The following is a 467,262-nucleotide window of genomic DNA, read 5'->3' as shown; positions in this document are numbered from 1 at the left end:
AGCTTTGCATTTAATGTTTATCCTTAAATGCAATGTAAGACTGAACACCATAGTGATTGGCACTGCTGCCTCGCAGCTCTAGGAATGTGGGTTTGATGACTGTATCTGTCTGTGGGGAGTCTGTATGCCCTCCACATAAGTGCTTAAGTCTCTTTCAGGTGCTCCTAACTTCATAAAGACGTATTGGTTGGTTTAACTGGCTGCTCATACAAAACGGCTCTTCTCTGGGTCTGGTCCCTGATCTTCATCAGCTTACCAAACAGGGTGTGGTGTGCCGTTTATTGTCACTCGTGACATGCGGTGAAATACAAAGATAGACTCCTGTAAAGTCATCTTTTTCTGTAGGTTTTACATTCAGAAGGCCCACAACACCAGGGACTCCTGACAATGGTGTGTGGATGTACTGTATATGAATAAACTGATAATTCATAAACATGATCTAACAGATGTACCAACATTCACAATTAAAGAGGACATTTATGATCAATGGCATATACAATTACAATGCGAACAAATAATAATTCCCCAAACTACCAGATGAAGTAATCTTCGGCAACATTTACAAGTTTTTATTTTTCAAAGAATAGTATAATTTCAAATTTTATTCGGGAAATATATGCAGGGTTATGTTCTTTTCCTTAACTAACATGGCCCTGTCAACCAAATGAATGGATTGACGAACTCTTCGACAGTTTTACTGTAAAAACACTTCATCCGTCACTACAGAGCCCCGGAGTGGGCGTGCAGGGCTTTTAAACTCTTTTGTGTGACGTATTGTACTTACTCGAACTCAGCCCTCTGTAATTCAAAGCACATCTTTTCCCGCATCATCTTTCTCACAAAAGAAAAAAAAAGCCTTGAGGGAATGTTATCGGCTTGCCAAAAGGAAATGCCCAGCTGAAGGAGTTAAAGGTAACTTGACTCTTTTTCTTGCACTGAAGTTCAGAGGTATGAATTTGCATAATATATAAGTGACTTACTAGGACTTATGTGTTGCTGTGCGAAACTCTCCAGGTGCTACGAGAGCTCGCAAGGAGAACAGCTAAATCGGTAAGTTAACTGTCTCTTTTCACGGTACTAGCTTTGAAAACAAAAGGCATCAGGGTGCAAAGAAATACACCGTAACTATAAAATGAATCTAACAAATAAAAACACATGTCCTAGTTCTTTTATTGTTAACGCGTTCGTGGCGAAAACAAGTAATCTTGATAACGTAAAGTAGTTCAATGGTTAAAGTACCATGAAAATCAATCCCATGCTTAAGAAAGCAGCGTGCAACGGTAGTTCACATACCAAACGCGCTAGTGCAGTTTTATTTTCGTATATTTCACCCTGACATTTCGTTATGAAATTAAAACCCAGAATCACCCATGCGTACAGTATAATCTGTTTCTGCTTCCTGGTCACTTGTCAACATTTGATTTCATTTGCCAAGTATCGGCCCATGGTTTCATCTGAATCTTTTTGAGAATGCCTTGCTGGAGTTCTTGCTATTTACCTCTCCTACTATCTTGTATCATTTCTATATTTGACAAGTTTTCTAACTGTATCAGAATGTAATATAGATCAGTAAAGCACCATACCTACAGTTGTTACCTCTGCTTACAGCTGCGTGATTAGAGGTTAACTACCTGTTTCCTATTTATTTAACGGTTTGTACTGGTTATCCGTAAGACTGCATTAAATAAATTAGGTGTAATTAATTTAATAATTTTAGATTTTAGTCTGATATATAAGTTAACATTTTATATGGGACCTTCTAAAATGCTCTGAAAATTCCATATCACATAGATTAGTATTATCAACTTTCCTCCTCACTTGTTAAAAGAATTCTAGTAACTTTAACAAGAACTCCACTTTTCTTAAATCTCTGTTCCCTAAATGGTTTATTCCCCAATTTGAGGGTACTACTCATATCGTTAGTGAGAGCTGAAATATCTTAGTTTAATAAAGGTCTTTGATTTACATCCCTTGTTTCCATAAGTACGGAGCCAGGGTAGGGTGCTATCCGTGTGGAGTTTGTATGTTCTCCTAGGGTTTGTGTAGGTTTTCTCCATGTGCTTTGGTTTACTCCCACAGTCCAAAGACATACCAGTAGGTGAATTGGCTTCTGGGAAAATTGGCCCTGGCGTGAGTGTGCATATGATTGTTTGTGCCCTGGGATTGACTTGGGATTGACTTGTGTCCCATCCAGGGTGTATCCTATCCTAATGTTAGTCTCCAGGGTGCCCTGCAACTCTGTACTTGAAAAAGTCGTTTCGAAAATGGGTGGATGGATTACCTTAAGTATTAAGGGAGTAGCATCATGCCCCAGCGATTTATTAGTTATAATCCAGCACATCTCCTCTAAATCCTCAGTTAATTCTGCTACAATTACTCAGTACCGACAGAGGTTTGTCTGTGGCAATTGCATAAAAAACACAGCCTTTGTCAGACCATGTTTTTGACATCTTGTGTTGTGAAAATCTATGAAATATTCAGCATGTTTTCTATTTTTGTCATATATGTTTAATTCCACATTATCTTGTAACGTACTTTGCTTATTATTGCAGTACTCTTTTTTCTAACTATCAGCTTCAGTGGCTTCTATTTAGAATGCAGTGTACATTTTAGACATTTCTAGCATGCAGAGAATGGCAAGTCATTAACGCAGGTATATACAGTAATCATTGTTTACAATGTAAAGATGCTTTCGCACTGCCTGAACTGTAAAATTATTATAGTTTGGTTACAGTGCAAATTATATGTTAAGGAATGGTAAAAGTGTGGGGAAGAAAGAAGTAGCTAGTTTTGATTTGCCTTCTCCACAGGGGGATGGTTTTTGTCATTATTTAGAAAAACGCTTAATAAAAACCACATGGTAACTGATTGAAATAACTTTCAGAAGCTTATAATGAGTCATGTTGTAACTCTTGCTGCGTGACACCAGAGGCAGACTAAAGTTCATATGGATTAGTTTGATGCTCTTATCCAGGCCACAGTGTAGGAAGGAGAATGAATAAGTATGGAAAGATGTGCAGGCAGCACATTGGGCATGTTTCTTCTAGAATAATGCCATGGATCACATTCGTGAAGGACAACAATGACAGTTTGGGGAAGCTGCTAAAAAGCGTTTGATCTTCCCTCCAGTTGCTCTAGGCTTGAAATCTGTGATCACATAGTGCAGTTTTCATTCAGTGTCAGGAGTTATCTTGAGGGACATCTACTGCACAACTGTGTGTGAATTATAAGAACGATGATCAAGATGATCACAAAGTTTTGCACCACCCTTGAATCCGCACTGTTTCCAGCTCAAGTTTCATAACCTGTGCCTCCGTGAGTGAGTCATCCAAGGCTTGTAGTGATTTCAGACATCAGTCTTCCCATTCTTGTTTGATTCCCACATCCAGAAAACTATTTTAAGAACTTAAGAATTGTTGTAGTTAGATTTTACAATTTGTGGTATGAGGTATTGGTCCTCGACATGTAGTGCTTACTGTAAAATGCATGAATTGCACTTTTAACCCTTTGCCTTTAAACACAGAGGAGCAGAGACCTAGAAAGCTTATTAGGTACAGTATTTTGTGAGTGGTTTTCTTAAAGCTGTTTCTCAGGTCTATTTCCTAGAAATCTTTTTTTTTATTGAACTTGAGTTTTTTAGTGGGTGAACACTCTTAAGCCCGAGGGAAACTAGTCTGCCAAAAAATGTAGAATGTAGCTTTCATGTCACTTTGATGCTGGAATTTTGTCGGAAGATTCATTTTGATAGAAGCAACTTTATACCATAGCATTATTCAATCAGTTCCAACCAAAGTTAAAGGTAAAGTCATGTAGCAGGCAGAATCTGTAAATGCTGTTGCACAACTTCCAATAACATAAGTAAGCAAAAACGTTTTTTATTTGAAAGTTTACAATAAATATGGTACTGTACTGTATGTATTCATTTTTCTTACCATGTTCAGAATATTTGTATAACATTACATTTAAACCTCTCCCTGATATTTGAAATGATCATTTTAACTTTTCCCAAAAGGCCATTAAAAAGATGTTAATCCATTCTTACCCAGGATTTTTATTTGTGCTCAGTTTGTAATCCTGGTCCTCTTAATCCTCTTTCCAAACAACCCTTGTCCTTCCTGCCCAGCAATCACTCTCTCACCCCGATCTTTTTCTTTTGTTTTCGATTGAGACATTTTTTTAAACCAGCAACCACAATGCCAACAACAGCAGTTTTTAAGCTGTTACCTGTTCTGATATGTCGACCCACAATTGTAAGCAATCTCAGTTGTGCATCTGCATTCTACCTGTGGTTTCTACAGTATGTTAAAGATGACAATAAATGCAACACATTTCTTTATACTTTTTGCATTCTGGCAACATGTTGATCAGTGCTCTACTTGGCTTTAGTATTGTTTAATTGCACCATGTTTTGAAAGTAATTTAGCATCTACATCCGAGGCCTTTACTGCAGTCTCCATGTGTGCTCTTGGGGAACAAAAGCTTAGGTTACATTTCAAAGAGACAAAGGCTCTTTCCCCATTCTGGAATGTCTTGGTGTTCATTTGGTTGGTGTAAAGCAGTGGCCAAAAGGTTTATAAAAATAATTATTGTGGTAAAACTGCCAAATCAAAAGAATTTGTAAATTTACAGTATAATTCTATGATGCTAATCTCGACATTTTGCCCAATGTGACAGAAAATAACTGTCAAACAGTAATTTAAAATACAAGGCAAATTAACTTCCCTACGGGATTAATAAAGTATTATCTATCTATCTTTAAATGGGGAGATCTTAATTTTTCAGGCTGTCTTACTTGGATTGATCAGATTCCTGGGATTGAGAGCTTGATTCCCTTGCTTTAAAGCAAATGAAATATCTGAAATTTGAGAATCCTTTTCATTATTATTATTATTATTATTATTATTATTATTATTATTATTATTAGTAGTAGTAGTAGTAGTAGTAGTAGTAGTAGTAGTAGTAGTAGTAGTAGTAGTAGTAGTAGTATTAGAAGTGAAAAAGTTAACAATTAACTGAATGAATATGCTAGATCTTGTATACCAGATATTATCTTAATAAGTGTGTGTCGCCTAATCCTGCTACTGTATAAGATGTACAGTATATGTAATGGGTTCTTAATGGTGTTTTTTTAATACTTTTGATGTTTGATGAATTTAAAATATTTAGTATAGGTTTATTAAACTATACTGAGAAGTAATCTGGAACTTTATTGAACATTAACTCATCTTAGAAGTATTTAAAAGATTCTAGGTGAGTCTCACACTTACATTTGCAATTTCAAAGATCTGGACTTCCTGCAAGCTTCAGGCAAGATGTATGTAGAAAAAATGTGAAACAAGTTCAGCTGACTGCCCTTTAAGATGGGGTACTGCCATCGTAAAGCACTGTAATTCCTGTTAAGAGGCTCTAAATTAACAATGAGTTCATACAGCTAGTGCCCATGGAATTAACAGCTGTAACTGGCTTTCAAAGTACATGATGGCTATCGTAAGTGTCCAAATCAATCATGACATGGCGGCAGGATCACAAACCAGTAGTTTCTCTGTGGACCATCCATTTTCTAAACTCTTTATTCAATACAGGGTTGCCGGGGGGCCAGAGAGCAAGGTGGGATACACCCTGGATAGAACGCCAGTCCATTGCTGACACAAACAGGCACACACTCACACTAGGGCCAGTTTTCCTAGAAGCCAGTTAACCTCCCAGCATGTCTTCGGACTGGGGGAGGAAACTCACTCAAACATGGGAAGCACATACAAACCTGATTCAGATAGCACCTCAAGAACTGAACCCAGGACCCAAGCACTGCAAGGCAGAAATACTAACCCCTACACCACTGTGTCGCCCCTCCTCCTTCCAACACTAACACATCTATAAGTCCCAGCGGCGCTTGCTGTCTATTAGACGATAAATGGTTTGATAAGGTGGGTGGGCCGAGACATAATTGGTGATGCCCAATTGGGTACAATTAAAATGTTTTGAAACAACATGTTTAAAGCTGCAGTGGGTTTCACTGCACGAGTTTTGAGGTGAAGCTGCTTCAACTTGTAGCTACGGAGAAAAAGTGGAGGTTTTTTCCACACTGAGTGATAAAAAACACTACATTTCGACCATGTGTGTGGAGCCTTTCCTAGGTGTCTGATCTTCTTGCTGTTTTTCTTCTTTCTGTTTTTCAGCCTACATACTCCACCACCAGACTACATACATGTCAACCTATCTTATCTCCCTCATAGAAACAAGAACAAGAATGTCATTACATCAGGCAATTAAACCAAACTTGCAAGTCTGAAATTATCCTTTGCTGTCAAATTATGTATTTGAGTATAAGGATTGTAAGTAAAAAAACTACACTGCCTTGAAAGTTTTATAGAGTTCTTATCAGTCTTATGGGTTTTATTGTTTAGAAAACATTCAGCTGAAGAAATTTCCACAACTCATGGCTTCCTTTGTATTTAAAAAAACTGATTTATTTTAATTTAGTTTTACATTTGATTGTGTGACTTTTTGCTGGGTTACAGGTTGCACGGCACATTTCCAATGAAATACATTTGATTGTTCATTATACTGTGATTCAGTGATATTTGAGATGGGCTATTATTACCTTCACAAGTATAATTTCACAGCTCCTCTCAGTTTGACAGAGGAGTCCATTAATCCTAAAGTCTAGAATCCTTCAGCTTCTGTAGTGGGTCAATGAACCACACTGCCAGTGGTCCATAGTGGTCCGATTCACTTGGCACACTGTTTAAGAGAATTACTGTGGTTAGTTTACAGCTTGCATCATTTGTCATTTTGTCTGAACCAGAAAAGCTCTGCTTGGGCATTTTTTTTCCACTTAGCATGACCCATCAATTGTAATAGTAAACCAGATGTAAAGTTTGATGACAGTTTATTTTTGTTTAGTGCAAAAAAGGCTACATTCTAATATTTCCACCTGCTTGTAGTTGTACTTGTAACTCCGTGCTCTGTGATGGGTCTGATGTCAAGCAGATTCATTGCTGGCCCGTGCAAGGATGTGATGATTTTCTGTTGGCCTGCCAACTGTTATTTCAGCCGCTTGTCCTGTGTTTCAGAGGAGATGTTGGCGCTGCTGCTCCTGGCTGTCCTGCACCTGATCCTCACACCAGCGCTCTGTGTAAGTGTTGGACTTTTTCCAGGCGGGTTTTGTGTTCATGTGGGACTGGTCTTTTTTGTTATTATACCCAGCAGATTAATAACATGACCCCCCCCCTTTGGTGGAAGCAAACCCTTTCAGCACCTGCTCGGAGGGCAGATCTTCATCGTGAGACTTGAGAAAGGCGGAAAACGATTTCTGTCCTCTTGCTCTTGATTGAGTTTTCTGAAACTGTGGCTGTGACAAATGACACTTACTTGCATGTTCATCCCCTCATTCAGCACTAAATGGAAGTTATTAATTGAAGTTTGGAAGGAATAACAACAACATGTGAATCGCATACAGCTGCAGGGTCATTACAAAATTAGCCATATATACCGAACTCAAACACCTCTCTTCACATTCATCTCAAGCATCCTTCCCCCCACCCAGTATTTCAAACATTCCCATTCAAATCTTGGATGTTGTTGTCCCTAGTGAAAGTTTTCTATTGTTTTATGTCCATTGTGTTTTTAGATCTGGCCAAATCAAAATACATAACTACTGTCTTTCACTGTGTCCACCTGAAGCAATTTCTGCTTGACAGAACTTTCAATTTTAACATAAACACAGTCTAGACGTTAAATATACTTAATTAAGAAACACAAACACAAAATGTAATCTTCTTTAGTAATAATTAACTTGATTATTGTGGAACTTCTAACCTGGAAAAAAATCTTATCTTAATAAGCCACCATGTAAGGCTAGGATTAGCTTTCCACTTACATTGCACAGCTAATAACATTTATTTCACATTATTCACAAGTACTTAAAAAGGGGTTTTAATGTTTACATGATCATTCATTCACTTTTTAAAACTAAACTGTATTTGCAATGTTGTATTTTTCCCATCAACAGTAATTTCTTCATATTGTATTTGTTTCATTTTTAACATAAACACAAAAAAAGAAATTGCTTAATTAACGAGGAGTAAGTGCAACCAGATGAATTCAAAATGTAATCAAACAAATATAGTAGTTGTTACGCAGAATATTGTGAAACCTTTAGCCTGGAAAAAAATCCTATATAAAAAAAACCCTGTTTAGGGTTAGGTATAGCTGTCAGCTCATATTGCATGACTAATGACATTTAATTTCACATTATGCAGAAACCTTGAAAATGGTTCTAATGCTAACTTAATTATAATCACTTGCATCGTAAGAAAGATTTTCTGTTTTTTACATCATGCAGCCTTGTAATATTACAGCTCAATTGGAACTAATTTAAAACACTACATATGAATGTGCCCCTAGAGAAGGGACCTTCATAGTAGATATGCTAGTAATAATTACATTTAGATTAATTGGCGCTCTAGATATACTTGTTAAAGAAATGGTCTGTGCATGGGAATTTAGTGCAAGGGTCACTGTACCTGCCCCTTTGGGGGAGCGAAGCTGGGGTTCTTGGGCTGGTATAGAATATACAGTATATAGAACATTAAAGATGAGAGGAAGCCCTTCTTATGTTCTTATTGAAGGGCCGAATGTAGAGCATGTATAGGAAAGTACTATGGTGTCTTCTGGAGAAAAACAATTCTCCATATCTATCACATTAACATTTTAGTAGGTAGCTGTTAGTAGTAGTAGTAACTGTATATTGAGTTCTGGTCACAATCTTTGTTAAATATCTGAATATGCAGAAATATTGTCAAGAAGCCTTTTCATGTTGGAGCAGAGTAATTTCCCTAAAATGATAAGTTTGGTTTTGAGTGTAAAATTGTGAAAAGTAATTGTGGATATCAAAGAGAAGAATGTCATGTTTGTAGCTGCTGTCAGATTTCAATGAGAACTGTTGTTGCGTTGGGAGTAGAGATGGTATAATGTGAGCCTTGTTGAAGGAAAAGGCTGCATTGTCGTGTCTGTCCCAGAGCTCTGTAGCCCCGGGTGGTTTGATTCCTGTGCTGTGGGAATTTGTGTCCCTAGAGAGTGAAATTTTTGGGAACTGAACCTTGTGTTTCCTGTAAACACAGGGCAGGTTATGGGCTGGGAAATTACAGTCTAAGAGACCGTCTTGTGGGAAATGGAGCAGGAAGTGATCCAGATGAGAGCCAGTGGTTTTGATGGAGGGTGGAAAGCCCCTTCTTGGGCAAACATTCCTATTAGATTCACCACAGTAGAGGTTTCACGATTTGCATCATCTTTGAATTTTGACTTTGTCTTGTGTCGGTTTGATTCTGTGAAAGCAGTTTATTTCACGCCCAGAAATGTTTCGAATTAACTAAACGTCAGTTGGTGATATTTTAGCTTGCTTTAAAAAATGAGCTGAGAGGGGAAGGTATTTTAAATCTTGAAACTAGTGGTTATAATTTTTTAAGTTACTCTACAAGCAAACACCACAAACCCTGGCACAAGATGAATTGTGCATTCAATGAGGACAATTTAATTATCTTGATAGCTCTCAAGACATTGATAACTCGGGAATCTCAGCTTTTCTTATGCTACATGATACAGCCATAAGAACTCTATGGGAAGAATGTATTGATGAGAACTGTGAAGAAACTAATTCCTAAAAGCTCTTGAAACTGAGCAATTAATGACAAATATAATCCTGTGCAGGTATTTTAGATAAACGGTAAAATTTAAAAAGTAATGATTGAATAGCATAGGAAACCAGCATCATTTTAGAAGAACTGCTATTAAAGTGTCCACTTTAGCAGAATGAAATAGCGGAGTGAAAGCTGATCTTGTGTGATTTTGTTGTGAAAAGGTTAAGTCAGAGGTATCCCACCCTGCTGAGATAAGCTGTTAAACTGGTCAGGTTATAGGCTGAATTAAGTCATTAAGAGCTAAACTGAAAAAAATTAAACCGTTCAGTTAGGCCTTAATTGATGTAATTTAACCCCCTTAAATCTTGTGCTAATGATATCTAAAGTCTGTCTCACAGAAGCCCATTAAATAGGTCTAAGAATTTTCTGGCTGAAAAACACAGGAATAGGATCCTTGAAGGAACCACATGTAGAACAGTAATATAGAATACAGATCTATTTGCAGAAGTAAAGTTAGCACCTAGAGTTATCAGCTCATCTAGATGTGTTCTGTTAGAGACAGATTAAAGAACCTAATGGGAAGTATTTTAAATGTAGAGGTACTGTGTCTGTGTGATAGTGTTATGGGGTTTGGGGTACTGTGCCTGTGTGGCGGTGTTATGGGGTTTGGGGTTCTGTGCCTGTGTGATAGTGTTATGGGGTTTGGGGTACTGTGCCTGTGTGACGTTGTTATGGGGTTTGGGGTACTGTGCCTCTGTGGCGTGTTATGGGGTTTGGGGTACTGTGTCTGTGTGATAGTGTTATGGGGTTTGGGGTACTGTGCCTGTGTGGCCGTGTTATGGGGTTTGGGGTACTGTGTCTGTGTGACGGTGTTATGGGGTTCGCGGTACTGTCTCCCAGGTGATAGTCCATGTTCTAACAGTGTTGCTATTGTTTGTGTTGCAGAGGGAAAGGCGACAGAGTGACTACTGGGATGAGTGGGAGGACTGGGGAGAGTGCAGCCGGACATGTGGGGGTGGCATCACCGTGCGGTACAGGCGCTGTATCTCACAGAGGTGAGCACGGAGCTCAGCTTCGTCAGCACTGAATGCAACTGGTCGTTCATCCTGTCCCCAGGACTTCAACTCCCTAAGACACCTCCTCCCCACCCTGGGCCCATTAATCCACAAGAAAATACTAATCAATCTTTAGCACTTCCTTTACAATAGAATCTAGCCATTTATTTATTAATCGAACTTAGAGGACTAGCAGTAATAGTGGTTAATTTTACATCCTGAATATTTAGAACTGATTTGCTTTTTTGAGGGTGAGTGTATGTGGGGATCAGGTGAAACATTAATGAACATGCGCACTGCCTGCAGCACAAGCCATCAAGCTTTTTAAATCAGTTTAATTAAGCGCTTATTCAGAAAGTCTAAAAAATTGCTACATCTATAAATATTTCAACTAAAACAGGAGTAGATAGTTAAAGTTCATAACCCTGTGTCTGTATGACAAAGAATCAAATTTCAGTCACATCACTTAAGTCATTTAAGTCTGGTGCTTCTAATTCATTTCAGAACAAGTAAGACAGATAAAAGCTGTTGTTACTGAAGTTCACCCCTGGGGTTTTAAAACCTCGTAAGTCATTGACTTTGTACTCTGTGTCTGCCAATGTGTACAAATATTACCATGACTAACTCTGAAAAGTGTTTTGAAAGCGGCAAAAATTGACATAAATATATACAGTTAAAATCATGAGTATTGGGACAGTAATAATTGGGAGTAAGTGAAATTTGTCATTTTTGTTGTGTACTAATCCAATTTGTATTTTGGATTAAAAGATGAATATGATGTAAATCTATATTGCCTTATTACATAGTGCCTTTCCAGTAATTATGCTACAAACGTGTTTAGTTGTCACATTTGGGAAGAAAAATAAGTTATTGATTGTTTTGGGAGGTTGTATCATCAGCACCTTAGTCTCATTGCAGAGTGTCCTGATAAAGTATTTCTAGGGATAGTGATGGCTTCATTAATGGTATTTAAATGAATACCCTAATTAGGTGGTCTTCTATTAAACTGCCTGTAGCAGTTGCACAATGATGTTATAGAGAACGGTTTTCACATAACCCTGCAGCAAGAACTTAGCAGGTATGTGACAGTGATTCAGTCATCTAAATCTTTGCATTGCTTGCTCTTCCTGGCATTAGTGCTATGTAATGTCTGGCTGTCAAGACTGTGCCCTGCTGAAAGCACCTTTGTGGTCATTCATCAGAAATAGAAGCCAAGTTCAAATAAGACCTCATGGTGAAAAGGCTGGTTATCCCAACAGTCACCTGATGTGTGTTTGCATTAAGGTCAAAGGTCAGATCTAAATCTCTGGACTGCCCAGGTTTTTTAACAACTTGATTCCAGTTTATTTTGTTTTTTGTTGGTGGTGTAGCTTAGAAGGTAATCAGTGTATTACAATATTTGTGTGTGTAGTTGCAGATTGCATACAGACAGATGCATACCATGTACTACTGCTGCTTGAACCGCAGGGTTTCAGATTTCAGGACAGAATAGTCACTCCGTGTATTTCACAGTATACTTTGACTTGTTTAAGTATAAGATTGAAATCTGCAGTACACGTAAAAGCAGACAATTGGCTTTTTAACTCATCTCACTAAGAAAACAAAATCAGACAAATGGGCGGATATTCTGTACATTGATATACACATGGGTTTTAGGATGTGCATATAATGTGTTACTTTTCTCCTGGCTTTCACCTGTTCAGACAAAACATCTAAAGAGGTAAATAGGTGTGGCTTTTGCAACAATGAATAGGAATTCTCTTTCAATGTGATTGTTGTCTGTGCAATAAAGAGATGCTTTTACAGAATAATATGCTGTGGCTTAACCTGAATGCCTGAGGTATCATGGTCTTGGAGAATGAAAAACATTATTTTTCTAAGTAATAATAGACTCCTGTGCTTTAAACAAGAATAGTCACAATCTTCTTTTGATATCCCGTTTTATATTAATTTTATATTAACTTTTTCAGTACACAGCATTGAATATGAAATATTTTTGTCTTTTCTGTTGATGCACACAGAAAAAGAAAGTCTCCGAAAACTAGAGATGACTCATAGTGAGACAGTGTCCATGGTGCCCCATGGACAGAGTGCACACAAAGAATTAAGGACGAGATTCATATTGAAAGGTCCAAGGGTTCATATAAATTTAGTGAATCATTCAGGATCATTCAAGATATTTAAAGCTACATTTGTTTGGTCTGAGACATTGTCCCAGGGAAGTTCTTTGTCTATACTGTTCAAATCAGCCAAAGTATATTTTATGGTACATTCTGCTTAAATGTGCCCTAATGTTTCTGGTCTTTATTTACATTTGCTAGTGCTGCCTATTCTTTCTCAGATAGGCAGATGCAAAAATGCCTCTTGTGAGACAAAATTGCAGCATTTTACAGTCTGACTCTGTGCTAATGTAGCATTTCATGTTGCACTTCGTTGTGGGAGAAAGTAGATCCCTTGGTGCATTAATCACGAGCATGTGCGCTGGCTTGGGGGCCAGGTTATGTAACGTGCACCTGCAGGGAGTGAAACGTCTGGAGGAGTTTGCATGGCAGCGGTCAGGAACGACTGCTCTCCATGGAGGAGGCTGAGCGATCATGTGACACTCGACAGCCATAACTCACACGCTGTGGAATTCTCTCTGCAAGTTTGCTCTTGCTGTTCAGCTTCAAAAATGAATTAAGGACGTCTCGCTTATCAAACCAGAGTCCCCTTCCCCTAGGTGGCTGGTACTGTAGTTAACAGGAAGGAAAGTCTCAGCACATCCATAGGTGAGCGTGTGGTTTATAGACATCCAGGGATCCTTTTAAAAAGACCTGGTTTTAATGGTTTACAAGATCAAAAGTGCGTCAGAAGATTGATCATTGGCCAAAATGTTTCATCATTTATTCATTGGTACTTCAAAACAACTCAGTCATATTGTCTCTTTGGCTCTTTGGTCAGTGCATCTTATTTAGTTCTAAACGAAGATGCGGTCAGGCTTTTGTGTTGGCAGAATGAATAGAAATGAAAGAGGTCTGATTTCAGAATTATATGCCATGGTAGTTTTCTGGACAGTTGTCATGTCAGAAATATAAATTGTCAGTAACCACTTCGTCCAACAACATGGTGCAAGATCCTTCATAAAGCTGTTGTTTTTTTTAAAGTTATTTTTTGTTAATGTTAATATGTAACAAAGATTGGAATAAGAGTACATGTATACATTAATGTATCTAAAATTGACAGAAAATTTGCAAGACTGCTTCCGTTAAAAAGAGTAGTTATTAAAACTAAGCTATAAACAAAAACTCATGAATGTACTGTGACATGTCTTAGTTCTCTGTGTTTTACATTATAGGGGAATAGTGTCAACCATGGGTGGGAAGTAAACAAAATCCAGAGACTTATGTAATCACGCTGGTGATTAGCTGGTGTTCTCTGTCCAGTAACTCCAACTCAGAATGAAAATTCAAAACTAAAACTAACTTCATTCAAAGCAGACAATTCTATATCCATCCATCATCATAAAACAACTTATTTTTCGTAACAGTTTAAATTTATGTATCTAAATGTATTGTTTTCTTAGCACTAGTAGTCGCCCACAAATCAAAATGGAAAATCTTTAAACTAAAAAAAATGCGAGGCCCAGTGAGCAATTTCTACTCAGAGCCCAGTGAGCTCTGAGGAAGAGAGAACAGTGGTGAAACTGAGAGGCCGCTAGTATATACAGTACATAGTGGTGTGACCTCTTTCGACCAAGGGGCGAAAAGGTGTACCTCCGTGAGGAGAAGATGACAAAAACGAAGCCCAAGAAAGCCTTCCGACTCCCTCAAGCACTCTTCAGCGCCTGGTCTCATGGGGGGAGCATTGTGTGCCTGCTGAAGGCCTGCTCATTAGCACATGGCCTTCAGCGGCAGTGTGTTCACCTGCCGAGCTGCGTCGAAGAAGGATCCGCAGACGTGCACAGACAGGCTAGACATGGCCTGGCTGCACTCTCTGTGTATGCTTACAGACGAGTATTCCTTCAGGAACAAGCAGAGGTTAATTTCTTGCTGAAAAGCAGGATGAAAGAAGCAAAATTAGTTGGCAAATTTTTCCTTTTCATTTTGCAATGAAGTAGCTCTGCACTCCACGTTTGAGTACGTTTCGTCCAGGTGCTCCGGTTTCTGGCTGGTTCATTGGCTGCTGGGAAAACTGGCCCCAGTATGAGTGTGTGTGTGTTTGTGTCTGTGTGTGCCCTGCAATGATCCGGGCTGTATCCTGCCTTGCACCCATTGCTTGCTGGGATAGGCTCTGGCTCCCCTGCAACCTTGAACTACTACTACTAATGATAATGATAATAATAATAATAATAATGATGAATTTAGTAGCTAGAAAATAGATGGCTGGACATAGCAGGAATGTATTTTATTAATGTACAGTATAGCAATGGTTTGAGGTCATGTTGAAAAGTAACAAGTAAAGTTTTATTCCATGTTGAAAAGAGAAGAAAAGAAACACAGCATTTTGGCTGTGGAGCCTTCTTCGGATGTCGAATGTTAAAAAGTTTTTTACTTTCAAGAAGGAGCCTGGTGCACATGCTAGCTGACTCTAGGAAATGTTGTCTTCAAACAGGACAGCAATTCGGACTCTAATTCTAATCTTTATGCATCCCCCATTTTCTCAGATAAGAATCTAGTGATTCACAGCTGAAATACAGTATGTGTTCTGTAGTTGAGAACCTCAGCTGGGAAGGTGTCTATGTCATATATTAAAACAAACTGTTTTAACCTCCACTCCTGCTGCAATTCTGCACCTGTCTTCAATCCAGCTTCACCCTAGAGCCACCAAGCATGGAGACAGAAGTCTCTCCTACATCAGGACCAAAACTGGTAATAGTACTTATTAAAAACTTATTTCTTTACAATTCATGAGTGACATACTCTTGTATAATTAAAATGGACAGGGGAATTGAAGTTGTTCTCAAACTTAATTACTGGTGCTCAATAAGCGTAAGCATATTGGCTAAGATATTTGGGGAACAGCAGTGTGGCAATTAAAGAAAGAATGATATTGGTGATACTGGTCTTGGAAGCTTAGGGTTTTTGCAAGTTTCAGATTAATCGGTAACTTCAAAAACAGGAAAAACACTGAAAGATTCCATGACAGCACCTGAAGAGTTGGGCAATTTTTCTAAATCATCCATACGTTCATTTTCTCACAGTTTTATCCAATACAGTGTATCAGGGGTGCTGGCACCTATACTGGAATGCAACAGGTGCCACGTAGGGTACACTGTGGATGTCATGCCACTCCATCGCAGGGTACACACACACTCACACTAGGGCAAGTTTTCCCATAAGCACTTTTACCTAACAGTATGTGTTTGGACTGGCAAACACCCACGTGAACATGGGGAGAACATCCAGACTCCACACAGATAGCACCACAGGTCCAGAATTGAACCCAGGGCTGCACAAGGCAGCAATGCTCACTATTGAACCACCATGCCATCCATTATCCATTACCGTCATCTAGTTAACCCAAATTGTTAATCAGACTAAGCATTGTGTTGGAATGGAAACCGGAAGGATTATAGTCCTACAGGGCACAGTTTAGGAGCCACTGCCTTAGATCCTTGAGATCTTTCACAAAATGTTGCAACTTCAGGGTTTAAGCAAGTCACCACAGCTTTGGATCGAACATTCTCCCTAGGACATCACACAATTCCATAAACATATACTTGTAACTATAATAAAAAAACTTGCATTATTATTTTCCTCTGCTCAAACTTGAAGACCAAAGCAGAACGCCCTCAAATGAGGGGAAATGATAGCCCAGTCCTGTCCCAAACATACCCTGCCAAATCTTCTCCTGAGCTCACAGGCTGCAGCAGGGCAAACAGGAGAAAAAGGAAACAAGGTTTTTTCTCCCAATTGTGCTGTAGCCTAAGATGGCAATTTCACACTCCTTTTCATCCATCCATTTATATTAATGGACCTGCACACCTTCAACATTTCAGTCTGGACATCTTACTGTACATCAGAAGACTTGCGAGGAATATATTGCTCATTCCTTGCATGTTGCCTCCTGAAGTATTATATATTAATATGCTCTTTTACGTAGAAGGCTGACAAGAAAAATCCTCTTTCAGCCCTTGCCAGTCATATATATTGGTTTCTTTCAGGTTATGTAACTTTTTTGTGCACATGTCAGTAGCTGTGTGTACTGTCAATGTGGAAGTGCAGTAACCTTTCTGGAACATCTTTCAATACAGAAAAAACTGCCTGTCCATGACTTCCATGGAGGACCTACAGAAGTGTAGTTCTTCTGTTCGTTCAGGTGTTTTTTTGTATTCTGTCTTTGACTCTTGCAGCTGTGGCTTTAGGGTAAAAAATATTGTAAATGTTCCAAGATGCTGTGTTCAGCCAGTGTTTCCCAGATACGAAACCTTAATATGCTGTCCAAGAGTAAAAAAACAAACTGTAAACAAAGAAGCCAAGAAGATCTTTTGATCATAAGATTTGCGTCAGATATAGTGAAAATACTAGTGAATGAGTCCAGTGAATGTCCTTTTTAAAAAACATCAAATCTTTACTGCTTAGAAGCACCCAGTCAAGAAGTGTTGCATCACAATTCATATCACCGATTGTCTCACAGAAATACTTTTAAACTACAAAATGAAATAGAACATAAATACGATAAAACAATGTAATATAGCACCAGATAGAAACAGTATATATATTTGAAAATGATTCCTGCTGACTTTGTTTAGTGAATATGTAGGTAGTGTGTCTGTGTGCCCTGCGATGGACTGGAGTCCCATCCAGGTTGTACCCCATCTTGCAGCCATAGGCTTCAGCTTCCTCCCTGAATTGGTAGAAGCGGTCAGGAGATAGATGGATGGTATAGAGTATGCTTACATTTATTTATATAGATATCAGCTGCAGCCAATTATCTAAATAGTGTTGCAATTTTTATTGACTTGGTGATTCTAATTCGTAATAGTTTCGCTCCTCTTGAAACAGCACCCACTTAGCATTTTCACTAGTTTGGGTGAAGACCTTATAATTGAGATATCATCTTAGTGTCTTATGATTGAAATTATCATCTTTGTGTCTGTATGTAGTCACCTTATGTCTAAAGTGTCCAGTGAAAGCTGTGTTCTTTTAGCTGACAGCAAACTCTCAGTCAGGTGAGCTGTGTGCAGTGAGTTATGAGGGTGGGCTTGTCCAACAGTTCGCAGGATGGTGATTGCAAGAAAACCCAAAACACTGACCATGCTGATTGAGCATCCCAGCATAGCCAGTGTTTTGGTCGGTTTCTCTAGAAGCAACAAATCCGATTTTTCTCTTCTTTCTACCGAGGATTAAAATATCATTGTGAGTGGTTATTATGCATGAACCAGCTTTCAGATGCTCCACTTGTACTGTAGAAAATGTTTTTAAATGAAGCTGGATCCAATAAAAAAACTCTTTAATAAATGTTAATTATGTGATGATTAATAAATGCCTATCAGCTAGTGTATTTAAATGTCAGTGGTCCAGACATTGCCTTGGAGAGAGCTTGCTTGTATTTACCAAGACGCTTCTAGAGTGGCTGTTTTGTAGCATGAATGCCCTGTGAGGAATAGCCTGTTTCAGTATGCCTGTGCAGTATTGTGTGTTCCAGTTCAGTAGCAGCAGTGTGCCTGTACAGAAAGCCCATGCTGGCAGCACTGTTTGTGCCTTTAGGCAGACAGGCGGTGTTGGAGACGCCCACCACACCCAGCTCAGAATATAGCTGAGAGCTAAAGCAGATTCCGTCACGCCAGCTGAAATTCTGCCAGTGGACTCGGATATTATAGGCTATCAAGAGCATTCAGTAGCATGGCTTGCAACACCTGTGTGCTAATGTTGTAATCTCTGTTATTTTGCACATATTTCGCTGTTCAACTTTAGCCTTTTCTGCTCTTCCTAGCGCCACATTCCTTTGCAAACAAAGCTGTTTTGTTGTGGGAATTTATCATTCTTGTCTCCCTGCATCCATGTGTTTTTGTCCTTTTCAAATCAGATTAACAATGCTGATTTGATTTAATTCATGCTAATTTGGTTTAATTTTGGGCACCACTTTATAGGAGGTGCTGCTCATTTAACAGGCACCTTAGTTTTGAATAAAAAAGACTATGAGGGAACCCTGTTCAAGTACTCAGAATCCCAAAGTGAACCCAGTTTATTTCTTCAGGATCGATTGTGAAACATGAATTAAGAGACTGTAACCAAGCAGCCACAACTGGAGTGTCAGAATTAGGTTAAGTCACCAGAGATTGAAGTCAAGACACTAGATATAAATGTGCGTGAGATTATTAGGGAATTAGTATCCCGTTTGGAGCAGGTTTTCCCTGTATAAAGGTTCAGTGCATTTCTAATGGGGGTGATTCAGGGGAGACAGACCCTCACTGTCAGGTGTGGCAGGCAGTTTACAGAGTCTCACAGGAAGTCTCACAGTTTGGCTCAGGTTTGAGCTCTCCTGAGTGAATAAAAGAAAACTCCGAAAGGGGGCCAGTTTCAGCATCAATCCCAGAGAGGAATGTGACATTTAGAGTCTCGTGGTGAGGCTCCGATCTGCCTGGGTCTAAATGGAGACTCATGTAGCGTGATATGTGCAGTCTCACGGTGAGTCTTGGGGTGAGAATCTGGGTTCACACAGTCTCACGGTGAGACTGTGATTAATAGAGCCTTGCGGTGAGGTTCTAAGTTCATGCAGTCTTGCAGTGAGGCTGCAGGCTCTGTCACTAGTCTGAACGGGAGACAGGTTATTATTCTCAAGGTGAGATGTTAGGATACAAGGTTATGGAGAGGAGAGGAAGGCTCTCAGTATATAGCAGCCTTGGTCATTTCCATTTCAGCTCGCTAGTCTTGCAGTAAGAGCAAGAGTGGCCATTTGGAAACAACCAAATGGAAGTTTTCTAGTGATACTACTCATAGGGATAAAAAGATAAATGTACAAGTACCACTTATTTAGTTTAAATGTAAAAAGCAGGGTACTTTTGCAGGTTCACTAACTCTCATCTACCTCAAAAGGGTATCTGTCACAAGAATAAAACTGGAAACTACAAGGAAGTATTTTTTAAAACACAGGAATATGGGATGCACTAATTCACCCAAAGGGTTGTGCGGTCACAGTGTAGTACGCACAACAGAATAACAGAAACCACGTATTGCTGCGCAGGAGGAAAGCATCATGTACACCAAAGTCAGGTACTGAATTATGGGACCTCTGTGGTCTGGTCAGATCTACTCACTACTCACTCACTTCTGTTTTGTGTTCTGCTCACAGGAGGGATGGAGGATCCAGCTGTGTGGGCCCAGACAGAGCCTTTCGTTCATGCAACATCCAGGTAGCCACACCTCAGCAAAACATCCCGGCTTCATCTGCTCCTTGCTTTCTGCCTGTCTCTACCTGTCTGCCAAATTGTCCCTCTTTCTTTTTTTTATTTCACGACTTGTATGTTGTATCTTGTTCTATCAGTCTGAGCCCTGGCAGATTACACATAACTGTGAAGTTACAGTATGTCTACTTATTATTTCAGATGCTTTTATAACAGAAGAATGCTGTCCTCTTCCCTTCAGGATAGCAAGCTGCTGGCAGCTTGGTGCTCTCTGCCAGAGTCTGTACACTTCTTGATTGACACCGGGAATGTGATTGCAGTTTGCCTTTGCCTTAGGGCATCAGTTCAAACCTTTATGATATGTATATAAAAGTTTTGGATCAAGTAATTTAAAAAACAGTGAGCAGATGCTTATTTCTACAGGTCTATAGAAGTCTGAGGAGCAGTACAAATACATCACCACCTTCCATCTCATATTGTTTCTCTGATGTCACATTGGTATCCTGTGATTTTCATAATGCAAACATTATGCCCACATACGACATAGTACAGTATAATACACTTGTGCATCTGATTTCTCAATCTATACAGTACTTTGAATTGGCCGAATAACTGATAATGATAGTGTGATAGTGACTAATGATGAAAGATTCTCATTCCCTTGTTTCCTGAAAGATACCAGGGTATCTGCATCAACAACTTGGCTGGATATCTTGAAACATAAACCCACATACCTATTGGTACAGAAGTGCTTCCTGTTCTCTGTTTTAAATGCAGTTCCACAATACAATACAATATATAGAATGTATTTTCAGCATTTTTTTACAAGAATTCTGTGTTTACTTCGGTGAGAGCTCATGAAACTGTTGGAAATTTTATTTTGTAATCTTTCTGTTGGCTTTAAGAGGGCTCAAATAACAAAGTACTCAAATTGCCTTTGTTCATGAAGATGGAATTACTGTGGGTACTCAAAGTTGTGCTCCATCTCCGCAGGACTGTCCTGAAGGCTCCAGGGATTTCCGAGAGGAGCAGTGCTCTCAGTTCGATGGTGCTGACTTCCAGGGAAAACGGTACAAGTGGCTCCCTTACTATGGAGGTAATAAAAGCGTTCTCAAGTTTCCTGTGGCATTCCAGGCAAATACAAAGGCTTATTACAATTGGAAAACAATGGAGGGAAAAAGCATAAGCATTTATACGACCAGGCAGACTTCTCAAGCTTTCTGGGATGTGCTTATTGAAAGACTGGTTATTTTTCTACCCCTTTTTCCTACCTTCCTGTAAAAGAACTGTGTGAGGAGCCTGGCTGGAGACACAGTTCTGTTAGTTCGTCTTTGTGTTACTCAGAGCAGGCTCCCTGGATGTGTTATGTTAGGTCATGATATCCTGTAGATTGTAGAGTGTGCTGTGGTGCTTCATAGTATTGGGTAACAGATCTGCAGTTAGTGAAGCTTCTGTGATAAAGGAAAATAGACGGTAGAGCAGTGCAGTGGAAGTATTCATCACCACATCCCTGTTTGAATTGCCTTTGGGCGTGTCTCAGGTGAGGCACCTTGCGCATGTAAAACAAAAAGAAAAAAAAGGAAACAATCTGTGCTTCTCCAATTAGCTGAGAACAACTGTGAGCTGAGCTGTATCCCCAAGGGAGAGAATTTCTATTACCGGCATCGGGAGGCAGTAGTCGACGGCACGCCTTGTCACCCAGGGAGAAGGGACGTCTGTGTGGAAGGAGTCTGCAAGGTAAGACAGAGCAGCTGTTTCATCTCGAACTATTGTCACTCATGAGGTTCAAGGAACGTGGTAAGCACAAACAGTATTTTCCATTATTCTATTATTGCCATTAATTATTGCCATTAATATTCTATTAATTTTTTTCATTTTTTTAAAGGAAAGGTTATTGTTTTGGGCACATTTTTTGCAACCCAAATAGTGTTACCATAATCTTTTTATTTTGCTCATAAAAACATGTTTCCACTCTTGTAGAGAGCATTCCTAACTGTGTGAGCTGGAACTGATCTTGCCAAAGATACTGTAGTTCTCTCTGATTTTAACACATTGTCTGCTGAATTGACCACAGGTTGTTCCAAATCAATAGAAACTGGGGATTTAATAGTTAGTTTACATATAAAAACTCTGGAAGAGTCATTAAAATCTCTGAGCACTAAATTGAAAAATTTTCTGATTTCTAAAAGTAAAGTGTGATTTGTTTTCTGGTATTCCTTTCCAAAGCCAGTGGGCTGTGACAATATGCTGGAGTCCACACAAAAGGAAGACCCCTGTCTGGAGTGTGGGGGCACTGGAAAGTCCTGCTATCCGGTGAGAAAGACCTTCACCGTGCTTGACCTGCCCAAAGGTATGAACTGCAGGGACAGGTGACCTCAGCAATAGGTATCTTTGGTTCTTTCTGCTCAAACACTGATTCATGCATGTTGTACTGGTATGTGCTCTGGGTTTGTAATAATTTTGCTATGTATGTACACTACACATATGGGGCAATATTAAAATCCAAGATGGGAAAAAATATTTAAAAATGATCCTTCATGGCTCTATTGTAGGGTATTGCAATAATATTGAAACTAAATTGCTGTTTATTATAAAAAGCCACTGACTCTGGAAGGAAAATCTACATCTCTGTCCTTCATTTTACCACCAGGCTACAACCAGATGTTTATCATCCCTGTTGGCGCGACCAGCATCCTAATTCGAGAGATGGCACCAACCAGGAACTTTCTGGGTAAACACAAGAATGGGGTTTAGTGCAGTGTGGGCAGAAGCAGGTGTGGGCATGCATCCCAGTGGAAGCGTTTATGAGCATAGTCATGAACAGTGTGTGTTTGTTGTCTGGAGATTTATAGTATATACAGTATGTGAGTGTGCCTCATTATCTGTTACATGTAGGAATGTACCCGATTTAAGATTTACACAAACAAGTCTGACAAATGATACCAGCAGGAACTGTCTAGTTTGTTCCTGCCATGGTTGGACAAAAAACTCCCTATATGGTAGGTTCAGATCCCGCCTGACTATGAGCCCTACAGTACAGTACAAATATGACAATACAGATATGGGAATTCCTTCATTGGTAGCTGTAACATTTTTAGGCCCACTCACAGGACCTTCTTAAAGGCATGGACTCACAAAGGACAATTTATTAGTTTTAATTTATCTATTTATATTTAATTCAGTAATAATTTATTCAGTATATTAATTCCATAACTTGGATAATAGATTGTAGGGCAGATTTCAGCACAGCTTATTTGGACAAATTTGGCTTTAAACAAAAAGCAATGAAGCACTGAAGAGAGTCCTGATAATGGTGTCTCTTTTCAGCTATTAAGAATGTGCGTGGGGAGTACTATCTGAACGGACACTGGGTTATTGACCACTCTCGCGCGGTTCACATCGCCAGCACCGTGCTGCACTACGAGCGCGGGGCCGAAGGGGATCTGGCACCAGAGACCATCAGAGGGAGGGGCCCCACCACGGAGCCGCTAGTCATTGAGGTCAGAGGTCAAGCATCGCACACTCACGCTAACACGCAGGTCCGGGTGCAAGCCACTGTATGTTGTGTTTTAGAAGACAGGGGTTATAGCAAGAGAATGCCCCGCACATGCATTTAGAACTAGAACCAGCTTGAAGATACTGATAGAAATCGTGTTGAATAGCTTTGAATGATCAATTTATGCTTCTCTTTTTAATGAAGGCATTGTGCAATGGTTTGTCCTTAGTTGGTCTCTTTCTAGAGCAGCAATATTGCTTTTACAGTCCGGCGTCCAGAATTGTACTCTGTATTCAAAGTCACGTCTGATTCATGCATTGCATAGTGTATTTAGCATTACTTATTAGAAACATTACTTACAAGCATTTTGTTGCTTTTTAAAAAAAGACAAGATATTAATGCTTTGTGGTTTCCCTCTGCCCTCAGCTAATCAGCCAGGAGCAGAACCAGGGCATTGAGTACGAGTACTACGTGCCCTACCGCAGCTCTAATGAGGGCTACTTCTGGAGCTACGGGTCCTGGTCTGAGTGCAGCAAGGAGTGTGGCTCAGGTGGGATCAGGCTTGTAGTGTCAAACAAATGACAAAGTTCAGGTGTCTGTGAAGCAGAAGTCCCTTTATTCATATGCATATGGTAGTCCGGCTCGCGACCACCAGACTGAAAAAATAAGTAGCTGAAGATGGTCCTTTATACCATAAAACAAAAAGAGTTACTATGACATATTCTAAACAAATGATAAAACAGCAACACCTGCCAATTAATTATTTCTAAGTTGCAGACTAGACAACAGTTAGTTCTTTTCATATTCTGGGCGTATAGCCAGCTTACCAAATACATGCCCCTTATCTTACAGACCAAGGACAGGCAGCATCTTTATATATATTTGAGCACAAAACCTACGTCAAGCCACTAAACTGCATAGTTTGCAAAAAACATGAAAATGATATTATTATCCCACTTCCTGGGCATCTCTCTTATCTCTTCGTTCTTCAGGCTCTACACGCAACTCATTCATTACTTAACAGCCACCATTTGGCATTTGCCAATCTTTGCAATTAAATGCTAAATCCATGATCCTCCTAGCTGAACTGGTGGCAAAAGCACCGCAGGGCCATTAGTTATAGCAGCTGCGTTACTTTTCCTTGTGCTGCAAATGTTTGATTTCATTAAGATGTGCAGTCTTGTGTTGTGCAAGCTCAGAAAACTGAACTAACACTACCTTCTTAATCCATGCCTCCTGTACCAGGGTACCAGTCCCGCCTGGTGTTCTGCATCATTGACAACGAAGCCTACCAGGACTACCTGTGTTCTGGGCGCCCCCGGCCCGCTAGCAACCGGACCTGCAACCCACAGCCCTGCCCGCAGACCCGCCGGTCAGTAGACGCTCAGGAGCAGCAGCCAGACATACAGTCAGGCAGTGTATTGAAAACATACTGATGGGCTCAGGTTTCAAGCGGATTCCAAGTTACAATAATGTGAAAGAAGAAACGCCGTGAGCATGAGGAATAGAAACAAGTGATCTCAACACAAACTTGCCTCAGTAGGATAAGGATCTCTTTCGCACAGCAGCGACAGGTAGCCACAGTGCAGTTCTTCACTGCTGTGTCGAGCGGGCAGCAGGCAGGGCTGTGTTCAGCCCCTGCTGTGGGCGGGACCTCACTCCTCTTCATTTGTTCCTGTTGAAAGGATGGCGTACTTGTACCGGCCTCACCTGTGGAGGAGTCAAGGACGCCTGAGTTCACGGGTGTACAGGTAACGCCTGCCAGTGGCCTGAAGAACTGCCAGGGCGATCGCAGGCTGGCAGGCAGGCAGGCAGGCAATCGAAACCGAGGAGGCACAGGGCTCCAGGAAATACTGAGGGTCAATGTTCACTTCTCCACCAAGATCAATGATATATTGGCTACTCCAGTCCATATTCTTCACATCACGCAAAACAGATCGTGATATAGAGTCAATTTGAAATTCTGTTATACAATAACATCTGATTGGTCTTATGATTACTTTGGAGAAATATAAATTGCTGCCTTTCATGCATTAACCATGCATAGTATTTGTCGTCTCTTAAAGAGACGCGAAAAGTAACTGAAAAATTTGTGAGTTTAGATCCAGTCTTTCCTGGAGAGCCGACCAAGCGCCTTGTGTTTTCCCAACAGTATATGGGAGCCCCGAGGGTCGGAAAAAGCAGACACCTCCTGTTTCCATTGAAGACATGCTTTCTAGTCGCAGCACTTGTCTCTGTGGTGCTGGGGCAAAAATCCGGCTCAGAGCGAGCAACTTGATGTTTCAGGGTTGTGGCTCGCCTTGTCCGAGAGTCAGTGGAAAAAAAATAAAAGTGAAGGTGTTCTGTAAAAAATATTTCTACATTGCTTCAGAGAATCGTAATGAAGTTTGGGAATCGTGGATTTCATTTTTTTCTGAAACAAGGTGCTGAAATCAAGACACAGTTTAAAAGATTGCTCCTTAACAGGATCTGCACTCTTTTTGACCCCATTTGGCTTTGCTCCAGATCCTCTGACATGGATTTTTGCCTGGTTGCTCTAGTGATGTCTGCATATAATCAAGCCAGTGTTCATTTTCTTTAATATCTATATTCTAGAAAAATCAGAATGTGCAATTTATCTTAAGAAAAAAGCTATAGTATAGGACTGTATTTCCTATTGATTGGTAACTACAGAATTCATGACTAACTGTCCTAGAAACTCAGAATTTGAGTGGTTTGAACCCAGATCTCAGCTTCCCATTAACACGTGTAATTTCAGGCAAAGGAAGCAGAAAATTGCCTACAGGAATATGCTATCCAAAAACATTAAAAAACATTCACAGATTGTTGGGACTCATTTTACAGAGAAATTCTAAACTCTGGGGGAGTGTCCAAATAATTGAGTAAAAATCCAGTTAAATACCAAGGGCCTCCCAGTACCACTGCTCCATGGTTTCTGTTTTAGTGCCTGTCGATCCATCTACCTTTCTAACAGCTTACAAGCAACTGATGTGGTTTCTTAAATAAGGGTCAGCTTCAGCAAGCTCATTAATGTAATCCTGTTATAAAACCTGTTATCTAGGTTTTAGTAGCTCTTGAACTCCAGTTTGTATTTTTGCACTTTAATACATCTCAGAATTTGAATTTTATATTGCAAAGGAGCCATACAAATATATGAGGAACAAGCTTCTTTTTACTACTGATTGCCACTTGTAAATAAATAACACAGAACAGTTTTACAATCAATTACAATTACAATTGTCAGTTACAATTTTATGGAAGAAACAATGAGCATGAAATATTCTGCATTTCAAAGTGGAGACAAAAACAAGGAAAGACTGAGACAGAACGGAAAAAGAGGCCACCTTGACAGCATTGAGCCGCTGTTTGCTGGGAGTGGGAAACAAGCTGAGGGCAGGAAAGATAATGACAGGGAGGTTTGTGAGGTGGTGTAGTAGGGCAGCCTTCCAGGGGATGTGGTAAGGTTCACTAAATCCTGGAGCTCAAATCACAACAGGTTCACTAACTGCTAAGGGTGTTTGTGGCTTAGCACCTTATTAGAAAGTCAGCTTGCTTCACTGGGTGCGTGCTGTACAAGGGTGTTGGGTTTCAGAACAGCTCCTCAGAAAACCACTCTGCCTGGCCTCATCAGCCTCTCAGCCTCTCGTTTGGTACAATCACTGGCCAAAATATTTAGCATTTTAAATCTTCTCAACCGGAAGAAGAAGAAGAATTTGCTTTTTCTAACCTAACTTCATAATGGCATACTAGTTAAAGTATTGAAGGAAATAACTTTGGGTCTGTCTCCTTTTATTTTAGAGCTCTTTGATTAGAGATAAAGGGAATTGTGCTATTGGGCATTTTACCTCAAAGTACCTGTAATCAGGAAAGGAAGTCAACTTTTGTTTCAGTATAAACGAGGTTTCTTTCAAGAGTTTTTGCTGCAGGGCAAGTGTTGTGCATGAGTTTTGGAAAAGGAATTATGTCAATGAAAAGATGCGGATCCAGCAGGATCTAAAAGTATGGAGAAGAAATTCAGTTGAATTGATTTGGAAATGATAACTCTTTTCACTGAAACAGAAAAGCTTTTTTTTTTCCTTTTTCTAAAACACGCAGACTTGCTGCTCTTTGATATTACTTCACAGTTCAGTGACCAAAGGCTGTCTTTACAAATGAGGGGGCACTTCAGTGGTCAGTTGTGTGATGGCGTTGTCTTTGAGAGTGTGAGAAGTGCCCAGAGCCTCATTGAGAGTGCAGCTGTGAGCCTGACGGACAGGGTGTTGGAGGCTGAGGGGCCGAGTGACCTGGGCTGCGGTCCGTGGCCAGAGGAGGACAGAGAAAGCCCAGCACCCCTGAGCGGCACTTGTCTGGGCGAGGGTTGCTTGGCAGCGGGGGTGAAGGGGCTGCAGGTGGGGGCGGTCAGCCAGTCTGGGCCAGCTCTGAGTGTCCGCCGCTGTTCCCCCGCCAGCTGGAAGACAGGGGAGTGGAGCGCCTGCTCCGCCACCTGCGACGGAGGCACGCAGAGCCGCAGCGTATCCTGCCTGAGCCACGACGGCTCCGGCTCCCGCGTGGTGGAGGACGCCCAGTGTGCCGCCTTCTCCTCCCGGCCCAGCTCCCAGCAGGCCTGCAGCCTGCGCCAGTGCGCCTCCTGGAGCGCCCGCAGCTGGTCCCAGGTGAGAGGGTCGTCCATGACCGTGACGTGGGGCAGCTGTGCAGAAGCGACATGTGCGCTCCGACGTGGGATGTGATCCAAAGTCCTTCTGGTGCCCCGGATAGCCCAGCACACCCAGGTCTGCACTGCCGAACGACCAGCCTCTGTCCATGGGAGACATGCTGTTGGGAGTCCAGGAGAGCGATGTCTACTGACAGCCTCACAGTCACACCCGTCACATTGACAGAGTTTCCCAAGGACAGATGTAGCACAAGGACTTCTTTTCTCCATTTTCATTCTAGTGAAGTAAATTTAATCATTGTCATGTCAAAAGAATAATGTGATGTTCCCATGCTAGAGAATACTGGGTCAAACTGGAGAGATGAGTGCCCATTTCACGCTGGAAACACTGTAATAATAATAATAATAATAATAATAATAATAATAATAATATTAACAATGAAAATATTAAGAATAATTACTACTCTAGTCTTCACACTCTTTATACTTTTAAGACTCTATTATCCTTATATGGTATTTTTCTAACATTAGAAATAATAAGAGGGGGAAAAGTACAAACTGCTAACTGGGTTCATCTCAGTCCCTGTTAAAGCAGAATATCTATAATGACTAGTGAATGACAAGGTTGTACTGTATTCAGGCTGTAGTAGTATCTATAGTATTGTACTAGTCTGGTAAGTAGGATTTCAGCCGAGTGTGCAGAGAGGTTGCAGTGTGTGATGCAGCCCTTTTAATGCAGTGCTCCGTGAGCTGTGGAGAGGGGGAGCAGACGCGCCCGGTGGTGTGCATTGGGACCGCGGGTGTCCGGCTCCCAGACTATGCCTGCAGTTCGCTGCCCAAACCGGAGACAGTGCGGACGTGCCAGAGACAAGGCTGCCCCCGGGAGATCAGATGGCACATTGGGGACTGGGGGCTGGTAAGACCTCTCAGGAGGGACCTCACTGACAGCCGTTTCAGGAGATCCAGGGAGGATCCCACTGTTCACTGAAGGGATCTCCAGGCTTCTCTCAGTTCAGTGCTCATAGGTGTGACTGGAGCCAGTAGACACAGCTCTTAATGAAGAAATATTGAAGAGTGAAGTGAAAAAAGAAGTCTGGTTGTTATGTTTCACAAGTTAGCTCAACAGATGTGATAATGCCAACGTGTCTCCTGGCTAGCGCTCAGATATAGCTGCATGATACAGTTCATATATAACACCTAGTAATACCACTAAAACAATAGAAATTCATCTTCTACGTGTTGAACGTGTAATATGAACAAAAATTGCCTCCTGTTTGGTAGGATGTGTGCAGTAGCCCCAGGTATAAAATGGTGCGCCAGTGGTTTGTGTCTGTTTGCTGAGGGAAGGTCTGGGGCGCTGTCTTGTCCCTGCAGTGCTCGAAGAGCTGCGATGTGGGCCTGCGAGAGCGCCAGGTGATCTGCGCCGACCGGGACCGCAACTTCTACAACGGGGAGCTGTGTGCGGCCGACCACAAGCCTTCCACTACGGAGCAGTGCAACACCCAGGCCTGCTTCCTCCCGCAGTGTGAGTCTGCTGCCCCCTGGACTGCAGCTCTGTTGCTACAGTATAGCGGTACATCTGTCTTAACATGAACTGTGTGCTTGTGTGCAGCGGTGCCCAGCATGCCCGATCCGAGGGGCTATGACAACACGCGCCTTGGCATTCTGGTGCCATACATCTCTGAAGAGCCCCCCACAGGTTAGTGTGCCGCCCTAGTTACTAGAGTGGTGCTGGCTAGGTATTGGGTTATATAACATTAAACCTAGGGGCAGGGAATGAACTAAGTACATTGTTTAACTTCATCTACTGTCTCTATCAGTGAGGTTGGAGAAGTGAAACAGTAAGTCACTGCTGTACTACTTTCAATGTTGTAGCTGCCCTACTGTCATTTATTTTCCCCTGGTATAGTTGGTCATTATTAGCATGACTATACAGAATGTCTGTCTGGTATACTTCCTGTTTTAAAAGTACATTTATGGGACCAAGAGCTGGCAGGGAAAGAGCCAGAGCACATAAGTAACCCTTCACAAGCTGACATGTTTAACAAGTCTTCATCCACGTGGTTGCTACGTTATAATTAAAAGTGTTATTGAAGAGTTTTTTTTGGTTGCTCTGAGGTTATTTAACTTTGCACTGCAGGTTTGCTGTAGCGTTTGAGGGCTGACTGGGTCATCTGACTTAGAAATCCGCTGGTTTTATGAGGCTCAGAGGCTGCGTCTGTATGGCAGGCAGGAAAGCTCACGCTGTGCGCCTCACTGTTGCTGCAGAGCCTTACTAAGACGCTCCCGCCTGGTCTGTCATTCCATTGCTGTGAAAAATTGACAGAGCAGACGCAGAAACTTGACTGAAATTAGTTGGTTTTGAACATGGAAAGGCAGAAATTTAAAGATGTATTACTAAAATTTATATTTTTTAAATTATGCTGGTTAACAGGCATAATGCTGGCATTATGCTGGCAAAGGAACAGGTAAAGGTTTTTTCCATTCTGAAAGGGAAAAAAAAGGGATGTAACATTTTGGCTGAAGGCTCCACAGGTGAGAGTGTGATGTGCAGAGGATTAATGGTCAATTAGTGAGGTGAAGGTACATTTTTACAGCCTGCATTTATTTTATCTTTGCCCTACAAAACATCTGGACATCATTTGTGAAGTCTGAAAAGAAAAGCAAAATTAAATTAACTGCACTGTATTTGTCTTTGTAGAACTTGCTTAGTTTGTTGTTTCCGAGAGGAGGTACAGTAATTGCTTCTATGCAGTTAAAATTAGTAATTAGTAATAATTTAAAAGGTGTTATTCGTTAAAGATATGGGTTGCAAGATATTGACGAACACTTCTGACAGGATGCTTAGATGTTTGAGCTGCTTAGTAACTGGAATGCCTCGTCTCGACTGTTATGCTCTTTGTGCGAGCAGACATTTTTCACAGTCTTAAAATTTTGTCTGCGAATGCTTTTTCTGTATCTCTGCCTCCGGGTTACCTGTTGTTGTGACGAGCTGAGGAGGACTGACTGTGCTCGGCTCAGTTTACAGGAGAGATGAGTACAGGGAAGCCAGGGGAGACAACCCCTGGCCGGATAACAGGCGGAGCGACACCCTGTATGACCGCTGGGAGTCCCAGCCTCAGAGCTGCTCTGAGTCCCAGTATGGCTGCTGTCCAGATAGACGAACTCCTGCCAGTGGACCCCTGGGCAGTGGCTGCCCCATACACAGCTGTGCCGAAACCAGGTAACCCCATCACACTGACGGCTTCCCAATGATTTCAATACTGGACACAAATCATAAAGCAATAGCGATCATGATGATAGTTTATCATCACTGAATAATTTCTAAGTGTTTTATATCCCAGTACAGCAATGTGATGGAAATGTAGATTATCAAGGATTTGGACTCTCCTTGTATTGAGGATGGGGAAAAGAACAATGTATTTTACCAGAAAGGATGAGACTGTTGTCTTGCAGGGGAGCAAATATTTTAGCGAATGTAGGGAATCGAGTGAAGAGAAATTAGCAGTGTTGTTCTCTGAAATACACAACATTCATGAACTCGCATATTGTGAAACTGGTAAAATCGTTTGTTTTGAAATGTCAATATATCCAGAATTTAACATTCCATTTTCCACTATTATATTTCTAATTATAGGGCTTAAATAAGTTTTCCATCACACCTGTTTTGAGAAGAATTTTCCTATTAGTGCTTGCTTGCCTGAACTGAAGTAAGAGTTGGGGGGCCTGTGTTGGACAGGGCTGAGAATGTGTGTGTCTGTGCTCTGCTCTGCAGGTACGGCTGCTGTCCAGATGGGGTGACAGCTGCCCAGGGTCCGGATGGGGCTGGGTGTCAGACCAACACGGTAAGGGCTACACACCACACACATTTAGGTGTTTGCAGGTGGCTGCTACAGGAACAGTGTAAATGATGGCCAGTGGAATATATCTCCACAGCTGTGAGACAAGTCTGTCAAGTACCTTTCGCCAAACTGACAGTCAAATATTGTTTCCAGCTAACCACTTTTTATGTTTGAGATGATGTTTCAGACAATGTCTGTTGTCTTGCTTACTCGTTTCCCTGCTGGAAACGCCATTCCTTTCACTCTCTTCCAGGTGCAGTAGTTTCTCCTCTCATCTGAAGAACTCTAAAATACGTACACCTCAACGTACACAATCTTTAGATTAAATCGTGAATAATTGTGTAATTTTCCTTTGGCACAGCAGTAGCCAATTGCAATAATTGATTAGGCTGTCTTTAGTACACTGGAGCTCTGTGTGACCGTACTGCTGGCTGTGCTCTCGTAGCTGAACGTGAGCTCTTTGTCTCTCCTCTCTCTCGCCAGCAGCACCATCCTGCCGCTCCCAGGAGGGAGCCCAGTGAGGCCTGCCGCTCTGCTAACTATGGGTGCTGCTATGATGGGCTGACCCTAGCAGCAGGCCCCAATGGGGAGGGCTGCCCTGGCCAGCCCAATCACTGTGAGTGCACTGGCAGACTCACTCTGATGCCCTTAATGGTCCAACAGTATTTGTATTGTATTACAGTGGTTAAGGGGGACATGGTGGTGCAGTGGTTAGCATTGGGCTAACCCTGGGTTCAACTGCTGGGTTACTATCTGTGTGGAGTTTGTATGTTCTCCCCGTGTTCACATGGGTTTCATCCTGGTGCTTTGGTTTCCTCCCACAGTCCAGAGTCTTACTAGTTAGTTAAATGGCTTCTGGGAAAATTGGAGGTGATGTGAGTGTGTGCGTGTCTGTGTCTACATGTGCCCTACCTTGCGCCTGTGGCTCTCTGGGATAGGTTCTTGACAACCCTGTACTAGACAAAGCGGTTAGAAGATGGATGGATACAGTTAATAATTCATTCATCTTAAACAATTCTGAAATTCATATGGCTGATGGGCCCTAAATCAAGTGATGACTGTCATTACCTGCTTACCAGAGACCACCAAATAGGATTTTCAGAAGCTTTTTTTCCGGACAATATGCTTTTTAATTGTAAAATTTGATAATCAACTCTTAAGCAGTCAAGTCTGTAGATGATCCCAAAATAGAGATTTAGCAAATACTGCTTATGAAAAAGACTGAGGTTTATGTTGAGACGTCATTTTGCATCATTTATATTCTCTAGACCAGTGGTTCTCAAACTTTTTGGACCAAGTACCACCCCTAATCCAACCAAAGCATCCAAGTACCACCTACACGTCACCATCTCATAGGAACCCCAGAAATTATCAATGACCAACATGAGCGCATGTGCACACACACTCACACATACATATAATAAATATTATAATAATAAACTTTGTTTGATATATTAAAATGTGGCTTCTCAAAGTGTTTTACAGAAAAAAAGCACCATTTCAGTGAGAGGGGTGAGCCTGTTTAGTCGAGCAAAGCAGATGTGAATTAATTTTTCGAGCCTTGATACAATTCACAACAGTCTAACAGATTTTAAATTGTCAGGCATTTTCTTGACGGCAAAGGTCTCGCGGTGGATTTTGCAATTAAACCATTAATTTCTGGAGCAACCTCTCTAATTCGTGCAACTACACCCCTGTGTCGGCTTGTCATTGCTCTAGCACCGTCTGTACAAACTCTGACACATTTTATCCAGTCGATGCCATTCTCTCCGATAAATTCATGCAGAAGCTGAAATATGTGCTCTCCTGTAGTTCCTGTTAGTAGCGGCTTATGGAACAGAAAGTCCTCACGGGACGTACCCTCAAACTCGTATCTAACGTAAACGAGCAAATTGGCCAAATCGACTACAGACTCATCTAATTGCAGTGAAAAACATCTGCTCATCTTAATGCGCGCTGTCAACGTACTTTTGATATAATCCTTCATTTCAATAATTCTATGAATGACTGTGTCTTTCGGGGGGGGCAGCAGGTCGAGCTGTTCAGCAGTTTTTTCTCCACACATAATATTGTGGGGCTTACCTGCTTTAGCAATCCGCAAGCTTGCATTTCTCCACGTTTCCGTTTTTATTTCAGTGTTTATTTTAAGTATTTATTTCATGCGCATGGGAGAGAAACACAGAGACGCTCGGTGTATTTTTCTCAAATTAACTTAGAACAGTTCTTAAATATTTTCTGTTATTTTTCACGCTTTCCTGTGCTCACAAGATTACCAGTGTTCGTAGCACGCATTTCTATGCATTCCTGTGTTTGCAACGTTGGCATTGTTCCAAAATCACGCACATTCTCCTTTCTCCCTATTTGCTGGAGATCCAGTAGCTTTTTTTAAATACAATTGGTCACTTGCATCCGTAGCACGCATTCCTATAGAGTGGTATAGAATTACAGAGTATCTCTTGTGTCCACTGAAGTATTAGCACGCACTGTATCGTAGTACGTAGGCTGCGTATTCGACACGTATAAAAATACAAATGTGAAAACCCGTCCTGATTTTTTCAGCGCACACAACACAGTTCCAGGGTCATTTGGCGTACCACCTGGCGGCACGCCACGTACCACTGCCGGTACGCGTACCACAGTTTGAGAACCACTGCTCTAGACAATGGGGGCAAAGTCGAGGGATGTTATGTTAAAAAAGTATAATGCCCTACTAAGACCTAATTTAGAATACTGTGTACAATATAATATCATATTAAATATTATAGTATTGCTGCCCTGAAACAGTCAAGAGAAGAGCAACCAGATACATTCCAAGGCTTAAGGGAGTGTCCTACACTGACAGGCTAAAGGAACTGAACCTTTTTCAGTATAAAACAGACAGGGTTACAAGGAAAGTATTTAAAAGTTCTCAAAGGCAGAGACAAGGTAAAATCGTCAGTGAGCTCAGTACCAAACGGGCTAGGTGGGCCAGACGGGTTTTGGGTTTTTCTAAGCTGGACAGTCAGTTGTGAACTGCTGTTGTTTGACCCCTCTGTGTCACCACAGCTCACCCTCTGGCCTGCATGCTGCCCAACACAAACGGGCCCTGCTCAGACTGGACTGCCCGCTGGTTCTATGACCCCTCCTCCGGGGGCTGTGGCCGTTTCTGGTATGGAGGTTGCCAAGGCAACCGCAATAACTTTGCCACAGAGGAGGAGTGTCTGCGGGAGTGCAGGGGCCTGGCCACACAGAGCAGGGCGTACGGAGATCGCCACCATTTCAGATTGACCACCCTGGCTGAGAGAGTTCCTGCCGTATCACTGGAGAACAGCAGGACTCAAGGAGGGGTCCAGCTGCAAGGATCCGTTCAGCGGGAGGACCGTGGGACACTGACTGCAACAGACACTTCAGTGCGGAGAGTGTTCACTGTGCATCGGGGCTCTGAGAAAAATATGGACCCTCACCGAGGCCTTGGGCACAGCAGACTGAGCATGAGCTCCTTTATTAGGCCCGTGGCCAGCACCATCGACAGAGGCCTGCCCAACGGGCAGGTACAGTCGCACCCCCGTGCCGAATTTGTGGAGGGGCAGCATAGCAAAATTCACAGCGTCTCCACTCAGCAGGCCTCCATCTCGGCCAGACAAGACAGCAGCTCCGGCTGGACGCTGCAGGATCAAGGAAGGGGACCTGAGAAACACCCGGCCTCGAACCGCATGCCCCTGCCGCCAAAACCACCTGGCCCCCAGCCTGCGAAAGGACCAGCCCGGCTCCCCGAGGAGGGCACCACCAGTACGGTGCCAGGGCACCCCGAGAAGGAGCGAGGGGGCGGCTCGGATGGCGGCGATGGGCCTCCGCGCCCGGCAAGGCCAGCTTTCCAGCTCCCAGTGGGCCTGGTTGACAGCAGAACTCTACAGAGGTAAGGGGCCCGCTGGCCACAGAGAGTTTCCCTAGTGAATCCTGGAGCCAGTGCCTTTCAATAGCGTAAATAAGACATAAGTAGAATTTAACAGTTATCTACCAAGACACATTGGGTTTATTTCCTTCTGTGTGGTATGGTTTAATTCCCTATAATTCCCCAAGTAGCATGTTTAAACAACACATATGGAAATTATGTGAAGAGTAAGCTTTGGATTCTCTTTAAGTTTGGGCCAGGTAGCTATGGTGCTAGTGTAAGACATGCTGTATGGCAACTGGCTGTTCACTTAGCAATAAATAATTACTCACAGAAAAACCAGGCCAGAACACCGTTAATGTCCACGCGTGACTTCCTCCTCCTCCTCGAGTCATATTCCTTCTGGTGTGAGATGCTGTTGGGTTCTGCTCTTGGAAGACGGGCGACTCCGGGTGTCGTTCCCACTGGCAGACGAAAGTGTATCTCTCTCCCCAGGCTGAGTATTGACAAGTCTGGCCCCTCGTCGGTGGAGGGTCAGATGGGACAAACTGTGAGGCTGCCCTGCAAGGTGACCCCCCACTCCTCCGGTGTCACTGTGGAGTGGAGAAAGGACAGCCAACCCATCAGCACCCCCAGGTGAGGAATCCTAGAGCATGATGGGTATCTGTCTGTGTCCCAGACATAACATCCTTTATTAGTGAAGTAATTCTTCATGATTAATGAAGTAAATTCTGAATATGCAGATCATATTGTCTGTTTCTTCAAAAGTTGTTTGATGTATCCATAAATATTGCTAAGAATCTGAAAGAACCTAAGAAACTATAACTATATGGTTAAAGCTATAACTAAGAAACATACGGTTGTACCACAAGCAAAGCTGAGTTACTTCATTAACAAAGGTTTACACTTTACATAAAATATACAGAAACATCAAACAAATTCTGAATGTGTAGTCGATATGGTTAACAAAAGCTGTGATTTCCAGACATTAAGAAGGGTTTAGTACTATATGGTCCCTATGGTCAGCCTTACTTATCTCATGGGACACATTTCATAAGTGCTATTGATTTTGTTAGTTGGTAATCTGTACAATTCCAGTTTTATTTTTTCTGCAGCTTGCACAGTTTTATCAGTAACAGGAATTTAAAGGATTGTATAATTTTTCATGTTTACATTAATCCACCTAATTCATAAAAAGTTACATTGATTTGTATATTTGGGTGTTCTGATTATTTTCTATAATCTTTGCTGGGATTTGTAAACATTTGATACAGCACACAAATAATGTTGGTAGATTAAAAATGAAGCAAAAGCATAACAATTCTGAACCTTCAATTCAATATGCAGGTATTTAAAAGGATTGTAAAAATATTAATTAAAATAGTTTTTCCCATTAAGTGCAATACTATTTTGTTTTTGTTTACTGATGCTTTTAAAACCCTCAGTCTACTACCTAGGGCAACACTTTAGTGTGAACTGCAGTATTTATGATGGTATGTTAATACCACCATAATAAACTAGAATGACTTGTAATACCGTCTCACTGCAGTTATTACTGTAGCATAAGGTATAGTATATATAGTATGAACGTAGTTATAAATTGTATGTCTTATATTGGCAAATTAGTAAAGAACTGGCTCTTTGCTGTTCTAGATGTGGTCTTCATTATTTTCTCTGGCTGGAGCTGATACATGCTATCAGATAGAGAACTAACACAATAATTTTGTCCAAATTAGGATGATACCAAATCAGGATGATGTAATAATTGTTTCACTTATAGGACGATAAGCTATGACAAGTAATTCCATAAGAGTTCAATTCCTGCTGTGGATAAAGAGAAAAGGATATTAGTAACATTAGTATTTAGCTGGTGAATTTACCTGAGGGCTGAACTTCACAACAGTATGTTGTCTACAGCAGGCAAAGTCCACCATTATAGTCATTCTAAACTGTACCAGTGAAAAGAATGAGGTAAACCAGTAGACTGGTAGGAGCAGGGAAGAAAGTATTTTATGTTCCAATAAGGTGCAATCTGTGAATAAATCTTTTATATTACCTACATGTTACAGCCTTCACAAATTCCAAAAAATAATCAAATAAGTGGTCATGAATCCCTTGTTTTTCTCTTTGCATTCACATACCAAACAATCATTGAAATTGTACTTAAATTAACTACAGCTACGCAGAGCAAATTTAAAAATGAAGGCTCCAGAGCAAAGAATAGCATTGTTAGATGGTACAGCACATTGGATGAGCAGTAGTACTAGTGGTGGGCCTCTTGGGATGTTGTCTTTGTTGGCCAAGAATGAAAGTCCACTCTCAGTGCTCAGAATGGCGAAGGGGCTCTGACTTTGAGCTGTGTTCTCTGCACCAGACACCGACAGCAGGCAGATGGGTCGCTGCTGGTTGGCCCGCTTAGTTCCCAGGACACTGGCTGGTTGTTGTGTGTCGCATCCAGTGACCGAGAGAGAGACCATCTCTACATTTACCTCTCTGTCTCAGGTAAGGACCTGATTGGAGACACTTACGGTATGTTACAACGGACTTTTAACTTCACTTACACTGAGATACGAAGGCACTGATTAGCTTCAAACAGTGTCAATACTGTGCATCAATTCTTGCGTTCTGCCATAAGACTGTACAACGCATCCATCTTGCATCTGGGCAGAAGCAACATTGACAGTGACCTGTTTCTGGACTGAACAGTAAACTGAAACATCTGTTCTTTTTCCCCATTTACAACTGTTTTTGTCCAATATGTGCCAGGGACCCGTGCAATACATTTATATTTATAGTCATATTGTGCAATACGACTTTTTGTGTACTGTTCTGTTCTGTTTTGTTCTTTGTGCGTTCTGGACTGTGAGTAACTCTTCTTAGTGCACTTCTCACTGTACTAATTGTATTGTATGTATTGTATTATTATTATTGTGTCATTTGTTACACTGTGGCTGTGTTGTCTGTGTTAAGCTGCTGTTGCACTGCAATTTCCCTCACGGGATCAATAAAGTATCTATCAATGCTCTACCTGTAATATGTGGACGTAATTTAATCATGTGTGTTAAAGTGCTGCTTTCGTAATGATTGCAGAAGATGCCCGCTCAGCTCCAGCATCCCAGAACCCCTCGATCCAGCAGGGCAGTGGCCAGGTGTCCGGATCTAGAGTCCACAGGTACTGTCCCTCCCACACACTACTACAGAGGACAGCGCCCCTTATCTGCCCCAGTGCTGTCCCAATAATAATGTTGTCCAAAGTATTTCGAGGCAGCAGTGTGTTAGTTGATCATAACTGGAATTTTTAGGTTGTTTTCCATTTTAAAGAATGCATAAAGAACAAATGAGACCAGAAGTAGAGCTGTAAGATAAATGAAGGTGATCTTGTGAGTAAGTGTTTCCAAAAGGAGCGATATCGAGCTGAGCAGTTTGGAAATCTCCTTGTTGGCTGCATCCTTGACTGTAATTTGTGAGGCTGGGGGTCATTCTCGCAGGGAGATGTGAGCTTTCCTCTCTGTCTCCCCCAGGCTGAGTATAGACAAGTCCGGGCCTTCGTCGGTGGAGGGCCGCCCAGGACAGACGGTCAGGCTGCCCTGCAGGGTCAGCCCCACCTCGGTCTCGGTGGAGTGGAGGAGGAACGACCGCCCCCTCACCTCCGCCAGGTAAGTGACCTCCTAATCCCTGGGCGTGTTCACAGCAGGACAGAACTGGGCATGCGTGTTCCTGTGGGAAGGTCGTTTTAATCGAATCTAATACCAGAAAGATCATCCATGCATTGCCTGTTAATAACATACAACTGAAGACTCCCGTCAACAGAAAGACTCTTATTCATATGCACTGTAGTTCAAGTAGGTAGCTGGGGCAGCATGCATAGGCTGCAAAGGAAAAAGTGAAGGTTTATTCCTTGCTGAAAAGAGAAGAAAAGAAACACAGTGTTTCAGCTGTGGAGCCTTCTTTGGCTGTGTGGAAGAAGACGGATCCACAGCTGAAATGTGTTTCTTTTCTTCTCTTTACTTGTTCCTTTGCAGCCTACGCATGCTGATATGGATAAGACATATGCGCTGTAGTCCCTTATGAGCCTGATACATCCTTTCAGCCTGTACAGGTGGAATGTGAGAGGATGCTGTCCGATATATTGTGAATGGCTGTGCTGTGACAAATTCTTGCTAAGCTATGGAATCAGCCAGTCTGATTCTTATTCTACCGTATACACCAAAAAATTCTTATTCTACCGTATACACCAGCTCAGGGTATCTGTAATCTCGCCACTGAAGATCCAGTCTGTCTATATTAAGTTACAGTTTCCTGGTTTTATTCTGTCTTTGGACCAAGAGAATAGAAATTAAATAGAAAGAACTCTGTTCTCCATCCTTGAGATCTCATCCCATGCTTAAAAGCATACATTCACTATCTCTTAACCTTCGTGCTTTAATTACTGTTAGCAGTAGCAGTTAGCCTGGGCTGTACTGCCTTACTCTGAGCAGCTCAGTCGCTGCTGTGTGTTGTATTCCAACTGGCAGATTGTGTGTTCTTGCACAGGCACACACAGCAGTCCGATGGTTCCCTGGTGATCAGTCGTCTGAGCTCGGAGGATTCTGGTTTTTACACCTGCACTGCCTCCAACGGCCAGCAGAGGGTCCACCGCCAGCTACAGCTCCGAGTGCTGGGTGAGGAGACTAGTGGAACTCTTCAACACAGCTCCCCATTCCTTACTCATGAAAATACTGAATTCTGTAGCAAGGTTATTGACACAAAATTGAAAAGCCATGTGAAGACATACAGTATGAAAATTAAAAGCATTGAAATGGAAACTGAATTGGAATTCTTCCAAACAATTGTAATTAAATACAAATGTTAATTTAATAATATTGCATAATTTGAATAGCGGGATGGCTAAGGCAGAGGTAAAGTAATTGGAAAGTCGCATAATTTTCAGTTACTTTGATGAAAATGTTTACTTGGAGAACATTGGGACTTTGAGAAAGTAGCTTCTACCTGTTTTTGCTAGCTATTTTAATTTTGAAAGTGATTCAGACTGTGAGGGTAACGGGAATGTTCGTGACGCTCTGCAGGAGACCTGCGGATCACCACTGCCCCCAACAATGTGCAGGTGTCCCAGGGTAGCAGCACCCAGCTGCCCTGCGTGGTGTCTGGCAGCGACGTCAACGTGGGCTGGTCCAGGTGAGGGCAGTAGGACGCCGCTAGGGGGAGACACTGTGCCCATGACACCACCATGCATTAATAATAATTATTATTAATAATAAAAAATAATAATAGCTTACACTTATATAGCTCTTTTCTGGACACTCCACTCAAAGCACCCTACATGTAATGGGGACTCCCTTTCACCAAGGTGCAGCCCCACCTGGATGATGCGATGGCAGCCATAGTGCACCAGAACACTAGCCACACAGAAGCTATCATTAGGGCGGAGTACAGAGTGATGAAGCCAATTCATAGATGGGGATTATTAGGAGGCCATGATTGGTAAGGACCAGTGGGTAATTTGTTTCTTTTCAAGAAACACCCTGGGATTTTAATGACCGCAGAGAGTGAGGACCTGAGAGTTACGTCTCAACCAAAGGATGGCGCCTTTTTCTATAGAGTACCCGTCAGTATACTGGGGCATTCGGACCCACACAGACTGCAGGGTGAGCGCCCCCTGCTGGCCCCACTACCACCTCTTCCAGCAGCAACCTTAGTTTTTCCCAGGAAGTCTCACATCCAGGTACTGACCAGGCCCACACCTGCTGAGCTTCAGTGGGCTGCCAGTTGTGAATTGCAGGGTGATACAGTATGGCTGCTGGCAGAAATGGCATAAATTGCTTTGTGCTTGGATTTACCCATTCAATTTTCATTGGCACTGCCAACCATCAGGCTCGACAGATCCTCCTTGCAGTGTAAAAAGTAGCCCAGAATGAGGTGGCGCAAGAAGATTTACAACTTAAATCATGAATGACATGAATATGAGCAGAACAGGTTCGGTCCTCAGCTGTGGATTAGGGTGGATGGCTTAGATGAACAGTAGAAACCTTATGGGTTTAGTAAATGCACTTCAAAACTGTTTTTACCTTCTGCTTGCAGGACACAGACAAGCAGATGTGTGAATAGCTATTCTCCCTCAGTTTTACCTTTGTCACTGTTGCGGGCTCAGATATTACCTACCAGTCCGTTTGCACCCCTGAAGCCAGTGACTACCAGGAAGAAACAGTGCCTTCAGTCTGGCCTGGGTTTGCATTGTTGTCACCCCTGCATGATGCCCTGCCTCTCTCCTTCAGGAATGGTGTCCCGGTCCGACCCGATGGCCGTCACGTGCTGCTGTCGGCAGACGGCAGCCTTATCCTCAATAACGTGCAGCCCAGCGATGAAGGCTCCTACACCTGCAATGCCTACACTGGCACCTACTCCGTCAGCGCCACGGCTGAGGTCAAAGTCGCTAAGGGCACAGAACTAGGTAATATGCACTGCCTCTCATGCTTGGGCAGGCTGCTCCTCCTCCTGGAGACTTCAGTCAGAGCCTCTGAAAAGACTCAGTTACTGGTGTTTTAGTTCTAGTTAGAATTGTGCAGAAATCAGAGGCCCTTTAAGGGTTTTGAATAGCATCCGTTTCCAAGATTTTATTACAAGTATTCCCCCTTTTTTTTATTACAACTTGGCAGTGAGTTTCTAGAAATGATGGGTTTAATGCATTTAAAAGAAGAAGTTATCAGACATTTCTGGACTATGCTTCTTTCAGGAGCTGGTACAGGTAAGTAAATTGTTAATAAATAGGCTTAAGCCTCACAACTTTGAATCTGAATCTGAAAGAATCATTCCACTTGCCTGTTTTGAAGCAGGCAACTCTGCCGCATGAATGGAATGGGCTTGGTGAGTTAACTGTACAGCCATGGCAGAGATATGAGTGGGATGATGTGATTAATCTACAGTGGAAGCAACAGTCCCTTTATTGTGCAATGCTCAATGGCTCCTGCAAGTAGAAGCTTTTCTTTTCACAAAGAGTCATTCTTAGTCTCATGCACTTAGCCCAAAAGGCCAGACAGTGAAAGGATTGTTCTTTTCCTCCCAGCGCTGCCCTCCAGGCCTAACACAGCGGAGTGCATCGATCAGCCAGATCTGGCCAACTGTGACCTTATTGTGTACGCCAAGCTCTGCTCCAGCGAGTACTACTCCAGCTTCTGCTGCGCCAGCTGCTCCAGCCACAGCCAGCCAGCGGGGAGACACGCCGAGCAGGGATAGAGGCTGCAGGAGCACAGGGCTCACCCAGGAGAAGCAGTGGCACCAGCAGCTTCTGCAGAGACATCAGCCTGGGCGTCTGCACACAAGAGGCTGGCTGTGGCCGGTGCTTTGTGCTGAGGGTGTGCCCAAAGACTCATGGTTCTGCTGTCTCTAACCACTCCCTCAGAGGTAAACAATAAATCTTTGACAATGTTGTTAACAATTAGGTAGCCCTTTGCACATTGCCTTGTTTCATATACTGTTGGGGTGTGATTTTCAGCATGGGGAAAATGTTTTAATTACAAGCCAGTAAGAACCTGCCATAGCTTGATCTTCAAAAACTACATAAACATATTTACATTACACATAACAATGAAATTCTAATCATAAAATGTTCCAATCCTGAGAGCAGTACTCTTGATGTCATTTCTGCTCCCACCCGTATGGTCCAGTAAAGCCATGTCGAGCCAACAGTAAGAACAGCACTGAACCTATTCAGTAGAGATTCTGCTTTTCTGAATCACTTAGTAGTTAGTTGCCCTTCAGAGCCTAGTTTTACAACAGTGACAGAGCCTGGAAACATGAGGAAGCTGAGATGTAAGTAGAGAGGGCAGGGAGGCCTAACTGTTAAACTGTTTTCTGGCTCACATTTCCATTGTCATCCACTCTAGCGCCCCTCCTAGGCATGAGCAGTGGTGTGCTTAATTTACACCAGCTGCCTCACACTTCTCTCCTGGGCAGACCTGGGCATCGCACACGGCTGTGTGCCAACAACTTGCTCAGGGCTGCAAAACACAGATCAAACATATTTCTTGTGCTGATTAATGGAATAGGTGGAATCAGAAGAGATTCTTGTCTAGGGAGCTTGTGCACATCTGTAGCCTCTGGACTATGTGCTGCATGCATTTAAGGATGGTAAACAGGCAAGCGCTTTTTTGTAACTCCTGTAACATCTGAACTACTGTATTACTCCTTCCACTGGAGTTTCAGAATAGGCGATTTAATGATTGTAGGGTACTTTAAGAACAATCATACTGAAAATAATTCAGTGGTACAACATGTCATTGAAATTAAATATTGGAGAAAATATTTCCTTTTCAGAACACCAGTTTTAACACTTTTTTCAACACTCTCTTCCATGCTGTGTAAAATTACACGCTTGTCATTAAACAACGTAGTACAGCAGGAAGAAGAAAATGATTTTTAATTCAATGGCATAATAGGATGTAACAAAATATTCCTCAAGCCTCAGTGTGGTAGAAATTAAGTAAAATTTGCTGGAGGAAACCAACTATTATTAGTACAAAACATACTTCAATCTTGGCTTTTAAATAATCAAGGCTTTTAAATATAAATCAAAGAAGTCAGCCATTATAGGATGACAGCAGAATATAAGCCCAGGTAATTTAATATTTGGAAAAAAGGTTATTTTGTATATAATGCAGTATTTGTGGTATTTTCTAAAAAAAGTAAACATTTTTTAAATGTTATCAGTCTCTTTACAGATGTGTTTTCTGTTGCTTTAAAGATTTAAGCAACAGAAAGACTTGAGGATTCCTTCCAGGTACTGTAAATGGTTTGTTTGTTAAGCTTGTCTTCTGTCTGCATTACATGGTCTAAATAAATTTTTTAAAACTTTTTTTAATCAGCTGGTCACTTTAATTGCAATGCAGACTGCAGCAGCTTTGAGTTCTCATTTGTTTGTCAATACTCATTATCTCAAAACTTTAAAGCAGCACTGAGACTATTTCATGAGGGTAAAAACAGTGATGTCTACCCCAGTCATGGAAAGAAGGTGGATCCACTCACTGGTGAAGCCCAGATTAGCTCCCCATGTGAAGGCCACCCTGCAGCACAGGCTAGGCCTTGCCCTCGAAGACTGAAGAAAATGTCTGAAAAAATGTCTGAAAAGGACACCCTATTGAATTTGTTTCTATAAATTCATAACCCTGCTGCCAGAAAACAAAGCTAGAGTAACTTGGATTGAACAAAAGGTTGTTAAATAAATCAATTCTGCTACTCTACTGCTTAATTGCTCTCATTGCTTGTAAAAGAGTTTGGTAACTGTAGTTGGTTAACGTTTTCCTAATATAATGCAAATAAAAGGTCATAAAACTTCAAACAGGTTTGTGATGCAAAAATAGCATGTCAATTCACTTGTAAGCTGCATGCAAAGCATATAAATACACAGGAGATTGGACATCCAGATCCAGAACAAATTGCTGTTACACACCCTAGGATACCTGTAAACCACTGTTTCCCATCCCATACCGATTCCCATACAGTGTGTTGTGTATGGTCTCATTTCCTTTTATGTGTGTATCAATTATCACTGCTGCACTCTTTAATAATAAGAGATAATGAGAGTAAGTCAAATACTCCACAGATATGTACAATGTCACTAATGAATCAATGAAGTTTCATAGTCAAAGGAACTGTGGATCAAGTGACAATTAACAGCAGAAGAATTTAAAACTGAAAACAGGCAACAATTCTTACATGGTGTCATAGAAAAGAGCCTGCTGTAATTCTGAAGCTGAAGCCCTCAGATTATGCAGTAAATGGCTGAATATAGCTCACAGCCAGATGAACAAGCCAGGCTCAATGGTCCCGTTGCTGGTTTTGTCCTTTTGTTTGCGATCTTTAGATTTCAAACCCTTGCATTTCACAGTTTCCCCACACACTTACACCTGAACACTCTCACCTGCGGCCACCCTCACTTGATAAAAGAACTGCACTGCACACAGTTTCTACCACCGCCTTTTATTCAATTTTCTCAAATGGTTTGGAAATAAAAATGAAGGAATTAAAAACAAATCAGTAGAAAGTCCTGATGACAGGGCTCATTGCAAGACGAAAGGAGGACTACATAAAAAGCAACCCTCTTCCTGTTTCTGTAGTATACTCAGTACTGTTTTAGTCACACCAAATCTCAGAAAGCAAACTGAGGCTCCAGCGCTATTGATGAATTTTCTCAGTGCTTGTGCAAACATACTTTAAATTTCTTTGTAGAAAAACAAAAACAAAACACATAAACCAATAAAACAGACAATAGTAATAAAATCCATAAAAAGAGATCAACACAAAAACGGAACAAAAATTAAAAAAGGAAAAAATGCTGGCCATGGATTGAAGCTGCCATGACAATACTTCTCTCTCCCTGTCGAAGATATAGGTGCTATATTATTGGGCATGATTGTTGCTGCAATTCAGACTAAATACAATAAAACGTCACCCAATCAGAGGATAACAGAAAAAAACATTCCTTCCTCCCTCCCACTGTACATACAATAGAATCAGTGATAAATCAAACTCTGTTATTATACTGTACATTTCACAACTAACCCTCACCTTTGGCAAGATTACTTACAACTCGTCTGTCAAATTACACAGCTATTTAAAATATACTAAATGCATAAAAATAAAGAATTTGGCATTCTGTCATATGCGTTCATTATTTTTTAAACCTCTTACATAACATGGAAGCTCATTTCTGTTCTTCGGTGCCTCTCTCAAGGTGTGGAGATGTCATTGCTCAGTCTCTACCAACAGGGGGCGCTCTCAGTGTGTGGAGGGAAGGCTTGAAGATGGTGAAAAATCGGGCCACTCCTGCCAGCTTGCTACCCCACTTCTGCAGGGGAGCCTTTGCAACGTTTCCACAGGATGATGGCCCGCTGGGTTTCAGAAGCTGCTTTGAAAATTAAAAAAAACAACTAAAAAAGTCTTTGAAAGAAAGCAGCTCGTCATTCCCCTCTGCAGTCTTCAATAATGTTACATACTTGTATTGAGATATGACGATTGTTTTTCAGAGCAGTTCACAAGTTCCTGTCGCAGGCAGGGGGGGGAGACCGCGCTCCCTCCACCCCTGCTCTTAAAGTTCAATCTCGAAGGTCTTCTGTAGCTCGCTGGAGAAGGGGTTTGTGGGAGAAGGGGTGGTGCGTTGCCGGGACTTGTTCTCCAGAGCCGCCCACTGAGCCTCGAAGGCATCGGTCGGCTCCTGGGTGGCGGAAGGAGGCACCCAGCTGTCGGCCCCATTGAACGCCGCGTTCCCGTTGGGTTGCGGCTGTGCGGGCAGAGGCGGCGGCGGCTGTGCGGGCTTATAGAAGGGACTGGCGCTGGGGCACGCCGAGTCGTACTGAGGAAAGGAGCTCTGTTTAGGGAAGGAGGCTGGCTGGGGCTGGGGCTGGGGCTGTGCGGCAGTGCCAAAGACATTGGCGACCATCTGGGAGGGTGTGATGCCCACCACAGGCACACTGGGATTGCTGTAGGGGATGCCGTTGGTCATTGGGTAGCTGGGTGGAGGTGGGTGGAAGGTAGGCTGTCGGGGGGGAATGATGGGCACAGCGTTCGGCAGTGGGGTTATGAAGGCGTTGACAGGGTAGGGTTGGGGCACAGCTGGTCCCCCCATGGTGGGTGTGGGCTGCTGAGCACGCACTGACTTGGAGACCTCTTCTAGCCAGCGGTCGGCCTCTGAGGGAGTTCGTTTGTGGGTGGGCTGAGGGGGCGGCACAGCAGTGGCAGAGGCTGCAGGAGCTGTACTTGTCCAGTCTCCACCTAGGGAAGCCACACACAATCATTCAGTTAAGTGCTTTCACCCGTTGTGCCTCATTCTGAGTTCAGCCCACTGTAAAACAGCAGCAAGACTTTGCTGGTGCCCTAAAACTAAATGCTCTTTTATGGATTTCCTGGTAACCAATGGAACAGATTAAGGACTGTGCAATTTATTGGAATGAATTGATTTTTGATATTTCTTTCCATATTTATGCAGAAACATTTCTTTCTAGCTTAATTCCTAACTATCCAGTATATTTATGTGGAAAATCACAAAAAGTAAGTGGTACATGCAGACTGAAATGTCAGAGGTCTACAACAACATGTTTTGATGCAATGTTGTGGAACCAGGAGGACTATTTAGGTATAATGAGTTAGGATCCCTGAACTTCCTCAGCACTCATGTTGAAGTGAAATCTTGCACATCAAAAGTGCAGTGAAAACAAATGTAATTACAGCCACTGTTCTTACAAGCAAGCCTCACAGTGTAACAGAGAAGTTCAAAATGAAGAGTAATGGGCTTTGTGTTATATTGTGTTGGGAGAAGGACACTAACATGTGCTGGTATTGTATAACAGAGGTGCCAAACAAGAAATTCAACATCTTTTCAAGGAGAACATTGCACTGATTGTTACTCCCTCTGCTAAAGGCACTACTTTTCATTTTTGACCATTAGGCATCAAAAACTAAATGTGTAATACTAGAATCACATGGAAAGGTGTCACTGGTACCTATAAATCTTTAACTGATAAAGTGTCTCACAAACGTATTCACCCCCATGGACATTTTACGGTATTTACTGTGTTACAATACAGAATCACAATGTATTTGGATTTTTTGCTATCAATACAAAACACTCTAAAATGTCAAACTGAAAACAAAATTCTAAATATAAGATAGGAAATACGTCAATAAAACCGATAAGACAGGAACCAGTATAATGTGGAAGGAAGGTTAAACTGCACCAATACCAGAACAGCAGTGGAGCTCACATGCCAGCAAAAAAGTCTGTTTAAAACGGAAAAATTAGCATTTGTCTGTTTTAATAAAAATACACAGCAGGTCTTGAGCTTAATTTAAATACATGCTCACACTCCTGGTACAAAACAGACCACGAATAAACTGTCAATCTAACTAAAATGACTCATTTTACAAATTCAACAATTTTTCTAATTTGGTTTTCTTCAGATACAGTACCATAAAGGATAATTTATTAATGACTCAACTGTGTAGTGATTACTTTTAACAGCATCTTCACGAATAAAGGATAACAATGAATTACAGTTTTGACTTAAGTGATTTTGTATATTCAGATCATATGAGCATTAGTAACTCATTCATTCATATTCATTTTCAATACCTCTAAATGGAATTCAATAAATGTTGTCTAAAACTGCAATTCTTTTTCATTAAATTGAATTCATCACTACCTCATATGAAGCAGCTTGCACTGCTTTTCTTCTTGTTCCAAAGCCCAAGAAACTTCTTGTTAATTCTGAAACGGGCTGCATCAACAAAAAATGTACATGCCCTTTCTGGATGTAAAAACCGACATTTCAGTCTCTTTTCACAGACATGACATGACATGAGGATGATGATTACCATGTGATAAACTGGTGGCCAAAGGTTGTACCACTGTGACGAACCTGTTCCACAGTGAATGACTTTGTATATTCTGAAATGAGCGTTAATACTCACACAGAGCTCAACCAAACAGTTTAAGAAGGCTGAACAAATCAAAATTTCAAATAGACATTTTTAAACATTTCCGGGGTGCTTGTTAAAATGGTTTTATGGTACAAAGGGGAAAAGAAATTAATACTATAGTTGGAAATATAAAATTAGCTTAAGAGACTGGTTGGAAACAAATGATAAACATAGGCTACTGGTCAACATCTGGACACTGCTGGTCACCTGTGGAGCCTGAAAAATAGGGTGAAGGAAGCTCCATTACTCCTGTCAGATTGCAGTTCCTTGAGTGGAAAGCATGAAGCTTCCCGTGCCTGTTAAATACTTCTCAATGCACAAAAATATTTTTATTCCCTTGTGATTTCTAGATTACACCAGCTCTCGTGGGTTTTAGCGGTGTGAGGGTAGTGCTCTCCCTGCAGGTCTGCCCAGCGCCTTACCTGAGCTGGTGCTGGGGCCAGAGCTCACAGCGGGGCCCTTAGCCCAGGGGTTAGTGTCGCGGGCGGGCAGCGGAGGCGGGAGCATGGAGGCAGCATTGACCGCGGGGTTAGCAACAGGCAGGGGGAAGGCAGAGGCAGCACCGTTAACTAGAGCCGCAAACAGAGAGCAGTTAGGACAAGGACAGCCTCTCGGCGACTTTGCAAATGTAATCAGCCGTGCTGATAGGAGCGCACACCGGACGGGAACGACAAACGCGGAGGAAAGCAGGCTGTACCTTGAGCAGCGGGAGACTGCGGAGAGGAGGCGGGTTTGGGCATGGGCGCTGACGAGAAGGGATCCTCAGCGGGGCCGCTGAAGGCAGTGGTGATCTGTGTGCACAGGGAGCTGATGCTGTCAGCCTCCCCCTCCACCTCGGGGACTGTCGGGGAGAGAGGAGCAGAGATGGGCAGGGGAAGGGGATGGAGGGCAGGAGGACAGTCAGCCTATTAACAGTCTCACATGGATCAGCTTTAGCTCTACACTGTCCACAACATGGATGGATCCAGGGCGAAACACTGTAGGAGCCTAGGATTTCTAAATCTCCACCGACGCTCAAATTGAATTCAAAATGTACAGTGAGAAATGTGCTAAATGGAAATAACAGATCAGCACCCCACAACTCATGCCAATTCTCTCAACTTTACTTCACTTATTCACATTTCGTTTGGTTACTTCTGCTGAAAGCTGCAGCGCTGGATTGCGCAATTTGCACAGAATTCTTTTTTTATGCATAACTTGAAAATTCCTAGATAGACTCCCCCCATTCTTAAGAAGCCCAAAAGCCAAATCTGTTTTGGCTAACATCTTACGACAGGTACATTTTTCCACTGGCCATGTTTAAAATTCCAATAAAGGAAAATACCTATAAGGTGGAACTTCTAGAAATTAATCACTGTCAGAGATATCCCCAGACTTTGGCAAGAAGTTGAGCTACAGATTTCTCATCAGTGAGTTGCACAGCTCACTGCACGGAGCTCAATACATTTTTGTTAAATTTCTCAAAAACACAGTGAATGCATGTTTCAGCTCCATGTGAGTCATTTACAGTTATGCAAGTTGAAAAGTACAGTTCAGCTTGAGCAAATCCCTCGTTTCATAAAGCTGATTAAACCCTGCCTAGTGCCCTAATGCCTGGATAAAAGGCCAGGTGTGAGCTCTGGCTGCAGTACAGAAAGTGAAGAACCTGAGCCAGGGTCTCACACCAACTGCGAACAAGGCCAAGAGCCGACAAACCCCACACTAAGTGGTGAAACTGCCAGAGTTCATTAAAATCCTCACTAATTTCATACTTTTCAGCATACTGTAGTTAAACACGTTTTCCAAATGTAGTTGCTGTTTGTAATATAAGACTACATTCTAAAACCAATTTAATTAGAGCCTTCAGGATTCCCACATACAGTAGCAAGGAATGTCTACTAAGATACGCTGGAGTAATCAACGATTAATGGATTGAACTGAATTTTAAATAACATGAGGACGTCAGCAGGGCTAGATGTATCAGGAGGGTATCTTCTGTTGTATGATTAAATTGTTTCTGCCTGACACTTTCATTTTTTAAACACTGCAAAGTTCTGTTGTTTTTCTGATTGATTCTTCTTTCCTTTCTGTTATTGCTTTGCCTTTTGTGGATCAGTGGTTTCTCTTGGTCAGGTTGTCGCTGTAAATAGAAATGGGTTCTTGATAGACTTATGTGGTAAAACAAAGAATCATAAGGATTATAAAACTATAACCTGAATGTGATCCACACATCTTAAAATTAAGAAATGGTCACTTAAATTTAACAGGATTTGGGTAAAAACATTCCTGTGGCTAACAGTCAATCAACATGTATTCTATTCACAAGAACTACATGTCCCGCAAAAACATTTTTACTGCTGACAATCAAGCCAGGCAACAATCAAGCAAAAAAAGTTTGTGAAATCATGCAATACGTAACAGTTTGTTATAAATACTGCCTTTTTTATCTTAGGATTTAGGTATTAAGTCTTTGGAAAGGACTTACAGTAGAAGGAACAAAGGTTAATTCAAAACAGTAAAATAGGAAAAAACAACTTTTCAGCGGCCGGGTCTTCTTCACACACCTGACACACCTGAAAAAGGCTCAAGAGCCGAAATGTTGAGTTTCTTCTTTCTAATTTCCAATGTGGAATAAAGTTTTATTTGTTCCTTTACAGCAGACCCACATTGATGCAGATCCCCCTCAAACTTCAGTGGAAGGTTGTACTGGATTAATGTGTTAGAAAAACAGCAAAAAGGATTTTGCTATAAACCTTCTCTAACTCATGTTTCTGAAACATTCTTTCATTTACAATTCTAATACCCACAATGTAACATCACGATACCATTAATAAAGCCTGTTATAGTTGGTGCCATCACAGCTATGGTTAGTGGAAATCTTTATGTTATGTCAGAAACTAATAGAGATCACTTATTACTTGTTACATAATTTATAAGTGAACCTAAAAAAGCAAATGAAAAAGAAAACTACTTGCTGCAGTTATTTTTGGGGGGGCTTTCAGACAAACTATATCATACTTGGAACGAATGAATTTGTGACTCTATAATATACCTGTGGAGCTGAAGCAACTGCCCCAAAAGGCCAAAAACGTCTTCCTGCAAACAGAATGCTTGCACAACATCCTTGTCATGCTACAGTGGCGCAGAAGACACAATGTCCTTGCTCTGGGCTGCAGGTATCTGCGCGAAGGCACAGCCCTGGACAGAGGGTGCCCGGGAGAGGCTTACCAGAGTTCTTGATGGGGAAGTCGGACTTGCGCTGCATGGTGGAGGGCAGCTCGTTCATGCGCAGGGACAGCTGGCGCTTGAAGGGCGATGTTTTCTGGCTGAGGACTGGGAAGCCCCGGAAGGAGCCCTGGCGTGCGAGGGCCTCCACAGGGGCGTGGCGGCGGGGGATGGCGTGAGGGTTGGTGTCTTGGGGTAGCCCAGCAGGGGGAGAGGACGAGGAGGATGGGGAGGGAGGGGTGGGGATGGTCACTATGGGGTTGGCTACCGTGGATGCAGTGCTAACAGGAGCCTGGGTCTTCACATCTGTCTCAGCTGTGAACAAGACACCTCTGTGAGCTACAAAGCTGAAACTGCGCACAAGCAACAGACATTAGTAAAAAGCTTCTGGTGGAAAACAGCCATTTTATTCGTTTGAAAGAAATATGCCAATTAACAAGACAAGAGTGGACCAATTATGTATCTGATGAGATGTGACGAGATTGATTTTTTTAAAGAGAACTTTAATAACACAAAGTTAAAATTAGTCTCCTTCCAAACACAAGCCAGGAACCAAGAGATCAGAGATGGTACAAGGACCACATTAGTTTGATTAGTATGAAAACCATTAATTTATCTGTTTCACTTCTGAAACTAATTTCATGTATCTGAAGTAGGTATTGAATTTAACAAGACTGGGCAACTGTAAACCATGCGATATTCCATTTCATGACGATGGACTACTAGATCCAAGAGTTTCTTTCCTCATTTTATCTGGGCAAAAAAGAAAGAGGTAGATGTTTAGAGATGGCCAATCCTGGTCCTTAAGGGTGTCTGCAGGTTTTCTAGAGATCTAGGAAAGAGCTGGAAGACATTGTCGGATTGGTCACAGTGAGCCGTTTCTGAAGTCAGAATGACAACCTACAGACGCACTGTTGCTCCTGGAAAGAACTGCCCACTCCTGCTCTTCGTTTGTGTGACCAGTACCGTTAGCACACACATACACACCTTTCTTGGAATCCTGCATCCGCCTCATGATCTCCTCCCTCTCGGCCTGCTCCGTGGCGGTGGTGACGCGGAAGGAGCCCTCGCGCGTGAAGGTGGTGCGGTTGGCGTCAAAGGTGGCGGTCACCCCACACTCCTTCTCCCTCTTCTGTTTGCGCTCCAGACATGCCGCAAAGGCACAGCCCACCGCGTGGCTCAGCCGCTCCCCCTGCAGTTCCACAGCCCATCACATCACTGAGCGACACCCTGACATCTCTTCCCCCAACACTAAGACTGTTTCTAAATAGTCTAACCCTGACTTGTTCCTGCTGAATTTAAAACCAGACTGGGATCACATGCATGCTATTCATCTTGTTTTATCAAGATTTCTGAAAAAAAGCTCAAAGCTAGAGTTATCTGCTGCTTACACCTGACGGCTCTTCAAGGTTAAGTGGTCATGGCTCTGTTGAGCAGCTGTATGGATGAATTTCTTTATAACAATAACAAATAGACTCAGAAAAGACTGCCTAATACTAACAATAATCTTGTCTTGTTTAAATAAAAGATGTGATTATCTTTTTAGAATTGCCTGCTAATTTGAAGAAGACAGATGATAGTTTTATATTCACAATGGAATCTTTAGTTGATTCCAAGAGATATTGAGTATTGTATTGATAACAATCAATATAATTGATTGATAACAATACAATACTTTTTGATGTGTTATCTCAGTCTTGAGAAAACTTTAATTCGTTATCTCAATACCCCTTTATCTGATATTGACCCAAAGACACCCAGCTATTGGGAATGGGTTTTATAAATTTATTAAACCAGAAATAGCGTTAGAAATAATCCCTATTATAAATTGACAGGTCTCATTTCAATTTATAATACATGATAATGGAAACTTACATCTTACTCCTTTTTACAAGGATTCAGGAGATAATTTCTAATTATTCTCAAAAATTTGAGATTGAGATTCTTTTAAGAGAAAAGTCATAAATAACATTTCAAAATTGTAGTCTAAATCCACTTCCTTTGGTTCTCAGATTTGCAAGTTACCTGTAAAAGAATATGCAGAGTGTGAATACTGCCATACACTGATTGATTATACAAGTCAACAGCCATCCCTACTCTTCTTCCGAGTGCTAACAGGGCCGTGGGGCAGAGGAGGCTCACCGAGTCCTTCACAGCCATGAAACAGTGGCAGATCCAGCGGCGTGTGGTACCATCCCGACAGATGTAGGAGAAGGCGCGGTCAAAGTTCCTGTCGGGGGCGCAGAAGGACACCTTCTCTATCGTCTGGTCCAAGATAAGGTCCTTTCAAGAGAAGAGAAAGGCCTATAAAACTCAATGAGGGGCACAGCTCACCATTGCCCATTCTACCCTACGAAAGTGAAAGTGCTAAACTTACTTGCAAGTGGGACATACGGAATGCAATGGGACTGCTCCTGTGTAAGAGAGCAATGATGCTGTAGCCAACAGAGCAAAGGACAATTCCACCAGCAAGGACACTCACTCAGAGTGACACATAAGCTCTATGATTCAGATGTTAAGACATATTAGCTCACTGCTGCACCCTTAGCATATTTATTTTTTTAATAAAGAAATAATTAAGATACTTAAAGTAGTGACGCATAAGCCCTATGATTCAGATATTACAAGTTTAAATCTCTTTTATTAAGAAATAAATACATGCTTCTATTACTTGATGTTTTGACAGAAAATCTCCTCAGGGAGCTTCCAGGGAAGTGCTGAACCGAGATTATTGCTGGGATGTGTTGCTGTGTCTGCACAATGAATAAGGACCTCTAGCTGCGTCATTTACTGCCAAATAATCTTTCATGTAGAAAAATACAATTGGCTGTATCCTACCAGATCCTGAAATAGGCCCAATCTATCTCAGTGGCTCCCTGCTTGCTACACCCTCAGCATGCGTACAAAACTAAGAAAGTGGGCAGGTTTCTAAAAGTGCTCAGATAAACATCTCATTTGTCATCAGACCATACACCTTTGATAAAAGTCAAAATAAATGATAAAAGAAAATAATCTTAACTTGCAATACAGAAATCCTGCCTATGCTTGCCTGAGAAGTATTAGGTAACACATTTTGTAACATTGGGCATTTTAGCACTATCTTCAGTCAAATTTTCCAGTTCCCACAGTTATATCAAAATGTGCATCCACTGTGCATAGTAAAAGCATAAATGCATATTGAAGTATTTCTGTCACTACATGGATCTGAGTACAGGAATTTTATTGAAGGTGAAGCTATCCTGGAAAAAAGGATTTGTACGTGTTTATGATTGCTGAACATTAGCTGTGGGAATAGAGTTGGTGTCTGGTACACATGTTCTGGCAAATACCAGACATTCCCCAAGTCAAGACTCTGATCACAAGAGAATGGCACACACCCAACCTGCCTCTCTGGCTTTCTGGTGACTTCCGAGCAGTGGGGTAGACTGAGAAAGCTATGAAGTCAAAAACTGCGCATGAGTTATCTGTCCAACAGGGGGCAACATTCTCCTACAAAACAAGCCAAGCAATGTGCCTTTTGAATGATGATGACATTAGTTTTTCCAGATAAAGAGAAGGTTTAGATTCACAAAGGTTAACTGGTGCATCTAAATTGCCCATGTACAAGTATGCTTGTGTGGGCATCCTGTAACAGACTAGTGCCCGAGCTGTAGACATGTGTCTGGAACAGTGATGTTGCCTCAATTTACCAGGAATAAGCAGCTTTTATTTAATGAACCAAATTTATGTCAATGCAACAAATTGTACATATTAATGTATAAAAAGGTCATCTGAATTTTAATGAAGTGCTAGGAATTTATTTCTCACATAAACTCAAAACATTTAACAGTACATACACTCATGGATCTATTTCTGAGTTTATTTTAAAAGACATATACGTGAGGGTTTTAAGACTTCATTATACCCTACATTTGTAGGGCAAGTACCCTGAAACAGGGGAGTCAAAAGTGTTTCATGGTTTCCATTCCAGGTGATATATAAATAGCTTGTTGGAACAGTTATTGGCTTCATTAAAAGCATACTTTTTCATACATAGTCCTCCAGAGCTATGGTGCACAGTTGTAAACCAGGTTTAACACGGTCTTAAATGACTAAGAAAATAGTAACAAGGTGACACACTGACCTTTGTCTTGTCATCCACCACCCTGAGTCCATCTGCTGAGACCCATAGAACTGCTTTCACTGCCTTCTTTCCCGCCTTTAAAACAACAGACAAGACAGTGAGGATCAGGAGCAAAACCGCACTTCACTCACCTCCCTTTCGATCCCATTCTCCCCCCAGGAGAAACCAACCTGCAATTCAAAAGTTAGAGGCCAAACCGAGAGGCACGAGCAGGGCCAACCAGAACTCACAGCATTTCTCTAACCACACAGGTGAGGAGGGGGCAGAGATGCAGACACACAGCACGCAGTAGGGGAGAAATGACAGGCTGTCGCAGTCCAATGAAAGTCAACGAACCCTCCCACTGAAATAAACTGTTCGACTCACACCTCAATGTGAGGAGGCAGGGAGGAGGAGGAGAGGGGCAGAAGAGAGATCACACCATAGACCTGTTGTATTACCTTTGGACACCTTAATATCACTATCCCATGAAAATCAGTCTCCTACTCCCCAGACCCTGTACTCAAAGTTAGATGACAAGGAAACCGCAATGACAAATCCAGTGACCCTTGGACCACCATAATTATCACTAACTAATGAAGTGGGATACACACCATTAGTATCGGTAATACTGGCCTTAATCAGTTCTGATGCTACTACTTGACCCTACAGGGCTAAAACAATCTTAAAAGGAATTTGGCCATAACGTTAAATATTGTTGGGCATTTCAAATACGCAGATACAGCTAAAAATAGTGTTAATTGTTTGTTGATGTAAAAATGTGGAAGCGATCTAAATTGAAATAACAGAATCAAGACACCAAATATAACTATCATGAGTTCTCTAAACTGGCGTGTCCTGTGTGAAAGTTTCAAAGTTTACTAAATGTTTGTTATCAGGCCTATTTGAAAGAGGTGGTCTACTGCCAGATCTTTCAAAGCATTTCACTGCAGGAGTTTGGCAGAGTGGACTATATAATTACGCAACTTAAGAATTCATTAATCAAGCAGTAACAAGTCAATTGTGCCAAAATGATCCAGATGAATGCATCGGAAGGCCTGGCAGATGAATGAAGCAGGGGCACAGAAATGTGATGGGAGTTTCATCAATTAGAGTAAATTTCCTCCAAACCTAAACCTCCCTGGCTCAGCTAGTCAGAGACTGAGACGTATACACCCCCAGTTTATAAAAGCTGGTGTGACCCTCTTCATATTCACCCTGACCCCACCACTTCTTCCAGCCTCATCGTCCCAGAACAAAAAAAAACTCCACACAATTGAACCCAACCAATCTGACCATCAACACAAACCAGTGGGGGTGAAAATTGCAAAAACTTACTTTTCCAAAGAAGCCTTTGAAGAACTTCCTGTCCTGGAGTGACAGAAGGGGAGGGGGGACAAGGTAGCAGAACGTTACTGAAGGAAGCTACAGGGTGTCCCATGGGCTCCTCCAGGAGAGAGAGGAAAGAGGGAGATGGAAGAGTCTGAGACTGCTCATTGCAGCGAGAGGATGGAGCAGCACAGACAAAGTGTAAGGTGGCCCCAGTTAGGGCAGTGGGAGCAAGAGGGCAGAGAGGAGAGTGACCGGGAGTTCATGCACACCTTACAGCTCTTTATTCGTTTTCCCCACAGCAGAGTTTTTAGTAAGAGGGTTAGTAAGACTTGACAGCAGATGTTCGAGTCATCACCACAGCTGCCTGGTGGGGCTCACATACAAGAGCAGAGACTCCATATAGTTTTTCAGTGAACAGGTGGTGAGCACAGATTTCCTTAACTGCCTACGGTGAGGTTATCAAAACGCAAAGCTTTCGCTCCAGCCAAGAGTGTTGAATCCTGAGAACTCGACTACAGCAACTGGAATTTTCTTTCAACTGTGACTCATGTTATCTGATTCAATGAAATCCACCCTAAGGTGGTGAAGGAATAGAGCCTGCATCACTTATTACTATTAATTCAGTGATTGTTACAGGCAGTAACCTTACATTTTTACACAATTGCATTATCTTGCAGTTACTTTATTGCATTACTTATTCTGTGCCTTACACTGTGATGCACGTTCCAACATTGCAGTAACATTAGCATTATTAAATCACTGTATTTGTATCATGTGATAATTACAATGTACTAAATAGTTGTACCTTATTGTACAAATTAGGCATATATGTAATTAGTGGATAACTATAAATATTTTGAGCAAAGGTTATTATAAATAAAAAAAACTGAAGTGTAAATGCATTTTGAGTGTATAATGGAGACAAAATGGCACCTTTGAAAAAGATGTCTGGTCTCTTTTTAGATTTTAAGTTAAAAAAATGAGGCCTCAAAAACTGTATACATTCCTCCAGCAATAGGCTAGCGGGTTAGAAAATAAATTGCCTATCGTGTGAGGGCTAACAAAGAGCTCTGTCGCACCTAGGCCTGACAGGACAAACTGTAAGGCCTAGCGCTGGTATGACTAAAGCATGCAACCAGATGAAGACCTGCTTCAATTTATATTCAAGCCCTAGTACCTCTTGACAAAACCTTTAAAGGGAAATGTGTTTGCCCTCTGCCGCTGTGCAAATTCTGAAGTTGTTTGTTAAAGATAAAATGATCTCTGAGGAATCAGGAGACATGGACTCCACAGAATTCAAATGATGGGGCGCTCAGAGATTTTATTGGCTAGAAAACATGACCTGATGTCTTCTACAGGACATGTTAGGTATGCTGTCAATTATATTTGTTTAAACAACAATACACAACTTGCTGTGAAGGTAAGGAAGAGTGTGACTAAGTTTGACCAAATTGTAGTAAGGGAATCGCATCAGGTGTGTCAACATCACTGGGCAGGGGCAGAATAAAATGGATCTAAATGGCTTCCTGGCGTTTGTGAAGAAAATCTACAAAGACAGAGCTTCTGCTAACCTAGCAGATATGTGTATTTAACAGAAACGTTTGACAGGGCAATTAAGTAATAAGAGATATCCTGTTTGAGTCACAGGCAAAAACTGTGTAAGACAATGCAGACATGATGCTCTCAACTCGAGTGCTCTTGAACCGTTTCTGCTGCCAAATTGGATCTCATCAGTTTTTGTTTTAGAGAAATAAATCAATCACAAGAAAAAAAAAGGAACCAGAAGAAGCAAAAGAAATTCCACGACTGCTAGAACAACATGCGTATGGAGCAAAGTGAACGCCTTGCTGCACTGGGGGGTGGGCGAGGGTCTCTATGGCCAAATACAGCCTCAATTAGAAGACTAATTTGTAGCAACTGCTCCCTCTTCCCCCTTTATTCCTATATCATCATATCTCAAAATGTGTTGTCAGAGCGGATATTTCCCTTACAACATGAAGGACTTATCCTCCCAACACTGCCTAACAATTAAAAACCCTCCCCTCTCATACATCTTGCAGCATGGCTATAGACTTTGCCCACGTCTGGTTAATCTTTAATTGGACTACAGTTTCAAAACATGGTGTGGAAGGAAAATGCCTTGAGTAATTAGTGAGAACTCCAGACATGCAAGATTGTCACACTGTTCGTTAAAAGAAGAAAACAAAAGGGGGGGAAAATGTACTTTAGGCATTTGTCTTAAACCTGCTTAAAAAAATAAAAACATATTAAATACATTAACAACAAACAGATATAAGGATTTTAACATAACAGTAACTGTATATTAGAATCAGTTCTGTCAGCACTTGATAGATGCTTAGCAATTCTAAAGCATTTCCAATGTGACAGTTCATCAGTATTTTACAGCAATACCAATATCACAGCAGAACCTGACACCCAAGAAAAACAGCACCATCCTAGAGGCAAAATAGAGTAACAGGGCAATCTTTGATCATGATCACACCTGATAAGTCAAGCGCATAACTGTTGTATTGCTTAAATCCACATTTAAGCAACGATATCACAAAGTCATTAATGTACATTTATACAGAGCTCTTCAGGAAAATAATGGGTTCATAGCTGAAACAGAAAAGAATAAAAACAGATACAAATCTAAAGAAAACATTTTAAAATTAGTTATAAGGTGTACGCACTGATACAGATGAAAATTGTAAATCAAACTAACATAATTAAATGCTAAATATATCCAATTCCATAATTCAAAAAGAGGCTCACAAGGCAAATGGACAGCCAACACTATTTTTCTCTACACTTTTTAGACGCTGAAAAATGGGACACATAGGGTCAACAGGTCTTTTATGTATGTATACAGTCATTTAGCACTTTATAGTCATTGATTCAGGATTGATTTCAACACCCCGCTTACAGAACACCAATGCAGGAATAATGTGCTTTTTGCTTCTTGTTTAAATTCTGGCAGCAGCATTCTGTACAATTTGTAGTTGTGAAATATGACAAGAGACATCAGAGAAAAATGCATTGCAATAATGCAAGAATGGAGCCTTGACATTACAAAGCTCACAAATGATTCTCTCAGTGTCAGAGGAAGAAAGTTTGATTTTGGCAATACCTCTTAAAGGCAAAAGGTACCTTAGTGTCATTTCTAACATGGAAATCAAAGGAAAAATAAACACCTATATTTTTCACCCAGGTCGTTCAGTTCACAAGAAGCATTAAAACAGTCAATTCCAGTAATCATTTCTTGTATTTTAATCCATTTTATTATATATGCAAACACTGTTGCAACATAAGTCAGCTATGTGTCTAAATCTAGGATTACTTAATTGAATTAAATCATTAAAAGACTGCCCTTTGGTTGCTGTGAAATACAGTATTTGGTTTTCAAGTTTGTGTTCTGTTCTATACGGAGTCACACCATTTATGAATTTAATATGAAGTGTAAACAGCCCTGTCGATAAAACCCACTTTCTTATCATCACTTTGCAATCAATACTTTCAAACTGCAAAACCTGACGAATTCCTGTGCATTTCTGTTTGCATGCACCCAAAGAAATTAAATCTAGTAAGCGAGCAACTGAATGTGCAATATGAAGCATTACAAGTCAGTAACTGTGAACCTACTTGAAGGGCAGCCTTAAGGGATCTTCTCCTGCTTACATTTTGCTAATGCTGCAGATGTGCCTTCAACGTTGAGCCAACATTAACATTCTCAAAAACAGAAGAATGTGAAACATCAACCTGCTATTGAAAAACCCCACTTGCCTACTGCTCACCATGCAGTGACTATGTGAGTGAGATTGGAAGCAGAGATAAAAAAAGGCCCAAATTTGTTCATGCTGCAGTGTACTGTACATGCTGTGAGATATCTGAAGGTCAAGGTGATTTCAGTCCCTCTGGCTGTAGTCCACACGGGCTTTCAAGTGGCTGTTACCCAGGCTGTTATACACACAACAGCACGGCATTTACATCTTGACTGAAATCTCTCTCAGCACCAGGCAGGCTACAAAGCTCCATATTCAGAGTAGCACATTCACTGTAGATAAGAACAATTAGAAATGAGGGGGGTCATTCAGCCTCTCTCTTTCATATGGTTTTCCAGCAGCTAACAAACCCAAGGATCTGATCTAGCCATTTCTGGAAAGAAGCCTTGACGAGCAGCTTGGTCCAGACTCCCACAATCCTTAGAATAAAAAAGTGGACAACCGTAGCAGCAGAAAAAACAGTTACTCGGATGCTACTTTTTAATCCGTTAAAGCTGATCATTGCAAGAAATTTAACTAACAGTTCAGTACAGCACAAAATACAGGACACTCGTTATCTAATCAAAATGTCTTCATAAAAAGTGCAACAACGTTAGTATTCCTGTAATTCAGGAAGTCTATAGTTTTGCTGTCTATAATGTTTGTGACCGACCACCTGTGTGTACAGTATGTATGAGTACACATACAGCTGTTCAGAACACTTGCAGAAACAACATGAATATTTACTGTTTACTCCCTAGTGAAATTAAACAACGAAACAGGAACAGGAGGGTTTTACATCCTACTGACAGGCCAAGCAGAAAAGAAAAATAAAATATTAATCAAGCACAAATTGTCATTTCATTGTTCTGTGATTCTGCTTTTCCAAAAAGCGAGAACTTCCAAAGGCAGGCGAGACAAATTTCCTGTCTTGGCATCATTAGATCATGTCTTGACGACATTTACATAGAGCTTTCAGCAATGGGGAGGGGGGCAGAGGGAGTGCTGCATTCTTTTGTACTACTTTTGCTCAAATGTTGAAAAGTTTAAAATGAAAATGGTTACAAAAATGCAGAGTGCAATTGCTCTTGCAGACTGCAGTCTGTGCCCTAGTAAATGCTTTTGCTCACCGACACAAAATACAACCGGTAAAACATCAGGAAAGATAATATTACAGCAGTGGACAAATCAACACTACAGAACGTGTATAGGATCTAGAGCAGGCAAGTGCTTGCTAAAAAGTTCCCACTTAAGGTTAGAATCAAATTCAGTCTTTTTTTCCCCACATGATCAATGATCTCCAATTTTCAATCCCCAGATCAATTTTACAGCCAAGATCTAAAATGTACAGAAAAGACTACATATTTTAAATATTAAAATGTTTCAACACGAACATAGAAAGGAAAACATCAAGATCAGCATCTCATGATGAGCCGGGTGTGTCAAAGAGAATTGTCTTTTCCTGTTACAAAATGCCAGCCTGAAATGGGCTGCTGAGACATCAATAATATGATAACGTCCTTGAATTTTTATAGTCTGAGGATCCCAAAATGCTTTACACATAGCGACTCACTTCATCCACCACTGAAATGCAGCACTACCTCCGATTTTATGCCATCAGCCCAACTACAGAGCTAAATATGTAGGGAGTGAGAAATTACTTTACTAATTGAAATAAGGGGCTATCTAAAGCAGGTCAGATCTTGCAACTTCAAAGTTTGTTAAGATAGTGTTCAATACCCTGTTTTTAAAAGCAGGGTATCTCATCTTCAATGACCACAGTTAAATACCTCCTACTTAAGGTTAGCACATCCTACAGCACAGTAAACCCTGTCACTATAATGATGAAATGGATCGGGAATTCTGGTGCAGAGGGAAGAGTGCCACCTACTGGTTGACCATCACAAGTAGTGTCCTAGTCTTCCATCAAGATCTCCCACCCCAGGACTGACCAGGCTCAGACCTGCTTTACTTCCATCAAGATCTCCCACCCCAGGACTGACCAGGCTCAGACCTGCTTTGCTTCCATCAAGATCTCCCACCCCAGGACTGACCAGGCTCAGACCTGCTTTGACAATAGCTAATGTCATGGACAGCAATCCTGATCCTCCAAAACAGAAATCTGTCATGTGTTGCTTTCAACCAACATTAACGTAAAATAATTGCAGTTTCCCTGTTCACAGCAACCTTTTCATATTACACCAGCACCCTTTCCAAGCACCTACATCAATGCCTGAAAAGGCCTGGTGATAAAAACAGAAACTAAACAGTATCTTAAAGACTTTTGATGTCATTAACATGTTGGAACTATATGATTAGAAATAAAACACAAAGTCATTCAAACACCAATGTTTATAAAATTAATTTGCTTACAAAATGCTGCGATTTCTTTAAACATAATAGGCTGTATGATTCTCATGCTTAGGTATATGATGCAGATCTCAATGTGGCACTGCAAACACTGACTTTTCAAAACATTTAAAATTTTAGAAATGCACATTCAAATATGCATCTATATTTCCCAGAATATTCAAATATTCACATTTTATTTATTCCCAACTATTATTTTAAACTTTGTCCTCTCTTTAACCCCACTAGTGTGCATTATGTCTCAAGGACATTATATTCATAACTGTAGACAAAGAGGCCACAGAGACAAATGATATTATTCATTAAGATGAGCGAAGTGTGAGCTATAGTAACAAGCCTGCAATCTGTGTGCTATACCGATATAGTTAGTTGGCAGTAACCAGCTCAGCAGTTCTGCTGTTGCCACAAAGACCCAGAGCAGTCACCAAAACAGCTGCTCACTAGACTGGACTGTCAGGAATGCACAACACCTTTTGGGTACACAGGGAACAGAATACATACAAAACATTTTCAAAACCAAGCTTAGGGCAGAGATGCAATATAACCACTCTAGGCAGGATGTAGACCAGTAGGATTGATCTGGGATTGGACCCTGGACCTCAGTGTTACCAGCATAACACCCAGATAACCTAGGTGACCCTGTCACATAGGAAGCAGAACCTTAACCAAAAACATGCTGCTGCCACTTAAATATATGAAACAGCCAAAATCACTTTAAGGATAATCTCGAAGGTGAATGACTGCATTATAGAATAGGCTGAAACATAAATACTTAAAACATTAGAGTTTCCAAAATGTGTTTATTCCCTGTCAAATTTGCAAGATGCAGCATTTTAAGTCTGAGAAACGTGAGAACTACATTGAAGGACATCTTGGCCCAGAGACATCAGTAGAAAAAGCATGGTTTGTGCGTTGCCAGGAACCGAGTCCTGTTCTGAAGGCTGGGCACTGGCACCCAGTGAGACAAGATAAGCCCAAGTCGAAGTGATGCAATCTGTTCTACTACTGCGTCTCAAGAGCAACATGGTTGGTTGGTTGCAGTTCTTGAACCACACAAATTTGTGGATTGTTTTAACCATTCGAAACAGTGATTTAGAATGCTACATGTGAAGGTGAAGTGAGTATAAAGGCACAGAAACGGACTTTTAAGCCAAAATATGATGCAGTCTATCTAATTCTACCTCATGGGTGGAAGATATACCACTTTCAAACATCACTTTAATAGAGTTTCAGACAGGTTTATAATTAAATCCATATTTCTTTTGGTATACTCAATTTGTGCACACCATGAATTTCTACCTGTATATCTATATTTTTTAGGCCAGGGAAGCAGACAAGTAGATATTCATGGCAACATACTCAGAAAACATTTACCAATACCTCAAGTGACGCATAAATCTTTCAAGCAATTTAATCAAGAAGCCGTAAAGGCTGTTTAAGCTTTTTGTTATTTAGCATCACTAGGAGTCTGGTTTCTGAACAAAGTAAGGTAAACTGAACAAAGGGAAATGCTTCAGTAATACAGCAGCAGCTCACAAGCAGGGTGTACAGGTAAACTGGGTTTCCTGAACCCTGTCAGACTGCACAGTAGTCTATTACTTGACAGCTGACTAAATGCCAGTGCCACCCAGCTCTTTATCCCCTGAAGGACTCTGAGCCACTGAGGGATTTTGGGAAGCGGAGCAGTAGGGGGGTGGAGAACACATCCGTGCTTCATCGCAGTTTGACACTGGCTGCTGTGCCTGGCTAGAGACCTGCACCACGGGCCCAACCTGCACACCTACCGTCTTCAGTCTTTTCACCGCGTCCTCACAGATGTGCATTCCTCGAGACTCCTCCACCTCCACATGGCCCAGGTACTGAGGGACAGAGAAGGAGAAAGGGCAGTGAGAATCTCCGATATCGGCCTCCTACATAACAGTTGACCATATGCCCATGAAATTGCAAATAAAAGCGAAAAAACTACACAAAATATACGACAATTAAAATAATGAGCCACTTACAAGGGAATACAATGCCAATATTTCTCTTCACAGACATGCGAGATCTGTAACACCCTTAAATCAGATTCATTACATGAATTACTGCTGTTGAGGCATTTTTAATGCTGTGTATGTTATCCAGAAAGCAGAGGTTGTAAGCTCTGGTGGTGACTGGCCAGCTGGCCTACCCACAGCTCAATAATGAGAATACCGCAGACATGAACTGGAGCTGACTGGGCCAGTGGGCTCTCAGCCCCCCTGGAAAAGGCACTTTCCTTAATGAACCAGCTGGACTGCACCCTCAACCTCATTTCCTTTATTATTGCCACACGCAAAACTAACAACTTCTGTTCAATTTGATCACGAGGTTTGGGACGGGGGAGTGCACATTTCACTCGTACAGCAAGTTAGGCTTCACCCAGCATCTTAAACAGGAAAAGAAGCCAATTACTCACTGGTACAACGTCTAAAGAAAGGTCATGATGTGTAACTGCACAGCCAAGGAACAGTCGCTAAATCAATGTGAGGAAATGGGCAGACCTTTCTTTGCATGTCATGCTGATGTCACTCCCAGGTCACAAAGGGGAAGCTACAGGGCCTGGAGACAGCATTGTGTGATTCAGCAGGAAATCCAACCCTTTCCCTCAACTACAAAGATATTGTGCCTAAAATGGGAACCACCGCTACACTTCAAGACTTACAATACACCTACACACAAAGAAGCCACCCCCCCAGCTCTCACAACGCTCAGCAATTTGAAACATTCTAACCATCTACTGCGAAATTCCGACAAAAGCAGCCTTTTGTATTCAACTCATTGTAAACGCAGTAAATTCAAAACCAGCAAATGAGCAGCAGTAATTCTGTGGGATGCGGGCTACACATAGAAAAAGCCTTTCTTTGTATTCACCTGTGAGAGACTGAGGCGCTTAAAGACTCCTTACTGCTTTAAGAGTGGCAGTGAGAACTTCTAAGGGTTAGTTCACTCTCTTTAGGATGGTGGGAGTATGGAACAAGCTAGGCAGCCATGTTGTTTAAGCCAAAACTAGTTCTTTACAACAAACAGCTGGGAAAGATCCTCTGATCAATTAACTACTAACTACCTAATGGGTTAGAGGGGTTGAATGGCTTCCGCTCTATCCTTCACGTTCTTAAGTTCCTGACAATAGCCAGCCTGTTATTTGAAAACAAAGAGGGGGCATGAATGTCATGTGAGTTCCACTCGCAGAAGTCAGGACCTGCTCTAAACAGGCAGAGTCTCAGATGGTGTAGAACAAGATGAAAGGATAGCCTTTGCTTTTAAAACCAGATACCCCTGATGCTACAAAACATTTCTGAATACAGACATACAGAAACTAATTATTAAGCTTTGATTTCTGTGAACAAGGGTCACCTAAAAAGCTGAACCACTTTTGAATCTATGCAGAAAGCTAAGGCAATATTCTGAACAGCTTCTTTACTTCTGCCTTACCTTTCACATACAGATAAAGGATGGAGACAACCAGCAGGCATTGTGCTTTCACCAAATTTAGAAAGATTCAGAACATTTACTACATGTACTACAGGATTTAAATGATTATAACAATGCAAACTTTAGAAAAAACAGAAGACGAAGAATAAACAGTTGAACAGCTGTTAGTATCCACAGTTACATTTTGTCCTTAACAATGCTGAGTATGGAGACACTCAGCATTTAATGATGTTTGCAGCAAGGACAATGTAAGAATAGTTTTTTAAACACAGCGCTAATGTTTAAGTATCAAAATGGTAAGTGAAATCCAGACTGATAATACAATTAAAGAGTTACATGCTTCAAACTGCAATTCTCCTTTATAAGAGAAGTGAAATATCAAAAGGAGAGGGGAGGCAGCAAACGCCAAAACCACACACACAAATATGATCCAATATTATATTCCATTAGCAGCTTGTTTCCATGTTTTTACCATGACATGAACAGTTTCTAAGAACAGTCAGAGCTGGGCCCTATCCACACTAGGATGTTCATTCCAGAAGCATGCTGTGTTTTCTGAATGACCTTAAAAATGCTGATGAAGTCATAATTTCACACCAACACACTTAAAAACAACAGCACACACAATACAAAATGAAAATTCCTTTATATTTCCTGTTAAACTGCCAAAACACCATGAGTACTGTTAGACCTCGTGAGGCCTATCATGTTGTAAAATCACATCACTAGCATGTTTATAAATCTGCTAATGTCCTAATTATATGCTGCTAATGCTTCAAATTGTGCCCTTTGAAACCTAGAGAGCTGGTTATTTTTAAACCTGTAAAAGATTACATTTCTGTAAGAGGGTCACACAGTACAGTATTCCTTATTAAACCAGCAAAACCACAAACTGCTACAGAAGTGACTCAATTTCAATGTAATGGAATGACTTCATTTTGTTTCACTGTAAAATGTTAAATCAAAGGTTTATCAAAGGTTCTTTCATTTTCAATATTTATCAATGCATGCATAACTCAGGTGTCTCCAGTTGAAGGCAAATCTATATTTAATGAGATTCACCTGAGTAGAAACAGAAGGGCAACTAGGTTTTTTAGTAGCTCCCAAAAAGGTGTTCAATGTGGAAAAGATAGCTGATGGACTTAATTTTGAAGAGTAATTAGATAAAGGCACAGAAAAAATAAATCATATATACACTTAAAGAGGGGGAGATATATGCTTACATGGTTAAATTCCCTATCATTTAGGTCTATTATTTTTAAACAATTATTGGAAACTGATAATGATATTGAAAACTGATAAGATTGGCGTTGACTACAAGTGTTTATATTTAGTAAGTCTTTAACACTTTTTTTTACTACTATTACTATTCACTCTTATTAAACAGGTTGCTTACTAGCAAATACAGCATTCCACAAAAATGTTTTACACAGCTCTTATAAAGGGTTGTATGCTTGTAGTTTATAGAACAAATCTCCAATTACTTGTTGCAACAACAAAAAAACTAGAGAGGACTTAATTCGGCGCATGATTCAGTCATTTGGGAAAAATTAAACTGGTAATAACCGTGCAATTGCCCATTTCCTGCAAGACTAAAAAGTGTTTATGAAAGGGAAGCCCTGAGTAAATCTAAAGTGAAAATGCGCTCGATTTCTAATACTCTACTTCCTGTTTCTTTTTCACTGCTACAGTGATAATTTGACCACAAATATTTAAACCCACAAAGCCTCACTGGGATTTTTTGGGGGTTGTAGACATACCAGATTACATGGAGCTGAGTGGTAGTCTTCTAAGCAAGATTTAGTTTGTGTCTGTTCACTTTTATTGCAGTTTCTGACATTGAAAACAATGTTTTATGTCCTTGCAGGTCCTGATCTAAACATTCCAATTTGATACTTCACAGACATCAATGTAAAAAACAACAAACAAATTCCCCTTCGGTACATTGTTTGACAAATAGACTAAGTCAGCAAACTAAACATCTTAATCTCTGTCTCTAGATTACATCTACTGTCCCATCAGCAACCACACTTTGGGAATGAAGACAAAGGCCCTAGACAGAGACCCTAACTGTAATAAACAAATTTATTACGATTTAAAGAGGAGCTGGAATTTGAAGACAAACGAATCCCTAGAAGCATGGATTTGTTTGCTTTTTGCAAAGTGCACCCTTTTCATTTGATATTTTTACTTTTGCCCCTCTCTAACCCTCTACTGCTGTTCCATACTTGAGTGTATATTCCCTGGATGGCTTCTCTTAAGGAACCCTAAACCTTTCCTCTCAGGTAAAGTAAAAATACTGCTAGCTACTGTACCCAAAGAAAGTGGGCTGTTACAGACTGACCGTGGCTAGAACATTTAGGAGATCATACACAGCATCCCACAACCTAATGCACGTTCTTGTTTTATGGGTGACTTCTTTTTTCTCAAACTCCTTTGGCTGAAGGACAACTGCCTGACACACAATTACAAGGCAGCTGGATACCATAACAAAGGATTCAAAGAAAAATAGATCATTACTCCTTCATTCCTTCAAATCCAGGCCCGAAATTTATCCAGCAGCATAAGGTGAAAGTTGGCCTAGGTACTGTATGTCTTGCAAATTTCTTCAGTACCAAAAGCTTAGGTATTCAAAATCAGGGTATAGTTCTTTTTTCTCAACAACAAAAGGAGTCACATTTTCAAGTCTTATAGACCACTGTTATGACAATTGACAATAATCAATTGAAGTGCAGATAAAAAGATGGCAAACCCCAAGCAAAAGGGTGAGAAATCAGTAAGAAAAGGGATCAGAGACCACAGAATACATTCTGCTGGTCAGCCACAATGAATTCAAGCATAAAGGAAGAGCTTTTCAAGACAGGCAGACGTTCACAGTGTGATAGTACAGAAAACCTAGCTTTCAACCACCCATCTTCTAACCACTTTAGCCAGTACAGGGCCGTGGGGGGTGCCTGAGCTGGAGCCTATCCTGGCCAGCAGTGTGCGTAAGGCAAGATACACCCTGGACTGGACACCAGTCCCTTGCAGGATACCTTGCTGTCAGGCATGGTCTATTATTAAATGGCCGCAGTACAATCTTGTCCATAATGTCACAATAAATCATCATGATGCCCGTCGTAACAGCCAGCAGACCTAACCTAATGAACAGTTGAGATCAAAGGGCTTTGCTATACCAAGAACCTCCCATTGGAAGCAAAAGGCAGTAATTAAACTCATCACTCCACAGGACGCCTACTTCTGTTCGGCACTTTCGAAGGCCTCAGGACATCGGAGTCCCCTAAGCAGTGACACGCCGGGCACCGGGGAGCAGTGCCAGGGTTGGGAGCTGGATAAAGGATCTTTGTCTTTCCATGTGGCAATGACCTTTTGGACTTGCTGTGTGCCTGGGAGATTGTGGCAAGGTAGGTAACATACCGAATAAGACAGACAACTAAAAGCCATCTGATAAAAACAGGGTTAGGATTTTGCTGAAAACTGGTTTCGGCAAATAAAGAAAGAAATGTCAAACAAAGGGTGCGATTGCATCACCACAAGACTCTGTGGGTTCTGCAGCTCAGCAGGAGAATCCTTTTAGACGGGTTTCACCACTGCTCTGCAAGGAAGAACATGATACTGCAAGTGCCCCAGACCCATTCCCAGTCATTCATTGTTCCACTGCACAAAACAGAAATAGCACATCTCTCTTGGTAATTGGGTAATAAATGAGTAATGAAGTGCCTGGCAGACCTAAAGTTCATCAAGGTTCCCGGAGGCAAACACAGAGGCATTCATTTTGCTTGAAGATTTCTAGAAGTCCTGATTTACAGGCTGGGTGCTCTGTGTGTACTGAGCTTCTTGCCGAGGTAGAATATGTTAGGCACAAATCTGTAAACAGTGCAGCATGGGGATTTATCCTTCTACAGCAACAGAGATTGCTTGTGTGACTGACCTTAATATGGTCATGGAAGCGCATATCAGGGAAAAATAAATACTTAGGAAAATCTGTAGTGCTTGCCCACACTTTTACTATGGAATCTTGGCCAGCCAAGAATTTCAGGCATCTTTCAGTCTCATTCGAAATGTGCACAGACTGCAAATTAACAATAAATTAATAATACACTACATAAAAGCAGGAGTAGATTTTACACATATGTGGACTGGCCTGCATAAACAACCAAACAACTAGCCAGTTTAAAAAGGCATTTTGACTATATAAATAATTCATATAAACTATATGCCTTAAGAAAAACAAAGCTAGATGCAAAAAATATATAACAAAGGTGTCGGATTTCATCTTGGGTTAAATCCGGCTAACAATAACAATCAAATTTACTGTTGTTTGCGTTTTTTCTTGCTTTTTTAACGACTGGGAGCATCCATCCATCCATCCATTTTCTCACTGCTTCTTCCAATTCAGGCTCCGGCTCCCCCGCGATCCTATCTCGGCAAGCTAACCGAGGGCAACATGTTTGCCAGGAACCCAGCCTAGAGCGGTAAAGACCACAACACTCCCAGATTTACTGCAGAACTCATTTGACCACCCCGACTGTCAAAGCTGTGCGGCTAACTCTTCAATAACTGACTGCCCCATCTCTGAGGTTAGGATCCAGCTCCCCCACGACCTGGTATTGGATAAAGTGGTTAAGAAACGGATGGACGGATGATTGTGACCTGATAAGCCTAATGGACAGATGATAAATCAGTGTCTATCACCTGCCCCCGGCACAATATGTACACTTCATTTTTACTCGTGTTAACAACTTTGATCATCCGAGGCTATACTGAATAACATACAGTACAGTAATGCTTCAAAACCTTAAACATCTTTCAGCACACTAACATCTTGGACGGTTGAAGAAAGACTTAATATACAGTATAAACTGTATATATAAAACCATAATCATTCACCTTTTGAATAAAAATTGGGAATTAATTCACTGATGCTTTGTAAACGTTTACATTTACCCATTTTTCTAAACATATTTTGGTACTTATTTATACATCTTGCTAGAGGCTTAACCATTAACCTATGCTGCCATCAGAAAAGATCAAAGGTAGTGAAACAGACTCTTTAATCCATTCCAGAACAGAATTTTTGTAAAACAGGCACCTACTTAGCCTAAACAACTGAGTATCAAGTAATAACAAAATAGAATGCTAATTGTGAAAGGAGATTTTAAGGTACAGTATACGAGTTGGGAGTTTCCAACAACAGAAAAGCAACTATATTGTTTATAAAAATAAAAAAATTAAACTCAGAAAATCAAAACTCAAAATTAATGAGGAACAGTTTGGGATGATTTATGTTTAAAATTAAAGCCCAAATCCACAGAGAGAACACAGAAGTTTTAGTGCACAAGCTTAGCAAAACAGTCACCAAAGAGCTTTTTAGTAGAGGTCTGGTTTTTATTTTTTAACCTATATTTGTTTTATTTAAGCTTGTCATACTGAAAGCAGAATACTAAAAACTATTCCAAAAAATATGAACCCCCAAACTCCTTCAAGTTAAACGGCCAGATGACTAACATGGAAGATCAATTCTGTAGATTAAAGAAGTTTACCTAAAGGCGGCAGCTAATGCAAAACTAAGCCAGAATACCTCTGAATAAAAAACACCTCATCATTTCCAGATCCTGTTTTCACAGAGGGAGGCCAAAACAGGCCTTCCCTATATTGCATTTCTCTGTGCTTATTCTCTAAATCCAAGTTAGCCACACAAACCACACAAGTTTCCTATATGTAAGAAACAAACCCGAAATTCCAATAAGTGCACGCCCAAATATCTTGACAGTTTAACTACCGCTGCAGAAATGGACGTGCTCTTCATAGTGAATATACTATATGTGCTCTTTTAATAATACTCTCCAAGAGGAGGGTGCCTAAAAAGTAAAACATTCATGATATCTCCAGATAAACAGTTGCATGCTCCCTGTCCAAAAAACAGAGATTCCATATAAATCGAAGGCCAGAAATTTCCCATTTGCAAACGCTGGAGTGCAGCACTTAAGATGATACACAGTTTGGCAAGTTTGAACTTGGGAACATGAAACAGGAGCTCTGCCTTTGACTTACAGTATTCAGGATATGCGAGCCTTACTGAGAAAGACATCATTTGAGCATTTTATTTCAGGAAAAGATGGGATCAGGATGACAACCGTGTGAAGTAAATATTTAATTTAAATATTGCCGACTCGCACACTTTCTTGTTTGACAGCCGTTTCGCAGAGTCTATGGCGCCAAGTGGTTCTGCGTGGGAGAGGCCTACCAGCTCCCACCAAGAGCACGTTGAGCGCTCCGCGCCTCACCTTGACTGCAAAGTTGCACTTCCCACTGCGCACAGCCTCCTCATCCGTCTGCCACTGGTGCGGCCGGCTCGACTCCGGCACGTAGACGTCTTTCTTGCGGCGGAAGCTCTGCCGTAGTTTGTTCATTGCTGAGCCTCCTGCGGTGCGAGAGCAGAGACGGAATGAGACCACGCTTCATGGCCTAATTACACAAAAGGGTTTTCTTCTGTCATAACAACAGACATACAAAATAAGAGACAAAAACAGAGAAAACAGGGCTCGGCTAAAAGTACAGCATACATGAATCTCTTTTACAGATACAGAATACACGGCCTCAGGAGACGCACATACACGTCATAAATACAGGCTGGCTTAGTACATCATGTAAATCCTCTTGTCAGTATGGCCGATTTGTGGGAACATTTCTTGGCATAAATTGGTTCATACTGTTGTAAAAGATAAGTTACAAGTGTTCTAGCAGTTTCAATATACAGTAACCATGCTTTTTTAAAAAAAAACATAAAAATGACCAAACCAAAGGCAACAAAATGCATACAGAGAGCCTTGGATTCCATATATATTTGAACATGTCCTAAGATTACGATTGACACGTGCACCTCTAGAGATTCACATGAGCTGACCCAGCTGTTTGGCAAATGTAATATTAACTATAGGGCTCAGGCAATGGACAGATGACCTCTACAGGCAGCAAAGTCACAAACAGGACACCTCGTGAAATAATGGGACTTTGAAGGGTTTCACAGTTTACCCTAGCAAAAATAAAAACCTAGCACCAAAAAATGCTGTGCTAGCTACAAAGGAATGACTGGTTCACCAGAGGCACCACACAGGAAATCTTAATCGCACTGTGGCTAACAGTTCCTAAACAATAACTGAGCATCCATGTCTGAGAAACAATAGAACACCAGTCCCCCTCAAAAAGCCGTGTGCGCGACAATGTATTCAAAGTAGGTGTGTTTGAATGAGGAAAAAACTACCTTTGCCTGTAACTCAGCCTGGAGCATCGACTTGAATATGAAAGAGGACTTCAGTACTAACAGTACATACAGTAAAAACAGTTACAAACAAGAGGAGGACACCTAGTCAAGTAGTTAACCGCTTCCAGGATCTCATCCAGCTGTTTCTTGAAAGAAACCAGGGTATTGGCTTCTACATCACGGTTGGGTAGCTTGTTCCAGACTTCCACCCTTTGTGGAAAGTAGTGCCTCCTGCTCGCACTTTTTAAATGCATGCCCACGTAGTTTCCACTCGTGTCAGGCAGGCACAGACCCTTCTCAGTTCAAACAGCTGTAATCTACATCTGCACAGCCAAGCATGTCCTAGGCTGCAGCTAGATTTACTTTTAGGGTACTTTTCCTCTTTCGATGCACCTGAAATTTAATCATCCCCTCTTCCGGCTCACACGTCACACGTCCTTGCTATTATACATAAGTATTCCCAGGAGTTATTGTTCTTTTCCATCTGGATGGAATCCAGGTCTGAAGTGAACTTGAATGCCAGCTACCGACACGCCTCTCACTCTGCCCTTGCCAAATGGTGTCTGGACAGTAGGCATACAGGTACAAGCCACTTTCATCCCTCCCACTGCTGATGAAAGCTCAGCTGGTCCAGACAAAACCAGGATCTCAGACCAACACAGAGTACCTGTTCTCCCAGGCTCATATAAAGCCTGAATAACAATAATTTAATGTATTATTCATGCACTCTCGTTATCGTTTCCTCCACAAAAGTTAATACTGTATTTTATCGAGACCAAAAGTTCCACATGCACAATTGATAATTCTATGTGTAAATTAATTTGATGAGCCATAAAGCACCAGACTTTATGCTATTTCAGTGATTCTATACCGCGATGAAGAATGAAGATGCGATGGAAAAAAAGTTTCTTTGCTTAATAAAAAATGGAACAGTTATACTTTAAGGTTTTAAAGGTTACCAACTGAGAAAACAATTAACATAGGTTACTTATTTCTTGAATGGCAAAATCACCCAGGTCCCCTGTAGATGTGAATCTGAGACCCTCAACCTCAATAAGGATGTCTGTGCACACATAAATCATAATATCTAAGACACCTGCAATAGATTCATACAGGAAAGTCTCAAATATTTAGCAAAGGATAAAGAGCTATAATTTCAAGTGAACAAACAAGGCTTCAAAACACCACTGAGAACATGGGCTGTGCTCCACAGCTGAGAGATAACCGACTTCTGGGCTTCAATGTCATCATAAGCCAACTGTAAGCATGATTCCCCAAGGGGCAGCACAACTGACTGAGCACTGGCAAGGCTGGGTGGGTTCACACCCAAACAGAGCTCCTAGGCTAACTGTCTAACAACGGCCTCTTTGACTGGGGAGGCACCTGTGGGCTCGCCATGTTCTCGGTCCGGCCTGCCATTTTTAACATCGTTTTAACTCCACAACTGATTTGTGCAAAATATGGTCCCATAATTAAATGTCATAGTGCTGGTTTAACACAGCCTGCAGGTTGAAGACTTAAATGGATCAGAACACATCTGGCGATAGAAGTTTGTTTGAAAGACTTGATTCTTACAGATATCCTTTGAGTCAGAACAGACGAGGTCCTTGGTGTAGGTTTTCCTACTCTGTGCACTAAAAAAAAGGGAAAATGTGAATAAAGCTCCTCACACAAGCTAGATCTGGTACAGCCCATCACCTCCTCCATGTGTTCTTTTAATTCAGCTCCTTTCCTTTTTCAGTCTTTGAGCAGTCCTCCCCCGCCAGCCAACACGACAGCTCGCTTGGATTTTCTTTATTTAGGTCATATCATGTCTTAGCACACTTGAGGCATTAGTCATGCTGTTGCAGAAGGAAGAGAAAAGCGAAAAAGCCCAGAAGCTTCTCTCCTCCAGATCAGTGCCACTGCACATTTATCTCACTCACAGGGAACACGCATGCACTGCAGTGAGCAGCACACTTCACGCATTTCCACTACGTCTAGTCTCGCAAGCTTGGGTGGCCACATTTAAAAGAAAACAAAATGGAAAAACTGCTCTGTGCCTCTGGGAGCAACAGCAACGTTTCCCAGCAGGATGATGCTGTTTGTTTGTTATAAGATTAATGAACTTCAAGTCTATATCTCATCCCAGAAACAAGGCAGTCTGTACACAAAGCACATGCACAGCAAAGAAGTTCGCACATCAACTTACTGTATAAACCAAAGCTCGGGTGTGTGTACAGTAGCATATGCATTACCTCAAAAACAGTTCTTGCAGATTTACAACAGACAAGAGAAGTGGAAGCAGTACTGTATGTCAGATAAAAGTGTCAGCTTCACAATGCACACAACCTTGTAAAGGCTGTGTGGAGTAAAGAAATGTTACCCCACTACAAGTGCCATTTGTTCACAGGCCATCTAAGATGCACAGGGCCAGACTGCTAGATAATAATTCATATAATAATTATTAAACTGTTCATAATTGCATGCTTCCAAATGAAAACTTTAAAGTTCACAGACGCTTTAGTGATTCCTCCACTTGCTCTAAAGAAAGGCATGGATGTGCTGTTTTGGTATGCCCGCCTGCACAACCACTCCTCGTCTGACACATCGCAAGGTCCACGCTGCCTAATAGGGGAGTCAGCACTAACTGGAGGAGCAGCACGACTCTCACCGACATCACGGCAAGGCTGCATGCCAGAAAGCCAAGAGAGTCTTGGCTGATGGATATGAACCCTACCTTGGCAACGGTCTGCTAGTTCATATCCACCACTAGGGTTTTCTTGGTTCCAGTTGGCCAGAGACACGACACAGGCTTGAACTCACTAACACTGTTATAGAGCTCGTGGCTGAGCACTGGGCTTAACCCCTTGGATCTATGTCTCCACAGCAATCAGTAATTAAGTGTCTAACCGGGGTTATACAAGTACATGGGAGGCAACATGGCCATTTGGCCTATCTTGCTTCCATGTTTCCCCAAGCCATCTGGGCTCCATACAGCACAGCACAGTTACCACAGCAGTGTTAGCTTCTGTTCTGTGACCACACACACTACCTCCACCACAGCTGGATAAACACCTAAGCCTCAGTCAGGTTGAGGTGAAGCAAGAGCAGGCCTGGGGAAAAATGGTATAGTTAATAGCACTGATCCGTGGAACTAATCAACCCATTCCAAGAAAGACTCAGACTCAGCTTGAACATGCCCCCTTCCACACATCCACCAACCTACGCAAAGAAATACTTCCTCTTCTCAGCTCTAAGGTGATAACATCCATGCGGACAGGGGCTTTCCAGAAGTTCTACGGAGATTTAGATGTTATCTAAACACCCATCACATGTGTTAACTGCAGAAATTGAAGATTGATTAATGCCTTTAGCCAAATGCTCCTCCAGAGAGCTATGGAGGGCCAGGCAAATGTGACACCCAGACAAGATATTAGTAGTTCAGAATAGACAATACTGTACCTCCACAGTACTCTATGTCTAAAGTACTTCTTAGCTTTAATACTTTTAATGTACATTTTGTGATAAAAATAAGAGGTTTCAGACTAGACTGCTGTACAGCGCATAGCAACTTAATGGATATTTTTAGAATAAAAAGTCGTACACTGGAGCTTTTTAGAAACCATCCAATGGACACTGTATAAGTACTACTTTCATAAATATACTGCCTAATATGGCTACCTGACCTGAAGTCATCCTAGGGAGTACTGCACTTCAGTAGTAGATGACAAAGGTCCATGTTTTGTATCTTGTTGTATTCCCAACCCAAGCAAAACCTACGACCGGGAAAACAATAGCTATTGAAGAAGCTATGGAAGAATCAAACTTTGATTGTCTAGAAGTTAATTTGAAACGCATTAACATGACAAACCCCAAAACATAGTGAAACCGCCCAGGTCTCCCACAACACTAATCTATGTAGTATCAACCAATGTGATTGCATAATGGGAAACAACCAGATTCCACTGTTAGCACCTGTTCCATTTTGTGCTTGGTGTTGTGTCTCATATGACATTGGTTACTGTAACATGGTAGGCCTCTGCAATTATTAAGCATTTGAGGGACTGCTACTGTTCCTGAAATAACTGCACCCCTGGCTGTTTTTACTTAATATGCACTGTGATTGCACACTCTTGACAAAATTCCTGAACCTTAATTAGTTTTATACACAAAGACAGAAATTGCATAAGAATTATTTAAGTACCATGGCAAATGTTAAAACCAGTTTTTAAGATCAAAATATATTTTGGTTTCTTCAAATCAGGTACTGAACTAACACTCTCTGAGCAAAACTCACATGAAATCACCATCACATTATAACAATTACACACCAAGAGTTTCAAGTAGGTAGCTGCATAAGCATATGTAGGCTGCAAAGGAACAATGACAGGTTTATTACATGGTGAAAAGAAAAGGAAAGAGAGACAATGTTTCTGCTATGGAGCTTTCTTCAGGTGTCCACAGCCGAAACGTCGTCTCGTCTTTTCAGCATGGAATGAACCATTCCTTGTTCCTTTACATATCAAGAGGACATTGATCACCAAATGTAATCTGATATCCAGATAAACACATTACACCGGTTTAAGCACTCCCGGAATACAGCAGTGCTAACCCAAGGTTCATTTTAAAATCGACACCGGTCTTCCTCACCTCACCAGAGCAGCCATAATTTCTCCTTTGTTTCATGAAAGTGCAGTGTTACTTTCAGGGGAAAGGGACTACATCCAACTCCATTCCCAACCCAAGCCAAACCTACGACCGGGAAAACAATAACTTGTGTTTTATTACTGACCTCCTGATGATGGAATCCACTTATTGCAGCAGAGTGAAAACGGATAAGGGGAAAAAAAGCTTCACAAAAGCAGACAATGCATTGTGGCAGCTGGACGTCCGTCTTCCCCAATTAAAACAGCCTTAGTATGTGTACAGAACACCCAAGAACAGGTTTCATTGAAAAAAATCTGCATATTCTCAACAAACCGAAGCAAGAAAACTGCCTTGCTGTTGAAATCCCAGGCCGGAGCTGTGCTTTCCTCCCCCAGTGGACGTGTTTATGTTGACTCCAAAGTTCAGTGCTCAGTTTCAGCTGACTTAACCTTTACAATGAGGTCGGAATGCCATTACTGCAAGGGGGCAGTCACATGAGCTGCCATAGGGAGGGACTGGGGTCTCGCAGTCTTCACTAATTGAATCGTTTCCAGCGGCACTATCAAGGGGATGGGTGGGGGTAGGGGGTGCTGCAGCAGGCAGAAGGCTCCTGCTGGGACAGTGGGAGTTCCTCTGGAAAAAAAAAAAAAGCGCAGACACTCCCTACGGAAGCACCACCACCACCAGCCAGCACTGACAAAAGCACTGCAGTCTGCACGTGGCACATTCCCGCCTGAGCAATTAGAGACAGGCAGGCGGGACCTGCGCGCATTCGGATGTGCCAGCAACGAAGCATTTCCTACACAGGAGTCCACCTTTCCCCACTTCCACAGAGCTCAGCCGCGCAGATGCGCCAGCGATAGCCGCATAAATTCAGCAATTGGGCACTTTCTACCAGCTTTTGCAGGAGCTGCCAAAATCAACTGAAAAAGATCTACTGTTTGGCAAAGCGAGGAGCAGAAGCAGGAGCATTTGGAAGCATGCATTTTGCTTATTGTTTTACATGTGAAAAACACTGCATTTAAAATAGATCAAATAAGGTTCAATACAAGTCTTTTTTTCACTGTAAAGCCATTTTTAAAGGTGCTATATAAGGCAATATCTAAAATAAAAGGTTATTATTACTCCTATGAACACCGTACATTTATCTAGACACTTTAATGATTTTTTTATATGTGGCTATGCGAGTATATGTGGCTATAAATCATGAAAGGGTCAAAAATGCCAGAGTCATTTGAGTCATTTCGGTAGAAAAACATTCAGCCACAGTAAGTCCCAATAGTATTAGTGTTACCTCTGTCTGTATTTAGGCAGGTCTTTTTCTCTTCAGCTGTACATCTCCTCAAGAGGGTTTGCACACCAATGACACACAATAAAAACTGGAGTGTCTAGAGATGTCAGAAAATGCCTATTTACAGTTTTTGATGCCAGAATCACAAACGAAACAACCCTGACTTGTGATCTTAATAGTGGAATTAAAGGACAATTCAAGAAGACGTACAGGCTTATACTAGTACATCTACTGAACAGTGCTGGACTTGAATCATTGCAAAACAAAAGTAATACAGGGGCAAAATGTATTTATTACATTCGGAAAGAAGAGAATGTGACTAATAAGGAGCTTGCAAAAACCCACAGGCCTAAGGTAATGCATTCTGTGCACTGCAGTCCATTTCATGCTGCAATGAGAGGCAAGCTACTGAGCAAACTGCACCGATGAATCAGCGCTTATAGTGCACAGCACCTGAAATGGACCCAATTGCTAAACAACAGCAGCCATGTCTGCTTCCCAGTGTCCTTTTTAAAGAAATCATTGGTCACCACACCCTCTGCCATGTGCCCACCACTGAGCTCTAATAATAAAGACCAGGAAAGGGAGGTGCCCACAGTCTGTCTGCAGGCAAACGCTCTTCTCACAGAGCTAGGGTTTCCAAAACTAGACCTGGGGGAAGCAAGATGAAACTCTTACACTATGGAGTGGGCAAGTTTGGAAGGCTGCTGGAACCAGGACACTAGACTTCCCTACTTTTTGGGGAATTTTATCCAGACTGCAGTCTTCAGCTCCTACAGCCTGATTCCTGCCTTTATTCTCCCAAGGTTTTCTTCACTCTCTTGCTCATTCACAGGAACAACGGAGAACACAACCTCGCTGGCAAAACAGAAAGATATGTCACATTTAACCCCAGTCTCTTACAGTCATGAAGCCTTCCACCTCAACCAGCAGGTATTCTTTTCCACCTACTGCAGAGCATCAAAGAGACCGCTCAAAGCGTCATCAATTAGAGATGGTGCTCTGGCTTCTGGAAAGCTCTGAAGGGGCTGGCAACGCGCTGGCTGGAGGCATAAATATGATGTTAAACAAGTCCGTGCAACAAAAATCAATCTGTTAATCTGCATTACCTTCATGTTAAATAAACACTTGAATGTGCCCTGGTTTTCCTCAAGGTGCTGCATAACGGGGTGGATGAAATATTATCTATAATGTCCTGCACAGCATCTCTGTGCATGTCCTGAGATATTAAGATGTATAAGGGAAAATTTTCCAATTATAATAAACCTGGATTTAGAAGATTTCCTCTTTTGCCTTCTATTCTAGAGCAGCGTATTGCAGCCACTTCATTCCTATTTACAGGACATTGACCATAACTGGTAGATGGAACAAACTCCACTTTTGTGGAAGTTGAAGCAAACTGTGGCACACTGACAGAGACCGAGGAACGTCCTTGCATTTGCCAAGATCTAAACTCTCCTTCACAAAGAAGACGACTTTGTGATGTTTGTATAAAAATTGTATTCATTTCTTAGGGTTGATGACAACATTGAAATTCACCTTAAAAATATTGATAAAAAACAGCAGGAGCAGATAAAAATGTGGTTATCCCAACCCCATCCTCTGTAACGCAACCTAGAAACGGATTTAATTTCTGAAACCCTTTACATCTAGAGAGAAATTAAAGACCCAGCTATCTTAAAATGCAAATCTACTCCAGTCTGCCTATTAATTACAGCAGGCACCTCGAGGAATTTGATGTTTGCACCATTTCTCTTCCCCCAATGTTTATGAAACATAATAACCACTTTGAAAAATGAATGGAGATAGAGTTTAAACAGCTCCCTCTCAATCCCCCTGAAATTCCAGGAACTTTCCTGCATGGCATGTGCCGATTTTGATCTCCACAATCAAGAGCTACAGCAGGAACCCAGCATTTCAGACAAATTTCATGCACCTATGTACCCTCCACTTCTCCCAGTCACAATAATACAAACGTGGTGAACTATAGAGGGTAAAAACAGTCCTTTGTAAGAAATGAAATCATGCTTCAAATATAGAACAGAAAAAACATTATTTTGAAGGCGATAAAGTGATTTTGGAAATACACTGTTGCAATAAAAAAATCCTTTGTTTCCATTAGAATCTGGCACAGTATCGTATACTATTAATCATTTGTTTCGTATTTTTGTTTATGCCATAACACAGAGGGGAAATGTTGGTCACTGGCTGACACAGATAACTAGAAACAAATTGAGCAGTTGGCTTGACTCAATTCTTATATGACTACAGGGAAAACATTTGGAGAAATGGACTGAGCCACATACTGTAGGGAAGAGAAAAGTATTGAGATTGAGATTAAATGGTAAAAAGGGGAATGCACTGTTATATTTTTTATATGGATTAGTTTAGACCTGATTAGAGAGAAATACAATTATCCACCTGAAGGGTTAACAACTATGAACAAAGAAGTGACTTCAACTTTCAATTATCTGATGTTTCACTTGGGCTCTGGAGATTGATCATGTGGAAAAAATCAAAAAGGATGCAAAGGAGTCAAAAGTGACTTGGGATGACCCTGACCGCTGGGCATCTGCAGGAAGCACAGATCACCTTCCCAGGCTCAGTGTCACAGCCCCACCAGCTCTAAGAGCTGAGGCAGGGCAATACCAAGCCAAGAACAGACTGCTGGAGTCACAGCCACCCAGGACTCCACAGCTGGGAACCCTCAGCACTTTGATTTAAAGGTTCAAAAAATCTGATAAGCCTGCTTTATGAAGTATTATGATAGGAAGTGATCAAATGAAAGAAAAGACCTGAAACACGGTCTAAAACCTCTACACATCAGATCACCACTAACAATGGACAATTTTGTCATTCATTAATAAAATATAAATGTTATTTTAGAAAACTAATTTGAGGATAACTGTTAAAAACTTTGATTTACAAAGTTATTAGCTACCCGATACCAGGATCTCATCCAGCTGTTTCTTGATAGAAGTCAGGGTACTGGCTTCATCAACATGGCTGTGCAGCTTGCTGTAAATGGCATTCCAGCACAACATATATATTTACAAGTTGAGCATCAGAATTGAAGTAAACGTGCATTTTGTGAATTTGGTGGGTTTCTGGTGAGACTTTGAGGGCTGAAAAACTGGCCATCTTTATGTGCCTTTCGCTTTAGCACTAGTTTTTCCGTCCAAATCGGAGTGGTGAGCCCGTAGATTCAGACACTTGTGTTCCAAAAAAGAAATCTAGTACTGCACAAAATCATGGTTGGCAGCAACTATCACTGCAACTCTGAGCTGTAATTATAGCTGTCAATCAAACTATAAATATCTGCTAAACCTTAATGGTGACTAAATGAAGACCATTAACTTCCTTCTGCTTCTGAGGCAGCAACTACTTACAAAATAAGTACAGCTTTGTTTAATATTTAAACAACCCTAAATGACCTCAGAAAACCAACCGTGAAAATGTTGTCGCTAAATAAGTTTGATAAGTTCTGAGGGATTTTTATAGTAACAGAAAACACAACTAAGAAACCCTGTGAATTCCAAAAGCTGTATATTAAGTTCCCTTATCCCACACAGCACAGAGCGACTAAAATAGTTAAAAAAAACAGATGAGACTCAAGCATGTATTCCTGCAACTTCAACTATTAAGACATTCTCTGTGAACTGTGATGTGAGTGGTAAAAAACTTAAGGAATATCAGACTACATTGTTTTTTCATATTATAAATTAAAAGGTTAATTTAACTTGGAATTTCTACTAAACAGGACTTACAAGCAGTAGAGAAATGTAGTTCTGTTAATGTTTTGAGTCATGACATCCATGTGTAAATGTGTACAAAATGATGAAACATTTTGTACATGATAAAACCTGTTTTCATACATCTCCACACATCTACATATGGCACGGTGTGAATACAGCCCATACACTCATAAAATGTGAGCTACAGCAGCTGTTTGGCAGCATAAGAGCTTGGTGTTGTGTTCTTGTTGTTGTCAGTACCAGATGGTCATCAGCTCTTTCTACAAGGATAGTAGCATAAAGAAAATGAGTCATTACACATTACACTGGAACCTGAAATTGCTCCTGTCTGCACAAGAAGAAAGGGGGACAGCAACAGTTGAGACACCCTGGAATGGTGTGTTATTAATGACAGTACATAAGGTATAAAGTGAGAACAACACCACACATTCAAGCTGTGGAAAACTAGCGATTTTCCCCTGCAAGGGGGTCCAAATGTCCTTCAAGATTAAGATATAAATATTTCCTGAGGTTGATATTCCACAAAGTCATCCATTCTTGTTTGCCAATGAGAACAGAGCTCCTGTGTAGCTTATGACTGAACTGAAATTTGTCAGCAGGACTTACAAATAGAATTAAACTACATACTCATAAATTCTAATGACTGCCACCCCAGAAATGTGGGCTGGACTACTGGCAGTGCAAGGAGTCTGGGGTCAGCCTGGAAGTGGTTGGATTTGTCGGATTTATCGGTATCTATCCCTCCACATCATGCCAAAACCCTGCTGCTTCCCCTGTCTAAGTGCAATCTGTTGTATTTTTGCTGAAGGTTGTTTCTTCTCCTAGATCAGTTAGGAAAGTAAACAGCCAGTCACCTGAAGCAGCCTGATTCCAAATCGGGGTGTACACAGAAAACAATCGATTCAGTATCAATAAAAAGAAATGTTCTAATAACTGCATTAAAGACAGGATCGAGATTAACCAGTTATTCAACACTAGGGGTCTACTGACATTTGTACCATTTGGAAAGTCCCCTTACATTTCTATGACAGCAAAAAAGACAAATTAGTTATAAGAAAAAGTAAAAGGTAAAAAAATGTTTAATGTTTCTGGGGCAGAATATTAATGCTCTTTGCAAGCTGTCAATTAAGTTAAAAAGACACAGCTCAGTGAAATTTTGACATAAGAAAACAGCTTTTCAGAAAATAACAATATTATCTGTGAATAAAAAGCATTTAGTACTGACAATAGGTGCTTTACAAGCTGACAACACTAAAGACTGTCCATCCTACAGAATGAAAATCAGAATATAATCACCTCATTCAGAACAGTGTGTACCAATTTTGGTCACCAAAGTAGAGAAAAGGTAATCAGTTCAGAACCATGAGGTTCACTCACAGGTTGAAATCTTTTCTAAATAGGCTAAAAGAACTTTGTCTTTCCTCAAAGGCATTAGGAAAGTCAACACTATGGACTTATTCAGAATCAATAGTGAAATACAAATCAGAGGAAAACTGGAAAGTAAGGGGAAAGTCATTTTAAATGGAGAACAGGAGGCATTTCCTTATGCAAAGGGTATGGGAGTTAGGACCAAGCTACCCAGCCATGCTTCCTAAGTTGGCATCATTGTCTCTTTCGAGAAACAGCTAGAGATCCTTGGATCAATTACACTTCAGAGAAAAGATCTACAAAGCCCAAAGATAAATATTGAAAAATTATAGTTTTACCACGATAACCTTCTTGAATCAAAACCAGCCTTTATGTAAATATCCAATGGGGTTTATAGTAACCAATTTCATGGATCCTAAAACAAAATCATATATAAATTAAACAATTAGCAATTAAGATACAGGGGATGTGAAAAACACATTTGAGGAACTGCAGGCCACTCTTGCCTTGGCTAAAGTGACAGTTCATGACTCAACTATTAGAAAATAAGAAGAAAGGTTTTTATGGAAGGTTAATGAGGAGAAAGCCACTGCGCTCCAGAAAGAACATTGGCGACCACCTGAAGTTCCCCAAAGAGCACACAGATGGTCCACAGGACTTTTGGAACAAAATTCTCTGAACAGCCGAGTCAAAGGTAGAACTCTTTGGCCACAATGAACAACATTACGGTTGGAGAAAATCAAACGCTGCTTTCAAACAGAAGAACCTCATCCCAGACGTCAAGCACGGTGGTGGGAGTGAGATGGTTTGGGGCTGCCTTGCTGCCTCGGGCCCTGGATGGCTTGCTGACATTGACACAACCATGGATTAGGCATTGCGTCAGAAGATCCTAGAGGAGAATGGCAGGCCATCTGTCCATGACCTGAGGCTGAACTGAAAGTGGATCTTGCTCAAAACTGATCCTAAACATACAAGCAGATCTACAAAAGAATGGCTGCAAAAGAAGAAATTCTGAATTTTATAACGGCCTAGTCAAAGTCCAGACGACAGCTCAACGAAATGTTCAGGACCTGAAGAGAGCTGTCCATGCAAAGCAGCCCTCAAATGTTAAGTACTGTAGTTGAAGGTGTTAGGCCTGGAGGAATGGGCAAAATCTGAGAGACTGATCAATTGTTACAGGGAAAGCCACAAGTTATTGAATCTTAAGGTTCATATGCTTTGTCACACATGGATATTGAATGTTACAGCAGTTGAAGATGGATAAATGTTGAAAGATTATCAAATTTTGTATAATGCGTTTCATCAGGTTAACTATTTTTGGGACTTTCTGTAGATTAAGATCTAATCACATTTTAAGTTTCAAATACGTGAAAAACATTAGTCGTTCACGAACATTTTTCCTAGAACCGTAGCTATTAAAAACCAAAAGGAGCTACATTGTATTCCAAATCATTTCCATTCTTAAACTTTATGTTCTTGCACAGAAACCACACATAATGAGGTAATGGACCTTAAGACAACACACAATAAAACAATTAAAACAGTTATTTAGTGAACCAACCCCTCCAACTCAGTCTATTTTATGTTTTGTATTCCTTTACCAACTGAGCAAGGCTTTTTTCCCCTAGAAATAGCGAAATATATTAAGTATTCAATTTCATAACTTTACAATCTGTTACTTTCATAACAGACTTGAGATTTACAGCATCAACAGGCTTTTGAGAAAATGTCTCTTACAGGCAGGTCTCAAAGACACCACTGTTAAATGCTAGATGACACTCCCTCACTTTTTATTTACAGCCTACGTACTTCTTCAAAAGGAGTCAATAATAATAATGAGAAATTGTATAGTTATATAACTGCAGCTCCTTTAATAGAGAGCTCCTACCAGCTTTGTAAGTGATGGCCTGTCTGCTGTCTTGAAATAAAAATTAAGAGTCTTACTCCACAAATGCAGCTATTGGCCAACCTCTACCTCGTTGTTTGCTTCACCACTGGGAAATCTGCAATTAAACAGAAAAACTGAATAAAAGGACAGTCCATATTCGTACATACTGGGCATCATTATAGGAATGGGATAATAGGAAGCCCCCATACTCCATCACAGCCTTGGTGCCAACAACCCAGGTGTGCCCCATCACATCATGATGTGTGTCCAGAAAGGAAATCTGATGACAAAGTCTTCCATTTGATCTCCAGCCAGGCATGTTAACAGTCCACTGCAAGGCACACTACGCAGACCAGGACAGCACGGGCTTTTATGTTTTTTTTGGTTGTTCCGATTTTCTTCTTCAAAAGACCCATTCACAGCCCATGCCGGAAGAACGAGGTCTTCAAGAGAGATCCGTTTTTGTCTTCTACTTGCAAACTGCTTGGCAGGCCAAGTCTACAGCAACTCTTAATGTGGGGACAGTCTGTTATAAAACCGCAACAACTAGCTCCACACATTCATCAAAAGGAAAGAGCAAACGATCTGACGGGGCAAACAGCAACCACATCACAGCCTTGGGCAGAGTATCTCTTGATAGCAGAGCTGCAGAATAGCATGATGTTGTGCACATAGCTCAGTTTAGCACTTTCAGATACCAATGTAATTGAAGCCACTCACTAGTTTTTGCTATTTGAATTCACCATAATCAGTTCATAATGTGGCTCAAATTATTCAATAAAACCCTCGATGAGCTGCAGAAATTCTAATCAGGTCTATGTAATCCTGGTCCTGGAGGGCCAGTGTCTCTGCAGGTTTTCATTCCAGCATGGCTCTTAATGTACTCATTAGTGGCAAGTACTCATTACTGGCAATTACTGGCACCATTTAACCACTTCTCCCAGCTCTTCAGGTGCTGCTCCTTTAATAAAGAGACCTAGAAAACTCAGACACATCAGTCCTCCAGGACCAAGACTGGAAACACGTAATCTACACTAACAAAGCAATTCTTTTTTGATAAATTCTGCATTAGTCTATTACTCTGTTATGTTCAGCGAGCTGTCTGAAAAGTATAAAGTGGTATGCAATTACTCGAGGCTGTCAGATAGTTGTTTATGACTTTTTACTGTGAACTAATAAAAGCTTCCCAGGCTCTCCTGAGTGTATCATTTTTATGGGCTACTTGCAATTAAATTTTACTAAAAATCTGTAGTGCTCACAATGTCAGGCAAAAGGCAGGTTCACACTGAGAGTTGCTAATGAGTGCAGTTAACTAGAATTTCAAAGTGCCATGCGATATGTGCCATTTATATTTAACAATAGAGAAGCAGGATTTTAAACTAAGTCGATTCTTATTTACTTTGTGAACACAGAATGTCTGTCCTGCTGAGAAATTCTCAGTGGCACAATCAGTGCTCTGTTAATGAGGCCAAACTTCAATTAGGGCACTAAATCATTTCAATCAGCATTATCTCACACGCAGACTAGTTGGAACAGATAACCCAGTTCACTAATTTACGTAGACAAAGTATCAATATGCCAAAGAGACAAGACAATCCAGATCATAAATTCTAACAAAATATTAAATTATAAATTACAACAAAAGCTCGATAAAGGGCATTATTAATGAAAAGATTCAGTTCCACCCATATATAAATCAGTGCAAAAATGTCGAGAAACATTTTGGCTGACTTCCAAAAAAGAAAGTGATTAATAAGTTTTAAAAAAGCAATACAAAAGTGGAAGAGAAATCACTGTCCAAATACAACTGTTTTTCCAATGCAATTTAAAAATCTAATACACCTCTTTCGAAGGATTTGCAAATTAAGCACACTTAAAAGGAGTATTTCAGTAAGACAATTCTGATAGCATTTGCAGCAAGATTCCTTCAGGTTTGCAAGATTGCTTAAAAAATAGTGTATGCATTATATTCAATGGGAACCTCAAACACTGGAATGCACAAATGATAAAGGCACGATCCTATTAGCTAGCTTCTCACAGTCATAAGTATCAACATTTTGCTTTGGAAACTAATACAATAAGTATGATTGTAAAATCCCAATGATAGACTTGAGCCTTAACCTGCTAGTGAACAGACCTGTATACAAGCCAAGAATATTTACCATTCTGTCATGTTCCTTTTTTATGCTGTAGCTGTTCTTACCAGCAAACACTGAGTCCACATTCTTACAAAACTACATGGGAATGATTACCAAACACTACCACGCTAACTCAAGTGGGCTTAATGAAAACGATACAATGACAAAACACCAAACACAAAGTGAAATTATATACGGCAACTTGGCCTTGTGCTACATGAAGGATCTGATGCGAGACATGCAGGAATGCCCCTCTCTAGAACATACAGACATACAGTATATAGTAAGTGTACATACTACATGGCTTTGAGGGGCTGTCATCTTAATACAAACCAACTGTGTGCATCTGCAAAGCTCAGTTCTGTCAGGCATCAGCAATGCTTACAATAGCAGCTCCAGAGATTTGTTATGAATTGCGTATAGAGTGAATAAGTAAAAATAACTCCATTTTGAACCGTATCACATTCATCTCAAAGAACACCACCGCGCAACAGACAAAACTTAAAAAAGTTGCTGATAAACAAGGCCTCATGTTGTCTTGACATTCATGTAAAGGGAATTAACATAAAATACTACTGATTACATTAGTCAAGCTCTGGATCATAGAGCTCCTCTCATGCAATTTAGCCAATAATTTGGAGGTTTATGGTCATGGTGTGCTGTTCAACAGGCAAATATGAGCTGGAGGTGCAAATTAACAAACACTGCTCTCAACAGCACCTGTAAATCAGCGTTTGACTTCATATAGCTTTTATTGAAACCAAGCATGGATTGCAGTCATCCAGAATCTATTTTACAGGTTGAGAATTTAAAGCAGTCTAGTGAATTGAATTCTCATACAAAACACTGAGCTACCAGCTGTAGAACACTTGTGCCTAACCAACTGGAAAGGAAATATATTAATCTTAATAGAGAAAGCAGCTGTGGGAAAGCAGAGATCTGAGCCTGCTCATTTTCACCTACTAGAGCTCTAATCCACCTGCTTTTTGCTGGGCTGAATGTGGCCAACACAAACTGATGCAGCGGGAACGAACATCCCAGGTACAGTCTGAGCCGAAGAACAAGGTTCTGAGCACGTAAAATGACAAGGCCATTTACAGTACAATAGGTCAAACTAGAATGGGAGAACACTCAGATGCTTTTAAGGGTAGGAAATGAAAGCCCTAGATCAGCCTATTAAAGGGAGAAACTTGTTTTCCATTAACACAAGGTGTTACATCTGTTATATTAAAAGAAAGGAAATCAATAATATGTTACTATTAAGCATTTGGGGTAAGGAAGATCCTTTGAGGAAACTTGGAAAATCTGCATTTTTCGCCAACAAAAACAACCTGAATAAGAGAAATGCAAATAAAGAAAAGGCTAAGAAATAACATTTCCAGTTTAAAAGTGAAAATGTACAACCCTGGAAAATATCGACACAAGCCAATGGTTTCATGCTAAATCTCTCTAAAACAGAAGCAATAGATGTAAATCATTCATGGTTAATGAGTCAGAAGGTCCCAAATTCTACAGCTCTGGCCAGTATTATCATCTCAGTAATGTCGACTGTTTCACCCTCTGGGGTGAAGCTAGTATCCATCTTAAACATTTTCACAAATCCGGTTGATAAAGGTAAGGGTTACTACTGCAGTATAAGAGAGAGAGAAGAATCTCCACAATATCAACAGCAGGCAGCAAGTGCTGGCTGACTGAAGGCCAGATTTCTCCATCTTCTGTACCTCTTTGATGGGCTGCCTTCAGCTCTGGCTGAGGCTCCTGGCTGCTGTGGATAAAATCCTTGGCAGCATATGCCAGTTGTTTCCATGCTGGCAACTTCCAGACAGCTTCAGATGAACAATCTGAGACAAAGACACCAGCAGAAAACAGCTGAAACACTGAATCAGAATTACAGAATTGCCTAATTTTACTAAAATTCCACTGCACCTGTGCCGTGTTGTTGGTGGGACAAACAGCATGCTTCAGATCCCAATTGAGAGGTGTGCATGTTCATAATTTCCATGACTTAGGACACTGAGCTTTTACTGACAATTTGTTTGGTCATCAGTCGCTCTGTTCTTAAAGGCAAGCTTGTCCTACGAAACGACCTTGTCACAACGAAACACATTAACAATACCAACTCTGGAAGAACAGGCTGGTCTCTGTTTTCATTTCCAGCTTCTCCACACACTGTGTATAACAACGTCAAGCCCTAACAAATGTCTTAGTTCTGTTGTCCATTAAAGCAGACACAATCAAGCCCTGTGATGGAAGACAGGCGCAGTATGTAATTTCAGGTTGCATAGTGACGTTGAGGCCCTTCACAAAAACAGACAAACCTCAGAGGGGCTGACTGGACAGCCCCCCAGGCTACAGAGGAACAACAGAATGGAAAACAATCTCTCTCATGTCTCTTCTCTTTTATTCACAAATGCCAGACCAGGAGATTCTATTTGAAACACGCTCGATTGCATTAAGTGCAGGTTTAATTTGGCAAGCAATGGCTATGTCTTCCTCAGGCCAAAACCAGCTAACTACTAGCACCGGCTTAAAATAAAAATCTAAAAGATACAACAGCTCATTGGTAGAGATGCACATAAAACTGAACCAAACTCATTCTGAAATAATGGCTAACAAAAACTCTAGAAATGCACGCTTTTGTCAAGTTGTACAGGCTATTTTAAAAAGCGTCATGTAAGTGTTTCAGCTATTCATAACATTCCTTAATAATTAGACTGTAGTAACCCAAGGTCACGAAACAGCTCTTGCAAAGCACTGTGTATACTGGTGGTTATTAGGCTAGAAAAGATTAAGGCACACTTGCTTTAATAAAGCTGCTGTTTGGCACACCAACCACCCTCCAAACCACTGTGTGTTTAATCAAACACTGTTTGAGTGTTTCATTGGAGCCAGTTTCTCCAGTGCATTCGACAAGGTCCACGATACAGTGCTGCCACATTAACACAGAAATGGAAAAAATGAAAACCAGGAAGATCAACCCCGATTTAACAAAGAATCAAAAAGCAGAGATTTTGGAGCCTAAAAAACAAGGATTACCATTATTTTACATTTAAAAAAAACATAGCTGGCTCTTTGGTGGGAGCAGTCACTATTTCATTAATCCTTACAAAAAACTCATATTGTCTCAGACATTTAAAGTAACCCTTGAGCTTCAAATTGTATTTTTTATTCATTCAAATCAAGGGTCATTGTTAGGTATTTATATAGTATCATTAAAAATACTCAACAAATGAGTATTGGAATGAATAGTACTGCCTAGGTTTTAATGTTTCTCTGTATACAGTATACAGATTGTGAACCCTTATGAATTATATGGATTTCTACATTAATGGTAGTCCTAAGTCCTCACAATAAATAAGTCTTATTTAACAGACAACACACACAACATTTTACATTGCCATATTTTTATTGAACAAATGGTTTAAACAATCAAGGTCATTAATGGAAAAAGTATGTGAACCCTTATATTTAGTAACTAGTGGATTCTCCTTTATTGGCAATAAACTCAACCAAACGCTTTCTGTAGCTGCTGATCAGACCTGCGCAGTGGTTAGGAGGTATTTTGGCCCATTCCTCTATACAACACTGTTTCAGTTCATGTATATTTTTGGGATGTCTTGCTTGAACAGCCTGCTTCAGATCACCCCACAGCATTTCAATGGGATTGAGGTCAGGACTCTGACTTGGCCATTCTAAAATACGGAATTTCTTCTGTTTCAGTCAGTCTGTTGCCGATTTACTCCTGTGTTTTGGATCATTGTCATGTTGCATGACCCAACTTCTTTTGAGTTTTGGATCACAGACAGACGTCCTGACATTCTGCTGCAGAACTTCCCGATACAACTTGGATTTCATTGGTCCCTCAATGAGTGCAAGCCGTCCAGACCCTGAAGCAGCAAAGCAGCCCCACACCATTATACTCCCTCCATCATGCTTCACAGTTGGGATGAGGTTTTGGTGTTGGTATTGTATGCAGTGTTTTGTTTTCTCCAAACATAACGCTGTGTATATTTACCAAAAAGTTCAAGTTTTGTCTCATCTGTCCACAGAACATAGTTCCAGTAGTGCTGTGGAACATCCAGGTGGTCTTTAGCAAACTTGAGATAGGCAGCAATGTTTTTTTTTGGAGAGCAGTGGTTTGCACCGTGGTGACCTCCCATGAAAACCACTCTTCAGTTCAGTGTTTTTCTTATGGTAGACTCATGAACACCGATGTTATCAAGTGCAAGAGATGCCTGCAGATCCTTAGCTGTCACCCTAGGGTTCTTTATCACCTGTTCAAGGACTGCACAGCATGCCCCTGCACTGATCTTTGGACCCACATTCATAGGGAGAGTAGCAACAGTGCTGAATTTCTTCCATTTGAAAACTATCTGCCTGACTGTGTACTGATGAAGGCCCAAGTCTTTAGAAATTCTTTTGTTACCCTTTCCAGTCTTATGAGCTTCAACAACTCTTCTTCCGAGGTCCTCTGAAATCTCTTTTGATCGGGCCATATTGCACTTCAACAGAATTCTGTTGTGAAGAGCAGGTGACCACACTTGTGTGATTTTGTTTATACGGCAAGGCAGGACAAACCCACTCCTGAATTGATTGGAACACCTGACTCATCGATTGGAATACCCCACTCCAATTACCCTCTTTTCACCATGTCATTATCCTAGAGGTTCACATACTTTTTCCGATCAGTGACCGTCGTTGTTTAAACCATTCGCTCAATAAAGATATGACAATGTGAAATGTTGTATGTGTTGTTTGTTAAATAAGACTGTCTTTATTTCTAATGATGACACATTTTAGGAGCCGTTTGTGCAGAAATCCAGATAATTCCAAAAGGGTTCCCAAACGTTCTCACAACTGTATAATCTATGAAGTTTGAATCAGATTTGTCCACTCCTCCATGTAAAGGTTATCCATGAATAGGGATGTGAATCCTTGTTTAATAAACATTTTCAAAAATGACAGTGATTGTTATTTCTAATTGAACATCAAAAGAATGTTCTTGAGCATCATGACATGATTTGGGGGCAAAAACTGAATCTTCGTGACATGATAGTCCGAGCACAATTTTTGAAGACAAAAATAAACAAAGTAGATATAAATTAAAAGCAATTTAGCTTCTAAAATCAGTTTTGAGGTTCTAATTGTATAGTTTTAACTAACTTTATATAAAAACTGCCATTATTATCTTGTCAAACTGTACATACTTAGCCAACTTGGCAGAAATATTCCAATTAATGTATCCTTCAGATATAAGTAAAGGTTTATTCCACATAGAAAAGAAACAATATTTCAACTGTGGAGCCTTCTTCTGGTCCTTCAGATATGAAAGGCGAATAACATTTGGCAAACATCAGATTTAGGACTCTTTAAGACTTTTCAAACGGAAAGCAAAATGCATAGCTTTAATCTTCATTAACTCACATGAATAAAACCAAGAATCAGCAGTTAGTCTACTAACAGTTTTTCCTTGAAAAGTCTTTCTTGGAAAATGACGCACAGTCAGGTAGGTGCCGCCGAAAGTTGTCGAGGTTTCTAGCCCTACGGCAGGTTTTGTACTGAGCTTTGACTGCACTATTTCATTCATGATTTTTCTGTGAAAGGCCTCCAAAGCTTGTACAGGCTGAGGTCTGCACTTGGCATTGCAAGGACTGCCGCTGCCACTAAATACTGGTGAATCAATCCTTTTTTGAACAGCACACAGTGAGAGACAGAGGTAGCAAGACTAGGGATTCCAGACAAAGCCTACTGTAAGAAAGTGATACAGCCATGGTGTCAGCTGTACCTGTTTCTATGACGCTGAAAATGATTCCTTCGATTACTTCATTTTTCTCGGGCGTGACGCTGCGGAAATTCCACAGCACACCCATTCATGCCTGATGACACTGCAGGGAAACACTGCTGTGTGCTGTAGACACCAGGCCTTAACCATGACACTGCAAGCCTATTCGGCAATAAAAATCAAGTGGATATAAACGCGTTTAAAAAAAAAAAGAGTGAAGTGCCGTTTCTGTTACCACAAACTTGTGAATTACTGGATCTGAACAATTTCAGATATGGTAAATCCCTTAGTAGAACTGAACACAAGTGATTATGTATGGTGGGAGCTCAGATCTTGAAGGTTAACCGTCTGGCTTTTAATGAGGTACGTGTAAGCCATGTGAAAACAGTCTAAATATAATGTGAGTCACTGCAATGCCATGGTTGTCAGAAGGAATCAAATCTTAGGACACCTACAGGCAGGCTCCCCAATTTTCCATGCTGCAACATTTTTCCTGTGTGCACAGAGCAACTGTTTGAGATTTTGGAACACGCTGGCTTGCAAATGAAACACATATCGCATGCTGCAGAGTGAATGCATGAGAGTGACATCTGATCAGAGCCATTTCGACAGAATACTGCATCTCTGCACTCTCTACTAAAGTGTTCGGCGAGCTGCACAAAGCGACTTAACAAACATTGTTCCAAGGCATCTATTTGAAAGAAGAATACATGTTCATCCTCCCCTCAGACACACCCAAGCTCGACTTCAATAAACCAACAAACAACTACCAGAATCCGATTCAATGGGCTGAGTGTTCTTCTTTTTAAATCCTGTCAAGTATCCCTGGGGCATCATGGATCATCAGGTGCATGTGCTTTGAAGGCGATGCCAAAGCCTAGCAGAACCTGAACAGGAGCTCAGCACACTATGGAATGTCCTTCGACAGGGTCAGATTCCAACCCCGATAACATTCCAACTCAATGCATCAGAGTCATTACTGCAAGGGAGGGACATTCTGGGTGCTGTGACCTTGCCTAAATTTTTAATTTGGCAGAGACTTTATTACTGCTGAAAATTAAAAATTTGAGAATACATCCATGTCATTTGTGCAGTTTCTTTTGAAGGGGAGCATATCATTATGAAATGATATAAGCAGCCCGCCAACATAGTCTCAGGTTTTTCAGACTTCCAAGCACTCTATGATAAAGCCAAAAGTGTACTGGGGACAGTGAGACATGGAACAGTTCCCTAAGCTCATATACATGTGGGAAAACAAAGTCAAAGGTGATATTTGGAGATGAAGCAACACATACACTACCTATATGGTAAAATGTGAAAAAAATAATACAGTATTTGAAAACAATCCTTGAGTATACTACACTCTTAACTGTGTTATACCACTTCTTGGCCTGGGCAATTAAGAGAAGGACTAGTACTCAATTTCATTTAAAATGGGCTCCTAAAAAACAAAATTTCAGATAGCAAAGTCAGCTCTATTACTTCCATGACGTGCAGACTAAGTTGTTTCCAGCAGTTTCCATGAGAAATGGCCAGATAAAGTCTCCAATATGTCTAGAGTGCAGCTCACAAAGAGATCGCTTTCATTTCTGTACTACAACCAGTGGTTAGGCATTCATTTGTACTAATAATACCATAGACTCTCTGATTCTGATTTTTATGGGTCTCCTCTCTGTGGGTTTATAGCAGATCACAGGATAAAAGAACACACGAAGACTGTGCCGACAATTTCTGAAACATACCATTTCTGGAGCTGCGTCTAGCAAAAGTGAACCAGAAACCTGTAATAACATGGCTTGATTTGGTGTTAACAGATTGAAAAAAAAGTAACTTGATGACAAATTGTGAAAAAGTCTTGGGCTTCCCTAGGTTAGATGACTCAAACCAGGCAAGTCTTTTGGCAGGATTGTAATATTGATAAAGTGCAACTTTCATAACATGAAAGTTCAGTACATTCCTTTACTCTGAAAGGATGGAAAATAATCTGAAAGCTTTCACTATGGACTGTGAGAGGAGAACAACATGAGATGAACATGAGTTGCAATCCCTTACTCTTGCGTAGATACGGAAAGTGGGATACCATATCTCTGAAACAAAATGTGGGATTTCAAGTATTGTAAAATTCCAAAAATGTACTACAAAGCAGAGAAAGAGTAGGATTTAGATGCACAATTTCTGAAGCAGCATGTGCGTGTCAGCCTTGTAGTATTTAAGGCTGCTTAATTAAAACACTTAAGGGGACATTTTTACAGTAAACTGTCACAGAAGTCAACGTATAAAAATTCCATCACAAAGAAGCAAGACGTTTGTGCTTTATTTTGTTCTTTTCCTTCTTTATGGCAGTATTAACCTACTCATGTGACAATTTCCAACCATTCCATCTACTGTTCTGTAAAACTGGAAGCACAATAGCCTGATGAACAAGTGTTTCATGCTCTAACAAATTCACTAACTGCTCATCCTTAATCCCAAACTGAGCGAGATCCATTACCCGCATATTTCATTTACAGAATTATCAGTTTATCATCATCTCAAAAAAGAATGTCGGTTTCATTGAACAGTTGCCAACACGAGACAAAAAGAAGGCCAAAATGTGACTTCTTAACTACGAATTAATTTAACACTATTTACAGATGAACTAAAACTTTTACTGAAGTTTAAAGGCACACAGCAATAAGAAAAGCTGAAGTCTCCATTCATACAAGGACAAAACTTGCAGCACAGTTATCCCAGCTTTGACTGCCTCAATTAAGATTAAGTCAGTGGTGCGATCCAGGGCATTACACAACTGTATGTTTTACATGTTTTAACTGTGCAGAGGTATTTCGTTTTGCTTTTTTCCTATTATGCACTTTTTACCACTTACTACACATACAGTATACTGTATATGGCACCAAAGACATAAACAAATCTTCAAACCCAACTAGCACCTGAAAGAATCTTCAAAAATTACAGCACCCCAGGCAGACTGATCCTGCACACAGCAACACAACAAGCCTTTTCAGTTTCAGCTTACACAGCTGCAGGAAGTACGTCTAACACTGGACTAAACCAGGTCAACAATCGGTTAATTATCACAACGACACAAGATCCAAAAACCAAAAAATGTGACCAAAAGAACCGAAAAGGGTTTTATACTAGATGGGGCTGGACATGAGCTTTAAGGCAACGTTGACAGACAATCTGCAGCTAACCGCTTCATTATACTGGTCACAATGATGGTGATCATTCACCAAACCGCATAATTCCTAGATACAAGGCCACGTCAGCTTAAGGTTCCTGAAGGGATATGTTGAACAATGACACTGGTGTCTCGCTGGGTGCAACTCTAGAGCTAGAGGCTCCAAGGCTTGAGCAAAATCATGAGCAAACCCATTAGTGAGGTAGACTTTGAACTCACTATAAGCTGTCCTTGAAAGATTACTCAAGCTCCCATCGTGGGCTGGATTCTGAGAAACAAACTGAGACAATGGGAGTTATTTTAAGCAACATTTTGAACTGAAAAAATCTTGCAGATCTGTGAAGCCTCATAACACCGAATAAGACTATTCTTTATACCTCGCATCTTTGTCAACACCTCATTAAAGAAGTGTCATCTTGCAGCAGGGAAGGCATCCCTCTCAATTATTTTTTATATGCAGAATCACCATTTACTTTTATTGTCAATTTTTATTTCCATAGTCTGCATCACCAGTCTTTAATGAACTTGGCTTCCACGACAAACATACCCGCTGCACAAGAGAAATGAAGACCATAGGCACGTCGTTCAATTAATTTTCATGGAAAGCAGCTAGCTGATGAAATCTTGCAACATTAGCTAGCAGATATCACTGCCAGGACTTTCGCTAGCTGAGGCTTTTGACGGCCAGCAAGTCCTATTCGCTGCTCACACCCCGAGCTGAAATCATAAAAAGCAAACAAAAACGAAAATCAACAAAACTGAATCATGAATGCATGGGAGCTCACAGTTATGCAATAATAATGATGTAGGTTGATTTGAACCTTAAACATTTACCCCGCTTTCATGATCGCAGTAACAGTTCTCAGCGAGAACAGTGCATGAAGCAAATGGTTTACAAAAATACTTTGATTAGGCCCAATATTCAGTTATTCAAAATATATGCAAATGTTATACATTCATCAGGCAGAGCATGAGAACACTGTAGCATGTTTTAAATATATGTACTGTAGGCGACCTTTCTATTTAGTTGAGCTACACAAAAGTTAAATCCTATTTATCCTTTTTCTGGTTGTAGTTTCACCTTATTCCTGATCATATGACTACAGTCTACAGATCTATGCCAAAATTCAGTGTGAGCAAGTTGCTTTTTGTTTCTGATGAAATGCATCAACATCTGAAGACCACACCCTTAACTTCAAAACCTTTTACATTTCTTAAGGTTTCATTCACAAGTCAAATATTATTATTATTATTGTCCCCTCTACCAATGTGCAGCCCCCAACCTGGATGATGTGACGGCACCCATAGTGTGCACAGTATGCTAACCACACACCAGCTATCAGTGGGGAGGAGAACAGAGTGATGAAGCCTATTCATGGATGGGGATTATCAGGAGGCCATGATTGCTAAAGGCCAGGGGGAAATCTGGCCAGGATGCCAAGGTAACACCCCTACTCTTTTCGAGGAAAAAAACTTGGACTTTTAATGACCACAAAGAGTCTGGACCTTGGTTTTATGTCTCATCCGAAGGACGGTGCCTTTTTACGGTATAGTGTCCCTGTCATTATATTGAGGCATTAGGACCCACACAGACTGCAGGGCAAGCGCCCCCTACTGGCCCCTCTAATACCTTTTCCCAGAAGCAACCTTAGTTTTCCCCAGGAGGTCTCCCAGCCAGCTACTGACCAGGCTCACACCTGCTTAGTTTCAGTGGGCTGCCAGCTGTGCGTTGCAGGGCAATATGGTTGCTTGTACAGCAGCATTACAATTCAGAAGCATTCAGCATTGCTTCATCTTTCTTACTAAAAGAGATGAAGTTACCAAGTCTCCTTGCACTTTGTATATTGATATAGTTTGACCATGAACAAATGTTAATTCAAATTATTAAATCTTGTTAGGCACTGGGAAGCAATGAAAAAAAAACTAATCTAACAAGCCGTTACATCTCTTTTAATCTGTCTATGCTGTTATTCTTCTGCTCTTTGTTATAAATATGCTACTGTATAGTTTTGAATTAAAATCACACACCAGTGTCTGTGTTCCATACAACTACTACACATGCACATCTACATTTCTTTCTGTGTGCACAGATGAGCAGACAACACAGGTGACCTGGTTTAACACACAAAGCAAAGACAGGGAAGACTAACAAACTGTGCATAGATCCTTTGGATGACATTTGGAAGACTAAAAAGCACATTTTTTTCTCATAGACAGTATAGGTCTATCTCAGGACGGATACAGCACAACAACAGAATTTCTTTCAACATGCAGCCAAAGAAATCTTTCCAGTGATGGAGAAACCCAAATTACTGTGAGTAAGAATAATTTGGATTCAGAGCTCCATTTACAGTTAATGTTCTAATCAAGCCAGAACATGGCACAAAGCTTTGAAGCAGCTCCTTTGTAGAAACTCCCAGCGATTTCAAAACAGTCCAGCTGTGAGCATGATTTAGGCTTCTATCCTGAAAAGCTACAGAAGGCTGGTACAGTACTCTATTTGCAAAAACTTCCAACCAATAAAAAACAAGCTCTGTGACCTGCAGAAGACAAGTGGAGACAGCTAAACTTCACTTAATGGCATAACCAAATGGCTGTAGAAGACTAGAATAAGGTGCTTAAAAATTGAGGTTGCAAAGTTTATTTTAGATTTTCTGTTTTCATATAAAAAACAAATAAAAAAGGAAAAAAATGTAATTTACTGTAGGTCAAACAAACAGTTGAAAAACCATTGTATTCTGGGCCTTTAGCCTAATAATTTTATACTGTAAATAACAACATTGAGGTTTTCATTAAGGAAATCAAGACACTTTTACTCAAGCTGTAACGTATCAGTCTGTGCCACCCTGTCCAGCTGTCCATGTGTGTAGCACTAAGTCTAGTAGTGTGTCAGGATTCCCTTGGTGTCTAAAACATCATAATGCTCAATATTAGTATATTATAATTTCCTGCTCAGAGAAGAAACTCAATACGTATTTCTACAAGGAATACCTTGCAGAATGTTATCAAAAAAGAGGAACCTAGATGCAACCAGCCTATTAAGAAATCTTTGTGGTTTATATTGCCATTTCCTTTTTCATTCTTCTACAAAACAAGATGAAACATTTATTAAACTACTCCTGTAACATACTGTAGTACTGCCAGTTTAGTAAAGCGATTATCTCCAGAATTAGTGGCACTGCTCAGTTCTGCCTACAATGCTTTCACATGAATGGGCTGTAAATATAGGCTTTCTGCATCAAGCCCTGTTTGATGCACAAGTTTATGGTTTCAGATACTGCAAAGTCTGCTTCATTTCAGAATTGTACCCGATACATGGGAATGGTGCAGACTGCTCATTTACGTTTGGCTAGGCTATGGAGCACAGACGAAGTTGCAAATTTCATGCAATAATGCAAAAGCTCACATAGCACTCCTTCTCCATAATGGTTTTGAATGCTCACATTTAATATTGTTTCACATAACAATGGAGCCTTTTCTCTGTATTCACACGGCACTTCCAAATCTAGTGGGAGAAACAGAATTTCTAGCAAGTATGTCAGAGGTGGTCAGAGGAGTTTTGAGACTTTTTTTTGGCTTAAGCGCTGGCTCAGGACCCAGAAGTGCTACTTTAAAGTCTCAAAGTGGTTTGCACAGAGCTACACATTTTCACATTGTGCAATCCTTAAATAAATCAGAATGACTCAGACATAACTGAGATTGTCTTCAGGTGAGTGGGCTGATCCTTAGAAGTACAACCTTGAAATCTAGCACTTTTGTTTTGTAAATAACCCCAGAAAGCCTTACTTTTCCTCCAGATATTCTAATTCATTAGTTAGACTACAGGATGTCTGAAATTTGTCCTTCAGTATTCATTATTGAATAGTACACACTCACTAATAGATGGCCACTGGGAAGCTAACTGCATTAGGAAGCTTCCTGTTACCACCTGCAAAATCAAATCGCTTATAACTGTTTCTTTGTGCCCTGGCTTTAAACCACTCCTAGACTCGTCTGGCAACCTCATGACAATTGAGTTTCAGCTAATACATGCTTAATGAAAGTCACAGCTATCTATTTAAACTGCCAACTATTCAATTTCCGGCAAGAGTTTTTATTTTTGAAACCCTCATAAAAACAAGCAAAGGGAAAAGCATTCGGCAAGATCCATGAAACGTTTAGCTTCCTTTTTTGGAATGAGCTGCAGCAGTGACCGTCTTCCAAATAAGTCAATGAAAAAGAATTCAAAATTCAACTAAATGTGAATTGGAGCATCCAACAGGACAGCACAGCACTAAATTGCGTAGATCAAGTTTTCCCATAAAAAGCAAGCAAACAATCAGCACATTGGTCAGGAGCTCAAGTTCTACTTGCTATTGATAAAAGCAGCAGCAGTCATGTGGCTACAGAAACTTCCTGTTGAAAACAGCCTACCTCTGCTCCTGCTGGATTGATGGATGTCAGAAAGATTCAGATACACTTCAACCTCCAGACAGCAATTCTGCACAACCGCAGCTCAGGCAGGCTCGTCAATTCACGCCCAAAGTAATCTGGCCTGCACAGGGGCCACCCCAAACAACAAATGTCACTGATACCAGGAAGTTCCATCTGGTCGTGTTTTATAGTGAAGCCACCAGTGACAGACGGCACAGTCATTTCCAGCACGGTGTGACCACTGCAGTGACACAGCACACCCAGCCTTGGTAACTGGGGAGATGTTGCACTAATAAACCACCACTGATGGCTCAATAGCTTTTAAGCTGGGATGGTTATTAATGGCCATCTTCCTTCTCTCTTTCTTTATCCACAGGTATTGCAGTCCTGTTTGGAAGTAGTCATGATCAAACAGGCTCCCTGCAGTTTGTTTTTTCACCCCCCCCCTCACCCCAGCTGTGATACTTAACACAGTACTACAGTTTCAAGTGGCATAAATAAAACCACAGCTCCCATTATAGAAATGCACCCTTGTATATTTAGTTCTCGGAGACACTACTTTTTGAACTCCTGGGAACTGTTCTACAGTTATTACCTAGTTAAACAACATAGGCCTCTCCTCCCCAGCTGAGCTGCTGAGCTTGTGAGTGACCTACCTCCGGCTCTTCAGACCATTTATTTGTCACCTGACTCTAGAGATGAATAAAACAGCACGGCCCTTCTGAATTACCAATTCACCTGTCAGCTGTGTGGCAGTTACGCAGACCACTGTGGCCAGTCCCTGCTATTGAATATAGCTACATTGCACTCCGGCTCTTGTTTTATTTATTTTTATTTATTCTGTTTTTTGCATCATTGTTAATAATGGTATCACTGATATGGTATAAAAGCTATAAGAATCTGAGGGATTGTGGCAGTCCAGGAATAGAACAGGCTAGCGCTCAATGGAAAACCACTGGTCAAATTATTAATACAAGCAAGATGTCCATCAGCATCTCAGCCAGAACCATTCTGCGGATCCAATTTCGATTTAGAACTAAGCTGAGGAACCTGTGTGTCTATCCTGTATACCAAAATCCCTCAGGGAACAATGCTGCTCACATAGGCTAAAATAATTACTCTGTGTAATTCTGCCCAGTGCGTGTAATAGTATGTTATGTTAGGAAAAGAAGGCAGCAGGAATTGCAGTGAACTAAGGATATCAATCTAGCAGCAGGGACCTGTGGCAGGAACATGAACAATGAACATGCAGATGTTAATTCCACACTGAAAGGTAGAAAGAGTAAAACATTTCAGCTGTGAATGCACCTAAATAAGCCAAAAGCTTGAGTTTAACACTTCCTTTTTTCAGTTACTGTGAACTCTTTATTGATTCTTATTAGTGTTGCACTTTAGCTTTAGGGTGTTTCAGTAGGCCTAAAACCATTTGGGTGTACCACTGTCTCAAGATATGCTGGACGAAAAGCTCATTTCTACTGCCCGTGACTAGTCAGGTTTCCAGAGGAGAATTATACTTCACTGCCATACATTTGAATCTCATCTTAGAAACAATGAAAACAAATGTTTTCACAAAAAGGATTACGGTATAATTCCATATAAGGGAAATAGCACTGTTTGTTATGACGAAGAGTTTCCATCTTGGGAGTGTAGCAATTCTTGTTTCTGGAGAAGTAAGAGTTTGTTGTGGAAGTAGCTTTGGCAATAGGTGTTTCGAAATACTGTATTTTGACATCTTTGCTGCCAGATTTACAATACTACTATGAACACTGATGACGGCAATACGTATAAAAGAAGAAAAAAAAAATCACTGAGTGGAAACAAGTTAGAATCTGTTAGGATTCAGGCAATAGAAATGAATCTGCAATTAGCTTCCTAGATTGCATGTGCATTATAACATAATAATTAATACTCAGAATGGATTATAAAAATATGCTAGGAATCAATGCTTGCTGATTACTGATTTATTACGCTTGTTCCCAAGTAAATTACAATACTGTGACCCCATTTCTAAAAGTGGTAACACACTTTGGCATATAACCACATTGTGATGCCAGGACACCACTAACGGCTTGCAATGTATGCTTGCTTGATCGCAAGCCAAGAGCAGTATTTCTGCTCACTTATGGATATAAAGAGTCACGGCAGATGGCATGGCTTCACTGGCAAGTCTTCTTTCTTAATGGACTACAGTTCAAAATCATTTATGGTTCTGCTTTTTCCTAACAAAACACTTGAAACCTAACTAACCTGTCTTTCTAACCTGAAAAAAACAAAAGAGAAGCCGGATATGCATTGATACATACTTCATTCATGGCTAAACAATTATCACAACGCTAAATTTTCCAATCAAGCATAATATCCTGCTGAATGGACTGCAACATTAATGCAACTTTTGAAAGTTTTCAAGATTAAAACAAGGAAAAAGTGGAAAAAAAAAATCTCCATAGAAAATCCTGCTTTACAGTGTCCCAGGTCCATGCTGAAGCTCTTCTGTGCCAGGCTATTTTATTTCATTAGATACTGGTTACCCATTCACGGCTCTGGTCTTGAACAGAACTATTCCATTTCCTGTGGGGGGTGTTAACACTACAAAAACCTTCCTGTTACAGCTAGCAGTTCTATTTATAAATATAATAGCAATTTCGTCCAGGAAAACATTCACGGAGGTTATTCATTTAAAATATAAAATCATCATAACTATTTTTACATTAGCTATGGAGATAAATATAATCTTTTCTTGACAACACTGTGTGGGAAAATATTGTAATATAGCTGTAGCAAGTTGAAGTACCTTTCAAAATAAAAACCTTTTACACTTGATCAAATATATTCCTCTCTCTCTTTATAATCTCCCTTTAATTCAATTTGTGCTTGTGTTGAGATTGCAACCTGATATTTCATCCTGCTGAAATGTGCTGTGCAGTTGAGATCCTAAAACTGTGATTTAAATTGTATTGTGTCTATGATCTGTTGGCTATTATACATCTTTCCTTCATTGTAGTACTAGTGCTGGGCCTTCATAAAACATATTGAACTGGAAGCTAGGATTCTGAAATTGATCAAGGGAAAGGAGTGGCAAATACATTTCCAGGCTTTACAAGGGTGTCCTAATGTAATAGCAGTCTTTCCCTTGGACCGGATTTGCTCTGATGTGGAGCTGTCCTGTCTGTGCACTATCCTCTTATTAACTGTGCCCCAGCTCCTTGTCAATGGCAATGTCCAAGACTTGGCTGAAAACTGAAAACGAACTGTAGCTTATAACATACGTTCAGATATAATAATGTTGCAAGAAAAAAATAAACTAAACTAGGCAAATCTGTGGGTGAACGAGTGACACAAGCTGAACAGTGTATCTGTTTTTAAGTCTAAGATAGTTCTTAATTACTCTAAGAAAGCAGAAGGTTCAGAGCAATTGCATTCACATAGACAGCATATCTACAAAAAATGCTTCCCAGTCATCTTCCAGTAAACCATTTCAGAAAAAGAAGTACTGAACAGCAGACTGATTTTGCTCATAGCTTGTCTATTTAATAAGTCTGGATCTTTTGAGGCTCAATAAATTCCATATTGACTCCGCAGCCTGAATTAAGACTGTAGAGCGAAAAACGAAAATTGGAAAAAAACTAAATCGACACATTAGGTTTTATTCGGTGGTCTTTCAAACTGGAAAATTCAAAAATCAAAGCTAACCATCTTATAAAAGCTGCTCAACCAGTTGAATGTACCATCCCTCACACTGCAAGGCTGCCAGGACGCTCACTTCAGGCACTGTACTCAGACAGAGAGCAGCTCTGTCCTTCCAGCTGGGAAGGATGAAAGTATGCACAGAAATGGTTACACTGGAGGGCCAACTGGAGATGCTCAGATAATCTGATACCAAAGCACAGCTGATTTAGAAGCAGGATTATAGTTTACATATCATCTCTTGGACTGGAGATGAGCAGGCACCTCCGCCCCCAGCTACAGCATAACCGCAGAACAAGGAGCGTCAGTGGCCTGGAGGAGGAGGAGAGTGGGTGGATTCTCAGACTTCGCTCGGGAAACCAGCACAGGCGCACACCTACTGACAAGTCACATCTCGGAAACTGAACCGGCTGCCTTGCGATTCATTTTTTGCCAGTGGAGCCGTTTCTTTAAGGTAACAATGTTTTTGGGAAGTACTCACCATCACACCAGATAAATCAAAAGATGTAAAGAAGTCTGTTCAATTAAGACAGTGTTTCAAATGTTAGGCTTAAAGAGGTTTTTTTTTATCATGACAGTAAACTTCAGCAGGAGTAGTGAATCAAAGGGGATAAAATAAGCACATTGTATCTAATCAGGTAATCTCTAACTAGTAAAGATAGTCAAACCAAAGAGAATGTCCTTGGCAGACCACTAAAGAGCTTCTACTATACTTCTTTTAACTGTTGCTACACTAGTTGAGCAACTGTGCATGTTGCAATACTTGTAAGACTGCCAGATGATGTTAAAAGGATTTTAAAATGTAAAATGTGAAAAGCTGCAAAACAAAACCATAGTGGTTATACCCAAAGTATCAACATTTTTTAAAGCTTTTATTAAAGCAGGAAGATGAAGCTCTGGTACTTAAGTGTGACAGCAAAGCATACTGTATGTCAAAATTTTGAAATACTAGGAGTCATATAAACCAGAAGAACTTGTTTTTTTTGTTTCATTATAAAATCTGACAAAATAAATTATAACTTAACTATCATAAGATCTAAAGCAACCTTCTGCTGAACCGGGAGGAGCAAACATAAATGAATTAAATCAGCCGCTAAGGTATAATATCACCGAGCTAAAGCCATTCCCTTGTACTGATGGATATATCCAAAGAAATCAAATCCCAGTCTTCTGGCTTTTGTCGCCCAGAGGGACTTCCATCTCGGCTTAACAAAAAAACCCTGCCATCCTGTACTGTTGCTCATTTCTCCGAATCTGGGTTAACAATAGAAGAGCCTTCAGATTTAGTCAGTGAAGAGACTGAGTGGGGACAGGCAGCTCTTCTCAGCAGAAGAAAAGGCTGAAGTCTCTCTTGCACATGGCGCTGTCACATTAAGACACATTTTCGGCAGGCCTGCTTTCTTGCATCTTGCTGCGAAGCCTGACTACAGCTGACAGCTGCATTGGGAAAAAAAATCAAAATGGCATTTAGCTCATCTGTAAAAAAAATAACAATAATAATACAAAATGCTCAGAAATAAGAACATAAAATAGGAAACATTTTTAGCTGTGAGAAATTCTAAATCCAGATTACCCCTGGGTAGGCTCAGCATTCTTTAAAAGAAAGAAAAGAAAGAGGAGGCTTAACATAACAAGACTGAAAACTTACCAATAATATATATGGATATAAAACTCAACTCAGATGTTTCACTTGTCTCATACACAGATACAGTGTATAATCTCAACATGCAGTATTCTGGGAAAACCGTCCAAGATGATGGATTTATGTTTTTAACAGACGGTTTTTCGTTATTTTAATTGTAAAATTTGTGGAGGCGTTTTTGAATTCTCCATTTCAATACTTAATCAAAAATACAGTAATGCAAACGCATTTCTACACATAACTAAAAGCCATCTAGATTGTGAATGTGGTCTTCTGCATTTAACAGAGATCTTTTCAGAGTCTCTTTTCCATATAGACTAAATGGATCAAATAGCTTCCTCTTATTTCTCGTTCCTTATTGTGTCCATTTATCCTAGTTGATGCATTTAAAAATGACTGTGGAGCAACCGCCAAGTTATACTGATGAATTGTTTGCAATGCACACAAAGATGTGCTTTGATGTGTTAAGAAGCTATGATGCTGACAGACAGAAATATAAGCAGTGCAATAGCTGAAGCCCAAGTAAGGAAATGTACATCAAGAAGGCTCAGACGTCAAATACACCGTGTTTAGGAAGAAAATTAATGTCCAGCTCACTTTTATTTAACCTCTCTTATTGTTACTTGCAATCTTTCGGGAGGGAAAGGACATGTTTATGGATGAAAGGCAAATGAAACCGAGGAAGATCTCTAACACTTAAGGTAAAATCATGCAATCTTTAAAAAGATCATAATAGGACAAGTAAACGCTAAGTCCTCAAAAGGACTACAAAAAGAGCACTGTGTGCATCACTTGCATTGGACCTCATTAGTCAAATGTACACAAATCTGTAATCTACACAAAGTGCTCCTGCATGTTGTTGCTCTTTCATGGTGTTCAGCAGAAACAAGGCAACTATACAGCACTTCAAAGGAAGGCCACGTTGTCTCCAAGAAGTCTCTCTGTGGCTTTCGTTCACCTAGTCCCATATGTTCTGCGGCAGCCGCACTGCTTCATCCCCTAGTGATGACGCAACTCACTGGAAATTTTAACCAGCACCACCTTCAAAGGATAGAAGCACTTCTCACCACTGATTCATCCAAGACTTTCATCTGAGTTAGCTACGACTCAATTATACCATCCAATCCCCTCTCAAGAGAAATGAGTGCTATGCAGTAACAGCGGGGAGTCAATATTTAGGTTTTCTTTAACAGTTCTCTAATCATTACACCACAAACTAAAGTCAGGTTAGCTTCATGACAGCAAAGCATTAAGACAGTTAACTGGTACACTGTGAATTCACCAGAGAATCTGTTATACCGTTACATATAAATAAGCAAGAACAGGAGAAAACAAGCAAGAAAAATCCCAATTCTTCCGAGACTGTGATTGCTCTCCTCAGAATCAGTTTCCTTAAGCTCTGCTTTCACATGCACCAGGATGAAACAAGCTCATCTGGATACGCTCCTTACCACAGACACAGCAGAAACTGAGGCTCAGCTAGCATGCAGCAATACAGACACTATTCAATGTGCAGGCATCCCTTTGGCTGGTCAATCCTTATGGCAATAGATGAATGCTGCAGCACTCGTCTGTCCACCTGATCTCCCCATCATTCCCTTCTAAATTCTGTCAATTTCTTTTCTGCATAAAGATGTTCAGTGATCAGTTACATAGCTGTGGAACCCCATGGATCCAAATAGTGGCATTTTTCAAAATATGCCAAATCAACGTCAACGCTCGCGTTTGGCTCGCTGTTAAATCTCTATAGGCTACTCTTCAGCAAAAATTAAAGCTCCATTGTACCTGCAGCATCCAATACTCCATTTCATTTGCACCACAAAAACCGTCAGAGATGACCAGAGAAGAGATGTAAAGAAATAGCCATGGTTTCCTTAAACTTCAGAACAGAACAAAGAAGTCAGGCTCTGGTGGGGACCTTTCAAATAAATAAGGACAAGCTGAATAGTTGAAAATGAAACATCTGGAATCCGCAAGGGAATATTTGCTTGCGATGCTATTAACCCAGGCACCATGGCCTAAGTATGACCGGTTTATCAAGCTGTTGCCAGAACAGCTTACCCAGCAACCGCTGTAACCAGGGAACAAGGTCAGTGATAACGCTCACGTTAGAATGCTGATGGGAGTGGATTCCCTGCACAGAGCCTCAGGGGCACTGGAGAGCAAGAATCTGGCCTGCGCTTCCCAACACCTATTCATTTCCTTTCCAGAACCCAAACTGAACGTCAGTTTTTCCCCACCAACATCTTCTAAAGGTCTTGTTGACCGTTATCGCTTACTCAACACTACCACTGCCTTAATGAAACATCCCTGGATAAAAACGTTGTATGCACATACAAGGGCTCCATCAATTAAAAGCTGTCCGCTTTTGATTATATTGCATGAGAAAAGATAAGTGATGTTCAAACGGAGTTCACAAAGTCCCAAAACAAATGTGATTCCAGATAAGAATACGTTTTTCTAACAAACTTTCTAACGGAGTAAGACCCCATTTTGTACCTACTCTCACCTGTCTCCTTTAAAATTACTTTGATCCCTACACAAGCACAAGAAAATGTTGGTTATTTTTTAGCTTTCATCTCACTACAATGTAGTAGCCAACTGCTGTACAGTGTTGTTTTAAAGTACAAGCTTCAGAAAGAATCAGACTACAATGCAGAATACAACATCCTTCCAAGAGACACTACACAAAAATGCTTTATAGCTTAGGGAAATGCTGAAAGGCTCGGACCTCAGGATTTCAGCACTATGTTTTTCCCCTGACTTTTAATGAAGTACCAAAACTGATAACAAGAAATGTGACCTGATTTAGTAATGACACCCAAAGAAGGCTCCACAGCCGAAACATTGTGTTTCTTTTCTTCTCTTTTCAGCATGGAATAAACCTTTACTTGTTCCTTTGCAGCCTATGCATGCTGACGCAGCTACCTACTTGAACTACTTCATATTTAGTCATTATCGGCATTTGATTTGAACAACTGTTGATGCAATACAGGTTGTTATACAGTATTTCTGCTAGCACAAACTACATCAATTATGTAGACGTATAAATGATCTGATTTATAATCTGACTAAAACATGGATTTGTAAATACACTTTGTAAAAAGTGTAAAAAAAATACAGTAAATTAAGCAAATTACCACTGATGGCTCACAGAATTCTCCCGCAAAAGAGTTTCAGATCTTCAAAGAGTGCATCTTTTGTTGAAGCTCTAGAAATAATACTTAATTAGAAGGAAAGACTGTGAACTTTCTTATCATGTGAACAGGAAATTAAAACATTCCACCACAGGCTGAAAGTCTCACACACATTCGTTATCAAATTTTCTCGACTCCTCAAACGTCAGGAAGGCATAGTAAGCCACTTCGTAGTCAAACACATGTGAAATGCTGATGTTTAATAAAAAATAATATTCATCTTATTCTGTTACTTTTAGATTAAATTGATTTACAAAGTTGTACTCTTTCATACATCTTGTCATTTAAGCAGAGCAATCTCAGCGAAGATCCTTGCTCAGGTACAACAGCAGAGTTCCCCTGGGGATCTGGACCCACAGCCACTCCTCCACAATTGCTATTGAATGCAAACTGCTTTGGAGACCAATTCTTGTGACAGGGATTAAGCAACAATAAGATATGACTTGTGTATAGCGTAGCACATGACACGTATTTAGAAATCACTCAAAATTAGAGCACAGATGATGGCATTCTGAAAACAAAGCATTGGGTGTTGACTAAAAATGTTGTTTCTGAGTGACACTGAGACATTAATGTTTGCATTAAAGTGTAAAACCTTCACAAAAAATAGAAAGGCATACATGAAATGGTTGCTGAGATATGAAAGTGCTAAAGTACAAAACAATGGGAGGAATTTAAAATAGATATGATGTTTTTCTGTCGCAATCTATTGCCTGCATTGGTTTACCATGGAAAAATTGAAAACACCATCAAATCAATCGAACAACTGAACAGATAACCAGTTACAAACACTGAACTAATCAGGCCCAATGTAGTCGTTTATTTTCTAATGGTTAGCTGACAGAAAATCCCACAGAGGTTTGAAGAACTGAGGAGCAGGGCAAACCATAGTTTATCTAATTCAAACATGAAAGAAACTACTTCCTTTCCAAGAAAAGTGTGATGTCATTGACCTATTGAGCCGTACTCAGGTCGAGCATTCCAGCTGGGAGACAGACACTGACTGACTCGGAGGGCAGGGTTAAACAGGAACAGGCGGTCAAGAGAGAGGGCGAAGGGTCATGTGACACCGCAGAACAGTGCCGCTGCACTAATTGCAGGGAAGAGAAACCTGAGAGAGAGACAGCCAGCCTACCCTGGCAGAGGAAGAAGGGATTTAGTCTGGGCCGAGCCACACAACCTGACAGATCTACCCTGAACCTTTCCATCAGAGCCACTGACACCACTTGAAAGCTGTTCTCTTTTATCTGAGAAGTGCTCATTAAATACACAGAGCCCTACTGCATTAAGTAAAACAATCACCACAGATCATGGCATGCAGGCTTCTTATGAAGCTGAGTGTTGCTGTGGTTTCTGTGTGGAGTTTCAAAACAATTTATAAGGGGTTTCTGTGACTGATATCAGCAGCGATGTGCAAGACAGGAGACTTTAGTGGGCTTCCTGCCTTGGAAAAAAAAATTGATATCCTGTTGCATCAAGTGAACTGCTTCAAAACACTGAACTCTGCAGACCTTGGTGGTAGATTCACAAAAAGGAACAAGATACGACATTTTCAACAAATTCAAAGGCACTTCCATGTTTATGCTCATTGATGTGAAACACGTTGAGTTAGGAGGCACAGTGGTGTGGCTGGAGCACCTTCTGAACGTTCCCCTCAAGATCACTTGAATTTTCTCCAGTAACTCCAGCTTCCTCCTAACATCATGCTAACTGGCTCATGTGGCTATACGATTTCCAAGAGGAGCAAAAGTGAGGCTTCTCCCTTATGAATCCACCATCTGGACTAGCTGTACTATAATGCGAACCCCCCGAGTATTTGAGATAAGGATTGATTTTGAACACTCAGAAAACAAGTTTCAAATGAAACACATCAAGTACTTTCCCTTGATCGTTCTTTCATAAGACGCTGTACTGTAGGTAGAATCAGTACTAACAACATGCTAAGCAGTTACGCAATACATGGACACTTCTTTACTAATATAAACACAAATATATTACTTCCACTTTTGAAGTAACGTGGAAACTTTGCTTCTTTATTTAGATCACAACTCAGGACTTTAGGAAACTTCCCTACCCATTTCGTATCTGCAAGAACAGAAAACAGGCATCCTGTCCACTGGAGTATTTCAATACAGACAAAAAGAACTCTGCTAAAAGGGCGCCACTCTCACAACTGTATGTGTGTAGAATGGAAAGTTAAGACTTCAAACACTAGACATCATGCGCTGGCTAGAGAAGCCAAAACAGCAGAAAGTTCATCACTGGAGCTCTGATGGTAAACCCAGCTGTCCTGCGGTTGCCTTTCAGGGTCCTCAATCCCTTTGAAATCATGATAGTGTTATCAGTCAAGCAGAGATTCCCCGGGGAGAGAGGCTCTGGGGGGATAAAACAGCTGTCTGAAGCAAGGAGTCTGGGAATGCTGCTTGGTTGCTGGATGTTATCACATCAATGAGTGGGGGCATCACAGGTGTATGTGGATTCTTTGGTTTAACGGCTGTAGTTTTCCAGCTAAATAATTAATCTCATCTTCTGTTCACATTATCTCACGGTGCATTTTGCAGCACTGCTCAGAATGAATGCCAACCCCTCTCCAAAAGTGTCTCTGGAGATATTTTGCTGAGCAGAAAGAACAGTTCTTACAGTGCATTGCAGAAGGAGAAAAAGTGGTACAGTATGAGGTGAGAGAAAAAAAACTCCAATGCTTTGTCATTAAGCAAATAAAAACAAGGAGAAAAGTCCTTTTGCTTCATCTGTACCTTGCTGACAACAGATTCCAGAACACTTTATAGTCCTTACAGAAGTTGCACTGTGTTTGCTTAGCAAAAGGAACAGGGAAATTGAGCAGAGCAATCAATCCTCAGACAAGGAAACTACAGTAAACAGCTACAAGATGCAAGTCATAAACTATCCCTTTAATAGAATATAAGGGAAGTGGTTCACATTCTGCCAGGGGAGAATGCTTAGTCCCAGACTAAATTGTGTTTTGCAAGGTTGCAAAGTACTGTGTAGCAGATTAATCAATACAAGCCTGGATTCTATTCTACATGCAGCTGTTACTCTTATCTGTTGACAGATAACACAGAAACGTCAAAAAATACCAGAACTGAATCTGAATTAAGTCTAAACACAAAACCAAAATTTTAGAAATATTTCACAAAGATGTAATGCAAGTTAGTTGCTTTTAGATCTGCTGGTTTGTACAGATCGAGTCTGTTGTGGAAAGATGAGGTTGCTGTTATTTGTGCGGTTCTCAGTGGCACAAGATGACTAATGTCACAACTCTTCTCTCAGCAAATTTGTGCTGGTAACACACAAAACGAGCCTGGAAGAAACCTCTGACAATCTAAAGAAAAAAATCAATGAGGTGTCAACACGCCAACGCAAAAGGATCACAACAAAAGATACAGAAGTATTTCTGACAGAGGTTATGGTTCTAAAACTTGCAATTAATAACATTTGTCTGTAATAACATTTAACCAAGAGAAGGAGCAATAACCTATACAATCATGTTCCCTTCTTTTCAATTTGCTGCAGTATCTCTTTCCAACTACACCTGTCCGTTCTGAAATATTTCTGACAAAGAAATGGGGAAAAGAAAACATCAGTTCAACCAGTCACACATTAGACTTCCCATTGCACACACTCCACCTTCTCCAAAAACATCTGAGGAACGCCATTCTCCGGCCTTTAACCAACAGCCATAAACAACTTCTAGATCTTCACTGCCTCGTAACGGGTCTTGAATTTGACTGCTAAAGATCCACCTCAAACACCCCTTCTGTAGAACTGTAGGCAAACATTTACATAATCTTAAACCAAAACAACATCAACATGGAATGTGGTTCAGCACATTTTTTGCTGCTTGACATGGAAACAAATAACATACTAAGATTACAGACAGACAGATTCAAGAGATTGGCCCCACACACTGCAGTTCTGAACACACAGGCCTTCATCAAAATCTATGCTCACTGTCACACAAAGAAACTGCCTCTAATTTCAATCTCTGGACCCTCTGCTGGATCAGGAGGATCAGCAGATATCAGACCATAAAAGACAGAACTAATTTGCCCTTTTTACCGTTAAATGTAACCGGAAGGTTAATGAACACATGCCTTTCATTGCTATTTGTTCAGTTCCAGAAAAATCAGAGCAACATTTCACAAAATAAAGCAAAAGAAAATGCCTGAAAACATCCTTTACAAAATCAAGACTAGACATAGGCTGGCCTGAGAAGAACAAGAACTTTGGCAGACACTGAAACCAGGCTTGTACACGACTGGGCACAGAGGGCCTGTCACTGGCAGGGGCTGTGCCCATCCCATGACTCTCACACAGTAGCTAACTTCCTGAGGAAGCAATCCACCTGGGCTGGACCACCCACAGCCCACCCAGAGCTGCGCTCACGTTCCAACAAAGGTGAACCGCACTACAGAAACAGAACCCATTTTCTTCTCATTCCCCACGTAAGCCCTTTACCCACAGGAGCGCAGGAAAACTTTGGAAGAAACTCTTGCCCCTGGCCGCTTTTTAAAATAGGTTAACTTAAGCCTTTGACTTCAGACAGCTCACGCAGTACGGCAGCCAAGTTAATGAAGGACATGCGTATGTGTGTCACCTGGCTCTGGTACAGTTCAGGTCCTGGGAACTCCACTGTGAGTCGGGCTCACCAGCTTTTACTTCTCCAGTTGGGAGACATAAAGGGACAGAGGCACTTTTGTAAGTTCAGTCACATTTATGGAAAATGAAAATGTTGAAAAATAAAAACCACAGGAAATCTCCCCCCCCCCCTCCTAAAAAAAAACACAAGCTGATCGAGTGTGCGCTTTCGACTCTCAAACAGAACAGCGTGTGGGAAGCCACAACTCAATGAGAAAGTGCCCCAGGGAACAGGGGGCAGTTCCTGTCCCTTCCACCACTGAAACGGTAGCAAGTCCTCATCCAGGGCATGAGCTGCCAATTCCTTCACAAAGCAGGCAGTGTTGGGAATCATCAGAGCTCTGCAAGCAGGCATCTCTGTTAAAAAACACTTCAGGAAACAAGAGATGATCTGATATTTCTACATTTTTTGGTGTAAAAAATGAGCTGTGGTACTTACAATTAAGTATTCTGTGCTACAAGGCTGCTGCCTCAAACCAGGATATGGTGCAGAAAAGTTCTGGACCAACAAAGAAAATAAACATGTTGCCCAGCCGTGTTGTTGAAGCTGAAACCCTGTCTTCTTTACATAAACGGCTGTAGATCCCTAGATTAATTAGATGGGTTCCTATCGTTTGTAACCTTTATAAAAGACCTCTGACGGTACAAGGATGTGTGCTTTTATCCATGTGTGCTTAGGCGAGAATGCGGTTCCACCTCCGGTGCTCTGTGGGACAGAGAAGCCCAGTGGTTAACCTGTCCAGGACGTTTTGGGTTAATAGGTTACTGACTATCCGAGCTGAGGAAGGGACACAGATTCCTTCCGATTTCCTTCAATCCGCAAATCACGACAGAAACTGCATCTTCCAAAGAGGAAGACAGCTGAACCATGTTGAAGTATCCAAAGAATTAAATACCTTAGCCCGTCACATGAGACCGTTCTGCATACTGCTGACGTTAGATCCCTAGAAATATGTGATTCAAACCGCACACGAGTAATGCTCGCGTTTTTTTTTTCTTCCTGTATATGCGTCTGGTTCTTTTCCGCACGATACCGGCCACTTCTGCTGTGCCTGACCTTCACAGTCTCACCGGCAAAGCGGTAGACTATAGAACAGTTTATTGAGATTGATCAATCTAACTCCACCATCAAAGCTGTTTAAATCCGCCCCTGAAAACGTAAACTGTTAACAGAAAACACAAGTCAGTGGACAGCCGGGCATGCACAGGTGCCGATACGCCCAGCAAACCCGCAGAAGGCAATATCACAAGACGCCCCGTTTCGTGACAGTTTTTAATTTAAGCAGCTAGACTCGCTGCAGCTACCGGTCCAGGGTTCGTACACTCGCTAGGACCGACTGACACAACGGCTTTGCTTTACATACACTAGTGTCGCACATTATGTTAACGTGTTAAGCCTTTACAGAATTACAAGACATTCTGAGACACGAAATCCATAAAAAACGAAATGACTGCGTGAGTCATTTTTGATAAGTAATATTCTGATAGCATGGCATCTGGCAGGACTTCACACTACATGCTGTACACTGGGTGACAAGTGAAATTCACCCAAGTCCCAGAGCGAACAAGTAACTACGGCGCTACCAGAACCGCACGGCATACGACTGAAGTAGCCAACAACAAAATCATTAAAAAACAGGAAACTATCAGGGAATGGACTTACCTTGACACCAGCTCCAGACAGGAAAGATTTAAAAGTGCTTACTGACACTGGTTTAGCTTCCTAGCAGCACGAAAAACGACCAATACAATGTAAATTCCCAGAAGAACAGGGAAGGAAAACTGAGCCGACACCTCCAATCCAGCGAAAGCCAGCCGACTCACCTGCTCGCTAGCCAGCCGCCGGCTCAACCTAACCTCACCCCTAGCAACGGCCCGCCTTCCATCGACTCCGATTGCAGCAACCCTTGAGTCTGGAGGTGGGAGCTGACGCCCTCGGTTGTCCGAACGGACTACCAATCAGCAGTAGAGGAGGCGGTCCGAAGGCTCAAGGAGCACATGTATAGGCTAAATTGAATGCATGTCAAGACTATCGCTCCGCCTTCATTTCATAGCGGAAGATGGAGCACCCAATCATTCACCTGGGTCTGCTCGTTTGCGCACTATGTGCCTACCCATCCCCATAATTTCCCCGCCCATTTTCTTCATCCCTCTTCAGAGCTGTTCAGTTTTCTGTGGAAAGCAGATGATTTGCGCATGCTTGGGTAGAGGTTACAGATCTCGTTAGACGTCAAGAAAGCATCGGTTGGTTGTTTAACCCCAGCTGTTCTGGTTTCTGAAGCTGCAGATAACTTAGGCTTTAGGCACCGGTGTGCTGTAAATACGGTGTATCTGGCTGTACTGACAGTTTTAAACTGTCGACGGGGAGTCTCACTGATTTTTTTTTCTTAAAATAAGTAACACCAGCTGTATATTGCACATCCAGTACAGTGCGGGGGCACTGCGAATACTTAATATTTTGCGAATACATACAAAATGTTCCCGAATACAACAGATAAGTGTAAAAATATACTTTTTTTCCAAGGTCTCGACCTTATAGGCAGATGATAACACGAAGTAATAAAAGGAAACAATGAGCAGAAATATCACTTTAATGCATCTTTAATTTTCACAAGAACAGCGCAAAGCTGACACAAGCTAAATATTATACCAGTCATGAGTATATCGAAGTCTAGTCTGTCAGAATCAACCCTGTTTTTAAATAAAGCAGTTTACTGGGAACATTGCCAGTGTCTTGCAACACACCAGACAGTAGTCTCACGTTTAAAAGAAACAGAGGTCTTGGGTGTTTTGGATGAGTAGAAATATGCAAGAGATAAGGTTTAAAATTACTGCCCATAGTCTGATTTGCAGCACCTGACTGGAAGCTGCTTAGTTTATATGAATAGAAACAAAACCCATTACTTCTTTGTGTCTCAATGCAGAGAAAACTAGCATGAGGCATATTTCATCACACATTTTCTTGTTTTTGACTTTTTAATTTGCAGAGTGAGGTAGGCATCAGAATAACATGACTGCAGCATGCAGCATCTGACCCTTCTTAGAACAAATGGTGTCTAAAAAGTGACTTTATTTGTTTTACTTTCACAAACCCATTAGGACACTTACGCATTAAACAGCAGCTAAGTGCAGAACAGAAATGCTTTTTCAAATCCTATACATGGTGTTTTCAAAAGCACTTGACATACAGGGAAATACTAGTGTGTCTAACAGTTAACATTTTAATGAGCTAACACGGAGATTCCTGTTATACTGTGGCACATCCCAGGGGAAAACTAAACTACCCACTGAACACGCAACTGGTGACATACATTCCTAGCATGCCTAACTGTGAAGATCCTATCAATGTCACTCAGAGGGAGAATGAATGTTTTGCATGCTGATAGTCAATGGCACATTTTCAAAATATACTAACAAAGCTGTCTGGCCTGTTGAACACATTACATTCTGTTTAGTGACTGACCGAGGGGAAAACTTGTAGTTATTACCGGGAGTAAAAGCTTGGAGAGAGCTTCCCAGCCTTTCCTCCATGTAAGAGATACAATCACTTTATTGGTCATACTGTATACAATTTCTTGTATTAGGAATTTGTATCTTTTCACATACAAATGTGAGAGAAGAGAAGCTTGGGATCAGAGCAAAGGGTCAGCCATTTACACAGCCCCCCTGGAACAGTTGGGGTGAAGAGCCTTGCTCAGGGGCTCAACAGAGTAGGATGCCTCTGTCAGCTACAGGATTTGAACCAGCAACCTTCCAGCCACAGGCACAGCTTCTTAGCCACAGAGCCACCACGCCAGCCCATGTGTGCGCTTCAGTAGTGTCTGTTGATGAGATGTGTTGTGAAGGCTCTTGCGGAAATCCAGGATTAAGTTAATGGTAACCCAAACAGCCAATAGAAGAGGAAGAAGTAAAAACAACTGGTCAGCAGCCACACCCAATTTGAAGCCTGGTTATAGGGCTGAGTATTTGAAAGGTAGCATGAAAAGCAAATTCTGGCTGGTGCTGGGAGTGGAGTTTGAGGGCCAGTAAACAAGGAATTTTCTACAGAAATCCCTAGCCAATGACCCTATGTGGTGATTCCTGCTCTTACCCTGGGCAATAAAGACCCATGGGAACATTGCTCATGGAACATGGAGGAGGATCATAATTGGTAGAGTGGGCGAATCTTCAAGTCTTCAGGTCTCTGTACCTTGATCAGGGCTAAGGGCTGTTATCTGTTATCCTCTCACACTCCAGTACTCAGATGCTGGTTCTGCTGGGATTTTGTAGTTTGATTCTTGGTTGAGATACAAACGTGCTTCATCCTATAAGTGCAGTTTGTGGTTTGTGAAGAACAACAAACATAACTTGGCACTGTAACAGGAGATACCCTGCTGGCTAGACATGCCATTTCTCTATCATGTGTGTGCATAATGTATGTACTATGTGCTACCAAAAATCTACTCTTTTAATCAGACAGCTTGATTGTACACTAGCTCAGAATGGTTAATAATAAGTTCAATGTTTTCTCTAAAATATGCAATACATATTAAAAAACACTGCAGGAAACTACAGAAAATGTCCACTACTACTTTACACAGAGCAGTGGCTGTAAAATAGAGGTGGAGATGCGCTCATATTTCTGTCTGCACAGCCCTGCCTGCCTCTGTCATCTGCTGAATGATAAAATAAGCTTAGGCTCTATGATAAGAACTTTGTCTACTGTCTCAGAAAGCTGTGAGAAATGATGTCATTTCTGAGCAGTTAAGTAACTTCTGAAATCTATCATTTTGGAACGAATGTATACAGTTGTGTCATTTTGTAAAGCCAGTGTCTCTTTTGCTGATAGCTAATCAGTTCACATACAAATGAAACGGAAACGGAGAGTGTACAAAGCATTAGTGAAAGAAATCGAAGATGGCAAAATTGCGGGAAGGTGCATTTTCAAGCGTTGGTCTGCATTAACCGAAAGACTTAAAAGTGAAAGACTGCACGTGCACCGGTCGGGGATGATTTATTTCATCTCACTATTTCTACTTGCATTCGTTTCCTGTTTTCACTGGAGTGTGGTAGAGCACGGCTCTGTACAAAGAGAAAACAAAAGTTTTAAAAAAAACCTAAAGGTTACAATGACATCTTCAAATAATAGAAGCTCAAGACAAGGAATCCCCAGGACACCGGCCAGTTGATACTGAGCTGTGTTCCTGACTCCCCTTCAGCCCCTGCCTGTACCATGACCTCCTGGTCCCCTGTCACTGAAGAATGCTAGATAAAGTGTGTTGGCATGCAGATGCACTTGAGCTGTGCCAAGCTGCTAGCCTGGGAGCAATTTGAATGTGTGGTCAAATGCTCTGCCTGCTCTGCAAAGCACTCCCTAAAGCATCTTATCTAGCTAGCCTTTCACAGCAGGTGACAGAGAAAGGCACATTTAGAGGAGCCCATAAGGGCAGTAATATCCCTCCAATACCCCAGACGCTCTTTAAAGGCTAGGGAGGGAGTCGAGCCCGAGCCATTAAATCTATCCCGTGGGTCTAGAATGAAACTGTACTGCATACAGGAGTTGAAATTAAATACGCCTTAAAATTGGCTAATTTTAAAACATTTTGCAATTTTAAACTCACAAAAAGCCTATATGAGTTTCTGTTTAAATTGCCTTAAGAATGCAGCTACTAGTGTCATTTGGCACAGACGTCTAGATCTACCAATGGTGGCTCCAGTGAAGTAAGAAGGAAGACAGCAGGATGACAACTGTTGTGACTGTACAAAGGCCTGAACTTTTAGCGGGTTCTGGAATAGAATCATAGATTTTGCAAAGTTTCCTCTCATTCCTGTCTCTGCCCACTCCGATGGAGCAAAAGAGCATTATAGCATAAAAGAAATCACCCCTGAAGAAGTGGTTAAAATTTGTGCCTCTCTTTGCAAGGATTAAGAGTGCTTCTACATACCGTAAACAAAGAGGCACCTACATTCCAGCTGCTCTGGTCACCCAGAATCACAGGCCTGAGGGATTTATTCTTCCCTTCCAAATGTGTCCTGGGAAATATATTCATATATTCATGTTCACTAATTAAGCATAAAATAATTGGTCCATTGGAAATCTAATTTCTAAATCACTTCATTTAGCTCCACAGGATCCAAGAGAACTCGTCTTTCTTTCTGTGTTCTGAAACCAGCTGATTTCAATTTCGGCCTCTTGCCAAGATCAAGATTAATGGACGGAGAAAGAAAGGAACAAGTTTTAGTTGTTCTCTGAGTTTGCAGTTCGTTTACCCTGTATTTCCAATGTGAGTTATTTTGTTACTTGAAGGGTAAATCCTATTTTTTAGATTTGTTTTTTTTCCCTGAAACTTGATGTTCTGCATATAAATTGTACACAGATGTATCTAAGGTGTGTATAGTTATGATTACCGGCCTTGTTAGTTTTCTGCTGTTACAGATGCGCTTAATTGATGTTTCTAAATAAAGGCAAACTACTCCACTTTTAAGAATAGTTAACCCCAGCTTGGTCACAATCTGCTGAGCATTTTATCATGAATCTTATGTTTCTTCCTATACTTTTACAGTTGTGGGGAAGCGTAGTAGTATACTTGTTTACTTCTTACGTCTTTTTTATTGTCCCAGATGGGTAACTTGCTCTGCAGGCAGGTACTGTAACACAACAACACATAACGCAATGCACAATACAGTTTACAACATGAACCCATTAACAAAAACATACAGGTACTGTATGAAGAGAAAGAAAATAATAGATTAACAAAAACTAAAATACACAATCAATTGTCCAAATTAATTGGGTTAATAGCAGAAGAAATAAAAGATAACTTAGTTCCGTCTCATAACGGGTGGGTTGTGGGTTTGAGTCCCTGCTGCAGACCTGTTATTGTAGGGTGCTTTACCCCAGTTGCTCCAGTCCACCCAGCTGTGTAAGTGGGAGCAGTATTAATGAGGGGGGTAATCCCTGTGATGGACTGGCTTCCTGTTCAGAGGTGGAGAGTCACTTGCTATCTTGTCTGTTTAACGGTTCTGAAACCAAGCTCTGGTCCAGGAAATTAACATGGAAATTACACACCTACTGCTTTTACAGTAACATACCATGATCTTTCAGGATCTGAGATGGAGTGCTACACAGAAGGCACTATGTAATTCAAAAATGCTTATGCTTAATCTAAACCATTCAGAGCTTGCCTGGAACAAAACAAACAGAAAACTCGGTTTCCATGACCTGGGATGCAGGTTGTTGCCATAGGAGTTCAGGAGCTCTTCCTTTAGATACAATAATCCTTATGATGCAATGAAGCCTGTCCAGAACACTGTTTGAATGTCATGAGCTGTTTAAATTCGGTTATAAAGAGTTTACTGTTTTGCATCACTTTAAGAGGCATCAGGGATTGTGAATTAAAACAATGAATGACTCAGGGCTGATGGTTTATATCAACCTGGAGTCGCGGGGAGACTCAAGGTTCTAAATTGTGAGCATGAAACCAAACAAAAACTCTTATTATGATTTCACTTGTTCTGAGGACCTTACCGGGCTTATTATATTTTACCATTAATTATATTTAATATATCAATATGACCTTCTCCTGTCACTACAACTGTGTTAGCTCTGTTTATACCTAAAACGTTTTATAACACTCCACTCACAGTTTGCCGTTTCATTATATATACAGTATGTGATAACAATGTATAAAGTCTGTGATGTTGTACTGGACAATTGTCATGATTGTCACCTGTAAAATGATGTTTATTAGCCAGCAGCCATATCACCCTGCAACTCACAACTGACAACCTACTGATGCTCAGCAGATGTGAGCCTGGTCAGTACCTGGATGGGGGAGACCTCCTGGGAAAAACTAAGGTTGCTGCCGGAAGAGGTGTTAGTGGGGCTAGTGGTGGGTGATCACCCTGTGGTCTATGTGGGTCCTAATGCCCCATAGTGATGGGGACACTATACTGTAGAAAGGTGCTGTCCTTTGGATGAGATGTAAAACCAAGGTCCTGACTCCCTGTGGTCATTAAAAATCCCAGGGCCTTTCTTGGAAATAGTAGGGGTGTAACCCTAACGTCCAGACCAAATTTCCCATTGGATCTTACCATTAATGGCCTCCTAGTAATCCCCATTTATGAATTGGCTTCATTACTTTGTTATCCTCCCCACTGATAGCTGATGTGTGGTGAGTGTTCTGGTACACTATGGCTGCTGTTGCATCATCCAGGTGGGGCTGCATATAGGTGGTGATGGAAGGGAGTCCCCATTACCTGCAAAGCACTTTGAGTAAAGTGTCCAGAAAAGTGTTATATAAGCAATTATTATTAATTATTAATAAAAAGTGGACATTATATACAGCTAAAAAATAAAAATATCGAAAAGGACCCTTTAATGATTTTTAAGAGGAAATACTTAAACTCTACATGTGCAATGTTGTAACAAAGAGGGTAAAAAGTGAGCTGAAACAAATTATATACAGTATGTAGTTTAACTGCACAATAAGAAAAAGCTAGTGAAAAAAGTAGGGGTTAAAAAATTAACCAATCTCTCACTTTGCGCAAAAGTGATAGTTCTATATTGCAGATACCGTATTGTTGTTTGCACATGTCTGTACACCAGAAGCAATTTAGAAAGTTTCACCTTCATCTTGACGTTTATTGTACTTTGATGTAAACCTGGGAAGCATGATGGGATACCTATGCATGTAATGACATGCCTGGAACTGCAACAGTAAGAAGGCAGGAAATTACAGTATTTCCAGGAAAAAGGAATTAATTATTGTATTGATCAACCTGTCCTGACAGGTGTTCTTCCAAAAAAAGGATGTAAAAAGGCAAATCCATCTTCTAAATTACACAGAAAGACAATACCCTTGACCAGCATATAAATGAAATGACTGACCTTCCATAAAGAATTATGTCATGTCATTTGCCAAACCACTTTATACCATATGGTGTTGTGGAAAGACAGAGCCTTACCCGGCCAGTGCAAGGCATGGTACAACTTGGACAGGGTGCCAGTCCATTGCAGGGCATGTGCAAGCCAATCGTATGTGGGAACAATTTTGAGGCCACAGTAAAGGCCAAGGGGGGAAATTCGGCCCGGACACTGGGATAACTTCCTACTTTTACCGAAAAATGACTGGGGATCTTTAATGACCACTGTGAGTCAGGACCTTGGTTTAACGTCTCTTCAGAAAGACAGCGCCCACTACAGTATTGTGTCCCCTGGGGCATTAGGGCCCATGCAGACTGCAGGGTGGGCGCCACTGGTACCACTAACACCACTTCCAGCAGCAACCGTAGCTTCTCATGAGATCTCTCATCCAGGCACTGACCAGGCTCAACCCTGCTTAGCTTCAGTGGGTAGCCAGTTGAGAGCTGCAGGGTGATACTGTATGGCTGCTGGCTCATAAAAAAATATAATTATAATGCCACATACATCAAAGACAGTGAGAGACAAACTGGAAACATCTACTGTAGGTAATCAGTTCATATCTAAGTACTTATTATCTAGATATTCTCACTGTTATCATTGTAGTCCATTACAGTATAGCAAAGTATTGTAAATGCAAGGAATTATTATTATAAGAACATCATAATAAAGTTAATAAGAAGGATACATTATTTAAAATGAAAAAGGAAACCATATTAAAAGATGCTCTTACTGATTCATCACGATGAAGTAAGGGCATTATCCTTCAGGGAGGAAATATTTATGAGAGGATCTGCCAGCTTTGTACGTGAGCTCCCTCCCTGATAACTTCAGCGTCTCTTCCGCTGAGGAGGAAATCTCTAAGGCCCGAGATGAAAGAGTGAGACATGCAGAGTTTTCTTCAAAGGATTGTACCGCCTTGGGCTAGCAGTGCCTACCAACACACTCCCGCTCCGACAGGCTCCATTAGAACTGGTGCTGCCTTTCGGAGTCCTGCAACTGGCGTGAGACAACCAGAACCCTGAGAATTATTTGTGCACCTCGCTCCCTTCGCTGCCCTGCTCCCACTTCCACAAGAAGCACTTGCAGGAAAGCTAAATCATCAATTAGAAAACAAATACTCAGCCTTAAATTGCATCGCATCACGCCTGCGGAGATTTCTAATCCATTGTCTGTAAATCAAGAACACAAACAGTCTCTGGGAAAATCCTAAACCCTTTCTCATAGAGGCCATTTATATGAAGGCTAAGAAAAAACAATGGGACTCAATCCACAGTGTGGATTTTGAGTTGTGTTGCATACACCACTGCCTGTGACAAAACACAGTGTCTTTTTTCCTTCATTAGTGAATGTACAGGTACAACAAATCTGCATTTGTGTCCTCTGTTCCTGTTTTCTGTGTTGTTTGAAATTATGGTTTGGTATGCTTCTGCCAGAGTGAAATCTCCCCCAAAGTTTGAAGTGGAAGATGTGTGAAGCTTTCCATCTGCCTGAAACATGTACAGTACAGATATACAGTAGCTCGAAACTAGCACGGGTCTAGATTACACCTTAAAATGATCATTTTAATAGAAACTAAGATTCATCAGGGGCTTATCTCTCCGACAGTGAATCCATAATCATTACACAGTCTGCAAACCACACTCCTAGGCTGGGGTATACGAAGAGAAAGCAATTAGTTGGTGACCTTTGGAATCCTGGAGCATTTAGACAGCTCAGGGGCTGATCCTTCATCATTCCTGGTGCAGAACTTGAGGTGGACTGAGGCACAGAAGCTGTTGGTGGGAGCCTGCTCTGGTCACTTTCTTGGGCTCTGTTGGCATGTTGTGCTTTTTAGTCTCATTAAGTATGGGGGAGGACATTCTTGAGAATATAAATACCCATTGCCCTCCCAGGTTTCCCCAATACTTGCTTGTGTCGCTGGGATGTTGTGGTTATCAGGTGAGACTCAGTAAGGCTGAGGCTGAAAGGCTTTTAGATGTGCGCAGGTTGCCGAGACTTCTCATGCTGTCATATGGGCTGTCAAAAGTCCCCATCCCACTTCAGAAGATGTCGATCAGCCTGCTGAGGTCTAGTTTGGATGTGTGGGGGAGCAGGATCAGGTTGAGCAGCAGGTGCTCAAGCATGGGATCCTCTTTCAGGGCAGCACATTGTAACGATCTCATGTCTACGGACCCTACGCAAAATCCTCTGAATGTTAATTTTCTTGTAGACACAAACCCAAATTCGAGAGTCCAAAGTCCAGGCCAGGCTCAAAAGGTAGAAAAATCCACTACAATCAAATTGAGAACCAAGAGACGCAGTCAGTAAACAAGCCGAGGTCGGAATCCGGAAAACTAGGAGTCTTGCAAAGAAGCACAAAAACAATGTAGCTCTAGCTAGGAAAAACCTGAGAAAGGAATGGTGTGTCAGGCTGGTTTAAGTAGACAGGTGGGAGAAGGTGTGTCTGATTATTTAGAGACTGCATTGGAATGTGAAGGAGTTGATTGAGGGCGATGAGTCCTCCAGGGGCATGACACGAATGACATAACACATATTAAGCAGATATTAATGCATATGCCTGTCCTAGCTCTGCTCTGCACCACTCTGAATGTTACACAGCCACAGTTCTCATAATGTTGCATTTGACATTTTTTGGAGGTATGAAAATGTTATCTTGCGTTTGGTTACTACTACTACAGACAAGTCCAACAATTTCCAAGACAAGAAGGTCTTTTCCTACACGTGAGCTGGCGTATTGTCTCCTGGCTACCTGTTTATAGCTGAACACTCAGAACTTCAGATCATCCGGAAGAAAGTGTTTTCAGCGCCTTTTCCCTCACACCCAGTGGCTAAGAAACTGTCTCCCCTATTGCAACACTTCAGCTGTTTGACAGCAATTGACTTCATGTCACGGGATGTTTCAAGAGACCAGTGCAGGGGAACTGTCAGGAGCTCCAGGAAGGTGATCCCACTGTTTTTTCAAGGATTTAGCAACGGCACGAAAATCAGTACTTGCAGGGACTGGGTTCCCCTTGAATGACAATCTATAACCTGACAAAAGGAGTTCTGCAGTTTCAATTTTAATTAAAACTTGCCCCTTTAAGAAACTGATGTAAAATGCTTAGTGTATAGCTATGGCAGATAGGGAGAATCAAACCGGTATTAATCAAATAAGCACTCATCCTCTTCGACCCCTATATCAACAGAAGTGATACTGAAGCAGTGGTTTGGACTGATATCGTCCCTGTTCTGAAATCCTTGCCGTAACAGCACTGACTTTACAATTATAAACTGCCAAAACCGGGCGGCTAAGAAGAATACCTTTAAGAGCCATTCTGGGATGCACATGCTGTAACGATACCTTTGCCTTTGCCTAAGTCTCTGCTCTCTATGCATAATTTATTGCTTTCCCATGGACAAAAAAATCAATACAGCGCTTTAGAAGTAAGAATTTGAAGCTCAGAGGGAGGTGGTGGTGGTAGGGGTGATGTTATGTTGTTAGCTCTGCTTTTAGAAAAAAAATAATAAAAATGGGTTTCCACAAAGCATGGCATGATGGCTTGGTGGTTAGCAGCACTGCCTTGCAGACTGGGGCAATGGGTTCAATTCCTGGGGTGCTAGCTGGTGGAGTTTTCACTGGGTGCTCTGGTTTCCTCCCACAGTCCAAAGACATGCTGGTAGGTTTAGTGGCTTTTGGAAAAACCTGGCCCTGGTGTGAGTGTGTGTATGTGGGCACCCTGCGATGGACTGGCATCCCGTCCAGGGCGTATCTCGCATTCTACCTATTGCCGGTATGGGCTTCTGCTCCCCCACAACCCTGTATTGGATAAAAAAATACAAATATTTTTGTAAGCAGCACTTATATATAGATGTAAATGAGGATTTAAAGTGTTATAGTAACTAAAATTGGCACTATTTGTCTTCTTTATGTTCTTTGTTGGTCAGATTTTTCTATATATTGCATGGAAGAAAGTAATAATGTCAAATGATGTGATCGTGTGTGCGGGAAAACACCGCAGCCCCTACACAGCAGTTGATCTCCTCTTCCCAGTTGTGTCCTCACATTGCTGGATGAGGAACAAGCTGGCTGGCTGGCTGGCTGGCTGTTAATTAAGAAGCAAACACATGTATTGAATGGCAAGGAAGGGATCTGTAAATCTATCTATCTTGCTGCAATCAATCTTGCTTTCTTAGCTCTGTCAGGTGTGGGGGAGTGGCAGCACACATCCCTGCCCAGTGATCGGCACGGGTCTGCTCTTCCAAGGCAGGAGTCTCCAAGGATGGGACCTATGGCCAGCAACACAATGTTAAACCATACAGTGCGTAATGTACACCTTTTGGCATGTACTCTCCTGCCCAAAGTTCTGATTCTGAAACAGAATTTGAAAGCAACACATGCCCGGAGCTGGGTTTTAACTGCAGCATAACATCGGTTGTTTTTGCATTGTGCTATTTGTTCTAAGTGTTCCAGTCCCAACATTTGTAGCTACGAAAACATAATGACCAGCACAGTCACTGGTACAGCGGAAAACCATGCAAGTCATGTGAAAAGAACAAGATTGGGGATTCGAAAACAGAGAAAACATGTTCAATCATATGTGCTGTGACTACTATTCAATATTTAAAAAAAGAGGACATTCAGCCTATCGAGTCTGTTTGGTAGTTAGGAGCTTATTGATTTAAGGATCTCTCTCATCCAGCTATTTCCTGAAATCAACTTCCAACAGCTTGGCTGGGCAGCTTATTCCACACTCCCACAACCCTTTGTGTAAAGGCATGTCTTCTGATCTCAGGTTTCAAGAAAAAGCACTGCAGGAAGGAAGGACCCTGGGATACACAGCTACCTCTGTGTCTCAGGTGGGTAGCTGCGTCAGCATGCGTAGGCTGCAAAGGAACAAGTAATAGGTTTATTCTATGGTGAAAAGAGAAGAAAGAAAACACAATGTTTCGGCTGTGGAGCCTTCTTCGGGTGTGAGGGAGTGTACCTGAGTGTGTCTCCCAGTTGATCATCAGCTTCTTATGCTCCTGATTCCACAAACCTGGAAATACGATGCTGTGGTGAAAATCCAGGAAGCATCTGACCTACTACTGTCCTATAGGGCAGTGAGTGACTGATGGCACAACTCCACAGGCCAGGGTTCAAGTGTGGACACGAAGCATGTACTGGAAACCACCAGCATGAAGAGACTGCAGCCCAGTGGTTACACACAGGGTGTCAGGAATCGTGTTCTTCTGAGAAGCCTGTGCCACGAAGTGGCGTCATGTGAGACAACATTATCATCTCCCTGCGGCAGTTCCTCAGTGCTGGTGTGGGGCTGCATCACCATGACTGGCAGGACTGCGTTTACCACAGCTCTGTCATTACGACAGCAGACAGTGCTGTGTTGTGTGCCTTGTCCATGTTATCACACCCCTGGGTTTATTTTCCAAGGTGACAATGCTCCGGGTTTGCCGTTTCTGGCCACCCCTTGCATGAAGGACCACTAGACGGTGTTCCAAAATCTCTCTTGCAGCTAACGAGGGGACCCATCATTACTGACGCTACAGTATATGAAAAATTACTCTGAAAATGAAAATGCCATTGCTTGATGATTACATTTCAAGTCACCTTGGAATGTGGCACCTGCCCAGTAAATTAAAAAGAGATTATGAATATTCTCGAGTTTTACGTAATCAAGTGATCAAATCAATATTTCTAGAGATAAGACAAGTGTAACGCTTTAGGGGTTGTGAATGATACTTCATAAATGCATGGAATCAAGCTACTGACAGTCAAGTTAATAAAGCATTGTATGGAAGAAAAAACAGTTCATTCACCTACCAGGTTATTGATCTGCAAATGATCTGTAAACATAGTCCACAACAGAAGTCATTTATAAGTGAAGTATTGCAAGGCTTGCACCTGCACGTAAACAGTTGCATAGGAGTTGGGACTGATACATCCAGCCGTTGGTTCTAAACACAAGATCGCGAGAACATTTTCTAAGATTAGCGCTCCACCTGCTGGGTAATATTGGTACTGCAGAACGAATCAGTTCCCCACGAGTCAAAATACTGCAGTTTAAAAAACGTTTAAAAAATTTAATATCTTATTATTATATGTATATGTATATATAATATATATTATATTATTATATGATTATATGATTATTAAATCAAGATATTATTCAGACCAACACTAAAGTAACTGGAAAAATTAGAAATGACTATTTTAAAAACTGCAACCCTGCTCCAGACGAACGATAGCACGCAATCTAGACCCTTATCATGTTCCATATTATCCTATCCCAGAAAAGACATTTCATTGCCAGCAACTACTGCTGCACGCTGTAGTGTTGTGCATTTGATAAATCCATTTTGATTGATTGATATTGCACGATATTTCACACTGAATCACAGACCGGGTGGTTAGAGTAGTTAGTGCCACAGTCTTTTGTGTATTTTTGTTGTATTTTCTTTCTATTTTCTGTAGTTACTTTAGGAGAATATTGTAGAAAGGAAAGTTGTACTGCGTGCAAATTAAAAATTGCTTGCCACTGTCAAATTGTACGCAACTCAAAACTTAGTGTGTCTCTTTGTAAGTGAACAAAAAACAAAATGGCACCGAGTATAATTTGTTTTTCTCCATAATGTTTCCTTTCTAATTACGCGGATTTATTAAATGAATTATCTTATATTTAACTAATTGTGTTTAATTTAATCAGAATTATGTTTTAAAATAAGTCGACAAAAATCATTTTATTCTGGCAAAACTAACTTTTAAGTGAGACTTGGGTACAGACAAATTACTGTAGGTACCTGGGGTCCGGTCAGATGGGCTAATTGTTCCGTTTAAAATTTCTATATATATAATCTATATATAAATAATCACTATATATAACTGGAATACTTTCACGAACCAAACAGAAATTAAAATCGGACAGAACTGGAGTTGTCTTTAGAACCGAACTCTTTGTACTCACACACGCAGACCCTGCGAACTGCGTGCTGACAGATCTGCTGCTGGTGAAGCCTGCAAAACTGCTTGCAGGAGTTTAAGCACAGTGTGTTGGCTGAATCTTAACCCTACTTTCTTACTTCTAAATCAGGGAGGATCCGTTGAAAATACACCATGAATCTTATTAAGGTGGCTGTGAAGCTGAAATCCTTAATTACCACCGATTGTAAACGTATTCTTTTAAGTGGTGTCTGCCTAAGGGAAAGTAACTTAAATCACGTGAAAGGGTCTCGTTTTCCTTAAAAGCGTCAGTCCAGCTGCTGTGTCGTTAGTCCCAGACAGCACCTCGCTCTAACTACTCGACTGGGCCCTTTTTAAAATTTTCTTTAACTGCTTTTTAATCTAAATCCCTCAGGGTTTTACTCACATGTTGCTGGGGATATACTGTGTGTGTTTTAAAGTGATGAAGCAATGGTTGGCGGCGTTTCAATGCTGACTTTTTGGCAAACTGGAATAATCTGAGGGCTCCTTTTGGGGCAGAAAGCTGATGAACTGTTTCCACTTGAAACAGGGTGGGTACAGGGAACGCAAATGGATACATCTGCACGGGCAATTTTCTCATTAAATTATTAAATCTGAGAGGGGGTGAAAGCAGCTTTGTAGGTCTGTGGCCCTGGGTTGGTGTGCCTTTAAATTCACGATCATTAGCAAACCCTGCAGCGCGATGTGCTGTATCGGAATTCTTACAGACAGGAATTCCAGAAGCTACTGTCTGCATATTGAGACAGTACCCAAGTGTGGAGTGACTCTTCTCTGACTCTTCTGTTGAATTGCCTATGTGAGAGTTGAATTATGTCACTTGCCAGATATACTTGTACTTGTTAATGACACAGTAAGCTGGAGTCCATCCCTCCATTTTCTAACCACTTTTTTCCAATTCAGTGTCATGGAGGAGTTGGAGCCCTTTCAAGCAAATAACAGGCGCAAGGCGGCATATGCCCTGGACAAGATGCCAGTCCATCACAGCACACAACCAAACAGCAACACATACAATCACACCAGGGCTAATTTTCCTACCAGAAGCCAATTCACCTACCAGTATGTCTGTAGACTGTGGGAGGAAACCAACACAAACTCGGGGAGAACTTACAAACGCCACACAGATAGCACCCCTGGAATTGAACCTGGGGCCCCCAGCGCTGTGAGGCCACAATTCTGCCCCTTTTCAGGGGTCACACTCCTGTTTCCTTCATTATTCACATGGTTCAGCCTAAAGCACAGCTTGCGACCACAGTCCTGAATTACACACTTTAGAAACCCTGCAACTGCTTCAGGATTAGACCTTAGAAATTGGTTTATACATTTTGTAGACTACAGAATGCCCGGGAAATGAGTAATAGTGACAGGAACGTGATAAACAGGGTGCTGGTGGATTTGTGCTCACACCATACAGGAATGGAAATACAGGAATTAGCTTCCTACAATGTATTAATCTTTACATGTGGCTGTGAAGTTCATTCCATACACTAATAATCATTCCCCAGAAACAATACAGAATTTAAATTCCACGACCTAGCAAGATGTATAGCATGTTGGTTCAAACACAAAGCATCGCACCCCAAGGTGCAGATGTCAGCCCTGATTAACAGCCCTGTCCGCCCAGGGAGTTCAAGTCTTCTGCAGATTTCTTCACACAACACACAACAGAAAAACACAACAGCGGTGTGTGATCAAGTCCCTTTTATTTGAAACGAATGAAATAATTCTTCTGTCAGAACTATGGGAAGTTCTTGTTAAAATATTTACAGGATTAAAAAAAATACATTCTTTGGGCTGCAAATTCGCCTCTCAGCTGTTCAAGTGTAACTTGAAGAAAAATCCCATGCAAAATAAATAATACGTCTTGACAGTCCTTACTTCACAGCCCCTGCACCTCCCCATCACAGTGGAACATTCCTTTCCCCCTGGTATAAGTGGACCTCCCCCCCTTTTCAGAAAATGGAACTGTCCAATTTTCCCTACAGTCAGTGCCACTGGGCAGCACTGTTCAGGTTGCAACCCTTACATTCACAAAAAATCTCCATCTTATGCCATTTTAACCCAGTATTCGTTCGTGGGCGACCAGGATTGTTGGGAATTGTTGTAGAGACACTTTTCATTTCAATTAAAAGTGACAGTGATTGCTGCACGGTTTGGACATTGATAGAAACAGAGACAAGAGTGCACACTTTAATCCTCCACAAATCCCAATGGAAGCGTGCAGACAAAGCTTAATGTGTTACTGGCCCAATTTGAATTATCTGTGACCTGCTCGGAATTTGACTGATGCGTCATGTGGACAGTTTTTCTCTTCAAAATACTTTGAGTGTGCTTACTTTGAGACAGTGAGTTACTACTAATGCTAGTATATTTTGAGCTACAAGTACTGGTATCCAATCCAGTGGAGGGGAGTCCCCATTCCCTGTAAAGCGCTTTGAGTGGAGTGTCCAGAAAAGCGCTAGACAAGTGTAAGGATTATTTTTTTATAATGAGGATGTTTGAGAATATCCTCTACTTTCTAAAAGACATTAATCACATCTGTGTGAGTCTGCTTACTCACTTAAAAGTCAAAGGTGTTGCACTTTGGACAGTTTAATTCAGGACAATAGTTGATAGGAGGGGAGGCAGGTGACTTCACCTGTGAAAAACTGTCTGCTTTCCCCTTCTGAATAATGAAAACATGGCAAAAAGTCGGACAAATCACTGCAGAGGGGCTTGTGAACAAGCTCACAGCAGGTCAGTGCCTCTGGCCCTCTCATTCTCACCTGGGGGTCCCATAGGTCTGTTAGTCCACAGTCTGCCCCCCCCTGCAGCCCCCCGCCCCTCCCCCTGCCCCTCTGTCCAGCGTGGTGATCATGTGGCGGGCTGGGGGTCCCAGGTTTGGCTGGCCAGTTGGGGGCGACACTGGCTGATGACCACCGGGCCAGGCTGGCTGTCCAGGCACAGGCCGCTGACTTGGTGCTGCAGAGACGAGCCTTTTGGTTTCCACTTCTGGAGAAAGAAGAACAGTGCTTGTGAGGTATCGTCTGAGCCCAATGCGGAGGCAAAAGGCCGGATCTATGGCAGCTACCTGCTGTGTAGGTATGATCTTCGGCAGGTTTAGATCTAGGAACCTCAAGCATTTCACATCATGTAACATTTGGCATTGAAAGAAACTTTCAGCATGCATTCATCAAAATGTACTGTAATTATATAGCATGTTGATATGTTTGTAATCCAACATCCGTTATTGTCTATGTGGAAAAACAACAAGAAGGGAATAAGGAGAAAGCAATCTAGAATATTGCTGCTGGGCTGTAGTAAAATAAAAGTATTGGCACAGGTGTTTTGTATATCTGATTGAGAAAATTTCAAACCACCCCTGAATCACAGTGATCAGTCATGCACTGTGCACAAGCAGAATACATACTTATATGATCAGCCATGAAATCTGAAAGAAAGACTTTAAATGCTTAAACCGTGTAAATTTTGATCTCTTCTCAAACATTTTACTTTAGAACAAAACAATATAATTTACACAAATTGCATTTGAAGACCTAAATGAAGTAGAGGCTTTACACTTCATGCTGGGAATCCTAACTTCTTGGACTCCTGGCAAATCCATCACATCCCTTTAAACATTCACCAAAGTAAATCCATGATGTAATTTTGTCCTTTTATGATAATTTTCACTGTATTTTATACCAATTTCCATTTTTGTTTCCTCTCCTGCAGTTGTATTGTGCTTTAACAGGACTCTCCTACACTCAGCTAAGGGTTCAGCCAGTTCAGCCCTTATAAGCATGGTTAATCAGTATCCTATTGATTGTACATTTCTAAAAGATATCACATCAAAAATATATAGTTGATACTGTGGCAAAACAAGTAGCTCTGGTTCTCTCTAAAGACCTCAAATGAGCAGCAAATCAAAAACTGCAATTTATTAAAGAATTTATCTGGGGGGCATTAAACAGACAAATGGTTATATCCATCTGTCTTATTTCATTTATTCCTAATAACCCTCCACTTAAACTGCAGCTGTAGGTCAGGCTGTGCTCAGTGATAACACATTACTATAAAGCAGTGTCTTGAGTGCAATCATGTCATCTAAACCAGTCAAGGCAAGAAGTCTAACACTATGAGTGCTTGCTTTAAGAGACAAGCTGACAGCTATCCCTGGGCTTCACCTAAAACAAGTACACCACTAGGTAGGACATAATACAGGATAATGATTACCAAGACCACTGTCCTGTTTAAGTACACATACCACTTTTTATGTTAAACAGAATCAACAGATTTCAGCTCAAAGCACTGCCAACAGCAGATAATTTGTTGCTTGTTAGTACTTAAAAGAACTTTAAGCTATTAGATTTGCTTTTCAAAAGCAACTACATTGAACACAAAGATAATGAACAGGCAATATACTAAGACAACCATGAACCTTTGTGATGTGGCACTGAAGGACCCAATCCATTTCTTAGATCACAACAAGGACTGAAAGCTGTGGAGTAATAATGTCACACACTTTTAAATCCTACAATTACATTTTTTGAAACACCTTAAAAATGACTTCACACACACAGGCTGAGCCCACACATAAAATTCCAGGTTGGAAACGAATAGAAATAGAGAAGCTAGAAACTACAGATACCCAGTTAGAGAGTTTCAGCTGAAACTCCAATAGAAATGGTTAACGGAATTTCTGGAAATATTCTGCAATGAGGTTGTGCGTTTTCAGAGGCAGACTCAGGTTGCATATTGAAATGAATCAGAAGCAAAAGGTCAGGCTTCCACAGGTTGGAAAAATTCCTTAAAATCGGTAAAACAACTAGTTGAACAAGTGGAAACACATGGCGAATTAATCATGGAAGATTAATTTATCATTTATCAGTCTCAGCTCCTCCAGACGGGGTTTCATTTGTCTAGAAGATAGACGCCTGTGAAATGTACAGTAAATACGTTCTAGATCGATGGATTCTAAAGAAGCAAATTGCCAAAAAAACATCATGATTACGGATCTTCCAGCAGTTAAAGCTGTTACTCATATTCAAACTCAGTTCCCCCAAAAGGGAAATTTGACGCAAGCGGCTGTACTTTAAAATAAACAGCTAAAGAAATCCTGTATATTATATTAAAAACACTTCACACGCGTAAGAACTGTAAACACACACAAACAATATGTTTCTGATTTTTGTACCCAACATATGTTACACCAAATAATGCTAAGGACACTAATTTGCTGGCACATTAAAAAAGTTATCAGTACCTTATTCTATTTTAACAGATTATATTGTTACTGGGTTATCATGCCTCTGCACCAGCACTATAACTATGTTGATTCAGGCTGAAAGCAGAACCCTGTGTATCTGTGCTTAGAGTTCTTTTCAAGGGTGATGCAAAGCAGTCTGGCTGATGTCAGTGTCTGCTCATTTCAACAAAATAGCTGCGTACATTATGTGTCAGACAGATCTACAAAAACATATGAGTTCTAAATCCCTTGATCCTCTTTTCTCATGACAGTGCATGCTCTATGCTGAAGAATGTCATCTCTTTCCCTTCCCTCCTTCACTTCACTCTGCACAATGCTCCATTTCAGGAGGGGCTTCTCCTAGGCTCTTCCCCATTGTCGCGGCTCTAAGCAAACCCGGCGTCTCTTGAACTTATACTAAATCGTTCCATGTCAGCTGTGCCTTTCCCCCTAATATCCTACTGGCTGTTTCACAGACACCCCAGGAGAAAATCCAGAAATGCTGGCTAAATTGCACACAAGCACAAAGACTGAGACTGGTGATCCATGTTGTCACACTTTTTCTGTCACTGTGAGAATTAACTTTCCTTACACTTAGCAGCTTGCTCTGATAAATTCTCATGCCACACATTTTTTATGTTGCGGGGTTCCTGTAATGTTTCGTTTCTTTGACCAATGCCCTTACTGGATTGCTTTGCAACAATGTGTATTTTTATTTTCTGGTATTTACACTGCGGTTGAATTATTTGCTCCACCCTCTAGGCCAGGTGACACTAATCTTTAAGCATCATTAATTGGTCGACTGCCACTTGTTTTCTGTGCATGAAGAGCCCTTAAGCTTGCTTACAGGTGGTGACTTTGAAGGGAAAATGGGAACCAAGGAGCAGGATCTTGGAAACACCCTAACGGTTGGGAATATAAGAGGATTTTTGGGTTACTGACATCAGACTTACAAATTAGCACTATCACTTACAGCCCCAGTGTGGTGTCTGCGGGCACTGTCGTAGGAGGGAACTGAGGTTCTGGGGGACTTAATCATTAAAGATCCAATAGCAAAAGTGTTACCTCCAGTGTCCAGGCTAGGTTTTAAAGTGGGCCTGTATAATAAGGCTTCCCTACACTTGTCTTTTAATAATTCAGCTGGCGAAGCAATTTTCTGTCCCCGCCCCTTATCTGCCATGGCGTGCAGTGGGGCTGCTGTGTTAACCAGATGGGGCTGCACTTCAGGGCTGGATGAAATAGGTGCCCTCCTAAATAAAAAAGAGCTTTAAGATCCTGTGAGACAAAAAGCGCAGCATACATGCAGCTATTAAATAATAATGCTAAAAATAAACAACCTTATTTTAAAGGTGGCTTTCCAAGGTGCTTAGTAAAGGAAAATTAAAATAATTCCGGAGAACAATTACATCTCTCCACCTTGCCTGCATCTCCCCTGTGTTGTGTTTGATTTTAAATTGTGTTTAAGTAGTTTTCCCCGAAGGTGCTTTATGAGAATGAAAAATGTGAGCTAAACAGGTTTTATATGGAGGAGACATTTTGGGAGGATAATACAGTACAAACGCACCGTAATGCTTTCAGGACGTGTTTTGTAGGGCCTGGTATTCTGAAGTGTTCGCCCCCCCCCCCCTCCCTCTTTCTTGCCAGGTTTAGTGGTCCGACATTTGCGCAGAAGCCTGGCTTTCAACACAGCTCAGGCACCTTCAAGACTCCTTCAGTTTCACAGTCTTCCCTTTTTTAAAAGAAGCCAACATCGTATTTCCACATCAGAGAAAACGGCATCAAGTATACTGAATTCATCCCCAAAAGTGGAGCCTGCTGTTTCCAGACAAATACATGTGGGTTTCTTTGTGAGCTGTCAAGAGAGATATGGAACAACTGGCTTGTGTCAGGCCCGCACTCACACAGAATGTTTCAGTTAGAGTAATCTGGGAAGAGTAAATCACTCCCAGGTGGTTCCAATGGAATCACACATTAATTCTAATCAAGAGAAATTGGCTCTGGGGCTCAATGTGTTTTTAATAAGTGACTGGGACAGTGAGAAAGGGATATCCCTCAGAGTTGCCAATTCAGAATTATCTCCACCAACATCATCATCCACGGTTCAGTGCTCATAGCTTTCAAACACTCCAACTTCCTACCCACAATGCCTCCCTCCCAGTTCCCGTGGACTGGTACCAGTTAAAATCCATACTGATAATCATTTCTCCCTGGAAGAATCCCTCAGTTCAGAAGCTTTACAGTGTTAGCTGGACGGCATTCTAACTCTGCTCAGCACAGAAAACAAAGCTTGTTTGTTCAAACATAATCTGCATAAGGCAAGTTTGGTTTTATAATACAGCACTTTGTTTTCAATTTTAAGGCTTTTCTTAAATGACTTAAAGCGGCTTAACGTTCAATAAATAGAGGCACAGATTCCTAAAGGCATTTAGTAATGACTATGTTCGTCACAGCCTACAGTTTAATTCCATTCAGGAAAGCTGGTCAGAATTAAATCTCACTTTGACAGCAGCTGAAGCCAGGGACCAGACTTCCTTGGAAGGCATCTAGTGCCATGTACTCCAGTTCTTATAGAATAGCACTCAGCCATGTCTTTGCTTGTCTTGGCAATGCCCTGTGGTCAAAGCTGCTGAAGCAGCATTCTGCCAGTACAGAAACAAGAACACTGCACAATACAATTCTTTGCTCAGCCTGGTAATTGCCTGGTATTGCTTTACCCATTTATCTCCTCTGGCTGAACAATGGCTCTCCGGGAGCAGTGCTGGAGACCCTTGCTCTGTTCTAATGAGCTCTTGTTTTGGTGAAAGCTTAATTAGCCTGGCACGGTGCTGCTGCTGCCTGGTAAGGCCTGACATTTTTGTAACCAATGGAGAGTGTGGCAGAAGAAGGTGGATTTTTCTACCTGTCTGCTGTCCTTCTGGTTACAGGGCTCAAGTGTGACCTTTGACCCAGAGGAGAAGGCAGAGATGGCAAGGCAGTGGTCCTGTTGGCGAATCAACGGCTCAGCGATTATCCACTTCTGCACAGAGAAAAAGAGACAGGCACAGAATTGTCTGTGAACCAGAAACTGCAAACTGGGAGGACAGACACCTTGAAAACATGAAACATCTCTCACACTCCCTCATTATGTTCATCAACACCTAATGGTTATAGTGACATAGTGACCTCACTATGCCAGCGGGGCAGTGACCTCACCCGAGAGCAGGGCGTGGTGCCAGGGGGTAGTGACCTCACCAGAGAGCAGGGCGTGGTGCCAGCGGGTAGTGACCTCGCCTGAGAGCAGGGCGTGGTGCCAGCGGGTAGTGACCTCGCCTAAGAGCAGGGAGTGGTGCCAGCAGGGTAGTGACCTCGCCTGAGAGCAGGGCGTGGTGCCAGCGGGGTAGTGACCTCACCCGAGAGCAGGGGGTGGTGCCAGCGGGGTAGTGACCTCACCCGAGAGCAGGGCGTGGTGCCAGCGGGGTAGTGACCTCACCCGAGAGCAGGGCGTGGTGCCAGCGGGGTAGTGACCTCATCCGAGAGCAGAGCATGGTGCCAGCCGGATAGTGACCTCGCCTGAGAGCAGGGCATGGTGCCAGCGGGGTAGTGACCTCATCCAAAGCAGGGTGTGGTGCCAGGGGGGTAGTGACCTCACCCTAGAGCAGGGCGTGGTGCCAGGGGGTAGTGACCTCACCCGAGAGCAGGGCATGGTGCCACCAGGGTAGTGACCTCATCCGAAGCAGGGTGTGGTGCCAAGGGGGTAGTGACCTCACCTGAGAGCAGGGTGTGGTGCCAGGGGGGTAGTGACCTCACCTGAGAGCAGCGCATGGTGCCAGCGGGGGTACTGACCTCACCTGAGAGTAGGGTGTGGTGCCAGGGGGGTAGTGACCTCACCTGAGAGCAGGGCATGGTGCCAGCAAGGTAGTGACCTCACCTGAGAGTAGGGCGTGGTGCCAGGGGGGTAGTGACCTCACCTGAGAGTAGGGCGTGCTGCCAGCGCTCCCCTTGCATTCGCCCAGGCCCAGACTCGCCAGTCCCCGGGACTCCAGGCACAGACTCCCCTGGCGCAGCACACTGAGAACAGGCTCTCTCTCCGGGACCCTGATGGGGACACTGCACGTCAGCCACAGACTATCAGAAGTGGTCAGAATTTTCTCTCACCCTTATATGAAGTCTAGTTAAGCAAGTTTTTTTTTCTCTAGAATTCTGTTGTCTCCCCCTAGAGTCACTCCTTGAAAGAAGAAAGATCTCAGGAGCATGTTTTAAAAATCACCTTGAGATCATGTCACCTGCTACAATATTACAATGTGGTATTGGTCAAAGAACATTCCAGAAGTCTTTCATGTGCTGTAGGACTTTCTAGTGAGATTTCTGATACCCAGTTGGAATATGACTCTCCTATCTCCCATGCGGTGCAAACCAGTGATGTGAAGATACTATTAAGCATAAGCAACACAAGGAGAAACTCATATTTAGAATGGTACAAAAATATTTAATGTTGTTCATTGCAGACAGACAGACTGCTGCAATAGAGGAATTACGCCTTATCACAGATTCAGCTCCTGCAGCATTACAGAAACCTATGACGAGACTGAAACTAGCCTGGGATATGTAGAACAGCAGTTATTCGAAACACTGCAATGAAATATTTATGTAGGTTTATATCCTGTCAGACTAGAATGATTTACTTAGACATGCTGTTGGCGAACAACACAACAGAATGATCAAAAACACAACTGTGATAGGAAACCATGAGAAAAAATATACAAATTAATACAGAAATAGTGCCCACAATGGGCATTTTATTTACTAAGGAGCAGTGGGAAAAAAAGTTAAATACCTTATCTGATCCCAATAAAAACCTGAAACTCTATTCATAAAGCATTTCTGCCATGTAACACGTACACTCCTTCATATCTTGAAAAGAAAACAGAGCTTGGAAACGTCTACATAAATCTAAACAATAAAAATAAATGTTACTCTGTAAACCTACTGAGGCTCAACTGAGACGGCACAAGGCTCAGACAGAAGACAGTCACTCAACAAGAGACTGTTAAACATGTTCAGTGACTTTGGATTAAATGGACTTGGTTTTATAATGGTGCATCTCTGGGCATTGCTGCTTTTTCTTTCCCAAACCATTTTCCTCATAGACACTGTAGGATAATTGATATATTTTGATCATCATTCAAACTCTATAACATTGGAGAAAACACTAAATCTGTCCTCTACCAGTGTACCTAATTACTACTGTATATTTGTTCTGTTTGTGAGTACTGTGTTGTGCTATAATCAGAACCCATGAAACACATTTGACTGTTCTGCTCCACAATTTTAACTGTCAATTGTTCATTTTGAACTGCTGGGTAGAGAAATACAAGATAGGAAAAACTGTGGGAGGTGCCTCTTTCCCGTCTCTGGCCTCGGGCCCGGTGTCAGACTCACTTGAGCTCCGGGTAGACGTTATCCAGGTACCAGCGGAAAGAGTTGCAATTCAGTCGGCGTCGCAACTCCAGGCGCTCGGCAATGCTGCACGGGGAAACGAGAGAGGAGGGGAAAGAAGACAGACTGCATTAACATGCCATAATGGCAGAAACACAAAGCCCTCCGATTCCAAGCTCAATCCTTGTCCTGGAGGGGCACGCCATTTTGGGGTTTTGATAACACCTGTGTTCCTGAAGACTTAAATGTTCCAATTATTGACATGCCTTTAAGGGTTCTGCTATCCCAGCTGACTCTCCGTCCTGTAAACTAAGACACTAAACCTCCAGCAAAGCTGAAATACACACAGATGTGTTAATAGGAGTGAAATAGTGTTTCTTCTCAAGAATTCAACACTACAGGTCTGAGCCCATGACACTCTGGTAGGAATGACCACTACTCTTGTGTTGCTTATTTAGTATTGTAATCGGTCTACACTTACACTGTTTCTTCAGCTTCTGAGGACTCTTACTTCTCTGTAGACTTGTATGGTAGATCTGTAGGACTGCTTCCCTCCCAGAAGTGAATATCAATGTATTGGCTCCAGGCAGGGTCTACGTCATGACACTGATTATTGTAGGGGATTTAGGAACCTCTGATGCCCATAATGAAATATGTCTTTATCCTGAAGACCACTAGATTGGTACTTTTATCCTGAAGACCACTAGATTGGTACTTTTATCCTGAAGACCACTAGATTGGTACTTCCTGTGCCACAAATCACGTTAGTTATCAAATAGGACATTACTTTATATTCATCCTGTTCATATGCTTTAGAGCCCTTCTATTAGTTATGCAAAATGATTACAGACGTTATTCAGTTTCCATTTTAAGTCTTTTAAAGAAAGAAAAGCCTTAAAATTCAAAATAAAGTGCTGTGTTAAAAGACACATTCTTGCATTCACAATGGCGTGGCTGAGGGCCAACAGGAAGGAGAGATAGTCAGATCTCGCTGTGAGGAGTCACGGGCTCTCTGGGGTCTGTCCCAGGAGAGGTGGAGGGACACAATATAATGCATGCTGGGTATGTTTTAAACTCTGATAAAAAGGATTGGAGAGGCCAACTGACCTGCCAAAAGATTTCCCTTGAGCTGAAGGCCGGGCTGCGTAATAGTACTGCTTGTACTCATCCATCCAGACTTCAGCTGCACGTTTTGTGTTCCTGCATAGATGACACAGTCATGGTAACTCAGGCGGCCCAACAAAGACTGACACCACTGACACCTAAACCACAAAGATTCATTCCAGGAGCAGCAAATGATGGACATCAAAGCAATCTATTAACCCAGAACTTCACAATAGGGCAAAAAAAAAGCAGAAGCACTCTAAAATCTAGAAAGATCAATCCAGAAATAATTGTGCTGAATATGATCAATAAAAAAAATCACACAAGAAAAAATGTCATTAATATCATTTGGCACCTGAAAGCAGATTAGATCTAGGAAAATCCCATTATGAATGTCTCATGCAATTTCTCTGCAAGTCCAGTGAATTATTTCATCCTCTTTACCTATGTTCATTACAGTGTGGATAGTGCTTCCCCAGCCTTTCTTAGTTCCCTTTAAGGATGCCAAGAAGAAAGGATCATGGGAGCACTGAACTGCAGAAAGCACTGGCTGCCATTTCCTCCACTATTGCTAGGAAGGCGTCACCGGCGTCATCGGTCCTGCATGCCACACTCACTTGATGTAGGTGAGGGCATTGCCCTCTGGGAAGTCGTAGGGGTGGCGCTTCCTGAAGACGTGGCCCACTCGGCTGCAGGGCAGGATCTCCAGGCTACCTCCGCACATCCAGACGCGGAACGACAACTCTGACAGGCAGATGAGAGAGAATTGCAGGACACAAATAAATGCAAAACGCATTACAATTTAAGCTTCCGCAGAAGATGCCACTCTTGTGAGTACATTAGTGCATCACTCACTATATGTTCGGTGGTTTAGAAATACATCTAAGGTCAGGGAAATGGTGCATCTGAAGTGAAATTCATAGGTTAAGGGAACCTTAGTCTTGAACAGAGAATTATCACGAGTGCTCACAATCCTGAGACCTTCTGTCAAAGTCAGCTCAGTATACACTTTATTAACTATAAGGAGCCACATCTACAATGGGACCTTCTTTGTCACCTGGCTCAGCAACCCTTAACCCTTACTCCTGTGCACGTGACAGTTCCATTAACACACACTCCTCTTCTGTGCCATGTGTCAGCAGAGACGTGTGACAATGAAAGACACACAGAAGACAAGGCTGCTGACCGAAGTTCTCCCCGCCCCAGATGTCCATCTGCGTGTCGTACTGTCCTAAGTGGTTAAACCAGCCCTTGTCCATTACGAAGATGCCGCCTGCAATCACTGGGGTCCTGCAGAAGGAAGAGCAGGGTGAGAGTTTCCCAGGGAAACGGCACTGGGACATTTGCTACACAATATAAATAGAACTTAACGCAACAGCACTTCTTCACTTGTTTAGCGTATGCTAAAAATATTCAATACTTTCACTAAACAATGAGTTAAGATTTGGAAATTACAATATGCAATGTGTGATGCCCTGATGATCTCCAGTCCTCCTGCATCAGCACCCTCCATCACCACGGCGTATTCTACTTGTGCAAGGAGCTCATCAGGGCCATCTCCAACGAGATCAGGCCGGGCTTATCAAGCTCGTTAAGAACCTCGCACACTATTTAAACCCTGAGGAACCATTCCCCAGGGCTCTGACATTGAGTTGATTAACAAGAATGTGCGTTTGTTCTTTGTTTCAGGTTTTCCAGGAGTTACTTCAAAGTTTTTCTTTGTTCACAGCCTTCTGGTTCCTGTTTGAATTGCTACCACTCGCTAACTATCTATCATCCCCTCCTGTCTCCAGCCCAGATTCAACAGCTTCCCCTGCGCATCTCAGCTACCTGCCATTTTCCTTTCTGCTTCCCCTGCACATCTCAGCTACCTGCCATTTTCCTTTCTGCTTCCCATTACTGCATTGTTATCACTGAATCACATAATAAATTCTGCAATCTTCACCACTAATCGGACTCTGAGGACAATTACTTTGCTGTGCCCTTTTCTTTCCACCTACAATCCCGGCATAACACTACGCACTTCATAAACTGAAAGATTTAGGTATCATAGAAGGCTAGTTTCTTAAATATTTTTCTGTACATTTGTGTTTGTATGAAAAAAGAATATGATTAAGACACCGTTAATAGTTTTCCGTTAAGTTGATATCATGCACCTCAGCCCTTTAAATGCCAAAACACCTGTTTTTACTGAATTTCTCTAAATCCTGTATTTTTTTGAATGATTTATTAACCCCATTAACATTAACATTAACATTGTAATAAGGTGCATACCATAAATAGTTCTCGACAATTTTGAATTCATTTTCAGACTTATTAATCAGTACAAGAACAGACTTCTACCCTGAAAGAGCCTCGTGACTATATCATTACTAAATTATTCCAGTCCGAGTTCATTAACCTAATTTCAACATTTAGTGCCCAAAATCTGAATAAATCTGAATTTTAGAACAGGATTAGACATGTTCTGTTGGGGCAATTAAAATTATCAGGTTAATAAGTCTGTCTAATAAGTTCAGTGACTGAGCTCAAACTCGGTAACTGTACACAGGACAATAGCACAGCACAGTAAGAGGAGGTTTATCCAAAGCCAGAGTTACCTTATTGGTTGTGTGGGATCTGTCCTGGACATCTTCTGATCAATGGGGATCTGCTCCCATTTGAAGTGCAGACTCCAGTCAAACCCTGGGATTAAAGGAGGTCGTCAGCCACATGAACACCAGGACACGCAGTTAGAAAACTTTTGGAGCCCAGCAAAGAAAGAAAAATGGCCACTCCCTATTGCAGATCTCTACCACCCAAAACCAAAAGACCTGGATTACTCTACTGCTTATCCTCAGTTTCTCTTTCACTGGTAGGACAAAACAGACTTATTCAAAAAAGAAAGGGACCAACTGCAGCTTGGACATTCAAGTCTGTGTAAGAGCAATTCACTTGCTAGTTAAGAGCTGGTAATCTGTTTCTTTCGCTTCAGATTGTGGGTGAGAATCAAATTAAAATTTTATTACTGTTTTAACTTCAAATGTGAGAGACAGGTGGATTATTTCATTCTCTCTAGAGGCATTATGTCTTGAATGGTCAGTGCCAGTGATCTTCACCTTGGTCACGGAGATACACAGCCCTGGAGGCTTTTCAAGAAACTCAGACTCTGCAGTGACTCACCGCTTGATTCCATAGTCATTAAGAGCACATGTATAGTGGAGACATAAGCTCCTTGTCATTTCTTTGCCCATCTATGACAAAATAACTGCCAAATCAGCTGTTATTTAACAGCAATTTTGCTGTATTATTAAAATACTATTTCCTATTTTCCTTGTCTCTGGGGAAACACAGCACCTCTTTGCAAACAGAAGACGAGCCAGCTCAACAGGCCCCTGAATGAAATGCCTGTCCTGTCATTGTACACATTCAACAACAGTAGAACACAAACCATATGTGCTGTTGTCTAGGCTAACAGAAGTGATTAAATGGAAAAAAAAACACTTCCTTCATCTACACTGGGTTTCTGTGCTGCATGTAAAATGTTCTTCTGCAATGCTGTCCGTTTCTGCTGGTCTTGATATCAGTTACTGTGAAAAACAGAGGGGGTCTATACAGTTTTACAGACACTCACACTGGAATGAAAACCACTTTTTTCAGAAGCATGCCTAAGATAAATGATTTAAATCTCATCTTCTGTACTGCTTTGTGGTTTGATGCTAATTCTGCTCAATCAATGCACCACTTTAAAGGCTATATATTCTTGAAAAGAAGGATGTCAAAATGTCAAAGAAAATGTGTTTTTACTCAAAAAGCTAAACACCGTGCTTTAATACAATAGCAGTTAATAACAAGCAAACAAATAAATCCACTATCGGCTTCTGAATGGAGCTCAGAAAACTGCAGAGGATCCCTCACATACTGTATGGTACAGCTGTTTACCTTCTGGCTGGCAATATTGAATTCCAACACAGAGAACAAACAAGTGCTCTGAACCCAAAATCCAGCAATGGTAAAGATTCTTATACAACCCTCTTAAATCATAAATACATCTAAGCCAAGATCTTCATGCGCTATGAACAACAGAAGCTGTCTGACACAAGGGAAAGCATGTATACTTTTTTTGTATTTTGTCTTCAAAAAACACATTTTCACTTTACAGACCAATTGGATGTGACCACCCTATATGTGATGGATCCCGATGGATGTCGGGATGGGGCTGATGGGACGCAGCTGTGTGACAGTTATTTAACCTCTCCATTAGAGTCTAGAGTCAAGAGTCTTAGAAACTAACTAAGTTAGTTTCCCCAACTTAGTGAGCAGAAACATGCCCCCTAAGGAAAACTCTTCTGAATAAAGAAAACGGGGAGGAAAATGAAAAATAAAAATATACAGTAGTAACAGGGGAACTACAGGAAAAGCCTTCTATTTTTCCAATCTCTAGAATTTTAGGTTTTTCAGTGTATTGGTTCACATGATTTTCTGCCAGTACAAATTTGTAGATCCAAGACAGCAAAAGCAGTAGGAATTAGTTATCTTAAACTAAGTGTCATGTATGCCTGTTTAAATGGATATTATTTGGGATTGTGCTAAAAATGGTGAGCACCTTTACCCGAGCGTTGTAGCAATTGAGATTGGCATTTGAATTAATTTATTTGGGACTATACACTCGATACTGTTTAACTTATTTGCGGCCCAAAAAATACACAACTTTAATCCCGTCACTTGTGACGTAATTTTAAATAGTTATCATACTCTTTGCTTCAGACTTTGTGCTGAAACGTCGAGTCAGTTTTTTTTGCTCTTAAAATAATGCCAATATAAAATATTGAGGAAAACAAATGTGCTTTCCCATCCTCTCTGACCAAATCATACACAGCATGATTACACAATAGTACACAATAATTTCACAGCAGGAGACTATACAGTATACTGTATATGGGCTAAAGACCTGAGCTGCAAATCTGCAAAAGATTTGATCTGGCCAGAGATGTTTGAAAATGTACTGTATATTTGAAGGCTAAACCTACAACCACAGTATTGCATTTCTGTAGCCAGAGCAAATAGCTCTTGATGCGGTTCACATTGCACTTGCACTTGACAGAATCACACAATCTGGGAGCACAGGTGACAACAGAAAAAAGAAAACTGCACTAATAGAAATCCTTAGAAAATGTAATAAAATAAAGTGCGCCTGCAAAGTATTGCTGAATATTCGATATTTGCTGATCTCTAAAATGAGAATAGAAGTGCCTTTACAGAAAACACTAAGGTGAATGAGGTGCAGTTCGGTTAATGGGAGGAAAAGATTTTAGCAGGCAAACGTAAAAGTTCACCATTCAGATCTTAAACATACTGAAACTACTGTTACTGCAGACCACTTCAGAAAGCATTACTTTGGTGTCCTGCGTGAGTCATTTAACTCAGAAACAATTTCAAGCTTTCACATTCTGTATTTTTATTATAGAAGTTGGTTTGGGGTGTCAAAACATCACTATTATTTTTCTAACAATTTTCTTTTTTGCAAATTTGTGCAACTAATAAAGAGTTCTCTTTGTTTAAGAAAACTAGAACACTTATAAAACACTTCAAGAAGAGATTCTGTTGGGGAATAAAGGCTCCAGAAGTTAAACCTCTGCAGCAGTTTGGCTTGATTTGGTTAATTAGTCCAACTCTGATGTCCCGCTGAAAAGCTTTCTCTAGCTGGAAGCTAAGCAGAGCCCTGCAGTGATGGAAGGGCTCACAAGGAATATAATAGTTTCTTCATGCATTATTTTACTGGGAACTTTTTTATTGGCTTTTGTTATCCCTAGAGCTATGCTAATGTTAAGCAATCCATGAAGCATATACAGTACGTAGCTTTAGCAGACTTTAACATCTTATATTCCATGCAGAAGAAAACCAACAATAACTAATTTCAGGGGTCTTAACTTCGGGAGGGTCCTCCACAGTACTTCTCAGTTGATGGAGTTGAAGGTTTCTGTGAGGACAACAAAGGTCATAGATAGAGATTACTGAGTATACCTAGTGGGCAGTGAAGCCTCTTGATGGCCTACACCCATAATGACATTCTGGGAGGAGCTCTTGAACAAGTGGAAGAAGCCAGTTCAGGAACGTTCTCTTGAGGTTCTTTCTGTTGATGGAAAGCCCGTTGTTCCCTCTATACAGTAACTTCCAGCTGGACTTCTCAATTTTCCAGAGGATTGTCACAATCGCAGCATCAATGAGATTATTTCCTCATTCCCGATCCTGAAGAGGAGTGGAGTGGTGAAGACACTTGAAGACCATCACCTCTGGATGACCTGTTACTTTTCATCTGCTTAATGGTCTTCCAGTAAACATTCTTCTCAGGAATTAAGAGGATGCCAAGGTCACCTCTAAATTTGTGCTGAGGGATGGAGTTGAGAGTATCAAGAAGGGGAGGTATTTGAAAACCTCCTTCCTAGGATTCCTTAACAGCTCTATTTCCAGATGAGCTGGTGAACTCAAGGGATATACCACAACTTGGTACACCAAATCAACTCTTTGGCCACAAAACCCAAGCCAATCAGAAATGCTTAGCTGGGTCTCAGGTTTTGTTGGTTTTTAAGATCATGAAAGCTATCAGCACTAAAACAACTTTCTTTGACTTTCCTGGAGTCCCGCTTAGTATTACATTAGAGTAAATGCGTTCTTCCTCGCCTGCTGAAACCCACACACCGTACGAGATCTTCAACTCGTTTGGGTCAAAGCAGAATAGTAAAAACCATGAAATCAGTCGTGGATCAATCTTAAATCTATGACTTCTTTTGAAATTCCTTGGAGGGGAAAGCCAACTGTTTTTTAAATTTTTTTTAATCCATTTTAAAAGGGAGATTTTCAAAGGTAGTGGCTTCCCTTGAGAATGAAGATCCAGCTTGAGTTGCAAGGACAAAAAGAGTGTTAAAACATTACTCATGTAGGCTACACATGGAGTTTTGGGATTTCAAATTGGTTTTATTTGGAGAGAGAAAAGGTGGAGCATCTTTTGTTTTGCAGCCACTGGCTTTGAAACTTTTTCATATAACTAGACTAACCACTAAGTGGTAAACAAGCAACTTTTTCTATTGACAAAGCAATATTATTAATTAACTTCAGTCCATTTCTCACAATAACATACTATTTGGGGGTACCAAATGAAAAAAAAAGAACTCCAACAACTGTGCAGGATGTGTTTTGTAATCCGGAGACACAGCCTGGACTAAAACTAGGAACCTCTGAACTACAAAACTATGTGTGCCTGCTTGCCCCCAGATGTGACACATATCCAGCTGAGCCCTGCCAGACCAAAGTGGGGGGTGATTTGGTTGGTCGACCCCATGTCTACTGCAGTAAACGTGGTTTGTGTTGCTAGCTGGATACTTGTGCACCTCAGTAGCAATGTCCGTTTTTAAGATTATAGGTCAAACATTCCTGTTCAAGATCCAGAAATCACAGTGCAGAACAAAGTGGAGAGCTATGTGTGGTACCTTAAACCACACTTGTGTGTATATTCACGCTGTTTCTCAGGACAAGGTGTGTCTTTAGTAGTAAATGTTAAAAATGCAATTGGCTGCTCCAGTTGTTAAGGATTGCTGCTAGAGTTTAAAAGGGTGAGAAAAAACTAGGAATTATATACTGTATAATTAAAACAGGCATATTCTCCAATATCAACATATGCTTTAAAACTATTTAAGATGTTAGTAACACACAGCCTGTTCTTTGAGTTTGTCTTGTATTATAACCAATTGAGACTCAAAATAAAACAAACAAAATCCGTTTTGTCAAAAAACAAAAAAAACTGGCCAAAGATGACTTCAGAGTATTTGTTTAAGCGTCTGCTCGGTGGTGATGTAACGCATACTCCAGTCAAACACGCACAGAAGAAACACTAAAGTGTCTATTACACTGCCAGATTTCAGTCCTGCAGAAAACAGCTTGTCTGAGCTCTACTGGCACACAATTGAGTCTATAAAAGTTAAGACCTTAAATGATGTATACCAGGCAGGAGCGGCAGTGAATTGCCAATGTTCTGTATGCTGTGTGTGCAACCCTGGATTACTGTGAGAGAAGTTAACCTTCATTCATTGTCTTCCAACTGAAAGGAAAAATTTCTCACTTTTCATTATTATACTACTGTTCATTGTTTTGTATTGTTAAAAACAAGTAAGAAAACTCAAATAAGATCATGCTGATTTAGAAAAGGGATGTCTAACCCTGGTACTGAAGTCAGTAAGCACTGCATTGTTGCTCTGTCAGATTCCAAGTTCTGCTCCATCACCGGGGCCAGAAGTGTGATATGAAGAATCTCCACACTTTAGGAGGTGGATGTGCATTGATTTGTTTCTCCCAGGATGGTACTGAGCAACCTCTGGGACTAATGAATCAATGTGGAAGATACTTTCCTTGTTACTCATTTGACACGATTGTCCATGTTATTATGTATGATTTGGTACTTTCTAACTCTCATGTGGAATGGCAAATGCTTGTTTTCCAGAACAACCAAGTTTTTACAGTGCAATAAGAGTTCTATGCAGTCTTATTTATAGAAAGTCCTTTTTCGATTAGTTTTTTCTACGCTTGACCTTTAAATGTGCCCACACACGCACACCAATCCCTTTCTTCCTACTCATCTAACACGCAGAAAGAATGGCTTTGTAAAGAATCAATATTAATTTGGATCAAAAAAGTAACTACAAATGCGATGTGAATGTGAGGTGGACAATACAAGGCGTGTGATTGAAAACAAAGAAATGAGATCGAAAAGAATTGCATTTCCAGTCACTAGAACACAAATGTGGGATACCAATCACATTCTGCTAACACTCAATAAAAACATCATCAGCAAGGGATGAAACCCCTTGTCTCTACGAATCATTTCAGCAAATGAGCGACAGAGGATATATACAAACAGAACGGATAAGGAGGAGTGAAAGCAGTGTGTGGTCAGCCCGTGCTGCTCGGTGAAGGGTGGACATGCCAGGGTGGGGGCTGGAACAGGCTGGCGATGTCTGGGCAGGGCAGGAGTCTGGAGTTCAGGGAGTAATAAATATAATAAATATAAAGTAAATAGTAATAAATATAATATAAGGCCAGCATCCATATCACTCTGCAGCTCACAACAGTGAGCCTGGTCAGTACCTGGATGGGAGACCTCCTGGGGAAAAAGTAAGGTTGCTGCTGGAAGAGGTGTTAGTGGGGCCAGCAGGGGGTGCTCACCCTGCGGTCCATGTGGGTCCTAATGCCCCAGTATAGTGACGGGGACACTATACTGTAAACAGGCGCCGTCCTTCGGATTAGACGTAAAACCGAGGTCCTGACTCTCTGTGGTCATTAAAAATCCCAGGGCATTTCTCGAAAAGAGTAGGGGTGTAACCCTGGTGTCCTGGCCAAATTCCCATTGGCCCTTACCAATCACGGCCTCCTAATAATAATCCCCATCTATGAATTGGCTTCATTACTCTGCTCTCCTCCCCACTGATAGCTGATGTGTGATGAGCGTTCTGGCGCACTATGGCTGCCGTCGCATCATCCAGGTGGATGCTGCACATTGGTGGTGGAGGGGAGTCCCCATTACCTGTAAAGCGCTTTGAGTGGAGTGTCCAGAAAAGCGCTATATAAGTGTAAGCTATTATTATTATTATTATTATTATTATTATTAAAAATCTGGACCGGCGCGTCTTCTGCTGTAGGAGCCTGCCATATTGTTGCTGTTTCACTATTATATGATGCTTTTAACTTAATATGATTTGTGCAGGCCTAATGTTTTTATGTTTTACACCCTGGAAAACTGCCTTACTCATTCTTCAAATTGGCCGTCTTGACAGCAGCTATGGGTGCTAATCCAGTTTGACTAGTGGCTCTCTGGGAAGAATGTGTCTGTGCGTTCTGTGAGAAACTGAATGGCCCCACAGACCTACCTCCTCGGAGATCTGCTGAGGCAGCCAGGTAGGCAAAGTTGTCCAGACTGATGACGTCAATAATGGGACTGACCACCCGCGTGTGATCCTGGGGAGAAAGGAGACCAGGAAGTGCAGGAGAGGAGTTAACAGGAAACAGAGCTTGGGAGAAGTGTGTCGGTGCAATAGCACTGCCCTGCTGGCACAGTGGTGCTACTGCAAAACAATGAACACACAACACTTTCTCACGCCTCCATTAGGCCAGTTCCCTAGTTTTTATTTTGTCTTTGGAACTAAAAAAGCTGGGGAATAAAAACAAATCCTAAAAAGACTGTACTTAATGGCCCATTGTGTCTTCTAGGTTATAGCTGTGCAATAGGACATGAAGAAACAACACTGTGCTTGAGCTGTGGTCTCCTGTTGCCAAGGAAACGCCTTGGTGCAGGAAGACGATATTACACAATCCCCTGTAAGCAGAGACAGTTCTTATACAGATTCCACTGCCCATCCCTCAGACCTTATCCCTAGGGCCAACAGTAAGCCACTCAACATTTACTTGGGAGAAGGCTTTTGAGCAATGCACATGTGGTTTATCATAAGTGTGGACAGCCCAGGGTAACAAGGAAGATTCTCAATCCAAAGAGGTTTCAGGCCTTATGACTGGCTTATATCGTTTATGATAACTCACAAATATTCTCTTATCTTTGAAAATCTTAAGTTCACATCATGTGAAAAGACTATATGACAGCAATATGACAGCTTTCATTGTTGACCTGTAGCTCTTCTGCTCTAACTTCTGCCAAATTACACAGCTTGCACTTTCCAGCTCATCAAAGCAACAAATGCACACAAGCACACACATGGAAACATGGAAGATGTTTGCAACATTGATTAAATGTCCACAGTAAAATGACAATCAGCAGAAGTGTATATTTTAAACAGACAAATTGTCTTTCTTTTTTTTCCAGGGATGGAAGAGCAGATATTGCATCTTCGAGGAAGACTATATCTGGTTTACTCAGAACATTTTCCAGTCCACAGTGTAATTATCAGCGGTTCGCTGGGGCCAAATGTTCTTACTGTACAGTCAGTGGGCTTGTTCCATTTTGAGCTAAGCATCTTGCTGTGGTTGCGCAGGCTGTTCATTTTCAATACGGTACAGCACTGCGAGTTAAACAGCTATAAGGAGAGGGGCCCGGCATGGCTCTGAATGCTGGGCCTTTCTGCAATAGCTAGGGGCAGAGATAAAGTGGTCTGCTCAGACAGCTGCTTCTTCAGCCCCAGCTGTCGGTGGTCTCTCTGGGAGATATCACGGAACAGACAGGCTTTCACAGCGTCCCAGAATAATGAGAGTTCCTATGACATATCCTGGATGTATTGAATGTAATAAACATGATTTATTCCTATAATTACATTCGATAAGATAGAAATTCACCTGCTGTACAATGACAACGCTGGTTTCAAAATAAAAAAAATAAAATAAAAAACAACTATCATGCTGCTGTGTCCTATCTCGGCACAGGTAGTGGGAATATTTAATTACTGCTGGTATTGCTTCCTTCTAGAGAAATAAGTTTGGCTTAGGAGAGCCTAAACCAATACACCTGACATACTGTACCTCCCCCTCATGATGGTGAGCTCATTGTAGGAAATAGAAATATTTTGCAGGTCTGCTTCAAGTGTGGTGTTTATAGCATTATGACATTTTCTGTTCATTTTCATATGGCAATACGCTGTACTTCAATAAGTACAGAACGTTACTGAGAGAAAATTATTTTAAAGACAAAACTGGAACATATCAGTCATATACAGGGTGTAAGTGGTCTCTGATAGTAGTCCAGTGGGCGCTGGGAGACTATCGAAGGCCAGGGAGCAACGGGCTTGTCCAAGCAGTACCTCTCTCACTCGCTGGAGCATGGGCTGCAGCCACTCGGTGTTCACCTCGCAGTGACTGTCCAGGAAGGTCAGGATGGAGGCCGTGGCCGCCTCTGCCCCTCGCACCCGCGACCGGATCAACCCTGCGGGGCACAGAGAGAAGGAGATAGAGCAAAGAAGGGGCAGGGTGCCCAGAAAGCTGGAGCTTATGCAAGATAAGATCTTTATTGGCCATATACAATTTCTTGTATTTGGGAATTTGTCTTTTCACATACCCCAGCTTGCTCTCCATGAGACACACAGACAGGGAGAGAAGCTTGGGGGCAAAGCACAGGGTCAGCCATTTATATAGCATCCCTGGAGCAGTTGGGGTTAAGGGCCTTGCTCAGGGGCCCAATGGACTAGGAATCCTCTACCAGCTGCAGGATTCAAACCAGCAACCTTCCAGCCATAGGGGCAGATCCTTAGCCACAGAGCCATCGCACCACGCGTTGTGTTGAACAATGGACACTTCACTTGTCTTTCCACAGCGACAAGCTGAAGATACTCAAGTGCCTGAAACAGCCTCTCCTGGCTGGTCTCTCGTCACCTCGGCCTCATCTCAAACAAATGCGATCTCTTCATTTCTTCTTCCTCTCTTCTTTCTCTTGCCTTCACCCAACTCTTCCCTTGCTCCTCCTCCCAGCTCCAGCATCTCAATTCATTGCTATGTTTTAGGGAGCTCTTGAGTTTCCAGAATCTGCCTCCTTATCCTACTCCTACTTATCACATTTTCACACTGTTTCCAGCCTTGTATAAATCATTCAGGCATATTATGCAATCTAATAAAGTATTAAGTTTTATCACACTTGCATTAATTTAAAATGTATTTAACACAATTTTCCTGGTAATTGTGTTAATTATGAGGGTGTTCCATCAGTTCATTTAGAAAAGACACTTCCTCCAAAAAACAAAACATTGCAACTTGTAACTCATAATGAGCCACTGGAGACCATTGACATTGACATATTCTCCATCAGAGTTATGTAGGTAAGGAGTCATTAACTTCCATTCAAAAAACAACATAAAACAACATCCGTGCACCTCAGACCATGCAAAAAAATAAGATGCTGCGTCATTTGATTTCCTCGCTGCATGTAGAAATTCAAGAAGAATTACCTTAACCAAAAGCAATAATAAGAAAATCTGTTTCTAATTATGTCCTGACCCAGTCAGTTAAGATGTTTGTTATTTGGCTTTTATTGAGAAATTTAATTTCTCACCAGCTCGTGTGACTAGATACTGCCGCTTGCCAGGATTTGCTAACTTGTTTTCTCATCTGTTTAATGCAGGCGTCTTTAGTAACAGCAGCATCACAGATTTCTGTAACACCAGCGGTGTAGACAGAAAGAGCAAGAGAGTGCGCACAGATCTAGGTTTGCTTATGGTGAGGACAATGTACATTCCTAGTCCTATGTGAAAAAAATATGTATTTAACGTAAAGATAACACATTTCAAATCTAATAGTAGATTACAGTTGAAAATCAGAATAATTAGTGGTGCTGAGAGGGTCTCTGTGAACTTTGTACACACTTTTCTTGCAGAAGATGCAATATTTTATAGAGTGGACATTCAGAACTGGTTTGAACTGGATTGGAAGAATGCTGGACACAAGGGCTACTATGTAATTCTATACCGTTACATACGAATGTGTGCTATGAACCTAAGTAACCAATTGTATTAAAAGAAGTTATCTTTAGCAAATGGGGAGGTAGGAAGATGTGTGTGATTTTGGAACACTGCCAATCTTGTAAGCACAGGGAAGCATGAATAATAACAGAAAAATATTTAAGGACTGTTCTAATTTAATTACTTTGAGAAAAATACACCGAGCATCTATGTGTGTTTCTCTTCCATGTGCATGAAATAAAAACTTTTAACTTCTCAGACAGACTCCTGACTGTCTTTTAAGGGGAAGCGGGGGAAACATTTCTCCAACAGTGGTCAATGCCTCAATAAACAATTTCAGAATGTTTCTCATGTGGAAGCTCCATAAACAGCATTGTGCCACTATGTAAATTTCATAAGCTATCCTCAAGAGACACAAATCTGAAAGGAGACAGCAGTATTTCTCTTGGATTGGTTGTTCTCTCGATATAATTTGACTTTGGTTATGTTAACACATACTGTACGTGACATTCATTTTTGCTCTCTGAACCTAAGAATGCATTAATTGTGTTGTGACAGGGTGTCAGCTTAGATTTACCCGAGAGGCCCCAGCTGTGGGTTGCTGTGATTGCTCTACAGTATATGAGCTGGTGCTCTCGTTCAGTAGGTGTGATACAGAAGGGTGAGGCGCTGTACACCAGGGCACTGCAGGGAGCCAAACAGCTGAGAGTATGAACGGGCAAATGAGTCACAGGAAACCAATTCACCGAAGCAGTCCAAAGGATTGACAGCTGAAACTTCTTGCTTTTTTCCTGCATGTAATTTATTCTTTCCATTTAAATAACAAAGACTTTTGCTGCCCTATAAGATAAGACCACTTTATTGGCAATATACAATTTTTCTTGTATTAGGAATTTGTCTTTTCACATACCCCAACTTGCTCTCAATGAGACACACAGACAGGGAGAGAAGCTTGGGGTCAGAGTGCAGGGTCAGCCATTTATATGGCACCCCTGGAGCAGTTGGGGCTCAACGAAAGAGGATTCCTCTGCCAGCCGCGGGATACGAACCGACAACCTTCCAGCCACAGGCACAGATCCTTAGCCACAAAGCCACCACACTGCCCCAAAATACTCAACCTCTTCCAAACTGTCAGTTCTTGACCAGCTAAATACCATTATATACAACGCTGTATGTCAGATTTTTGTACTTCATTAGTGTACAGTAAATAATAACACTAAAACACTACATAATGAAAAACATGCATGAAAACAAAGAAAAAACAAATGCCGCAGAAAACAGAGAATATGTGGGTTTCCAGCAGGAGTTGTGTTCGGTCAAGCTAAATTATAGGTCTTCGGGGTATCCCAAAGATTTTCTTTCTAGCTTTAGTATTTAAAGTTTGTTTTTAGTTGCCTTGTGTATGATCACCTTTAATGAAGCAATACAGAATATACCGCAATTTGGTAAAATATGCACTTTGTAGACATTCCAGGGACAAAGGACCATGACAAATTCAAATAAATTTATGAACTGCACTAATAGAACTGTAACCGTATAAATGGCAAACAAATTTGCACAGTAAACTGTGCTCAAGTGGCACACATGAAAGATTCTGATAAGTAGTTTGTTTTAATTAGCTTTAATCAACCACTTCTATGATTGTAGGTTTAGGAATGAATTTAAATCTCTGTTGAACATCCAGCATCCAAAAAGACTGTCATTTGTATGCATTTTCCAACTAAAATCAACAACGTGCACTCCACGACGGTAAAATTCACTGCAAAATCAAATTATCTTTCCATTTGAATGTGAATTTTTCTCATGCACTTCTACAAAATAAAAAACAAGAACGTAAAACTGTAACCATGTATAACAACAATGGAACGAAAGACTTCAGGGGTGGCATGATGGCACAGTAGCCTTGCAGCAGTGGGGCCATGGGTTCAATTCTGGACCTGGGGTGCTATATGTGTGGAGTTTGTATGTTCTCCCTGTGTTCACAGGGGTTTTCTCTAGGTGGTCTGGTTTCCTCCCACAATCCAAAGGCATATTGGTAGTTTAAATGGCTTCTGGGAAATTCTGTACAAGTGCATATCTGTGTTTGTGTCCCTTTGTGCCCTGCTATTGGCTGGCATCATGACTAAGGTGTACCCTGCCTTGCATCCGTTGCTTTCTCCCTCATGATCCTGAACTGGATGAAGCAGTTAGAAAATTCATTAATGAAATTGACTTCAGACATGTACCCTTAAAACTGCTTACAACAGATCTCTCTGTGTAAATCCATTAGGGTCAGCCACATTTATAACCATCACTGCCAGGTTGTTTCATGTGTTAAATACAGCCTCAGTGTTATCTTCAGCATCTCCCAATCACGCACACAGATGACAGTTATAAGCTATTATTTTGAAGAATAGGGATACGAGTTTCTTCAAGTTAGAAAACATCTGGCACATTTCTGGCCTACAGCTCACTGAGTGTTACTTGCTCACCCTCTGTGCCCTTCCATGTAGACTTTTCTTCCCATCATGCCATTCACCACGGCACACTATCTGAAGCGAGCCAACCATTGCTTAGCGACTCCAGTTTTAGGGATGGATGGAAACACTATCTCCATCCAAACTGTATGAAAATCTCTTAATCGCCATATTCCCTTAATTTCCTCTTCACAGGCTTGAAGCATTGATCTTAAAACCATCCGAAAGGCAACATTCCCACTCCCAAAATGGCGGCTTCATCAAGCCTCCCCTACTCCTCCACCTTGGGCTCACCTTCTCTGCGGCCGTTTCTCAGACACTTCACCTTGGGGATCTGAGCGAGCAGCTGGCAGTCTTCAGCTGGGGAGAACAGAGAGCAGAGAGCTGAAGTATGGACACACACTCACCTGTGCAGTGATACACACATTTCCTGTGTCATGCATATCAAGAGACCGCTTTTACTTGTACACCCTAAGCACTTTGTTGTTCGCTTCTCACACAAAACGCTTCAAAGATCCCAGGTCTCAAAGAGCCTTGTCCTTCATTCTAGGAGAGGGAATAACCTGTCTATCTAATCAAGGAGATTTTCCAGGGGGAGCACACCGGGCTCCAGCTGTGCTGTAATGCCATTAGCTAGGTGAGTGTGTTAATCCCCATGTAAACATGCGTGTCACTGCGTGAACATGAATGGGACACGTGGAGCAAAAATGAGCCAGATGGCTGAAAAGAGCTGGCAGCCTGGAGGAATTCACACAGGGGCCTGGATTACCATAAGGGGCTGATTTTCAACAATGTCCTCAAGCATTTTCAAAGCCTCAGAACTCATCTGTCTGAGTAATGTTATAATTGTGAAATGTAACATCTGAGCTGGACAGATGGGTACTCGCATCCAATTACCGAGCAGCAGTGGTTACTGCCTGTGCCAGTGCTCACTTAAATCTCCATTGGCAGTGTTTCAGTCATAGCCTCCATCACATTTATTAAGTTCTTTGGCAGTTTAGTCCTTTGTGACTCAGTGAGTCCAGTGAAGTCATTGTTTACTTCTAGTGTAATAAAACGTGTGTAATATCATTTCAGTTTAGTTGACAAAAATAACCAGATTTTTGCTGAACAAGCATTTTACATTGAAGTTTTAGAGTCAGACTTCATTTAGTTGTGTACCAATTCAGAATAACTAACTCAACACCAGTGTGACACAATCTGTAGCATTTTAACTAATACTAGGATTGTATCGATACCAGAACAGATACTAATTTAGCAATATTAAGACATTTTACCCACGGTCCAAGTCACATCACACTAGATTGCTCTGCTAAATAGTTGTTCCTTTTCTTGCCTATTGCAGGCAGATTAAGATTAATGTTCTATGGTTTTGGTTTTTCATCACATGACATCCTTTTACACTTAATTTTGATTAATTCAGTTTTCCCAGTTTAGTTTAAAACACTTCTGATTTTGATAGAAACCCCAGCTGCTCTTCACTTAACTTCTTAGCAACTGGATTTTGCCTGGATTCAGGTATAGCTGAATATCACTTTTAATACTAATAATATTAGAATGATTATAATAAGATTATTACTTGTTCCAGAATTCTTTTAACTTATTTTACTGATGGACAAATGGGACTTGGACAGTATTCAACATAACAAATGTAGTGTCCATCGATGAGAACTATGACATTTTTAAACAATCATGCTTAATCTTAATCTTAGTTTAATTAAGCCTGAATCGTTTCAAAAGCAGCAAGTGACTGTGCAAGCACTAATATCACATACAGCACCGAACTGAATGAGAGTGTGGAACTTCACGACCTGTACTAACCATACACTGTATCTGCATCTGCAGGAATTCAGTCAAGTCTTCATCAGAACTGTAGCAGTTGATGTCAAGTCACTGTGAGTTAGTCAGTCTCAGCCTCCTGGGCCTAGTGAAATTGCTATTGTAGTCTATTTGAATTAAATAGTGATAGTTTTCAATATGGACGGCGTTCAATGACTCATTCTTAAAGCATAAAACAATCCTTAACTTTAATGAACAGGAATTTTCCTTTTTTCTGTCAATGGCGATTTGATGATACTTACATTAGCATGTTTAGTTCAACGCCAATAAAAAAAAAAAATTCCCCTAACTCATAGCTCACAGCTATTCCAAAAGAGCTGGCGAGTACACCAAAGCCCAACACACATGTACACATTTTGACAAAGCTGGATATTTTGGACCGAAATGCTTTCCTTTGTTTCTGTTTTATTGAGTTTGCATTTTGAAAGACAAGAGAACAATGTGTGTAAAAAACACCATTTAATTTCCTTAACAAATGCTAGGGTTGTGGTTAATGATTGACAAATATTCTGGCATAAAGTGCTTCTATCCTAGATTAGTTTAGAATCATCTTATTCGGAGTGGTTTTGCAACACCAGTCTCTCTCCTTTGTGTTTTAACAACCAAAAGAAGATTTACAGAATCTTTCCCCCACTCATGAACTTTTTAATCCCTTGTTCCATCACAGCTCTATCAAAGTCTCTCGAACACTTATAAGCGACTCTCCTCATATCATTTTCTTTTCTTGAATGAGGTTTTAATTAATCTAGCTTTTAAGATTGCATTGTTTTTCCATTTGCCATCCACCCACACTAGTGTCAGTTCTGTCTTCCATTCTATTATTTGTGTTATTCAATCTTATGCTGTTGCACTAGTGTACAGTGTGGCCTGCCAAGCATTGTTAAGATTGGTATCCAGGTCCACCTTTTAGATGAGTCCTTTGTCCTGACTGGTACAATACCATCATAAATGCTGCACAAGGAAGTTTCCATCATTAACCATGAAACTGGCTGCTGTTCTGAGCAATTGTGCAGCGTGGTTTTGATTAATTTAGGGATGGAACTGTGTCAGAGGTAATCCTCATTGTCTGGAACCTTGAAGAAATAAACACCAGCTGGGCAGGTGACCAGGGTCTGAGTCAGATGGCTTTGAAACGGGAGGTGTTCTTCTCAGAACGGAGCCAAGATGACGCACAGAGAAGCGTTCAGTTCAATTGTGATCAGTTAGATTCCATTTTGAGTCTGATATTTGGGTTTTTAACCTGATCACACATTCAGGATCGATCCAAGAGCTGTTCAATGGAGAGGTAGTGTGAAGATATGCACAAGTTTCATGAGCAGGGGGACACAAAAACAGAGTTCTCCGTGCTGGAAAAGATACCTCAAAAATGTTTGTGACAGACGTTAGTCTGTAGCGGTAGGCTTTGTTATTATTTTGATATCAATATAATTGATCATTATTATTACTGCAATTAGGAAACTGAAGGAAATGGAATGGAAGCACTTACAATCACTGCTGAAGTCATCCACTAGAATGATCTCCTGAATGAGACTGGGTGGGCTCCGGAGCAGGACACTGTGAGATAGAGACAGCAGTGTGGGGTTAAAGAGCAGATTATAAATTGCCAGGCACCAAGCCTCACATCTAGCAGCGCTCTCAAACGAGTCTACAAGTGGCAAAAAATACAGAAACTGGTTTATTCTCCATCAGGCCTTCTCCCTGCCAGGATGCTGTCAAGACAATGTGAGAGAAAAAGCAAGAATGTCACATTATGCCAAGATCTTTCTCCTTTGCAATACGTGGTCTCAGAAACATTTGAAAAAGGGTGAATTATTTTTTATATACACTGTATGTGACACACAGAAAATAAGCTTGATCCCTGCCAAGCAAACAAAAGTTCACACCAAGTGCCAAAAATAGTACAACTAACCGGTTTGGTCCATTAGCCCTGATGCACAACCGAGAGCAAGTGGTTAGACTGAACTTGCCACTGGAAGATCTTGGGTTCAAATCCCAGACAAGGTATTACTTGTGTAAAATTTGAGAAAGGTGCATCTCTCAACTAATTAAATAAACAATCCATTCAGCATCCAATGTGGTAGTGGTATTAACACATCCCTAAAAGCCAAAAAAAAGAGAACAAAAACTGAGTGTTTAACATAGTCACTGTGCTGCAAGCAATTGGAATTTAACATAAACAATTTCTATAATAATACCAAAGTCTGCTCACCTTCCCATTCACAAATTCGAGGTATACATCTACAGTTTTCAATATCTTTAATCTCTTAATATGCTCCCTTCAAAAAGAAGGACACAGGAAACAAATTATTTTACATAAAAAAATTACCATTACTGGTGAAAAAAGTGGTCAGTTTACAAACCCTCTGAAGAGTCCCTCAGTAAGAAATGTGATGGTATTTTTGGTAAGGCTGTTTTATTTCCTACTTTGTTACGAGGATGAAAAAAATCCACCACCCATCATATAACATAATCAAAACAACATGTTTAATCTTTAGCTATCATAATAAATTACTCACCAAATGAGCACTGAAATAATAATGTATTTTGCAACTTATTTCTTTACTTAAGTCACATCAGAGTTCTCTAAAGTAGCACTCCTCCTGTATTAGAATCTTTACTTTATTCTCAATCAATAACCACTGTTAATATTGTGAACCACTAGCATTTGGGTACAATGTTAAACGTCTAAAAAAAAGCATTTAGGATCTAGACAAGGGCAAGTTCACAGCTGTTCTTTGGAGAGTGCTCAGTACAAATATGTTTGTCCCTGATAATACACACTATTTCACCAAATAATTACAACATACCCAGAGCAGGATACACTCTAGATGGGACACCATTCCATTGTAGGACAGATACACAGACACAAACCCAGATGCTCACACCAGCACCAAGATACCCAGACACTCACACCAGGACCAATCTACCTAGAAGCCAATTAACGTTTTTGGATTGTTGAGGGAAACTCACGTGAACACAGGAAGAACATACAGACTCCACACAGACAGCACCCCAGGTCTAGAATTGAACCCAGGGCCCCAGGGCTACCAAATAGCAATGCCACCCATCTGTTGGACCATTCCCACCACAGTGGATAGAATGGGTCACTCCTGTATTACAAAATTTTCTTTAATAATTTGATAAGACATACTGTATATGCCCATATACATGCCCAGTTGTATATCCAGCTCTTCTTTGTGGTTATGCACACGTTCCATCCTAACCACCTGCTCCAGAAATAGAAGCTTTTAAAAAGGCTTCTCTGATTTATGGAAGGTACAAAGGATTTTGTTGCCCTTAACAAAATGTGAGGAGCTTTAAGGTGGTGCAACACTAAAGTATTCCCTGTGATTCGAGTTTCAGTCAGTTTAAAGACGTTTTTTTTCCACCAGATTTCATTTTTAAATGTTCAGCCTAGCACATGACACCATTAGAGGATTTATTATTAGGCAATGCAACTAGACAGATCTGAAGCAACAGAAAAAGAAGGGAAACATAGTTCAGCATTTAAAATCATTCCATATTAAATAAAACATCACAGTACTTGGGACTTCCACAATTTTTCCTTAAACATAAATGTAGTCAACATAATAGCTGAACTGTATAGTAATCTCAAACTACATATGCACACAGAGATGGAAATATGTTCATGAGCTAGAACACCAACAGGAGTCTGTGACATCACTAATGAGGACATGTAGATTTGAAAACCTAAAGACAGAAAAAACAAAATAAAGGTAAAAATCTGGAGCAGAGGAGGGCAAAACAGATGCTTAATTAAAATCTTTTTCAGTTCTCTTTTTAATGTTGGAAAGATCAAAGACTTCTGCATGATACAGATAACATTTTTCTGAAACTTTATAGCAAATCTTTCAGAATCATGTATCCCTACTATGTAAAAAAAACTGACAGTACAGAAGTCTGATTTCCAGGATGCATCACCCCAGAAAAAAAAACAGAATTGAATTACCTTTAAATTAAGAAGTGTTTCAACACAAAAAAGAAACCTTCCCAAAAATTAAAAACAAGACCAATCCCACAATAACGTTCAGAGGTAGATCAGATGTATATCTATCTTCAGATTTCATGGGTAAGTTTCCTTAAGATCCTCTGTCCACTTTGATGGAGGAGTATATTGAGGTCAAGCCCATAACCTCCCCTTGATTAGATACTGTATCTAGCCTAATGCCTGCACCCTAGGTGCCTCACTGGGATGTGCTATGCTGAATTGTCCAGAGAGGCGATTGGACACTCCAGACACAGCAAAAGTAACAATCTTGTGAGTTGGCTAGTTACAGACTGGGGATCAGATTGACCTGCTCCAGACTATGATTAACAGTCTAATTTTTCTAGCAGTTCTCGTAGTTCTCCTATTGCAATCAGAGCAGTTCAGTAAACTAGATCACTGGAAAGGGCAAAACCAGGTAACAGTATTAGAAGTAGAAATACACAGCATACGGTGTCTAATCTTTTTTCAGAATTTGTATACTTTGTTTTTACAAAGAGCTACAGTATAAACCACATAATTTCCCCAGTTTGTGGCCAAGACAAGACAAATCTTAATATAAGATAGAAGCAGAAGTAGATCATTTGTATTAAGTCTAAAATTAAGAAGAACATTTCACAATCATTGCTTTTCATTTATTCCTAGTCGTCCTTCTTAAATATAATTTTTAAATGTGAAAGCTGTATGGATTGTTTCTCCTTGTAATGGGTAAAGTTAACTTTAACGCAATTGGCGTCATAGGAAAACATCCATTCCGCCATCCAGCCGTTTTTCAAAACCACATTATTCAATACAGGGTTGCGGGAGAGCCAGAGCCTATCCTGACAGGCAACAGGCAGAAGGCAGGATACACCCGGGATGGGATGTCAGACCACTGTAGTCTGCAGGAAAGACTCACTAGAAATTAAGCCAATTTGTTATAACATGAAGTTCTTTGCAGCCTCCCTAGTCGTTTTATCTGATATATATATATATGTATAACACATCATCTTACCACACATCTGCACATCAATTTACAAGCCTAATTCTATTTTAAAGCACCAGAGAAAACTAGCTTCCATCATGTAGAAAATAAATTAGATTGATTAGCTGTATTAAAAGGCTTTCTTCAGTCTGAAATATGTATATCACTTTATCGTCTCTATGAAGCTGAAATTGTACTAATCAAAAGAGGTAACAATTTGGTTATGTCTATGCAACCTAAATTTTACTGGGTATTGTGATAAAATATCAATATCAAAACATTTTTTGTTATTTATAGTTTTATATATATATAGTCTTTTCATTCCCCGTTTTCATCCTTGCAAGGTCTTTCACATACATATACACACAATACTTACCTGCCAAGAATAGGATCATTACTACATGCATTATTGTTTTATTGTTTACATATTCTATTATTTGCTGCAGTTGCTTTTAAATATTTTAGGTGTGGATCCACAACTGACTTCTGTCATATTTGCCTTCTATATAATCCTCCATTTTGAAAAAGGTGACTGACCCCTACATGAATGGAAACCTACCTGTCAATCAGAGGGGAACTGGGAGGGGCTTAGAGTATTTAAACTAGGCCCTGGAGTTCACCATCCAGTATGGTAGAGGTCTACTTAGCAAAACTTGTTTATGTTGGGTCAAAGCCTGATTTTTTCTGTAAATATTTTCTTTTTAATTAATTAAATAAGTAGAATTTTCTTTGCCTTCTTTTTTGTGTGGATTTGGTTTATTTTTAACCTACTGTGACACCCTTTAAGCAAAAACATGATGTTATGTGACAGGTAGAAAAAAAAACATCCAGTAGTTGTTGCTCCTGCTGTCTTCTCAGTAACTAAGGGAGCAACTGCAGGTAACAGGTCTATAATTACTAGTGTCTTACTAGAATCGTGCCATGAAATATCCCATGATTCACAGCTAAATTAATCAGAGAACTGCATCAAGCCTCTCTCTAGATAAAAATTAACCTGATATAAATACGAACTATGGCTGTGCGTGGGGATGGTTGTTGTCTGTTCATCATACAGAAAGAATCGTTTCCTCCTGCACCTCAGGAAGGAGCTTGGAGATGCAGGGCTGCTGTCTGTCTTACCTCTTGATAGTGCGCAGCAGGGTAGAGCGGGCCTCATTGTGGAAAGTGATGACCACGCTGGTGGGGGGCAGATCAGGGTCAAAGGTTACTGCCGCACACCTGCAAAGAAAAACATTATGACGTTACTGCAAAACACAATTATGGTCAAGTGCACTGTACCTCCAGGCAGTGTAAGAAATGCAAGGTATCTAGATCCTTACATTTCCATTTTCTGTTCAGTCCAGCACTGGATCACAGTGAGCCTTTCCCAGCAGACAATGGGTGCAAGGCAGGATAAAACCTGGAGGGGGCACCAGTCCAACACAGGACACACACATAGATAAAGGGCACAATTTAGTGACACCAGTTAATCTTATCACGATGTCATTGGACTGTGGGAGGAAATAGGTGAGTCTGGAGAAAACCCATATAGTTGTAGGGAGAGGGTGAAACTCACAGTTCGTAGGTCCTGGGATTGATTCTGAACTACAAAACTGTAGTGCCAAACACTACACTCTATGCTGCAATGCCCCTAATGATAATACCTTCATTCATCCAGCACTTTTCAACCCAAACGGTCCCGAATTTGCTTTATGTATAGATATAGGCCAAACCGTGTAAGCAAGGAAGAATCTAGCCAGAATAACAGGACACCTGTAAGGCTGTAAGTGCCCTGGGATCTTTAATGATCAAGGCTGTAAGGACCTCAGTTTAATGTCTCATCCAGAGGATGGCAATATTTTCCTACAGCAGTATTTCCAAAACCGTATTGTTTTGGAAAAGTCTGGTCTGGGGAAAAGATCACCACGTACTGGTCTTTCAACGCAACCAGACTGCTTTAGGAAATGTTCCTTAAAGATCTCTTATCCCAGTAGGAGGCAAGATAGCAGAATATAACAATAACAAAATACAATAAAAAGAAAAAGGCATCTACAGTATATACACTCATCCCTCACTAAACAAGAACTTGTTTGCACCTATTTTTTGTTATACAAGTAAACTTCACATGCTAAAATGAACCCAAATGATGTAGCTTGTTCTTCCTTTTTTATTTTTTCCCCTCTCAGCTGTTGTTATCTTTACTATCATAAGGACAATTAATTGAATATAATAACTAGTATGGTGTAGAATAATATTTATTATTATTTTATATATTTATTATTTATAGTTATTGGTTTAAAAAATGGCAGCATGGTGGCATTGTAAGATACCTTTATTGGCCATATACAATTTCTTGTATTAGGAATTTGTCTTTTTTCATACTCCAACTTGTTCTCCATGAGACACACAGACAGGGAGAGAAGCTTGGGGTCAGAGCACAGGGTCAGCCATTTAAATGGTGCCCCTGGAGCAATTGGGGTTAAGGGCCTTGATCAGGGGCCCAACAGAGTATACGAACCAGCAACCTTCAGCCACAGGCACAGATCCTTAGCCACAGAGCCACTGCATCGACCCTGTTGGTTAGCATACTGTAGTTGCCTCACAGAGCTGGGGTTCAATTCCAGACCTGGGGTGCTGTCTGTGTGGACCTTGTATGTTCTCTTTGTGTTTGTTTGAGTGGGTTTCCTCCAGGAGCTTCGGTTTCTTTCCTCAATCCAAAGACATGCTGGTAGGTTAACTGGCTTCTGGGAAAACTGGCCCCGGTGTGAGTGTGTGTTTGTGTTAGCCTTGCAATGAACTGGTGTCCTGTCCAGAGTGTACCCTGCCTTGTGCCCATTGATTCAGCTCTCCCACAACACTGAATTGGAAGAAGCAGTTAAAAAATGCAAAAGTTTTCGCTTATTAACAGAAATCTTGAAGCCAATTGTGCTCATATAGAGAGAGATGAATGTATATTGAAACATGTGTTTCACTCATAAAATGATTACGTGCAATAAAAGTCAGACTCCCAAATGCTCTGAATGTATGAATTCATACAGTAAATATTCTTGTTTGATTCTGTAGGACATCAGCTGTAGATCCAAGTGATTCAATCTTTTGCACACTTGGCACCCAAGCGGTGTGGGTTCCACGTGCACTTAAGTGCTCCAATAATGTGTTGTCCTTGACTGCTTCTTATGGGAAAATACAAGCACACCGCAGGTAGTGAAATCTAGATCGCAACCTGACAAATACTTTCAAGGTAATCTGCAGATTGCCTTTTCAGCTTCTGCCAGAACTGAATTGTCTAACATTGTAGCAATTGTAACTTTGCTAAAAAAGAGAAACACTTTTACTGTGACAAAACCAATAACAAACAACACTTAAAACCCCCAAACTCTCAGACATATATTTAAATACTGACACAATACTATTACAGATGTTTGTCATACAGAATGAAAATGACCATTTTTGCACTGTCACTTCCAGCTAGAGAGTGATCAATCAGTTGCTCATACACAATGTACATCCTTTTGTTTTCTGAGGACCAGTGTAATAGATGATCTAGAGATTAGAGTGGACATGGAGACGCACGAGTCCGATTTCTCTCGGAGAAGCTATGGCAAGATGAATTGCAACCAAACTGATTTTCCACAGTTCAGACCACAAGGGACAACTGTTTTAACTGTTTTTAGACAGTGCGGGGATTCACATTCATTTTTGAGGCAATCTGACAATACCTTCACACACATTGAACCTCACAATTTGAATATTTGCATATAATAATTCAGCTTATACTGCAATTATTAGCTTTAAAGAGAGAAACAATACAACACAAGAGTTAAAGACTCTAGTAAAACATGGCAACGTTACCTTTCCAAAGCTTCAATATCTCATTTCCCCACTACGTGCAGTTAATTACTTTTTTTAGCAATCGTTCAGCTGTTAAACATCCCTAAAAAACCCTGCATATTGGCTGTCCTCTAGGGCCAGGTTAACTGATTACTGAAACTGTCTTTTGCAGATTCTTACAGGTCTCATGAATTCATCTACTGCAACAGGTAAATCGCAAATCTATACAGGAACATCTCTTTAAAAGTGACTGAGGTGGGGTTAATCACAATAAGAGCTCCCCTTCCATTGCCAAGTTCCGCTATTCTGTGCAAGAAGATTGCCCCTGCCACTTAAATCTGTCCTTCATCCTCTTTCATTTTGGAACTTGGGATGAGGCATCCAATACTACCCCGATATCAACAAAGCTGTAAATACCCCAGACCAGGTGAATAGTTACCATGGCAATTGATTCTCCAGTTTCTTTAAGTCCAGCATAAAGTAGCAGCACAAACTTGATTCGTCCTGCTGGCTCTGACTCACTGAAGAGGAACCCACAGCTACAGAGGACAATTTAATGCCTCGATTTCCAACAGCAATTTGTTTTGTGTCGAGGCAGAGCTCTGGATATAGCGTTTTACACAACACTCACCTGTATACAACTTACTCTCTGTTAAGTCATGTGCCTCTGTGCCAAATAAGGGAAACTGAGAGGTTTCCCAAATCTTCACCCCATACAAAAGATCGACCACAGGGCACAGCAGATTGCAATGGCAAGATAATCGAAGTGGGATTGGCTTGGGGCTTGGGGCCGGCACACTCAGTGCTAACCAGGAGGAAAGGAATTACAGTGCAGAGAGGTTCTTATTGGTCGGCTGAAACCAGCTTGTGTAACAACACACCTGATTGCACATTCGGAAACAGAAAAGTATTTAAAAAAAACAGTGTAATCAAAAACAGGAGGACCTATTCATCACTGCAAAAGAACTCTTTATGCCTTGACTGATGTGACACTTCGATGGAGCTCGGGATGGATTTCCAGAGCCGAATGATTCATATTGCCAGAGTTTGTGCCAAGTGTGCTTAACTGCAGCTTTTTGCACAGTTCACTCTACGTACCTGCGAGGAGTGCGGTGCAGATGTGCTTGTACGGTTTCTCGTTGTCTTTGTCTGCTTCGCACTGCACTGCACGTGTATCTGCAAAATCTTCTGAATTCATCCACAACTGAACTACAATGCTGTACGTGTGGTTAGCCACGAGAGCACATTGTGATCTTTACAAATGCTCACTGACATGGACAGAAAAGCCTGCATCTTGCTTGTGAGGGTTTCATCTTTGCTGAGACTATACCTATATATAGGGAGAGACAAACCACAATCCCAACCAAGCTCAAGGTATTGTCTCTAATGTCTTTTCCCAGGGTTCAACAGTTTCTGAAATTGCAGATCACACAAGTATAACAGGACCATTATACCAAACTAAGAATTTGTTTTATGTAGAAGTGTTTTTGATGTAATCTGAAAATTAAATTTAAAACTGTATCTGAAAGAGGCTTCATCTTTAGAGACTGCTAATAACAAACAGCCAAAAGATGGAAAATCTTGACAATCAATTTATTTATCACTCGAGTACACTTTTTAACTTGTTATTTCTCTATCTGGGCAGAGATCACTTTATAGAACCACCATTAAACTTAATTACGTTTTTTACACCTCCTGCACTATGCTGTTGTTTCACACGAAGACCTGAAACAAAAACGCTGTATTGGTGATTATTAAGCGAAGTTCAGTAGCAGATTTTTGCTTATTGCTGTTCCAGGTTGCCTAGTTACAGCAATTTAGTAAAAGACTGCAGAGCACATTTGAGACAAGAGCACTGGAGCGAAAAACAAGATTCCTGTTTCTTTGATTAAGACCACCAATCCCTGGAACTTTGCTCTGGAGCCCCTAATTTCCTAGAAGCCCTATAAGTGTATGACAACACTGAAAAGTTGAAGTCAGTCCCTAACAGCACCGCCCTTAGGTTTGACAGAATCTGAGATTATATCATTAAAAAGTGCTGTGGGGAATCTGTACATCTGAGGCTCCTGGGGAGTAGCACAATCTTAACAGTCTCTTCCTATATGATCTGACTAATTACAGATGCACTTAGCCACAGCCCATGAGGAAACACTGCACTGTCCCTGCATTTGCTATGAAAGCACAATTAAGTCTTGAGTCATGTTTTTAATCAGAAAGCCACACAGTTGCAGAGCTGCAGTATTTTGGACGGATGAATTCAATGGGTGCACAGATTAATTCAGCACTTAAAATAGCCTTTGTGTAAAGCAGGCTGCAGGATCAATAGGAAATTCAACAGCGTGCTATTTTTAAAGGTGACGGTAATGGTTCTACAGCAATCTCTGCGATGTCCGCAGTGGGCAGAGCTAGTGTGTCTGTTCAGCTTCACTAGCAAAATAGTACTTTAACTGCATCGCAGACAGCGAAAAGCCTACTACTTCTTGGGTTTTAAGCGAAATGTTTATGTTGGTTGACAGGCTGTTAGAAGCCAATGCTAGAACGTCTGAAAGCTGGTGGAATTTAAAAACACCACATGCAATTCCTACAATCCAGATTCTGTGGGTGGAAAATCTAACTCCCGACACTTGACAAATGATGTCCGACATCAAGAAGAGCACGAACAAAATTTGCTTGCGAGGGTGAAAACTTTCCTGTACTCGTTTTGTGAAACTGACTGTCACTCTCCTCCACAGGAGGGATTGATAATTAAATACCCAGAGACTAAAACTTTCCAAAAGGTGCTGGAAATGGTATTTTACAGTTCTTTTTAACAAAGTCTTCTCTTCTCAAACTGATGCCTGGTGGTCAGAAACCAAGTAAAAGATTGGAAGATACTAACTGGACATTAGCTCACCCGTGCCAAGGGTTGCCCAGTACAGGGTATGCGAGTGTGCGTGCTGCCCACCTGTAATGGCGCGTGTCTCGGATGGCTCGCTCGCTGCTCAGCCGGTCGCTCTCCTGCTGGTTGAAGGCGTGCTCGCGGTACGGGTCCTCTCCTGCCTTCAGCTGCTTGCCAGACAGGTAGGCCTTCTCATCGAAATGGCTCCCTTGCCTGCTGGCCCGCTCCGCTCGCGGGGCCCGCGTCACCTGTGGGCACAAAGCAAGGGCACCAGCTAGCGCGTCGTCGGGTGGGCGCCACGTTTCAAGCAGGCGGCACTGAAACCGCTTCAGAAAAAATAAACCACTCGCGATGAGCACTACGAGCACTGAGGGTGTCGAAGATCTTTAATATTCGAGAGAGAATGTTTTCTCCATCTTCCTTTACTTGACTGACATCTTTATCCAAAGCAACTTCCATTTATACTGTACAAGCTTATCCTCCTGGGAATTTCACCTAAGCAAGTTGCACACTGTACCTTTCTCAAAGCTACAACAGCCAAACCCATACCTGGGACTTGAAGCCACAAACTTCCCATTAACCTGGCCCAGTTCTGAGTTAAGACCTCTTCCCGTAATACTTCAGCTTGTTTAGTTACCCTTTATCTGAGTCTGCAGAGAGCATGAAACTCTAGAATTCCACACTAGAATGTAGAGTGCGAGAGGGATCCTGTAGCAGAGAGAGGGGCGCAGAGGGAGAGCTGAGAGGGTCAGTGCTAGGATGACTGTATCACACCAGGGTAGAAACAGAGAGCCTGAGAACACAGATAGCAGCCTTGTATTACAGCTGAAAATCTGAGAGCAAGACAGAGAAAACGGATGCTTGCTTTATATAGGACAACCCAAGAGTGGGGGAGGGGAGATGGGGGTAGCAGTCTATTTTCCCAGAATCAGTGACAGCAGACACATTGAGGACAGTTCTGGGAAGTGAACAGCAACTTGATGTTCTGAATTAAACAATGAAGGGAGAAAACACAGCCTTCAGAATCAAAGCCTTTCCTGCACCACCAGTTGGAACTGCCATCACAGACATTCTGGTTTCAATGAAGAATGTCTTTCCATTGTTTTTATTATGAAAGCATCCACAAGCTTGTGAATGGTTGCACAAAGGAAAGCAATCTTCCTCAACTGTACTGTACAGGAAGATGTGGCCTGCAATCGAGGACCCAAGAATGGAAGTGACAAGAGTAGTCAGTCCACTGGCCACTCTCTGGTAACCACAGGCCCTGAAAGTCCAATATGAACAGCATCTGTGCTAGAACTAAATTCCAAGATTCAAACAAAATGAAACAAGAGCAAATTAAAAATCAGTAACGCTTACAGTACGAAGACACCTGCTGTTTAATTAGAGCTACTGTTTCTGAGTTCTGGAAATAAGAGGATAATCTCAGCCCCTCAAACTGAAAGACTATAAATGTTGGAGCCTGGTGCCTAATCCTTCGAAATCCATCTAGGTTGGCATAGCTGGGCAGATGCCCATCAGAGACCGGCCTCCTGGTGTGGGACTGGATCACATTCCTGATTTTTCTCAGTCCAGGGTTCTTTTGTGTTCAAAATAACCGAGCGAGGATATCGTGCTATACTAAAAAACAGGGATGGGAAATGTTTGCATTTCAATGAGGTCTTGAAAATCTTTTAAGAGTATCATGCGCATTTTGCTTTCTAGAAGAAAGCAAAACGAAAGATTAAATATTGAAAACGGCTTAAATTGTTGTGACAGTTCGGTTTCCAGACAGTGAACGTTCCCCTCATAGGACATGCTGTACAGTAGTTCTTTTTCTATTCCTTGAATGCGATCCTGGAAGGGTAGAATCCATCAAGGATGAAAAAGAAGAGCCACTCTTGTATAGATTACAAGCCCAGGTCTCTTAAAAGTCTCTCTTGCAGACTATGCCTGGTCTTAGCCTGTGGAGGTCTTGTTAAAACAGGATTGGCCATCTCCTGCCAGAGGCGCTCCAACACACACGAAGTGTACTTTACTCCTGTTATTAATGAGGTACCCAGGGAAGGAAATAGCTCGTGATTAAGTTCTGGGCATTATCTCAGTTTCCATTTCAAAGACACCGTACTGGGTTAAAGCAATACCTCTGGCTGAGCTTCATGTCCCTGCTAAATCCCCAAAGTAGTGGCAGAGAAGGAAATTTGGAAGGTTGGAGGCTTCCTCCATACTTTCCTCCATGAGAAACTTGGTTTTCACAGCATATTTTCGGTCTTGTCCAATGGTACAATATGACAAGGGAACACAGACTCACGATAATGTGTGAATTCAATAATCAACCCCTCTCTCCATTTTCCAAAGTACAAGAACAGCATGGAAATCTTATTCGATGAAAAAACAGGACAGCTCTCTAATCTGAATGGGATGGCTGTGAAGATTAGAATACAAATCAATGTCAAAACTCGCACTGGTGGGAGCTTACACCACCTTTAGCAAAACCTACAGCAAAAGCACCCGCTACCCAGAAGTGACAGTTTGGGCTGTAGCACTTCAACTGAGTTTTAATATGCTTTTTATAGCCGAGTAAGGTTTGCTTCAGCCTTCTCATTGTTGTATAAAAAAAATAATCCTCCATAGGCGAGGTGTATGCAATGCAGACATGATGAGTCTCGCACACAAGGTGTCTGAGTGTTGAGGTGTCTAAGGTTATGCATGCTTTAGTGTTTCATTTTCAAAGTTTATGCAAGTTGAGTTTTCTGGAAATGCAGTGACAGATAGCTAAATGACCAGCAGAGGCAGAAAACTAATTTCTCAATAAAACTGATGGGCAAATATTACAGAATGAAGCAGATGGACAATGAACTGCCGTTAATAGAGCTTGATTATATTAAACTGTAAAATGTAACAGCCAACTTGACCAAGAGGCAGTGAATACTGTACCTGACACAACATGGCTACATAACACTGCTGGATTCTGTTCTATTTTGTGCTGGACTTGGCCTTGCACATTGCTGAAACAGACACACATTTAATAGACCCCCTGGTATATAATACCGTAAGCAGATGTGTTGGGGGAAAAATGAACAATTCTGCTGCATTTTCCCATGGTTAACGTGTGGCATTACGAGGGGGTGTGGCCAGTGTGGAGGTGGAGCCCTGGAGGAAGGGCGACGCCCCCCCCCTTGTAGTCCCATCTGTCCCGGCTCCTAGAAGATGAGCCCCAGCTGGGCAGGTCCTATAAAGGCACACTGGACACCCCCTGAAGGGACAAGCAGGGCCACACCCCGGAATGGGGAGTTTTTACACAGACTGTTCCTGAGGGATTGTACCTGCTTAAGGCATTGTTTTTCCTTTTTCCTTTTTCTTTTTTTTTTTTTTTTGCCTGTCCCGTCACCTATCTTCACCGGGGCAGGCACACCTTTTTCACACACTTCTTGTTTCCTTTTGGCCTTATGCGCCCTGCTCTTCCAGACTGGACCCTGTTAAATAGGGTAAGCCCAGCCTGGAGGTGCACATGCACAGCAATACACCTTTCTATTTGCTTTTTGTTTCATTTTCATTTCGTGTCATTTTTGGTCCCTGCTAACCTGTTCCAACATGCTACTGCTTTCTGCAATGTGTGGAAGGCAGAGTCTTCATCATAAAGATTTTTGACATTCTACTAAGCTAACACTACAGTATGTAAGAAAAGTAATAAAGTATGTGTATCCAAAATCAATACAGAATTAAAAATCACAGTGGAGAGCACAATGTCAGTTGGTTTCCTGCAAGCTAAATGTACAAGAACTTCCAAAACAAATCAGCTCAATAAAAGAAAAATATTTACTTTCTATAGTTTACACACCATCTAAAAATAGAATACTAAAATATACGTAATATAAAATGTAAACTTACTCCCATTGAAAAAAAAAAGAAATCAGACTTCAAACATTTCTTTGCTCCTACTCTTCTCAGACTAATATCATCAACAGGTATTATCATACCCTAACTGTGTTACAGTCCCAGCACCCACCAGAGGGCACCTCAACCTCTAGTGCCTACTTTATCTGTGCGGCAGAGGCACCGCTCAAGCAGACGGCAATAGCCAATCCCTGCTTGACCAGTGTATTAGTATTGTTGACAATTTCTTTTTAGCTTTTTGCTCCAGCCTTTGTGGAATTTTTCCTGGACTACTTGCCCGACTACTGGATTTTGGCCTGTTTTCTGACCTTGGCCTTCCGGATTGTGTTTCTGGCGCTTGATACTAAGATTGTCTTCACTCACCTCTTGACCCTGACTTTGGAACCCACAATCCTGGACTTCTGATTTGTGAAACAACTTAAACTGGCTGACAGATTACTAATATTAAAAGTGTACACAACAACAAAACCTACGTAAGATAGAGTTCAAGAAATCCTGTTAAAAGACGGCAGGCTTACCACAGCTTAGTCTATGAAACAATAACAATTAAATTAGACAAGACCTGTTCCTCCAGGGATCAGAATATTATATGGTTATGCTTTAAGACATTTTAGTTCTACCATTGAAAACAAATATTCTTACAATTCGTATACTATTCTGCCTGGGATAGGTAGGTTCTCTTGTTTTTGTCCTTGGAAGGTAAATTTAGGTAACACGCTGATAATGTAATTTTTATGACAAAGGATAGGAAGTAGAACCTTTTTCTAGACTGTTACAGTGCCTTGCGAAAGTATTTGGCCCCCTTGAACTTTTCAACCTTTTGCCACATTTCAGGCTTCAAACATAAAGATATAAATTTTTTATTTTATGTGAAGAATCACCAACAAGTGGGACACAATTGTGAAGTGGAACGAAATCTATTGGATTTTTGAAACTTTTTTAACTAATAAAAAAATGAAAAGTGGGGCGTGCAAAATTATTCGGCCCCCTTGCGTTAATACTTTGTAGAGCCACCTTTTGCTGCGATTACAGCTGCAAGTCGCTTGGGGTATGTCTCTATCAGTTTTGCACATCGAGAGACTGAAATACTTGCCCATTCTTCCTTGCAAAACAGCTCGAGCTCAGTGAGGTTGGATGGAGAGCGTTTGTGAACAGCAGTTTTCAGCTCTTTCCACAGATTCTCGATTGGATTCAGGTCTGGACTTTGACTTGGCCATTCAAACACCTGGATACGTTTATTTGTGAACCATTCCTTTGTAGATTTTGCTGTATGTTTGGGATCATTGTCTTGTTGGAAGATAAATCTCCGTCCCAGTTTCAGGTCTTTTGCAGACTCCAACAGGTTTTCATCCAGAATGGTCCTGTATTTGGCTGCATCCATCTTCCCCTCAATTTTAACCATCTTCCCTGTCCCTGCTGAAGAAAAGCAGGCCCAAACCATGATGCTGCCACCACCATGTTTGACAGTGGGGATGGTGTGTTGAGGGTGATGAGCTGTGTTGCTTTTACGCCAAACATATCGTTTTGCATTGTGGCCAAAAAGTTCGATTTTGGTTTCATCTGACCAGAGCACCTTCTTCCACATGTTTGGGGTGTCTCCCAGGTGGCTTGTGGCAAACTTTAGACGAGACTTTTTATGGATATCTTTGAGAAATGGCTTTCTTCTTGCCACTCTTCCATAAAGGCCAGATTTGTGCAGTGTAAGACTGATTGTTGTCCTATGGACAGACTCTCCCACCTCAGCTGTAGTTCTCTGCAGTTCATCCAGAGTGATCATGGGCCTCTTGGCTGCATCTCTGATCAGTCTTCTCGTTGTCTGAGCTGAAAGTTTAGAGGGATGGCCAGGTCTTGGTAGATTTGCAGTGGTCTGATACTCCTTCCATTTCAAGATGATCGCTTGCACAGTGCTCCTTGGGATGTTTGAAGCTTGGGAAATCTTTTTGTATCCAAATCCGGCTTTAAACTTCTCCACAACAGTATTACGGACCTGCCTGGTGTGTTCCTTGGTCTTCATGATGCTCTCTGCGCTTTCAACAGAACCTTGAGACTATCACAGAGCAGGTGCATTTATACAGAGACTTGATTACACACAGGTGGATTCTATTTATCACCATCAGTCATTTAGGACAACATTGGATCATTCAGAGATCCTCGCTGAACTTCTGGAGTGAGTTTGCTGCACTGAAAGTAAAGGGGCCCAATAATTTTGCACGCCCCACTTTTCATTTTTTTATTAGTTAAAAAAGTTTCAAAAATCCAATAGATTTCGTTCCACTTCACAATTGTGTCCCACTTGTTGGTGATTCTTCACATAAAATAAAAAATTTATATCTTTATGTTTGAAGCCTGAAATGTGGCAAAAGGTTGAAAAGTTCAAGGGGGCCGAATACTTTCGCAAGGCACTGTATGTGTAATTTCTTTGTTCTGACTGTTGTAAATGACTAATGCAAAAAGAAGATTACTGGCATAAACTTACATTTTTCACAAAAAATATTTCCTTGTATTTGAAACATTCCGTCTCCTCCTTCCACGTTCTCTCCTCCACCTGCATCTTATACCCCAAGCTATTTTCTGTCTGTCCTCTGTCTTTCAGAAAAGGATCCAGTGCTCTATTCCAGAAGTGTTTTCCCAAGACTTCATATTCGCACGATGTAGGACACTGAATTGTCAAGTGATGAGGTGGACACAGAAATTAAAGCGAGGCTACAAAACCAAAAAGAGGTAAGTTATTATACCCCTGCTGCCCCTAACAACCCTCAGCAGAAAACAGCATCGATACATAGCCACAGATACAAACCTTACCTGCACTGAACATACGCCTGCAAGATTAAGGAACAGGCAGCTGACCATTTGCTTGTTTCACACTCGTCTTAATAAACATGAATGGAAAAGTAAAGATAATTTTTGAATATTTAAATTCATGTACTGGAATATTGAGGGGGAGACACAGCATAGGGGGTAAGGCGATGGATTTACGAGTGGGGTGTGGGTTTGACTCCCCACAGTAAACACTGCTGTTTTACCTAAGGTACTTTACCCTGATTGCTGCAGTGCATCCAGCTGTCTGAGAGGGTCCAGCAATTTTTTTAGGGTTGGGCTCCTTGATGGGCTTGTCTCCCAACCGGGGAGGAGACGCGGAGTCTTGTTATCTCTGCCTGCTTAATGCCATGGAAAACCAGGAGGAGCTCTGGACTGAGGGGCAGTTGTGCCTAAAATATGGATCTGTCAACTGGAATATGTGGTTATAATATGTTGGAATATGTGACAATGTGTTTCCTCTATCTATGTACTCAGAAATAAGTATATTCCATCATGTCGGGTCATGGTTCAGTTGAATACGTTAAACAGGCTATGATACGTTTCTTTATTACACAGTAAACCCCCCAGTATAATTGAATTTTAAATAGGATATGCAAAGCCACATTTAAAATCAATCCGTTAAAATGCCTGCTGCAATTATTCGCTGAACCAAGACTAGACATTTAAAAGAGTGGGAAAGGAAGTAATTTTGCAGCAAAAGAACCCTGCTTGTTCCTTAAAAACTACGGCCCACTATTATTACAGTGGACGAAGAAAAGTAGTAATCAAGACGAATAACTATCAACCTCCTGTGGCACCACTTCGAACATATTTGAACTGGAAAGCATCATTATTTTAAACACATGACTGATTGCTTCAAGTGAGTATTTCCTTGGCATCAATCAGTGTGGAAGTGTCTGAGCTCTGACAACCTCTTTTAGCAAAGCTAATGTATCATGCAAATATCCCCCTAGTCTTATAGTTTATTTCATAAATTATGCAATCATTCTGATGGTATGTGACTTGCTTGTTTTTATTAATAAAAGCACAAAGCTTTCAACTGTGATTTTTAAGTAGATGTTTTGAGTGTTATGTTTTAAGCTCTGTCTAATCAATTATTGTTTATTACACTATTGCCTACTGTAATTCTCAATCACTAGACCATTCACAGAAAAGTAACTGAGTTTCACAACATAATTTGTGATCAAGATTGTTTTTTTTTATTTTATCAATTTGTTTGGATATACTGTACCTGTGATCTGGTGTCATGACTCATTTTATTACCTTCTGTATCATGCTCAATTTTTGAAAACCAAAAGGCTTCACAAACACACAACACTGTTTCAAAGCATCAGTAATAAGTACGAGCAGCACTACAAAATGACACGTGCTTGCTGGAAAACATTCGTGAAAAAAAATCACTGGAGGTTTAGACAAAAAAAAATTGGGGTATTTAGGAAAGGAACTAAAAAAAAATATGTCCGTGTGAAAAGGCCAAATGTTCCATTAGGGATTTTAAACTTTAGAAAAACAACTAGTGCCAAAATCCTACAGGAGAACCATGCAAGAACAATAATAAGTCTATGATAGAAACATAACAGAAAAAAGGGACATTCCTACTTTGTCAACAGCTTAGATTTTATATTTTGGTTGCCAAGGAAACTAGAATATTGCAGCAGGTCTACAGGTCTTTCTGCGCAGGGTGGAGGGGTGGTCTCTGTTAAACACAAACACAGATCAGGGACTCCCCTGCCTGGGTCACATCTGGGGTCCCTGTGCTCTGACAAACCTCACTCAGGCCTGGAATTTAGAACGAGACAGGGAGATCACAAAAAAAAAAGAAAATGAGTCACTTTGAAACCTACAATTTTACTTATGGTACTTTACTTTTGAAACAATGAGGTACATACAGTAGTTTAAATAGCTTGTTTCTCTAAAGGAAATGTGTCAATGATTTTATTAGTTTTAATGAAAAAAATCAATTGAATTAATAATGTACTATGTATGTGTCCTAATATTGGCTAAAATATTTGAATACTGCCAGATGTATTTTTAGCAAGTGAGAATAGAGTATTCTTAGTTCAGAGGAAATCTGTAGTGATCTACAGCTCCATTGACTTTCAAGGCTGCCTTGTGTAACTAAGGACAGTCCTCTCCATGTACCCTACCCAACGTCTTTCTGTGCATGCTCTAGAATTCATGTCAACTCAAACACTAGTTCTCAGGCTCCATAAAGATGATGCACAACCAGCATGAGCTTCTGGATAACCAGAATCTAAGAAAGAACTGGAAATTCAGCTTATGAACTGAACTCATGCGAAAACAGAAATGCTTGGAAACAAAGCCAAGTGCTTGAGGAAGGACCACCAGGGATCAACGCAGTCGCCATGGCTACGCAAAAGTTGGCCTTAGTGTTCATATAATACAGCTGTGCTAATTCCAGCAGAACGACAGCTGTTGCAATCCATACGCTCCTCAATAAGAAGTTATTATAAGAAAGTCAATGTCAGTGTATATCACTGATAAACAGATGTCCTCTGAAGTCCCAATACTGTATTCTCAATTGCTAAAAATACATCTGGCACTATTCAAACACTTTAGCCAATATCAAGACACACAGATAGTACATTATTAATTGAATGGAATTTTTGAACATAGCCCCTTTAATGTGTTAGACATCACATAAAAATGGGGAAAACATACTTAAACTTTAACTGCGACACACTGCGAGTCAAAATGTTCTCTTTTTCCTTAATCCTCAATCTGCATATTACGTAAGAATGGATCCAATGAGAGGAGTCACCTCAGCCCGTCCAGCTTGGTTTAATTTTTGCTTAGTCACTAATTGACCCCCGTCTTTTGGATGAGACGTTAAACCAAGGTCCTGACTCTCAGTGGTCATTAAAGATCTCCGAGCATTTCTCGATAAGAGTTATCCAAAAATAACTTTGGCCAAATTCCCCCCTCAGTCTTTACTGTGGCCTCCAAATTGTCCCCATGTATGATTGGCTTGCACTTGCCCTGTGATGGACTGGCATCCCATCCAGGGTGTATCCTGCCTTGCGCTCTTTGGTTGCTGGGTAGGCTCTGGCTTCCCACGACACCGTATGGTATAAAGCGGTTTGGCAAATGACATGACTAATTGACCCATCTCATTTAGCCTTTCCCGAAAGAAGCCAGTGTACATAATAGCAGCGGGGCTCCCACTGCTCCCACTACCCTTTGTGTAAAAACGTGCCTCCCCTTCTCAGATCGAAATACACTTTCTGCTATTTTTTAACAGATCTCTTATACATCATGTGGTTTTGTTAATTCTGTAGACGTCTGTGGGGTCGTCTTAGTCTGAATCATGGGATGTTGAATACTTGAATCAGCTTCCCTTGTAATCTTCTAAACAAAGCAGTTCTGCCCTGTCAGCCTGATATTTCATTAAGCTTGATAATTTGATTACAGCACCAATATGTTATAATCAGAAAATAATTAGCTGCCCTGCCTTGTCAGTCACCATGGTGATGTACCTATGGTCCAAACCACTCAATGGTAAAGACAGAACTTCTGCTTAGCTTACCACAGGTCTGTTTACAGCATCTGCAGGTATACTGCTTATCTAGGAGATGGCAGCTGTGTGTTAAAAGGATGTGATCACCGGAGTTATTCATAACATTGGACCTCATCAGTGACCACAAACACTCTTGCTGAACGACGCAAAAAATCCCTGCAAAGATCAAAATGGAAGGAAACCCGTATGTAGATCTCAAAGGGCTGAGTTTTCTTTTTCTGCTGCAATGCAGAGATACTGTAAAGCCAACAGCTTGGTGACTGTGGCTAAATACACTCTCACACACATCGATCCAATTCCTAATTTAAGCGTACACATGCAACCCCACAATTCTGAATTAGGCAATGCTGGGATTGGATTATTGTCGCTCAGCCACCTTCGAGCCCCAGATCATGCAGCGCCCCTTCCCAACAGCTGTGAAGTTCCACTTCATTGGCCTCCTGTCATAGAGGGATTTGGGCCTAACAATGTTTTGGGGAGACTATGTCACTGAAATGTACTGAATGAGCTCCATTAGAGATGGAGAAAATGCTTCAATAGCTCACAACCTACATGGATGCTGCTGCAGTAATCCCTTAGGCATAAGGCATCCTTCCACCTACCACCTCCGGCACCGTCATCTAACACCCCTGACCCCTCAGGGGTCAGCACTACACAGCTGCTAATGTCCAAAGGGCACAAAGTTGATTATGGTAATGAGACCATAATCCCGTGCCAGTATCCAATACAAGCATCCCTACATTGCTAAGAAGCTGACTCAAATGCACTGGGCCATGGAAAATATAACCCTGGATATTAGTCAAGAGCAGTGGTTTCTGCTAAATCCCTGCCTGGTGTCTGATTCAGCAATGGCTGGGTTTGAGTATACAACAGAGTGCTAAATATTTGTTGAGGTCTGTGAAAGAAAACAGCTTCATATTGCACACTGCCTGAAATTATGTCAAAGTGTACAGTGTACAGGATTCTGTTGAGGATGGCTAAAAACGAGGTACTGTATCTAATTAATAACACTATGTCTTATGTTGATCAACTCTGACTAACATTGTATTTACCTGACGCAGGACAGGAGCTAAAATATACAATGCATCTGAAGTGTACAGTATAACACCTATCTTGAATCTTGCTTCTAGGGCTCACATACTATTTCAATATAATCTTGACCTCTAGTTCCTATTGGGTTACCTGAAACCTCTGTAAAGAACGTAGTAATTTTTTGTGCTTTTTCTGTCGCATTAAGTGGTCTTTAATCTCGGAGAGAAAGAAAACTTTACCGAAAATCATCCCATCGCCTATAAAGTTTTTAAAGTTTCCGACACACTAACAGTTGCTTTAGGAAAACCGACAACCTATTGCATTGCACAGCTAAATTTATTATTAATTGTGCTAACCAATGAAAATAATTTGTTTTATTTAATGCATTGCTCTATCAAACCTCTGACCGCTGAATAGTAATTTGGTCGGCAATTAATAATGCCTTGAATCTTTTAGCCAGTACTCATAGTTCTTCTAAACCTGGTAGATTTGAGTCAGTTACCTGAATAAAACAGGAGTTTATGAGATGTTTACAGAATGTGGTAATATAGTCATACTGACATACAGTAAGTCCTATTTTATGGACAATGGCTAAACAAAAAAGAATTTACAGGTTTGAATTTTCTCACTATTTAATTAAGCTTAATTATGTGAGCAAAGCAAAGTGTTTATTTTAATGTATGTTTCATTTACAAAACCCAACAAAGATTAAGAAACAATTGTGATTGTATATTGTATATATTTGAACTCAACAAAAGTCAACAGTACTTTATGAAAACAACAGCTGTGAACCTGAGAGTTTCAGTCAAAACTACATGCAACAGTGCTTTGAGAAACTGTTCCTTTCTTGTTATGTAGGCAGTCAGTATTTTGACATTAATTCTGAGTCTACAAACTGCTCCTTAAAAGTAAATACAGATATAGCACCACACCAATATGAATTTGCAATAAAAATGACAACTAGTTATTGTTCTCCAGCTGTTATAGGTTTTAGGAGGGAAAATTGTATGGCTGCAGTCCTGAAGGTTTTGTCAAAGACTGCTATAGCTTGTGTGTTCAGATACTATATGCCAAAAGCAGATTGTCAATGTATGCAATATCTGATATGTTCTTCTTCTGCAGAAACTGCCTGTTTGGAATGCTGCATTTCAGCATTTTTTCATGTCAAAGTGTCTCGTTTGTAAGCCATGTATTAGTTCTAATATTGTTACTTAGCACATTAAAAATTACATTAATTGTATGTCGCATTAAAATTTAACTGCAGGTTCCTGATTTTACCGATATGAACATAAAGTACAATAATAGTTAAGGCACAACAACCTTTACAGAGGTATAGAAAGTATATCAAAGCTCATAAACCTGGTGTTTGGAGAATAAAGCCTAAATAAATCATGATTCTAATACCATACTGTACAAAATGACTGTGTGAAAGTCCATAAGGTTCACTGCAGGTTTTGGAAAGTGTAGCAAAAAATAAATAATTGTGGAATTACTGAATATTAAAGGCACCAATTAATAAACTTTTGCATACAGTTTAACAAAGAGTCAGCAATTCTTATTGACATTGTTAACTTCCATGAGGAAAATTCGTTTTCTGCCATTGCCTCCTACATTTTTCAGGTGTAAGGAAATCTGAAGTATCCTACACTTACTAAATTTTAAGAAGCTTAGTGTCTGTAACAGATTTGTAAATGTGTTCTTCTTAAATACCTCTATTTAAAAAACATTATTCAGAATATAGTACAGAAAACAAGTATACTTAAACATGCCATTTGGCAATGCTGTGCAGAAGCTCCAAGAAGTTGTGCCAATAAAGTGAGATTTAGAAAGCAGCCCACTTTAAACAAAACACACACACATCACACAATGAGCTCTACAAATTAACAGCCAGCACACAAACGTAAAGAACGTTTTTAAATGTTTGCTGTTCCTACAAAAAAAGAGCATCAGGGAGACAGATTGCACAGGTAAACCGAAGGTGAAACAAATTAGCAGAGTGCAGTTGCCTGCTTTCAACTGAATAACTGCCCAGATCTGCGCAGAGCTAAGGTGCTTACTAGCAGATTTTTTGCACATACCTATAACATGAATAATGCATTTGAAACATACTTTAGGCAATCAAGGTGGCGTTCATATGTGGTGACTGAAGTGTTGATTTCATCCCCACGCACATGGCACAGACATATGGGCATCATACAGTATCTTTGTTACCACTGGCCCTCCTTCTATCACACATTAGCAAACTGGTTTTGCGTTCTGTGCAAACATGACCAAAGCAGAACATTTTTCTACCCTCTCATTGTTCTTTCTCAAACTTCTGTGCTTTTCCATATTGTTACATTTTTAAAACTGTTATTTAGCTGCACCTTCTTCTGTTTTTAGGCTTTACACCACATGCTTGCGTTCACTCCACTTCTCAGGCCTCATTTGTATGATATACAGTACAGTATGGCAGTTCTCATGTACTGTACCTGTCCCTTTGCTGCTAAACATGTAATGATAATTGAACAAGTCTGACAGCTGAGAACTTTGAAAGGGTAGTTTTAGCTGAGGTGAAAGAGACAGCAATTAAATTGGACTGTGGAAGAAAATCAAACCTTGCTATATATATGACACCTCAGCTACTACACTAACATAAACGTCGGTATGGGGCATATCATCAGATAAGAATATTAGACGCAGTAAATCTCCAATATCAGAAAGCGGATTCCATGTTGCAATTTTTTGGTGCAGATGTATCTGATTATTCTGGACCGGAGCAATTGGATATCAGGAGAGACAGATCTCCTGACTATGCCTTTCAGGAGGCACAGAATTCCTACCTCTCAGTTGCATTGTACTGTGTCGTTGAGGGCTATCGTTTGCGTTTTCTTTACATAAACCATCAGCAATATTTATTTTGATAGTTGCGCCCTTGATTTCTTACTTGCGTTTCAACTAAGAAATAAAACACATTTCGCTTTATGAATGAGAAAAATCGCGAAAACCGTTAAACATAAATTATCTGTATGGAACAAGAGGCACCGTGCTCCTGCTTTGCACATTAACTCTGATAAAAATGTACTTCATGCATCATGCGACAGTCCTTCATTTTTTACTAACAGTGTGCGGTCATCGCTCGCTCTCAGGCAATGCCTACTGACAACATCTCTGCCCATTTATATGCTGAGTAGCATGTTTATTCTGATCATAGCATGCTTTTTACTTCTCTGTGGTCAGTTGCGCTCAGGGGTACTGTTTCATCGACACAATTTACTACATTCACAAAGAAATCAATGAACCCATTTCAGTAATTCACAGCCCTTGACACTTTAACGGATAGAACACGCCAAACAGAGAACAGAAGCAATTTACCTACTGTACGCAACCTGTTCCATAATTAAAAATCTACCCATAGCTTTTTGAGCTTATGTTGAGCGAAATGCTTTGCAGGCAGGCACATAAACACAAAGAATCAACTGTCTGGAAGGGCAACTGCTAACAAGAACATAACATGTAGTTGTCTGGGAAAAAAAACTTAGGTGCACTTCAACACTTCTCATCATCTCTGTTGATGAGATCCTGCTCGCTTGGATGCGTGTACCCGGCTATTCGGTAATTACAATGTCACCTCGTGCACTGCATCACCGCTTGCTGCACATCAACATGCAACACACACTCTCATGCAGCGGAGGCAAAATTGTGCGCTACTCACGATGAGCGGGATGGTCCTGTCCTCCCGGTGGATGTCTAGCCGCCCCGGGTGTCTCTGTCCATGGTTCCTGGTGGCGGTAGACCTCGACTGGGATGCTGAAGACGGGGACGTCTGGGGTTTGTTATCCTGCCACAGGTAATAAAAGGTGCCTAAGATCCATGCGACAGTTAGGATTGCGATGGCGTTAGCCCTAATCCTTCGCATTGTGAGCCCATATGGAGGGCTCGCCGGCTCAGTGAGTTTCGGGTTTGCAGCGGACAGCAGCTGGGTGGGCAGGGTCCAGATTTCGGGAAAGCAAACAGCCCAGAGATGTCTGTGTGCCTCTGATAACTAACTGCCCGCAAGCTGGTTGGTTAGAGCCGAGATTCCCGATGTTCATAGAAGCACACGAGGTATTTATCAGGTCCTAGCGCCGATATATTCCAGTTTCCAAGACGTTTCAAGCACAAAGTATTTCTTACCAGTGCTGCCACCCACTAATTATTAGTTATTATTAGTTATAAATTAGTATTGAAAATTTGGTCAACAAATAATAGAAAAGGATGTTTTTCTGTTCGAACAAAATAATGATAAAACAACTTATACTGCTTGATTCAGGTTTTGCTACATATACATTGTAGAGCTTTAGTTTTAACATCCTGCAATTGAAACAGAACCAGAAACGCAATACTGCATGATTTTTGGTGGCAGTACATGTCCAAACCTTGCAGCTCAATCTAGTTTTACCCAATTAAAATTGATTAAGATGAAAGAAACTATAAGTGCCCCTGTGGTGATGATTAATTCGTCTGACAGATTTTAAACTACTTTTGGAATACAATTAAAAAGTCGGTTACGCCTAGGAAGAAAAATACTATTTAAGGTAACACCGTGGTTCTGTAAATATCGTCTTATATCTACAGTCGTATTAAGTAGATAAAATGTAATATTTCTAGTAGTCCAAGTCCTGTTTAGCTATCAGCGGTAATGATACAATTTCAATGTAATCCTTTCCTGCCGGACATCTGTCTATAACTAATTGCTTTTGAATACTGAAATTTGTAATCTCCTGCTGTTAATATTGATTTGTACTTCCGTGTCTCTCAAATGAAAAGATAATTGCATCATTCTGAAGTCATACAGAGTTGCATAGTAAAATCACACCGATTTCTACAAGTCCTTCTACTTAAGACAGTAAACCATAGACAGTTATTTAATCAATTTACTTCATAAGTAACATAACTACAAGACAAAACAGTGGTCTAATATATTATCACCCTCATAAACGATGGAATTTTTCTAAGGCAGGTTAGCTAATGCGATTGTGAGAGCTGAATTATTCAAATATATTTTTTAAAATTGTCATAAACCCGTACAACACCACGCAATTTGAAAGGACTACAAAAAAAAACAGAATCTCATTCGTTTCAAATATGTAGCAAAAAGGTCACTGACTCAAAACAACTGTGGACGAGTCCCATGAAAATGCAAAACCTTATATGTTAATTTCCGAAACTATCCACTACATCAAGGAAAACAATGTACACACCGAGACTGCATCCAGAATGACATAATTTGAGCTCCACCCAAAAGTTTAACTTCGTGCAGCTGTTTCAGACAGACCATTAATAACGGATAGTGATTTCAGAATTCGCACAGGACATGCAGCTCAGTTGCCAAATTTCTTTAACATCAAGTGTTAAAAACTCCTGAAACCCTCAGGGGCTGTGGTGTGGTTTTTATGGCCTGTTAGTCCTTCAGGACTGGCCATCTTTAAAAATGCACCGCATGTACAGTGTTTCAGGATGTCAATACCATACTGGACTTGTAGTGCATTCCATCCCATTTGAAAAACTAATAACAAACAAATGTAAATAAAAAATGACTCATCCTTCCTGGGAATAATTTCAGAATTACTGGGATTCATTTCAGAAATCGGCAATGCTGTTGAAACATAATACGACAAATCATATCAGATGCACGCAGAGTGACCATTCACAATCCCAGAATTTAAGGGCACGTTGGTGGCTGATAGTTAATGACACCTGCCTAGGACCCTTTAATCAGAACAATACTTCTTCAGCAATGCTGTCAAACTGCTCAGGGAGCTGCAGCTCATTCTCCAGTTTTACCCAATAAAAATAAACTGGATCATTTTACAGTAAGCTGGATCATTCCCAGCGTGCATTACTGCCAGTTTTGTTCCAAGGTGTCTCTGTGAGAAAGCCCAGCAAGCACCATGAATTGGTGAAAGACACAACTGCTTGAGCAGTAGACTCAGTGGGCTAATGTGCTCTTCTCTGATGAGCAAAAATGTAAATCCCATCAGGGATCTGTAGGGCCATCAGTGACTGTTGCATCTGTGGTCTTTGAAGGCAAACACATACAGTACCTTTGGAGATTATGAGGAGATCTTCACTGGAGAATGGGATGCCACCCCCCCCCCCCCCACACACACACCACATTGATGAAAAAGTACTCTTGAGTCAATAAGGCATTGACATTCCTGCAGCTGGAGCATTTAAACCGTGACTTTTTAACCTTATTTAAGGTGTTTGTGTAATCAAGGGTCAGGTAGAGAAAATGTTTACCTACAGTAATGAAGTAAGGAGTTCAATCAAGGAATCAATAAGCTTGTTAGGGTTGCGGTGGCACAGTGATCATTGGGGTCCTGGGTTCAGTTCTGGATCTGGGAATGGGCTATGTGTGTGGAGTTTGTATGTTTTCCCTGTGTTCGAGTATGTTTCCTCCAGGTGCTCCGATTTCCTTTTACAGTCTTAAGACATAATGGAGGTTAATTAGCTTCAGGAAAAACTGGCCATAGTGTGAGTGGGTGTGTCCCCTCCAGGTTATATCCCATCTTGAACCTGTTGCTTGCTGGGATAGACACAGGCTCCCCCATCACCCTAAATTGGATGAAGGAGTTAGAAAATGAAAGGATGGAATAAGCTTCTGTAATAAAAACAATAGACAGAGAGACTGGAGAATCCATGGCAGCCATTTAGTTTGTAGCAGAAGTATTTCCACTGTCCCACATCTGCTCATTTTAATGTGGCAGGATTCTGTACATTTAATAACCCCAAACACCAAGATTAGCATCTAGACGTTCAAACCCCGGCTGTTTCCAATTAGCTCAGAATGTATTCATTCACTTTTAAGCTGTCAGCTAGAATCGTATAGCACTTCATTCATTTTCAACAAGATTAAACAAATGTGCTTTTAAATAATTCAATCCCCTTTTCCTTTAGGAAAGGAAAGCAAAAGTATTCTGAGGAAAATAAGCATGCATTTTATTAAGAGTTAAGAAACAGTGACTTTGTAAGGACATCAGAGCCTGTTCTGACTGTGAAATGAAGCTCTTTAAAATGTGTTTTGTGATTTTTTTTACCATTTTAGGAATTATTTTCTACCACTTCACTGTTCAGGAGCACACGATCTTCCTTCATTGTCCCTCAAGAATCATTAAAGTCTGCTATTCTCAATGCTTGAAGGCTACAGGAAATGTCCAAACCATTTTTGAGCCTTTCATTAATAAAAGCAAGGGACTTTTCAGATATTGTTATTTAGTGTATCTATTCTCTAATGCATTCCCTGCAGGATGTCTTCTGAATAGTGGTGAAGTTGAAAAATAATTCAACAAACGAGCACATTTGTTTCTTCTTCTGCTTTGACACGGAGAGATTGAGTCCCTTCCCACCCCTTTACTGGTGTGGACTAACCCCAGGCTAACTGGCATCTCTGGCATTTCTAACTGAAGTGCCAAAGGATAATTTCCCAGAAAACACTGCCTCTGGAATGCCAGTACAATAAATGGAATGACACTCGGTAAGTACTGTAGATGTTAGATGTGTGCTCTCCAAATAAAGAGTACCAATAGTACGGATAGTGGCTATGGTAACCTCCAAAGGAAGGTGAGTTTCTTTTTGGTTTCCCCTTTGAACAATTGACAGGGTCAACAGAGGAAACTGTTACAAGACATTGGGGCTTCTTTCACCGACCTGTGGTTTCATTTTGAAGTCAGTGTCATTCATTACATTTCATGAACATGTAGATCACCAAGTGGCTTAATGGAGTGGGATATGATTCTTGTATCTGTTCAATGGAGTGTCCTTTTAATTTTTTTTTCTTGCTGTAGTATATTCCCTCTACCTTTTGCTTTATTTCTTTTGCTTTCTGTTAAAGATCTTTCAGAACAGAAAGAGCATTGTAATGCTTTTTGTTTAAATAGAGGGCATATTATAAGTGTGTGGATTAAACAATATATTTTGTATTACATGGGGTATTTCATACAAGAGGCTTAGCCCACAGGAGTAACAGTGGCGCAGTGGTTAGCATTGCTGCCTTGTAACTCTGGGGCCCTGGGTTCAATTCTCAGGGTGATGTATGCACGGAGTTTATGCCCGCATGGGTTTCCTCCAAATGTTCCAATGTCCTCCCACAGTCCAAAAGCATACTGGTAGGTTCATTCGCTTCTGGGAAAATTAGCCCTGGTGTGTCTGTGTCTCTGCCCTGTGATGGACTGGTGTCCTATCCAGGGTGTGTATCCTGTCTTGTGCCCATTGCTTACTGAGATAGGCTCTGAATTGGGTAAAGTGGTATAGAAAATGTATGGATGGGTTGATCAGGGTAAGAATTTCACAAGAGTTCACAGAAGTGAACAGACTGCTTTCCTTTTCAAGACAAAATGAGGCTGCAACAAAGACTCTTGATTCCTTGGACTGCAAGGTCTGTGGAAACCCAGCAAGGGCAGCCGCATACAGCTGATTCTTTCTGCTTCCAGCACAGCAATGGGGCCTGTAGGCAAATTGACCACATAAGTCATCTGAGGACATGCTGTATAACTATTTTACCTCTCAGCCACTGAACACAACAGCTTTCCAATTCAAGACCTCCATCTGTGACAAATAATTGTGGTCATTTCCAAACTGCACAGAGGTTTATTTATATATATATACAAACACTAAATTACCTGTTTTTGTGCAATTTTCCTCCATTTTTCAATGCTTGTACCTAGATGAATGATAATAGCAGGCTTTACCACAGCTGTGGCCCTTCATAACATTTATGAAAGCAAATGGCAGGAGGTAGGTAGGAGTGTAGAAAGAGGACATGACCTTTAAAAATTGCTACAGGCAGAACACGACCTAAGAATAAATGGGACTAAAAATACAAGTTGTGTTTCTCAAGTGTATGAAATACCATACACTGTATTAGTATCAGACCATTTTGGATTCTGATAAATTATTGAAGCTATGTAACAACAAACCAAAAACAGTTTAAAATTGCATGTTTACGATAACGCCAACATTTACACAATGAACAAGTAGGAAATTGCTGCATGCCCTCTTAGTGGTGGTTACATAAGGTGTAGGTAGATCTGAGGATCTTGGAGAGTCTTCATTGGATTCAAATCTTGAGGACTTTGTGTAGTGATGGCTTAGTGTTAGTGTGCCAACCCCCCATCCCAAACCCCAGGTCTTAGTCTCCAAAGACAAGTGCATTACCTTGTCTTTAGAAGGTCAAGACTCACTGCCACCAAATATATACTGGCACAGATAAGATTCCTTTGCCCACGTCCACAACTTGGGGGCAGATGCAGTTTTGTTACGTCCATCTGAGTGCCCATGTGTTAAACCCCCTAATGCATTTTCATTCCCCATACCCAGTTTTCAGTGACTTCCAAGCATGCTAATGAATCTTATGTTAACAAAGCAAGACTTTAACATCCATCTGTTATCTGGAGGCTGTTCATCCACGTGAGAGTGTGGCCAAGCTGGAGATTAGCAGGGAAGCATCCTAGATGGAGCACCAACTGAGGTGGGAGGAAACCGGGACTGCTGGTACGAGTTTGCACGCGTACAGGTAGATCGTGCATTTGTTCCACTGGTGCCCCCTATAGGTGGAGAGCAGCTGCACCAGGCTGCAATCGAACCTGTGACCCTGGAGTAGTGCTCACCTCCGTTCCAGTCTGTTACTCTTAATGCATTTACATGGCCATAAACCTTTCAAAACCTTTTTCCTTGTCATCAGAATGACATCTGTTCAAATGGGATAAACCCGGTTAAGTACAAAGTCCTTCTTCGTAGAAGCCAGCTCTGCAGGTTTCGATTCATCCAGAAGACTGACCAGCTACTCTGGGTTTTGATTGAGTTAGACTGATGAATCTTGTTTTAAATTATCCGAAGCAACTTGGACTCTCGTCTGTGGGGTAGGTTAGTACTACATACTGTGGGCTGCATCTGTCTAAATGCCAATTCCTGAAGTCAAAAAGCCCCTGTAATAGACTGGTGTCTGATAGAAGGGTAGTTTTTCTCTGAGCTTTGTCACAGCTGTGCCCTCCTGTGTTTAATCCCGATGAACTTTAAAATAATGTAGGAGAAAAATGGGGCCTGGTTACAAAATGAGGGTTTACCCTGACAATCGAAGAAAACAACATGAGAGCTTGAGAGCAACATGAAACAGGAGTTAGTGATAAAGAGTACAAAATCTCCAAGGGTTTTTCGATAATCCAAGACTGCTTTGTAAAACAAAAGGCCAGAGGCAAGATTTGAACAGCCTGACAGATTCCTGATGTTCAGCGCGAGAAAAGGTCGCTGAAGATAGAGGACGCTGCATTTATTCCCCCCCCGCCGCTCGTGAGTTTAGTTTTAAAAACCTATTGTGCAGTAAAACGTTTGTTTTGAATAAAGCATTCTGACTGCAGATTGCTCTGATATAGCTGTTCAAAATGAATATGGGTGGGTCTCTTTTGGTAAAGGAGAAAATACTTTCCACTTCTTAAAGACCATGCTATGCTGTATTTATGACATTTCCAAAAAGTCTTTGACAAAGTACCAAATGTTATTAAACCCAGTTCTAAGGTAGTCCATGCTCATAAATTAAACATCCATTATTTAACAGAATAAGGACAATAGCTGTTAGGGCACTCCCTCTGGGATCTGTAAGACTGCTGTCGTTCATAATATACACATGGCCTACATTCTGCATGTACTGTAGTTAGTAAATCTGCCACGCACATCTATGGCACAAAATTAGACATCGGAGTAGGTACTGAGGGGAACTGGGGGCTGTCAGTGCTCACATATCAAAAGAAATCTAAAAGGCATTGGTCCAAACCTCAGATGAAATTAATATTAATTCACATCTTTGCATGCAGAAATTTGCATAAACCTTTCAAAAGCCTTTTTTAGAAAACAAAAAGTTTGTGGATAGACTTTCCAAAGCACAAGCTGGATTTTGAGACACGGTGCCATTAACCATTTCACGAACAAGCAGGCTATAAGAGCCAGCCTAGTGTATAGGTGTCTGAGCACACAAAAAAAAGATAGTACGTGTTGCACATCAATTACAGGTTCATACGATAGCTAATTATTTATTTGGACCATTTCAGTCCTATTTTTGCATTAATCATAGCACTGAGACAGCTCTAGTCAGAGGTTGTGAATGATTTGCTTGTTGCTGTAAGTATTAGAAGCTATAAGTATTCTTAAGCTCCTTGACCTTAGTGCAGATTTTGATATAGTAAATCAATGTTGCTCTAACGCTTGCAGACATTCTTGTCTATCGATGAACTATTTTAACTGTTTCCGCATATATCTGACTGGCAGGCAGCATTTCGTTTCCCTTGGTCCCCATAAATCCCCCACGGCCCCAGTCAATCACGGTGTGCCTCAGGGTTCAGTCTTGGGCCCTTTGCTGTTTTTTTTATTTATATGCTTTCATTCAGTCAGATTATACACAAATATGGTCATCAGTTTCATTATTATGCAGATGATACTCAAATTTACAGTATGTTTAAAATCTCTCCTCCCCCCCCAATATAAAATAATTTGTGTATGTAAAATAATTTACATTGGTTGACTATAAAGTCCCATACTCAATATAATTGGGGCGGAGTGGTGGCACTGTGGCTAAGGATCTGTGCCTGTGGCTGGAAGGTTGCCGGTTCAAATCCCATGGCCAGCAGAGAAAGCCTACTCCGTTGGGCCCCTGAGCAACGGCCATAACCCCAACTATTCCAGGGGTGCTGTATAAATGACTGACCCTGACACCCTATCCCTAAACTTCTCTCTCACCACCTGTGTCTCTCATGGAGAGCAATCTGGGGTATGCAAAAAGATGAATTCCTAATGCAGACCTTCAAAGACTGCTTTTTCTGTCACTGCTTCTGTAATTGAATGTTCTTTGTCTTTGACCCTTTTCAAATAAATTGAAACTCATCTTTTTACACAGGTTTACTGTATGTCTAATTGCCTTACAGTTTATCCTGTATGTTATCGTGTCTCATTTTTCTTTTACATTGTTTCTCCTTTTCCTCTTTGTCATTCTAAATAGCATCTTTGAGTTTGGAAGGCACTTCATAAATATTATTCAACTGAGAAAAAAAAAACGTAATTGTATAATTTCCATGGTTTAAATCAATCAAAGCCAAAAGTAAGGAAGAATGATCAGTAATCAAAAGGTGGAATCAAATCCCATTGTTACTTTAGTAAAGTGAATCTACATTTGCAAATATTAAACGGGGTATATGGAGTCTTTCGTTTTAGCCTCCAACAACAACAGATACCCCAGAGGCAGACATCTAGACACATAAAGGTTACTTTATCACTTTCAAACTTTATTTTTTACAATTTGTACCGTGCTATTCAGACCGGTTGTGTTAGTGAACAAAGGCATTTTGAATACAGACCTAAAAATAAACTTTATACAATCTTCCCAAACCTTTTATACTACAACACCTTTGTAAAAAGTTCTCTGTCTGTAACAACCATAGAATGATATACAGTATGTGCAATTAATGAAAAGGACACCTGACAGACCAGAGACGTCAAATTAAACCTTTAGTTCAGGACGTCCTGCGCTAAAATGGGTTATCAGTAGGACTGACAGATGTGCCAGAAAATAAATGTTCTATAAGGCAAATAATATTAGTCAAGAGCTTAAAAAATATTTTTTCAAAAGTGCAATAGATCCGTTAACACACCTTTCCTTAGATGTTTAAATGTTTTACTTTTTTTACAAAGGCGAGATAGTCTAAAATCAAAAGCTTCTTTTTTGAGAGAGCTTTTTAAATAAATAAACTGTTTTCTTAAATTTTGTTGCTGCATTCCATTATTTCGTGAGGCCAGTTCACCACTCGGAGTGTATAAACAGGGCTTCCCAGTCCTGCTCCTGGTGGTTCTAGAGTGTTCCTCTCAAACGGAGCTCATCAGTGCTCAAGCTTTGTACTGAACTAATGATTAAATAAGGCAGAACTATTTTGTAACTTTCAGTTCTCAGACAGCTGGATATTGCACAGTTGCTACATTTCTATCACTTTAAGTAGGTATACAGTAGGTGTTTACAGTACAACCTTGATTTGAGCCTGGCATTTGATGAATGAGGCCACTGGGAGCTCTGTTGGAACAGGACACCAGCAGACACAGGGTTTCCACCCGACAGAGATGAACGATAACATACAAAAAAATCATGTAGAGAATAAAAGAAAATTCTGCACTGTACAATACAGAGCAGAGAAGCAGATTATTTTTGATAAAACATACACAACTATGCAGTATTCAACCAGACTGAATCATTACTAAAACACATTCAGGGTACATACATCTATTATATGTAATCCTAAAGCATGAAGGGTTCCAAGTAGAAGTTTCTTTTTTCACCATTAAAGAGAAAGAAAAAATTGGCAACTCTGCATTGAACTATATAATTTGCTAATGGAAAAAGCAACCTAGCAGAAGAACCAGTGAGATTCAGGATTTGAAATATCTGTATAATTGAGATAAAACCAGGGGTAAAACCAAAATAGAGTACAGGGTTTGCAAGAAAGTAGCTGCAAGATTACCAGAAATTGAATACACCCCACACCTGCAGTAAAAAAGGTGATATTTCCACACTGTTTATGTGCTACACTAAGAGCAACAAATTGCAAAAAAAAAACTTTCACTGTGCCATTTTAATAGTGCAAAAATTAATTCAAGGTTGTGTTTGCATTTGTTTCATCACGGAACATACCATGTAAACTAAAAAAAACAGGCGTTACACATTTAAACGTGAAACACTCCTGACACACTGGATGTTATCTTAGGATATTAGTACTGCAAACTGAAGACAGACTGATTTCTAGCAGCAGCTTCTGCAGGGTCCCCAAGCCTGCACTAATCCAGCAAGCTTGGGTTCACCCCTAATCACCTTTTCTTCAAATTTGGGAACTTAACTTATTGATCAATTAAGCTGATTAATTTAATTGTTACCTTTTAAACATGATGGTGTGGGACTAACCACGAGCAGGGCTGCAGATACTTGTGGTAGCCATTTCTTCTACATTTATCTTCAGGCATCAGGGGCAAGCTGATTGCTCAAGCAGTCCTTTCGAGTTAAGCTTGCTCACCTTAGAAAAGGTCTTATAAATTCTAATGTAACAGGGAACTGTGATTTTAAATTCGAAAGCTGTTTTGATTGATCATTAAATCCTTAACCACTGCAAGAGCATATTCAGGCAGACCTAGAAGTACATTTCAGATGAATGCTGCACAACAAAAATCACATTTCCCTCTCTTCACCAACAGATGGGGATTACCTGAGGTTATAAAACAATGACAGATTTTAAACAGGTTCTGGAACAAATATCTATTGATCAGCCTTCAAAAACACCTTGAGAAGTAAAAGAAGGGCACAGTCCATTTAAACAGAGAATTCTGAAGGACATCAAAAATGCCTGAAGAAGCCAACAAGAAATACATAACACAGCAATAGGGCTGATTAATATGGGTCCTTCAGCCCTTGGCTGAAGTCAGAATGTAACATTCCAGTGAAGATCTCAGTGCTCAAGACATGCAGGGCCTTCAGCGTATGCACAAAGCAGGCGGCGTAGCTTGGGCTTTACCAAAGAGAACGCCTCCATCCATCTCCTTTGAGGAAAACACATATTGGTAAAACGTATACGACTTCGTCCATAAAAACTATTCCAGTTAAAAAACCAAAGCAGTGGACCTCGCATCCCCATTCATCCGTAGCTCCGCGACTCCCGAACTGTCCCATGGGAGTTCCTCTCACAGGCGTGAGCGAGCGAGCGAGCGAGCAAGCGAGTTGGTTTTTGGGATGAGCTCGAGTCCCTCGGCCGGCCCAGTCCCTGCCGACGCTCGGCCAATCCAGGGGCTGGAGTGAGTGCTGCCCCCATCACCCTCACAGCTCAGTAGGGCACAGGCTCCGGTCCTTGCAGCAGAAGTAATGGACCACAACGCCATTGGGGTACCGGGCAAATGCACTGTCATGAGAAACAGCGACAGACATGTTGAAGAGGAGGAATAATGACTCAATAAAATAAGAGCAATAGATGACAGATTTTTTGTTTGACATTTTTTATAAATACATTGTATTTATTAAACCATTATCTTTCTATGGAGAGCTGAGAGTTAGAGGTATCTTATTTCATTTCTCGTTTCAAATAATATGCACAGAAAAATGCCTGAGGGGAAATGCCATGGCTCTGTGTAGGCTTTTACACCACAGTACCCAATATGTGAAAAAACAACACATTTCCTGCTATATGATCTTATTGTCAGGGCTAAAATGTTGACCAGACCTAATTCCTTCTACATGAATAACTTGTTCATTAGTAAGCTGAAGAGGCAGGACCAAGTCTACTGCCGATTCACATAAATACCATGATCAAGTCATAGGAGATTTAAAAAAAAGCTTATTTCCCTCCAAGTGTAAACCATTTTAAAAATAATATTTCTGTTGAAGTGTCTAACTTTTGAAATGTTTTTGATTGCTTAGAAAAATCAAATCACAGCCAGAAAATAGTAAATAGTGCCTGGCTAGTGCCACAGCCCACACTCCAGCTACTTTCCTTCAGATTTTGTTTTGGGAGTGGCAATGGTGGATTTCTAATTAAACATTATCTTTAGTCAAAACAAGAGGCTTTACAGTGTCAAGTACTGTACATTTCCAATAGGAAGGCTAATCTGTTACCTGGAGCATCTGCAGGATTGACAGGACTTTTCAGGTTCTCAGGCAGTGGCCTTACCTGGAGATGGGTTCTTCTGACCAAGTTCGAAACCTACAGTTGGCCCTTATCTTAGCATGCCCAGCGGGTAACTAAAGAATCTCACGTGCTTGAAAAGTGAGGTGATTAACGTAATCAGCAAGGCTGGTAAGGGGAAAGGTCTCGTCCTGCTCACCTATTCCCAATCTTCTTCTTGCAGACTCGGCAGGTCTTCTCCTCTGTAATGATGCACTTCACCTGCTGGTGGAAAATTCTCTCCTCCTTAACCTGAAGTCAAGCAGAAAGGCCAGTGAAAGGCATGCTGCACCACAAAAGGTGCTGTACAGGGCAAAAGTTAGTAATGTACTGAAGAATGGGATACAAGTTGAGGATCCAAAATACCCGCAATTTAATTTTACTTTAGAACAGGTGTCTCAAATTACTATCCTTGTGGATTGAAAGGTTCGGTTTCCTTTGAGCTAAATTAATCTAATTACTTAATCTGTACATTTGGCATTGGCTCAAGATGGTGATTAATTCCCTGATGCCCTTGTCTGGCTGCAAGGTAAAATGTCTGTAACTGTTCTAACAGTCAAACTGGTAACACGGCTGAATGGAATAAAGCAGGAAAGCACTGTGGTCAAGGGGTCACGGAGGCGCCCCTACCCTGAGGAACTCCGCATGCAGCAGGCTCTTCAAGACCTGGTCGAAGCGTTTCTTCTTGGCGTTCTCCTCCAGGACGCTCTCCAGAAACACGCGGATCTCTCGGATCTGGGTGTTCGCCGGGAGCAGATTAATCGCCTGTTACAACAAGATCATCGCACACCATTCAGTTCCACAGCTTGCAGGCGATGCCAGCTGAAGACGCAGTTTGGGGTTCATCAGCCAAACCTCGTTTTCAACCAGCACTATAAAAAAAGGTACATTGTGAAGGACAATGCAGAAGGAGAGACTGTGAAAATGCTGTGCTTCAACTGGATTCGTCTGGTCACATCAGTGGTGTGCAGTCCAGCCTAGGTGAGACTGGATCTGACTGTTTTTTACATCTCTTTAAATCACCAAGAGCTGAAGAGCTTTGAGAAGTGTTTGACTGAACCTATTAAGCTAATGATTGGTTCAGTTAGGCCACTGACACACTATACCCATGTACAGAAAATAAGCAAAGCTGACCTCAGGCTACACAGGTATAATGTGGGGTTTTATTTTTTGTAGATTAATTTTGACTGAAGGGTTAAGTCTGCACAGTTAGTCTTTAGCAAACCAAGAAAAACTAGGAGCAAACCAAGGAAATCTCTAAGACCTGAATTTCCAAACCAGTTCCTGAGCATAGTGTACAGGGACACTGTGCTCCAGGGGGCTCCATCCAACATCCTTGATCCTTAGACATGAAAACTCTATATGAATGTAAGAAATGAGTCTAGCTACACTTCTTGAGCAGGATGCCTCACTAGGTGTCAGAAACCCTTGCCTGGTCCCCAAGGTGCTCCCCTAGTCTCGGTACCTTAGTGGTGTTCAGCTTGCTGTGGTGAAGCTCCAGCACTTGCAGAGCTGCCTGCAGATTGGCCTGTGGCTCCAAAAGCTCCATTTTGATTGGTCCCAGGCAGTGCACGTCAGGTGGGGATAGGTACATTCGAAGCAGCGACAGATAGACCTAGACAGGAACAGCACACACGGCTTATTTTTCATACAATTTCCTCTCCCACGAAGATTTGTCACCAAGGTCTCTTTGCCTACAACACTGTTCCACTTCTCAAATGGCCAAAATTAGAAATGATCTCTTTACACCAGCCATGGACTTGCAAAGTCTGCTCAGGATTTCAGTGGTGAATTGCGGCCCCACCAAAATTAATATCCAATTAAGAAACAACGCTTTCACTTGTGGGAGAAAATGACAAGCAGATGTCAAGGCAAGATTACTGTACTGGTCTGCCTTAACCCTACACTGCACATTACTGCAACATCAACAGTCAAGCAACTGGAGTGACCAGTTACAGAGATTCAATCTGTTGCTAAGCCCTCCTGGCAGTGGACACACTGAAAGCACAAATGTGAACAACATTTTAATATCTTAGGTTCTCCATTCTGCCTTTATCAAGACAAGTTAATAATAGGTCTTTCAAGTGGCTCATACAGTAGGGAGTCCCCAATGACCTCACCTTGCAATCAAAGGTCTGGGTCAAAGGTCAAAGGGATTCACCAAGGGTGGAGCACAACTGGCAAACCATCGCTGAGACACAACAGGTATTTGTCAGTCAGGCTTGCGTTGAAGAGAAGAGCTGTGCCTCCAATTAACCCAAACTTTCTTGTTAGGGACTGAGGTGCTAACGGCATGTCAAACCACAACTGACCCGGCAGGTGGTGGCGTTCCTCGTTCTCTCCTGAGCTGTATAGGAGTCCCATCTGGGGAGTAGTCTCAAAACAACTGGCAGTTTCAAATGGGGTGCAAAAAAAATATCTTGAATGGCCTAAATTCATGTGCTGCTCTCGAGCAATACTCACGTCCTTGTTTCCATCAGTCACCCTGTCGTAATGCCGGTGGCAGTACCTGAGCGAGGAAGACAGCACTGGTATTAGTCACTGAGTCTCCAATCAAACTGGCAGGCAAACCTTCAATGAGCACTGTCAATCAGTTTTAATTAAACCGTGACAGAGGGTATTATCAAGCAGGCTGGAATCATCTGTAATGTAATTCCTTTAACTGAAGCCTTCCTATAGAGTCAACAAAGGCATGCACAACAAGATAGGCCGTTCAGCTTTCAAATAAACAAAGAATATCACACCCCCTGCTGCTTTTCAAAACCTCATCAACATCTACAAAACGAAAATCTCCTATTGTAAACCAATTTCTTATAGCAAACTGATTCAAAAGGGGAACAGCAAACATTCTGTCTGAACTGAGTTAAAAACCTGGCTAGACTGTTAAAATGTACATCAACAATGTATTTTTGCCATTTCTGATATGGTGTTAATGCACTTTCAAGGAGTATTTCCTAGAAAAGCAATCTGAACAAAGTCATTTAAAAATTAGAGGACTGGCTCTCCTTCATTTGCTATGCGAGTAAACGTTTCAAATCGTACGCCTTTTACATGATTCCCTGTTGCAGAAAAAGAAACTGAGTCAGGTTTTTCTTAAAATGGTATCTGAATGCCCTCCCCTCGTTTCCCAGTGAGTGGACATGAAACAGGTCACTCAGCTTTTCCACTGGTTGCTTCCACCATGGGCCATTGCAATGTATACGGAAAACCTTGGAACACACCAAGAAGCTTAAGGGACTAGCGTTAGTTGACTGCCAGCGTTCGGCAATGACACCACTGTCTGAGGATGCAATATGCAGCACAAAATGTTTCAGCACTGCACTCCTGCCCACAGCAGTGCATTTTAATTAGACTGCAGAGATCCTGCCTCATTAATCTACTGGCAATTCATAAATACAGCATTGTTCGTCATGTTAAACTCTTCCCTTAAGATGTTTGTTTTCTCTCGGTCTCCCAAGGCTTCTTCAGACTAAGGGATTATGTCTGCAAGCTCCCAGGACAAGTGGACGCCATCAAAAAGGAACCTATTGCAATTTCAGCTGTAACTGCAAGGAGTGAAAGGGATATAAGCAGGCTGTAGTCTTAGGTTTGATGAGGTACTCACTCCTCGGCCATGCGGATATCTTTGAGAATGTGCACGTAGATGAACAGGGCTTGCTCGTGTTTGCCCATGCGGCCCAGCAGCAGAGCTCGCTCCTCCAGCAGCCCTGCAAAGCAAGAACGTAAGAACTGATTACAGACAACAGGAGGCTATTCAGCCTAACTAGCCATTTTTTAGTTACTAATTACTAATTACTCCCACATTTGCATCCAGCTGTTTGTTAAAGAAAAGGGGCATCAGCTTCAATATCATGGCTGAGAAGTCTGTTCCACTCTCCCACAACCATTTGTGTAAAGACATGCCTCCTGCTCTCAGTTTTAAATGTACTTCCATGTAGTTTCTACTTATGCCCTCCTGTTTACCCGTCACTGTTCATTCCGAACAAATACGCTGGGTTGACTTGGACTGAATATTTGTATCAGGTCCCCTTGTACTACAAGTTGTAGTCGTCCCTGTTCAAGAGTGAAAAGGTTAAGTTCTTTCAGCCCGTTCTTTGAGTTTGGGACGTTCCCTCCAACTCCCAGAATGCATCTTGCCGCTCTTGAAATGTGAAAGGCGAAAGGAAAAGAGCAACACAGGGATTTCACTGAAGAATGATAGCATTAAGTGCAAATGTTGCCAACAAACAACAGAAAGTCACACTGCCATGTGGCTATGTTGGAATGTTAATGCTTGTCTGACCTTTCCGGTAGACGACTCATGGATTTCGGGCAGCACTTTCCAATTTACTAACAGGAGCCACAGTTAAAATAAGAAGACAGTGAATTACGGGAAAACTCGAAAGACCCGGGAACTGTTCTGAGGCCAGTGACACACAGAGCAGACGGGATCACTGCCAGGTCAACGGATGGGGGGGCGCTGAGCCGCGCGTGGAGCAGCCCTCACCATCAAAGGGGAAGTCACTGATGAGCCGCTCGGGTTCATAGCGCGTGGAGGACTCGAGGAACTTCAGCAGCTTGTTGCGAAATTCCCCCAGCTCCCCCTCCTCCTGGCCAGCAGGCACCGGGGTCTCATCTGGGGAAGAGACGGAGGGTTAGTACTCCCTACTGTCAAACTGGTGGACTGCACTGCACTGCATGAACATCATTCCCATTTATCTGTGTAAGGAGAGGTGTGGATCCTGTTTGGGTTTTTTTTCCCCATTTTAAAAGTTGAGTCATCTTCAGACACTAATCAACTGTAACATTTGGACAGATTTACCTCACCATTCTGACTTCTGTTTTGAAAAGACCTCTCAAAACAAAAACTGTTGGGGAAACGTCACCATTATATTTAACGCTTTTTCCACAATGTTCGGCAATGACACCAGTGTCTGAGAGCATTTATGCGCACTGAGACTATTGAAGGTTCCCCTGCATCTACTAAAACAGCTTCTAAAGTCTGACTATCTAGTTAGTTTAGCACAGAAAAAGACTAAGTACAAACCTCTCACATAGGAACACAGAAAAGCTGTTGATTTGCTGAACTGCAGAAGGAGCATCCTAACCCAATATTCCCTGGAGGCCCCCCCCAAACACAGTGGCTGGTTGTTGCTCCAGCTGAATCCTCAGTTACACAACTCAATCCTCAACTGACCCAATAACAGAATTAATTTGAACTATTTGGCTGCTTTCTTAGACATGTTGGAGGTTGCCTTTAACTGCTGCCTTTCATTCTAACTTGCCTTCTAAAAACTTCAGACTTTTTGAGTAGCAGAACTCTTGCCAATATTCCAAATCGCAAAACTTTTTTCAGTTAAGGCTTCAACTCGGTAATGAGGCTCAGCAGGAATGAAACCCATCGGGTGTGTGAACCTCCGGGACCTGGATAGGGAAACCCTGCTCTGCACGACCAAATGGGTTAGATGAGCCACGTGGCTTCCTCTTGTTTACAACCTTTCTTATGTTCTTGTCAAGCACACAGGCTGTCCAGGAAGCGATCGGATTTCTGTCCTTACCCTCCGGCAGGGAGTTCAGGTATTCCTTCATCAAGGCCTGCACTCGCTCCAGGTACAGCTCGATCAGGCAGTTGTGGAATTCAGGCTCCTCCTCTTCCCACACAGAAATAATGTGCTCCTGCATGTGAAAGGGGAGACATTCAGAGACGGGAAAATCTTTATTCCAGGGCGGCACAGTGGTTAGCATTGCCGTCTCTCGGGTCCTGGGGCGCTGGGTCCAATTCCAGGCTTGGGGTGCTATCCGCATGGTGCTTGTAAGTTCTCCCAGCGTTCCCATGAGTTTCCTCTGGGTGCTCTAGTCCAAACACATACTGGTAGGTTACGTGGCTTCTGGGAAAACCGAACATGGTGTGTGTGTGTTTGTGTCTATATCTGCCCTGGGATGGACTAGCATCCCATCCAGGCTGTATCCTGCCTTGCACCTGCTGCATGCTGGGATAGGCTCCAGCACCCCTTGGGATGCTGTACTGGATAAAACAGTTAAAAAATGGATGGATGGAAACCTTTATTACTCAAACAGAGCTGAGGCTCTTTTGGTACAGCAACAATCTGTGTTACCAAAGAAAAAGTCAAATCAGGTACTTCTGTATCATTGCAGTTTAGAATTCTAGTATTCTATTATTCATTAATACACCACTGTACCAGCACAGAGCTCCAACGTTATTTCCCTCTTTTGTTTATTTTAATATTGAAATGCTGCAATTAAACCAGCAATACCTGGCTTTGTACTTTGGTGCAAAGACAGTTATTCTACCTTTTTGCTTTGTTTCTTACTGTACACACATTGTTATTTTTAAATTTCTTGAAAAATATATCTTTCTTACCTACTGTTTAACTTTGTTAAATTCCAAAGCATGATGGTCATTTAATAAACAGGGCAAGACGTCTTATTTCAATTCTATTCTGAATTAATAGAGGTTGAATATACCATATTTTTCCATCTCCTCCACAGAAACGTCAACTTCAAATCAACCCTGGCACTACAGTGTACAGTGCTGCCAAAGACAACCTGGCTCGGAAGAACTGAAACCGATGCAGGGAGTCCTGTTTTGCAAACATATGGAGAATCCTAAGATCTACATGCAGGTAAACAGAATTTCCACACATATGAAAAGGTAAACACAAGGCACAGGAAAAATGACTTAACCAGACTCGCATGTGTCTTCCACTCTAAAGTTCCATTCCAGCACTGTTCAGTTTTTAAAATCAGGAACAACCGTTGCCAAAATGTAAATAAGCACCAGGGGTGCTGACAGGCTTCTTGCGGTCTCCTTGGTCTCACCAGATAGGGTATAGCAAGCTCTTTGAATCCCTCCTTCAGGAAGTTCAAGATCTTCTCTCTGGGCAGAGTCTCCACCTCTGTCAGGTCTTCGGTGAAGATCTGAGACAAAAACCAAGGCGCACGAATCACAGAGACAGTCAGAGGACGTGAAGACATCCCGAAAGGACTGCGCATTTCCATTCCGCTCAGGCCTGGAAGGTCACAGATTACAGAGCACACTGCCACACTCAAAGGGAGAATTACAAAATAAAATCACAATGGCATTGTTTGCCATTGATCAACACAAACCACTCCATAATATCAAATTGAAAACAAAATTCTACAGATCCTCCTAAATTAATTAAAAATATAAAATGGAAAGTAACGGATTGTGTAAGTATTCACCCCGTTTGAGTGGTAGAGGCACTTTTTGCAAAAATTACAACCATGTGTCTTCTTGGATAAGTTTCTACCAGCTTTGCACATTTAGAAATTCATTTTCACTTTTACACTTAAAAAGTGGTTTCTTTCATTCAACAGTAAAAACTGTTAAATACTTTAAGATTCCATATTGAAACCCAATAAAATATAAAAAGGGGGATGAATACTTTTGATAGCCACTCTATGTAAAACTGATAAAGGAAAATAGCATATACATGGACTTAAGACAACTGCAGACATTCCAATGGTTTTTATTAAAAATATGAATAGGCAATTTAAGGATGTTTAAATTGTTTAGCAAATTCTACTCCTCAAAAAATGAATTTTAAATTCTTAAGATTAAAATCACAGAAAAAGTGGCAATTTTTGCAATCTTACCTTTAAGCCATCCTCAGGGCAGTTTTTCAGCACCCAGGGAGAAAACTCAAAGATAATTCCAAGATTTTCCATCCCTGAGGAAAGAGAAAAATAGTCAGAGTTTAACAATAACAATATAAAATAACATAACAATTGGGTATTCTAAATCAGGTGAGTCGAACAAAAATATCCGGAGTAAATTCTAACTCCACAAAAATTCCCATTTAATTCCATTACTTCCTTTGTAATCACTCTTTATAATGAATCATCATCTGCTTTGTGAAATACTAATTGCTTACACTTATATAGTGCTTTTCTGGACACTCCACTCAAAGCACTTTACAGGTAATGGGGACTCCACCAATGTGCAGCCCACACCTGGATGATGCGACGGCAGCCATAGTGCACCAGTACGCTCACCACACATCAGCTATCAGTGGGGGAGAGCAGAGTAATGAAGCCAATTCATAGATGGGGATTATTAGAAGGCCATGATTGGTAAGGGCCAATGTGAAATTTGGCCAGGATGCCAGGGTTACACCCCTACCCTTTTCGAGAAACTCCCTGGGATTTTTAATGACCACAGAGAGTCAGGACCACAGTTTTACGTTTCATCCGAAGGACGGCGCCTGTTTACAGTATAGTGTCCCCGTCACCATACTTGGGCATTAGGACCCACAAAGACCGCAGGGTGAGCGCCCCCTGCTGGCCCAACTAATACCGCTTCCAGAAGAAACCTTAGTTTTTCCCAGGAGGTCTCCCATCCAGGTACTGACCAGGCTCACACCTGCTTAGCTTCAGTGGGCTTCCATTTGTGAGTTGCAGGGTAATATGGCTGCTGGGAAATGTTGATTCCACTGAGCTTCTCATGTAAACTAATAGTTTTAGAAGTCAAATCAATTAGATGAGCAATGATTTACTTTTCACACATTTAAAAAAAAAAAAAGAAAATTCAAGAGAAACAGCCAAGCAGAAACAAGCTTAGTCCTAGGTGCTGGGCCAGTCAACAGCTTGGGGATGGTGGAATGTGTAAAGATGGTTTTGTGATGTGACCTCGCCAATCTACTGGGCAACTGCAGCCTTTCACCATCTCAAAGCCTTTTTATCACGCACACGAACTGGCTTAAACCATGGCTTCACACAGTGTAGAATGAATTTCGGTCCTCTAATTAAAGTGATCTCTGCTATTACACGAGTTTCCAAAACACGAATTGGCTCATACGTGATTGGTAAATAGGGGAAAGATGCCTGTATAACGCAAACCTCACGTTGGTTTATACACGATTTCATCCCCGACGCGTTTATGTTTTGCGTCACGGAGTAACACAACCGAACTTGGTGGTCTGCGGAGGAATACACATGATGCTCAGCTGTCCCACGTGCTTTGTTTTGGAAGTGCCAATTGGTAGGTGCTCCTCAATTGTCGTGCTATTTTCACTAAATTGTCTGCATTGCTGTAAAAATGAGTGGACAAGGTAACAAGAATGTGTCTAAGAAGCATGCTGGTGATAGGATTTCAGCTGGTGAACTTTTTTTCCCCAAGGTAAAGTCCAAAATTTACTGTAGTATTTCTTTATTTATTATGAATCTAAAATGTATTTCAACTGTGCTGACATTTTTATTAGGATAATTATTATATTTGGTAAAGCATTTGGTTAGGTTGAGTGGTCTGCCCCTAACCCTCTTTTTCCCTATAAGCCCTGTTATTTGTATTACATCCTTTAGTCCAAAACCTCCATTGAGGCAGCATTCCCACATGCCCATCTTCCCCCAGCAGAGATATGGAGCTCTGCTGATGAGGGCAGGGTCTTGCTACACTGGCAGGTGATTTGGCAAATATTGGCCTTCTTCATCCGACACATCAAATTCAGCCTGAGCAGAGAACTTGGTCTGGTTTATTTCTTTAAGATCTAGCAAAGCTTACCGAGTCTCTGGAGGTACTGCACTGTCCGCTCATGGCCCTTCAGGGGAGAGTTGGCCTTGGTGGACTGGTCCAGCAGCACCTGGAGGGCTGAGGGAGAGTCATCAGCTGTCTGGCTTTCTACAACTGGAGGATTCCCTCTTGCATCCAACAGACCAACACACTCAAACACAATGGAATAAGGCTGGGCCAGCGCTGCCTATACTCAGATAGGTGCAGGTATCAGACAGGCTTAGCTGAGGTGCTTCAGGGCAAAAAGGCTATGAGACCCTACAGAGGAATGTCAAGTACTTAGGTGCCCACCAGTTAACAAGTAATAAATGTTAAAGCTAGCAGGGTGCCCAGAAAGATTAGACAGGTTAGGACTGTGAACATTTAAAGGTAGTAGACTTCAGCGCTGTCCCCAGGAAGATGTTTCAGCAAGCTCATACATTACATATGGAGAAGGGAACATTCATATTTCACACACGCAACACACAGATCATGATCAAACAAAAAAAATGACTGAGAGCAGAACGTTGCTATTGATCACCATGTTTGCCTCCTCCACTTTCTAGAGCACAGATCTGCTGTGTCTTAGCCCGTGGATAAGAAGGCCGTTGTCAAGTTCCAGACTGCTGAGCAGTAAGTCATTAATTCAACATGCATAATTCACCAATCCACTGATCAACCACAGCCTGCAACCAATCCAAAGCCTTTTCAGTCACATGAACAGGCTTAAACAGCAGTTTCACACACCATTGACTGAATTTTGGTCCTGTCATTACATACTTCAGTAAAAAAATCTCCATTGAAGCAGCATTCCCATCCTTCTCTAGTGGAGATATGGAGTTCTGCTCATGAGGTCAGGATTTTGTTACACTGGTAAATACTAGCCTTCTTCATCGGATACATCTAATTCAGTCTGAGGCGATAATTTGGCCGGCTTAATTTCTTATTTTCCTTGTTTCCTGCTGCCCATAAAGTGCCACTAGAGAGAAAAGGTTATGAAGCTTGTGTCCAGGAGGAGGAAACTCCAGCAGATCACATCTTTAGCTGTACAGACTGGGCACCCTGGTGAACAGTGATCACTGCAGTGCAATCTCCCTTTACCACTCTGGTGGAGCAGCACAAAAATCCATATTAAAAAGCATGACAAAACTCTGGCGAAGCCTACCAACAAGGCTTTTGTTATCTGTCCCAGTACATAAAAGAAAACAGCTGCACCAAGAGAGAAACCTGGCTTCATTAATGCCCTGCTCACACAGCAACGGCAGTCCCCCGAAAATTGCAATACCTCAAACTCAGAATCCTATTACGCGTCCTGAGCAGAGGCCAGCATGAGCTGTTCAGCAACAAAGCCATGAGATTGAACAGAGCGATCTCAATCCCTGGATTTCAGAGCATATTTTATTCCATAGAGGGATTTCTAACAGCTGTGCAACATTAAGGCCTATTTACAAGTTGTTTACAATCTGCTGGGAATAGAAAATGCTCGAATCTCCACAAGCCTTCCTTGTTCAGTGAGATTCCAAGCCAAGGTGTCCAAGGTCTGAAATGACTAATTGAAGCCAGCAATGCCAAACGGGCTCACCTTTTTTGTGCAGCCCCTTCTTCTCATACAGGATGATGAGCTCACTGTACTTGTGGGCCTTCTTCAGCACGTACTCACTCTCCTCGATGTGGCAGTGGTTGTTCTCCAGCCGCAAGAGCGGCGCCACCAGGGCTACGTTGGTCTGGGGGAGGAGGAGTGTGCAGTTATTGTGAGCAGGAATCAAAAGCCACGTCAGTCCCTCTGGGCCTAGTGTGTCTCCTGTACACGCTCCCACACAGCAGACAGGAGAGAGGACCTGTCGTTTTATGTTCCCTGTCTGAAATGCCTTGTCTTCTCGCATAACGCCGAGCCGCATCAGTTAACGGGCTGTAAGCCGTAATTAAAAGCCTTCTGGGATTTCCCGAATTTCTGTTTGTTTCACTCCCTCATCGAGACTCAGACCTGCACAGATAAAATATTCACAGCCATGAGGCCTTCTAACCTCAAGGCTAAATGCATGGAGGCTTAGAATGACCTTTTATTTTTCATTTTTCATTAGTCAATCAGAGCCATGTGGGCCTTCTTTAGCTCGGGGAGGGGGTAGGCATCAGATTCCTACCTACCCGATTGCCGAAATAGCTCAGCTAATGCCTACACTTCCACCAGCATGGGAGGGAATGAAGGGTCCAAGTTATGTCGTTGTCTGGAGCCTTTCTTCAACTTCGCCCTGGATGAGGACCACACCGAGTGAAGGAATGAAATGAGGGTTTTGGCGGGCAGGAAGGGGGCCCTTACGTGCAGGTAGCACTTGAGCAGCGTGGTGTCGATGATCTGCAGCAGCTTCTTGCGGGACTTGATGGTGGGCGTGCCCTCCATGAGCGGGGAGGTGGTGGACGGGTCCGAGTCGTTGAGCTGCTTCACCAGGTGGCTCCGCTTCTGCAAGAGAGAACAGCCGCCTGGCAGGTGAGCTCTGGGTTCGGGGCGCGGCCTGCTGGCCACTGGCGTCGCATCACCACGAGCGGCTCCACAAGCCGCGCCAGGCATCGGAGATCATCTTCGTTTCCGATCAGCGCATGAGCATGGAGGGCATCAAGATTCATTATTCACCAGAGCTTTTAAAGTCACCACCTGGCCTTTAGAAGGTACAAACAGAAGGAGTTAATGGAATTGGATTGCATTCATCCATTTTCTAACCGCTTTATCTAATACAGAGCTGGAGCCTACCCTGGAATGCAATGGGTACGAGGCAGGGTACACTCTAGACGGGATGCCAGTCCATCACAGGGCACACACAGATGCAGACTAGCACACACTCACAACAGGGTAAATTTTCCTAGACGCCAATTAACCTACCTGCATGTGTTTAGATTGTGGGACAAAACCAGATCACCCAGAGGAAACCCAAGCGAACAGGGGAGAACATTCGAAAACCACACGGATAGCTCTCCAGGTCCAGAATTGATCCCAGGGCAGCAATACTAACCACTGAACCACTGTGCCTCCTGGGTTGTGGTACCAAAGTAGGATAATCTGAATATCAGTGCAGAGCCTGAAGTACACTCTCTTTTATTACTGTTCTCTCTGAATTTCATGTTTAAAACGTTTAAAGCTGAATGGTACTTCCACTTAAACTGGAACATTATACAGCAAATAAGACCAAGTGCTCTTCTCTCATGGCTTTCATTGTGCAGTATTTTATATTGGCTTCTAAAAATGTGTAGTTGATACAATTGCACTAATATAAATTAGCATAAAGTTTAATAAAGCCAAGACATGTTGTTTCAAAACTATTTAAAATGATCGATATGCTGATTTATTCTGAGCCGCATGCTGGGACTCGAGCTGGGCATCGTGGGAGCTGTTACCTGGGTCAGGTAGTCAATCAGAGCCAGGTGTGCCTTCTCCAGCTCAGCGCCAGACAGGTTGGGCAGGGGGTTGGGGTAGTGCAGCTGCCGGCGGTAGTCAGAGGGCAGCAGGTCTGGGTACAGCCCGATCACGTGGGTGGGATCTGGAGACGACAGGGAAATTCTGCTTACTTTGCAATGAAAAAAACTCTGTTGTGCCTGCATCTCACTCTGAATTTCAGCCTGATTGACACTTGTAGCACCTTTCAAAACCTGTGATGTACATTGATTGAGCGTGCAGAATATAATACTCTGCAACCACGCTATTCTACACACTCAAATAATGCCAGGACCTCTGACCATCTTAGAATGTCTCTTCAAAACCAATCTCTTCATTTTAATAATGCTTGCAATACAACACATGATCACCACCAAAGGAGCAGTACTTCACACTGACTGTTGTGAAGATCAGGCATCTAGCACATTGTATTTGCCGTTTAATTGTGCTTCTGGTTTATTGTATTGTAATCCTCCAACTCTCTAAAATGTTCTAAATGTTCTCTGTTCTAAAGTGCTGAGTATTACCTGTTTCATACATAGATGCATTATTCATCCCACTTTTTTGTTCCCACAATTCTATTTCTACTACCCTTCCAGGGTTTTTCTTTATGCAGTGATGGTCTCTGCTCTTACTGTAATAAACCCTTCCAATTCTGCCTGTTTACTGATCCAGCTGCAGTAGGTTTTCTTAAACAGCCAAGCAATGACCTCCCATCTACTGACTACCCTCCTCCAGCAGTGATTTCAAGAAATATATTCAGACATGTCAAACCTGTGGCAGTGTCTCACTCTGCTGTGGTTTTCATCACTGTGAAGAGCAGAAAGGTTGTTACCTGCTAATCCTCACTGACCTGTGCCGAGCTTGGCAAAAACTTGCATGGAATCGTCAAAGCGCTTCTGACAGAAGAGGTTGAAGGCATAAAGGTTCTGGATGTGATGGATCTGCTGCTTCTTATCACCATCCGAGTCATCCTTCATCTTCTGGAAGAGAAATGGCATAGCTGATGGAAAAAAAAAACGTACTGCCACTGAACCAGAGAATGGAATGATGGGACTGGCACTATGACCCCAGTGATCTAGTTTGACCATCTAAGATTTCATTTTAACAAAAATGTCTCTGAGGAGACAGGAGTCTCATTGCACTGCACTGTTAATTAGTCCAAGGAGAAAATTCTACAGATCTAAAGTTAAGGTGATATAGTTCTAAATGAAAAAAGTTGCATGTCTCGGACCTCAGATCTTCACTGTAGCACATTCAGAAAGAATTTCTGGCTTTTAGAAATTCTGGTTGCAGTATTTGTGGACCTCAGGAGTTTCGGCATAGTATTAAGAAAAACAGAAAGAATAATAGAGTACAGAGAAATTTGTATGACAGGCAGGGAGATTAAACCTCAATGTAAAGTTCTATGTCTACTCATGGCAGAGCTGCATGGAAAATGGAAAGTAAAATGTGTCAATTTCATAATTCAATGAAAAGTTCAGAAAATAAGCATTCTGAATAAAGTGAAAAACACATTTTTCTCAAGTTTAAAAGCTACCTACTGTCGCACTGTTCTGTAGAGTGGGTAGTACATGTCCAGCTGGAACTGGTTAAAATGCAGCAACTGAAAATATGCAGGCATGATGTGTAAAAACAGTAATGCTTACTGTAATGGTGAGAAATGGGATACACTGTACCCACCACAGCTTAGTGCAACATTCTGGAAACAGAAAATTTAAACACCCTTAACCAATTTCCTGTGTTGGTTATAACTCCCTCTAGACCAGACAGATGCGAGTGGCTGCTCACCGCCAGCTGAAGGGCCAACTCAAACTGCTTATCCTGAAGGAGCTGTCGGATCTGCGTCGCTATGGAAACAGGGACCAGCCGCCAAACAAAATGGTTACTGGCAACGTACACAATGTTGGGCCTGCAAGAGAAAACAAAAAAATGTCCAGGAAGGTGACAGACAAACATGTTACAGAAGACTGCTTCAACTCACAAAGCACACAAAATTACAACCACATACCTACAATAGCTTGGCATTACCCACATGTTACGTAAAGCTCCCCTCTGCCAACATCACTGACCTGCATTACTCTCCCCAGGATGGATGGCAGAGTGCAGAGAGGCTGATTGACAAACTCAAAGGTATTGCGAAAAAAAAACCCACCACAAGTCTCAAATCCTACAGCTAAATGACTAAGAGTAGTTTATGGGTGTGCTCATCCGAGCCAAAAGTTTCCCTCAGCAACTCCTCCAACGATCTCAGACCACTATTCTCCCCCAGTAAATCACACAGGACACTCAGATTTAAACAACGTCCCTGCCACTTGTTTGGGCCCAGCTAAACAAACACTCACTTGTGCCCATTTAAACTCCTGAAGCCAGAAGACAGGAACACAGACAACGTTCACAAACAGTCCTGACCAGGATAAGAAAGTGAGGTGTGGCGATTCTTATCATTATACACCATTAAAAGACTTACAATTACTTACAGTAATGGGAGCTAGTGTTATTGTAAGTACATGTATGTGCAACCAGTTTGACTGGATACTGCTAATTTTGTTCCTCCTGCTTAAACCAGACGTCTCATCAGCCTGGGATGAATCAACAATTTGCAAGGCAAGTACGGCCATTTTGTGTGTCTATCTTCTTTGCAATGCCCTCGTGACTCCATCATCCCAAATACACTACTTGCCGTGCTATTAACGTGTATATTACTACACCTTCAAACTCAACTCTGTTGATGTGTTAGATCATTAATACACCAACCAGGAGGTGGAAGAGAGAACGCGTTTTTCCCCAGTCTAAATTCTGCACACTGCAAGGTCAGAGTTATCTGGGGGTTCGGCCCCCTCGCCATCAGTCCCAGCAGGCCCCCTCCCTCTTACCCGGCCGAGGAGATGAATCTGGGTCTCTGCAGCTCCACACTCTGGACCAGAAGGCGTGGCTCAAAGGTGCGGATCTCCACATAGCGGGGCAGCACAGCGATGATGTAGGGTGGCTGGTGCTCTGGGTCAGGGGTAAAGAAAGCAAGGGTCACTGCACTGCGTGCTCTCCAAGACTGTCCAACAGGACCTTGGACACTTCCACCAGGAAGCAAAGAGTGGTGAAACAACCCCAATTTCCCCAAATTCTAGGCATCTCATTTTTCTGGAAAAGTTCTAATCTGATTTGGACTGAACACAGAATCTGGACAGATGAATTAGAAACGACAACATTTATAGCTGAGATCAGTGGTTCTACAGTTACTACCTTGGCACGAAAGGGTTTTAGATTGTTGTGAAAGAAATACAAAGTAATCCACACTGACTTTTGAAAAACATTGGGTAACTCCAGAGAGTGGCAAAAAACCTTTCTGTGGATTTTTAACTTAAATCAGGAAATATTTGAAAGATGCCACCTTCATTACATCACTAATCACATCACTGGCTGGCACCCATATCTGTACACCCTTGGTTGCACTGTGACCTCTAATGAGGTGGTACAGCATTCATGGCAACTGACACAGTCATGTTAATTAGTGAGTTACAAAACGAGCCATGTCTCCGCTTGATTTTTTTAATTTATAGTTAATTTCTAAAACTCATCCAGTCAACAGTATCAATCTCTGCCTCTTTCAGATCCAACGACTGGACAAGGATTAAAAGTCTGTGGTGGGCCTCCGTGATCAATGACCAGCCAACTTTCCTGTTGGAAATGAAGGCTTGCAGGAAACGGCATGAATTGTACCACAAAATAATTTTCTGACAGCAAAGTAAAAAAAAAAATGGGTCAGAAACCATCTAAATTCCACATTTTCAGACCATATCGACAATTATACTCTTGAAGAGAATGAAAGAAATGGTTCCCGAAACGCCTCAATGAAAATTAATTACACTTTTGATAACTGTAAAAAGTAGAAACCCAAATTCTAAGAATCAATTTGAATTGTTTAAAAAACGTTCATTTTGACTGTTGAACAGAAGAAAAAACAAACCAAGGTTTTTTTTTTGCAGAACATGCAGAGCTGTAACGTTTGTCCAATCTTTCTAAAACTTTGCCAGGGGTATGTACCGCCAATTTCAGTTGGGTCGACAGTCACTTCCTCTCTAAATCTCTGGTCAAAGAATCTTTTTTTTTTACTGAGCACAGGAAATTGGAACTATCTGATGTTATACTGTAGCTCCACGTTCTTAATTTCCTTTCACTATTTTTTTCAAAAAAATGAAACAGCCTGAGCTCTCCAGTTCATTATAAATAAGGAATGGTGAGCAGAAGGCATGTCTAAGAGAACAAAGCTCTGAATTGTGTACCGACAGACAGCTACATGAATCTTATCAATGCAGCCAAAGCTTTATTCGGGATTAAGGACCTCACCCATTGCAATAGGGATATCAGTCCAGTTGAGGGCACACTTCTGGGTACAAACCCCCTCTTCGTTGAGGACCACCGTCAAGTCATCCTGTCCCACTGCCACCTTCCCATCAGCCAGCGGGGCAACCAGGGGCTCCAGCTGCTTGCCTGTGGGGAAGAGCTCCTTGAAAGACCCTCGTCCATCCATCTGAGGAAAAGACACAGCCACTCAGTGGGAAATAACTCGCACAAACTGGGAGAGTCATTAATATCAAAACCTGCAGCATGGTTTCATGACTTTTCAAATATTAATTGTACTAAAACTGGAATTAAGCTGTTTAGTGAATAATTCAAAATTCAGATATCACAGCAAACTACAGCAACTACTACAGCAAACCTAGTATGTGATGTGAGGGAGAACAATTCAAGCTCCTGTCAAGACCAGGGCTTCCAATTTACTTTACAGCTCAGGTTTGTGAGACTATACAAGTAACACCTGACAGTTTGCACACTTCTCTGTTTAGTTACACTTCTGCTCAGTGAACCAAACAGCATTGCTTACCTTATGCTTCAACTCAAAATGATCAATATTCAATACATTACTGTGCACAGAACACAAACCCGAATCGTGAAAAGACAAGAGAACCCCAAAAGTCATGACAATGAGAGTGGAGGCCCAAGATCAGAGACTGGGAGACGTGATCTCTGCATTACTTCTGTTGAATGACCCCTATAAAAGCACCCTTATTCTGTGTGGTTCAGTAGAACGGTAATGACAACCTTAAAAGGATACGAAAGCAAAAAGACAGCTGCTGAGGTTTAATGGTTCTGAAGATCACGTCGACATTAAAGGTTGGTCGTGTTTCTTTAGCCAGATTCGTTCATACTGGTATTGGTGTGGTCACTAGAGGTGTGGTTCTATGTAGACATTTTGTTAAGTAATGAGGGAGGAACCACCACAGTGCGAATTCAGGTCCCAAAGTGCCACCCCATTTCCTGACTTGCAGCCAGCTTACCCGAATCAGGTAGTAATCACGCTTGAACCCCACACAGATGGAGTTCTCACACCAAGCCATGGACTTGGGAACATCAGGGGCCCCAAAATCTCCCTGAAACACAGTAAAGAAACAGATGCTCAACTTTTAAGAGTTACAATCCCATTTATCTTTCCCAGCTAGCATTTCATAGCCGACAAAAGTTAGCATTAAAAAAAAGACATCTGTCTATCTTTGCACATAAATAGATATCGTATTTGTCAAAGAGCTGCGGTATGTGACATTTTGAACACACTGACAGACATTTCCTTTTCTGCAACACGGGAAAGGTACAGTATTAGCCTCATCTGAATCAACGTTTCACTTCACATTTTTCAGGAAGCTTCTGCATACTGTTAGAACACATCCTAATTCTCTTACTGTTATTGTTGTACACAAACGATTCATCAATGTCATGTTCAGTTTCACTCTACAATTCAGTAAGGGACAGTGATAACAACAGGTTTTATTGGAATGGATTCAGCTCTTCGGATTTGCCCCTTGTCACACAGAGGTCCTACCTGCAGCTCGTGGAAATCGCGGTCCTTCCAGTAATACAGCTGCAGCCTCTTCTTCACCGCCACACACATGCGCAGCTTGGCCTCTCCTTCGCTGGACTGCTGCACAGATGAAGGCACGGTGAATCGGCACACACTACCATCCCACACCACTGCAAATCGCCAGCCTGATTACTGGCAGCTAGAAAACCCAGGAATCTGCTTTATCCAATACATGATCGCAGCGGAGGCAGAACCTATCCCCAGCAAGCAACGGGAACAAGGCAGAATTTACCCTGGACAGGACATCAGTCCACTACACACACTCACACCAGTATGTTTATGGACTTTGTGAGGAAATCACATCTCCCTGAGGAAACCCACACAAACCTAAATAGAACACACAGACTCCACACAGACAGCACCCCAGGGCCCCAGAGCTGCGAGGCACCAATGTTAACAACTGCGCCACTGTGCCAATAACCTAGGTCCATCAAATCCTTTCATAAGGGATCCCAGGGACCAATCTTTTGCTTTATGGATGTTTCCTCCATTCCCATCTTACTTTCTGGGTGAAGCATTTTTTCTCCCCGTTTTGAGTGCTCCTAAACTTAACTAACACTTGCTCATTATGAAGATATCGCCTCTGGATTTTGTCCCCTCGTATTCTACGCTAAAAGAACACAGCTCTTTTCAAAGTACGGCACTTTCAGACCTGGAATAATTCCCACATTTTCTCTAGCACTGCCTCTAAAGAATCAATGAGTGAAAATAATTCCTGGATTTTTCTCAAGTACTGTTCCTACTAATGCAGTAACAATTTAGTAAAAAGTTGGTAAAATAACATGTATTCAACTGTTCAATAATAAGGAGCTGTGTCAGTCTGCAGTGGGATTTCCTGTATGGAACTGACCTGTACATGTTCTTCTGAAACTCAAGCAGCTCCCCACCTAACACTCTTCAATCTCCACCAAAACTTATTCAACAGGTTTTGGCTAGGAGTTGACTTCATAATTCACTAAGCAGGCACCTGTATCTTCTCCTCTCTTGCAACAACTGTGGAAAGCTGTTACAGAGAATAGCGGTTTGTGGAGGCTCAGTGACTGACCTGCAGGTCACAGGCAAAGAGAGTGGCCCCCTTGGCCTTCGAAACCACAGTGATCTGCTGGAAGGTCAGCAAGTCATGGACATGGATGTTGTTTTCTGTTGACAAAAAAGGAGGAGTCATGCCTTCTAAGCAAGCCAAGTCTTTTTTTTTTGTTTGTTTAATTTGTTTATTGGTTTTTCAGAGAAAAGAAGAATATTACAAGGTATCATACACAATAATGAACACATGTGAACAATCATCATGGCAAGAAAGACTAGGTACCTAAACAAACTGTGCAAAACTAACAATAAAATAAAAACAGGAATAAAGGAGTAGGAAGATCTTATGTGTAAGTACTATCATGCAGCAAAACAAAGGACCTGAAGACTTACCCAGAAGGCTAACCAGGATTTTATACTGCGCCACCACATACAACTGTGAGAAAACAGAAACAGGGAGGTGATTCATTTTAACTCCCACAAACAACTCCTACAGCTTTCCTTGCTCAATGCAGTAAAGCAGGGGTTCCCAAACCTGGCCCTGATGGCCCACACTCCAGAATTTCCATTCCAGGTGAGCTTAATGACCCAACCGAAGACTTCAGTGAACTCTGAAGGTGCTCAGTTGGAATATTTGCATTGTTTTTGCCACTCAAACGTTTGGGACTTTATGTTACTTAGAGTATGAAATGCAATAGTAGGAAGGCAACCTCAAACATGTTAAAGAGGTGAAAACAGTCAAAGAGCTGGAATTAATCCTATTATTAAAACAATTAAGGCTTCAATTGTGTAACTGAGAGCTCTGCTGGAATGAAGAGAATACACTTCCAATATGCTGTTATTGCCCTATCACGGTTTTAAAAAAAGGTCAGATTATGTAAAAAACAGAGAGACAAACCTCACATATGGTCTTATTATTTCTGTAAACCAGTGCAGCTGAAGTGCTACATCTATGCAGCAATGTCTACTTTCTTTTTCTTGGCTTCCCAACTTGACAGATTTTTACCCGTATCGACCATTGACACCTCCTTACAGCACTATTCCTGGGGCTCATTAATGTAAAACCAAAAATCCAAGACATATTTCAAAATAGCAACCTCCGTTTTAGCACCATCACCTTGTCCGGCAGCTGGTGTGTACAAAGAATTGCTCTTCAGTTGAGTCAGGGGAATAAAGCTAATGAGTGGAGAGTAAAAAAAACAAGAAAACATGGAATGCTGAACAATGAACAAGAGGCCTATATGGTGAGCACCATGTATTAAAAACACAAAACACTTGGGCTATGCTGCAACGCTTGTATGATTGGTTTGCCCCAGTTGTGTCATCTAACTTGGCACTGGTGGTTGATTTGTCCACTTTAAATTACTGGGAACCCTGTGGAAAGTGCCTATTTTTTTTCACATTGACAATGCGTTTGTTGCAGGTGTGAATTAATATATCACCCTTCTATATATTATCAGTCACCCTGTTTACCAGGCTGATGGGATGTGGCACACCAGAGCCTATTCCAGAAACAGAAGGTACAAAGTCAACTTGAGAGCACATGACTGCTCTCCTCCTGAACAGAACAACTAGTCCATCACAAGGTAAAGGAGAAAGAAACAAAGTAGAACAGGCATTCAATTCCAACACATCACGCACCATGCTAACTCCGCACAGACTGGCATTTTTGGGTCCTGGAGCTGTGAGACAGCAGCGCTAACTGCCAAACCACAGGCCTGCCCCATTTATTAAATCATACCGACACTAAACACAATAGCACACTGCTTCAAATGGGACAATCAGTCCACTGCTGGCCCGACTAATTTAACACAAAAATGCACATGCATATTAAACAATAGTGAATGACATCAGTCCACAGAAGTTACTTTACCACATACCTGCTGAATTTTCTTGGAGAAGTTTTTGTTGGATTTTTCCAGCGTTACTTCAAACCTGTTACTGCCTATAAGGAAGGCACAAGAAGTCTGGTTACAGCATGGAAACTGGCAAGGCCAGCACATCCCCAATTTCTGCGTCTACACCCATACATACAAAAGAACAGGGCTGTCTTTGACAACAAGTCTCTTATTTCCCTTGTCGGGACAATGGGTCTTTATGAAGAACTGTACAAATAATTACTGAATGTCTGCCTGCGCTACGGCATGCCAAAAAATTAAAGTCGTAAACATCTACTGCTTTTCATTTAGTGTGTATTACACACTGGCAGTTTTGCAACAGTCTACTTTGCTGCCCCCACGCCCACTGCTATTTGCCATGGCATGATCCCTGCTAGAAACCAGACCAAATACGTTACTGCCATCCCAGTAGCTGGGAGGGCCAAGAAGTGAGCAAATCTGCTCTTAAGCACACTGGAAAAGCCCTATACACTGAAGCCTGTGCAAGACCTATGTGCTTTCCCATCCTGGCTTCATGGTGTCATTTTGACATGTAAGCAGCAGTGGTTAAGAACAGAGAGACTTCAAGTTACAATACAATACACTTAACACAGCACGCCCTGTTCAGCTTTCGCTATGTTAATACTACCGTTATTTTTGGAAACTAAAATCATAACCCAATGTTACAAAAAAAATATCTAAAATGGTGGACGTTAGCCAGAATAGCTTCTGTCATTTCATATTTCTCTCTGTTGTTGCGTCACGCAGAACAAAATAGACAAAAGCTTTTAACGTCATCACATACAGATATCCCCCGGGCTTGAGATTCTGGAAATATGGCCAGAACCAAATAAGAGACGTGAGATTATGGCCTAGAGCATTCTTTTAATCCAGCACTGTTAATTTAACTGGCTGCTAAGCAATTCATTTCACGCATTTTAGCAGAAGAGAAGAAGGCTGGAAGTGAAACAGGGTTTCAACATGCTGATACAGGCGACTTGAACTGCTCTTCAGCAGCGCGTGAGGGAGCCCACCTGAATCCTTCTTGACTCTGTACAGCAGCAGGTGTCCTGGCTTGGTCCCCACGAGCAGCCAGTCCTCTGCAAAACACATACAGTGGTCACTGGAGAAGAACACACTGCCCAGTCACTGGGCAATCACTCTCCTTCAAATAATTATACCAGCTAAGAAACAGCTTGGGTGAACAAAAACTATTAAACACCGCAGCCTAGAAAATCAGCTTTAGCTCCTATTGGAAAATTTAACGTGAAATCACTGTGTCATAGCTCACCTTGCATTTTCCACATTAGACTCACAGATATTTGTCGCACCAGAATTTACTGCTTATGTGAAGAACATTTATTAAAATCTGAAGAAACTTTCACCAATACAAAAATGAAATTTTAAATATCAAAAATATGTCCCTTCATTCATTTTCTAACTGCTTCCTCCACTGCAGAGCTGGAGCCTATCCCAGCAAGTAACGGAGACAAGGCAGGGTACACCCTGGATGGGATGCCAGTCCGTCGCTGAGCAGACATACACACACACAAACACACTCACACCAGGGCCAGAAGCCCTGATGCCCAGAAGCCCAGAAGCCACTTAACCTATCAGTATGTCTTTGGTCAACAGGAGGAAACTGGAGCACCAGGCAAAAACCCACACAAAGACAGGGAGAACACCCCACGACGATAACACCCCAGATCCAAAATTGAACCCAGGGACCCAGTGCTGAGAGGCAGCAATACTAACCCACTGTGCCACCCATCAGATGTTCATAACTTGTATTATATGGTTTTCGCAGTAGGCTACATTTGATAACTGTGTTGTTAAAGCTTTACTCTTATCTGTTTAGGCTCATTGGAACAGGAACACTGATCAGCAGGTCTCACTGGGTCTGAATGACAGGAGCACTGCCTACCTACTCATTCAATTGGACAGTCTGAGCTCATTACTACCATACTGTATCTGTAAAACTATACACAAGGCAACCCAAATTAAATGTCCGATGAGGCAAAAATATACATAAAAATGTGTTCACTTATCTGAAAATAATGTTTTGGAAATTAAGAGAAAAGGCTTATGCTTTTTAATTAAAGAGAAAATGAAAGGATTGACACCAATTTACAGAAAGGTTAGGAATATGTTTATAACCTGTCCTTCCTCAATGTGTCCTGGAATTAAGCACCAAAGGAAATAAAGGGAATATGGATGAAACTGCGAAACTTGAAAATCCAGTTGCACAGGGTTCAAGCATCACTCATCAAAACGCACAGGCCACCTGAGAAAGGAGTCAAATGATTCAGGAATGCTACATTTAGAGTCCATAAGCATCTAATTTCGCTAAGGAAATTACGGGGAGAATTGCATAAAGCGTTTGTACCTTTCATAAAAAATTGGTAAAACAAATGAAAAACAGAAAATGCAGCTACAAACAAAAACGTATTTCTTATGCTTCTTTTAATGTCATTCGAAGTAAATGTAAAATAAAGCAAAAATAATTAATCCTACATTTATTCTATAACTAATATTGAGAACAATATCCGAGGCGTGTGGATGTTATGTATACAAACATGTGATGTCATAAGTACAAAAATAATAAATTTGTACGTATATAACATGTATGTAAACCAATGTAAAAACACGTTACAACAGTAATTAAAGCGAATGCGTGTTAAGTGCTGCCTAGGAACCAATGTCACTCGTTGACAAAGTTCCTCTTTTCTATCATGTCTCAATGCTCCGGAGAGCTCTCCATCAACTGTTCCGCTAAACTCGTAAAATTATATCACACTAAGTGGTCCCCATTCCCGGTCTGGTGGTTAACTCACCCCAGGCCGCCATGCAGTCTATCTGAAGGGGCAGCTTTTCCAGGATGGGGACCGCTTCATAGGCGTCGTGCATGGCCGGTTCAGCGACCTTCTCGGCCCGACTGGAAACCGCAACACAAGCCGCCGCAGGGTCTCAGGTCCTCCGTCTTCTCTAATGACAAGGCACAACTGCACCTGGGTTCTCTTTAGCTGTGCCGAGATCTTGAAGAGCTTCTCCGAAAAAGAAGGCAAAGTCCTCCTCCTCCTGCAGATCACCAGCGCTTGGGAGCCGGGGTCTCTGCTGACGGCGAAGCCGACTCCGTGACATGAAATTCCGGCTGCGATTTCAGATCTGTGTTGTTTACATCCAGCTGCTCGGGAAAGGCTATAATTAAAAGGTGCACAAAACTGCGAACACCGACTTATCCTGTACCGAACGCCGTCAAACAGCTGATCGAAGGATGAGATTCATGTCGGAAGTCGCTGCAAATGTTTTTATTGGTCTGTTTCTTACTTCCTCTTGTTTGTGTGTCTACAGACCTGGCCCACACGGACCATGATACACACGTGATTCCCGATGCCCTTCTCACGTGGGGAACATTCAGAAGATCTGCTGTGCGGAAAAATATCTGTTTGGACTATGAAAGCCATCGACTACCTTCTGGTATATTTGTACTGTACTTTAACGCTATAGAGAACGTGTCTTCTGGTTAAAACACAGAATAATGTACATTGACTGTATATTTATATGTATTTGACTAACATTCCTTATAAAACTTAAATTGTCTTAACCTGATCAAGTTTCTTTCAGTGCTCCTGTCTGAACGAACTCAATCTCAGTTCTGGGGTGTCCATTCTGGTCCTCCAAAGGTATTTGTTGAAGCACAGTTTTGTTCTCAGATTCCACTGTTACCAGTTGAATATTCTTTCCCAGGTCTTCAACTGTGGGGTTGCCGATATAAAGCTATGTATGATACCTACTGGACTGCTGTCCCCCCCAGGACCAGGGTTAAACACTGCTGCTTTTGATATTTTCTGATATTTTTTTTTCATCAGCAGCCTTGGAAATACATTTGTACGGTGCGTGAATGGCACATAAAATTCAGTTTAGACACGTCAAACAAGTATTTTTAAACAGTTCTGTGTATCTATGTCAGGCAAGTACTAAAAAACATTTGGCTAATGCCTAAATAAATCGGTGATGATGTAACTAGTTACGTATAAAATCTTATGTCACGTTTCTGAAGTTTGGATGTATCTGTAAGATTCTGATGAATCAGTTTAATTAAGAAAAAATGGTCTTCTAGGGCTAAAGTTTACTCGATGGAGTACCAAATGACAAATCAGCTTCTTAATTGACCAGAATTAAATTTGTAGGTCTTTAGAAGGTGGTGATTTAATTGTAACCAATAAAACAAACCTCCCATGAAACTCTCAGGTTTGATTTTGTTATTTCAATGTACACACAAGACAGATACAAACAACGTTAAACCTCTACCAGGCAATTCAGGGCGTTTTAAATGTAGTACTTTAGCATCCTTCAACAGATATATTTTTTCTTTACAGAAATGCAAAAGCTTTTAAGGCTGCTCGTAACTTTTTTCTGCCCTGCCATTGCAGGATGGCAAGTGAATGTTTTCCTCTCCGTTTTACTGTGTAGAGCAAGTGTCCCCATCTTTGGTTCTAGAGAAAACCAGTGCACCGGGTTTTATAGCCATCTAGTTTCACAGCAATTAAATTGTGATCAATTAGATTTAATTTAATAATTAAAATATAATTTGGAACAAATATCTGAACTTCCTGACTGGCGAGTTCTCCAGGATACTTGTCCTAAAGATTTTGCAAAACAACAGAGCCATAACGGTTATTACATTGACTATGTTGTTCTTGTGCATATTTACACGGTAATTAAGAGTGTTAAGAGGGGGGAAGCAAAACTAAGTGAGAAAAGACAGCAAGTGCACTGCAATTTACTAGTCTGACCTTCATTAAAAAGATTTTATTGATACTTTGTTGCAGGGCTGTAAATGCTGAGTGTTCTTTACAAGATCTGAATCAAGTAAATTGCACCCAAGTGAGAATAACTCACAAAATACTGTTTAATAGAAACTTTAATCTGGAAACAAATCATACATACAAAATTGTTTTTTTTACAAGCAGATCCCATTTCACACATACCAGTGAACAACACATGTTCTTTTTTGGAGAGTATATATCTTTAAAAAATACCCCACGTATTTATCATTAACTGCATCAGGACAAAGTCTGAGGCACTAAAATAAATTTGTGAAGTGCTCCACTATACTGTATAAACCACTGTTACCGGACCACTGACCAGTGACTGTATGATTATTATCCTAGGTCTCATGCCTTTAAGTCTTCTTTAAGAAAGTAAGCCATATTTTACTTTTAACAAAACAAAGACAAAATTCTCACTTTAACTCCTAGAGCTAAAATTTCTTAGCATCACGAACATTCACAATCAGTGTCTGGGTAACAAACAATGGGGAGGTTGTACTGTAGCTGGTGTGAAGCAGAAAGCCCATCAGAATACAACCTTCTCTCCTCCCAGTGTACAGGTCTGTCTTCGTCATCAGATCGTAAGAGAATAAATCACAAAAATCACACCCTTTCTTAATGGTACAAAGGTCAAGTAAATTGAGTTTTGAAAGATCACGTATTTTGTTTGTCAATACATCCATTTTCTAACTGCTCTATCCATTACAGGACTGAGGGGGAGCCGGAGTCCCTCAAGCAACAGGCACAAGACAGGATACACCCTGGATCATCACAGTTCATCACAGGGCACACACAGTCACGTACACACTCGCATCCGAGTCAGTTTTCCAAGAAGCCAATTAAGCTACCAGTATGTCTTTGGATTGTGGGCAGAAACCAAAGCATCTGGAGGAAACCCATGTGAATATGGGGAGAACGTGCAAACTCCACACAGACAGCAACCCAGGGCCCCAGCACTGAGAGGCAGCAATGGTAACCACTGCACCACCCCATTTTGCAGGCCTATTTTGTTCAGAGCAATAGCACGGAACGACAAAGGAATGCAAATAACTGGGATTTTGGTTTTATCATTGTGAACATATAAACATTTATTGCAATGTCTGATTACAGGCTGTGTACTGGACCACAGCCTATAAAGAAAGATAAAATGTAATGAAAGTACAGAATAAGTGCTGACTGAGACTTAAAACTGTTTCATTTGGGATTCTTCTTTCCATTGAGAATTCTATACTTGGAAATGATTAGGGAAAAATAATTCCTTTTTAAAACAAAAAATAATCACAATAGAAACAAAAGTTGACTGAGCATACATTTTAACTAATCTGTACAATCTGCAAGAAAGCACTTCCCGTTATCAATGATCTGCACTAGATCCACTGCCCAGTCGACACATGTAGGACAATGCAGGCAGGTAGCTTCTTGAAGGTCATAAGTGGAAAGTAGCTATACAGTACATTATACTGCAATCTAGCAAAATAATCATAAGAAATACTACTTTTCAAACACATGCAAACAAAACATTAGGTAACATTGTAAAATTAAATTTAAAGAAGCCCAATCCCAGAGTCGAACTAAACGTACATTAGTACATGAACTGTTCCAATTTCAACCTTCATTTCAAGCGCATAGCGTAGTCTTTGAAGATTGGAGAATGAGCCCGACACTGTTCTCTGTAGAGCTAGGACAGTTTCATCATGTGCCAGGTGACTCAGAGCAGCTCTCTCCCTTAACCCATGCTCATCGTCTATACTTCAGCACAAGCCCACAGCTGAGCTGTAAAAGATTATTTCATCTGTGGTGTAAGACAGGCATGACACACCCCCATACTACAGCTTCTGAGTTAGGTATTACTTTGTAAACATGGTGATCACATTGTTTAGGCCTTATCATCAATTTATGGCCATTGTGTTATTCTTGCATTGAAAATTGACTAGACTGCTAACTTGCATGTTAAAAAATTAACAAAAAATTGTTGTAAAAAATGTTTTCCTATAAGTAAAAGCTCTTTCAAGATATGTAAAATAAAACTTAATTCCTTTACCACACTAAAGTGCTCTACAAATCACTGCTTGGATCATGCCAAATGGTGACATTGTATAGAAACTAATCCATAGTCCTTTACTGTCGATGCATGCTATGAAAAAAATCTGAAAGGACAGAAAAGAAGCCCTGGTGTGTTGAGAAGCTGGAAGACCAAACTTTTTCTTTAAGGAACGTGTAACAAATTGGGAGCCTTCATGAGTTAATAATAGCAAATGATAAAAATCATGACAGTTTTCAGGTGATTCAAGTGTGACGTTCTGAAAGCCTTCCCGTTTAAAGACAGAGGAGACTCTGATCTCTCAAAAACCCTAATAAAAAAAAATCAGACATCAGGATGTAACTTATATTAAATAAAAGCACACAAAGACTGCAAAACAGTCTGTAATGTACTGCTCAGTAAATCTCAATCCTTTTAATATTCATTGGATGCCTTCTTTAAGAATTTCAGAAATCAGAAACGAGAGAGATTTTCAACGCACCCTTAAGATCAGACATTGCAAAAAGAATCTTGCAGTCTACCAACAAACAGAATGCACAAGGGCAACACAGCGGACGAAGAAAAGGCACGAAATATCCAGGAAGCCCATGAACCCCTTCGAATGGGTAACAGTGGCTTAGACAATTCTTAAAAAAACTAAAATAAAAAGTCAAACCCTACTACTAATTCCCCATCCACTTCACTCCACAACTTCGGATTGTTGCTGGAGTTCCAGGCGTGGTATCCAGAGGCCTGCTGTTATTCTGCTCCGAGGCCCAAGTGCAAAGCCCGACTATTTCACTGCGTCAAACCCATGATAGTTACACCCAATGAGGTAAACAGCTCCCCTCCTACTCCAGACACTAAACACTGCACACAATCTCCCCCGTGTGCAGACAGGCTCTCTCCAGCCTCAGGGGGAAAATAATTGGGTGCCAAAAGACCAAAAGTGTCTCATTCTGGGAGGTCATCCTTAAAAAAGGAAAGGGATTGCACTTCATGGAATTCGGCATCATAGTCTTCCCATCTCTACTCCATCTTCGACCTCTCCAGCGTGGCTGTCAAAATCTCCTGGCAAAAGAGAGGGCTTGTTAAGGACCATATATTCTCCGAATGGCATAGAAATACAATGTGGTAAAATTAACTGTTGTATGCTGTAATTATAATATCACCTCTGTAGGCCAAGGATTATTAATCGTTTTTTTGGGGGGAGATTTAAATTACCTGAAAGTCTCCAAACTGCAGTAAATCAGAAGATGAACTGTATTGCAAAGTTTGTGAACAGAAAAACCTTGAACTGTACACTGTAGCACAGGACTCAATTTGCGATATGCAAGGCACAAAAAGACTTGGTGACTACATAGTTAGAGTGTGAGTGTTGTGCAGTTTTTATGAAGTATTGAAAATAAAGATTTCTGTTGATAACTAATGCTGTTCTGTTGTTTCAGAGCCAATGAATGATGGAGTTTTCAAATTATTTCACAGATGCACAATAAATAAAGACTTTTATACAGTACATGGTAAAGAATCAAATTGAAGATGACCCTAAGGTCTATACAAACTTCAAATGCAACTAGTTCAGTTACAATATGTTACGTAAAGTAAGAAAGTGTTGGATTGCTTAATTAAGGTCACAAAAATTGGGGGAAAAATGGCGTCTGTTGAAACTATTTACAGTATAAACATCTTGACCCATGAATTTCATGCCAGACAAGTCTGAAAATTACTGCTCAATAGTGATCCGTTTAAAGCTGTTAATGAAGAAACACATGTCATTTTGCTGCTGTATTGCAATTTGTCTGATCACAGATCATGATTTGATTACAGAGCTGAATTATCCAGCCTACATCTCAGATTTACTCCCCTTATTATGGGACCTGAAGCCTGTATTGTGTGGTACACAGTTTAAAGACAATTTACTGAAGTTTTCTACTGGCAAATGGTAAAGGGAGCAATCAGAGGGGTTTAATTATCAGAGAACACCCCATTTCAAGGGCAAATTGGCACTGCATTGAGGTGAAATGTGATTGCGCTCAGAAGTCCAAAAATGATCCTGGTTTTACTGTATATACTTTTGTTCAAAACTGTTTGAATGCCCCTGCAACATTTGTTTTCTGATATTTCTATCAGAGCACCACCATACAATTATTTTTCTAAAGAAAGTTGTCATATTTATTCTAACTCGAAAACATTCTATTTCTTTCTTTTTCATGTAGAGTGCTCTTAAATAAAATGTTTGGCAACATGTTTCAACTTCAAACTTAAATATTTATGAGACCAACAGAAAAATAGAAAAACAAGAAAAACTTTAGAACCAGGAACTGTATAGGAGAATAGGGACACTTCCAAAAATAACACTAAGCATGAAAAATATTGTTTAAAGTATTCAGAAAATATATTAGTTACTCTCTCAAGATGAACTATTTATCTATAAAACTATAAATCTAGTCAGGTTAAAGCAACACATTTAGAAATGTCAATAGTCTTCAGATATGTTGGCAATAAGTACATTCCTTAGGAGTTCAAAGATTAATAAGCAGATATACACTGCATAATAGGCACACACATGAAAAATCTGATCTACATGCAGACACAGAGCTCATAGTCAGAAAATGCACAAAACACGATCAAATATGCAAAAGTCAAGCTAGACACACAAACAGTCAAACTGCAATGCACACATCAGTGGCTTTGTGTTATGGGCAGGTCTTGAACAGCTAATTCTGTGGCTTAATGAGTAAAATATGACTGGGATCATGAGACTAAGATGAAAAAGTGATGACCATACCTCCTCGTCATCAAGTATGGCTGGGAGTGCCCTAGAGAGACAGAGAGGAAGAAAATTCAATTCACACAGCACTGAAGACCAAATCTACACCTCACCTGCTAAAGACAACAGGATGATACTCTTTCATTCTTTAAATCTTGTCGATTCAAGAAGTTCCCTCTATACTGTTGCTGCTTTTATTCAGGGCTAAATTAACAAACAACTCAGTAGTGGCTATTTTTTTATTCAAAGACATTCAACACTATACAAAGTAGCAAGTAGGACTAATGAGTCAGGGGTTCAGCTTTCCCTGTCTACACGGAGAAGTCAACGGCACAGTCACTTGTCAAAGCCATTGGCCATGTGTACCACTGTGACCTCAACAGTGCAATAATAATGACTAATTCCTGACACGTCTGCTGCATAGCACATTTCTGGACATTCCACTCAAAGGTCTTTCAAGGGTAATAGGGACTCCCCTCCACCACCACCAATGTGTAACCCCCATCTGGATGATGCAACGGCAGCCAGATATCAACGAGGAGAACAGAGTGATTAAGCACATTCACAGATGGGGATTATTAGGAAGCCATGATTGGTAAAAATTTGGCCAGGAGACCGGGGTGACACCCCTACTCTTTTTGAGAAACACCCAACTTCACTATACTGGTGCATTAGGACCCACAAAGATTGCAGGGTGAGGGCTCCCTACCGGTCCCACTAACCGCTCTTCCAGCAGCCACCTTAGCTTTCCCAGGAGGTCTCCCAACCAGGTACTTGCCAGGCTCACACCCGCTGAGCTTCAGTGAGTTGTCAGTTGTGAGTTGCAGGGTGATATAGCTGCTGGCTATAAGGAGAATTATACCCCATTGGAAGAGATGTATGTCTCCAGCTTGATGTCCCCGCAAAATCACAGGTGTCTGGCAGGTTCCAGGATTGAGTGTCACACAGCAAGCCTAAGAAACCCAGTCAGGCCCACCAAGAGGGTCTCAGCTACTGTGCAGACACGTGGGAAACCCTGTCATGGTCAGTTAATGTAATAGTTCAGGCAGGATCCAGTGATGTCTGGAATAAAGGGATCACCCAGTGCTTTGATGACCCTGTTTGGTGCCATAGTGTATTGTGTTTTATTCTGAGTTGTCCCACACATCCAGACTGTACAATCAGGTACAGTACCTGCTTTTGTGAAAGATTAACCAGTGATGAACTAGTGTCTTTATTAAGGAAACAGGAGAAGTGTTGGCCTTAGAAGTTAATGAAAACTTTAAGCTTAGTAAAGTGTGGAATGGAGTGCACATTGTTGAGTCTCACTTTGCCTAAATCTACCTGGTAATAAATTACCGATTGCAATACTGGACATGGGAGTGAAAGGTGGAGATGAGACTGACATTGATCACATGGAAACAGCACTGTTGTATTAACGTAGAGACCGTCAACAAGCCAGATGTTGCTGACAAGAAAAGTCTACTTTCACCCGGTCCAGATTTTCATTTTGGCACAGTAGAGAGTAGTGACTCATTGGGAAGTCCCGACAAAGATAGAAAAACAAACGTGTGTATAAAGTACAGAAAAATGATCAGGAATGGGGCAGGAAACACTGCTTGCAAAATCCAGTGAAATTATCAGATTCTTAGGCTATTGTGTGCCTTATCCACTGTGAGCCCTGGGACAGAGTAAGACGCACATGGTAGTCTAAGCCTCCTCCTTATTCCCCTCGTAAGAAGGGATGTCCACAGTGTGCAGATGTGAATCACAACACTAATGTGCACATCTGTAAATTATTCATAACCTCATGATGTGCACAAGCAGGATTCGTCTTCTAAACTCTAAAAGTTATAGTATACATTACCACTGTCTTCTACTATTGTTTGCTGAATGTTGACTTATGGTTGATCCTGCCTGGAATATATATATATTTTTAAAAAGCTTCCTTGACCTCTGCATTTCAGCTGTACTCACACATCTGCAACTGTCGTGGGAATATTCTCTTCCACCCACTTCAGGTCTTCATCCTGAGGGAATCAAAAACATACCATTTCACAGAAACAACAGAGATTAGCAAGAAATACTGGATTTATAGAATGACATAATATTTTTCCCCACTCCACAAAGTCTTCAGATACTTTTTCATTTGGTGGTTGACGAAATGTTTAACATTTATAAGTGTTCTGAATATGAATTAAATATATAAAAGATCAAAGAATGATGCAAGTTTAATGGAGTACCAATGCTCAGGAACCTGCAGTAATGTGGCAACTCTACTGTACAGACAGAATCGATCTCTCTTGGTGTGCTCACACTCTGCAGAGGGCACCACAGACAGAACCATAAGAACTTAAGAATAATTAAAGGTGAGAGGCATCCACTCAGCCTATCTAGCTCCTTCGACTGTTAGAAGATGATTTCTATGCTATTAATCAGCTAGTTAAGCTAATTGCAATACTCCCAGAACACACTGCAGAGTGCAGTGCAGACAGACCTGACTCCCGGACTATGCTCACCTCTTTGTTTGAAGTTTTTGGGGTGCCATTGCTTTCAGTTTTTGTTGTTCTCATCTTCATTCCCTCTATGAAAAAGACAAACAATGGGATGGACACAGTCTACTCACCCTCTTCTATATTTTGAAATACTGGTAAATATATACTTTTCTCTCTGATGGTTCATTCTTTTACTCATTCTCATCAATCTGGATCTCCTTAATGGATTTTATATTTTTGGATTTGCTTTCAGTTTTAAATTCGTTAATCAAAAACAAACTTCTCAAAACACTCTCAAAACACTCCTATGTCTGAATTTGAGGTAACAAGCTACAGGGAATTGCCAGACATGTATCCTGTGGAATTTCTTTTATTAACCATTTCTATTACCTTGGGACTTAATATTTATTCTCCATTTCCTACCTATCATTTATTCTGCTTATCATCAATTGATCACCTATTAGGAAATGTCCAGTCTGAAATAAGTATAATCTAGCAGATTAGAGGCTATTTAAAGTTCTGTATTCTTATGTTGTTGGAATTGGTATTCTTGACGTAGTTCTTTCAACTAATGACAGTGCAGAAACAGGCTTCCCAAGTCTAAACCTGCAAGCATATCAATGAAGTCATCAAACTGGCTCTAAGGAGGTAGAGCTCAATTGGAACAAAAACCAGTAGAGAAAGTGGCAGCCCAGTACCAGGGATGGAATCCACTGTTCACTGTTTTCAGTGTAGTGCTTTGAGGTTGAATCTGTTCAAACTGTTTGCTTTCCTTACTACTACCATAAAGCTTTACAAGCAATGACACAGTTGCTCATGGCAACTCAAATTCAGGGAGAACCTCGTGAAGACGAACACAGGACTAACTTTGTACGAGGTCTCATAACGACACCAGTGACAAGACACTTCTCCACTTGGCAAAGAGAAACAAGAGCAGTGTGAATAGGCTGTTCATGTGCCCTTAACATTCATCCACTCTACATAGTACTAGCTTATCAAGTTGCCTACAATTGCTCTGGGATTTGCTCAAAAAACAATCAAGGAATGTTGGCTGTTATACACGTCTGTTACCCCATGATCATTCAGTCTTACCAAATGCTTCGTTCAGCATGGGTTCTTTGGCTTCATCCTCCTCATCCTCATCAATCAGTGGGGAGTAGGAAAACCTGTATGGAACAAGAGGGGGCTGAGCTGCTTCACAGGCTTTTCAAAGGCCACAAGTATCTTTATTCTTTATTCCTGGAAAGTGTACTGCATGGGTGTCCAGTCCTGATCCTTGTTGGACGGCGTTTCCGAGTTCTTAATGAACTGGCTAAACCTGCTGGACCAATTAAATAGCTTTTCCCGGCTCAGCAGGTGCAGCTGTTGAAGAGATCTCAACCAGCTGCCAAACCACTGGCCTTCCAGCAATGCAACTTTTTACCTCTGCCTTACTGCATTATTCAAAAGCTTGGGGAACCCCAGTCCTTACTCATCTGCTGCACTGAAGTTTTGTCTGTAAGAGATTTTTCTTTTCTTTCAATTTATCAATATGTATCGTACATTAACGTTTAATTAAGGCTTTCTTGATTATGATATATTCCTACATTTTTAGTTCCATTGGCACATTTTGCTTGGGCCCTTTATCATTCTTTATTCAGATACAATGCAGTGCGACTTGCCCTTAATCTGAAAGATAAATTATAATTTATAAAATCGGTACAGAGCAAGACAAAGACGCCACTTTGCTGGGGTGAAAATCTACTTTTAATACATGTGTGTGTACTGTTACATAATGTACTGATCAGCAGAGCACTAGAAAACCTGAGTTGAAATCTCACTAGTGAGCAAATCAGTATAATATGTCCGTTCACACAGTCAAAAATAGCAAACAACTGATCAGTATTACATTTTGACGGTGCACTAGCATTAAGGACCAATTCTTATCTCAGGTAAAGCTTAATGCTGTCTCTACAGATTAATACTGTATCTTTCAACTCAAGATCCACATCCAGCTGTGTCTCAAGAATACTGCCCAAAAATGTATCTGAAAGCCTCTGTTATTGTGTAACAGTTTCAGAATATCTTGAGCTGGAAATTCAGCGTCAAGCTTCACTCCGGTGATTTTGTGAAGACTGTGAACCTTTATTATGCTTTCTCTGCACATTTGTCTAATTTACAGTGCTTTCATTATGCTTTCTTGTGGGTGCAGTGCTTCCACTCTGCTCTAATCATTGATATGATTAGCCCCAAGTATGCATATGTAGGGGAAATCTGAAATTGTTCTTACAAAGCATTTTCAACATGTAGTTAAACAGCAAAATTGGGACAGAAAACGGCGAGAGGAAGGTAAAAAACGAGTGCATATTTAGCAGAGTAAACTTCAGAAGAGCCTGTCAGGCCCCCAGAGAGCTCAGTTACCTCTGGCTGTTGACAGAAGGTCTGAGCAGAACCATTATGACCAAAAGGATGGTAGAGAACAGCAGCCGCCAGAAGGCATCATCCACCCACAAATCCCTCCAGCCCTGCAAACACAGTTCAGATAGCAAGGGTGGGGTTTTCTCACAGTTTTCTATAGAACCGACTTCAAATAACCAGCCCTCTAAAAAGAGTGTAACTGACTGACTGTCCTCCCAGAGCTATGCAGCACAAATATGCATGACTCTCTCCATCAGGCCATCCATGTTGCATGTGTGTTTGTACGTACACTGGCTCCAGACAGTTGTGACAACTCAGTGTTCGTATTAAAATTAACACTGCTCAGTTTAATATGAGAGAGCTCTGGACCAGCCCACTGTGATCGATCAACAACTGCACATTTTACTACTATTTTACTAATAACTAAGACAGTTATTACAAAATAAATTATTTTTATTATGAGAGCTTTTTAGATTAAAAAGTAATGTGTGTGCTTGGCCAAGGAGCCAATGGTGTCAAGCTATTATCTATGACACTAACATTTAAAACCTTTAAGCCAAGAACCTAATGAAAGGGCACTTTAATATCCTTGCCCATGGTTTATTTATAACAATCAATGGTATTACAATAAAACATATACTGTACAGACTGCAAAGAAACAAGTAATAGGTTTATTCCATGCTGAAAAGAGTAGAAAGAAAACTCAACGTTTCGGCTGTGGAGCCTCTTCTTTTTTTTTCTTCTTGAGCTATTACAACATATTACAGGCTCAATGGAGCAGAAAACAAACTCACCGTCTGACAGTCCACCATCTTAAATACTTTTGTTGTCCAAATGATGAAAATCATAGAAGCTGAGAACATAAATACAAAGAAAAGAAAAAGATTATTTTTTTAGGTAGAGATATAATTGATGATGTTCTGGGACTAGCAATTGTGTATGAGCACTTTCCAAAGACACAAAGAGGAAAGTTTGCTCTGTTACTTTGGGGATTGAAAATCTTATTTCTAGGCAAAGTAGACTCCACATGCTTATCCAATAAAACACAGATAGTACTGAATCAAGGTTCACATCATGATTATGGCCCTTCAAAATTTACAGGAGGAATCAAAACTCGCTTGGCTAACTAACATCAGTTAATTCTCCGATGCCACAAGAGACTAATCAATAAATCAGCTACAGGCAATTTAAGATCTTGGTTTCCTTGTAGATATTAGTCTTGATTATCCCATTACTCTTCTTGAATCATTAGATTGTGGAATCTCTCCTACTGCCACTGACGCAGGCAGCCCCACTCTGAGCACAGATCAATTCCTCACTGCAATCCAAAAGAAGTCCTGCAGCACTGATAAGCTGGCTGCCCTGCTTCATGTATGAGAATATGGGCTTAAACCAAGTTCACAGACCTCAGCATTAGTAATCACTGCCTTAGTAATTCTATCAAAAACCATACAGCTCACAAGGCCACATGGCTAAACCGCAGGCTCTGTAGAGCTTCATGATGAAGCGGGCCATGTTGATGCTAGCCGCACGAGTGCATGAGGAGATGACAGTCGGAAGCCCACATCCAGACAGTCCACCCCCACCCCCTGGCTGTAGGGTCAGCAGTGGCCTCTCACCCAGGACTGAGAATATGAGGGTGTTGGTGAAGTGCCGGTACAGGGCGAGCTTCACCACGTTCTTGCGCAACTTCAGGAGACGGATGGTCTGGGAGAGGCTAATGAAGACGTAAGCTGCAGTTCAGGAACAATGATGGACGACATTGGTTAAAACCATAATCAGCAGATCAATGGTTTCTGGACCTGAACTAGGCCATGGTAGATCTACACTATTATGGCACACCTTAACTCTTGGGTTAATTTACATTTGCATCAATTTACCTTGCTTTCACTGTACATTCCTATGCAGTATATTTTTGTAGCAGCTTATACCAGGGTGGCCTGGGGGCGTATTGGTTGGCATTGCTGTCTCGCAGCACTGGGGCCCTGGGTTCGATTACCAGAGTGCTATCTGCATGGAGTTTGTATGTTCTTTCCGGGTTTGCCTGGGTTTCCTCCCACAGTCCAAAGACATACCGGTAGCTTAACTGACTACTGGGAAAATTGTTCCTAAGTGTGAGTGTGTGTGTTTGTGTCTGCCCTGTGATGGACAAACATCCCATCCTGGGTGTACCCCACCTTGTACCCATGGCTTGCCATGATTAGGCTCTGGCTCCCCCAAAACCCTGAATTGGAAGAAGCAGCTGGATGGATGGGTATATGCTTATACTAGCTGTTAGCAATCCTAATAACATTAGCTATGGTAAATCACATTACTGTCATGTGAGAAAAGGGACAGTTATAACACTGGTTATACCTCCAAATATACCTATCTAAAGATAGGCTTCAGAAAAAAAATCTAAATGTCCAAAATATCCTATCTGCTTAGGGATGTCACTGTTTATTTAATTTATTTTTATTCAATCTGAATAATCAGCTGCAATATAATTGTCTTTTTAATGCTTAAAAACCTAAAGTAAACTTTTAATCCCTAGTTTGCTAGTTATTCCATTAGCAGAACCTCATGTACTTTTTGTTCCAAAGTGGCTCTTAATGAGTAAATCGAGGTAATTACCTTTGTTGTACTTCTTTAACCTTATTAACTGAGAGGCCTAACCCTCGGGGTCTAGAAATGGGCACTCTTTTACTCTCCTTGACTTTATGTAAGTGAATGGATGAGTAACTCTGACCACCGGCTTCTAACTACTGTACATGGACTGTATTTGTAAGACCCTGGGTATCAGAAAAGGATATCCACCACATCACACAGGAGTCAATCAAGGAAAGGCTGAGGTTGGCCACCAGTGCCACAGTGCCATAGAAACCCTGGAGAAGAAGAGAGATCAGATGACCTTCAGTCCCCACTGGCATTCACTTTGTTATACTGCTGTAATTCTAAGCTTGAATGGACACATTACGCCGCACACAGGACTTGGCAGCGCTTGCCTGTTTCACCCTCAAACCAGATCAGCTCTTCACTCAAAAACAGAGGCCGACAGTTCAGTCAGGACTGACCATTCACATGGTGTTCATACTTATTTCTGGAACTTTGTAGCATTCTACAAAAAAGTATTCACACCCTGTGGCATAATTAATTCACTACCATTTGCTAGGATAAAAATTTGTTTAATCAACTCTGGGGAAAGACCATTATAAACTTATAAAGTTTAAAAGCATTATATACTTTCTAAATCAGTGAATAATATTGCTGGAAATGGAGAGGGTCATTACTGATGTCTGTAATTGTGTACAGTAGGATAGAGCCCCACATTTCAGGAGATTTTATAGCTTCCCCTCATTTTATCAATTACAAAAAAAACTGGAACAGTTTTGTTTTGAGTACTTAAGCAGACTTTTACTGCTCACTCAGTCAAATAGCTTAGGACCACAGCTGGCCTTTTCTTATTGGACTTCACCAATGAACCTTCTAAACTGATCAGAATGCAAGTCTTAAAGTGATGATTTCAGAGGGTCCTAGAACACCTGCAGGATTATGGCACTGCCGTGACCAGGGTTGAGCACTGCTGGGTCATAAACGTACAAGTGACGGACTTCAGTTTCCAAGATCGCGGTTCCACTCTGTGCCCACAATGCCACCATACGTTAGACTGGCACTCACCCCAGTAACCCTGAGGACGCCTTCCACAGAGGAGAAGAGCAAATACAGCAGCCCCACAGCTGCCAGTCTGTGAACTGTGGTGCCTAGCCTGGGCCTGAGGGAAGAACACAACAGCAGGTACACGTGGGAACAAGGCAAGCACAGGACCAACAACCTGGTTCCTTCTAAAGGTCGTAGCGCACACATCTCAGAGGAGCTTTAAACACCACTAACAAATCAATCAGTTCAAGGCATTTAAGAGTCTGTGTTCTCCTGTCCCTTTCCCGATTCTGAAGCTCACTTATGGGGAATTGACACATTTACAAATACTACAATTCCTGTAGACCATACTTCACAGCAGCACAAAGAAAGCAAGGGACTAGGAATAAAATGGTTTGTGCTAGTCTGGAGTTCATGCAGACTCTCGGGGACCACAGCACCGACCGGCCACTGCTGTGCCGCACACTGGTTATAAAAGGCACTCACTTCACAATGCCATAGCCAAGGCTGACGATGAGGACGAGGATGCGTGCCAGGGATCGCTTCAGGGCCGAGAGGAGCTCTGCGAAGATCACGGCGCCCTGGACTGGAGAGAGACAGCGGCACAGGACACTGGTATCCCAGACAGAGAACAGAGCTCTGTATGTTCCTTCTCCTCTCCATGCCAGTGGGCGGTTCCCAGTACTAATCACTTGGCTTTCTAAACTATTTTGCTACAAGTATTTTCCAAAAAGATCTCTTACAAATGTCAATTAGGAAATTTGCAGGGGTACCAATTTAACATTTAACAAAGCATTCCAGAACTGATCTGTTTTTTTTCCCAGGAGACAAAACGATGCATGTAATGTTTCCAAACATAAAAGCAGTTCATAAAAAAAAAGATAATTGGCCAGGTATAAAGTCTCATCTTTTGTTTTTGAACAGACCAAAGAAGCAGCTATGGTTTGGTTATTCTTTTGAGCCACGATCGCCCTGCCTGTTGGGCCACATGACCTGCGGCAGATCTCTGAAATCAGACACCGTCTTGCAGGTGTCTGAAGAAGAAATCAATATAGCAAAAACTGTATGGCGGGGATGATGTAGAGGTTCAAAGTACAATTGACAGGACTAATGTGACACACCTTCTTATCGCAATATTAGAACCTCTGCTTATTTCTAAAAAATTAAAACTCAAGGTCCCAAATGAAGGTCAATACATCTTCAAGCAAATGTGGAAAAGTCAATAGTTCTTTTTACATATTTTAGAGAGGTGTTACCATAAGACATTATCACATCTTTTAGTTAAAATCTCTAAATTTTTCCTAAAATACTTGATTTACCAGAAATTATTTGCATTAAATTAAACCGGGTCATAAATGTTCCAGTTTCACAACCATTGAGGAACAGAAATCCAGCATTTTGCTGCACATATTAAAGAGAGGGCCCATGCATTGCACTTGCTCACAATGTTTTCCCGTGTACCAGTTCTGAACATTAGGGCACTGCATGGAGGACCAGCCTTACTGTATTCGCCCTTATAGCGGATGTTCTGGTACTCGGAATAGAACACAGCCTTCTCCAGCATTCCCAGCAGGATGACGGCCCCAATCCAGAACTGGATGCGTAGCAGGTCTTTCCAGTAGCAGATGCACCAAAGGAGCCACAGCGCCCCAAAGAGCACGTAAACGATGCACATCACCATGAAGAACTGTTGACAGGGCACAACCAAGAGGGCATTTCAGTTAAGCATTTACGACGCCGGTTCTCAACGCAAGGCAGAATTTACACTGGTGGCTGCCTGGACAAACAGAAATAGTGAACCACAACTAGGAAGCATAAAAACAACTCACTGATTTTCATCAAGGAAGTAAACCAGTGGTTTGGTCAAGAGAAAAGGGCATTTAGCCTGTCTCTCTCTCATACAGTACATACACCCCTGGTTTTTCCATATCTGTGGGGACTTCCTACTTACGCGCATTTTATTTTCCTTTACTTTTTCAAAAGTCTACTCAAATGAAACGCTCCACAGTATCAGGAGCTGCCATTTTTGTGGGGACGTTTCGGCAACAGTTGCCCCCACACTGACATTAATACAACCCGCTGCCCTCCTCGCACAGTGATCCGAAACACCGGCAGACTCACGATCATGAGGGGCCAATCAGCTGGGGAGGAGTACTCGCGGGGCCCCTTCATCTCCACAGTCACTGGGGGGGAGAGGGGAAAAAACACATCAGCACAGCTGCACACCATAGCAAAACCAACAAAGGAAGGAAAAAGAAAAAAAGCGTCAGAAAGCTTGTGGTTCTGCCATTTCCATGTTCCGTTTGGGAGGTTTCGTTTGAAAGACTCAAAACACCAAGAGCCAGAGTCCCTGCAGTTCACAGTGCAAAGCAACTTATTGACTAAGCCACTCAGTCAATTTCTGATATTCGCTGTTTTTGTAATCCCTGATTTGTAACAATATAAATAAGATATGATATTTAAATAAGAATATACTGTAAGGAATTCACCACTTTCATCTTAGAGTTAGTTAAAATACATATTTCATTTAACTTTCCTTTTACAATGCTTTCCAATCTTTTTCTGCGTCTCTGATGTGTATATGCCTTATCAAGAGGTCACTGTGAGGGATCTTACTTCCGTGACAACATCATGATTTCATATAGGAGATTCCATGATATTACAATCCCGGGATGCATGTTCTTACTGGTCAACTCCCCAGTGGAATCATCATAGGCCTGCTGGGTGCTCTTGTTGTCATCATGCCTAATGGTCACAATCTTCACAATGAACATGTAGGGTCTGTCCTGCCAGGCCTTAGCGACTGCATTGAGAGTCTGTAGCAAGAAAATAGCTTAACATCAGTGAACAGGATGTAAGATATAACTGGAAACTTGTTAACAGCCATTGTAGCAATGCGCATTGCCTTTATAACCACAGCCGTACTGGCTGAACGAGGACGAGCCACAGCTGTGAGGGCTCTTTAAAGACACACTGAACGCCTCCCCGGAGAACGAGCAGGGACCCCCGGAAGGGGAGGAACTTCCACCGGCAGTCCTAGAGGGGACTGTACCTTAGCGCAAGGCTGCCGTTTTTCTGCATTTTTATTTTCTTTTTGCCTGTCCCGTCATGCATCTCTACCGGGGCAGGCTGACTGGTTTTCCCATGCTGAGTATTATATTTGGCCTTGTGCTGCCTGCCTGCCCTCCCAGACTGGATCCTGTTAGACAGGGTAAGTCCAGCCCGGGTGCCGCCTTTTTCTTCTTTCCTTTTTGTTGTGCGTTTCCCCCTTTTTCGGTGTTTTCTTTTCGGTTTTTCGCTAACTGCTCCACCCTCTCAGAAGGGGCGTCGGCTCATATCGGGGGTCGCCGCGGCTCCTGCCACTCCCGCAATGCTACGCCATGTTTGCACAAACGGCAGAAACCCGGAGAATTAACAGCGCCAGCTCCAGCCTCGCGTATCTGAGTGGGGTTTGCACGTTCTCCCCGCGTTTTTCTGTGGCCTTATGATGGGCTGGCAACCCCCCCTTGGAGGGAAAAGTGGGTGTGTGCTCTTAGTCACACCTTGTGCCCTGTGCCACAGACACGGGCTCTAGCTTAGGTGTGAAATTCACCAGGTTAATACTGGAGGCAACAGATTATGAAGACATGCTGGTATGTTTCAAGACTTGACATAGCACAATCACTAAGGGAAAATAAGGACACCAGACAGGCCCAAAGGGTTGTTCTCAGAATAAAATCATATTGTTCTATACTTCATATTTGCACAGTTTAACTTTTTAAGGTGTTATAATATTAAGGAGCTGTGGAAGGGGAATAACTTTTTAGGTTAAATACCTTTATTTTACTTCACCATTCAGTCCACTTGTTCCTGTTACACTGGGGAGGAAAATACAACAGCTATCTGAAACAGCAGGAGGGTTATACTCACAGGTTTCTCGCTCCATCTTTGGGGGAAGGTCTTGTTTTGAGGTTTACTTCCCTTTAATAAAACACAAATTTCAGTTGTTTTTTTTTTAAACGACTCCAGCCCATCTGAGAAGCCCTACACCAAACCAAACAACACCAATGGAAATGAAAGGGCAGTGTAGTTAAGAGAGAAATCAGGAGACGTTTCTTCAAAAAAGGGTTGTGGGTGTGTGGAACGAGCTACACAGCCATGACACTGTAATGGAATATTTAGGATCTTTCAAGAATAGGCTGGACAAGAGCCTTCCATCAATGACCTCCCTCCTACCAAAGGCAAGTTGAACATTTGTAACTTCAATTATGTTCTAATATGGTTGTCTCTACACAAACTAACAACTACACACAAATAACAGCAAGGAATTAGAGCTCATCTGCAGCCTCATATCTACTAACATGTTTTTTGAGGGGTTTCTACTTTCTTCATTTTCATTCTTGTTTCTCACATGACGGCAACGCCCACCACTCAGTCACTTCCTGATCACCATGTCTGAGAAGAGAGGTGTCCTTTATTCATTTCATTCTGCCAGACCCTTGGTTTTCCCCAGCCAACCCAACCATCCAACGTCATCACTCTGACAACACATTTTCACTGCCTTACATTCAGCAATGCTGGTGAGTGAGCAGGCAGTATGGCCGCGCTGTATTGGCAGATGATAAGGCTGTGCCGGTTATGCAAGCTAAACCTGTTAATCATGTCAAGAGGTAATTTGTAATGACTGACAGCACAAAGCTATGTCTTCATTTTCAGTTTTTCTTTCTGCCTGGACCATTTTGTAGCCACCAAATGATTGTTGCTCTGCTGATTGTTGGCGTTGCTTCACGAGATAAGCATTCGGTATAATACTAATGATTATTTCAGTTTTCTCCTTTTCAATATCTGATCTCCTTCCTTAAAGAAAAACACAAAGAGCTTACCCTACTCTCCCTCTCTGCTCTCTTTAAATTTCCTTTTTTTTTAAATGTTTGTGGGCTTATTTCAATATTATTTCTGAAAGTTATTTCCTTCCTCCTTAGATGGAAAAACTCTATATGTAGAAGAAGTCTACATATAGAAAGCTAAACTGATTTATTCTCTCATGTAATGTGATGTGGTTTGCAGGTAAAAATTAGGTAGCCTACTTACCTCGCTGGTCAGGGCCTGATATGGGATAAATTCCTTATAGTAAATCTGAAAACATAACAAGAAAAATTGTCATACAGCACAGTGATGGACATGGTATAACCTGTGAACCAGAACTGTTAGCAAAAACGAGTATTTGTATCTGTTCCCTTCATGAACAAACACAGGATTTAGTCTCTGGTAATTGGCAAACTTGTGTCTTCTTATACTCCACATACTTCATAAGATCATTCAAAAACATATTATATAATGGATTGTGATATAAAAACCCTTTAAAACACCTGGCATTACAACTGTATGCCAAACTGTAAAACTGTCAAATTGTCTTTATATAATGTGTTGACAATTTTATATATTTCTAGGTGTGTACTTTTTACAAAAACAACCATTAAAAGCTCATTCAGCAGACTGAGGATTTCAGCTGGGTGAAATGGCAAATGGCAAATACTGGCACAGCATGCTGACAAGTCCAGTAGTGTATTTGATAATTTGTAGATAATTTCCCCTCACACTTCCTGTTTGTTGAGCTTTAACAGGAGGCGGGCCCTTGTGGGGTTGGGGGGAGGAGTTAGTTCACACACCAAAAGGTCTGACCAGAAGCAACAGCCACACACCACCCAGAACAAGGACACGTATATCAAGGGTTTGCACAAAACAAATCCTGCCATAGTGAACTTGAGTGTTATACCTGTGGTTTGATGAGCTGACTGCAGTTATCAAAGAACATGGAGCCTTGGCTGTAGTAGCCAGTCCAGTTCTCCTTCAGCATGTGGTCAGACAGAAACATGCTGGCTGCGCCCTTATCCTGTGAAGTGGCAGAGGAGAACACACAGTTACCCACATTCCTGAGTGCTTCTTCTGCAGTTCGGCTAACACGGACTGCCTGAGCTGAGCAACTTAACTACTTCTTCCTTCATGCAGTAGCGACGGTGTCAGAAATATTGCTGGAACTAACTAAGATACAGTATGGTATAAGGTCTGCGGCAAGTACTGACCGTAACATCCCTGTATCACACAAGACAAAGAACAAAGATAGCTGCAACCACAGAAAGTCTCGTCTCTTATTTCTCAGCTTCAGCACATTCATCCAGTACATCCTTATTCATTTATTTCAGAGATCTTAGCGGATCTGAAGACTGCCCTGTTGCTGCATTTGTGTGTGGAAATGGAATATTACAAAATAGAAATTAAATATTTAAGATTTTTCAATATTACAAATGTTACTTTATTGCATGAATGCCAAATAGATCTCTTGTGACAGAAAATATAATCTTTCATGTCATAGAACAATGCTGAGACGATCGAATCATTAATACTTTCAATGATCAATCTATCTGATGTTCAATCCACAACACTACAATTTCCTTTTTTCTCTTTTGAGCCAGACAGTATTTGTGTTCTTTCAATTCCAACACATCTTATTATGTTTGCAGCAGTGATTTCTTATTTTAGTCAGGCATTAAAAATAAATCTACCAAGAAAATGGTTATTTTCTTGCACTTCAAGATGCCTTCAAAAAGGGAGAAGAATGCTGTATGTGTAAACATGCCCACTCAGACCTGTTTGGCCCAGATTCAGCCTGAGTGGTATGTAAGTCCTGCAGAGAATGAGGAATGCCAGCGAAAGGCAGTGGAAAATTAGCACAATGGGTCTCAGTTCTTCATAAACCATTGCTTCACTTTGTGATTAACAGTTTTTATTTCCTGTATCACAAACCTGCATTTTAAGTAAACTGGTAGACCATGACTTTTAACAAAAACACACTGGCTAAACAAATCTAGGGATCGGCTAAATAAGGATGTGATTTCAATAAACAAGGTGTAATGTAACATATTGTAGCCTTCTCAAACAAAAAATGCAGGTTAGCACAGTCCCCTCATTAAGAGTGAACTTAAGCAAGACTGGATTTCAGCAAAGTATCACGCTTGCCTAAGTTCCTCTCTGTACTGAGTGCCGAGATATCATGGAATAGTATCTATTCACTAGCAGCCTTAAGAAGACGCCATTTTATAGCACTAGCAAACACCTAGTAGAAATTGAAAACTGAGAATCGGAAAGAACTCATGTAATATGGTCAGAATATGAAAAAATAAATTACAAAGACAAATTCCGGTTTTTAAAACCTATAGCATGTCAACATAAATTCAAAGAAACAGGTAAGACTTCGGTCGCATAGCAGTTTCACCACTGTGGGATAAATGAACACCAGGTGTTGGATGGTTCAAGCATACAGGCTTAGTTTGAGTGAATTTGCACAACCAGACACAGACAGTGTCTGTGATGTATAGTAAAAATAATACTATACATCTTTGGCCCTTTTCCTCTTCTCTGTTATAGTTCAAAAGACAACATATCACGCTTTAAAAATCCAGCTTGTTACCAATAACCCTGCCTGAAACCAAAGAGCTAGCCAAAAGCAAAAGTAAATCCTCCTCTATAAAAACTCCCAAACTCTAAACACACCATCCTGGCAGCAAAGTCACAAGAAACAAGACACTCCAGTCACTGCTTCGACAACTGAAAACTGTAGCTTGATCAGGGTGGCAGGGGCTGGCACATTGTGCCAACTGTCTCCCCATCTTAGCCCTCAGCTGCTACATCGGGTTCAGTCTTCCATCAGCGAGCAAAATGTCTCGCATCTCGCGTCCCTGCAACTCACAACTGGCAACCCACTGAAGCTAAGCTGGTGTGAGCCTGGTCAGTACCTGGATGGGAGACCTCCTGGGAAAAACTAAGGTTGCTGTTGGAAGAGCTGTTAGTGGGGCCAGCAGGGGGCGCTCACCCTGCGGTCCATGTGGGTCCTAATGCCCCAGTATAGTGACGGGGACACTATACTGTAAACACGTCGGATGAGACGTAAAACCGAGGTCCTGACTCTCTGTGGTCATTATAAATCCCAGGGCATCTCTCGAAAAGAGTAGGGGTGTAACCCCGGCATCCTGGCCAAATTTCCCATTGGCCCTTACCAATCATGGCCTCCTAATAATCCCCATCTATGAATTGGCTTCATTACTCTGCTCTCCTCCCCACTGATAGCTGATGTGTGGTGAGCGTTCTGGCGCACTATGGCTGCCGTCGCATCATCCGGGTGGATGCTGCACATTGGTGGTGGTGGAGAGGAGTCCCCATTACCTGTAAAGCACTTTGAGTGGAGTGTCCAGAAAAGCACTATATAAGTGTAAGCAATTATTATAATTATTAATTATCTGTCTCAGCCCACAGGGAACTTGTGTCTCCTGCACTCAAGGGCCTGTGCCATTTTTCTAGCTTGGACACAGCATCCCTGGGACTGAGGAGCCCCAGGCCCAGAGTCCTATACTGTGCGCGGTAAAATTAAACCAGCATAAAATTCACATAAAGCTATTTTGTCTCAATACATATTCTAACCTGAAACTGGGGGAGGAAGGGATGGAACACAAAACATTTTTGTTCTAACTCGGCTAAAAATCTATGCAAATTAAAACCCAGAAACAAAAGCGAAATTCTGTACCCATGCCTCATATTTATCTTTCGATCTGAAATACAAGGTTCATTAGTACTCAGCAAAAATGAAAAATCTCACTTTACTGTCTCAATACGTACAGTATGCCTTTTACTGTAAATCATCCTCAATCATTTACTTATCTGAAATACAACTAAACTCCTGATCAGTTAAGATTAGATTTTTAGTTAAGAATTGTCTTCTTAGATGAAGAGAATCAGATTTTTGTTTCAAAAAGCACTGCTGTGATTTTAACGGATCAACCTCATTGACTAAGACAATGGGATGCAGCTCAAAACCCAATTTCCTTAGTTCAAGTTACTGTACCCCTGGTGGTGTTTTACGCTTATAGAACTATAAATTCCCACTTCCTGGATCGTGCTAAAAGACTATGGCCCACTAGAATGGACCCACTAAAGTGCAACAACTTAGTTGTTTCAGTTCAGGTCAATAAGCGTGCCATCAGTTCTGAAAATTGTATGTACCTACTACACATTATTTGTGTAACATTACAATCAATTTTCATAACTGTGAATTGCACACAGTATATAGACTCAGCCCAGATAGCCCTGTGGTAGGTAGGCCAAATGGCTTGTTCTCTAACTTTTCCGGTGATCTCATATTTTGATTTCCTTCCTCAGCAATACCAGTAATTGCAGCCTGTACAGTCTGACATAAACACAAACTGCTATGAAACTGAAGTCCCAAATGATTCCCTGTGAATGAGTTAAACAGCATGTGATACGAACAGCAGTGTTGAAGACTTCGTTATAGCACACAGAGGACCGCAGGTACCAGCTGACATTGAAGCTCATCGTGTTGTCACAGGAATTCGTGTGGTGAACTGAGAGATGGAGAAGCACAGTATGAGACGAGAAGAGCACAAAACATTAGCCTGCGCATCTGCACAGCAGATGTAGTAAAAGCACTTTATGCAGTTAAAGCTTTCAGGCTTAAGACAAAAATGCTGCTATGCCGTGTTAAAAAAGACCTAGTTCAAACCTTTCCTGCTCTGTATTCAATACTTACCTGGCCTCTCTAACAGGGTTATTTAAATTGTTTCCCTACATATCCTCAATTTCCCTTCTGGATTAATAGAGTCTTATCTTATCTTATTTAAAGTCTTATCCCATTACATTTGATGCAAATTTTACATCATTTTTACTCCAGCACCAGCATTGCACTTTTACCTTACACCTGCTTTCACTGTTTTTTTGTCATTTTTGTTTTTTTACTTATTTTTCCAATTGTATTGAATGACTTATTTTTGTTTTTACTTCATGTGTTATTGTATATTTTAAGTCACCCTAGAGAAGGGCATTTGCTAAGCTAATAATAATAATAATAATAATAATAATAATAATAATAATAATAATTAACAACACTGCCACAATTGGAGGGTGAAACATTTCTCTTTGTTTCTGGGAATCTCCTGCACAGTTTTCCAGGGATTTCTGTAGTAGAGGATAATACAGATACATGTATCATTGATCCATTAACAAAATCCATTTGCAGAAAGCTGCTTCTTCCTGGTGTTTCTGTAGCACAGGGTATGAGGCAGGACTGCACCCTGGAAGGGACACCAGTCCATCACAGGGCAATTTAGACAAATTAGAAAACAATTAAGTTTGCCAATCACCCAGGAAGGTGGGAAGAAAGAGCACCCCCACAACAGGGGGAAAATGGAAACTCCACACAGAACATACCCCATTCCAGAATGAAACCCAGGACCCAAGAGAAGTGAGCCGGAGACACTTCATGCCATTTCTAACGCATTTAAATAAGGTATAATATGTTCATCATGAGGACTAACAGAACTAATACCATCTTCTTCATCCTCCATCTTCTTTAAGTAAAGAGTAGAAGAAATGCTTTACATTACTTTAAACTGTCCTAAACAGCATTTTATCAGAGGACCAGGCCGCAGAACATGTGATATGAGTAAATGGGTATGCCTTATGAGATAAGGCAAGAAATTATATTACATACAAACGCAAACTAAAATGTGAAGATTAAGGGAAACCAGTCTATAAGTAGGAAACTCATACAGGCCAGTGCTGTGACAGAAATTACTGAAGTCTACAAACTTACACTGCATGTAGATGGTGGAATTGGCAAACAAGGTTTTGCGGAAGACAGCCACATCCTTAGATACCTGAGAACAGTAGAAAATCAGACAAAATGACTAAGGGAGGACACAGTTAGTGAGCAGTGGTTGGTGTATTTTTCTAATATCTAATTTGTATTATTACATATATAATATAAAAAGTGCAATCTTCTAATACCAGAATCTTCCAAATAGTCATGACAAATCACTCAGTTAAGCAGCTCTTCTGCATTATGTCCCTCTTACAATCACACATTAACTTACAGTCATCATACTTTAGCTATCTAATGACTGGTTTCAAAGAAATTAAATGGGAGCCTAGCTCATAATTTTAATAGTGCATTTTTCTTCAGAAATTGAATAACCTCTTCAATATATCACTTACCATACAGGCGTAAAACACCGAACGTGGAGTGTTTATGCAGTGCAAAAATATTGGATGGTGTAGGCAAATTGTGATTACAAGAGCGCCTTTCAACGGTCACTGGTAAACTACATGTATAATAATTTGTGCATTAGGATTTATTTTACATACATCTAAAATCGACAGTATAGGAGAAAAATACCTCACAAAAATAAAACAGTATTTTAAAATACCAGCGGTGCTCACACTAAGCAGGGAAGAGTAGCAGGTAAGCGCCAAAGTCAATGTGTGCAACAGTGCAATAGAACTGAGGACTACTTGTGCTGTCTAGCGCATACGGTTTTGGAGTATACATGTATTTAAAGTTGAGGCAAACAAGGCTTATTAGATAAACGCGTTCCTAGTTGCACATCACAGTAAAACACAGAGATGACTCACCTCATGTTAAACCACCAATACGAAGCTGCGAGTCAGAAACTAGTGAAAATCCAAATTACAAGTGATAACGACTGAACCCAAACGTGAAACACACATACACTTCTACGAATACATAGTATCATGAAACATCTACATATATATTTTTTTAATTAAAGTACAGCTTTGCGTTTTAAACATCACTTGTTTAGAGGCGCCCGAGTCAGGTGTCTTAATATTTTAACAACAGCTGTTTGATTATAACGAGTGAGCTGCGCGGACACCAAACACAAAAACAAAAGTGAGGGCTCACCGAACTGACCGGAATACTCCATCGGGAAACCTCGGCCCCGTTACTGGACCATAGACCCAAAAGGAAGAAGAAGAAACAAGGGAGAAACGCTGACAGCTCCGGCATCTTCGTTATCCTGCATACAGTTCCGGGAACAGTTTCAGAAAACCCTGCAATGCGGACTCCGGCCGGTAGAGGGAGCTGAATTTTAACTACTACACGAAAGCCGAGATATGCCAATTGCGAAAAAGGGGAGAGGGGTAGCGACAAATTTAACCTCATAATTACCACACAAAAGAGAATAAACATCTTGCATAAATATGTTATATATCGCTGCTTAACTCTTGTATGTGATATTAATAAAATTGCAATATATTTGGTACAATAAATAAGCATTTGTGTTAAAATTGTTTACAAAAATATGTTTACGTTAAATCCTTGATATTTCTAAGGAATAAACATAATACTGTTATTAAAACTGTTGTGAGATGTGAGTATATACTTCATTATTCATGCTAGACTTAGTTTCTTAAAAAGTCGCATTACAAACTTTCACAAAACGACAATTCCCAAAAACACCCTGCTGGAGTTTGTAAGGGGGCGTGGAAATGCGATTTCTGTAAACACAACGTGAGGAAGAAAGCAAATGAGAGTTAAGTATCTATTGGAAATAATAATAAAGAAATAATCGAATATTAACTAATTGGATTACTTATGGAATCTGAGCAAAAAGTATCTGAGACAGGTGAAAGGTATGTAGTCAGCACAAAATTGTCTCTGTTCCTACCGGTGCCGAGAAGCTACATGCAAGCTTCCTGTTCCACTGTGTATATTTATCGTGGTTATTGATTCGAAAACTTAGTAAATTATATGTATTTAAAGTAATGTATATTTACAGTAATCTTTTTACACTATATTTACAGTATGCCTTATATTTCTGATAGGCTATGGTGGTTCTATAGCCTGACGTTTAACGCCTGTTTTTTTCCGTAAAACTATTTTCTGTAGCTTCCTGTGTTTTGTGTTTATAAAGGCAGCAGATGAATAAGTGATAATGCATATATATGTTTTCAATATTGTAACGATACACTAGATGCTCATTCATAAGCAATTATATAGTTCAGCATTCTACAAGCACAACATAAAACAACTGTTCAAAACTTTTTTTAAAGCGATTTTGGTGAACTGTAGCAACAGTACGATCATCTGTTTTAATGAATTGTGACTAATTTCAATCTATTACAAAAATCAAATAATAAAATGGAAATATACAGATTTGTACAACAGCTTGTTACTGTATAAGAAGGGTATTTTATTGTCTTGTTTGAAAATACTATAGACATTTTTAAATGTATTTTTACAGGTCACTTCGAATTGTTAGCTAATCCAGTGTTGTGACTAAACCTGGGATGTCAGGAGACCATCCTCATTAACTTATAATTAAGAATAATTTGTAATAAAATGTTATGATAAGGATAATATACGTATTATCCTTATCGCACCCCAGCTGATCACGGTAAATAGTGTACAGGACGTTTTTAGCTATTTAATCGCAAAAGTAATAGTTGAACTCCCACACTGGCGTCCTTATAAAAATAAAAAAAATAATCATACTCTAAATCTACTAATAAAAATATATGTTTCAGTTATAGAGCTCACCTGCAACCCCTGCTCTGCTTTTTTTTAGAAATGTACACGTAGAAAAAAACAGGAAGTACATTGCAGGCTTTATAGTTCTACAGTACACGAGTCTCAAACAAGCTACCCAGCCTTGTAGTCAAAGGTGATACCCTGTCTTCTCAAAAACCAGCTAGACCTTTGAATCATATATGTTGCTTTAGCAGGCTATAAGATCATATATTACATGTAAAAGGAAAACAACATGTTATATATCCAGCAGCTATATTACCCTGCAACTTACAACTTGTAAACCCCTGAAGCTAAGCAGGTGTGAGCCTGGCCAGTTTCCAAATTGGAGACCTCTTAGGAAAGCTAAGGTTGCTGCTGGAAGAGGTGTAAGTGTGGCCAGCAGGGGGTCCTCACCCTGCAGTCTGTGTGGATCCTAATGCTCCTAATACATAGTATGGTGGACAATATATTGTAAAAAGGCGCCATCCTTTGGATAAGACACAAAACTGAGGTCCTGACTCATTACAAATCCCTGGGTCTTTCTCGAAAAGAGTAGGGGTGTCACCCTGGCATCCTGGCAAAATTTCGCATTGGCCTTTATCAATCATTCCCTCCTAATAATCCCCATCTATGAACTGGCTTCATCACTCTGTTCTCCTCCTCACTGATAGCCGGTTTGTGGCGAGCGTACTGTAATACCTGTAAAGCACTTTGAGTGGAGTGTCCAGAAAAGTGCTATGCAGTACAAGTGCCAGGAATAGTAATAATATATTATAATAATATTATTATTATATCAGATCTTCACAGCTATTGGCTGCTTGCAGCCAAACAGGCAAGATGAGATGAATAACTCCACTCATTTGTAATCTTCTAAATCTTTATCTGCAATTTTTCAGACTAGGGTTGTAGCAGACTGGAACTATCTCACACTGGAAAGAGTTGAGCAGCATGTGGTATCACTAAATACAAGCAAGCGAGCAAGTGTTTAAAACTCTCCCTTTTTACTGCTGCAGCATTACCACAACTATCCCAGTGGATGAAGGAAAGGAGATGTTTAAGAAATGCAACGACATTGCATTTTATAGGTGGGTACTGTACGTGACAGCTTCCTATAGCTACTTTATCATCACCACAGCATGGGATGTTGAAATCCATCTTAAAAGAACCACTGAACACAGTGTCATTGGCAGGAAACATGCTACTGTGTGGCAGTCACAGCAGAGACAATCTTCAGTTTGAGCTTTTCTGAGTTGTGATTCACTGTACTGGTACATGAGATAGGTGCCTGTTTTAAAGTGGCATTTTAGTCAGATGTGCAGCTAGGTGGAGTGCGGTGGGGACAGAGTGTTTGCTGAGAAAGCCGAGAACTGAGTGTTCTGCAGCACTTCAGTAATGTAAAGTAATGGGCACAGGCTATGTACTGTAGTGCACTTTTACTACTGCGAGTATTACTCTAGTGCCCCTTCTGGCCAGCTTGTAGAAGACAGGAAGCAAGTTTTGTGCTTTGTGAACCTTATCACAACAATGTCGCATAAGCTGTCGCAACAGATATTAAAAATTAATTTTGCATGGGATTTTGAGATTTAACACTATGCACCATGAGTTTTGTTTAACCTTCTAATACCAACCTAGGTGGTTTATTGACTTACTGAATTATGATTAATTTATGTATTGATTGATAAATATTGATTTATTGAATGTACTGTATAGGAGTCAAGTCACATTCTCTGTCTGGAGATGTGATGGCTGGAGGATCTTTTATCTTGAACCCTGTTACCGATGTCTAAATCATGTTCTCTCCCAGAAGATTAACCACTAACAGAGATGATTAGAAAAGGAACACCATGTAGGAGAGAAAAGGTGTTTGTCAAATACAGTACCAGTTTATGGAAAGGTGTAGACAGAGAGTCCAATACAAAGAATGACAAATGATATTTTAATTATCCCATTTCATGCCATTTCCATATCCTACAAGCTGCAAACTTAAAAATGTTTATGAAGCAAAAAATGATATATTTCTTACAGTGAAAAGGCTATGCTTTATGGAAAAATCAATCCACTTGCGATGCAGTAAGAGTTTAGTTTACGGATATCAAACTCCTTGTTTCTCAGGAGGCAGAAGGAGTTACAACATGGATCTTCTCATTATCGCGCCTTGATGGATACTCTGGTGCTATCAGAGAGAGGAGCCCAGCTGAAACTAGTGCACACAGATACAGAGGTTGGTCTGCTTGGGGAATGGGTGATGCATGGAAAGGTGACATTGTGGCGCAGTACTGGGGCCCTGGGTTCAGTTTCTGGGGTGCTTTACATATGGAGTTTGTATGTTCCAAGTGCTCCAGTTTCCTCCCACAGTCCAAAGACATACTGGCATCAGGCAAAACTGGCCCAAGATTTCCCTATGTGTGCATGTGTGGGTCTGTGTGCCCTGTAATGGACTGGCATCCTTAAATTGGGATAAGCAGGTAGAAAATGGATTGGATGGGTGATGTCATAGATAAATGTACTAAAACAACTATGTAGTAGTGTGGAATAGCACCTAGGTGGGGCCCTGCTCTCATATCTACTGTACAAGCAACATACTTCACTCAGAACATGCAAGTAAAATGCAATTCCATTTAAAATTCTAAATCAAGTCTTACGACGTCAATAACTTTTTTTTTACTCCCCCAGTTTTCTCTGCTGTGTATCAAACATCTGGCAGAGAACGTTGAAATGGGTCAGTCGTAGGTTGTGAAGTAATGCCAATCCCAGGAACCCTTCTCCTGTCCTTTTACCATGTTGTGCCTGGCCGTTACAGGTCCCATTACTTCTCCAAGTCTGTGCCGTCCAAGGTGGAATTATCCGGGTGAAGATAAATGAGCTCCAGCCCATTAGGCCACGCTATGAAGTCCCTGATGTTCTGATTCACGAACCAGTCACCCAGCAGTGAGTCATGGGGCAACCTACAGAAATGTTGATTATATAAATGTCTGCATACATACCCATCTGTTGGGGCTCTGTGAACCTGGACTCAAGACGAGAGAGAGAGAGACCAGGGTCAGCAGTAATGGTTTGTTTGGAGAAGCCTTTGGTCCATGTATTTATTGCAAACCTTCAACAAGTCCAGTAAATGGTCCTGGACCTCTGTGGACAGCTGTATGACCTAGTTTAATGGGCCAAGCTACCCAAAGCAGATCCATACTGTCTAGATGTTGCCTCTATACAGGCCACAGCACCATAAGGGTGGAATATCCCAACAGATGTTTTCACTGCTCCCGTCATCAGACAGCCCCCTCACGGGAGCAGAGTGGGGTTTTGGGACCTCACACCCTGTCCCGTGTCTCTAACAGGCTCACCCTAGAGCAGGTGGACACAGACTCTCTCACCCTGCGATGGGAGGAAACGCAGTCCCAGGTGCGGATAGCACGCTGCCCCTTCCGGCTGGAAGTGCTGTGCGGAGGGGAGGTGACTGCGACACTGAACTCTGAGGGGAGGTTGTGTTTTGAGCCACTGAAGGATCCCCCGCAACACAGGTGAGCACCACCACTCCATAGATGTCGGCTGTATGTGTACCCCCGGTAGTTGAGCCTCCAAAAAACAGTAGTACAGTCTGCAGACATCTGAATGAACTCCTTTTCCTTTGAGCCAAAACTAAAATACTGAATATATAGAAGCAGCATGAATAGAATACTTAAAGCTTGGCATAGTTAAATGAAAATACCTCTTAATAATGAGGGCATCATAAATGTCACACAGCATCTTTAAACATCTTGAAAAGTTGATTAGTGACCGGACGGTCGTTGGATGCATCACCACCATCTTACATCCCGTTTAGTTTTTCAGTCAAGCTAATTTCTTTACATCTTCAGAGACCAAGAAGCACCAGAGAAAACACTGGCTGACAGAGCAAAAAAAAAAAAAAAAAAAAAACACAATCCTTGTTTTTAAATACTCCCATACAGGCAAACTCATTAGAATGAAAAAAACATTTGGAGAGAACATTTAAGTTTAATTTGGGTGAAAGGCATAATTTTTAAAGCACTTAAAATCCTAGATGTCTTGTCCATCACAGTATTTGTTATTGAGGCTGTACAATAAGCTGGACAGTAAGGCATGCCCTCTATGAAACTAACTGAATAGTTAAGTCTCTCCCCAGACCTGGGAATTTGGGAATTGTGCATGACTGTGCCAGCTGCTAAGCTTCTGAAGGCATCACTCTGAGGCACGCTGTTGGCCTGACTTGTTGTGCCCTGTAGCAGCATTTTAGGCAGAGTTCAGGCATCAACCAGAGAATGGACACCTTGTTTAATCTACGAGGTGATCATCCAGCAATGACATCTGTGGTTTTTGAACAAGGAGGTGATTCATTACCTCACTGTGCCTCACATATTGCTAGTTGCCATAAAAGGTTTGGTGCCACCACTGGGTAGGACAGCTCATAACTGGTATCACTGGATGAGATCAGCTCATGTCTAGGACTTACAGAATACTGCATTCAAGACAGAGGCTCTCTGGAGTCTGAGATCTTAGGCAGTTTATAAAAGCTGTTAAGGATCAGAAAGTAAAGAAATATGGATTTGAAGTGGGGATCCTAAAGTCTAAAACAGTACAGAATATGTAAAAATGAGAAATCAAACAAATAAGCAGGGCCAATCAAGTCTTGTGCTGTCGAAACATTTTTCCTTGGATCAGAATAGTCACAACTACTTTATAGAGAAGTTCTGAAATGCATTAATGTTACCTTAGAATAAAAGTCTCTCATTCTGCAATAGGTTGGTTTCCTATAACCAATTTCTGTCTCCTCTCCACAGCACTTCATCTCAGAAGGAAGAGGTAACTTCATTTCCATTGTAGGCATTAGTGGGAAGGAGAATAGGACATTTTAGTATGCTTTTATAGTTTTTAAAAATTCCCCAGTCAGTTGCACTACAAAAATCACTGGGGCTCAAAATCACATTAAGGCACGCACTGAAGAACAAGGGTTTGAATGGCAAGAAGACCACAACTGCTACAACCCAGTCTGTTAAATTAAGTTTGTGTGGGAGGGAAAAAAAAAAAAAAAAAAAAAAAAAACACATTCACCTTGCTTGATATTCCCTCTCCCTTCTTCCATCTTACCATTCTAGGAAGATGACACATCAGGATTATGGAAAGAGAAATTCAGACAGTTTGTAGATATCAAAGCTAATGGTAAGTAAAATGGCTCCAAGAAATCCATTTGGCAAGACCTGTAGCAATTTGTGTTGCAATACAAAAACCTCTTCACAAAAAGTGAAAAAACTACATGGAAGATCCTTCACTTCAATGATACTAAACAGGCTAGATGGGCCATGTTACGCCTCCACTTTGTAGTTAAGATTTGTTTCAGGTGCAACAATCTCCAGCACATACCATGAAGTCCATTGCTGCCAACGTCATCTTAGCTTTCTGCATTTTAAGTCCTCTTCTGGATCCTAGTGCTTTCATGGTATTTCCCCTCAGTTAAGACTACACTGGCCTCTTCAGATCTGTATACATCAACAGAACTCAGGACTCCTCTCATCACTGTCTTAACAGATTCTATTTCAAGAGGGACACCTCTAACACTTGTGCCCTCAACACCATAACTGCCAATTTATTCTCCCACATAGATAGGAAGCCATTGAAGCCCAGGGAATACTCAAAAACAACCCACCACCCCCAACTCTTCTCTCAGTTATGAAGAGGAGAACCACTACCACCAAACAGACTGAAGCCTTTTTTCCTCCCTACTGTTCTTATAAGCCTTTTAATTAGCCCAGAGGAGTGGTCAATTCCACACAGAGCCTATCCTTACAGCTCGTTCCCTCATGTGGAATTTAATTCCTTCTGAGTGTTAATTACTTAGTCAGACCAGCTGTGCCTCATTCTGTAGGTTTTATTTTCAATTAACAGGCAGCTTTCTCGCAAAGCTACCTCTTGCCATCTCACAGGGTGATTTAAGTCTGTAGCGTGGAGGGGTATGAAAAGAGAGAGATCTGATAAAAATATTTTTAAAAGAAATTGTAACCTTCAACATAATTGTCTTCTCGCTCATGTTCAATTCTGATGCATGTTTCCCTGTTTGTTTTCTGCCTGGTCCTGGTTTATAATCTGCAGTACACTTTTTTCTCATTTGTTTGTCAGTGATGGGAGAGATGTTTCCTGAGGTGGATGTCTCTCAGTAGTGATGTTACTGGAAGAGGGGGCTCATTTCTGAATTTATGTAGTTATTTCTGAATTTCTCCTTTAAATATTTGGCAAATTGATATTTGTGGTTTAAAGAAGGATGCAGATAAGCAGAGAAGACAAGGACTGGCTAAACCTCCTTAAATTAAATGATAAATTCAAATTACATTAAATATTGTTACCATCATGTGTTCCCTTAGTGTTTGGGTTAGACTGAGAAATCTGGAGGTTTTAATGTCTGATGCCAACAAGGCTTTCAGCCTCAGAAAGGCAATGAAAAACATTTTTCCTCTAAAAATGTCTTTAAGATCATATTATCCAACACCAGATGCCATGCACAATAATTTTAAGAGGTCAAACCTTTATATTCTTCCAAGCAGTTATGGAAGCAGACATGAATGTGGTTCTTCACGCAATAATGGACGGAGACATAGATATAGTTCTCAGTGCTAACTGATCCTTAAAAATAGCGAACCGAAAACTTTTCTTAATCACAGAATGTCTTTCAATCCTCCTTTGTCTGTTAGCATGTCTGCCTGTCGGTCTAGCAGGAAGTACTAGGGGATGTGAAAGCAAGCATTTGTGCTCTTGCAGTGTTCAACCAGCAAATATGTTACTATTTAACTGAATCCCTATTTTTGGTATCACGGTGTGCTATGGTATCCCAAGGAATTAAGGGAAAATTGGCCAGAATTGTTAATAGTGCTAGTAAAAAAATTGGGTGATCATAGAAACAGCTTGAAGAACTGCAGCTCAAAGATCCACACTCTTCATTCCTATTTTCACCTGCTACCTTCAGGGAACCTGTTTAGATTGCTTATGGCCAATAAAATTGTATACAAGAAATAATTTGTTTGATAGCTTCTTGTATGAAGCTCTCAATTTAGTGAGCATGATAGCGTAATATGGGCACAGCAATATGTCTGTATGTGTGTATGTATCATTGCATAGCTAGGATTATTGCTTGTTTTTGTATTAAGTTGTATTAAGTGCTATTTCTTTTTTGCAGTTTTTTAAGGTGGTGATACCAAAGACCAATTTCCAACTTTTTGGAAGAATAATAAAGTTATCTGAAGATTAAGATAAACAGAGCTGCACGGTGGCACAGTAGTTAGCATTGCTTGCAGCACTGCGGTCCTGGGTCCAATTGTGCACTTACTGTGCTGTCTGTGTGGAGATTGGATGTTCTCCCTGTTTTTGTGTGACTGGTGCTCCTGTCATCCCTGAATCGGATGAAGTGGTAAGAAATTAAACAGATGGATGCATCTTTAAATACCTGCCTTGGTGCCTCTTAAACTTTGCGGCAATATAAAACATGAAAGTAGACAAATTGTACAAGCGGATAGACCAAACGTATGTTGGAAACCATCTCCAGGAGATAAACTGTGAGGTTGTTTCTCTCTGATTCGCAGGGCCCAGCTCTGTTGGCCTGGATTTCAGGCTGCATGGCTTCTCAAATGTTTATGGGATTCCAGAACATGCTGACACACATCGGCTCCAAGATACCAGGTTAGACCAGTCGTCCACAACTCTCTTCAGATTGTTGTTGTTTCCAGACCCAAGTATATTTCAGGTTTTCTTCTCGTTAAAAAAGGGGTGAGACTGATAGTGATTCATAAGTTGAATAATATTAATTCACTTTGAGGTAGTATTTCAAGCCAGCTGCCATTTTCTCTGGATAACTATTTGGTTATTTTTTCACATGCAAAAAGGACTTACAATTGAAAACGAAATGGAAAAAAGTGTTCTAGGAGAAAGGAAACTTTTTATGAGACATAAAACCCCAAATTGACACTCATACTCTGTATTTAACAGTTACACTGATTAGGTGAGAAGAAAATAATGTTTACGGATGCTCCAAGGGCTAGAGAATTATTTTGTAACAAAGATTACCAAGTTGGCTCTGACAAATATGCATTTCTGGAAGGAAGTGGGCAATTGCTTCACCTTAGACTTAGAATCTTAGACTATTGCAAGGGTCACAGTGGTGAGACGATTTGAATGACAATTGGCAACTCCTAATTGTGAAGTACAAATAATATAATAACCTGTGGAAATTTAAGACCCTACCTTGCAGTTTATTCTCTAAATTCACAGACGTTTTTGTCAATGATTATTTAAACTGTTTCAATGTCATTTAAGCAATACTCAAAACCATCTTGAAATAATCTTGAAGGGTTTGTTATGACTTAATTGTTGTTCTTGTCTTAAACCTACCACTAAGACAGGACCTAAGACATGAACAATATATAGCTATTTGTATGTTTAATTTATAATCCCAAATAACAAAGAAACATATTACAATCAAATGCAAGCTGTAAAGATGCAAAAGTATTGAAGAACATGGTCTGTATGAGGCAGGCTACTGATTAAAGAGTAAAACACACACAAATGCAACTGTATCTGTTCTCTTAGTCTTTGGTAGACGCTTGGTACTGATGCCACAATGTTTGGAAACAGTGGACAGTTCAGTGTTTTGGGGGGATTGGCTTGTTTACCCTTTACCTTGCCTCTGCTGGCTGCTTGCTGTGGTGGCCGGTTAGCTGACAGTCCCTGTCGGTGTTGTGTTGCAGTGCCGGAGAGCCCTACCGCTTGTACAACCTGGACGTGTTTGCCTACAAGATACATAGCCGGCTGGGTCTGTACGGCTCTGTACCCCTTCTGCTGGCTCACAAACCCGAGAGGACCATTGGCGTCTTCTGGCTCAATGCCTCTGAAACCCTGCTGCACGTCGACACTGGCACAGATCACCTGGTAATGGGGGTTTTGGGCAGGGTAAAACAGCTGGTGTTGAGGGAAATCCAATGAGGGAAATATTACAAGCTCTGTAGCTTGTAGTAAAACATTAAAACGCATTAATTAACCAAGGCCAGCAACTTCCATTAGTCTGAATTCTGCTCCCTTTACAAGGAGACTTATTGTAAGGCTGTGGTGGTTGATGGATCACAAGCTTTGTTCTTTGGGATGAGGTGAACAAGCCTGAAGGAACAGGCTGGCAAAGTTCTGGGAAGGTTTCACTTGCCTTCCTACTAGGTTACTCTTGTGGTTTTATGACATTAAATTGTGTATTTTTAAGGATGTACAATAACAGTCAGCAGGGACGTTTCTCTGAAAATGGCAACTAGGGTTTTCACAGAAAGGATATCATGGGAGCAATCATCATTTTCAGTGATTTTGTTCCACAGTGATTGCCCTTTACAAATTAGACGTCGTTTACTACAACTGTAGTTACATGTGGGTCTGCATCACCTTCATCTTCTGGTGATATTGTAACTGGCGGTGCTAGCAGTGCCGGTGGGCACAGTGGAGTTTCAGAAGTGCGTGTGATGAAGCAGTACATTAGTCAGCTTTGCTCTGTCTTTATAGTGTAATTGTATTTTGAAAATGAAATAACAAAACGCTTCCAGTTCGCTTTCCTGGATTATCCCCTCACGATATCCCTCACAGGTGAAGAGGAGGAGACAGGGGGCCCACACTGATCTCCACTGGATGTCAGAGAGTGGCATCATTGACACCTTCCTCTTACTGGGCCCAACACCTTTCCAGGTTTTCGCACAGTACGCCGAGCTGACAGGTGCACCCTCTTACTCCTCCTTCCCCTTCAGCGCAAAATAATGCTTTCTGTGTCATTTCTTCATCATGTTTCTGTTCCTTGTGGTTTATTTTGTATCCCCATTGGGGCATCCAGCTTGAATCTTTGCTAAAACCATGCTTGTATTGCCTGAAGGTCTCTCAAACACGACCGAAAAGCGTCTCTTGCTTCTATTATATACCTATATCCACCATTCTATAAAAGTGTAGCATTTAAAAAACATCTCATACTCATTTCTCGGTATGAGAGAAATGGCGTATTGACAGAACTGCACCCTAGGTGTCAGGGATCCTGCAGGTATTTCTCCGGGGATCCTGTGTGTAGCCGTGAACTCTGCAGGATGCAGAGGCAAACCATCCAAAATCGTAATCCAGAAGCAAGGTCGGTTGGAGAAGCTAGTTAACCGTTAACCCGAAAGAGCCGAGACAACCCGAGAAGACAGCCCAAAAGGCGAAATCCAAGAGACGAGATCGAAAGGGAAAAGTTAAGTCCAAAAACTGGGAAATCCAACAAGACAAAAACGCACACTAGAAAACTCTAAAGGAGGCATTTCAATAGTGAGAAAGGTTTGGTGCGTGAGGGAACTTTAAATAGTGAAGGGAGAGGGACGTGGTTTGAAAGTTGGTTCAGGAGTGAGAATCTGTGGAATCTGGTGGCTGTGAGAATGTGATGGGTTCAGTTAGGAATGAGATCGTGAAACAGTGGGTTTGGGAATATAATGGCGAGGGCAAATGCGGGGCGTGACACTAGGGTAGTGAGCAGTTAACTGTCCAGGATGACTTGAGAGATTGGACTCTTTAATGTGCAGTGTAGTCAGAAGCTCGACTCCAGCTGTGGAGCTGCCAGGAATGAGTGTGCTGTGCTACGCAGGCTGGCAGGCTCTGCCCCCTCTCTTCTCCCTGGGGTATCATCAGTGCCGCTGGACCTACAGGGACGAGGCCGACATCAAGGCAGTGGACCAGGGTTTTGACCAGCATGAAATCCCTTATGACGTCATCTGGTTGGACATCGAGCACACGGAGGGCAAGCGCTACTTCACCTGGGACAGCAAGCTGTTCCCTGACCCCGTGGGCCTGCAGGATCACCTCCTAAACAAGAACCGCAAGGTACTTCTGTCACCCGACGGGGTGCGGCACACTTTTTCCCAGCCCAGATCCAATCAGAGGAAAACAGTGTCATCAACTAAATCAGCAAGAAATGGGTGGTAATGAGAAGTGAGAGAGACTGATTTTATCAATTTAATACCACAGCCTAGAGAGCAAGTCCTGCTGCTCCAAAGTGCCTTAACCTGTATTGTAATAAACTCCTGTGACTGAAGATCGTTAACATGCTTGATTTGTCTGTGCCTTTTTATTTAGGCAGTGCCCCCAGACATGCAGTTAGGTCTGTCCATTGTTTCTGTGTTCACTCTGCTCACTTGAGAACCAGTATATCACATCTATGAATTAGAGAAGCGTGTATGTTTTCAGCAACGCAACACAAACAGTGTCATCAAGGTATTTTTTTTATGCTTATTTGTAAAAAATGAAAGGGTTTGCAGCCTCCTGTTTTTCTCAGTTTTGGTCTTAGTCCTGATTAAGGAGTAAGCTGTAAGCTGGAATGAAGACCCAGGGCAGGATTCTTGCAGGCTTCTCATCTCTGACATCACTGTCACCTTTGAGAGATGCAGCAGTGTAGGATCAGACTGGTATTGGCATCTCTCCCTTGCAGTAGCTCTGTAATATTTAATTCCTCAAGCCGCAGACTGGACTTCGGCATAGAGGGTTTGGCATTTTCTTGGACACTAAGACATGCCTGAGATAGCAGTTTAGATCCAGAGTTCAATCACACACTTCTATCCCGTATTATTTGATGTGCTGGAAGAGAATGCTGACTTTTTGGTCCTTGATGTGCTGCTGATCATTTCTGGGTCAATAAATTGACAAAGAATGAAGTATAATAAGACATTAAAACCATCAAACAACGTGTTTACAAGTTTGTTTAGAACAGCTATTAAAGTTGCCCTTCAATTTTACAAGTGGCCAGTTTTTAACCGCTTTTAAACTGCAGATGTTTTAGTATTTTCATCTTTATAATTTTAATAAATGTATAACAAAAACTCTTAATACATGATCTAAATATACACATTATCGCCTTTATTTGCCTTTTTACACTATCAATCACAGATCACACAGAATGAATGTCTTTAAATAAGCTACCCTAAAAATGATGAAGATCAGTATAGGTAGGTCCCTTTTCAGGCCATAAAGGCCCATTGGGGAATGGGCGGCAAAGGTCACCATTTTCTTGACCATCCGACTCTGGAAGTGGAGGTGATGTGGTCAGCATCACGCTCCAACCGGCCTCTTACCCCCGGAAGGATTAACCCCCGGTATTCATTTGGAAAGCAGGCTGAGTGGACCTGGGAGCCGTCTGGAAGGAATTCACGAGAAACGTGTCTGCTGCATGAACTGATATCCATTTCTGCTTTTGTTTTGTTTTTAGTTGGTGGTGATCAGTGATCCTCATGTCAAAATTGATCCAGATTACTCTGTGTACTCTGAGGCCAAAGACTTGGGACATTTTGTGAAAAACAGAGACGGCAACCCCTACCAGGGCTCCTGTTGGCCAGGTGCAGTTCACATCCACACTGCTACTATAAAGTTAGTGTCAATTAGGCCATTTCTACACTGTGTAGCTGCTACTGTAAAGCCCTACGAGAGTATCAGCTAGGTCATTTCTACACTGTGTAGCTGCTACTGTAAAGTCCTGCAAGAGTATCAGCTAGGCTATTTCTACCCTGTATAGCTGCTACTGTAAAGTTTTGGGACTCCTGTAAAGGGAGCCAGATGTATAAATGATTCTTGATGTTCTTCATCTGCTCATGTTTCTTTGATTTCTTTCTTCCTCTCCCTAGGCCCCTGCTGTTACCTGGACTTCAGCAGTCCAAAAGCACGTGCTTGGTATGCCTGTATGTTTTTTCTTCACAAATACAAGGTGAGTCTGATAAGGCTGCTGAAAGCGGCATAGAGGTTTATAGGCCTCTGTGAGGACACCCCACCTGATCGGACAGCCTGGTGATACCCTGAATAAGCGGAGTACATTTTCTAAAATCCAAGGCCATTTGGAAATGTTCTGAGACTAGTGTAGAAGGTTACTGACTCCAAATATTCCAGGTTAGAGAACATTCAATCAGGCAGGATCCAATATCTTAGATTTTCATCCCTTTCTGCTTTTAAAGAAAACATTGCTCAACAGGTGCTAGTTATTCATTTAATAATGAAAATCTCACACCCCTCTCATGCGTAAGAGCTGTTTTGTGCCATTTTCTCACTCTCTGGATCATGGGACGCAATCTGTCAAATCGTCCTCCAAACAGGGGTTGTGTTTACATTTAATCTCTTTAAATCCATGGAAATGACCACTCTTAAAACTTTGATCAGCTTTTGATACCTTCGGCTCTTTGTGAGACGGAGAACCGTCTACCTGTTTCTGATGCGGAGGTTCGTGTTGTGTGCCTGTGTGTGTGTCAGGGATCCACGGAGGCGCTGTTTGTGTGGAACGACATGAACGAGCCCTCGGTTTTCGGCGGGCCGGAGCAGACCATGCCAAAGGACACAGTGCATTGTGGGGGCTGGGAGCACCGGGAGCTTCACAACCTGTACGGCTTCTACCAGGTAAAGCAGATCCGGAGGCTCGTGAGATTTTTCATTTTTCATTTTGATGGTATTGCCAATCATTTCTTATTGCATGCCCACCCATGGGGAGAATGAGAAGATGTAGTTGGGCTCCTCTGTCTTGCTCACCCGTTTTGTGCCATTTCACTTTTGGCTCGCTACCAGCCAGTGTCTGGTCCCCAGTGCTGTTTTGCTTTCTCTCCCTGACAGCACTGGGCCACAGCGGAGGGGCTAATTGTTAGGTCAGAGGGTACCGAGAGGCCGTTTGTCCTCTCACGCTCCTTCTTCGCTGGCTCTCAGAGATTTGGTGAGTATGCTTCTGGTTTATATACCGCTCTACCTACAGTATGTGAGGACGTGTCAAGAAATCCCCTGGCACATCTGCAGCCTGCTGCTTTGTGTGTGTGTATTCACTCGTGTATGTGTATTGGTATTCAGCCAAAATACAACATTTTGCATTGGCTTGAGATTTGTGCAACTTTATACCAGAATCTGATCACTAATATGAAATCCAAACAGCAGCAAGCTTTATATAAAGATTCCTGTAAAATGCCACTAATTAAGTGGCATATTTTTTATAATATTAGATATTAATAAATATTTTTTATTAGAGCTGTTACTTAAACAATGTTCCAGTCATTTCATACAATCTATGTTTTAATTCTGTCATAAGCTTCTCAATACATAAGACCAACATCTGTAATTTCTTTATGTACAACTGGCACCTTCAGCATAAGCGATTTCTTTGTTACCTCTGGTCAAATACCCTAATTTGGGCTGAGGAAGTTACATTTCTTTTCTGTGGTGTATTTGTGTTTGTCAAGGAGCTGTGTGGACAGGCGACAACGTGGCCAGCTGGGACTACCTGAAGATCTCCATCCCGATGCTGCTGACTCTGAGCATTACAGGGATTGCCTTCTGTGGTGGTGAGCGGTCCATCCTGTGCCAAAACACAGAATCTCACTTTTCCTCACAATCAATTCTTTCCTGTTTTCTCTATTCTCAGCCTGCAATAGAATCTCCACTGTAACTGAGATCAGGTTAAGCTCTATGGCTTTGGTGTCCCTAGGTTGAGACTTTTGTTGCTGGTTGACTCTAGCTGGGATTCCACCAGACAGCGGAACACAATTAACAAAATTAATTTTCGTAATAACCATGTTATTAACAGTGCGTGAGGCACCGCTCCTCCAATTGGCACTACCCTCATGTTAATGGGATGTGCAATGTGTTAGAAAAGTGAGCTCGAGTGAGCGAGGCAAAGGGGCTTGTCTGCCCATCCTCGATCTCCCTGTTACTACAGGAGTCAATGCTGTGGGCCAGCCTGGGCTCACGCTGTAACCACCCATCCCAGAATCCTCTGTGGCTCAGGTGACTGGCCTCAGATGGCCTCAGCTGGCCCTATGGTCCTGACACATTCAGCCTCTCAACTTCTTGTGACTGGCTCCCTCAAGCTCCCTCTGGCCATGTTTTTGGTCTAAGTTACAGGGCGTTTTCCATAAAGTATTTATGTCTACAGCAGGAAAGCGATGCTTACCCAATTTCTACTCATGCAGATGGTACAGAAGTTAAATGAAACATGCAGACTAAGCCAGCACTTGGCGTGAATGATGTAGGGAGACCGAGCTACAGTGAATGAAATGAATAAAGATGCTCGACAGGGGCGAAGGTGGTGATGGACAGTTGCTCTCTCTCCTCTCAGCGGATGTGGGGGGTTTCACCCAGGACCCAGACCCAGAGCTCCTGGTGCGCTGGTACCAGGCGGGGGCGCTGCAGCCTTTCTTCCGAGGGCACTCCGACTGCCAGGCGCGGCGGCGCGAGCCCTGGCTGTTCGGAGAGGAGGTGACCAGCCTCGTGAGGCGAGCCGTCTGTGAGCGGTACTGCCTGCTCCCTTACTGGTACTCCCTCTTCCGCCAGGCCCACGTCTCGGCCCGCCCCCCGCTGAGGTACCGTCCCGTGGGCTCCTTTCAGCTGCCACGCTCCTCTCCGCGACCCCCCGCGGTGCTGAAACTGTTCTGCTCCTTTCAGGCCTCTGTGGGTAGAATTCCCCCAAGACCACCAGACCTTCGCAGTGGAAGCCCAGTACATGATAGGTGTGTACATCACTGTAACTGGTTTGCCGTGTGGTGGCTCTGTGGCTGAGGATCTATGCCTGTGGCTGGAAGTCTGGCGGTTCGAATCTCGGGGCCGGCAGAGTAATCCTACTCCGTTGGGCCCCTGAACAAGGCCCTTAACCCCAGCTGCTCCAGGGGCGCCTTATAAATGGCTGACTCTCCCTGTCTGTGTGTCTCATGGAGAGCAAGCTGGGGTATGTGAAAACACAAATTCCTAATGCAAGAAATTGTATAGGGCCAATAAAGTGATCTTATCTTTGACAACAGGAAGGACTTGGGAAGTCAACACTTTTTGTCTGCAGGTAGTTATCAGGGCGAAGAGATTAAAGGAAGTTTTTCATAGCCAAGTGTGTATCATATGTGTCACTGTGTGAAATAATACTGAATAATAAAAAGAAACAGTAGCTCCATCTCTGAATTCAGTGTAAGCCGTGTAAAGTAGGATATATTCTGTGGATTTTATTGTTGTTTCAAATGGCAGGAAATGCTTTGCTGGCTTGCCCTGTTACTGATCCTGGAGTCACCAAGATAAAGGTTTTACTTCCTGGGTCTGGTGAGGTAAGACTGTGATTTAAAAATAAATATATTCTAACATGCACCTCACAAACTCCTACTTATTTGAGTGAACCTTTATTTAAACTATTAACTTTATTTAAACTTAAACGTAAACTATTATTCTTATAAAAAAGCAGGTTGGTGAAGCCTAGTTTCAGGTACATCTGTGTATTATCTGCCTGTATCTGCCACGTCTGTATCCTAGGTATCGGATACAGGTTGTTGAATTATTCTTGTTGCTGTTGCAAATGTCACCAGTGTGAGGTGCTGTACTGTACAGTATTCATGCCTTTTCAGCTTTTTTTCATTGAATTGTAAACTGAAACATCAGAAGATGTTTCAGTATACAATTCAATGAAAAAAAGCTGAAAAGAGAAGAGTTGGAATGTTCCAAAAGTGTTAAATTTGTGGCACCATTGTAGATACTTCAGATTTGCTTTTTCACAGTGGTAACTTACAATGTGGCTAGGACAACCATATTAGATGACAAAAAAGCATCGGTGCTTTGATTAATGGAAAGCAGAGGGTTATATAATTTAGTTTAAAATTCTAACATGCTAATAATCACTTGAAATATCCCAAGTAACATCTTTAAAAAAACACGTGCACACCTTTAATTTCTTAGCTTTGCTATAATATTACATGAATTCTATATTTTATATAACCAAAATACATCCTTCCAGCTCCATTTTAAAAACTTTATAATACTACATTATTTCTGCAATACCCAAATTACAGTGTTCCAGCAATACTGGGAAATGTCCTTAGATTTTGTGTTAGCACAAACCATTTCCTTGGCAACTTGATTTTTTCGCATGCTGGAAAGATAATACATTCACTTCACACAGAAATAATGCATTTTAGATGACTGACACACCTGTGTTCATATAATAACATTATAGAATGTGATCTGTTAGAAGACCTTCTTCATCTATGTGTTAGTTCACATTTTATGATAAATATATGCCCGAGATTTTACTAATTATATTAGTTGATCGTTTTGTTGAGTGATCACAGTAAGGTCAAATTATACAAATTCAGCCTTGAAAAGAAAATGAAACAAAGCCTCAAATCTTTACCCTCAGTCTGTCTGTCGTCTTACATTGGTCAGCGGATCTTGATCACAAACACACCCGGACAGACAAGTCCTGGTGGATTAAATTGCCACATACAATCTGACGCTGCCGACGCAGCTGACATTGTCCAAACTGAAAATTAAGTTCTTTTTTTTCCTGTTATTTCAGTTGTGTGCAGGCCAGTTTTGCTAAGGGAAGGGGGGTTTGTCTTCCTGAGTAATGATCTGTCGGTTTTCCCTGTAGTGCTGGTACGACACCCACACCTTCCAGAGGTTTGGAGGAGGAAGGACTGTCAGGATCCCTGTTACTTTGGACACCGTGAGTCTTCAGTGCCTGTGAACATTTTTACACTTGCATCCCTTTGTTGCTCTAGAGAGAAATCCTTTGAATCGAGTGACAGTTGCAGACTTGTATGAAGCAATTGTTGAGCAAGACTGAGTATTTTCCAGCCTATTTACCAAGTAGTGTTTACCAAATAGTGTTACCAAATAACCACTGAATATCTGCTTAAGTTTTCAATACTTTGACAATTAAGTGATTGTACCCCGAATTTAAAGGCTTTACCAGTCTTATCAACTTTACAGTTTTCACTTAATAACAATTGCAATTAGTTTTATTCATATTGCACTTTTAAACCACAAAGTACTTTGCTCCTCATCTTTCAAGATGACACCACCTCCTATGTTTCATGGACTCTGCTGGGGTGCAGTAGGAGAACTCAGAGTCTGTTTCTCCTCCGTCTGCCCAGGTCCCATTGTTCCAGAGGGGTGGCACTGTGGTTCCCAGGAAAGTGGGCGCTGGCACATGCACAGCTGACCAGTGGCTCCTGCCCTTCACTCTGACCGTGGCACTGGACACCAAGGTCTGCTCCCTTTCCTGCACTTTGGTCACTCAGGGGATGGACAGACAGGCCCGAACTCACTTTATTTACAAAACCGGTAGATTTCTGATGGAATTGTAATTAGGTTTGAAGTGATCACTGCTTCTAATGTCACACTAATTGTCCTTCTATTCCCATTCTTCTGTCTCCTTAGTGAGAATTTCCCCAGAGTCCCTCAGCAAATACCTTTCATTTTTCACATCCACAAACCCCTCTTCCTCAAGCCTCCATGTTGTTTCTCTTATACCTTGGATTCTAGATTAATGTTTTTGATCTGGGTTGATCCAAGATGATCCAGGCTGATCCAAGCTGATTCAGGCTTGTCTGGACTGGTCCATGCTGATCCAAACTGATCTGGGCTGAACCGGGCTGAATCCAGCCTTCTTGCTACACGTGCACCCCCTTGCCCCATTTAATTTCTTCACTGTTCCCGTAATGTGATGTTATTCTCTTCAGAATCACTGTGAGGACAGTGAACAACCAGAGGTCGAAGCTTTTCGTTTTTAAGAGATGAAGAATGTGTGTTGTATTATGCAATGTGCTGACTGCATTAAGTGTGAACAGAACATGTAGCTTTAAACAGCAATACAGAATCCTGATCCTTACAGACCAAGGCAGAAAGGGTAGGATGTACTTTACTCAAGTGGCGATTTTACTTGTAGTTTTGTCTGTGCTCTCTGCAGGGCTGCGCAGAGGGGGAGCTGTATGTGGATGATGGCCATTCATTCAACTATAAGTCCAAGAAAGAGTTTGCCATACGCAAGTTTGCCTTTCTCCATGGCACTCTGTCCTCCAGGTAAGAGAATAAATCCTTGTATGAACCTTTGTTTGGAAGAAGCAAAAAGCTGTTTGGAAAAATTGCTAGCGAAATTCAATATCAATGACACGAACACAGAAAGGTAAGGTAATAGGTTCCAATAAAGATAGTGTTGCAAGCATACAAATCCAGTAAGAATGGAGGAATCGACTCTCTAATCTTAGTTTTTCCGCAGTTCGAGCTGCCTTTCTTGCTAGACACAGATGCCAGTGCACATGCCTTAGGAGGAATTTGGTCTCACGTACAGGATGGACAAGAAAAAGTCATCTCATACTTCTGTCAAACATTCACTGGAACTGAGCTGAACTACTGTGTTACTTGCAAGGAACTACTAGCTGTAATCAGAAGCATTGATCATTTTCACCATTACCTGCGTGGTAAGCAGTTTACAGTATGCATAGATCACTCAGCATCACAGTCGTTATTTCAATTCCAAAACTTGGTAGGACAGTTAACTAGGTGGATGCTCTGTCTGCAACAATACGACTTTAAAATTGAATTCAGAGATGGAGCTAAGCACAAAAAAGCAGACGCATTGTCCAGGTGACCTTGTTGGGCTTTAGCTTGTACGTTTTGCTCAAAGCCAGAGCAGAAGGTACTGAATCCAAACCACCAATCATGAAACAGACTGAGACTGTGTGCACTGGATCTCTAAGGATAACTAGGCAAGAGCCAGCAGTGCCTTTTGATGCTACAGCTCTGTTGCCAGGATATTCAGTGACAGAACTCCAGAATAAGCATAATGGATGGTACTATAGGACACATTATACAGTGGAAAACATCTGGGGTTAAGCCCAGCTGGAAAGACCTTTCTTCCCTAAGCCAGAAAATAAAGACATATTGGGCTCAGTGGGACAGCCTGGAGCTCAGGAATGGATTATTGTATTGGAGATGGGAAACTCCAGCAGGGGACATGTACAAATACTAATTTCTAGTTCCAAAGAGCTTAAGAGATGAAATATTAACACATGTCTCACAATTTGCCCACTGCAGGACATTTTGGTGTGGGTAAAACTCTGGATAAGGTGAGAGAACTCTTCTATTGGGTGACTTACTGGCAGGATGTGGAGAGATGGTGCAGGAAATGCACTGTTTGTGGAGCCAGGGAAAGTCCTAAGAAAAAGCCAAGAGCTCCGTTACAAACATACACTATGGGTAACTGCATGGAAAAGGTAGCTATAGATATTGCCGGCCTTTCCCAAGATCAAAGTCTGATTTTGAATATTTACTAGTAGCTATGGACTATTTCTCTAAGTGGCCAGAGGCTTATCCAATAAGGGATTGGGAAGCTAACACTGTAGCTGAAGTACCGGTGAATCAAATGTTCACTTGATTCGGGATTCCCAGTGAACTACATTCTGATCAGGGCAGACATTTTGAATCTGCTGTATCTCAAAGAGGTGGTCAAATTTTAGGAATTCAAAAAAACGCACCACACCATTACCGCCTCAGTCAAATAGAATGGTGGATTGCTACATTCGCACACTTAAAAACCTAATAGCTATGTTTTTTCAGCAACATCAATGTGATTGGGACAAACGTATTCCCATGCTATTGATGTAATATCGTGCAACTAGACATGAGGCTATCAAATGCACCCCAGCTTTGTTGATGTTTGGACAGGAACTCCGTACTCCTTACGTGTATGAATCGCGTAAATAAGGGTAACTTCCACTGTTCAGTACAGTTTTGTTGGGCCCACTTGGGGAACCTTTATGCAGAGTTTTGCATTTTTGTTTTGTTACTGTATGGTACTCCCAACAGAAAATCAAAAATTTGATGATCATCTTCACTATGTACAAGCTGTCCTTGAAAATGTGCATGATTTTGCAAGGAATAATTTAAGAACAGCTGCTGAAAACATGAAAAGACAAGATGACCTGAAAGATGATAAAGTGACATTTGAAAAGGGGGATTTAGTTTGGTTCTATAACCCACGGAGACAAGTTGGTCGAGCCCCAAAACTGCAAAATGATTGGGAAGGCCTTAAATACAGTCCAACCTAATTAACGATTTCATTTATTGGATACAACTTAATGCCAGGTCTAAACCAAAGGTCATACACAGGGACTGTGGAAATATGAAGGGACTGAGCCCCATGGCTAGCCCCATAAAAACAAATCCATGTTTGCTGTTTGCTGAATGTACCACTTTGTTATAATTTACTAGGTTTTTAAACGTTAGGTCTATTGGTTTAGTGCTGTTATTCAGATGCGAGTACACAGCTGCAGCTTTAGTGATAATCAACGTGCTAATGGAGACACAGGTTTACAGCATTGTCTTTCCAATCACTGGACACCAGGATCACGCTAATATTCCCAGCATTGTCTCGGTAAAAGATAACCTTGATTGTTTCCCTTTGAAGTTTTACCTGGGACCAAATCTCTGTCATTGTCTTAGAGTCACTTCAAACAAAGTCACTTTAAAGGAAGGAAAAGTAACAGAATTTCTCACTTTTATATTACATATTGTTAACAACAATATATGCACCTTTGTTGCACCTTAAGGGTTTTCTTAAAGTTTTAAGAGTGAATTTCAGTGGTTCATACTGAAGAGCTTATTTTATGTAGGGGAATGTGTTTTTTTATAATGAGTAATGGACACTTCTGACTTTACTTAGTTGACAAAGCTGTGGTCTACAGTTCTGGTCTGTCACTGAACAGGGTTTGCGAGGCACCACAAATTTGTGGGCGACACTTGTGGGATTAATCAGCTCTCAGAAGCAGAGGCTGAAATCTGTGTGAATCACGTAAATAAGGGCGACTTCCACTGTTCAGTACAGTTTTGTTGGGTCCACTTGGGGAACCTTTATGCAACGTTTTGCATTTTTGTTTTGCAAAGACCACTAGCCGTAAAATGACATATCAGACACAGAGCGATTGTCCTGATGTTGCCAATTGGACATCTTCTTGATAAGCCTATAATTAAGGGAAATCAAGTTGGAAAAACACTATAAGCTCTCTCAGTAAAGGATGCTTGTTTTCTCATAAATTGGGAAATTTAAAATTAGAAGTCTTGAAATAGACTTCAGATTAAAGCAGAAATCTGTTACCTTTCCTTCACCCCTTTAATAACCTCTCTACTCTATAAGGTCACATGATGAAAGCAATTATTGGGGACAGCATTCGTTAGAATATTTTGGTTCAAGGCCTCATTTCATGGTCTCTTTTTGTTACATCTTAGTTTGAGTCAACTGCGTAGCTAAAAGAGTCTCAGTCTCTCCCCTAAGGATTGAAAACCCCAGTTGAACGGAAAGGAAAGCACAGGCTCTGCTGTATAAGTCCAGAATTTAGGCTGAGAATTAAAAATCACGCCTGTAGAAACATGTACAAGAAATACTACCTGTGTTAGGTAGCAGAAAGCAGATGGATTGGATGATGTTCGTTCAGGGGTATCACTGGGGGACAGTCACTTTGAGACTGGGCCTGCATCTTTACCAGCTGTGACTGGGGTTCCCTAAGTTGTGGGGTACTTGAGTCTGCCTGGAGCTTTGGGTATGCTTGCAAACCACATGGCAACAGTTTTAATAGAATGAGATATTTCTGAAAGGAAAACCGATGCACTATTTAGGCATAGGTGCAGAGGCAGATAAGGAACATTGACCCCAACAAGGAGCAAAGAGCTGGCTGAAAGGGGATGCTTACTTTAATGCCAATGACTCAGAGTGACGGAATAATGTTGTTAAGAATGTTACATTTACAGAATAAGGGAACAGAAGAGGTAGAGGATTTAAGGGAAAATAAATCAGAACATCAAGCAGAAATTGGGTCATCTTGTATCTCGGCACTTACACGCTCTTATCTCAATGCTAGTGGTATTCAGCACTAACAAGCAGTGCCCATGACCTTGTGGGACTCCTGAAACCCATCAAGCAGACCGACACAGTACTTGTGGGTCATCAGCTTGAAGCAGGGACGGACAAGGAGGCAATAGGGAAGCACTATGGATCACAAACGTAAACCAGAAGGATCAGGTGTCTCCGGGCTTGTTTGCTAAATAGCTCAAGGGGTCTCCAGACAGATATACGATGTGTGCCACCAAACCCAACGGATTAATGGAAGTGCTGTGCAGTGTAATAAGGGCCGAACCCATCAAGTATATCGGTATGATACAGTATATCACGGCACATATTAAGAAAGTAAGAACTTGCATATGAGAAGGGGGCACTTTACCCATTTGGTGGCTAGAGGCTTAAATCTCATAAAGCCAGTTCATCGGGGCTCCCACACAGGCAGCTACAACAGCACGGCCAGGCGGCATTTCAGCAGTCTTGTAGTAACGCTCCTCAACCCTTCTCTCTCTTTCTCTCTCTAATGGGCTGTGATCTTGCACTCGCTGCTCTCTGGCATTTAACAGCTGTGCTGACGACACGGGGACGTTCGACCCCGAGAGCACAGTGGCAAGTGTGCGACTCGTGGGCATTAGGAAGAGACCAACTGCAGTGACAGCTCGGGTCTCTGGTAAGTCTCTCTACCGCGACTGAACAGACTCGGGACCGAAGCCTGACCCTTTTGCCCATTTCATTAATAAAAGTCACTCGGACTTTCTGAAGCTCATTCTTAAGGCATTCATGAAAGTGGGTGACTTTTTAATGCAACTCAGGTGTGCTTCCAGGACCTCAGAGCCCCTTTCCAGATGTCATTGCTGGAAAGACTGCACGTCACTACTGCTCCATTTCTTTGGACAGAACTCGTTCAGAATAATACGAGCCTTACAGGCCCTGTATTAAAGCAATTCTAACCTGAGAGATTATAAAGTATTAGCTTTTATAAAAAAATGCATTTTTCCCTTTAAATATAATTACAGTCCATGCAGACATATTGATGATGTACAGACTTTCACAGAACTTTCAGTTGTTGCTCCATTTGTGTGATTATTGACTGCTTCAATGTACGTTCTTGTTCGCAGGTGGCAGTGAAGACAGTGTGGCGTTCACTTACGAGGAGACGACTTCTCTTTTAACTGTGGAGGGACTGAGGCTCCCCGTTGTCCAAGACTGGCTGCTGCAGATAGAATAAGAACTACCATTTCAGTTCAGCCCGTGTACAACTTCTAAGCTTTTACTGCAATTCAAGAAGCCACAGCTACTACAGCTTTTTCTCCTGTCTTGCACAGACTTAATTTCTGTATCATCCTGCTAAAGAAGGTGTTTCCTGCCCATGTTTGTTTTCTGCAACATAAAGGTTTATCGAGCCCAGGATCCCAGGGAATCGTCTTCAGCAACATGGCACTTTCTCTTGCATCCCCACAATTACTGGGTAGAGAAATATTTCTCACTTTCAGCACTTAGGGTGACACAGTGGGCAAAAGTATCCAAGAGAATTTTAATTGGGAACTATACATTATATCAAAAATATATTTTAAGTGAGACAATCGTACATTTTAGGCTTTAAGTCATTAAAGTCTATCATTCACGGGGTTTCTGTCAGGAACTCTCTGTGGTGTGTTGATGGGATGTAAGCAGACAGTCCATGGTTTTGAAAACATCTCGCCATACAGCTGTAGGTTTGTCAAAAGGCAATGATTAAGCAAACCAGTGTTTCTAAAGAACTTTTAATACATGTGGAATGTAAAACCAGATCTAGAACGTAACTGAATCCTACATTTGCTAAAACTTACAAAAGAAAAAAGAAAAGCAGAGTTGAGCAAGGATTTCCTCTACAGAATCTGTGTGGACTATCACACAGAAAATCTATTTTAACTTGTTCTTGATTAGGGATTCATTTATTTTACATGCTAGACAGATTGGCGAGATTACATGTTTTAGAGCTAACCCAACCATATAGATTCCTCATTTCAAGTTCCAGTAAAGATTTTAGACACTACATGAATATTTTAAAAGGATATGTATCAAACAGAATCCTCACAAGAAGCACTGTATTTACACAGCAAGCAGAGTTGTAGCCAATCAAAAGAGCCTAACTGATCATTAAATACACTTCTGTAGCAAATCGGTCCTCCTCAAACTGAAAGTGCTTTCTGCATTACAAAAAGCTCTTGGATTAATCATTTGCATCAAAAAGTGTAATTTCATGTTGCTATGTTGATATTTTTAAGCAATGGTATGACACGTAAAAAAAGTAGTTACTTTGTTCTGATCTAGTGCTGCTTTTCATTTTATATTATCTACACAGTAATTAACATTGCATAAGTGAAAATCAGACAACTAGATACCTCTATGGAAAGGCAATCCAAGAAGTAGTTTTGATCAAGTTACAGTTTGTAATCTTTTTATTTTCACAAGCAGCATCAATACAGATAACTACATAAACTATGTAAGATGTATATTGTATTTTTAAACATTTTTTGTAACACTTTATAAAGGATGTTTTACCCATTTATATATATGGATTACTTGTATGGAAAAAATATTCAGTCACAAGCTTGTTTACACCAATCAACATTAAGCATTAAAATCAGGCTGAACCTTCACTTGGAAACCTGGTCTAAAATTTCAAAGGCTAAAATAGGTTTTGGTACAGCTGCAGCACTTGTATTTGATTCATTACTGATCATCACAGTACGGATCATGTCCTTGGTTCAAAAACATTTTGGACACAAAATGTAATTTCAAGTTGAACAGCTGCCCATAGTAACTTGTTTTCAAGTTTACAGCATACTGGTTTGTTACCTGGAAACTGCACACTTAAAAATAATCACTTGGCTACTAAGGGATGAGCCCATTTTCTTAGTAATTACTGCAGCATAGCACCTATCCACTGTTAACCAAAACAAGTGAAAATTGACGGAAAATTCAACACACCCACAAGAAATATGAAAAGTGTCCCTCTTTATTGTGCAGCACCCATTAGAACTGAATATTTACATGGCATGCCACGTCAATACGGGATTTACTCAAGAACATGTTTTCCAATACTCACACCTGTCCTCTGGTAAACGTACAAGACTGCTGACGTCAAGTTGGGGGGGAAAAGAGGTCGATCTTCACATTCTCCATATGAACTGTTCTCGTTTGGTTTTCTTATACAAAAAGTGTTGTAGTTGTGTTTCCCTTGTTTGAATCCCAAAGGGACAGAGCCTCTGGTGTACTCCAGAGGCCTGTCTGGGTCGCCACTGGAATAGATCGATAACGCAGCACTTGTGTTTCTTCACATGTTGAGATGCTGCAGAAAGCAAGAATCCGGAGTGGAAAAAGAAAAATCACTGCCCTCTTTCGGTATTCCCAGCTGAAACGAAGCCATCTTTTTCTTCCAGATAAAGGTCTATTTGTATCCTTAAGTAATATACAGATAATTCTCTATTGTCCTCTGGTATTATGTCCTCCTCAAATCACAGAATACAGTTCATGGGTAAGGAAGGGAGTTTTAAAAAAATAAAAAGGAATCCCACGTACAATTCACGTAATATGCAAATAAAGAACAGACGACCTTAAAAGGAAAAAAAAAAGCACAAGTGAACTCTTTACAGTGAAGGTGAAGTCTGTGTTCTCTCAGTTGGACGCACACGTGCGCGGACGTGGTGGGGCCCATGCTGAGCACCTGCAGTTCCAGCAGAAACACGGACACATGCAAGGAGAGCTGGGCTGGGGCAAAGCTCAGATGAGCCCCCTCCTCTTCTTGTAGTCCTCCAGGTTGAGTGACCGCCGGGGGGCGCCGTCTTTCACGGGGAGGGCGTTGGAGCTCACGGATAACGACTTGGCTTCTGCGGAGGGCGGGAAACGTCAATTTTCATGTGAAATTCTGTTCAGATCAGCCTGTACTCTATCATTAGCAGCTCACAAGCTTGCACTGAGTGGGGAGCACGGAGGAAAACCAGTTGTGATTTCCAAAAGCATTACTTTCTCCCAATCGGGAGAAATTAATCAACCTGTTTTATACCCAGGAACGCATTCATTAGCCAATGCAACCATCCAGGAGCAGAACTTTGCTTTTTGCTGAATGGTGCTGGGATAAATCATTTTCAGACAGTGGGGTACAAACTGAACAAGAGGATTCAATTTACAGTATATTTTAGGTGTTTTTAGCAACAGTGGATAATTTAGATTCGAATACATTGTGTCCAAAACACTTCCTATATATTTCTAAATATACAAATTGGCCCTGCCAGAAGACTTGCTCTCATACAGGGGTGGGGTTCCTGGGGACAAGGTGCATGTCGGAAAGAAAGAGGAACCAAGAACAAAGAACGCCTCCCACCTGCATTGGGCACCTGAAGGTCAATCTTCACGTCGAAATCATGAACTTTAAAAAGATCCTCGGACAGATCGCTTGTGGTTTTGGCCACATCTTTATCCTTTCCTCCTTGTCCCTGAAAGCAAAATATTCAGAGTAAGGAAAAAACTTTTTACTACTATGAAACCCACCCTCAGTGGTTTCTAAATTGCTCAGCAAGGCCTACTGATCTAGAGGGGCAGTGTCTGTGCACTGCGACATTACCACCATCCAGAATTATCGAGCTACGCAACGGAAGAGGCAGTTCAATTTTGCTGTGTAGCAATGAGCAGCACCAGAGCAGCATTTGATACAATTTCAAATATCCTTACTTAAATACGGTTTCAATCCGATTGTTACTATTAATAATGGTTCATTTTAAAATGCAGGAAGTAGTTTTTTGTGCTTTAGAGAAACTGAACTGGAGAGTAAACCGCAACTAACAAACTATTCTTACCCCTAAGCAAGAGAGACACAGTGAGATATCCATCCTAAACCAGGAGGGAAAAAAAACTGCTTCAGTGTGCAACACACCCCAAATCATAACCTTACATGCAAGTCTTTGCTAACCAAAGTGTACCCAAACTGAATTCCGACCTCATTATAAACTTCATTTGCTTGTACTACTAACCAAACTGCCACTGAATTCATAATATTTTATATTTGAAGTAAATCAAATGTAAATCTGCAATCTCTCATAGTACAACTACACCACTTGAAAGGTTAAAGCTCCAGATTATACTTCCATCTTGAGGATATGAATTGCAGCACGCTCCAGGGACAGCCAATATCTCACCGATTTGCTTTTCTCTGGAACATTGTCTGGCGTCGACCCCGAGCCATATTTCTGGTTGAGATGAGCAAGGATAGCAGCGTGAACAGAAGGGTCACGAGCCTATTGGGAAAGAAAACCACAGAAATTAATTTTTTTCCCTTCCAGTGTATAGGCCAGCATCTACAGTCCCCGGACCGGACGTCAGTGAAAACTGAACAAAAATGTCTTATTTAAATCCGAACCATACATTCTACCTGCTCAAGCATTATTCTTTAGTTAACATCTTAACAGGTCTCAATTTTTCTATGCTTCTTTAAATTTTCCTCAATCTTTAAAAATCCTTTTCTTGATTTGAAGTTTATGCAGTGGATGTAGTAACAGTAGTCATGTGATGGAAAGTAAAGCACTGGTCTGGAGCACAAGCCCTTAGCTTTGGGTGGTGTCATTAGTGGACTGAGACTAGTTCTCAAATGGCAATTAGTTCCAATTAATTACAATCAGTGTGCCAACGAGGAGGGAGTGACTCAAGTAGCCCAGGGTGAATTCAGCTTGCGGGTGGTGACTTACAGAGCACAAAGTGGCCGACAGTCTGGCAGGATATTTTACAGGAAAGCATTCACAGGCATCAGGGCCACAAGCAGTCACCGAATCAGAACGGGGCCGATGTATAAAGTTAAAAGTAACAAAAAGCACAAGTTGCAAACCAAAGACCTACGTTGGACACCATGGTGGGCTTGCACTGTCGCCTCGTGAAGGGATCCATCTGCTGGTTCTTTGAGTTCTGACCCTCAGCCTGAAATACACACAAGAAATCAACACTTCAGACAAGTCAGATCTCTGTGTGCAAATAAAACATTTCTATAGCTTACAGCAAAAACAATACATACAGAAACTTTAATGTCGCGGTTATTCTGAGGCACCACTGTAAATGAGAATATGCCGTCACGTTTTACCCTTATTTTAGCACTATTAGTGCAAAGGACTCAATGTACTTTTAAATACGTGGTTGTGCAGCAGAAACTGGAGGGATGTGCAACAAAAAGTTATAATATTTTTCCAGTTTTAATTCTGTTTCACACAAATAGAAATCATGCCCCCTTTCTTTTCTGGATATCATCCATGAACATACATGATCTGAATGCTAAACAGGTAGTCAAAAAAATGTGACTCTCAATGCACAGAACCTGTACTTACCAAGACAAATACTTTTTTTACTACTCTGACAATGGAACAAAATGACTGAGATGTACTTAAACAGTCATCCTGCCAGCCCATCTGCCAGATCACTGCTATTACTAAAACTGTAGAACTGCTACTAGTGCCCTACACAATGCAGGAGATGCCCACGAACATCTATGAGTTCAAAAAAAAAAAATCACTTAACATGATTAAGATGGGAACACTTCAAAATACCCTACTCAACAGGCTGAAAGAATCATGTCCGTTACACAACTACTCAAAAAACATGTAGTTTTCAACAGATACAAAATATTGCTGAAACAAGCCTGTCTCTGCTAACAAAGACACTCACCACAAGGGCCTTCTCAGACTCCACGATGTTCCAGCTTCTGTTCCTCTGGTTAATGTAACTGTGAAACAAAACAGATGACTGGCGATCAGGTGGGGCTAACATACACAGCACCTCCACTAAGAAGCCGGGCTTGTAAGTGACCAGCTCTGAAGCTGTACAAAACCCCTCCTTTAAGACAGTTTCATGGGCTTATTAGGGCACCCACTTAAAAACACATTCTTCCTTGCTTCTGACTTAGAAGGGGGCAGGAAAGTACCCCCACCCCTTAGCTTAAAAAAAAAAAAACTTTCAGAACAACCCCTTTAAGCGAGTACAAGACTGGTATGGAGAGGTAAACGTGTTTGCCACTCCTACCTGATGGCTGAGATGTTTTTGGTTCTCTGTCTGTCCAGAGCCTCCGCTCTCTCCTCCAGCTCGTTCAGCTGATCCTGGATCTGTTTGACTTTCTCTCCATCTCCAGCTTCTTCAGCCATGGCCTGGAGACACACCACACATCTGTCACGCCCCACACACAGCTGGGTCCAAGTAAACCGCCTGCTTCTCTTCTTATCCTCAACAGCTGGCGGTCTACACACTCACACTCCTAATTTTGTTGTGTTAATCATGTACTTCTCCCAGACCCAGATTCCCATTTCAGTAGATCCAGCTTTCACCCCTTCTCAATCCCAAGGTTTCAAGTTTAGGTCACATTGCAATACCAAAGAAAAAAAGTGATGATGCTGTTCAGAGTGTGGTGCAAAAAGGTGTAAAAATTAGAAGTGATCAAGAAGAGGAGCGGCTCATGCATCACAATGCAAGTATTAGTGCATTCTCTGTGTTTAATTCACATTTTGGCTCTACTGAAAAACTCTTTGATGGCTGTTATCAGAACTTAACTTGAAAAAGCACACGACACTTTAATACAAACAGCCTAGAAGCATTTTTGAACTGTACTCCCCGAGGAAACGTCTACTCAGAGCTCTTACCTTCTCTTTCAGGAGTTGAGTTTTCTTCATGGCATAATTAGGAGGTGCCTTTCGAAACCTGTCTTTCTCTTTAACGATCTATGAATGAAACAAAGGACAGCAATTTCATTTCTGGGAAAATATGTCTGTGAACAGGCCCCCTTAATATCTAGATGTGCAGTACTTAAATCAGCTGTGAGCCTAAACAAGTAACCAAGTTAATTCACCATACATTTTTTCAATTTCATCTTCAAATTAGGGATCTGTAACTGGTATTGAACTCCTTTCCGCCTCCATAACCCTCACCCCAGTGTGGGGAGACGAACACAGGGTTTAGCACTGTCCATCATCCATAGTGCCTTCCACAGTCAATACTGCCAGCATCTTGTCAAGACCACCTAACAACTGTCAGTTTCCCAAATGAGAACGTACACAAGTGCAAGATTTTACTGAACACAATGGTATGAACGTCCATGTTGAGACAAAGTCAGGTAAAAACACAGCACATTTTTTACATCAAAAACAGATCTACGTACATCCTCTATGTCTTTGTCGTTGAATTTGTAGTTGAGCGCTTCTTTAATGGCTTGCTCCTTCTTGGCGATCTCGTCCAACGTAGGAACCTGCATTCCAGCGATGATCATCTGTGAATCGGGAGGATGGGACACATGCCAGAGAGGAAGTGTGAACAAGAGGTGGCGGCAGTTTTCACCTTCCACAGAACTGGAGGAAAAAAAACTGGACCAGAAATAGCTGGGCTTCTGTGCCTGGAATCTCAACACTCACCGCCTCTTTCCACTTCATAAACTCGTTCTCCGTGAACTCCTGGTTTGAGACGAACTCCAGTCGGAACACGCGTGTGTCGCCGCCATGCCTGCAAAACAGACAAGTCCTTCCCCGTGTCATGGTGTCATGTCAGAAGGAGCAGCGCAGGACCTCCCAACACCGAAACAACAAACTCCAATACCAGCGGAGCTCAGACTGACATACTGCCTGGGATTAGGGCTACGGTACAGACAAACCACAGAAAACACACACAGCTTTACAAAGAATAATGAAATTACTTTCTGGTTGCACTTTAAACTCATAGAAAGGCCCATCAAGGAAGAGCGTTATTCAAGTACTGCTAATTTCAGATGTGAATTTTTCCTTAAATCCAGCATTATTTGACCAAAAATGTATTTCTATATTTCCTGTCAAGTGGAATAACTACATAGAATACACAAAAGGGTTATTGTCACGTTATTTACTCTAAAACTGGCTGACATTTTTGCCAGACCAGCTCCACATTTGTACCCGTTTATACATCTAGATATTTTCCTAGAGCTGTCTGTAAATGTGCCTTGTGCAAGAGCACAATAGCAGTGCTCCACCTGGGATCCGAACCCACAACCTTCAAGTCTAAAGAGACCTTGTCAGGACCCCACACGGCTGCCTATTCTGCAAACCCAATACCTTAAGTGAAACAGGTGCTACGTACCGTAACTGTAAACCTTTATTTGTTCTCGTCGACCCCAGCTGGTAGACTTTAGCCGTTTCCACAACATCGACAATCTCTGCAACCTAGAAAATCAGAACAGACAGATCTGTCAATTCAAAAAGGTGATTTTTAAAATGCATTCATGTAGAAGTGTAATTACTACTTGCTTGTGAACAGTGGGTTGAACTTATTTTTAATTTGTTACGTCCCGTGATGCAGAGAACTGCTTTAGTAGGTGGAGTAATGCCATAATGAGCCAGACTCTTTTAGTTCTTTACATATAGGCGCACAATCCCAAACCAGTAGTGCTCGGTGCAATTTCTGTTTTTAGAACTGCAAATCACCGTGCCCGGTACAGATGTCCCTGTATCGACATGTGTAGTATTAACAGGCTAAGACAACCGATTCCGAAGCACACATACTCGCTCACAATATGAAAAGCTGGCGACAGGACCCCCACCACAAACAGCCCATCATGCTTCAGTGTTCTTCACCCATAATTCCGTTTGTGAGAGACAGACGCCAAGGCCCCCTACCCTGTAGACGGGCTTGCTGCTGCTGTTTCCTATTCCTATCCGCACGAAGCAGCCCGTCACCGTCTTGGAGAAGAAAGGCATGTGGCACCAGCGCTCCAGCTTGTGCCGGGATAACCGAATCCGGTTCAGCTCATCCGGCAGCGACACTGGCTGAGACTTTGGAGGGGTCTCTTCCTTCCTAGAGCAAACATGGAAAAAAAAACTTAACCTAGGAGTCTCCGTTCTCATTTAAACCATTAAGAGGTCAACCACTCCACAAATATTGCACTGAACATTCAGAGTAAATCTGTTTTCTTCCTCCCACCAAGAACATTTCCTGGAGTCCAGTGTTACAATCTGCTTAGGAAAATATGTACAGTACGATAAGATGTTCAGATAAACTTAAAAATGAGCAAACCAAAATTAACAATGAAAAAGTCAACCTACACAGTCTGAATGCAAGATGTCTGCTCCATGTAAGAAAAGTAGAATTTGCGTGCTGTGGTTATGAAATTATTATGCTGTGAACGTATGAATGCCAAATACTGCACAAAGGATTTACTTATTGCTTTAAACAAAAAAAAATCAACACCTTTTTACCTAATTTGTTACTTATTAGTGCATACTGCATAGTACTGTATTCTGTAGTACCGAGAGCTCTGCTCTGGCTAGATGTTATGTTGCTAGTTTTTGAACTGGCATGGGACTCTCATTACAAACACATACTCTTCTTCCTCATCAAAGGAGGATGAACGAGAGGAACGGTCCGTCTTCACCGAGGACTTGTCATCTTCCTCTTCCTCCTCCTCGTCGTCAGAGTAGACCTCACTGGTCTTGAGAGGCTGCCTTTTGGCTAAGAGCTCAGCTGTCCAGAGAAACAGCAAGAGGTCAGAATCATGCAGGCAAGTTCCCCACCACCATCCCATCACGTTCACACTAGCAAGAGTGCAATGCAATCCCATACCTGCACCTTTGACTCCATGTGCCTAAATATTAGCAACAGGCACAATATCAATAAAAAAATAAACTGGAAAACACTACACCTTAAAGACGTGAAAAACACTCTATGCATACTTAAAAATCACAAATGCACAAAGTTCAATGGTTTGAAGCATTAACTGATAATCCCCTGAAAGATTTAATCATAAGCATGTAGAATTCTTTGGAAACAGGGAAAGCAAAGCAATAGTCATGTTTTTGTAAAAAGTCAGAATTAGTACCTGTTCTGTTCTTCTTTTTCTCCCTCTCCGCTTTGAGTTCCTCCATGGCTTGTGATTTCTTATCTAATTTCTCATCACGCTTGGATCTTCGTTCCTTATTGTGGGACATGACCTACAGTATGAAGAGGTTCACAAAGGCACTTGAAACAGAACATCTGGAAAGTACTGCAAAGCCCATCTAGGCCAAGCAGAAGTCCGTGTAAGACTTTAAGACAGAGGATCTTCAACGCTGGTCCTGGAGAGCTCCAGTCCAATTATAGGTCAGAGTAGATCACCTCATTAGGAACACTTCTTTACGTTATAGATCAGTTTAAGTTATTTGTTCCCAATGGTGGCAACTCATAACCTGGAAGGCTGATGGATATTCCAAGTTCTTTCATTTGCTGCATGATCCAAATTATCTGTAAACTACTGAACTGAACACATTTACTTGATACATTATGTTGTTGAAGATGGACTCTGGATGAAATGCTTGGATCTGTTAACCCAACCATCAAAGAGGTTAAATGGGCCAAATTGCATCCCGTCATCTGTAGCCTCATGTTCTGCTCATTGATTTTTAAATCCAGGTCCTTAGAAATTGCTGATTTCACAGGTGCCCACAAAACCTGCTGCCCTGGGGCTCTCCGAGACCATGGCTGGAGACCTCCAGACAAGCACAAGGATTAATCCAAGTAAGACCTTCGAACTGATCCAGCCACAGGTTGGGCTTTATGGATGCAGACATTCTGTATCCAAGAAATTCTAATAATTTGATTAACACCACCTCAGCCAAGGTCAATGTCAAAGGCCGTTAATGATACATCTGGTGGGATTAAGTAAAAAAAACTGGCAACAAGTATTTTACATAATTAAAAGTGCCGTACAAATGTACCAAAGACATCAAATGCGTTATCTGTAATCTAGAAGCAAAAATAAGTAACGTGTCCCATAGTACAAATGATCCAGTTAAGGTCAGCGCCGTATTACAAACTGAAAGGAGGCCCTGTCAGCGACTCCACACTCACCACCTGTGTGTCCTGGATCTGAGACTGCTTCTTCTTTTCCTGCTCCTCCTCCTGCTTTTTCTTCTTCTCCTCCTTCTCCTTCTTTTTGGCTGTTTTCAGCTTCTTCTTAATTTCAAACCTGATAGAACAGACAATGAGAGTAAGGAAAGGGCAAGTTAAACTGTAGCTCAGTCTGGATCTGCCTAGCTTTAGCCTTCAAGCTATCAATGTATCAGACACCCGTACACTTTTTGCTGCACAATTAGTTTTTAAGATTACCTACTGGATGTTGGCTTTATGACATAATAGCTGCATAACAGCCAGGGACAGCATAGAGTAGTGGGGAGGCCTCTGGACTAATGTGACAGAATACGGGCATGAGACACTGCTGCCAGATCCTTGTTTAAGGTATTTAACCCCAGCTGCTCCGGTCCAGCCAGCTGTAAGTAGGTGAGCACTGCTGCTGGGTAATCCCTGTTCCCAGTTGAGGGAAAGTTACGTACTCTCACTAAAGCAAACAGGCTGAGATCTGGCCCAATGAGCCGCCTTGCTCTGTGCCCCTCCTCTTCCTGGAATCGCCCGTCACAGTGCTCACCTCCTCTTGAGCACCTCTCGCTTCTCGATACGGTTGAAGAGCTCCTGCTCCCTCTCCTTTTCCGTCATCTGCTCCAGCCGGGCCCGGTCCTCCTCATCCCCCATCAGGTCGTCGCCGTAGCCGTCGCGGAACACCTCGTCCTCGGAGGAGGAGTCCGAGTCAGAGCTGGATGAGGAGCTGTTGCTCTCTGAGTCCGACACCTCGCCTGCCGTGAATGCGCAAGTTGTGTCAGCCAAGATGCACAACCTCCCCCCCCACACAAAACTATACACCCCAGGAGGACTACAGCAACTGACTCCTGTGTCCTCGAGGGGGTCCTATTTCCACCAGGGAAGCAGACTTCAGGTATACGGAACAAAACCATCACCTGGGCATTTCCAATTCTTTCAAATGGCCAATCTAAAGAATCACTGTAATACAAAACCACAATACATTTCTGAAACCTATCGGGACTTCTTTCGAACCAGAAGCTTCCCTTAATTCTAGTTCCCTCAAGACGAGAAATGGCGCCGCACTGCTCAATCATGGTAAGCAGCCCTGGAAGACACCTTCAAGCCTCATGCATCCAACTCTTAATCCCACGGGGAAAACGAGGAGTGCTGTCTGCCCCAGTATCGGAAGGCCCCCCTCCCCCCGTCGCCCCTCCCACCTTCCTCAGGGGCAGAGCTCTCCGCGGAGCTGTCCCCATCCGAGCTGCCTGAAGACGCGGCCTTGTTGGCCCGTTTCTTCGCCGCTCCCTTCTTCTCGCCCCCTTTCCCCGACTTCGCTTTCTTCTTGCTCTTGGTGCCGCCCACGGTCCACTGAAAAAGGACCACAGGTCCGCGTTAGAATGCCAGACAGGCATCAAGAGCACATCTTTCAACAGACGAATGACCAAGGAGATGTTTCACATTTATACTGAAAACCTATATTAGACACCGACACAGTTTTAAAACATGAAATAACTGCCTCTCCCAATGCAACTGTGGACAACCGGCTACTTACCATTAATATCAGCGACTATGGATTGAGCCACAAGGTATGTTGCACAGTATTTGTGACCACTTGTCCAAGAAATTGTCCTTGGATTTTTGCAATACCGCAAAGCTGGGTTCTAATAAACCAAACGTTACTGCGAGCTACTCCCAGACTCCTTAAGCCAAACTTTATAGAACTTCCTGTATTGTACGTGAAGCTCCATGTGACTGCCTGTCGATATGAAGCCCTCTTCTCCTTCGGCCATTATTTTAAGTGCAGGTGGCAAGACAACAACGAGACCGAGCCCGTGTTTAGATCTGCTGTTCACATTCAGGTATATTCACACTATAGGTATAGGTATTCCCGCTGCAGTACCTCGTCATCGCTGTCCGACGTCTCCGAGTCCGTCGAGGCAGCTGGCTTGCTGGGGGGGTCCTCCTGATCGCCCGAGTCGACTCTCTTCCTCTTCGCCAGCGACAGCAGCTCCTGTGACACAGACACGGTTTACCCAAGAGGCAACAGAGAGAGCAGCTCTCCACGCCTTCTGTTCGGTCGAGAGGAAGGGCACTGAGGACTGGGATCAGGAAGCAGTTCCATACACAAAGGGCAGTAGGTGTCTGTAGCACATGCTACCCAGCCATGTTGTACAAGATAATTCCCTGGAATTCTCTCTGGGAAAACTGGATGAGTCCTTCGACCAGTGTAACAGCAACCTTTAACCAAGACAAGAGGAGGCCATATAGTATATTGGTTGCAACCATTTCTAATTTTCAGTCACAAAAATTACTACTCATTACTCATCCTGAATCGAGACAAAAGTACACACAAGAAAAGAGAACTATGAATCAGGGGACTTCCCGGATGCTGAACCAGTGAAACTGCTCATTCTAAGAGCAATTAGGGATCTAGCTCTGGAGATCTTGAGCCCGAGGTTAAGTGAATAGCAGACAGCAATTAGGATTCCCCAAGTGGTGATATATAATATTTCAGTGGAATCAGTTGGACAGAGCTCTCTCTGATCCAAACAAAACAGATTAACAGAGACGGCTACAAGTGACACAGCTATCCTCCCGCATGCTGCAGCAGAGATTGTAGAGTGTCACAAGAGAAATGTTCACTGGGCTGGCCTACTTGCACTTTTTTTATTTTTACAGCCTCTGGGGTTTTTATCATGAGCCTAGATGTAATGTCAGCTGGAGATTTCCGATATAATGGGTAAAAAAAAAAACATTACATCAGGCAGCAATGTAAGGCTGCAGTTTTATTACCAATTTGAGGTTACGTCGCAAAAGAATTCTTCACCTCCCACGAATGGCACATCACAATAAATAATAGTATTTTAAGGTTCATCTCAATTTATCAGTTTTTCAACATTGAGGCCACGTTTATGTATTTGTACCTACCACAGTCCACATATTCCAGTGCTTTTCTTTCATACATACCTCTATAGCTACACTTAGAAGATCTATACATGTATACCTTTATTAAGCAGGCTAGCTACATACATTAAGCCGTGCCTGACATGTCATTGCCTTCTGTCAGTGAGCTTAGTGCACGTCAGGCTCGATTTAGTCTCACACTTCATTAATCAAGGTCATTGGCATACTGCTGCGATCGCCGTCAGCCTTGACCAAGCAAGCCTTTACTCTCCCACGTGCTCCGAGCAGGAGCTCTTTTATAATGCACGAGACCCATAAGGCTCCGCGTAGTGAATGTACTCGAAGTGCAGATGTCCGTTGGCGCAGACAGATATTGATTTTTTTTTAAGTCATTGGGGCCAACACTTCCAGATGCACAAATCTCCAGTGTTTCGAACAGGAATAATTTCCCTCTATCACCATGACAGGTTACTCTTCAGCACATCGTTCACACAAGATTGTGTTTTCACTGAAAGCCACAACCGTGACATTGCGAGAAAAGATGGAAGGGTGTAGACATTTCCAAGACTAAATTGCCTATTGCTTTTTTTCTTTAATCACTAAATCACATTTTAATTTAAACCACATATCCAGAGCCAGCCAATCCCATTCATGAACAACAATGAACAAAACAAACCAGGCTTCAACATTCTTCACCGAATGAAAATAGTTCTAAGAAACCAAGCTTTCTGTGGGGGCAGGGGGATGGAGAGAATTTTTCTGTTGTTTTTTTCATACGTTTATATCATGTAAATCTCCAAATACCGCTGCATTCTTATTTGCCTCAGCCACCGAGGGGACTGTCACGCTTGGCCCCGCTGCTCAAACACTGAGCAATCTAGCGATCAGCGGCAGTAGCAACCCGTTTCCCTTCTTTGGCCGCTGCAGAGAACGACTCACTCGGAGACTCGGAGCACCTCGAATCCGTTTATGACCACAGCTGTACCGGGTGCTCCTCAGAATACATACCCGGACCTGACAGTGCCCGGGGCTCTATCACTGAGTTCACAAACGCAGCCCCTGAGCACCGCCTCTGTCTCTATTCCCGTGTTCTGCTTTGTCTCCCGACTGCTTTTCCAGATCACACCCTCGCCATCCTTTGCGATACTCTATCACGACCCCCAGATTCGCCCTTGTGCTTCGCTACAGTGTCTCCTCAGTTCCGAACCTTCGCTTGGTTTGGGTTTTGAACCTGGATCCGCCCGCAACACGCTCAGTTGCCCCGGCCTGCTACAGCCACACGCTCTCTGTGCCCGTGCCCCACTGTGCCCGGTTCCTGTGACACACAGCACTGCCCAGCTGTTCGCTGCCAGCACACTGCTAGAGGCTCTCCTGCGTCACAGCTGCCTCTCGCTCAGCTAGTGGGTCCTTAATGCTCCCACAGCTCGGGAGCGGTCAATACAAATGCACTACCCCTCACTGCTGGCTGAATGAAATAAGAGGTACAAATTTAACTAACAATCTTGTGCTGAGACAAACTGCTGTACACCCCCATCACTCAGCCAGTCTGTAATCTAATAAATTTAACAAAGTCTAGAACAGAGCTACTCAATCTGCAGCCCTTCCAGTCAGCGCCACTGCAGTCCTTTGCTTGCGACCAGCTTCTGACCTGCTCTATTGATCTCGCTAATTACCACTTCAATAATTACAAGTTGCAGGTCGCAGCAAAACTGTGTGACGGGGCAGACTGGAAGGGGACAGAAGATGCGTGGCCCTGCTCTAGTGTTGTCAGGGGTTTGTGACCTGCCTGTCACAGACCTTTCACTGCCAACCAGAGAAGTATTTCTGAAACTGTTTTGACATTACTACCCTATACTGCACCACTTTAGGTATAGGATACTACACGATACTCTCAGTATCGCAGTGCTGACAGTCAGGTCAGCTTCATCCTCTCATCCATAAAATTTACTATATCCTTATGTTCTCCACTTGCCTTATTCAACACCATGTTAAGACTACTTAATAACATGTCGGGGGACATCTTTAAAATATTCAAAACCCATATTGACTTTTTCAGGTGTCTGAACACACAGTCTGAAGACACCAGATGCAAAAGAGAACAGGCCATTTGCCCCATCTAGCTTTTCTGGTTGCCAAGAGCTAATCAATCCCAGGATCTCATCTCAGAGCCAGAGTATCGGCTTCAAGAACACGGATGGGCACTCGTTCCAGACCCCTACAACTTTTTGTGTAAAGAAGGGTTCTCCTGCTCGCGATTTTAAATGCACTTCCACATAGTTTCTACTTTTGTCTTCTGGATCATTTTTGTCGTATATTGCATAGAAATCCATCGAAGACGTCTGCTGAGCTGATGATGCTCTTGATGATTTTGATACTAAAATCTAGCCTCCCTGACGTCTTTACCATTCAATCGCTCAGTTCCTTCACCCTTCAGACCAGAACGTTGCACTTTTCTGGACCTATTACAAAGCTCCTTTTTTTTTTTATCATGTGGTGACCAAAAATCTACACCAAATTAGGCCATACTGGTGCATTTTACAATTTTTCACAAAAATCACAATTTAAATTCAACACAAAATATAGAATAAGTATTTCACTGTTGTGGTTTGTGCCTCGGGTGTCACAGTGGTGAGCATTGTTGCCTCACAGTGCTGAGGCCCTGGGTTGAATTCCAGACCTGGGTGCTATCTGTGTGGAGCTTTCCTTATGTTCACGTTTCCCCTCGTTTCCACTGTCCTAACACATACTGATAGGTTAATTAGCTGCTGTGAGTGTGTGGTTGTGTGTGGCATCCTGACCAGGGTTCATTTTTACTTCCACAAACCTATTGTTTGGAAATACAGTGTAATGACACAGCTTGACTGAACTCTGCTTTACCTACTTTCTGAACATGCCATGACTGCTCACACTAAACTTTCCAGTTCTTCCACTAGCTTAACAGTAGTGCTAGCCAATTTCTTACGTGAGATACGAGCCAAAACATTTTTTTACAGCAGTGTACGTTAAACTACATACGAGCTGTTGAATCAACAGAGCATTCTTCTTGTGTTCGGCATGACTTCAGTCCATTCCAGAGCCACCAGCTCGTCGGGCCACAGCCCATCCTGGGTTCTGCATCAGGACAGCAGTTCACCCCCCCCCCAGATACAGCTGTGTGGACTAGGGCAACTTGGGTATGGTACCTCACTCAAGCTACAACAGCAGTGTCTGCAATAGGGACTCGAACCCACAGCCTGACCGTTATGAGGCCAAAGGCTTACCTGCTAGACTCTTCTGCCCAAGATGTCCCCCTGCTGCTTGTGGCTCTGTGATGCATGCTAAGCCAGATGGAAAGAACTCTGGCAGGAAGTCCCTGTCAGAGCAAACTGGTATCCCCACAGGGGTCAGCTGTAAAGAACGGGGCCATCGCCACCCTGCCTGAGTTCCTGACAATCTTGTGGTAAGTTAAAGATGAACTCCCACTCACTGTTAATAACAATAATAATAGTTAACTACCATCCATAAAGTTTACAGAGGCACCATTCATAAATCCCAGAACAATTGTGTTGAGTTCTATTCAGTTACTATGTGATGCAGAGCAGAGATCAGACTCTGAACTTGTGTCCAGGGTTCGAAGTCCCTGCTGTGCCCATGAGTAAGGAGTGCCTCTCCTGCTGCGGGGAGGGGGGTTGTTTTAGATTTTAGATGCTTGTTTCTACTACTGTTTCCAGAATTTATTTTCATCTCCGTACTACCGTAGTACTATGGACAAATTCTAAAGCAAATCCTCTTATATATATATACACACACAACTCTACACTAAAAAGAAGCACACAAACAATCTGCTCTTTTAAGGTAAAACCGGGCACCACAGACATAAGCAAAAACTCATTCTGTTTCAATACAAGGAGAACTGGTGATTTTGAGCAGGTGGTTACATCTACAAGGTACACTACAATACCAAATGTCTTATCTCCATTAACATGAACTACCACCAAATACATGAAGATAGAAGGAAACACTTCTGGGAAGGTAAACTTTTTTAAAAAGAAAAACAGACTGTAGCCTGCCTGAAAGAAATGTTCAGACATGGGTACATTTTAAAGAGTAATTTACCAACCAGTTCTTTGCTGTTTGCTGAATATAAGGCAAAGGCTTGCAATCGAAAATTACGTTAATTTAACCACAGATACCCACAGACTTTTTTTCCAGCTTTATGCGACTAAAAAAGTAACAGCCCCTGAATTCAGCGAGCTTTCTGCTTTCCCATTATAGGCCCAATTTTTTCAAGGTGATGCTCCCAACGTTCAGAAGTGGCAAAGGACAGTACGACATAAATCAGAATTCAAAGTAGCGCAGAATGTGTTCCTTGTAACACAGTGCAATGATGACTAACTTACAACGAGTATTAAAAGCAAAGAGGAAAACCAGCGTGCAGTTGTACAGGTTGAACAATTACAAAAAAAAGGCAGTAAACTTTTTCACGATTTACGTTTCACAAAAAAACATGCATCGCTATGCACTAGGGTTCTTGCTTCCCTTAAGAAATTCAGCACCACTGATTTCTCATGCCAAAACACTGGGGAATTTTAAAAAAACTTCCCGCATCCTCTCACGCCCGGAACATCAAGACTAAAGAAGCTGTTTCTCCTCAGCGAAAGTTGGAGCAGGAGCGGGCGAGCGCTGTGAACTTCTCCTGCACAACGATGACCTGCACACCTGGCGCCTACCGCTGCTGCTTGCCCGGGTTCGTGCACTGCTGTCTTAAGGCACTCCGAGCTCGTAATAAATGCATCAAATGTTATAAACTCGGGTTTATCACATCATTTGATTAACTGCAGATGAAAAGCCCTCAATGCATGATGCACTACATCAGAACGCCCAACAAACTGATGCTTAGCATTGCTGCTGTCCCAGCACGCTACAAGGCAGCCTAACCCCGAAAAGCAGTTATTCCGAGTCTCCGCTAACTGTTCCAACTGCCCGCCAAATGCTTTATTTGGACCGGTGGTTTTCAGCACTGTAAACACCCAAGTGAAAATCCGCATGCACGGGTTTTTTTTAACAGAGCAACTAACCAAAACTGCCCGTCTTTGGACCAAGCAAGCCGGCAGCAACCCCATGACCGTCAATCCGAGCTCAGAATCTCGGCTTGAAGGTGCGAAACAATCTTCATTCCTCTACTGCCAACAAATTGCTATTACTGACCTGGTTCCGCTTCCTATACAAGCTACTTTCAGCGCCTTCATAAACACTAATTCCAGCACACGCAAACCTGAGCTTTTTGCAAGCTGAATGTCTCCATATCCATGGCTTTCGGTGTCCATATTTACACTGCGACACTCACGCTTTCTACAGATCAAACCTCTTACTACTGTTTTCGTTAATTTCGTGCGCATCCCGTCGGAAATTAATTCTGCCAATAATAAATGAGCATTTCACACGGATTCCAGCCGTGATGGCCCAGGCTTTTGGTCTTTTATTTTAAAACTAGGTGTCTGCGCTAGGGTAACACCAAGAAGTCTTGGCGACTTCGTGCACACTAGACTCGGTTGCACAGACCCAGCTGAATCCGAGGATGCAAGAGGGCCTGTGGCGCGATGGGTTTCTGTCTCCAGAACTGATCGAACCCAAAAGGCGCAGAGCAGAGGACAAAGAGGTTCTTACTTGATCCAAGTTATCGTCACTAGCGCTGTCTTCAGAGTCGGAGTCAATCACGACCCGTCCTTTCCGCTTCTTCACGTTCACCATGATTGCTGTGAGGCCGGAGCTGCCTGGCGCTGCGTCGGGATAAAGACGAGCCGAGAGGCGCCCCCTCTGCAGCACACAAAGGCGCTGGAGCTCCACTGCGCATGCGGGCGCCTGCGATCTCACGCTTCATTCGCTGGGACCTGTCGTAAGACGTCACCCGTGACGTATGATACGCGATCGTGATCAGTAGGACAGACTGAGAAGGTCTTTCCAGGTAGGAATGATATAAAATAATACTTTCTAAAGCAGATGTTAAAGAATATTACTTGTTGATTGACTGACTCATGTGAATTCTTGATATCTCTTTAAATACGTGTTATTGTTAGTACAGTAGATATGTAATAATACGGTGTTACTTTTTAATTTAAATGAAATTGTTTTTAGACGAACAAGTGACACTGTGATACTGGTTATGACTGGAGCCTTTCGCATGTTGTTACATTTGACCACTTATTCAGGAGTGCAATTATTAGTCAATATATATATATGTAATCTCAGATTCACTAGTAGTAGTTCGTAACGGTAGTTATAGGCTTAGGAACTCAATGTGCTTGCAAAATGTTACCGGGGGACGAGTTGTCGCGACGGACTGTACTTGAAAAACAAGCTGCAAGTATAGTGGAAGCACGTTTATCGAGGTAGCATATTTTTCATAGTGTAAATATATGGAAAGAGGGCTGTTTATTTTTGGTATCTGTATTTTTTCATCTTTACCTGAAGGTTTTAGGTTAATTTACAAGACAATTTGCGTAACGTGCGTACAGAACGAAGTGTAAGGGGATCATTTCAGTTAAAAGACGCCAGTTTTATTCAGGAAAGATCACTTAATAATAATTGCTTATACTTATATATCGCTTTTTTGGACACTCCAGAAACTTACAACACATATACACACATAAATTAGACTTTGGACAAATCCTTATTAATTGTAAACGTCGGATTGTGAAGTAGACATAGTTCCAGCTCTATTCTCCACACTCTAGTGCAGGTAAACGGGGATGAGCCACATCTTAAAACTTTTTGGACGTGCGCCGATTCATTTCAATTCAAGTCTGCTTTCCGAGACCAAAAGGTGCATATGCTGTTACATTGATGTAGTAAAACCTGTAACTAATATGTAGAAATAATGGTAGCAGACATGCACATTATGACATTTGTTCAGACTCGTTTTTTTCATCTTCTCGAATGCAGTACAATAACATAAGTAATAGAATTCCCTATTTTTAAAAAAAGATATATTTTATCGCCATTTATTTTTCTCTAAAAGTATAGAGAAAGCCAACAGTCGAATTATTCGTGCACTGGAGAACATAGTAAGACTTGAGTGCTGCTACTAGTACGTTAGGCTTCATCTTGCTCTCCGGTAGAATCATAAGGCCCTTGCAGTGGTGTGCAGGAGAGCAGGGATTAGGTACATATTCATTGTCTGAGCATTTTTCATTTTTTCCCCTCTATAGATCGGTGTTTCAGCACATGCAGAGCAAGCCGGCTGCAACAGTGTAGACGGACTCGCTTGACGGACGATGGCTCTGTCCACATCGACCCGGCTCGGTGCGTGTCGCCTGGGCTCCAGGCTCACGCCCCCGTGTTGGGGCGTAGTGTCTACGCGAGGGGCGGCACAGAGCTATCGGAGACCAGGCCAGCCTCAGGACAACACTCCGCCTTGGAAGAAGATCCGCTTTAGCTTCCCCAAGGGGGTGGAGGGCGTGAAGAAGCATTTTGGGCTGCTGAAGCAGGAGATGGTGGAGCGCTGGGTGGGGCCGGAGGGGAGGAGCCTCAGGGAGCATATGCTGGAACAGACAAAGTTGTTATGGGAATTCAGGGGTCCAGAGAGCCTGGAACAGTGGGTAGTGTCCTCGGACCAGGAGATCGGAGGGAAGAGTGAAGCATACCTGAAGCTGGGGAGAAACAACCAAACCTGCCTGCTGTATGGGACTCTGTATACAGCGCCTCCCAGAGATGGGGAGACACGGTACAGCGGCTACTGCACTCTGCGCTCCAGACAGCCACTGGTCAGTACACACAAGCAGTCTGATAGTCAAGGGCAATGTCTGGCCACACTGCCGTTATGGGAATTCACATCAATGTTTTGATTGATTTGGGAGTTGGTAATAGAGTTATCAGTTAAAATACAAAGGTATTTGTATTATCTCCTCTCTAAACTTCTACAGTCCTTGGCATTTAATGCCATTAGCACTGGCCATAGACTCCGTATTGTGATCTTAATTACTATCAGTTCCTCTACTTCTTAAATAGTGTTTTCATGGTATTTACACTATATTCTGAACTGCAAATATGGCAGACTAGGCTATTGGAATATATTAAAAATGAAATTTTAATTATTCAAGAGAGGTAGTGTTCCCCCAAGACAGGCCCAAATTAATTTCCTAAATGACACGTTGGCAAGGGACAAGGTTGCAATGTTTGCCTAGTAATGCTGGTAAAAATATTTCCCTGTAGAATGCCTTTGATCGGAAGAAGCACCATGACTGGTCCAGTTTTAATACTCTGCACCTGCGCATCCGCGGAGACGGGCGGCCGTGGATGATTAACATTGCTACCGAGACCTACTTCTCCCACCAGAGAGATGACATGTACAACTACTTCCTGTTCACACGTGGCGGACCCTTCTGGCAGGATGTCAAGGTAAGACGCACACATCTCAGAGGATTACAAATCATTTGGTCTCATTTCCATTTGTTAGTGGAGGAGTTAAATTCTATACCTGGATTCGTTCAGTCAAGCTTTTTAAAAATTAATTCTCTCTTTTCATATATACTTCATTAGCTTGTGACTTGCACAAAGCCTTAAGGTAGGGGGTCCTTAATCCTGGTGCTGAAGTACTAGTATGTTTCACTCTAGCTGGGCTCTTAACCTAAATCAGACTCATTATTGGTTTAATTGGACCATAACTATAGGTACAGAACTGGGATCGAGACTTTCTTAAGGGAATAAAAATCATTATGTACATTCAGTCCTTTCTACAAGTTTAATGAATTGGTTTCCTTTCCAGATTCCATTTTCAAAGTTTTTTCTCTCGAGCCAGGGAAGAATACAAGACAATCAGCACCCACTGTGGTTAGATAAGGTGAGAATGTCACTGTGTCAGTGAAATTGTAAACTGTGTTTTGACTGCATCAGTGAAACTGGAATTTTTGGCACATCTATTATTCCACCCTCTAAGCAATCCACTTGGGTCTGTTTCCCGATAAATGTTTAGTGCAATACTGGTTACCCTGACATTTTATAACGGAGCCGAGTGGAGATTCTAAAAAGTGCTTTCCTGTGGGAGATTGTATACTTTGTCAAAGAAAAAGATTTGTTGATGTATACAAGTATTGACAGCTGTTTTGCGTTTATGGTCATCTGTAAGTTCTCACCCTTTGATCCACTAAGAATATTAAAAGCTGAGCTCTTTCTGTTTTGGTTATGTCCTTCAAATAAATCTATAGTCTCAGAAAGGCAAAGAAAACTGCTACAGCCATGGAACAACGTAAGCATCTCACAAGGGAAACAGCCACCATTCCATCAGGATTCTAAAATAATCCTTTGCAGTCTTGACCTCCTGGCTTGCAGGATTTGCCTTTCCAGTTAATTGGAATCCCACTAGCTACACAAGCTCTTTCCTCCTGTAAGGCTTATCAGCTGTACCTCTTTTTCAGATCAACACAATAGGGTTCACACTGGGTGACAAGACAGATGGACCATTTCAACTGGAGATAGACTTCATAGCTGTGTGTAATGACCGTGCACACACCGAGGAGTTCGCTTATGAGAAATACAAGAGGAATCCTGAAGTGTAAGGGGCAATACCAGATCTGTATTAAAGAATAATGTACAAGAGTGGTCTATTCTAATTTTTCTTGCTTTCCCAGAGGTATAAAAAAAGTTCACAATCTTTTCTTTATCTCCTCACTAGACTTCCCAGAGTTAATGTTGGAAGCATTGTTCTATCTCAGAGACATTAAATACATAAAATCTGGCCCACTGTGAAACTAAATGATCATTAAAATTATTTTTAACCATAGAAGCATTAAAACAAACTGCTCATGGTTATGGAAAAACAAATGAGTTATGTACTGTATTGTGTATCGTTTTGGGCATGATATTTTGACCCTTGCTTTTATAAACAACACCTTAATGTATTTTATTTACAACGTAGACTACTGAATTACCATTTTACAAGCATTTTGAAAAGGCTTTGACAGTATTGGATTTCTTAAATTAGCGCTATGCATAAAGCCTACTTAAAAGCATTATTGACACCAGCTCGACACCAAATAAAACATAACTTTAAGGTCAAATAACATCAAGCAGTGAAGACAGGTACAAAAAAAAAGATGAGTAGTATTTACAGAACATGGAGAAATGCTTGGATGATTTAAAGGCTCAATTCAGTACTAAGCCTCTTCGGGTTCCAAGCAGTTTGTCTTTTTTCTGCTTCCTGTCTTTTGTGTGGAGCGTACGCCTCTCTTCCCTGAAAGAAATCAAGACACATTACAGGTTCCATTAGCATCATACTGAGGCTTTACAATGTAAACTGGAATGCTATATCGGAGAAGGTCATAACTTGCTATACTGCGCTGGGTCTGTCCCCTAGGGCCCATGTAGCAGATGCAATTAAGAGTATTTGGCGAGGATTTACATCTTTCCTCTTTGATCACAAAGCAGGATCTCTTTGTGAAGTTACTGTATCAGTCTCACAAACAAGCTCCCTGTGATATACTTCTATTCAACTGCTATCATAGATTTTGTTTAACACTGTAATATAAAAAAAAACATGAAATGCAAAATATCACTGCTGTGATTATCAGAAGCTTGAATAAAAATGGTTAAAAGGGTAATCCAAATGATAATTGGTACAGTTTTCTAGAGTAACATCTAATGAGGACGCAATGACTTTGATCTGTGATTTAATGGGAAACGGCTATAAAGCCCAAAAAAAACACTGCCAATTAAGACTATGTGACAGTTGTGCCATGTATTTCAATAATTTATTGTTTGTATATCCGACTGAATTAAATTAAATTTAACCTGGCTGCCACAGAAAATGAGATTGAAATCCTGTCATAGATCATTCCAGACAAGCCATTTGTACAATCTAACACTCGCATACATCAGATAAGTAACATCAGCAGTGATTTTCAAGAAGCAGCAGTTTTAAATCTTATTAGATCATGAAAGAAAAATCATTCTGTTTTTGTAGAAATGGCTACAACATTCAGCTCACCTTGTCTGCACTGGGTGTTGTTTGTAATTGTTCTGGTGTGAATTCTGGGACTTGTTTAAGAGGGGTGCATTTTCCTGAATCACTCCAAATGGCTTCAGTTTCCCTTAAATAAAACAAAGGCATTGATAACACATTCAACAGGTTAAGATAAATGTAATGTAATGTAAATCTTGATAAATGTAATTTGTCTTCCTATGTAGAGCGAGAACTGGACAGTGTTAACTTAACATGTTTAAGGCTTGTTCACATGAGCTTTGTTAGGCTCCTTCTGAGAAACTAGACCAAATCAGAGAGACCTGATTAGCCTAGGGTATGGCTGCTTTTTAACTTAACCCAGACTAAGCACAGTGATATTTGGACTAATTAGGCTACCTTTGGTCTGCCAATTGTATAATCATTTACAGAAAAATAAACCTTAATTTGATATACTTTGTTATAGTAACAAGGTTTAGAATGGGCAAATGCCATATGCTAATCCCATTTAAGTTAATTAATGTATGTATGTGCTCTCCACCATTTGGGCTGGAAAACAGAGGGCCCTTTTCCAAAAGTGTACATTTTTGCTAACGTTTCAAGACAATAGGCTCTTTAGTCATTACATCAAACATGAAAAAAACCACAGCCGGCAAAGATTTAAATTTAACACTGAAGGTAATGTATACAGTATAGTTATAGAAAGTTGAAGCGCACAGACTGAATGGTTATACTTTGTATAAAACCCTGCTTCAAAATAAAACATTAAAATTACAGTATACAGTATATATTGTTATTGCTAGGACATTCATGAATAATTGTAAAACTATCATATAGAATATCATTTGTTCAATACTGTAAAATGCAATCCAGCTGCTAAATGTGGAAGCTTACCTTTGTGTGGCTGGTAGGTAAGAGGACGAGCAAGGCTGGCCTTCAAATCAAAAGCATTTTTTTTCACGTTAGTCCCTGGAGTGTCAGAAATGCTGGTATTCGCATCTCCTTTGAACACGAACGGTGTCACTACAATTAAACAAGTTTGAAGTAAATGACAATTCATCAATAGAGCACCTGGATAAGAGTAGTTACTGGAGGCAGGGTGTAATATGTTCACAGAAACACAACAAAACCCTTCTTTGTAAATTACCATTTCTGTCTGTGCTATCAACAGTCTTGTATATGAATGCAAAACCTTCACATGCATTCTGCAAAGAATTTTAAAACAGTGCTCCATTTCTGCACTATCACAGTATATATTTTCCTTCACAATAGCAGGCATACATATGATCCCCGTTTACAAGGAATCTGAGTCAGCTACATGATTTTAATGAAAAACCCCAGACCCATCATTTAAAAAACCGCTATGATTTATCTGCCTCAGCTAACAAGTTACACAATCTGGATTGTTACTAGTCACTCCCACATGCTTCTCCTTTTTGTCTACAGTAGGTAAGATTCAAAACTGCTGGGAAATTAGGTGTCCAAGTTTTGATTAGTACGGTTAGTACGGGTAACATACACATGATCAAATCACACCCACACTTAATACAATCACATTGCAACAGTAACAGATGCAACGTCAATCCTAATTAAGTTCAAATATGGTTGTGGTCAGTCTCTACCTTGCACTTTGGAATGAGAGGCAGGGCCTCCTGGTTTATCAGATTCTGATGTGGCCCGTTTTGCTGGTCCGGCACCTGGGGTACTGGACTCGGCCACTGTGTAGGGGGACTTCCGTGCTGGGGTCTTCACGAGAGAGCGCTTGTGCTCATTGTCCTTGGTGGCTTCCGAGAACCTAAACCATATTTGGAATTAGCTTTCGGTTTTCTTTAAAAATAAGTTTTAGTCCAAAAACAGATCATCACCGCAAATAAAAACATTTCAGGTACTCCAGGTTTTGAAGTTCCTGGAGGCTGAAGCGAACAAACACAATGGTAAAAATCTAATTGGCTGCAGGATTCTTAATTCAAGAGATTCCACCGGAAAACATGTGCTGAACACTAGTTCTAAATATCAAAGGGGTGTTTTTGTTGTTGCTTTTTTGTTAGAAGTAGAAATGAATAAACACTGACAATAAAAGAAAACTGTTTCTCAACAGCACAACTCAGGCTAGAATTGTCCCCTCACCAAGTTAGAAACTCTAACAAGGACTGCCTTTTGGACTTTTAGAAGAACTTTGTACTGCATCATTTACAAATTACCCATGCCTACTTAATCTTGACAGAATGGCTGCACTCTCAGGGTGGGTCAGTAACAGCTTTATTAAAACCGTTTAAGCAGCCAGTGTCAAACACATGCCAAAGAAAGCCATTATGCTACCCAACCTCTTGAGGTTTTTGATTAGACTGTACACAATTAAAACTGTAGTCTAGTAATTCAACCAAGTAACATTTAAAGAAAAAAGTGCACTAGTGTCAAACCCTGTTACCTGAGAGATACTACATGCTAAGTAGTAGCCCGAAAAGGAACAGAAGGTTCAGTACAGTAATGTTTCAGTAGAAAACACAACCTGACATTAATTCGTCTAGCTGAGAGAACAGGCTTGAAAGAAGAGGCCTCCTTCAGAGCAGGTTTGCTGGCAGAGGTCTGAGTTGGCCTGCGTCGGGGTGAGGGAATGCTCGTCGTCGGTCTTCTGTCCTTACTGTTTGGGCTGAACAAAGACACACGGCCTGCACTGGGTTTCTAAAAAAACACAGAAGTAGTTCTTGTCAAACAACGCTCACAACAGAAGGAGCTAAAAATACTGACTGGTCCCTTTATTCCCCAGAGCAATATTATTCACCGTCTCCTAATATGTCACGTTAAATATAAATCTTGTGGCTAAATTCAAACAATAAATTGTTATAAATTACGATAAAAATACTAACTGTAGCCAGTGTGCTGGGAGTTCTTTTATCAGACAGTTTTAATATGTTTGCCTTCTCCGACAGCATCTAGAAGAAACAAAAATAAAAAGCAATTAACCAAGGTAAAGAAATACTGTGTAAAGAACGAACAGTCATAAAACAGGTTTTAGTTCAGCTTCAAATTAGAACACTGAAGGAACAAAACAATTAGTTTCAATCCTAAATTAGCAAAAAATATGTTCATTCCAGCAAAGTGACCGATTTCCTAAAATAGTGAAACTGGGAATTTCATAGGAATTAACATATTGGGGACTTTGATAAAAAGATGCATCTGAAGTTGATCAACCAGTAAAGGTGTTTTCTCACAGTCCAGAGCCCAACAGCCCAGATGCTCCTGGACGGAGCCTGACCCTCGTAATTAAGAGACTGCGACCAGACAACAGTAGTCAACAGATCTGCTATAACACATTCACATGTATTTTAAATCTGATCAGTGCATTTTAACACTGACAACATGTGTCTGTTTTTGTTTGAAATTACTGAAGGGCAGGACTACATCATTTTAATAATGGAGGTTTTCAGCTAGGCCTATACATTTGACAAGAGGCACAAAGGGTATGAAGTGTTTGTATGTACAGTAAGTATGAGATCACATCACAGAATAAGAAGATACTGGTACAATGAAATTAAAATATGTTCTCTGTGTCAGCTAGTTCAGTAAACAGCTTAATTTCTCACTGCAATGGTTCTGCAATCTCTAATACTTTTGCCGTTGTAAACATATTTTGAGTTCACAGATTATATGAAAAGCTTTCATTTCTAGCTTTAACTTTGGCATTTGAAAATGGACCAACCCTTCTTGATGATTTCTTAATTAGGGGGGACAGAGACTCACCTTCACTTCATTCACTGAGCTCTTATAGGCTTCAATCTGCTTGTTCTTCCTTTGAACGTAAGAATCAATGGATTCCATCTTACTGAAGTGAGCCTCGTGGAGCTTTTTAAAGTCTGTAAAAGAAAACATTTTAAAATGTTCCGTGTTATCAACGCTGAAAGTAATTTACAACAAAAGTCTATTTCAAATATGATTTGTAATAACTTCACAAAATCTAAGATTCCATCCTGTTCATATTCCAAATAACCACGCCATTCACATATATACAGCAAAAAGCACGAACCACGTATAATTTTATAAAACTTTACAAGTCACAAAAATCATTGTTTGGAAAAAGACACTACCTTCAGTGTCTGGAATAGTCTGGACTTTTCTTCTTCACCTGGGCCCAAATTGCAAAGTCAGAGGACTACTTTAGGTCCACTCTTTATGAAGTCAGAGGTGTAAAAGTTAAATGTTGCAATTTGATTGGGTTTAAAATAGCAAAATAACACATGGGTTAAAAGACACTGCAATGTTCAATGAGGTTAAATCTTTATGCTTGAAGCAGAAACCTCTTTCGTGCTTCTGATGAAAATGCCAGTTCTGTGCTGCTAATCTGTTAATGAATGATGAAAAACATGTTTCATACTCGGGGTTGTGGGCTTCAGTACAGCTTTCCCCATCCTCTTCATGAGGCCTTCATGTCGTGGAATCTTCCCCATTTGACGAGTGTCCGCTTGTGTTGTTCCTGCAAACAGAAGGAATCAAAGCATAAAACAGACAGTCTACTGCAAAACAAAACCCGCTGCTCGGATTTATAGGTTACAGATTCAACAAAACATGAGAACCAAGTTGTATATGTAAAACAATAACAGTGCAGGATGAAAAAAAAAAAGAAATGCTATGTAAAGATATGATACAAGCTTGAACCATGACCTACTTGACAGATTTACAAAAGAGTACTTACCCAAATTTATCTTCATTAAAATAACTTTTTTTCCTGTAAGGTACCACTTATAATCAGGAGGAACCCAACAGGCTGGAGCAACACACAATATAACGTAGTCAACTTCACTATGATTGAGCAATCATGTCAGACACTGCTCAAAACGGCCACCACTGATATTCAGAACGGATTTGCTCTCTGAGAAATCAAGGCTGTTTACCATCATCTTTTTCAGCCCTTTTCGTTTTATCACTGGACTGGGGCTGGGGGACCTGGGCAGTGTCTGGGGGCTGTACAGTTGTCTCTGCACTTCTGACTTCCTCTGCTCGAGTCAGCCTCCTCCTCTTGCCACTACTCAGTGCCTTAGGCTGCACCTGGGGTTCTTCACTGCCCTACAGAATTAAGAGAACACAATACACTTCATCAAACAAAAACGAACAAAAAGGGTATTTTAAAATAAATCCGAAAGAGTAATAAATTTGCCTTGTGAAAAGGGAAAATGAGAACCAAACTAATGTAGTATCAGTCAAAAAGACAATGTTAGTAAGTTAATCTTCTAAGACGTTCAAGATGGTAGCTGCGTCAGCATGCGTAGGCTGCAAAGGAACAAGTAAAGGTTTATTCCACACTGAAAAGAGAAGAAACACAGTGTTTTTCTTTTCTTCTCTCCTTTGCAATTTTCTAAGATGTAACACCAAAGCTTTAGATTACATTTATGGGGAAAAGTTAGGATATTAAACCAAGCTCCCAACAACCTGGTGTTTAAAAAAACCCATGGCGCTGACAAGTTGTGTTGTGACAAGTGTTGAGATCATGCTCTTCTGTTCCTCTTTAATTCAATAGTTTCTCACTCTTGCCCTGACCTGCAGTGGGATTGTACTTCAGTCAGGAGATAAAATGGTTGTGTAAAGAACTCTGTGTAAAGTACTTTTGGCTCCTTTGATATCCACTTATAAATCCAAAGCAATGTTAATTATTCATGAATGCTCCTGAATTGTTCTCAGACACAGGCAGTTCTCTTGAGCTCAAGTGAGAAGGATTTCATGCTCTTGTATACAGCAGGTTAGACTACTGCAATGCCCTACTATCAAAGAGCACCCATGACTCTTTCAACACCTAACAGCAAATTCAGAATGCTGCAGCTAGAATTGTTACTAGGAGCAGAAAGTACAACCATATAACACCTATACATAGCTCTCTTCATTGGCTTCCTGTCAGGTACAGGGCGGACTTCAAAATCCTTCTACTTACTTACAAGGCTCTCAGAGGTCAGGCGTCTGTCTATCTAATGGAACCATCCAAGTCGCCCGCTTAGATCATAGGATGCAGGTCTTCTTCATATTCCACGCATTAATTAAAAAAATAGCCTTTAGTAAACAGGGCCCCTAGCTTATTGAACAGTCTCCCACTCCATGTTCAGGATGCCGAGTCAATCTCAGTATTCAAATCCAGGCTGAAGACCTATTACTTCAGCCTAGCCTATTCACACCTTACATCATAGCCTGCTGCAACCATGGCTGCTGGTGCTGCTGTAAAGGCCATTGTGTGTTTCTATGTTGGCCCACCAGTTAGATACATCTGTTCTGACCAAACTATCCTATTCTCCTCCCCACATGTCTGGATAGCTATATCCAGCTATATATAAACGATAGCTATATCCATGATGTGGCAGTGATGCAGCATCCAACTCAGATGGTGCCCGGCTTTTGCTGGTCTACAGAGATCAGCATGGAGTACTGACATACAGAAGACATGATGGATGGACTAATACTTTTATTCATTATTCCTTGTTTTTAATTGTATAATGTTAGCATGCCCAAAGGGGTTGGGCAGCCACTTGACCTTGGACCCCTAGAGGTTTTTGGTTCCTCTCCTCCATTGTCTTCTGGTCCTTTCTGTTCTGCATTCATAACATATATGGTCACTTGCTTTGTTAAGCGCCTTGGGGCAACCTTGTTGTGAAAGGCACTTTCTAAAACTTAACTGAATTGGAACTGATCTGCTGGGGAAGGGAGGTTACAGCAGAAAGACGTCATCCTCCCGAAAGGTCGGAGCGCGGTACCTGTGGGGTGGATTCAGGCTTGTTCAAGGGACTCGTTGCTTTCCCCATTTCTCCAGTACTCTCCTCCTCCTCCTCCTCCTGCTGCTGCTGCTTCCTCCTCTTCGCTGGCTGCCTGCCCCGTCCACGCCGTTTCGTCACAAACGTCTTCTGGTCCGGCTCGCCCTCGCTGATGTTTAAGTTCTCACTCGATGCAGAATCGGTAGAGACCTCATTCTCCTAGAGAAGACACAACACTGCCCTTAACTAACTCAGGTCACTGATGATCTGCCGTTTAACAGGGTAAGGTATACAGGAATTACATTAACATTCTTAGCCACAGTATAGAAAGCTCTACATTTACTAAACACTGACATTTTCATGGAAATTAAAGACATGTTCTTACTTTCTCTGTGGTCCCTCCTTTGTCCTGTTGCTCAAAATGCTCCTTGAGGGCTTTCAAAAGCTTCTCCGCCTGTAACAAGAGATAATTAGTGCTTTGTCTCTTTCCAAATGCTATATTTGAATACTGACCTCATTACTGAGGAGCGATTACCAAAACCAGAATGCATTTTAGCATTAAAAGGTGATCACTACCACAACTAAGCTGCAGTTCAAATCCATGTTTTCTGTCACTGTGGCTTAGCTTGTCTACTTTCGAGGTTCCCCTGCTGAGCATTGATGCTGGTGTAAAATCCTTGAACTTTGTTCAAACTTGTCTGTGGCTCTTGTTTAGTTTATTGAACAAGGCCAATGTACAGCTCTTATGGTGCACCAGAGACTCATTTACATCTGAGGTCCCTGGGCACAACCAATAAAATACAAGAAAAATACAAAATAAAAACACATCATGACATAGCATACGATAAATATATATCACAAAGGGAAAAGTGCACAAAAAAACAAAATGGCGTGATAAATGAATAAATATCAAATATTATAAGAGTCACGCTAGAACAAGGACATCTTATATCCATTAAGTTTTCATTAACGCTTAATTAAATGGAGTGCAAGCGATGCATACCTTACTTATGGTGCGTCAAACATTCACATCAGTGACAACTGCAACATTTTCTAACTTAAAAAGCAATTTTTTTATCCAGGCTAAGACTTGAGTTTTCCTATTGTTTTGATGTGAGGCTAACGGCATAAAAAAGCATATGAGCGCAGCGCTTGACGCCTGGGAAACTGTACTGCCTTCACATCGCTCGAGACTTCAAGACTTTTTCAGTCTCCTGAAGCACTGAACGAGTGAGAAACGTATTTAAAAGAAGCGCTCCTTTAAAACACTTTCGGTACATGCTCTCGGTAGTATGGTTCAATTAATCCAGAACTATCACGACGAACTAAAACTATTATACAAACTACAAATATGCAGAAATGTGACGTAAGGCGTGTCTAATCGAAAGGCTTAATGTAAGAAACACCATCAAGATCGTAAAAGATCGTGCAAAAATATGAGCAGCCAACCTGGAAGATTCATAATTTGCAATTAATGCACTGCTATTTCAGAATAAAAGTACATCGCAGATTAAAGATTGATTATTGATAAATATTGATTATAATCCCTTTTCTTGTACACGAGGCTGATCTGTGCTCTGAATCGATACTGATACAGTCTCGGGTATTTTTATTTCGTTTTTTATTGACAAAATGTGAATTTATAATTAATATACAAACGCACACAACAGTCTGCAACAGCTCTTCAGCAAACAAGAGATCACACAATCCGCAGCCCGCCGAGACGGTTCAACACACAAATGGCTTGGATCTCAAAAAGTGCCGTACTCACCTTCATATTGGCTTTCAGACCAACATCCTTCGCCAGCCGCTGCAGCTCCGCGTATTTCATTGAATCCAAATCCATTTCGATTATCCAGTTTGGGGATTTATTACACGGTTATGCCTGCACAATTTTAACTGTCTCTTCTCCTTGCTTCTGCCTCTGATCAAACTCGCCCGCCCAACCGTTGCAAACAAAAATTCAAACCTGCGCGTCAAGCTCTGCCATTGGCTTTGAAGCGCAAGAGACAAACCCACTTTCGTCCAATCACTCACGCTCTTTTGAGAGGAGGCGGGTATCATCGCGGAACCTTCCCTATTAACCAATCGTAATTCAGTACAAGAAATCCTTCGTGATGGTGATTAGAGGACCTAAAGTGTGATTGATCTGGACCAATCGGGTGTCTCAGTTTGTTTATTAATAGCAGGTGGTAGAGGTGTTGCGCTTGATACGCGGGAAAAGGGAGAAAACAAGAGTTTAAAGCATGGCGACAAAGCTGAATAAGAAGGCTCGTAAGAAGCTATTTGGTGTAGTAGAATCTGCAGAGACTTGTGATGTCTCCAGTTTTCATATAACTCCCGTGCCAGTAGACGTTTCGTTCAATGTCGATGAAACTTTGGGAGAAAGGGAGCACCTTGCTAGAACCAACGAGACCTTTCAAATCGAAGACGGTGACGCTGGCGGGGCCGCAGTGAATAACACTTACGTGGTAGGTGAGGATTCTATGGTTGCACCGGACACGACGGTCCACAGCCCCCGAGAGGAAGACGACGACGACGAGGAGGAGGAAGAGCTCTCCGGCGCCCAGCAGGTGGAGTGGGTGGAGGTGGTGGTCCTGCACTGCGCCAGCTGCTGCCGGGTGCTGGGCGATTCCCTGGCCGTGTGCGGCGAAGTGGAGCGCCTCAACTGTATCATCTCTCTGCGTGAGTACCGGAGCGCTGCTGCGCTGTGCTGCCCTCTCGACGGCTGACGCGTGGGCACTGGCCTCGCACGCGGGTCGCCGGAATCTGGTGCTGGACGCGTGAGTGGCTGCCACGTGTGTGCGGCGTTTCTAGAGCTTTCCTCACCCCGAGTTGGACCTTGGTCGTGCAGTGAACAGGAGGACCCGTCATGTGCAAACAGCAGGAACATCATTGTAATATCTTATGCAGACGGGATGTGTCCCACAAATACCGCACATTAGGTTTGGAAGGAACTAAATATGGTGGTTTTGGAGTCTTTGCTGTAACGTCTTCACTTGTATTTCAAATCAGGAGTAACAAACAACGTGGTGGTGAACGATAACCTTGAATTCGGGCTTCAAGATTGGCTGACTGGCTGGTAAGTACACGATGCTTTTTGTGTTCAGCGTAGTAGGTGAAGCTTAAGGGTGTATGCAGTTAGCCTACTGTTTTCTGTAAAGTTACTGGCACTAGATTTTTTTTTACTTAGAAATATGTAGTGTAATGTTCTTGTGTGTTTAGGGATCTAATTGTCGCATATTTGCAGAAAATATGAACATATTCTGGCAAAGGGCATTAGTGTTGCCTAATGTTCAGGGAAAAGACAGTACCAGCGATACAAGCAGACAAATCACCGGAGTATTATTATTGCTTGATGACGTACTGTGTGTGAGATGCTTGTTCTAGGGTCCAGTTTCATGAAACGGCCCTCTTCATGAGGGCGGAGAGCAGTCTTGTTCAAGCTGATGTTTCGGGGCTGAAACGGTGCTCTTTCCCCGCTGTAGTGCTTATTACGGCCTCCGCTGTGCTGGCTGCCGCGGTGTCGTGGGAGTGGTGCTGTATTCGTCCCCCCCGAAGCTCTCGGAGCTCCGGGGTCTCTTCCTCTTGCAGAAGGAGAGGATCGTCTGGTCAGTATGCTCCCCTCAAAGAGCCGCCTGCCGCCCATCAGCGCTCGTCATGCGTCAGATCGTCTTCATCTCCCGCTGCTGAAGGCGGACTTCAGTCTAGTGCATTTCTCAAGCTTGTTTTTACCCAACACTCCATTGCCTGTAAAGCGCGAGTGTAAGGAATTATATGATCATTTTAATCTGTAATGGAGCTCAAAAAATCAATTTTATTTGAATCAGGCACCCCTGGATAGCATCTCATTATCCTTGAGTGTTTCTGCTCTGATGTTATTTGTGCAGCAGCATCTTGCAGTGCTACATAGAATTATGAAGTAAGCAATACAAAAGACAAAAATCGTCCTTAATGTACATTTTAGCCTTCACTGAAACTCGTGAACTCTTCACTGTATAACAGAGCCCATGCACAGGAGAACAGGTGGATGTCTAATGTCTTCATGTCTGAAGGTGGGTTAATGTGTACCTTCAGATTTTTCCTTCCGTTTCTCTTGAGCTCCTTATATTGTTGTGGCTACAGACCTGAATGTACAGTACTTTTTATTCCAATGATCTGAACTATTTAACTTGCCTGAAAGTGTTCCTTTATAATGGTCTTACTTTTCTTCTTAGTTATGTTTTGAAATCCAGCACAATGGTGACGGCTGTCAATGTGTGCTTTAACAACATAATGTTGGGCGAGGATATCTCGCAGGTAGGATGTCTCAAGAATTAATATTGCTTGGTAAATATGTGCATTCAAAACCTGACATACAGGGATGAGGGTTGATGGTTTACCTTTACTAAGGGTACAGTAAAAATTGCAGATAAGGACTTTAATTTGGCTTATGGAGCACTTGAGTGCATTTTAAATGCCTGTAAAGTAGCAGGATAGGTTACAAGCTAGCATGAATACTGTGCTGGATGCTGCAATTCAAACTCCTCTACTCAATGCAAGGCTTCTTGTTTTGGTAATATTTTGCCAAAGCGACTTTGCAATGCTGGGAACATTTATGAGAATGTCAAGCAGTTTCATTCCTACCTGTGCCTGTATTTGCCAAAGGAATATCCAGCTAGGCGATGTTTGGGTCTTTCCATAGGTGAATTCTGGGAGCATCCATTTTAAACCAAGTTGGCTTTTTATTGTAAAACCCGAGTAGAGAGAACCAGTCTATGTAATGGTTTAATGTGCCTCATTATGTATTCACTCATGATTGGAAGAGCAGGGGTAATCCAGGATTGGGGACTGGGGAAACTGCTCCAGTCTGTCAGAACATCTTCCTAGTTGTTAAACCATAGAAATAATACCAGTAAAACGCTTTTTCAATGGATTCAGGATGAAACGGTTAAGTGGCTTTGAATACAGACCGTTGCCCATTTTGTGGGTCTTTATTAATCAATTTTTCCCTCTTTTCATGTGCAGTTAAAGAAGCGGCTTCTTGCCATCAACCATCGCCTGATGGTGGTTGAGGAGAAACTATCCAGGGCTTTGAAGAAAGTGCCTTAGGAGGCCGGAGGGGGATGCTGACCCAAGCCGTGGATATTGGATACCTGGGCCAATCCCAAAAAAAAAGGCCTATTTAGAAAGTACTTGTGAGTCATGAGTCTGAAGCACTGCAAGGACTACAAATACATTAAGTACACCTGTGGAACATGTTAATTGCATTAACTTCTCATTTTGGGTTTTTTTCTACCCACAGTGTACAAACAAGATTCAGGTCTTAAGGCTACTAAAGGAAGGGATCCAATTTAGCGAACCCACTTGTGTTGTATGTTGTACTCCTTTCATATGGGGAAATTGTTACTTTTGTCTCTGACTTGCCAGTCTTTTGCAGACCAGGTGAATGTCCCCATGGTCATTGAGGAATGTTGGAAGGGCACTTTGTGGTGTTCCACTGCTGTGAGCCCTGCTCAGCACGTACCATGTGAGGGCAGGTTAAGTTCCATGGACACCATGGAGGGTTACCAGGGTTCGGCTCTTTGCTGGGTGAAAAGAGGATCTACTGTCTAGTCACATCACAGGGGAAGTTAGCTCTGTCAGCATGAGAGCTAAAGGAGTGAGGAGATCTACTGAATGAGTTTTGTTTTTCTAGTTGCTTCAGTTATTGTGGGGAAATGTTCCAATGTCATTTGACAGGGCTCCCCACTGACTTGTTCAGTTTACTTTTGTTACACACATGTAACTTCTGAGGTCAACTGCGAGGTGGAATTGTCACATTTTTTGTATTAAAATGCATATTGCAACCACTTGATGGCTTTATCACTGTGTAGTTTCTATCTGATCTCCCACAGAGCTACCTAGCCATCCACAGGGGACATGGAGAGTGACTGCTGCTCACAGGGAGATGGGAAGAGGAGAAAGCACTGCTGTTGTGTACTTGGATGCTTCTAGACACTTATTTAAGATTGACAGTTTTGCCATTTCTCTAAGCAAACCCTAAGAGGATTGTGGCTCAAAGGAGCAAGGTTCAGCTGTCTCAATGAACACAGCCCATGTATTATGCAGTTGGCACCATGCTGCTTTTATTGCTGAAGTTTTGATGCAGAGTTTGCAGTTTTACAAAACCAACAAATGCCTGTTATAGCCAGTTTTCTCTGCTTTCATTCTATAGTGCATAGTTTAATCCAAACCTCTTCAGTACAGGAATGTTGAAATGCAACAGTTTAAAAATGTACATTAGACACTGCCATATGTTACATTTAATCACAGCTACCCTTTCAAAGACCTGTCAAAATACAACAAATTTCAAGGTAACACTCAGTTTAGAATTGCATCAAGTTCACACATTTTACACATCATGAAGGACCCCGCATAAACATTTTCCTATATATAGCATTCAAACATTCTGAATGGGGGTCCTAATCTTGAAATTCTGTTGAAACTGTTCAGGGAAGGAGTTAATCTTCCCTAATTCATTTTAGCAGGTGAAAATAGGATTAGGAATACAGATTTGTATGCCAAGTGCTGATCAGTTCCCGATTCACATATGGCATACTCACCCAGATTTATGGCAACGTGGTACAGCATTCTGCTCAGTGTTATGTGCATTTGCTTCTCTGGGGAGTACTCTGTCTAAATGGTACTGGAAGGATGTCTGTGAATGGCAGCTTGTAAGAGGGTTTGGCCTTTGTCAGTTGTGGAGGTTTCAATGGTAGCAGCATTAGTTAATACCTTGCCTCTACTACCCACTCATGTGCAAGCTGGGTGGAGGGGAGTTCTGCCATGTGCAATGCCTCCTCCCCTCTTAATATTTTCTGTCTGCTCTCCACTAAGTTCTTTCAACTTACAGCACATCCTTTTTCCCCACTGGCTCATGTCGGTTAAAACAGCATTGCTCTTACGAAGATGGGGAGGTTGAAAACATTTGAGCCGTCCTGGAAGGACTGAGTAACCCTGGTAAAAATGAATAGATGTTATTTGGTGCAAAAGTGTACAACTTAATCTATATTTACTGCTGAGCTAGGCTTTCAGCTCGATTCTAAAAAGATGCACAGGGCCAGTCTTTAGCTCATATTCAAGGTCTTAGTGAAGTGGACTCTTCCTATGTCAGGAACTTACACATGCTCTTCCTATGTCAGACTAGTGCATTAATAATGACCACTTTGGTCCTGTACACTGAACACAACAGTCTACTAGACTCATAATTACATGCATTGCTATATATACACACACCGTACTGCGATTTCCATGCACAGAATCCCTGTGCAACACTAGTGGATGATTGAAAAAACACTTGCCCATCTTTTAACCCCTTAATAGTAATAATGAAGACATGGGAGACAAGACATCAAAACCGGTGACTGAAGTGCAATGCCATCCTACCCCTCAGTCCCACAAGGTGCTACTTCCAACTGCTCTCTGTCTTCAGCTCAAAACCAATCACGACAGACTTCAGCAACTTGCCCAACTCCACAGTGCAGTGTGATACTGAGCTCATATCAGCAGAGAGATAAATATACAGTTTTGTGTCAGACTTGATTCCTTAGTGAAGCAAAAGTTTGCTATTACAATATTTCCTATTGCTTTCAAATGGATTAAGATGCATATATGTTTTACTAGTCTGATACATTATATATATATAAAACCATGCATAAAGAAACAGGATTATTTTCCTTCCTACCTAAATTACTACTCACCAAACACCCCTTCAGAAAATTAACCCAGGTAATCTGAAACCCCTTCAAAGATTAGCTGAATGCATGTTTTATGGTGGCAGCAAGCACAAATACATCCTTTAATGTAAAGCTTCTCCAAAAGTTCCCATTATAATGGTCTTGAAGTGATCTGCATAAAAACATAAGAAACCCTTTATTTAACTTTTTTCATAAAATTAAATGGTCATAGGTGTCACCACAATTTTTAACTGCAAGTACTGAGAATCTTACTGCTTATCCTGCAGTGAAAAACAGCCCTGTATAGCACAGGTGCTACACCAGAAATGACTGCAGGTCTTCACATCAAGGTCAGATGAAAAAGAAAAATTGAATTGTCACAAAAACATCTTTAATTATCAGTACTCTCTTACTTCTCAGAAGTGCTAATATCTTATGACAGTTGTTCCAACCATGTTGTGTTACACACTTGATCTATTTATTAATTAGACACAGAACTGTAATACTACAAACCAGACTCTGAGCCGATTATATCTAACTACCTTTTACTGGAGTGAATATCTTGTGTAATCAACTGAAGAAGACTGTAATTTGTAGTAATTTGGAAAATAGGTTATTTAATTAACTACTCCAGTAGGAACAAATTCCAGAGACCAGTATCTCCAAGAAGTGGGTTTGAGGCTCCTACTTTTAAGGGTAATGGTACAGCTACTTGGCTGGTTTACTGAACCAATTATATTTGCCAACCAGGATGATCAGTCACCTTATGACTTGCACCTCCTAGACACACAGCCTCTCATTGAAGGGGTTGTTTAATGTCCAAAACTGGTCAGCCACACAGTTAAACCTAAATTACTTGGCATCTGTTTAAAACATTATACAAAGCAGTCTCCACCGCACTGTTTTAAAGCTGTCTAGATCACAAAAAAGGAATTTCAATTCAGACATACAGCATACTGTTTTTAAGTAATCTTTTTTTTTCTCTATTACATCTACAAATAAAGGGAAATGTATATAGAGTACAATACTGTACATAACCTAGAGGACACTTTTAAAGCCTCTGCTAATTGATTTTGCATTTATCACCCATCAAAAATAAAAATGAGAATTGCATTTTGAGATTTAGTTTCATTTGCATCTGCAAATTTCATTTCATTTGCTTTCATTTGATCTACGGATCGATTTTGAATCGATTTGCAAAGCATGTAAAAGGTCTGACTAAATATGGTATGAAATTTACCTCATTTAAAAGAACAATAAAATGAAGTAACTTTCCCAGAAACCTGATTATTCAGACCTCTAGCTAGGCATACTTATTCTCTGCCTACAAGCACTTCTACCACAACTAGTTTGATAACTTACTCTAGCCAGTCTACAGAAACGCCTAGAACACCACTCTAGTACTAAATCATGCATAACAGGATTATTGCTTCTAAAATTCTAATAGTAAATATTATGGCTTTGTTGACAACAGGATATTCCTACAAGATGTTCTGCATTCCAAACCTTGAGGTATTTATTTTACACTAAAAAATAATATTTCAGCTAAGCACTACTCTACTTCCTAATACTAAAACTGATGTGTTAGTATTATACACCTAAGGCTAGATCTGTTCATTGCATATAATGTAATCTGCTAGCCCAGAAGATGCATCCTTCGCTACCCCAGACTGAGACTAAAAACTTAGAGAAAAGCACAATTAAGAAAAATTATTTCAGCAAAACGTTGGGCATTGTCTTTACTGCTAGTTACCCGTTCTCTTCTATCTCAGCTACAACATGTGCCTTCTGCTATTCACCAGACCACACACTTAGGGCTTTAAAGCTCCCTTTCAGGGGTAATTCAGCTCAAGGGTGCTGCGCTTCAGATAAACTTTTTTGACTGTGACTGTGTTTACCCCAGTCTCCCACCAGAAGTGTCTCGGCCACCTTAGTGGTGAACGCAACACTCCGGACCCTTGAACCGCGCTGGCTCTGGAGAGCAACAGTCTGAACCGGACTGCTTCGTCACGAAGGAACAGTAGCGCTGGCAGTAACAGCTCTGCGTCGACGATTCTCACACATCTTTGGCTTCCGTACTTCCTACCCCAAACCGGGGTCGTTTTCGCCGCTGTCCGAGCGAGCAGCCGAACGCTGCACATCTCTCATCAGCCTACATTCTGCGCGCTGCGAGCGCACCGTCTCCCGAGACGACGGAACACCGCAGCCGTCGCAACCAATCGCACAAGCCAGCTCGGCCTCACACGCCGCGGACTCTAAGTCTGATCTCAGCTTGCCGTAAGAAAGGGATGCCTCATCCTGGTCAGTAACTTGTTCAGTCAGAGCGGAGCTGCTTAATTTTTAATTGATATATTTTTGCAAGCATCGCTAACTTCATGCATGGCCACTAAAATGGCACTACTGTTTTGCTATTAAGCTAATGTGCATGAAACTATACATCTTATAATGGAAGACGTTGGTGATTTTGTTGTTCTCAAACAACTTGTCACTTGTTTCACAATTATATATATTTATAACAAAAAAAAACATTATTGCACATGCCCATATATTTAGGGGATATGTCAGGGGAAGGTGAGGGAGGGCTGGACTGTATGCCTACTTCTGCGGGCTTTGTTAGCCACTGGGTTGTGTGTGCACACGCGCCTGAGAGCAGGAGATCACAGCTTAAATCAGGGAACCACAGATGTCCCGACACAAACAGTGCTGCTGGGAGAAGAGTGGTGGCAGTGCCAAGCGTGACAGTCTTTGGCTTTCCTCATTTCTTTTCCTTCACTCTAGTTTGTGTATTCAAATGAAATGAAAATCTAAAAAAGAAGAAATCCAATTAAGTCAAAGTTTCTGCTAGGGAACCAAAATAATTATTGTCCCCCTCACCAAGAAGAAAGAAGACCTAGGTAGTTTTTTTACACCTTTGTATCGCATAGCCAGAGGGTACTAACTTTTATTAGCAAATTCAGGAAAGCAGTGAACAATTTGAAGATCCCACAACCTATACTTGCCCTGCTTTATGGTGGTTCAGCACCACAGTCAGAATAACAATACGCAACTACCCTTGCGGATCTGTCGCCTAAGGAACTAATCGAGGTACTTTTACAAATTTCCCCAATCCTCAAACATAATACTTGTGTGCAAGTACACAGAAAGGTTTCCCGCTGAATTTGGAGGCAAAACTGGTAATATTCCCTAATGTCTGTTTAGGATTACTCCTTGTCACGTGGCAAGTCTGCTGCACCAATCCTACCCCAGCCCCGGGCCTGTGCTCAGCCTACTGTGCACCATTGCTAGGAAACTCCCAGTCATGGTCAGCTAGTGCCACCTGCCTGACTCCAGCTCACTACGCCTGGGCCTCGCGATGCAGCCTGGGCTCAGAGGCAACAGGGTCACCAGGTTTACTATCAGACTGGAGTAGGCAGGAATGGAGATGTTCCTCTGGATGTTCAGGAAGGGCACAGCACAGACATTTCAAACACTCCTTCACAATACATCCATAGTAACGTCCCTCCCAACTTTTTTCAGCACAAAAACTGTTGCAATAAAAAAAATCCTGTTTAAATGGTCAAATATGAAATACAGCTAGGTTTTAGCACTACAGTATAAGGTAATTACAAATAGAAAAAGCCACCCATGGGCCTAAAACAGCACAAAATTGTGCACGTTGCTTTGTTCTTCCCACATCAGATTTTACGATGGTCTTTGGGATTGCTCTATGGAGAAATTACATTAGTCTCTCTTGCAAAATCCAGCCAAAGCTGCTACTGTAACTAAAGAATAGATGCATCCTGGCATTATTTATTTTATTTTAGGCTAACAGCCTGGTAGCCCCAGTGAGGTAGTGGCAAACTCTTACACTCTGCTTTCCGCAAGAACATAACAGAAAACTGGGAAACTAAGAACCAATGTTAGCATACAACTTCTAGAGGTAAACTAAAGTAAACTGGGTATCTGGTATGGATGCACCACCATTTACCTTATAAATCAGACGTTTCCCGATTCCTAATCCCCTACTGTTGTATGAGTACAGATGGTGCTACATTGCAGGACTGAATCTAAAAAGAACCCACCCAACATTCTTCCAGCACAACAACAGCACTTCTGAAATGGGCATCCTGAAAGACAATGTAAGAACACCAGAGCCAAACAATGTGGACTAGTGATCAGAGCTAACTAAACCTTACATTGCTAATCCACGTCTGGAGGCGAGTGGGGTGAAGGATGGTGAGCACAGGAGGAAAGGGGAGACCATGGCCCTCAATCTTGTAATCGGAGACACTTTCAAGTCTCTTCGTCGGGGTACCGAGGTCCCAAGGAACCAGCCCACCCTCCCAGGCTAAGCCCTTGTTCCTTGGGGATGAGCTCTGGAAGCTCCCTTCTCATTTCCCCAAGACCTGAGGCTCCAGAGGTCATGCCTTAGGACTTAGGACAGGCCGCCCAACTTCTGCAAAATCCAGGATCTGCCGCTGTCCTAAAAGGCTGTAGGGCTGCAGGCCGGTCAGCGGAGCGTCTGGAGACGTCATCTGTCCAGGTTCTGCCCAACAGTCCTCATCCATTGGCAGAACCAGCAGGACCTGAGGTACAACACAATACCATCTACAAACGTCTTGGCGCCTTACACCCGAAGGGTCAAACAAAGCAATCAGTTAACTCTTTTACCTGTTTAATCACAGGCATAATAACAGGAGTAGAAAATGATTACAAGTGAAAGGCTATCACAAAAACATAATAAGATCCATGATTAAGAACGATGGCCATCAGAGTGCTGTGGATAGGAAATGAGTTAAAATCAGAATTTCAAATTGTGCTCATATAAGATGGAGCCTGGGCTACAGCTGCCCCCACTTCTCTTTAAAAAAAAAAATCAACCAAGCACCACATGGAGGCGAACTGCGAACAACACTGCAGGTTTTTCCCTTCCCTATTGTTTTTTTGTGTAATCACCTTGCCTGTTCCTCCTGCTTTCTCTCCCAGACAGGTGACCTACCGCTGGCCAGACATCAGGGGCAGGCTGACTCTCATCAGCACAGGAAGGGAGGCAGCAGATCCTGGAAGACAGGAGACACACCGATGTTGGCACATCACATAACCGTTTGCTAATCAGGGTCATTGATTTTCACATACCTCAAGAAGGAAGACCTCAAGGGCACTAAGCAAATTCATTCTAAACTGACCGGATGTGCTAATACATTAAACAATAATAAACACACAAAATGTTCACTGTCTTACAAAGCTCAAATGACAGCTTTTTACATCCAAGCATGTAATAAAAACACATGAAAATGTATTTTATTTCTGTGGCTTCCAGCTGCACATAGCTAATTAGCTGACTCAGCTAATGATTAGGTTGTCATAGTAAACATGCGTCGTTAGCCTAGCACAAAGAGATATTTTAAATCATTTCCTCCCGGAGAGAAAAAATCATCATTGAGCACAAACAGATGTTTCTTGAAGTATTGTTCTCTTGCGTACTGAAGAGGTAGAGCTCACGTCCTGGGGAGGACACTGCACACGAGACTCGGCAGCACTGGAGTGCAAAAATAAACACTTGGGCTGGGCTGCTGAACAGGCCGTATGGGCTCCGAAGTCTGTGCCGACACTGCAGCTCGGAACCATCACAGGGCACAAAGACACAAACACAGACACACTCACACGAGGGCCAGTTAACCTAACAGTCGGATTTTGGACTGTGTGATGAAAATGAAGCACCCAGTGGAAACCCACGCAAACACAGGCTGAACATACAAACTCCACACAGACAGCACCCCAGGTCCCCTGGACCTAGCACTGTGAGGCAGCAATGCTAAACACTGTGCCGCCGAGCCAATCTATACCAACAATGAACAGAGTACGGCAGTGTTGCAGACAATGTGTGTCTCTTTTTGTTGTCTTGTTGTGCTGGGCAGTGCTGTAAAACAAACTTCCTCCGGGGGATAATAAAGTCTGAAATGAATTGAACAGAGGACAGCAAGTCCTGAAGGGAGTCTGGCTCTGACCTGCCCGTTGAGAGTCGGACCTCCTGAGAAACTACAGGGCACTGACAGTGCAGCTCAAGAAACCCAGACTGTGGGCTGACCAGACACAGAATTGTAAGTTACAAACCTAGACACTAAGTCTGAAATAATTTGTATCTAAACTTCAACAGGAGATGTACCCCTAGAAATAGGAAATAAATTAATGCCAACCAGTGTGTTAAACTGAGTAAAGCCTTGAAAATGTTAAACATCACCTGCTATGTTGAACAAGTGTGAGATGTTACTGTCAGAGAACTAAAGCTTGAACTATTAGACTTAATGCATTAGTAAATAAGAGGTGGAAGGTGCCCATATTTGTCCGATACTGAACTTTTCTGTAAAACAGAATAAATGTATGGCATACAATCGTTGCAAAGTACCAAAGGCAAAGGGTGTCGTATTTGAACAATTTTGGCTCACAAGTAATGTAAAGAGAGCATTACCAAAGTACGAGGTTAAAATTCGAAGTAAAGTTGCTGATGCCACAAAAAATAAACACCTCCACCTAGCGCAAAAGACAGTACCTGCAACGAATGTCCCCCCCTTCAAAAATCCCCGTGTTTTACAGTAACATAGGTTAATCCCTGACAAAGTACGAAACCTCGGTAATGTCTTCACGCTTTTCCGCTGCAAAGGCAACAGTTTCATAACCGTATAAAAGACTGAAATTACAGTACCTGATGCCGTCCTTCCCGAAATTAACTTGTATTGCGACACAGGTTAATCAGGGCACCGCTGGCGAAAATCGAGACAATAAGCTTCACACCAGTCGCATCCCTTACCAGCTAGTCAATGTGCAAACTGTAAAACACCCGAAGTCTGTCTGGGCGACGGGTAACGCAGCCAACTGATACATGTTGTGATCATCGGTAAAAAACAAAATTTCACGCTGTACAATTAGTATTCCTCAGCAGCAATAGCGTTAACCTAAGCTGCAATTTGAGAAAATGTGATCAAGTCCAGGCATTGTTATCCGTACGGCAAATTATCTGGGCTCACATTCTTGGTGCCCTGCATCATCCTGTTTTTGTTTCACGGTGATGCATCTGAAGACTCTAATAGCTGTGTAGCACAGAAATGGACAGTAGGAAAAGCAGCAGATGAAAACAGCGCACGGATGAAGGGTATATTAATGTTTCTGCTGTGCTGGCATTCGCTCTCGTCACGTGACCCACACAGTTCTGCACACACTGATAAACAAAGCGCGGTTTTGCCCACATTCGTGCAACGCACAATTATCGTCCCCTTCCTCACCTCTAAAATGATCCAAAGGAATCCAATCTCACACGTCTGTGTACACATATAAAAATGCATTCGCTTGCGCCTTTCCCGCCTCTCTGGCCGGCAGCCGAACCCCTCAACCCGGGTCTCTACATCTCCGTCTCCGCCATTTCACCATCGCATTTAGCCGGCGAGCCAGCCCTGCAAGCTGACGAGCAGTTTCTCATTCGTCGTTGCTCCACGGTCCCCTCACTCAAGATGAAGATCCCGCCTCAACACCCTCTAGGTGACCCCCATTGGACGAAATGGCGCAATAACATTAAAGGACACCGCCCTTCCTACCAGCCCTGCGCGGCGATTGGACATTGTCTTGGAATCCTACAAAACGAATGATTCTGGAGACAAAAAAGGGAATTTTAATTCAGTTCGCAGGCTGGCTGCGGTCTAATAAAAAGGTGAATGAGCATCATGCAGTAAGGGGAAAAAACGGTTGGTTCATACACAATTGAAGGTCAACGTCGAAAATATTTAGTAAGCCGTTTTAACATTTAATCTAGATATAAAAACACACAGGTCAGTTCAGTCATAAAAATAATCAAAAAGTTTCTATTAAAGGAATGTGGATACAAAATTATAAAATTACCAATAACGTATTGATGCTGTACATGCACACAGCATACACGAAGCTTTCGAATTACTATTGGGCTCAGTCCAATTTATAATTAGAAAGTAATTATCCTAATAATGGTCCGTATTTTGGTGCAGTTAAAAGACTTGTCAAACTCGCAGATTATACCCAAAATGAGAGGATTAACTAACACTTAAAGAGTACTACAACAAGGAAACTTAACAAGACCGACACAATTCAGAACAAGAAAATAACTGTCAGAAGATATTGCATGTAAAGTGCAGAATGTTTTATAAAGGTAGCAGAAACAAAATTATAAGACTGGAAATAGTGGGCTTGTAGACATTAACTACAAGAATTTGATGTCTATGTCTTACAGGGATCAGTGACACTGACCCTGCTATGTGTGCTGATCCATTCTCTTCATCTAGAACACAAATGTGAGGAAGCACTAAGCGAGCAAGTCAGGTTCTGATAGTTAAAATCGTAGAACCGGATTCCATGGGTGTTAAGCTAAACGTATACAGTGCTCTTACAGGCCCCAATAAAATGTAAGTGTACAAACTCTGTATTTAGAACACGGTATTACATACAGTTTTAGTTGCCTTGTTACAAAAACACTGTTGCTGTGGTATCAGTCCAGAGTAGAACAACGTGATACATGCCTGGTTTTAAAGGAACGTCCTACAGTGGCAGGCTAAAATAACTGAATCCTGAACAGAGAAGACTATGAATCAGGTATTCAGAATCCTCAAAGACACTGACATTGACAAAGTAAACCTAGCAGACTTCAGAATCATCGGTGAAACAATCTATTCTTGCAATGTGACCTGCCGATTGTCACTTTAGCCGGTACAGGTTCACAGTGGAGCTGGAGCCTAACCCGGATACACTGGATACACCCTAATGGGGACACGCAGGGCACACACAGCCACAAACGTACACACCCTCACACCAGGGCCAGTTTTCGCAGAAGCCAATTAACCTACCAATATTTTTTTTTGGACTGTCAGAGAAAACTGGTGGAAACCCGCTAAATCACAGGGAGAACATACAAATTCCAGCACCCCAAGTCCAGAATTTCTTCTCCATGCATTCTTCCTGTTCTCAGCAAGTCTTCCACAGCTTCTTTACATTGCTTTTTTCTTCTGAATCATCATTATTGCACCCAGAGTCCAAGGGTTAAATCCTAACCTCCGCTCAGGGAGCACAAACCGTTCAAAGACATTACTTTTGAGGCACAAAGTCACCTTTCCATTCAGGGAATCATTCAATCTTCTCAAATCACTAAGTCGATCACAAATCACTAATCACAACTAAGCCACTACTTAATGAAGGCATGCTTGATTGTCCTTTGCTCCCAAATTTTTTTTTAAAACTTATTAAAAAAAAAACATTTAGAATAAATGATCAGCATAAAAGCATTCTGGACAGCCACAATTTAAATGATCTTTCCCTGTTATAATACAATACTTCTAGGTACATCATGTACAATGCAATGTAGTAGCTGGTGTCATGTTACAATAGGGCATGCAGGTTGGCAAATTTCAAGTCCTCATTGTACATGAACTTTAAACCACTTTGTCTGAAAATAAATGAATCACAAAATAAGGAAGCGACATTCAGAATTATGGAGAAATCACCTTGGCATCATGATCCGGAGAGCAAACAAGACCAAAAGAACATTTAAATAGCCTTGCACATCATTTTCTGTCCGGTGGTTGCTGAACTGGTTGTACGACTGTATTGAATTCCATGTGCATCAAAGCAATTGAAATTGTACCATGACGAGCCATGGTCTGGCTTGTCCAACAAATTCATTTGATATTTAATTAATAAACCAATGACAATCTGATGTTTGACAACAAAATCGGCCTAATTAAAGAAAACTGAAATCCACAGGGGGCAAATGACAGGAAGCCCCAAGGAGGTTTCTGGGTGTTCTTTTTGAAAAGGAGGTTTAAAAGCTATCTAATAAAGCAAGGCTTTCTTAGGATTATAGACCATAGTACTGACTCTTGGAAGTGTTCCACACGCATCCCACAACCAACTTTAAGTAGTACTTAAAATAACTCAGGAAATTCATAAAACATTTTAGGAGGGGAAAAATAAAACATGCTAATCGGGGATTTATTTTTCTTAACTAAAAAGGTTTTTCCTCCTTGAAGAAATGTTTAGGTATACAGGTTTTTAATTGGTCACACTGAGCAATTATCCAGAGCAAAGACAGCTTTAAGAATCTTATGCAGATAGTAGATCTCCAATTTTACCTCTTCCGAAAGACAACACGAGAGTCAAAGCATGAATCTGTAATAAGCATGGCACTTGGGAGTTTTATTTGAGTGACATTTAAACTGCTTGAAATTTATACATTTCAGAAAATTTATGGTTGTGTGCGATTATATTACCTCTACAGTAACACACAATTTGAGCTATATTTGTGATTCACAAAACTGATAAATAATACTTTTCAATGGAAAAGTATTCAATAGCAGCTGCGGCATGCTCCTAATTGTACTTACACGAGTTCCCATAGTTTTATTTAACAGATTTATATTAATCTACTTACATTTTTCCAGTTTAATCATTTCAATATATACACACAAAAACAACAAAATCAAACCAAAATACATTAAGGCCCCTTTAAAAGTAAATGAAACCATTAAGCAATTAATAGTGTATATACTGACAAATGTTACAATGTCCTGTCAATTACACTAAAACGCACCTATGTTCATTTCTGAAGCCTGCTGACTCGATGAATGAGAAAAAAACCTATGCATCAGTCTTTGTGATTCTGCCTTATTGGTCTGTATGCCATGCCCAACAAACCAAAAGGCAACAGCCTTTTGATCCATCAACACCATTTTTAGCCACTTATGACAAACCTAAAATCAGATCATCTTGACCATCTGATAAGTAATTGGGACTGTACATGGGCACTTCTAAATGTTTTTAGTGAAGAGTTAAGACAACAGCAAATTTGGAAAGAAAAAGACAGGCAGTACTGCCAAATGCTCAGGTAACACACTGGGCATTAGGATGCTGATGGGGCTTTCTGGAATGTGACAGCGAGTCAGACTGACCTTTGCAATCCACTAGATGCGGTTAGCTTTTCCAGAGCATAATGAGCGGAAGTCCACGTTTATCTAAGCAATAAAAACACTAAGAAAGACTTCATGGCACTAGACCTAAATAACCTTAATCTCTTACTAACTTCAAATATGCCTTCATGTACTCAAGTGAGGAGCTGACAGTGCAGTGTATCAGCTTATGTTTAGCAGAATAAATGCCTACAACTGGAACATCTGCTGTGAGATTCTACAAATGTCATTTAGAACCACTGAGATCAGTTGATATTGAAAGATACAAATAGAAGCCAGGAAATCAACATCTGACATAGATAATAACCAATCTTTAAAATTAAAATGGACATTGAAAGATTATATATGAATTATATACTTTATCCATGAAGTGTAGTTGTGTAGAAACAGTACTCAAAGACATCATTTTAACATGCTTTCCAGTGTTCACATGGAATGACAGTCATGCTGTTCAGGATCTTTCAAATCCTTTGTTAAATAAAAAAAAGATTTGGAAATCACTTACTAACCATACACATGACCAAGGCACACAAATTCCCTTTGTTTCACAGAAGAGCACAAGACAGAAAGGTCACAGACACCCATGACCTTCTGGTTCAGCTAGCGTATATAGTGATAGGGAGTACTACTGTCCATATCTAAAGAAATGCAGATGTGATTGATCCTTCAGTTGGCATGATGTCATCTGGTCAATGTCTCTTCTTAATGGAGGAACCTGATGCTCATCTTCTGCTCTACGTCCACCTTCTCCAGTACCTGTAAGACCCCAGAACACTCAGTTCAGTCTACAACACTACCACTGTTTGCATCAGAAGACGACCGGGTTTAAAAAAAAAAAAAAAGAAAATGTGTGTTAAATTTTCTTCTTCTTACCACTGTGAATACATGTATATATACATGAGACATGGGGCGGAGCAGTGGCTCTGTGGCTAAGGATCTGCGCCTGTGGCTGGAAGGTTGCCGGTTCAAATCCCACAGCCAGCAGAGGTATCTCACTCCGTTGGGCTCCTGAGTAAGGCCCTTAACCCCAGCTGCTCCATGGGTGTGTACTGTGGCTGACCCTGCACTCTGACCCCAAGCTTCTCTCCCTGTCCGTGTGTTTTATGGAGAGCAAGCTGGGGTATGCGAAAAGACTAATTCCTAATGCAAGAAATTGTATATGGCCAATAAAGTGATCTTATCTTATATACTTTCATATATCTTTGTTTTTGGTAAATATTATTTTGGTTAAAATTGTCCATAAGTCAATCTTAAACAAATTCACTGCAGACTGCCATCTACTTACTTGGGAAACATTGGCAGAGGCTATAGCAGAAATTGGATAGAAATACAATGCAGAGTGACCTTGGCGTTTTAAATGTTCCAAATGCATGCCCACACGTTTCTAAACGCCTTAGTGGTCAGCAATGTCAAACTTATGAGAAGAGGCAGGTCAGGGGATCTAGCCGCAGAAAGAAACTGTGCCGTCTCACCTTTATGAACTCTGAGAAGGAGATGGAGTTGTCCCCGTCCTGGTCTGCCTCCTGGATCGTCCTGTCAGCGATGCTGCCCAGCTGCTCATCCGAGATGTTGACGCCAACCATCATACGCAGCACCTAGAAACGACACCAGCAATTTTGGGGGGAAACTGTGGCATGTGTGGTGTGCAGAAAATGCACAGAACAGTAATTGACACCTACTGGATTGCTAAATATTGATTTCCAGAAGATGATTCCTAGTGACAGCACATTCCTAGTGACCATACACACATGACCTCAGATAAATGACATCTATGGCTTTGTCCCAGCGCTAGCTTTTAAGAGCTAATGACAGCATCTTCCCGACTAATGTCTTAAGGAAAATTATAAAACCCTATACAGCAGACACAGCAAATTAAATAGTTCACAGAAAGCACACTCCCTAACTTGGCACCATTACTGTACTCCTCTCTAAGTTGCATAGCAAACTACACAAGTGCTCCACTGTGTTTGCCTTACACACAAGGTGAATAGCCAGTCCACAAAAAAAAAACTCAACAGGCCTCGAAATAGGTCCTGGTTAAATGACAGTATCCAAGAACTAGCTTCAGTTCTCCTACTATTGCTATGAAAGTTCTAGCCGTCTCATTTTAACATGACTCACAGACCTTAGTATCGATTATGAGAGTCCATTAGTGCCTTAGGTTGCTGTAATGAACATGTAAAACCATACATAAGTATTTTTCCAGCAAGTACACAATCAGTCAGCTTAAACATGTCAGACAAACAGATAAATAATAAAGATAGCAACAAACAATAAGAGGCTATTCAACCATCACCATCTTTATTCACTCGGCATTTTGAGATAGAAGAAAAGATTAATTTAAAATAGGGCTAGAGTGACGTGATGCTTGAATAACAGTGAAATCACTCAACCACAGTTACATGTAGGGAGGACTTGACAAAGCAAGGGTTATTAAATCATTTCTTGTAAATGTACTATGAAATTATGATTATAGTATCTGTCCACTGTAGATCTTTTGGATGAAACTTATGTTTAGAAAAACAGCAAAATCAGATATTTGAGGTTTACAAGTTTGCCCAATTTAATCCAATACATTGGGGCCTTTAAAGCTTGGGTATTGAAAGACGTGAGCAAACAATTTGAGAAGCCCCTGAGATAAAGCATCTGTTGGATATTTAGATTGGTCGTATGTAAACAATTAGAGTATGAGCTCTGGCCTTTTCTAGAACAAAAACTGTTTAAGCAAAATATGTGGTTATTTTGATAAACAGAGTTGGGTGGTCTTAGCTAACACAATAAGTTACCAAAGAGCCTGAAAAGGAATCCCAGTGGCTTTGTACTTTTAACTCTACTGATGATGTAACCTCATGCTGACACTACACACCTGACCAGTGGGTGAACAATGGGTGTGATCAAAACTATTCTTATCCTGAGGTCGAACACAGCTTTCTCAGCCCAGTCTGAAAGACAACGCAACTGGTTTAGCCCAACTATATTGTAAGGCACTGTAGAGCTGACTCACATTTAAATTCAAGAAATCTGCAGTAGTGTCAGCACAACTGGAAATACACCCACATATCTGTTAGCAGTCTTAAATGACCAAGAATTCCACGATTTACTTAATCCAATTTTCTAGAACAAGTGGATTAAAACCAGTCTCCTCGTCTACTAACTGAGATCAACTATTAATTCTGGAGCTTAAATGATTCAACCAGCTTTAGGTACATCATGAATTTCGTTAGTGTTAAATGGGTAAAGGATTTTTCTTCTCTGTAGAAGGCCCAGTAATTTCTACTGAGCTCTACAGCCTGCCTTCAGAAAGAGTGAACTCACAACAGTGAGGACTGTAACCCATACCTGCAGGAGCTCGTCTCTGGAAATCTTGTTATCCCTATCCAGGTCGTAGAGACGAAAAGCAACTAGAGACAAAGAGGAAAAACAAACAAATTAATTTACAGATTAAGGGTTATGTGATATTCTCACTTGTAAGAAATGTAAAATTAGGGCTATTGTGTGTATGGTGAAGAAAGAGGAACTTATTCTAAATGTGTAAAGTCTCACCATCTCTTATTGAAAATCATCCAAGTGGAAGGTTTTTTTTTTGTCTAGAAATAGTGAGAAACTAAAAACCACAAACCACACTATAAAAAAGACACACATTGAGGAATGCTGTCCGGGCTTGATGTGATCCTTTAACCCAAGCTACTTGATTTATTTCTGCGTCTTTACGCATGACGAAAGAAACTAATATAACATCTGCTAGGTATTGGGATGTACAGCAAACCATTAGGATGCCCACTTCCTTTAAAGTGATGAGAAAACTAGAACCTATACTGTAAAAACTCAAACGTGCACAGCAGCTGCTGTCACATGGGGTTCACCCATTTATCTACTGCTGCAGTCAAAACAGCCAACGACTCTCCCTCTCCCGTATTGTCATTTCCTAATTTAAAGTTAATAAATATCTCAATAGATATTGAATACATCTAAATATAAACTATACTTTTGTACAGTACATCTCTTTAATGATTACTGAACACTCACTCGTTTGCTAGAGTGTGTGTAAATTCAATAATCTGTAAAAGATGTAATTGCCAGTAAGTATTGTTTGGTGTTGGAAACGGGGAAAAAGTGAAGATGTTTGTCTTCACATATTTTATAGTAAAAACACAGAAATGAAGTTGGATGCATTATTTCCTAAGATCGGTCACACAACCTAACCTAAAATGCTCTAGTTCTTGACAGCGCTCTTGTTAGTACTTACAGAGCAGTTTGTTGTTTCTGCTGTTGAGAGGTTCAGTGGCGTTGGAGTCTTTATTCTTCTCGTTGTCCTCAATGGGACGGAAGTGAGCCAAAGTTCGCATGAAGCCACGGAAATTCACCTGGTCCTCCCTGGGTGGTAGGCAAGTCAGGGACACTGGCATCAGTCCAATGTTCATTACATGTGCTCTCAACAACACACCTCTTTATAGGTAGAAAAAAAAACTTTGAAGAACTGGCTATTGCTCATTCAAACCATAGAACCAATACTTTTTTTTTGGCATATTAAAATGCTTTGACATGAAACTCCCTGGACATTATAAAACTACTCACATCGACATTTCCTTTGGGAAAAAAGACATAGGATTTGCCGAGAAATGGCTTGTAGACAACACTGCTAATGAATCACAGACTAAGCTGAAACTGCTTTTTTCCCCCACTAGGAAGACATGGGTTGAACTGCAACACAAACCGTCACAGCTAAACGTATACAATGGCAAAAGAGAAAACACTGCAGTTTCCACTAGTGAAGACGCCATAACGGCCTATTCCTAAGATTCAACAGCTTTTAAATGAGGAAAATGCACATATTAAACCGAAGCACTTCTAGCGTTTGTCACCCATGTCTGATGACCATTTCCTACAGAACATACAGAGATCAGTGAGGCCATTTTAAAAGATTACCAAAGAGAGAACGCCATTCCATCAATTTCATTAATTTTGTTTTGTGCAAGATCACATGAAGGGTTGAATAATTATGCTTCTGAGTTTTCAAAAGCTTTTTCATAAGGTATAGGTGCTAAATAAATTTCGTTTCATGTTTATTTACTTTAGTCTATTTCAGACTACTTGACACACCTTAAAAGTCATTTTGGGACTACTATTATAAAGCACTCTTTTAAAAAAAACATTCAATTCATGGATGAGAATAACAAGAGAAGTTCCGGAGGAAGAAAGGCTGTTTTAAAACTAAGAGCAGAACAATGAATTATTTTCTGTATAGAAAATCATGAGTCCCTATTGGCTGAATGAGCTATTAACGTCATGTTTTATATTTTTAACTGTTCACTTGATGAAAATAATGAAATCCATGTTTCCGATGCGTCCTCTTTCTTGGAATGAACTCTGTAGCTAACATGGTTCGGTGTATGATATTTATAGACATTGGAGCTGTGACAAATATGAAAAGATTGTACCCTTTCTTCATAATAACACATGGCTGTGTCGAAAATCCCTGAATAAGGGTATACTTTGAAAAACAAACAGCCACGAACATACAGAGCAGGGTACTATTTACTTGCACGATGGCTTCTCAAAACCACATGCACAGAAAACAACACCTAAAACCACAGCTCCTACGTACAGATTTCGCTAGATTTAATAATACAGATAACGTCATTAGTGTGTAACCATCTTTTTAAGATGGGAAAACCCAAGTATAGAAAAACAACAATAATTAAAAATTTGCTTATATCACAAAACTAAAAGGCGGATGAAAACCATAAGCCTCCATTTTCAATGTGGGGACAGAAAAAAAGAGAAAAGAAAAAAGCTAAATTCTTTTGTCATCATATGAAGATTTACTAAGGTAATTTTTTAACTGTTTATTTTATTGTTTATGGAAAAATAGACTGTTTTCATCCCTCTTTCTAAATATGTTATGGAATGCCATTGAACTCTCTTAAAAAGATAATGATTTTACATCCCATTTACTGATATCCAAATTTCGAGTTTCATAATTTTGCAATCCACAATTTCTTTACGGTAACTCCAAAACGTATTTGAAGACCTGGGCCAGAACAACTTGAGAGGACTCTTCTAACTTCAGGCATAGAGGAAAGTCCAGCACAGCTCAATCATATCTTACCCCTCAGGAAAGAAGGCATTGATAATTCTGTCGCCTAGGGGATTTATGGCCAGTTCAGGTATTCTCTGGAAATCTTCTCGGCTGTCAAGAGAAGAGAAAGATCAGGATCTGATTCGTAAATGTCCTTCATTTCAGTCGTCAGAATTTACTTAAGAGGCATTATTTTCCTTTCCCAGATCAAATGTATTTGTCCATGAAATTTCACAGCAGTGGCATTGCAGACATTTAAACCATAATACACAACTGACGAAAACAACACATTGACAACAAAGTACAACCACTCTGGGGTGCTGGCAGTTTGCTCACATTTTCGTCCATTAATGAAAATTAGCTATGTTGGATTACAACTATTCCTTCCTGTCACCAGAGTGACAAAATAAATTTTTTGGTGTCACCAGAGCAAACTCAGAGGCCAGCTAACATGAAGATGCATTCATTCAATGTCACACAGCAAATCTAAAGTAATTTCCCAACTTTCACTCTACAGTGACATTGGGCGAGAGCATTTAGGGACTAACCCTGGCAGGAAATTTGTCTAATTCCTTCCATGAGGGCTCCATGTTCAAAGGCAAAGAGATTTATGGGAATGTACCTACTCAGTTTCTTTAAAAAAAACACTGTTTTGGGTTGCTACAATTAAATAGGGGAGAATGTGACTGTAGAAACTGGTATGTGTCCTCCAAGTTGAGAAAAAAGGATAAGGGACAGTGAATTATTCATGTCAATATATCGTGTCTGTTCATGGACATTAAATTCTTTGGAACATAAGAGGGGTAATCCACAAACATCTAATGATGTAAACATTACAGCTCAAACCAGGTTGACTTTGCCTTAACTGTGTTGGCAATTACTTTTCACTTCAACAAGGAAGTTTGAAACATCAGTCTCTTCTGACCATATACTCATGATTCATAAGCAGTTACTTGGTCTAAACCAAATAAAATAAAAACAAAAGCCTTAATTTAGGCAAGACAGGACCAAACAAAACCAGAACAGGTAAATGCTAGTGAGAAACACCACTGACAGATCAGGCATGTTTTAAAATTCAGATGGTACTGCAAAACCAACCAGCAACATAGTCTCCACTTCCTGGGAAGAATCCCTCAAAGACTCAAAAGACCCAGACAAAAGATGCCAGGAAATAGGTCACTGAGAAGCAGCTACAAACACGGACTTTTCCAACATGTTAAACTACAAACAGGATCAGTAATTTAGCAGCTTAGTGCTAATTGGTTCCAGCCGAGTTTTGTGTTACCCTGTCAATACAACGCTCTCATAAAGGCTTGTGAATATCCCACCATAACAAGCTTGTTTTTCAAAAATCGTCTCTCAGACACTAGAAGAGCTAAATAAAAACACCACTCAGGGACGCAACAGGGGCTAAACACAAACTCCAACACGAACTAAAGTTGTGAAAATAAATGGAAACTGGCACAACATTTAATTTGTTCGACTTGTTTTTCCTTTTATTGCAAAAGAACAGCCTGTCGCAGAACAAGATTAATTGGCCAAAGCACAGAAACTACAGCTGTGCTAGAGAAGAATTTACTTGATTGTAATTTGAGGTTTTTATTATCTGTCCTTCCTTTGCTTTTGTAACTTTCTGAAATAAACGTGTAGGTGGTCTGAAAATACTGGATCCTTTACATATTTAGTGCAAGTCTTTCAGGTTCGACTTCCAATTTGTATGCAAATCAAATTTCATTGTTCTTATTTGCACAGGTGTCATGGTACTGTACAGTTATTTGAATAAGCCAACAATTTCACAAGAAGGCTCTGTGCTTTTCAGTGCATCTATTTCTGCAGAGCATATACTGCAGTTACAAACGAGGGCCTTTTATCCTAAAGGTGCTGTGTTGATTGGTTTATTTTAACTGTTTAGAACATGTGAACTGTTCTAAATTTAAAATGTTCTCTGACTTTTAAAGCCAACAACACTGCCGCCGTGAATTAAGAGTTGTAAAGTACATATACACCAGAAGATGCATGCTCTACTGAAGTACTTCTACTTATTCTTAAACCTGAAATAACATCTCTTCCACTGTGAACAAAAAGCAATCTGAAGTAGTTCAAAATTCACAAATTAAATTAAAATTGACAATTAATCCACACATAAAATAAACTTCTTATTAATTAGCTGGCCATTATCACTTGAAAAGGAAAAGTTTTGTCAGATCAAAATCAAAATCACTCTTGTCAGATCAAGAAAGCAATTTAGGGTGTGCCAAAAGGCTTTAAAAAAATAAAAGGACAGTGTTTCATTAGGATATTTTGTATGCAGCAAAACAAAACATCTTATTATAAGCAACCCATCTTCCAAAATACATATTGGATTTAGGAAAAAACAGTTTTACAGAAGAAAGGACTAAATGAAAAAAAAGAAAGGACTCTCCATGACTAAAAAGATTGTTGTGTTGACACACTTCCCCTATCTGAAATGTGTCATTAATAATCTCACTAGTCACTGACATACTCTGCTCCTGTGGGAGGGAAGAGTGTTTCTGGGCCTATATGACTGGCTGCTTTCTGGTATTTGACCATCCAAACAAGTTTTTGCATAAGTTAATGTCACAGGTGTCAGAATATACACAAAAATGCCAATTAAGAGACTGGATCACAACTTAAAATTTTCATTTGCTAATCCATTTTTTATAAATAACAATTTATTAAGCTGCAATTCTTAATTAAAAACTGGTTAATACTAGGAAGAGCACCATGTTCTTCGGGGCATGCCTGCAACTGCAAATCAACGACAACGACATATTGAGATTTAATAGCAATATGTATTTAATGAATTAATCAACATTTCCAAATGTACTGTAGTGTACCGATGATACTGTATTGTTCATCTTTTTCAATTCAAAGGTGCACAGTGGCTTCACTTCTCAATAGGGATGAAAAGCTTTTTAAACACATGAATCACTGAAATGCCTCTGAAGCAGCATGGTTCTGGAAGAGAGCAAAGCCAAGGTAGGAACCACCCCACACCTGCAACGGGTTATCTGAGCCAACCATGCCTTTGTTCCAAGGTACATACACCCAGTTCAGATACCAAATATTTGCTGGCAACCAGCTTTAGAGGAAACAAAGCTCAATTCATGAGGGGGAAGGAAAGTTTAAGCGCTGTAGTCCTCTTCATCTAGTTCCCATGTCCAAAAAAAAAAATCAAACTATTTTCCAGATATGCTGTGATTTGGGAGTAAATTATTTTTTTTTAAATTGCACTGTGCAATGAAAGTTCACCCTCAGGCAATGCTTTAAGCAAAAAAAAAAAGCAGAAAGCAAAAAAAAAACATTGAAATATGTTAAAATCTGCCTTTTTCAAAATCCCAAAAAAGAGAAATGGAAACAAATTATTCCAGTCTATGATGTTCACCACTTTAACTTTTACTACTGTCATATTAAATTTATTTTACAACACCAATCAAGAGGGCAATAACAATTAGAATAACCACTCCTATCTGCCGAAGTGTAGTTAAAGATCGACCTGATTTGAATTCTGGTGCGAGAGTATATTCAAGTTCAAGTGAAGATCTCACATCTTACCACCAGATGATTATATGCTCTACTGATACTTCTAAGTGTCAAGTGAATAATTAACGAGCTAGTTCCCTAATGGAGAGAACTGAGGTGGCCCTGGTCTACACAATTCTTATTCAGGGTGGCCCATCTCCAATACTTGAAGTCTGGGTGAGTTCATTCCAGAACAGCTCTTAATGACCTAAACCAGCTCTTCTAGAAAACCTGCAGACTTACTGACCTACCTGAATCAGAGTTGGACCCCTTGTATTAACAACATTTAAATAAAATAATGAAAATACCCTGACCTAAAACAGTTTATTGTAGAATGCTGAATGAACAATATTATTAGAAATTTGCGGGTTTGCTGCTGTTGCATCTTTTACCTGAACACTTCCATGGGCAAAGGACCGACTAATGGACAGGTCTGCTACTAGTTACTGACAAAACTGTAAACTTAACCTTCTGAGTAAATTCAATCTTCACGTTATTACAGAAACAGTCCTGGATCATTGCCTTGAATATGTATTAAGGAGATTCGGCTGGAATAAGTCACTGTTATAAGCTTTGTTTACTTTGTGGTGTTCGATGCAAGGCCAAAAAAATGTTTCACTCTATCCAGTTCAGCAATAGGTCCAGTTGCAAAAGAGGATGACGTGTTTCACAATCCTCAGCTAACATGCACAGAGACTAGTCAGCCCACAGGCAATGACAGAGCTCTTCTCAAGTTCAGTACCTCAGAGTGCCGTTTTCTCCCTTGTCCAGGCTGGTGAACCGGCTATAGAGTCGTGTGATCTGACTGTGAGAAACTAGAAGAGAAAAAAAAAACAATTCATTAACAGGCAAATGCTTATTCTGTTCTGGAATTACTGATTACACGGATGTTTTGTTTTCATTAACCACCAAATTCCTCGACTAAAATCTGCAAGGGCATGTGAGATTAATGCTGACACACGTCTGCTGAAAACCAGTCTAGGCGAGACTTCCGCTTGTTTAGATTTCAGTGTCAATTCATACTTCAAACTTCCTGCACAGTGAGCGCTGGTTTTTCCCCACCTCAGAATACTTTTCACTTCAATCTACCACTATGAAGAACAGAGCACGTATCGATCGGGTAATTTCCAGTCCTACTGAATGTGGTGATCATGATGTTCAAGGAGAAGGAATAAACCAGAAGGTAAATGATAAAACTAGGAAGCCAAATCAAATGGCTTTGTAATTAGTTCCTGTTCAGGCAGGACAGGTCTACTCTTTCAGCTTATTAAAACAGAACACAAGGTTCCACTAAACTGAGGTCCATCAGCTGGATCAGACTGACCAGCAGCAGACAGAACCAATACAGTAAATTAAAGTACACTGCCAAACGTCTGGCAGATACTCACCTTTTAGCCCTACCTAACGTATTTAACTATACTATTTCAAATTCAAGTTGTCCACAGCGCATTGCCTTTCTATCACATATCCCCCACAAAGCTAAGGAATGGCATATAATTTACTCCTACAAAACAGAACAGCTTGAGTTTCACAAGCAAAGAATGCAGGACTCCACACCCTCCTGAAAATCTACATTCAAAAAGCAGAGGGTTTGAACTTTACTCCTTTTAATTTTATCAGTGACAGAAATATTTAGGATATTAGACTGTATCATAGAAATAGTTCAGGTGGGTAGCTGCGTCAGCATGCGTAGGCTGCAAAGGAACAAGTAATAGGTTTATTCCATGCTGAAAGGAGGTGTGAGCACATCCTAAAAAGGCTCCACAGCCAAAACATTGCATTTCCTTTCTTCTTTTTTTCAGCATGAAATAAACCTATTACTTGTTCCTATATCATAGAAACCTAACATGGGACTATATAGTGTAGGCAATTATTAATTATAGGTGAGCTTGGACCTGGAGTGGAAAATATTTCTGGCCATGAATGCACATAAACACCAAAGAATTGGGCCAAAGATGTAGCTTCCTGTCCAATGAGAAGGATTCAAACATGCGGCCCATGTGGGTCCTAATGCCCCAGTATAGTGAGGGGGACACTACACTGTAAACAGGCGCCACCCTTCGGATGAGACGTAAAACTGAGGTCCTGACTCTCTGTGGTCATTAAAAATCCCAGGGCGTTTCTCGAAAAGAGTAGGGGTGTAACCAAATTTCCAACTGGCCAAATTTCCCATTGGCCCTTACCAATCATGGCCTCCAAATTATCCCCATCTATGAATTTGCTCCATAACTCTGCTCTCCACCCCACTGATAGCTGATGTGTGGTGAGCGTTCTGGCGCACTATGGCTGCCGTCTCATCATCCAGGTGGATGCTGCACATTGGTGGTGGTGGAGGGGAGTCCCCATTACCTGTAAAGCGCTTTGAGTGGAGTGTCCAGAAAAGCGCTATATAAGTGTAAGTTATTAATATATTATTATTATCTTTTAAAAAAATGTGGGCGGAGCTATGGCTCTGTGGCTAAGGATCTGCGCCTGTGGCTGGAAGGTTGCCGGTTCAAATCCTGCGGCCGCCAGAGGAATCCTACTCCGTTGGGCCCCTGAGCAAGGCATTTAACCCCCAGCTGCTCCAGGGGTGCCATATAAATGGCTGATCCTGCACTCTGACCCCAAGCTTCTCTCCCTGTCTATGATTCACATGGAGAGTGAGCTGGGGTATGCAAAAATCCAAATTCCTAATGCAAGAAATTGTACATGGCCAATAAAGTGATCTTATCTATAGTCCCAATCCAAAGAACATAATTTACTGCAGGGCCATCCAGTCCGGGTCCTGGAGAGCCAGTATGCCCGAGGGCCAGGTTTTTATTGCAACTCAGCTCTTAAAGAGCCGACTCAGGTGGGCACTGGCATAACTGGACCCCATACAGCTTCTCCCTGCTGCTCAGGCGCCACTGCTATTAAAGAGATTTATAATCCTGCAGATACACCAGTCCTCCAGGACCAGGACTGGACACCCGTGATTAAATGATTCTTTAGCTCTGGAGTCTACAGACCTGGTCTGGGAGAATCCCAATGCAGTTAGTCTTATAGATCACCTGTTTTTAAAGATCTGCAACACCTGTATGCTATCAATGAATCAAGCAAGTAGAGTCTGGGCAATTAAGAAGATTCTGATTCTTGAGGGCTGAAGAGCCCAGTACTCGGATTTTACTCCTAAATTATCTTGAAACTTAATCCGACAAATCTCTTGTTTAACTGATCACAATGGAATTGTTCCATAGCTTTAGAAACCGGTGAATTAATGGTGACATAGAAAGCCTTCCGGATTGGGGGTCTGCCAGGACCGAGGTTGGAGATCGCTGCTGTAGATGGTAAACTGATTGGTATTTAGACTTCTACCCACAAATGGCTTGACTGACATATTTCTCTGTAATGAATAATAATATGTAACCCAGGTCTTAAAAAAAAAACATACACACGTCGGAAGTATAAATATAAATGGAAGGACCAATTATTCAATATGATCATTAACATATAGAAGAAAAAGTGTTCAGCGTCAGATCCAGACAGACTCACTGTGCCAAAATGTCTGTGCTCTCGTGCTCTCCCTCTAATGCAGTGTCACCTTGACACCTCTGACTCGGTCAAAGAGGCTCGTAATTTATTGTGTACACATACACATTTACAAGAGCCACACCTGCATAACTCTGATTTCTTGGAACACCCTAATGTGTGTACAGACTTGAAACCTTAACCCTGTACCCAGTCAAGATTATAACTGTTAAAGCAAGTGGTCAGTAGCTCTCAAGGCATTAACAGAGATGTGCTAAGTTTTCATATCCCTCTTGCATTCAGTTCAGGTCGGGGGTTAAGCAAGGTTAGCCATTGGGCACTGTTCAGTTTCCACAACACACTACAGCATTTTTAAAACAGTGCCTTATTTACCAAAAACAGCAGCAAACTAAACACTAACATCAGTGTGTGGGACTGTCTGTCCCCTGAAGAGAGAGGGCACCCGGGGAGGAACCTAGCAAGGTCTCAGAGAACAGAACTGTGAAAACAAGTATAAATATACTTCATCCTAGGGCAGTGCTTAACTGCAAATCTTTTCAAAGCCTTCCCACGTCGACCAATGTAATGTAGTAACATGCGATGACTGTGGAAGTGTTTTTATGTAGACCAAAAATTCCCATCACTCAGTCAAGATATTTAAACGAATCCATAATCTATATTTAACGTGGTTAGCTAACCATCTGCTCATACTGTTAATTATGAGCCTGTAATGCCTTTAGTGACTTCTAACTGGATAGTTTATTACCTTGTCCTAGCCATTGTATCGTTACTATTACATCAACTAGTTTATTTTACTTATACAACTCAGCGATTGTAAATCACCTGGGATCATTGCGTCTGCTAGATAAACTTAAATTTTCAGTAGCGACATTCTTACTTTTAAAATAGCAAATGGGGATACTTAATTAAATAGTGAAGCATCGGTAAACCGACATTAACAGCTCTTCCGTTTAACCGAGATAACCTGTAGATCGATCAGCACCGTGACAGATCGTGACCAGCTGTAAATGCTACAAACACTACGTTCTTGCCGTAACTACAAAAGCAACGCGTACTTTACCTCTTTGTAGAAAAGCACCAATCCACCATACTCTACGTTAGTACGGAGTTACTATCTAATATAATACAAACAGGTATGTGGTGAATGGTTTCTTAAGTCTACGGCGAGTGTACCATGTGTCGGACCCCGACTCTAATTTAGGAGCATTCGCCGGAAAACTCCTATCACAAACTGGGGATCTCTCACACGGCACCGAGAATGACAAGACTAGTCAGCGGAATGCACTTTTCCTCCAATCCAAGGCTACTTACAGCCCGTCTCCTTCTTTATCTCTTCAATCTCTTCCTCCCTCAGCAATGTCGAAGCTCTAGATCCCATTTTACTGGAGTGGCGCGACCGTATTCCGGTGTTTCTCCGTTGCTCGGCTGGGCTCCCGAACTTTCTGCTCAACAGCCCTTGACAGACTACTCAGAGAAGGTGCCCCTTCCAGCGCCTTTATGCTCAGTATGAGAGCGTCTAAGATGAAAGTCAAAGCACACAGTAGAATACACGTTACCGCTGCCCCTACCAGCGCTCCTCCCCGAACCCTTCCTATTCGGTGCTGAGCAATCAGGCAGGCCTGGGCTGTGACAACACAACGGAAATGCCGATCGGTTTCCACGGGGCTCCTTGTTTACGGAACTACTTCCGCCACGCTGCACGCGAAGGATTGTGGGAAATGGATACGTTGGTAGCAAATTGTAGTAAATGTGTTGTATTTTCAATATTTAAATACAGTATGTTAAAATGACAAAGCAGGCTTGGGACGTAAATTTCGCCTTACTCCAGGTTATGACGACAGATTCATATTAAATATTAACACTTGCTTGCAGATGTGTATTCCTTGCAACCTTGTTAATTTGCATTTCATTACTCCTGAACGGAGATGAAGAGGAATAACTATGAAGCTATGTTCTGGACTTCATTGATCGGGACTGTAACGACACGCAATATACATACATACATCTAATTTTGTTTAAAACCATGAAAATATCTGTTATATATTTTAAAAAGGACAGTCTGAGATAATACTCTATCCTATTTTCTTTATGAGACCTGTGGTGAAAAATAAGTGCTCTGAGGTTTTCAAGCTTGAGGGAATTGTGACTCACTCCCCTTTAACATATTATTTTTAACATGGAAAGTAATTCCTCATTCCCATTTGCACTGCCCTGAGTCAATTTCAGCACTGTTTCTCTTTTTTCAAAGTTTTCAAAGGCAATTAGTTACTAAATTTAACATACAAATTAAATTTAACTCTAACAGGACAACCTTCCTCACACAGACACTTTTAAAGCCAGAAATTAGTCAAGCTGAGATCTGTTATTTGCACGTGTTTTTCCCTGTCTAGGGATTTATCGTTCTAATTTAGTGTGAGCACCTTTTGTAGTGCTGTCTGGTTGTACAAAGGCTCACATACCTGTGCCATGTATTGACCTTTAGCTTGTGGTTATGAGGTACAGTACATTTATTTTTCACTCTGCCTTTTCTAAGAGTTGTTTATCCAAAAACACTAATTACAATTATGTCCTTTATGCTTGTTTAACACCAGCACACTATCTGTTCCCTATTAATTTGTGGGTGCTCACATAAATCGAGGCTCCCATCCTCAGGAAACCATCAGATTGTATCTTAGACATCATGCTAGAAATTAAAAGTATTTTCAATATTAAAGTTCCAATGCCCCAAAGATTTGGAACACACAATATTTTATGTACTGTGCTAATACAACATGGGACTCATCACTATGAGCAGATAGTCCTTTGCCCTTAACACTGATTGATTTCCACATTAATCTGTTTTCCACCTTATAAGACCTATTTACAACTCACTGCTTCCATCTATACATTCAAGATTATACACCTCTCTGAGTACCAAAATTGTAGCTTACCTTACCTTTGGTCTGGCCAGTTCATTCAGATTTCAGATTTAATTCAGAAGATTGTTTTTCTTTAAGTCAATAAAATACAGCTGAGGTTTTGATTCCTTTGAAAGGTTTGCCCAACTTCTGTCTGAGCATTGTCAGTTAAATGTATTATTATTACCATTGTTAAAATGGATAATCATAATTCCTACTGTTTGCCTCTAAAAGCATAGTAATGTTAAACTATTTTAGCCCGACATGAAGACCTCCTGCCACAAATGTTGAATTGCAATTTTTTATTTTCTTGCTTATACTTGAGTACTATCCCAAGTTCGCAGTGTTCATGAAAATATATGCATTCTTTATAATGAAAGGCTGTGATCATAAATCACAGTATTTGCTATAACATTAAGGTCTCAACACAACAAACACTGTCAGATGAAGTACAATAGTACATTTCCTGTTCAACCACAAGAACATAAGACCATCAGAAAGGTTACAAACCACAGGAGACAGTTCAGTCCATCAGGCATGTTTGATTTAGCTAACTGATCCAAAGATCTCATTTAGCCATTACAAGAAAAAAGCCAGGCTATTGGTATCAACACATGAATAGCTCATTCCATACTCCCGCAACCCTTTGCGTAAAGAAATTGGGCTTGTTCTTCGTTCTGTCATTCTTCACTCAGAGTTTCTATTTCTGTCCTCTTGTTTAGATGAGAACAGGTCATGAACCCTGGCAATCCTCAATCAGGTCACTGACCTAAGAGTTAACACTTGTTTTGAGATACAAGTTTAAAGCAGAATGAATAATTGCATTGAAAATACTTTTTTATTTAATCATTATTGCTTTCATCTATCCATTTTCTAACCCTTTTATCCAGCTCAAGGGGCAAGGCAGGATACACAGTGCACACACAGATACAATCACACACACACACTCACATCAGGACCAATTTTCCCAGAAGGCAATTAACCCACCAGTGGGAGGAAACTAAAGTATTTAGAGGAAACCCATGCGAATCCAGGGAGAACATATAAACAGGATGCAGATAGCATCCTGGAACTTAAACATCGAGTCCCTGTGCTATGTGGCAGCAATTCTCACTACTGCGCACCATGTCAGCCCTCATTTTTGCCTATAGGAAAAAAATGCCAGCAATCATGTATGGTAGGACCATACAATCTGAGGACAAGAGCTGTACTGTGGCTACATAAAAACAGGAGTAATGTTCTCTAGAATAATCAGTGACTTTATGCATCATATTAAATATAAAAAGTTTAATGCTATTAACAGCAGGTAATGAAGAACCAATCATTTAATTTCAGAATTAGATCATTTTGAACAAATCATCAATCAATCAATCAACAGACAGGCCAAGGAATCACTTTCAGAATAAGTTATCTTCAAGCAGCACACGATATAAGTATTCTTCACTCTTGCTGGACAGTTCAGTACATCAGATCGCGCATTCCTTCCTAGTTTCCCATAAGGATTTCTGTTCAGATTTATTCGTTTTTACAACGTGCATTTCTCTTTAAATTATTGTCTACCACTTTTGCAGGTTTCTCCACTAGAGGGCGTTGTCTAATGTCATTTTAAATTAGAATGTTTTGGAGATAATAATAATAATAATAATAATAATAATAATAATAATAATAATAATTGCTTACACTTATATAGCGCTTTTCTGGACACTCCACTCAAAGCGCTTTACAGGTAATGGGGACTCCCCTCCACCACCACCAATGTGCAGCATCCACCTGGATGACTTAAAAGCAAAAAAAAATACTTTAAAGCTGAAAACCTACTTTAATTTCATATTTTAGAACGAGATTAATTTTCCCTTTCTAATGTTAAAGTCGAATACACTTGCTAAGTATTTTAAGAAAATGTGGTTGCATAAAATAAATCAATTTTAATTCAATTCAATTCAATTTCAATTCAAGCTTTATTGTCCCCTAGGTGAAATTTGTTTTAATTAGCAGCCAAAGGAGAATCAGTCAGTAAACTGTCGTTTAAACTGACTACTGTATTTTTTTTGTTTCAAATTCTTCAACCCAAGAATTCTGTTGACGTTTTTCATAGCTAGGGGATTCTCAGAAAATTCACTCTGTAGAAGGCACTCTTGACACCCCGTACCTTTCGCAGACCCGATAGGGTCGATGCTTGGTACCGTACCGGCGATATTGTCGCCCGTGGTCCTGGGACAAATAATATCTCGCTGGAAAACGGCTAGTGAGGTGCCTGTAATAACTATCTTTGCCCTCTAGTAGACCACAAAGTGCAGCTGTTTGTGATTGCAACGCAGGAAAACTCTTAAAGGGGAGTTGTGCGCATTTTCTCGTTTTCTCCAAGGTCATTGTGAGGTTGTGCTTTGTCCAAACCGTGCGATTTAGAAACAAAACCCAACCCTGCGCTTTCAAAAGATTGTGCAATTTGTCCGGAGCGCTCATGCACGCCTTGTACCTACAGTAGTTTCAGTCTTGTGCATGACCAATCTGCGTCAGGCCAAGCTATTGCGCCACCCCCTTTTGTTCTTGGCGTTTTGTATTTTTCTCTGTGTTAAGGCTACCTATAGGAAAACATTAATAAATCTAAATTGAGGGTACAGCAAAATGCTACATTAAATGAAGAAAGTAAGCTTTGCTGCTTGGCTGGATAATGACATTGGCTAAGCTCCTCACCAGTGAAGCCCAGGGCCATAGGGTTTGTTCTCATTCACAGGAATGTCTTTACTGGGTCAACTATACTTTTGACCAATTACTTAGTGTGTTTTAATTTTCACAGCTTCAGAATTAATGCTTTATTGTCAGAATCATTTGTAGCCACAGAAAGCTGTCTATTGCACTTTTATTCTTTGAGATGAATTAACTTGAACCGCAGTTCTCTGCCATTACATCTACATTAATATTTGCAACAGAAGAAGATTCTTCAAGTCACGAAGTCTGTGGTAAGGAATCTCTTCTGACCAGCATTTATGGAGGTACACATGGTTGTAAAGGAACATACGCTTGACTTTGCCCTGTGGACTTCTTTTACAAAACAACAGGCATTTGAAGTTTATCACATCTTCTGTTATTTGATGTGGAAGCCAGTAAAAGTCTCAAGACCTCTCTAGCTCAAAATAACAAAATGTTAGTTTTACAAAAGCCACTGTGCTCCTTAAAAAATGGAGCTGTACATTGGGTTTCGCATAAATAACATTGTAGTTTTACTGTCCAGAATTTAAGAAATAGAAATATCCATCAATTTTCTAATGGGTTGCAGAAGAGCCAGAGCCTTTCCCACATATAATAATAATATATAATGTTTCTTTATTAGCCCTATACAATTTCTTGCATTAGGAATTCATCTTTTCACATACCCCAGCTTTTCTCCATGGAGACACAGACAGGGAGAGAAGCTTGGGGTCAGAGTACAGGGTCTGCCATTGTATGGCACCCCTGGAGCAGTTAGGGTTAAGGGCCTTGCTCAGGGGCTCAGTAGGATTCCTCTGCCAGCCATGGGATTTGAACCGGCAACCTTCCAGTCACTTCCAGTCACAGGCGCAGGCCCTTAACCACAGAGCCACCGCTCCGCCCTGGGACACACCCTGGTTGGGACCCCAGTCCATCACAAGACAGACAGACACAATCACACTCACTCACATCAGGGTCAATTTTCCCAGAAGCCAGTGAACCTACCAGTATATCTTCAGACTGTGGGAGCAAACCGGAGGACTTGGAGAAAATGTCACAAGCCGCACGCAGGCACGCAGGCACGCAGACACCGTCGCATTCCCCCAAGCACCCGATCACTCACAAATTAACTTCACTCCCCTTGCCTATTTAAAATCCCACCCTACGGCTTGTCCTCGCTCACTACTGAGGTTTCATTAGCCAGAGCTATGCATCCAGTTTGCAACTTAGTCCGACCTCTTGTTTTTTCCTGTGACCCTCTGGATTTCTGACCTTTTGCTCCCGATCTCCGACCTCGCTCTCGCCTGACGATTTGGATAACAGTCGCTTTTGGAATTCAGTTGTTTTCTCTCTCCCTCTGACTCCGCCCAGGGTCTATTGGAAAACCCACCTGAATATGGGGAGAACATACAAACTCCATGCAGATAGCACCCCAAATAGAAATATTGTATCACCTTCTTTTCTAAAACTTTATAATGACTTCATTTTGTCTTACTGTATTAATGGATTTTTGTCTCACTATATACTGTAAATGGATTTTCATCTGTTGCATGTTGTACTTTGATTCCCTGAGAACACAATTCTTTTCCACATTTCCTTAATGGGCACAAAATACTGCACATTGTAGAAAAAACACACCAAATACAAGTGACATCACTGACTTGTGGCCTTTAAAAAACATCTTTCATGTGTAATACACCATAATCACACAGGATCGCGCATGTGATCTGAGCTCAAAGGCTGTGCTGAGTTAATGAACCTTGGGTTCCTGAAATGAAAATCAAACCCTTCTCTTTTACTTTGTGATCTGCTTTCTCATCAAACCAATGATGAGGCCATTTTTTTTTTATTCTGGAAAGGCAATATGGAATCTGGTTGATATCACTCGTCTATGGTTATTTCATTACCTCTCATTCTTTAAATTTGTCAGCATTCCTTGTGCCTGCTGTCAAAGGTCTCGGTTCACTGTAGTGCACCCAAGCAGTGATAAAATTGAATTAATGATCCTTCAGCACTTTGACATTTTGAGATTTGAAGTTATCAGTACAATTTGTGTAAGGGGCTGAAAATGATCAATTTTCCATGAACTGAAAATAATTCAAGTTCTAATTAAAGACCTCTTGTCTGGGTCATTCTTTAAGAACTAGAATGCAGGCTGGTGATGAACTGACTGAACACTGATGGCTCCAATCTCACCAAGACTGTAGCACGTGGTACAGGAACTCACCTAGGGGTTGTGGGACATTGGTCAGAAGCTCCCCAATGAGATTTCAGCATGATCGGGAAGACTTGTTCCTGCCCCACCCCCCAGTATGAACCACTTCTCCCCACTGATGTGAGATCACAGTCTGAAAAGAAGAACATCAAACGTAGTGATAGGTTTGAGAGAAAGTGTGGGCACTTTCTTCGTTTTTATTGTTCCGATGCACGAGTCATGCTGGCCAGCCACTGCAGCTCTTTCATGCGAGTTTGTTTCCAAATACATAATCTTTTTTTTAAATTTGAAAATAAGAAGGTAATGCTGGAAAAAAAATAAAGGCTCAGGCCAATTTCGAAACCTCCCCTGAGTTTTCTTGTATAAGTACAGTATATAACTGTTTGGGGTGGAGCGGTGGCTCTATGGCTAAGGATCGGGCTGGAAGGTTGCCAGTTCAAATCCCACGGCTGGCAGGCGAATCTTACTCTGTTGGGCCCCTGAGCAAGGCCCTTAACCCCAGCTGCTCCAGGGGTGCTGTACAATGGCAGCACCCCTGTCTGTGTGTCTCATGGAGAGCAAGCTGGGGTATGCGAAAAGACAAATTCCTAATGCAAGAAATTGTATAGGGTTAATAAAGTGATGTAATAACATGAGCTACAGTTCAACTGAGTGATGGACACCACTTCTGAAGGGGGAGAAAGAAGGAACTGGAGATTGCGTTAGCAGGTGTGGGAAGACACACTCTAAGACCACTCATGATTCTACGCGTTTACAGCCGAGCCTCTTCCCTCTTGTGTGGTTTTCTTTTGTATTTTGCTCAGAAGGAAAACAGATGTTTGTCAAAAACAGACCACTTCCTCTTTCGAGCTGCTGCTCCGGTCCATTAGTCACAATGAATCTCTTTCCTTCCAAACCCTTGCGATTTACCATCTCCTCACCTGTTCTCTATTGCCTTTGCACAATGAGAATATATATTTTTAAAAACCCACAGGGCAGCTCCTCACTCCCAAGTAAACTGCAGATGCAGGGAAGAGGTACAATAACAAAAAGGATCCTTTTTTAATTGGTTTCCACTTTTTCTTTATTGATTATCAACAACCTGCTGATCTATCACAGAATGTGTTCCATTTTGTCTTTTGAAACAGTGCCTTTAAACAACAGAAGGTCTGTGTAATTGCACTTTAAAATGTAATTCTTGACATGCATTCCCACCAACTCTACTGTCAGTTCATATGCAGGCTGTAAGGATTTGTGAAACAGTGCTGGCCTGAACCTAGTATCAACTGCTGTAAACTTTAGGGATTCTAAAGCCAGTAGGGCTATTTGTTCTCATGTAGTTTTAGTTAACAGCAAAAGACACTTGTCCTAGATATAAGAAAATCAGTGCACTTTTCTTTAATAATTTTACTCTATGTCACATTACTATAATAGTGTCAAATAATCTCTGACAAGAGTCATCCACACTCAGTCCCAGAGCACACACTTTGTATCCCTGGAGGACACATTCCCAAATGGATATTCTGCAGCACAAAACTGCACTTGCTGTAGACTCCATTATTTTTAATCCCCCTGGGAAGCATTTCCTCTCCCTTTTCAGGTTATGTATGATCCACTTACAACAATGAAATTATTTTGGTTTAAATCAACAAGATATAACATGTTTGGTACTGTAAAGAAACATTTTTTTGTTTTCTTGCGAAGTAGTGCAAATTTATCATTTGAATTAAAAAAGATGAAATATATTTAACATGTATGTTGTTATGATTAAAACACAACAGCTAATTTCTTGGGACAGTTCCTCAGTGTGATCTTCCCTGCAGGTCTTCACTGTTCAGACGTGAACTACAATCTGAAGAAGCACACCTCATCCATGGCCATCTGAATCCTGAAAGGCAACCATACACATGTGATCAGAGGCAAACAAGTAATATTACACACATGCAGTATTGAAGGCATGTTCCACATATTGAAAGATGATCTTGTTTTTCTTTGCTTTGAATCAATTTAGAATAGACACACCCTGTGGATGCTTGGCATCAGGGAAATAAATGAGCTTGGATCACAATCTCAGCTCTTTCAGACCAGCATGACAAGGGGTATAATGACAAGAAGAAAAAGGCTGCTGCTGAAAGTGGTCTTATTAGATCAGTAGGTGGCGCTCTGGACCAGAATTTCCAGAAAAACAATGCCTCAGTTTGGCGACGGAGGACACTGTGCTGCACAACGCGCTGTCCTTCAGATGATATACTGTATGATATAAATGAGCTGGTGTCCTGGCTCAATTCTCCTCTGGACTTATGCAGTCTGGCGCCCCTAAAGTACCCCTCAATTCACTTAATACAACACTTTCTCACTTCTCCTCCTGATCTGTGTCCAGAAGGGCTGCACTTCTGTAGGGGAGGACTCGGGACTAATCTTGTGTGTGATCTTAGAGTGGAAAAATGCCTTACTGAAATGCAAGGAATTATTATTTGCACCAAAAACTAACTCTGTGAGAACTACATGCCTTTTGCAAACATGCAGCAGAGTTAGTATAGATTGGAGGAGTGATGTGGCTCTTACGGAAAACTGTGAACTTTTATGGAAAAACAGTTGCCTTGGCAAATTCTGCAAGGGCAGCTAAGGGTCATTCTGCCCAAATCGGGGCAGCTGAAGGTCATTCTGCCCAAATCTCCCTGTTGATTATCCTGCGCCACTGCACGGGGAAGCCCACTTTGAAGTTTGTTCCTGATAAGAGTCAGGTAGTCCCTACATGACACGTGACTAACTTCAGGGGGCTCAGTCTGTTCCCCATGTGTCAGCCCCAAGGGAACAGCTGTTTACCTCTCTGCAAGTGGATAGCGAGGCCAGCATATCCCAGCACGTTTCAAACTAACACACGTTGGTAATGTTCTGTGTGCCAAGGGTTCTATTATACTAAAGGACATTCTCTTCTGTTTGTCATCACAGGCCCAGAGCCATGTTTAGAAATACTGTATGGCAATGCAAAACTAGCGACCCGGTTACAGCGAGACCACACCACTGAAAGCTCCTGTGCCAGTGGACTGCTCCAAGACCAATGGGCATAAGTTGTTTGGCTCTTATCTGGGCCGTGCTGATCAGGAGCATGGAGGCGTGACCGAAATGATGGTTCTGATCGGGGTCCAGCTCCCTATGCTGGCAAAGACTGCAGCATAACCCTTCTAGTGTAAAATAAAAATCTAGTCTTCACAACGTGTCTGCACACGTGGGTTTTCAGCCTCTATGTTCATTATATTTTAGCCTTCAAAGAATCATGAAACAAACCAAAGCCAGATAGGACCATACCTGTCCACTGCAAATCCTTCTTCACACAGGTTCACAAGAACATAGAGATGTCTGAGGGCGTACTCATACTGAAACAGAAAAGAAACCAGAGCAGGTGGGTATTTTAGTTTTGAAAAACTCCCGCATGTTCGTTTGGTTAATCCTAAATGACACATGAAGATGATCTAGGATTTCCCCTTCCTTCTGACTGGCTTCCCCTCACAGATTACCAATCCCCTTGCAGATTACCAGTAAGGAGGCTAGGAGAAACAAGGGTGGATTTACAAACAGCAGTTGCTTTTTACATCTCTCCCTTCTTATAATGCAACTTGCATGTTATAATGATGCTATTTTTTTCACCTAACACTTTTGCACAAGTTAGTCTATACTACTCTACTTAACGCCACCCCTATCCTATCACTGATTTAGGACCTGTCCAACACACACCACACGTTATGTACGCTATCTATTTTTAAGTTCTCTGTCAAAACTAAAATTACCCTATTCTGGGCTTCTTTCATTTCTGCTTTTTTTAAAAGAGCTTCTTTCAATGAAGTACAATATAATTCTACTCTAATACCTGCTTTATCTTTCATTTAACTGATTATATGGATTAATTAAACGACTATTATTTGAAACATTATCCAGTCATCGATATATTGATTAGTTCAGGTGGGTAGCTGCGTCAGCATGCGTAGGCTGCAAAGGAACAAGTAATAGGTTTATTCCATGCTGAAAAAAAGAAGAAAGAAAACATGTTTTGGCTGTGGAGCCTTCTTCAGGTGTGATCAATACTAATCAATAAATTGATTAGGAACAAGTAATAGGTTTATTCCATGCTGAAAAAAATTCCATGTTTTTGCAGCTACCCACCTGAACTAATATATTGATTAGTTAACTATAAATTAGATCAATATCAATGAAATGGCATTATCGGAAGTGGTCTACAACCAACACAGAATTGTTATAGCCAAATTCAACACTTTACAGCTTAACCTGATTTACATAGAGACTGCTTCTGAAATGCGATGTGTTCTTATCTATACCTATAATTTGTGTGGCTCTTCTGACTTGTGCTGGGACTCTTCCACTTTTACAGAATTTTAGGTCTGTTTAACACTTTTACATTTTGTGCCTCATGTCTCCTCTCTTTTAGACCACTGTTTTTGTCAACTTAGAAGTAAACATTTCCTGACTTTATATGGACAAAGGACATCAACTTGATCATAAAACAGTCCAGAGTATAAAAAACAGTAAACTTCTAGTAAAATCATTGCAAAATAGCTTTGTTTTAGATACACATCATTATAGATATATTATTGTAAAATGTAATTACTGTTTCAGATGTTCATGTATGTTTCATGTACTTTTTTCACGTCTAGACTTTGTGTTCTGAATGCAAAGCAGCCTAACAAAGAGGTTCAGTGAAATGTCAAGATGCGAGCACACTGGATTGCTAGAAAGTAAAAATAAGCAGTATATTACAGTACATTATATACAGTATTAAATGTCCTTATTTATCATACATTATTTACTGTTCTTAATGTAATGTTATGTAGTTTTATACTGTACATAAAAGTTACAAAAAAGTATTTTGTTGTTGCTTTCATCTTAGTATATATGCTATACTCTATATGTTTAGATTATTTAAGTTAAGTTTAATGTGAATGTTCTGTTTACTCACAGAAAATGTGGATGTACTGTACACTACTACTTTCACGACCTGGTCCCTATTACACACCTATTCATATCAAGAAATATGTCCTCCAGTAAATATTTACATCCTCCGGGTCCCCATCATAGGAAATAATCCCCTACTTAATGTCTCTGTTTTCCAGTCCCCATTTAAGGAGGTTTAAGAGAAAGGCACCCCTGGTAGAAAGTCAACTGTCACCTTGCAAGCAAATATGAATAGAATACAGAGCAGTAATAGGTGCATTATTCATTTTAAAATGTACCAACAGATACACTACTGATTTTTTTTTATATATACTCCAGTTTGAATTCACCTATTTCCTTTTCCATGACTGTAAAATAATAATAATAATAATACCTTAAACTTATAGTGCTTTTCTGGACACTCCACTCAAAGCGCTTTACAGGTAACGGGGACCATTGTGTAGCCCCCACCTGGATGATGCGATGGCAGCTATAGTGCGCCAGTACGCTCACCACACATCAGCTACCAGTGGGGAGGAGAGCAGAGTGATGCAGCCAATTCATAGATGGGGATTATTAGGAGGCCATGATCGGTAAAGGCCAGGGGGACACATCTCATCTCCAGGAAAGGGGACAGTACCACCTCAGGCTCGACGACAGCAGAATCGGAGAGAGCCTACCTTCGGCGTGTGCCAGTTGAAGCAGTTGTGCTTGAAGTGCTCTGCTGCCGTCTTGTAGCACTGGTGCTGAGTGAGGTCCTGCCTGTCGCTCAGTATCTGCTCGGTTCGGTCTCTGGAGTTGGTGATGGTCTGCACCACTCTCTTCATCGTCTCCCGCAGCAGCTCCCTGACCTGGGAAGAGAGACACGCATCTGACTCTCAGAGCTCTTGGCAAACAACATTTTATTGCACTTATGGAAACGACAAACTGATCTCTGAAGAGCATATGAGTCCGCAGATTATGTCGTTACCCGATCATGCTGAACAAATAAGGATTGTGTTGCTCACTTCCAAGTTGTTATAAAATACTGTAAAAAGCTAAAAATACACATTGGAAGAATCTGGACTATGGAGTTATCCTGTCATAATAAAAACCTATGCAGAATATACAGATCATTCTATGCTAGAAAAAGCAGGTCCTGAAAATTTCAGTTTGGCAGTGTGAAAGCTCTTCTGATGTGTTAAATAAAATGTGGCTTATGTGACCAGCTCAAACAGACGTCACTTGAGTGCAATCGACAGCAAAGCCAATCGAGGGTGAAATTATTACCTGTTGGATTTGGTGTGAGAGAGGTCTTGCTCTCGATGCTCAGTATGTCCCTGTTCTCAGTCGCTCTACTGCAGCATGACCCAAGTGGTGTGCGTGGCTCAGTGCTTTTACCTTCAGATGGGTGTTGATCTCTTCCAGATAGGCCTTGGCCTTGGCGATATCGTTGGTGGCCATGAGTTTCCTCTTGAGGATGGCGAGGGGCACGTCTGGGCTGGGGATCAGGTCGGGGTCCTCAATGGGTGGGAGGGTGACTGGGGCGCTAGGCTGGGCATTGGCTGTGGGGTTCCCCTGGAACTGTATCACCTTCATCTGGGCTAGGGTCTGAGACCGCAAAACAGAGGAGAAGCTTTTTACCACAGCTTACTTCAGCTTCTCTCAGATCTTAACAGAACCTGGCTGTTGACACTCATTCCCTATAATAAACAACCTTTTATCCTGTTTACCAATTAAGCGAAAACTTAATTGTTCATTAAGTGTTTTATTTACGTCTTTCCGGCTTTAAAATGAATTAAATCCTTTGACTCTGGAAATGCTAATCTCTTTTTGAAGAGCTTCATCTCAGTTATACAAAAAAAAGACAATCTACTGTACACGAAAGAATTAAAAACTCGTGTACTTAATTTCCAGTTCCTCATTAACAAGACAAGATTAGCATTTATGCTTTCCTCCAGAAGATGACTACAAATGAAACATTAACTACAGCTGGCTGTTAGCTTGGTTAATCAACACTAATTATCAGAACACAAATTAATGGGAATAAGTATAAAACAAATTTAAGGAAAACTTTTGCAGGGAACAACTGCAGAAACATGCAACAACACTCCTGAGATGCTTTCAAGATGTCATATAGGCAGAACAGAATTTCACTTGCCTTGTTTCCGTACTGCATCACGTGACTGGTGTTGGTGTGGCTCTTCACGATCTTGAACTGTTTCAGGAGTGTTTCTTTCTTCAGGTCTTCCTGCGAGCAGAAGAGAATTACGCAGACAATTACTGGAAAGATTCCATACCAAGTATTTTGCATCTGGAAGCCTATCCCTTTTATTATGCAAACAGTAGATTGGTGGTTATTTTTTAAACCCAAGTGTTATTTGTAATAATAAGAATTTCTTGCATTTTTCATCACGACATCCTTCACCCAGCACTGAAGTGCAGCTCTCATCTGGTCACATCATCTGCCCAGGCAGATTACTTAAACAAGAGAGAAACTGCTTCTTCAACTGATTAACGGAAAGATTTAGAGAGACCAGACTGTGCATCATTAAGCCAAGACACCAAGGATAACACTGCTATTCTTAATTGACATGGGATTGCTCATGGTATTCCGGACCTCTGTTTTCTTACAGCACCCCGTCTCCTGCTCACCGTTCTGAGACAAGGGCTTGGAATTCTAGTCCTGATTGAAGAGCGCCACCTACTGGTCCACCAACACCACCTACACCTACAACAGCAGCCTGGTTTTCCTCAGAAGTCTACCATCCCAGGACTGATTGGCCCTGCCTGGCTTAGCTCGTGAGTCCAGACTGCAAGGCTGTCATGAGGATAGCCAAGAGGTGCCGAGATACGGCAGACACAGGCACCACTGCAAAACATATTCAAGTAAAAAATGGAAAAGCAGCAGAGGAGGCTACTCACGACATCGGAGTCCTCCATCCAGTTGACGCTGTACCAGTCTCCCAGGTAAGTGTCTCGTTTCTCGTCGTAGTAGCAGGCATAGGAGGACTCGTGGGGGTTCGCAGCCGTAGTGGCGTACACTGTAGAGGACCACACAGGGTTAAACATCAACGTGCCGAAAACTGGCTTGACTTGCGGCCTGCTTCACCATGGCCACACATTGTTAACCCACTAATGGGAAAGGACACTTGCACCGCAACTTAAACAAGCAGAAATATGGGTTAGAAGTCCTCATTATCACTATCAGAAGATGTACGAGCAAGCATGACCTTGTACATATCCACCCGGGCTGCACAGTGCTTTTACAGTGAGTAGCCAGCAGCCATATCACCCTGCAACTCACAACTGGCAACCCACTGAAGCTAAGCAGGTGTGAGCCTGGTCAGTACCTGGATGGGAGACCTCCTGGGAAAAACTAAGGTTGCTGCTGGAAGAGGTGTTAGTGGGGCCAGCAGGGGGCGCTCACCCTGTGGTCCATGTGGGTCCTAATGCCCCAGTATAGTGATGGGGACACTATACTGTAAACAGGCGCCGTCCTTCGGATGAGATGTAAAACCGAGGTCCTGACTCTCTGTGGTCATTAAAAATCCCAGGGTGTTTCTCGAAAAGAGTAGGGGTGTAACCCCGGTGTCCTGGCCAAATTTCCAATTGGCCCTTACCAATCATGGCCTCCTAATAATCCCCTTCTATGAATTGGCTACATTACTCTGCTCTCCTCCCCACTGATAGCTGATGTGTGGTGAGCGTTCTGGCGCACTATGGCTGCCGTCGCATCATCCAGGTGGATGCTGCACATTGGTGGTGGTGGAGGGGAGTCCCCATTACCTGTAAAGCGCTTTGAGTGGAGTGTCCAGAAAAGCGCTATATAAGTGTAAGCAATTATTATTATTATTATTACAAAGGGCCTATATTAGGGCTGTACAATTTACTGTACGACTGCACAAATACCTTTTATAAATGTACATTTTCTCTTTTTCAGTTAAAGTGCAAGAAATATTGATACTAGTAGTGACTGCAAATCTCATTTAATGAGGAATATAGCCAAGCCTCTTGACCTTAGAATTGAGGGGAAACGCCTCAAATATAATATGTTGCAACAAATTCAAACTGAAAGACAGGAGCCTCCAAGCAAATACCTGAAGAAGAACCTTGATCTTGTCATAAAATCTCAGCTAGTCACAATTTTACTTTAACTGCAAGTCAGCCGTCACAAGCAGACCTTGTGATGTGACACACTGCAGCCTGACCTGGCATCCTGCTGACTGCACAGAAATGACAACTGAAGAAGGGAAGCACACTTTGTGTGGGACTGTGAGCTCGACTTTAACTGGAGGTCATGTGCCTCTCTTAAAGTGTTTCCACTAGCCAAGCAAACTGAGGCAGTGAACACCTGCCAACTGACCATCAGTAATGAAATGGAATGAAAAGGAAGGTGCTGTTTGAGGCTTTTAAATAAATGTAATACAGCAGCATTCGGTATCTTCGTAAGTAATTTTCATTAAATACTGCACCTAAAACAGAGTTGACGTTCAAGACGGGTGTCTCAGCTCTTGGTCCTAGAGAATCCCAATTCAGCACGTCTTATATCTAACCACGAAGTCATTGTTCTTTAAAGAACACAGTTTAACTGCGATTTCCTAACTTAGAGATCATCTCAACCAAATAACCCATTTAGCTCTTAATAACCAGAGTTATGTTGAAGTATGTTTGAAGTGTAGACTTGGAGGCTTAGATTGTATAAATTAAGCTGTTCATCATCACAGCCCTGTATTGTTCTTTGTGTCTCAACAGTCCAGAAGTGATCACTTACCATCAATATCAGCAGGCAGGTGGTTCATCATGGACCCTGACTCACAGGCTTCAATGTAAAACACCATCTGTGGACACCACACACAGCACTAAAACGTCTGATCCTTGCTCGTTTTCACATGGTCTGGTGGATTCAGCAATTATTTTCCCTTTGATCTCAAGGTAAGCTTTAGGACATGTCAATAGCAAACATGATTGTGGTACATATGAAAACCCAGAGCTGTTCTGTCTGGCCTCCTCTCAAATTTGATACTTGTCCAAGATTGCAAATGGACATTATCTGACTATCTTCAGAGCTGATGGAGGCTATCTAATGTTTAGGCTCATGCCCCAGGGACTTTCCAAATGTAAAAATAGAGATTTGTTATTTATTAACTTTAAAACACTGCGCCAAAGCTTTGTCGAAACTAGCAAAAACAGTTGTGAAAACTATTCAAACTTCAGGAAATTATGAGAATTTTTACACGTTGTCTTTTTTAGGAATGAACTGGAATTTGTCATAGTAATTCACGAGATAATAGCATAAACAACTGCCAAGCAGTGGATTTATGAGTATAGCAGACACACCACTATGTTTTAATGGATAGTGCTAAAGTGTCCTCTTTTGTTTAAAAAATAAATAAATTACCTTTTTGTATTTTTTGTTTTCATGCATGTAATTGATAGCATTTTTAAGGTCTTTCACATGGAGCTGAAAAACAGAACATAAGTTTTTTTAGAATACAATTTAAATGAGTGCATCAGGCTATTGTATAACAGAGTGATACCTAACTAAGAGTCACAAGACCAGATGAGAAAAACAATGTTCCTGGGTGGGGCTATATTCACATGACTGTTTTCCACACTTCCTCCCAGGAATCATCATCATCACAAGAACAAAGGTCTACTGAATCACTGGTAGCAGTACGATTCTGTGCATTAAGGCATACTGTGTGTGCAATCTGGGCCTTCCTGAGAAATTAGAAAAAAACTGCTTACATCATCGTTTGGAAATGCCAGGAGCCCAGGGGCACCGTGATCCGTGAAATAAACAAACACATGATCGTTGGGACCACTGCCAAGGAGAAGCAGATAAAAAGAAAGAATTTTCAAAAACCATTGGTCTGACTCCACAGGTGAACACAATGACTAAGAAGACAAAAGGCATCAATGCCCTCTGCAGTAACTTCCTCAATAGAGCCTGGTGGTTTTTCAGCAAAACAAGGAAGCTGGCAGAGGTAAATGCACAACGGACAAAAAAAAACACTTGAGCTTAGGGGCCATTTCATGGCCTGCACCCATTACATAGGCATCAGTGTGCCTTCAGTGACTCAACATTGCAAAACTCTTTAGTCATGACCCTTTATTGCAACATTAAAGCATAGTGTAATTAATGAAATATTAACTATAAAGATTTAGGGAATTAAATAATGTGATAAGCAAACAAAAGAGGAAAACCCACAACAGACATCTGAAGGAAATGCACTCATCAAGACATTCATTTAAACTACAAATGCGTGTCAAATAAATTATTTCAGTAAAAGTAAAAAAAAACTCCTGGGGCTGAGAGAAAGTTTTGCATTGCAAACTAATTTCTTCCTTTTTTATATTAAGCAAACCAAAATACTGGAATCAAAATATTTAACATTATCTTTACCTATCTACGGTTTAATGCTCTATTTAGCAAACTTTCACACTAAACAATATGTTGAATCCGCAGGGGATTGGCGCAGAATTCCGGGAGTGGACAGTGGGAGAGGGAGCTGGGAAAGAGCTCTGGCACAGATATCTCAACTCTAGTTCCTGATGCTCTCTGTGTACTTCAGCATCAGAGGAGCTCCTGTCCTCTTGGAAAGGACTGAATACCCACAGTAAGTAAATCAGGTTTAACCCGCTAATCCTACACATGCTACTTGTCCACTTTGGGGTAAAAGATACTATAAAGCACAATGAAAGCCTGTTAGATTTCTTTTAAGATGACGAATAGTAAAACCACAGAAGGGTATTAAAGTAATTGGAGACGCATTATACTGTAGGTACTCAAACACGGTACTCAGAAATAAATCCCACTTAATATCCTCACACAGGGCTAGACAGACACCCTTTCAGAATCGCTCTTGTCCAGAACTCCAAAGTAAAATGGAAAATAAGCTCTACAGTAAAAACAAGAATTACACAGGGCACACACGACATGATGTTACGTGCGTGCTTTTTACACAATAACAGGAAAAAGCAGAACTGCTGAATTCCTCATCGTTCTTGGTGTACTTGCCTCTTCAGCACTTTTCCCGACCCCACGCCCCTCAGCGCCTGCGCGTCCCCTTTCAGCACAGCCAGAAAGTTGGCAGGTGTCACATCCTATGGGACAGCACAACGGAAGAGGGTTCAGCGAGGGAAAACAAAAATGGGAAACAACTGAAAGGAGCACGACTGGAGGGATTGGACTGAAAAAAATAGTAGGAAAGTGGGGCAACTAACACATCCAGATCTCACCGTAAAGTGTCAAAAGCACGGTGTGGGTGAAGCCCATTTAACATGTTCAAACCTGAGGAATGTCAAAGTGAGAGACAACATTTTCTTTTGTAATTACCCCCCCCAGCCTGGGGCTTCTTTTTAGAAATGTAGAAATGCTGGCACGAAAACAACAGTTTATCTTCCTTCTACCCTGCTGCCCTTTACTTTACACTTGTCTTTGTAGGTGTTCTGCCTGTCCTAAAGAAGGGAAATCTCCAGTGCTCCTTGTGAGAATGAAGTGGAACGCAGTGACCACAACTCAGACAGGACGCAGCCAGAGGGGTCGCTCGCACTGGTTGGCAGTTGCCACCCTTAATTAAGGCTTTGCCACCTCATTTTAGGCACCACCTAAAATCCCATATTTTCGTACATTTACCAACAAAAGAAATGTGCTTTTCCAGAACGTACACGTAGCCCATACTGCAAATGGTTAGTGCAGGCAAATGTTTCAGATCACTGTAGATCATTCCCATGCCACCAAGTTGCACAAGATTTTAGCTTGGGGACAAAAGATAATGTATAATATAATCATAACTGACATTAAATCACAGGAATGAGTCAAAGTACCTGTCCCTTTTTATTTCAACAGTAATGGGTGAATACTTTTTTAAGGAAACAGCCTTTTATGACATAAAAACCAACAAAGTGAAACCTTCACCAAGACTTTCTGTTATATTGAGAATTATGAGTTTTACTGACCGTTCTTTGAAAAGCTTTTTAAGAAGCTTTCAAAATATGCCGGAAAAATGTTGAGAAATAACAGGGTTCAAGGATCTTTCCTCGTGCTTCAGAGTTGTGACCCGGTGTGAATACAAGGTCTGCACGAACCCGCTCTGCTTGGGCCTCACTTCCACCTCACAGGGGTTACCAGAATAGAAGAAGAGTACGACACCTTTTAACAGTACATCTGTTTTAGAAGGTAGAAAATACTATTTAAAAATGCCACCCCATATCTGTTCCTGCCACCCCCAAATAATAAACTCCTGGCTACGCCACTGAACTCGGAGGCCTCACCTCCCCGATGTAGTCCTTAACCACTCCCTTATACACATCTGTGCCGTTTGGCCGGTTGATCACAATTCCTGGAGTAGGATTCCTGAAAGATAACAGGTAATTGATATTATCAGTCATCAGTATTGTCAAACATCATCACTGGAGTGCCACTGCTTATCTCAAATATACCACCATTTAAAAAAAAATGTTTTCTGTTGTCAGGAATTAAATTGCTACTTATTTTTTCTTCATCTTTTCCAGACAGATCCAAACTGCAAAAATTAAAGATCAAGCAAGGTGCCATCACCAGATCGATACTGAGCCTGATCTGAATTTACACTGGAAGTCTTGTCTGGCTCGACAGTTCAATGACAGCAGAAAGCTTGATTTCTTCATTGCTTATTCAATGGAGTCACTGAGGTTAGGCTTTGGTTCTCCAAGATGAGGAGTGAGCATCACATTTGTGTTTATTTCATGTGATCCACTGTTATTTTTACTTTCTCAGTTCAGAACCACATCAAAACATCAACTAAAAAATGGAGGCAATATAAACTACATCACTGATTTGTATAACAGAGTGGTGTCTTGAACAACTACACATGAAAACACAAAGAACACTTTTAAAGGAAGCCCAGGCAAGTTAGCTGCAAAGAAATCAACAAAACTCTGCCAGAGGACATTGCTTAATAAAGATGAATATCGGTGGAAGTGATTTCTTTCAAATGCTACACAGAACTTTTAAATGATGCAATTTTCAGCGACAGCAGTGACAAAGTACAACTTTAACAATGGCTCATTGTGACAAAAGCAGTAAAATATGATAAAATCCCAACATAGTGAAACACTAGTAAAAGAAACTGGAAGATACAAAGATTAAGGTTACAGGTTGACATTGTTAAGAAACTGGGCTCTTGTCCCATTTGGCAGGTGTTCAAAAACAAATGGAGTCGAAGATGACAGGTAATAAACCTGAAAACTTGAAACACAATACCTCGCTATTGTGTTAGACAGTGGTGATTGATATACAGTACGGTATATTTGCAATAAACTGAGTGTAGCTATATAAGCACCGTTTTATAATATACTTAAAGGGGAACTGCAGTCCCAATTTCTCAGACCTGTTATTAAATCTCGGCAACAAAACAAATTCATTAACGGTATAGTAAAAATGTTCGAATTCCGAATTAAGCACAAAATCGTAAAGTTTGTGAAAGTAAGTTTGTGTAAGTCTCCATGTTGTCACAAACCCCCTAGTCCCGCCACAGGGCGGGAGCAAGAGTTCCCACAAATTGCGACACGATGCGGCCCTTCCTGCTCACTAGTCACTGTAATGACTAATGTAATACAATGCATGAGCAAATAATATTCCAATGGGATTTGTACGCAGAGTTAACAGGTAAATAGTATTTGTCGACTAAACCATCTGCAAGTCAAGAGCAATATTTCTATTGGATTAAAAGAGATGGATTCACAGCCTGCTTCTTTACAACATTACAAGGCCACAACACGTCACCGGAAGTTTGGTTGTCTTGTTCTGAATCACAGAATACGGCGCTGTGCACACCTGGAAATATCATCTATTTTGTAATGTAAAATGGAGGTTTTACAGTGTACATTTTTCTTTTACTGTGGTTTGAAATGCACTGATTGATGCCGACTCTTTCTATCTCCAAAATATGGTGTTGTACTTTCCATTTAAAGACACAGTAACCTTTAATATAGGCTACTTATTGAAGACTTTTACTGCTGAGCCTTTGCATTTAAATCTTATTAATTTCTCTAAATTAAGTTCAGTTATAGGTTTAAGTCCCTGTTTCAATCTGAAACACATGTATGAAGACACAACACAGAGCATCCTCACAGAATTCAGGCTTGTAACAAGAAACCGATAACATCAACATTCTTATTCAGGTCACACATTCTACAACAGTCAGAGCATCCTTTTACAGATTAAAACAGATTAAGTTAAACTGGAGTAAAGAATTGGAATCCTGTGACTCTTCACGTTATGCCTGAAATGATGCATATGATATCGTCTGATTACTTTAGCATGTTCAAATGCTTTTTTAAACTGCTGAGGAAATTTTTTTTTAAAAAGATCACTCGTGCATCTTCGCGGTAGTTTCCATTATTACCAGTAATGAACATGTACTGTATTCAATGTCATATAAAAGTTAGAAAAGAACGCCTGTGATACTTCAGTTCAGCACAAGGCAGAACACAGTGTTCACGCTACCTGAACCTGTGTTGTCAGGGGCACTTACTCTTCATTCTGAGCCAGGTCATCGTACATCATGAGAATGATCTGCTCATCGGGAATGCCATTTTTATGGACGATCTGGTAGGCATGACACGCATCAGCCTGCACAAAACAACAGCAGAATGTATTGAAAAACATGGTGGAGATGAGTGAGGCAGCAAGCACTGCTTCCTCTCAGTTCTTGGGGCCTGGGTTCCATTCCAGCCTGAGGGGTCTTCTGTGTGGAGTCTGCATGGTTTACAGGTGCTCCTGTGGTCTTTTGCAGTCCAAAAACACTTTGTCCAGGATGCATCCTGTCTCGTACCTATTGTCTGCCTGGCAGCAGTGCACTGGACTAATTCTGGACTGAAAATGGATGAACACAGGTTCAGTCCTTACATAAGGAGGACTGTTGTGTGAACGATTGACAAGATTGCAAAAGGCACCCACTGAGGCCCGGTTCGAGTAGAAATGTGATTTCAATCTCCCTGGCACAGACTGGCTGTGTAAGACGCTGGACAAGTGTGTTTAATTCTGCACTGGCTTACTGAAAAGGAAGATGGACAGAATATGGCTTGAACTATTCCCGCTGTTTCATTCTAGGAATTTATTCATTCAGCATTGTACAAATAGTGAAATTACCAAACAGCTGCACACTTTTCAATTTGTGAATGTACAGAGTGACTAATATACTTAGGAACTAGAAGAGATGTAACATCATATACTGTACTAGAGCATTCTTTTTCAGAATAATTAGGCAAATTGCAAACCACAGCATGTGAGGTTTAAAGCAACCAAGAGTGGAAAGAAAAATAGGTTCTTGGAGCTAGACCTCTTTGTTTTGTGAGCAGATGTGCTCTAGGTCTTGAATTCATAACCATTAAAAGAAAAGTTTAGATTTTTGTGGGGAAATCCCATTTTAAAACATCACATGCCTTAGGAAGTGTTCAAAACTTTCATTTCCTCAATATTAATTCTATTACAGAATATATATTTACTTGTGGCCAAGAGTAATTTGCATGTCAAATAAACTATATAATCAAATTATAAAAAGGGAAAAATGATTGCATTGAAAAATCTCATTTTACTAAATTAACACACTTTCTGTGAAATGTCCAGGTGTCTAGACAGGGAACTACTTCACATCTTAAAATAGATTTATTGGTATTTCATAATTCCAGCTGAATTTCGAAAGGAACACCCAGCTGTAAGTTTGAGCAGAGCAAAAGGAAGTACAGTAAACAACACTAACAGTGGTGTGCTTATCACGAAAGCCACAAAGTGCAAGTCACTTCTTATAAGTACAGAATACTGCTTGCTTCACCTTGATAAGCAGTCCTTTCCTATAATGTGAGTCTCGATATGTTAAGTGTTTCCCATTTTTCATTCAATGCTTTGTCCACTCTTTTGTTCTGTCAATTCTCTCAGTACTCTTTTCCAAATATTAGCAATTAGGCAAAGGGTGTTAAAGGGTAACAGGTTCAAGCTGAATAAACAGCATCTTAAATAGAATAGATGTTACTAGTTTAACTGACATTATTCATCTAAAAGTATCTTTTTTTAGTTTTCATAAATGTAGTATATATTTTAGTAGTTCAAGTGGGTAGATGCATCAGCATGCGTAGGCTGCAAAGGAACAAGTAATAGGTTTATTCCATGCTGAAAAGAGAAGATTGAAATGTTGTGTTTTCTTTCATCTCTCTTCAGCATGGAAAAAACCTGTTATTTGTTCCTATACATTTTAGTATCTTTGCAAAATAGATAGTTCTGGTGAGACAAGCACATATGAACCTGAAATCTATTTTTTAATTGGTTTTCATTCACTTTATTTGTAACAGAACGTACTGCGGTTCCCAAATCTGCAGGCTCATAGCTTTTAAAAGTAATTTTGCGACGCTGTCAGAACACACTTCTCAAAAATAGCTGTTCTGAAAGTAAAGGACAACATGCTTGGATGACAACTCTGTCATGTGTAGAGAAATGAAACTACAGTACTGTATATAGCACATCAACGTAATGAAAAACTTCAGTAATTGTGATTGTTTTATGTGTAGTTTCTGTGTGTCACTGTAATATGTCTGTTATAGTAAATTACTCTTTTTCCCAGAGATTTAGGTGTTGATTATTATAATACTGGAAAAGAGTCAGATGGCTCGTTTTTGGGGAAGTAACTCCACCATTTCAACAGCTACATCCTCTCCATTTTTGTGTTAACAAATACACTCACCAGGGTGAGTATACACACACAACACCCCTGAGAGAAAACTACACAATATGCAAGCTGCAAGAGGCTCAGACTGTCTGGCTAACACAAATGGAACTTGAGCTAAAGGCTACCAGAGTGAAGTGAGGCTAATTTCAAAACTGGAGCAGTGATCAGGGCTCTGGACAAGCAACTAAGGTTCCGGGGATCAAAAGCCAGGTGAGACAGTCCTGTTGGGCCCTTGAGCAAGGCACTTCCTAGAGACTGCTCGAGGAAAATACCCAGCTGCATGAATGGGCACAAATGAGTGCCTCTTTGGACAAAAGTGGCACTGTTATAATTGGAAAAATAACACACGGATAAAAATACCTGGTGTCTGTAGTTGTACCAGCCATTGGAGCCTGCGACGATCACCACCCAGTTCTTCCCATCGTTCTCTGCCTCTTGCAGTGGAAGAGCCCTCGCACCCAGGACCAGGAAAAGGCCCACCAGCGCTACAGTCTTCAGAAACATCCTGACGCTGCCTTTGTCCTGCCCCTCTGAGAAAGAAGACATGCAGACTTTTTTTTTAACTCTGACATTTCCAGACTTTTTGGGTAGAAGTGTGAAGAAGGTTCCAGGTCTGCCTTAGTAGCGACGTCGACAGGAGGAGTTGTTACACAACTCGCAGCCCTCTTTCCTGACGACCTGAGGTGAACGCAGGGGTAACAGCGGCTGCTGCTCAATGCTACCTCCAAGACATTAAAGATTTATCTCCTGTCAGACACCTATAAGATTTCCAATCTGTGAAAAAGGTAGCATTTACTGTTCCAGCTAAAATCTCCTTGTCGCAAGTTACTTCAGAGGAATTCATTAAAAAATAACTTTTCAACAACCATTTAAACAGATACAGCAATGCATTAAAAAAAAGCAAAAGCCTATTCCCCCTACTGTCTTAACAAGCAAAAAATTGTACTCTTTTTATTATTGTTCCAAACCACAGCATAACTCCCTTTGGCTTGGTTTTATCGATAATAAAGTATAAGAAAGATATGATCTTTAATTCTGAAACCTACTCTTTATCTGCATATATCGGATTACTAAAGTGTATCTACTACCACTTCATTAGAAAGTGCTTTTCACTGTAAAGGTCATCCTGAAATTATTCATCACATTACCGTAAATTTAAACAATTAATGTTCTCACACAAGTATTCGCAACTTTTTTGATAGTTTATTCCGTTTTTAAATATGAAAATAATATTGCCATTAAAGAGCCGACTCTTTAATGACTATCTAGAGGACGCTAAACTCCTGCTATACTAAAAGCAAAAACCAACGAAAATCAAGGACTGCAGGACAGGAGTGCTAAAACACATTCAAACTGATATAAAAATAAAGTCCTATATTTGCTATACATATCTACTTACAGTATATCTTTCTAGTCTAATATTTTACCACCTATCGACTAAAGCAACACAAAAGGCTGACAATTCAAATGCACGGATAATGTATATTAAGAAACGTTTTGTCTGTATTTCATGGTGTTTTTTCGATTTTATTTCCTAGCCGACGTTTGTTTACAAAGTACTAGTACTACTAGGATATGATGCGGCGAAGCCGCTGCGAGCTTGATACCTGAAGAAGACTCAGCGGCCAAAACGTAGCGTTTCATCTATTTTTTTTCAGCGCGGATTTAATAACATTTACTTGTGATTTGGAACTACCATCCTAGAGCTTCCCGAAGGCTGACTGGGGACGGTCTACGGCCCTGGGAACGGGCAGAATCGCCACAGGAGACCCTTGGCGTTCGTCAGACAGATACAGCACAGTATGTACAGTACTAGTACTAGGTGTGGTGAATTTCCACGGAATTGTCTTGTCTCGACATGAAACGTGCGGTTTTCCCATAGCTAAACGTGCGATACACGACGACCAAGCAGTCACTCAAGTAAAATAAGATCGATATCTCCTATATTTAGTAGGCGACAGCCACGGCTTTCTCTCGTGTAATTACCGCGAGGTTAATGATTGAACTTGGTAGGAGCAATAAAAAAAGAAGCGTTTGGTCTTAAACACTCCCTGCATTCACTGTGCTGCACTCTGCTGCCTTAGCATTTTCCCCATCTTTTGTGACTTAACAGTGAATAATGTGGTCATATTAACATAGGTCGATAACTGCTAAAAACGCGACAGGTTTATAGATTTCGTCTAGGCAGAACATTTATAAAGCGGCAGGTTCCAACTATAGTGTCATGTGTGACCTTCATATCCTGCACAATTGCCAGAGATCCAATAAGTATGAAACAATCCTTCTCGATTGTCAACGGCGGTAAGCTGGTTTTGTAACGGTTCGAGCTATTTTCACATAGCTAGCCTGCCAGCTGGGCGCGTGACTGGATGCACACCAGAGGCTTGTTATTGACATTCCCAAAAACTCACTGCCTGGCCATCAGGCGCCTGCACCGTAACTTTTTCCATAACCCGCACACACATACAGACGGATTATTCTGACACAACACGCTAGGTTTTATATTTCTGTAGTAAATTACCTTACCTTTTACAGAGTCGCTGTCAGATCAGCAGAAAACTGATAACGGCTTGAAGAGATCTTTGTTATATATCAGAGCAGCCTGATTCAGAGGCAATATGGGGCGGACTTAATGACGGGCCAATCTATGCGCATGGGCGGGTACAGCACTGTATACAATACCTTCTTCTGCACGGTGAGGGAGAGATTGATTTATCCGTTCACATTTATTTCGAAAACTGTCATCTCATTGTGCACTTCTCCATTGCTTGTTGTCCAGATCAGAATAAGATTTCTCAGAAGCCCGGCCTCTTATTCTAGCGATGTCCACCTTGCAACCCTTAAAATATTCACAGAAAGTACGCTTTTAACAATTTCTATGCGTTAAAGCATAAAAACTAAGAAAAGTTGCAAACGAGGGGATGCCTTCGGGCCAATCTTGCTCGTTTGGTAGTTTAGTAGCTAGATCGGCCTATCATTTTCTTAACAGAGCCCTGAGTTTGTACGCCTTGGGTGGGAAGGCAGCACAGCCGTCGCTAAGGGGGGTAGTGCCCCACCCCCATGTGGCCTAACGTGCCCCCCCAAACAATTTTCTAATAAAGTGGCAAAACACGTTTTCGGGTCTTTTTTAGAAATATTGAAAAATAGTTATGTAACTAACCTAACATTTCAATCTTTTTTTTCTGTCATGAATGAAAAAACGTAGCTGGAGCATGCGTCATATCTGAGGTTTCAGAACGGGATTTATAATGCAAAACACAAGGCGGTTTTGTAGCCAGAAATTGTTTCAACTCATTTCGTTAATCAGAAAGCTAGGCTAACAAGTCTAAATAATGGATATAAGAAAATGGTTCAAAGGACCATCTCCATTGCTAGTAGTGGGGGAAAATGGAGCAGAAGTGAGGGAAGGGCGCTCGACATGGACAACGGCAGAAGTGCACATGCTAATTCCAGCCATGCTAATTTTGCTGTTAAAGACGGAGCCAGTTTAACCAATAAAGGCTCCTGTCTGGTCATTTGTGGACCACTGGCGCTGGCCCCTGATGACCTAGGGGTTGAAAAACCCAACCCTGTCCGTCTGTTTCAGGGTAAGAATCGCTCTTTTGTATCTTATTGCCGGTACTATAATCGAGAATGGCTCGAGTATAGGGTCGACGCAGCATTTTGCTAACCCTGTAGGAAGTTCAACAGTGCCCGCGCAACTGACTCAACTTTTACAGGTAGGGGGTACCATGACTGGAAACACGCCGCAGAGAGGGACAGAGTGTTTTATAAACACTCCACTTCGAAGGAACATTTAACCTGCAAGGCCATATGGAAGGAGCATGAAATTCGCATTAAAAACGACAAGGAAATTTCCGCTCTCCTTAACGCAGACCAGCTCAGAAAAACATCGTTACTACGTGTCCGCTTAGTCACGTGTCTCAAACTGCCGCTCAAACCCGCACCCCCGGATTGTTCTGGCGACGGCCCTGGAAGGCAGTTCAGACACCTACCACTCTTTTTGTAAAAAAAACAACGTTTCGTATTCTCCGTCCTCAATATACCCGTGTAAAGGAAATCACTTAATTTTGATTAAGTGTTATTAATCATATCAGCCGAACCCTTTATCGCGTACACAATACATTATGTTCAACATCAACATTATGTTGATTTAAAAAAAAACATGTAAGACGTAGTTTTTAATGAATATTTGGGTATGGTGGCGTTCACTGGCAGACCTTGAGACAGGACGGAATGTTTCAAAAGCACTTCAATTAATGTGTCAATTCAGCACTATGACTTTACTGTTCAGTGTAAAAAGAACCTTGTTCTAAATGACGCATTTTCACAACGGGGATAGCAAACTGCTGAGAAGTACACGATTACTGTACATGCACATTGTAAGCGTTCATCTCAGCAAAGGCGGTATTCTGAATTTACACATTAACGTCTTTCCATTTAAGTGCACTTCTAAAATTGGGACTAATTGCGTTCCGTTTGCAATTGGGAAACTATTGTTTGAAAATTATATTTAGTGTTTTGGTTAGTCCTACAATGACTCCATGAAATTCAGCTTCAGATTTAAGACTTTCTGCCTTTCGCTTGATAAGTTCTCCCTTAAATAGACCACAATAAAAATACTTTTCTTCGCCCAGATCAGAGAAGTCACTTGTTTTAAAAGCCACAATTTAACAGTACCCACTTTCACTGTAACGTCCTGTCTTCAGCTAGAATTGTTCCCTTTTTTGTACACCTACGCATTTTAACCGCTGTCTTATAACGACTCCGTTTAATAACTTCTCTTCTTATCGTTTGCAAACCGGTTCTCCATTGCGGCCTGACCACTTCGGACGGCATCAGCATTTCCTCTCTCGTGCTGCATCCCTCGTGATAGTAACGTGACACTCCCCACTACACCTAAACGACAGCACACGACCGCGGGAACGTCCACGAAGCAAAACGTTCCGTTTTGAGAGTGGTTACATAATGCATAATACCCGCCACTACAGTAACAATACTCCCTACTCAGATGGACAGGCTCCCCAGCCGAAACGTTGCGTCTATTTTCTTTCCCCTTTTAGCCTGGAATAAAATGTATCTGTTCCTTTGTGCCCTACTTTACGCATGCTGACGCAGCTACCTACTTGAAAGTCTCCCTACTGAAATGTACCCCACTATAAACGAATTACGTTTTCAACAGTCACTTGCTCTGTCCATGTAGTTAAACTGTACTGGATTCCTCCTTTGTTACTTTCCTATTTGGGCAAGATAAATATTGCAATTAACGCATCGTTGAGGGATTTTGATTTGTAAAAAGTTCCAGTTAAAATATTAAATAGTAACTTGGAGACTGGGTTTACTGTATACTACGTATCACACTTCCCAATGGATAGCGTTAAACATAGTATCTGGGAACAAACCTTTCCAATGTAAAATACGAAAACGTTTAATATGGTTCATCCTAGATAACGTGTCTCGACAAGTTGAAATATAACGTTTTCACTAGTTATCTTTTATTTTTTAAATACTTTTGTCCTCATGATAAATGAAATTGCCTGGTTGTTTGCCTTGGACGTCTTGATTAAGGCATTCCTTTCTGTTTTATGACGGCTTATACTTATAACGTCATTAAAATAAAAAAAGACCTTGACATAGCCAGAACATTCATTTTCTAGAATTTAAGATTAACTTTTGTTTTAGTACTATGTGTGTAAATTGTAGCATTATTTTGAGCCTCCCTTCCCTAATAGGATTTTTTTATTAGGAAATGCAATAATAATAATGCTCTGATCTAATCTAGATTCATCTTTCCTCTTTACAATTTCGAAAACAACTCAGCCATTATCATTAAATTAATCTGTCATTTATGCTTCAGACACAGGTCAAGTGCAAGGTTAAAGTATCTTGAGTTATTGCAATCGAAGTATTTTTTTCTTCGTTAAGTTGTGAGTTCATATTCACGTGATATGGCGCAGCTGCTTGTAAAACCTATTCACGGGTTACACGTATGCATCATCCATGAACTCTTTAAACGCCTATTTGTTGTGGTAGTCCAAGCACCGATGTTACTCTCACATGGAAAAAAGTGCACTGAGGTAGCGCCCCCTGGTGGGGAGTTTGTCGATGTCCGTGGGAATATGTAACACCATTGTCCATTTGCTATGTGGATCAATTTTAGTACTCCACCCGGTAGTACAGTTTACGAGATACACTTGTTTAAATAGTGCAATTAATTTTGGACGTTGGCTGATTACACGGAATGTATAGTTGTCTCCTTTTCCCCTTTGCTGGAAGTTATTTTTGATTCGGCAGCACGGAGGGCACTCTGTTTTGGGTCCTGAATCAGTAGTTCCTGGTCCACGTCTCCAAGATCATCATCATGGAGGAGGGTTGATAGCAGCAGCAGCTGAGCAGAGTGTTTTACCAACACCGAAATCTTCATCCTTTTGAAATTTCTTGTTCTTTGCTCGCTTTTTACTGCTGGGATCACAAAGCTACATATCGTGTGCATATCAAGGTCAGACACGTTGAAGGTAAGTGAAGGACAGATCAGGTAAAAACGTTCAGAGGCCCCCACAGCGAGTTCACCTATGAGAGTTAGCCAACTGCAGCGAATTCCCCAAGAGGTGTGATGTTCTTGAATGGTACAATATTTTTTTATTTAATATTTCTCTTCGACACTGCAGTCATCAACGTGTGCCGTAAACGTACCGTCATTATCATATAAGCGAACCTACCTTGTGTCTGAATTGCAGACTAAATAAATCAGAACACTGGTTAAGCTGCACTCTCTGACGCACGAATCTATAAGCACGCATGCCGAGGAAACGCTGCGTGTTTTCTGTTTTTATTCTTGCATTTTCTTTACTCTGTCGACTTGTGCAGCCGGTCGGTGTGGAACTCTGCTGTCTCTTGTGAGTACAGTAGGCTAAGGTGATGCGATTCAGACCGCCGGTTGGTTGTTTAAAACTGCGTTGGATTAATGATAATATATTGGCCTTTTTCGAGCAGTTAGTAAAATGACTGAATAGTAATTTTCTCACCGTTCGTGGCTTTGTGATTTCGGAATAGCTCAAGTAAAATCATGCGCTTATCTTCAAAAGGCCAAATAAATCTTGCAAAGCCGTTAGAATGGAGACTTGTTTTTACAACTGTTCAAAAACTAGCACAGGCACTGGGATGATTTGTCTAGGAGTGTGTAAATAATCTCCCTCCTTGCTTTAGGGTGTGTGTATGCTTGCAGTTTGAACAGTGATAGCTTTCACGAGTTGTACTAGTAAATTGCGTTGGATTAACTGGGATGGAGCAGGAGAGATTTGGTATTTATTTTGCTACAGTACTGTTATCCTTACGTAACCGGAGAAAACGTAGAAAAAACAATTTACACAATAGAATTTACACAATATTTCCCTTTAATTACAGTCAATATTGCCGTCTGCAAAGAGTTTTAGAATTATTGGAGATGAAGTTTAAACCGTAATACCACCTTTAAAGATCTCAGGTGACTTGAAGAATAAATGTTCATAACCTGGCTGCTGGTATTTGATGAGTGCTTTTTTTTCCCCCTTGGATTCAGATGTAACATGCCTTCTTCTGCTTGTTTTTTCTTCATGCACTTCTCAGGATTTTAGTTCTGCCTGCCACATTGCGTTGTTCATTTGACGAAGCGTTGTTTTCCAGTTCGACCTGCGAGTATGAGCTCTTGATGTGCTGCAGAACGGAAGGGTCTGTATGTGTAACCTGAGCCTTTTTCCTCGAAGGTCCAGAATGTCTTGGTTGGCGGACATCGCTGGGAAGGCAGAAGATTTCTTGAACAAAGTGGACCAGGGGGCTGCGAGTGCTCTGAGCAAGCAGCAGGAGAGAGTGACGTTTGCCTACGACGCCACAGACTCAGCCTCTCAGTATGCGGGGGCGTACCACGGGCACGAGGCAGGGCCCCCTCATGCCCCCCCCGAGGCCCCCAGCTTTGTCACGGCAGCCGCGGGCAACATTAAGAAGCAGCAGGCCACTCTCTTGGCTGGCACCGCCAACGTGGCCAGCGCCCCCAGGCCCGCCCTCGGCACGAGCGACGCGGGCTCCTCGAGAGCTCCTTTCGTGAGGCCGAAGAAGACGGAGCCCGACGACGACCTGCTCTTCGATTTCCTGAACAGCACGGACAAGTCCCTGACCGGGAAGCTGGACGCCAAGAGGGAGAAGCCCAAGGCCGCCGCCGCCTCTTCGCAGGGCCTGTCTCGGGCCTCCAGCCTCAGCTCCATCTCCACCAGCACCCAGAGCGTGAAGACCTCCGAGGACGGCTCCAGCAGGGAGCAGGGCCAAGGCAAGGCCGGGTTCGAGGGTTGGGGGGGCGTTTTCCTTCCTCTTCGGAGCTGAGAGTTTTCACTGCACTGGCCACTTATTGGTCCGTTTGTGTACGCGCCCATTACAGATGAAGGCGTGCTGTCTTGTCTGGTGTGAACAGAGAAAAAAACAGCCACTCCTCTCTGATGATTTCCTCTCCCCGAACTGCATCTGTTATTTTGCCCATGTGGAAGAATCGAACATCACAGCCTTTTAAATAGAGTGAGGCCCCATTTATGAACCTGGATCTAGGGTGTCAGTAGCCCATGTTTCAACACTTAGCTGTCCAGTCACAAGCATTTGTCCACCTGTGGTCAAATATGCTCAAATCTGAAGGTTAGGACTGATGAGAGGGATTGTTTAGTACACAGCCTGTCTTTCTGTGGGACTGCAGTGGTTTATTTAAAGCTCTTTGCTGAGGAATGGCCCAGAGTGACTGTAGTGGTCCTATAACAGTATTTGTTGATGACTTTGCTGGAAGAGTATTTTGCCTTGTGTGTTCTTTAAGCCTTGATTGGCGTGGAGACAGCTGCACAATTCGTTTATGCTTAGCAGTTTTTGTCAAGTTTATTTCCGCTCTTAACATTTTGCTAAGCCATGTTTAAATAACAATAGTGAGGGAGTGAGGTGACATTGTGGCCTCTTTCCCTGTCCAGACACGCCTGAGAGCTCGGACTCGGGCTTGGCGGGGTCTCAGGAGCCTGCCAAAGAAGAGCTGCCCACTGTGGATGGTCCGGCTCTCCCAGGGAAAGACAACGGGCAAAGCCAGGTGCTGTCCAGCCTCCGCCTGGAGAACCAGCTGCTCCGCAATGAAGTGTCCTCTCTCAATCAGGAAATGGCTGCCCTTATCCAGAGATCCAAAGAAACACAGGAAGGTAGGGCTGAGCTGGGCTGGCCCACTGAGGGCCTGGCAGCAGCCTCTCATGTGTTCAAAAGACCAGTAAAACGTTCTTCTGACCTGATCTCCCACAGTGGCTCATGTGCTCGAGCCCTGTGGCAATGATTTAAAGTTTCCATTCTGCAAGTAGGGATGTTCCTTCTAGATGAACAGGTGTTGGAAACTGGACAGAGACACTGCAGTCCTGATGCACCTAGGTATGCTTTCAAAATAGAGAGAGAAGGAACAGCTAAACAGGCAAGCGAAGACGAGACGAAAGAAGGGAACAATCGGAGTAATGAAGGGAATGCTTAGGAAAGGACAAGGGTCTTAGAGCACAGTAGAGGGGTTTATTGCCATACTGTATGTACATGTAAATGGGGATTCTTATTTGCGTTGATCTCTCGGGACATCCGCAGTACAACAGACAACACCACACAATGTAGACAGTACATTACAAACGCAATAAATAACAACAACCAGAACAATAAATGTGTTGTAGAAAACAATCAATGTGTAATAGTGAAGAAAAAACAGGGTAGCCCATGCAAAAAGTGCATAGTGCAGACATGCATTAAATCTGAGGCATTGCAGCTAACTGTTCAGGATGTGCACTGCAGTAGGGGAGAAGCTGTTCTTAAGCCTAGTGGTCCATGCTTTAATAGTGCCTTACTGCTTGCCAGAGTGCCGTGGGGGGGAACAGTTTGTGGCCGGGATGGTTGGGATCCTGAATGATGGATTGGGCTTTATTACGACAGTGGTGTGAATCTCACCGATTGCTGGTAAATCCTCTGTGCTGTTACCACAGCCATAATGAGAATGTCCTGGGATATGTAGCCATGTGAGAGTTAGAATGGAAGCAGTTAGGCAGAGAAAAGACTCTTACGATGCAAGCAAGCAGGAATCTTGGCTGCGACAGAGAGGGAGGTGAGTTTAGAGAGAGGAAAAGGCTGTTGTTTAGAGGGTCCTGCTTCTGTCTTTAGAAAAGGAAGCAGGAGTGTGTTTGTGAGGAGATGCTTTAAGAGTTGGAAAGGAAAACACGGATGGTTTAGACTTAACCTCCAGGCAGCGGAGGAGGAGAGTGAGGGATGTGGCTTAAATCTGAGTATAGAGTGAGTCTGGTTTTGTAAGGTGGAATTAAGACGGCGCGAGTCCATCCAGGAAGCGGTGTCTGATTGGCTGTTCTCTGAGAGTTTGGAGAGCCACTGCGAGCTCCTCGGTGTGTCCCGGGGTCACGCGGAGGCTGTGACTGCTCGTTCCCAGAGCTGACCAAGACGCGGGCCCGCGTGGACAAGTGGAATGGCGACCACTCGCGGGCGGACCGCACCGCGCGAGAGCTGCGCTCGCGGGTGGACGACCTCACCGAAGCCGCCTCCGCCAAGGACGCCCAGCTGGCCGTGCTGAGGGTCAGGCTGGACGAAGCGGACCAGCTGCTCCGGGCGCGCACCGAGGCCCTGGAGGCGGCGCAGAGCGAGCGATCCAGGTGAGCGCGCGTGTGCCTGCTGGGCTGCTGGGAACTCTGCGTTGCTCATGCTTCAGAAAGCAGTGTTGTCGCTGCCTTACCTTTTCAGAATCAGAAACTCTTATTCGCCGAGTACAGGATATGCAAAGAATGTCTCTAGGTGCAGGTGTCGACATAAATTCCACTAAGATAAAAGTAACAAAAAAAATCTACTGCTCAAAACAAATCTCAGTGATATGTACAATTTATAAGTAAATACAGTTGAGTAATAAAATGTACAGTGGCTACTGCGTATATTTACAGCAGATATCGGTAGCATGTGCTGTGAAATGAAAATGTAACTGATCACAGGGTAGGGATGAGAGAAGTGTCCTTCTTTATAAGAGTTATGGCCTGGGGGAAGAAACTGTGCAGGTGTTGGTTAGTCCCGGATCTTAGGGCTCTCACTCTTGGTTTCCGCTGAGAGGGAGACCGCTGGAAGAGAGAGTAGCCAGGGTGTGAGGGGTCAGCCATGATATTCCCTGTCCTCCTTGTCATCCTAGACGAGTATAGATCTGTGTGGGGGGGGAGCTGGCAGCCGATGATCTCAGCAGTTGCCCATTACAGTCAGTAAGGATGACAGCGGTTTGGTGTAATTGCCGTGCGACTGCTACGTGGGATTAAGTTTTCATATTGCAGTGCATATTACACTTCCCAGCCTTAAGCAGTTTGAACGCCTGCTAGAGTCTGCTTGATGTCAAATTAGACTTTATAGGTGCAGTGTCAGTCCACCAGATGGCAGCGTTGTGCATGTGACCTTGATAACATGCAGTCCCCACAATCCCCAACTATGTTTGCAGTTGCTGCCCTTTGTGCTAGTTTTTCTTCCCAAATTAGACTCAGGGTCACTGCACAATAAATCCAGAAGCCAGTACAGATTAATTCAAGGTGTTTTTTGAACTCAACAAGCAACTGTATACTACAGGGATCTCTCCATATAGCTTCCATAAATCTTTAGGTGTAAATCTGTTAGAACATATTCTTATTTGCTTTAATAATAATTATAATAATAATAATTTATTATTATTATTATTTGCTTTGATTCGAGTGGATGTGAATTGAAGAGCTGCTTAAAGATATTTAAGGTGATATAGCCAATGATGCAGGCTAGGAGAACAGGTTGTGAGCACAATCCCGAGCAACAAATTGCTTGTGCTTCCGAGATGGAGAGGCTGAATGTTTTCCCCTTCCTGCATGGTGCTGTCTTTCCCCCGTCATGGTTAATTGTAAGGTTTCCCTTCCTGACCCGTCAAGGATCCTGCAAGACCACAACGAGGGGAGCAGCCTGCACAACCAGGCGCTGCAGACCCTGCAGGAGCGGCTGAGGGAGGCCGAGGCCTTCCTGAAGCGTGAGCAGGAGAGCTACCGGCAGATGCAGGTCAGAGGTGTCACCAGCGACGGCTTACGTTCCACCCCGACTGGCCTCGCTCATAATGATAACCATCACAGAAAGTGGCGCGTCACAGAGCAGAAATGCAGTTAAGGTGGAAACCGGTATCTTCTGAGCATCCCCTTTTAACGTGGTCGAAAACGACAGATCTTGTTTAAAGTGGGAAGGACTGAAAAATAATGGATATTTGCAAGATGGGGCTTCTTAATCCCCTTACTTTGAAGTCTTTCCATGTTCCCGGGCTGATTAATGATAAGCAGAAAGCATCTTCATCTGACTTAGAAATATGGGCTGACAGCGATCAAGCTTTGGGCTTATTATAACAAGGGTGAATTTATATTCCTCTTTTTCTTATCCTAGCTTCTGTGTTCGTTTATGCTTTTGGATAAATAATGTATAAAGACCCCGGTTGCCTGCCACCAAGGCCTGTACCGTGCTGAGAATATGGTCTCTCCTGTTCACTCCCTCATTGTGGGATCATGCAATGGAAAATGAAGGAGACGCTCATCCTGCAAACACTACGTCCTTTATTCTGTGCTGCGTTCCTGTCTTTTCTGGGCGCGGCGCATTGAAAAAGGAATGTGACTGGAGGCGCGCAGCGCCGGCCGGGCTGCGTCCAGCAGGGTGACCGCCGTGCTTCTCTGGCCCCGCAGAGCGAGTCTGCCACGCGCCAGGCGAAGGTGGAGGGGGAGCGCCAGGCCCTGGCCGAGGCCCTGACCGCCATGGAGAGGAAGAGCGCGGAGGAGAAGAGGCGAGCGGACGAGCTGCAGCAGCAGCTGAGGGTAGCCCGCGGCGCCGCGGAGGCCGTCCGGCAGGAAATGCTGGACTACAAACAGAAGGCCTCGCGTATTCTCCAGGTACAATCCCCACCCCAGGTCACTCGACCTGTAAACTGGAGACCTTCTCAGTATTGTGACTCTGTAACACACTGGATGTTATGTTTGTGGTTAGTCCTCAGGTAGTAAGCAAGTAGTTGTCTGCAAGCTCATGGGCTTCAGAATGGCAGCAAAGGAGCAGAAGCTGGTGCGTGTTTCTACCTTTCCTGTTTGCAGACTGTATTTGAATTGTGCTTTGCAGTCCAAGGAAAAGCTGATCAGTAGTCTGAAGGAGGGCTCAGGGCTGGAGGGGCTGGACGGCCACACAGCCAGCACGATGGAGCTGGAGGAGCTGCGGCACGAGAGGGATCTGCAGAGGGAGGAGATCCAGAAACTCCTGGGCCAGATCCAGCAGCTTCGCACGGAGATACAGGTCAGGGTCTGCCGGCTTGATCCTGTCTGCTCGTCAGCGTTGCACAGAGGTGACCTGCTGTGTAGCTCTGTGTACGACTAAATTAGCCAGGAGGTAATCCATAATAATTCAATAATTAACTGTATTTCACTGCTCAGTTGAAGTCATGCTTAGAAAAAACACAATTCATTTGCTAGGAGAAAGAAATGAGTTGACCATTGCATATTTCAAATGGAAATTGAAAACTTTAGTAATTGTTTCATGGTCTATAGCACGAGAAATACACAGTACCAAGGCATGAGAGTTGAACATGCACTGCAAGGTTGGGAACTCGGGAATACAGGTTGTGAGCTAAGGATACAGGGACTTTCCAAGTAGACTCATAGAGCAGACTCTATACTACAGAGCATAGTCCAAGCAGAACTTAAACCTGAACCACCTGAGGCAGGCGTGATCATAAATTGCCAGGTGGTACAGGTCTCTTGTCCGATTGCATATTTGTGGCAGCAGACACTGACTGACAGGTGGTAAGAGGTGTGGCCAGCTGCCATGGCAATGCTAGTTTGTTCCACAGTGCTCCAACAGGAGCAAGCAAACATCACAGGCTGGATCCAGATTGACGACAGTGTGTAGGGTCAAGTAGGATTAACAGTACGTAATACACTGTAGTCTGCCAGGTTTTGTTCTACTCCAGGCAATGTTTAGAAAGAGCACACTGCTTTTTTTCACCTGCTGGTCCGCATTTTAGCAACTACCTGCAAAAAATACGAAAGTCTAGAATTCTCAGTTTGACTTCTTGTTGAATGTTGCCTATCCTGTCTTTTTATTGAAACAAACAGGAAGTGGAGAACCAGCAGCTGGCAGAGTCAGAATCTTCCCGTGAGCAGCTTCAGGAGCTGCAGGAGCAGTTGAACACGCAGAGGAGAGCCAAGCAGGAAGTGGAGGCTGAGCTGGAGAGGCAGAAACAGGTTTGCGTCTCAGCAGCTAGAGAGCAGGAAGAGAGCAGAGCAACCCGGAAAACAAAGGGCACAGAAATTGGACAGGATTAGCATTACCAGGCGTGGGAAACTTTCAAAGTGAGCTGTTGGTACAAAACCTAAGACTTTTGCTCTTAGTCCTTTTCTGGCTGACTAATGTTTACTCCTTCAGAATAGTCATGTGCTGCTTTTATTGAGGGGTTGTGTGTAAAAACAATGTGCCCTACTTCTCAAGGAATATGACTTGAGGAGTATGCCTGTTATCTTGTCTTCTTCAGTTAATGTCCTTTGAGTCTCATCAGCGAGCAATGCACATCTGATGGGAAATGTAAATTTGCGGCAATATTTAACGACTTTCAGGTTTTGTCCGTAGTTACGAAAGAAAACATAGGGGTGGGGTGAAACATTATCAGCTGTTTCCTTGGTAACTGCTTTCATCAAATAGTTCAAATGTAGTAAGTGGATGTTTATATTCCTACTGGTTCAGGGTCCTGTATCTTTGACTAAGATAATGCCTAATGTGGGTTAGGGTCTGGTGTCTTTCTTGTTTTTTATTGCATAATTTACTCAGTAGTCTTTAAACAGTCATTTAACAATCTGTCTTAGTAAAAAGGTGGTAAGGGCATTAATATAATTGTGAAAGGAATTAGTTAACTCTACGTTTTTTGCCTGTTGAACCTGTTTGATAAGATAAATATACCTAATGGGCCACAGTGATAAAAATATAAATAATAAAACAAATGGAGGGAAAGGATTTGACAAATGGCATTGCTTATCAGATTCAGCCACCCTTTGCACACCTACATCTAAGGATTTATGCTCCACAATTACAAATTACAATTACACAGCTCATTTAGTCTGGGTTTTGTTTTAGTTAAGTTTATCTTAAGTGTTAAGAACAAAATCTCAAAATCTGTTCAAATTTGAAGGGTTAAACTAAGTAAACTCTAAAAATAGAAACTATTTATTGTCATTTGTGTATTTGAAGAGATCCTGTTTTTGCACATGATCAATTAATACAAACAGTTAAAAAAAATACCATCTACCATCAACAAAGGGTTGTTTAAATCATGATATGTTCCTTTTTGTCTGCTCTACTGAAGAATGAACTGATGTCCCTAAAGTACGTAAAACAAGAATCCTGGTTTTAAAAAAATACAAGGGATGAGCATAGATTTGTGTTTTATAGGAACTACAATACATGGAAGAAGAACTTCATCGTACTAAAAACACCCTACAGAGCAGAATCAAAGACCGAGAGGAGGAAATCCAAAAACTCCGAAATCAGGTCAAAGATTGTGGTGATTCTTTGTGTTCATTACAAGAGGAGGTACTGTGAGGTAATATGGTAACTGTGTGGCTGAACAGCTGTATTGTGTTCTCCCTGTCGTTCTGTGCAATTCTTGCACCTGCTTATGGCCAGAGATGCGTTCCTGAGAGTCATTGCAGTGCTGCGGTCTGTATTCTCGGGTTTTGACAAGCCAGAGCGACCTCAGGACCTGCTTACTCTACTTTCCATCTCAAATAGGAAATTAGGAGTTGCTATGGGGACTCACTTGCTTTTCATGTTTCTGACTGAGATGTTATGCAGACTAATGCTGAAACATATAAAAAGTAGTAAAATAATTCTACTTTGCAGAGCACAATTCTTTCCCAATTGTACAAATTTGGTTGTATACACAACTTCCTGTAAGCACACTTCTCCTAGGGCGTTTCTCGAAAAGAGTAGGGGTGTAACCCTGGCGTCCTGGCCAAATTTCCCATTGGCCCTTACCAATCATGGCCTCCTAATAATCCCCCTCTATGAATTGGCTTCATTACTCTGCACTCCTCCCCACTGATAGCTGATGTGTGGTGAGCATTCTGGCGCACTATGGCTGCCATTGTATCATCCAGGTGGGGGCTGCACATTGGTGGTGCTGGAGGGGAGTCCCCATTACCTGTAAAGCGCTTTGAGTGGAGTGTCCAGAAAAGCGCTATATAAGTATAAGCAATTATTAATTATTATGCTCAGATAGTGGCATCTTCACTGTCTAATGCGTTTTGAAAGAGGAGACTGCAATTTGAGTGCAAAGATATTGGTAATCTGTCACCATTCGTATTGTCCATAGTCTGTAAGACCTTTAAATTACTTATGTGTTATAATTACAGATAACTATTCAGAAGAACCAATATTTCATTTGCAGGCACCCAAAATTGGTTTGTATCGCGATGCGCATACTTACATCGGTTTGACACCTTCCATAGCTAAAACAGGGCACATTAATCTTCTGTCGCACTTGGGCAACATCATCAATGCTGGTCCAGGCTTTATGCCTCTGGACAGAAGCCAGCAAATCTAAGGATTATAGTGAAGAAGAGTGAATAACATTGTCGTCTCCCCTCTGTATTTCTTATAAACCAGACCATTAACCCATTGAAGCCTCACTCTGGAAGAATTAGCAGTTAAAAATGAATGCTTGGTCTGCACTTAATCTTGTGTAAGCAGTACATTAAATGTAGCAAAAGGAATATAAGTTATAAAGAACAGAGAGAACTTGCATGAGGGCATTCTCTCTATGTAGGTATAGGAGTCATTGCTGTGAGCAGAGCAGTAAAGAAACAATTGGCGATTCCAATTTTTGGGAGCATTTTGTTTTTTTGGGCGCAGGATCATGCTTTCAGACATTGCCCCTAACACATGGAATTCAATTGACACAAAACCCCTGGGTTTAGCCTTCAGCTCTTCATGTAATAATAATAATAAACTTTATTTTATATAGCGCCTTTAAAGGTGGCTTCTCAAAGCGCTTTACAGGATGACAATAACAATAAATAAGAAGACTACAACAATAAATAAGAAGATTTCACAAGATAGGAGACAATTATAATTACAACAATACAACAATAACAATAGAGGAGACCGTGGAAGGTGGTATTAAGAAGAGCAGAGGGGTGAAGAATGGAACCAGTTAAGTAAAGGCTTTTCTGAAGAAGAAGGTTTTGAGTCTGGATTTGAAGGAGTTTAGAGAAGGTGACTTCTCTATGTAGGTCTCACGCGCTGCTTTCCCGCTCTCCGCTGCAGCTCACTAACAAAACTCTGAGCAACAGCAGCCAGGTGGAGCTGGAGAACCGGCTGCACCAGCTGACGGAGACGCTCATCCAGAAGCAGACGATGCTGGAGGCCCTGGGCACGGAGAAGAGCTCGCTGGTCTTCCAGCTGGAGCGAATGGAGCAGCAGCTGAAGAGCCTGCAGGGCAGCGCCCTCAACGGGCCGGCCATCAGCATGGCGGCGATGGAGGGCACTGAGGGTACGCTCTTGAAATTCACGAGACACAAGGAGCACTCATTGGATTGTGGAGGGACACCTACAGGGACTTAAAATCCTCAGTGGCTCATGAGCTGTGCAGTTTCATATGTTGCAATTTCCTTCCCAACATTCCTTTGAGCTGCACAGAGAAAGTGAACACACTCACGTCAAAGCCCTGGTTAAGGGATAGTGTTTCCACACTTGAAAGTTCAGTATTTAAGGTGTTACACCCAAGATCCTGGACACAGTGGTAGTTTGGAACCGTGGTCAATAATCCCTTGATCCTGTAGTCATGAATCAGTAAGAGTTCAGGTGATGAGGAATCTCAAGCAGCTCTGTCATTGGGTATTCAACTGTTTAATCCTGAGAGGCAGATCAGAGTCTGGCAGCACTGGGGCAACTTGGTTATCATGGTGCCTAGGCAGTGCTCACTTACATCCTGAAGGATCCTCTGGTCAGCACTGCCCTCCTGTGAATTGCCTCAGAGATAGAAGCATGTCACAGAATCCATGTCTCATTGGGTGGATGGGTAGGAGAAGCCTATCTACACTACCTCATTCTCTCCATGTGGGTACAGATGCCATTGCTGAGAGCAGATGAGTAAAGACACAGTTGACAATTCCACATTGTGTGGGTATAAAAAATAATTACTGATTCTAAATTCATTTAGAAAGAAAAGTATTTGTATAAAAGGCAGGTTCAGCATGTTCTTTTACTGTTACAAACATATAGTTTCTTACATCGGTAACTATTGCTGTCTGTTTTTTTTCCCTTTTCTTTTTTGAAGGTGCTCGTCTAAGAAATGTACCCATCCTCTTCAGCGATACTGAAAGCCCAGCTGCGGGAATGTATGGGAAAGTTCGCAATGCAGCAAGTACAATAGACAAATTTAGGTAAACTGTGTGTATATGTCTGTCTTTTTATACATAATTAATTGAGCAGGTCTCTTAAGGATTTACTCTTGAAATAAAAACAAGTTTAATTCACAATTCCACTGCCATTACTTTTATTTGTAATCGTTGCTTTAATTTTTATTAAGAGTAATGCTGTACTAGAACTCACAACTCCATTAAGCACAATTCTAACTGCATTGTATATGCATGAATAATACCTGCATATTACTTACTGTGAACCGATTCTTTTTTGCTATTTCAGCATCCGGCTCGGGATCTTTCTTCGACGTTACCCAGTGGCAAGAGTATTCATAATTATATACATGGTAAGTGTATTTCTATCGCTTTAGATGAAAAAAAAAATGACAAACATCTTTATTTTAAGACTTAATTTGTATTTATTAAAATGCATTTAAATTCATTTGGATATAAATAATGCTCACACCCATATGATTGTATAATCATACGCATTGGAATACTTTTTATGCCCAACACTGTATTCACATAAATGTATATTCTATTAATTAAAAACAAAATTAGAGGGGCATAAGTTTTTTTTTAACAACCTAATAAATTGGGACATTAGAAACTTAAATATAAGATTGAGTATAGAATCTGAATGTTTTTTTATGTTCTTTTTTTATTTGTTTTAGGCTCTTCTGCATCTTTGGGTAATGATTGTGCTTCTAACCTATACACCAGAAATGCACCATGACCCTCCTGATGGGAGATAGGAGGTTTAGTTGAATAATTTTGAAAACGAGTCCATGCAAGCTGCAGAATATGGAAACTGCTAACCTTTCAAAGGAGCTGGGGCCAGAAGAACACCACGGACACAAACCCTTGCGTTTTCCCCTTCTCAAATCCAAGGATCTTCCAAAGCTCTTTCTAAAATAAATGCACTGCATTTTCATGACGGTAAAGTGCACACCTTTCAGACCTTCTGGAGAAACGACTGACTTCTTGAACGTGATCAGGGAAATAATCTTGAAGATCAACGCTGAGTTTTATTATTTTTTCCTCTTTTCCTTATATTGTCTTTGTTTTCAGTTTTCCTGTACATAGAAAGATTGTGTTTCTTAACCCTGTAAGAATATTACATTTTAATAAACATTGTGGCAGAGGATATACAAAGTGTGTTTTGTTATTTTAATTTTTTTGTACTTGTACCATTCTTCATATTTGCTTCTTACAGTGCAGCAGGATATATTGAACAAAATATGAGTCTTTAAACCTGGGAAAATAACTTGTTTAATTAAGAGGCCTAGTGAAGTAGCCCTCAGGCTTGCATTTTGTGACTTGTGCAACATGTGGAGCACCCTGGAAAATTCCCAGAATATAAACTACATGACAGCTATGAAAGCTACCATAATCCAGTTCCACTGATGACAATGTGATGTAGTCCAAAACAAAAGCTTACAATTAGAGTAAAGCAGACTAGGAAGGAATGAGATGGGGGGGGGGGGAAGCTAGAGTCTGTGGATGGCAACAGGTTAAATATATTCTACTTAAAGCACAGAACAGATCCATCCCACAAGTAAATCAAAATCAGGTAGATGGTGAAATGGTTTTTCAGTTGAGAAGAATACAAGGAGAAGCATATCACTATTCAAACTGTTTGGGGATAAAAAAAGAACAGGACCTATTTAAAGAAACTGAGTATAATGAACTGCAGGCACAGGTTAAAAGGAGTATTACCTCAAGAGAGGTAAAGAAAATAACATTGCAATGGAGGCTAAAAGTTCTTCAGTATTAAGCAATAAAATAAATGAAGTAAAGTTTTTTCAGTGATAAAAATGGGAAATTTAGATGTTGAAAGGGAAGTGGCATATATCTCAATCAATATTTGACTCAGGTGTTTATCAAGGAAAAAACGGATGAAGTACCTCAAGCTGAACAAAAACATAACTCTTTATTAGAAATATTAGCATATACAGTAAGTAGTATATGCTAACATCACCCAAGATAACTCTCCAGGGGCATATGGTATTCTGTCAATTGTACTTAAGCACACTATAATTCTCACATAAAGCCTTTATAAAAGAAATTATGTAGTGCGAAATTACTGACGTTGTACTACTGTATGTGTAATTATGCCAGTTCAGAAGGTTTTAAAATGAATTAATGCTGTCATCTATATGCAGCCGGCACATTCGCACTGCGGCATTTAAATATGGACGTGTATTCACAGTAACACAAGACCTTTGTATTATTTTAAAAGAGAAACAAGCAAATTACAAACCACCCACTGCCACTAGACGGACACGGACGGCTTCAAGCTATTTACAAACACATTTAACCCAACAGCTTCCGAGAGACTTGTTGGTCCTCCGGTGTCCCATGATGCCATGGTGGCTTTACCGACTGTCCACGTATCCCGAGGAGCTCTGGCTGTCATGGCCGCCGTCGAGTTGGCAGGGGGATATCATCAGTTTGTGCTGAGCATTGAAAATAAAAACACAGCTGTTACAGAAACTTAGAGGGGGCAGAAGAGCGAGCTGTGGTATTTGGCGCACCTTGCATATTTTACTGTGATCTAACGTAACTGTAACTGCCATTCTTTTTTGACTTAGCTTTTGTAATTGTATCTTTGGTGCCGTCGTTTTAACAAGCCGCGAGTTTTCCAGTGGTATGTAGCCGGCAGCATGAGTCGCAAAGCTGGGTAACACCACACGAGTTGTCGCTGTAGCGGCTTCCCTTTAGATGGGACTGTATTTTGACTTGTATCGGACAGGAAACGAAAAGAGCAGGCGTTGAATGCTCCGTTCCCGTCGTTGTCGCCAACCGTCGCCCTTTTTAAACGAGTTCGTCTTTTGTTGCAACGATGTCTTCGTGGCTCGGAGGGCTCGGCTCTGGGCTGGGTCAGTCTCTCGGACAGGTCGGGGGAAGCCTGTCCTCGTTCACCGGCCAGCTATCCAGCTTTACCAAAGACATTCTCCTGGAGGGGACGGAGGAAGTGGGAGGTGAGTGCAGCGTAGTATTCTTAGTCTTCTCCGAATCGGGAACTCTGCTCGCCCTCAGCACCTTCAGTGTTGAGGTCGGTGTATCCACCGTCTCTCCCACACGCACATCACTGAAGCGTGGAAGTCTGTAAGGTAAATACTCAGTGGGGTGCTTACTGTCTTGCTACACAAGTCCTAATTGGGATTAACCCCAGTCAGTGTCAGTTTCTCATAATCATGGAACGCAGCGTTACATACAGTTCCTCTAATGACACCATTGTCTTGCAAATTCTTGCCTTGACTTTGACCATTATTGCAAATACGTCTGTTTGTGTCTTTTTTTACCTTTCTTTGTGTAACTTTTACCGTCCCTGTGGTGTCATACAACATTTTCTCATTTAGGTTTGGGAAGCCCATCTGTGAATTTGCCTCATTTTGAATTTTGGCAGGCTCCGGGGTCGCTCGCTTTTAAGATACCCCATTTTAAGATTCATTTTCCAAAACTTAATTTCTGTGTGAAATTCAAATATAGTGTTTGTCTTTCTAATGTTTGGCTTGGGATGTAAAATATGCCTTTTTGCACATTTCAGACTGTTAAGTCCTTAGAATGTTTTTCAGCCCACGTTCAAGGGAGGGGCAGTTAAGTGTTGACTACCTTATGCAAGTGTGATTTTCCAATAGCACTGGGGTCCTGTTCTTTTATGAGACATGGGAAGGGATTATTCACAGAGACATGGTGGGTTACCATATTTGCACAATTTCGAATATTTACATTTCATAGTAAACCAAAAAAATGCCAGACATATATGTATATAGCCTTCTTTTCTGTTTTTCACCTTTTCCTCTTTGTTTTCTTCAGTATTTGTTTGATGTTCATGTTTATCCAAATCAAAAGAAAAGGCAGGTTATGAAGCTTAAAATGTGATCTGTGCAGTTTTACTGAAGAGACAACAGCTGTTGGTGTTTGCTTTCAACGTTCACTGTCTACTAGGAACTTTGAACTGTTCATTTGAGGATCAGCCCTTAGGAAAAAGTCACACTAATAAAATGACATCTGAGAGTGGAAGGGTTTCTAAAGAAATAAGTTTAATATTAAATATTCTAAATGTAATATTCAATTATCATGTTGAGTGTTTGACAAACTGACATTTTTTGTCATCTTTGTGGCATAAAAAGTGACAGAAACAGTGCCAGAAGTAACCAGTGTGTTATCTATTATCATACCCTTATTGTAGAGAATGGGTATCAATGCCTACTTTCTAAGTTTACTTTGATGCCAATGATGGAGCACATGTGACCCCCACCTCACACAGTACAGGGGATTATATATTGGTTCATTTTAACAGATATATCATACTAGTACCATACTTGTTGTTCACATTGTTATTGTGTTTACTGTCTATTGTCTTGTCTGCTGTTCCTTATATACTGCACCTGACGGACTAATGAGAAACGCTTTTCATTATACTATCCACCTGTAAAGTGGACCAATAAAGTTGAATTGAATTTACCTTATAGTTCAACACTGCTTCTCTTCCTTCAGAGTCAGAGTGGTGGGATGTATTGAAAAAGGTGAATATAAAGGCTGATTAGTCTTTTATTTTCAGTGCAAAAGATACGATGGCCGTTATGATAGTATTGAAACACAGAGACGAGCACATCCTTACTTGTTGCTGTGTCATTCAGCTCAGTTGATGCCAGGTTTGGCAGTGCTTGTAAAAAGCTGCTTAGCCTCTTTGTTTCTGAGAGGGCAAGAGAAAGCAAACTTAACATTTAAACCTGAATTTCTTGATTATCCTCTAATCAGTGTCTAATAAGGCAATTTAAGTACCTTATGTGTACAAATTGCAGTTTGCATCATGATGATTTTGTGAACAAAAGACTTTGTAAAGGTTGATTCCCTGGTTATGCATTTAGTGAGGGCATTGTTTAGGGTAAAAGCTCGCAGACGTTTTCTTTGAGCTTCTGTGTAAGGATTGGCTCGGCAGTTAGTGGCTTTATACTTCTTGGACCTTTTTAGAACATGGGGCAGATAGCAGAGGGGAAATCCCATCTCGGGTGCCACTTACTCAATTTTCCTTTGAAGTGCAAGCAATATAAAGAAAAGTATTTTGATTTAGTAAAAAAAACATTAAGAAACTGATAAAGTCATTTCCAGAGAGATCCTGATTTAGCTTTCTGTTTATGATTAGATAACTGCTCAAGGCTGGGCACATTTCTTTAGAGCTTACTTTAGCAGTGGCAGCTGTTTTTCTGTGCTTTGTGGCCACACAACTGGGCTGTAGCAGATACTGGTCTGTCAGTGTACCTCTGACTCTGAGAGAAATTATACTAACAAGGCTTATAAAAGATCTGCTCCAAAAAAAACGACCATAAGATTGTTTACGTAAGTGGAAAACACATTTATACAAAACCAAGAGTTGCCTAAGCATGGCATGAAAGCCTTGTTTTTGTTGTTTTGATCTGCATTTTTTTTCTCTGAAGTTCAGTCTATCAGAACTCTTGTTCCTTTCCTATCTTTTATAAAGAGCAATAATGAAAACTTATGATGAGGAATAAACTAACAAAGTTTTATAACTGTTTTAAGTGTTTTTTTTAACAACATTGGTATAACCTTGTTCTTGAAAATCTTTGTAATTGTGGTTTTGTTGTGAAAAAAGATACTAAATGTGTTACTAAAATACATTTACAGTTTTTTATATCATAACATTGCAAGTTCCTTTTTATTCAAAAACATGATAGAAAAGTTAATCACATATTTATGATTTTTTATTGTGTCATGCCCTCTTTTTAATGATGTGTACATCAGTTACATTTTTATGGTAATAAGTTTAGTTCAAATAGAAACAGTTCCTATTGTAGGTTAGTTTTTAACTCCAAAATTATTGGAGTCTATTTAAAAATGTTCATGTGCATCTAAGCTTAAATCAAAGTACAATTAAAGAGATGTATTGGATTATTATCGTAGTGTCTTAGGTTTTAAATGACTTCAGTGGATCTTTTCAGGGTGGGGCTCTGCCATGGACAGTATATTATTTAGCAATTTGTTAGTTGGTTTGGCTTGAGCATCTGTTTAAAACTTCATGTTGTATCTGCTGGTTTCCTTTTCCAGATGCTGCTACTGAACTACATGTCTCCAACTCAAAACTAATGGAAGTGGAATCAACCTATACAGCTCTGAAATCGGAGGTAATGACAGTCCAGTGTCAGGTACCCCGGCAGGGTAGTCATGAATCTACACAGATCTGAAATCAAGTTCAAAGGTAATAACAATCCAGTGTCAGCTACAGCAGTACCAGCAGGGTAGTCATCAGTCTACACAGATCTGAAATCAGAGGTAATGACGATCCAGTGTCAGGTGTCGCAGTACCAACAGGGTAGTCATGAATCTACACAGGTCTGAAATCAACTTCAGGGGTAATGACAATCCAGTGTCAGGTACCGCAGTACTAACAGTGGTATATAATATCACCCTTTTCCCGATTTCTTAAGCCTAGATTCTAGTTACGAAATTCACCTACATTTTGAAGACAGTAACAGGATGTTTTGGCCTGCCCAGTAGTCGCTCCCTGATGCGTCATAGACTACTAGGCTCTTAATAATGGAATTATCTGCAGCTCATTTACTAGATAGACAATGAAAACCACTGTTAATAATGTTTGAAGACTGTAATACACTTATAAGAAATATTGTTCTTACTCTGAAAGTTTGCTTCTTGACAAATTCTTCTATTTACTTCTCTGCTTAAAGGGAAATTGATTTCATATGATCCCACAGCAAGCAGTTTGTGTTAGAGTGAAATGGTCATTCTCTGTATTATGTTACAAGAGTTTGCATTTCATATGTGATGTTCATTTGTGATAACTTGCAGAAAAATCATAATAAACTAAATTTATATAGGAAAGCACAGAGGCAGACACAGATGCAGTTAAATAAAATCCCTTCTAAAGAAGAAGATTTTAAGTCTAGACTTGAAAGAGCCCAGGGAAGGTGACTCTGATATCCTTAGAATTCCAGACCTCTGGGGCATAGCAAGAGAAGGCCCTATCACCCATAGTATGTAAATGGTCTTGGGGGACAAACAGGAGATCAGAATTAGATGAACTCAGGTTGCAATGTGAGGAGTAGGATAGTGGTAAGTCAGGTACTGAGGTGCCATCCCATATAGAGCCCTTTAGGTAAGCAAGACGATTTTGAAGTCAAGACTAAACTTTGTATGAAGCCACAGCAAGGACTTGAAAAACACTCATTGCTTGTCCTGTTTGTTTTCCAGTATGAAAGGTTGAGGAAGATTCACTTGGAACTCGAAGAGAAGCATGAGGCTGCAGAGATTCAGATAAAACAGCAGTCATCCCAATACCGATCTCTGCTGCAGCAGAAGGAGGTATGGTGGATAGCTGCAGTCACAGCAGTGTCTTCACACTTGGACTTTTGCTATCAAGACAGCTGTTGGCTTCACTTTATGGACATGGATTCTTCAAGCCACATTACGTTGAATATCTCTCTGAATTTGGCATCTGTACAGTATTTTAAAACTGTGCGGTTTTGTAATGAAATTCATATTTCAGGTGGAGATCAGCCATCTGAAAGCCAGGCAGAATAGCCTTCAGGATGAAGTGCAGAAGCTCCAGATGGCTGCACAGCCCACAGAACCAGCTGTCCTGCCCACCAGCACAACAGCCTCCTTCCTCCCAACCCAAGGGCCTCACCCAGGCTTCCAGGGGGACGAGATGGACTTTGGAGATGTCATCTGGTCTCAGCAAGAGATCAATAGGCTGTCTAATGAAGTGTCTCGACTTGAATCAGAGGTTTCTCACTGGAAGCATCTATCACAGGTCACTATTTGAAATGGTCCCTTTTTTCAGAGCGGTGACATGGTTAAGAACTGTGGCCTCACAGTTCAAGGCTCCTGGGTTAAGTTCAGGGTGGAGTCTACATGTTTTTCTGTTCTCTAGTTTCTTCCCACCTCTCAAGGACACGCTGGCTGTATTCTAAATTCTTCCTACTTTGCCACGCTGTTGACTCATTAAATTACTTAAGGGAAGTGCTCTCAAACACTTTGCACAGGCGCTTCTTTCATAATTCATTGAAAATGCTTTGGAAACTTGGAAACTGATTTCAGAAGTTGTGAACTGAGTGATGTTTACTAAGCAGTAGGGCTGGGCGATATGACCTCAAATCAGTATCACGATAATTTCACACATTTACCTCGATAACGATAAATTAACGATAATTTTTTTAAAACCCTTGAAATTATATGATTACATGATACGCTGAAAGATCATGTTTTAAATATGCAAAACTATTAAAGCTGCACACACCTCATCTTGTGTTAGAGACAGCTGTTTGGGGGAATCACTTCGGCCATGAGTGCACGTGTCAGTCTTTCTCTTTTTTTTTTTGCACTCTTCATATTCCACGACATGGTTGTGTTTCAAGTGATGAAACGAGTTGCTCGTGTTACGTTTGGGCACACAAACAGTTTTCCGACAGAGTTTACATCTGACTTCTCTTTGTTCAGTATCCTGTTTGCTAAAACCAAAATATGACCAAACGATCGACACTGCATCTTTTTTAGATACCAGCCCGTCTTCATTTGTACTTGAGTCATCCCTGCCTGACTGGGGTTCAGCATAAGCGCTCGTGTTGTCTCATGCCCGGCACGCTTTTTTGTGTTAGGAATGAAGAAGGAAGGTTGGACGAGGCAGAAGCATATGACTGGATGTGATGACTGGCTGTTGTAGTTTTTTAAGGGGACTGGTCATAAAAGCACACTGTGAGGAAAGCTTTGACCAAACATACCGGCATCAGCAAAATTAGATCGGCGAGAGATTCTTAACGTTGGTAGCGGTAAATTTTTGGTATATCGCCCTGCCCTACTAAGCAGTATGTTTTTTTAGGTTTATATACTAAAAGGAGTTATGTTTGCTCATTGGAGGCGATTCTGTCGGATTCTTAGATCGTGCCCCGAGACCTACAGTATGATGTTTGCTGGTCACGTGGCAAAGGTGCTCAGTCTGTGATTTGTACCAATCTTTATTTTTAAAGACTTCTAAGACTCAGGGAGCAGTCAGTACTGACCAGAGTGATGTGCAGGCACTCCAAAGAACTATTAAGGTAAGAGAAACAGGAGTGTTATTCTTCTTACTTCTGCTTTGCATTCTTATATTTTAAAGAGCCCAGTGCATCAGGTTTTATGCAGTATGTTTTTATGGTGAACAGATCTCAGAATACTTTTTATTATATTAGTGTTAAAATGTTAGAAAAAAATAATCTTGTTTTTTTTAATAGATAAATTTACGGTCCAGGTTCTTCACTTACTATTCAGCATGCTCTTGGGTTTTGTTTGCCATGAGCTATGGATGATTCTGCAGTTGTTTGCTTTGGTTTTGACCTGTGATGCAGAGGGAACAAGTTGGGAATCATTTTTGTCTTTTCCGTGGCGCTTATCTTTACCCTGTGTAGTTCAGGATGTCTCTTTCCCCATTCCCTCCCCCCCCATTCCAGGAGCTGAAGGAGACTATGAGCCGGGACATTGATGAACATCAGCACGAGCTCTCTGTACTGCAGGACGCGCACAGACAGAAAACGGCAGAGATCACGCGTCGACATAGGGAGGAGCTGGCGGAGTACGAGGAGAGAATTGAGGAGCTTGAAGAGCAGCTGCAAGCAGGTGTCAGACATCTCCTACTTTCTACAGCTAACTAGACATCATCACAAGCGTCGGGCGCTGATCCGAGACTCTGTGAATACATACTGTAGCTGATCCTAGAAGATAAGATCGTAAATATCCTGTTTACGATGTTTAAACTTAAGCCTGATTATTACTAAGGTGACATCAGGCATTGATATCTCAATGTAAACCATGAATGAAAATGTTATGATCAGACTCTTTTGTTACTTTCTGGAATCAGATGTTGTAGTTTTAAGCTGGCTGCCATGACTGTCACAAACAGCTATGATTTGCATCTGTTGAGCAATAAGAGGAAAAAAAAGACGTAATTTGGTTACCTCCAGAGAGGTGTGTCTCAGGTCGAATGTAGGTGAGGTACATTTTCATAGACGCAGCATGCGTGTTCTGTGCTAGCAGGTGACCTTACTGATCTTAACGGAAAATGAAAAGCTTGTATGACAATAGAGGAGCTTTGAAGTTCTAACTTTCAAACCTTTTCTGAAAATATTGGAAATTTGCAAAGCAAGCCAGAGGGTTATTTCTAAAACTTTACACCATTGTGTATTGAGACAGATATGTTTTTATCTGAAATGTCAAACTTGAAATTGGACTGAATTCATATATGTAGATACATTTTTGTATTTCTGATCATCAGTGTTTTATATGTTGTGTTTTGTTTCAGGTGGTTCCAGCACGGGAACCCAGGAGCATTCCCAAGTGTTGGAGCTGCAGAGGACAATCCAAGCCCTGGAGGAGAGTGCACAAGAGCAGGAGAAGAAGCTGAAGAGTATGGCAGAGAGTCTCGCTGCCTCACGAAAGAAGCAGACTGCACTGTTGCAGGAAAAGGAACTTGCCGAAGCAGAGAACAACCAGCTGATGCAAAATTATCGAAGACTGCAGAACTCTGTTGAAGAACTTCAGACTAGAGTTAAAGAACAGGAAGAGAAAGCTATGCATAAATCACACCTTGAGAATGAGATCACTGGATTGAAGAAAGCTCTGTCAGGTAACTCTTGTCTTCTAGATTTGATCCAGAAAGATGTGATAAAAAAAAGTTCCTGTTGCACAATGTTTTTAACAACTTGCACTGTTGTAATTCAAAAGCATTTTTGCTAAACTGTTGAGTTATGACAGCTGATACGATTTAATTATTCTTCTCTTGATTGCAGCAGCAGAAAAGGAGATATCAAGGCTGAACAGTCTCAGTGCGGTATGTTGACAACTTGATAATATGTAATTGAGGCATTTGCAGGCTATATAATGAAATGTTAAGAGTAATTTGTACTGTCTGCATTTCTTTGTATTGTTAAATGTTTGAGATAGTGTTTGTTTAAATTATAATTGGTTGTTTTTTTATATTTTATAACGTGATGCTTATGTTTTATAATGTAATTTATATTCTATTTTGCTAAATGAGAATCATCCCAATTTGTGTTTACAATTTTTCATGTACTGGATTTATTGTAATTATTCTTTTAGAAAAATATGCCGTTAAAATCTCCAGTGGTCCACTAGATCATCTGCCTGCTGTCCTAAGTGGTCAACACCACAAAGTTAATTTCCAACCCTGGGAGAAAAATAGCAGTGTGATGCATTTTGCACATTTATATATTATGCTAGAATAACCCACTGCAGAAAGCTTCTAGGAAGAAATCAGAGAAAAGCACAATGCACTGATATTTTGAAAGGAAGAGAGATTAAATTAAAAAAATATTTCTTAAAAAATAGCAGGACAATGAAATGTGACAGTGTATGAAAAGTCATTTTGATTTAGCTTGATTCTGAGTTGACATTTAAGAATGCCAGTCCCCGACTCTTGCCCTTATTGTGTTTACGGGCAAGTACAATTTTCCTTTAACTGCTTTACTTGAGCATGACTGTGAAAGCTTTTTTTTTTGTTTTACCAGACTGAGTCCCAAGCAGAAGTAGAACACGCAGACATTCTAGAACTCAATACTATAATTGAGTCCATGAGGAAAGAGAAGGAGGAGCTGGAGCAACAGAAGGTTGGTAGAAGTCAAGAACAGTTCCGTCTCAGCCAGTGGCTATATTTGTTTCTATCCATTCTTCTTAAATATCTTAATCTAGCAATTCTTAAATTATATATATCATATAAACATTATTAGTGAATCTTGGATTGAATTATATTTTTTTCCATCCTGTTTGTTCTGTGCCAATTTTTAAATTAGGTGGCCAAATACTGAGGTAAAATGAATGATTTAAATGCCGAATGATACTATACTTGTATTTCCAGCATGAACAGAACATGGGTTACAGTGAAGAGGGCATTCTGCCCATCTGGCTTGTGTGTTTAGGTAGTTTGTCCTTGAAAAACTTAAGAAATCCATGCTACTCAGGAGAATTATTGATCTACTGCAGAATCTGTCCCTGTTTGTATAAATCAGAAATGACCTTTGGTTATTGCTGGGATCTGCTACACTCTTGGAGTTGGATATATGCTGGTGTACATGTGGAAGTAAGGCGGGGCAGGAGGTGAGAGTACAGCCCTCCATCTGTACTCCACGTTGTATTGGTTGACAGTTTGTGGTGTGCAGCAGCAGCCATCAGACTGTATCTATAGCTAATGAAAAACCACAGCAGAATTCCATTGAGACTCTCTTCTCAGAATCATCCAAACTTGGTGCAGCAAAATGCACATTTTTCTTGGCGGACTATAAACCATTTCCTGCAGTGTTCTGTCCGGGATACATCTGCATTTTTTGTGACTTGAAGTCAGTGTTTCCTTGTTGAGCTTCAAAATTGGTATTGAGATACACAATTTCATTGCTTAACAACAGCACCTATTATGAATAGTTTGGGTCATTTGTTGGGAAAAGGATTCACTATGAGCTGAGCACTGAAAGGCTTAACTACTTTATCACTTTATCTCATTTCTGTTGCATGTATGTATCATGTTACTGTTCAGTTGTGATACTTTTGCCCTATTTTTCAGCTTGAGCTTCTTGAAAGGCTGAAATCTCAAGAAATGCAGGAGAATGGTACCAGAAAAAACGAGGAGCTGGATGCCGTCCTGCTAGAGGTGGAAGAACTGAGAAGCAAGTTGCAAGAAAAGGAACTGGCCTTTACAGAGGGTGCCATGGAGAAGGACAGGCTGGCAGCAGAAGTGGAGGAGCTGGACAGGCAGAATCAGGAAGCCAATATGGTCAGTTATAGTTCATCATCCTTCGTGTTATGCTACAGATTAAGAAATAACATCCCTAGATAAAAAACATTCACAACTGCAGTATCAGGGGTATGAATCACTTGCATCAACTAGGATCTAAGGGGAGATAAATTGTTTTATGTAGGTAAGTCACAATAATGATTTCTTCTTATTTTGTAGCACCTGATTTCACTCAAGGATCAGCTGGCCCAGCAGCGTAAAGATGCAGATGCTTCTATTTGCCGTCTGCAGTCTGAACTGGAGAGCTCAAGAAAGCAGCAGAAGGACCAGGCAGCGATGCAGCAGGAGCTGGAGCAGCAGAGAGAGAAACTGAGCCAGAGCGCCTTTGCTCTCAATGACATGCACATGGTCAGGCAGCAGCTGGAGAGCACCGTCGGGGACCTGAAGGATAAGCTGAAGAGGCTGCAGGAGGACAGCTCCCACCTTCGGAAGGAGAACTCGGAGCTGAAGAAACAGCTGCAGGAAACAGAGGAGCAACTTTCCGCGGCCAGGTCGGAGCTTGCCGGGTCGAGCAAGAGTGCCGTTCGTGACGAGCAGCAGGAACAGCTGCTACAGCAAAAGGAAAAGGAGATGTCAGAACTGAAGCAGGAAATGTCCGAAAACAAAGGTTTGCTGGAAAAGGTTTCAACTGCAAATTATGAACTTAAAATGGAAAATAAAAAGCTTAAAGCGGCGCATACGGAGGCAACAGTGAAGCAGGAAGGATTGAGTCGCCAGGTTCAGGATCTCCAGGCTGCTTTAAAAAAGGCCTCCTTGGAGAGAGACACGAAAGTAGAAGCTTTAAGGCTAGAAAAGAGGCAGCTGGAAGCTGAGCTTAACCAAGCTGAAAACAGGTTAGCAGAACAGGCCCGGCAATACCAGCAGACTATTATGGAGCTTACAAAGGCCCGGAGCATGGATGCCACAGCTTTGCAGACTGAGCATGAGCGCATGGTTAAGCTGAATCAGGAGAAGGACTGTGAAATTTCGGACCTGAAACGAGAGATCGAACAAATGGCAGCCGATCACCAACAAACCAGTGAGATACTATCAACGAGTTTATGTGGGCAGAAACAGCTGACAGAGGTGATCAAAGAGAAAGAAGCATTTATAGAGAAGCTCAAGGAAAGGGTAGGCGAAACACAGGAGGAGCTTGAAAAATGTGCCAGGGCAGCCAAAGAAGGGGACATGATTAAGCACTTACTTGACGAGAAAGAAAAGCAGCTTGGTGTGATGAAGGAAGAAAATAGTCATCTCAAAGAAGAAATTGACCGGTTGAGGGACCAGCAAAGCAGACCTCAACCTATTGCTGAGCCTAAAACTTTGGATATAATTACAGAACTGGAAACTGAGATCACACAGCTAAAAAGCAAAAATAACCACTTGGAAGAAGAGATTTTGGCTCTTAAGAAAGTAATGGAGGAACAAAAAGGAAGCCTTCTGCAATCTCAGCAGTCTATTCAGATGCAACAAAATGAATTAAATCAGGCCAAAATGCGGCATGAGCAATTGACTTTGAATTATGAAAAACTGATTTCTGAGAAAGACCAAGAGATTGTTCACCTTCAGGAATCTATTGATCAATTGAAGCAACAGAGGGAAACACAGGTGATCAACACCGATTCCTCTAATATTTTGCAAGAAGATAAAACTCAGTCAATGAATGTTGAGAATGGAAATGAGAAGCATGATTTCTCCAAAGTGGAAATAGAAAGATTGGTTAAGGGGATCAAAGAAAAAGAGATAGAGATTAACCTTCTCAATGAGAAGAATGTGTCATTGACCAAACAGCTGGATCAGCTGGTCGTTTCCAAAGACGAAGTGGGCAAACTCTCCCAGATCGTCCAGCAGAAGGATCTGGAGATACAAGCTCTTCATGCAAGGGTGTCTGCTGGATCACACATGCAGGACATCATGTACCTCCAGCAGCAACTTCAAGCTTATGCGGTGGAAAGAGAACAAGTGTTGGCAGTGCTAAACGAAAAGACGCGAGAGAACAGCCAGTTGAAGTCGGACTACCATAGAATCATGGATATTGTCGCAGCCAAAGAAGCTGCTCTCCTGAAGCTTCAAGAAGAAAATCAGAGGTTGTCCAATATGAGCGACACTGGGAGCCAAGAAATGGTACGAGAGACAATCCAGAACCTCTCCAGGATTATCAGGGAGAAGGACATTGAGATAGATGCGTTGACACAAAAGTGCCAAACACTGCTGACTGTCCTCCAGACCTCAAACTCCGGGTCTGAGGCCCAATCAAGTGGTGTGAGTAGCAATCAGTTTGAAGAGCTTCTTCAGGAGAGGGATACCTTAAAACAGCAAGTCAAAAAGATGGAGGAGTGGAAGCAGCAGGTCATCACTACCGTCAAGAACATGCAGCATGAATCTGCACAGCTGCAAGAGGAGCTTATAAAATTGCAAAGCCAGATCTCGGCTGATAGCGATTGTAACTCCAAACTTTCAGTCGACTACAATAGGTTGATCCAGGGTTACGAGCAGAAGGAAAAGAAGCTAGGGAACCTGAGTCAGGAACTTGCTCAGGTTCAGCAAACCATCTGCCAGCTGAGCAACACTAAGGATGTGCTGCTAGGAAAACTTGACCTGGTCGCAAGCAGTCCTGATTCGGGCACTCCTAGTGTGAGTGAAGCGGCCTGTAAAGTCACAACACCACTGGAGCAGGAAGATAAAGTGAAAAGATTGCAAAGGGAGCAGGAACATCTACAAAACATCCTACAGGAGAAGGAAACTGTTATAAGGACTCTCCAAGAAAATAACCACCGATTGTCCAATTCTATAGCTTCGGCCTCTGAGAGCGAGCAGAGGGGACACGAAGAAGCAGCGGCAGAGATCAGGCAGGCCAAGGACAAGTTGGGGGCCCTGCAGACGTCTCTCAGAGAAAAGGACCTCTTGATTAAATCCAAAGGGGACCAGCTAAGCTCTGTGAGTGAGAGCCTGAGAAACAAAGAAAACGACAATGAAGTGTTGAAGCAGGCAGTGACCAACCTTAAAGAGAGAACTCTGATTTTAGAAATGGACATTCGGAAACTGAAAGATGAGAACGAGCAAATAATAGCGAAGTCCAGAGAGAAGGAGACAGAATTCAGAGCTTTGCAGGAGACTAACATGCAGTTTTCCATGATGTTGAGAGAGAAGGAGTTTGAATCGAATTCTATGAAGGAGAAAGCATCTGCACTGGAGAAAATGCTTAAGGAAAGAGAGCAGGTAGGTCCATGTTGTTATGTGGATACATGAGAACTTAATTTCACTTTATAGTATTCAAACTGAACCTTAAAGAATCTCTAAAATATTTTTGCTACATCTGCTGAGAACACTGTTTTCTACAGACTTGAGCACAGTGCAAAACAACAAATCTGCATTTTCTGATGTGATGTACAGTGGTTATCAAAAATATTCACCCTCTTGGAATTTTTACATTTTATTGTTAAAATAATGAAATTATGTATTTAATTGAGATTGTTGCCATTGAAACACTATAATGTCCTCCTAAATTAATTAGAAATAAAATAACTGCATAAGTATTTATCCCCTGAGTCAATATTTGATAGAGGCATCCTTGGCAGAAATTACTGCCACAAGTGTTCTTAGATAAGTCTATAAACTTTGCACATCTGGATACTGCAGTTTTTGCCCGTTCTTTGCAAATTTTCCCTTTAGTTTTGCGTAACCACAAAATCTGGGTTTAATCCCACATATTGTGTTTCTAACAGGGAAAGTCAGGGGAACTAAACCAGTTGTTGAATGAAGTCAAGTCAATGCAAGAGAAAGCTGTGAAATTTCAACAGGAGAGAGACCAAGTGATGTTAGCCCTGAAACAGAAACAGATGGAAACTAGTGCTTTACAGAATGAGGTAAGACTGATGCATAATTTATTTGTAAATGGACCCAGATGGTGTAAATTGGAGTAGAAACTCCTTCCTGAAAAAGCCTAAAATATTTATTATCCATCTCTCTGGTACTGTGACAGAAGTAAAATGTGTGGCTGTTCATGTTTTGTTTTAATATTTAAGGTACTCAAATATTTCCTGCACATTCCTCCTTATATTACAATACTGATTAAGAAGTCAAGTTTGAGTAGCTAAATTGCAACCACTGTCATGAAGAAGAATTTACATTTCCAGGTTCTGTTAGCAATATGGAAATAGTTTTTAATGATGATCAATCAAAATAAACCCAAGACCCAAATTCTGTTCTTCTTATAATAATAATAATAATAATAATAATAAATAATAATAATAAATAATTGCTTACACTTATATAGCGCTTTTTCTGGACACTCCACTCAAAGCGCTTTACAGGTAATGGGGACTCCCCTCCACCACCACCAATGTGCAGCATCCACCTGGATGATGCGACGGCAGCCATAGTGCGCCAGAACGCTCACCACACATCGGCTATCAGAGGGGAGGAGCGCAGAGTAATGTAGCCAATTCATAGATGGGGATTATTAGGAGGCCATGATTGGTAAGGGCCAATTGGAAATTTGGCCAGGACGCCGGGGTTACACCCCTACTCTTTTCGAGAAACGCCCTGGGATTTTTAACGACCACAGAGAGTCAGGACCTCGGTTTTACGTCTCATTCGAAGGATTTCTTATATCCCAAACAGTGATTCGGGCATGTACGACTTGGCAAACGCTATACATTCCTTCCCAATGCCTTTGTCCCTTAATACATTCAAGAGTTAAATTGAATCCGTATGTGAGAGTTGACAGTAAAATAGTCATTTTAACCCTTGAATAATCTGATGTTCGCATGGGCAAAAACAGTCAGAAGGCACTGCTGGGGTATTAAGACAGGTCCTCCAGGGGGCAGTATTTCACCCACTGGACTGTGCCCTCAGCTGCAGCACATGAAGGACAAGGAGCAGCGCCTGAAGCAGGAGCTGGAGAGGCTGCGCACTCACCTGATTGAGATCGAGGACTCCTACACCCGAGAGGCCGTGGCGGCTGAGGACCGCGAGGCCGAGCTGAGGAGGAAAGTTGTGCTCCTGGAAGAAAAACTGGCTTCCTCTTCCAGCGCTGTGGAGAGTGCGAGGTAAAGCTACAGGCGTGGTACCTGCTAGCTGCTTGCTCATGGTTTCAGCAGCTACACATCGCACCATCTCTATAAGCAGATGTCAAAAGAGGGAAAGAATTATAACTCATTTTCATTTTTTTTATTTAAAAATAAACAAAATAGGGGCTTATGGACTCAATATTTCTATGTTTTGTTTCATGGAGAAAAGGTGCAGACATTTCATTGACTATTTTATATTTTCCAGTAATTTAGAGACGTGTATTTTGGAGCATTACACAACTATTGAGTTTCACTAGTAATCAGCACAATGAAAAATTTCTGTATGCCACAATATATATATTATATAATATACATATTTAAAGAAGCACATATAATGAGAACAGAAACTTTTTCACTTTCTTTACAAAAGTGTCCATAAGAAATAGCATGAAATGGAGCACTTGCACTTTATCCCTGATGCAAAACAGATTTACTTCAAGCCTAAAAATGCAAAGCGTTATGTTATTTTATTACAATAAATTAAAGCTTCAAACTCCAGTTTTCTCCCTACTGAGAATTTGAGAACTGCCTCTTTCTGAGTCCTGCGTGTACTATAAATTCAAGTGCGCATTATTAAAATATTCCCTCTTGTAAGGGAAAGCCCTTTCAGGAAATTACCATTTTACAGTTGGGTTTTGGCAGGATTCTGTAATTCTTTTTTTAACCCTTGCAGCCACCAAGCTAGTCTGCAGGTGGAGTCCTTGCAGGAGCAGTTAAACACTGTTGCCCGTCAGAGGGATGAAGCCCTGATGCAGCTCCGTACCTCACAGGAACAAGTGAACCAGTATGCAGTTTCCCTCTCCAACCTGCAGATGGTGCTAGAGCAGTTTCAGCAAGGCAAGTCAAATCTGCTGTGGTTCGGTTTACCCTGTACGTATTTAAACTTACACAGGCTTCTCCCTTGACATTTGAGAATGATCTTTTTGCTAAACTACTTCATAGGTTTATGTGTAAATATTGTGTTACTTATCAAAGAGACTGATATTCTCTTTGTGCGGACTCAGAGTCTTTAAGGGGTTGTGAGCTTTAAATAAATCCTCCAAATGCTGCTTATATGCATTGCTGATCTATGATTCATGTTTAGTTCTACTTAAGTGCATTACACTAAAGTCCTTATTAGAAGTGAATTTCCACAGATAAACATGCCACAGTCTGTGTAATATCTTTTTTTTTATGTATGCTTTATTTGGATAAAACTTTTATCATCTTTGCTGGAATAACTGATTACACACAAAAATTGATGTACTGTGTTGTGTAATCTGACACTTTCATATGTTTAAGCCTGATATTTAAGAATGGTGTCTTTCTCATTCCTAGACCATACAGTTTATAGCAGTAATGTATTAGTGAACCTGTATTCGTTTTCCAGAGGAGAAGGCCATGTATTCAGCAGAGCTAGAGAAGTACAAAAAGGAAAGGGCAGAATGGAAGAGGAAGGCAGAAAAGCTGGAAGACAGACTGGCTGCCATGCAGGTATGGGATTAGAATGGTTTCTGCAGCCCTGGTAACTTTTCTCCCACTTAAACACAGTATCTTTTGTCATTTTTTTCCCCCCTAACCTTTCTGTTAGAGTTAATTTGGCAAAACGACTGTAACTAAGCCCAGACAAATCACTTGCCTTTCTATCAGTTCTGCTTTGTGAAACAGTTTTGTTGTTGAAAAATGTTTTTATAGCTGATGTGGGGGTCTTAAAATAATAGGACTGTTCTGGGATTTTGGCCATTTCCTTTCCACCCAGATTAATCTCGATGAAGCCAATGCAGCCCTCGAGTCAGCTTCAAGACTGACAGATCAGCTCGACCTGAAAGAGGAGCAGATTGAAGAACTACAAAAACAAGGTTAGGCTTTGTTTTGCTTCTTGGCTTGATGGGGAAAAAAGACCCTTATCTTTTTTTTAAAGAGCAAATAAGAAACTTAATTCCATTAGACTCCTCAGGGGCATGGACAAAGCCAACCCAGTGAAATTCTTCAGAATGAAAAGTGAAACATGAACCAGAGGGCGCACGTGGAAACTTCATGTATTTAAAACGGAGAAAAGGAGGCACTTCTTTACCCTGAGGGTTGTGGGAGTCTGAATAAGCTGCCCAGCTGTGTTGTTGCGGCTGATATACTGGCTTCTCTCACAAACTGCTGTCTTAGATGCAAGACATTTAAGGGAGCATCCATTCTTCATGAAGTCTTTCTATTTGATGTCTATGTAGTGTCAATGCTAAGTATGCTTAATCCACCTTTTTTGTCTTTCATTAAATCAGAATTGGCTACATTTGACAAGATCGATTACCAGATATTAGCGTGGATTTAATTGTAACACTATACTGAATCAGCAGGACTCTGAACATCTTGATAATCTAAATACAGATTCATTGTATGGATTTCAGCATTTGTAATCCCTGAAAATATGTTCCTCAGCTCCCCACCAAACATATGCCTGTTTCAGTGTATGTGTTTGTTAAAAATAGTTTGAAAAAGTAAGTGTTAGGTAGTTGAAACTTTGAAAAAGATTATACACCCTTAGTCTTCAATAAGAATCTGAAGATCTCTGTCAGCCTCAAAAGTGGCATCCTGAAAAAATGATTTGGGATTTTGCTTTCTCTGCACCCGTGAACCTGTTTAGAATTATACGTGTCAGGATAAGCTCATATAAAGGATACTAAAAGAATAACAATCTGAACAGTAGTTGGTTTGCTTTATGCATTTATATATATAGTTTGTCTTATTATGAAGGCAGATTTTGTTTTGAACAGTTTTCCGTTGTCAAAAGTATAGTATCTGCTGTGCTGCTTTCTGAGGATTGTTCCCAGAAACTGCCATTAATTTTATAATTTACTCATTTTCCCAAATGTAAAAAGTAATAGCTCTGTGAGCACAGAATAACAAATCTCATGAACAAGACAATCTGACAGCGTGTTTAATACAGCTGACAGCAGCCATAATTCACTTTCTGCTCCTAACAAACTGGCGAACCCCGAGTTGTCCTGCCCCATTTGTCTTGTTCAGTCACACGATAGTTTCAACTTCAGACAAACACAGCTTCCTACTAGATTACATCACAGTTAAATTCCCAGACAGTTCTTATGGTCTTATACTATATTAGATGTTAAAATCAAAATAAGAAATGCTGCCCTTTTTTGCAATTTGCCTTAAATAGTTAACTAATTGAGTGGTACATGTCTGGAATACTGCTCTCGGTTCCAGAGCTTTGCTTTTTTTGGCAAAGGTTTGTGAAAAAAATGTCAGCTTCAGAAGACGCGTTATTAATCTTTCAATTGTATGGAATTTCAGATACTGTGAATGTCTAAAACAAGGCTTGAGAACTGTGCTGTGTTTTCTAGTGGCACTCAGACAAGAGATGCTGGAAGAGGCTCAGAATAAGCTCATGAACCTCCTGAACAGCACCGAAGGAAAAGTAGACAAGTAAGTTCTGAATTTAAGACTAAAAATAAACCGATCCAAATAGTATAATATTAAGGCTTAATAGGTGCTTGTTTAAAAAAAAAAAGCACAGGTTGAGCACTGTTATCCAAACACAATTTGTAGTCGGGGCTATGTCAGGTTCTCAGAGCAGCAGTGCACGATTCACAACTGAGCACCCCAGGGGCTGTGCAAGCCTGAGTCTGCCATGGTCTCGCTGGCTAACTGTGCCAGAGTAACTCCATTGGCTTGCCTAGTGCATGTAAATGTGCAGTGCTTTTGGTGAGAGACCTCAGTCCTCCAGTAAGTGCTAGGTCTGCTTTAGGTACTGTGGTGAGCGGTGCATGGGGTTTACAGTGCACGAGTCGGCAGGTTCTTCCTGGTGTGAGATAAGATCACTTTATTGGACATATACAATTTCTTATATTAGTTATTTTTCTTTTTGCATACCCCAACTTGCTCTCCATGAGACACACAGAGAGGGAGAGAAGCTTGGGGTCAGAGTACAAGGTCAGCCATTTATACGGCGCCCCTGGGGAAGTTGGGGTTAGGGGCCTTGCTCTGCCAGCCGCAGGATATGAACTGGCAACCTTCCAGCCACAGGGACAGATCCTTTGCCACAGAGCCACCGCACTGCTCCACCGCACTGACCCGAGCGTTGCAGGTGTCACCCCAGCTGTTTGACAATTACCGATTACGAAAATAAAGTCTCTTTGATTAAAATAACCCAACCAGTTACCATTTAATGAAGCCAGCACTGTAGTTACCGTCAAAACTTTTCTCAGGCTAGCTTAAAAAGTAATCACATAAGAGTACAAAAGGTTCTGTAAATCTGCCTTTTTAGTCTCTTCAAATATGTACAGTGAAGTGCAGATTCAGCTAATCTTCTTACCAGTGAAGCTTTTGTAATGTTGCAGTGTGAGGTTACGTTGGTAATAGTGCCCATTAAAATGGGCTCAATAAAACATCTATAAAACGTGACCACTGTGCCCGTCGGGTAACCTGAGCCTCCTTCGTCTTTCCAGGGTTTTGATGAGGAACTTGTTTGTCGGGCACCTCCACACTCCGAAGAACAAGCGGCACGAAGCCCTGCGGCTAATGGGAAGTGTGCTGGGGCTCAAGAAAGATGAGATGGACAAGGTATGGAGTGGCCAGGAACCTACTGTTCTTAACCTGTTTACTACAAATAATGTCTTTCTGAAATCTGGCTGCTGATGACATAAAAATAATATTATTTCTGTTATTCTAATATTTCTGCTATAAGAGTGGTTCATTTTAAAAGAATGTTATTAGGTATAAGCAGTGTATTTGAATTATCCAAAGATACTGCTTACACATTGTAGTCAAAATGTAATGCTTTGATCTATCTGGGAGAGAGAATGCAATGTGAATAGCTTTTATATATCGGTCAGATGGCTTCCTCTTATTTGTAGCCTTTCTCATCGTGATTACCAAAACATTTAGCAGTTCAAGTCCATGCTGTTCCTAAAGGAATTCATTCATTCACATTAGAATGTAACAGTGGAACTGGTCAACACTGGTCGTAATTACCACAACAGTTATTAAAGGGCTGAACTTTTAAATAGCCTTTAATATGGTATACCTGTATTAATTGCTAATTAAAATCACGCACATACTGCTGATGCTGCAGCCTGATGATCTTTATATGCAAAATTACAAGGTGTATATGTTTAAATATTGGTGTCTGTTGTAAAGTCCCACTCTGTATTTTAAGACTTTAACGGGTAAGACATGGTCCTGCTGCAGTGAATCACTCCGAGTTCAAATCTAAATCCTTTGCAGAGTTATGCAGAGATCTAGTACAACTGGTCACCACGAACCAGCTACATCACGCACTAATGAGCAGGTTCAAAAGCGTGACACATACAGTGCCTTGCGAAAGTATTCGGCCCCCTTGAACTTTTCAACCTTTTGCCACATTTCAGGCTTCAAACATAAAGATATAAATTGTTTATTTTATGTGAAGAATCACCAATAAGTGGGACACAATTGTGAAGTGGAACGAAATCTATTGGATTTTTGAAACTTTTTTAACTAATAAAAAAATGAAAAGTGGGGCGTGCAAAATTATTCGGCCCCTTTACTTTCAGTGCAGCAAACTCACTACAGAAGTTCAGCGAGGATCTCTGAATGATCCAATGTTGTCCTAAATGACTGATGGTGATAAATAGAATCCACCTGTGTGTAATCAAGTCTCTGTATAAATGCACCTGCTCTGTGATAGTCTCAAGGTTCTGTTGAAAGCGCAGAGAGCATCATGAAGACCAAGGAACACACCAGGCAGGTCCGTAATACTGTTGTGGAGAAGTTTAAAGCCGGATTTGGATACAAAAAGATTTCCCAAGCTTCAAACATCCCAAGGAGCACTGTGCAAGCGATCATCTTGAAATGGAAGGAGTATCAGACCACTGCAAATCTACCAAGACCTGGCCGTCCCTCTAAACTTTCAGCTCAGACAAGGAGAAGACTGATCAGAGATGCAGCCAAGAGGCCCATGATCACTTTGGATGAACTGCAGAGAACTACAGCTGAGGTGGGAGAGTCTGTCCATAGGACAACAATCAGTCTTACACTGCACAAATCTGGCCTTTATGGAAGAGTGGCAAGAAGAAAGCCATTTCTCAAAGATATCCATAAAAAGTCTCGTCTAAAGTTTGCCACAAGCCACTTGGGAGACACCCCAAACATGTGGAAGAAGGTGCTCTGGTCAGATGAAACCAAAATCGAACTTTTTGGCCACAATGCAAAACGATATGTTTGGCGTAAAAGCAACACAGCTCATCACCCTCAACACACCATCCCCACTGTCAAACATGGTGGTGGCAGCATCATGGTTTGGGCCTGCTTTTCTTCAGCAGGGACATGGAAGATGGTTAAAATTGAGGGGAAGATGAATGCAGCCAAATACAGGACCATTCTGGATGAAAACCTGTTGGAGTCTGCAAAAGACCTGAAACTGGGACGGAGATTTATCTTCCAACAAGACAATGATCCCAAACATACAGCAAAATCTACAAAGGAATGGTTCACAAATAAACGTATCCAGGTGTTTGAATGGCCAAGTCAAAGTCCAGACCTGAATCCAATCGAGAATCTGTGGAAAGAGCTGAAAACTGCTGTTCACAAACGCTCTCCATCCAACCTCACTGAGCTCGAGCTGTTTTGCAAGGAAGAATGGGCAAGAATTTCAGTCTCTCGATGTGCAAAACTGATAGAGACATACCCCAAGCGACTTGCAGCTGTAATCGCAGCAAAAGGTGGCTCTACAAAGTATTAACGCAAGGGGGCCGAATAATTTTGCACGCCCCACTTTTCATTTTTTTATTAGTTAAAAAAGTTTCAAAAATCCAATAGATTTCGTTCCACTTCACAATTGTGTCCCACTTGTTGGTGATTCTTCACATAAAATAAAAAATTTATATCTTTATGTTTGAAGCCTGAAATGTGGCAAAAGGTTGAAAAGTTCAAGGGGGCCGAATACTTTCGCAAGGCACTGTATCTTTATCAGCAACTTCTGATATCGTGTGGAGATATACGCGTTTGATTTTGAAGTGACATTATTTAAAACACTGCGATGCTTTGGTGCACGCCAGTGATTTAAATGAGCCTTTGGCATCACGGTTGAATGGGAAATCTGTTGGTCAAGTCCTCCAGAGCCTGTGGGATCCTGTGGTTTTCATTCTGCCGCTGATCATAACCATGTGATTGAACTAATAGGATTAGAAGCCTTATCACCTTGTGTTTTTAGACCTCAGTCAGTGGCTGTAAAAAAACGAGTGTGTCATTAGGTTTAAATGTTTTGGAAAAACAAATTCTGTAGTTCTGTGTAAGGTTTGTAAGGTGATTGTCGGCGAGATGTACTCTTAACAGTGCATCTGCCGGAAGAACATGGGTGACTGCTTGAGCACTCTTTGCTGCACTCCATTAAACACTGACAATACTGGAGATACCTGTCAAAAAATGTAAACCTGGGAGCCTGCAGTTCTGAAAAATAAAAGGTACATTCAAGTGACATAGGAAAACCTTGTCCAAACTCTTAACAATGCAGCTGAGTGGGGTGTGCACTTGGCGTGTGCAGTTTTGAACGCTCAATGCCAACTGAATGATTTTTTTCCTGGCTCTTCTAAATACTGGTAATCCATCTTGTTGCACACAAGACAAGTGAGCATGATCCTTTTGAATCAAAACATTAGAGGATTTTTTTCATGTTTTATTTCTTCTTCAACAAAACTTCAGAGGCAACCTGGTATAGTATACCTGCTTTGAACTTTGGTTTGAGTAGTTGTTATCCTGCAGTTTAGAAAACTAGGCATGGTTTTATGTTTAAACCATGGTTAAATCCTGGCATTATGGTAAAAAAATGAGTAGTGACATTGTACGTTGGTAAGCTCAAATGGCACTACTCCGGTGCTTAATTATGTCTTAACAGAGCAGACAATAAATCATGCAAAAGGATAGGATAAGTAATCTTACTCTGCCATGTGTTATATACGTGAAGTCAGGCCACTGCTCAAAAAAGTCCTTGAAGAAACTATTTCCTTATTCATGAATGTTGGCAGAAACAATGGGAAAGGTTTCCAACTATTCAGAAGAATTACCCAACAGTTTAAAGAAAAACAGATTTCAGAATGAGTGGTAAATTCAATTACACTTCTCCTAAGGCCTGTTTTATTGCTTTCAGTCTTGTTCCACTTCATTGCCTTTATTCCTTTAGGCTGTTAAAATTCTCCACTCTAGATGTCTTTTTCTTTGGGAGTTATTCAGTGTCTTACGACCTCCAAATTAGTTCCATCAGCTCATCTGTGAGGTCTTCAGCATTAGGATCGGCCACTACTTAGTAAAAAAAAAACAACAGGATCCCTTCAGTTGGAGGAAGAATCTGCTACAAGGATCTCAGCACTTCAGAGCCATACAATGTGCAGAAACAGCATGTCATGGTCCAGATCAACAACCCAGGGCAGTCTTTTCTACTGAGCAACATTCCAAAACTGAAGCAGACGCCTGGTTTTCCAGAACTGGCCTCAAGTAATCTCTGAACATACAGATAAGATGATCTTGGAAGATAGTCAACTTTGACTGCAAGGGATGCCAGTATAGTTAAAAACCTGAACTGCCATCTCAACTTATATTCTATTTACAGAAACTGTTGCATCCTCATTTGCCTTATTCTTTGTTTCTACAGCTTTTGTTAGAAGAGCCTCACGGTGTAACTGGGTGGGTATCCAGTTGGTTGGGGGGTCGAACTGCTCAAAGTGTCCCCAACACTCCACAAAGACCTGGCCATTCATCACAGATGAACAGCGTAAGGAATGCATTCTTGCAGATTTAGTTATTTTCTTACCATCATCTCATAACAACATATTTGAAAGATTTCATAATTTTGCCCTCATGTTTTGTTTGACTGTGCAGTCCTTCTCGGAGATGTTTGTGAAGTTTTTGGAGGTGGAGTCCAGGCCCACCGCTCCCCCACTCCGACTGCCTGTGTACGACGTAAAGCCTCTGACTGCACACCCTCCTGGCCAGACCTACAGCAGCGCAGGGTGCTCTGCCTCAGGTGTGTACAAGCAGAGCCCAAGTCCTGTATACTGCACAGTACAGTCCCAGTGCTGAGAGACGTTTGCCTTTGTCTTTTAATTTGAATCACCTATTTAAAACGAGGAAGATAGAATTTAGCCAGTCTTGACCAGTAAAGGCAGGAGCTGATGCCACAGGCTGAGTACTGTAATCCAGATGCCAGTCCTCAGGCAGAAGCACTTGGTTGTTAAAGCTGGGAGGGCATGAGTCCCCCCCAGCACACTGCAGAAACTCGGCATTACTCTGGTCTACACTACCTCTGCTGCAGATGCTCTTGAGCTCGCAGCCAGAGGTTTGGCAGAAGGTTCTAGCAGCACGTGTTTCAGGGGAGGAGTGAGCCATGCTGGTATTCGAGTCCATAATGATAGAGCCAGATTCATTACCACATAAGGAGTATAAAAGTGTTGCTGGTTCTACATATGGGATAAAGGAAACCAAAAATGATATTGTGTGGTAAAAATTGTGAGTCTGTAAAAGACCAGTCAGTTGTTTTATTGCAGCTTTAAATAATATCCACGATTGTATTCCCTGTTTTATTAACTAAAAATGGCTTTATTACCTTGGGATACAAGCTGAGCGATTCTCTTCCAGATGTTGCCTCATCTTTCTCTCATTGACCAGTCGTAGTGTTAGTATTCAGAGCGAGGCCTAATATTTTCCAGGGGCGTCTGGAGGAGCGAAAAGACCGGAGTCCAGTCCGTTCCTGGCGCCGCGCTCGGCGGCTGTGCCCCTGATGACCTCAGCTGCCACAGGGGCGGGAGGGGGTGGCCACCTGCTCATGAAGCCCATTTCCGACTCCTTGCCCACCTTCACACCAGTGCCAGTGTCTGCCGATGCCAGTGCTGGAGCTGTGCTGAAGGACCTGCTCAAGCAGTGAGGGGCTGGGCGTCCCGCCTAACTAAAGCACTTTATAATCTAGAGCCAGGCACCACAGCAGCCACAGTAAACACAGGTTTTCCTGTCTCGAGTTGCTTTTCAAGTACTGTATTAGGGTAATTGGTTTAAACGCTCTAATTTTATTTAGAATCTGTTTGCTCCAAATTTTGACCAGTGTCGAATTCTCTAAGGTGCTCTTGCAAAGAACTACAGCTAAATCATAACATCCCCATTCACAGCAACAAGACTATTTCACTATTTAAGTGAAAGGCATTCAAAGCTATCTTTTGTTTTCCAGACCTATTTTTTTTTCCTTGATTGGGATCTACATTCTCTGAAATTTAAACTAAGTAGAAAATATGAGTAGACTTAAATGTTCAAATTCGGGCTTAGATACTTCTTTAATTTGGAACTGCACATCAGTTTCATCTCTAAAACTGCAAATTGTGTACCAGATAAATAACATTGGTTTGTTTGTATATTTTTGTAACAAATTCTAATGTGTACACAGAGTTCTTTGAAGTATGATTCATTTTGAATGTGTTTACAATATGCCCACATTTGTAAATCTTAAAAGTCTGTATCCCTTGAGATTTTAAGTTCACCTTCTGTCACATGCACATTTTAAGTTTTGGCACAGGGGAAGTCGTAGATTTATAAGGCACAGCATCTGTTAAAACTATAAGGACGCTTATTTAAAATTCTCTTATGGATTTATAAGGAATTGAATTACAATATGGAAAGTATATGGGTTAAGCAATAATTATAGGTTTGAACTGTATGCAAAATATGTAAAAGTAATTGTAAGCTGTGTAAATATGTATATTTCTCCCTCATATTGAATGGCATCTGGAAAAGTATATAAACTAGAAAAAAGTAATTCCCTTTAGCTGTCAGAATTTAACATTTTAAAAGGTTTCTATGTAGGTTGGAAAAACTATTTCTGATGCATATGAAACATTTACTGTTTAGGAGCTGAAATCTGTGTATAAGATTGTAGATTTAGTGTGTAAAATATATTCCTCCTAATGGTCACAAAATGTTAAAAATATAATGATCTCACTGCCATTCCTGTATATTTTGTAACCATAGTGCTGTGCACATTACAGGCAATATAAAAAAAGGATTGCATTCTCCTATACTAACCAATTTAATGTTCTTTTGAAATTAATGATAGCATGATTTAAAGTAGAGCACCGTTCCTATTTTCAACCTTTTTTAAAAGTTCTAAATCTGTTTTTTCTGTAATTTACAGAAAAGGCAGGCAGGTGCTCTGACAATCACAATGTCAAAGCCTTAATGCAATGTTATTCTTGTTACCTGCCAGAGGACCATTATCCACTAGTGACCTTGTGTGGGAATTATGGTGGCTGTGATGAACAGAGATTTATGCACATGATATCCTGAAAATGTAGGCTAAATACCCTCTGTAGGTTAATTGGGATGAGTCACAGAAGATAATTTCCTTCTTCTCCCATTTTTCCTTTTGCATGTTTTCTCATTAGTACATACTGTATTTATCAAGAACCATCATGTTTTTCCAACAGTTACTGCCTGTTTTTTTCTGGGTTTCCTAGAGCTGGCTATCCTAAATCGAATCCAGTAGGTTGTGTACACATGAAAATCTTCATTTTGTTAAAACTTGGAATTTCGTATGGTGAAATTAAGTAATTTGGTATGTAACGATGACTTTCATCTCTCAGAGGCTGGTTTTTCTTTAATTGAATAAAGTCCTTGCTTAATTGATCAGTAACTTCAATGTTCTCAGTCTTTACAAAACTGGTAAATAAGGCTGACCTGTTAGACTTGCTTATGTAGGTGTGTTCAGGACCAGGCTTAAGATACCACTGGTTTATCGTGTCACAGAATCGATGTGCCCAAATATTTTTATGCAGTAAGTTTATTCCCAGGATTTCTCTAATAGGCAGTATTTATGCAGAAAGCCTCATTGCTTTTTCTACTGCAAAACATTTTGCTTGCTTCTGAAGCTTCTTCAAAAGAAAAAATGAAGGTGTAGGTATCACATTGTTGTGCAGAAGTCTGAATTTCCTATAAGACTGTTTAATAAGTTCCTATATTGTTTTAGGTCTTAGTAAAATGTTTAAAATTAATCATATGAACTTGAATGCAGTGAAATTTGTTTTGTGTGGCTGCAGACATGGATACAAACCCATTTATTGAGTTTTAGGCACAATTTTTTCTCAGTCTTTGACTATGTTACACTACACTGGGGAAGCTGGGTCTTCATAAGTAGTTTATTTTTGTATCTGGTCTTAAACAGTTTGCAGACACATATCAGACTTTAACGGGAAAAATTGTTTCAACCATCTGCAGATTCCATTTTAGAAGGATATATAATTTCAAAGTGAGCACTTTAATAGCTAATAAATGTTTGGAGCGCTGGCATAATTGGGGAAAGAAACTTGGGGGGCCTCATTTATAAGGATCTGAATGAAACTTAATTTTTCCTTGACTTATTGTATAAGTTTGTACATGTACCAGCTTTTACTATGTATGAAGATGATGCATTGCAAGATATTAAGGATAATACAACTTTGTACCACTAAATGTTCAGGTGGTATAATGTATTTATTAAGCAATCATTAATAGAATGTACTGGAAGGTGCATTGTGCCATAAATAATTGTAAATAAGGATGCAAATTGTCCTGGGTAGAGCTAGAATCTGTTTTTGACTTGTTTACATGTCAATTAAAATATATTCTCAAAGTTATTTTTGGAAGTGCTTCTCATTAAATAAGTGAAGGAATATACTGATTGCAGGTGTTCGAGGGATGTTTATAGATACCTCTTAAAGCTGGGACTTTTCTTCAAAATAGTCTTTGTTGCCTTCTGGTGTATCATTCAGGGTTTATAATGGAAAAATAAATCATGAGTATTGTTAAAATGGGGGGTTATGAAAATTGTGAAAGTCAAGATTTGACTTTATTCATAAGCCCCTACTTGTAAGTGAATATACCCAAGCCAAACACTATGCTACACACTATACAACACACAAGTTACTATGTTTACACTACAGTATGTACAAGCAATGTGTGTCAGAGGCCTAACATCCTACTTACCAGAAAACCCCCAGACTTTTACTTAGTATTAAACTCTTAAACCCTACAGAGGCCAAATAAGAGATAAGATGCCTTTTCAATACAATACAATCTGCAGCTGAATCGCTCTCTCTGCACCCTGGATGTCACAAAATAAGTGGGAGCCTTTTTCCCTGTTCTAAAAATGCACCCTAAGCAGGAAAGACATTTTTAACCAAGGTATCTTTTATACAGGAAACCCAAGTTCCCTAAGAACAGAAAAGCAAGCTTTCCTCAGCAAGGTCAGATACTTAGCTCCCATCAGCTTTTGTTTGGATGATCAAGAAGTCGGGGCTCTCGCCTGGCACAAGCTTCAAGGTCCAACTCCTCTCTTGTGATCTGATCCTCTTTCTCTCCTCTCTTCTCTTCTTATCCCCTTTTTCTGGTCTCTCTGAGGTCTCAATGTGGTCTGATATGTAGTGTTTCTGGACTGTTCCTTGACAATCATTAACCCACAACTTAATTACCTAGATATGCTAAGGTGAACTTTATAATGGTTTCTGATCAGGGGACCACCACATCTCAGCAAACATCCCCTCTGCTTTGAAGCTAGAAGTGTTTAATCTGCCAAATGTCACAAACTTTATTTAAACTCTAAGACCCATTTCCTAGTTACTTATAGCTTAAAGAATATTAAGGGATTTTATTTAAATCATACAATGCACAAAAAAGACCTTATTGAAAATGTGGTGTACAGTTTTGTCTGCTACATTTTGCTGCTTTGGGGTTAGACCAAAAAGACCTGAAATTAAAAGAATGTCCCTCACTGACAAGCTAAAACACCTGATCAAGAGCCTTGTCATTCTTGATCAGGACAAAACTACAAGGGCATCCGATGCAGGTATTCAGAGTAATCGGCCCAGCAGATTTCCACAGACTCAACAGTGAAAGACTAATCAGAGGATGTATGTGTGAGGGCAGAAAGTGTGTTTAGAGCCGACACCAGGAAGCACTTCCTCAAGCAAAGGGCTGTTAGTGTAGCAACTGGAGGAGTTCCTCAGATCAATTAGCTAATAGCAACAAAACAAGCTAGATGAGCCTTCTCTTCTTGTCCTTAACCCCTGGTCTACCACTGGTGGGACAAAAGCGATGTGTATAACCTCTGAAACAGGCGCTTGTTTGCAACGTACGGTACGCTCGTAGCGAGGGGGTAATGGAGGTTGGGTGTGTACAACTATCACTGCTCACACTGCAGCCCTGCCAACATCTCCCTTGTGCAGCACACCGAAGAAACCCTAGACAAGTCTGGCTGTCCACTGTGCTGGCTGTGTGGTGCACAGCCATAATGACCTGCAATGTACAGCCTGGTTTAGATCAGACATCTTCACCTCGAAAGGGCCCAGAATCTTTACTAGTGAGCCAATCAGATGCCCACAAACAGTTTCATTTATTGGGATTTTGTTTTCAAAAAGTGGATTTTGAAGCACCAGGTTAGAAATGCCTTTAATGAAGCTCTACAAATATTGACTACAACCGTGGCACATATCATTTCTGTTAATATTCTCTATATGGCAGGAGCCACTCGTTTGTCAGTCATTTCTGCAAAAGCTGGAACATGTCACTGTGACTTACAGCATTTCTTTTTATGTGTACCCAGTGAACAAATAAGGTGTGATTTCAGGAAACGAATATTGTATTCAATTTCCTGTGTCATACTATACATTCATGTCTAGAGCATAACTAGAATATAAAGAACAAGTTATAGGTTTATTCCATGCTGAAAAAAAGAAGAAAGAGAACACAACGTTTCGGCCGTGGAGCCTTCTTCAGGTATATATATAATATATAATATATATAATATATATATATAACTATATATATATAACTAGAATATAGCTGGCTTTTCTGAATTAGTGTTTATGGCATTTTAAATGATCTTTCGCTCACAGGTTGGACTTCTAACACAAGCATATTGCTAAATGGAAAACTGATAAAACATGGGTTCAAGTAACTTGAATGTTTTTCCTTTTTGTAATAGTTTTAAATAAAATTCACATGGCATCCCTCCTTAAAGAGCAATGTGATTAATAGAACAAAAAAACACCATTAGAGGAAATAGTATACAATATGACAAAGATACAGATTCTGTGAAATCTCCAATTTCAATGTCCTTCTAGCTCTGTCCAATCTCTGCAATCCCGTCATCCTCCCCACCCAGCGTAACTCCCCTCCGCATTCAGTTTGGGCAACTTCTAAAGGGACTTTAATTATGGGGTCTGTAATGGCTTGACCAGTGCTTAAATGGAGTCGAGCCCCCCCAGTCCACATGTTACTAGTTCAGACCTAGGCTGCCAATAGCCAGCTGTGACCATGTGGCTTCCCCTCGCAGGGTGACACAATTGGCGGGGTGTTACCAGACTATGGTGGTCCTAAGACGCACAAAGTATCGTCCTCAGCCTGCCCTGCAAGTTACCAACACCTGGGACCCGCTGGATTAGCATACTGTCTTTCCGGTGAGAGCTATAGCTTTTCCAGTCAGGGTCCTGTGGTGCGATGTCAATGAGTTGCTTGACAGACAATGGAATATCCCGGGCGGCTTGCCTTCCATTAGGTCAAGACCCACTCAAAACCTTCTGGTGGCGCTTGAAAACTTAGTGTGGACTTGACCACAGTCCTGCTGGATTGCATTCATTTGCTGAAGATCTATGAACAGTTTACACGTAACAAAAACTACGACATCTTGGCAAATGCCTTTTTTGTGATCTTGCTGTTTTTTTTTTTCATTTCTGTTAGTGTGTGAGCCGGCATTTAGTAGATCCACATTTTGTTCTAGCCTGCTCCTGCGTTTTATTCTATTCTGAACAATAAAACAAGTTTAAGAAGCACTTATTCGTACCGCAACGTAGAGCCTAGTTAAGAGAATCCCACTTCTAATAATATTCAAGGCTCACACTATCGTCAGTCTCGCCGCCATCCCCATTCCAGTTTCGCGAAAGGCACTCCAACATCTGTACGCTGCCAGGGCGCGCAGTCAACGAGTCCTTGTGCTTTCATGATTTAAAACAGCTGTTACCAGTGCTGCAGGACTCCCATTTGCATGGCTAAAGAGTAAATGGGAGCGTTCTTATTTTAAAGCGTTCCTAGGTTAATTGGCCGACTAAGTCTTGGCTGGGCAGAAAGGGGTGCTTCTAAAAAGTAGGTATTCGTTTCGCGTCGAGGCGCGGCGTCTGGGGGAGGTCAGTGAGCGCGGCGGCGGCCGCCTGCGCGGCGGGTTCTGTTCCTCATACAGTACTGAAGCACAAACGGGCTCCATCTGAACAGGGACCTGCGGGCTGCATGCGTCTGCTGGAAAAGAGAAGGCACTAAGGGGCAATAAAATAACAGCGGGAGACTTTCTGAATCTCAAGTCTGTTTACGGCTGCAAGGTAAAAGCATTTATGCCGTTATGTCTCGCGTTTAAAAACGCACATTCGGGAGTAGGACTATAAAATGAAACGTGTTCATTTACAGTTGTACAGAAGTTTTGATATACGACGGTTTTGAAAGAGAAGAGTCGTAGTTTTAGACTTAAGTGGTATGAAATAAAATCGTTTAAAGAAATGTAATAAAAGTATGCAGATTCATCACTAGATAATCAAACTATTGTTTGCAGACTATTTTGATTGACAAATTAAACTCTGAGTTTGTAAACGAATTACTTGCACGTTTTTCCGAATAATTAGTATAGTTACAGAAATCGTAGAAATTCTAAGTTCAACTGCATAATAGCCTGTGTTTTAAAGAAACCTACCATTTCAGTGTAACATGGTCATACAGTAAATCTTTAACGTTATTCTAGACTTTTCTAAATTTAAATGTACAATTTTAGATTACAGTAGTTTTAAAAACGAAGCAGCTAAAGATAATGCTTATATACAGTTATTTCATTTTGCACCACACAAGGCATTCGGGAAAGGTCTGTTAACATGTTTATACATGATTATATCTGCATAAATCTAAACTGTTGCTGCATGTTGAGCATGTTTTTAACTTACAGCTTTACATTTTTTCCAATAAAGGATGTTTCCACACGGTGAGAAATATGTACGACTTGGAAAACATTTCGATTTTAGAAAATGTGCTTTTCCCCCGTCTTATGCTTTTGGGTTAATAGTTGTGGTATTTGCGCTTGTAAACGTGTCCTACACGCGCAGTGCCCTCCCAGATGTGCCTCTCTAACGTCTGCCTCTTGTTGCAGCATGCTTGTAGCCCTCGTGTTAACTCTTCTGCAGGTCCAGTGGGGAAGCTCTCAGGTACGAACCCCGCATGTGCGGTCGGAATGTGTACTGTACAGTATGTGCTGAAAAAATGGAAGAACACCTGATCCTCAGCGGGCAAACGCAGCGGCTAACAATTCAACATTTCCGATTGACCCTATGCAGAACATCCGAGTAGTCAAATAAACAAGTATTTTTAAAATAACATAAAAAGACATTAAACCAAAACCTGAAACTTGAATCTGCCACACATTCACTCGAGACGCTGATGTTCTTGCATTTAGATTGTTTCTAATAATTCTGATGACAATGAGTGAGGTATTCTTACAGCTATACAGGAAAGCCCTGACGAATTGTGTCTTTCTAGCCCTGCTCAAATGGTTTCTATCTGGACCGCCGCAGTGGACAATGTATAGGTAAGATGGAATACAGCCAGAATCGTTATAATTGTGTCTTTTCTGTGACTTAATTAAACAGAGAAATGTAGAGCTGTGAGCAATAGCCATACAGCAGTTGCCATCAAATCAGGTTAAGCTAACACCTTTCATCTGAAGAAGGACATAAAGTTGTTTTAAGGCATCATAGTTAGATAAGATCAGATCATTTTATTGGCCATATACAATTTCTTGTATTAGGAATTTGTCTTTTCACATACCCCAGCTTGTTCTCCATGAGACACACAGGCACACAGACGGGGAGAGAGAAGCTTGGGGTCAGAGCACAGGGTCAGCCATTTTTACAGCACCCCTGGAGCAGCTGGGGTTAAGGGCCTTGCTCAGGGGCCCAACAGAGTAGGATTCCTCTGTTGGCCGCAGGATATGAACCGGCAACCTTCCAGCCACAGGTGCAGATCCTTAGCCACAGAGCCACTGCAACTCCCCCAAAAAGAGCTTATGGCACTGGTTGTTCCCAGGAGGTCACCCTGCCCAGTACTGAGCTGGCCCGAGCCTGCTTAGCATCTAAGATCAGGCACACGTACAGTCTGGTAAGACTGATCAGAATGATAACATAAAAGCACCAGCATGGATTCTACCCTGTCTGTTTGTGAAACTGTGAAGGTGGGAGTTCATTACATGCGTTTTTGTTTTGAAGTGGTAGGAACTTTGAGTAGCAGGAAAGACTTCACGAATGTGGGTCATTCCCCCCCTCTTCAACGTGCCAGACAAGCGTCTGTTTAGACGGCTGTAGTGAATACTGGGACATCCCCCCGAGCCCCAGAGGGAGGACGCCACGTCTTAAAACCTCCTGTCACCCAAGGGGGCAGGCGGGCGGGGCGGGGCGGGCGAGTGGTGCAGTCTGAGGGTGCTGACGGCCTGCCTGTCCTCTCCCCCACCGAGATATCGACGAGTGTCGGGTGATGCGGGACGCCTGCCGGGGGGACATGAGGTGTGTCAACCAGAACGGGGGCTACATGTGCATTCCCCGCGAAACACTCAGCAGACCCAACTCCCCTCCCTACTCCGGACTGCCCTACCCAGATTCCTCGGCGCCCTTCTCCAACCCCTTCGCGCCGCCCCCGGCTCCCGCGCAGCCTCCTAACTACCCCACCTCCGGGAGAGCTCCGAGCTGCCTGCTGGGTTACACGCTCGGGGAAGACGGCCAGTGTGTCGGTAAGACGGACCTCCTCATGCCGACGACTGCCCCACGCGATCGTGTTGTGCACTCTGGTCCAGAGCTCCTGGGGAAATACCGCGCAATTATTCTGCCAAAGTAAGAATGTTTCGGATCTCAGGGGTTCATACTAGCATTTCCCCAAAATAATCATACTAGTTAGCATTTGTAATGTGGCCTATCTCTTTATCTGGACATATAATCTCCACAGTTCACACCATGTAATGGATGCCTTTGGGTGCGGGTTATCTTCAGCTTCTATGAAGACTTCCATGACGTTCTAATTACTGTATGCCTTAGGTTTAAACTACAGTATTGGAAATTACACACGAACTCAAAGGATTCGCACGCTATTTCTCTGCACTGTATTTTTTAAAGTGCCCCACAGAATTGGTGTCATAGAAATTCATTCCATTTGAATGGTGAAGCTGTTTCAGTTGGCATGGATGTTGTTTGGTTTAGTCATTTGATGAACGGTGAGCGATATCTACTCCTCAGAATTCCATATTGTATAAAGAGCAAACTGGATAGAGAAGAGTAGAAAACCAGGAGAGGCAGTCAGAACTGTGGTGGGTAACGTCTCCTGTAAATGCTACCAGGCTACAAACCTCACAGTGGACACAAATTAAACAGCATGGGCAGAGGTTTTGAAATAGCTTTCCTCAGCTACAACCACATTACAGACCTGGAATCTACTCCATGTTCATTCCTATAAATCAAACATAGCATATAAATCAGAGCATACTGGCGATGGATTCAGAAGTAAATGTTAACTGAAGACGTTTAGCTTTACCATTTTTTGTTTACTTCATATACTGTGTATGTGCATTACATGGTTAAGTCTGAGGAGAAAGGAATGTGCACAGCAGAGATCTGCTTTCTCCTTAACCTTAACATGAGACTGCAGAATAAAGGCAATTAGATTCTGCAAAATATTCCCTAAGCTTCATTTTATTACAGAGAAAAAGAAACACAAATCCTAAATACTTTTCCAGTACAGTGTTAGCCAAAAGGTTCTCCATGGAAGGGGTTTCTATGAACTGGAGTAATTTAGGATTGCTTTTTTTTGGGCCAAAGGACACTGATGTTTATGGCTGCCCCACAGTCGCAGTACAGTGATATAATCGTGTGGACATCAGGCAATGACCACAACTCAAGGAGAATGAAACCAACTGCAGAGTGCAGAAAGAGCCAGAAAGAAGCCGAAACGACTGCTCCACAGGGACCCTTGCCCTTTGGAAAGTAATCAAATTGGATCAAGAAAGATGTGTTGGGTGCTTCTTAAGTTGAGCAATATTGTGGAAACATTGCATAACTCTCCTCTACATATCAGTATTTGAAACCTGATATGTAGAGGAAAGACTTCAGTGACATTGTGACATAGCATTTAGCTGCCAGGGGGCTGTTTTGTTACTGATACATGTATCTGCTCTTGCTTAGAGTCAATATAAAATAACCAAATAAGAATTTGAACTTACAAGAACTATTTGAGATCATGTGAATGTTACATCAAAGCTAAATTCATTTGCTGAAAGTGGTGCTTGCCGATATACTGCAAAAGTATCATTCTGGGTGAGTGTATAGGCCCTGGTGCTTCTGTCAATGAGGCCATGACTTCTAATTGCTGTACAGCTTTACAGGTGACTAATTTGTGAATCATGTATACAGTATCTGCCGAGCATTACACTATATGTGCTGGTAACAAACAGTTGCATGGTCTCAGTGGGTGGCTTAAGGCTTTTTCGTAATGTGTGTTTGTGGAATGAAATTATGAATTGCAGAAGAAAGTTTTGAGATATAAAGGTCTTTCAGCCAGATACACTAAAATACTTCATAAGAGTGTCAAGCAGACATTTAAAAGGCCCTAGTCTATCTGATGATGCAGCAGACTTTAGTTGTGTAAGTTGTAAATTGTAAAAAATTGGTGTTTTACTAGAGCTTGCATGAAGCGCTTCACACAAGTTTACATTTATGTTAGCTGTTTGTCGATCTTCATTTGAAATGGTAACTAGGGTCAGCCTTGTTTGTTTGGATTGCAGTTTTGGGTAAGTTTCAATTAATCTTCCATCGTGTAGTTCACTAAGCTGCAATAGATTTTCAGTCTTTTTTATACAGTAACTCATGCCCTTAGACCCTGGAACAAGTCTTGTTGTTTTTCTTTAGATATTCTCTAAGGACTCTATATCCTGGCATGGACTGCAGACAGTATTCAAGATGCAATTTTATCATACCATCTTCAGACCTGTATGGTGTGCTCTTTGCTTGTGCAGTGAGTCTGCCACCAGGGGGTCAGTCCGTTTTCTAAGTGAGCCAAACTCATTGCGGCTTTTTTTACCTAACTTTAAACCCCACTTCTGGCAGTGCTGTGTGGTGTCCTTCTATCAGTACTGATGCAACCTTTCGTGTTGTTATCCCAGGGAGGAAATAAAGAAGAAAAGTGTTTTATTCTGGAGAAAGTCGCAGACCTCTTTATTCACTGTGCACTTTCCTGTTCACAGTTTGTTAGAGAGGGTAAAGACATGAGCTCTAACTTTTTTCTATAGGCATGTCATAACTCCTTTTCTAAATATCCAATTGAGACAAATTAGTTAACACTACATAAATAGTAACTGCAGTAGAAATGAGTGTTTTGCTAATATTGTAGAGTGGCATGGAGGCACAGTGGATAGCACTGCTGTCTCACAGCGGTAGGGTCAATTCCGGGTTTGGGGTGCTGCCTGCATGGAGTTTGTATGATCTCCTCGTGTTTGAGTGGGTTTCCTCCAGGTGCTCCAGTCTAATTTGCTTTTGGGAAAATTGGCCCTAGGTTTGAGAGTGAGCATGTCTGTGTTTGTGTCTGTGTGTTTGCCCTGTGAGGGACTGTGCTATCCAGGGTGAATCCTGCCTTGCGCCCGTTGCTTGCTGGGATAGGCTCTAGCTCCCCAGTGACCCTGAGTTGGAAGAAGCTGTTAGAAAATGGATGGACAGTGTGTCATGATAGGACTGGAGGTCTCACTTTTCCAAACTGTAACCTCTTTTCTAAAGAGTCTGTCATTTTTCAAACCAGTTTCTTTGTTGGTCTGCTGTTAGGCAGTGGCGTTGTACAGTATATCACAGTCACTAGAAAAACCCATTATGTCGTCTGCTGTGGAAGGTCTTAGCAGGGTTTTTAGTGCAGTGAGCACTTCAGGTTTCGTTGGCTTGGAAGGAAACATTAGTTTTGGTTCATTGATTCCCTTAGTGCTCCAACCAGCATCACACCAGTTCAATGTTGAAAGGCTGGCTTGGCCAAGTTCAACACAAGCCATTGGCTCAGGCCTATAATGGGTTGTGTCTCTGACCATTTTCATTTTTCTGTGTGTCTTCTGTGATGAAATAGCATGTTACTATTTTGCATGATACTATAACGTTACTATTTTGCATGTTTATGCTGTATTGTCAGATAAGGTTCCTTAGAGTAGTTATGACTTTTCTTCTGGAATAGACAAATATTTAACTACCCAGTTTGAAATTGGCAGTTGTTTATAACTTGGTTTAATGGCTACAGTCCCTGTTAGGCATGAGAACAATGAGGAGTTAAAAAGCAGTTAAAAATGGATTGGTGGATGGATGAAATGCAATATTTAAAAGGCAACCTGTAACATGCTTTCTGCCAGGAAAGCCAGAAAGCCCTACCCAAGCATGGTGGTGGTCAGCCATTTGCGCTAATACATGAGCATCTTTACTGGACCTCTTAATGGAGAGGGAAGAAGAAGGTTGCTGTATGATCCATTGATGATCTGTTAAACTTTGTAACCTCAGTATTATAGAACATCTGCTATTATTTAAAAAACATCTTGCTTCCTAATAAGAGAAAAATCATTTGTTGTGGATCAGTCTGCTTTAGCGGCAGATCAGCAGCTGCTTAGAGCACATTTCTCACTGATACCACTGGAATGAAAAAGTGAATGCGAACACCATGGGGAGAGGGTGGCTTGACTGAAACTCATTTGATTTCCAGACCTCTGAGCGCTTGATAGTCAGTCATCGTCCTACTGATAGATGGTGTTCTTTGATATGTCCCGAAAACAGACTTCAGTGATGTTGCCAAAACAATAAGTCTTTCGCTAACAAATTCTTTTTTTTTTCTTGACTGCATGCCTCTGTGCATTAGTTTGACACCAGTCACAGTTTTTAATTTTCATTCATGGGAACTGTATTAAAAGGGTTATTATCTACCAGATATATTCTAGAAGTAGCTCATTTTTTCAGAGAAAGGCCCCTGGCAATGTGATCTGTAGCACCATGAGAGCATTTCAAAGGAACTGAATTGTAAATACATTTTTGATTGAACCAACTGTAGTCCTTCTGACACCATGTGTCAGAAAATGTCAAAGTCAGTAGATTCATCTATGTTAAAAAGACAAACAGTCCCATCTTGCAGAACTGTCACATTTCCCCAACGGTTAGAGTAAAGGAAATACATGGAATTCTAGGAGCTGCCATGTTTGATGAAATCAAGCTTTGTACTTACTACATATTTGTGTCAAACTATGCTATGACTTTTTTTTCTCATCTGTGGCCTGACTCATGTAAGTAGAATGTTGCTTTAAATACTTTTAACTTTGTCTTTCATGCCTGTTGATATAGTTACAGTGTATACATTGCTATATGTTACAATGTGTACAAGCTGCTTGTTCGGGCCCATAAAGCTTTCACTTTAATATTTAATATTTGAAATTGTTGTTTTCCCCCTTTGAACCTACTGCCCTGTGAGTGAACTATAAACACTTTCCCTCTGGGTGTCCTAAAAAGATGAAGGTTAGTGTAGCGCCGTCCAGATATATAACCGCAGATGGTTTCCTAGGACTCGCAAGTTTTTATCTCCAGCATCAGAAGTAATTATGGATGTGAACTGCAAGTAAAACTATATAAGGAATTGGTCTTAAATGGACACAGAGGCATGCTTCCCTCCCTATTGGGCTGTAGTACACATGGAGCACAGATGTTCCAAAAAGCCACAACGCAGAATCTGCGTTATCGAAAGATTTAACTGCAAACAGGTGCTTTACTCTGTTGCTGTTGGCTGGCTCCCCACACTGGCTGTGCCGTCCCTTGGAAAGTATTACAGAGAACCATCAGCTGAAGCAGCCAGACTTGGCTTCAGCCGTTTGCCTTCATCAGACATTATAACTCATTAAGCCGTGTGTTTATATGAGGCAATTATCTGCATTCCTCTCTTTAGAAAAAAAGCCCCAAAGTGGTGATTTCATAATGTAGGAACCCTTTTGCCTAGAGGCATTCTGTAGCTAATATCCACAAAAGGAAATCATTCCAGGGCTACATAAGTATGACAGTTGGAACATACACACTGTAAAAAAATACAATGCCAGGTATGCCCAGTACCAAAAAACAAACACTGTGTTGCTCTTTTCTCTTAATGAACAGTGGATTTTTTGAAAAGCTTCATTTAAGTGTGTGTGTGTAGGAAGGGCCTACTTCTATTCTTTTATGCAATAGGTTTTGCTGTATGTGCATTGTTAAATTCTTACAGTTCTGTTGAGTAAAGGCACTTTTGCTCTAGAGCAAGAAAAAACAAAAGCTGAGAAAAGTGTGGTGCATTAGAATATCAGGAGATAACATCTGTGTTTGATGATTCTCTTAGGTGTATGCATCATGCATGTCTCCCCTCTCTCTTAACCATTTCCTTTACACTAAATTGAACGATTCAGTTCTTATCCTGGAAGAAAACGGCTTGAACACTAGATTTTGCTCAATGAGCCAATCCGCAGTGAGTCTCCCTGATTGTGTCTCTGTTTCAGACATCGACGAGTGTGAAACAAGCACCCACCAGTGTAACCCCACTCAGGTCTGCATTAACACCGCCGGAGGCTACACCTGCTCCTGCACCGAGGGCTACTGGCTGGTCAACGGCCAGTGTGTGGGTAAGAGCTGCAGTCCGCACATGGCCAGACTGGGCTAGCACTCATATTTTCTGACAGTTTCTTCTGCATTAAGAGCTCAGTTCACATCCTCAAGGGCCCGAGGGAGAGTCCTTCAGTTTGTACTCCCACTCGAATCTCGCCTACGTAATCGCACCGGTTATTTACAGAGAATAAGAAGAGAAGAGAATACTATAGATTTTCATTAGTAAGGCAACAAAGAGTGTGAGTCATTACAGGAAAATACAGAGCTTTAATTTTTTTTTTAAATGTGTATTTAGAAACTAGAAATCTAGTTTTTAGCTCTTGATTGGTTGCTACTGGAAAAGCATCTGTGCATCCTACAGGACTCTGGCCCTCAGGGCAGGACAGGACCTGCATCTCTGTGATGCAGGTGTTTGTGCAAGAACAGGCTTGATAACCAGAGGCCTTTAGATTTGATTTAGAGGTTGTGTGTCATCTTGGAGCCTGTGAGAGGTTCAGGCAAAGCATTATCCTTTTGCATTATCCTCGTAGTCTTTTTTAAAATAAAAAAATTAATTAGAATTTAATGACGAACTATTAAATATTTCAGAGCCTCCCAATTTAGAAATGCAGTGGCTTTCAGGCTCGGTTTGTCTGGCTCCTTTAAATATTTTAACTGTGTGGTAGAGACATATGTACACCTGTGACATTCCCCCTGCAGAGCGATTCACCTTACAGTAGAGCTAATACTGGAATGAAAATACCACAGTAATCTTCCCTTCACATCTTGCCAAGTATATGTTCCACAGCATTTAAAATAATACTAGCTCTACATTCTGTACTCTAATACTTTAAACTGCTTTATTTCATTGGAATTGCAAACATTAAAAAATGAACCTCGCACTGCACTAATATGGATCTGACCCCAGTAATATGAATCGTTTATTTCATTTCCAGACGCTTACACAGTTCTGGTGACTTGAGAGCTGTCAGTTGTGCCTCCTGAAATTCACCACTGGGAGTTAGGGAATGTTACATTTATATTACATTTGAAATATATTTGTCCATCTGAATAGAAAAATAATTTTAAAGTAATATCTTTGTCCTTTCAGATGGACAAATGGACAAATAATAACTTTCTTTTAACAAGTCTTAAAAGCTCTTGAGATCTTGGTGCACATTTTACTTGAGCCTGGAGTAAAACATAGCATTTTTGCCAGCTTGCAGCATGAAACAATTAACTCCAGTCGCTTTCCGTCGTTGTCATTGGTATTTCCCCTTGGTACCACTGACAGCCTGCACCCGAACTAAGCTGCACACAGACACGTACTGTGGAGATCTCAAGTATTCTTCAATGAGCGTTGTACACTGATGTACCAACTGTCTGCCTTTTTTGGCTTCTGCCTTTCCGTTTTGAAGGAAAGTTTTGGAAAATGGATAAATACCACTCCACTGCCAAAAACAGCATAATTACAACTACAAAATCAAGCGCAGGAGTGTAGAATGCAGAATGAACATTCAGTATTAACATTATTCAAGAAAGAGATGTGGAGGAAACAGACTGTGATGGATTCACAGCTGGGAATGAACATCAGGACAGTGCTGGAGAGACATTCCATGTGCTTCACGTTGAGACACATATGCATTTGGATCTTTCTAAATCATCCAGAATCCACAAAAACCCATAAATACACTGAATTGTATATCCAGCTGCATCACGTAGGCTACAACTTTCTAATACATTTCTAGTTTTTCTTGCATCCAAATTGAGTTGTCTGGAATATGTCCGTGTCAGAAGAGGAAAAGATAAATTTAGAAAGCAGGAATGAAGCAACACTAGTTTATTAAAGCCTTCCACAGACTGTATGCAGTTTAATTCAGGTCCAGAGAGTGGGACCACTGTTCTTAGACCACACACAGAAAGCAATCAGACAAACCAATACAATGTGAATGTTTCCACCCTGGTTAGAGATATGACCTGTTTAAACGTTTCTCTTGGTGAACTGATGTTATTTACCATGTGCATTTAAATGATGTCCCACAGAGGCAAAAGTCTGGGGGACTTCCAGAGTTTTTTTTTACTCAGCTCCTGTTTTTTTATTTGGAATCAACTTCAGCTACTTTTCCAAAACAATATATAAATGAGGGAGTACCTAGTGCTGAAGCCCTGGGTTCCATTATGGACCTAAGGTGTTATCTGTGTATAGTCTGTATGTTCTCCCTGTGTTCACATGGGTTTCCTCCAGGTGCTCTGGTTTCCTTCCTCAGTCCAAAGACATACTGGTATTGGTACTGGTGGGAGTGTGTCTGCCCAACAATTGACTGGTGTCCCATCCAGGGTGTACCCCACCTTGCACCCATTGCTTGTCAGCTCGCCTGCAACCCTGAATTAGAAGAAGTGATTAGAAGATGGAGATATTTAATACAATAATATATTTAAACGAAGATGAAAGGCCCCACTTTTCCTACTTGCATTGTGTCGTGTACCATTTTCACATTTATTTTTGCTTCCCGACCTTCTTTTTGATGCCTAAAAGCCCCTTTTTCAAAAGCTTCTAAAGTTAAGCAGACTCCTTTCTTACGATAACAGGCTTTATTTTTGGAAGCTGCTTCAAAGGTTTATTTTAAACAGCATGTTCTGCTGGATCTGGTTGTGTGACAGTTTCCTGCTTTGGCCCCTACCTCCTGTGATGGTTCTGGTGGTCTGTATTTCCAGATATAGATGAATGCAGATATGGTTACTGCCAACAGCTGTGTGCCAATGTACCAGGATCGTACTCCTGCTCCTGCAACCCAGGCTTCATCCTCAATCCTGACAGCAGGACATGCCAAGGTAACCTGGTGGCCTCATGCCTTCTACATCTGTGCTTTCCAAAAATAAACAACATTGGACTTCCCATTTTCTGTGCATCATCCTATTTGCTTGTGAACGTGAGCTTGCTGAATAGAAAAGGTAAAAGTGATGTCACAAGCTTTTTGTAAAATGGTTGTGCATAATATTCTAATTGAGATCTTCACAGTGCCTTGACTAATGTTTAGATTTGTTTAAAATAATATAACTTTATTGTCCATATACAATTTCTTGCATTAGGAATTTGTCTTTTCGCATACTGCAGCTTGCTCTCCATGAGAGACACAGACAGGGAGAGAGAAGCTTGGGGTCAGAGCACAGGGTCAGCCATTTATACAGCACCCCTGGAGCAGCTGGGGTTAAGGCCTTGCTCAGGGGCCCAACAGAGTAGGGTTCCTCTGCTGGATGCAGGATTTGAACCAGCAACCTTCCAGCCACAGGCACAGATCCACAGAGCCACCACTGTTTTAGGTCTGCTGTGCATCCTAATATTTTGTTCACCTTTTTCCATGCTTTTTAGATGAGGAAAGAGATATGTCAACATGTAAGACTATTTATCAGGAAGCTTCTTTAAACTCATTCTCTCCTATCTGATAATTATTGTTCACTATTTTCCTCCTGTGTGTAGCAATCAGATTTTGTCTATTCTGAGTGTCATTCTGTTTGAAGTATATTTGCTGCTCCTACATTGTTTGCTGTTGAGAAAGATTGCTCGAGAATCCTGGTTACCCTAAGTTTATGAGAGAGTCCAGGCTACAGCCTATAATTTTAAGATTATAGAGCTCAATAGACACCTCTGGCATGAACTGGAACATCTGGAAAAGACTACATAGACCAGCTTCTCTCACTGCCCCACCAGTCCTAATGAGAGAGGGATGTCATAGCACTCCTCTGGCCAGCTAACTCGTTCATGTTTCAGCACCATCAGTTTCAAACTCGCAGTGCACCGAAACATTAGACAGATTTGCAGTAAATAACCGTTTCTAACCCTCAGACTTGGAGGTTTACCTACAGTGCTTGCCAGTAGTGGCTTTGCCCATTTAAAAGAATCTCTTTGGAGAGGAAAACGGTTTTCTCAATTAATAGTTCTCATGTTTGGGTTTGGCTGAGACAGTGAACTGGGAGAATCATTCCTCACAGCAAGGCACATATAATTGCCATTCCTGTGCTTACAGCTGGTGTGGCGTGTGACTTACTGACCCAAAAATGGTTGCAGCATTCCAGGCTGCTCTGGAAAGCTCCAGTTACTGGTCCAAGTTACAGTTAGTCTTTTCTGTGGTGTCCCAATTGAGAACATTGATCCTCCATGAGGTGTGACAGTTAAGTCTGTGGGCTTAATTATGTATGCATATCGACTGCACATTAGGGCCCCTCTGTGTACCATCCCTTAGCACAGCCCTGGGCTAGCCAGGAGGCAGATGTGGAGGAGTCAAACTGGAACTGTTTCATACCTTAAACCGTAGCCAGAAAAGAAATCCAATGCAAAATCAGTGCTGGAACTTTGTGACGTTGTAGAATCGGAAGCGCTTGCTATTCATACGAGCAGAAAGGGCCTTTTGTCCACTGACCAGGCTTGTTTCACAGACATAGACGAGTGTGACAGAGAGCATCCCTGTGGGCACAACTGCTTCAACACGTACGGCTCCTTCCTGTGCAGCTGTGACCCAGGCTTCGAGCTGGCGGCCGACGGCACCACGTGCAACGGTCAGTTCTTTGGCTCCTTTGAATGCTTGACTGGGAAGGGAAACCCAGAGGAATCCGAACTCATTGCCGTCACTTCCTTACGACTGCTTTGTGTTTGTTCTCGGACAAGACGATGTGTGTAGCTCAATGATGGAGAGATAAAGTACTAAGATGCACAAAATGGAAAGTGTGATGTTAGGTGTATTTCCCTAAATGTCTTAAAAACTTCAAAATGCCTTCCTTCTTTTGAAAAGCACAGGAATAAACATCTGTCTTCTAAGGAATGATGTTTGTGAAAATATACTGAGCCTCAAAGGAAAGTTATCTTTCTTTATAGGTATATATGTTTTTAGAGAAGCAAAGTACAGTATACAGATGCTGGTTGTGGATTTAGTGTTTTTAGCTTCATTTTGATTATCTTGTTATTTGTGACTCACTGTCATGAAATTGTGTGATAACTAATGCAGAAATGCTAAATTATGTTATTAGTAAAAAAGCTGTAAAGCTGTAAAAGCTGTATTAGGAAAAGGCACAGATGATGACTCATCAGTCAGACCTTGTGAAAATCAAGAAAGAAAAGCGCCAAGAGAACAATGCCTTTGGTATTCTGGAGGTTGGCACTCCAGATGAACCATTCAGGACTGGAGCCATGTCCTCTGTAGTGATGAATCAGGTATTTGTGTCAACCACACAGAGGAATGTCAGCTAGTGTGGAGCAGACATGGAGAATGATATGCTAATTGTTGAATACAACAGGCCAATCAGCAAGGATTTCCAAGAGTGATGTTCTGTGCAGGAGTGCCTAGTAGTGATTGATGGCAACCTGACAGCATTATGCAGCCTGTTTACCCTTTAAAAAAGCTGTCCTTTCATTTGCTGCCTTCAGATCTGAATGAGTGTGGTTTCTCGGAGTTTCTGTGTCAGCATTCCTGTAAGAACACACCTGGATCCTTCTACTGCGAGTGTCCACCAGGGTATTTAATATATGAGGACAACCGGAGCTGTGAAGGTAGGGGCACAGTGGCCTAGCCGCTCTACAGACACAAAGCTTAAGATCTGAGACAGGCAGATAGTCTGTGTGTGCTCGGAGCTTGTGAGCTACAGGAGCAGCAAGAGCCACACGTGTTGCACCAGTCCAGCAGGGTTTCTAGAGAGCCTGTCGACAGTCAATCCCAGAAGACAGGAAACAATTTAGTTGTGAAGAGTGATGAATGTTATTGATTATTCACAGATCATGTGAAGCAAATCCTAAAATTATTTGAGGATCAGAGTTGCCTAATTTAAATTCAGATGAACCTTTTGTTACCTTGCAAGTGTTTCTGTGTGATTTTGGGGACGTAAAGGGTCACTTATAGCAACCAGAAATGCACAGCACTGTTCCAGAGTTGAAATTAATGGCTCTTTCAATACCCTTCTGCTTGGTGTACCCTTTCTCAGGCCAATTAGTACGAAACGTCAGGATTTTCTGAACGTGCAAAGCCATTGGCAGGGGATATAGAAAACAAATACAGAAACTGTGTTTTATCTTGTTTATTTCTTCAGGTGACTCTGATTTTTATTACATATTTCTGAGCTAAGAGATTAGAATGGGGACCTATCTCAGCATGGGATGCAAATAGGTTAATTTCTCAATGAGCTTTTTTTCTTTCTGTCTCATTTGCTGCATGGAATTAACCACTACTTGTACATTCCTGTGCTTATAATGAGATAATATTTATGACTTATCCAGATGCTCAGTTTATCAACAACGCTTATACAATATTCTGCTGTTAATAAGTTTGAGTACTGAAGGCTAGGGATTGTCAGCCAGCTTCTTCCTTAAGAGAATATTGATGCATGAGAACCACACGTCTGAGAGCAGTGGCAGCTCTGACATTCATATAAGACCAAAACAAATGGTTATGAGATTCACATTCACATTGAGATGTTTGCAATCATTATTTTTATTATTATTTCATCTTTGCTTAATCTGCTCCATTACATTCAATGGTTTACATTCAAAACACACTTAAGGAGTAGTTCATTTATAAACGATGACATTCTCATTTGTTAAAGACCTTTTTTTTCCACAATCTGCATGTATCATTTCTTAGGTGTATTGCCAGCCTTTTGTCCTGAAGAGCCCCAATCTATCAGGATTCAGAAGTCACTGTTCAATCCTCAATTTCTACAATTTATTATAATTAAGTAAGCAGGTGTTTTGTTAAAGTAATTTAGGGATCATTTGGAAAGAAAATTGGAGTACCCTTAGGCCCTCAAATACTGGATTTCCATAATTCAATATATGTAGGATATATCATATAATAGGAACAAGTAATAGGTTTATTCCATGCTGAAAAGAGAAGAAAGAAAACACAACGTTTCAGCCGTGGAGCCTTCTTCAGGTGTGTCACCTGAACCTGAAGAAGGCTCCATGGACGGTGTTTTCTTTCTTCTCTTTTCAGCATGGAACAAACCCATTACTTGTTCCTTTGCAGCCTACGTATGCTGACGCAGCTACCCACCTGAACTATATCATATCATATAATATATGTACAGTATATGATATAGTTCATGCTCATTTGCTCTGTTCAACATGCAGGTGTTCTAACTTGGATTAGATTGGGGCTCAGGATTGAAGACTCCTGCACCATAGAAATGTCCAGTAGACGTTTAAATCTGACAAAAAGGATAAAACAGTATTTTCATTTTCAGGGTATTCAGTCGTTTGGAAGCTGCATCTGTTTGTTTGTTTGTTTGTTTGTTTAATAATGAATGTTAAACTGACCATACTTGTTGTGTGTTTGATTTTTAAGATATCAATGAATGTGACACTGGTAACAACACCTGTACAACAGCACAAGTATGTTTCAATTTCCAGGGAGGATATAAGTGCCTGGACCCAATTAAATGCGAGGAGCCTTACATTGAGCTTGGTGAAAAGTAAGTGCTCTCACCTGCAATGGTTTCCTATTCTAAATCAGTGTTATTGAGTTTCGTTCACAAATGTTACATTGTTTTTGATTGTAGACGTTTTCACTTCTTTTGAATAAAATTGCCAGTTAATGGCCTTCAAGCCAAGCCAAGTCCTTCAAGTGTTTGACACACTGAGCTCTGCATCCCTCACTTACATCTGGGAGGCGCTGTTTCACTTGTGGACAAGCCCCAGTACTACCCTTTGGAACATCCTGGTCGCAGTCAGCTAGTGACATGACCCAGCCTCAAAACCCTGAGGTCTGCATCTCCGAGCTCAGCCTGTGCTTGGAACTCGCAAAGCATTTCCACTTTTTAAGTCTGTTCTTAAAAATACTTTTTAAGTATGACATGTAGTCCATGACAGTTCAGTGCAAGGTGTCACGATCGCTACTCCTCCTCTTAAGGGTGCTCCAGCCCTTCCTTGTTCTGCCCCATTACCTGCACCTGTTTCTTATTTCCGTTCCACCTTAAAAGCCAGACGCAGACATCACTCCTGGTTCCTCATTGAATTCCACTTCGTGAGAGCCCTGGGTCCTGCTGCGTCTGGCTCCGTTATGGTTTTAACCTTCTGTTCCTGATTCCCCGCCCCGCCGGTCCCGACCCGGTTCATGGTTTTAATCCCCTGGATGAATCTCCTGGCCTTGGATTTTGCTTCTGTCTTGGATTACCCGTTTGGATTTTCTCTTGGATCATTCGCCCCGGACTCACTTCCCCCGGACACCTGCACCCCTTGGACACGCCCCCCTGTCTCCATACCCTCTCCTGCATGACTTTTTCCCCAGTGTTACCTCACAATTCCGGATTGTGTCATCTGCATAGGGCCCGGAAAGAACTGTTCTTGACACAAGGGGAAATTGATGAGACGTTCTCCTCAAATATAGTTTAAAAGCAATGGTTGTTACTTGACTTCAGTATTGATTTCCCTTGATTCATCTAAGGAAGCTTTGAATGAATATGCCTAATTATTCTCTTTTCATGAAGGTTAGTTCCAGGTTTTCAGATTTCTGCAGTGTACCTAATAACGTTTTTAAAGGGCATATCTGAAATGTTGGAAGACAAACAGGAGGTAAACTAAGGCTTCTTGTGCGGCTACCTGTGTGCTGGACTCCCCGCAAGCAGTGCCCTGTTTCTTTGTGTTGCAGCCAATGCATGTGCTCAGCGGACAACCCTGCCTGCAGGGACAAGCCCTTCACCATCCTGTACAAGCACATGGACATCACAGCTGGGCGCAGCGTGCCGGCTGACATCTTCCAGATGCAGGCGACCTCACGCTACCCTGGGGCCTTCTACATATTCCAGATCAAGTCCGGCAACGACGGGAGGGAGTTCTATATGAGGGTAGGTAGCGAGAGTACCAGACACACTCTGACCTGTTGGCAGTGTTCGGTTGTTTGTGCCATAATAACAGCGTCACTCCAGCCCCTGCTGGGAAGAAGCACAGTGGTGGCATAGCGGTAAAAAAATTGCAGAGTGCCTGATCCTGATGACTTTCAGCGCTGTTTTTTCCAAAAACTATTACGGAATTATGGAGAAGCTTGTGTTTGACACATCTTAAATACACTGAAGCTTGAACCTAAATCCAAAATATTCTGGTATTTTGGCATATGACCACAATATGGTTTTGTTTTGATTTGATTTTGGAAAGGATTGCCATTGTAGGTGATTGTGAATGGAAATAACAGGGGCGCTCTGCTGTTTTGGGAGATGTTTGTTCATTTCTGGTCTTTTCCTTCTGTCTGAAGAGGTTCATTTATGGATTCAAAGGGCATTTTCAGCACCTCCGAAAAATCTCTTTAAAATAAAGCTCTACAGCTTCTTACAGTTTATGTTGGGGCCCTTAATTATAACTTTGTAAGTTCAATAATTTTCATCAGTCAAGCCTTCCTACACGGACTGTGTTAGAATGAAACTGAACCTCACAGCGAGCTCTGCTATGATGTTTTCTAGTTTACACCAGCAGATGGCGCAATGAACATTTCAGCTGTAATTTTTAAAGAAACTACAGTTATTGAACAGATACTGTAGAATTTGAAATTTCCACTTGTTAAATAAAGTGTGGGGAAATCAAAAGAACACAAGAAACTTCAGGCACCATTATTTCCTTTTGCAAGGTCAGGATTAGAGGCATGAAAGTTCTTTTGTCTTATCTCTCTGATAATTAGGTTTGGTATAATCGTTAAGTGCCTTATTATTATTATTATTATTATTATTATTATTATTATTATTATTATTATTAAGGATAATTATTTTGTCGATATACAGCTTCTAGCCATATCACCCTGCAGCTCTCAACTGGCAGCCCACTGAAGCTCAGCAGGGTTGAGCCTGGTCAGTACCTGGATGCGAGACCTCCTGGGAAACCATGGTTGCTGCTGGAAGTGGTGTTAGTGAAACCAATAGGGGGCGCCCATCTATTGACCTACTGCCCTGGTACAGTGGTGGGGACACTATACTGTAGTGGGCGCCGTCTTTCGGTTGAGATGTTAAACCGAGGTCCTGACTCTCAGTGTTCGTTAAAGATCCCCAGGCATTTCTCGGTAAGAGTAGGGAGTTATCCCGGTTCCCGGGCCAAATTTCCCCCCTCGGCCTTTACCGTGGCCTCCAAATTGTCCCCATGTATGATTGGCTTGCACTTGCCCTGCGATGGACTGGCGGCCCGTCCAGGGTGTACCCTGCCTTGCGCTCGTTGCTTGCCGGGTAGTCTTGGGCTTCCCGCAACACCGTGTGGTATAAAGCAGTTTGGCAAATGACATGACATATACAGCTTCTCACACAGACTGTTGATACTGCTTCATCAATATAGTATTAATAAGAAAAGCACAGGGGTAGATTCAGTTACTGTATAGCATAACCAATATAATAACAAGTTAAATGCCCTGTTTTCTCCAATAACTATTCTTATATTCTTAAATATTTGGAAAAAAAACCCGGTTAAAATGTCACCAAAGGTATCAGTTGAAATATTTAATAATTAATCCATGTTTAATCATTAATCCATACTCCCCAACTGGGAGTTCAAACATTTAAATATTGGCAATCAAATTGTGGTTAATAGAGCCGCCTTTTATGGCAGAACAATGAGTAAATAGACCAGGCCTGAAGTAAGCATACTGTAAAGAACAGAACTTGAAACCACTTGGTGTGACAGATTGGGGTTAGAATTCATACCTTGTACCTTTCACATCGGGAATGGTCAAAAAGGAAGTAAATTCATCTTGAAACTTAGGCTATTACTAACAACTCATCCTCCATCCAGATAGTAACACTATCCAAATAGTTAGTCTATTAAGCTTGCAATTGAATAACCAGGAATAAAAATGAGACATTTTAACAACACAGCAACTGCAAGAATCATTCCACTGATGCAATATAAAAGTGAGGATATCTATACTCAGTTTGCAATTCAGCTCCACGAGACCTTTGAAAAACTGAGTTGCTAGCATCCATCAAATGTGCAGAGCAGAACATAACTATTCCCTGTCATACTCAATCGGGGTCTTGGCATCTGAGTGGGCTTCGTAAGAAATGTCTACAGGCAGTATCTTTGAAGACTCTTCTAGTACCATTACTCGTCTTAGAAAAATGATAACTTTCTGATCTGAGCTTCTAGTTTACATTTTTGGCAGTTGCAAAGTCATAATCAAGGTGGAAGAGACCTTTAACCAAGATGGAGTTCAAAAGGATTTGGTGATCATGAAGTCGGGCAACATTTTCCTCCTCCATGGTGTCTTTCATCCTAGAAACTTTCCACAGTTGACTCTTTGATAGTTGCAGGCTAGATTGTGATGACTGCTGGTCCAGCATGTGGTATGTGAAAGTAAAGTTTGTCCAGTGTAGTCGGCAAATAAAAAGGTCACGTGGACCATTTTTTATCCCTTTTTATGAGCTGGCACACTCACGGTGGTGCTCTCCTGTTGTCTGTTCGAACGCAGCAAACCAGCAACGTCAGTGCCACGCTGGTCCTGGCTCGACCCATCAAGGGGCCCAAGGAGCTGGTGCTGGACTTGGAGATGGTCACCGTCAACAACGTCATCAACTTCCGAGGCAGCTCCATCATCCGCCTGACGATATTCATCTCCGAGTATTCTTACTGAGCCCCCCACCCCAACGGCCCCCCAGGCAGCTCGTCTTGGCTGTATGACTCGCCCCACACAGCAATGCTTTACTGTGACCAGGTAGCAGACGTCCTGCGAGGGTACCAGCACACCTGGTCTTCCCTGTATCCCGAAATCCCACTTGCCTCTTCAGGGACACTGTGTGAATGTGCTGCCTGATATGATCTATCAAAAAGTGAAATATTTATGAAGCTCCCATTAAACTACCATTCATGTGTGAATTTTTTGTCTGTTCTTAGGCATTGGGGGAAGGTTTTTTCCATTTTGAATCCGTTTTAGACATCATGAAAACTCATGCCACTGGGTTGTCAGGATTTTTCATGGTTTATTTTTCCCTCTCCCTGCTTTTGATCAACCTGTGTCAAACCCTGTGGACTTCCAGGAAGCTCATTACAGAAATCCCTCGGTTTAATGGTTGTTGCTTGACAAACATTGGATTTTACAGACAAAATCTGCTAAAATGGAATTTTGTCTGTAAGATCAGAAAAATCCCAATAACAGGGAAAGGCACAAAGGTAAAATAAATACTACATAGGTTTAAAATGCAGGAACATCAGTGGTGCCCTATAGGGGTAGGTAGCTTGTGTTTCATGTGCTTTAGTGAATTCTATACAATATATTTTACAATAGATGAAATAAGAGCTTGTATATTTATGTGAAAAAAGGGCAGGAACAATTTTCTAACTGATTATGATTTTAACTGTCATATATAATTATTACAGAATGACCCAAAAGAGGTAGAAGGTATATATATATTTACTGTATCTCATTTAATAATGAGTGTTTGGCCCAAAAATGTCACTCTTGATTAAAAGATAGTTGACATTAGCGGAACCCTTTGCCTCTAATAGTCATTTAAACCCAGGGTTTACTGTACTGAATTGCCTCATTTTATGCGTAACATGGGAGCCTCCATATGTTGGAACTGGGCATCTACTTTCTGAAACTCTTTTGAATTTCACCATTTACTGAGTCTTTGATAATATCTAGCGCTCCGCTGTTTAATTTCTCCAGATCAGTGAAGAAGGTAACGCATCTTCTGAAGTAAAGAGAAACCTTACATTTGCAAATGTACCTCTCACACAGTGTCTGACCTCAACGTGTGTGATCACAGCTGGCAATATCAGTCTTTTAAAATGCGAGCCTAAATTGAACTGGTGGTACAGTGAGCACAAGCGGCTGAGGGAGAGAGAAGCTACTGAAAGGAAAAGGACTGGCAGAGAAAAATCGGTCTACAGAGCAGGACTGTGACTCAGCTGAGTGCATCAGTAATGTTACTGAGTATTTGTCCAACGCTCACCAGGCAATGCCATATTAATCCCACTGTAATAAGAAATATAATATACACATTGAATAAAGATGCTTTTGTGCAGGGGTAGTGTAAATAGTACCTTTGAATTTACAGCACAGGCAATTTTACTGAAAAAACTATTAGCGCATTTTTGACTTGAAGGTGTCAGAGAAGAGTGTGAGGGGATGTGTTTATATGCTTCACATTGGGTCAGATTTTTGATGTGACTTAGTCTACAGTCCTTTTGACAGCTTCTAACCCAAATAACCGGTTGGTGTGTGATTGGGTGGAATAGACAATCGAAGAAAATGTTAATCACAACATTTATGAAGGATTGGTGTTACTTTCTGATCCTGACGAGGATAAAGGCATCTCCTATTAACAAATCAAGATCTATTTTCTTTTAAATTAAAGTTTTCACTTGTTATTCTTTTCAATGTCATGTTTTTTTTTTTGTAAAGAGCACCATCAAATAATTATATCTGGGAAAATAAAAAAGTATACTTGATTGTTTAAACAATGTTTTTTCTTTGTCATTTCTATTAGTCACCATATGGCAGTCTCATGTACACTGTGTCCAGTTTACAAAGCTTTAAAGTTTTAAGGTTTCACTGCATGTTTATAAAATGTGTTTGAAGTGTTTTCACTAGTTTGCTATGTGAATCTTGAAAATTCAAATTTATACAAAAGACAAAACCAAACGTGACACTCCGTTGTTTTTTTGCTAGCTTATTTTAAAACGAAAAGCATTTAAAATAGTTTCCATGAGAAGTCTAAATATCCTATGCTGAGCTTGCTCTTAGGCGCTTAAGGGAAAATCAGTGCTTTATAGTGTACCTACTATATAAACTGTTCAAGGCAGTGCTTTTTCTGACAGGATCTCTCTTGTATAAACAGACCAGTAGGAACAGATCCGGATTAACTACCTTGATTACAATCGAGCAGTTTCCCGAAACCTGTACACGGCAGGCACTATGACCGACTATTAAACAAACAGGATTTCACCCAGATGAAGAGTTGGAATCCCTCATACGGTACCTGCATATTCGGTATTAGCAGGGAGGGATCTCTGCAATCTAGAGCTGTGGGACAGCGGTGGATATGTAGTGACTACACTGACTGACCAGGAAGACTTCACCACGCGTTCATTCTGCAAACTACACTCCTTTTGCGCCGCACTTTGGAGAGGAACAGCGTGGAGACGCTCAAGGGCTTTTCTTTCCCTAAAGAACAGGATATCATATCTCACAGTAAGTGTCACGATTTATGAAGAAAGTTTGTGTTTTCGCATATAATTGTAGGTTGTATATATATATGTGCTGTGGGGGTAGAAATAAATGATTAATGTCGATATATTTTTATTACCGGTATTTGAAATGAATTGCTGCTGCTCTTTTCATCTTCTCATATTTTGTATTTCTACTTTACAACATTGAAATACATGTAGAAGTAGTTATTGTTCATTCAAAGACGGCTTGAATGGCATTTCTTCGGACCCCGATGAGCTTCCGAAAGAAATGTCTTTTCAAGTAAAGGTTTGGTGCCGAGGTCTGTTCTGGTATTTCATGTAATACCAACCTGTTGACTCAAGGTTATAACAAAACGTTCTTAGTACTTTTCACCGCTATAGCTAATCTAATTTATTAAGATTAGTTCTACACTATATATATTATAAGACAGATCTCATAGTTGTACACGTAATAACTTCGTTTTCTAAGTGAGATACGAACCGTGTGGCTCGATCTCTGCCTTAGCAGAGAAAAAGGTTTACAGGTTTGTGATGCTGCTACTGTATCTTTGTGTGATGCAGCGCTCTTGTACCATGTTAGTGTTTTTTTCTAACCTGGTGAGAATAATTTGTATCTGTTTTTAACTAATTTGTTTAAGTGAAGATGATCGTCCACATTCAGCTGTATAGCTCCTCTTCAGCCCGACAAGTGATGTTAGTCTAATATATTAACATCTTTAACAATGAACGGAAAATAATATTTAAGAACAAAAATCGATTCATGTATACTGTAAATGGGTTATTGTCGTATTCAATTCACTATCCCCTCAAAATTTGTATCCCCCCAGGTATTACAAAGAAAACTAACATTCTAGCTTTACGGCTTGTGATGGGTAAAATAGTTGTTTTCTGAAATAGAGTATTCATGACATCGCACAAAAGACATTTATAAAATGTTGGGAGGGGGCTGTGTTGAAATGTATGTGTAAATTATGGGTTTTTCGTTTATGAATGACGGTCTTCAATTCACTATTCACTATTTCAATGTTTGTGGCACTGCTAGAGACATTTCCACCCGATTTAAGACTGTGAACAGGTTTGTGAGCGTATCACAGTGGAGGATAAAGCCTGCTTCTGTGTTCGTGCTGTGTGATGTGCTGTAACAACAATTACGGGAGTATAGACGCAGCAGTGACCATATTTAACAGTTAGGGTGAACTGCTTTTTATGAGCGAATTATTTCGAAAATACGGCATTCATAAACAATACGTTCTTGTTCAATTATTAGCGACACGATGTGTTAAAATTAATTCAGCCACAGACTGCCTAGTTAATATTTTTGGATGAAGTTACATTTTTATTACATATATCAAAGAGAGACACATTGTTATTGTAATTATTCAAAAAGAGGTATTTTTGATGCTCTTTTTTTAAAATGTCAGACTTGTGGTATTATATTATTCTCGATTCGTCAAAGCTAACATTTAAGTAAGGGAAATCTGGAGTTTTCAAGTTTTCTTGTGGACGCATTGGTATTCTCTAGGTGCTCCAGTTCCCACAATCCACATAAATTCTGTCTAGGTAACCTCGTGTCTCTAAAATAATGGGGAAAACTGATGGCCAGGGCCGTCCACTCATGATTCACATCCTCAGCCATAAAAACGGAACAGGGAAATAAAAGAAAAGGCTAAATTCTGAAGGGAAAAAATATTTATCCAATCAACACTAGAGTATTTATGAATTATGTTTTCCTAATTGTGTGCAGTGGGAGAACTATTGCATTTGATTAAATGTATTATTTGCTTTAAAAATAAAACATCTCCCTTATTCATGCAGCACAAGGAATTTGTGATGTGCACTCCTGTACTGCTAGAGGTGTGCAGGACAGGTGCTCTTGTCTGGGCCATGAGTGACTCAGCTCAGGTGAAGTGGGTGTTTCTTGCCAGTGTGTCTGTATGTGAACGTGAGTGCAGGCGATTGTGACAGATGGGAGTAAGTTGGGAGCTTTGGTTGAAGTCTGATTCACTTCACACTCTGGAGTGGAGGAGCTGCTCAGGCAGGATCTGAAAATAAACATTGGAAGATAAGCAGGGAAATTCCTCCCAGCCGCTAGATTAAAAGGTCGATTATTTTTTTTTGCTAAAAGCAGGAGTGCAGCGCGGTATGCTTTTCAATTCCATCTCTTCTTGCAGGTTTCCAAAGTCACTCAGAGCTGGAGAGTGTTGCTCAAAAACAGAAGACTAGATGGCTAAGTCTGCTACACTCCATAGTGCATGGCAGCTGGTACAGTGAAATAATAGCACTGTATATTTCTCAATGAGATAGCAGACAAGGTGTGAAGACTCCACTATACTCCGTTAAACTCCAATGCCTGCAGCCACTAGAGGATATAAAAATTGAAAGGCAGTCACGAACATTTGAAGGTACAAAATACTGACATCTTAAGACTGAACTAGGACTGCTTAAGTTATATTTCAAATCCTTTTTCTTAATTTTTGTGATTATGAGTTATTGGGCATTTACCAGCCTTACAAGGGTAAGGATAAACCATATTTGGTGCTTTATATACAAACATGAAAAATATTTAAAATGACAAAGGTGTAAAAAGTTACATGTTGCTTAAAGGGGCTATTATTTACATGATAAATTAGGAAGGATTTACACAACACAGGGAACAGTATAGAAATTGAACCAAGTGCTGACCACAATGCAGTGCTTTATGTACTGCTGTGGAGGAAACTGGCAGAGATTAACATTACACCTCAAGTTAATGGAAACTGTATTAAAGCAACATGAGTGGTTCACCTCAAATCCCAGCAGTTCAGACTGCTTGCACTTACCCAAACGTGTCTCATATATTTAAACTGTGGTATTTCTGTTCATGTTTCACTGCACCCATTAAATTGTTTTTGTCTTACAGTGCAGGGTACAGGAAATTAGTTTATTGTGCGGCTCCAGAACTTTATAAACTGCTATACTGTGTCTTGTAAAGAACTAAACTAAATGGCACACTGAACCTGTCTTGTGTCTAACCGTAGAATAAAACTGTCAGCCAACTCAGTGTATAATTATAGCTGAAGAAGAACTAGTTCATTCCTAATTTAGGGACTAACAGGTTTGAATGTGTGATCGTTTATATGCAGAATACTTCACTAAACAAGTTAATTTACATAACAACAAGCCAGATCCTAGCTTTACCAAGCTTGAGTTTAGAGGTATAAATGGATTTAGAAATGATTGAAGAGGCTCAACCTCTGCCATTCCTCTTGCATCCCACTGTAGTTCTGGACCAGTCACCACTTCTCTTGGCTGTTGGCTCCATTCTGGACCTTTGTAGTGACCTTCAGGACCTTGACCATGGCAGCAGAGTTCATCAAAAACTGCTGCAAGGGGCTCCTGTCCAAGGAGCCGGAGCCCGAGCCTGAGGGTAAGACAGTAAGACACGACAGTCCCTACAGGGTCTGTTCATACAGCTCCTGAGACGGATGTTTCACTTCTTCCTCCACCACTCCTTCTTTTCGTTTTCTCACTGTGCGTCATGAGCCTCTTGTCTTCAGCTTTTGCTTTATCGATCACCTTCAAAGCACTAGACTCACTGAAATCCGAAGACATTTGTCATCTTCATATATTAATCAAAACTATGTGCGAAAACTGTCTATTTAAAGGGTTAGAGGCAGGAAAAACCCTTTCCATTCCCTTTGATCGATCCCCATCATCAATCGGCCATCTTGGACTCAGGAATCACAAGACCATCTCATCCCATCGGCCTTCAAGTAGTGTTTAGAGCCTGGATATGATTTTGGGTTATGGCGTCATTTCAGACTCGTGGTCATGTTGTCAAGGGAGAAGGGCTAGTATTCCCTGCTCTGCTCAGTTTATTTTTTTATAAGGCTTTTTTTTTCTTTGAATGATTTTACCTCACTGAAATGTTGAATTCTCTTATATTTCTTTCATATTTTCAGTATCAGGCTGATAAAAAAACAAAGACATTTTTTCATAGCCTTAGAGGGCACTGTAACTGGTGTGTAGACCGTTTCAGTACTGGTCTTTGATTTTTTTTTGTGTTCAGTGTTTAAAGAAGGCACCCCGCCCGCCCGGACTAAGAAATCTACGAGTGTCACAGCTGGTGACAAACCACCTGGGAATCCCGGTTTTGGAAAGAGGAGAGTTGGGTGTTCGGAGGATTATCTCCTCTCGAAGCTGCCTCCTGACGGGAGAGAAGTGCCCTTTGTCGTGCCGACATTCAAGCCTTCATACATTCAACCCAGCCATCTCTACCTCAGCTGCCAGGAAGGACTGCAAGGTATTGTAAAGAATGAGTATAGGCAGTTCCCCAGCAGGACTCTGTAGGCAGCCTAACGAGAATTCACAGTACCACAGTACATCCGCACTGGGGGTCACTTTGTACCATGGTTGTTTTGCTTATTCAAAACATTTCCTTTGCTTTGTGTAAAATGGTTTACCACAGCATACTTCACCACACTTTAACTGTGCATTGCTGAAAATTGACCAGTCACATTCCTGTTTTTTCTAACCACAACATTCTCCAGCGGCGCTTTTGTGATGAGTGCTTTTAAACAAATGCCACAGCCAATCCACGGGCATCACTCGTTATGGTATTTACTACCAGCTAGGACACAATTGCATTAATTCTTGGAGCTTTCATGATAATCTGCTTGAAAACTTAGCAGGTGTGCCACCTGAAATATCCAGGCCTTAGGAAAGACCCCTCCTGGGATGGCATTTTAAAGTGTCTTTTTTATTTTGTAGGTAATGGCTTTTTTAGTGTCAATTTGGCTGTGTTTTAAGGTAACAAAAATATTCTTAAATAAAGGGATTTTGTAAATCAGGAACAAATACAGGCCAATTACACACTCAAAAGTAGAAAGAAAATACACATGTTTTGGCTATGGAGCATTCTTCAGATGTGTGTCAATTTCATTGTTAGGTGGGTGTTATTTTGTAACTGGTTTGCCTGTAAGGATTTGTATCGTACAGAGAGTGAATAGCTTACTGAATCACAATGACAATCAAAAATGCATTCAAGGTGAAAATACTGTGTATCCTTTAAAAAAACAATTGAATGAATTGTACATGCCTTCTGCATATGCTATCTTGCGGCCTATGGGTTGATGAAAAGAGGTATCACAAGTGTCAGAAGTGTAAAACACTTAAAATTATATTTGTAAAGTTCAGATCTCAATGCAATATAGAGAAAGAGGCATAGTTCATGTCCCTCTGACAACATTCTGACACAATCATGCACAATCAGGTTGACACAATCTTGTAAAATTTTAAAAAGCAATAATCATAACTGCAAATATTTGACCATTGACTACCTTTCCAGAGACAGTGTTACAACAATAGATAGGTTGGTTGTAGCCACCACCAGGTGACACTGTACACATTGGTGTTTGTTATTTCGGTATCACAACTGCAAGTTGATTAGCATGCTCTCAGTTGTGACTCCCCTTCTTATAAAACTTTATTACCAGTTAGATAATGATGTTGCCTCAATTCCCAGAGGCTTCAGCAGGCACAAAAGGAAGCTTCTTCTGGATTTCCTCTGTCAACAGTTTACACTGTGGTACAGAAATTAAAGACCCACTTGAAGTGGTTTGGACTGTCCGAGGTCAGGACATCCACACAGAGCTCATGGAGATCGTTCATGCAGAAGACAAGATTGCAGCCAGTGATAAACGCAAGCTGGGTAGGGCTTCTCAAGTGTCTCCCCAAACACATGTTCCTTGGAGTGCTGCTAAGGAAATTCTGTGAGCGACATTATGTTACAGTGTCTGTACGATGCTGAAGAAGCTCTTGGACCATGGCAAAGTGGCTTGCTAGGATGCTGAATTAACTTTCCTTGCTTGTACAATACCACATTTTAGTCCTCTTTATTGTCAGTGGATGAATGAAGCACATTTTAACTACTGTGAGACCGTAAAAACATGGGAACCTGTTGCTTTTGGGCCAAAAAGAGACCCAGTGCAATTGATGCATAGACAACAATTTGCTAAGTACATATTTGGTGAATTTTTATAGCACCTTTCCTGAAAGTTGCACACATCTTTGAATAAACTTGCTTTCAGTACTACAACTGGTGAACAAGAGCACAAAGCTTCTGGTGGAAACTGTTCTACCGTCAACGCAACGTTGTCATTCTTTTTGACATTTTGTCATTCTTTTGACATTTCTGTTGTTTGACCTCGTCATCCATGACCCTTTGACTCAGTGTTCTCCTTGATCACATGTCCTTACCTCAGCAGATGTCTGCTTATAGGAACATATAAAGGACAAGGTCCATCAGAGATATACTGTAGGAATGCTGAACACCCAGTTTAAACACACCAGTGCATACATTCCATGGGACAGTGTTACGTCAACAGTTTGCAATTTTGGAAAGCTTTCTTGATTCACTTGGTGAACAATTAACTTGAATGCAGCAACACATATTGGTGACTCTTTGTCACCTTGCCTGATTCTGTAAATTCTGAGAAAATTGGATACACAATCATTAAGCATTTCTTCTTATAGTGATCTATTGATTTCTTTGGACCAACTTTATTGATGTCACATTGTGTAGGATATGTAATGTGCACACCAAATTCACTATGACAATATTAAAAGACCTTTCCTTTAGTGGAGTCCAAAAGTACCTGGTACTAAATTTCCATTCCTAGAAGAAACCGGGTTTTCTCTACTGCTTGTACTATAATTACACTGTTGTTCCTCTGTCTTTGAAATGCTTACGACAGGCTCGGCCAGGAGCACTTTCACGGACCGAAAGGCAGAGCTGTCTGGTCTGAGTCAGGTTGTCTATGATCCTGATGCAGTCTTTCATCCCAACTACATGTTGGACCACATATCCCCGGGATCAGCTCGCCGCCAACCTCTCAAAACCAAGGGAGCCAACATCCATGGATCAGGTAAGCTGGGGCCCAACCAGCCTTTCATTCTGTGCTGGAATGCTTGCCAAGACCGAGGGTTCAAGTCTACAGTGTAGATGGTGCTTTTGTATTCTTGAGGTGCTTTGCTCTGATGGCTTCAGTCAGCCCAGCTGTAAAGATGAGTTTCAGCCTTTGTTTATGATGGACTAGAATTCCATCCTGGGAGGTGTGTCCTCTTGACAAAATGCGACATCACTTCCAGGTCTCCCAGATAGAGCTGGTTTGAATCTGCATCGTGTTGCACCATTAGAAGAGCCCTGCCAGGGTAGGGAGGACAATAGTCAGCCAGGCACAGCTAAACACACGCCGTGACGTGAAAGAAGAATTGCAGCTGGAACTGGAGCTGAATATCCTAAAAGGCACAGTGAGCTGGCAATACGCCAAAATCCGCCTGACTGTAACAGGAGGGCGTATCAGGGGTGTGTCCTTCCTGTGTAGAATAGAAGTTGTAGCCATGAGCCATGCTTTGGAATAAGAATGAAGAAATGTGTGCCTTATTGTGCTGGTTCTTATGTGTTTTGTTGTCTATTTAAACCATACTGTAGATGATAATAGCAGAAACATTCGTTATTTCCCAGGTAATATTGACTGAAACTGCATGACTATGTTTTTGAATCAGTGGAAAACACTTGACACACACACTCTGATATTGTGTAATTGTATACTGAAAGTTCTAATGATCAGATTTAAAAAATTATATAAAAATACAAGGATGAATTACTGTTATGAGATATCAGTGTTGTATCTTGTTTGCTTTTGAGATCTAAGAAAGGTTAGAGGAGGAAATTTGACCCATCACTTTACTGTGGTTTCAAGTATCATATAGATCAAAGAAACTCACTGGGCCATTTCTAAAGTATCCCATGAAGTCAGGTTCACCACCCTTATCAAGGACTTTGAACTAAACCCCACAGTTCCTTGTTTTAATACAAACCTGGAGACAGAGATTGTCAGCTGAGATTTCTGGTTTACATTTAGTTGTAGTTCTGTGTTTTCTTGCAAAACTAGCTTGAAATAGAATATGCAATCATAAAAATATACATCCTTTAGAAAGGTTACAAACACACATTAGGCCCATTTAGCTAATTTGGTTGCTAATCGGTAATTAATCCAAGGATCCAATCCATCAATTTTATGATAGAAGTCAGGTTATTAACTTCAACAGCATGGCTGGGTAGCTTGTTTCAGACTGCCAAAACTTTTTCTGTAAGAAAGTGCCTCCCGTTCTCCATTTTAAACACGTTTCTCAATAGTTTCTACTTGTGTCCTCTGGTTTCACTGGTGAATCTAAAGAAGTCAATCGGGCAGACAGAGACTTTGAGGATTTTGCATGCTTGAATTACATCAAATTCCTTCAAGTCCATGAATTCCTTTAAGCTGATGGCGACTCTTCTCAGGATTGATTCCAGAGCAACAATATCTTCTGTTTTGGGCAAAATTGTATACAATATTCAAATTGACATTTTACTAGAGCACTGTGCACTTTTAGCACAGGATCCCTCAATGTTTTAACTAATTTTAAATTGATATGCTAATTGTATATTCCTCTCAATTTGGCATCATCTGAGAACTTGACTTGATTACTAGTTAATGTACATTATTGCTAAAAATAATACGTTACTGATAAAAATCAAGAAGAGCCATCATCCTAATACAGATTACAGTGGTTTTCCACTTATTTTCTCCTTATCTGCATTCTCTATTTTCAATCCATTAATCAGTTTCCAATCCAAATACATGCATTGCCTTGAATATCTGCTACCTGCAATTTGAGAATTAACCTTTAATTACAAACTTTCTCAAAAGCCCTCTGAAAATCTACATGGACCATACCATGCGGTCTGGCTACATTCATCAGCATTGATGCTTTCTCAAAGGCTCTCACGAGTTAGTTAAGCAAGACCTGCTTTTTTAAAATTCATATTGACTATCCCTTTTCCTTTTTTTTAGGATTGCATTTGCATGGTAGCTTCAGGTTAAGTTGTAGGGAAGGAAACTATCTTCTCATAAAAGTCTGTGCAGGTCTTGAGTATATGGTTTCCTTTTTAAGAAGCTGAAAAAAAGACCAAGATAAGTGTTTTTGTGTATTTTGCGGTTTTTAATAGCCACTTATTTTGCATTGTATCTCTCTCTAAGTGCCAATACTTAAATAAGTTTCACCTGGTCAGAAGAACCTTCACTGTTTTCAAAGGCTTGGTAAGCACCTGGAGAGGAAAGGACAGGGCAAGGTGTGTCAACAAGCTTTGATATTAAACATGCCTTAGTGACGTGGTGCTATAAACTTGTTTGATTATCGATGTGGGTTTTACTGGCATGGCTGTAAATAAAATTTTGATAGGGTTGCTTCACCATGTAAAAATATACATTGTTAAGATGTTTGCACACTGTGAGTCTGCAGGTTCCTTGTTCTTTTAATGTGTACCTGTTACACACGCCACAGTTTTTTTCTATTATATCAGGCAGTCATGTGGGTCTTAGATTACTGTCATATTGAGTATGTCTGTAGTGCTGTGTAATTAATTTAACTCTCTTGAGAAAACATTACACTCGCTATTACTTTTGTAGGTGTGACATACAGAGCCCTGACATATTTCATTACCCAATTTTGACATTGACACACAGCTGCATCTATAGATTTTGCCCTAAAAGTATGAGACCTCTGGAACAGTAGCTTTACCTGTTACCATGCAGAGCCTGATGTAAACAAACAAGTACTAGGATGATATTTACGCAATAGTGTAATGAGGGGACATTCTGTATATACAGCACTAAAATGATATTTTGTCATCATGGACAGTTAAAACCATCTGAATGGATTGTTTGAGCATTTTCAAATTTTACCTTGGGAAAATAGTTCAATTTAGTGTGATGTTACATGTATACAAGTTTAAAAAAAAGTTGTGCATAAAGTGCTTTTGGAAACGGTATCAGCAGGTTGGACTTTATCTTAGGGAAAGACTCAGAAAAGATGAGAAACCTCCCTCAAAGAATCTGCAAGATCAGAAAATTTTAATACTTTTGTTTTGATTTTTATGTCTCACAATGTTTTAAATGATTTCTAGATATGAATAAAGCGTCTCTTCAAATGACATGGTTCTGTACTCTCACTTGTACCGTGGCAGTCAGATTTAGAGGGGAAATTTCATTTTGAAGCCATTTAAATATTTGCATTCCAAAATGAAAGCTAAACCTTTTTGAAAAGTGACATCTAAGCAAACAGTAAAATGGAGCATAGCTTATACAGGGCCCTAAGGCGTGACTGCTGGTTGATGAATGACAACAGCATGAGTGGCTGTATTGAAGCTAGCTGGTCTTAATCGTCCTGTTCTGTCCCTGGTGTCTTTCAGCGTGGGACCTGAAAAGCAGCAAGACCTTTGCATCTGTCGGACTGAGTGGCTCTTCCTTGGACCTGGGCCCCCTTCAAGGCCACATGCAGGTGAGCGCCACCCTGCGGTCATGTCAGTGTTTTGGTTTGTGACGAGTCTAGATGAGTATAAACAGGAGAAAATGTAGACTCGAGGAAGTGCCCTGTGAGCTTTAAAGTTCAGAAAACTCATAAAACTGGACGACTCTCGCTAATCATACTGTACATTGATGCATTGAGTGTTGAGTGTTTTTACTTTTGACTTCTCTAATACAGTTTAGAACTTTTATCTCCTCATTGTTGCACAATTTCTGAAAGTCTTTCAGTGCCACTGACATTATTTATTTTAAAAGCCTCATTTTAAGTTGGCTCAAGAAGGAATACGGCCGCAGGTTTATGGAATTTTTTTTTATTTCAGTTTTTATCAGGCGAACATTTGGCCTCTCCTGCAGCATGTGAATCTGCCTTTTCTGCTTGTGGAATTCTTTTATATTTTTCACAAATTTGGACACCTGTCTGGTACAAATTTTCACTTTAGAAGATATCCAGTGGGACATGAGGGTTTATGTTCTCTTCATGTCAGATGTAATTTCAATTTAATCTGCAACTATGTACCGGTTAATCCCTCATCCTACTTCAATAACTAAATCCATTCCTGGATTTATACAGTCTGGGAGTTTTTTTTTTCATTTCATGCGAAAAGGCGTTTTTTTATCTCTAGATCCATTATTGAATGCAATTGCTGCAAACAACTCTTCCTAAGTTAAATAGCACAGCCTCTTCTTGATAAATAAATTACCAGCTAAGAGAACTCTAAATGCAAACAGTCTACACAAGCCCCTCTTAAGAGAGTGAAAATGACTTGAAATAGTTGTTAAACTATGACACATATCTTCCATTTCCTGCTTAACATTCTCCTTAAATAGTAAGTAGGCCTTGTAATGTAATTTCTCATATTAAACACTTGGGTAAATTGCCGCTATCACTGACAGTAATTTCATTTTATACATTTCAGTTTTAATATAAATAAATGTCGTGTTAACCCTGGATAATCTACGCAGTGTTATTTGTGTGTTTCCCAAAACTCCCCATGTGACTTGTGTTTGCACATAAATATATTTCTTGCCATCATCAGCTGTACTGTACCTGTGGTATTTGCAAATTCGTAATGTTCCTAATGCCTATTGTTTGGTTTTAAGGAGTGTCCACTAAACAAATGCAGTTTTTTCTGGTACTTCCCTCTTAATTAATTGAGCCATGTGTAATGAAGGCCTCATCTCTGTCTTGCAGCCCACACGAGATATGTACAGGGGGTGTCAGCCGACTGTCAACGACAACATATTTGTTGACTTTTACGTGTTCTGTTTTGAATCCCATGCAAAAGATTGTCTCCAGTGGAGACACATAACATCCAAGACACCTTCAGCAGCAGCAGATCTGAATATTAGATTTCTGTCTGCATCTGCAAAGGGCTGGTTGTGTCTCCTAGCTGTCTCTCCTTTCTAATGTTTTTAATGTATATATATATGACTTTTAGGCACTTAATTGTTGCTTTATCATGGCTGTGTTTTTAGAAATGGTATAGAACGTCTCTTGAAATATTTTTGCTTCATGTGAGCAGTGAATGCTTACAGTCATCATGGGCATCTGCTAAGCAAATGAAGAAGGAGAGGAAGGTTCTATGCTATACCAATATCAAATGTCTATACAAAATGACAAATGATACAGATTTTGTTTTTGTTTTGTGCACATTAGCTGTTGTTTGAATGATGCTTCCATTTCCCTGGTGGGATTCATTAAACTTGCAACTTCATTTTAAACAGCAGCACAATGTGTACCATGCCACTGTTCTCGGCTTGCTTTGGTGTAGGAATGTTCTCATAAGTGTCCCTGTTGTTTGCCCTCCCCTTGTCTGTCCTGCCACCCCCAGCGCTACGACTCCATGTCCAGTATCCAGAGCAGCACGTCTTCTATGAGAGACTCCCAGGGAAGCAGCCGCAGCCTAGGTAACACCCAGGGCCAATCAGTATTGACCTTGTAGCCCAGGTTACACCCAGGGCCAATCAGTATTGACCTTGTAGCCCAGGTAACACCCAGGGCCAATCAGTATTGACCTTGTAGCCTAGGTAACACACAGAACCAATCAGTATTGATCTTGTAGCCTAGATAATGCTCAGGGCCAATCAGTATTGATCTTGCATCCTAAAGAACACCCAAGGCCAATCAGTGTTAACCCCACAACAAAGCTAACACCCAGGGTCAATCAGCATTGATCTGCTGATCTTACAGGTGATTTTGTAAACTCATTAATTGGAAGAGAAATTGTGGCATGTTTCCTAACCATGCTAAATTATTGAAATAATAGCAAGCTTTGGTTTTTTACTCATGGTGATCTAACCATTAAGTGGTGAAATTGTAAGTGTTCTTTTACTAGAGGCCTGTGCTGTTGCCATAGTTTATGTCATTAGTTAATCTAAAATTGCCCATTGCTTTAAAAACATCAGCAAAGGTATTTTTGCACATCTCCCTTAACCGGTTTTGAGATAAAGCATGCTAATTGGGATTAAAGCATTATTAACATTTCCTCTTTTGTTCGGTTTTCTTTTGGAGATTTACATAAACCTTGAATGAGTATGCCTCCTCTTTAAAAGAAATCTATTCAAAATATTTAGGCATGGCCTTATCTCTCCATTGTTTAGAAACTGTGATTGAATCCAAGTGGATGAGATGCACATATAAAGGTCAGAGTAGTATATCTAAGTGAGGCCCCAAAGGCAAAAGCACAGCCCACTAGGCATCTGACAGGATTATGTCTTCAAGTTTTAATTTCACCTGAGCTCTGCGCTCCTTTTTCTGGTCCTTGTTGTGCTGGTGATATAAAGTTTTGCTGCACTATAGAACGGATCAGAGTTGTACTCTCCTGTTTCAAAGGAGACTATGGATAAATCTTAGCCTCCTACAGAACTCTAGAACTCTAGGTTTCATTGCTTTTCGAAACATACGAGAGATTATGACCCCTAGTACTCCACAGCAATATTGTGACCATTAGGCAATTTTGGGAGTAATTGCTTCCAAATGTGTTCTGTTTACATACATAAACCAGAACATTCCTCTTCTCTAGTGCCTTACATTCTGAGATAAAGCTGAACCATGTATTTTTTCCAAAGTAAACAGATATTGTAAAGAAAACTCCATTGTACCAGTTTGTAGGTAGAATATTTGGTGGCAGATTTACTCACAACATCAAATACTGTCCTATCTGACTTTGAGCATTGAATGACAAGTTGATTTTTGAAACTGGGTTTGCAATTGCTGTTCGCAGACCTTTTACATAGTGATTCGGGGAACTGGATTAAATCCTTCTTCTGCTGTAACACTGCAGTTTTTGTCCTCCTTTTTAGAATCTATCACTCTCTCAGGAGATGAAAGGGAGTTGGGGAAGCTGAATGTCAAGCTGTGTTACCAGGAGCCTCTGGAGCAGATCTGGATCACTGTGGTGAAGGTAAGATTACAGGGGCCTGGCAAGCCAGAGACTCATATAATGCTTCCATACAAATGCCTCATTGTGTCGCATCAGCCCCTCAATAGCAGTCCTTTGTATGGAGCGCATTGTGAAACTTTCAGCACTGAAACACCATCCCTGTGCTCTACCTTCAGTCCTGAAAACGTCCATTTGCACAAGTCATTTCAAAGGTTTGTTCCAAAAAAATGCATGTCGGCTATTGGCGAAGAAACCTGGAAAACCAGGTGATAATCCATCTTTTCATATTGTCTTACATGCTAAAGAAGGCAGATGTCAAAGTCGTTGATTACAGGCCTTGTTCTTTCAGTTTGCAACTGAACCCAAGGAAATGGTGTTACCACTGTAAGGAAAAAAGACACCGATACACATTCTGTGCCGTTTCTTTGGAAATTAGAGAAAATAAACTCTGAACCTAAATTTTTTGTACAATTAGAAAGGATTTTTTTCCCCCAGTTAATATTACTTAATTTTGGCCAGGGCTGTCTTTTGTCTTTTTTTTAAGAGTTTTTAATTTTGCCACAGGTTTGGGCTTCAGAAACACAACCCAAATACAGGTGCCCAGTAAATCTCAATGCACCAAAAATTTCATCAACGAAGTCTTCATCGCCAAGTGGCACTCTTGTGAATGATATGATAAGCAGTTACGAAGTGAAATGTTACTTTGGCAGCATATAATGAGCTCGTGTACAGTATGATTGAGTTGACCACCGTTTCCTGGGTTTCCAAAGCAACAGACCCCTGTCAGGTCTGAGAACATTTGCAAGGACATCAGTGGGAGACGCACCATGCCCTCCTATGTGGTGCTGACTCACCTGTAAAGCACTTTGGCGCTCAGCTCTGTAAGGTCCTCTACCTCCTCAGGTGTTACTGGGGCTGTGATAAGAAGTTGGCAATTCCACATCAGACAGGTATAAATAATTGAGTTTTTTGAGAAAGAGGGTTTTCTGTTATCCCTTAGAAATTATATAACTGTTATAACTGTTTCTTCCTGAACTTCTTTAGAGTAAACAAATCTGTGATTATCATGATGTACTCCAAAAGACAAAGAGATGGCTTGTGTAAAAACTGCAGGGGCAAAGAGCCAAGTAAACAAATGGTGGAAGATGAAAAGCTGATGAAAATAAAGAGAAAGCATTAACTGAGAAAGCGTGAAGTATGCAATTGAAACCCTCAGGCTTTTGATCTCTGGTGTGAATATAGTTTCAATTACTGTGAAAAAGATTGGGATCTCCTGCTGATAGCTACTGCGAAGACAACAACTGTTGGTTTAAAGGTAGACTAATCAAACATTGCTGAGCACTTTAAAGGAACCTGTAGTTAACAGGACACTGCAGCAATTACACGTCATGTGTGAAAGCAACATCTTGTGTGCTGTAAGTACTAAGCTGTATTTCCGCTGTGGGAAAATACTTTCTCCGCCACTTTCAGGAATGTTTTCTTTCTGCAGGACAAACCAAGATAAGGAGGAAGTAAAGGGCTGCATATTGTTTTATTGAAGTATTTAGTCATCCTACAGCCCTGACTGAAAGTAGAGATTTTCTATTTGAGTCAGAATTACAGCGTTCATCTGACCTCTGTGTTCTGCCTTCTTTCATTTGTAGTGCAAAGACCTGTATGTACCTGATGGAGAGCTGCACAAAGTCAGTGTCAAAGGGATTATAACCTTAGCCAAACCAGTGCAGTTCAGGTCTTCAATCAAAGAAGGGTCACCTGTGAGTACAAACATTTGCATTAACTACCTTTACTCAGTGCTTGTGGACTCCTGTGGAATCATAGTTAGCCAATCATAAAACCCACCAGAAAGGGTTTTGTCTGTCTGTTCTCTCTGTCCTTAAGCCGGCATCAAAATAAATGACTCGACACGACTTCTAGTCTGAGAGCATATCAAATTTAATGACTACAGTTGTTGAATCTCACTGCACTTTCTGTCCTAGAGGGTGTCAAATTATACAACTTGGAATCACAGGGGGCGTCTAATTACACGATTCTGTCACAGCTTTTCTTACCGGTTCCAAATCTCGTAATGCGCCCCTAAAGTAGTTTGATTTTATCGTAGCGAGTTGCAGGGCTCTTACAGTCTTAACAGTCGCTGTTAAGAGCGCTATGACTGAGTTGCTGGGGATGTTACACTACACAACCGATGGTAACGTCACGCACTGCGACTCTCTACAACTCGCTGTGATTTTCTTAGGATTATGTAAATGAAGGCTATGACTGAAAATCCTGAGAAAAGTCATATAGTGTGATGCCGGCATTACATTTGTTGCTCCAGTCATGTCCATATTTCTCAGCTTTACTTCCACGGTGTGGACCCACCAGAAAAGGGAGCCTTGCCTTTTCTGTAGTTTGAGAACATGTGAGTGTTTCAGATGTTGTATGATAGTGAAAATTGTTCAATAAATAATCATATGTTAGTTGACCTTAAATCTAGTTTCTAAGTAGTTCCCAATCAGATTATAAATCTTAAAGCAGCTGGAAAACATTGCTTTGGGGAACCAAGTTGTAAATCCCTCTGTTCACTGGATGGACCTGTGGCCTTACTAAAGTACTGCCAAGCAGGTTGTACTTTCCCAGTGCTTGTTCAGGCAGGTTCGTCTCACTTCTGACTCACAGGATATGATACGTCCTCTGGGTGAGACCAGGCAGTGGAGAGATAAAAAGAACGGCATTGCTCTATGTTGGAACAAGTAATAGGTTTATTCCATGCTGAAAAAAAGAAGAAAGAGAACACAACGTTTCAGCCATGGAGCCTCCTTCAGGTGTGAGAGAGCCTGCGCATGCTGACGCAGCTCCTTTGCAGCCTACGCATGCTGACGTAGCTACCCACCTGAACTACTATTGCTCTATTTTGTATTCCAAGTAGCAATTTAAGGAGCTTCTCTGGACACAAGCACAACCTGGGTTTTCCAGCTCAAGAGACTAAGAATACATTGTTCTTCCTTGTCTCCCAGAATGTGGAGTTCATGGAGACGTTCGTCTTCGCCCTGAAGCTCCAGCAGCTGCAGACTGTGGGCCTGGTGTTTAAAGTACAGACCCACAACCCTCGGAAGAGGACGCTGGGGGAGTGCTCAGTGACACTCCGAAAGCTCAGCTGCCAGGAGATTCCCTACTGGCTGGACATCAGCCCACCTTCCAAAGCCCCGGTAAGCCATGACAGTCTCTTGAGAGTCGGAGACTTTCTGGGTTTCACAGCCCAGAACATCCATCCATCCATTTTCTAACTGCTCTACCCAACACAGCAAGCCAAGAGAACAGCTTACTAGGAGTCTATCCCAGCATGCAACAGGTGCAAGGCAGGGTACCCCCTGGATGGGACAGTAGTCCATTTCGGGGCACACACAGACACAAACACCCAATTTTCCCAGAAGCCAATTAACATAATAAAATGTCTTTGGACTGTGGGAGGAAACTAGAAGAACCCTATGAGAACACAGGAAGAACATACAAACTCTATGCAGAGAGCACCCTAGGAATTGAACCCAGGGCCTCAGTACTCTGAGGAAGCAATGCTGACCACTGTGCCACCCTTTTTAGTGACCTCATGGATCCAATTCATTTCATGCTACAAGTGGTCATTTTCCAGGTCGTTCTAATTTAAACTTTTAAAGCAGCTCTTTGCAGTAGTGCAGTAGAAATGTGGCTGAGTTCTTTTCTGAGGTAGGACCAGGTTTGCAAACCAGCGATCCTGCTTTCTAAATCCATCAATCTCATTTTGTCAGCCAGTGCTGTCTCTGGGTGCTGTGACTTGCTCCGTGATTCACGCCACCTCCAGCATAATGATGCCCTTACACTTTTAGGGGGGCGTCAATAATGACATGCTTTGCATGGGTCACCTTAGTTTTTCCTGATGGCTACAGGTACATTTTTTTCCATCCCATAATGCAGTGGAAAATGAAACTGAAAAGTATATTTGTAATATGTATGAAAACTGATTAATGTTTGGCCATTTTTCCAGCTGCTCTCTGTGTAGAAGAGTTTAGAAGTGTATGTTGAAGTGGTAGTCTGTGGTCTGTTGGAGATGAACCTGTCATCTGTTAGATGGTTACAGATCAACCTGAGACACATCAGGCTCCTGTGTGAAGATGGACAGTACCCTATATAACCCTTGAGAATTCCATATCCACGCTCAATATACAGGAAGGGGAATTAAACCTTTTATTGATTCATCATGGGAAAAAGAAAACCTCGTTGCTTTTTTACCAAATAGGTTTATTGTCGCCATAAAGGACAGCTGGCACCCAAGTGGCTCTGTTTGCGTAAAAACCCCTGAGAGTGAGTTGGCAAAATTCCAGCGGAGCGAGGAAATAGTTTCTGTTAATTTGTGGTAACTTTTTTTTTCAAGCTATCATTCTATTCGCATCCAGGTCCAAGTCTTCTTGTTGTTGCCCGAAGATGAGCAATACCCCTAAAACATTTTCCTGCCATTTTGAAGTTCTGCTTTGAAATACAGTAGGAAGAGCAAAATCCAAATTTTAGAAACCTAGACATTTGAAAGGCCTTCAGGGATTTTTCTATCCTGGAAGATTTTATGGAATGGTTTACAGCTTGTTTGTGCTGTTTTCTTTGTGCTGTTGGGTAGTAATGAGCATTTTATGAATCTGGCTGTAAAGTAGAAGCTGCAGTACTGGAAACCTATGACTCCGCTTTTATTTCTTATAATGGGCTAAAACGTACAGAAAGGGAGCTCACTGCAGATGGAGAGGTGTTTTCAATAATAAGCAAGTGCTAGTTAGAAGCCTTTTTTTCCCATTTGTGTAGGAGTCTGTGAGTCAGTGTGCTCTCAGGCTCACAGCTGGCTGTCTTCCCTTTGTTTCAATGGTGCACAACACCGCTGTGTCACCGCTGAAAGGACTTCAATTTCATCTTCATCAGAGCTCGAAGTGTTTATCTTGTGGGTCCAGCTTGGTTCTTTTCATCCATCACTTACACTGGTACTATTTTACAGATTCCGCTTTTTACCTTACAAAGCACACACTCATACATGGTGGTTTAGGAGACGCTTGAGGCCTAGCGTGATGGAGATGTGTGTTTTTCCTTCCCTGTTTCTAAATGGTGCCCTGAAATGACACTGTCTTCCTCCCTGTAACTTACATTTATTCATCCTAAACACTCTGTGTTCTTTGTGCAGCTTTGGTAAAGGTTGTTAAGGAAGAGGGAACTCCTAAACTCTTTTTGTAGTTGAAGTGATTTGTAGAAACTGTCATTAACCTTCTTATAGGATCTTAATTTTTACTATAAACCTTTCCGTCAGTCCTTCCAGATCAGTCAGTTTACGGTGATGATCTGGAATGGTCCCATTCATACACCAGGGCACTCACTGGAGAAATCTGAGTGAAATACCTTACTCAAAATCCAAGACCTGGGATTCGAACCCACTACCTTCCAGTTACACATCCAGGGACCTGATCCCTACTCCACTCTGCTGCCCCGAATGTGATATCTACTGTGACCACCAGCTACTAATGTAACTGTGAATTTTTAGGGTAAGGGTGGCATGATAGTGTAGCAGTTAGCATTGCTGCCTCTCACAGCTGGGGCTCTGACTTCAATTCCTGGGGTGCCATTTGTCTTTATGTCACCCCATGTTTAGATTAATTAGCTTATGGGAAAATTGACCCTTGTGTGTGTGTCTGTCTGCCCAGTGATGGACTGGCTTCCCATCCAGGGTGTGCCCTGCCTTGTGCCTGTTGCCTTCTGGGATAGACTCCGGCTCCCCTGTTCCCCTGTACTGAATAAAGTGTTAGAAAATAAATGGATGGATATTTAGGTTTAAGCTATTCTTTTTCACAGCCTTTTTTCAAATACTTACTGTTGTTTAACACCTTCAGAGCCAAGCAGATATTCTTTTGCACCTTCAGAAACGAGTGTTTTAATGCAGCTGGAATTCAGTACCTTTTTGTAAATGCTTTTGTGAATGCAACAGGCAGTTTCAGACACTGCTCGGGATGTCGGTCTTTTTCAATTGCAGCACCACACTAAGCAAAACAAAATATCCACTGTAAAAGCAAGGCTAAAACATAAAAAAAGAGAACAGACAAAGAGCACATAGAAGCACTTGGTAATGCAATTGTAATGTTTGCATGAATGTGTAAGTGCTTACAGTATAATTAGGTAATAGTTGAGTTTGGGCCATGCAGCTGAACAGTTTTATTTTGAAATAATAATTCAGCCGTCTTCCTCTTCTCCCAAGCCTTTTGTCATTCAGATTTTTTTTAATTTTGTTCCACTTTCCTATCAGATCTGTCATGCTGAGCTCCATATTGCTACCTGTTTCCAGCCAGTCAGTGGCAGAATTCAGATCCAGATTCTGGGAGCACAGAACCTGCCCAGCTCCTCCACACCCTTGAGCCAGAGTAGGTGGTTCCGATACCTGTTTGAGTTACCGTTTAATTTAACTTTAAGCTATGGCTTTAATTTCTCTTCTGCCCCCAGACATAATGCAGAGAAACAGTGATGAAACTGAACAGCGTGGTGCAGGCCTAAAAAATATTGCTAATCGATTCAGAGATCTTGCTTGAGTGCTAAGGAAACGTTTAAGGAAATATTCCTCCTTAAGTTGATGTACAAAATCACTCACTCTCTGGCAAAACTGAAGAATGAGAAGACATGCTTCCAGTTCCATCATATGTGTAATGTTTTCAGAGCCTGAACAGAATGGACTTCATGGAAATAAAGGCAATATCTAATAGAAAGATGGAGAGTTTTTTTCATATTTAATAATAATAATAAACTTTATGTATAGAGCACCTTTCATACAGATAGCAGCTCAAAGTGCTTTACAAGCTGAGCGTAAAAATAATATCTTAAAATTAAGAGATATACTTTCAGTTGTAAAGGTTGTACAGGAAAACACCGTAATACAGTAAAGCAACATAAGTGTCAATTTATGCTTGAAAAAGAAATGAATAGTAATCAGGAAAGTCGTTATAAAATAAGAACAATAAAAGATAAATAAAAAAGAAAGATTAATAGAAAGAACAAAGAACCATTTTAACTACAAGCTAAATTAAAAAGATATGTTTTCAAATGTTTTTTAAAACAATGTACCGAGCTTGTCTGCCTAATAAAAAGTGGTAGTGAGTTTTACTGTGTATACTATTTATTGTGTATAACCTTTACTATGGAGAAATCATAGCCTCAGCATTAATTAGGCTCTTTTTCTCTTAATGTATTTAGAATAATTGATGTGACTATTTAGCTTTGCTAAATAGGGAATATTGTATACCATATCTGTATCTATATATTGTTTATCTGAAGAATTTAGTATTTTTGGTGGTGAGCAGAAGGAGGCTCGTTACAATGTTGTTTTCCATCCAGAAGCTCTAACTGTCTGTCTGTTAAACGGTGCCTGCAGGCTTTTTCATTAAGGCTGAAATGTACGGCGCAGATGGGCTGGTAACCAAGAAGAAGACCCGGGCTGTGAAGTCCTCCGGGGGGCAGGCCCGCTGGGGGGAGACTTTCCTTTTCCCCGTGGCCCAGCAGGAACAGGGTCTCCGCTTCACAGTTCGGCTCTACAGCCGCAGCTCCGTCCGCAGAAAACACTTCCTGGGTCAGGTGAGCACCTCGGCAATGCTATATACTGTACAGTCACCTGTGGAAAAACACTGGGAAGCTGGTACAAAACGGCCCTTTTAGGCCACACTTTGACCGGTGTTACAGGTCATGTGAAATCATCTGCAGCTTCAGACTCATGAGAATAGATTTAAACTGATCTAGAGTAGAAACACATTGAGTTGAGTTACTGTAATGAAGAGTCCAGCTCAAACGCAACCTAGAAGACCTGAATAGGAGCTCAGCACCTGTTTCTTTGTTAGTACGGAGAAAAGACCTTGCCTGGCGGTTTAAACCTCGAGATTTTACACAAGCTGAGAAATGTCTTATTCAGACATCACTTTGTTGTACTCAGTCCTTGGAATAGAGCAGGACTGGAACAGTACTGGACAGATTTTGTAGTTTTGTCAGTCTGTAAGATGTTTAACCTTTCTTTACAGCAATGGATCTGCAAGAGCCTCTGTTGGCCTTGGTGGTCATGATTATCTGTTTGTATCCACAGGTCCTCATTGGCTGTGAAAGTACCACCAGTGAGGCCCTTGAACAGTGGAGAGACACAGCAACCAACCCAGAGAAAGTGGTTGCCATGTGGCACAAGCTCAGTCCAAGCTGAGAGACCTCAGAGGACTTAACAATAAAGTACAGCATCTGGCTTCTATCAGACTTCCTGGATCCATGAGAAAAAAACTTGAAATACAAAGGCTCATTGATGCAGGGCCTTGGAAAATGCTTGAAACTGCACTTCGGTGAACAAGGAGACATGACACAGCATGTTTTTGTCAAAGCTTGTGCCTGCTGCTGTGCTGTTTGTAGAAGTGGTGTTCCTTGTGCTACAGAAACCTTGCTTTGAAATGTGTTCATTGTTGTGTACAGTCACAGCCAATAGGACCAGCTCTCTTGGGTGGAGGTTTCTCTTTTAGCAAGGTTTAATCAGCTAAATGGCAAATAACTGTCCAAACATGCTTGAGTCCTCTGTTATGCTACCAGCACAGTGTTTGTATGTTAGTCAGTGTAGCATGGAGGGATAAACCCACAGAGAAGAAAGTAAAGTTGATTAGAGAAGTTATGCTGAGGCTGTTAAACAGCACCTAGCATTTTAATTTCTGCACAGAGCTGTTCCAGCCTTCTTTTCTAATGTGAGAAAGAGGAGCCAAATGGAGGGGAAAAGACTGGAAAGGTGATTGAAATCCACGTAATTACAGTTGAATACCTTTTTTAAAAGTGTCCGCTTATGTCCTTATTAAGCAGTTTATGGTATAATGTAGGCTTGACTTCGTGACTTTTATTTAATTCCTGTTTTGTTGAAGCTCAATTGAAAATAGCCTCTAACAAGTCAGAGTACTAGTAAACCTTTCAGGTAGGACACATTCAAGACTGATCTCTTGGTCTTAAAAACCTACAGGAAACAGTAAATGGTGTCTTTTTAAAATACAAATTAAAAGCAAAACATGCAGGTGTTTTTCCCAAACCTGGTCTACTAAATGATGATTCAGAGAATGCTTAGCATAACCCACATTTGTCATGCATTGAGTCTGATTGTCTCAAATGATGGGATTGCATTTATGGAATGGATTATAAGAGTTTTATTTTTGTCTGTTACATCACACTTTAAAATAAAACAGTAAGTGAGAGGTTAGTTTTATAGATAGCTGAAGTAAATGTGAATTTGAATTAGAAAACTGAGCTTAGTTTTATTTCTAATAGGGACACTTCAAATGTGTGCCCATTCCTGTGTGTTACACAAAAGAATTATAAAGCTAGGTTCAAAGAGTGGTAGACCTTTTTTTCTCTACACCATGATTTGTAACCTGGGAGTTCCATCTGGTGAGGACATATTAAGACTCTTCGCGCTCCACATTACCACTGCCAATCAACTGCATGCTATTGAGATGGGATTTTCAACACACTATATTTTTTATTAAAAATAGAAACGCTTATGTTTTTAAATTGGTGGATAATTTACTGAACAAAAAAAGTTTATTCCAATTTCACAGGTTTGCTCTCTACAGACAGAAATCCATGTAAAGTCTGAGATTCTGTGGAGAATGAAGATTTTTTGTCATATCGCAGCACCTTACCATATATAATACTCTTCGGTCAGAACAAAACATCACATGTTGTCAAGATAGTAATTCTATATTTAGTACAGATCAGTGAAATTAAATACATATTAATAAAACACATTTGTCTCGAAGGCCATGTCTTGTGAACTAGTATATCTAATGTATTAGGCTGTCTACAGAAATCTGTCACAGAAGAACATGATACAACACATGGAAATTACAACAGTTGAACTTGGTATCATTTTAAATTTGTTTTAGAATTCTTTTTCACGCCGTTCACAAAGTTCATATGATAACAAAGTAATACAATTACACAAATTAGAATAATGTAAACTATTAAAATTAATAATGTAACTATTTAAGCGTTTTTTTTTCAGAAGCATATTGTAAAATTATATTTGTAGATGTACATATGTTTTCCGAACCCATGCCATCAGAAGGGACAACCAAATAAAATATTTTTATTGGGAAAGCAGTTCAAATCCTTGTGCATCTCTTTTGGAAGGGGAATTCATTTTAAAGACAGCTCAGACCTTACACTGTTGTTGTGACTTCTTCAGCAAGTAATGACATACTATACATAATTACATAATACATAATATCATCAATTTCCCTACGGGATTAATAAAGTATTATCTATCTATAAACATATTATAGCTTATAATATATACTGTACTGTAGTTATAGTATAACAGACCTCCCCACACCGGGGCTCACAATTGTCAGTGGAGTACAGCGGGAAATTGCATTCGGGTTTGACCTTCAAGTTCATGTGTGTCATCTCAACTCTCCTTTCGTACAGTGACTTGCTAGTTACCTTCAGGTATGCAGTGACATCAGCGAAAGACACTCTCCTTCTCCAGTCATTGCTAACTCTCCTATAAGCTGCTATAGAGCTGGAGGCATGTTAAAAGGTGATTAGCCAGCAGCCACATCACCCTGGAACTTACAATTGGCAACCCACTGAAGCTAAGCAGGTGTGAGCCTGGTCAGTACCTGGATGAGAGACCTCCTGGGAAAAACTAAGGTTGCTGCTGGAAGAGGTGTTAGTGGGGCCAGCAGGGGGCGCTCACCCTGCAGTCCATGTGGGTCCTAATGCCCCAGTATAGTGACGGGGACACTATACTGTATACAGGCGCCGTCCTTTGGACATAAGACCGAGGTCCTGACTCTCTGTGGTCATTAAAAATCCCATGGTGTTTCTCGAAAAGAGTAGGGGTGTAACCCCGGTGTCCTGGCCAAATTTTCCGTTGGCCCTTACCAATCATGGCCTCCTAATAATTCCCCTCTATGAATTGGCTACATTACTCTGCTCTCCTCCCCACTGATATCTTACCGGTCTTATGTCCATATCTGATGGGTGGTAAGCGTTCTGGCGCACTATGGCTGCCGTCGCATCATCCAGGTGGGGCTGCACATTGGTGGTGGTGGAGGGGAGTCCCCATTACCTGTAAAGCGCTTTGAGTGGAGTGTCCAGAAAAGCGCTATATAAATGTAAGCAATTATTATTATTATTAATAGATCTAACAGGTGTGCACATTGCAGGACCTCATCTTCCCTGTGCAGTACAGGGGGTTGCTGCTGGACTGAAATAATTGATAAATTAAAAACTATAACTATTTATTACATTTAATGGGGTTCTAGTGACTTGGTCCTAAACACCAGCATTCATTCAGTGGAGTTCTGGTAACTGAAATAAATTGTTGTTCTGTCAGAATCAAATCTGAGAGGGTTCCCAGCTATGCAAACATTCAGTAACTGTTCATTGTTGTTCAGTGAAACGAAATAAGGAAGGACAGAGTAGTTACAGTCATTTAAGATGGCCCTTATATGGACAAGACTTGAACTAGTAGATCATGAATCAATAAAAGGCTGAATCATTGAACCCTGTAAAAATACAAGTGTTTGCTTTCCTTCAGTGCAAATTGGTCTGGATGATGGGACAAGGAAATAAGAAAAGAATGTAGTTTGTCTTGGATCATTTTGTAACTGACATCACAGGCAGGTGATTATAGATGTTATAAACGGTCATTCTGATAACAGTTGTTATGAAATCTTTGTTGATTTAAAACATGAGGGAACTTTTTTTGAGTACCATTCACAGCTGATTTGTGTAGAAAAAAGCTTTTCAGAGTGAAAAGACTTGAGGATTTAGGAGGTGCTGACTACTTTAAACATCCCAGTGCATTGAAAGAATAAAGGTGTTAACCCTGGTACTCTGGCCACCCTTAAGTTTCCCCTTAATTCAACTGATTGAACAGTTTCTCACTCATGCAGTGTTGCATGATGGCTGCTATGCATCACCACACTGGAGCTGCATTTCAGTGGAGAATGTAATGGATCCTCTCCTGTGCATGAAGCACCTTGATATCCTTCGATGATGACAAACCCCATGTTTATGTGGTGAATTATCATTGCATTATTAATTAAGTTCATTCCTTAAACAGTTGGAGATCTCACAAAACCTGTAAACCATGAACAAGATTCTAATTCAATTCAATCGAACTTTCAATTCAGTAAAAACATTCAAATGTTTAATTAGTAAAAACATCCAAAACAAGCAGAAAGGTTAAAAGAAACCTCTTATGCAATTTAACAGGGTGATTCTGGATCAATGGGATAAATGACCTACACTTATCTGGAAGCCACAAGTGAATAAACATAGCAGATACCTCATATACAGGAGATAAGATATTTTATACATGACTGCCAGATGTTTACTGTTCTAAATGTAGAAAAATACACAGCTGTTCATTGCATGACTTGCGTCATTTCTTTGCAAAAAATTATTACTTCAACAGGTGCCCTTTCTGAGGTCAG

The 467,262-nt window shown here is 41.2% G+C and overlaps 16 protein-coding genes and 2 long non-coding RNA genes across 38 annotated transcripts; 9 read left to right on the top strand and 9 right to left on the bottom strand.

Annotated features, from left to right (window-relative positions):
• The first annotated feature begins 766 nt into the window (after positions 1–766).
• Positions 767–44,732, top strand: LOC148653543 (papilin-like). Of its 4 annotated transcripts, none has more exons than XM_088648682.1 (28): positions 767–912; positions 7,074–7,135; positions 10,584–10,693; positions 19,967–20,027; positions 21,012–21,114; positions 21,625–21,755; positions 22,245–22,368; positions 22,669–22,749; positions 23,346–23,518; positions 23,941–24,064; positions 24,760–24,886; positions 25,200–25,265; positions 27,962–28,166; positions 28,905–29,081; positions 29,540–29,690; positions 29,778–29,864; positions 31,187–31,388; positions 31,941–32,010; positions 32,491–32,623; positions 35,053–35,902; positions 36,374–36,514; positions 38,253–38,380; positions 38,969–39,050; positions 39,400–39,534; positions 40,412–40,539; positions 40,945–41,053; positions 42,151–42,326; positions 42,939–44,732. In XM_088648682.1, the coding sequence occupies exons 2-28, from the start codon at positions 7,079–7,081 to the stop codon at positions 43,106–43,108; spliced, it is 4,101 nt and encodes a 1,366-aa protein (XP_088504808.1). In that variant the 5' UTR covers positions 767–912; positions 7,074–7,078; the 3' UTR covers positions 43,109–44,732. The 4 variants fall into 4 exon arrangements, with proteins under 4 accessions (XP_088504808.1, XP_088504809.1, XP_088504807.1 ...); XM_088648683.1 differs by having other exon boundaries at positions 912–1,050; positions 32,494–32,623; XM_088648681.1 differs by having other exon boundaries at positions 912–1,050.
• Positions 44,733–45,834: 1,102 nt separating this feature from the next.
• numb (NUMB endocytic adaptor protein) lies at positions 45,835–118,341 on the bottom strand. 9 transcript variants are annotated; one of them, XM_088648687.1, is made up of 12 exons: positions 118,122–118,276; positions 87,819–87,877; positions 73,855–73,991; positions 65,899–65,973; positions 57,990–58,022; positions 56,673–56,747; positions 54,692–54,832; positions 53,537–53,741; positions 52,553–52,864; positions 50,043–50,186; positions 49,768–49,914; positions 45,835–47,641 (listed from the first exon to the last, which is right to left on the bottom strand). In XM_088648687.1, the coding sequence occupies exons 3-12, from the start codon at positions 73,978–73,980 to the stop codon at positions 46,959–46,961; spliced, it is 1,941 nt and encodes a 646-aa protein (XP_088504813.1). In that variant the 5' UTR covers positions 73,981–73,991; positions 87,819–87,877; positions 118,122–118,276; the 3' UTR covers positions 45,835–46,958. The 9 variants fall into 9 exon arrangements, with proteins under 9 accessions (XP_088504813.1, XP_088504814.1, XP_088504817.1 ...); XM_088648688.1 differs by lacking the exon at positions 118,122–118,276 and adding an exon at positions 103,277–103,423; XM_088648691.1 differs by lacking the exons at positions 87,819–87,877; positions 118,122–118,276 and adding an exon at positions 118,283–118,341.
• LOC148653542 (uncharacterized) lies at positions 62,233–65,892 on the bottom strand. The gene is made up of 2 exons (XR_015941692.1): positions 63,759–65,892; positions 62,233–63,707 (listed from the first exon to the last, which is right to left on the bottom strand). It is a non-coding gene; the product is annotated as an uncharacterized LOC148653542 (long non-coding RNA).
• Positions 118,342–134,004: 15,663 nt separating the features above from the next.
• galnt16 (UDP-N-acetyl-alpha-D-galactosamine:polypeptide N-acetylgalactosaminyltransferase 16) lies at positions 134,005–188,752 on the bottom strand. Its single transcript, XM_088648672.1, has 15 exons — positions 188,396–188,752; positions 173,502–173,683; positions 167,867–167,965; positions 163,264–163,331; positions 160,233–160,298; positions 155,836–155,957; positions 153,961–154,048; positions 146,665–146,749; positions 145,251–145,354; positions 144,682–144,808; positions 144,068–144,160; positions 142,964–143,047; positions 141,493–141,619; positions 140,445–140,561; positions 134,005–135,309 (listed from the first exon to the last, which is right to left on the bottom strand). The coding sequence occupies exons 1-15, from the start codon at positions 188,597–188,599 to the stop codon at positions 135,172–135,174; spliced, it is 1,704 nt and encodes a 567-aa protein (XP_088504798.1). The 5' UTR covers positions 188,600–188,752; the 3' UTR covers positions 134,005–135,171.
• Positions 188,753–196,970: 8,218 nt separating this feature from the next.
• On the bottom strand, positions 196,971–225,498 carry vps39 (VPS39 subunit of HOPS complex). 3 transcript variants are annotated; one of them, XM_088648665.1, is made up of 25 exons: positions 224,977–225,498; positions 223,177–223,242; positions 222,146–222,210; positions 220,659–220,701; positions 220,288–220,382; positions 219,204–219,302; positions 218,665–218,757; positions 217,673–217,856; positions 216,205–216,325; positions 215,120–215,240; positions 214,182–214,311; positions 213,292–213,434; positions 212,222–212,362; positions 211,487–211,628; positions 209,917–210,003; positions 208,014–208,087; positions 207,216–207,314; positions 205,934–206,051; positions 204,883–205,011; positions 204,001–204,103; positions 202,860–202,905; positions 201,862–202,011; positions 201,027–201,161; positions 200,557–200,648; positions 196,971–199,637 (listed from the first exon to the last, which is right to left on the bottom strand). In XM_088648665.1, the coding sequence occupies exons 1-25, from the start codon at positions 225,047–225,049 to the stop codon at positions 199,556–199,558; spliced, it is 2,631 nt and encodes an 876-aa protein (XP_088504791.1). In that variant the 5' UTR covers positions 225,050–225,498; the 3' UTR covers positions 196,971–199,555. The 3 variants fall into 3 exon arrangements, with proteins under 3 accessions (XP_088504791.1, XP_088504793.1, XP_088504792.1); XM_088648667.1 differs by having other exon boundaries at positions 214,182–214,308; XM_088648666.1 differs by having other exon boundaries at positions 219,204–219,299.
• LOC148653538 (uncharacterized) lies at positions 225,225–228,306 on the top strand. Of its 3 annotated transcripts, none has more exons than XR_015941690.1 (4): positions 225,225–225,353; positions 225,494–225,619; positions 225,767–225,825; positions 227,683–228,306. It is a non-coding gene; the product is annotated as an uncharacterized LOC148653538 (long non-coding RNA). The 3 variants fall into 3 exon arrangements; XR_015941691.1 differs by having other exon boundaries at positions 225,757–225,825; XR_015941689.1 differs by lacking the exon at positions 225,767–225,825.
• LOC148653537 (Golgi-pH regulating cation channel-like) lies at positions 227,049–252,176 on the bottom strand. 2 transcript variants are annotated; one of them, XM_088648671.1, is made up of 20 exons: positions 252,027–252,176; positions 250,911–250,974; positions 249,569–249,663; positions 246,027–246,143; positions 245,342–245,386; positions 244,181–244,231; positions 242,958–243,087; positions 242,393–242,454; positions 241,775–241,958; positions 240,758–240,857; positions 240,293–240,386; positions 239,428–239,499; positions 238,255–238,363; positions 237,430–237,488; positions 236,639–236,742; positions 235,331–235,404; positions 234,263–234,327; positions 233,721–233,773; positions 231,783–231,813; positions 227,049–230,065 (listed from the first exon to the last, which is right to left on the bottom strand). In XM_088648671.1, exons 1-20 carry the CDS (start codon positions 252,120–252,122, stop codon positions 230,024–230,026), a joined length of 1,647 nt encoding a protein of 548 aa, XP_088504797.1. In that variant the 5' UTR covers positions 252,123–252,176; the 3' UTR covers positions 227,049–230,023. The 2 variants fall into 2 exon arrangements, with proteins under 2 accessions (XP_088504797.1, XP_088504796.1); XM_088648670.1 differs by having other exon boundaries at positions 252,018–252,175.
• Positions 252,177–252,272: 96 nt separating this feature from the next.
• Positions 252,273–278,912, top strand: ganc (glucosidase, alpha; neutral C). Of its 2 annotated transcripts, XM_088648664.1 has the most exons (24): positions 252,416–252,748; positions 254,639–254,710; positions 255,738–255,846; positions 256,426–256,553; positions 256,958–257,140; positions 258,419–258,440; positions 258,734–258,797; positions 261,206–261,302; positions 262,367–262,547; positions 263,241–263,367; positions 264,256–264,491; positions 265,870–265,996; positions 266,282–266,361; positions 266,898–267,041; positions 267,252–267,348; positions 267,866–267,967; positions 268,741–268,984; positions 269,067–269,131; positions 269,634–269,710; positions 271,027–271,101; positions 271,532–271,645; positions 272,347–272,459; positions 276,837–276,940; positions 277,389–278,912. In XM_088648664.1, the coding sequence occupies exons 1-24, from the start codon at positions 252,711–252,713 to the stop codon at positions 277,496–277,498; spliced, it is 2,709 nt and encodes a 902-aa protein (XP_088504790.1). In that variant the 5' UTR covers positions 252,416–252,710; the 3' UTR covers positions 277,499–278,912. The 2 variants fall into 2 exon arrangements, 1 of the variants encoding a protein (XP_088504790.1); XR_015941688.1 differs by lacking the exons at positions 271,027–271,101; positions 271,532–271,645; positions 272,347–272,459; positions 276,837–276,940; positions 277,389–278,912 and having other exon boundaries at positions 252,273–252,748; positions 269,067–269,346.
• Positions 278,913–279,253: 341 nt separating this feature from the next.
• On the bottom strand, positions 279,254–296,867 carry rtf1 (RTF1 homolog, Paf1/RNA polymerase II complex component). Its single transcript, XM_088648669.1, has 18 exons — positions 296,680–296,867; positions 290,030–290,140; positions 289,347–289,497; positions 288,698–288,902; positions 288,124–288,241; positions 287,117–287,228; positions 286,623–286,761; positions 285,918–286,095; positions 285,382–285,464; positions 284,688–284,775; positions 284,438–284,545; positions 283,923–284,000; positions 283,312–283,433; positions 282,958–283,015; positions 282,142–282,219; positions 281,448–281,546; positions 280,637–280,748; positions 279,254–280,142 (listed from the first exon to the last, which is right to left on the bottom strand). The coding sequence occupies exons 1-18, from the start codon at positions 296,761–296,763 to the stop codon at positions 280,036–280,038; spliced, it is 2,031 nt and encodes a 676-aa protein (XP_088504795.1). The 5' UTR covers positions 296,764–296,867; the 3' UTR covers positions 279,254–280,035.
• A 24-nt stretch (positions 296,868–296,891) lies between these two features.
• ndufaf1 (NADH:ubiquinone oxidoreductase complex assembly factor 1) lies at positions 296,892–300,606 on the top strand. Of its 3 annotated transcripts, none has more exons than XM_088648674.1 (5): positions 296,892–296,977; positions 298,221–298,775; positions 299,224–299,409; positions 299,777–299,851; positions 300,426–300,606. In XM_088648674.1, exons 2-5 carry the CDS (start codon positions 298,287–298,289, stop codon positions 300,564–300,566), a joined length of 891 nt encoding a protein of 296 aa, XP_088504800.1. In that variant the 5' UTR covers positions 296,892–296,977; positions 298,221–298,286; the 3' UTR covers positions 300,567–300,606. The 3 variants fall into 3 exon arrangements, with proteins under 3 accessions (XP_088504800.1, XP_088504803.1, XP_088504801.1); XM_088648675.1 differs by lacking the exon at positions 296,892–296,977 and adding an exon at positions 297,298–297,420; XM_088648677.1 differs by lacking the exon at positions 299,777–299,851.
• A 278-nt stretch (positions 300,607–300,884) lies between these two features.
• On the bottom strand, positions 300,885–310,694 carry nusap1 (nucleolar and spindle associated protein 1). Its single transcript, XM_088648673.1, has 12 exons — positions 310,466–310,694; positions 309,080–309,148; positions 308,698–308,913; positions 306,856–307,027; positions 306,339–306,437; positions 305,708–305,820; positions 304,834–304,899; positions 304,476–304,648; positions 303,589–303,761; positions 302,861–302,989; positions 301,994–302,096; positions 300,885–301,240 (listed from the first exon to the last, which is right to left on the bottom strand). The coding sequence occupies exons 1-12, from the start codon at positions 310,538–310,540 to the stop codon at positions 301,153–301,155; spliced, it is 1,476 nt and encodes a 491-aa protein (XP_088504799.1). The 5' UTR covers positions 310,541–310,694; the 3' UTR covers positions 300,885–301,152.
• A 48-nt stretch (positions 310,695–310,742) lies between these two features.
• oip5 (opa interacting protein 5) lies at positions 310,743–314,525 on the top strand. The gene is made up of 5 exons (XM_088648678.1): positions 310,743–311,379; positions 311,710–311,776; positions 312,183–312,305; positions 312,912–312,993; positions 313,702–314,525. The coding sequence occupies exons 1-5, from the start codon at positions 310,941–310,943 to the stop codon at positions 313,783–313,785; spliced, it is 795 nt and encodes a 264-aa protein (XP_088504804.1). The 5' UTR covers positions 310,743–310,940; the 3' UTR covers positions 313,786–314,525.
• A 12,026-nt stretch (positions 314,526–326,551) lies between these two features.
• chp1 (calcineurin-like EF-hand protein 1) lies at positions 326,552–342,081 on the bottom strand. The gene is made up of 7 exons (XM_088648679.1): positions 341,793–342,081; positions 337,714–337,786; positions 333,459–333,539; positions 331,596–331,723; positions 330,689–330,750; positions 328,822–328,944; positions 326,552–328,105 (listed from the first exon to the last, which is right to left on the bottom strand). Exons 1-7 carry the CDS (start codon positions 341,857–341,859, stop codon positions 328,052–328,054), a joined length of 588 nt encoding a protein of 195 aa, XP_088504805.1. The 5' UTR covers positions 341,860–342,081; the 3' UTR covers positions 326,552–328,051.
• A 7,237-nt stretch (positions 342,082–349,318) lies between these two features.
• Positions 349,319–368,563, bottom strand: lgmn (legumain). The gene is made up of 14 exons (XM_088648663.1): positions 368,423–368,563; positions 366,257–366,426; positions 363,710–363,807; positions 361,467–361,548; positions 360,211–360,296; positions 358,938–359,013; positions 358,588–358,650; positions 357,961–358,027; positions 356,112–356,230; positions 355,348–355,437; positions 354,588–354,797; positions 353,888–354,058; positions 351,570–351,637; positions 349,319–350,148 (listed from the first exon to the last, which is right to left on the bottom strand). Exons 2-14 carry the CDS (start codon positions 366,398–366,400, stop codon positions 350,106–350,108), a joined length of 1,317 nt encoding a protein of 438 aa, XP_088504789.1. The 5' UTR covers positions 366,401–366,426; positions 368,423–368,563; the 3' UTR covers positions 349,319–350,105.
• On the top strand, positions 367,489–385,503 carry golga5 (golgin A5). Of its 2 annotated transcripts, none has more exons than XM_088648662.1 (13): positions 367,489–367,696; positions 373,639–374,195; positions 374,872–375,090; positions 376,356–376,575; positions 377,848–377,971; positions 378,637–378,840; positions 379,061–379,231; positions 380,050–380,178; positions 381,377–381,475; positions 383,252–383,477; positions 384,264–384,369; positions 384,632–384,695; positions 385,023–385,503. In XM_088648662.1, exons 2-13 carry the CDS (start codon positions 373,646–373,648, stop codon positions 385,101–385,103), a joined length of 2,193 nt encoding a protein of 730 aa, XP_088504788.1. In that variant the 5' UTR covers positions 367,489–367,696; positions 373,639–373,645; the 3' UTR covers positions 385,104–385,503. The 2 variants fall into 2 exon arrangements, with proteins under 2 accessions (XP_088504788.1, XP_088504787.1); XM_088648661.1 differs by lacking the exon at positions 367,489–367,696 and adding an exon at positions 372,068–372,411.
• Positions 385,504–386,506: 1,003 nt separating this feature from the next.
• On the top strand, positions 386,507–414,833 carry trip11 (thyroid hormone receptor interactor 11). The gene is made up of 21 exons (XM_088648660.1): positions 386,507–387,332; positions 390,424–390,500; positions 391,585–391,695; positions 391,880–392,146; positions 393,360–393,428; positions 393,819–393,984; positions 394,667–394,990; positions 395,154–395,194; positions 395,892–395,990; positions 396,938–397,147; positions 397,328–400,366; positions 400,873–401,013; positions 402,005–402,198; positions 402,893–403,056; positions 403,589–403,692; positions 403,958–404,057; positions 405,552–405,633; positions 406,656–406,770; positions 410,834–410,953; positions 411,061–411,205; positions 411,888–414,833. Exons 1-21 carry the CDS (start codon positions 387,194–387,196, stop codon positions 412,100–412,102), a joined length of 5,922 nt encoding a protein of 1,973 aa, XP_088504786.1. The 5' UTR covers positions 386,507–387,193; the 3' UTR covers positions 412,103–414,833.
• Positions 414,834–418,151: 3,318 nt separating this feature from the next.
• Positions 418,152–440,286, top strand: fbln5 (fibulin 5). Its single transcript, XM_088648658.1, has 11 exons — positions 418,152–418,565; positions 419,378–419,432; positions 419,764–419,812; positions 420,734–421,006; positions 426,788–426,910; positions 429,588–429,704; positions 431,307–431,426; positions 432,292–432,414; positions 434,201–434,327; positions 435,503–435,698; positions 438,293–440,286. The coding sequence occupies exons 2-11, from the start codon at positions 419,379–419,381 to the stop codon at positions 438,452–438,454; spliced, it is 1,344 nt and encodes a 447-aa protein (XP_088504784.1). The 5' UTR covers positions 418,152–418,565; position 419,378; the 3' UTR covers positions 438,455–440,286.
• Positions 440,287–440,778: 492 nt separating this feature from the next.
• Positions 440,779–464,917, top strand: tc2n (tandem C2 domains, nuclear). The gene is made up of 13 exons (XM_088648657.1): positions 440,779–441,016; positions 443,187–443,417; positions 444,277–444,421; positions 445,064–445,297; positions 447,750–447,920; positions 451,289–451,377; positions 453,236–453,311; positions 454,707–454,807; positions 456,430–456,540; positions 457,780–457,971; positions 461,067–461,181; positions 462,183–462,382; positions 462,882–464,917. The coding sequence occupies exons 3-13, from the start codon at positions 444,352–444,354 to the stop codon at positions 462,990–462,992; spliced, it is 1,470 nt and encodes a 489-aa protein (XP_088504783.1). The 5' UTR covers positions 440,779–441,016; positions 443,187–443,417; positions 444,277–444,351; the 3' UTR covers positions 462,993–464,917.
• The last annotated feature ends 2,345 nt before the right edge of the window (positions 464,918–467,262 follow it).

This window comes from Lepisosteus platostomus, chromosome 10 (assembly GCF_059453375.1).
Source record: "Lepisosteus platostomus isolate fLepPlt1 chromosome 10, fLepPlt1.hap1, whole genome shotgun sequence".
Classification (NCBI taxonomy): Eukaryota; Metazoa; Chordata; class Actinopteri; order Semionotiformes; family Lepisosteidae; genus Lepisosteus; species Lepisosteus platostomus.
This window is presented reverse-complemented; position numbering and strand designations above follow the sequence as displayed.

What these genes read in the sequence shown, in the direction of transcription:
- LOC148653543 (XM_088648682.1), top strand. Translation starts at nt 7,079, where the DNA reads ATGTTGGCGCTGCTGCTCCTGGCTGTCCTGCACCTGATCCTCACACCA. An exon ending in GTGTGGAAGGAGTCTGCAAG is followed by an intron (nt 21,756 to 22,244) that starts GTAAGACAGAGC and finishes TCCTTTCCAAAG; the next exon opens with CCAGTGGGCTGTGACAATAT. An exon ending in CGCCCCCTCACCTCCGCCAG is followed by an intron (nt 39,535 to 40,411) that starts GTAAGTGACCTC and finishes GTTCTTGCACAG; the next exon opens with GCACACACAGCAGTCCGATG.
- numb (XM_088648691.1), bottom strand. Translation starts at nt 73,980, where the DNA reads ATGAACAAACTACGGCAGAGCTTCCGCCGCAAGAAAGACGTCTACGTG. An exon ending in GATGCAGGATTCCAAGAAAG is followed by an intron (nt 52,865 to 53,536) that starts GTGTGTATGTGT and finishes TCTTGTTCACAG; the next exon opens with CTGAGACAGATGTGAAGACC. An exon ending in TGGCCCCAGCACCAGCTCAG is followed by an intron (nt 47,642 to 49,767) that starts GTAAGGCGCTGG and finishes TGGCTTCCCTAG; the next exon opens with GTGGAGACTGGACAAGTACA.
- galnt16 (XM_088648672.1), bottom strand. Translation starts at nt 188,599, where the DNA reads ATGCGAAGGATTAGGGCTAACGCCATCGCAATCCTAACTGTCGCATGG. An exon ending in GATCCCACACAACCAATAAG is followed by an intron (nt 145,355 to 146,664) that starts GTAACTCTGGCT and finishes TTCCTTCTGCAG; the next exon opens with GACCCCAGTGATTGCAGGCG. An exon ending in ACCAGAAGGACAGCAGACAG is followed by an intron (nt 135,310 to 140,444) that starts GTAGAAAAATCC and finishes TTCTTTCTCCAG; the next exon opens with AAGTGGAAACCAAAAGGCTC.
- vps39 (XM_088648665.1), bottom strand. Translation starts at nt 225,049, where the DNA reads ATGCACGACGCCTATGAAGCGGTCCCCATCCTGGAAAAGCTGCCCCTT. An exon ending in TGATTGACTACCTGACCCAG is followed by an intron (nt 212,363 to 213,291) that starts GTAACAGCTCCC and finishes TCTCTCTTGCAG; the next exon opens with AAGCGGAGCCACCTGGTGAA. An exon ending in AAGAAGAAGATTGGGAATAG is followed by an intron (nt 199,638 to 200,556) that starts GTGAGCAGGACG and finishes TTCTCATGACAG; the next exon opens with TGCATTTGCCCGGTACCCCA.
- LOC148653537 (XM_088648670.1), bottom strand. Translation starts at nt 252,122, where the DNA reads ATGCCGGAGCTGTCAGCGTTTCTCCCTTGTTTCTTCTTCTTCCTTTTG. An exon ending in TTCCACTGGGGAGTTGACCA is followed by an intron (nt 242,455 to 242,957) that starts GTAAGAACATGC and finishes TCTCCCCCCCAG; the next exon opens with TGACTGTGGAGATGAAGGGG. An exon ending in GCGTCCTCAGGGTTACTGGG is followed by an intron (nt 239,500 to 240,292) that starts GTGAGTGCCAGT and finishes CTTCTTCTCCAG; the next exon opens with GGTTTCTATGGCACTGTGGC.
- ganc (XM_088648664.1), top strand. Translation starts at nt 252,711, where the DNA reads ATGGAATCTGAGCAAAAAGTATCTGAGACAGGTGAAAG. An exon ending in ACCTGTACGGCTTCTACCAG is followed by an intron (nt 267,042 to 267,251) that starts GTAAAGCAGATC and finishes TCTCCCTGACAG; the next exon opens with CACTGGGCCACAGCGGAGGG. An exon ending in GGAAGCCCAGTACATGATAG is followed by an intron (nt 269,132 to 269,633) that starts GTGTGTACATCA and finishes TTCAAATGGCAG; the next exon opens with GAAATGCTTTGCTGGCTTGC.
- rtf1 (XM_088648669.1), bottom strand. Translation starts at nt 296,763, where the DNA reads ATGGTGAACGTGAAGAAGCGGAAAGGACGGGTCGTGATTGACTCCGAC. An exon ending in CTCAACTCCTGAAAGAGAAG is followed by an intron (nt 283,434 to 283,922) that starts GTAAGAGCTCTG and finishes GTGTGTCTCCAG; the next exon opens with GCCATGGCTGAAGAAGCTGG. An exon ending in AGCCCACCATGGTGTCCAAC is followed by an intron (nt 281,547 to 282,141) that starts GTAGGTCTTTGG and finishes CTTTCCCAATAG; the next exon opens with GCTCGTGACCCTTCTGTTCA.
- ndufaf1 (XM_088648674.1), top strand. Translation starts at nt 298,287, where the DNA reads ATGGCTCTGTCCACATCGACCCGGCTCGGTGCGTGTCGCCTGGGCTCC. An exon ending in TGCGCTCCAGACAGCCACTG is followed by an intron (nt 298,776 to 299,223) that starts GTCAGTACACAC and finishes ATTTCCCTGTAG; the next exon opens with AATGCCTTTGATCGGAAGAA. An exon ending in CCTTCTGGCAGGATGTCAAG is followed by an intron (nt 299,410 to 299,776) that starts GTAAGACGCACA and finishes TTTCCTTTCCAG; the next exon opens with ATTCCATTTTCAAAGTTTTT.
- nusap1 (XM_088648673.1), bottom strand. Translation starts at nt 310,540, where the DNA reads ATGGATTTGGATTCAATGAAATACGCGGAGCTGCAGCGGCTGGCGAAG. An exon ending in AAGGAGGGACCACAGAGAAA is followed by an intron (nt 308,914 to 309,079) that starts GTAAGAACATGT and finishes TGTCTTCTCTAG; the next exon opens with GAGAATGAGGTCTCTACCGA. An exon ending in CAACACCCAGTGCAGACAAG is followed by an intron (nt 301,241 to 301,993) that starts GTGAGCTGAATG and finishes GATTTCTTTCAG; the next exon opens with GGAAGAGAGGCGTACGCTCC.
- oip5 (XM_088648678.1), top strand. Translation starts at nt 310,941, where the DNA reads ATGGCGACAAAGCTGAATAAGAAGGCTCGTAAGAAGCTATTTGGTGTA. An exon ending in CAGAAGGAGAGGATCGTCTG is followed by an intron (nt 312,306 to 312,911) that starts GTCAGTATGCTC and finishes TTTTCTTCTTAG; the next exon opens with TTATGTTTTGAAATCCAGCA. An exon ending in TGGGCGAGGATATCTCGCAG is followed by an intron (nt 312,994 to 313,701) that starts GTAGGATGTCTC and finishes TTTCATGTGCAG; the next exon opens with TTAAAGAAGCGGCTTCTTGC.
- chp1 (XM_088648679.1), bottom strand. Translation starts at nt 341,859, where the DNA reads ATGGGATCTAGAGCTTCGACATTGCTGAGGGAGGAAGAGATTGAAGAG. An exon ending in CAGAAACAACAAACTGCTCT is followed by an intron (nt 330,751 to 331,595) that starts GTAAGTACTAAC and finishes CTTTGTCTCTAG; the next exon opens with TTGCTTTTCGTCTCTACGAC. An exon ending in CCTTCTCAGAGTTCATAAAG is followed by an intron (nt 328,106 to 328,821) that starts GTGAGACGGCAC and finishes GGGGTCTTACAG; the next exon opens with GTACTGGAGAAGGTGGACGT.
- lgmn (XM_088648663.1), bottom strand. Translation starts at nt 366,400, where the DNA reads ATGTTTCTGAAGACTGTAGCGCTGGTGGGCCTTTTCCTGGTCCTGGGT. An exon ending in AGATCAACACCCATCTGAAG is followed by an intron (nt 354,059 to 354,587) that starts GTAAAAGCACTG and finishes CTCTCTTCCCAG; the next exon opens with GTCAGGGAGCTGCTGCGGGA. An exon ending in GAAGGATTTGCAGTGGACAG is followed by an intron (nt 350,149 to 351,569) that starts GTATGGTCCTAT and finishes GTTGCCTTTCAG; the next exon opens with GATTCAGATGGCCATGGATG.
- golga5 (XM_088648662.1), top strand. Translation starts at nt 373,646, where the DNA reads ATGTCTTGGTTGGCGGACATCGCTGGGAAGGCAGAAGATTTCTTGAAC. An exon ending in GGCGATGGAGGGCACTGAGG is followed by an intron (nt 383,478 to 384,263) that starts GTACGCTCTTGA and finishes TCTTTTTTGAAG; the next exon opens with GTGCTCGTCTAAGAAATGTA. An exon ending in TATTCATAATTATATACATG is followed by an intron (nt 384,696 to 385,022) that starts GTAAGTGTATTT and finishes TATTTGTTTTAG; the next exon opens with GCTCTTCTGCATCTTTGGGT.
- trip11 (XM_088648660.1), top strand. Translation starts at nt 387,194, where the DNA reads ATGTCTTCGTGGCTCGGAGGGCTCGGCTCTGGGCTGGGTCAGTCTCTC. An exon ending in CTCTGCTGCAGCAGAAGGAG is followed by an intron (nt 391,696 to 391,879) that starts GTATGGTGGATA and finishes TTCATATTTCAG; the next exon opens with GTGGAGATCAGCCATCTGAA. An exon ending in GGCTGAACAGTCTCAGTGCG is followed by an intron (nt 395,195 to 395,891) that starts GTATGTTGACAA and finishes TTGTTTTACCAG; the next exon opens with ACTGAGTCCCAAGCAGAAGT.
- fbln5 (XM_088648658.1), top strand. Translation starts at nt 419,379, where the DNA reads ATGCTTGTAGCCCTCGTGTTAACTCTTCTGCAGGTCCAGTGGGGAAGC. An exon ending in CCGCAGTGGACAATGTATAG is followed by an intron (nt 419,813 to 420,733) that starts GTAAGATGGAAT and finishes TCCCCCACCGAG; the next exon opens with ATATCGACGAGTGTCGGGTG. An exon ending in GGAAGACGGCCAGTGTGTCG is followed by an intron (nt 421,007 to 426,787) that starts GTAAGACGGACC and finishes TCTCTGTTTCAG; the next exon opens with ACATCGACGAGTGTGAAACA.
- tc2n (XM_088648657.1), top strand. Translation starts at nt 444,352, where the DNA reads ATGGCAGCAGAGTTCATCAAAAACTGCTGCAAGGGGCTCCTGTCCAAG. An exon ending in TCTGGATCACTGTGGTGAAG is followed by an intron (nt 454,808 to 456,429) that starts GTAAGATTACAG and finishes TTTCATTTGTAG; the next exon opens with TGCAAAGACCTGTATGTACC. An exon ending in CTCCACACCCTTGAGCCAGA is followed by an intron (nt 461,182 to 462,182) that starts GTAGGTGGTTCC and finishes CGGTGCCTGCAG; the next exon opens with GCTTTTTCATTAAGGCTGAA.